This window comes from Nyctibius grandis, chromosome 2 (assembly GCF_013368605.1).
Source record: "Nyctibius grandis isolate bNycGra1 chromosome 2, bNycGra1.pri, whole genome shotgun sequence".
NCBI lineage: Eukaryota > Metazoa > Chordata > Aves > Nyctibiiformes > Nyctibiidae > Nyctibius > Nyctibius grandis.
The window spans coordinates 59,496,968-60,073,683 of record NC_090659.1 but is presented as its reverse complement, the minus strand read 5'-3'; the positions used below and the strand labels follow the sequence as shown (position 1 = coordinate 60,073,683).

General features: G+C 39.7%; 1 protein-coding gene and 1 pseudogene across 1 annotated transcript; both read left to right on the top strand.

The window, feature by feature from the left end:
- Positions 1 to 109,759: 109,759 nt before the first annotated feature.
- Positions 109,760 to 110,103, top strand: LOC137660438 (histone H4-like; annotated as a pseudogene).
- A 48,666-nt stretch (positions 110,104 to 158,769) lies between these two features.
- Positions 158,770 to 482,966, top strand: MYO16 (myosin XVI). Its single transcript, XM_068425451.1, has 34 exons — positions 158,770 to 159,025; positions 197,987 to 198,057; positions 206,532 to 206,675; positions 243,243 to 243,351; positions 261,106 to 261,230; positions 264,496 to 264,621; positions 279,631 to 279,706; positions 281,077 to 281,230; positions 287,113 to 287,263; positions 300,403 to 300,513; positions 302,698 to 302,763; positions 305,951 to 306,078; positions 317,524 to 317,629; positions 321,130 to 321,247; positions 328,609 to 328,756; positions 356,308 to 356,419; positions 359,769 to 359,886; positions 360,628 to 360,699; positions 361,299 to 361,440; positions 369,892 to 369,964; positions 381,465 to 381,617; positions 382,231 to 382,431; positions 392,174 to 392,249; positions 394,994 to 395,169; positions 399,621 to 399,701; positions 399,939 to 400,144; positions 424,301 to 424,403; positions 435,587 to 435,683; positions 440,708 to 440,954; positions 442,808 to 443,115; positions 444,939 to 446,141; positions 463,798 to 463,956; positions 471,129 to 471,220; positions 482,733 to 482,966. The coding sequence occupies exons 1-34, from the start codon at positions 158,800 to 158,802 to the stop codon at positions 482,964 to 482,966; spliced, it is 5,712 nt and encodes a 1,903-aa protein (XP_068281552.1). The 5' UTR covers positions 158,770 to 158,799.
- Positions 482,967 to 576,716: the final 93,750 nt, after the last annotated feature.

The following is a 576,716-nucleotide window of genomic DNA, read 5'->3' as shown; positions in this document are numbered from 1 at the left end:
TTAGGTTTTGAATCTAACACTGAATTCCACAAAAAATGTCATCCCAAAATTCAAACACTGGCATTTTTTGTCTCCTTGAAATGCAGATGCACTTTATGATTACAGTTCACCCAACTCATGTTGCTAAACAATGAATACAACGATAGATTTTGTAATAGTACATAAAAATGTCCCAAATGCTATTGTACATAAACTAAGTCTGCATCTATTGTTTGTTTTCTTTTTGAAGATGAACAGAAAAAACAACATTGAGATAAAGACTTTGGTCTCAGTCTCATAGATGTCCATGTGAACTTAAAGATGAGCCTTCCCTGAATTCATGTTAGGACCAGTTTCCAGAGCCTCATCATCTTCTACACAGCCTGTGTAAGACTTGCACATTGAGATGCACCTACAATGGACAGCGGCGGCAGCAGTGACAGCGGCAACAGCGACTTCAGGTTAGTGTGGGGGCGAGGGCGACATCGGGCTTAACCGTGCAGTTTTCGTACTCTAGGCCCCCCCCGGGCCCCCCCCGAGCATCAGCCCCAAGCTGCTTCCCCTGCTTCCCCCCCCACCCCGAACCCGGAGGTTCCCAGCAACGAATCAGGAGAGGAGGGGGCGTAGCCGGAGGCACCGCGGGCAATTTAAACGCATCACCCCCTGTTGATTGGGTGATAAAGAGCCTCCTGGAGGGCAGGGACTAGTCCCTGGCCAGAGGGTACAGGGAGACTCAGCAGTGACTGGGTGTGTCCCAGGGCAAGGGAGGCCACAGCTGTTTGCAGCTCGTTGGGGGAGGGCGCTGACTCCCTCCCAGTGCACAAGGCAAGGAAGGTGCCAAGGAGCTGTGAACCAGGGGTGTCACCAACAGGTATTTCCCAGCTCAGTGAAAGAACAATGGTATCTACCCGGTGGAAGAAGACCAAAATGGATGTGGGAACCCAGACAGAGCTCCCACGGAAGGAGGCGATGGTGCAGGTCGCAGGCTGCAGGGAATGCTACAGCGTCTCTGTGGTTTCAGGGGGCTGTGTGCGCTGTGAGCAGGTAGATGATCTGCTCGGCCGAGCGGCACAGCTGCAAAGCCAGGTTGAAAGGCTTCAAGCCAAAGTAGAAAGGCTTAGGAGCATTCGGGAGGCTGAAATGGAGATAGACTGGTGGAGCTAGGCTTTGCCCTCCCTGCAACAAAAATGGGAGCACCTGCCAGAGAGCTCCCAGGATCGAGGGACCCCTGTACTCTGCCCCTCTCAGGTGGAAAACAATAACCTAGAGGAGAGGAGTGAGTGGAGGCAAGTCTATGGCCGTGGCAAAAGGCGAGTGTCCTCCTTGCCTACCTTGCCTCCACAGGTGCCTCTGAGCAATAGATATGAAGCCCTAATGGAATACAGCCGGTCCAATGGGGATGTGGTGGAGAGGCAACCTATATCAGAGGTCCCACCACAGTCAGAAAAACCTGACAGGCGTATAGCTACCTCCTCCACAAGGAAGAAGAGAAGAGTTTTAGTGGTTGGAGACTCCTTCCTAAAGGGATCTGAGGGCCCAATATGCAGAGCTGACCCCCATCACAGGGAGGTCTGCAGCCTGCCTGGAGCCCGAATCAGGGATATCACCAGGAAACTCCCCAGCCTGGTGAAGGCCACAGACTACTACCCCCTGCTGATCTTCCAGACAGGTGGGGAAGAAGCTGCATCCCGTAGTCTGAGGGGGATGAAGAAAAACTACAAGGCCCTAGGACGGCTGGTGAAAGAGTCTGGGGCACAAGTTGTTTTCTCCTCCCTCCTTCCATTTTCAGGTGATGACGTGGGATGGAATAGTAGGATTCTCTCTATTAACGCCTGGCTACGAGACTGGTGCTACAGGCAGGGCTTTGGGTTCTTTGATAATGGCTGGTTTTATAAGACACCAGGCGTGACCGTAATACATGGGAAAGGTTTATGTCTTAGGGGCAAAAGGGTTCTGGGACAGGAATTAGCAGGGCTCATTCGGAGAGCTTTAAACTAGATTCGAAGGGGGATGGGGTAGTAGCTGGGCTTGCACACTGGGGCAACGCTCTAGTGTTGAGGTAGACCAGGAGGCCCCCCATCCTCCTGGGGTGAAATCGGTGTGCTCAGCTCTCTCCCTGAAATGCCTGTACACCAATGCACGCAGCATGGGGAATAAACAGGAGGAGTTAGAAATCCGTGTTCGGTCGGGGGGCTATGATTTAGTGGCAATCACAGAGACTTGGTGGGACGCCTCGCATGACTGGAATGTGGTCATGGATGGCTATGTCCTGTTCAGGAAAGACAGGCCACTAAGGAGAGGTGGTGGAGTTGCTCTTTATGTGAGTGAGCAACTAGAATGTATTGAGTTCTGTCCAGGGGCGGATCAGGAGCGAGTTGAGAGTTTGTGGGTGCGAATTAAGGGGCAGGCTGGCAGGGGTGATACAGTTGTGGGTGTCTATTACAGGCCACCGGATCAGGATGAGGAGGGTGATGAGGCCTTCTACAGGCAGCTGAGAGCAGTCTCGCAATTACAGGGCCTGGTTGTTGTGGGGGATTTCAACTACCCTGATATTTGCTGGGAGGCCTACTCAGACAGCCATCCTCAGTCCAGGAGGTTCCTCCAGTGCGTTGATGATAACTTTCTGATGCAAATGGTGGATGAGCCAACTAGGAGAGGAGCGTTGCTGGATCTTATCCTCACTAACAAGGAGGGTCTGGTTGAAGAGGTGAAGGTTGAGGGCAGCCTTGGTTGTAGTGACCATGAGATGGTAGAGTTCAGGATCTCATGTGGCAGGAACAGAATAGCTAGCAGAATCACAACCCTGAACTTCAGGAGGGCCAACTTTGGCCTTTTCAAGCAATTGCTAGGGGAAATCCATGGGACAGGAAGGTAAGGGGGCCCAAGATAGTTGGTTAGCATTCAAGGACTGCTTCTTCCGAGCTCAAGATCAGAGCATCCCAGCAGGTAGGAAGTCAAGGAAGGGTACCAGGAGACCTGCATGGTTAAACAGGGAACTGCTGGGCAAACTCAAGTGGAAGAAGAGGGTGTACAGATCATGGAAGGTGGGGCTGGCCTCTTGGGAGGAATATAAGTCTGTTGTCAGAGGATGTAGGGAGGCAACTAGGAAAGCTAAGACCTCCTTGGAATTAAACCTTGCAAGAGAGGTCAAGGACAACAGAAAGGGCTTCTTCAAATACATTGCAGGTAAAGCCAACACTAGAGGCAATGTAGGCCCACTGATGAATGAGGTGGGGGTCCTGGAGACAGAGGATAAAAAGAAGGCGGAGTTACTGAATGCCTTCTTTGCCTCTGTCTATACTGTTGGAGGCTGTCCTGAGGAGCCCTGGACCCCTGAGGCCCCAGAAGAAGTCAGGATAGAGGAGGAAACTGTCTTGGTTGATGAGGGCTGGGTTAGGGACCAATTAAGCAATCTGGACATCCATAAATCCATGGGCCCTGATGGGATGCACCCGCGGGTGCTGAGGGAGCTGGCGGAAGTCATTGCTAGGCCACTCTCCATCATCTTTGCTAAGTCGTGGGCAACGGGAGAGGTGCCTGAGGACTGGAGGAAAGCGAATGTCACTCCAGTCTTCAAAAAGGGCAAGAAGGAGGACCCGGGTAACTATAGACTGGTCAGCCTCACTTCCATCCCCGGAAAGGTGATGGAACAACTTGTTCTTGGTGCTGTCTCTAGGCACATCAAGGATAGGGGGATCATTAGGGGCACTCAGCATGGCTTCACCAAGAGAAAGTCATGCTTAATCAACTTGATAGCCTTTTATGAGGATGTAACCCGGTGGATAGATGATGGTAAAGCTGTGGATGTGGTCTATCTTGATTTCAGTAAAGCGTTTGACACGGTCTCCCACAGCATCCTCGCAGCTAAACTGGGGAAGTGTGGTCTGGATGATCGGGTAGTGAGGTGGATTGTGAAGTGGCTGAAGGAAAGAAGCCAGAGAGTGGTGGTCAATGGGACAGAGTCCAGTTGGAGGCCTGTGTCTAGCGGAGTCCCTCAAGGGTCGGTACTGGGACCAGTTCTATTCAATATATTCATTAATGACTTGGATGAGGGATTAGAGTGCACTGTCAGCAAGTTCGCTGATGACACAAAACTGGGAGGAGTGGCTGATGTGCCGGAAGGCTGTGCAGCCATTCAGAGAGACCTGGACAGGCTGGAGAGTTGGGTGGGGAGAAACTTAATGAAATATAACAAGGGCAAGTGTAGAGTCCTGCATCTGGGCAAGAACAACCCCATGTACCAGTACAAGTTGGGGGCAGAGCTGTTGGAGAGCAGCGTAGGGGAAAGGGACCTGGGGGTCCTAGTGGACAACAGGATGACCATGAGCCAGCAATGTGCCCTTGTGGCCAAGAAGGCCAATGGCATCCTGGGGTGTATTAGAAGGGGTGTGGTCAGCAGGTCGAGAGAGGTTCTCCTCCCCCTCTACTCTGCCCTGGTGAGGCCGCATCTGGAATATTGTGTCCAGTTCTGGGCCCCTCAGTTCAAGAAGGACAGGGAACTGCTAGAGAGAGTCCAGCGCAGAGCCACGAAGATGATTAAGGGGGTGGAACATCTCCCTTATGAGGAGAGGCTGAGGGAGCTGGGTCTCTTTAGCTTGGAGAAGAGGAGACTGAGGGGTGACCTCATTAATGTTTATAAATATGTAAAGGGCAAGTGTCATGAGGATGGAGCCAGGCTCTTCTCAGTGACATCCCTTGACAGGACAAGGGGCAATGGGTGCAAGCTGGAACACAGGAGGTTCCGCATAAATATGAGGAAAAACTTCTTGACGGTGAGGGTGACCGAACACTGGAAGAGGCTGCCCAGAGAGGTTGTGGAGTCTCCTTCTCTGGAGACATTCAAAACCCGCCTGGACGCGTTCCTGTGTGATATGGTCTAGGCAATCCTGCTCCGGCAGGGGGATTGGACTAGATGATCTTTCGAGGTCCCTTCCAATCCCTAACATTCTGTGATTCTGTGATTCTGTGATACAATACATAAAGCATCTAGTTCACACTGGCATAAACTTTGCAGAAATATTGAGGATAATATAGCCTGAGACTAAATTGGCAGAGAACTTCACTATTACAACACTCAGTGTTCCTGAGGCCTGATTTTCAATATCACCTGAGATGCCAAATTATACAGGAAGGCTTTCTGTATGAGATCTAGGAAAAAAGTCCCAAAATGAGCCCTTACAGCAATGTGCCGTGAAAGAAGCTATGTAGCAATTAATTATGTATCTTTAAAACTTTCATTCAAGTAAGGCTACATACAGCACCTGTCTTGGCTTGCCATCTAACACTGACTTGCATTTCCATCACGTACATGTCTCTCCAAGTACATGGTGTCATCAAGTAGAAAGTGTAGATGGAAAGAGTATACGATGACAAATGTCTCCTTTTCCTCTGCGATGTCCTTCCCCAGTCTCATTTTGGGAGCTTGTCATGTACTCCTTCTGTACCACATAGTACAAGATTGCGGCGGGCGGCAAGGAAGGCACAGACTCTGAGATCGAGGATGCAAGGGCCTGAAGCCGAAAGGCCTAAGGCTTTTTATTGTTATGCTACTACCCTATTTAACTGCTACAATGCAGGAGCCAGACTAGGCAGTTCAAGATAACATCAACATTCACACAACATTCCCTCATCAGAGTAATGTGCGTTTCCTTATGAAAGGGTAGGTAAATAATGTCAGGGTCTCGACCTGTCAGCTGCTGTATCCTGAACCGTCCTTTCTGAATCACCATAATGACCATCTCCAAAGGAGTCGTAATTGTTTTTGTAAAGGTGTGTGATAAGAAAATCCATTCCAGGGTAACTAATTGCTGTGATTCTGTCAGTTGAGCAAATAGCCCATAAGGCTGGAATTTCGTGTGAATCACAAAAAATAGAAGAGGCAAGTGTAAGATTATACGTCCTGCTTGGGAAGTTATAAGTTTTTGAATTACCAATGCCAATTCCTGTTTTGCTTTGTCAGAAAGGATTCGAGGCGAAGTTAAATCTGAATCCCCCTTCAAGGTGTTAAACAGGGTACTTAACTGTTCAGTAGAAATACCCAGCACAGGACGAATCCAATTAATTGTCCCTAGTAGTTGCTGCAAATCATTTAATGTAGAGATATTATTTACCAAACGAAGTTGTTGTGGCCGTAAGGTTCTGGTAAACAGTACCCATCCCAAATACTTCCAGGGCGGTTCTGTTTGTATTTTTTCTGGGGAAATATGAAGCCCAAATTGTTGTAAAGAGTCTTTTAGATGATTTACAGTTTTCATCAGTTCTGTCTGTGTCAAAGCTGCAATGAGAATGTCATCCATATAATGGTAAATAAGAGACTGTTTAAAAATACTTCGAGTCGGCTCTATTGTAGCAGAGACCACTAACTGACAAATTGTGGGACTGTTCATCATGCCCTGTGGGAGAACCTTCCTTTCTGCTCATCTTTTTTCTTTACTGTCGGCTTTGGGCAGTTCTTTTTAATATGCCCCATTTGATTACACTCAATACATTTCATTTCTGCTCGTCCCACAACGAGTTGCTGAGCCAAGGCACTTGCAAGTAAAGTAGCTTTATGCTCTTCAGAACCCACATTCTGACAAGCTTTAATAAATTCTGCTATACTTTTGTAAGAGTTTTTTAGAGGGCCCAAAATTCTTTGACAATCTGCATTTGCATTTTCATAAGCCAATTGTAATAACAGCGTTTCTACTGTATTTTCATCATCAATCTGCCTGCTCAGTGCTGTTTGTAAACGATCAATAAATGTAACATAGGGTTCTTGAGCTCCTTGCCTGACTGCCGCAAAAGAGGGCTGGCGTTTCCCTGCCTCCGGAACGCGTTTCAGGCACTTTAAAGCCAATGCAGAGATCTGTTGTAAACGCTGCCGAGGTAACCGTGCCTGTACCTCTGGTACTGCATACTGATTAATTCCCAAATATTCTTGCCTATTTTCCAAAGTGTCTGCAGAAACAGCCTCCTGGTACTCTGCCAGCCACACTGAATACTGTGCAGGTGTTAAAATCATCCGTAAAAGTGACTTCCAATCATGTGGTGTCATAGTATAGGATTCCCCAATGACTGTTACTAAATTTGAAGTATAGTTACTGTGCAAACCATAGTCTCTCACCGCGGCCCGTACTTCCTTAATCATTTCATAACTAAGGTAGCGATACTCAGGAGAATGATTTGGACGATAGATTACCGGCATCGCCGTCAGCATGGCAAAATCTCCTTTACGAGCAGCTTCCTCTCTACAATTTTCTGCCAGCGTTTTGTATTTCGTTACATGAGACTCTGATGCCTTTTCAGCAAAGCCAATAGGTGGCTCGGCAGACGCAGGATACGGAGGAGCTGTTGGTGTTAACTGTGCTCCGTCCGTAGCCGCTGCCGCTGCTGCTGCCGGCTGCGAGACCCCCCGTGCCGAAGGGACGGCCGCAGCCGTTTCTTTTACCGATGTTAATGGTGGGTATAAATTGGACTGTATGTCTGGATCTGTGAAATCAAGATCGTAAGGATCGTCTGATTCTCCAGAGACTGTTTCATATACAGGCTCCTGTTGCTCCTTCACATCCACTAAGGTGTTAATAGGAGTGGATGCCAGAGATTGCAAATACTCCTCTGCAGGCTGGAGTGCAGAGAGTGCTGTAAAAACAACCCTCCACGTTGCTTCTAAATCCTTTAGAATATCAGACTGCAACGTGTTCCGTTTTTGTATTTCTACTCCCACTTTCGCCCAAATCTTTGCATCGTAAGTCCCTGATACAGGGAACCAGGTGCAGTTGTCTTTGATCCATACTAATAACTGCACCAATTTCGCTAATTGGACCTTATAGCCCTGTTCGCGTAATATACGCTGTAATACCTCAGTGTAGAGCTTATGCTCTTGGGAACTAGCCTGTCCCATGTTTATTGCGATCGCGGAACTCACTGATTCTGGGGACTCTCCGGTCCTGGGGACTCTCCGGTCCTGGGGATTCTCTGATCCTGGGGATTCTCCGATCCTGGGGATTCTCCGATCCTGGGGACTCTCAGGTCCTGGGGACTCTCCGGTCCTGGCGCGCGCTAGCCCCTGACAATCCTTCGATCAGAGTCGCCGCCGCCGCTTCTTCGTTAATCTTCAACCTTGTTCGGGCGCCATTTGCGGCGGGCGGCAAGGAAGGCACAGACTCTGAGATCGAGGATGCAAGGGCCTGAAGCCGAAAGGCCTAAGGCTTTTTATTGTTATGCTACTACCCTATTTAACTGCTACAATGCAGGAGCCAGACTAGGCAGTTCAAGATAACATCAACATTCACACACTAAGCACTCATCACCCATTCTGGGAAGAGCCAGTGTTCTGGACTCAAAACATCAACAACCATTCCTTGTTTTCAGCTCTGTGTTCAGAACTGACCTTCCACACATGTTTACTTCTTTCATGCCTCAAAAAGCCCTGTGAACTGGTCTCGGCTCCTTTATCTTAGAAGCAAGCAAAAACTATTCTCAGTGCAGTGTTCCCAAGCAAATCTTATGCTCCCCAAGTAAAGCACAGCTGTTTGCAGACTGAGGGTCTTCCACACAAGATGACCATATGTGTCACGGTTTAAAGCTGGGCCGGCTATTAAACCTGCGGCAGATGCTCTCTGTTATCACCCCCGCCCCTCCCCCCAAAGGGAAAGGGAAAGGGAAAAGGGAGAGAGACTTCCGTGTTGGAAAGTTAAAACAGTTTTAATAAACTATAATAATGGAAAAGAGTATAATAATAATAATAGAAATAATCAAATATATACAAATATATATACAAAACTAAGGTTGAGCTCCCCTGAAGTCAGCCACGTCACCACCGGCACTGCAGGGCAGGCTCCGGGAAGGCCCAGGCTGGGCCTAGCGACGGTCAAGAGCTGGATTCAGAGATGCACGGATCGGGATCGGGGGCAGCAGGAAAACAGACGGAGTCCTCCTTGGACACCGGCCATAGCAGAAAGAGAGCGAGACCCTCGTGATCCCCCCGCTTTATACTGAGAATGACGTGTATGGGATGGAATACCCTCGTTGGTCAATTTTGGGTCACCTGCCCTGTCTCCTCCCCCCTGCAGCTGCGACCCCCCTTCGGCTCTTCACTCGTAAGCAGTGAGGAATTCAGCAGTGACCTTGATTTCTCTAAGACTAAGTACAGCAAGAGCCTTTCTGCACAACATCCCTACCGGTGCCTCAGCGATAACTACAAACTTCGAGCATTATCAGTCCTGGAAGCAGACACTGTCTGCACAACATGCAGTTAGTTTCAGAAAGTGCAGTTACTTAGAGGAGACTTAGCTGAAAGTAAAAATCACTGAAAGGAAAATTGGCCTGGTTTAGGCCAAACCAGGACAATACGGCACTTGATCAACATGGATAAAATCCAGCACAATGACGGATTTTGACCAGCAAAGTCATCAGTCACTCTTTTTCTGAGGTATGGTAATAAAATGCATGCAGGGCTGTGTTTTTGGGTACAGAGGAAGCATTAAGGTTATAAGTTAAGCTCCCAACCATTTTCTCCTTGACGCTTTCCAAGAGCATCAAACTAGGATCTAGCGCTAATATGACAAGAACAAGCAAGCTTAGCAGATTAGCTTATTGGCCGCCCACAAAGAAGACTTTTTTTACGTTGTAAGAATTATAGTTTATTTATGGTAAATCCTTGCCTAGATAATTCCTCCACATTTTTAAATATGTGTGTGAAGAGAAATTGATACAAATGCTGCTGTATGATTGCATGGGATATGATTTGTGTTGATACAGATGAAGTGAACTCCACATAAGAAACAAAAGCAACATTTAGATTTTAAATTAGAACAGATCATCATGTTAACTTTTGCCCTTGTGTTTCTCTGCATGAAGTTGGTAAGAACTTAGTAAGTCTGCCCAGATATTTTCTATTCAATGCACATTCTCTCAGAAGTACTGTATCACATGCAATATTGGATTTGCAATGCTGAACATAATTTGCTAGAAATTGCATAGTTCCTATACTAGTTTGTAATAGTGCCATTTTATCCACAACAATCCACTTTCCTGGATTGATTTGATATGTGCATTTATGGAAGACTGAAACTTCAGGTATTTGTTTTGCCTGAAGGGGGAATTGTCTGTTTGGTTTTATTGAGGTACTGTGTCAGTCCGCATTTATATGAATCTTTGTTTTTTCAAAATCACAGTGTATGTAGTGTGAAAATCTCATGTAAGTCTAAGAGAGAAGCTAAGAACTGATCTCTCTGCATCTAAGATTGAATCATAATTGGAAATCATGAACAAATGCAAAACCTCATCCCGCTAAAGGAACATTTTAAGTGTACTCTTTAAAGGAAGTGAGGTTTATACAACTGTGCTCTTTGACCTTGTGTATTTTGAACCTGCTGGCCAACTTAAAACAGACTTGACAAAAAGTACAGAGATGTCAAGCACATTCAGTGCTTTAAAGTTTGTTGGAAATTGGCAGTAGGCTGCTGGATTGTTACTAGCCACACAGAGTGAAAGGCTCATAATCTTATCCTTTGTTAGATACTAAAGAATCTGTGTGCAGGACACATGTGGGAAATCAAATCTGATTAGTTCAGCTGCTGACAGAACTGTCTTGAAGTAAACTTTCCAGTCACAAATTTTTATTATTATTGGTATTAAAGACTTATAGTTGAGGATCCTAAAGAGAAAGTGATTTTTTCAGGAGGAATTATGAAAGGAGGAAACAAAAGGGAGTGTCTCAGGCACTAAAATTCAGAAACTAATGAAAATGAAAAAGAAAATGGTGGGAATATGAGTCAGAGAAGGAAAAAATATATTATATAGTCAGCTAGTCAAAGACTGAAGTTTAAGTAGTTTGAGACCACTGGCAGGTAAAACTGTGGCAATGTAAGTTCTAATTTTTCTGTCATTCTTACCAGTATTTAAAGGCACACTTTTTTTTTGTAAGTCAACTCTTGCAATGGGTTTCATTCAGATAGACAACAGTGCCCATGAAGACTCCCACTGAGGTGCTGACCTGCCTTTCATCTGATTCTTCAAAGGTGTCTCTACTCAAAGTTACTGCATCTAATTACAATGTTTCCATTTATTTGTGTGCAGGTACTCTGTAAACCTGCACATGACCAGCCTCAGTGTGTATTCAATGTGCAGGTTCACACTTGTGGGATTAAAAGAGTTTCATAAGACTCTGCAAATTCACACCCTCACTTACCAAATGGGAGTGTTCCAAAATAGACAAGCCCTCACAGGCTCTGTAACAACCAACAGAGGTGGAGAAACGTTTTTTTTCTATGCAATTGATTTTTTTTTTTTTTGTGGAGTCATTTTTTACTCCCTTAGACTGTTACTAGAACTTACTATCTGACTTTACACTTACCCAGGCAAATGTACTCAGGATTTTATTGAACTTAGGTATGTCATTCTGCCCAGTTTTTGTATGTTTTGCTGATGCACTGAGCTAGTTACACAATCTACATGAGTATTCTGTCCAGTAATGGATTGCTGTGATGATTTGACCTAACAGTCCTGTGTATATTTCCATAGCTCATTTCTATGAACTTCTGATCATGTCAGAAGTACTTACCCTATTCATGCTACTCACATAATTAGATGATGGGACAGTAACCCTTGGGGACTAGGTTAAATACTTAAAATATTAAAAGTTGTTTCCACTTATGGGGGTTCTTTTCTGTTGATTTAAATTTTATCCAAGACCAAACACAGTTATTGCTATGTTTATCAAGATTATAATTATTTATTTACTAAGTATTAGTAAAAAATGCTTTTTCATCCATCAGATTTAAATTGTTTTGATGAAAAATAAACATTACATAATTTCAGAATTTTTCATAGATAAATTCAGCCATATTTACTTTGCTAATGAAATATAAGCCAGCCTTTGTTTTCTGTTAAGTTTAAACTTTAGCAAAAATCTTAGGAGCAGAAGTGTATTGTATTGAAACAAATATATATTACCTTTGTCTACTACCTGTGGTCATTAATATGTTGTGTGTGAACTGTGTGAATACTTCGTGTGGAAAAATTTCTATGATGTGTCAAAACACATATGAAGTTAATTTAAATATACTTGTAAATTAATTATAGCAAATGCTTTAACTGTATTCTGTAATATGACTTTCATGCATTTGTACTCAAATGATATTTGTTTCTAAAATATTTAACTTTCATTGAGCTTTTCATATTAAACCTTTCATTTACAGATCTGAAATCGCATTACAAAGGCAGGCAAGTTCATTATTTCTGTTTCACTGAAAATTAATAAAACTCAGCAGGAAGGACTCACTTCATATAGTATGGCTAGATAAGACATCTTTAGAGATTTAGGTAGCTAGATAATGACTGAAGGTTGGGAAACAAGAAATGCTCTTTCACTAAAATACTTATTGTCAGACTATTTCCAACAAGTAAAGAAATGGGCACAGAGTAAAAATAATTTAATCACAGTCTCATGGGAGGATAATGGTAGAGCTGTGGAGGAAGAGACCAGATCAACATTTTGGCCGCATTGTAGTTAAAAGGAATGTTGTCATTTTCTTCTCTGGGTAGAGCATTGTGCTCTCCTGACACCTGCTTCCTAGGACTTCTCACACTGCCTCTCAGAGTTAAGTATTTTTGTAGCTGTGTGGGTCATTATCAAAAGACAATCTCACTGCACTTTGTGGACTGTGAATCCCCTTTCAGGGATTTTTCTTTTTCTTTTCCTTTTCCTTTTTTTTTTTTATTTTTCTTCTTTTCTCTTGTCAGATGCCTATATTTGCGCTGGGTCAGGAGGTGCAAAAGGACCTCCACATGAAATGAATCAATACTGCCTCAGAGCTCACGTTGTCATTTGTTTGTTTGAAATCTACAGAAAAAATAATAGCTTTCACTAAATAGAGAAAAATAACTTGCTGGTTGATACACTTCTAAACGGATTGTGGTCCCAAGCAACACAGGCATCCTCCACATTTTGCTATTTATACGTAAGTAAGTATCTGTCTGTCTGCTGAAGGGATGTGGGAGGATGACAAATCTACAGAAAAGCTTTTCATTTACGATTGCCTTATTTAGACTGGGTGGATTAATTTTCTGTACTGCTGAGAAGCAGGTTAATAGGTCCTCCTACTTAAATCCAAGAACAAAGTGAGTATTGCAGGCAAATACATTGAAAAGATTAGCTCATTTACTTCATGAGGAACATTTATCTATTTTTTTTTTTACTTTTCACTGATTGCCAGCTATGTTCAGCTACATATTTTCAGTAGAAAACACACAGCTGAGCTATACTAGCAATGTGAATGTTTTATCTAGAATGTTACATTACCGTGTAAACACTCTTTCTTCCAGATTGAGCACTACTGGCTGACTTTTTTTTCTATTTGAAAATATCAGCCATAGAAGAAATACTTTAGTATTACTTTTATATATTTATTTTTTTATGTAGTTTGAATGAATGGCTGTTGTATGAAAAACAATCGGTTATAACAAAAGTACAATAACCCTATGGCTACAGCTCAGGAAGAATTTCTTCCCTGCAAGAAACTAAGGCATAATCAGTGAAGAAATCCCAGTGAGACTGTTTAGATGACATGTAGGGCTAAGTATTATGATGAATTAGTTGGCAACTTTACCAAAGGAAGTCCCTAAATCTTTTTTAAAATGACAGACACTCTGAAGAAAATGCTGGTATTTGACCAAGTAAGAAACTAATATATTTTGTTAAGTGCTTTCAGTTGAAAGAAAGTCCTAGATCTGTAGCTGTCTATCACCCCTCCTCTCACGCTTAGTAACAAAGAAAAAAGATTTCACTGAATTCCAGCTCCAACCACTCTGTCAGACTGAATCCTAACAAACAGAAGTGAAACAATATTTACAGTAGCTGTTTCTCCCTAGTTTTGTTACAGGCATTTAATGAAATATACCATTAATATAGATCATTTGTGTACTGTTTTCCTAAATGAACAGGTGACTTTCCTAATGGAGAATTTAGACACTCCACAGGAGATAAAAACCTAAAGGTTGAGAGAGGATGAAATGCCGAAATTTCTGCACTGAATGAGATTTGATTCTCATTGTGTTTGTGACATTCTTCCATTGCAGAACCCAGAGGCAAGTTTACATCGTCTTAAATTGGCTCTCCTCCATGAGATCGGCTAACTCCCCCAGACCAGAACTTGGTGGCTGCAGTTTACTCTTTCCTGCTGGTGATTACGGAACATTACACAATTTGAATTATTTCAGGGAAATTTAGTTATTTCATGGAAAAAATACCTGCTTTGTTGAATATAGAACTGATTTTTATATGATACTGCAACTACATGTATGTAAAAAATGTTTTAATGATAGCTTTTTTACTGCTGAACTTGCTTCCTTTTTGAAATGTAAAGTTCAGTGCATGTAACTGACAGATCAGTTTTTAATTAAATCAAGTGGTTCACAATATTTTTGGTTTTACACCAGCCCTGCTTTAGTGATTTTAATGGCTTCTACTCAGTGTGAGATACTGGCCAAGGGTAACGGTGAACCAGGCCCAAAATTGTCACTTGCTTGGTGGCAGCCACCTGGACTATTCCTGAGCACTAGCGATGCCACATCTCTGCAAAAAGCAGGGTCTTACAACACAAGGAGAATCAGCGTGAGGATGACGGTCTCCTTAACTGACCCATTAAGTGTCTCCTATTACAACAATAGACTTCCCAGCTTGATCTCAGACCTGTCTCATCCCTATGAACTCACACAAATGCCTGGGGCTGGGGCTGCCCCTGGCTGCTCCCTGTCTTGCCCTGCTCCCCAGCTGAGGCAGTAGGACAGGGCTCTGGCTGCCCAACCCTGCCTGGATGGACCCCATGGTGACCCCCTGCTGCTCCAGGCCCCTAGGGAGCCCCCAGCCCTGATGGCACCCTGACACTGTCCTTCCTAAAAAAGCCTGTCGTGTGAGCTGTCCCACCACAATGACACCACCCCATGAGATCATGGCCCTGGCGTGTTTTACAAGGAGGCAAAGACAGGCCAGAAGCAGGGACACCCTGTGGGACATGAGTCAAGACACTAAGCAATCTTGTTTTCTATGCAGTTCACCAATATTTTTACTCTGCTCATGAGTGTTTGAGCAAATGTACCCAAGCTCTCAGTTTTCCTTGTCAGAAAACCTGAGTGTGATCCTTTCCTGTAATGGTTCTAGGGAGGGATGGTGGGATGGAAGTGATAGCATGTTAAGGGACAGCAACACGGAAGTGAAAGGAAAGCAGGATGGACGCTGAAGGCCCACGAACACCTCTTCAACCCGTCTCCCTTCAGAAAAGGAATCACAAGTCTCCACCATCAGCAAAGAAGGATTAATAAGAGATTTTAGTTAAATAAAAGGAAAAAAAAAAAGAGAGAAGAAAAAAGCAGAAACCAAAGGAAAGTAATTTAGGGGTATTGCAGAAGTGTTTAGAGCATGCTATCACAAGTTTGATGTGACAAAAACTTCTCAGCATGACCTGCAAGTCACTTCAGTTGTTCTGACTTCTCCTGTGAATAATAAAATAAGTATTTACTTCTATGAATTTCCTATATATATATTAACTGTCAACAATCAAAGTTAAAGAGAGTCGAAAAGATTCAAAAAGCCTCTTAATCTCCTTGCTCCCCATACACAGTCAGACAGGAAGAATTTTGGGAACCAGGAAACTCATTCATTGAAGTGAACTGAAATATCTTTCCTTTAAGAAATACATATTAATGAGTTCAATATGTTGGAAATGTGACTTCTTCTTGCAAAGAAGACACAGAACAGCTTTTGAAATGGATTTCCAAATTAGATGTGGTAGCTGCTATGACTTTCACCAGCTACAAAACAACAGCAAGATGAGAAGTGTTTACGGGCACAAAGCTGACACATTTATTTTGTGCTGCACAGATTGATTCAAAGGTTAAGGAGGAAGAAAAGACATTTGTCATCCTGATGGCAGAACATAACCTTTCATATTCCTGTGGTGATGTTTTAATTAAATTTATCAAAGGGACTTTTCATAGACATAAAAGTTGCCAAGAACACAAACAGATGAGTAACAAAATCCAGTGGCCCAAACAGAGAAATGCATGCTTTAATGTGCTAGTGTGTTACTGATTTGTCTTTGTTATGCCAATTACCTTCTTCCACTCCTTCCATGCCATTGCTGAATGCCCCCTTCCTCCTCCTTGCCCTGAGCTTTTCCTGCTGAGCACAATATCACATGGTACGGAATATCCCTTTGGTCAATTTGGGTCTGCCATCCAGGCAGTGTCCCCTGCCAGCCTCTTGCCACCCCCAGCCTACTCACTTTTGGGGCAGAGGGAAGAGACAAAACTTTGACCCCAAGAGTGGGGAGTAAAACCTACTGGAACATTCCTGAACATGCACATAATCTCGTTGAATTGGTGTGTGACTTAACAGAAGGGTGTCTTGCATATCCCAGTGAGACCCAGCAGCTCCTAGCACTGTTTTGGGGCTTGGCCTCTGTCTATTGAGCCTCTGTTCAGCACCGTCATGGGAGCAGGGGAAGGAGGGCCTCTACATCTGAGGACACCATGGCTGAGGCAGGGACCCAGTCCAAGCTGATCTTGGTGTCCAACAATCCAACACTCTGTTTCTTCTCTCCTGAGTGACCTTCTTGACAGATGGGTCCCAAGTCATTGACTTTTGTTATGGACATTGTGGGGGGGCATGGAATGAGGGAGTAACACCATGGTATGGGATGAGGAAGTGTGTATGTCAAGGAACAGGAGACAGTGGTTAATGATGATGTGTAAACCTGACTGTTGGATGTAAAGACGGTTTAAGTATGTAGTACAAGTTGTAAGTGTTGGTAAGAGGCGGTTTCAAGAATGAGAAATAAAATGGAAAGGAAAAAGAAAGGTATGGTTTAGAAGGATCCAATATTGCAATGCAGTCTGGTTTAGTTAAGTGAGTGGAAAAGTTTGAGTAGGGTACAGAAATTAAACAATATAGGAATTGGATGGTCAGAGGATACTTAGATGTATCAGATAACATGGGACTTGAGCATGACATAAATGATACGGAATAAGGAATGGAGATTGCACCGGATCTGGCTGGGATGGAGTTAACTTTCTTCCTAGCAGGCCCTATGCTGCTGGGCTTTGCATGTGAGGCTAAAACAGCCTTGGCTATTGCCGAGCAGGGTTTTGGCTATGGCTGAATAGTGCTTGCACAGCATCAAGGCTTCTTCTCCACCCCCCTGCCCAAAGGCCCACAGGTTGCAAGTGGCAAGAGGCTGGCAGAGGACACCGCCTGGACAGCAGACCCAAGCTGACCGAAGCGTTACTCCATACCCACGTGATGTCATGCCCCAGCAGGAGTGGCTCAGGCCAAGGAGGAGGAAGGGGAGATGTTCGTGGTGATGGTGTTTGTCTTCGCAAGCGTTACGCATGCTGAAGCCCTGCTTGCCAGGAAGTGACTGAACATCTGCCTGCTAGCGGAAAGAGAGAATGAATTCCTTATTTTGCTTGGCTTAAGTGTGCAGCTGTTGCTTTGCCTATTAAACTGTCACTAGCATGATCCACGAGTTTTCTTTCCTTTCTTCTATCTTCTCCCCATCCTGTGGGAGAGGAGAGGAGTGGGAGACTGGGTGGGTGTTGGCTAGGGTGAACCCAGCACAGATATAGATGACAATTCTTCCCTGGTACACAATATCTATATGCTTTACTGTACTTTGAAGACATATGAAACCATGCTAAAAACAATACTTACATTTATTTAGTCATTTATCCATTTTGAACCAGAGCTTAAAATTATATTGACAAATTTTGTCATTAGATCATGTAATTAGTGGTTCTTCACTGGTCCTGTGAAAACACAAACACTTTTCACAGCTTTCAAGATGACGTACTGCACTGTTGGAGAAAGAAAAATGTGCCTAGAGAGGTAGCACAGGCAGTGCTTGAGAGCGCGAGAGCAGAATGCCTCATGTTGACGCCTGCTGAGGGCAGTTTGCAAAGGCTTAGTGTGAAAATATGGTCACACACCCAAGATGTGAAATTTGTTGTCACACTTGAAAGAAAAAAGTCACTGAAAATTAGATTCCTTCAGCAAATGAATTTACAGGAATGGAATTTGTACTCCTTTTCTGATTAAGGAGAGAAGCTGAAGTATAGGGGAAGTGGTATTACCAGTTATCTCACCAGCCAGTGGTAGAACTATCAATAGTAAAGTTATAGTGCGAATCTTTCCTCCTGAAGTTATTGGTAACTCTATCACTCTTTTTATTAATGGTAGGTCTTAATCTAGAGCTCCAGTGTCCTGATCATTAGTACATACCACTTCCTAACAGACATACTTTTAAAGAGAAAAATACATGAATTCGTGTTACCAAAATATGTTGCTTCTCTGACTTACAGAACATGCCTGGCCGTTAGTCCTCCTTTCCAGTACCTCATCCTTTTTTACAGGGCAAAAGTGTTGAACAATTTTTTTAAAAATTTATTTCTACTTCTATTCTGTATTTTTTGAGTTTGGCAAAAAAATGTGAATGGCAAGAATGAGTTTCTCCAGTATCCCAGTGGACAAAGTTCAGATTTATTTAATTTCTTTAATTAAAAGGGGGGAGAGCAATTTTACCTGATTAATAATGTATAGTCTAAAATGCAAGATAGAAGCGGGCAGGGGAGGGAGAAAGGAAGCTGCAGCGCTGAGCAATAATTTGGCTTTATAAGTTGTAAAACAGTAAATGTGTCATGTGACGTGCAGGATTTGAATAGCATCTTATCTTTATCCATTTTTAATACTTGAAAGATCTGTTGTAGATTGGGAGACACGTGTTCTGCTTGCAAGCTGACAAAGTCTGTTCTACAGTCTGCTCCCAACTACGTGATCAGGTAACTTAAGAGTATTCTGAGGCACTTGACAGCTGTACTGTGTTTACAAATAAGGGCCTTGGTGGAGATTATCTGCCTTACGCAGGATCTTTTTCGTTGACAGCCAAAGGCTTGATGCTAGTGAGATTGTGTAAATGGTATAAACACTCTTAATGTAGAATCTAATATGTCAAAATGCTTATTAATACAGCTTCTGGCGAGTTTTTTTATAAAGACAGTTTCTGCCTTGTGTTTGAACTCTTGTAGGAAATTCAAATTAAGATTAAAGAGATATAAATAGTGCACTTTTACTCACCGGAAAGACATGAATTTGCATTTTCTTCCTGCTGTGCAAAAAATAAATAAATTCAGATGATCTTAGCTGTTGTGGTAGCTGTGGATGAGCTCACTGTCAGGCTGAATAGGTTAGCATGTAGAATGTAGGAAGCAAGGATAGACTTTCCAGCAAAATAAATTAATGTTCAGTACATGAGCTGGCCTTAATCCTTTGATAGGGAACTGATGACTCTAAACTTTATTTTTATGTACTTTATTTTTCTCTAGGCTTTATTAACTTCATAAAAAGAAAACATACAGGGGATTTTATGTTGGATCTGTGTCATTTTGGCTCTCTAGATTGAGACTTAATTTACCCTTTCTGTCGCCTCATTGTTTTTACTGTCAGGACTTCATGTATAGTCTGCTTCTTTTTCTAATAATTAGATCTCACTAAGAATTGTGCTGTATTTATGGTTTAAGAATGCCCAGACTCCCTATCACTTCCTCTGTATACAAAATAACTCCCTGTTTTCATCTTCACAATCCATAAACTATCTGTGTATTCGGAAAAGAAAGCCATGAAAATCTTCTTCAGCAGCAGTGTAGGCTCTGTGCTTGTGGAGTTCATATAAAATTTTGGACCTTAATCTTGCACCTTCTCTATCACAACAGTTTCATGATAATAATCTTTCAAAGTGTTTCTAGGACTCTTTTTTAAAAGATAGGAGGCTGAAATGCAGATTATAGCATAACAGTACTGTAACTATTCTTAAAAAATCATCATTTAGAAAAGCCCTGAGAGATCTCCTGGAGCTATTTTGTGCTGCTCCCTAATATAAAATAAAACACACATGCCATTTTGTTTAGATAGACATTATTTTGTCCTCTGTTGGAGCTCCTTTTCAGATGACAGTCTATATGCTAATTGAAACAAAATGCTGAGATCAGACTTGGTCCACATATCTAGAAATAGAACAATAGCTTTAAAAAAAAATAGAAATGCTTGCAATTTTTTTTTTTTTTTCCCAGTGCTTAATCAGCTTATTATTCACAAAATAAACATTATGTTAACAACTAGTAGATGATTTCTGGTTTTCTGAAACTGATCTTCAAGAACATGGGAATTGTGGGTCTGTACTTGGGTTTGGTTTAGTTTTTTTAAAAAATGTAATCTTATCCTTTGCCTTAGATAGCATGTTGCTCACACATTCAGAGATAATTCAATTCCATTGTAAATAAAGTTCCTCACCCCAGGGGGTCCGAGTTTGTTAGTAGGTGTCGATGTGGTCTGAACGTCTGCTCTACTAAAACAATATTTTACAATATTTATCCAGCTCCTTAGTGAGACATGACAACGTGTGCTCTGCCTCCATAGATACACAGGGGATGTATTTGTTCCCATAGACAGGGCTCGGCTTAGCAAACTGTTTGTGCTTGTGTTTGTGCTTGGAGAATGATAGGATCCCTTAATGAATGTTAGTTGTTCTAGGAAACTACAGTTATTCTTCTATAATAGCAGGACAAGAAGAAAGTCATCTTATTAGCATGAAGGGGAGCTCTTTTATGATAGTACTCAGGCCAAATGGATCTTTCCTGGGCTTACCAAAGGCTGTACTGAGAAACAGGAGTGACCAAAGACTGAATCCAAACATAAATTTCAAGGAAAAAGAAATTGTTGAATATCTTCTGAACAAAATTCCACTGCTAACAACTATTCACTGCCTTAAACCTTGCCTTGAAGGAACTGATTCATTGTGTAATACAGCCTGCCTAAAGTAACAAGCAAAGTTAGTAATTGCATAAAATGTTACAGTAGCATCAGCAAACTGAAAATGACTATGTCGGTGCAATGTCAAGGGAGTGCTACTGTTCACCATGTGCAGCATTTAATTATAACATCATCAATCATTATAATATCTTCAAAAAATATTAACTATATACCAAATGTCCTCCTCCTTTTAAAGGATCACAGTGCCTTTCTCCTAGATATAGTCCTCTGGGTTTTACTTCCCTTCTCATTTGGCTGCTCAGACGTACATTGCCTTGCAGTACTTCTGTGCCAAAAGTGACCATCACCCATTCTAGTAAGCCCTATTTGGTCAGTGCTGCCCAATGACAGGACTCTGCTGTTGCCCCCCTTCACTGTTGATCGGGAAATCATAAACAGCAACAGAATGAAATGACCTGTCTTCTGTTCCACTACTGTCCATCTACACTGTTTTCTTTTGGACACAGTTTCTTTGTCAGCCCAGTCAGGACAAGGGCAGGTTGATTTTCTGTAGAGGGGTTTTTGGAGCAGAATGGTCATGTAATGAGCCAGAAGTATGAGAGTATGGAGTGAGGGCCTAGCTGCGTGACAAGATTCATGTAGCTAGTGTCAACAAGCCGACCTTGGAGAGAAGAGATGAGGAAAAACAGCAGCTGAACAAACAAGAATTGAGGGAGTAGCCGGTGGGAGCCGAACACGGAGGAGAAGAAACAAGAACTGATGGAGCCAATTAAGAAAGGACCAGTGGCAGAGCAGTGACCAATCAACACATCAAAGAAGAGTATGTTTCGTAATATTAACCAATAGCAATGCACATGCTTACAGCCAGGGAAAGTACAAAATGTATAAAAGGGACAGCTTATGCTTAATAAAGCATCTTCACTTTGATTCACATTGAATTGTGTGGAGGCGTGTTCCTTCTCCTCAGTTTTCCAAGTATAAGCAGGGCTAGAAAGATTCCTCAGAGCCTCATGGTATTTTCCTCAGAAACTTTTCTGCCTGCTATCAGAGAGTGGGTGGCTTCATATCTTCAAGGTCATTACTGTCCTAAGTAGTTAAGGTTTTCAAAGTGATTACAAAGTATAGTTTTCTTTATGGGAATAAAGTGGTGAAAATAGGTTGATTTAAATAGAGGTGATAATGAAGTCATCTTTTCCACATAACTTTCTTCATCTGGAACTCATAAGTCACCAGAGCATTGCTATTATTAATAAATCTTTTCAATTCTAAACTGTACGAAATCCTTAATTTGCGAACATAGCATTTTACACCATTTTAAAGCGCAAAATACTTTCTTCCTTGGTTAATTAACACTAGCTAGATACCCACAAGAGCATAACCCTGTAATGCATCCAAATAACAAGATTTAGTTGATTCTTCTATGGCCTATTAAAAATGCATTGAGTGCCTAAAAGATTTAAATGGGAAAAATAGAAAACCTCCCAGACTGGCCTCCATCTGACACTGAGACTGCATCTGAAAATTCTAATAAATGGAAAACTCCTCTGTATGCAATTTTCCAACCAGTTTCTAACTGCACAGAAGTAATGATATGGAAGTTAAAACAAGAAATTGTTACTTAATGCAAAATACAGCCCTTTATTTTGTGGGGTTTTAGACTGAATGCAAGATGAGGTGAAAAAGTTGAATTCAGCCTCATACATTATTCACAGGGACTGAGCTAACATGATCATTCTTTTTCGTTAAAGCCACTGCAAATAGCACAGCTATTCATTTTAGCACTGTTAATACAATGAAGGCATGTTAATATGGAACATCTGTGTCTTAAATCTGTTACTATTCTATCAAACCTATGTGTTTAAATGATTTTTTCTATATACCCTTATCTTTTCCAACTCTGATACTTTCCACTTAATTTTTTAATGATTCAAAGTACATGCAAATACAGCACAAACTGAAATAGTTTATCTACATCTATGCAATAAACTCATTAAACCCTGTTAGCTGTTCTTTATTTCTTGCATCAGTCTTGTATTGAGAAGAAATAATTAATGGTGAAGTCCTTGTTAATGGGTGGCCTGCTGACAGGTCTCCTGAGTTCATGTTGACCTCTTCTTGCTTGCAGGCCAAAAACCTCCTGTTTTTAATGTCTGTAGCCTTCCTGACCAATTTGGATACTATGGATCTGATTAATTGTTTGGAATGCAGTAGCCCTGGAGGGTCTAATCAGACACTAATGTTCTGGTAGGACAAGCATATTCCTTTTTACATGCACATAATAGTGGCTATACACATAGTAGCAGAGCTCAGCAGTGTTACAAAAACTGAACTCAGTAATGAATTTTCTAACTTTTACACATCTCGTGAAGATGTGAGGCAGAGCGGTGAAATGGCTTGATCTCACAAAACCTGTGGCAGAGCTTGAAATGCAAACCAAACTTTGAGATGTAGTCTACCACCCTGCTTGCAAAGTCAGCCTGTACAACCCAAGCACGCAATGTTGTTTTCTAGCTTTGTTGGGTTTTTCAACTACTTTGTACAACTACGAAGCAGTAATGAACACAGTGTTTTATAACATCCTTAACAACACAGCCAAGTTGCTAGTTCTTCACATGCAGACCTTCATGAAGTGATTGTAATCCTTGATACCTTCCCATGCGAATGCATATGTCTCAGGAAGCGTGTGAAACCTATGCAGAGTATACAGCAATGTTGGATTTTTATAGCTAGACACGGATGCCTGTCTATATAGGTTTGTATAGGTCTAGAGCTTAGAATGACCCTGTGACAAATCTAAGAATTATCAGGTATTATCAGAATAAAAATGTTCCACTGTCATTTTAAGGTTCTTGCAAGCTGTACCCTGGGCTATTCTGAAAGTAGAACCAGCTGCTAAAAATAACCCTCAACAAATGTTTTGTCCTGGTCACTTTTGCCCCCTCTTTGGGAAATGTTCAGTTTGGCTTCCTCCTTTCCTTTCCTTCGACTGTGGTGTGTGGCAGACTCCCCCTACAACACGTAAGAAATGCTTAATACTGTTGTTTTCAATTCACCCTTGATTTTTGCCCAGTGTTATTGCTGAGGTTCATCTGAATCAGGTGTAAATGTGTAAGAAACTGTTCCAGATGGGAACACACAGATACCCTCTTGACATGAATGTTTGCAATCCTAACTGGCATGGACTTGGCAGCCGTTAGTTACGTGGTTGATTAACTTCTGTGGTTAGATCATGTTATCTTGTGAGCCATGCTGTCAAGCTCAATCACCTTATGAAAGGGAAGGCCACATTAACCCTTCCGTTTCTAACAAGAACTTCCATTTCTGAGGCAATATTCTGTAGCTGGAGAAGGTCAGCAGAACAAGGGGATTTAGTGAGTCTGAAGCACCAAATGCTCTGTGAAAAAAAGAAAGAAGAGAAGCTTCAATCTAGAAAGAATGCAAATGAGTCTAATGGCTTGGATCCTCAATTGTAAATACAAATTTAAATTCCCTCAGCCAAAGGAGGTATTGACGCTGGGTCTCCCAGAACCTGGACAAGGCCTCAAACCACAGAATTCTTGCTTTCGTTTGAATGGGAGAATTCACAGAAAATAAAATTTAAAAATCTCTTTATGAGTAGAAAAACAAAGGGGAAAAAAAGGTTATGTCAGATTTTAAATTTTCTCCCATATTTTGCTTTATATACTAAACTTAAACATCAGTTTTTCAAAAAGTTCCAATCCACAAGGTCAGACAAGCTAACTGGAGGGATTTATCTGGAGATATAAGCTAGCAGGAACACACCCAGAATTATGTCCCTTCTGGACATTTTTGTCAGTTTTGTCAGTTCTCCTCTTTCTCTCTCTCTCTCTCATACCTGCAGGGAAAGAACCATACACTAGGCTTTTCTGTTATTGTTTGAACTGCAAACCAAATACTTATACCAAATACAAATATCCCAAATACTAAAGCGTGAGAATGCTTTCTTACTTGTTTCATTATAACCTGGAAGCTGGAAGATAATTCCTATTTAAAACTCAAACTAGGGCAAAGATGCCCTACAGTGTGGTAGCGAGCTCTTTGCCAGAGTTTTGAAGTCTGGCACTCAGTCAGCCATGTGAAATGTGGCTTGCAAGTCCTCTGTTATTTGCTTACTAAACCTGCTTTTTATTCCTGACTGAACAATCTGCCACTTTGCTACAGCCCTAGTAAAAGGCATATCCATCTAGCCTGCTGTGCATTACTTATAAGATAAGCACCAGTCTCAGGACACATTCAGAAACAGATTCCCACATCCATCTTTGCTTTCCTCTCTGATGATCTAATACACAATGATTTGTCTTCTGCTGGAGGCACAAACTCTGCATGAAATACTGTGAGATTTCACAGCCAGTGTCTGTTGTCTCTCCTTCTCCCCAGCTATTCACTTACCTGACATCTTGTTCATCTAATGTCAGTTCATCTAATGTCAAGTCATCTCATTTGTGAAGTGCTTCAAGTATAAAAGTGGATTCAGAAGCGAGACAACGGTATCTGAGGTCTGTATGCGTTTGTGTGTATGGCTCAAATGTGCAGTTGCATTTCTTGGGTTAGGGTGGAAAGAAGGGACTGTGAGCAGAAGGAGTGAGATACAGAGATAATACAACAGGCATGAGTGAAATAGTACGTGAATGTGTTGTGATTGGGAGGTCTTTAATGCAATGGTAGAGTCATAAGCATCCAAACAGCAGATGTAAATCAGATGCTTGCAGGTGAAGGATAATGGCTAGAGCAGGGTAAGGATAATCACTTCCCTAGTTAGCTTAGAGCAGCGTCCAGGCTACATAACATCAAATTCTGTAGTCATCAAAGGACTGGTTTGGTAGGTGTGAGGAAGAGTTGAGGGATGAGAAAATTGTGGTGGCCTCAACTGGCTGAATTGAAAACTGCCCCAGGATTCTCAGCACCCAAAAAATCTATTAAGCCACCTTTCCAGATGTCTTACGCTATGGAAATGAAGCAAGAGCAGACTCAAAAATGTGGGTTCGTAACTGCAAGTAGCAGAAACATAACTGAGGGCAATAGGAGATTATTGTCATTATCACTGTCACATTTTGTCACCAGTGCGTAGTTGTGAATGAGATTGATTCTACTTGCTCAGCCAACATAAATAATTCATGTTGGCAATGCTGATGAGAGAAAAAGAAAAAATGATGTAGTATTTGATACTATTACTTCCTCTGCTCATTCATTTGAATTCTGTTAGAGTAGAGGTAGAGTCATGCTGTTTTGAACTTGTCCTGTTAAATGCTATAAATTGTTATGGTAGCTCTTGGTAGTATGATTACAACTGTCTATATATCAGACAGTATTTCAAAACTTTTTTAAAAATTACAGCTATCTGTATAATACATATTTTTTTTAACTGCAACAATCCTAAGCAATGGGATGTAGAAAATCTGAAACACCTTCATTTTTTCAGTAGCCCCAACTCAGATAAGTCTGAAAAAAAAATGAAGTCTACTTTTGATTTTAAACAAGTAGGAAAAACTGCATTTTAGTCTTTAAGCCAGAAAACCAGCTATTGCAAATAGTGCCAATGATAAATAACAGCATGTCGGGGAAGAATGATGGAGTGTGAGGCATTCTTCTTTGTATTCTTCATTGGAACGCTCCTTAAGCTTGAGTTATTATTTTGGTCAGTTTTATATCTTTCTGTATATATACAACAAAAAAATCAAATTGCTGCCAAGTGAAACTGAAATTATTTTCAGCATTCTTTGAAGAATAGGAAAATGATAAAATAACCTATCTTTCATAATACTGTGTGACAACTGTTGGTTAATAACTATTTTCAGTGCCAGGTACTCTATTCACCATTATCCAAATCTTTGTACTTAACATACTGAAACTTGTGAAGCATAGCATAAAATTTCATGTCTTGATTCTGTCTTGTATATAAAATGCAGCTTGCAGCTCAACAGAGATCCCACTGAAACTGAAATCTCTGTGAAGAATTTATAGATCCAAGGTTGTGGTCAGTTCATCTCCTCTAGCTTCCTAACACCACAACCAAGATAGCATGTACGATGCAGAAGGAGCGTTCGATGCCTACTCCCCAGGGCTGTCAGGTGCTGCTTCCCCATACATCCGAGGGAAGGAAATACCCTCAGTGATTAATGTAGGTGACAAGTAGTTTGAAAGGGGTCTAAGTCTTCCTAGTTAGTTAGGTGCCTGCAGGGCAGCAGCTGAATATCAGTACTAAGGCCAGTGTACACTTAAAGGAAGATGGATATCTAAATACCTTTAAGACTCCAGACCTAACAAGCTTCATTTCGTAAAAGGGCAGATCAGGTCCTCTCAGATATATTACGTGGTGGCAGTACTTTAAAGAGCACTGTTTTTTTTTTTTCTTCAATGAAAGCTACTGCCGCTTTTGAGATGGTGTTAGCACAGGGGCATTAAACAACTTTCTACAAGGTAGAAACCTGGTTTTGTTCCTGCCTGAGACACAAAAGGTCTGACAAAAAAAGATTTGTCAAATACAAGTTGCATGAGCTGTATGGAAAAGTACTTCCAAACGATCATCTGTGATTTCTGTTGCGTGTCTAAAAATACTTAGCCCTAGCCCCACAAGCATGCTACCAACACAATGGAGACCGCTCCTGCTCTGCAAAATAGGCTGTGTTCTGCCCCCAGCATCATGCTGGCCCATTGAGACCAGCCAGGCTGCAGGTCTCAGGCCAACATGCATAATCTGTGCTGCTGTCTCCTCCATTTCCAGAGACTGGGTACCTGTTCCTGGAACTGCCACAGCTTTGCAGTTACAGGGTGGCAATTAAGTGTGAAATGTCTTAGAAAGGATAAAGCAAAGCTGTAAACAAAAAATAATAGAAACAGGATTTCAAACAAAAAGGAAAAGTTTTTCTCGATTTTTCCACTTCTTGTTTACCCTTTTGACAATATTGGAAACAAAAAAAAAAATCACGATCAACATGTCAACTAACATTGTAACAGATGAGACAACAGAGAAGAAACTAAATTGTGAAAACACTACCAAAAAAATTGTCTCTAAATATGTAGTTCAGATATCCAGTATAGAATGTGCCTTAGAAATTCTGTAGCAGAAAATACAGAGATGACAGGATTCAAATTTTAGAATAGGAAATATTCTTCTCGTTCTGACATTAGGAAGACATTAATTTATACAAAAAATCATCGGATGAAGGGTGTTTTATATTTAAAAAAACATTTTAAATCTCACTTGAAAGGTTGATGAGAAATGCAGATGTGGAACTGGAACAACTTTTCATGCCTGTGAAAACAATGGCAGGCTGAATGATGGGATGATCATACACAGAAAGACTTGGGAAGTGAATTTTAATTTTGGCAGCATTTTAAAGGTATATATTTGGCAGCATCTACAGCCTAAGTGCACTACATAGCTGGCAGAAGACAGAATCCAAGATCAGTTACTCCTTTTTTCTGGAATGCAGGAATGATTTATTGCATGAAAGTTCGTTCCCTCTAAAGATATTCCTTTGCTTTTTATTCACTCCTTCATCCTTGGCAAGTGAAATGCAATGAAGAAGTATAGAAGTGCTGTGAAGAAGGTCTCTTCAGTCGTTACCCGAGTCCTTTGGCACAAGGTTTACAATAATCTACATCAGTATCAATGGTCTGTAGCTGCTCCCACATTTCCTCTTTCCCCTATCTCTCAGCATCCCCTGCAACAAAGAAAGGAGAGCTGATAAGACCAGATCCAAAATAAGAAGCCACTGCTTTTCTTTTGAGAAGTGGAAGGAGCAAGGAAATAATATCTTGCCTCTGTTTTGAATTATTTATTTTTTATTTTTTTTTTGTCACAAGAGGACATTGATGTGCTTTGGTTTGGTGCTGGCTTTGATCCCGTAAAGAAATAACTATATATATATGTGCACTGATATGATTTGAAGGTTTCAAGATTTTCTGGCTTTTGCATTGTAGTAAATATGCTGCATCGTTTTGTGGATTAAACTCTTATGGAAAAGATGGTGAGCAAATAAAAAAGAAAGCACCACCTAACAAAGAAGCTGTCTGTTCCTCTGCCACAAATAAAAAAAAAAATAAAGTCACCTATTTTGAGTTACTTGCATGGCTTGGACATCCTGCCTTCTCAGTGTGCATATACAGTACATTTAAGCTCACATCAGAGACCTTCCTGGTTGGCACTGGCTAAAGACTCTGTGAATATGCTGAAGATATGGGCTCCAAGAGAAAAAGAAAACCAAGCTGCTGAAAACAAAATGTTAACACTTTTGTAAATCTGCCAAGTTTTTCAATATAACTGCCAACAGTTTGATGTTCGGAGGAACTCAGCAGAATCGCTAACATGCATGCTGCATAAATGGCTATTCATTAGAAAGATGCTGTAGTTTATATGTGACTGCTTTCTTTGGCTGGCTAATGTATCAAGTATGGTGCTTGTTTTGTACTGTGAAAAACTTTCTCCATTACCATAGTAACCTCTTGCATGTTGGCGGAAGCTGATGTCATTCATGGTATTATTCATCCTTAGTGAATTGGTCCTCAAAGTGCTAACAAGTTCCAAGGAGATAAAGAACACTAAGTATACATTCTGGTTAAACATGATTTAACCCTTTCACCTCACCAGGTCCTTGGAGATATATAGGTACATATATTTGATATATACACATACACATATTTGGTTTCTTTAGTATTGGTAAGGTAAAGGTTAGAATGTCGCATGTGTCTAGCATAATTCTGGAGTGAAGAGTAATGGCATGAATCCTCTGCCACTCCCTTTTTACTCTGCTATCTCAACATTACAGGTAAACTTATTTAAGGAAAAATAATTTAGTCATTTTTTCTATGTATCTATTTACCTGAAGTTACTTCATTCTTCATCATTACCAACAGTGAGTATTGTAAACTATAAACTGTTTGTTCTCTAAGTATTTTTACAGCTGTTATTACAGAAATGTAAAGTTTGACTAGGATTTTCATTGTACATGTTCTACAGATACTGTTATCAAAGCAGCAGCACAAAATTGGGCATTTGTTTTTGATTGGGGTGGAAGAATGATTGAATTGTAGAAGTCAGCAATTCTTACCTGGAGTTACATATAACCTAGAAACCTTGATACCTTCTCTAATTCCTTTGTCTATGAACTTCATGTCTCATGTACAGTAGTGGGAGGCGTGTGTGTGGTGGCAAAGGACTCTCAATCAGTTCCAGGTCAAGGACAAGGAGGCAACAGACTTCATCCTGGAACTTTTTCCTTTCCCTTTCTGTACCTGTGTGCACACAAACATAGGAAGAGGGAGAATATCTGTGTCAAAGCCTGAAGGGGCAGAGATCAAAAAGTGAGCTTCCCTTGCCACTCTGAGTGCAGCTGTACAAGTACAAGAAGGGCCAACAAGGGTGGCATGGAAATTAACCTGCTGGAGGTGATTGGTTCCACGGGATTTGTTGAAATCCACTCCAGCATAGCCTTGCTGGAAGATGTATAAATTTTGCTGTACTTTTCTCTTTAGGTCTGTATAACATTTGCTCGTTCTTCACCTTTAAGACTAAATTTGCTGGTATTAACCCTTAGCCAGACTTAAAGGAAGAAGATATTTTAGTCCATACTCTAACCTATCCAGACAGCATATTATGGTGTCACTAACGGACATAGCCTACAAACCAGGGTGTCCTAATTAGGCTTTTGTGTAAACTTAGAGCTAAGACAGCTTATTCCTCTTGAAAGCTGAGAGTCTTGTTTTCTCTTTGCGCTTGAGGTTACATCTAAACTGGCAGATTGTGATACTCCACAATTTGTTCCAACAGATTCCAATGATAAAGGGAATAAGGTTGTGGACCTTATTCCAAGACATACTTCTCCCATACTTCTGATGAGGCTTTTAAAATTCCTACCTAAACACACAGAGTTATTTTCTAGTTTATTTACTGATAGAGGTGTCTCAATGTAGACACCTGAAATTGTCATTTTCCACGCATTGTTTTACTCAGCTAATGTCTCTATCATGACTAATTTCAATCCTATTGCTATTTGTGCAAGCTGGCATTAAAAAGAGTAGTAATATACTGGAGTGCAAGGAGTAACACAGACTGCTTCTGACTCTGTTTTTCCAAGGTAGCTAAGTAACTTCTATATTCTATGATGTCCCCTGTTTCACAGTCTGATCTTTTTTTAAGAAACCAGTCCTGGAACACCAGCCACCAGGTCTAACAAATTTCCTGTGGTCAAAGAAATTCTTCCTGAAATAGGTATGGGATTTCTGGAAGGCATAGGTTGCCATTTAAAATATTCATTTCTCACCTGTTAGCATATTACTGTTTCACCTGTTCTGTTCTCTGATTTTATTCCATATACTTCTGCTCTGAGGCTCTATCCTACATCTGAAGCAGAGAACTTTACCAGCTCAGGTTCTTCAGCTAGCGTCAAGGATGCCAAGAATCTTTTACTGTAGAATTTAAAACGCTATACTGAAGCTATTTCAAAAGAAAATCCTCAAACGCATGAAGTTTGCTTCAGGAGCTAACTTGGAAGGAGGTAGCATTCTCCGGCTACACACGCAATTATATTCTGTATACAATAAGTCCTCTTTTTAGGGCACAGTGAAGACATTCAATATGTCTCCATACTGTTCGGGCTAACTTCTGCCTCACAGAGTTTGAACTTAACTTCTGAGCTCCCTACAGTTATTTTCATCTCCAATGAGACTCACGTTCTTCATTGGTTTCTTAAAGCCCAGCTCTTCTTAGGCAGAGGAAAGACCTATCTTGTCTTCCTTAGGCAAAGCTCATCAACAACCAGAGCAAGGCACCAGAACAAGTTGCATAACTGCCTATAACCAACATAAGGTCTCAGCACTTTTTCATTGAAATAATAATGATGGCATCATGTACTTGAAATAACATCTCACTGAAATGAATGGAAGGTTCAATTAGTAGTAATGTGTATGTGCTGTGTAATCTCAGATGGACATCCTTTACTCTGCTGGTGCAAGGGGAAGTGCAATAGGTCTCTGCTCCTGGGTGATTTGTCAAGGCTATCATAATAAGCAGAGGATTGGAAACACAGTGACAAAAGCTTCTACCCTTTATTTAAAGGAAATTGAGATAATGGTGCACTAGACAAGCTGGCTCAGTCTAAACACTGTATTTGTTGCCTGCTAGTAAAGAGGTCTTTAATTGAAGGGATCATGAATACCTGAGCTATGGTGCTGGAATCTGCAGTGAATATTACTGGTAAAATCAATCTTTGCTTGGTCCCTATATATAGCGAAGGTAGTCATTAGTCTGTTGAGCTAAAATGACAACAAGTCTTCATACTTTTTCATTAATGTTTTCTTTGCTGATTCCAATAACTCCTTCTAAATTTGTAAATTAAGGTAATTTAATTTGAATCATACAATTCAAGTGAATATTGATTTGCTGATTTAAACTTCAACACTGCCACACTGAAGTATAGTATCCATCTTTATCTATCTGTATTGCTTTAAAAACAAGTGCTCAATTTTGCACAGGTATAAGAGTATAACTAAATCAATGTCTGAACTTCCCAGCCTAGCCGCTGTTTTAATTCAATTCCTCTATGAAGACATTTGAACAGGGATTATTTTGCTGCCTGCAAAGTCAGAGGTCTAGTAAAACTGATGGAAAGGTCATGTTTTATTATGCCTAACTGCTTGGTTAAATCATCTGGGGAATTTGTTAGTTCCCTGTGTTTAAACTTTTCTGTACTGTAATGTTAATTCAAACAAGAATATGTTCTATTTGTATTTTTAATGTAAAAATTGAAGTTAAAAACCATTCCCTTGTCCAAGATGACAGGTAAAATACCAGTTTTGCTAGTGATAGCCAGAGAATTTCAGGAAACAAAACCTGCCAGAAAAATGTGCAATTCACCCTGTTTCATTCTTTTCCTAATGAATATAAAAGGGGTTAACAAACCATTTATTTTTGAAATAGGTTTTCAATTAATGTTAAAAAAAATATTTATCAGAAATTAAGACAAATTTATCTTCATATTTGGAAAAAAATTGGAAAAAGTTTTCCTAAACAAAATGGACACTTCAGGTGAGATTCATTTGACTAAATGATTACTGGCACTGCTGAGAATAACTCACTCTATTCAGACTAGATGTACCTAAATACTTTCCTAAGGCTATGGCATGGGTAGATCAGTCTAAGAAGTTTCTACAAGAAACACCTCCATTCCCAGTCCTTTAGCCCAATCGAGAGGACACTGGATCCAGAAGATCAATTTTCTTTTTCTGGATATAGTAATTCCATCCATTCCATTCCAGTAGCTCCATGAAACTCTTGTAAAGCTGGTTTCAGCCTACTACCAAACCATGAATACGCAGCAGATATTGAGCTATTGCTTAAACTATGGGCAAAGTTTAGGCAGTCTCATTAATGGATATTGATTAACAACCAGTGGAGAGAGCCAGGCTGATTCTCCTGTGGAGTGGAGGAATACCACTGACAACCGAAGGCACTGTGCTCAGGTGTGACTCTGTAGGACATGTGTTGTTTGTGGAAGAAGGAGTATTTGGCAGGGTTGATGCTGTGGCCCTGAATAATGAGGTCTTCATCTACTAATCCAAGATGATGAGGGCAGGCCTAAGGTTACAGAGAGATATTGGACAGTTAATTGTCATCACCTTCTCTGGAGATATCTTCAGGTATAAAACTTTTTGTTCTCCACCCCCTCCCTTCTTCCTCCTGCTCCCCTCTGTTCTCCTCCACCTTCACTTGTGATCATGCACAAGGTGTCAAGTTGCTCTGAAATACCTCACAGCTACACCTCTTACGTCTCTTGCCAAGACTACCACAATCTTTTTCCCCATTTTAGTTTTGTTTCATGTACCCTGTTTCAGTTTTCTCCAGCTGGTCCACTCAGCTATCTCTACTTCAAAACAGTAATTGAAAAGGGCTTTGGGGAGTCTGTGTTAGAGTACTTGGGGCACAGTACTGGTGTGGTTTGCCTGGACTATGTAAGAGAATTGTAAGGGTCATATATTTTTGGCATTTGCCCCATGTTTTTCCAAGAACATAGTCCAGAAAAAGCCTCAAACTAAGCAATGTAAACATTTCAGGAATGTGACCTGCAGAGAGCTGCCACATGTCATGTAGCAGGAGAGCATAGATACAGCCAATGATTTCAGATAGATTCCTTTTGCTGAGTCAGCTGCTTGATTAGGGCTCATGTTTGTAACACGGTATGATATTTTCCTTACAAAATAATATACTTATTAGTAACGAAATGGAAACTTCTGTGGCAAGTGAGATTAGAGTAAAATTTCTGTAAATTAGGATCATGACATTTTTTGTCTGAAAGCATTTATAACCTGTATTAAACTGATGAAAGGATATAAGAAAAAGAATATCATGAACCCTTTTTTAAAGATTCAACATTTCAGAGGCCCAGGAAATAAAAATTCCGTCCTACAGATATCTTGAGACACTGGAAACACTCCTTTTTCTCATCAGGATGTAAATAAAACCTTTGAAAAGAGTGGGAGCAGTGAAGTAAAAGATTATCTGGCTGACCCTTGGAGAACAAGAAGTATATAGGACATTTGCTCGGTGTGTTAGAAACACATGTTCAGTTTGTGAGTCTGCCTTATTCAGGCTAGGGATTAATCCTCATTGGAGTAGTGAGGAATAGATCCTCTCATTTTAACCAGCTACACTGTCCATTTCACAACTCTGATAGGATAAGAACATTCACATTATTATTTACTATAGTTCACTGATTGCATTGTTGCATACCCTTCTTCTCAGAAAGCCTTTCCTGAAAATACGTGGTTTTGAACTGGCAGTATTAAGGAACTGGTTTGGATTCCAATGCATAAAAAGATCCTCTCAAGATACCAGTTTCTAAAACTGATTCACTAAGAATTTAATATAAATGGAGCCACACTGTAACTGAACTAAAGCTAAATGCAGATATCCTCTGCCTTACATTGCTACAACATTCATGAAGTTAGTGTTTTTCAACCTTAAAACCAAATAATTTTGTGCACCTCACCCCAGTACGTAAATCACTCACATAGTGATGAAAATGGTAAGTATCTATGGAACAGTTTTATGAAATTTTGGGCACAAGTCTATAGAATGCCTAAATGTAAGTTTTCTGAATGATTGCTCCTGCCAATGTAATATTTCCCTCTGTAGAAGCCAACGACATCTAACTCAATATTTAAAATGAAGCTATAACTAAGCAGCTGAAGCTCTTGGTAACCCAATCCTTGATTAACACATCAACAATTAATAGTTTTATTGTTGTCGTAGGCCCTTATGGAGTCATAAATTCAGACCAGGAGTGGTGCTATTCAGAGGTTAGTAGCTGCTCCAGTATTTCCAATCTTGTACTTCCCCAAACTAATTGTCAAGAAGATATGTGGCATATTAAAATACTATGGACCTTGATTAATGCAAACCCATGAATAGAAATCAATGGCTTTGTCAATTTGCCCAAGCTTAGCATCTGATCCACTCTGCAGAGTGGATCTAGATACACAGAAAATCTGTAGTACAAAAGTAGTATGTGTTTTTGCGCTGTGCTTTGCCCTATGGATTCAAAGTAAACCTTTGAATATGGCACATAAGATAAATTTTGACACTTTCTTTTTAATTTGCCTTGCTTATGCCAGTATTAAAATTACATACCTCATACTGCAATTGGTTCACTGCCAGAATAGAAAATGATATATGAGTCTCCAGGTTAGGATACAGAAATTTTAACAGCAAAACAAGTCCTTATTGATGAATTTAGCTGATGGAGCTGGAGAAAGCAAACAATTTGATCAGGCCATCGTCTTATCTGAAAAACAAATAAACATCGATGAGTATAATTTGAAGTGACAGACACACAAATACTGTGAAATTCATACACACTTGAATGGATACAAAATTTTTCTCCATGACTAACTTTCATAATGTTTCATTAACCTTGGTGGAAAACTTCAGCGAAGACATTTATTCATTAGAAGCAAGTCAGGTTACTGTGTGTTGGTTATGTATAAAAAAAGATGGTTTCCATTCTGAAAAGACAACTCCTTATCCTTTCCCTGTTACTTTTCTCTGTTCCCTTTTCTCTTTTCCTGATGTTTCTGTGATACTGCCTGACCTCTCCTTTAAAAATAATAGTCTTTAATGTGGGTATTCTACAGCAAGCAATAGAGAGTAATCCTTCCATGGGTATGTTCTAGGTCACTTTTTTCTCTTCACTTACTTCATATTTTTGCATCACCTACCATGTCCATAGCCATAGCAGATTATTTACTTATCTGTCATTTTATTTTCTTTGACATAACCTGTCCATTTGTGTCTACGCAGCGAAACTGGAATGCCTTCAAAGTTAGAAAACTAGGTACTTTTGGCATGATTAAAAATATGCCTTCTCCCTTTCCTTGACTCCAATCTTCTCTTACCCAGCTTCTCCACTTTTCCGTTCTGAAATCACTACAGTTCTGGCTGTCTAGAAAGCTTTTACTGTCCTCACTTCACCCCATGCATTTCACATGAACAAAGTGTCTCCCAGCTTTCAGGCAATGATTCACACCTCCTACCTAAGCTTTTAGCTGTCAAACTACAGAAGTTTTTCTTCCACAAATGACAATTCTGTTAAAAAGCAGCCAACACATCTATGTAGCGTGTGTCATAGCCGCATGGGACAAGCAGAGACAATGTCATGCCCCTACCTCTACCAATTTCATAGCTGAAATTATATTTCTGAAGGAAAAGAGTGAGTCTAAAAGAAATACACAAGTTGAATATATCCTGAGGAAAGTGTAGGGTTAGCATGATCTTTAGTTTAAATTGATCTGGAGAAAATATTACTCATTTAAAAAAAGGTGAAAAAGTGAAAGTCAATCTACTAGAAGGGCAGCCTCAAAACCACTACAGACGTTCAGTTCCTATTCCTATCAAAGAGAAACTTCTGAGCTGCAAGGAGGAATGCTGTTCATATTCATGCTATTCCAAAGGCATGCTTGGCATTTTGGTAAAGCTCAGCAATGGGAATTTCCATGTCTTCTTATGGCTGCTCTCTACCATTTTACTTGTAAAAATACTTGGTGGACCAGCACTAGAATTCCCCACCAAAAGTAGGTTACAGAAAGGAGATGATTGACAATAACTCGAAATTATTTCAAATTCCTTCTGATTCAGAATTTCATCCGTTGAACTCATATATAATAACATGATCTGGAGGAGAGGCAAGGAGCAATCATTTGTTTGCAGGTTAGCGTCAAACATGATAGCAATGTAGATTCATAACTATCAACAAAAGAAAGAATGAATGAATTGCAATAGCATTCTTTGTAGACTGCACACAGATTGGAAATGATACTTAAGGCACATCCTGTTCATATTGGAGTTTGAATAAATGCAGTTAACATCAGTGGGTGATCTTAGCTCACCATTACAAAGGTTTTACCCAGAATTCATATTTTTTGTTCCAAAGTCATACCAAATTATTTCTACAGTGAACATTACTAACTTCACATATCTATGGTTGAGAATTTTTTGTTGCCTTCTAATTTGTGGCTTTGCAAAAGTTGAGTTGTACTTGTTTCTACGTCAGCAAACTAATGAAAACTAAAAAATTGGATAGCTTTATGTATATTGGATATAATAGTAAAGTGATCTTTTAGGTCTTCTAACAGAGGAAGAATCAGCTTTAGAACCAGAAACAATATTGCTATTTTGATGAAATATTGCCAGTTTAGTGGAATAATTGAATAATTTATTAACTGTTAAAATGATATTTTAATATGGACTGCCTGCTGGAAGATGGTATGCCTACACAGCACAGGGCTGTGTCCTTGTGGACAGGAACCACCACGGGCCCAGCACTCCTACTGAGCCTACACTGTAATGCAGGTACACACTGCACGTGCTATCAGTGCTAACGTGTTGAGACCTAGATACATATTGCTCCCCAGCACTGGAGTCTGGTGCTAGAGAATTGGGTGCAGGAGGAATGATTGGAAACACTGCAGGTATAGGGAGACCTTGGTTTAATGCCTTGCTCCAGTGGCTGTTACCAATTCTTCAAGCAAGCACTAAAAGTGAGGTCTTCCCTCTGCCTGATGGTGTGTCCTAGCCACGAAGTAACAGAATCTTTCTTTCTTTAACAGTTCATTTATGCCATGCAAAGTAGGCATGAAGTATACCCAGGAAGAGCAGATTTAAGGTACACTCTCTTCTGAGCTCTTCCTATGTAGGAATTTCACAAGACAATTAAGCCAAATTGGTGGCTGCCTGCTGCAGTCCCAGGGCAGTCCCCATCGTCTCTTGCTGGCACTACAGCTGCTCTCTGCTTCTTTCTCATCTACCCAGCACTGACATTCAGAAAACCTGTTCAAGCAACTAAACTAGCTATGAAAAAAATGTTTAGTTTTCTTTAAATTTCGCTCGAACAGAGGAAGCATTAGGAGGAGGACTGCCGTCTTTAGGACAGCAGATAGCGCCAAAACCAGCTTAGCTGCATTGTAAAAGTACACCCTTAGGGAAAGCAGCAACTCAATTTACTGCTGGAGTCTCCTTCTGTGGCCTCTAACCCCTTCTGTGCTTTAAGTGACCTAGACACCAGCAAGCGTGAAGACACAGGGTTTTTTTTCATACCAGTGCTCCTATTTCTCTTCTTCCAAGAACAAAAATTAATTTATTGTTCATTTCACGATACGTAGCTCTGGTTCCTTTGTAACTTTTTCAGCTTTCTCACTTTTGAGAAAGTGTTTCAGCTTGCAGAGATTTTCCTCTATGCTTTGTCTCACATGAGTCACCTCAATGACTTGCAACACAATTAGCCTTGTAAATAAACTTTTAGATGTCAACATTAGCAAGAATGGGGCTTACCTCAGTAACACTGGCAACAATTTCTGTTTGACTTGAAATGGTTGCTTTTAAGTAATAGTCCAATGTGTCAGATAGGATACCATTAATACACTTCATGGTTTTGAAAAAAAAATCAACTGTAAAGAGATATGGATCTGGTGTGCCTTAACTGAGGTACTTTACACAGCTATTGCTTCATTTCTATTTTAGATTCCTAGTCCCTAGTCCCTTAAGCAGGGAAAGTGACTTTAGAGTAAAAGTCTACACTACATGTGCAGTCAAAGTAAAGAAACAGGCACCACAAAAGGCTTCTAGGAGATCGTTTCCACCTGAGACGTCAGTCTTTCTGAACTGAGTGGAAAGCAATAGGAAATGACAGACCTTACACATGAAAGTTGCTTACAGAGCACAAGGAGGAAGTTACCTGTCTTTGCATAAATCCACTGATTTATTTAGAGTGCTTGGCCAACAAGTAAAGAGCCGTTATAGCCCTTCCTCAGCCCCAGAGAGTTTCAATCCGCTTTCTAAGAAAGTGCTTCAGAAAGGCACTAAGGCTTGCTGAGGCTTGGGGCAAAAGGAAATAGGGTACTCCATCGCTGTTAGGCTAGAGGGCAGCCAGAATTCAAAGTCAAAGTCAAGGAGACAGAAGACATCATCCAAGCATTTAACCTGCAGGAAAGTGAATGAGGGTCTAAATTCTGCTCTTTATAGTGTCTGTTGCCAGGATAAAAGCTATCCTGGGAGCACGTTTCCTAACTGAGCATCCCAACCATAAACTAGCGACCAGGTTCTCCTTTCCTTCAGTCCTCATGGCTGCTTCACTCCTGCTGTGTACTGGTTCAGCTTCTAAGCACAAGGAAGAGCATGCCATGCCATGCCATGCCATGCCATGCCATGCCATGCCATGCCATGCCATGCCATGCCATGCTCTTCCCCCCCCTCCGCCTGTATTTAACCTGGCTACAGGGACAGTAAATGTGCAGGCATTAGATACTGGGCCCCTAAAAATTCATGTGAAGCTAATTGTGGTCACATACATGACTGGCAGCTTGGATTTCTCTGGAAAGCTTGAGTGAATTTCAAAAGTGAGACACTTACATGTGGATCACAGTTGAGCTTTAAATGAGGGACAGCTGCTTATATCCCTTACAACCAACCCTGAGTCAGTGCAGGTGCCATCATCAGGTAAGCAGGGACCATTCAAGACCAGGTGAGGTGTAATCTAATATGTAGGTGTTTATATTCTTTAGTTAATCCCAGAAAATAGATGTGCTGATGTGCATCAATGGATATGTACTTCAGCTAAATGTTAAGCAGGGTTCTCACCTGTGAGCAAAATATCTTAACAGCCAGTCTCACCACTCAATAAGGCGAAAAAAGGCTTCTCTCTCACCGGGACTTGTGGCTTTGCTGCCTTTATGTTTTTTGCAAAATTTCTGCCTACAGTGCCAGCAAACACAGCACTAAAGCAGCACGGCGTGAGCAAGCTGCTTATAGTACTGGGACAGAAATAGATGCATCCAAGCTGCCGTTTATTTCGTAACTACGAACCTCGTAAGAAGTGCTGGTTTTGCCTCCATCTCACAGGGCGATAATTATGACATTCCCAGCGTTTCCCTTTTGTTGGGCATTATGTGCCAGCAGGGAATCAAGTGGGTCTTTGTTGTGCGATGAACAACATCTAGACTACTCCAACCTACGCAGCCTCCCCGACCCCTTCCTTCGGGCAGTTTACCGAAGGAGAGGGGTGGGCAATGAAGTTGGAAAAAACAAAAAAGCAGCAACCCTCTGCGGCGTGCCCCGCGGGGTCGGGTGAACCCCGAGCACGGAGAGTGCGTGCTGGGAGAGGGAGGCAGAGCGATACGAGAGGGGGCTCGGCGGTGTGCCCGGGCGGGTGCCAGGCGATGCGGGGGGAGGCTGGGGGCACGGAGCCGAGGTGCCTCCCCTGGACTCCCCCCTCCGCCGCCCTCGGGGTGCCCCAGCAGGTACCGGGGCGGGGCGGGGCGGGGGGGGAGCCGCCCCTGGCCGGCAGCTGGGCATCGCATCGCGGGGAGGCGCCTGCGAGAGGCAGGCGGGGAGGAGTGCCGGGGGAGGCAGGCAGGGGCGTCGCGGCTTGCTCGGCGCGGCTTGGCACGGCACGGCCGGGTTGGGCTCGGCTCGGCTCGGCTCTGCTCACCGTGCCGCAAAGAAAGACCCCTGAGAGAAACTGGAAGTGTGCCGGGGCGCCGGGCCACGCTGCCGCCTCGCCCCGCCGTTCAGCCCCCTGCCCGGCACCGGCGGAGAGGCGGCTCCCGCCCCACGGGCGCAGGCTGCTGCTGAGGCCCCGTCCCCAGGAGGTGAGTCTCAGCCGCCCCCGGGGAGGGGTACGGCGGGGTGCCCGGCAGGCACGCACCGCGGAGGGGCTGCCCCGCCGCTCTCCCGGCATGGGAAGCGGGCTGATGAGGAGGCACGTCTTGCGGAGGGGTTTGGTGGTCTCTGTGTGTGTGGGGTGCTTGTTGGTTTGTTTTATTTTTTGTTTTCCTATGCCTGTCTTTTTGTCTGTGTGTCCGTGTCCTGCCCTGGGCCAGCGGCCCCGTAGCCTGGTGCCGGCCCTGGGGAGGGCTGCCCGGGGGGAGGGAGGAGCTGCCCGTGCTGCGGGGCGAGAGCGAGGGAGGGAGGGAGATCCAGCGGGTTACCGAGGTGCTCGGTTCAGTCCGCTCTTATTGTGTGCGGAGGTGGGAAAACTAACCTAGGCTCTGTGAGATTTGTGCTTTTCCTTCAGTTATCCCCGTTCTGGGCTTGCTATCGCGCTTCCCGAGCCCCCCGTCTGGGCGGAGGGGCTGATGCGAGCCGGCCACCCCGCTGGTGTAAATCAGTGCTGACAGGCACCTGGATGGGAATTTTCTGATAAACATTTTCTTTTATTGGTAGTGTCAGTCGGTTCAATCCCAATGTTTTGTGGAAGCGTACCTACCAAATGGGTGACAGAAGGGTTTCAGAGCAGTGCTATGTGCCGGGCTCGTTACCACCAGCCCACCTCAGGTGGCTCCTGGGCCCCTGTCCCCCGAGCCGGCTGTGCCGGGCTAGAGGGCTCCCGGGTTTCGCAATAGGCAATTGGGAGCTTGGGGGTACGTGTGAGGCTGGATACCGAAAGCCCTGGCTGGAAAGAGCAGGGGTTGGTGGCCCTGGGAGCCTGCTGGCCTCAGAGGCTCGCTCTGGAGAAAGAGGACTTTTTCCTTCCCTCTGGGAAGATACCAAGTAAGGTGCCAGAGTCATCCCGTTTGTTTCAGGAGGAGGGGGGTCGTGTAATTTAGGTGTTTGCACAGTGAGTTTATGAACTTTCTGTGGGAAACTTTTAAACTTGAAATTGTTGTTCCAACTGGAAAAGTGAGAATGTCAGCCCTGCAGAACAGAAGTGTCAGCCCTGGAGCAGAGCAGGGGTCTGAGTGTGATCGCAGACCTGGGTCTCCTGCCATGGGTTGTTTCTGGACAGAATCTCAGGCAAATCGTGGTTTCTTGTCTCCTGTTCCCACATCCTCATATGAGAGTATTCTCCTGTTGAGCCCTGTATTCTCCATGTATTCTGCTATAGAGCCCTGGCTAGACTCGCTATTATTGGTAGTTTATATCAAAAAAGAGCGGCAGTGCTGAAGTAGTAGCTTTTTAGGTGGTGGTGTACTTACGGGTGTAAAACCATTCCCCTCTGCTGAGAATAGAACGAGTTTAGACTTTGTTGCCAGTGTCTGAGATGTGACCTGAGGGTTAAAAATAAGCAAGTTATGTATGTACATATGTGTGTGTAGAGTAGGTTCAATGATGGGATAAGTTCTCTTGACTGAGCTGTCATGGAACAGCAGGAATGCTGTTAAAAGTACCAGTAAAAACTGGTATTAGGGTGGTTGGTACAGCAGAGCTCTGAACCACTGCAGTGATTTTGTGTTGTAGCAGCATTCAGAAGTCCCAGCTGTAAATCACATTATACAAAAGGAAAGCCAGTCCTTGGCCTCAAGGGATGACACAGGTACAGCAAGCAATTTGTAAGAGGACGGAGCAGAGGGGAAGATATTTGTCTAATATTACATAGGTTAGGCCAGAACTGAAACTTTCCAGACTGAAACTGGGTTTCTACATTCTGTCTCTGTTATAATACTTTTTTCATTGTGAACTGAATTTCCTGATAATGGAAAAATTTTGCAAGTGCTAGCGGTAATGTTTGGTGTACAGTATGCAGAACATATTTAATGTGGAAAATGGATAAATGTTGAAAGTCTTCAAACCAGAAGATCAAAATTCTTCCAACTAGAAGTGTACAAAATTACTTGAATAAATCTGCCTAGACTATAGTATATTCTATAACTGTACAGTAGGAATTACATGGAGCTTGAGTTGCTTGGAATTTGTACTGCTGGTTGAGGCAACTGACCATCATGAAACAGTGGTTTGTGGCGCTGCTTTGAAATAGCTCTTGCATTTTATGCTAGCATGATGTTACGTTAAGTAGTACCATTATTTCAAACCAGCGTAATGAGATGAAAAGCATTTGGCATGCGCTCCCGTAAACATTTTAGTACTAAAATCAGATCCTTGCTTGAAGGTATCTATAAAATACCATGCTTATGTAGGGTATCATACCAAGAAAAATAAACATCTAGGTTAAAGCTGTCTTAAAGTATTTTTGTCAAAAAATGACAGTCAGAACGGCAGTTTCAACCACATTTTTCCTCTTTTGGAGGGGAATGGTTTCTTAGCTTAGACATGGAAACTCTGACAAAGTCATCATGAGGTAAGTGGCCATAATAAATGGGACAATTTAATGAGATGAATTACAGATTTGAACATGAACTGCTTCTGTCTCACCTGATTGTCCTAACCACAAAGTTATTTCAGAGTGATTTCTGTGTGTTTGTTTCACAAAAAGAGGTGCTTAAATATGCAGTTTGAATATACATGTACACACGTAGTGGGTTTTTTGTTCAATTGTGAGTTACAACAGAAAATATTCTTCCAATCTGAATAATGTTTTTATCCAGATTTTCATGAACATGTCTTTTTTGTCCAGTTCTACAAAAAGTGGCAAACTAGCCAATTTCTCATCTGCCTTAAAAAAAACACCACAAGATCAAAAAAAAACCCAAACAGGCAGTATGGTCCAAAGCCACATTGTGCAGTCAGTCAGTACTATCTCAAGTTAATCTTGCATGTTGGCTTGTTACTGTGTCTCTGATCGTAGCCTAGCAAACCTCACTTGCATGTTCTCTGTGATTTTTCTACTTAATCTTCTTTCTGTTACTACTGACTGCTACTAACTGTTATTAAGATAATGGTAGCTAATGAACATAGGAAAATGTCATAATCCTGCACAAAATTAGCAATAATTTGGAATGCAGTTGATGATGTCTGGGAATATCATGTTGTCACATGTTGTCAAGAACAACAGCTGCTGGAGATACTTGCCATTTTGTGGGCCAGACCTGCTGGTTTAAGACTCTGCCAAGTTCATGTGAGATACAGTTTGTTGCATCTTTTTGAAAAAGATGACAAATACTTTTTTGGCTCAATAATATGAAAGAAGTTTCCTGGCAAGCAGCTAACTCTAACCTTTGCACTTAGATTTGTTAATTTTCCTGAAGGTGTGTGTTTCATGTAGTGCCAAGCCTAGCTGTTAATTCATTTAGCTTCTTAGAGATGTGTCACAGCAGTCAAATAAACATCAATATGCGTGTATATATATTTATATGGCTATTCACACAGCGTTTTTGTGGAGTAATTGTTCATATATCATGTTCTGATTCATGCCTGTAAGTGTGTATATTCCTGACCTGTCTTATTACACATGCAGAAGAGGAGGGTTGGATTGTGGATTTTGGTTTTTGTTCCTTCTTTCTAAATGTTTCACTTTAAAATATGACTCTGCCTAATTCCTGGAACCATTAATGCAAACATTACGTCTGTTTGGTCAGGAAAGATTTTTCTCTTCCCTAAAATATTTGGGATCATGAAAGTAAGCTGTGTAACCTGAAGAGTAGGACCAGGCTTCAAATCTTGATTGTGACGATCCTAGGTCTTGGCTACTGGGTAATGTAGCTGAGAACTGTGGTCATCATGTTTTTCCCCAAAATTACATCCTGGATTTGCAATACCGTTCAGAGAAAGGCTTTTGTTTCAGCCAAACTTGCTCTTTCTGACACCCAACCTGTTTTGAATCAGAACATCTCTGGCTGTCTCCAGTATGAATGAATATTTGAATACAGAGGGTTGGGTGTATCCACTGGAAAAGAACTGAGGTTATTGTAAGTTGCAGTAGGAGAAAAATAATTTAAAAAAAATCATGCGATATGTTGTGCTGTAGGAAGAGTATGACTGAGGTTTTTTTCTAATGGATGTAGCAAATATGTATGTTTTTGCTTGGCTAGTTGCTGTGGTATTAAACAAAAAGGGACGTTAAAAGGTAGACTAAAAGTAAATTAAACAATCCCAACAATGAGGCCTCACAGGTAAATCGCTTCAGGGTGGTTGAAATAACTGTGATTTTTGGATCATACATAAAGATGTAGCTGGTTATTTCCAGATGTGCTAAAAATGGCTTGTTCCTCTCTGGAATGAAAATGTGTCTAGTGTAAGGTATCAAATCTTAACTTCAGTGGCCTCAAAAAGATGGAAGAGCACATGCATCCCCAGCAGTGCAAAGCTGACACCTGTGTTGACTCAGAGATACAGGCACTACAGTAACCAAGCTAATTTTTCTGGTGCTTTTAGGTATAAGCTGCTCTTATCTGAGCTGATGGGAGAAAGAGTAAGTTCTGGAGAGAAAATACAAATTCTTCCAAAATACAACATTTCTTTTAACAGCTGAAAGGTATTTGAAGTTACTCTGCAAATCATTTAAAGCTTTTTTTTTTTTTCCTCTCTCAGTGAAAATGGCTAAGATGGCACAGCTGGGTTTGTCACGTGAATATGTCTGGCAATGAGGGGCTGCTGTTCAAAGATTTGTCTAAAGGTAACTGGGCAATGTGATTTCAGTCCATAGTGGGATACTGGGAGCTAGCTCTGCCCCAGAGGCATGCATACATGCAAGGATTCCTTGTAGGCATCTCAGGTATGTTGCAGCCCTGGCACAGGCATATAACAGAACCTCATCACACAGTAAAATCCAGGTGACTGAGACATTCTGCTTGTGGTTCAGAAGACATAATTAGTTTTTATGATGGTCGATGTCAAAGAGGGAGAGAAGTGTTCCATACAAGTAGAAATTCTTTTGCACATGAAGCAATATTTGGTGGACTTGAAATAAACTGATGAAAAGCCTTTGTTTTTAATTGTTTTTCCTTTTGGTACCTAAAGATCTGTGCATCTGCTTTTCTGAGATCACGGATAATTTTGGTTTGAGATTAGAATAAGATGCAAGATGTTTGGAAAGACTGCCTGCAGGATGCATGGAATGTCAATATAGTTGTGGGGTGTTTTTTTTTGAAGCAGTTAAGTATGTCTCAGATAAGTGGGCTATAAAGGAACTGTAACTGTTGGTGATTGTATTGCAGTAGTTTACTGTGGATCAATTCTCAATTGAGATGCCATTGTGTCAGGTGCTGTTTTATTAGGTGTAATAAAACTAAAGCATCTATCCAACTGCATTTATCTGAGAGTCTCGGAAATACCATGTAGGAGGAAGGAAGACCAGGATAGTGTTGATAGTTTTATATTTTTATGGTATCAGTAGCTAAATCCCATCACAGAAGCTTAATCTGAGTGAGTGCCCAGGCTCCCTATGTAATCAAAAGAGAGGGATGAATGACCTTCTGGGGGTAGGTATCTGAATGTATCACCATGACTCTTTTTACTATGCCTGTCTGCTTTGGGGTCGAAGAGGATGGGTGTAGGAGACCTTGCCTGTATCTGCACAAGTCAAATGAGGGCTCGTTCCCGAAGAGAGTACTGTGGGTATTTGACATTTCCCTGACAGTATCCTGGATGTCAGCTAGAAAGGGGAAGTTCGGGCAGTTTGTCAGACCTATCTTGTAGATAGATGTGCAGTGTGTCCTAATTAGGAGTTTTATTTAAGCAACATTAGTGATTTAACACCTTGATCTAATTACTTGTAAGCTTGTTGCTAATTTTGTAATTAGCCCTGGAGCAAGAATTTTTATGGAAAATATGCCCATAAGGAAATCAGAACCACTAACTTCCAGTGCTTATAGAGAGCTTTATTTCTGTGACAATGTTCTGTAGAAAATGTCTATAAGGAAATATTATTATTTGTTCTATTTTTACATGATGGCAAAGATAGTTATGTGCCAAGTGTTTACAAAAACCTATTATAGTCCATTATCACAACCCAAATGACTCTGGCTTTAGAACATGCATCTGTAGGATCAGATTCTGCTCAGATGTTAGCTAGTGGAGAAGGCGTGCTTGAATTGCTCTATACCACAGTTATCTTTGGCCTTCAGAGGGTGAGGAGGAGAACTCGGGGTGTAGCCAGGGTGTACTGGCTCTGTGCTCTTGCAGTTTATAGCAGCCAAGGCAGCTTTGTATAAGCATAGATGGTAAGGTGCAACTTGAAGCAGGCATAAGCCCGCTCTAAAATGTAGTGTGGCCTTACAAGGATAAAGCTGTTCCTGTAGCTTGCTTCCAGGTAATCTATGTAGTATGTTTCAGTTGGACAGAGAACTGGTAGAGAATATCCTGGCCCGTCAAGCAGGTGGTCATAGAAGTCTTTCTTCTTGAAGAACACTTTTTCTTCAAGTGTTCTCTTAATTCGATAAGTAGGCTTGCTCTTTCCAGAGCCTGATAAATTTGACTAATCCTTAGTTCTGGAAGGCAGTTCATGCTTTGCAGAATTAGAACCTAATAATTTGCTCTCTTTAAACGCTAGGTTTTTAATGTTTTTGAAGGTAGGGAGCTTTGTAACCAGTCTGGAGTAATATAATATAAATAAGGTCTGTAGAGAGTGAGCCGTTTATTAGTTTAATAGATGTAGCTGGAAAAGAAACAAACAAGCTCTCAGGCTCAGAATACCTTATTACCTTATTGGACTGATGAAGCAATTAAGCCTAAAAGCTTGTCACTTGTTTTTATTGCACAACAGTTGTAGTAGGCTTTTAAACTAATCTTTTGCTTGTTTGTCTTTGTAAAAGAAAACAGTTCACTTTTAGGCAGAGCTGCTGTGTGCTTGGGGGGCTCTGAGCACGGATGGGTGTGTTTAATGCAAAACCAGTTGGAGTCGCTTCAGTGTGCGAGAGCGTGTCCTGGGCTCACGATTCCTCAGTCCTGTCACATCTCTTCCTTTCCCAGCAGGACATGCTCGTCTACACCCCAGCGTGCCAACACAGCCGTATAAAGGAAAGGGTACAAAAACACTGCAAGCTACTCTGCTCTGCTTCCACTTCCTACCAGAGATGCTGTTTGTGGTGTCAAGTGGCCCCGTACTTCCTTGACCCCTTTCACTGTTTTTCACTGAATGTGTTTTAGCATCGAATAATTTTGCTCTCGCTTTAGTCCCGGGTTCAAGTCTCCTGATTGTTCACACTGCATATATTCTAATTAATTCAGTATCCCTACCAGAGATAGAGAAGTAGTTCCTTCTGAAGAGGGGCAGGGGGAAAAAACAGGCATTGTTGGCCGACTAATTTGCTTCAAGGTCTGCTCTGGACGAACAGTATGGGCACAGACCCTGCCAAGTTTGGCTTCCTCTGCCTGGGACATTTCTCTAGCACTCTCCCAGGAGGTCTTCTGCCCTTAACTGCCCCGTCATGCCTGTGGTAGAAAAAGCTTGGAAGCACTCCTGAGTGTTAGATCTAGCTGAGTTTTAATACAAGTGCTGCCAGTGAAGAAAGCCTAGGCTAGCTTACTACACAGGGGTAAGTGGATGGTGACAGCACCAGTAGTTTAACTCCAGTTCTGTATCAAGTGAGATTCTGGTATTTAATCATCTTTTCTATGCTTACAGACATATTTTTTTCTCCTCCTGTGAAAGGAAATGTGGGCACAGACAGCACACAGGAGCTGCAGGGTGCTCTAATAGACACCCAGTGTCTTGAGATCAAAACTGGTCATCAGGGTGGGAAATCCTATCCCAGTGAGTACAGACTGAGAAAGCCAAGCTGGTTCATGGTAACCTTCACCCACAGAGATTTTATAGCTTCACAGTCAGCAGCAATTTTTATTGGTGTGTTTGTCTATTGGTGTAACTACTATTTAGGCTTTCTGAATTTATGCTTGTGTTAATACTTCTTTGTTGAATCTGTTTCCTTCCAGAATGCTGAGGGTTTTTATTGTTTCCTCCGAAAAAGTGAAATTTTATTCCTTGGTATGGGACTGGTAGCATTTGCATGGGTGGTTGTTTTCTCCCTCCCTCCACTCCCTGTCATATTCCCTCAACTTTTAGTTAAACAGAGGATGTTCAAGGATGATGTTTCATTTCCCTTACAAAGCTTTAGTAAAAGGCGCTGGATTGGGGTAACTGTGCAGTTGTTGCAGAAGGAGGAATCCTGGGCATGCAAAGGGAGAGCCCACAGCACCTGCACAGAATTGCGCTGGCTGCGGCGGCTGCTGAAGCAGTCCATGGGCTGTGGTCATTCCTGCGTCCCTTTGCCCAATCGAAGTCGTCGTGCTCCAGTAGACCTGAATACCCGATCAGTAATCAATCTAGTTACCAACAGTGCAAAAAGGCAGAGTGAGGTGGTTTTACTATGTTCCTTACGTGGTTTTCCAAGTACGAGGAATATCACTTTCAAACTTTCTCCTCATTATTAGTTTTATATATAGCTACTGCAAGTCGTGTCTGCTAGAAAGAGCAGTCAAGTGTCCTCATTATTTGATGAGGACGTTGAAATGCAGTAGCATTTCAAAGCCTTCAGGCTTTGGTGGCCTAGGTCCTGTACAGACAGAGAATAAATGACAGACCCTGCTCCCAAAAAACTTTCTGTCTATCAGATGAGAGAAGAGCAGGGGGAAATTAGGTAGTGTCCTCAGGGACAAATGAGATAGATAGCAAATATAATTTAAGTCAGAGGAGTTTCATTAGTGTCCTGGTTTGGCCTAAACCAGGCCGATTTTCCTTTCAGTGATTTTTACTTTCAGCTAAGTCTCCTCTAAGTAACTGCATTTTCTGAAACTAACTGCATGTTTTTGCAGACAGTGTCTGCTTCCAGGACTGATAACGCTCGAAGTTTGTAGTTATCACTGAGGCACCGGTAGGGATGTTGTGCAGAAAGGCTCTTGCTGTACTTATTCTTGAGAGAAACCAAGGTCACTGCTGAATTCCTCATTGCTTACGAGTGAAGAGCCGAAGGGGGGTCGCAGCTGCAGAGGGGAGCGGACAGGGCAGGTGACCCAAAATTGACCAACGAGGGTATTCCATCCCATACACGTCATTCTCGGTATAAAGTGGGGGGATCACGAGGGTCTCGCTCTCTTTCTGCTATGGCCGGTGTCCAGGGAGGACTCCGTCTGTTTTCCTGCTGCCCCCGATCCCGATCCGTGCATCCCTGAATCCAGCTCTCGACCATCGCTAGGCCCAGCCTGGGCCTTCCCGGAGCCTGCCCTGCAGTGCCGGTGGTGACGTGGCTGACTTCAGGGGAGCTCAATCTTGGTTTTGTATATATATTTGTATATATTTGATTATTTCTATTATTATTATTATACTTTTTTTTTCATTATTATAGTTTATTAAAACTGTTTTAATTTTCCAACCCAGAAGTCTCTCTCCCTTTTCCCTTTCCCTTTCCCTCTGGGGGGAGGGGGGGGGATAACAGAGGGCATCTGCCGCAGGTTTAATCGCCAGCCCAGCTTTAAACCGTGACAGATTTATTGCGTGGGGCACGAACCCAATTAGCCAAGAAGACATTCCATTTCTGCTTTTCTACTGTATATAGTAAGCCATCATTAGACTAGTTAGATCTTAATATTTTAAAGACCATAATTTAAATAAAATACATAGGATTTTTAAAAAGTCAGTTCAGCGCCAGGAAGTAGGATGGGATTTCTTAGCCATCCATGAGCAAGGGCCACAGAACATACTGCACCCTGGAAGCAGAGGAGAGAAGGGTAATGTTGGTCTACTTTTAAGGAACAAAGCCAATTATTCTGTTCAGGTTGCCTTCAGATCTGTCAAGTCATGCAACTGAGCATGGGCGTGGCCATACCCTTTCATGAAATATAGTGAGCCACATGACAGGTAAATTTAGGCTCCTTGGTTTGTAATGCATGATGAGGGTGATGGGCCACAGCAGCATGCTGTAGCTGTTTGCACTGGTTTGTCCAGTCAACAAATCAAAGAAACATGCATGCAGCCAAAAACAAGCGCCGTGGGCCCTTATGTCACCTACCCTTGGCTCTTGATTCAAAGCAGCGTCCTCTTCTGTGCTGGGGATGAGGATATTTGAGAGGCCAGTGTGAGGTGGTGGGACGCTGCGGCGTTGGTAGGCTGGCTGTGTACATTCCCAAAGGGTTATTTGTGCTGATAAACAGGCTGGCATTTTGGAATGGCTAAGGGTGGGCCCGGATGTCTTTCTATATCCATGCTTAAACGTTAGCTGATCTTCTCACAAAGGAAGGACAGCAATGCTGTGGCTGCTGTTGCAGCATATTTGCTGAACTCGCTGTTACAGAGGAAGCCGTTTCCTTTTTTTTTTGGTCCTGCTTGTGGGCTGGCTGCACAAATGTGAATTTCTTCCCAATTCAAACACACGCGCTGCTTGGGAGATGCAAGTCGAGTTCACAAAAGATATGGTTTTGGATATAAAACGTGAGGTTAGACCCAAAGCCGCGTGTTGATGGGGCTAGAAAATAGTTGTATAGTTGTGTAGTTGTGTACATCTTCCTTGTATTGTTTCGGCATTTTCAGCTTTATTCATTGTTGGTAAGACATTGGCAATTAATGGATGCCACTCATAAGAGTAAATAAGTGATGGCTATTATTTTATCTATGATGTCTACATTCACTAAAACTTAACAATCAGAGAGAAAAGAGATCAGGGAATTTAAACAGGGAGTGGATCAAGTGTACTACAGAATGCCCTTTTGCTTGGGTGTTTAAGAGCAGGACGTGGGTGGGAGTTCTGCTAACCTGGGAACCAGTGAGACTGAACAGCTTGCAATAATTTATGTGTAGGTATAATAACATAATAGACTTTAAATTTTTCTCAAAACCCTTCATTTGTTGTTGCTAGTTTAAAAAAAGCTACGGATTTGCAGATCATTTCATGTTGGCACTTGTTAAATTTCAGCCAACATCTGACAGCTGGAAACTACGTGTGCCACTTCAAACTCCCAGCTGGTGCTGCCACTGGCTACTGATGACCTTTCCTCTTCTCTTCCACAGACATAATGGTTCAAGAGTGAAATAATATAAGATATATTAAAGGAAACCAGAAAGAAAGCCAATCCCAGCCTACACCACCCATCCTTTGTTTTGCGACTCCACTGGCTGTTTTTGCGAAAACGCAGTGACTGATTGTGATTCTTCTCTTTCAAACCACGTTTTAATTTCTTTTCAAAACGGTTCTTTTAAAGTACTATCATGACTACTGAAAACAAAGGCATGAATGAAGGTTAAAGTACCTATCAATCCCTCAAAACTATGTAATTGTAACTGAGAGAAATGGTTAAACTTATTCCACATTAAATGTTCTTTCTAGTATCATTGTTACTGTTATCACAGTAATTAGCCTGTGATCAAAGATTTCCTTAGATGAGCATGTTGTGGCTTGTCTTTTTCCTCTCCCCCACCCCCTTAAATGGTGTGGCTTCTTCCTGCAGGGACTTGGTGACAAATCAGCTAAAGTCAATTTGTTGCAGTGTCCTAAACAGTGCTGAGCAGAGTATAGCTGTTCTCATTGGCTGTCTTATTGCGTAAGTGTTAGCACAAAACTCTTGAGGACCTGTTTGTAACATGAGTATGTCTTGATTTGTTTAATATACATTTTTATCCCATCATGGAGATGGCATTTAACTGAGCTCTGGCTTTTGAATCCTTTGTGAATTAGTCGTAAGTGACAAAAATCAGTTGAAAATGTCTAAAGACAGTGTGATTGATGGACACGGTTCTGTTTACAGAATGACTAGGTTTTAAAAGAGTTCAAGGTTTGCTTAAACAGCAGGCTACAGGGTTATTTACTTTTAACGAAAGAATTTCTGGTAGCTGTTCTGTATCAGCCCATGCCTTCTTGTGAAGTGTACCTTTTTTTTTTTCAATGATGGAGTTAATGCTACTGTCATAGCAGTGCAGAGGAGCTTATGTGGTGCAAGATTAATACTGTAGCATTCTTTGATGCCACTTTGATAGCTGATTTCTTCTGGATTTTGTTTCAAAAGGGTTCTTGTGCTGACAACTGATACTGAGATCTTACCTGTTCGGACTAGTCATGCTGGAGGATGCTGGAAACTGCTTTGATTTCGGGTTTGGTTGGGTTTGTTTGGTTTTTTGTTGTTTTTTTTTTTTTTTTGATGTAAACATAGGCATCAAAATTTGCCAGATATTTCTCATGATTCTTAAAGAATCTGGAATTAAGCACACTAATTTCCTTGGACTAGGTATTCTTGGGGTAAAAGAATCCCTTAAAACGACCGACAGTCTTTGTTCAAAATACTACTTTCTTCATCTGTTTATTGTTCCTACAAAGGGGAATTAGATTCTGTTTCTGTAAGTTAGTTTTAAGGCATTAACAGAATTAATTTAAGGGGTGAAAAATCAGATTAATATCCCAAGGTTATCTAAGGAATTATTTGAGCATGTAGTAGTCAAATATTACTTTAAATATTTAATCAAGGTAGCACTGGTGGTTTCACTGTGAATTGTGTATGTCATGGGAGGGTCAGGGGACTGTGTATTGATACATTCACTGAACCGTGCTTCATTAATGCACCAATGCTTCATCAAAGATGTGTTCAGGCTATATTTTACTTTAAAATAAAGGTATTTATAATATCATATAACTAATGTACCCTGGGATGCAGTTTGCCATCTTCTCTCAATTATACATTATGGCATGGGAAGAGGCCAAGTGAAAAATGTGTGTACGTGGCTTTATTTTGTTTAAATCACAACATAGACAAACAGCACTTTGAGCCTTTGTGCTCCAGAAAATGAGAGCATAAGCAGTCTATACCTGTGACATGACAAATGGGGCCACCATTTCAATCTTCTATAGCATGCTAATAACAGCTCAGTCAATGCTGGAGCTCTTGTACACCATCACCATTGTTAAAGCATTTAATGGTGCTGGATACGACTTCCCCCAGTGCTGCCCAGCCTCTTCCCAATTTGTAACTGTGATAGCGTGGTTATGTGTTTATCATCCTCAAATACAGAGGCCATAAAAGCCTGAGTATAATTCTCAATTAAAGCAATATATTTTTTATGTGTGTCTGTGTGTATGAATATGTGTATATACATATATACGTGTGTATGTATGTTTCTGTTTAATATTTCCCAAGAAGCTGAAAGTCATCCTGTAATACAAATAAGGCCAAATAGTCTTAGAGAAACCAAGGTCACTGCTAAATTCCTCACTGCTTATGAGTGAAGAGCTGAAAGGGGGTCACACCTGCAGGGAGGAGCAGACGGGGCAGGTGGCCCAGAATTGACCAATGAGGTATTCCATCCCACACACCTCATTCTCACTTTCCTATTTATGACTAACCCACTGCCTCCTGGAGGTGGGGCCCAGGAGGGAGGGGCCCTCCTGTCTCCCACTGATTGGTACCAGCTTTGCCAGTTTCCAGTTAAAAGCCTGCAGGTGTGATGGCAGGGAGCTACTGCATTTTCCTCTCTGCCCGTGCTGGGGAGAGCTACTGCATTTTCCCCTCTGCCCATGCTGGGGGAGCAACTTTGTCTGAGGAGGATTTCCAAGCTCTCAATCTTGGCTTTGTATATATTTGTATATATTTGTATATATTTGATTATTTCTATTATTATTGTTATTATACTCTTTTTCATTATCATAGTTTATTAAAACTGTTTTAACTTTCCAACCCATAAGTCTCTCTCCCTTTTCCCTTTCCCTTTCCCTTGGGGGGGGGAGAGGGTTAACAGAGAGCATCTGCCACCTGGTTAATAGCCAGCCCAGCTTTAAACCGTGACAGTTAGACATGCTGTTTTTTTTAAAAAAAAGGAAAAAAAAAAAAAAGAAAAATCCTGTACATGCACTTTAGCAATTTGTCATTGCTTTTCAAGCTTATTAACTCATTAAGTAGCACTTAATGAGGATAACCACAAAGTAATTAATTTATACAGTATGTTTATTGCTTCCCTAATGAATTTATGTATTAAATTTAGAGTTCCTCAATGAATATGTTAATCTATTTTTATACTTTATATACATTTTGTTCTCTAAATAAATAAAAATGTTTCTTCAAGGTCTTTATTCCAGCCTACCGATTGTCTGTAAGAATACCACCTATTTAAGCATGGTGTAGAGTTAAGTTTTCTTAGAATGGACCCTGCCAAGATCAAAGCTTGTGAAGATCTTTGTCCTTTTTGAAGTGTTTGGGAGTGTGTTGCACCAGGGAAAAGCTGTCCTCAGTTACGTTGGGAACTTCGTTGATTGTATCTCTTTGTAAATGGTAGCTGGTTGGCATTAAGTTCTTGTTTTGGGAGACTGAGCAACTGAGTACGCCGGTATGGTATATGGAAACAATCTGTTGGACAGTAAATAATTGTATTGGGTGTAGATATCTAGGTGTTGGTCATGGTGGGCCTTGCAGCGGACCCACTGCACATACAGCTGAGCCCCTCAACCAAGCTGATGCTCCTCTATGAAAACGTATTTAAGAAAGGCCAATACACCACATAGCAGAGCGAGGAAAAAAGTGTGAGCAGCAACCCTTGCAAACACCCAGGTCAGAGAAGAAGGGAGGAGGTGAGCAGCACCAGAGCAGAGATTTCCCTTCAGCCTGTGGGAGAGATGATGGTGGAGCAGATATTTCCCTGCAGCCCATGGAGAACCATGCTAGAGCACATACCCACGCTGCAGCTGTGGAGGACCTCACGTTGGAAAAGGGGGTTACAGCCTGAAGGAACTGCAGCCAGTGGAGGGCCCATGTAGGAGCAGCTTTGTCCTGAAGGACTTCAGCCTGTGAGAAGGACCCATGTGGAGCAGGGGAAAAGCATGAGGAGGAAGGAGTGACACAGAGGAACTGCTATAGACTGACCACAAGCCCCCAGTCCCCATCTCCCCACAGGTGGGTGAAGGAGGCAGAAGAGTCCTAACAAAGGAGTGAAATTGAGCGTGGGAAGAAGGGGGAGAGTAAAGGTGTTTTAGTTTTGTCTTTATTTCTCACCATTCTACTCTAATTGACAAAGAATTAATTTAGTTTCTCCCGAAGTCAAGTCTGTTTTGCCCATGTCAGTATTTGGTAAGTGACCTCCCTGTGTTTATTAGGATCCATGATCTTTTCCATCTTATTTTCTGCACCTGCCCTGCTGGGGAGGGAGGTTGAGAGAACGGCTGGGTGGGTGCCTGGAAGCTGGTCGTCATCAACCTTCAACAATAATCTGTACAATAATTTGCATATGGACTACCAAATCGTAAATATAAAAACCCGTAATCTACAGCTGAACTGTCAGATTAGGAATCTCTGTTAAATTTTATGGTTCGCGATCCACAGTATTTACGAAAATACTAAAGTGAATACAGGTTTTTCCTTTTTCTCATTTTCACAGACTTAATATTAAAAGCACTGAACCCATGCTGGTATGCAATCATTCAACTCTTGGATTTACCTTTTAAAGAATTTATTGTGCTAATTTGTGATTATAAGTGACGTGCTTAATTCAAAAAGGAATAAAATTATTTTAAGAATGTAGGGTACAGTAAAATGAAATGCATTGGGTATATGATCATGTGAAAAAAATAACTATTTTAGTGCTCGAGCAGAAAAATGTATCAATTGGCAACATAAACTGATTAATGTCTGGTTTTGCAATTGAGATAATCCTGAACCTTCCCTCCAAATTGCAACCTCTGTAGTCAAAGTAGTAGCTGTAGTCCCTGTCACTGAAGGTAGTAGGACTGAAATACTCTTGCATCTCGATGGACATTTGTGTTTAATGCATCTTTTTTTCCCATGAAGGAATGTGTTATTACATATACAAATTGTGTGGGAAATTGATGCGCAGCATTAAAACATTGTTTTGGAGAAAGTATACATTTTGCTTCATGTAGACTGAGCTTTGAGGCATTATCTGTAATAGTTTCAGAATAAATGGGAACCTCAGCTATGCGGTCAGAGAGGAATTTTCTGTGACCGTGTGTTTTTGTACATATTGCATCTAAGACTTCATTATTCATCGTCTGAGGGACATCATACTGATCTTGATTTACTCTATTATGTTGTCTGTGAATATCTGATATTAACTGAGTCCATCTAAAAAGCACATTAACTAGTATAATTTATTCAGTATCTCCTTAACAAAGAAAATTGTACTTATTTAAAGTAATTCAAAAAAAGCCAATACTTCCCCCTCATTAAATGAGTTATCTGTAATATCTTGGTTCTTTAAGCACACAGAAGACTGTATAGTTTATCATTTAATACCTTATTTTGTACCAGTGTGGAAATACTGCCTTTTTAATTGCAACCACTGTAACACAATGAATGCTGTTAATTTTTGCAAAAGGACTCTATGAACTGTTTCATAACCTACTATACGATAGAAAGGGGCAAGGAAAATCCATTAAAAATAGGATGAACTGCCCAATTAAATTCTGTGGCAAAACCTCTTCATATGAGGTTCTCTTCAATTAAACCTCTTCAGTTGAGGTCTATTCCTTTTCATGTAGGTATTAATATTGTAAAATACAGATATTAACATTTTAATCACCAAATCGCCCACTCTTCCTCTTTCCTCCATGCAAAGCATTCACCTGTACTGCATCATGTATACTAAAACTAGCAGAGTTGATGAAAATTGATGTGAACAACTGCAAACACCACAGACACAACCGGCTTTCACAACCTTATGGCTTTGGCTCCTAGTGACAGCTCTCTCCATTTTAGCCAGATTTTGTGGCCAATACAGTAAGCTGTACAGGTTTACTTTCATGATTTTCTTTTCATGCCTGTGATGGAATTAAGCCATTCATTCTGAGTTTGGATGCAAAGTAAATACTATTTGTATCAGCTCAATGAATCTTGAATGAATTACACTGTTCCTGGTGTAATTCGGTTTAGCTTCAGTGTAAATCAGTGCTGTTGTACCAATTTATAGAAGCAAAGGCATGATCTCAAAAGTGCATTTACTGTAATACAATTTATGTAATAAATAGTAATTTATTGTAATAAATATAGTATAAATATAGTAATACTCTATAATCAAAAATCTTGTGGGAATGCACTGAATTTGAGTAAATATTTTCTTGCTATAGACTTTCAAAGCTTGTGTTTGGTTTGAAAGTATAAAATTCCATTAAAAGTATAAAGATCAATTTATAAGCAAAACCAGCTGTATCTTATGCATACAGAGTTAAGATGAGTTCCTTCCTTCTGCCTCCCAAGTAGCTCACCATACTTTTACATAATTAACATTTAGAGTGTTAAATGGGGAAATTATTGATTAATGCTTAGACACCTGTCTCTTTTTTTTTTGTGCTGTGTTTTGGGGTTAAAAGAGGATAGACACCCTAATTCACTAAGATGGGTTTGGGGGAGTGGTGGCAAAAAATACTCTTAGGACTGGAGCAGCAGGAGTTGGATTCATAGATAAGATATCTAATCACCACCAAAGCTGTCATACCAGAAGACCTCAAGGAATTTTGGTCATACTCTTTTTGTGGGTGAGAAATTTGTTCTTGGAAATGGAGGCAAAGTAAATATCTTAAAATACCAAGGGTTTGCCATAAAATAACTGTCTTGTTTATGTGTTTGTTTCAGATGAAAGAAAAACCATGTCTATTCTTCATTTGGCCTCTGCTTTGTTTCATAAGTGACTATTTCCTAAAATTTCCTTTTGTTTATACTTCGAAAATAGTGACATTCTCATTAAGGATTTGTGAGAATGAATAAATACACTTCATAAAAGTGTGCAAGAGATTTCCTGTCTCTGGAAGACACTTCTTAACAACCATCCATCAGTCTTCTATATGCATGCATGCTGCAGTCTTTGAATTAATTTATTATTCACAGTTAGCAATACATACTTGAAGCCTGATTAAGTACTAGCCAAAAAGACAATCTTACACTTCCACAGTGATGACTTTATCTGCCTAATGAAAGTAGGGTTGAATCTCAGCATGTATTTTAACAGTATTGCTACCTCAGCATTTCAAAGTGCTAGTCATTTAATCATCATATGTTCAGTCTTGCAGTCCCTAGAATAATATTTTTAAATTTTGAAGGATGCTTCTTTGTGTGTGTATATATATATTAAAAAAAAAAAGTACATGTATATATAACATGTAAGTGTTAGTCAATTTGATTGCATGAGGTGTTTCACAGAAACTTTCAAAAAAGGGTCCCTTTTCCGATACCAATTTTCTGAGGGCTTCTCGAGTATTTTTCCCAGGGGCATTTGCTGTCTGTCTTTTGAAAGAACAAATGTTGACCTTGGATACCATACTTGAGGGAAGATAGGGCTAGATTGAATCAGTGCTACTGATGCATCACATGGTAAATCAAAAATAAGACACCCACAGCTGTTGCACTATGTTACACATGCTCATGTTCATATTGTAATATGCAATATAAAAGGATTAAGGACAGAGCTGTACTGAACTTGTTTGGGTTCCGTGTCGAACATTTGTAGAAAAGTATTTTTTCTGTCTTGCATGCACTGCAAGAGACTGAAAAAAAAATGGAAAATGGGAAGAAGAGAATTCTTCAGCTAAACAGTCATTTTGTGTAATGCCAAAAAATAAATTAGAAAACCTACTATAATTCTGTTCTTTGTGGGTTTGTTTTTTGTGCCCACTGGTTTATGAAAATGTTGATGTAAGATTTAAAGGAGACATGCATGTGGGGCTTCTACGTGGAAACAGAGATAGCATTTGCAAGCTGATGAAATATATTCCTGTGGATGGCCTTAAGTGATGCGACCTGTCAAGGTAATGAATGAAGTATTGTATTTAGGCAGGAATATTACAGTGGCTACTCTATGCAGAGATGATGTTTCCTAAATTGAAAAACAGGTTTATTAATGGTGTTCTTATAAAGACAGGACTAATCTAGGATTCTGGTACCGTATTTAATTAACAAGTAAACCATTAACGATCCATGTAGTTCAGCTTGCAAAGTGAGCGATGATCAATTTTTTTTGCCGCACTATGTTCACAGCTATGAAAAGGTGGTTGCAAACCTCAGAAAGCTAATTCAGAAACATAGATCAATATTTCATTCTGTCTTTTGCCGGTGTTAATTTACTAGAAAGAAGTGTTCACGTATTCCTAACCTTGTTTATGATTTAAGCTTCCTGCTTATTTATTTCTTCGAAAATATTATTCTTTGCCAAAAAGACAGTTCAATCTGATAATCTTGTATCAGGGGGAATTTCTTGGGAGTAAACAGGCCATTCAAAATATGATATGTTGCCTCTCAACTCTTGAAATCTGCGCTTCATAAATTACACAGTATGAACCGGGGGCTGGGTTGCCAGTTTTCCTGAGGCCTGAGGAGAAGGGCATCTGCAGTGCTGGGACCTCAGCTGTGTGCCTCCAGTTTAGGCGACTGGAAGCTGTCCCCGCAGACGTACGCGGGAAGGCAGACAGAAGAAGTACCGGACTGTGACAATCACCACCGCAGACGCAAGTGGCTGGAGCCTGGTGCGTGACCCGTGCGGTATTGTCTTGAAACTTACGCAATAGCACGGCAGCCAGCACAGATGGCCGGAGCGCGGAAGGGAAACCCGGTGGGAAGTTGGACTGATTTATCCGCAATTGCCTCCTCTCCCTTTGTTGTGTCATTAGTGGTACGCTGAGGAAATGGAATAATAAAGACACACTTTGGGAGGTTATAATGGTTCAGCAGTGAAAAATGTTAATGAAGTGTTGAAAAAAAAGCTTTTGGGAGTGGAGTGTTTGCATATCAATATATTGCCTTTTTAATGGGGAAGGTTCCCTAATGTTAATGGGCCTGGTCCTGATTTAACGCAAAAGGTGCTGTCTTTCAGCTCTAAACAGGCAGAAAGCAGGAAGGGAAATGAGAAGAAAAACATGCTGTTCTTCTGTATTTAAAGTAAACATTAGTAGACCTTATGAGCTGTGAGTGTAGTGAACAAAAGGATGTATGAAGTGATATAAAATAGATCCCAAGAGATAAATTTAATGTTTAAATCCTAGGCAAAAGAACCCTTTAAACTTGCATAGACTGCAAAATTTCCAGTCAAGTGACACAAAGAAAAAATACAGAGAAATGTTTGCAGGACTGCGTGAAGCCCTGTTTGTGCTGGAGCTGTTGTACAAGGCTGATGCCTGGCCAGCTTTAGTCAAAGCTCTGACATTTGGCCAGAGTTTGTTGTTGGATGAACTGAGATTATCTGAACTACTTTGTCACTAGGTAGCTGATCCAATGAGCTGCTTTAGGATCCTAAATATTGTAGTAGCCTATATAAGTTCTTCCTTTCCACTAGATTGGTTACCCATAGTAGTAGCTTAATATGGTGGATACAGTTTCTTCTGCAAGGAAGATGAAAGAGACTTTAAACCCATTCAGTTAGCTGGCACTTTCTTATTCTGTTCTGTGTGTCAGTCTGCACTGTCTGTCTTTCCCTGCAAAGCTAACCTTATGTACAGCATTGCTATCCCGCTTTCCTGGATCATATGTGCAAGAACAAATGTATGATGGTGCAGGAGAGATGAGTTACTGCATGTCCTGAAGTTACATATCTTACTTCAGTCTTCTTGTTAATTTGTGACTACATATGAATACAAATTATTTAAAGGAATTTTCCATAATAGTGGCTGTTTCCGTTCGGTGTGCACTAAATTATTCTAGAGATCAGATACTGTTCTTATTTCGTTCCCTCATATATTAGTAGGAATTTTCTTTTTTGTTTTAAGTGCCACATCATCATATGGTTATGCCTATAGCTAAGAGCAAAACCATACAGTTTGCTTGGGGAAAGGATCTGTAGCTGCCTTGCTTCTTTCCGTTTCCCATTATACACCATGTTAAAGAACTCACACCCTTCAGGCTCTATTCTCTTGGTGCACAGGGAAAAGTATGTGCAAATATCTGTGAATGGAGATGAGAATGTACCCTGGAGTAGATGTTTGAGCCACGTACATCCTTATGCTTCACAGAGGTGTCTAATACTGCGGAACTGAGCTGATGGAGCAAGCAGGTTGTGCGTTGTTTATTTTAGGAGATAATGGGCTATTGCAGCTAAAGGGGAAAATACTTGCTACATGGTGCATTCAAATGTAATCTTGTCTTTATTGTCATTCTGAGCATTGAATAGTTCAGCTGAGCATATGGAATTTGCAATGAAATGCCACCCAAAATAGTCCATAAATATTTTATGGTGCCTAGGCTGGTAAGGGGTAAGGAATCTTTAAAGCACAACATGCTGCCTTGTCTTGTGCCTCCTGGCCAACTGTCAGACACAAAGAAATGGGTGCAGCTGCAGCAGCATGTATTCCTATGGCGGTGAAATGCTTAGATAAAGAGTTAATCCAAAATAAAGCTGTCCCAGAGCAAGGTGCCACATACAGTAACACAAAGTATGTGTATTAGGCTTCAGTCAAAGCACAGCAGCTCTTCGTACTGGAAAATTATTTCACTAATAGTTTTAAAAGTGATTTTGTATGAGTTAAATATATACTAACTGGTCATCACTGACCCCAGCTCTAAAAACCAATCTATTTCTTAGGTTAGACCAGCCTTGTGAAAGGCAATGTTTTGTTGGCTGGCTGGTTGCTTCCTTCCAGGATTGATTACCAGTGACTGGGGAGAAGTGTAAGGCAGCTGAGTCCTAACTTCCCTTTTCAAGTTTCTCAAATACGGAATAATAGAGATAGGGCTGGAAACCTGGAGAACTTCTGTAGTTTATCTCCTCACTCCAAGGAAAAAGTTATCTCTTCGTATTTTTTCTCAACCAATATTTGCCTAATTGTGTGGGGGCTGTGAACCTCAAAAGCAGGACTTCTAGGAGAAGCAGCTCACTGAACCAAACTGCAAATGTGGATAGATGTGACTGCATGTGGTGCTTTGGAAAAATAGGCCAAGGGAAACCAATGAGGCCACTAAGAGACCCCCAAAAGGAGCTCAGGGACTGAACTTTGGTCCTTCTCTTGAGCCCTGACAGCGTGGTTAGGGGCTACCTGAGATGTAGATCCAGCTGAAAGGATTTGTGCTGGGTGAAGCTTTAACCAGACTGTGATGTGTTTTTTAAAGTCTTCCTATGATGAAAGCTTCACCTACTTATGCTAGTGATCTTCCAAGAGCTAACCTGAGCATTTTTGCTTGTAGTTTAAGAAAAAAAAATACAGTAAACTTAGCTGTCTTGTTGGATAATACATATGCCAGCAAGCCAGCGTGAAAAGACTACAAAGGATGTAGATCTGAAGCTGTTAAATTCTTGTTAACACTTGTTAAGGTAGCAGCAAGAAGGATGTAAGGTTAGCAGCAGGGCTAGTGCAGAAATGTGATAGATAATGCTGTAGATTAGTTTTCGAACTGATGCTCTGACTCAGTGTTAGCATTTGTTGTGTAGGAGGTTCCTGTGTCAAGTTATTCAGGTGTCACCAGCAATGGACTTAGAGTTAGCATCAACAGCAGTTGCCATCAGCTCGGTGTCGGACTCTGTGTGCATCTGTGACTGTCTCCATCCCAAGGTAAAACTCTCCCATGGGATAAGCAGTCCTATCCCTCTCTTGCCTCTTACTCTCACCCCCAACCTCCCTCACGCAGGGAAACCGAGCCCATACAGCTGCCTTGCCTTGTCTTGCCTTGCCTGTGACCCCATGCCAGAAGTGTGAGTTCTGCCTGGGTTGGGTTCATGCACCAGGTTCTGCGTGTGGGATAAACTTGGAGAGTCTGAACCTACAAGTTTTGGGAATACACTGCAAAATCAGCACATCGGCTCATCAGCAGCAGTTCTGGAGGATTCTCTTCTGCTTAGTTACGCATCTCCACATATTCAGAGTGAAGAGTTACTGCAGGTGCGTGCTGGTTTTTTGAGTAAATTAATTTCCTGCCAGTTCTATGAATACTATGTTTTAGAATATGAAGAATTATATTAATTTGGGAATTTCTTTTGCTTTTCCAATCTCTTATGATAAACATTATTTGACTATGGAATCCTGTACCATTTGCATTTTTTAATTTGTCTCTCTTAGATTACCAAGAATTTTCTTAGTTATTGTTTGAATATCTAATCCTTTTTGTTGTTTCCAGAATATGTTCACATAACTGAACTTGCACATATTAGTACTAAAGCAGATGCCACTAATAATGCGACTGCAAAATGATGCAATTTATGTGGACTTACCATAGACCATTCTGTGATTCTATGAAATAGGTCTACAAGCATCACTGTTATTCCTTTCTTGAGAGCACTGTTCCCTTTGGTGGTCTGGATTTCTTCTGCATACTTTCTTTACTCTTCAAAGGAAGCAAAGAGTCCTTGCTGTTGAGGTGTGCGTGTGCAGCTCTTCCACCCCTTGTACCTTGAAGTCAAGCACCTAGCAGAGTACTTTGCTTATCCTGCTTCCAGTAAGCAGGTCCCTCATATTCTTCTTTCTCTTTTCAGCCTTTTATTAATCTTGAACAGCTGCTTCAAGTTGCTTAGTGTGAAGCATATGGCTGTAGCACACTACAGCATTATATTGCTAACAGGAGTCTGCTGTGCAGTGCCTGCCTGCAGGGTCTCTGCCTGAGGTATTGTGGCTATACTATGTAGGGCCAGACTGAGCAAACTTAAGAGGTTTTTGTGTGGCCTGAAGATTTCCAGGCTCTTGCCTGGCCCAGCTGTCTTTCCAGGTACTGGATGCTTTTGCAAGAGAAAGGTTCAGCTGCCTAATGCTTAAAGAAAAGGTTCAAACACTGGGATCAAAGCCTCTGCTTCAGGTAAGTTAATGAAAACCAGGGAGCATGACCAGAGGAGGTAAGGAGTGCTAGCAGTGTATGAAGGGACTGGAAGAAAAGCTTAGGAACCAGCAGTAGAAGTTTCAATAAGAGTCTAATGAGGACAAGTCTCTCTTGAGTTAGCATGAACTTATACACTGCATAACTAAACCAAGTTTAATCTGTCAGGATAAGGTTATGGCAGCCTAGTGATTTGTGTTACGTAGTCATTATACTGTTGACCCAGTGTTTGGACTGTAAAACCAGGAGTTGCTTTGCTGTTGTCTTCAGAGATCTGAGTTCAACTTTGGCTGTATCCCAGGGGATCTGTTGACACTGTCTGTAAGCTTTAATTTTTCCCTTTCTCTTTTAAATCAGTGAAATTACTGTCTTGAGGAAGGTAGGGCCTGGATAACAGAAACCCATGTATAGGTAGAATGGGGGCAAGGGAAACCTGGAAGACATTTATGGAGCTGTTTCTTCAATTCATTCCGCCCACAATAGAATCATATGCTTGGTTACACTGACCTTTAACAGCTTAAAAGAAGGTCATTCTTCAGCACACCCTGTTACAAGATTCCTTGAAAGAACAGAGTAGTTTATTAATCCAAAATCAAATTTTTAACAATGAGATCTAGATAATGATGAGGTACATGAGTTGCCTTGGTAATCTACTGCCTCAAAAGTCTTATACATAGCTATAAGACTTGGGGGGGGGGAAGGCGGGGGGAGAGAAATGGAAAAATAATCAATATGCAGAGAAATGTCCATGTTTGTCTATGCAGAGAACTTTTTCTCTCATCAAATTCCAGGAGAAATTTTTTTTCACTAAAGTGGACAATAAAAACTATGGTGATGCTGGATCCAGCTCATGTGAAATGAGGTGTGTTTTTTTTTTTCTTTCAGACAAAACCAAAATCTGTCCATAATTAGAACAAAAAGTACAGCAAAAATGTGATCTCTTTTGGTTACTGCATAAAGGCCAGATCAAGAATCAAGACCTAGTATTTCTTTTCTGTAGATGAGGTACAGAGGAGAGTATCACTAGCTCTACTGTATTTCCTTTCTCTTATAAGGAGCCCTGTGTGTTTAAAGCACAAGAACCAGTGGTTTACCAATGGCAAAAAAATGCTGGGTTTTGTAGAACATTAAATCACTTAGTTTGTGATGACCAGCTGTGTACTCTGATTTAGCAGCATTTTGGGGGCACTTTCCCTGGGAGAGCTTGTGTGCATGGTTTCCCAAAAAATTTTTCTTTTCATTGGTGATGAGTTGTTAGGAAGACAGATAGAAACACAAGGCTTTTGTGGAGCTTTCTCTGTCTTCTAGAGAAGCCTAGCAATTCAAAAAGTTAGGAGGCTGACTTCGAAATGGGTATTTCTCCACTCCCTTTCCTGTAAACAATTATGTGTTGAAGATCTGCTTTTGTGTTAGGTTGTAGAGTGTAGCCTTAAAAACTTTTTAAAAAGGTTTATTCCTGTCATAATGTTGGAATATGAAGAGTTTGCTGGAGCTAACAGCAGGCTAGGGTTTCTGCATAAGTGAAACTATACACAAGAATGAAAGAATCTAATTAAATCCAAGTTCGTACTTTAAATTAGAGTTGTGAAATTTTTGTTTCTTTTCTAAGCATTCCCTTCTGAGTGTTAGAAGATAAGGAAACCGTGGAAAAATTGAAACTCCCCACTTGAATGGAAAATAGAGATAAGACAATAGAGCAAAATGTCTTCCTTACTTAATACCATGGAAATAAGATACCTCAGTTGACCACAACATCTCAGTGACTGCACAAGTCACAACCAAATCACTGTGTTGTGAATTTGATATACTGTTTGATGTTTCTGTGCAGTGCCTGACATTTCAGTAAAAATAGTCTGATTCTTTTGCTGCTCTTCAGGAAGGAGTTGAATCAATCTACCTAATCAATTTTAGGTATTTATAGGTATCAGTTAAGGAAGGCTGATATCAGTGAGATGCTAAAAGCTGTATGAGTGCAAGGAATCAGGGCTGGTAAGTCTTCCTGATTGTAGTGTTTGGGGCTTTCTGCTGTGTAGAGAACAAAAAAACCTGCATATGTCAAATAAAGAACTACATAGGATTTAAATTGCTCGTGTGTGTTGCAATGCAGTCACAAAGTTACTGCTGGACCCTAGTGTCAAAAAAACTCCGCTCAAAATCAAACTGTGATGAAAGCAGCACATGCACAGAAGTGTCCTATTGCTTTTGCTCTTTTTTTCTCTATTAGAAAAGAATTCATACTGTACAATAGTAGAAGCCAATTATAATGATCCGTTATTTATTGACGTCTTGCTCAAACAGCTAGGAGAATAGGGAACTGGTATAACTGCTCATATTTTACAATGTCTCTCTTTTTGTTAATGGATCTCTAGCTTCACTTCTGCAGAGAAGATAATAACTTTTGAGTCAGGAATTAATCTGATATAATTTGATTGCTTGAGACTCTTATCGGTCCCTCCAATTGCTCAGCTGCTACTGTGTGTTTAACAATTGCTTCCTGGCCCTTGTCAGTTATTCACCTCGTGGTTTTTCTGCCTGGCTTTGGTTGTCCTGTCTTTCAGCTGTTTGCCACTACAAGGACTAAATAGGTCTATTATGAAATATGAATAACAATTTACTCATCTCCCCAGAGCAACTGCAAAGAATATCTGTTTTCAGTGCTGGTATAGCTATTTCCAAACAATGAGTACGTATTAGTAGAATCTTCCTTATGGGCTAAATTTGTTTGTGGGGTATAGTTGAATCCTACTCTTGCCCGTATTGTGTAGGTACTCCAGAATTAAACTCCTCATTTTTTATAGTAGTGCTCAGAGCAGATTTGTTACTTGAAATTAGAGGGAGTGTGAGATGTGATGATTTTTGCAAATTGATTTGAGTAATACTTTTAGCAGATTTCATCTGTAGATATTGATTAAGTCCTGGGTGGATTAAAGAGATGCTGGGCATACTCAGCATGTTACAAGAGGCAATCAAAATCCTGCAGATTTAGCATCATGAATCAAATCATATTAACTTTGCAATACCAAAGCTGGATGAGTTCATATCAATGTATTGGAATCAAAGTAACAACTTTGCTATATGAAGGTAATGACTTTGCTACATCAAAACACAAATAAAAATATATATTTGATAAACAACACTACTAAATAGAGCCATTGACAGAAACACAAGGAATAGAGCTGTAGAGATAACCTGTAACAATACAAACCAGAGATCCTCTTGCATTATCCGTTTCATTATCTTGTTGAATGCCATATATTAAGACTCCTGAAGAAAGTTAGACTTGGTTATGACGGCTCTTGGTTTTCATACACGTTTTCATAATTGTCACAGCAACTGATAAGTCTTCTGTGTTTAGTCAGCACTAGATGCCAAATATACTCATCTAATGATTCCTGTCAAGTTCAAATATATGAGGAGGTATATTTTCTCAGACTCATTTTACATTAATTTGGCATATATACAAATATTACTGTGTTAATTTGTTTTAGGAAAAAGTACTCTTTCATTTTAAAGGCCTATTTAACATTGTGAATTGCTAGACATAAATGTGAAACAGTACTCCCTTTTCTTCAGGTGTTTTGTTAATAGCACTATTCTACTGTCACCATGCACGGTTAAGGAAATAAAGACATGAAAGGAAACTTTTGAAGGACCTGATCTGGCAAGGAAGGATGACCGTGACTTTACATAGTAATTTCTAAAACTAATATGATTGTAATTTGAAATATTAAAGTAAGCACTCTGCACTCAAATTCAAATTTGTTAACCTGCTCATACGAACGAAGTTATACAGATACATGACTATATTGAGTGTGTCTCACACAAGCTGTTTTTTAATATGATTATTATTATTATTATGTAACTGGCTAAGTGTGTGTAATGTAGTCATTAAAACTAGCAATCTGATGCGCAGACCTTCCTTATCTGAAGAATCTGAAGGTGCTAAAACCCTTGTAAGAGTGGTTAGCATTTTGCTGAATTGAGCCTCTGTAAAAGTTCTCATTAGAAGCCAGTGTAAGGCTTTACCTAGTCCTTGTGATGCAACAGAAATCATAATGCATCTTCTGTAATGAAGTCTGTCTTGCCTCTGATTTAAGTTTGCCCTAACAGACTGTATTAAATAAAAAAAAAAAGTTATTGGATATTAAAAAAGATGACATTGTGCAGTGATGGTAATCTTCTATGATATCATAAATACCTGTTTGCCATTAAAGACAGTCCGTTGTATATCTGTGTTGGTTCATCTTGATGAAGAGAGAAGGGTACAATCAATCAAACATAATACCATGTCATAGCAATACATGTCAAGCCTAAAACAGTGTCTCTAATAAAGATCTCTAAATACAAATAACGATATCAGCAATTGTTTTACTGGGTAGGGACTGACTTGCAGTCCCTTCATTTTCTGCTTGCACAGCTTGCCTGATGTGACCTGATGATTATATTGGCATCAATTTATTTGCTGACAACCCATTTTGTCTGTTTGAATCACCCATTTTATCAAGCTAATTTTCTGATTTTCTGTTGTGGCAATACTGTCTGCTGATTTTTTTTTTTTTTTTTTTAAAAAAAGGCTACTCAAAATAGGAATGCTTTTCATCCAGGATATTGTGAAAGCCTCAAGGTATATTTGCTGGTTTTTACAGACTTAAACTCCTGAGAGTCTCAGCAAGTCAAAATTCCATTTATACAGAGCTGTACCTCTGCTGGGAAAATATACAAGTACTCATGGGTGCATTTTAAAGGAGATATATATAAGGATTGGAATCTTTATGTAAAATCAGAGCTGTCATTCCTCTCATTTGGTCTAAATTAGTGAATAACTGAAATTGAAGCCAAAGTCATGTTGTATGACCTTTTGTTTTAATTCAGGACAGTCTGATTGGTAGCCCATGTGGCAGATATGACCGTATATAAAACGCTTTTTGAGATGTGGCCTTGCTCAGAGGACGGAGATAAAGAAAAATTATTCCTGGCACTGCTTGAAGCCCAGAGCTGTCAAACCATCCTAGTGTGACTGTGTAGGCCTTGGCACTAAGGTCTGTGAAGTACCCACTGTATCTCTGGGTTTCTGTCCATGGGAAATGTCAAGTCTGGAGAGAAGCCCATGATAGTTCCCCAAAGGTGACATCTGACCCTTTAGCAAAAGCAAGGCTCTGCTGTTGCAATTTAGTGGCTCTGTGTTTTGGCTTTGTGACTTGAAATAAGTTTTACAGTCTGATAAGTAACTAAAATGTGGCTTTTGTTCTGTCAGTCTTAGTTTCTTTAAGACCTTTGTAAGAAATCAGTGTGGTAGCAGAGAAGGAATGAGAAGTAAGTGTTCACAAAAGATAATATGAAGGCTGCAAATCTAAGTCAAAGCTAGTAGGACTCTATGCAAACTGAAGTTGGACCTTAGTTTATGTGACTGCAACTTTAATGTTTACCAAGAACTTTTTGCCCTGATTTCCATACTGCTGAATGGAGGACTTATTCGGACCTGTGAGGAAATTACCATATCATGTTCAGTTGCATTTTCCATGTTTAACTTCCATAATAATACTTAGGAGTGAAGTAATTCTTCTTTTTGATTTTCTCAGGAATTCAGTTTGTGCAGTTGCTGAGACCAGGGGAGCAAAAGGGAAGCGAGGGTGGTATTTCAGTGTCCTTCCTGAACCTTCACGTAGATTTAGGTTAGGCTGCTAGTGATGTTTATATTTAGTTATTGTTGAGTTGGATTTTGTTTTGTTTGCAGATTCGTAGTTTTGGGATTATTTAAAGGTGAAGTATCATGTAGAAACTATACTACTACTGTACTATTCCTTGTTTTCCAAAATGTGTCCATGGGACATGTGCCTATGGGAATGATGCTGAGTATCTTCAAATATTCATGCCCCAGTTTTGGCCATGAGTATGCAGTCTGTATATGCACAGATAGCTCCCATCTGGTCGCTACTTGAAGTCCTTTAGGTGAAAGCAGATAACTCTGTTGGGGTCTGAAGATTCAAATTCTTTATGGAGAGGATGAAGGGGACGGCACACACAAGACTGACTGCTAATATTTAATTTTGCTTAGATGCCTTTGCAGTGTACTAACTGTAAGAATTACTGAAGAGGTCACTATAATTTGAGTGTGTACTCAGATGAAATAAGCTCTCACATTAGGCAGAATGTAATTTTTCTGTTAACTCCTTTTTAGAGCTCCTTATTTGTCAAAGAGAAAACTAAATATATTAAGAGAATTAGTATTGCAAATTGCCTAGAAGCATAGAACCATCACAAATTCTGCTAGAAGAAAAATGCAATCACCTAGCAAGAACACTACTGTAAGAGTTGTCCATAAGAAAAAAAAGGCATGATTTCCTAGTAGCATGTGAATATGATGTGAATTCGTTGTTTACTTCTTTAGTACCCCTTTATCCCTATATCTCCCCTATCCCCCCACCTTCAAAAGCTGGCCTCTCAGTGGAAACAACTATTGTAGGATCATTGCTGAGTGTGGAGTGCTTATAGCTCCTGAGATTTGGGATAACTTTTTTTTTTTTTTTGGTTGAGAACAAATCAAAGCCAAGTTATAGGAAATGGTAATAGAAACCCCTTTGCCTGTTTTGCACAATTAGTGCTGTTGTTGCTGCACTGGAGCGCAAAGGAATTCACCTTATAGCACTTTCATAACTCTTGTGTTCTCTTGTTGGAGAGCGTAGTCAGAAACTGAAACAAGTTTTACTCAAAAATACTTTTCTCCATCTCCCCTCTGCTCCTGATCTTTTCCTTGATGTAATCTAAAGAAATCCCAGACCAAAATGCTGGTTTCAGCTCTGCTGGCGAAAGAAATTAAAGCCCTTGGTTCCCAGTCCATGCAGAGACGTTTTTGTGGTACGTTTCAGATCACAAACCTTAGTGTGTTATAGCAACGTGGCAGTAACTTGAATTTCGACTGTGAAGCTCACACTGTCTCACAGATGTGTTTTACACTTAGCCTAAGGCAAACAACAGCAATTAACCTTTGAGCTTAAGCACAGTGTGGTCTGAAACAGTGGTGATGTTATTAGGCAGGTAGAAGGAGATGTCCTGCTATGTTACCACATTCAGAGGTGCGTTCCATCCTAAGGTATCGCTGGTCTCCATTCTGCTTTTATGTGTTATGTGTGGTCAGATCCTCTGTGTTTTATGGGACTTGTCAAAGAGTGTCTGAAAGCGAATAACTGCTTTTCTTAAACCCGTTTAGGTCAAGCCGTGGTGCAACCTAGTTCAAACATAAGGATGTTTCTGCTGTGAGTAAGCACAGTTGTGGAACAGTTGCCAACTTGTGAAGATAAAGACTCAGTCAACGAGACAGTTTCCACTCCCACTCATACTATTGCCCTGGATGATTGCCTAGTCTCCTTGCTATGATGCAAATATGTGTTTGGGGATGCCCTGATTTGCATAGTATTGATGTGACAGACTTTGTAGCTTTAAAGCCTCTATTGCTTGCTGCAGCAGAGATCCTGCTTTTGTTTTGACATGCTGTTTTGGTTTGGGTTTTGTCTTATACAAATGCAGGAGACATACTGCTTCCCGTTAGTAATTCAGAGCGCGGCAGCGAGCCCCCACTGTTTGTGGGGAGGCTGTGGAAGCAGAAGCTGCCGGTAGCATCCCTCCCTTGCCATCCGACGGGCTCAGCCATCGCTGCATCCCTTCTGGGGACAAAGCACCATCCCTGTCCCTTACCAGCCACCAGCCAGTTTGCTGGTGGGTTCCTGGGGAGGCGTGGTGGGGGGGAGAGGGTCTCCACTCTCTCCAGTGCACGTGCTCTGATGGGAAAGCCTCTTAAATTGAGCATGTATGCGCTCCCATGCTAATCACAGTCTGATCTTTGATTTGCATATGTTTGTTTGCATGGGGCAAAAATGCAAGAATTCAGCCCTGAATTTTTGGGGTGGAAGTAGTGCTGTTTGTTTTTCTGGTGCATGCATTAGTTGGAATTTATAGTCAAAATATATCCTGGTTTTAAATCTGAGGTAGTAGTTAATTTGTATAATTAAGCTAAGACCACTATAAATTAAACACTGTGAAGGTCATGATGAGAGATTGTTAAATATAGAGGTAAAAATGGTGATGTTAAACCAGTAGCTTAATAGTAGGAAGCAGAAATCAATATACATTAAAATACCATGCTATATGTACCAGACAGCTATTCACCAGATACCGGGAGGTGAGCAGCACTGCTTGGCTAACATGTTACCATGTTGCGGAGTTGCTATGGCAATATCAAACCAATGAATAAACCACATCACAGAGACAGGGAGGTGAGTAAGTGTGAAATTGATTCAGTGGAACACAGGAATATGTGGGAGCCAAATTGGTCAAGATAAAATTTCTGGTAGGAAAATCTATTTCTTTTCACACTTCCAATATTTTATTATAATGACTTTTTTTTAAAAAAAAATTGAAATCTTATAGGTGTTTTTTTCCACCATAAACTCTAATGTATTTTTCATCTGATGCTATGTGTGTGTTTCAACATACATAAGGCATTTAAGAAATGTATTCATGCTTAATGACTATAGCTAAATATAAAAAAAGTACAAATGGTTTTTAAAGAAATAAAAAAAATTGGTAGTCATATAAAATCTCGATAAGATAAATTAAATTAACTTGAGTGTGAGTTCTGTTATCAGCTGGAAACTAATATTGTAAAAGTTGTATTTGAAAGCATATTTTCAAATGCATCAGGCTTAAACTTGTTCTTTATTTCTAAATGTGCACTATAGTGATATAATTCACAGAAATGTCCTAGAAACAATATGCGTTTTGGATAGCACATTGATATAACAAAAGACAGATATCTGTGCTTATAAATGGATTGTACAAATATCGATCATGCTTCATTGCCCTATTTTGTGATTTATGTGACCAGCAGTATTTGGAATGTCTTAGGGAGAAAATCTTTCTTTTTTTCCAATTATTTTAAAACATTCTGTGAAAAGAACAATTATACTAAAATGTGCTGTCAGCAGTACATTTCTGTTACCTAGGGAAAATAAAATACGTATCAGGCATGTTTTTAATTAGGATTTCTGTTTTACTAATTCATCTCAGTTCAGCTGGATGATCAAATAATGATAAAGGTTTTAGTCCTGGGAAAGGTCCTGTTGCAGAGGACGAGAAGGTTAGTTTGTTGTATGTGAGTTATAAATGTTACAAATTGATATTCGTTTGTGTAAGACATAAAGAAATCTATTTTTAGAACATTTTTTAGGCTGTCTGCTAGTTTTGGGCAGGAAGCGTGCTTCTGTTTGCAAGCTATTAATTTGATCTAAACTTGCTGTTTATTTATAGCTTTAAAAAAAATCTGATGTCTTACATGTGCTTTTCTGTTTCATCTCCATCTCCCCCTGTGAGTGTATTTTTATGTCCAAGCCCTTTTTATTTTATTTGCTCGTGAAGAAAAATATGTATGATAACAATGCTAAATTAAACAACATTAAGTTAAATTTTATTTTATTTTTTAAGATGCCAGAATGGTCTTATTAAGTACAGTCAATAAAATGAAGAATGTAGTTTGTCTGAAGTACTACTGTGTCACATAATAGGCACTGTGCTACTGCTTTGGTTTCTTTAGTTCAAAGCAGACCTGAATAGCTCAATTTATAGAACAGAAACCAATATTTATTTACATTTACCCTTTTGACTTAGATTTTAGAGAACATTTGCGGAATTATTGGCAAAGAAGTTGCTGATCGATGCTTTTTACATTGGGACGGAACGATAATGCGAAGACGAACACAGGGCTAGTGTTGGCTGAACACTGAAGCTTTTGTGATTTGGAGTTTTAAGGACAGGAATAAAGCTCTTCTGTCATACAATAACATCTTGAAGTCCTTCAGTTACACATTTTTCCTGGATTTCCCTGCAAGCATTAAGCTCTGACTAAATAATGTTCCTAAACTCGGTTCATGTGATGGCGAGCAGCTGCAACTCAAGAGATTGTTCATTTGTGTTGTTTTCAGATGTGAATAGAATCCCCAAATTAATTGAGCAAACCTAGATAGCTCAAGGTTAAACAGATGCAAAAAGAAGTAATAAAGGCCAAGAGCTAGTTTGTGTTGTACACCCTACACGCATGAAGTGTCTTTCTTCATTTGTCACTGACCATTTTAGCTGTGGTGGAGTCACCATCCCTGGAGGTATTTAAAAACTGAGTAGATGTGGTGCTTAGGGACATGGTTTATTGGTGGACTCAGCAGTGCTAGGCCAATGGTTGGGCTTGAAGATCTTAAAGGTCCCTTCCAACCAAAACAATTCTATGATTCTATGAGGCAAAGTTGTCACTGTTGAAACTTTTGCCCCCAGTGTGGCCCAGCCCACGGGTACGCTCCCCTAGAGCTGCGCCGATGGCAAGGCTGGCCTGGGTAAGATCAGGTGTGCAACTGAAATAGTGGACAAGTTATGTTTGAGGGAAGGCTCTTCAGAAGAGGCTTAGTTTTTCCACCTACTGCTTTGAATTTCTTACTTTTGGTGCACATGGTGCCAAATGTGCAGATTTGTTGCTGGTTGGAAAGCAAAGGAACTGCTATTCCAAGGGGTGTCTGTTTGGCAGCCTGTTTCCCAGGGGCTATTAGCAGAGCTTGGTAAGTGTCCCACTGTGTCAAAACTGCACAACCTCTGTGCCACTGCAGTTGTTTGACTTCCAAAATCCTCAGAAGCAGTTTTTGAAGCCCAAGTTCTTAGCAAGACAGACATGGCTAGGAAACAAGCTTTTGGGGCAGGGAAGGAAGAAGTATCTCTTCAGGAGGCCAGAAGCACACTCCAGATCAAGTGGTTTTCTTTTCTCAGCAATGCTTATTTCTCCACCTTCAGCTTTTTTATTTCAGCTTTTATCTCTTGTGAAATGAAATTACTTAGGTTAGCTGCCCTGAGTGGGCAACCCAAGATGGCTTTCTATCCCCATCCTTGTGTGGAAAACACTATATTAAACTAGTGGTACTGCCTCTTTCTGCCCTCTGAAGCAGTTGATGATGTGGGTCCCATTTTGGCTGAAGTGTGTATCCAGTCTTGTATTATGGTAAGTGCTGTCTTAAGTGACGAGTGCTGTGTGCTTCGTCAGCAGCATTAGTGTCCCCCCTGCTGGCAGCTCTCACCATTGCAGCACGGTGCTCACAGTTATACCTGTAACAGCACATGCAGAAACAAAAGGATGCAGGTTAGGAGAAATGCCTGCAGGCGTCCACTCTAGGTAAGCAGTGGGGCTAGATGCCAAATGGCACTGGAAATTTTCTTCTCTCTGGAGTGTTTTTGGGTGTGTGGTGCCCTGCACTGTGTAACTTATCTTCATGCCAGTCCTTCAGATAAAACTCTCGGGGATGGGAGTAATGACCTGAAGGAAACAAGTGCTATCATTACCCCAGTAGCTAACTACATGTACAGTCCAGAAAATCCTGATCTGGACACTTTGCAAGGTTCAGCAGGATGAAAGTGGCATTTTGAGTAAATGTCTATTTGCTTTCTTTTATACAGAACTCAGCACTGATGTTGTCTTGTCTCCATCTCCTTTCTTATCCACGCTCTGCATTTAAGGTTGGTCTGAGCTTACTCCACACAATCTGTGTGCCAGCAAGGGCACACTGGGAGCAGCAGAGAGAGCCCAGCTCCCTCTGCAGCACCCATGGCTTACTGCAGCCCAGGGATGATAAAGGGTGGGAGCGTGTTCAGTGCAAGCAGAGCACTAATTCCTCTGATTAATATAGCTGTATAAGCCAAAGTATTTTCAAAGGTTTGTAACCTCACTGGATATGTAGCCTTGTGTAATAAGAAAAACACTTTGTTCTGTGTCATGAGGCAACATCACATTCGCTAAAAGTCCTTACTTATGTACAAGTCATTGTTTCTTTTACATTCAGTCTGTGTATTTTCAGTGGGTTTTATTTTTTGGTGTACAGAGAAGGGAGGCAAAAATAGAGTCTGACCAGGAGAACTTTTTTTTCACAGAAAGAGTACCATCTCTGCCTTTGATTTCAGCCCATTGACTTCTAGAATTATAACAGCATCCTGTCACTTTGTATTTGCCCTTAGTTACCATCTTCTATCTTCGTGTGGCTTTTTCTCTCATATTCTTCTTCAGTTTTGGGTCAAGGGCCTCTTACTAAATTCTCAGTCTGTTGTTTCTCTGCCTTTTTTGTCTTTTCGGTTGGCTTTTTTCACAATCTGGTAGACTGCTTCTGTGTGTTTGATATGTAGTCTCCTACAATAACTGCCAGTGCTCACATGTGCCAATATCCTTTGGATTAGTTTCCACTGAGACTCTGACTTGCTGCTTCTTAAGTTTCTGAGGTAAATTATCCTTGTTCTTTGGTTTCACTTCTTCCTTTCTTAGAAATATGAATTCATCTCTTTAGGAATATTTTAATACAAATTATCTTATTTGAGCATCTCAGCTAACTTTTGGTGTTAGAAAGTTTTGAGACCAGCTTTTTGGGATTAAAGAAGATACTCAGGTGAAAGCAATTTTCAATTTACTCTTAAGTGCGGGATGGGACACCCAGCTGAGACCATGGATGAGAACTGTACCTGCACCCCAGTCTCTATCATTCTTTTTCTTGAAGCCATCTAGTCACTTGTGATCTGGTCAGAGCTCTCTGGTGTGGGCAAAGGGCACAGGGTGGAAGTTAGTGTGAGTTTGGAGAAGGCTGAGAGGCTTTTTTGGCTTTACATGGGGAATGTGTTTTCTACTATCCACTGAGCAATTCTCAGAGAGTCTTTAGTCACTAATGGCCTTCGTATCTTCTTTGGGGTTGGTGACAGTCTCTTCCCAGACCTTTTGGGACATCTGGCTCGTTCTGGAGCATAAAAGTTGCCTTGGCAGCTTCCCTGTAAGTTTCAGGAACATGTAGCCATTCATTTGGTAAATCACTTATTGCAGCCCTGGGTGCCAGCCACCACTCTTTTCTATGGTCTAGCTTCAGTCCTCTTTGAGACAGCTGGTTTCCTCCATCATTCTTCTGTGCATTTCTTTGGGTAAGGCTGTATTTTCATAAGCTTTTCAGACAAGCTGCGTCGCCTGAAGTTAATATCTGTTGCCTGAAGGATTACATTAGCAGTTGATTTAATTACAGAATCACAGAATCAATCAGGTTGGAAGAGACCTCAGGGATCATCGAGTCCAACCGTTGCCCTGACACCACCCTGTCGACTAGACCATGTCACTAAGTGCCATGTCCAGTCTTTTCTTAAACACATCCAGAGATGGTGACTCCACCACCTCCCTGGGCAGCCCATTCCAATGTCTAATAACCCTTTCTGAAAAGAAATTCTTCCTAATGTCCAACCTGAACCTCCCCTGGTGAAGCTTGAGGCTGTGTCCTCTTGTCCTATCGCTAGCTGCCTGGGAGAAGAGGCCAACTCCCACTTCACTACAACCTCCCTTCAGGTAGTTGTAGACTGCAATAAGGTCACCAAATTAATTGATATAATTGATATAATTGTTATAATTGATATAACTATTCCAAAATCTTTTGTGCCAATATCTGCCATTTAAATCTATTAGTTGGATGTTCCTACTAAATTGTTATACTTTTGTACTGCACTGCTATAAAATGAATAAAGCAGAAGAGCAGCTCATATGATAGGCTAGGTGATGGAAATGAGAGCACAGTTATCACAATGACTTTGCCTCCTCCCTGTCAGTTTAAAGAGAATGAAAGCACAGGATCACTGATCTTGTGACTGAATCACAGTTGTGACACTACTTGGTGGTTCTTCCTGCAGTCCATGATACTCTGTGATGCATCCTGCAGTCCTGGTTCCCTGCCTGTTGAGACCAGAGGACCCACAGGAGTTTTTTGCTCCTACTTTCTAACCTTCCCTTTTAAGCACCAGGTGACCTGAAGACTGTCAGCTCATCTGCTAATAGTTTATGCATTGAGCTGCATTAGTAATGGCTTGAGGGCACTGATTTTTCTGACCTTTCAGTACCTGTATTTGTGGTATGTACTGATTAACTTTAATAGCATCAGATTTTTTCTTTTTTTTTCTGTGATAGGGAACTTCGTGTATTGGAAACATGAAGCAGGATGGACTCCAATGGATCAAAAAGCAGAAGATAAATAAATTGGTCCCCATGTTCAGTGTTACAATAACCTTGCTTGTTTCATTTAAAACCCCCAAAACACTAAAACAAATTTTGTGTCCTTTAGGGGTGTCTTCTTATGCGTTTGCAATGCCTATAGTTAGCAGTGAAGCTGAGGTTTTAACTGTCTTCCAATTTTACATAAACATTTAGCACCTGGTTATCTGTGGGGAAGTCACAGTTTCCTTTCAAGGCTGGTAAGAACAGGTGCTACAATACTTTTTCCAAGAGTGCACTAAGATCTGGGTGGAAAGGTCCCAGAGAGTGCTTCAGAAGGGCAGAAGTTAGTGTTTGAGCTGCTTTTCCAGCCTTCCTGACTCTTCACTGAATTGAGGATTAGGAGATTCTGTGTTCCCAGTGAATGGTGCAGGGGGTGTGACCTGGATTACTTGGCACTGGAAAAATTGCAGGACATGCTTTTGCCAAATCAGGACTCTTGACTTTAATCCTATGGGAACTTCAACTGCTTTAATTACATGCTGATTTACATCTTCCCTTTATCGTTTCTATTAACTATAGCAGACTTCACTTCTCATTTTTAAAGTGCTATGAGGTATTGCCCTTGCTCTTAAAACCTTGCCATGTTCCACATAATTGCTTGGCTGAATCTCTCCCTCCCTCTAGTAAAAATCATACAGGACTTTAAGACTTCTGTGCAAATTAGGTGTTTGTATGTGAACAAAGTTTTTCCTAGGAGATTCAGAATGTCATATATAGGCCTTAATATTTACAAATATTAAACACTACAGTCTGTGAACATAGCTGTGTTAGCTGAAATGTATTATATTCAACAGAACAGGTCATTGCTTGTAGTGTAGGTCATTGGTGAGAAGTTTGTCACCACAGAGTATGTATATACTTCAGGCATGTACTGATGAGTAAATCAGTAGTTCTTTTTAATTAGAATAGGTAGTTTTCTTTGTGGTATTGAGCAGAATTGCTAGGGTTATTTCCCTCTAACAGAGGAACTTCTGGCTGCTTTCTGTCTATATAATAATAAGTTATAATAATAATAATAACCTTAGGTTAACTGAAATGTCTGTAGATGTTTGTTGACATATGCACCTGACTGCTGGGACAGAAAGTTATGGTTACTTTGGGCATTTAAATTCATTCTGAGTGTGTTGTAATTCTTTCAGATGCAGCTGGGCAATATAGTCCATTCCTTGTGTACCTAAATAGGATTTGGAAACCCACAATCGTTTCATAGAAAAGTATTTATGGAAAGCCAACCATATCCTGGGCTGTGTCAAAAGAAGCATGACCAGCAGGTTGAGGGAGGTGATTCTGCCCCTCTACTCTGCTCTCGTGAGACCCCACCTGGAGTACTGCATCCAGGTCTGGAGTCCCCAGTACCAGAAAGACATGGACCAGTTAGAGCGGGTCTCGAGGAGGGCCATGAATATGTTCAGAGGGCTGGAACACCTCTCTTATGAAGAAAGGTTGAGGGAGTTGGGGTTGTTCAGCCTGGAGAAGAGAAGGCTCTGGGGAGACCTTGTTGTTATTGTTATTGCTTATAAGCAAGATGGAGAGAATCTTTTTACCACGCCCTGCAGTGACAGGACAAGGGACAGCAGTTTTAAACTGAAAGAAGGTAGATTCAGATTGGAGAGAAGGAAGACATTTGTTACGGGGAGGGTGGTGAGACACTGGAACAGGTTGTCCAGAGAAGTTGTGGATGCCCCATACCTGGCAGTGTTCAAGGTCAGGTTGGATGGGGCTTTGAGCAACCTGGTCTAGTGAAAAATGTCCCTTCCTATGGCAGGGGAGTTGCTCTAGGTGATCTCTAAAGGTCCTTTCCAACCCAAACCATTGCACAGTTCTGTGATTCTGTGAGCCCTGGCCCTGATTGTTTTAGCTATGGATAAAGCAAAAAAGTTACTTCTAACTGTCATTAAAGATATTCAGAATGTAGTTAAGAAATTGGAGCATCTGAATCAGCTACTATGTAAGTTGATCAGTGCATCTTGGGGAAAAATGTCTCTCTGAGGAAGTGGCAATACCACAGCAGGGCAGCTGCAGAGATCAGGTACCCACTGAGGTTATTCATCAGTGCTTTATGTTGATCTGGAGGTATAAGAGAGATAAAGTTCCTTTGTAAGATATTTTGTTGTTGTTGTTGATGGTGAAGAATAATATTGGTTTATTCTGTAAAGCATTCTTTATATATGTGCATTTTTTTAATTCTCACTTGTCCTTCTTTTGTTTTCTTAGGTCATTGAGTTTATTTTCTTCTGCACAAACTGTCTGTAGATATTGTGAAAAATTGAAGGATAGGTATTTATAGATAAAGAAGGTGGGCAATCTAGTGCTGAAGCTGAAATAATGTAGTAGAACACAATAATTTTTTTTTTCCCAAATAGACAAATCAAAAGCAATGTCAATTTTTCTTTCTGAAGATTGAATGGAAAAACACTCAGGAGATTTCTTCTTCCATCTTCCCTCTCCATACCCTAAAAAAGCTTCCTGTGAACCCCCCCAGATCTTACACCCTGGGAGACCTAGTTTAAATAGGAAACTTTAATCAGAACTGGATAAAATATAAGGTCCTAATCGTATTTCCCTATAGCCTTTATTCTAACCCTGAGGACAGTAAGATTGTGCCTTCTTAAAACAAGAGAATTAATACTGCTCTTTCACAGGGATGCTGTCAGGAGAAATCTGTTGCAACTTAGAAGTGTAAGCTGGCAGCCTGCCCTCAGCTCAAGAAGGCATGGCACCACTCCCAGACTCTTTTTTTCAGGGCTTCAACATTCTTTCACATGGCTGTGCAAAACCAGTCAATACTTTCTCCTAACCTTGGTTCTCCTGCCGAAGATCCATCTGTACTACCTAGAGTTTTCTATTCTGTTTTTTTCAACTTGGAATTCACTCCTGCTCCTCGTTCTCAGCTTTCTTCCTGTAGCCAATGCACCTTAGCATCTTAACCTTCTTACACAAACCAACTTTCTTAATTCAGCTCAGCTGTTGGATGGCTTTTCCAATGTTGTAGTACTTTTTGATGAGCATCAGGTAAGGGATAGCTAATCCTCTGGTAATTGCTGGAACAATGGTCTGGCTTGCCTTATTATAATTTCAGCCATTCTGGAAAAAGTTAAATGGTTGGATGCTTTGGTAATGCATGCTATGTAGATAGATACCTTGAACTGGATTTTTTAGATGGGTTCAGTTTGCTATTAAGTGATTGGATTGTCAAAAGTTTTCATCATGCTAAAATCAGTGACCTTTCAAAAACATGATTTTTTTTTTTTTACTCTAGTAAAAGGAATTAAGCTTTCTTGGGATTCTGTTCCTAATGAAGAAAAAGGATTAACAACAAGCAAGGAGGGGACACTAAATAGTATGGGAGGAAGGGAGAATACCATGCTGTGGGCATTTTAAAATGATTCAAAGTGAATACTCAGACTGACAATCAGAAGACAGAACTTTTAAATGTAACTGCCTTAGTTGTATTCATTTCATTTTCAAAATAAAACACTGAAAATATTTTACAATATTGAAATTTGAAATAGTATTATATCCTCAGTCTCTACAGATGGTAACTTTAAAACTGGTAAAATATATACTATGTGATATATTAATATATGAGCTGTGCTCAATAATTCAAAGAGGAAAATGTGCAGAAAGCTGATGCCAGTTAATGAAAGGCCTATCATAGACTCTTAAGCCTGCATCATCAAGACCTGCCTAACTGATGCTGCAAGTCCTGAAGTACTTTGTTTTATCTTTTTGCAATACTTGTGAGGTGTATCTTGCTAGTTCTAGGCAGGAAACAAAGGCAGATGGCACTGCAGCTACCTTCCTTGACGACATTAATGCGTCAGGTATCACATTTTTGTTTGAATTTGTCCATCTGACAAGGGAAACCGAAGCCAAAGAGAACACAGACTGCAGTTCCACTTACAGACTACTAGATAAAAGAACTATTTCATGCATGTTACTCTGGGAGAGTTCAGCATGAATTTTGACAGGGCTGCACTAATAAAGGTCTTGGAGTCATCATCAACAATTCCCTGATATCATCAACTTAGCAGCACCAGTCAAAAAAGCTGTAAAATGTTGGACATCATCAGGAAGGGTACTGAGAACAAGACAGAATATCTGCTCTGTATTTTGCTGTGATGTACAACTGTGGTGTGCCCAAATCTTGACAGTGTGTGCAGGTCCAGTTTCCACACCCCAGGAAGGGTAGTAGAGGAACAGAGAGAGGCCACTAAACTGATGAAGGGGAAGCAGCTTTCTTGAGGACTAGCGTGGCAGGGATTACTCATTTTGAGCAGAAGACTAGTGGAAAATAGGAGTGAAGTTTTAAAATCATAGAGGCAGAGCTGTCATTCACCGAATCCTGTAGTACTAGAACTGTGTGACATTTGAAATAGGGAGGAGATAGGCTTTAAACAGATGAAAGTACTTTCTAACAGAATTACAAATTTGGAATTTTTTTGCCGTAAGAGCTTGTGAATGCAAATACTATCAAATTGAAAAAAAAATTTTAAAAGACAAATTCATGGGCAGTAGGCCCATAGACAGATACTAAAGGGAATAAACAAAAGTACATTCTAGCATCCCTAGTTCTATGATGGTCAATGCGGGGGATTATTTAGGGAATAAACTGAAGTGGGTGGGAGAAGGCAAGGCGGGAAGCCTGGGCTCATGATCTCTCCCTAAGTAGCTCCTCCAGTTGTCAGCAGCAGAGACAAAATGTTGTGCTAGGTGTTTTAGTGGTATGAACCATTTTGATTCTTTTTTTTTTTTCGTATTTGCTCACAGTGATCACAAGGGTTATCCGATAAACTTGTTTGGATGAAAAGAAAAGGCTTGAAACTTAAATGCTGCTGAGAGAATATGATAAGACAAAGTGATCTTCCTTTTGGCTGCCTGGGAAGATGCCAAGCCCAATTCTAGATGCTTCCTATGGTGCTAACCTGCTTCAATAGTTGATGAGAGAGGCTTTCTAAATTCAGAACTTTCCAGTTGCCACAGAGGGCTAACATTAGTTACAGGTATTTGGGAAGCTTTCACAGGCATCATGAGTGTTTGATGTTCTGGACATCCTAAGGGAATCTCAACCTAAAATCTTTCTAGTTTGATTCACAGTCTTTACTGATTCACAAAACCAAATCATGAGCAACTGATATAATTTGACCAAAATAGCCATTGCCTTTTGTAGTGACACGTCCTTTCACTTAGAAACATACTGTATTCTAGACACTGAAGAAACTCACCTTAGATTCACAGGTTGTAGTCTATATAACTACCTCAAAATATCAAACCTTCCATTCCTGAGCAAGTTCACAGGGAGCAAGATAGACAAAGAAAATTGTATTTATTTCCTAGAAGCTAAGTGGGCATGTAGTCTGAAGTGATTGAATTGCTGTGATGTAAAAAGACACAAAATAACTGTATGTGTTTGTAGGCTCTCAAAATGCAAAGTAAAATGCAATGGAAGTCAGCATGAAAGGCTAAAACCTTGCACATACAGTTGACTAGGTGACAGGCATCAGGTTATGGTACTTTATTTAATGATTTTGTTCACATTGGTGGTGAGACACTGGAACAGGTTGCCCAGAGAAGCTGTGGATGCCCCCTCCCTGGCAGTGTTTAAGGCCAGGTTGGATGAGGCTTTGAGCAACCTGGTCTAGAGGAAAGGTGTTTGTGCCTATGGCAGGGGGGTTGAAACTAGATGATCTTTAAGGTCCATTCCAACCCAAACCATTCTATGATTCTATGACATGTTCATGCCAGAATATGCTAGACTTTTCACCACTCTATAACTGCTTATAAGATATAAATTTATTGGTTTTGGTTTTGTTTTTTTTTCTTGTTTGTTAGAGGTGTGGGGTTTTGTTTTGTTTTCTTTCTGCTAAGTACTAGAGGCAGCTACCTCTTTCTTATGGTGAATTGTGGTATAGCAATTCACACTATTGACCATGAGATGTCTATTTTTCAGATGTGTCTATGAGAGTATCAGGATCTAAACAAATTCCTAGTTAATGGTGAACATCCTTGACTGGAAGGGAACATAGAAAGAGCAGCTGCAAAGTCCTTCAGCTGTGGAGCTACTTAAGAATTGGTTGCCCCATAGATGCTTTTTAGTGGTCAGCTGACAGCACGGACTTCAGCATCAGCAACATGAAAACTAAACAAGGGTTCTTTGCCCTGTGTGATATGACACTCATTTGCTTGGTTGAGTCAGCATTATTGGCATCTTATTATTGATAAAAATAATTTCATAAATGGAGGACAATTGTTTGAAACCAAATATAGAGGTGTTATGGGTAGGAGGAAAAAAAGGGGTTCTGCAGCATTTGCACTCATGGTGTATTCCTTCTTGTGGAAGACATATCTCCAGAAATCTGACTGAGTATGGATGGCTGAAGTATATGCCTTCATTAAAATAAGCTGTTACAAATGTCTCAGACCAGCACCTACACTCTTGCGTTCGCAGACACTTCTGTAACCATCTTAGGTTATTCATACTAAGGTTGCTTCTTGGTATGGACTCAGGTCGTCCAAGAGACTATTTGAGCCTTTAGGATGAAGATGATAGCTGTGTGTTTCCACTGTATAACACAACTTTGTTCAACACATTTGAAATCTGGTGTCAGCAAAGCTTGTCTTTATGGGAGACAGAACTCGTGGGGTAATGTGAAATGCCCAGGGATCTGAGTGCCATCACAAACTAGGGATCATCTTTCTCAATCCATATCCTGTACAGCATAAAATGTGGAGTACAGTCAAGAACCAACCTTACCTCCTCTTCACTCACTTAAAAAGCAGCAGACTGTTGACACTGCTGTTGATTTCTTTGTATTACTGAGTCAATTTCCTTATTGCTGCCTCCTTTCTACATTCTTCTTGCACAGACAGCATAAGTTCTGTTATGACATTATAGTTGTATGCAATATCTACATATTTTCCCAACGTGATAATTTTGAGTCCATTGAGATCTGTTTTTTACTTCAGAGTTTTTATGAAAGACAATGAATATATTTTTTAGAACCTAAATAAATACCAGTTTTACTTGTGGGACATAGAACTGTAATTCTATCCCTCACAATTTCATTTTGCTTGCTCTTTTGGGACCTGTTTCATGATATTAACCATCCACCTGGGTTGCATACATGCTAAAAGAATAAAATCTCTAGTATCCACTGAACAGTGAGGTTATAACTTTATCTATCTATGTGCTTTAATCCATGTGCAAACAGAGCTAATTTTGATGCTGACATTATTCACTTACTGCATTGCTATCTCATTACAGAAAGACTAATGGCATGTAAAGTTGTCTTTCCTTGTTTTGATGGAGATTTGTATAATATGATTTTTTTCTAACTTTCCTGTGTCTTTTATTCACCAATAAACTATTACTTGGTTGCTCTAGACAAAATCCTCATTCCTGATTTGAAAAGGACGTTTTTAAAATCATGCTTCTTTCTGTATCTGTGTTGGTTTTTGTTTAACTTGTTTAAAAGAAAGCACAAGAGGACAGGCATGAATTACATAAGAACAAAACTGAAAGAATGCAATGCTCATGTGAAGAAAGAGCTGAGAACTGAACCAAATTGTCACTTAAGAAAAGGCTACTTTTGAACATTGAAGTTGCCACACCAAACAACAGGGTGTAGGTAGTACATTGCAGTGGTCTATGACTGCAGTTCTTATAGGAAACCGGGAAAAGGAGAGACGTGTAAAACTAGTAAGCTGCTGTTTTCAGTAAGGACTAAATAAGTGTAACTGAGGGGAAGAAAAAGGCTCATTTCAGTATTAGCATGAGTAGTTTTCACCAAAGTCTGCTTCCAGCTATATTCAGATATCATCACTATGCATGTGTATCAGCTGGGAGAAGGAGGAGTTCCTACAGTGTCCTGTGTGGAAGCTTGAAAGGGGAAGATCAATGTTTACAAGGTTGTGGGGAAAAGGAGTTCACTGAGACTGGCTTACGGCTGCATTTTTCTCCTGACTTTACCCCTTCATGCTTAGTGAACTTTACCACACAACAAGTTTTCCAAGGTCTAGGTCAAGCTGGTGGCCAAAGGAAGTGCTGGAAGCTTGGCAGCCCCTGTCTCTAGGTCTTGATCTCCCCTGCCCCGGTGTGCACAGGTGGTGCACAGCCGGTGGCATCCCCTGCGATGTGCTCCCACCAGTGAAAGCAGATGGCAACGGGCAACTATTCCTGCTCCCAGCTTTGATGTACCTGCTGTCCATGCACTTCACTGAAGCTCTGTGCCATCATTCCTCTTTTTGCCTTTCACCTACATAAAATCTGTTTGCTTGTGTGTCCTGGAGGTGGGTTTTATCCTGCAGAACAGGAAAACAACTACATGTGCTCCTGCAGTTCATATAATTTGGGACACTGCTTTCCCAGCTACACCAACCAGTGGTCAATGCCAAAATGCCAGCCAAATGGCACAGAGCCAGTTGTTAGCTGAGGTCTGTCAAGATGATCTAGACCAGTTTTGTGACTTTTTTGAAAAATCTTCATAGCACAGCCTCACTTTGACAGCCTTGGATGAGGGGCAGCAACCTCTGCAGTTAGGTTGGCAGAGGGTAAAACAATGAAGATCCGGGAAAGCAGCAGCCCCTTAAATCGGGGAATGCAGTAGTAGAAGCTGGGGGAAGATGCCCACACGGTCCAGTAAAGTTTCCAGAAGAACAAATCCCAGCTTTTCCATGTGCAGGTTGTCGTAGCACAGATAGTATCCATGCTGTTTTCCAATAATCTATTAATTTGTTATCTTTATTTTGTGCTGACACTTTAAGGGTAATAAAGAACGGCTAAATCCTTTTAGACAGCTGTGTACATATCTGGTGCTAGACAAGTAATAGAAGTCATAAATACCTTGCCCTAGAGACATTAGCTGAGCTGTGCGATTGCATATAAACTTTGGGAGAATACTTGGTGTACGTTAGAAATCTTTATAATCTGTTTTCTGCAAAACATAAAATCTTAAAAGGAGCCAATACTATTTTGTAAATATTTATTACAGTTATCCTTCCTTTATCTATCCTCTATCTTTCTGAAGGAGAAGCTGTAAACATTTAGTGTAAAAATCTGTGTGTTTATCAGTTTAGTGACTTTAAATTAGCAACATTGTGCAACTGCAACACTGGTGTTGAGGGAGGGACAGTGAAGGATTGGTGAATTTTTGTTTTGTTTTAGGCCTCTTCCTGCACTTCCAGAAATTGATACGAAATTTACTAATCATAGGTTTCGATGCTTACAAGGTAGCCAGATTCTTGCACTGTAATTTAGCATAGCATAATCCTGGTCTTAAGCAGGTGAATCTAATTTTTTCATCAAGCAGGAGCCTTAAATTTGTAGAATTACAGTATAAAATTCAGTGTAGGTCAAGTGCTCTGACTTGCCTGTTTTTCTTTCTGTTTTAGACCTCTGAACTTCTTGCCTCAGTTACATCAACATGGAAATTTTTTAATCATATTTGTCTCATTATTTTTTCTATGTTGTTCATCTGAATTTCTAATTCCTGTCTTGTAGAAATAACTGATATTTGGAGAAAAACATGGTTAAATGGGACATACATTTACTTCAGAAAATTATCACCTTGACTCAAAGGATCCAGAGTACCTCACCCTGGAAAAATCTTTCCATTCTGAAAAATGCAACATACATATGTTTTTAAAGTAGGTGCTTGGCATGGCACTTAAATTGCAAATAATATATTCCTTGAGCTTGTCATCTTTATTTAGAGGAAAATTTCGCTTAGTTACAGTTCCAAAAAATCATCAAATCTTTTTGATACAAATATTATTGGATCAAGTTATTTTGGAATTTAAAAGGTTATTAGATTAGATTGAATAGCTGGATAGTTTCCTATTGTTCGATTTTTCCGGTGCATTGTACATTTCCTAGCTTTCTGTTGGCCTGTGCTTACTCATCGATTTTACACTTTCATGTAAGTTTTGTGAGAAGAAAACATAAATTTTGAAGATACTTGAGTTTTTATCAGGACATTTAAATGTATGTATCCAACAGAGTTTGTGTGTGTGTCCACATGTATGGAAGAACTGCCATGTGGAATACAGCCTAAGACCTGCTAGGTGCTGCTCCTACCTCCAGCAATGATCTGAACCTGATGCTTAAGAAGGGAATATAAAAACAGGGCATGTGTACAGTGACTATTTTTCTTTGCTAAGGCTCCATCCAGGTCATAGTACTTGGATACCTAAAAGCTATTTATAGACATATTTCTTTAATCCCATTTACTTCTAGCATGCACAAAATCCTATGTCAAATAGTTCCGAAATTTAATGATGTGCCATGAAAAAAAACTTTACAGTTTTACTGTAAAGTTCCTGCCTGATACTTAGGAGCACTGCTTGTTTTTTGTGTTATGATAAACAATAAAAAATATTGTCCTGTTTACTGGTCTTTCCATATTCACAGTGTCTTTCTCAAAATAAGCATCTTACCCTATTTTATTCTGTCTCGGTACTGAAGTTGCATTGTGCTTGGACTATATGTACCTTTTCTTTGCTTTCTGTAGTTATGCTGTGTTTGTGTGGTTGGAATGATCAGAACTGCTTAGAGTGTACAAGATCTGAACATATTCTGGATTTATGGAGTGTGTACTAAGAAAAAACATGACATTAACAGAGTGACTTAAATCTAAGTACAGAATATTAAGTTGAAATATTAGCATAAAATAATGACTTGGGTGCAAGAGCGTAAACCGGTATGAGTAAAACTCCAATCCTGTGATTATGCCCACATAGTCTTCCCAAGAAGGCCTTTAAGGTTCTCAGTCAGTGGATAGCAGAAGCTGGAGCCAATTGCTCTAGAGACCAAAGTGAGTTGTGGCTTTTGAATCTGTTTGAATGCCCAAGTCTGGCCAGATCTAAGACTGGACTTATGAAAACATTTAGTAGTCTTGGATTTAATATTGTAGTGTGGGTCTATTTCAAAATGAATGAGAGTATTGCATTAGGTGTATAATTCGTGTTAGGTTCCTCATGCATTTGATTTTTTAAAATGTGTGTGTTAGAAACTGGGTTTCCCAAGCAACTGTGGCCACCTTGTGGATTCTGCAGAAAAAAATTATATTTTGTATTGTAAGAGAGTAGCTAGGACAGTTTTGATAGTTAAAAACTGTTTTCATTGTTTTATTGGTCCTGATTAATAACTTTCAGTCAACACTTCTTTTTTGTTAGAAATGTATTATTGTTAGTAGACGTAGTAGTATTACTACTGCTACTACTTCTACTACTAAAACTGTGAAATATCGGCTTTCCATGGTAAAGTTACCGTTTTTTTTGTCAAAAGATTCTTGAAATTGGTAAAGTTTTGCTGGGAAGGGAGAGGAAAGAATCATTCAGTGATGCTGTAGGTCGTTCTTGGAATTGCGGTTCTTTAATATCTCCTTCACCTCTTAAAAATATATTTCTGTGAAAGAACTCAATGAAGACGTGGTGAGTTGACCTTGTCTGGCTGCCAGATGCCCACCCAGCTGCTCTCTTACTTCCCTTCTTCAACAGAACAGGGAGAAGATGAGAAAATAAGACAAAAAAATCTGTCCAGATGAGGACGGTAGGTCACTTACCAATTACCATCATGGGCAAAACAGACCACCCCGCTGCCAACACCTTGCCACATAAATCCAATACAGAAGACAGAAGAGGCCTTTAAAATAAAGCATAGAGCTGACATGAAAACAAATAGATATGAATTAGCCATTAACATGCAAAGGCTTGAAATTAAAGATTTCCAAATTGCATTGTTTGAAAGCTGGTATTGTCAGTCGGTGAAAAAACTCTGATTTTGCAAAACACTGATTGTATTCTAGGCAGGCCATGTAAAATAAATATACATTTTTGTCACTCCAGATCCAATTTGGAAATGCTGATGTGCAAAGGTTTGGTTTATTTTGAAAGCACATATCCTACTGCAATTCCATGTGGTTGCAATCCTTTCCCTAGAGCCACTGCTCAGAGGAGCATCCCTGGAGATGCTCTGCTCTGTGCCCTGCTTCTGAGCCAAGGAGCCTGGGGAGGCCCTGAGCAGAGACTCTCCACTCAGAAATCAGAACATATATCAGAAAGTGTGTAGGTCCTTTAGGAGAATGATTCTGTGGGAAAATGAAACACAAATGGTAGCTTTTAACAACTAATTTAAAAAAGCCTGAATGAAGTTGCGCCCTAGAAGTAGGGAGAAGAAGGTCCATCATAAGACAAGCAGAGGGCAGGTCCTGTAGCGGAGAAGGCTGCTCCTCTGAACAGGTGGAAGAGGGATGCTGGCTGTGAAGGAGGGTAGAGGTCTTCTGGTATTGCTGACCAGATAGTTTCCCTGTTTGGTCTTGACTTGACATCTGCTTGACTAGGCGTAGGAGGTTGCTTACTGAGTCAGTTCAACTCACCAAACTGATGGTTAGCTAACTGGTCCTAGCCCTCCACCCTCAAGATAAAACACACAACAGTTTTCTGTGGTATGGTGTTAATGTGTTGAATCACTTCAGTGAGAGATCAGCAAGCACCCAAGCTGGTCCAAGAGAGGAGGCGATGTTATGTTACTGAGATGGGGAATAGGGAGTGTAAAAAGCAGCAGCAAATGAGGCAAAGCAGGATATTCCCTTTTCAGTATTAGCCTCCTTGGCAGGCCTGCTCTGTTGCAGCATTTAACTTTATTCTGAGAATGGCACCAGCACGCATGAAACTTTTTGGGCTGGTTAAAGGAGCTGCAAGTGGCTCAGGCTGTGCAGCCAGAACAGGTTCCTCGTTGTGTGCAGGACTCCCAGAGCTGTCAGACCTTGACCCGCAGTCAAGATAATTAAAAGCTTCAGGATCTCTGGCACTGGTGCATGTTACATAGCGGGGATGTCCAAAGTCCCTGCTCGTGGCTAGCTACCCGAACTTCAGGGATGTTGGTACTTCTGGCTTCCAGCCACCTACTGGGAAGCCAGGCAAGATTTCACTTCAGTTCTTTGAAAGCTAAATCCACTGTGGTTTATTAAATCAGACTGGATTCAGCTGATGGCTGTTTTCAGTGTGACTCGTTTTGCCAGAGAATTTCTGAGTGGCTCCGTTTCTAACCATAAAAGTAAATATTCATAAGGTCATTCTGAAGTGGCTGCCAAACTGGAATAGTGGGGGCAAAAAATAGTTTGAAGATGTTATTTGAAATTATTATAAAGTCTGTTATCTAAAAGAAATTGGACAAGGTGATAATATCACATATCTTATTTCCCTGTGTGATGTACTTCTCTCAAGGTTGCACCACAGCGATGGGCTGTTATCATATGCCACTGTAGTGATTGAGAGCTGTGTCTTGGTAAGGCCAGAGAGATATAAAGCAACTCATCAGCAACTCAAACAGGATGCTACATTAGGGATATACAAGGAAAAGACATTCAAGGTTTTTGTTTTGTTTTGTTTTGTTTGGTTTTTTTAAACTTGTGGTGTACTGGAAATTGAAAATAAAATCCAACTCCAGCCATTTTTTGTTCATTTCTTCCTTTTATCATTATCTGCAATCTTGTGTTATAAATCCTGTGTATTTTTGCCGTTTCTTAATTTCATCTCTGTATGTCCTGCTTTTATTAATTTAGATGATTACTAATTTCAAATTCATTTGTGGTCTAGAGGCTTTTCTATAACTGCAAAGCTACATTTTTTTTTTAATCAGAAGAACTTTTTTTTACTACATTTCACTCATGAGCTCATCAGCTGTAACTGCTTCACTTTGTATTACAACTCTCCTAGAAGATGGTTTTACTGATATTCAGATCTCTGAGATTCTTCACTCTAACTGTCAGGTTAAAAAGTTCTTAATTGGGCAGCTTTAATAGGTTATTTTATAATGCATTATTATACTTGATAGGACCTTTTTTTTCGCTTCCTAAGTTTTGCTTCTGAATTCTGTTTGACTGAATAAAGTGGCTTATTTTTCCTTATATTTCCATTAAACCACTTCATTCATGACATGTAGATCAGGCTTACATATTTTTCTTGAATCTCAGTTCCAAGGAAAAACTTAAGATGCAATATGATGGCTAAGAGAGCATATTTGTAAGTTGTTCTCACACTAGAAAGAGAGCCCATGTGTCAAACTTGACAATATATAAACAACAATATTCCATGGAAATGCCTTTTTTAAGACTTCTTGAATTTCAATAAGAAGTTTAATAAAAAAAACAAAGCTTAATGATTTTTAATAAACGTGCGCTATCCTACCCAAAGATTTTTAAAAAAGGTTGAGAAGTTAGCCATACAAACATGCCTAGATCCAGATCCTGCCAGATCCAGCAGACATCATTTGCCTTAGGTTAATTGAATTTAAGTATATATCGTAAAAGCAGCATTATCAGTAGAAATTCATGTAGTGGATTCCTCTTAATCAGTACCTTCCTTCTGGTAGATCAGAGGCTTATGTGAAGCATTTAACACATACACAAGCTTCCATTAATACTGAGAGAGTTTTCTGGTACAATTTGACCTTTAAGAAAGTTTGTTATAAATGCAGTGGCAAGCAGCAAGCACTGTTAGGAAGAACATTAAAAGAATGGTGTGAGATAGTAATCATAAATAACATTGCAATCTGCTTCACGGACAATCTATCATTGCTGCTACTGCATTCACCTCTGGGGCTCCCAACATAAGAAGGACATGGACCTGTTGGAACGAATCCAGAGGAGGGCCATGAAGATGATCAGAGGGCTGGAGCACCTCTGCTATGAAGACAGGCTGAGAGAGTTGGGGCTGTTCAGCCTGGAGAAGAGAAGGCTTTGGGGAGACCTTCTAGCAGCCTTCCAGTACCTGAAGGGGGCCTACAGGAAAACGGGAGAGGGACTTTTTACAAGGGCATGTAGTGATAGGACAAGGGGTAATGGTTTGAAACTGAAAGAGGGTAGATTTAGATTAGATATTAGGAAGAAATTCTTTACTGTGAGGGTGGTGAGAGACTGGAACAGGTTGTCCAGAGAAGCCGTGGATGCCCCTTACCTGGAAGTGTCAAGGCCAGGTTGCTTTGAGCAACCTGTTCTAGTGGAAAGGTGTCCCTGCCAACGGCACAGAGTCTGGAACTAGGTGATCTTTAAGTCCCTTCCAACTCAAACTATTCTATGATTCTATGATCCTATGAAATAGAAAGGGCTACAAGAAGCACTGTTATTCCTTTCTTGAGGGCACTGTTCCCTTTGGTAGTCCTTTGGTGGTCTGGATTTCTTCTGCACACTTTCTTCTTCAAAGGAAGTAAACAGTCCTTGCTATTGAGGTGTGCATGTGCAGCTCTTCCTCTGCTTGTGCTTTGAAGTCAAGCACCTAGCAGAGCACTTCGCTTATCCTGATTCCAATAAACAGGTCTCTCAAGAAGCAAGGACAATTATGAGAGGGTAGGGGATAATGATTCTTCTCATTCCTTAAGGCACACTTTGTCTTGTGTGGGTTGTTCGAAATGCAAATTTTTGATGAAAATTATCCACTGAAGTTGTTCTTCAACAGAACTTTCTCAGAAACTTTATTAAAATAATCTCTGCAGTCCTGGCTACCTCTGAGCACTTCACTGTGAGCTTCCCCTGCATGTATAACTCGTACATAAAAGGCTTGTGTAATTATTTCAATTTTGTGGAAGACGACTGAGGTATAGTGAAATGACTTGTCTGAAGTTATGCAGGAAGTTTGTAGCAAAGTGAAGGAATTTAGGAAATTTAAGGAGTATATAAACTAGCTGGAACTGACTCTATGTTATGCATATGCTTATGCTTCACATTGCTGGTAGTCTGTAACTCAGATGCTGGCTAAAGCAGGCTTCTGGAAACGAATCCTGATGAATAAAGCAAAGATGCCCAAACTAGTCTCAGGCAAAACAGGAATTGCAATTAATAGTTAGACCTTTAGATGACGTTTCCTGAAAAAGCAAGCAGTATGGAAAACACACTCCCAATCCTGAATTTAGTTTAAAAGGGGGCTTTCAAACAAATAGGAGTTCATTTAAAAGCATCAAGATGATAATTCCTAAGATACTGTCCAGCACAATTGATCTTAAAGGATGCATTTAAATGTATAGGAGTGCAAAAATGTCCATTTTTTTTCTTTTTATGCTAGCCTTGAGAGAACTCTTTTACTGAAAGATTTAAGTGTGTGGTCCTTCCTCCAGAAATACATGCTTGTTGGGTGTAAGACAGATATCAGCCTGGAAGCAAAGTAGTTTTCTATAAAATTGTCAGTGGAGAGGAAAAAGCATGTAATATTTTATACTTAAACTGCTTAAATTCCTGCCCACTGAAATGTAGCTCAACATGAGACATGAAGCAGTTTGGAAGCTTGGGTGTACTCATGTCACTTTGGATTCCTATTCTTGCAGTAGAATTGGTTCAGTGCAAACAGCATGACAATAACAAGGGTCTCACTCAGACTGTGGAGTCAAATGTTGATCCTTATTTATCACTGTTAAATTACAGAATGGAAGCAGCGAAGCACAAATTCTCAGCTGATTACATCTTTTTTGACAGCTGAGAGAAAGATGCCTGTGCCATTAGGAATCGATGCTGCAGTCCCTAGAACTGGATTTTTTTTTTTTTGTGAAAAGCAGAGGAAGGGAAAAATAAAAGTTGACTGTGGCTTGAAATCCCAGAGTTGGCAGATTAATCAAAATGATACTGTGCAGTGACGCCACACCTGGAGTACTGTGTTCAGTTCTGGGCTCCCCAGTTCAGGAAAGACAATATCTACTGGAAAGAGTCCAGCGGAGGGCTACAGAGATGATCAGAGGACTGGAGCATCCCTCTTTATGAGAAATGCTGAGAGAGCTGTGTCTGTTTAACCTGGAGAAGAGAAGACTGGCGGGGGTCCTATAAGTACTTACAAATACCTTAAGGGTGGGTGTCAAGAGGATGGGGCCAGACTTTTCTCAGTGGTGCCCAGAGACAGGACATGGGGTAACGGGCACAAACTGAAATGGGAAGTTCCATCTGAATATGAGGAAAAACTTATTTACTTTGAGGGTGACGGAGCACTGGAACAGGCTGCCCTGGAACAGGCTGCCCAGGGAGGTTGTGGAGTCTCCTTCTCTGGAGACATTCAAAACCCACCTGGATGCGACCCTGTGCAATGTGCTTTAGGGGAACCTGCTTTGGTAGGGGGTTGGATTAGATCACAGAATCACAGAATCAATCAGGTTGGAAGAGACCTCTGGGATCATCGAGTCCAACCATTGCCCTGACACTACCATGTCTACTAGACCATGGCACTAAGTGCCATGTCCAGTCTTTTCTTAAACACATCCAGAGATGGTGACTCCACCACCTCCCTGGGCAGCCCATTCCAATGTCTAATGACCCTTTCTGAGAAGAAATTCTTCCTAATGTCCAACCTGAACCTCCCCTGGTGAAGCTTGAGACTGTGTCCTCTTGTCCTATCGCTAGTTGCCTGGGAGAAGAGGCCGACTCCCACTCCACTACAACCTCGCTTCAGGTAGTTGTAGACTGCAATAAGGTCACCTCGGAGCCTCCTCTTCTGCAGGCTAAACAACCCCAGCTCCCTCAGCCCTTCCTCGTAGGTCAGACCCTCCAGACCCTTCACCAGCTTGGTCGCCCTCCTCTGGACTCGCTCCAACACCTCAACAGACGATCTTCAGAGGTCCTTTCCAAACCTAACCATTCTGTGCTTGTGTGATAATTACAAAACTGAGACTGAAACAACAGTGAGATGCCCTTAAGTCATCTTGGTGTCTCAGTATCCTCTACCACTGTCTCACCTGGGTGCTCCTACATACCTTTGGAAGTAGCTATCTGCACAAACACTTTGGCAGTGAAGAAAGCTTGGGAGGAAGGGAACGGAGGTTGAATGAGGCATAGCTTGTCAAACTGTTGATATTATGCTTGACTGAATAATCTTATGTTGTAGCATTCCCACAGTCCTGCTCTCTTAAGTGTTTAGGTTAGCAACCTGGCCAGAATATGCTGTTTTTCCATTGTAGGCAATGTACTTGAGTTTATTCTTCAGGGGAAGGGTTATTGTACACTCAGGTTTTATCCCATTGCATAGTAAGGATGTAGCAGAGGTATTTACCCAGACCCAAGAGCCATGACATGCTCCTATATTCTGCAATTCTTACATAGTGTCTCTATTTTCCTTGATAAGTTAATCATTCCTTAATATATGAATCTTGTCTGTTGCCTATGATTGAGAAAGGAACGGGCAATGGTAACTGTGGAAGAGAGGCACAGACACTTGTTCCTTCATTGGGTTCTGTCTCCGGAGCAGTTGTGAGAAAGTTTTTCTTGGGAGTTTTGGATGATTGCACAATAGAAACTAACGGTGGGGGAGTGCCAGGGAGCGGGGGGGAACGGGAGGTGAGGGGCAAGTTACACTGTGTACTGTTAAATTGAAGTGGAAACTCTCAGGAAGGAGGATTTTTAAGTTGCTCCCTCCAACTTACTTTTGAGCAACCCTGTCGAAGTGCTAGGCTGTTTCCTCGCAAATCTGGCTAGGTTATATCCCAGGTCATCAACTTTACATAAGCTTTTCTTTGTCACCAACATTCACATGCCCCACATTCTTATGGCTAGCTAAGCATTCAATCAACTGTGCTTGATAGTTTAATGATACCTTGGTTTCACTATTACTGTTCTGCAATTGTTTTATCAAAATGTCTGGAATTAAGAATACTTGAGACCCAGGCCATGAGTCACCATCTAAAAAACAGTCAATCTTTATACCTCATTTTCCAGTTATGCAAGGTCAATCTCTATTTTGCCAATTAAGACAAAGCTGTTTTATACTATTTGGATAGAATATAAACAATTTGCCCTTTAATTAATTTGTATCAAATGTTCATATTCTCTTCTGTTCGCCCAGAGGTCAAAAGAGGGCTATGAAGAGCTGTGCCTTTACAAGACTTTTATCAGAGCCAATTAGGATGTGGTGTTGTATTGTACAGAGGCTTTTGAGTGCAGGTCAGCTGTAATCCAGGCACTGCGTGAAGTTAGGCTCTGTCAGGCTTGTTGTCTTGGAGTTACTATTGGCACATAAAAAAATGATAGTAAATACTGTTTCCTGTTGTGTGTAGTTTTCTTTTAAGCACCTATGGTAGATATTATAAAATACAGGTTGAAGCTGCCATGTGTATTTTCCTGACATTTAATTTTTTTTTCTCAGCTGAACAGTAGCTTACTTTTTCCTTTCATTTTCTCTTTATATATGATGAATGAATATCACTTTCATGAATTTTTCTCAAAGATCCGCTAGGATTCTTTCGGTCTTTCTTTGGAGCCAACAGGGAGTGTTTCACTCCTAAGTGTAGTGCTTGGGCTCATACTTTAGAAAGAGGAAAAACATGTTTAAAGCTGCTTCCCATAAGCTTACCTGCTGCCGTTTTCCATGGCAATTCATTAGCTGCTAGGAAAATGTAAATGGGCCCTTTGGAGGTATTATTTTGACGGCCTTATGCTGGAATTTTGTCTGAAAATTGCTACACAATGCAAAGTTATCTTACATGAACGCAGTTTGGCATATTTTAAGGTTTTGTGTTTGCTTTCTGTGTCAATAATACTTCTAGAAAAAATAGCAGAGAAAACAGGCATTAGTCACCTCTTTGTCAAACGCTTCCCTCCCTTTGTTTTATATAGCAAGCTAAAAATCTTGCTTTGTTACTTTGACTTATGATGTTCACTCAGTCATTGTTATTTAACAAAGTTGCATCTAGATTGTTATTTTTGTATGTAACCAGGTTTTTAAGCTCATAAAAGAATATTGTTGGTATTTGTAAAACTGTGAACCAGTGATATAGTGTATGTGATTTTTATGGCTATATAATCAGAAGAGCTTTGGGGTAAGATTGTTTCTGCAAAAGTATTTTGAATGAGGGAAAGGATTTGTTTTTTTTTTCCCTAAATCAAAACTCTCTTACCTCCTCTATTGTTTTATCTTTCTGTGATGGTACTTCTCAAGGAAAATGTGTTTGTATGTATTTCAGTTACCTTAAAGACCAGTTCATCTCCTGGTTCAATGTGATTTTTTTTTCTTTGGACTTCTGATGCAGGTATAATTGTGTTAGCAGTGTTCTTTGTGCTACAGCTCAGTTTAGAACTCACAGCAGTGTTTTCAAAGCCAAAACTGCTTTCTCTTCTTCTTTTGGCACAATTGTACAGAAAATAGTATCTTCTTGTTAATGAAAAGTGTTAGAAATGTGTTAGAAATGTGCCACAGTGGGACTGCAGAATGCTGTGAAACTGTCTCTAGGGCAGTCTGTGGGTCATGCTGGGTTTCTTTATTTTGTTTTGTTTTTAATTCTCTTTTCTTTTGAGTGCTCTCTGACTTTGGCCCATCATATTTTTTTTAAACAAGATCCAGGCACTAGACTCTTTCAAGCCAAGCCAACGGGAATATTTGTGTTCTGTTTAAACCTACTCACCCAGAATACAGTAAGTGAGTCACTTCTAGTACAGTATTTCTTTCAGAGTGCTGAGAAGTTCATAGTAGGCTCAGACCAGTCTTCAACATTGTCTTAAAAAAAAAAAAAACAAAATAAGAAAGCCCCACAAACCCATACAAACCCATAATGTATTTTAAATGCATGAGCATTTTTTGGAGAAGGGGGAACTATTGAAGCTTGCCATTCTCAAACAGCTCCATTCTGATTAGAGTCATACCTTGCTGCTGAAATTGTATTTAAGAAGAAATCTCTCACCTTGGTTACTTAGCTGATGTGTTTTCTTCCTGCCAAGTACTTCTGCAACACTTGAGTTATAAGCTGTTAATGCAGTATGACCTTCCCTTTCATATATGATCTTGTCAAGAGACAATTTTGCTAATTTGGGGAGTATTGCAAAGTGAGAAAAAAAGCAAAGCACTGATTTTTTTTCCTCACCTTTTCCATTCATTGCCCTTTCACTGTTACTATTTGCTGTGCATGATGTAGCAAACTTAGTAGGGTTAAAAGGTATTCCTGGACTTTGAAGCACTGTGGGTTTTTTTTCTACTTCATTTCCAGAATAATCTTTCAGACCCTTAGGAGTGGCAGTCTGTTCCTAGGGTCTGCTTTCCCCGTGTGGGTGACAGTGCAGCACTGGGCGAAGGAAGGGAGCCAGGTCAGGGGTGCCAGGCAGCCCAGGGGAGGCAGGGTGTGCCGGGGGTGCTGGGCACCGTCTTTCAGAGCGGGGGCTGGAGGACCATGAGTTGTACGAGGTTAGCTTCTGGGGAGGGGTGGGCAGCGTTGATGCCAGTGCAAGTGCCAAGGCAGCTGATGAAGTTGCGGGGAGCTAAAGCCCCCTCAGCAATCTTCTTGCATCCATACGTAGTCAGGCAGAAAACATTTGGATGAGTCTCAGGAAAAATATGAGCCCTGAGAGGCCTGAAGTTACCTTTACATGCATCTGGGTATTTCTGCCATTGAATTCAGAATCGGTTAGGTATAGGTGTGAACCCAATTCTTCCCTCCATTGACCTGTGCCACTATCATTTTTTCTGCTTGGTCCACCTGAACAGGAAGCCAAGTCTTGGCATTTACACTGTTAAGGAATAAAAGCAGTGAAGCAAATTCACCCTACCTTTTTATTTGTACAAATCTAGAGTAAGTGAAGTTAGAAGTATATAGTGAAGTGAATTGCAGCTTACAGTTACATTAAACCATGATCCCCTGATGACTGAGATAATTGGAAGACTTTTCCCCAAGAACAGAGGATTTTAGTGTTTATTTCTGTGCTGCTATAAAGAGTGTTCCCCGGGTGCCCTTGAGGGTAGTCACCTGTAGTAACCTGCCTCCTAGGAATTGGGCTGAATGAGATTATTTATTATGTGTCAGGGAAAATTGTCAGTGCACCTCTAGTTTACAGCACCTTGCAGAGGACACTTGGCAGAAGAATGAACACACTTGGTGTTTCCTGCAGCATCTAGTTATCCGGTGTGTCAGGAACGAAGCTTCCCACCCTGGTAAGGCCCTCGGATTATTATCCATTATCGATATTTCAGGTTGGCAGCGAGGAAGTAGCTACGAGAAGTCAGAGGGCAGTTAAGGGAGACTTCAGGGCCTTGGGTCAAGTGGTTAAGGGGTCAGGGACAAAAGTCACAGAATCACAGAATCACAGAATCACAGAATCAACCAGGTTGGAAGAGACCTCAGGGATCATCAAGTCCAACAGTTGCCCTGACACCACCCTGTCAACTAGACCATGGCACTAAGTGCCATGTCCAGTCTTTTCTTAAACACATCCAGAGATGGTGACTCCACCACCTCCCTGGGCAGCCCATTCCAATGTCTAATAACCCTTTCTGAAAAGAAATTCTTCCTAATGTCCAACCTGAACCTTCCCTGGCGAAGCTTGAGGCTGTGTCCTCTTGTCCTATCGCTAGTTGCCCAGGAGAAGAGGCCGACTCCCACTTCACTACAACCTCCCTTCAGGTAGTTGTAGACTGCAATAAGGTCACCTCGGAGCCTCCTCTTTTGCAGGCTAAACAACCCCAGCTCCCTCAGCCCTTCCTCGTAGGTCAGACCCTCCAGACCCTTCACCAGCTTGGTCGCCCTCCTCTGGACTCGCTCCAACACCTCAACATCTTTCTTGAAGTGCGGGGCCCAGAACTGGACACAGTACTCAAGACGCGGCCTCACCAGTGCTGAGTAGAGAGGGACGATCACTTCCCTAGACCGGCTGGCTACACTATTCCTGATGGAGGCCAGGATGCCATTGGCCTTCTTGGCCACCTGGGCACACTGCTGGCTCATGTTTAGCCGGCTGTCGATCAGCAGCCCCAGGTCTCTTTCCACCGGGCCGCTTTCTAACCACTCTTCCCCCAGCCTGTAGAGCTGCATGGGGTTGTTGTGGCCAAAGTGTAAGACCCGGCACTTGTTCTTGTTGAACCTCATGCCGTTGGTCTCAGTCCATCTATCTAACCTGTCCAAATCCCTCTGTAGAGCCTTCCTACCCTCCAGCAGATCGACACTGCCACCCAGCTTGGTGTCATCTGCAAATTTGCTGAGGGTGCACTCAATCCCTACGTCTAGATCATCTATAAAGATATTGAACAGCACCGGCCCCAGAACTGAGCCCTGGGGAACACCGCTAGTGACCGGCCACCAGTTGGACTTTGCCCCATTCACCACCACTCTCTGGGCTTGGCCATCCAGCCAGTTTTTAACCCATTTAAGAGTCCACCCATCCAAGCCCCGGGCAGCCAGTTTGTCTAGGAGGATGCTGTGGGAGACAGTGTCGAATGCCTTACTGAAGTCTAGATAGACTACATCCACAGCCCTGCCCTCATCTACTAAGCGGGTCACTTGGTCATAGAAGGAGACCAGGTTGGTCGAGCAGGACCTGCCTTTCATGAATCCATGTTGGCTGGCCCCGATGCCCCGATTGTCCTGCATGTGCTGTGTAATGGCACTCAGGATGATCTGTTCCATCACCTTGCCTGGCACCGAGGTCAGGCTGACAGGCCTATAGTTCCCTGGATCATCCTTCCGACCCTTCTTGTAGATGGGCGTTACATTTGCTAATTTCCGGTCAGCTGGATCTTCTCCAGTTAACCAGGACTGCCGGTAGATAATCGAGAGTGGTTTGGCAAGTTCGTTTGCCAGTTCCTTCATTACTCTGGGGTGAATCCCATCCGGGCCCATAGCCTTGTGGGTGTCCAACTGGCACAGCAGGTTACTAACCGTCTCCTCCTGGATTACGGGAGGTTCACACAGCCCCCCGTCCCTAATTCAGGCTCTGGGGGCCGAATCTCCTGAGGACAACTGGTCTTGACATTAAAGACCGAGGAAGTAGTGTTCTCTATCTCTCCAGTTGCAGGGTGTGATGAAGGAAGAAACAGGAAGAGCCAAGAGATCAATTCCTGGCTCCGAGACTGGTGTTTCCGGCATGATTTTGGGTTCTTCGATCATGGGTCCATCTACACGACACCAGGCCTGCTGGCTGCAGATGGGGTACACCTGACTGAAAGGGGGAAAAGGATCTATGCAGAGGAGTTAACAGGGCTCACTGAAAGAGCTTTAAACTGGTATGGAAGGGGGAAGGGGATAAAACCAGGCTTGCTAGAGACAAGCCTGGGGGCGGCACACCAGTGTTAGGGGGACGGTGTGCTAGCGAGGTCCTTCGGTCTGCCAGCTCAGTGGTGGCGGGGAATGGAGAGCCATGCGGCAACGGGGACACAAGGGTTAGTGTTGGTTTAGAAACCACGGAAGTGCCCCAGAATGGTCATACAGAAATTAGGGCTTCTCCCCCCACAAAGGTGGCGGGATCAATAGCCCGTCTGAAGTTCATCTACACCAAGCAGATGAACTTGGTTCATCATGCAGCATGGGCAACAAACAGGAAGAGCTGGAGGCCGTTTTGCAGCTGGAAAACTATGACATAGTTGCTGTCACAGAAACATGGTGGGAAGACTCACACAACTGGAGTGCTGCAATGGGTGGTTATAAACTCTTCAGAAGGGATACGCAAGGTAGGAGAGGTTGTGGGGTGACCCTGTATGTTAGGGAGTGTTTTGACTGTCTAGAGCTTGAGGATGTTGACAATAGGGTTGAGTGTTTATGGGTAAGGATCAGGGGGAAGGCCAACAAGGCAGATATCATGGTGGGAGTCTGCTATAGTCTTCCCACGCTACAGGCTTTGGGAAGAGTGGCTGGAAAGCTGCCTGGCAGAAAAGGACCTGGAGTTGTTGGTCGGTGGCCGGCTGAACATGAGCCAGCAGTGTGCTCAGGTAGCCAAGAAGGCCAACAGCATCCTGGCTTATATCACAAATAGTGTGGCCAGCAGGACCAGGGAAGTGATTGTCCCCCTGTACTTGGCACTGGTGAGGCCACACCTCGAATACTGTGTTCAGTTTTGGGCCCCTCACTACAAGAAAGACATCAAGGTGCTGGAGAGAGTCCAAAGAAGGGCAACGAAGCTGGTGAAGGGTCTGGAGAACAAGTCTTATGAGGAGAGGCTGAGGGAACTGAGGTGGTTTAGTCTGGAGAAAAGGAGGCTGAGGGGAGACCTTATCGCTCTCTACGACTACCTTGTAGAGGAGGGTGTCAGTCTCTTCTCCCAGGTAACAAGCGATAGGACGAGAGAAAATGGCCTCAAGTTGCACCAGGGGAGGTTTAGAATGGATATTAAGAAAAATTTCTTCACCAAAAGGGTGATGAAGCATTGGAGCAGGCTGCCCAGGGAGTCACTTCCCTGGAGGTATTGAAAAGACATGTGGATTTGGTGCTTAGGGACATGGTTTAGTGGTGGACTTGGCAGTGTTAGGTTAATGGTTGAACTTGATGATCTTAAAGGTCTTTTCCAACCAAAATGATTCTGTGATTCTGTGATAGGGATGGTGGTGATGACAGTGAAAAGAAACAACTTGCAGTCTTTTCTTTTGGGGTTGTAACTGTACAGGCTATAATGTCTTTTGCACCAGGGAATTAGAGATTTGTAAGAGTGGCACGGTAAGTGCGATGTGATCACTGGATACTAAGTGATCATATTATTAGTAGGCACTGCTGTAAAATATGGAGCAGTCTCAAAAGCACTCTAGAAGTAAATAAGAAGCAAGTCAAACTAGGAATATTTTCATAAGGAAATCCCACTGGGTTTTCTCCTGCTGGTGATATTTTGGAGAGGAGGACCAAAGGAGACTCTTTCTCAGCATCCTAGATGTGTTGCACAGAACTTACCTGCTGTGAAGCCAAATATTCAATATATGCCTTAATGATCCTTTAATTTGAACGTAATGACTCTGTAATACTGACAGCAGCTTAAGTAGGTAACCCAAAGGAACCTCTGTAAAGATTTCATCATTATTAACTCATTTGTCATTAACTGTGGTATAGAATTAATGTGGATTGAGAATTTCATTGCAATTCACCAAAATACAAGACAGAAAATAGCTAGCGAGCCATCTGACAAGGAAGACCTATCACTACATAAGAATTAAAATCAGCAAACCAAATGACATGACTTGATATAGCTGCTGACCTAACATTCCTTCGATCATCGAGAAGCATGATAATTCCAGTGCAAAAGCAAGTGTGTGTGTGTGTCTACATTATGCATAGTTTTAAATCACCCCTCCCACATTTTGAAAATACTTGAATAGTTAACTCGCTGGCAGCAGAGTTTCGAACACTGTTTGCCATGACAGCTGGCTCTGTGGCAGGGATGAAACAGCCGGCTTCTGGCAGGTTGGCAGCAGGTCCTGGCAACGAAAATGAACTAACGAAGGGGAATGACCATGTCAGCTCAGAGGATCCCACGTGCTAAACCCTCATGGCTGTGCGGTGGTTAACACTTGGTGCTGTATTGTCTGCTAGCTGAAGAATGTGGAAAATGCAGGTTAAATTTTAGAAACAGGCAGAGGCCCAAAACTGGTTGTATTTGGACATGTAGCAGTTGTAAGCAGCTGGTCTGCTGTGGTTTAAGCTTATTATGTTCAGTTTAGTTTCACTGATGTTTTGGCCTTTTTCTTTTGACTTCATTATGATCTCTAGCCCACTGTCTGTCTTTGGACACTTAGACTCATAGCATCTCGGGGCAAAGACTGCTCTCTCCTCCATGCTTACAGTCCGTGATAGACTGAGGCTTCGATCACCTCTTGAGGCCGCGTTTAAAACTGATATAATTAATAATGTTTAATAATAACCAGCTTCTCTAGTGCTGAAGTATATTTTTCTCATTCTTGTGCCACTTTGTGTATGTCCTTTATGAATATACTTTCACTGAAAACAACAGGATCTTTTTAAAACCTGGAACATACTTTTAGAGGCTCAAGGGTGTGGGGAAATCATTACTGAGCTGTCACGGTTTAAAGCTGGGCCGGCTATTAAACCTGAGGCAGATGCTCTCTGTTAACCCTCCCCCCGCACCCGAAGGGAAAGAGAAAGGGAAAAGGGAGAGAGACTTATGGGTTGGAAAGTTAAACAGTTTTAATAAACTATAATAATGAAAAAGAGAATAATAATAATATTGGAATAATCAGATATATACAAATATATACAAAACCAAGATCGAGCTCCCCCGATGTCGGCCACGTCACCACTGGCACTGCAGAGCAGGCTCCGGGAAAGCCCAGGCTGGGCCCAGCAACGGTCAAGAGCTGGATTCAGGGATGCACGGATCAGGATTGGGGGCAGCAGGAAAACGGAGAGAGTCCTCCTTGGACACTGGCCAAAGGCTCAAGCCACAGAAGCAGCCCGAAGCAGCAGAAAACACCCAAACACTGCAGAAGAAGCAAGGGAAGGGGCAGAAGAAGGGAAGGAGGAAGGCAAGGCAGGAAGAAGGGCAAGAGACCCTTGTGATCCCCCCGCTTTATACTGAGCATGACGTGTATGGGATGGAATACCTTCGTTGGTCAATTTTGGGTCACCTGCCCTGTCTGCTCCTCCCTGCAGGTGCGACCCCCCCCCCTTCGGCTCTTCACTCGTAAGCAATGAGGAATTTAGCAGTGACCTTGGTTTCTCTAAGAATAAGTACAGCAAGAGCCTTTCTGCATAACATCCCTACTGGTGCCTCAGCGATAACTACAAACTTCGAGCGTTATCAGTCCTAGAAGCAGACACTGTCTGCAAAACATGCAGTTAGTTTCAGAAAGTGCAGTTACTTAGAAGAGACTTAGCTGAAAGTAAAAATCACTGAAAGGAAAATTGGCCTGGTTTGGGCCAAACCAGGACATAGGCAAAAATAAAACTTTAATGAATGTGCAAACAGACTGTAAGTTTAAGCACCTGATGGGATACAGTGGGAAGAAAAGGCTTCCGGCAGCTTGCAAAACGGACGTGCACACTCCCATTTCAATTAAACCCTGTCTCCAATTTTGCAGGGATTTTCATTTGAATGTGTGATTTCACTTGAGTCTGAAAGTGATATAAATCAGAAAATAAGCATGTCATCTTCCAGTTTGAACAGAATTTTATATTCTGCGAGAGAATGCTGTAGGCTTTCACGCCTCGATAATCTTGTTCAGGAAGTGAGGAAGAGTAGGAAAAATCAGGCTGCAGAGAATTTGTAAGAGCACAAAGTGATTACTGCAGCTTTTAATTTCCTTAGTAAACATGAAAGCTAAAAAGCTGGGCTTGGGATGTTTAGGAAAACCAATGACTAGTTTTTAAAAAGAAGAGAAACCCAAGTCATGCTGCTGCAGAAACCTGTCCATTCTGCATCCATTCTGCAGATACTACTCCCAGGAAAAGAGCCTTTGACTGTAATGCTTGTACCCTAAATGGGAAGAATGGTGGTAACGGCAGACTGTAGTGAACTGTAGTGAAAAATAAGCACTTGATTGGGAAACAGTTTTCTGAATTGTATTTGTATGTTGATCTTGGCATAATTTCCTATTGTTGCATTGCACGAGGAGCAGAAGTATTATTTATGCAAATGAAATTTCCTTATCTGTCTGTCCTGTTCCCCCATCTTTTTTACAATGATACTAGAAGGAATACAATACGGGTGCCTAGTATAATATTTAGCCTGTGTTAGATTTAATTAGAAGAATCTGTTGGAATTTCTATTTTGCAGGAAATTCTGCTAAAAAACCCCAGACTTTTCAGAAAAAAAGCACTCCACAGGAGGGGTAACATTATTTAGGAATAAGATTGTTTGTTCCATTTCTGTAGGAAGCTGCAAACCCAAGACTAAGATTCTTGACTCAGCCTTTGTCTCCTGATTCTCCCAGACCACTTGCTCACTGTCATCTCTAGCAGGAGTCAAACAGTCTTGAGAGCTGGGACCTTCAGCACAGGGAACTTCTTGAGACAGTGACCTGCAAGACGCCTCTGTGGCAGGGCTTTCCTGGAACTGCAGTCCCTACAGACCTCAGGATTCATGATGTGGAGGCAGTCCAGATGGCAGGACTGCCTGGAGACACTGCAAGCTTTGTTCCCTTTCAGGTCACCAGCCAAGCTGGCAGGAAACCCGGCAGGCTTTTGGTAGGACATGCTCCTCTTGCAGCCAAGTCATATATTGATCATCACGCTGTTGTCTGTTCTGGAGTTTTGCTGTATTTTGACCAGAAATTCTATTTTGGGACCTGAAAACCTTTCCAAAAAGAGGTTCACTTAAATATGGAAGTTTCCACAAAATTTTCTGCTTTCAATGAATTGGCATAGTGCCCAAATCCCTACCTGACTCCTTTTTATCCTATTCCTAGCATGGGCTGCTGCATGACCATCAGCTACAGTTCTCCATTGGGAAATGCCAGTTCCAAAAAAATCCCTTTTGATCTGTTTGGAAATTAAGCAGAAGATAAAAGCTGGGTCTTATGCTCTCTGTACAGACTTATGCCTGTCTGACATCAAAATGCTGGCCCTGCATAGTAAGTCTGAAGGCTGAGGTATGGCTTCTTTCTTACTCTACCTTGTTTTCATACAAAAACTAACCCTCAATTTTCCTCATTTAACTTTCATATCTACTTTTTTCCCTCCTCTTTGTATTTATGGTGTAACCCTCCCTTTTTTTTTTCTTTTTAAGACATGAAAATACTTCATTTGAAGTTAGAGATCAGACCTCTACTTGTGTAAACAGGCTTCAAGACATGGATTTCAGGAAACTCATATATTTGTTTTTTATTTGTTCATTTTTACAAATGCTAATGAAATTTTAAAAGTGGTATAGTAGTCTAGCAACTTTGTTTTTTGCCCAAAGAAATATGAGAGTGCCAGAGACTGGTAGTTTCCTGTTGTCAAGTTGTCTTTATAGAGGTGGCTTCTAGCCTGAAAGCAAACCATTTATGATGCTTAGTGGTGCTGGGATCGTTTGCCAGAATAGATGTTGGAAATGGATTTTGTTGATTGACGGGGGCGGGCGGGGGGAATGCCTGACATTTAACTAAAACTTGTGCTGCAAAAAAAAGGTGATTGGCAACGTGCTTTAAAAAAACTTCAGAAAGATTACATTAGTGATGAATATTTGACAAAGAAAATTATTGTTTCAGTGAGCAAGTATGTAATTCTTTAGTCTTTGCTATGCCAGAGAGATTAACGTTGAGACATTATAATTATAATTTGTTGTGGCAGCTATATTTAAAATTCATTCTTACTTGCCTCTTAATCTTTACCTTATGTATACTTTGTAATGAGGCATCAGGATTCTGGGTACTTTTTTGTTACTGTATTTAGAGAATATGTGATGATATATCAAGGGTGTTAACATAGGTCTTGTTTCTGTCTTGACTTTTATATTCCCTTGAAATCGTTGCTTGCTGTCCTTTAAACCACGCACAAATCTTACCAGGATCAAGAATCACTTTCTTGCCAACATGGCCAGCAATTTCAATGTGCAGTTTCATAAACTAGTTTATAAACTTTTTGAAATTAGGAAGATGAACCTTATTGTCCTACCCTAATCTATTTTTTTTTAATCTTTTTTCAGTGGTTTGTTTGGGTGTGTTCTGAAATCTCTGCAGTGCTTCTTTAACTCTAACTGAACATGTTCCTCTTGGATATTTTTTTTTAAGTGTACATTTTCTGAGCAGCACAGTAGGATAAAAATGCTTCTGCTGCAGCGTCTCCTGTCAGATTTCAGGAAACACACCTGACACGCTCCTTGGAAAAATGACCAAATGCTGTAAGTTCCCTGACACAGTTTTTTTATTCATATCCGTAGTGCCCCTGGCCTCAGGAGAACATCCCTGTGTGAACCCACCTGCCAGCAGCTTCAGTCTGCTAAGACAGTTATGGGCTGCCTCAGGAATGCTGAAGTAACCTTCAGAGTAACCTTCTGCAATGTCTTCAGAAATACTTAAGCCTGGCGCAGCAGCTTTTTACTGATTTGGCAAGTCTCCTGCTTTGAAGAGAAGACTCACACTTCTAGTCCCTGCCCCACCTTCCTTCCTCTGGTGCCTATGTTTCAGATTTTAGCAGCATCATAGTCTCCCTCCTGTCCTAGGAATGTATTTCCCCTACCAGGCTTTGATGGTGCTATTCAATTTAACAGATTTGCCTGGTGCACAGGATCACAGAGTTGAGGAGAGGCTATGATTTAGGGCAGGTGCCACAAGGTAAAACACATTAAGTGTGTCACTGCTACCTTAGCCCTTCCATCGCTGATCTCCGTGGGGTGCCAGGGTGCACATCTTCGTTTACCTGGAAAGATGAGGGTTTGGTGTTCCCTCACAGTTCACACCAGCTTTAACAACACATTTTCTGTCATTTAGCATGACCATTTCTATCTCCCTCACTGAGCCAGTGTTACTGGTCAAGATAGGTGATGCTAAAGGACTTGGGGAAAAAAGTACTAAATGACACCAAAAGGCTCTGCAAGATAACATCAAGAACATGACCAAGCCAGCTCCTTGTCATCTGTCTTGCATGCTGGATGTGAAACACATTTCAGGTGTCATTTGCAGAAACTCATGGTCTGGAAAGGTAATTTCAGAATGTGCTCCAGGCGGCTGTCACCTGTACAAAGCATACCAAATGGAAGATTGTGACTCCTATGGATACGCATAGTCTATGCCATCAAGTGTCAAGGTTGTGCCCTGTACAGATATGAAGGCTAAGCTGGTCCTCTAACCCCAAAGGTTTCTGTATTATCAGACCAAGGTTAGTAGGTTCTCCATCTCAGAAACCTTTTATCTGCCTACTTGGATCTTGGTTTCCCAATTCAAGGGATGTCTTTCCCTATAACCACTAGTCCTCCTATTCTATTAGTTCTCAGCACCTTAATCTTAACATAACTTCTATTTTTACTTATTCCTAATGGCATTGTCTGCACTTGCTAGGTTTGAATAACACATTATGAATGGAAGTATCTTCAATAAGCCATTTGGGAAACCTTGCACCAGATGTAAAACCTGCTGCAGTCAGTGGAAACATTTTCATGGCACTTCAGTTGACACTGGATCAGGCTTTGTGGAATTATATTTTAAAATTAAATGTCTATTTGAAAATTCAAGAAGCCACAAGGTTATATTGTAGGAGTTGCTGTTTATTTTACTAAAAAGTTAAATAACTTTTTCACTTTAAGACCAAGTATCTAATATAATTTGTACAGAGCACAACTGGTGTCCTGGTGATATCTCTGCCCCTTTGATTACACAGCCTGACCTTGCTGTCCTCATGCACCCAGATCTCCCATTATATCAGTGAGAATTTCACATAAGAGACCTCATAAAATAAAAACATTCTTGAATACATATGCCAATGTAATACTTTCGTTATAAAAATACTTTGATTTAAAAATCAGCCAAATAAATAAAAGTCTGGTTTTATAAGAGCAAACACTGAGGATTAATTTTATCTGTAAAGAAACTGAACAAGATCTTATATGGAATACAAGCTCTAGCTAATCCTCTCTGCAGTACACGTTAGCATTCTTGCCTTGTGTTTGCTTCTATGACTTATTGGATTTAGTATTATCCTAACTCCAGCCTACTGTACATAATACTTCCAGGCATGCTTTCCAAGATAACATACTCTAATGAAATAATTGCCGATGTATTTTCAGTATATGATATTTTCCTTTCTTTAAAATGATTGTAGTTGTTATTACATGATCTAATAACAAGATTGTCTTACACGGAATAACCTAAAAATAACTTCTTTGATTTTACAAAAATGGCATCCTAAAAAGTCTGAGTTTAATGATCTGAAGGTACAAAATCTTTTCCCAGCACTCATTCCCACTGTAGACAGGATTACTCAAAAGCCTTTTCTTTTCTGAAGGTCTCTTTCTTTGCAGCCACATCTCTTTAATGGTCTGATCCTGCAGTCCTGATGCAGTGTGTTGAAGGCTAGTTTGTGCTTTTTTGTCCTTTACTCTCAGATTTTTCCATGTCTTTCTTCCCTTCTTACATCTCTGCTAATGTTACCTGGGCATCATTCATGATTCTTATCAAAGACCGTTAATGATTTTCTAGTCAGGTAGAAAATTCTTTCTTTCTCTGACATCTTTGCCTTGTGTTTTAGGTTATGAAACTTTCCTTTGTTCATGTAGTAGTGAGTTCTATCCCATCAGATAAACCATTCTTCCTTACCACTGTAAACAACAATAATTCATGAAACCCAATTAAATTATGCAGGTTTAAAGGTATCAGCAGTGTCAGCCACGAGATGAAAAGAAATTAAATGCAAATGTATTTTTTTATATAGTGTTTTGTATTTTTCTCCCAGTCTTTGGGAATTTAAGGGAGCTAAGCATGTCAGAAAGTAGCAGAGAGTGGGAAAGTAGGGAGCGGTGTTTCTTGAAATAGGTGGCTTCAGCTTTTAGGGTTAAGAGCATATGAAGCAGGCTGAGGACACTTGGAGGGCAGAGCTGAAAGCATCAGATAAACTGAAAGCAAAATTGCTTCTGTTATCAACAGGAGTCACACCTGGTGCTTCCTCTATAAAACAGAACATGCCAAATAATCTGTTTTCTGTGTTTAAAAATGGTTTAATTTTTTCAGTAACAGAGAAAACAGCTAGTATTTTATATGGGTAGCAAATAAGTGACTGCAGTAGTAATCCGCTCTCAGAGCTGTTCATATATTTTGTAGGAACAGAACATATGTTGGACTCATAACATGACTTTGGAAACAGGTAATGATTTTTTCTTCGTTTGAAAAAAGAAGAAAAAATAAAACCAGAAGCTCAAGTTGACGTTTTACAGGTGTTTTCTTTCATTTTACACATAAGGGTTTTTGCTTGAGAACACTTGGATGTTTAAACAGTCTGTATGTTTTCTGGAAATTGAAGTATTTCCAAATCAAGTTGTTCAGAGATTCAAAGATACTATTGAAGCTGATTGGCGCCCCATTTTCTGCAAATGTAGGGGTAATGCCCTTGTGCTTATGATTTTCATGATTTGTGCTAAAGTTACTGTGGCATGGGAAAGGTATATTCCCACTGATGACACTTCTCATTTTACAGTAGGTGTTCATGGCTGCAACAGGAGAAGCTATACCCAGTTCACAGGAGTTTTCTCTATGCAAAAATTGTAGTAAATTACTTTTTTTAGGTCTGTACCCTTCCTTCATGGTCAAAGACATGAAAGGACTGGAGCATGCATACATCTTGTTCCTCATACTCATGCATAGCTGTATGTATGTCTCAGGTAACTTTACATATGGCCTTTTCCAGCCTGAAACACGAGGGGCAAGATGGGCTGGTCAGTGGGGCGGCTGCTCTGTTAACCAATTGCAGCCATAGCACCTACGTGCAGATTCAGAGGGGAGGTTGTGGTGCTGTATTTTAGGGCAGAGTTGTAGTATCTGATGGGGCTCTGAATTCAGCCGGCTCTTGGGGCACCAGGATGGGACAGGTGGCAGCACTATGTCATGCTTTAAAATCCAGCAGCTTGAGAGCTCTGCTAAAGCTCTGGCAGCATGACAGCATAACTCATTCTTCCTCGCTCTTTGAAGGCTGCAGGTACTTGACAGCACACGTACAACAGCACTGGCGACAGGACAAGGCAGAAGGGCTGTAGAGGGACAGCACCCACTACAATCCCCACAGGTGCTCAGTAAAATTCCTCTAGCCATTTGCATTGTGTTCCTTAAGGGAAGAAAGGATAGAAAAACACAAATGTCATCATAAATTTCATGTAAGATGTGCACCCACGTAGAGAGGTGTATGCTTCAGAGCAGGGGCTAGAAAGATGATACTATCAAGTGTTTCAAGCCCAGTAATCTTTCCCTGTGGATCACGTTGTATCCATGAAATGGAAAATGCCCATCATGGTAAAGGAGGCAAATAATAATTTACAATTCCATTGCAATTCTGAATGAATTTATAATTACTTTTTTTTTTCCAGTCATGTGGCTGGTTCAGGAGGGAAGTTTTCTGTAGATTAGCAGCATCACAATTTTGTACACCTTTCCATAGATAATCATTTATATATTAATTTCTCTGATTATGTATACTTTGTCTGCTAGAAGTAGCTCCCTATTCATTTTTTGCTTTCAGCTTCCTGAAAATAATGTCCTGTTGATAATATATGATGTCTATATAATCTGATGTTAGTTCATCAGTAGTCTTCTTGACATCTCCAGGTGAACATATACCTTCAGACTATTTTCACGTGAAACTTTGGTGTCAGTTATTTGTCTAGTTTACTGCCAACCCTTGATATGTAAATCTTATTTGTGAAACATCTGTCCTTCATCTCTCAGCTGCAGTCAAATAACATGGATCATCTGAAATAACTAAGCTTTCCTTACCTAGTTTATCAACAAAGAGCTGCAATGCTGTAGAGAGTTAGACAGTCTTTGTGCTGCCTTTCAAAACTTCAGTATTAACATAGCTAAATTGTCTTCCTTGATGGGTTATTATTCCTTTCAGATGCAGATCTGAACAGAAACTGGAAGGAATATAGTCTAGCTCTCACACTGATTTTCTTCTTGAATACTTCATACTCTATAAAAACGAACACTGATGTTCTTTGTGGTGTTCCTACAAGGGGATAAGTACAATTGGGTCATCCAAGAGCAGTAGATGGACCATGACATTACCTATTCAAACAGTAGCCTCTGTGTGTTTGCCAGCAAATCCTTTCTGTGCACAAGAAACCTACTGTTTTAGCAAGTTACACAAGAGATTTTGTCCTCAGATTTTGTTTAACAGTTTCTCTGAGAAGATTAATTTATTTGTGTGAATATTTGTAAAAAGGCCCAAAGAGATACAGGAAATCGTCTGTAGAGATGCTCATTGTTAGAAGAAGAGCGTGTTATTAACTTAATGTACTAATCAGCAGGAATATTCCACAAGTGCCCTTCTTGGTACACAACCACACAGTGAGCAACCAAAACAGCTAAATGGAAGGGCTATGTTCCTTACTAGGGAGGAGCTGCCTCCTTCTTTTGGCTAAGAGGTATAGTAGGATGCGAATAAAAGTACAACTCAAAGGCACCAAACCAGTAAAAGATCAGAGTGGGGTCCTCACGGTCAGGGATTCTGGAAGATTTTTAAGAGACCTTTTAGAAAGTGAAGCTTGGGCAAGAAAAAGTCCGTTACTATGTGTAAGGGAATATCATGCAAATAGTCAAAGTGGAGACCTAGTCTCAGGCTAATGAATGTCAAAGCAGCGTTATCTTCACCTCAATGCTATTGAACCTCTGGTCTCCTCCCCCGTAGATTTTTAATGGAGAAAAAAAAAGTTTTTCAACCAGGATAGACACTGCTGCTGCAGCTCCCCAGCTGTAGCACTCCTGTCCTGTCCAGCTCTGATCTGATTCAGTCAGGCACAGCTCTGCCCCTTATTACCCACCAAGGCTTTTCATGGTTGCTTAGTCTTGCCTTCTGCTATGTTCCAGCCCACCATTGCCCTCTGAGGTGTCTGATAACGAGGAGGAGGATTGCTCCTACGTCTCACAGCAAGATTCCCGTCAAACATGATCAAACACCATCGTTAGGGACTGATAAGCTATCACTTGCCTGCCATACACAGAGCAGGGCTCTGAGCCAAGAGCCTGCAGATCTCTGCTTTACCTCCCTGCCTGCCCTCGCTACGCTGCTGCCGTGTTGGGAGATGCGGTGGGTGGGCTGAGCCAACACCTGAGGGCTGTTGTCCCCAGCTCTGCTAGCCCTGGGGCAGCTGCCCTAGACTGAGTTTGCAGGGAGGTAGCCAACTGGAACTGGACTGATGGATGTGCTCGTGAAAACCCTACAGCTGTCAGCCAGCCATTCACCCTTCTCTCTGGTTTCTCTACCCTTGATATGTTTGGAGCAGCTGGTGGGGGCACAGAGCAAACAGCTGCAGATTTGCCTTTCTTTTCCATGGTGACCAGCTCGGGGAATATTCATCAGAGCAGGACTGGAAGGAGTACACCTCGAGAGCCCTCTTTCTCTTGCCTTCAATTCTCTGATACTGTCATCCTCACAGCTGACAATGTTCTTCTCCAGCAGCATTTCTTGGCATCCTGCTGATAAAATAGGAAAAAAAAGTACTGTCACATCTCTAGGATGTGATCTTATGAAGAAGAGGCAGAAGAGTACAATACCAACTACCTGGCATCAGAGAGTAATTAAAAACCACGACATTTGTTGTTTAAACCCTTGACTTTAAAAAGCTCCTTTTGGGGCAGAAAGCATTTATTTGTCCACTGTGTACCTGTGTGAGTGTGGGGAAGAATCAAGGGAAAGAAAAAATTCTGTAAAGAGGGGGGCAGCTTCCAACCCTGTATCTCTGCAGTGGGCTATGGATTATTTGTTGCAGAAGAGTAGCTGCTAACTCTGCTTTTAATACCTGAGATAATCGGAGTGCACCCTCCTGCCTTCATGCATCTGTTTCAAGGAGAGCATTTTTGAACTATTCAGTCTCTTTTTTAGTCATTGTCATTGTGACATCCCAGAGAGCATCTTGGTGAGCTGCAGGACTCTCAGTTTACAGGTGGAGGATCGCCGGGAAGCCAGGGGCTGCCAGCTCATCTGAGAAATAAACGCAAGGTAGCTATCAGACAGCTATGACTTGTAGCGGTATGTTCTTTTACACTGGTAACCTAGATGCTCATTATAGGGTCCTTTTACCTCCTATATTAAGATCATCATCCTTTTTACAAATGTAAAGTACTTTGATGTTCACTACCTACCTGGAAATCACTTGTAGTTTAAGATAATTGTAAATAAAAATATTTATTTACAACATAAAAATATAGTTTCAAATATTCATACAAAAGAAGGAAACAACAAGAAAGAACAACAGCAAAAGCAAAAATAGCTATTAATCTGTTGATGAAAAGTTGAAATCTGAAAAACCTCCTTCCTTTTATCCAGTGGACTTGCTGCAGAAGATTTCCCGAGCTGCATGGTCAAGGGCACTGCTTTTTTCTGCCTTATGTCTCAGACTGCGTTCAGCAGATTGCACCCTTTATGGTGAGGAATGCCACCATTTGGTGCCTATCTCTTTTTTTTTTTTTTTTTTTTTTGAGTTATGCAGGGCTCCCAGTCACATTTATACCTCTTTAGTGTATATTAATATGTACTTATCCAGGATGTAGGTCTTGAACCCTCCTGAGATACAGCGTCCCTTTGGCACATCAGGAGGTGTCCACTCTACTCCATAGGTCTATTAGCTGCAGCTTAACTCAGTGAGGAAAATCTTCTTGGCAGCCTTGTCACCCCCGGTCTCACTGTGAAATGTCTGGATCTACTGTGTCACATTTTTTGTATCACTTTTTAAACTGATGAACATATTTCATACCAACATTTAAGTGGGATTTTTTGCACACAGCTCATTACCAGGTGTTGACTGAGACCAGTTTAACCACTCTGAGATGAGAATACCTATAGGTTAACTCATCTCCTAAGTTAGGCTTTGAAGGACCCTGTTAACTCACTCTTTGGCCTGTGCCAACTTTGAAGTATTCTAGCTGCGGTTATGCATTTTAGACTGAACCACAGAAAACCAGCTATAACTTGTCTTCTGTATTATGTATGGTATCCTAATCAAAAGGAGAAAATAGTGAGAGGGACACAAAAAAATATTCTTAATATCACAAAGCTTTGAACCTTTCCAAATTATCATTGGTATATCTGTGTGCTAAGCCTTTATAGTTTTTTCATGTTTAAAGTCCATTTTTGAAATTATCTTCTGATGATTAAATGCATCCTAATATGAAACGGTCTTTAAAAAACACTCTAAATGTGTGTTAGTTTCAGACACTATAATTAGGTTCAGCAAATGCCAACATTTTTCAGCAGACATGATTATTTTTCTCCTTAAAACATAAGGAACTGAATTCAGTAAAGCTATGTAAATGCAACGTTTGATTTACATAGATGGAACATGCAGAAAGACTGATAGTACAAGGTGCTGAACCCTATCCATTCTTGACTTCAGCCAAGGCCACAAGATTAGACCTAGGGTTGGTGAAAAAAATCCCACTAATTTCTCTAGTCAAATTAGCATTATCAACTGCTATGTTGTCCTTGAATTTGACAGAAATATGTTGTTAATGGTAAGGAAAAGTGTTTTTGAAATGACAAAGATGTTGAGAAATGGACAAATGCATAGTCTCCAGTTAACACCAAGTTCAATGGGAGCATTTGAAAAATGTTATGCAGATTAGTCTTGGTGTACTATGCATAATTGCTAATTCTTTTTTCCAAGATAGCTCATTTATGTCATTTTCCAATAATCTTAGGTCATTCACTTTAAAGGGTTTAGCTTTGCTCGCTTTGAAGGCAATGACAGAACCCCTACTGATTTTGAGGTTAAAATCTAAGAATCCTGAAAGAGTGGTTTATAGTTAGCACCAACTTGTGTGGCTTTCTCTTCTTCTTAGAATTTACAGCATTGCGTGGCAATCCTTAGGGATTTCAACAATGTATTTTGACTAAAGGGTGAAGGAAATAACTTACTACTCATGCAGTTTGCCCTCTGCCAGGATGGCAAGGTGATGAATAATACTTCTTTCTCAAGGAAAACTCTGCTATAAATGAAAGCAAAAAAAGCCTTATAAATTGGTTGGAATGATGTAATTTACTCTGCTGGATAATTCTTCTTTATAGACATGTTTTACCCCATTATGTTTGTGCATTTCTTTTTTGTTACCTTCTCAAGTGTCCCTTGCTATTTGAAATAAAAGATAATTACTATTGTATTTCCATGAAAAGAATATTAGAATAGTAACTACTTTTCTAATACAGTATTTGATTGAAAGAAGGAAGTGTTAATTTGAGAGCAAAGAAATTAATCTTCTGTTTGTTATGAACAGCCAGCCATTCCAGTAAGAAAAGAAATGCATTGTTCTGTAAGAATAGGTGCCACAGGTTTTCAAACCATTGGGGAATGAAATATAACATGAAGTACGTTATTACAACATAGAAAAACTGGGTTCCAGCTATCCGAATTTTCGCTAAATTTAGGTAGTGTGCTGACATTTATTGCTGCTCTAGTAGTATGTGCAGTAACTGTACAAATCTGCCTTACTCTTTGCTTGTTCATGTGTAAATCAGCTGCTCGCTGAGTTGAGGAATTTTGTCTTTATTTTTCATGTTTATACAAAACACAGAAATCTGACCTGAATATTTAATTTATTTCTGATTGGAACAACTGATTACCAAGGCATCTTGTATTTATTCATTAATCCTCAGCACTCTCTATACTGTTCTCAGTCTGTGTTTGGGGAACCCTCTCTTTTTCTGTTCTTACTTACTGGCATCTCAGCTGGGACGTGTCCACTGTCCACATGAGCGAAGTTCTTTTCCACCATCTTTCTGACTGCCTTTGTTTATAACCTTGCTGACTGCCCTTAATTTGACCTCAGATAATTTTATTAAGATTATATTGTTTTACTGCTTTCTCGGTGTTGCTTGGACATCCCTATAAATTGGTGCCTTTAATAATCATCTTACCATGCCTCTTATTTCCTAGCTTCTTATATACCTCTCTCATTCCCTATCTTCTTCCCCTAAAGCTGCCTAATTCTTGTCAGCTCCTTATTTATTCTCTGCTAATTTGAGAATGAGATGTAACTCTATTATGTTCATGCTGAGTGCAGTAAATTTTACATCTCTCTCTTTTTCACTGAGTTTATCTGTAGTAAGGGGAAAACCGGGGGAGGCGCGCTCGCAGGTGCTGGGGAACGGTCCGGAGTAAACTTTGCGATCTCAATGTGAGTATGGAAGCTTCTCGTTTATTAACAAAGAAAGCAGTGGTTATATAGACTATGCATATGTTAATCACGCGCCCCGATCGCACTTGTGATTGGTCCATAGGTTTACATATTCAGAGCCGTGACCGCCCCCTCCCCTCCCGGACGTAGTTTTGCTTCCCGCGAAGCAGGCACCACGAGGTTCTTTGTTCTGCTCCGTGCAAGGGGAGTGCAAGGTCGCTAGCTCTGGGCTTAACCCTTGCTCAAAGCCTGGGTTGCTCAGACTGCTCAGTGACTGACACAGGATCGTGCCCCTTCTCACTCAACCAAACCTCTACAATTCCCCCTTCTTGTTTGTGAGCAAGCCAGGCCTGATTCACAAGTTTCATTAACGCTTTCTGCAAACAAGAAAATAAACATGGTAACATTAACAATATAACTGCAATCACAAGAACTCCTGTAAGAACCATTTTTACCAGTTCCATCACCCATCCGATTTCTCGGGGAGGTGTGGTTTTACTGATCGGCTCGGCACCCAAAGTGGTCCCTGGTCAGTGGCCACGCACATATATCCCCGGCCACTAAGGATCACTGGCACCGGTCCTTTCCACTCCCCTGTAGCAGGTTCCCGATAAATCACCTGTTTGTTATTAAATTTCAACTGCTGGTGATGTACAACAACCGGTGGTTCTTCTCGGTCCCCTGTTAAACACAGAAAATTCAAAGTAAACAACACTTTATGCAACCGCGATGTTGGATCAGTATCTACCTCCTTCTGTCTCCTTAAATATTCCTTTATGGTTCTATGGGTGCGTTCGATGATCCCTTAACCTGTCGGGGAGTGTGGTATACCAGTAACATGTTTCACTCCCCAGCGTGTTAAAAATACACGAAACTTTTGGCTGGTGTATGCTGGCCCATTATCTGTTTTGATCTGTTCTGGCACCCCCATAATGGCAAAACACGCCAACAAATGTTTACAAACCTGTTGCGCCTTTTCTCCGGACATTGCAGATGCCCAGATTAACCTCGAGAAGGTATCTACTGTGACATGTACATATTTTTGTCTCCCAAACTCTGGAATATGTGTTACATCCATCTGCCATAGCTCAAGTGCTGCCAAGCCCTTCGGGTTTACACTAATACCAATGCCTGGTCCCTGAGCCCCACACCTCGGACATGCCTGAACAATAGATTTTACCTCATTTTCTGTTATTCCAACACCCAAAAAGATTCATCTTTATTGTGGCATTTGTAGTGGCATTGGTTGTAGCCCTGGGGGAGTTCCCCCTTTTTGTTTTGCCACTGACAAATGACACCACAAACCATATTTTCACTGTTAATTACAAGCAGAGACACAGGTAGTTCACGAATGCGTCGCGACGACCATGCAGTTTGTAATTTGGCGATGACTGACCGCAACGCGCTTTGTTGAGTCTCAGACAGCTGTATGGTGTCAGCAGGGTGTGATCGTCGCAGCAGTTCGGTGAGGGGGGCAATCTCGGTGTTCGAGATACCAACACAGTTACATAGCTCCACCTTTTGAGGTCGGATTTGAGCATCCGAAATTGTCCATCCTAAGTATTTCCAGGGATCAGTTCATTGAATCTTTTCTGGTGCAATCATGAGACCTTTCTCCGCCAATGTTGTTGTTAGTTTGTGGAGACTTTCTTCTGAAAAAGGATCGGTCTGACATAACAAAATATCATCCATATAATGATAGATGATAGTCTGTGGCCATAGCTGGCGCAATGGTTTCAGTGCCCATGCCACATAAAGCTGACATAACGTAGGTGAATTTTTCATGCCCTGCGGTAGAACTACCCATTCATACCTTTGAGCTGGTTCCGCTTTGTTGATAACAGGAACAGAAAAGGCAAACTTCATGGTGTCCTGAGGATGTAAAGATATGGTGAAAAAACAGTCCTTCAAGTCTACAATCAATATATGCCATCCTGCTGGTAACATGTTAGGTGACGGAATACCTGGTTGCAATGCTCCCATTGCTTGCATTTGCTCATTAATTTTTCGTAAATCATGTAATAATCTCCACTTTCCACTTTTCTTAGGGATGACAAAAATGGGTGTATTCCAAGGACTAACTGAGGGTTTGATATGTCCTGCTTTTAACTGTTCCTCCACCAGTCCCTTAGTAATCTGCAGTCGCTCTTCAGTCATAGGCCACCTCAAAGCAGTTGTAACATTAGGTTGGTAAATTTAAATACTGTGTCTCCCTGTTGGATATACACACAATCTTTACACCCAAACATTAATGCATACAAAGCAACAAGGCATTGTTGAATAAATCAGCAACAAGTTAATTACTGCAACTTAGGCCCTATAACCAATTACACATGACTAAAATTACTTCCCACATTCACATCCACAGTACTCCTCCGCCATTTAACATCTCAACCAAAACCTTACACATGTAAAACATTCACTAACAGGCAAAAAAGGTACTAAACCTGTATATTTGGTATAGCTACAGCGTCTGATTTTACTCCATACTGGGTAACTGCAGCTTTTGTTTGTTAAAGAATTTTCCAATCACGTGATTCCCATGCTGGGAATCGAACCCGGGCCGCCGGGGTGAAAACCGAGAAAGCTAGCAGATAGACCACTTTCGCAACGGCGCTCGGCGATCTTGATTGACAGGGCCAAGGCGGGAGGGACGGGTACTCCGGCGGCGCGGAGGGGAGGGACCGGCCCCCCCTCTCCGGAGGCAGCTGAGCAGGGTGAGGGGCTGACCACCCCTCCCCCTCCTGTTTCCGCTCCCTTTGCCATGCGGTCTTAGGAGCGCCACGTGGTTCTTTGTTCGCAGCCTCCTCCTGTAAATTCTTACTGCGCCATTTCTCCCGGGAGTTCGCCGCTTCTACCGCCGTACGGATCTCAGTGATAGGTAGTTTTTTCGTCGCTGACATGCCCTTAACTGCCGGTAACCCGAAGAAACGAGCCAGAACCCCAGGTTTTTCTGTTTTAGCGGGGGGGTTGGGCTCCGGCGGTGCCGGCCGCATCTCAGCAGCCGCGCGGGCGACCTCTCTTTCTGCCCTCATAGTTTTTAAAGTCTCTATCACTTCTTGCCAGAGTCCACACACCTCCTTAATCTCTTTTTCCTCGGGGTCCCTCTCAACAGTCTTTTCCCACATAATGTCTCCCACTTCTCTCCATTCCTCCACAGAAAATACAAGCACTGTGTCTTTAAAATGTCCCCAGCGCTGGCCCAACTTTATCAGCTTAATTAGCTGTTTCTCCGCTGTCTTGCTCCCTCTCTTAGAGAAGATATATGCAATCAGCACGACTGCAGCTTCTATCTCCATGGCTGCCCTTTTTCCAGTGTCTTCTCTGCCCTTTTGACCTGAACAGCACCTGAACCCTGAGAGCTGGGTGGCCAACCCTTCCAGTGTCTGTTCTGCCCTTTTGACCCGAACATCACCGCTCCCAGCCGTCTTTTTCCCAACACTTCCTTTTCGCTGCTTACTGCAGTCTCGGAGAGAGCACGCCGAAGGGAACCATCCTCTGCTACCAGTTGTAGTACGGGGAAAACCGGGGGAGGCGCGCTCGCAGGTGCTGGGGAACGGTCCGGAGTAAACTTTGCGATCTCAATGTGAGTATGGAAGCTTCTCGTTTATTAACAAAGAAAGCAGTGGTTATATAGACTATGCATATGTTAATCACGCGCCCCGATCGCACTTGTGATTGGTCCATAGGTTTACATATTCAGAGCCGTGACCGCCCCCTCCCCTCCCGGACGTAGTTTTGCTTCCCGCGAAGCAGGCACCACGAGGTTCTTTGTTCTGCTCCGTGCAAGGGGAGTGCAAGGTCGCTAGCTCTGGGCTTAACCCTTGCTCAAAGCCTGGGTTGCTCAGACTGCTCAGTGACTGACACAGGATCGTGCCCCTTCTCACTCAACCAAACCTCTACATTTATCTACTTGTCTATGTCATCTTCAAGCTACATCATGGTATCTTATATCATGTCAAAAGTTCTTATCATCATACATACCCTTTGATTTGATTATCATTCTCATCAGTTCAGACTCTCACCTGGTCTCTGTGGGCAGAATGATGAATTCCTTAAGCGCTGATGCAGAGAAAGGAAAAAGAGAAAATAAATAAATAAATAAATATTTCCATCAGAGACTGGAGAAGGTGCAGAATCAGAGTGACTGTCCCAGCTGTGTGTAGCTATGCTGTGCACATCTGGCAGCATTGTCAATTTATTAAATGTGACATTCATTTTTCCACATCTTGCACCCCTTCTGTCCCTAAGTCCCATTTCTGCTCTGGTGCTTCATTCATAATAAAAAACTGGGAGCCAAGTATGCATTAACAAGTTGTGCCAAGTTACATGAAGAATGAGTGCAGAAAAGCTCTGAAAAAGAAGTAATATTGTATTTAGAATGAGATAAAAAGGACCGTAGAAAGATCAGAAGATAAAATAGGTCTTGGGTAGCCTTTTTTGCCTAATTTTAATCTTTGCTTTTCAAATTATTGTTTACATAATTTAATAATATCCTATTTTGATTATTGTGTTTATATTAAACTATTATTTACAACATAATTGTCAGTACAATAAAAGCGGTCCAATGTTCATCTTATATCTACGGAACTCAGCATCTTGTAATTTCTGTTAAAACTTAGATCTAAGATTTATTCTATTCTTGGTCTATAGCACTTGCATATGGTGCAAGTATTTTGGTTTTGGTTGGTTTTTTGGATGTCATCATTGGCTAATTTAAAATACTGTCCCTTCACCACCCCTTTCAAATCTTCAACATCAATTCTTTCTTTTTTTTTTTTCGTTGGAACACCTGCTATTAGAGTTGTCTCTGAGATTACCAACTGCCACACCATCCTCTGTGCTGTCCTGCAGTCCCAGAAGAGTCTGATTCTATCACTTCCTTCTTCAGCTTTCTCAGCTGTCCAAGTTATTTTTTTCTAAATTAGGAACACTTTCTATCTGAACTTCTTCTGTAGTCCTTCCAAGTTTTCTCTACTTATACTTCAAGATTTACATTGTTGTAGTAACATTTGCCCCAATAAAGGATACACAAGTTGTTCTATTCTTGGCTTTTTATCCATCCTCTAGTGCGGTCATTATTTGTCTCCTGGTTTTAAAACTATCAAACCAATCAGAAAAGAAAAAAAGTTAGGGATACAATGCAGTGAGTCATGGCATTTGCTAATTATCGGGAGGATAACAATACACTTTTCATGTTGAACTGAATTCCTGTCTTTGTCTACTTCTTTCCTGATTATTATAAACTTTAAAAAAATCTATCTGATCATATGATCACTCTTTACATGGAAATTCATGGTTGTTTTTTCATTTTTTTTCTTCTGTCTGATAGTTGTAATGGCTGTCATGTTTTTCTGCTTATCATTTTAGCATGTGTCTTGATAGTTTCTTTTCAGTCTTATAAGGGACTTTTCATACAAAAAGTCTGCAGCTCCTCTCTGTGACATCCTTACATCAAGTCTAGTAAGAAATCTAGTTTAAAAAAACATATAGAGAGATTGTAATGAAGAAATTCATTAACGAGTCACTACCAGTGCCAAAGATAGGACTAACCATATATGAGACTATTGGGATTTCTTTCTTGTATGTGGCTTGTTGTTACTCTGTTCTGGGCTCTTCCAGCACAAGTGATAGCTTCTTCATCTTGTCCAGTTAAGGAACTGCTAAAGAGGTCTATATACAGCCTAAAAATGGTCATTTTGGGTGTGTGTGAGAAAGCAAGTAGTACTCTGAAATGGCACGTAACTTCTACTGGTAATTTTGCAAACTTCATCAGTACTGGGTAATAATGTCCTGTGATTTTAATCCACTGTTTCCAGTCCATTAAAAAATAATTACAGATTAGTCCACCCATATACATTCAGTTATAACAGTAAGTGGAGAAGAACAAAATGGATTTTTTCACTTTTCTTGTTCTGTAGGATTTTGATCCAGTGGTAGAAGAATGGGAGGAAGATCACCTACTTCCTGAGAAATCAAGGCATTTCTAGTGAAATGGGAAAGGAGGAAAGTGTGCAAAGGTTGGAGGAAAAGGAAAAGTCATCTGGTTCTTTAGGGGTCAACCACACTCTGAGTGAGTGATTGATTAGATTTGGTTTGTTGCTACTATCTATGCAGCAAACCTTGCATCCATCTTACAGGTCAGTTCATCTGAAAATTTACTCAGAAAAACTGCTGTGTTTTGTTCTGCTGTGATACACGTAGAGAAAATTAGTATAGAGTCCTTCTTGCTAAGTATCTACATCTGCTATGCCTCATCCCTAGCTTCCTGACGAGCATACAACTACCAGATGTTATCTGGAAAGTGACTTGTTGGCAGCTGGATAGCATGGCCAAGAATTGATTGCTAAGCAGCATCACTTGTCAAAATAGATGAGCAATGTTAATGTTACTCTGCATTCCATTTTTTTGTCTGCAGTCTTAAACCCATAAGTAATGCAATGAAATTGTAACATCTGAAGGAATATAGCAAGCTTTGTTGCACTGAATGAAAATGGCATAAACAGGGAGCATCTGTTATGTTTTTAAAACTGGTAGTTACAGTGTTTTTCTCATTGTTCAAATTGCTTTCAGGTAGTTCTGCATTTCTCTATCAAATCTTACATTTATAGGTGAATTATAAAATACTAAGATGATAAAAATACTAGATGCTCAGTTGTTTGCGACATCAGAAGACATGGGAAGAGTGATAAAATATTTACATGACATGAATACAATACAGCATGTCAGTTCTTGGCAGCAAGACCTTATTTTAAGCAGTGTTTTTGTTTACTAGGTTATTGTAGGAAATATTTCATAGGTGCTTTTTCTAAGACAAGCTTTGAGCCTTGGAAATTGAGATGTGGAAGCAGTGTCTGCTCTGAGATGATGATCTGTAAATGTGTGTTTATCTTAAGACAAATAGCTATCCTAGTGTTGGCTGACCAGTTCCAAGATTATATTTAAAAAATCTGTAATTTCGCTGAATGCTGGATTTGTACATAACATGAAAGCAGCTGTTTTCTTTCTACAGGGAGAGGTGGCAAGGAATTTTTCCAGAAAAGCAAAATGTATCTTGTTTTCTGTCCTTGACTCTGTTTTTGGTAAGCTGGACAAAATCAAATTCATTAATATTAAGTGTTTTATCACCAGGTTTAATACCAGCTCAGTCTTTGTCCCCCAGTCCAAGTACACATGTGCCTCTTTTTAAACTTAAACACTGGAGTAGTCGTCTTGAAACCAGTGGGGCTGTGAGTGAAAGTGTGCCTATATGTTCCCTGATGTTCAGGGAAAGCAGTTTTACAATGCACTTAGAGCTTGTCCATAGTTTACATAGTTGGATTCTAAGTGTCATTCATATCTCTTTTTTTTTTCCTCAGAATTCCTTTTTCATTGCTGGAGTTCAGTCAGGAGAAAATATCTAACATGATTAATAACACTTTTCTTGTAAATAAGCAAATTGTACAATTTGCTTTGTAAAATCACTGACAACAAAATATTCCCTCCTTTGGACTCATCTCAGAATCCTAAATCTTTCTTTTTGTTCTCACACCTGGAACCTTTGCTTATGACATGGTCATCAGCTGCCATGAGTACTGCAATTTCTTCTCTGTCTCTTCTTTCTTTGCTTTCCAGCCTAGCAAAAGGTTGCAGTGGAAATCATGTGTCTTTCTAATAGGTGGACCAGATTTGTTCCTCTTCAGTGTTCCTATTCTGGCTTTCTTTTCCCTTAAGTTTAGCTGCAATTTCTCTTCAAGGTCCATCCTGTCTCTGTAGTAGCATTTATCCCTTGTTCTCACTTCTCTTCATTCTCCATTTCATTCCCTTTACTCTGCCTGCTGTTTTCATTTTAACTTTTCTCTGGGACCTTTCCTCCCTCCTCATTTTTGTGCTTCTGTAATGCTGCCCTTCAACATGCGTCAAAACTTCCTGCTGACAGCAATATACAGTGCTGTTTTCTCTCCATTTAAACTTTCACTTCTTTTGCAAAGCCCACTAATGATAATTACCCATGCAATAAAACTAAATATTTTATATAATAAAAATTTTTAAAAAGCAAATGTGATATTCTAAAATGAAAGGCCTTTTGAGGTAGCCATCTGACAGGTGTCACCACTTGAAAAGTTGGTGCCTGCCTTTCTTTCACCTGCAGGCTGTCATTCATCCTTGAGCAGATAACCACATATTTTTGGCACACGGGCTCCCAGAGAAGGGGAGAGGCCACAGTGCCCTGCTGCAGGTGGGTACATGCCGCCCCAAGGACTTGCACAGTCCAAAGAGCCAGCTAGAAGGTGCAATCCCCAGCGACGGCATAGCGTTCCAGACCCTCCCTTATCAAACAGCCCCACATGCTTCTCTGCTTACACAGACTAGTGCATGTTAGGAGAGACGAAATTGGAGACATGTTAGCCATATAGACAGCAGGACTCTGTTCCCAGTTAGTCTGATGTAAATATGTGTTCAAGAGTTTATCCTGTACCTTGATACTCTCTGTACGGGACTATGCTTCTCTCCCATTCCTTGCAGGATGGAGTATGCAGTCTAACCTGTCACATAAATGCTACTATATTCAACCATCCTAAATTTTCACTATGGAAATTCAATAGATGAACGCATATTTTACAATCTGAAATGAGACAGAACCAAATACTTTTTCTGCCATATTTTTTTTCAAGCCAAAATCAGAAATGTTTCCTCTTCCTTTTATCTCTGTCTTCAGAAAAGCGTCTTTTGTCCGTTGCTTCCATTCACCAGTGTTTACCAAGCGTCCTCCTGGTTTTAGCCAGAGTGTGTTGCTGGAAGAGTGATGTTATTAGACATGACAGTCTGTTGGCCTGACAGTACCACCAGAGATGGAGTTGTCAGGAATGTCTCCACCAAAAAGTATTGCTCAAAGGGCTTTTTGTCAGATTGCTTGACACTTGCTCATGAACTATGACTGACATTGCCTCTTAAAACACTCTGTATGTTTATTTTATAAGCCATATGGCCCAAACTGGCCTATTCTTATATACATGTGAAAGAAAGTCTGGATAAATTTAATTACTTTGGACTTCTGAGTTTTACAGTAAAAAGTTTCCATGGTAATGTAATTACTGTATGGTGTTTTATATAATTTATCCTTATTTCTCCTGGTTATTTCTAGATTTTTTTTTTCTCTTTCTTTTGAAAAAATGATGTTTTCAGGAAAAAAAACCCACCTAAATAATTAGTGCTGCAAAACTATTGTTGTACATATTATGCCTAAAACCAGATTTGAAATATGTGGCTGTTAGGAGCTGAGAGATTTCACCTAAGGGTTTTGCTAATAGATCACTGGAAGCCTGTGGATATATATGTTTCTGCTCTTCTGGGAACTTTGCAGAATAGTTAATAGAATCTGAATTAGTAATCCTCACTAATGAGTTAGACCCTTTTCCCTTTGTAGTGCCTTTAACACTTCGTACCTGTTAAAAATGGTATGTATACAAAACAGTAGGTAAGAACCTTTCAGATGAATAAAAGATTTAAATATGGCTGGGCTATCAGTTTCCCTTTACAAGAGTTCTCACTCAGTGAAGTGATGACTGTGGTAAGCATGACACATGGTAAGCAAACGTAAATCTTCTCTGAGCATAGTTCTCTTAAATTATTCTTTGATTTTATAAAAATATTTTACTGTAGTTCTGCTGTAGGTTTCCTGAAGAAATAGTAGCCAAATTCCCAGGTGACTGTTCTTGGAAAAGTAATGCAGGAATTGTGCTCAGAGGATGATGCAGGCTGGGTGTTTAAAATACAATGCAGGTCTGCCTTTTGTGTGCCCTTAATCCGAAACCGGGTAATGCGTCAGTGTACATTGACTTGTTATTCCGCAGTTTGATAAATAATTGTATGGACTTGTTCTTAGTGATGCATTTTCTTAGGCATTTTTTCTTACAATCAGTGGTTAAAATATCATTAGATAACATGCACATAACCATCATAGAAACTATGCAGAGTTTGCAGTTTCTTTCTTCTGACATAAATATTTCACCTGTGAAAAAGGTGCAATGTAATACAAAGAAATGACAAAACAGGAACATATCAAGGAATGTACAGCACGTTTCTTAGCTCAATTTAAATGAATCCATGCATAAACCAGGAGAGTCTGAAGATGGCTGTGAGCTCTATCCTGATTTTTACCTTACAACATAATGAAAAATGATCTGTGATGCTAAAAGGTGGTTATTTTTGGCAACCTATATCAATTTCCTATTCACACAGCAACTGGTGGCAACTAAAAATAATCCTCTTTTAGTACAGGCTAAGAATATGGTCACATTTGGCACAGGAACAACATGCACAAATAAAATTTAAGGTCCCTTGTTCTGCTATTTCATTCGAGCCCACACATCAAGCTTAGTTTGCTGCCATTTGAAAGCTATTGAAAAGCCATTAACTGGCAGGACTGCGAGAGCCGCAGTGCAGCAGCACACCTCAGTGCTGGAAGAATGTGGCTGCAAGTGCACACCAATTAAATCTTTCTGTTCCTGGGGATGTGGGATTAGGAGCGGTGTCAATCAATTGTGCTACAATAGCACGTGCAGTAGTCATGGTTCAAGATGCGCAGAGGTTTATCGTAACTCCAGCAGTCGGATGAGGATGACTTGGAAGCCTCTGCAAGATCCTGGAACAGAAACTACGTTAAATAATGTATTCTGAGGTATACTGGATACCTGAGGAAGGGCTTTAAATAATGCATTTTCTGGGCATGACAGTCGTAGCAGAAGAGAATGCTGAAACCTGTAGCAAGACTACAGCCTGAGATGAAAGAATGTCTCATTACCATTTTATCAAATGCTGTAAGTAACAAAATGGTTGTTTTGATTTTAAAGCTGTCTTTTTATTTTCTGAGGTGTGTCTTTTCAATGCATATGCAAGAAGTCAAAGGCAGATGCTGCATGATGTCAACGTGGTAGTCGGGAAGGGGAGTTGTTACTTTGCATGTGAATATGCAGGCAGAGCACAGTGTTTCTTTTTCTCCTCTGTTCAGGGACAACTTCATTGTGTGTGCGATAAAGCTCTCATTCTGAAGTTCATACTCATCAGCTTTTAAAACTTGTGTTTAAATTAATCACCGAAGAAAATAATATCCAAAAAGAAGAAACATGTCATTCATAGCATTATGTTAAAGATGCCTGTAAGGACAACCTTGGACATGGCTCTTACACTTTACAAGGGTAATACAAATGAGAATAGCTTCATAATTATTAGCACATCTCATCATCTATTGTAGATAAAACGCTTGTATCCCCTCCTTATCAGAATAATTAGCTATTTTGTGTGACAGACTTAAAAAAAAAATGAACATTTAACCTTGAACCATGCAAGCTGCCTCCTTAAAGACCGAAATGAGGATCTATGCTAAATATATTGACTCAATGCAGAGCAAATTCCTAGCAGCATTTTTTTTTTTTTTTTGGTCTGCCTATCAAGGCTGGTTGTCATCCTAGCTGCACATTTTTTTGGTTTTGCCTTTTAAAGCATCCAGGGTTGGAGTGGAAATTGCTGGTTTTACATCAGATAAATGAATTATTGTTTAGATACTTGCTTTGGACAGCCAGAAGTAGTTTGTTAGCTGTGGGTATTTTTTACTGAAGGACTTAGAAAACTTCAGACTTCTGGTGATTATGTCACTGTTTTTACATGACAAATAGCAGATTGCTGTAAAAGGTTTTCTCCCCAGATTGTGGTCTTTGATGACTTAAGTGTACCAAGGACCTTTCTGAAACTATTTTTAAAATACTGTGTTACAGTTAAGAAATGGGTAATGTGTTTCTTTTGATGTTTTAATACAAAATCAAGGTATTTTAGTAATTCAAGGAAAAATGATTTACGAGGGTTTCCTCTTGTCTGGATTCAGTGGAACTTGTGTATGGAACTGCTTTTAAAACTGGTGGGAGTTACAAACATAAATGCCCTGTTCAGGCAGAGAAGCACAGATTAGTTTTACTGCGGAGTTTTAAAGGTGCATTCTAAGAATAAGTCTTTGAGCTTGTCAAGAGACTTGATAAATGCAAATGAGGAATTTGTGGCATAATAACTATCTTGAATATGTCAGAAAACTACTGTTTGGTCTTTATTCACTTTGGAATTACTTTATTAAAGTGAAACTGTAGCAAATGTATAGGGCTGTGTGTGTTCAATAGCATATTAAATATGTAACTCTACAATGAAACTATAGGTTCCTTAATTATAAAGAGATCAGGATGACCATGAAGTTCTCTCATTAAAAGGAAGCAAATGACAACTACTTGTGATGTTCATTGCATTGGTTAGAGGGCAGGGATGAAGGACTACAACACAGCGGATGGAAAGGTGAATGTACAGCATTAGTTTTGGCAATATTATTTATCATAGAATCATAGAATCGTCTTGGTTGGAAAGGACCTTTAAGATCATCAAGTCCAACCATTAACCTAGTACTGCTAAGTCCAGCACTAAACCATTCATAGAATCATAGAATGGTTTGGGTTGGAAGGGACCTTAAAGATCATCTAGTTCCAACCCCCCTGCCATAGGTAGGGACACCTTTCCACTAGAACAGGTTGCCCAGAGCTTCATCCAACCTGCGCTTTTCCTTCCAAATAATGTGCTTTAGGAGAGAATGGGTGCTGGCTGGTGCCTGCCAGAAGGGCTTTTTACTGCCTGTGCTTCTCCATACAGAACTGGCAAATGTGCTTCCATCTCTACCTGTAATTGGAGAAGGAGAAACACTTCCTCTGTGATCCTCCCCTGAGCATTACCATTTGACTTAACATGCCAGTAGTGTTGCTGATGTTTGTGTTTGGCAGGCAGCTGGGATCAAATACGGGCCAGGGTTGCGTGCAGGGTGGCAGCACCAGTGATGTTCTGAGATCTGCTAAGAGCAGCTGAACCTCACAGGGGCTGGGATGTGACTCTTCACACCCTGCTTTGTTTTTAATCCATTTCACTGATGATTTCTGTATCAGAAGGAAAAGACATTGAACCAGAGGAAGTGTGTTTGCAGAGCACTGTCACTTGGTCTACTTTGGGGAGAGGGAAAGTTCTAAAAGATATAAATTAATGGCACTTTAAAGCTGGTATTTTATGAACTGTAGCGCTATGTGCCTGGCTTTTGCATGTGTTTGCACTTTTTAAGTGTGGAGATCTGAGCTGAGAAGGGCTATAGCTATTCTCCTACTGCATTAGTACAATTTTACTAATAGTCTTGCTTTTTTTCAGTGCACTGCTCCCATTAGGAGGCTGTGAAAATGAGACCTACTGTCACCATCTTGTCATAGGATCTTTCAAGATCCAGCCTGGGGAGGTCTCTGGTCCACCCTCCTGCTGTAAGCACAGGCAGCTGTGTGGTCAGACCAGATTGTATGGGGCCATGCCCAGTGAGGTCTTTCATCCCAGTAATACTCTGGAATAAAGCCTACTGCAGCCGTCATATTGTCTTCAGCTTGCATCTGCAGCATTTAAAACACAGGCTGTACATGTGTGTGCCTGTTTGAGCAGCTCATGTTGTCACTACTAGTGCCCATCTCCTTTTTGCAGCCAAGTATCGTTGCTGCTGAGAGCTGGCCCTGTCTGTGCTTGTCCTTGGCAATCAGCTAGCGTAAGCTATTTAGAAGAGAGAACAGTGGTACGTAGGAGAGTACCACATGTTATCTGCCAGCTGCTGGGTACCATTTTATCTCGATGATTTGTGTGACAGACTGTACAAATGAACGTAATTTTGGAAATTAGGCAGCACCTTGCTGCTACCTTCTCTCTCTTGCATATACAGTTACAATATAAATGTCATCATTTACATATTGTGGCTGTGGTTTTCCACCTGTGCTCTGGACTTCCTCTGAGGGATCTGAAAAAGTAACTAAGAAAAACAGTACTTTAGTCAGGAGGCTTAAATTCATTACTCAAGAGTCTGTTTTCCACTGGAAATGCTGTGGAGGTGCATAAATGCAAACCAAATTAAAACCTTGCTAAGGAGTTATAGTCATGCCAGCTGAAAATCTGAGCCAAGTGAATTTATGCAAATATTAGGATCATCAAATCTGAACATCAGAGTCTACTTCCATTCTTTCTGGATTATCTCTGTTTCTGATTCCTTTATCTCCTTTGTATGAATTATGAAACACTGAATTGTGCTTTGTTACAGACCAATACTTACAGAGATGTGGGATGGAAATACTAATTAGATGTTTATTGGTGAATTAATTCAGGATTTGAAACAAGGTACAAAAGAAATATAATAACTCTCTCCAACATCTAGCCTTTATTACCTTCAGCATCTGAATCCGTAACAATGATTGTCCATGAAGAAAGTTAATTAGAGTAGAAGATGCACTGAAAGATTTGGTCTTTGAATTTTGTTATATCCTCTTCAGATATCTTGTAGCCTGTCTGTATCTTTTCGCTGCCTCCTAATCATAGTATTTTAAAAATCCATATATTACAGGGGTTTTTCCTTACATTAAAAAAAATGCGGTCTTGACTGTAGTCTGCAGTACCGGAGACCTTATTCATATACTTGTCTTGAAAGGACAAAGCCAGCAGTACTATACTTACAGATGTCATCTTGAGTATTTTTCAAACTAATTCACAGAGTATTTTCTAACAAAATTATCGTCGTATTTATGAGCGTTTCACCCATGGGTGAATGGGTGGGGACAGGGCTATGGAACAGACTGCACTAGCAAGTTCCAGGATACTTCAGGGGAAAGAGGCATATCATCTCAAACTCTCGTTTAGCACTTTAAATTCAGTCTGTGCGCTTTTGCCAAGGGATCCAGCCGTTCTCACATCACACAGTCTTCTGAGGCTCCAGACACATGCCACAGCGATACCTCTACCTGAACCTTATGCAGCTTGGAAAGGGTTGGAGGAAGATGTGATGTGATACATTAGTTTTAGTTTACAGAGCATAGGGACTTGAACTTGATTCTCTAGTGGATGAAGAGGCAATACTGTGGGTGAAACACGTGATACCTTTGTGTCAGCTTTCCTACTGTGAGACAGCCTGTGAAAATTTCATCTGTGTTTCAATAGAGTGAGTTGTGGTAGCTTAGACTGAATAAGAAGAGCAGAGGAGCCCGAAAAGAAAAATTGGAGACCTCTAGTTGGTCTGGGATGCAGGAACCCTTTGCCTTTATGGTGGTATGTGTGCAGGATGTGTGATGACCCAAGTAAAGGTGACACATAGGTATTCTGTCACACTGGATGGTTAGTGAGGTGAGGGAGCTAGCAAGGTCTTCAAAGTGTTTTCTCCTTCCCGTGAGCAGGTTTTCTTCTATTCCAGGTTGGGCAGGGGGTGGTATTAATTTACTTAGTCCATTTTATGCTGTCCCAGAGGATTCTCATGTCCTCTTGGACGTCCTCTGCCACTGATGAGGAACTCAAGTAAAAATTACACAGGTGGTAGGAAGGAGAACTGTAAATATAAGCAAGATGTCTGTACCAGTCCCCATTTAACAGCCATCCCTTTAGTTTAGGCTGACATTTCATGATGGTGTCAGCTAACTCTTATGTCATGGTTTATTTCTGCAGTAAGAGAGCTAAGTACAACATGGCTGGAGGGAAAACTTCCTTTTCCTTGTACATGTTTATGACACTGTGACCTATGGCATAAAGTTAAGATTATTACTGAAATGATATGCCTAGCCTGACCGAAAGGGACTGCCTGCTGAAAATGAGACTGGGAGGAAGAGGCAGGGGTCATCTTCCCCAGGAGTCCAGAGAGAGCGAGAGGAGCAGCTGTGTGTGACAAGACACTGCTTGGGAGTTTTTAGATCACGTGAAGATGCACAAAGCAATTCTGGGGGAATAAAGAGATTTTGATGAAAATGTTTGTTTGAGAAGCTTAGACTGTAAAACACAGAAAAGGAATGCTAATACAATACATTGTATTTCTTGCATTTTGACAGACTGAATCTGAGTCTGATGTATCAATGATACACAAAGCAGATTTTTTAAAGAAAAAATTCAGTCAGTATGATAATTCAGATGTCATGAAGGATGTCTGAAAAATTAGGTAAAACTGCTTTTTAATTCTGCAGTCACTAACAAATGGTATTGACCTTACAAGCCTCAATATAAGTAGAGCTACAGCTAGAACATTTTTACTTCTGTTGAAATCTTTGTGTCTCTGACTCTCTCACTGTAATCACAGGATAGGTGCAAGCCAACAGGAAAAAAAGGAAATTGTTTACAACCTATGAACCCTAGTACTTCTGTACCATAAGTACCAGCTTATTATACTAGATTTATTTATTTATTTTTATTCTCCAGTTCCCTGATTCATGTGACAATGACAGAAACTCAAAGTTATTTTTTTAATTTCAGCTAATTTTCTACCTTGCCTAAATATCAAAAAGTTAGAAGTCATGACACTGGATGCCAGGAAAGAGATAAAAAGAACCTTTAATTTAATATCTGTATTTAGACATAGGAAGTGATATTTAGAAAAATATATTTTGGGCTGGCAGTAGCCCAGTTATCTTTGCACTTTTGTAATACTGGTCATCTAATATTTGTGTTTAATAATTTGTAACTCAAGTGTGCCTCCAAGTAAACAAAACTTTCCTAACAGTGACAATGGGCAACAACTTTCCTAACAATAACAACTGCTTAGAATAGCATTTGGAAATTATATTAAGGTGAAGATTTATATTAAATTGATATTTGGAAAAATACATTTTGAAATAAGGGCCCGAGGAGGAATGTTAACTTGGACAATTGAAAGCTACAGGATTTCCAGCTTTGTATTCAACTAAAACCAGGTTCTATTTACAATATTTTTCATGGAAATTACAGTCATCCCAAAAAATAATTTCTATGTCATCATTTTGTTTCCCACTGTAAAAAAATCTGTCATGAGAGAGAAACATCAGCATTTTCTGAGGAAAACATTACTGTGAACTTGTAAGGAAAAAGAAATCGCTTATATTTTTGGTACTCGGACTACTTTTTTCTTCCGATATAGTGATTCTGCAGACAGCAAAGAGATCTAGCCATCCTGAAACTAAGATGAAAGAAGATTGTAAAGGTCAAAGTACCATATTTTCTCACCATATTGGCACAGCATGCATGAAGCTTCAGAATTGTGATATTACGTTTTTGAAAAGATTGCTGCAAGAACAGAGAACAGCAAAAAAACGCCAAACCTCTCTGTTTCCACATGTGACAGTGTAGGGATATAGACACTTTTCCTCCCAAAGTTTGTGAAAATTTTGAGGCTAAGAAATATATTTTCATTCCTGAAGTAACTTCTTGCCCCAAATAATCACAATTCCTTTTCTTTCTCATTTTAGACAAATTAGTATACTGCATCATGATAAAGTTTGCACAACTGGTAAGTTGTAAAAGCAAACATGGTTATTTTAAAGCAAGTAAAATTTTAAGTTGAAGTAATTCTAATTTATTCTTAAACAGATGGAAATCAATTAAGTCAATGGAAGTTTAGTTTGTTTGGGAACAAATAAAGAGTTTTCTTAATGGAATTTTTTTTATGTATCATAAAGGAGCACCACCAGTTTTAAAAAAATAATATTTCATTGTTTCTTAAAAAGTATATTTTCTATTTGTTTGCTTTCAAGCAACTACCTTTAGTGTAAACAACAGCAAAATAAGACCTGCTAAAAGAAATATTCAAGTTCTAGTATTTTGACTGCTGGATATATCCTCAGGTAACAGATGACATGGGTCAGTCTGTTGTAAGCTGCAGAAACACAAATGCAAGTAGTATTACCAAATCTGCTTTGCTTGCCAGTGCCATTCTTGTACATTGAAAGACAACTGTCCATGACAAGTTCCCCCCATCTGTAAGGTGATTCAGAGAGCTGGGATGTAGTCCCATTTTAATCCCTTTTTGGCCTGTAAGAAGAAAACTGGAAAGGAGTGTGGACAGGAGGGCACAGTGCAGAAGTAGAAGAGCATTTGGTCATTTATTACTAGGTTTTTACCCAGCTGGGATACAGACGTTCCTGCAGGGTTTCCACTTGGAAGTGTGCTTTACTCTCTTTTACTTCATAGTTGATTTTAAAGCAGCAAATGTTATTCTTGAGAAGAAGGAAAATGTGGGGTCTGATATCTTTGGCCGTAAATCCTATTATGAATATCTCTCTATGCAGTATGACTTTTCAGAAGAGATCGAAGTGATATTCAGAGCATGTAGACAGGCAATAGATCTGGGCCATACCATCTCAGGCTGATGGAGTCCTGCTGTGGTACCATTTGACACAAATCCTGTTATGAAGTATGACATATAAAATATATATGAGACCTTGTAAAGACATCTACAGAAAATGGAGCGATTTATTAAGGTCATATTTTGAAAACCAATCGATGGCTTTCAAATGTGATCCTTTTACTATATAAGGTATCAAAGCTTTCTCCTGTAAAAGTTTTGTAAATGTTGGTATCTAAGCTGAGGAGAAGGAAGGAGGGAGGTGAGCATGTAGAAATTTCCCCTTTTTTCTGTCTTTGTGGGGAGGGTAGCATTGTCTTTAGGTAGCTTATTGCAGGAGGTTCCAAGGAACTCAATGTATCCATTACTCAGCACTCAGTTTATGTGAAACAGGATAAATTTTATGTTCAGATTGCAGATTAAATTAATACCCTGCTCTTCAGATGTTTTGCTTCATACACAATTATTTGATTTTGTTAGCTGCAGTACTAATGTTAGTTACAGAAGTGGTATATGTAAATCATGCAGAAAATTGTAGAAAGTAAAGCTCTTAAGGCAATCTAAATGGCATACTTAATTCCTACTGATCACCGATAATATATAGATTTATTGTGTCTTTGAGCAGTAATGTTGGACCTGCAATAATAATTTCTGTTTGATTTCTACTTCAGTTTCTTCAGTAGCTTTGAAGCATTTTTACATGTTTGTCTAGTTATTTCCTCAGTGAAGGAAGCTGAAGTTTCATGTAGACTAGGAGTCCATTCATTGACACTATGCCTTTTATCAGTTTTTCAGATCAGATGAATCTGTTCAGTTTCTTCTTCTTCTTCTTCTTCTTCTTCTTCTTCTTCTTCTTCTTCTTCTTCTTCTTCTTCTTCTTCCTTCATCTTCTTTCTTCTTCATCTTCTTCCTCTTATTCAGATAAAGGGTCAAAAGGATTTCCCCATTTTAACTCAGAAGTGATATTGCTATATTCTCTGCACTTCTTTTTCTTGTGTTATATGTGCCCATACAACTGTGCTGTAGTATTATCTGACCACGAGTAGAATGCTAGATGGTAGATGTGGAAGGTGACCTTAACAGGCTGCTGTAAACTCTGATGTCAAGACAGCTGCTCAGCCTGCTTTCACTTTTGCTTATCTTGAAGACCCAGCTGAGACTAGTGAGCATACTTGCTATTCTATTCAGGCTTACCTAGGGCATACCCAGTAACTATTGCCCCAGCACGAGGGAGAGAGAAGTCTTTCAGATCCCAAAGATGTACCTCTACATACCGGAATTCTCCTGAGTTGCTCCTCCACTTTACAGAGGGTTGTCTGACTGAGGTTAGTGCGAGGAGAGATCGGGCCGTAGCGGGCGAGCGGTTTCCGTGTGGTTTCCGTGCTCAGGGCCCCCCTGAGCAGCAGCCCGAGACCCGCCTGGACCCGGAAGTTCCCGGCAACGAATCAGGAGAGGAGGGGGCGTAGCACCACCCCCTGTGATTGGGTGATAAAGAGCCTCTGGGTGGGCAGGGACGCATCCCTGCCCAGAGGGGAGAGGGGGAGTCAGCAGTGACTGTGTGTGTCCCAGGGTGGGGGAGGGCACAGCCCCAGGGGCGTGGCAGATTGCGCAGCAGTTCTCGCAGGTAGGGCGGCGAGCAGGGTAGGCGGGCAGGCAGGTATGGTTTCCACTCGGAGGGGCCCTAAGTCCTTTGCGGGTGCCAGAAAAGACATGGCAACCCAAACAGACCTGCCGCGGAAGCATGCGGAGGTGCAGGTGGCAGGCTGCAGGGAGTGCCAGAGCCTGGCCCTGGCACTCAAGGGTAACGGAGACCTCACCTGTGTGAGGTGCGAACAGGTCGACGACCTGATCTCCTTGGTGGCCCAGCTCAAGGAGGAGGTGGAAAGGTTAAGGAGTACAAGAGCATCCCAGGAAGAGGATGGCGGGCAGTGCTGTTCCCTGCCTGTCCTGGGGAAAACGGACGGGCCTAATGCTCCCCGGGTAGTGGAGGATCCTCTTCCTCCTCCACAAGGAGCAGGAGGAGACCTAGGGGATGGGGGGGGAATGGAGGCAGGTCCCTGCTCGGGGTGGCAGGCGAATCCCATCCCGACCTTCCTCCCCTCCCCACGTCCCCCTGCAGAATAGGTATGAGGCGCTGGAGCCTGAGCGTCTTCCTGAGTGTCAGGAAGATACAAATCTAGGTGAAAGATCCTCTACGGGGCTACGTAAACAGAAGCAACCGAGTAAGAGGGTTGCAACCAGCTCCAAAAAGGAGAAAAGAAAAGTAATTGTTATAGGCGACTCCCTGCTAAGGGGAACGAAGGGCCCCATATGCAGGCCAGACCCGACTCACAGGGAAGTCTGCTGCCTCCCTGGGGCAAGGGTAAGGGATGTTGCCAGGAGGATTCCTCAACTGATGAGGCCCTCTGACTACTACCCACTATTAGTATTCCAGGTGGGTAGGGATGAGATTGAAGAGAGAAGTCCCAGGGCAATCAAAAGGGACTTCAGGGCCCTGGGGTGTTTGGTAAAGGGGATAGGTGCGCAGGTGATATACTCTTCAATTCCTTCGGTGTTTGGTGAAAATAAGGAAAAGACTATGAAAGTACAACAGATTAATATTGTGGCTAAGAGACTGGTGCCGTAGGTGGGATTTTGGGTTTGTTGACCATGGGGAGGCTTTCATGACACCGGGCCTGCTTATGCCGGATGGGGAACAGCTGAATCAGAAGGGGAAAAAGGTTATGGCCCAGAAGTTGGCAGGGCTGATCAAGAGGTCTTTAAACTAGGTTCGATGGGGGAGGGGGATAAGACCAGGGTAGCCACAAATGAACCTAGGGGCGACAGGCCTGCGTCGGGGGCAAGGCCGCTAGCCCAGCTGAAGTGCGTTTACACCAATGCACACAGTATGGGCAACAAACAGGAAGAGCTAGAAGCCACTGTACAGCAGGAAGGTTATGATGTGGTTGCCATCACAGAAACGTGGTGGGATGACTCTCATGACTGGAGTGCAACTATGGATGGCTATAAGCTCTTTAAGAGGGACAGGCGAAGCAGGAGAGGCGGTGGGGTAGCGCTGTATGTTAGGGAGTGCTTGGACTGTGTTGAAATTGAGGAAGATGGTGAGGATGACAAGGTTGAATGTTTATGGGTGAAGATCAGGGGGAAGGTCGGCAGGGCAGACATTATGGTGGGAGTCTGTTATAGACCACCCAACCAGGATGAGCAGGCGGACGAGGCGTTTTACAAGCGGCTGTCAGAAGCCGCCCGGTCACCGGCCCTTGTACTCGTGGGCGACTTCAACTTGCCGGATGTCTGCTGGAAATACAACATGGCAGAGAGGAAGCAATCTAGGAGGTTCCTCGAATGTGTGGAAGACAACTTCCTCATGCAAGTGCTAAATGAGCCCACTAGAGGAGGGGCCCTGCTTGACCTGTTGTTTGTGAACAGAGAAGGACTAGTGGGAGATGTGAGGGTCGGTGGCCGTCTTGGGAGTAGCGACCACGAAATGTTAGAGTTTTCGATAGTGGGGGAAGTAAGGAGGGGCAAGAGTAGAACTTCTGCCTTAGATTTCCGGGGGGCTGACTTTAGCCTGTTTAAGAGGCTGGTGGACCGAGTCCCTTGGGAATTGGTCCTGAAGGGCAAAGGAGTCCAGGAAGGCTGGACATGCTTCAAAAGGGAATTGTTAAATATTCAGGAGCAGGCTGTCCCAGTCTGTAGGAAGGCAAGCCGTCGGGGAAAAAGACCGGCCTGGTTAAACAGGGAACTTAGACTAGAACTTAAGGAAAAAAAGAGAGCCTACTTGCTCTGGAAGAAGGGTCGGGTAACTTGGGAGGTCTATAGGGACATGGCCAGGTCGTGTAGGGAGAAGATCAGAAGGGCCAAAGCTCAATTAGAGCTCGATTTGGCTGCTACAGTCAAAGACAACAAAAAAAGCTTTTACAAATACATCAACAGCAAAAGGAGGGTCAAGGAGAGCCTCCACCACTTGCTGAATGAGGAGGGTAGTGTAGTGTCAGGGGATGAGGAAAAGGCAGAGGTGCTCAATGCCTTCTTTGCCTCGGTCTTTAATGTCAAGATCGGTTGTCCTCAGGAGACTCGGCCCCCAGAGGCTGAAGTTAGGGACGGGGGGCTGTGTGAACCTCCCATGATCCAGGAGGAGACGGTTAGTGACCTGCTGTGCCAGTTGGACACCCACAAGGCTATGGGCCCGGATGGGATTCACCCCAGAGTAATGAAGGAACTGGCAAATGAACTTGCCAAACCACTCTCGATTATCTACCGGCAGTCCTGGTTAACTGGAGAAATTCCAGCTGACTGGAAATTAGCAAACGTAACGCCCATCTACAAGAAGGGTCAGAAGGACGATCCAGGGAACTATAGGCCTGTCAGCCTGACCTGGGTGCCAGGCAAGGTGATGGAACAGATCATCCTGAGTGCCATTACAGGGCACATGCAGGACAATTGGGGCATCGGGGCCAGCCAACATGGATTCATGAAAGGTAGGTCCTGCTCGACCAACCTGGTCTCCTTCTATGACCAAGTGACCCGCTTAGTAGATGAGGGCAGGGCTGTGGATGTAGTCTCTCTAGACTTCAGTAAGACGTTCGACACTGTCTCCCACAGCATCCTCCTGGACAAACTGGCTGCCCGGGGCTTGGATGGGTGGACTCTTAAATGGGTTAAAAACTGGCTGTATGGCCGAGCCCAGAGAGTGGTGGTGAATGGGGCAAAGTCCAACTGGTGGCCGGTCACTAGCGGTGTTCCCCAGGGCTCAGTTCTGGGGCCGGTGCTGTTCAATATCTTTATAGATGATCTAGACGTAGGGATTGAGTGCACCCTCAGTAAATTTGCAGATGACACCAAGCTGGGTGGCAGTGTCGATCTGCTGGAGGGTAGGAAGGCCCTACAGAGGGATTTGGACAGGTTAGGTAGATGGGCCGAGACCAACGGCATGAGGTTCAACAAGAACAAGTGCCGGGTCTTACACTTTGGCCACAACAACCCCATGCAGCTCTACAGGCTGGGGGAAGAGTGGTTAGAAAGCGGCCCGGTGGAAAGAGCAGTGTGCCCAGGTGGCCAAGAAGGCCAATGGCATCCTGGCCTCCATTAGGAATAGTGTAGCCAGCCAGACTAGGGAAGTGATCGTCCTTCTGTACTCAGCACTGGTGAGGTCGCACCTTGAGTACTGTGTCCAGTTCTGGGCCCCGCACTTCAAGAAAGATGTTGAGGTGTTGGAGCGAGTCCAGAGGAGGGCGACCAAGCTGGTGAAGGGTCTGGAGGGTCTGTCCTACGAGGAACGGCTGAGGGAGCTGGGGTTGTTTAGCCTGCAAAAGAGGAGGCTCCGAGGTGACCTTATTGCAGTCTACAGCTACCTGAAGGGAGGTTGTAGTGGAGTGGGATTCGGCCTCTTCTCCCAGGCAACTAGCGTTAGGACAAGAGGACACAGCCTCAGGCTTCGCCAGGGGAGGTTCAGGTTGGACATTAGGAAGAATTTCTTTACAGAAAGGGTTATTAGACATTGGAATGGGCTGCCCAGGGAGGTGGTGGAGTCACCATCTCTGGATGTGTTTAAGAAAAGACTGGACACGGCACTTAGTGCCATGGTCTAGTTGACAGGGTGGTGCAAGGGCAGCGGTTGGACTTGATGATCCCTGAGGTCTCTTCCAACCTGGTTGATTCTGTGATTCTGTGATTCTGTGATTCTGTGTCTTGACACAACTATGCAGGGCCATCCTCTGGAGGTGCCAGAGCTGAGTGAGTGAGCTGCCCTGAGTGCCAGAAACATCGTGGTGCTTTTGTGTGGCTATCCACCCAGTATACCAAACAAGGAATCTTGCAGTCTTACCTGTTAATCTTATCCATGTGTGTTATTTTTATCTTGGTACTCTGCCTAAATTTACACTATATTAAGTTCATTTTATTGTTCCAAGTTCCCTTCCTTTTTATGCTATATAACCTTTCTTTTTCCCTTTCACCCTTCAAATTTCTGTTAACTTGTCTCTCATTAGTCACTGCTTAGCTAAGCTATGCCTATTTAATTCTTTTCATCTTTCCTCATAAATCAGTCCCTCAGGCCTCTGAACCATTTGTGGTAGTTTCTTTTGAACTGCTCCAATTTGTCTGTCCGGAATTGAATGCAATATTCCAGAGAAGTTGCCTTTCTGCAGAAAGGAGGAGGGCCTGTTTCCAATCCTTTTGCTGTTTGAAAACTGAGATGGCAGTCCCTTGATATACACTGAACAGTGACCAAAGGCCTACGTATTAGCTCTGCTGCAGAATTTTTGCTAGCTCCACTGTACCGTAAACTAGTTTTCCATCTGCTTTTACTTTACAGTAATCTCTGTAAATTATTACATTGCATGTAGAACCACAGTCCACTTGGCACAGGATTTCCTTTCCTGTGTGCTTGCCAGTCGTTATTGTTAGGTCTATGAACCACTATTTCCTTTTTGGCTTTTGACTATCTGTGATGTATGATACTGAATATCCTCTTTGTCTTGATCCATATGTACCTTTTTTTTTTTTACTAAACTTGCTGCGTGCAAGCTTTTGCAAATTTTGATTTATGTGTTTTTCTCCTGTGTTTTCTGCAATTCTCATATGCTGTATGCCTCTTGATCCCTGGCATATTTGCAGCCTAAATAGTGATATCTGAGAATGTCTGTGATGAAAGAACTGCCCCAGGTTTTGAAACAATCTGATTTTTGCTTTCTTTGTTCAGACATTAATTTACAGTAAACCAGTTGGTATTTCTGCTGCTGTTCAACTTTCTCAGCACCTTTGAGGCATAGCAACTGTAATTTTTGGCTTCCTTTCACGGTGCACCTATGTCTTAATTCACCCTTCAAAGCTGCACATTTACAAGTAGCTGTAACAGCCTTAGTGTTTTTCATTGCTTATTGTGATCTGAGTGTCCTTGGTCTGCGTAACAAGCCCTTTATATTATACTGTGATGGTAGGAAGAATTTTCCAGTACATCTGTTCCCAGATGCACGTCCTTCCCTCCTCTCTGTCCTACCTGAAAGTGTGAATTATGAGAAATGTATTATTACATCTCCATTTACTGCACTGTAAGGAAATAACTCTTATCTTCACAGCTTATTAGGAACTTCATAAGTTTTGCATTGCAGCCAAATCACAGAATCACAGAATGGTTAGGGTTGGAAGGGACCCCTGGAGATCATCCAGTCCAACCCCCTGCCAAAGCAGGTTCACCTAGAACATGTTGCACAGGGTCATGTGCAGGCGAGTTTGAATATCTCCAGAGAAAGAGACTCTACAGCCTCCCTGGGGAGCCTGTTCCAGTGCTCTGTCACCCTCAAAGTAAAGAATTTTTTCCTCATATTCACATGGAACTTCCCATGTTTCAGTTTGTGCCCTTTGCCCCTTGTCCTGTCGCTAGGCACCACTGAGAAGAGTCGCCCCTAAGGTATTTGTAAGCATTGATAAGATCCCCCTCAGTCTTCCCTTCTCCAGGCTAAACAGACCCAGCTCTCTCAGCCTCTCTTAGTAAGACAGATGCTCCAATCCTCTGATCATCTTTGTAGCCCTCCGCTGGACTCTCTCGAGTAGTTCCTTATCTTTCTTGAACTGGGAGGCCCAGAACTCCACACAGTACTCCAGGCATGGCCTCACTAGGGCAGTGTAGAGGGGGAAGATAACTTCCCTCGACCTGCTGGCCACGTTCTTCTTAATGCACCCCAGGATACCATTGGCCTTCTTGGCCACAAGGGCACATTGTTGATTCACGGTGAACTTGCTGCCCACAAGAACTCCCAGGTCCTTCTCTGCAGAGCTGCTTTCCAGCAGGTCAACCCCCAGCCTGTACTGGTGCATGGGGTTATTCCTCCCTAGGTGCAGGACCCTACACTTGCCTTTGTTGAACTTCATGAGGTTCCTCTCTGCCCAGCTCTCCAGCATGTCCAGGTCTCGGGGAATAGCAGCACAGCCTTCTGGTGTATCGGCCACTCTTCCCAGTTTTGTGTCATCAGCAAACTTGCTGAGGGTACACTCAGTCCCTTTGTCCAGGTCATTGATGAATAAGTTAAACAGGACTGGACCCAGTACTGACCCCTGGGTCACCGCTAGCTACAGGCCTCCAACTAGACTCAGCGCCACTGACCACAACCCTCTGAGCTCTGCCATTCAGCCAGTTCTCAATCCACCTCACTGTCCACTCATCTAACCCACACTTCCTGAGCTTTCCTATGAGGGTGTTGTGGGAGACAGTGTCAAAAGCCTTTCTGAAGTCAAGGTAGATAACATCCACTGCTCTCCCCTCATCTACCCAGCTGGTCATGCCACCATAGAAGGCCATCAGACTGGTCAAGCATGATTTCCCCTTGGTGAATCCAAGTTGACTGCTCCTGATAACCTTCTTTTCCTCCACATGCTTAGAGATGGCATCCAGGATGAGCTGTTCCATCACCTTTCCAGGGATGGAGGTGAGGCTGACCAGCCTGTAGTTTCCTGGGTCTTCCTTCTTGCCCTTCTTGAGGACTGGAGTGACACTGGACTTCCTCCAGTCCTCAGGCACCTCTTGTGTTCTCCATGACCTTTCAAAGATGATGGAGAATGGCTTGGCAATAGCATCTGTCAGCTCCCTCAGCACTCATGGGTGCATCCCATCGGGGTCTATAGATTTGTGGGTGTTCAGTTTGCCTAAATGATCTCTAACTTGATCCTCCTCAACCAGGGGAAAGTCTTCCTTTCTCTAGACTTTCTCTCTTACCTCCAGGGCCCAGGCTTCCTGAGGGTTGGGCTTAGCAGTAAAGACTGAGGCAAAGAAGTCATTCAGTAACTCCTCGTTCTCTGTATCGTCCATCACCAGGGCAGCCATCTCATTCAGCAGCAGGCTCACATTTTCCCTAGTCTTCCTTTTGCTGAAGACAAAACAAAGACAAAAATAAAGACTGAAATAAAGACAGCCATGTCTGTGCAAGGACTAAAAGGAGATATTTTTTCTAGAGGACTTCTTGACTCTTCCTTCTTATCTTTTTTATTGCCATTTGGCATGTCCAGATCTTTGCTGTCATTGTGCCTTCTGATTTGAAGTTTCTTGAGTTTTACTTGCTGTTGGTGTGTTTTATAGCAATTTAGATTACTAAAATATGACCAAATATGCTGATGTTATTTTCTCAAAGGCTTTGTGACTGACAAGCCATATTAAGTGCTTTATATTAATCTAATAAATATACATTGCTTGCTTCTGGAAATCCCAAATAATGAGTGACATAAATTCATAGATCCAAAAGTAAACAAAAGATTATCAGGGTTAGCTCAAACAGCCAGTTTAATTTTCTTTCTAACTTGTTTCTATATGTATCTCTCTTAAAAAATGTGTTAGTGCAGTCAGTTTGAATCAAATGACTGTTACTTTCAGATTACTTTAAGCTCTCTCTTCAGAACCTGATGTGGAGTCTTACAATATTTCTTTAAAAATATTTAAAATCAGCAGCTTCAGGTATAATATTGTTAAACTTTGGGAATCATATAAGCATATTTTTCTTTAATTTTCCTAAGGAAACAAAGTCTGTATGATTATGTTACCTGTGTGTGTGCATCTTTTAGTTTTTCTTCCCATCATAATCTCCAAACCTGTTACCCAGTTTCAAGAAAATGTTTCAAAACCAGGTTAATTGTGACCCAATTTATTCAAACAAGTGAGCAGTGTTTGGTACTACATTGCCTAGGAATGTTGTAAAACTATTTCATTATGGTTAGAAATTATATATGTTGCTTTTCTGCCAAATGGATATCAGAATTAGCTTAATAACCATTAAATGTCTTGTCATGGAAGATACTAAGTAGTCTCAAGTATGTCACAAGGAAATTTAAGCCTACTGCAAGTATGTTCCTTCTTCCTAAATTATGTTCCTAAAGGGCAGAATTGCCCTTTACACCACTTATCTTGCTGCAAGGTGTGCAGAAAGAAAGATAAGGTGGCTAGAGAGCATTCATAGGAAAAGCTTCAACAGGTCTGTCTACACTTTGCAAAAAGAGGGAAAGGCATTGGACCTCTGATGGTCTACAGGATTGTTGTTTAGCTTACCGGCTCAGTTTTGAACAGTTCCAACTAGCCCTCTCTATGGCAAAGGGTACGGACAATACTAGAGACCTCTCCCAATAGACAGGGCAGGTGAAAGTCCCCCAGATTATGCGCTCTATGCCCTGTCCAAGCTTTCATCTATTTCAAAAGGCTGTATAGCCTCAAACACTGTTCTGTGCCTACGCATACTCTCCTACTACTTACAAGAACACGTACAAACACACACCTTTATTCTTTATGTTGTAAAATTCCTTTCTGCTATGTTGCAGTGCAGTCTCCACTTCAGACACTGTGAAATTTAGAAGCCACAAAAAAAGATAGTTGTGTCTTACAGCACAGCAGCGCAGCATGATATTCACAGGAGAATCAGACCATGTGCTATGCAGTCTAGATATTTTTCATTTGTTCTGCAGGAACCTTCACCATGTGAACATGAGCTGGTATACAACACTTAGCTGGGGAGCCAGAGATTGCTTCCTGCCCTTCTGTTATGTACTAGAGTAGACCTATCAAAAGTAAACTTTTTTTTCTTTTTCGTAAGGGGATACTGGATCCCAAAGTTATACAAAAGCCTTCCTTAAACTCCAGAAGAGTGGTAGGTAGTGTTTCAGCCTATTGTATGGACAGTCATTATTTGGAGATGCTACAATACAGCACCAAATCCAGCTTGAGGACAGACTTTCGTCTCCTAAAATCTCAATTATGTGGAATACTATATGAGAAGAGATGAATGGGTTAATGTGTTTTGCTCATCTCTGTGAGTACGCAGTCTTTTCAGTGGGAAACTCCAGTGCTCCAGAGCAGGCAATGGTGTGTTAGGTTTTTTTACAAAAAGTTCTGATGTTTGTGGGAGAACGTACTTGAGGTATGCTGTAGTTTGTAGGAATCCAGACTGCACCGTTGTCTCATCCTCTAATGGAGTATAGAAGTATGACAGCAGTAGAGAGGATATGGAGACAGCAGCTTTACCAAAAGGAGCAGTATGAGCTCGAGCGGATCATGTTTATTCATTTTGCTTGCATTCATGTAGCTTCTGGATGTGATCCACAGATGAGAACTGCTGCTCTGGGATATACACAGTTCCTCTCAGATCATTCGGACATGTGAGTTCTTTGTGCTGCAAGACAGGCAAAAGAAAATAATAATTATCTTTTTTTCTAAAAAATGGGAAGAACCCCTTGCATATGTACTTGAAACCTGTGTTTTATTATACTGAAGGCCAATGCATGGGCAGGCAGTTTGGCTGTGTTTATTGAATAGGCTGGCACACAGTTAATGACTTTTACCTAGAACATAAAACATCCATATGTTACAGACTGCTATATGACATAAATCACAAATGACAATGCAGACCCCTCTATTATGTTTGATTCGTTATTATTCAGGCTCTCTTCTGTCACCACGAAGGCAAGATCCTAAACTGGTTGATTCTTTGATTTAAATACAATATTTTTTTAGAGAATGCTGCTGTAAGTTCACTGAATTGCTGATAGATAGATAATATAGTCTGTTAGAAAGCCTGTAGAGTTGATTAATAGTGTCTGATAAGTAACTTTTCCTTGGTATCAAGCTTGAAATTGATTGCAATTCCTGCTTACCAGTCTAGTCACATCAAAAAGCTCTTGAAGAGCAGCATACAGGAGTAGGGTTTTACAAGAGGGTGGTTGCTTGAATGTGCTCAGGATTGCTCTTCAGCAAAGACAGAGTTGGGTGTTAAGTAGAAAATGAGGAAGCTTTGTATATCGTGTCATTTGAGAGCCCTAACTTTGTAATTACACCCAAAAGAAGCTCTGTGGAGCCAAGAACCGCAGAAGCACGTCAGCTCCTTTACTGCAATGTAATTTATTCTCAGAAGACTCGGCATTAATTGAGTTCTTTACATTCTTTACAAGTTTACATTTATACAGCTCCCTCATGATTATCTGTTTGGGGGGTGGGGAGGGCAACCAAGAAAAAAGAAAAAGAATAAGCCCATCACTACCGTGAGCAGAGCACTGCTGACCTGATGAAAATGCTTCAGCTGTTAAAATCAGGCTGAGCGGTTACGAGCATCGCGCTACAGGTACAGCTTAATAAATGTAATGGAGAGGCTGTTCAAATGGTAAGTAATTTTCCGTGCGCTGAATCAAGGCTTTTCAAATCCAAGTATTTTGATACTGACCTTAACATTGCAATTTGAGATGGATTTAAACTAATCTAGCCCCTTCTATGGGTAAGAAGTATTTCTTTTTGAAACTGGAAGATCAGTAGATGACACATAATATCTTACGATTTCTGAAGAGGATACCTCTAAGAAATGGATTGATCTGTGGTCCAGACACCATAACTTCAGTTAGGCTATTGTATTTGCACCACTGGTTTCATATGGAATTCAGTTCAGCTGCATAAATACTAATAAGTTATTATTTCTAATTTATTATAATAAATTTAAATAATATGCATTGTTGGTAGCAGAAAATCATCGCGTATAATAAAGTCATTATGCATAACAGCAAAGTGTGTTACTGAAAGGGTCAGCGCTCTAGTTTCTGGTCAGATTTCTGTTATCAAACATGGGTTGTAAATTCGTGCAGCTTTTTGAGCTGGATGAAGCTGCACTGATTTACACCACCCATGTATCTGGGTCTTTAAGTGCCAAAGCACTTGCTCCTCACTGCATGCTTTTCCCACATATCTTTGTTAGTACTGTGAATATGTTTAGCTAGCCAGCTTTAAAAGTGTCATGTAATAGTACACCATTTATAAAACATTGGATATTTTTTTGCTATTTAATGAACGCTAATCTGTTTAACAGTTCACTGAAGTTGTTGAAATTTTCAAATATTTTATCTTTCCGAAATTCATGACAATTTCAGGTATTTAAATTAGAATGTAAGTGTTTAATTGTAGTTATGAAGAGGGGCTAATACCATATCTTTAGCAAGAACAGACCAAGACTGGAGCTGAAGTGTCAGAGGACCCAAGCTAAACACAGTGTATGTTTCAGGGTTTTTTTTACCCTTTTTACTTTAATAAGATCAAGATGCTTAAAGAATATTGTTTGGGTAGCAGTCTCAAGTAGAGACATTCTCAGAATCTCAGATTGCCATTTTTGCAGGTAATTTAAGCCTTCTACATTTTGATTCTATGCTATAAAGACCATAGTCCTTCCAACCCCAGAAGCTTAATTATTCATTGCTTAAAATATCATCAAGATCAACATGAATGTTTGTATAAATAAAGATACGCATATCTCTTAGTATTTGCAAATTTGTAGTTTTAAGCATTACGCACCAGAATTCTATGTCACCTTATTTGAGAGGCTTGCTGCATTAAGCAATGTCAGTGGTTTCATTGTGTGTGTGTGCCTTTAATGAAGAGACAATTTTTTTAACTTGCCATACTTTGCAAAACGCATTATTCTTAGGGTCTAGGAGTACTTAGGTCTCTGAATCACAACACCAAATATTTATGTCATGTGAAAAGTCAAAATACAATATGTATGAGCACAGTGGCAAACTTCTTTGTTGTGCCTGTGTGAACTTGTATATAGGCATTCAGCTTCACATTCTGGAAATGCCTCCTGACATGCGATCCAGATTGGATAGGAACATAATCACCTCCAGGCAATGTGAATTACCATCTGAGGTGCATTTTCTTAGGATGGCTAGACTCCCAATTTAAATTCCAGAGCAAGTGACTAAAGTTAAGTGACATAAAGCCATAAGAAATGGAAATATAGAGGAAAGCTGTATCAATATGGTTTCTGAAAAGAGGTATGGCAAAAATGTTCCTACATACCGTAAAGTTACTTGGGCTCAAATCACTGGCAGGAGATGGAAGAAAACGCCTGTAGCAATCACATTCTTCCTTTCTGTTTATATCCAATCACCCTTCCCAAGTTCTTCCTGTTGTTCAAGAGCTGGTGCTTGTAGTGCTACAAAATATTCCTTCTCTCACCTTCACAGTGAGAACTGGTGACAATTCAAAGGAAGCAGTTCCTCTTTACTCGGGAATCTATTGTTCGCAGAGGCAGGATCAAGCTTGTAATTTGTGGTGCAGTGCAATTGGCACTCTGTCCAATTGTGAGTAAATTGCTACAATTGTATGAACAGGTTGTTTTGTAGCAATGATTCTTTTCTTTCCAGTGGTTCAGGGTGGACCCAGTCGGTGAAGCAGCTCTACACTAGCAAGCATCCTTGAAACATTTTTTTTTCCTGTTAGTTACAGCAGTAGAGACTTCCTTTGTCCTGTGCTAGTTAAAAACCAATGTGATACAATAAAAGGATCTCTGGTTTTGATATTTCAGTGTTTCATAAAGGTTTTTATATTGTGTGCTTATACAGAAATACAGACATTAAAACCAGATACATACCAACAATCATGTTTATTCTAGTCGTTTTGGTCCAGGGCATCTCATTGAATAGAAATGTCCTTGTTTGGACTAGAACAGAACCAATTTTCCTTTCAGTGATTTTTCCTTTCAGTAGTTTTTTTCTCAGTAAACCTTGACAACATAATACCCTGGTAAGATTTTTCAGTGTTTTGATGGAGACACTGCTAATGAGTTATCCAGTGCAATATACCATGTCAGTCACAGTGACCTTATCAAATTACTGTACATAACTGTAATTTGTCATACACTGAGGCAAGAACCACATAAAATAATCTTCAAATATGGTATCTTACGTAATGAGATATAAACTCTTATGCAAATTGATTCAGAAGGCAACCTTTCTCCCTACCCACAAACCTTTCCTCATGTTACCACACTGCCTCCTGACTAGCATACTCAAAACCAGCTCTGGTCGAGATCATGTTTTCCATGTATCTTCTGCTATTTGAATGGGTCTTGTACAGTGTGATGGTTTGTGCCTTTTTTCTCATATACGGAAGAGAAAAGGATGGACAGACCTGCTCCACATGTTACCCTTCAGGAAACTCTGATAGCTTCTCTTTCGAGCCTGACTATAGCTGAGTTGTCAGTCTCTAAACAGTAACAGTTTACATCCGCCTAATAAAGTTGTGGATTTTAGCAGCTATTTGTTTCTGGAGGTATTTTTACAGCTGAAGCTGTTGCTGCTGTTGGCAATGCTAAATTAGGACAGAGTGATTGGCATACTTTAAATGGTGGAGCTTAATCCTGAGGTTTGGGCCAACAGAAACTTTGGGCAGTTCAACAAGGGAAGTGCATATTTTCATGCCTGAGACAGACTAACCCTGGGTACAGGCTGGGAACCAACTGACTTGAGCTGCAGCCCTGCTGAAGAGGATGCCAGGGTTACAGCAGACACAAAGTTGAATGGGAGACAGCTCTGCATGCTGGCTGTAAATAAGGCAAACCATATAGTGGGCTATATTAGGAGGAGTATGGCCAGCGGACTGAGGGAAGTCATTGTCCGCTTCTGCTTGGGGCTAGTGAAGCTACACCTGCAAGTATGTGTATAGACTTGGTCCCCCCAGTGTAAGATGGACATTGTGGAAGTGGAGAATTGCTAGGGGAAATCCCATGGGACAGGGTACTAGAAGGTAAGGGGGCCCAAGATAGTTGGTTAGCATTCAAGGACTGCTTCTTCCGAGCTCAAGACCAGAGCATCCCAACAAGTAGGAAGTCAAGGAAGGGTACCAGGAGACCTGCATGGTTAAACAGGGAACTGCTGGGCAAACTCAAGTGGAAGAAGAGGGTGTACAGATCATGGAAGGAGGGGCTGGCCACTTGGGAGGAATATAAGTCTGTTGTCAGAGGATGTAGGGAGGCAACTAGGAAAGCTAAGGCCTCCTTGGAATTAAACCTTGCAAGAGAGGTCAAGGACAACAGGAAGAGCTTCTTCAAATACATTGCAGGTAAAGCCAACACTAGAGGCAATGTAGGCCCACTGATGAATGAGGTGGGGGCCCTGGAGACAGAGGATAAAAAGAAGGCGGAGTTACTGAATGCCTTCTTTGCCTCTGTCTATACTGTTGGAGGCTGTCCTGAGGAGCCCTGGACCCCTGAGGCCTCAGAAGAAGTCAGGATAGAGGAGGAATCTGTCTTGGTTGATGAGGGCTGGGTCAGGGACCAATTAAGCAATCTGGACATCCATAAATCCATGGGCCCTGATGGGATGCACCCGCGGGTGCTGAGGGAGCTGGCGGAAGTCATTGCTAGGCCACTCTCCATCATCTTTGCTAAGTCGTGGGCAACGGGAGAGGTGCCTGAGGACTGGAGGAAAGTGAATGTCACTCCAGTCTTCAAAAAGGGCAAGAAGGAGGACCCGGGTAACTATAGACCGGTCAGCCTCACCTCCATCCCCGGAAAGGTGATGGAGCAACTTGTTCTTGGTGCTGTCTCTAGGCACATCAAGGATAGGGGGATCATTAGGGGCACTCAGCATGGCTTCACCAAGGGGAAGTCATGCTCAACCAACTTGATAGCCTTTTATGAGGATGTTACCCGGTGGATAGATGATGGTAAAGTTGTGGATGTGGTCTATCTCGATTTCAGTAAAGCGTTTGACACGGTCTCCCACAGCATCCTCGCAGCTAAACTGGGGAAGTGTGGTCTGTCTGGATGATCGGGTAGTGAGATGGATTGTGAACTGGCTGAAGGAAAGAAGCCAGAGAGTGGTGATCAATGGGTCAGAGTCCAGTTGGAGGTCTGTGTCTAGCAGAGTCCCGCAAGGGTCGGTACTGGGACCAGTTCTATTCAATATATTCATTAATGACTTGGATGAGGGATTAGAGTGCACTGTCAGCAAGTTCGCTGATGACACAAAACTGGGAGGAGTGGCTGATGTGCCGGAAGGCTGCGCAGCCATTCAGAGAGACCTGGACAGGCTGGAGAGTTGGGCGGGGAGAAATTTAATGAAATATAACAAGGGCAAGTGTAGAGTCCTGCATCTGGGCAAGAACAACCCCATGTACCAGTACAAGTTGGGGGCAGAGCTGTTGGAGAGCAGCGTAGGGGAAAGGGACCTGGGGGTCCTAGTGGACAACAGGATGACCATGAGCCAGCAGTGTGCCCTTGTGGCCAAGAAGGCCAATGGCATCCTCGGGTTTATTAGAAGGGGTGTGGTCAGCAGGTCGAGAGAGGTTCTCCTCCCCCTCTACTCTGCCCTGGTGAGGCCGCATCTGGAGTATTGTGTCCAGTTCTGGGCCCCGCAGTTCAAGAAGGACAGGGAACTGCTAGAGACAGTCCAGCGCAGAGCCACGAAGATGATTAAGGGAGTGGAACATCTCCCTTATGAGGAGAGGCTGAGGGAGCTGGGTCTCTTTAGCTTGGAGAAGAGGAGACTGAGGGGTGACCTCATTAATGTTTATAAATATGTAAAGGGCAAGTGTCATGAGGATGGAGCCAGGCTCTTCTCAGTGACATCCCTTGACAGGACAAGGGGCAATGGGTGCAAGCTGGAACACAGGAGGTTCCACATAAATATGAGGAAAAACTTCTTTATGGTGAGGGTGACCGAACACTGGAACAGGCTGCCCAGAGAGGTTGTGGAGTCTCCTTCTCTGGAGACATTCAAAACCCGCCTGGACGCGTTCCTGTGTGATATGGTCTAGGCAATCCTGCCCCGGCAGGGGGATTGGACTAGATGATCTTTCGAGGTCCCTTCCAATCCCTAACATTCTGTGATTCTGTGATTCTGTGGAGTGAAGGCAGCAGAAGGCTACCAGGATAATTACAGAAATCACAAAGCTGAACTCTTCTCAGTAGTGATACTTGTAACAAGGGGTCATGATCACCAAAAAAAAAAACCCAAGGCTTTTTTGATAGAAGGCAGTGCAGCACTGGAACAGGTTACCCAGAGAACTTGGAGGTTCTCCATGGATGGAGGTTTTCAAGACTCTGCTATACAAGACATGATTACCTGATCCAATGTTGGTGATTGAGCCCCTGCTCAAAGTGGCACTAAGTGATCCCCAGAATTTCCTCCAGAAGCATGTCTATAATCTTCTTGTGTTTGAGTCCAGCTCTCTTGAGGTGATAGCCAGGAAGCTCTGCCTCTTGTGCCGTTGGTGGTTCTCCATGCTCACTATGCCACCCTGGTCAGAGCAGAGATCTGCCTGGTTCTAAAACTGGGACTGAATATTGCATACCTTAAAGATGAGCATCTGAAATATTAATTCAGAGAGTTTGCCTTGTCTGCATCTCTACTATGTTGTTTAATCCAGGCTTGACCTAATGAGGCTGCTGACCTGCAGCTATTATATCCACAGTCAGATACTGATCTCATGTATCAGATTCCAGATGCGCTGAGGGAAAAAAATCCCATCTGCAACTCATTACTTCTCAGCTGAGACCAGTGGCCAACTGGAGTAAGAGTCCTTTTCTCAATCTGCCTGAATTTTTGACTCTGGCCACACACTGGAAACCACTATGTGAGGCCAGTTCTGGCAATCAAGCACTGTTCTTCGTGGAATAAATAGATGGGCACTCAAGCAAGCTGAAAGTCATCCCAGTGGATAGGCAGAGGACACTAAGACAGCCACATCCTTCCTGAAACTGGAATCTGGGTGTATGAGCTCATCTTTGCTGTGTCCTATTTGATCAAGACATTAAGCTAATTTGTTTGGTTTCTCACCCTGGAGGAGCAGAGCACTGTGACAACACAGGTGTCCTACAGCTTGCACCAGCCTCAGTTGTGATGTGGCAGCAAACGCTGCCAGCTCCTCCTAAGAGCAGAGGCTGCACATGAGCTAAGCTGAAGAAAAGCAAAGATACAGTTAAAGTCTGTTGTCAGCAAACAACACTGATTTACAGCTAAGAATAGAACAACAGCAACAATTCTCACCTTCAGGTGAGTTTTCCAGATATAGACAGCAACTTCATCTGTAGCCTGTCAGAGCCCAACTGCATGGCTGCTCCTTCCTTTCGTAAAAGAGAAGGAAGGAACAGAGCAGAGGTAAAACTCTTGTACAGCCAGACTCTTAGCTGCATTGTCAAACGTGATTTAACACAGCAAGCGGGATTTCCCTCTGAGGCTGTGAGCCTGGCTGGCAGGCACTGTACTCAGATTTAGAAGTGTTAGGGTATAAGCTTAGCGTCTCACAAGCCAAAAATACTCTGTAAGCTTAAGGCATGGGTACTGAGGTATTTTATACAAATCAGAACGATTTTAAAGGGAAGATTTAAAGTTTGCTCATTCCCCAGTCCTGTCGTGACAGAAAGGAGATGCCGTTGTAAACTGCCTCAGGCTGAGGGTGATCTGAGTGCAGATATATTTGATTGAACATTGGGACTGAAGTGGGGAATAAAGTTACATCTTCTGCAGCTTTACAGAGCTACCTTTTAATTTCCTTGTCTTTTCTGACATGTACTCAGAAATGAAACATATCATTTAATGTCAAATGGAAAATTTAGTTTTATACAGGAATTGTTGGCTTTTGACATGCAAAAAGAAAGGGTTTATGTTTTGGCTTAATGCAAGCCAATACTTGTTTCCAGTTTTTTAGTTTGACAACTCATTTTCTTCTAACTAGAAGGGCATGCTAAGAAAGGAACAGAAATTATAGGGAGGGAAAGGGTAGCCTGTGTTAAAATAAGTTGACTGAACTTGACCTCTAGAATTGTATTCTGTGTCTGCTTCTGTCATGGAGTTTTTCAACAAGACACTCTGGACACTTTTTGCATAAATGTATGATCCTCAATTTTGGGAAGTCTGGTTTGGACTTTGGGTTCTAATTCATAGTGAGTACATATATAATGGAATATGTAATAGAATACAATATATAATCTATATTATAAAGTAATATAACAAATATATAATGTAATAGATATAATTTATAAAGTGATTGACATGCAGACCTAGGACTATCACTTTGATTGTGTTTTATTATGGTATGATGATACATAATAGTTTATAGAATACTATGCCTTTAAAGCAAAACAAAAAACTTCAAGAAAAGAATATAGAATTCTTGAATTGAACACCAAAATTAGTGATTTAAAAAGAAAATAATTGTCTTTCAGTTCTTCAGTAGAGAACGTAGATAAGAATGCCCCTTTATCCCTCTTTTTCTTTAATGAAAATAGATAAATATTTGTGAAGCATTGCTGTGCTATGATGATGTGAGCTTTACAAACGCCTGTCAGGAAATTATTAATTATGCCTTCAGAGCAGGGTTTGAATGCTGTTCAGTAGATTAGACATATGCCAAGCAACAAGGAGAAAACAAAGTGTTCATTTAGTCAGCACCTACTCAGCTAGTGCCCTGAATGAGGTAGGGGTCCTTTGATGATGTAATTACAGATTTAGGAAAACGGGTAGACAAAAGCAGGCCTAATTAAAGTTGCACAGCAATACTTAATTTTAGTATTTCTTAACTGCTCAAGGTCACTTGAGTCCACGTCCCCTTCAAGAGCTTTTCCATCAAACCAAGGAGAGAAAACTTCTCTCATCTGGGCTGCTGACAGTCCTTAGAAATTACAAATTTGGGCACCTAGCTCCCATATGAAGAAAATGTAAGTATGTATATAAAGTAGAACATGAGAATCAGAAGTGATTAGGTGGTCTCCAGCCACCACACCAAAGGGTCTTAGGGTAGGTTAGTGGGTACATCATTTATGTGGATTCATATCCAAGGACTCAGGCAATAAAATTATCTGACAATCCACTAGTCTCCTTTTGTAATAGAACTGTCCCTGTAAGAGCAAATAGCAGCAAGTAGTCTCTTGTGATCTTCACTCAGTGGAAAAGAGAACATACTGGAAAAGAGCATCACTGTTACTGCAATCTCAGTAAAAATACCAGATTTAACAGTAACAACAAAAGAGGAATCTGACTTAAAGTTAATGCTATGAATGTTAGGATTAACTGAATCAAAGACACATTTGTAATTGGTTTCCATATGAAGATTTCAGTATCTGGCAGTGTCATTAGAAGATTCCATTTGGATGGCTCTATACAATGCAAAAAAAAAAAAAGTCATACACATAGTTAGGAATCTGAAATTACTTTGATGTTTTTAATAGATAGTTGCCTGAGTACACACTGCATACTAATGAACTCATTATAATTACAATATGATGATTTTTTTCTTCTCACTGAATAACAGGAATTTGCTAACCTAAAGCAAGATGAAAATTAATAAAAAAGAAGCATGGGCATCAAACTGGCATTTCTCTTCAGAATAGTCTCTTGTTTGTAAGCAAATGCAAGCCACTTGAGTTATATTGATTTATTTAGATATTTTGCCCATCTCACGTTTGAACTTTTAGACGTCTTTCTATTCACATTTTTTTACATGAACTAAGTTAGCTTTTAAAATGTGTCTGTGATTTAATGGAATTATGTTTTGTTTCCAAAAAGTAAATGATAATGACATATACTCTCTATAGTCAGCATTGGTCGAGTAGGAGGAGCTCACATGATAGATTTACACATGATTAGAAAGGACAAGAAGAAAATTGGTGGAGGTTTCATGGCACATTTGAAAACACACTGTTGCATGATCTAAATGTGTTTGTCTTTAATGTCTTACAGGCTGTTTCCAGCTATGTAATGTTTTTCGGTCCCATGAGATGGAAATTGAGCAGTGCTTGCTGGAGTCCCTCCCTCTCGGCCAGCGGCAGCGGCTGGTGAAGCGGATGCGCTGTGACCAAATAAAGGCATATTACGAACGAGAAAAAGCTTTCCAGAAACGGGAGGGCTACGTCAAAAAACTGAAACATGGAAAGAGTCATCGAGTTTGCTTTAATCTTGCTGATATAATACAGGATGCAATCATACGTCATGATGATAAAGAAGGTACTTAGTAGTGTTGAACTACTTTTTTCTTTTTGTATAGCTAAAAGTTTCAGTGGAAAAGCTTCCCTCTTCTGCTTACCTATCTTTAGGAAAAATATAATTTTACATGACAGGAATCATAAAGTGACTGTCATAATAGAATATACAGGCATGCATTGCATACAACATATTATAGCTTGTTACAGAAATGCATAAGGTGTAGAGAATAAACCTTCAGAAATCTATTTAATTTAGTCTGAGGTTAATATATGTATAAATGAATATATTTCAAAACCAGTAAGGACTATGATCATCATTAAGTGTGGCTTCGTATACCTACATGAGCCATAGAATTTAACACGTTACTTTGAAAAGTAGTTTCTCAATTTTAGCCAAAATCTGGAGTAATGAATGCTGCTATTAGTGACACTGGCCTGGCTAGAGCAACGAGATGGTGTTGAGCCATAGTCACACCAGATAGTGAGTCATCTTTCTGGTTGTGAAATGATGTTTATATCCTTTTGAAATACGTAACCACATTTTAGGGGTTCTAGTTTTAGTTTCCTGGCATTGTTTGAATCCCTGACACAGCTGATAGTAATCTGCAGAATTTTGTAATTTACTCCTCAAGAGGGAACCAAACCTTGCAGTAAGGATCTTTGAAATTTTAGAAGTCCCCAGGAATCCTCATACTGTTGTGTGGGAGGGATATAAGAAAAGAACTGATGAGGTGCTTTTAGCAGCCCTTTTGCAAACAGATTTAATGGCAGCTCTTTGTAATCACATTAGCACAAAACTGCCTGAATAAGGGAGGATCTGAAATAGAGTCACATCACACAAATGAATTGGCAAGTTTCTCCTAATTTTCATCAGTTTGGTTAGGTATGGGTTTTTTACTCACTCCTGAATCTTCGTTTTAATGGGTGTTTGCTCTATCATTGCTTATCCCTGAGGTATAGTCCTATATTTAGATCTATACAGGAAGTGAATAAAGAGCTCTTTTCTTTAAGTGAGTGCCCAGGGCACCATTTATAACTAAGTTACAAATAAAATTCACAACCTCTCATTCCACTCTCCTAGTATGTAAAAGTACAGGGATTATAAGTGAAGATCTTCCTCCATGTTCCCGTAGTTCCCAACTTTCTTTAAAAACTAAGCAGAATACCAGATACTTGAGGCTGTTTTTGACATTTATGCTGAAGAAATGTAGCTTGCTTGTTGGAGTGGTGATGGGGTATCAACAGTCTTTTGTGTTGCCCATACTTGGTCTTAAGCTTCACCCGAATCAGAACAGAAAGTTCAGCAACTGCTGAGACTGAATGCCATGAGCATAAAGGGAAGATACCTCAGGCAGAGAAAAGTAAGCTGGGGGAAAATCAGGGATGGTTCCTGCACTTGAAACAGATAAAATAGGTCCCCAGAAGCAAGGAGCTCAAATAGCCCACAGACAACCCCAGTAGGACTAACAACACTATCCAGAATTTGATGCCTGTGGTCCTTTCACAGGACTATGAAAAAGTCTGGTTGTTGTATTTAAGCAGCTTGGGGACCTGCCAGTGCCTGTCTGTTGTGATTTTAGCCAAAAGTTCCCAGTACCTGTTAGCTTTGAGCTGAATACTACTATACTAAGAAATGTTATCATGTGAGCCAATAAAAACAAAAATGAAAAAAAAAGAAATTGAAACTCATAGACATAAAAGCTGCTCTCCTACTATTGCTGCTGAGTGGAACATCCAACCAGGACTCCTTAGTGAATATATCTACATTAAGATTTCAGTTCAAATTAGACATATGCTTTTGTAGTAAATATCATATCCATTTACTTTGTTTGATCTTGCTTTATGGCGCATACAAACTACATTCCTTTCAGGCAAAACTGAACTGGGAGATGTGCTCTGGAAGCACACCTAGTGACTCCAAATAGTAATTGGTTTTCAATCGTAAGGCCAGGCTAGACATAGGTTGAAGTATTCCCACTGAAACAGGTATAGCTGGAGAAGTTGGGCTTTTGGCATCACCTGTTTCTCTTGTCTATTTATTCATATTTTCCTCATTCGTATTACACATCACTATTTACTGGGTATATATAACCAGTAAGCTAATTGTGATGGATCCTGATAATTGCATGGAGTATCCTCCACCTCACTGCAGTTTCACATCAACTTTATGTGGGCAGGGTGCTGGACAGGCTGGGCAGGGTGCTGGGCCATCTTGTCTAGACCGTGCTTTTGCCAAGAAAGGTTGGATCAGATGATCCTTGAGGTCCCTTCCAACCTGGTATTCTATGATTCTATGATTATCTGTACAGCTGGAGTAAATACAGCTCTAGTGTGAAAAAGAAGATCTGAACGCTCCCCTTCACCGGGTCCTAAGGCAGAAATGACTGCAATATAAGGCTCCAGGTGGGAAAGAGCCCACATTTCCTGGCTCCTCAAATGTCACACCATCTCATCAGCTCCCTGCTTTTGGTAAAAAACCCTGGGGGACTGAGAAAGGAATTGTAATACTGAGTTTAGCAAACAAAGGTGGGAGACAGTTTTTAACAGCCTGTCAGCCTTCCTTTCTTTCCATAAATCCGTGTCTGGTCTCCAGGATCTGGCTTTTACTGCACAGAATGCTCAGTAATCAACAGCATTCCCAAATATGCTCAGTTTGAATATACAGAACCAAATTCAGTAATAAGTATTTAAAAAATGCTTCTCTTTGGAAAAGCTGGGCATTGAACAAGCATGTTTTAAAAAAGTAGCTCAATGCAAGTAAGTAGCAGAGAAGTACCTTAACATGAATTAGTAATAATAACTTAATGACCTAGAATAAAACCCCTTCTGCTATATGAAGTTGTTATCCTGTGAAAACGGGATTCATACTGATCTGAATATGGTGTATTTTGGAATAAATGCTGAAAGTAATCAAGATGAGAACTCAGCGAATCTTCAAAAATCCAGTCTTGTTTACTAAACATTAATAATTGGCAGCAGGGTATTTTAATGCAGTTTGAATATCTTTACTTTTTCAGAGATAATTTATTTTTCAAACTAGATATTTTGTTTATAATGAGATATTTAATAACAAGTGTAAAGGTGTGTTGCAACATATTCAGTACTCAAATAGCTTTAGTAGACTAAAGAAAGGCAACACCTTTCCTTGTGGTAACTAATTTTGTGAGCTTGAAGCGCAAAGGCTTTGAAATTATGAATTCCACTTGAGGTATAATATTACTCAGATGGCTGTGAACGAGTCTGATCCTGCTGTTTAGGACGTATGGGCAGACTGTGGTGTCCAAGAAGAGGACTGCGCAACCTGGACTCTTTAAACAACTGGATACACGTAGATAGAGTCAATTTTGTGATGAGAATGTAAACGTTTTTGAACTGGTTTTCTGATCCTTGGGTTCAAAGTGCTTATAAGTCCTGAAGCTTCACAGCTTTCAGGGTGTGAGGTTTTTGTAAAATGAAACTGAAAATCTCAAGGCTAAAATTCTGGGATCAATACAGTTTTCTTCCAGTTTTACCCTTGAAAGAGGGCATGCATCAGAAGAATTATAGAAGAGTAGACTCATCCACAGAGAATTGCAGCTGGGCCTATTTTCTTCAATTTTTAGTTGTATTTAGGAATTGTTTGCAAATCTTGGGCTCTTAAAGGCTTTACCCACCACGACTGTGTGTTTCCCTCTTTCTTTAAATTGAAGCACTACCAAAGTCTGCTTGACTGTCTCATCCTCCTCTGAGACTGTTAAGCAAAATCCTGTTTGTTGGTGAATCCTCGGGTAGTTTTACTTGGTTTGGGATCGGGTTATAAACAAATTATGTCAGTTACATACTGATTAAGTAGAAAATGTGGATACATCATTGCATGGAGCTCATGGAAGAGCAACAAAACCAGGAGGAATTATAAAGAGTGATTAAAAAGGAGGAGATGAAGACCTTTGAGAGTGATAAAACAATGCTCACATCTGAACAAGTTTGAACACAGCTGACAATAATTCAGAAAGAGTTGTAAAAGACAGCTAGAGAGGGATATTTCACAGTTCTATGAAGGGAATACAAAAAAAGTAGTATAAAAAGTGGAAAGAGGACACAACAGTGGAATAGACTAGAAGCAGCTTCCCAAGTGAAGTCCAGAGTCTCATTTCTTATGGAATATCATAAACTATATAGAATGGGCAGCACATTTAGAAATGGTGAGAAGTAGTCTGGTTTGGTAGGTGAGATAAATTGGATAACATGAATATATATAAAGATGAATTTATAATGTGGCTAGTGCAGAGGCATTTCACACCTGAATCTGATTGGAATTTCACTCTTAAGAATTCATTGTCTTTGTAATTCATGAAGGGTGCAATATATCTTCTCCAACATTACTATAGCAGCTGCTACTAGGCACAAAACGCATCTCTGATACTGCATATTAATAGATGTGATCATTAGTTGGCATTAAAATTCATTTTAGAATGGGTTTCTAGAAATTTTTACCAGTGACCTGCTTTGTCTCAAGTTTAGAAATGAAATATATGCTTGTTATATTTCTCACGAAGTTAAAACCTAGCAAAATGCCAATTCTTAGTTCTGTTTGGAGGCATTTTAAATTTATTTTTTTTTTTTATTGTTCCTAACCGAAATTTGATCTTTTGTGTGACCCAGGGAGCTTGAAGGGAAATACTCCTTCTTTTTCTTCCTGTATCTTCTTGCAATTTCTCTTTTTAGTGCTGTTGATACCAGATGGTTTGGTAAAAGTAGGCCTTTTAAGGCCTGCTCTGTGTAACCTTTAGACAGAATCAACTTTCCTTTCAGTACTTTTCCTTTCAGCTAGAATAACTGCACTTTCTGAAGCTAACTGCATGTTTTGCAGACAGTGTCTGCTTCTGGGACTGATAACGCTTAAAGTTATATCTATCACTGACTCTTGCTTGAGCTTATTCTTAGAGAATCCAAGGTCTCTGTTAAGTTCCTCACTAATTACAAAGAGGGGCCAAAGATAAACAAGACTGTGAACAGCATCTTTGTAGTGTCTAAAATGACTTGATTCACAGCTCTGATGCCAGGAGTAGAGATAAATCCTGTAAGAACCAGAACAGTATCTTCTCCTCAGAGCCACCTTCATGTGTCAACAAAAAGGCCTCAACTGCGCTTGAGCAGAAGCAGGGTCATACAGCGGACAGCATAACTATGGGGGGATTACGACCACCAGAGACCACCCAAGACCCCTTCCCCCATTTAGTACGCATGCGCAAAGACATTACATAATGTATTAGCATACGCATAAGGTTTCTTGGAATAGGCAGGCTTTTCTCAGAAATTATATGAATATTCGTTTTTCTATAATGTTTATAATGAGTGTGCTTTTGGTTAGCTAGAGCGATCCCCCATGTCCCTCAGCCGAATAAAGTAACGCCTGCTCATTAGTGCTAAAACCCAGCATTAAGGAGTTTTATTCCCAATTTCAGTGACACTGTTGGTGGGCCTCATTCACCCATGCTACTAACAGTGAGCATTTAGAGAGATTTTGCAATTATCATTCTCACTGATGACATGTATAGAAGCAGAAGCTGGTGAATAAGTGAGCACACTGTGTTTTCTGACACTGGTTTTGTACATCTCTATGCTGGGAAGGGAATATCTGTAGTTCATTTGCCTTTAAAGCCTATATAGCTTTGTTCTGTGAGATGTTAAATCCCTGTTAATAATGGACAGCAGGACATTTGTCCTGCTGGCATCAGTCATATAATTTTACTGCAAACTGGGAGATGTAGCCAAGCAGGCTTCTGTACTCCATTCCTTCCCACTGTGAAGCAGGCGTTCTTGCACCTACACTTGGCATTAGCATGGACTTAGATTTTCTTCTCTGATATGCATACTCCAGTATTTCCTGAGCCTGCACATCAGCTTAGACTCATGTACAAGTAATTAGGAAATGAACTGAGCAATCAGGAAATAAACTGAGTCGATCTGAGCCTGAGTTTCTGCTGCAAATACGAGGTAGTCATGCCAAACTGATCTTGGTATTTTTGCCTTTTGATACAAAAATCGGAGATCTCCAAAACCCCTTGCTTTCTAACTTTCCTCACCGAAGTGGGAAGCTAGGTGCGGCTGGGTAAGGAGTCCGAAAGAAAACTCAATAACACCAGAGTGTGTTATTAAGCAGGCATTCTTTATTGCAGCGCTGGGCAGCACTGGGGATTATCCACCATGAGTGCTCCGCCGGTTTGGCAAATTTTCAGAGAATATATACCATAACGTTATACATAGTCATAGGATTTCCGAGAAGTCATTTACATAGCCATGAGATATGCAAATGTCCGTTCGCATGCGCAGTTGTTTTCCCTGGTGGTCGTCGGGGGTCTTCAGATGAAGGCCGGTAGTCTTCCTCACTGTGTTCGCTGATTGACCCCTGCTTCTGCGCAGACTCAGTCTGAGGATCACGTAGGCCACGTCCTTTGAGGTAGCTGTTGCAATTCCCTTATCTCATGCATCACCCATCCTATGGCCCAGCCATCTGAAGTGAGACCATCCTGGAGCCTCCTTATCTTACAGCCATTACTACTTTTCAAATTGTAAAAGCTTCCCTTTTGTTTTGTATATCTATGTTAATTGAGTGTCTAAGGTATTTTCAACATCCCTTGCTCTTGGGGCCCCCAACCATTTCATTCCCCCCTTTACTTGTCACTTGTAAATTCTTTTACAAAGGTTCCAAGTTTTCATATTTCATTATCTTAGGTAGGGTCCAAATTTTCACAGCTAATTTCTTCAACTTATACCATAAAAGGCAATTGAAAGCTGTTAGTACAATGACAAATACTAACAATATCAGGAGTGGGTGAATTAGGACATGTAAAGTTTTCTCTGCAGAGGGTGAGTATCCTGAGAAGATATCCCACCAATGGTGAGCTGTATCATCTTTAATTTGGCTTGCCAATCCTACTAATCTGTCTCGAGTTATTACTGTTTGAACTATGGACTCAGCAAGTGTCTTATTTCGTTTCTTTAAATGTTCTCTGAGTTCCTGAGATTGGTTCAGGATTTGGTTCAATTTTTCCAAAGATATACTTGCATGACTTACATTTAAACTCTCGTAATGCCAAAACATTGCTATTTGTTCTTCTGTATATGCGAAAAATGAGTATGTTTCTCCATGCCAAGTTAAATGGGTTACATTCTTAAGACATCCTATAAATGGGGTGGTTATATGGTATTCTTCAACTACCGATCGGTTGTTAGTCACTAAGCACACATGTCTAGCATTAATTTCTACAAACATTTCAAACACATCAGGAGACAGGATCGTCCATTTGCAGCTGTTAACAGAATGCTCTAATAAGCAAGGTTCATATGACTGAGATTGTTGTCCACATAATATTCCATCCGAAGTGGTTTCACAAAGATCTAAATCATAAGTTCTGTTATTGTTCCCAATATATTTTCCATGAAACTCCGGTAGCCAATATTCTGAGTTTCCCTCACTCGGAAAAAGTGTTGGGAGTACCAGAAACTTACACATTATTTCAAGGTTGGTTATATTGTAGTATATTAATTTTCCAGCACACCATTTATCGTGGCATTGTACGAATTGGGAATTAGGTCTTATCCAGTGTTCGGGGTGAATCCAATGTTCAAATAATCTCCTCCACATAAACTCATTATTACCCATCAGGTAGGATTGCACCTTATCCTTTTGTTCCAATTGCCACATAGTCTGCAGGGTGCAAACAGTCCAATTCATGAATCGTGTCAAATTTCGTAGTGATTGCACTTGGGTAATTATGCTTCTATTAAAGAAATGTAAAGATTCTATATCGTATATCTGAGGGTTAAAGGTGGTTGGTAGCCAATCAGCCTGAATCTTAATTGCCTGAGCTACATCAAATCCTGCTGTTCCGACTTTGCTTCTTAAAGTCTCTAAATCTACTGAATTTAGGAGTCCTATCCCAGTTCCTACACCTCCAAGCAAAGTGTCAAACCATGCTCGTTTTGCCCTACAAGGAGGGGAGGCTGGAAAGGAGAGGTTAAAGAATAGCACATGCTTCTGCCTAATTCTTGCCACATTTATGCAAGTGGAAGGTAACCTGATTAACTGATCCCGGTTTACGGTGGGTCGGGGATTTAGAAATGTTACAGTAGCCACCCACCGAGTAGACCTATTAATGATTGAGCTTCCATTTCCACAGATCAATGTCTCCCAGTCACCGGGTTCCCAAGTGTAAGTTCCATTTATGAGAGTATTGGTATTGTTATTCTGCTGGCATTCTGTTAACTGCTGTGGGGTTCCTACTCCCTTCACTGTACAACATTTTAAAGTAGCTTGTGGCTTTACAGTAATATTTGTCAAATTTGGACACAATGCGAAGGTCATTCCCTGCCATCCAGTTAATGTTACTCCATATGTGGATTGTTCCTTCTTATTGTAGGGTCTCCATAGAGTACAATTCACAGTAAACCAAATGTCGACGTAAAGGCACGTCTTACTGCTTTTACATGTAAAATTGTCTTGGTGCCTTGTCTGAGGGGCCTTTTTCCACCACCACGTGAAATTCGCGGTAGTTGGCCCTCTTTTCAAGGGCCAGCTGGGAGTGAAGGACATTATTATACTAAAGCAAAAACAAAACCACAATATAGTCATTAACAGTCTCGAGTTAACTTTACAGATGTGGGTCCTGTGAGTTGGGATTTCCATGGTCCTTCGGGTGCCTTCTTGATTCTCGAGTAGTGGATCCAGGCAGTGTGCTTCTCAAGCTTGACCGCTGTGTAGGTTGTGAGCAGAACTTGAAAAGGGCCTTTCCATTTTTCTTCGAGAGGGTTACCTGAAATATTTTTAACATAAACCCAATCCCCAGGTTTAAACAAATGCACTGGTGAGTCTAAATCACATGCTCTAGTAGAGATTACCAATTTGTTTACTTCCTGTAATTGTTTTCCCAATGCAATTAAATATTGTTGTAAAGTAATTTCTCCCACTTGGGTAAGATCCTGCCCTTGATATCTAGTTTGAAATGGCCTCCCATATAAGATTTCGAAAGGACTCAGTTTTTCCTTGGTTCTTGGTTTGGTTCGAAGTCTTAACAACGCAATAGGGAGGGCTTGATCCCATCTTAGATTGGTTTCCTGGCAAATCTTACCCAACTGCAATTTAATTAAATGATTCATTTTCTCTACTTGTCCACTCGCCTGTGGGCGATAAACCGTATGCAATTTCCAATTAATTTCCAAAAGTTTACTGACTTGTTGAACTACTTGTGACACAAAGTGCGAGCCCCTGTCAGAGGATATTTGTTTTGGTACCCCAAATCTGGGAATAATTTCCTTCAATAAGACTCTCGTTACCTCTCGGGCTTTGTTTGTTCTGCAAGGGAACGCTTCAGGCCATCCAGAAAAGGTATCAGTTAATACCAATAGATACCGATACCCCCCTTTTCTAGGGAGTTCTGAAAAATCTATTTGCCAAATTTGGCCTGGGACCTTTCCCTTACTAATATTTCCAAATTTCACACGATGTTCCACTTTTGGATTATTCTTTAGGCATGTCTCACATCTTTTAACTATGGCTTTTATAGTTTGATACAATCTTCTGGCTGCTATTTGCTTGATAAGGGATTCATATAAGGCTCCAGTTCCCCAATGTGTTTTGTCATGTTCTGCCTTTATCAATTTCCATAATATCCTAAAGGGAACTACCACTCTATTGTCTCCTAACACTGCCCACCCTGAGGGGTCGATTTTAGCCCCCAGACCAGCAATTAACTTCTGATCCCTTTCATCATATTCAACCTTTTCCGGTAGAGGCAAAGATTTTTCAGGAATTAAACTTAATACCTCACCTTGTTCCGCAGCTCGTCTTGCCTCATAATCAGCCAATTTATTTCCCACTTCCCTGTCAGTGTTACCTTTCTGATGTCCTTTGCAGTGCATGATTGCTACTGCTGACGGCAGTAGTACAGCATCTAGAAGTCGCAAAATCATATCAGCATGTTTTATACCTTTTCCTTGAGCAGTTAAAAGTCCCCGTTCTTTCCAAATTGCTCCATGGGCATGGACTACACCAAAGGCATATTTCGAATCTGTCCAGATGTTCACTCTCAATCCTTTAGCAAGCTCCAGCGCTCTCACAAGAGCAATTATTTCGGCTCGTTGTGCCGATGTGCCCTTAGGGAGTGACTTTGCTTCCACTAGGTGGTCTGTGGTGGTCACAGCATATCCAGCCATTCGAACCCCATTCTTTACAAAGCTGCTTCCATCAGTATACCACATATGGTCAGCTTCTTCCAGCGGCTCCTCCTTCAAGTCTGGTCTGCTTGCATACACAGTCTCAATTGTCTCTATACAATCATGCACGACAGTCTCCATCTCCTGTTTATCACTCAAAAAGGAAGCAGGGTTTATGAGGGTAGATGTAACAATTTCTATATCATCCTGTTCCATTAGCACTGCCTGATATTTTAAGAATCTCTGCGGTGAGAGCCAGTGTCCCCCTTTTTGTTCCAAAACCGAGGTTACAGCATGGGAAGTGTGCACAGTTATCTTTTGTCCCAAGGTGAATTTTCGAGCTTCTTCAATAATCAGAACAACGGCGGCCACTGCCCGAAGACACCCTGGCCATCCTTTGCTTACTTCATCCAATTGTTTGGAGAAGTACGCCACAGCCCGTCTATAAGGGCCTAGTTTTTGTGCCAAAATTCCCAAAGCTACTCCTTGTCTCTCATATGAGAACAACCAGAAAGGCTTTGTTACATCAGGCAGACCCAAAGCTGGGGCTCTCATTAGTTCCAATTTCAGTTCTTTGAATGCTCTTCTAGTTTCACTAGTCCATATTAATTGTGTATGGTTGTTTTTCAATAGTTCATATAGGGGTTTAACCAAAAGTCCGTAATTATAAATCCATAATCGGCACCAACCTGTCATCCCCAGAAAAGTTCGAAGTTCTTTTACCATGGTTGGTTCTGGGGTCCTGCAGATGGCTTCCTTTCGGTCACTCCCAAGCTGTCTCTGTCCCTTTGAAATCACGAATCCCAGGTATATTACTTCTTTCTTCAGGATCTGGGCTTTCTGTAATGAGACTCGATAACCACTTAGTCCAAGAAAATTCAACAAACTCACAGTCCATTCTTTGCATTCCTCCTCCTTTTCTGTAGCTATCAGAATGTCATCCACATACTGTAAAAGAGTCCCATTTCCCGTAGGCCTTACCCAGGCTTCTAATTCTTTTGCTAATTGATTCCCAAAAATGGTGGGACTGTTCTTAAATCCTTGAGGTAACACTGTCCAGGTTAGTTGGGTTTTTCGTCCTGTATCAGGGTTTTCCCACTCGAAGGCGAATAAATTGCGGCTTTCAGGAGCCAAGGTGAGGCAAAAGAATGCATCCTTTAGATCTAATACCGTAAACCATTCATAGGTTTCCTTTAAACTGGTCAGCAAAGTATATGGATTTGCCACTACCGGGTACAAATCTTCAACTATCTGATTTATTGCTCGCAAATCCTGCACCAGTCGGTAAGTTTTGCCATCAGGCTTTTTAACAGGCAAAATAGGTGTGTTATACTCTGAAGAGCATTCAGTCAATAATCCAAATCTCATGAAGTCCTCTATAATACCTTTCACTCCTCGCCTATCTTCCAATTTTAGGGGATATTGTTTTATCCTAACGGGCCGTGCTCCCTCTTTAAGTTTAACAACAACCCATTCTGCATTTTTAGCTTTTCCAGGCATTCCTGAGGCCCACACTCCTGGATATACCTGGTCCTTTATTTCATGTATAATTTCTTCTTCCCTGATTTGGGGTTCAGTGAGAGCCAAACTTAAAATTTCAGTATGATTCTTTTCTGGTATTTTAAACTCAATTTCTCCATTTTTAAATTTTATTTCAGCATTCAATTGTTCTAACAAGTCTCTTCCCAAAAGTGGTCTAGGAGCATCAGGCAGATAGAGAAATTTATGAATTCCTACACTTTTTCCCATTTTGAATTCTAATGGTTTCAAAAAGAAAGCTTTCTTAACCTGCCCAGTTGCTCCCACAATATTAACATTTTGTTTGCTTACTGGCAATAAAGTCTGATTCAGTACTGAAAATGTGGCCCCTGTATCTACTAGAAATTCTACAGTTTTTTCTTCTTTCCCTAGCTGCATTTTTACCAAGGGTTCTGCTAGGGAAGATTCCCCTGGTTCCAGTCAGTCAGCTCCTGTATCAGAAACCATTACCGATTTCAGTTTCGGACAATCCTTTTTCCAATGTCCCATCTGCTTACAATATGCACACTGATCCTTCAAGAGAGGTTCACTTCCCCTGGGTGGGGTACTTGCACTTCGTTTCACAGTGTTAGTGTTATTTCCCCGTGAGCTCCGAGAGGGTCTCTGGCCCCCTGTGGTGTACAGAGCAGCTACGGTAGCATTGGCAATTGTTCTGCCCATTACTTTCTCTTTCTGCATTTCCCTATTCCGATATGCTTGCCATGCAGTTTCCAGTAATTTCTCTAAATCTCTCGCATCCACTCCTTGCACTTTCTGTAACTTTCTCCTAATGTCATCTGTGAGGGGTCCATCGGCTCCTATTGACTTCGAGTTCTGGTGGTAATAGGAGAAAAACCACTATCAGTTTCTGCCCTTTTTTCTACCTCCAGCTCCCCCCCACCGACAGCACCAGCGTCTCCTTCTCTATCACCTCCTCTTTCTGGCGGAGGCAAACAATCCTCTAATCTCTCATCCTGTGCAGTAGCTTTTAAACACCTTTGTCCAATGCTACAAGCTGAACAACATCTTTTTAACTTCACATTTTTTTGTTTTCTTTCCTTTTCTATTGCCAGGACCATAGGGTCCTGGGGTGCTACATTAATTCCACATTCTTTTTGCCATTCTGGGTGATTCCGCAGAGTAAAGAACATATCTGCATAACCCACTTCATCCCATTTTCTTTCCCTTCTCAAAAATAACATAAGTTGTAACAAAGTATTGTAATCTAAAGTTCCATTAACAGGCCATTTTTCTCCCTCATCTAACTTGTATAAAGGCCACCACTGATTACAATACTTTATCAAAGTCTTACGACTTACACTTCCTCCAGGTGGTCCCCCAATATCTTTCCAATGAGCCAAAACACAGCCCAAAGGGCTCTTTTCCAAAACTCCACCCTGTTTATTTCCCATTTAAAATTTATAAAACACAAAGACAGGGACTGGGGCCTGAACACTCTCACACACACACACACACACAGAGACAACAATTAACAATTACTACAGCCACAGTATTTCAGGTTCCCACATTTATCAATCACTTCGTCCTTCTCCGGCTGTTTCCCTCGCGGGATAACAGAACCGCGGATCCGGACTCCGCACTCGCTTCGTACGTATTTGTACGTCTCACTCACACAATCATACAAATTCAGATACAAAGTCAAGTTACAATAAACAAATTTTCCTCTGAACATTCACTTGCCCCCCCCCACCAAAACCTCGGGAGACCAACAAAGGTACAGAGATCACAAAGTTAACAACAGCAGCTGCTACTCCTCAGATAACAAATGTCAACACAGGTTATTCAAAGATTTTCAAATACGCGTATACCAAACACATACGTATTACTACGCATATGTAACCAAATGCCACCCGGCGGGGTTCTCACGAACCGCGACTTATGAGCAGCCCCAAATACAAATGCACAAACAAACGATCGCACTAACCAGAAGCTTAATACGAATCGTACATGCAAATGTCAAAATCAAATACAAATGCACAAACAAACGATTGCACTAACCGGATGATTAATACAAATCGTACATGCAGATGTATGCCACCCGGCGGGGTTCTCACGAACCGCGACTTATGAGTAGCCCCAAATGACCGGTCCCAAAACCAGAAACAAAAACAAAACAAACACAGAAAGAATGCCTTTTCTTACCAGTGGTCCTTGTCTGTCCCCGCACGGATCCGCTGAATCGGGGAGTCCCTCCAGAGAAGTCTCCAGGGCCGGCCAAGGGAGTCTCCGACCCAGGGGTCCTGCAGCCGGACAGAGAGGCTCCTGGCTGGCTCGCCAAAACTGATACAAAAATCGGAGATCTCCAAACCCCCTTGCTTTCTAACTTTCCTCACCGAAGTGGGAAGCTAGGTGCGGCTGGGTAAGGAGTCCGAAAGAAAACTCAATAACACCAGAGTGTGTTATTAAGCAGGCATTCTTTATTGCAGCGCTGGGCAGCACTGGGGATTATCCACCATGAGTGCTCCGCCGGTTTGGCAAATTTTCAGAGAATATATACCATAACGTTATACATAGTCATAGGATTTCCGAGAAGTCATTTACATAGCCATGAGATATGCAAATGTCCGTTCGCATGCGCAGTTGTTTTCCCTGGTGGTCGTCGGGGGTCTTCAGATGAAGGCCGGTAGTCTTCCTCACTGTGTTCGCTGATTGACCCCTGCTTCTGCGCAGACTCAGTCTGAGGATCACGTAGGCCACGTCCTTTGAGGTAGCTGTTGCAATTCCCTTATCTCATGCATCACCCATCCTATGGCCCAGCCATCTGAAGTGAGACCATCCTGGAGCCTCCTTATCTTACAGCCATTACTACTTTTCAAATTGTAAAAGCTTCCCTTTTGTTTTGTATATCTATGTTAATTGAGTGTCTAAGGTATTTTCAACATCCCTTGCTCTTGGGACCCCCAACCATTTCACTTTTGAGAATAAGGAATATGCATCCCTCCTGAAGCAATGGTGGAGTTATTGCCACTGACAACAATGGGAAACAGTGGCTGCTTTGAAAGAGGTGATTTTTTGAGTGTGAACTGATAGATAAACTTGCCATAATGAAAACAGTAGCTAAAAGTGAATGTGACAGTCCCGTACCTGATATCTAACAGAGTGGGGGAAACTAAAGCACTGGGTTTAGTTTCAGTCATCTTTCGGTATATTCTGTAACCTATCTTTTCAGAAATTCTGCAACTTTACCCAAATCGTAGGACTGTCAGAAATTCTGTATATGTAGTATCTTTTCTTATGAAAGCTCTAAGTGTAGTCACAATGTATACCATAAAGTCTGCCATGCCAGCAGGGTGTGGAAGGTCAGGGTAGGAAGTCCAGAGAACCATCAACTCAGTCTTGAGACAGAAGAGGTACTCCTGTGAAAATCAGCATTTCAAAAGCGAAATGCAGATTCCCTAAACCTAATTAAAGCCCATTTCATCCTTTTAATGGGCAATATGCTGCTTCTGTGCCAGCATTGTGATTCTAAATAGCCGCAATATCAAAGTGAGTGAGTGTTAGCACTAATGCTGCATCTGTAATAATGATTCGTGGTCCTTTCCTCGGAGGTTGAGCCTGACTCTGTGTTTTACTCAGCCCTCCTCAACTCTGCCTGGGCTTCTTCCTAACCCTGAAGAGCTACCGGCATGGCCCTTTTCCTTTAGTAGTAGGATATGGTGGCTGGGGACAGCTTTACTTCCCCTTCTCTCACCAGCGAATGCCTGAAAAGGTGGTTTAAAAAGCAGAAGATACCAATATCCTACTTTTGCTGTAGTGTCTACTGCCAGGGGAGACCTCCCAAGATGGTGTCCTAGCGCCAGCAGTTTGGCTGCAGAGTAGCTGCTTAGTGCAGGGAAAAAAACAGGGATCCCATCTCACTTCCCCTCTGTGATGCCAGTATCTCTAGCTGTTTGAAAGATTTAATGGTATTATGAGATTTGGTAGTATCATTTGGTAGTATCACGATATTTGAGAGGATTAGAATACTCAATATAATGGGAGGTTTTAGTAGTATTAGTTATTTTTCATGAGCACTCTATAGCATACAATATTATGATAAATTTCAGTTACATTACTTAAAAGGATGTGCAAGGAAGCATAAAGGGGGTACAGGTGGGGCTGGTGCTGGAGTGTAATGAGTGTCCTAACAACTTTAGGTTATATAAAGGGCCCAAGGGAACGGAAAGCAAAATCTGTTCAAAAGAAGAATGTGTCTTTAATTTGAGGTGGCAGATGAGCTGACCATTAGCTTTCAATAGTTAGGAGAATGTGTCAAAGATGTTATAGTGACCATTCCTATTCACAGAAAAAATATAAGATAATTTGAAACAGAAAACTGAGGCCGAAACTGAGCTGAAGTAAACCACATTTTTTATTATTTCCTTGCATTGTTTCCAGATCTACTAGCTGACTTCTTATTTTTGCGTCTTATTACAATAGGTTTGCTTATGCTTTACTGTTGTATCTTTTTCCAGTACAAACAGCTTGGTTGGTTACAGACAAGTTGTTCTGGAAAACAGTGGGTTGCACTGCCTGTGTCTGGCAAACATATCAGGGCAAACTTGCTGATCCTTAGAGATCAGGTTTAAGAGTTGCCAGCAGTCTTTTTAAAAAGCTGTAAGAGCCAGGACGCAGGCAGTAGCGACAGATTTGTGAACGTAAGACTCCATTAGGTGAAGCCTATTGTCAGGTAGCAGGAAACTGGAGAAAGAGGCTGAGGAATGAAGACCACTGAGAGTGTTTAGCACAGACTATTCATTGCAAACCTTTTTATAATTAAGAAGAGTGGGAATATATTCAGTTAACCTGTCTGCCCTTGGGATTCTGACTTTCAACCTACCTTTTTTAGATGTTCAATGACACCACTTCTCAAACTGATTGCAGGCAGCTTTTCTGATTTTACGTGTTGCATGTACTGGGATGAGTGGTTAGAAAGCGATGCTCTGAGCATGGCAATGCCTTGTTTTTAAAATTCACCAAAGCCTTGGATGAGGATTGCTTTTTTGTGTATCAGTAGTTCAGAGACATCTTTGCTACTAGACAAGACTGAAAGACAAAAGAATATGTTCACTAAAGACAGAGAATTACAGTAATAGAACAGATTTACAGAAAGACAAAGCAATAAAACACGTTATTATGCTTAATAATTAGGAAAGAGGTGAAAAATAGGTGTAGCATTAAATCTGCCAAATTGGGTCTTTATCATTAAGCCAGAGTTTTCTTAAATTAGGCAAAGAAAACCCCATCTTGAGTTTAAAAAAAGGTGACTCTTGAAAAGAGGACCTCTGTGTGAAAGTTCAGATCAATCTTTTATGCCATTCCAAATTAAAATAACCCCCTCTTGTTTACTTCCACCTTTAAAAATCTTCCTGTCTTGTTTCTTATGATTAATATTTCATATCAGCTTCTTTCATTCCCTTCTCCTCCCAAAGGTACTTTAATTAGCATTTCCTTTTTATACTGTTTGTCTCAGCTACAGCCTTCTGAAGAGGCAGGGTAAAATTTTATAAGTGATACTATGAGTAATATTAAAGGCATGGGTTATTTTACTATATATATATAACCTTGTTATACATGTATGTAGAAGACCATAAAGGCCAGAAACATAAATGTGATTGGTGAGTCAGGATTAGGTTGTGTAATCTGAGTAGCATTTCCCAGTTTTCTGTGCGCTCTTCATTTTACACTAGCTTTTGGGAAACCTTCTCACTTTCACCAATCATTCCAACCCTGAGCAGGATAAAATGACAAACAGTTGTAGTGTGTTTAGTATGCACATGTAAACCTTCATGACAAAAGAAACCCCACAAAATAAAAAATTGAAATCTTGGGTCAAAACCTATATTTATAGGAAATTAAATGAATTACACCAATTAGTAATTTGCTGCATAATGATATCATGAAGAGGGACAAAAAAAAATCAATTTAATCTAATCTCAGTTTGAAGAATTTAAAAAACAGCATGGTCAAGAACATTTGAAACAGAACTACAGGGCAGCTAAAATGTATTTGAGGCATTACATACTCTGTATTTCCTTACCTTAGCATGCTCAGTCCTTTTTAAGATTTAAAACACAAATAGATTTCTCGAGTTTTATAATGCTTTGTTTCAGGATTGCGCTAGCATTATTTAATATATTTTAATTTTAGATTACTATTTACTCTCACTCTAAACGTCATCTAACCTTCTTTTTTTCCTGCTGGGAAAGCATATGAAATTCACTATATGTGTAATAACAGGGAGATTTGCCCATACAGAGCTATTTTGGAGTTTACCATTAGTTTCCTTTGAATCAGAGGTGAAATCTGTACATTAGATAATAATCTAAAAATTACTATTGGCAAATGTTTATTTACTAGGAACTATTGTAGAAGAAATCACAATACATATGTGTGATAATTTATACAATTTAATATTTATTGTCCAATCCTTAAGAGACATGAACACTAGACACTGAATAGTGAAGTTAAGAGGCTATTCAGAGCACATGAAATTAATGAAGTGCATAAAATTTTGCCCAATCTAGGCTCTTGGAAAGAAAGAAAAATGTATACTGTAAATGAGTACATCCACAAGACAGATACATGCATTCTGTACTGGGAACTCATATGTCTGTAACTTTGGAAGACACTAACACAGCTGACTGTCAAACATGCTGCTAGTGATTTAATCAGCTCTGTATATAGAAAAATGAAGCATCAATCAGCCATCTCAATCCACCCATTGATGAAGAAGCTGTTTCAAAGGCCCGGAAGGTAGAGGCATATTTCAAACCAGAGCAAGCCTTCAATCCTATAGGTTCAACATGGTTGTTAACCTTGTTTAGCTCCACGTGTGCTGAATTCAGCAACACAAGGCATCTATTTGTTATGACGCAGGGAAACATAATGCCTTTAGTTATTGGGTAACAGATGTTAAGTAATTAAAGCAGCCCATTTCAAAAGCAATCACAAAATCACAGGAAGATGAAATTTGAATACATTTGAATTCCTACAGGATTCCATATGTGCTTTTTGTTTTTTTGTCCATGTGTTTATGTTTTTAGTAATTTGTTAAAGCTGATATGAGAACTGAATGTTAAACTATTTTTTGTTGATAAAAATATGTATAATTCCTAACATACAACACTTATTTAAAACTCACAGAAAAAGGTATAGTGTATGAAAAAAGTGAAGGATAGGCTTGATGGTGTAGATTTCATCTAGCCCTTTTGTTCTCCCTGTGGACTGCCTAACCACAGTAGTGCCTCTGCTCCCTGGCTACTTTTCTCTTAGCCCTGAAATCTCCCCAGCTTGTTTCAGCTGCGGTTTCTGTTCCTGCACATGTCCAGAACTACCTTGATTTGAAAAGCTATCCTCTGCCAGTACCAAGTAGGGGACTAAAGACAAAGCATCCCTCCACTTGGGGTATTCACACCAAACGTAATTCATCTGTTTTACCAGCAGAGTTATAGCTTCCTCTTTTTCTCCACAAAATGAGGTTGGAGCTGTCACCCACCCATTTTTGCAAGCCTACAGGTTTGTGCCTGTGGGTTGCTTCGAGAGCTATTTCGTGTGTGTACATTTCTCTTTCCCACCGCCTCTTCTCTCCTCCACTCTCCCCAGCCCCACACCTGAAGTCTCTCGGCCAGTCTCCTGCCTGGCATGGCTTTGTCCTGGGGAAGGGACCTGAGAGGCAAATTGAATCTAGGTGGTCTTGCTTATAGTATAAGAAACTGTAGAAAGTTGACTGCATAGTAAGCTGTTGTACAAAAACCTTGATGTTGTCATCATCTCTGCTACTTTGTTTTGGAAACAGGACTATATACTAGTCTATTTTCAGCCTCATTTCACATGTTTAAGCCGTGAATAAATCAAGACTGAGATATGTGTTTGAACTTACCAATTCCCATTTCATGGTTTTGTGTGTCTCTAAGTTCACCCTGAAGGATTTGTTGATCGCCTCCCTGAAGAGTAAGCTTTTTTCTTACTAATATACAGAGTTTCTAGAAACTAGCTTTTGGATTTGTCTTTGAATGACAGATTTCTAAAATGTAGGCATTGAATTGCTTACTTTGTAGGTAGATAAGTCTGTTTTTGAACCTTAACCCTTAAATCCAAACAGGAATACATTTGATTAACTAGAAACCATAGTTTGAAATCTTGCCTCAATTACAAGTGTAAAACATAATATTTATGAGGAAACCTTTGTAAAAATACACAATTTTTCGGAAGAATTTTATTTATTTACTTTTGAACACATTTTCAAAATTCTCAACTGTTTATTTTGGTGGACTTATGATACAAAGCTTTTCTTCAGTGGGACAAGTCAGTATGTAAATTATTCATTTGCGTGATCGAAGTCTAATTCAAAAGGCTTTCACAAACTAAAATGTCAAGAAAAAATATGCAGAAGACCATTACCCCTGCACAAGAATCCAATCTTCTAAAAGTATAATCTGATCTGAACAGATAAACTTTATAGACATATATCTGTCCTTTTTTTTTCATTTTAAGCCTATCATCAAGCTCATTTATATTTCCATATTTGTGCATTTGTCCATAAGATCTTTCTTTCCATGTGATAATAAAAAGTTTTCCACTGTAGCATGCTCTAGCACCCAAAAGCGTCAAGAAACAGGAAGACTAATCACTTATAAATTCACTGTCATGCCAATAAAGAGTCATTAAGCCATTAACAACCAACATATTAGCACCTGGCATTCTTCCTATTCATTTCAAAGGGGATGCACAGTTGATTTTCCAGCATCATGCAGTGGGATGCAAGGCTATAAATTGGCAGCATTCAGAAGCCTATTCTCTCAAATAAAGATGGCATCCACCTGAGTGGCAGGTACTGCTGACATTCCCTGGATATTGTTTATAAGTCATACTGATTAAAAAGAAAGTTTGCTGTGATGGCAGAAGACCCTAGTCTAGACTTGTAAATAAAAAGATAGCAAGAATAGAATCTTTTCCATGCAATTTGCAGTTGATTTCTTCTTCAGTGTATTTATTGTGCTTCAGATTCATTTCCAATAATATATCTGTACAAAGGGGAAACTTTTCTGTTTTCATGTTTCAACATCACTTACCTTAAGTGTTTTCATTTCAATCGCAGTTGCTCTATCATAGCAATTAAGATGGAAAACTACAGAAATCAATAGAGAATAACCTTTTCTATTTCCTTTTTTTTTAAAGAACAAACCTTTTAAACAACAATACAGTTCTTTATGAAAAATCAACTGCACTTTTAATAATTCCTTAAAAATTATTTAATTTTTTCAGTTCAGTTTTAGAAGGCTTTTTCCAGCAGGGTATACACTTGCATTGTTACGCTGGAAGAATGTTGATAAAATGGATTACTTAAGCATAAGACTGGGAACTCTTTTGGACTCTTAAATGGGTTAAAAACTGGCTGTATGGCCGAGCCCAGAGAGTGGTGGTGAATGGGGCAAAGTCCAACTGGTGGCCGGTCACTAGCGGTGTTCCCCAGGGCTCAGTTCTGGGGCCGGTGCTGTTCAATATCTTTATAGATGATCTAGACGTAGGGATTGAGTGCACCCTCAGTAAATTTGCAGATGACACGAAGCTGGGTGGCAGTGTTGATCTGCTGGAGGGTAGGAAGGCCCTACAGAGGGATTTGGACAGGTTAGGTAGATGGGCCGAGACCAACGGCATGAGGTTCAACAAGAACAAGTGCCGGGTCTTACACTTTGGCCACAACAACCCCATGCAGCTCTACAGGCTGGGGGAAGAGTGGTTAGAAAGCGGCCCGGTGGAAAGAGACCTGGGGCTGCTGATCGACAGCCGGCTAAACATGAGCCAGCAGTGTGCCCAGGTGGCCAAGAAGGCCAATGGCATCCTGGCCTCCATCAGGAATAGTGTAGCCAGCCGGTCTAGGGAAGTGATCGTCCCTCTGTACTCGGCACTGGTGAGGTCGCACCTTGAGTACTGTGTCCAGTTCTGGGCCCCGCACTTCAAGAAAGATGTTGAGGTGTTGGAGCGAGTCCAGAGGAGGGCGACCAAGCTGGTGAAGGGTCTGGAGGGTCTGACCTACAAGGAACGGCTGAGGGAGCTGGGGTTGTTTAGCCTGCAAAAGAGGAGGCTCCGAGGTGACCTTGTTGCAGTCTACAACTACCTGAAGGGAGGTTGTAGTGGAGTGGGAGTTGGCCTCTTCTCCCGGGCAACTAGCGTTAGGACAAGAGGGAACAGCCTCAAGCTTCGCCAGGGGAGGTTCAGGTTGGACATTAGGAAGAATTTCTTTACAGAAAGGGTTATTAGACATTGGAATGGGCTGCCCAGGGAGGTGGTGGAGTCACCATCTCTGGATGTGTTTAAGAAAAGACTGGACACGGCACTTAGTGCCATGGTCTAGTTGACAGGGTGGTGTAAGGGCAACGGTTGGACTCGGTGATCCCTGAGGTCTCTTCCAACCTGGTTGATTCTGTGATTCTGTGAAAAAAACTTATTTTGGGATCCTGCAACATATGGACTTTAGTTTATCACTGTCATATTAATTGTCAGATTGAGAAGAACATTTATTCAGAGCTTTTGGAAAACGGACTTTGGAGGTTTTGGGAAGTTGAATAACTAAGTGGAGTAACTTCCTCTAGAAGCTCTGAAGGTAGTACTAAATGAATATAGTCAGAGCCACTAAATGCAACAAATTATTTTTTAAAATTGCTAAGTCCCGTCTCTTTAGGCTTTTTCTGTTACTCTGCTCTTTCCTTCTGCCTGAATTGCAGTACCTTTCCCAGTAAAAACACAACTATATCAGAGGCAGAGCCAGGTTTATTTGTACAGTGTCTAGTTTTTTTTCATCCTCAAAAAAAATTCTAAACACGAAGTATATATACTGCTTATTATTTCAGTCGTCTTTCTATTCTCTGACACATGAATTGGAGGATTCTTCTCAGTACACTAAGGTATCATCATCTTAACTTGGTCTGGAAGGCTTTTTAGCTGTTGAAACCTTTTGCACTTCAAGTTGACAGTGAACAAGCTCTGTAGCTATGAGAGACAAATGAGTAAAAAGGTTATATGGCATAATGAATAGACAACTGATTTTTTCTTGGTTGTTTTTATTTGCAACCATCACAGTAACAGGGTATGACAGTGGAGGAGCTGAAGCTTCTAAGAATACAATCAATGAATCTAAGGGAATGGATAATTTAGCTTGTGTTTCTGTGTGAATTGCATCCAAGAACGGAGGTGGGAAGGTGAGTAGTTAAGGTGAAATTGGCAATATTTCTAAATGTTCAGCATTAAACAAGGATTTTAAGTATTCATAAAACGTTCAAGATAGAATTCAGACAGCCAGCCTGGGACTGCATACTGCTTTCTTACCATGTTTCTTTCCGATGACTCTCTATTACAGTGTACTGTATATGTGACCTTGAAGCAGTACATGCTGTCATTTTACAGGGCAAACAATGAGATGGTTGCAGGAGGTAATTTCTCACACTGTGCACTGTTTAAGGTTTTTATTACATTCACACTCAAAAGGCAAACATGACAGCTGCAGCACTAAATCATTGAACTAAGGTATGTGCTGCAAATTATAGCAATCATAACTATTGTTGGCATATAGCGGCATATAATTGTATTGAATGATTCTATGATTCATATAGTGATAGTTTTTTCTAGACTTCCACATTTATCCATTGACAGTACAGAAAATATGACTTGAAGTCTTCTTAAAGCTGGAAGCATCTGTGTGAAATTAGAACTGCTGCTTTGTTTCTTATTCTACTAAGGGGACATCCTATAAGAGGGCACCAACTATCAAAACTTTTAATAATCTTCATCTGAACTTCACTGGCTTCACTTGGTTCCTATATGGGATGAACGTTGGACTTCTTTTGCTTTTAAACCTCTCCCTAAAAATCCTATGGTACAAATATTTAGAATGCTGCAAGTTGGACAGAAAAGGACAGATGTAAAGTATATATAGTTCTACTGATGCTTACATGGGCATTAGTTTATTATCCCACTCTTTCTCTGTATATGTGGTTTTGATTATGTATGTGCAGATTCTCCTGGATAAATCCTCATCTCTTTCTCTATTGGTAATTTAGGTAACTTTCTCTATTAGTAACTTAGCAGTTCTAGTGAAGGATTCCCCCTGGCTTCTCCCTGATTTATCAGCTTTATGCGCCAGATACATGTCAGGTGCACAGACCGAGCGAATGAGAAACTGGGGAAGCTTGAGCCTCTGTAGTTTTAGCTTGCCACTGCAGCCCAAACCTACCGTGTGGCTCCGCGTGGACATGGACACAGTGGTATGACTCAGAACTGAGATGCGCTCTTCTGTCAGGCAATGTGATGTTGGTTGCTCCTTCCTCTTGTTCACATCAAGATTGCTGAATTCATAGAGTTGTAAAATCAGTCAGGCTAGAAAGGACCTGAGGACGTCTGTAGTCCAACATCACGTTGAATTTTGGAGAGAACTGAGATAACTAGGGTATTGAACTAAGGCAGCTCTTATTGTAGTGCAAGACTAAGCAAAGCAGGGAGATTCCTGTGGGGAACAATTGATAATTATACTTAAAAGCCAAATTAAACCATCAACTTGCATGTCAGACTTTTGCTTTCCATAAGCTATGAAAAAGACGATTGCAAAATTTGCTTTGTAGTTTACTGGTTGCCCCAGCTTTGGCATGATAGTTTGGCCCTTCCAGAGGCTTACTGGTGTCAAAGAACAGGCATTAAGTATTAAATGAGGCGGAGGGTCTGTTTCTCATTCTAGATTCCCCAGATGCCCAAATGCTTCACTGGTAACCCAGTGTAGGTTCACCCTACATAAGACTGGTGTGTAGGTTTAGCCATCTGTGAGCTTGGCGATATCGAATGCAGAACCGTTTGTGCTTCATGTTTGTCTCTTTGATTGGAAACTGCATTTAGATGAATTGTTATAAATCTGTCATTTCAGTCCTCTGTGTCTTTGTATGATTTTTGTATTTCAAATGCTGAACGTTGAAATCAGATGAAGTCTACATTGCTGCAATCTTCAGCTGCCCAAGTGTGAGAGCCTTACCTCAAAGCAGATACATGATGTTTTCCTTCGTTTGTTCTGAGGTGGTTTAAGAAAGTAGTAGTCATAGGCTTCAAGTTTGTGATAGCTCTTTCCTTCTGTGCTGACTTCATACACGTGATCTGTGGTTCTTAGTGTGATTATGTGGTCATTGCTGATTTTTCAGGTTTTTTGTTGTTGATGGCATATTGCTAGTGGTGGTGGTTGCCGTCACTGATGTGGGGAAATGAAAGTGTTAGCTAGAAGGCACTGAACTTCAAGCACACAGAAAGAGCTGTAGGAGGAGAGTGAGTGGAAACAGGATCATTTCCAGAAGGCTGAGCTTGCGCAGTCAGAGCAGCTCTGACCAGAGGAGCTTACGCAGACCTGTCTGTGGGCAATTTGCTCTCCTTGCAGGACATCCAGGTCATCCACCAGCTGCCAGGGGAATTAACTCAGCTGGGACACTAATAAAGATTCCAGTATGTATTAAAACAAATTTAGTTGAGACAAGACCCTTATCAGTGTCATTAGGACACTTAACTGTTGCCTTACTGTTTGATAGAAGACACTTCTGTGTCTGTGCAAAGAATACACAACTGGCAAGTGTGAAAGGTAATATTTGGGCCACACCGTCAGAAGCGGACAAAGGTTACCAAAGTTGTTGTGTTATATTGTGAAATGTGACAAGCCTGCCCTTTGCCAAGTGTGAAAGAATTTTTTGAAGGCTGGGAGTTTGGGAGCCAAGATGTGAGAGTAGCTCTAGCTATAACTGTCAGATCCTTCATGTCCCTGTGCTTTGCATGGAAAGAGCTGACTCAAAATTAGAGACAAATAAAGAAGATTTGCAGACTAGTGGATATAAACTGCTTGAATTACCACTAGGAAAAGTATAATGTATTTCAAGAATGCAGCAATTCAGCCAAATCCGATTTTTGGAAAACAAGTAATGAGGAATGAAAACTTCTTTGAGCTAGATGCACAGGCAGGAAATACAACTATATAGAAAACAGACCTAGTTATTTTCTGTAAAGACGTGTGACATCTAGCCAAGTTGTGAAAGTGTTCATATTTGGTGTTTGTAGTACGCAGGCTAATAGAAGGACTTGGCAACCAGCATGTTGCAATCAATGTAGTAAGTGCTGAATAGGGGTATAAGGAGATACTTGGAAGATGTTATCCAAACTAAAGTATTCGTGCAGCATGCATGCTTTTCGTCTTCATGTTTATATGGGAGACTTAGGTAACAAGATCCCATATCCTGCTTTTCCACAGTGATCCTGGCTGTTTGCACAGCACAGGGTAGTCTCTCCAGGCCTCGCTGATCAGTCTCTCAGTCAGCTATGCTTAGCAGATAGATGAAGAGTAGGAGGAGTTCCACACTGTCTTTCCAGAAGGTCAGTTTTCTGGATGTATCTCTGTGTGGTGATCCCATCCTTGAGCTGACAAGAAAAGTAGACCCTGTTCCATCATCTCCAATAGGAAGATGTGTCTCATGCTGTCCATATCTGCAAGGAGTCATTAGGCTTTGCAAACCTCATGCATTATATTAAGAAAAAAATGAAATTGAGAGGTGTGGGTATGCATTGTGAAGTAGAAAAGAACCACTAAGAAGTTTAATATGTTATTCTCAGTTGGTTTAGGCAAATTTTAAAGGACTGTGACTGAATGCTGATATTGTTGAAAAATAAAAATTATGAGTGTAACATATATGCACCAAAATCCAACTTCTCTCCATTTTGAAACTCTGTAAATATGAAGAGGAGAATGAATACACGTGTGCACAGTGTTCTCCACAGCTCTTCATGTCTCTTGACCATCTCTGAGATATCTGAAAAAGGGTGGTGGTATCAGTAGACTGAAGTGTGTTGACAGATTGAAATTTCTGATACAGCAGGACGTACCTCAACTAGAAAATGTTTCACAGCACACAAATTTTAATGTGCTAAAAATAACGTATATAGATAAAAAGGATTTTAGTCAGAAAAACTTGATTAAGTGGATTTTCAAAGTGCCAGGGTGAAACAGCAGAGATGTGGTTCTGCTCCCATGAAATCTACAGAAGTGTGGGCGGGACTGGAAATACTTCTGGAGGTGATAGTTTGTTTGAATTTAATTAAATACACATAAATGGTGCAAGGGCACCTTGAGGGCCAGCTACTCCCTGCGGGTTGGGCCACTGGGAGTGTGGGGCCTCACCGGGGCAGCTGGGCCAGGGCCTGTCCCACCACCCCAGACAGGATCCAGGCAGCTGGGGAGCACCGGGGCAGCCCCAGCCCTGAGCATAAAGTCATCTCCCTGGGGATGGGCCAAGGTTGGAACAGGACAACAGCCTGTGGGTTGGGTCAGGATCAGGCCCGGCGAGGGGAAGGCACAGGCCAGGGATGGCCAGGCAGGCTGTGGGGACAGGGCTGGGCCGAGGCCAGGCCAGGACATGGGTCCGAGGGTGGGCCTGGTTCGGTGGGGCCTGGAGCCTCTGGCTGGGCAGGGCTGTGGGCAGCTGGGCTGTGGCATCACTAGGGCAGGACCTGATGTCCTTGGGGGGCTGACATCGGGTCCTGGGCTGTGGGCAGGGCGGGGGAACACCAGGGGTGGGCAGGGCAGGGAGATCCTTCGTGCTCTCAGGGCCCTGACAACGGCACGGCATCCAACATCCAATGTTGCTAACCAAACTGTATATGAGTTCTTTAAGTGAAAGGTAGCAGTAAAGAGCATGGTACTGGTTTTGGGGTGCAGGAATTGACTTCAGGTTTGCTCTCCTAGAACATCTTAATGAACTGTCATGCTATCACTGAATCATCTGAAAGAGAGTGTGAAGTCTAGAGAGGGGAAAAAACAGGGAAAACTAGAAGGCTGATTGATTTAACTTGTGAGTAGAAATTTCAGAGCTACCCCATATGATAAGGGCAAGTATTATTAATGAAGGATGGTATATTATGACCTGGTGTGTTTCTTTCAGCACCTACTTAATGATCAAATTAGAACACAGATTATTTTAAGGGGAATCAGATTGTAGCCGTATTAATCTACAGAGTATCTGCAACATATAAATACCAAATTTTGGAAGGAATTGGCTTGGATTTAGTAGATACAGCAAGGCAGGTGTAAATAAAATCAATAGTAGATACAGCAAGATAGGTGTAAATAAAATGAAATAAATATGTAGGTTGTATTTAGCTGATGAATAAAAAGTCTTTTGGATAGTGATATCTGCCAAATGAAGCATGCAATAATCTTTATTTGGAACACTTAAAATGATGCTTTTTAAAATTTATCAGTTCTGTATTTCTTGTTTCTGTAGTTATAGTTGTCTGTTTATTAAACAGTTGGGGATATTATATTGATTACACCCTGTAGTGGCCCTGTATGTGTCATGATTTGCCTAAAAAAGAATTGTATCACTCCAGTCACACTGTTTTAACTGAAATTGTACTGCTCCCTCTCACAAGGGTGTAGTCACACCAGTAGGGAGGTAATTCTGTGAGTTCAGTGCATTTCTCACTAGAGAATCAAGTTATATCAATAAAATTTTTCCTTACACTGGTATACCTCTGTGCTCATTGGATGTTATGCCAATGCTATATTTTCTAATTCAGAAATTTTCATTCATATTTTTATGATTCTGTTCCTACCACTGCTCTCGCTGCATGCTCTTTGTATCAGTTTTAACAATTGTGTGGCTGCAGAGGAAGTCAGTTCAGCAAACTGACCCAAGAGAGAATGAACCATCCCCCAAAATCAACAGTTAAATTCTGTGTCAGCTCTCTGAACCCATTCACCTACCTGTTGCACAGCTGTTAGGGCTGATGCAAAGAAAGGAAAGGGAATACATAGGCACCTTGGAGCCACTGACATAATTTTGACAGTAGCCTAAGGATACATAGAATATTAAATAACACTTGCAAAGTGTGTTTCTAACTCAGTTTAAAACTAAGCTAAAACTGAGGTTACCATTGACTGCTCTCGTTTCAGTCCTGCTGTGCTTCTGTCCTATCCTTTTGCCCTCCTATCTTTATGCTTATCTTGAAGTGAGCCGGGGAGCTAAACCACCTTCCATAAGGTTAGCCTTCAGCTGGTTTAGGTCCCCATACCAGCTCATGACAATGTAAACTGTCACAGACTACACCCTGTGAAAGGGGGTGCCTGAGCCACATATATCAAGTGGTGAGATATTCCTGGAACTAGATATTTCCTTCACAGCTCTGGTCACTCATATGCCACATGCACGACTACATACATTGCAATAGGGCGAGGGGTAATGGTTTTAAACTAAAAGAGGGTAGACTTAGACTAGATATAAGAAAGAACTGTTTTACAATGAGGGTGGTGAAACACTGGAACAGGTCCCAGAGAGGCTGTAAGTGTCCCATCCCTGGAAACATTCAAGGTCCGGTTGGACACGGATCTGAGCAGCCTGATCTAGTTGAAGATGTCCCTGCTCACTGCAGGGGAGTTGGACTAGGTGACCTTCAAAGATCCCTTCCAACCCAAACTATTCTTTGATTCTATGATTTTGGATTAATGCATGGATAGCTAATGTCCCTAGTTTGTTCTATATCGTCTGGTTTAAGTTTGCTTCCTTGTGCACACCCTGGGAATTCCACTATACACACAGAATCTAGCAGCCCGTGGTCTACAGCTGGTAATTAGTACCATTTAGCAGCTGCTAAGCAGGATAATAGCCTGTTATCCTTGAAGATCTCTAGTACAAATCGTAATGACTTGATTACACGGCTTCTAAACCAGCTGTCATAAACTTGCTCTGCATGGTGTGAGAGTTAAAAGAGGGACTGAGTCTTGCTTCATATGGAATATAAGTCAGCAGTAATTTGATTTATGCCAATTAAGTAATGTTGGCATAGGATCAACATAAATGATGGGTGAAACAGAGGGGGTGTATAGTCTATTCAGCAGAAAATTTGTGTTGTGTGCAAATTCTTTAACTTTTACTGTTACACTTGGGAAAAACATGGGATGGCAATAGTTTCCAAATTAAGCTACTGACCACAGAATGAGTTTTTTTGCTGAAGTGTGTTTTAGTATTTATCATTTAATGACTATAGGATTGGAAAGTTGCAAAGTCTGAAATAAATTTAACATATTTAGTAAAATATTGTAAAGATCTGAACCTTTTATTCAATTCTACAAACATTTGAATGTACAATCGTGTGTGCCTGTAGCAGAAAAGTTAGCCTAAAAATTACACCAGTAATTTTTAAGAGCTTTCAAATTGCCACGTATTTCTAAGGTGAACCCAGTAGGGTGTGAGCTTTTGTAATGACTGACAGTAGTCTACTGATGATGTTCTTGCTGGTTCTAGTCACCTTTGACAGGACCTCCAGGAGGACCCACACATGGGAGGTGGATAAAATATGTATACAGAATGCAATAGGTGACTTAAATGCTGAGATACTAGATTTCTTTTTTTTGGGTCTTTTTAACCTTGAAATAAATAACTCACATAAGCTAGTTGGAAGTGAAAACTTTAAGAAAAGCCATATTTAAGTTTACTGTATGATCAACTACTTTCCCCTAAGGTTAATTTTAGAGTGTTCATCTTATGGTAAATTTTTAAAATCTTTGTTTTTATTGTAATTTTATCTCACTAATAGAAATTCAGAATTCAGTCATGTCTGTGCTGCCAGTTTTTGATGACACAGCTATTTTGGCCTGGGAAGTAGCTATGCTGGCAAAACCCCTGCTGTGCTATCAGCTATGATGATAGAAGCAATATTTTTAGCTAAGCATGTGTTATTTTGTGAGGCGGTGTTTAATCATTTTAGCAACAGCTCTGTAATGTATACAGGTTTTAGTTACCATGAGGTAAAATCACACCTTTATAAATAAGTAAGCAGTTTTCTCCCTGTGACCTGGCCAAAGTTCTAGCTCTGGAAGAATTAATTTGAAATGGAGGCAAAACAAGGGATCTCCATTATTGCCTAGTGACCCTGGCTGTGCCCCTTGCAGCAATATCTTTGGGCCACGAAACTGAATGGCTACTTCCAATCTTCTCTAAATTACTATGATTTACACCACTGGTTTTCCGCATCGCTCTAGCATGTATTTGCAAGTAAATGATGTAAATTAGGGTCCTTCTATTTGAAAGAGTAACTATAAAGCAGGATGGAGTTGGATACTGTGAACGGAAAAAGAAAGAAAAGAAGACTTTAGGAACAAATATCCTACAAACAAAGAAAAAAAAAGAGAGACATCAGATGTAGCTATTAGGTAATGTGGTCCACTTATTTTTAGATCTTGTTCCTCTGAAGTGATTTCAGAGTCTACACTGCTTTCCCATGTGAATATCCGTCTTTTCAGAGTGTTAGAAACGTAGATGCTTTGCCTGCCATATCACAACTTATCTCAGGCATGTCACGTTTGACTGCTGCCCATTGTCACTTTTGTGGTAGGATATGATAAGTTAATTTGTATCATTGTGCTTGGGCACTAGCATTTTTTAGGCCATTAGGTTTGTGGCCTTAATATTTTCCAGTGGAGGCACAGACTGCATTAAATTTCATGTATATAGAAATGAAATGAAAGAGGGGGAATTTGCTTGAAGAAGAGGTTTTAAATTTAGCAGTTATTAAATAATAGTAGTCCCTAGACTCATAAAGTATTCTGGCTATGTCTACAGTGGTAGAAGTATCTGCCTTAGTGAGGGAACTGTGACCATCCTCACAGATCTCATTGGAGTTTAACTTAGGGTCTGTGTGGCCCAGAGACATACCCATTATTTTTTATGTGGTTTTCCAGTTCAAGGTGCCTCAGTCAACAGGAGGGCTGTGCCCTCGACCTCCAGAGCAACAGTGCGTTGGCAGGAAGCTGTCAGAGTTGCTGAATGCCTGGGCTAGGACGTATCACAGTAGAGGATGCAAAGCCTGGTGGGAAAGTGTCAGAGGACTAGGCAGAAAGGAAGGGACCTTGTGTTAGGTCAAAGGTTGGACTCGATGATCCCAGAGATCTCTTCCAACGTAGTTGATTCTGTGATTCTGTGACATATCTTGTCATGTGCCTACCTGTGCTGCTTCAAGTTCGCTCACACAATGGAGTGATTGTGCCCCTCAAGTGCTTCCAAGCCTGAGGTCTGACTGATTTCTCCACAAAGAGAGCATGGGATAGAATTAACGTGTGTTTTGATCTGAGCCTAACATTAAAGCTGGGAGAGGTGTCATCTGGGGCTGTAGGACTACCTCTGTCAGTCTGTTTCATTGGTGGCTTGTTTTTTTTTCTTTTAACGGTAATGCTGTGTTGAATGGAGCTCAGGAATCAGCCTGACAATTCACAATCACGCTTTTTAAATGCAGCAGAGAATCAATGGGCCAGTTGCTTTGGGGTCATAATAATCTGATTCCTGGCTGCCTGAAAAAATCATAAACTGTGGGAGCTCTGCCAGGGAGGATGGAAGCATCAGCCCTATCCTCATCAGTGCTCTGTTCAAACAGTGGACAGTATAGCTTTTATGTGCAAGGCTAACATTCTGAAATTCAGCCAGTATGGAAAAAGTCATTTTCCTCTCTTCATTTCTACATTCTGTGAATTGGCATTACACCTTAGCTGTCCAAATGTTGTGCATATTTCCTTATGGTTTGTTGTCTTTAATCTTTATGCAGCAAAGGTGGGAATTTATTCAGAGTTCTTCAGAAAATGAGATGAGATTTGAACAAGTATGACAGATGTTGCCAGTGATTGCTGGAAATATTTCAAGGATGGAAAAAGCAGTAGGATTACAAATCAGTTTGTTTGAAAAGTCCATTAAGGCATGACTGCTCTGAATAAGCACTCTCAACCGATGGGTAGAGCTTACTTCGAAAGAAAGCATCAGCTATTGCACTCGTAATGATATGGTAACAGTATTGCTACTGTAAATGTGTTTGTTAGGTAAACAAGACAACTTAAAAGAATTATTAAATTGCCAACAATGGTACTTGGATTTAAAATTTAATTTTAAACTAATCATAAAAAGTATGAGGTAAATATTTTTCTAAGACTGCATTAACTAAAAATTTATGGTATCTTGCTTGATTTCATTTGGTGTTCTGATTAAGAATAACTTACCAGAGACTGGCATTCATCTGTTCTCATACATAGCTGAGTTGTATAGCAGGTTCCTCAGAAGTACCTTTGGTACAAGCTGAAAGTACAGAGTGACTACTGAGGAATAAGAAAAAAGTACTAAAGAGGCATGAAAGTGGCAAGAATTCTAAGTGTGGCTCATCTATACAGAGTTTAAGATGTCAATGTTGGACCAAAGGTCTGACTGTGGAGGGAGTAAAGGGCAAAATATGACGCTTCCTTAACTGGTGGAAGTGGAAGGGGTGGAAGTATGCTATTTCTCTTCCTTCAGTATCACTTCTGTTGTCCAGTGGTTCAATTCTCAGCCTGGAGAAGAGAAGGCTCTGTGGAGACCTTCTAGCAGCCTTCCAGCACCTGAAGGGGGCCTACAGGAAAGCAGGAGAGGGACTTTATACAAGGGCATGTAGTGATAGGACGAGGGGGAATGGGTTTAAACTGAAAGAGGGTAGATTCAGATTAGATCTTAGGAAGAAATTCTTTACTGTGAGGGTGATGAGACACTGGAACAGGTTGCCCAGAGAAGTTGTGGATGCCCCTTCCCTGGCAGTGTTTAAGGCCAGGTTGGATGAGGCTTTGAGCAACCTAGTCTAGTGGAAAGGTGTCCCTGCCTGTGGCAGTGGGGTTGGAACTAGATGATCTTTGAGGTCCCTTCCAACCCAAACCATGCTATGATTCTATGATTCAATTTCATGGTCAGTTTATGCCCAAACTGCTTTCAGCTGTTGCTGAAAGTGGTGGCTACCCCATTCTCCCTATTCATACCCACTGCTCAGGGCCACATTCCCAGATTGTTGATCTAGCTGAAAACTATTCTTTGCCTTGTGCCAGTGAGGGGCAAGTGGCAGAAACATGCAACCTGAGTCAAGAGGAGAATGGGATAATCCATTCCAGCAACAGCGTGGTCTTAGCTAGGCTTCTGCAGCAAGTCATGTTTCTGCACATAATGAACAAGTAACGCCTTCCAGCTAGAGTTATTCCTGCTAAACTAAAGAAAACAAAAATAGATGTTAACAGGAACAAAGTTTACACTAGCTAGCAGCTACCCCCCAGAGGAATGATTAATAGAAATGTATACTGGTACTCTATATCCAGCATAGCAGATGGCCGACGGTTAAGTTTTACATATGTTAGGCACTTTTTTTTTGTCTTTTCTGCTACTACTAAAACTGGGTTTGCAGTGGATGCAACATTGCCCAGCTCCTAAGTTTGCAGCGCCATCAGTACCTATCACTGGGGAGTTATTGATAGCCCTGGGCCCTCTGAATTCATCTTCCAGGCTCTGCTGTCTCTTCAGGTCTGTACTCCTTTTGTCTGCAGCATATAAGGTCATAGTTCTACACGCCAGAGTAGCTAGATGCTATTCAACATAGCACAGCATAAGTACTAGTTATTGCCGTATATATCAAAATTCTTAACACATTATACAGCACAGCTATACAAAGCTAAATGAAATTAAAATGTGTTAGGTTATTGCCACCTTGTGATTAGCCAGTTGCTAAATGAGCCATAGTGTAGATTAGCCAGCCAGCTAAAATGTTTGAAACAATGCTCCAAGCAAGCTAAGACAAACCCAGACAGAGTAAGCCTTACAGCCTTAGTCCCATACGTGAAGTTAGTACAAGACCTGTGGCTGGTAACAGGCAGGGCAATAATGTCTTTATTGGATTATAAAGCTACATAATAAGCCGTAATCTAGTCAATACAGTCAATGGAGTGTGGAAAGCTGTTCAGCTCACCGGAATCATTTAGTTAAAATTGTAACATCAGGCCTATGTAAAAAGCTACCTTGATTATTATCTTTCTTTACTGCTGAGACTTTGTATCTTCAATGATTTCTAAAACACCTTTATTAGATATGAAATTAGGTGTGAAATTCTGCTCTAAGTAGTTGATAATTTTGTGTGTCAAATCTAAAAGACATCAGAGAACGGATGGACCTGTTCATACACACAAAGGAAGGGCTTGAGAGTTTACTGAAAAATTTACTCTCAGGTTTTTTTTCAAGTGAATGTGAGCTTCCTGCCTTAAAGCCTGTTTTCAGTCTCCTCATCTTTTCTGGAGACTTCGCTTCCATGAAAGATTACAAATAAAACAAGTTTTAAAAGAAAATCTTGTGAAAACATCCTTAAAAGTTGCATTAATTGAGAGATATATAGCATTTCTGGAATATAGTTATCTTTCACTTTCTGTCCTCATTAGGGCAATTCATCCCGACTTACTAGCAGTAACTACGGTAGTTCTATGAAAAGGAAAAAATGAACATAAGGTGAAGTTTTTCCTACTGACTAGTGAAATCTTAACTGAATGACCTAAGTGAATCGCATAGTAGAGGGAGGGGGATTTTCTTCTGTGATCTTCTTTATTTTCTTTTTTATTGTATTTGCAGGGGTGGTGAATTCAAGGAAAGAGGAATGTTTTCACCTTGCCTTTATGCAGAGGGATGTAGCACATAATCCTGATTCAGAACAAAGGCTCTTGCCCAGCTGAAAGGAGAGTTTGCATATCTTGCCCTGGTAGTCTTTGTGACATGAATTTCCTGAAGCGCTGTTTAAGTTACATGCAATAATGAGGAAAAATAAACCAGACAAAGAAAAGAAGTACTGAGCTTTTATCCACTTTTAACCTATTTTTTTGTATGTGACTTGATAATTTGTTAATGGTCATAATTATTTAATATTCTACTTTAAGATCACAGTTTGCGTATTAATTCTTTATGCTGTAATCTTGGTCTGCATTTCTGCTGGGGCGGGGGAAAGCAAGGTAAAAACATCCATTCTTATGAATTTCAATCTCAGATCTAGAAATGGTCTGTGGTTTTTGGTTTCAAGAGCAAGGTGTTGCTAAATAAATCTGGAAAGGTATTACTTCATTTTGCATAGCTTCTCTGTAAGACCCAAGTCTTCGTGAGTTTGATGGAAGGAAGAGGTTCAATAAATTGTCCATATTTTCTATATCTGAGTATCCACAGGCTCTTTCTGTCACTTGGTTACTATTTTAGGCTTGTGGAATATTTTTAGAAATGCAGTTTCCCAACCCTCTGACCTTCCTGTGTGTCCTGCTTCTGCCAAAAGAGAGGTCTTCATCCTCTGTCTTTGCTTAGAAGAACCTACTCAAATGCCAGTTTTGTTGATCCCAAGACCCTTAATGATTGAGTTCATCTCAATGACCCAACAAGAAACCCTGCATTTTATTTTTGCTGGGGTTATTTTGTGCCATTAGAGTCAGTTCCCGCATGCAGAAGTAGCTGGAGGCAAATGATGTGTAAGTCCTTTTATGAATGGGGGAAGGGAACAGATCCTTTTGGTTGACTCGTTAATTGGCTTATCCCATCTTGTAGAAACACAGACTGAGGATGTTATTTCGTTATCAGCCTTATCAATGTAAGACTTCTACCACCAAAACGCGGTGTGCTTGCTCTGCCTTCACATGATGTGTGCATTTGTATCCTCTGTGCTGGTGCTTATGGAACTATGCAGTCAGCCACATTGATGGGGCGGAAAACTAACCCCGACAGGAGAGAGAGAAAAGAAAAAAAAAAAAAGACTTACTAGTCCAGTTGAATGTGCAGCTGCATAAGTGGGGAGAGCTGGCACAAGGGAAGAGTGGGCCATGCAGTGGATGACATGCCTTCCCCCTTTTGACAGCAGTGCAGTCTGTGAGAATACACTATAAATACTATCACCGATGTCATCAGTTAAAGCCTCCTCCTTGAGAACAGAATTATGTCAGTTTAATAATTTCTGCAAATCACACTTTTAAGGACTATCTGCCTTAATTCCCGTATTTGCAAATGAAACTATCATTGAGGTGGAACCAAGCCATAGTTCACATTTTTAACTTACACACAGAATCCATAAGAACGAATGCTGCATCAAAACACTGTATTAAGTGGATGAGAGACTGAAATGGGTGAAATTTATTTTTTTTCCCTGAAAAGCAGGGGTGGAAGGAGAACAACCTGGAGTGATAATTTGTTCAGGTGGAATCCTGATGGTATTGGCAGAACTAAATTACTTTCAGAGCCTTAAGAAATCTCCTGTGATATGGAATTCGTATTTTCTGGCCTGCTAAAGAAATGACGTAACATAGGAACATTGAAAATGTTAACGCTTGAGGAGGATGTAGTTGCACACCTATTTAAGGAGGGAAGATTTACAATAAGGTCTTTACTCACTAAAACTTAAGGTAAAGGAAGCATCTCCGTATGTGTCAGCAATTTAGGTGTTAAAAGAAGGAAGGAACTTAGTTCTGAACCTTTATTTTTAATAGTCTCTGTTTGGATGAGGGCAATTGTGCACAGTTGTGTACTTTAGTATTGGATTTGTGGATCTGAGAGCAGAAAGAAATACTTTGCTTTTTGTCTTTCATCCATTTTTCCCAAGGTTATGAAAATTTGTAAATATTTCTCCACTCTTCCACTCTGCTTCAGTGCTTTTCATCTTGCTTGGCAGTTGTACAGTTCATTCATTCCACATTACTTAATGTTCCACTTCTACTTCTGGTGTACATGCTGGGGACACCAGTGACTTCTAACAGTAGGTTAACTCTCAAAGTGGCATTTGCCAGAACATAAAAGTCTTTTATAGTTATGTAAATAAAATGAACCAAAACCTTTGATGAGGAGAAATAGGTACCATGGAACTATTCATACAGTATGAATTTATGCAATGGTTTGGAATGATGTTTGATTTTCAAAGTTTAAAAAAGAGCAAAACAGTAAATGGATTTGTATAAGTATTATAAACATTTGTTCAATATACTAGTGTGTTTACTATGTGTGAAGTATTTAGTAATGAAGATGCCAAGTCTTTCACTTCAATTTTTCAGGCTTGCAACCATTTAGCCAAATTTTCTTTCTTAGGCTGTATTTTTATGGGGCACCTGGTCAAAAATCATTCAACACATTCAGAAAACGTTGCTTGTGTAAGTTGACAATATTTGAAAAGAAAACGGACTCCTTTTAAATAGGTTAACTGAATGTTGGAATGCTGTAATGAAGTTAAATGTAAAGTGAAAATGGAGTTGCAAGATATTCTAGAGACAAAGAAAACACATACAAAAAATGCATGGATAAGGAGGAGATGGTGTACATGAGTCTCTTGACAGATTCACAGAAGTTAGAAGAGCCTTGAGACAAATTTGTGGCCCTTGTGTAGGACAGACACTGAAGTGGAACAGATTTCTAGGGTACTCAGAACTTAAAATTTCTTTGCAGGTCTTTGCACAACTCCATCTAGGAATATTAACTAGGAATTAAAAATAGGATTTCCAGATGATGGAGGCAGAACCAGCTTTGTTCCTACACAGGAGACGTTATTGGCAGTTATTCTCCTGGAGGGAGGCCTTTTAAAAGGGTTCTTCATACAAGTTTAGTGAAGGCAGGGTTGCTATGCCAGTGTGGATTCCCCTGATAATGTCTGGCGTTGTTACTGTGCAATTCTGTTCCAGGACTGAACACTGGTAGCATGAGTTAGTCAATGCTTTGATTCTGAGTGAAAAGGTTATAAAGGCAATAAAGGCCATGCGGAAAAAGTGCTGAATTTTCACACCTGAGTGAGCACCAATATGAAGGATTGTGGTTCTGCTTGCGTTTATAAGCCTGTTTTCATTTCAGAGGGGTTTGATACATGTAACTGGCAGTGGAGTTTGACTCCAAATGTAATTTTAAGAATTATGCTGCGTCAGTGATCTGACGATGCACTGGAAAGGTTAAATTGAGTGCAGATTGTTTAGCTTTGGTATGATGATTAATTTCAAGTGATATAAGTTATGAACACTTGTTTCAATTATTTACTGAAAAAGCCAACATCTCATGGGAACTCTGCAAAGTGAAATAAAACCAGTTGACTGTGATTTTGCTCCCAAATGAACTAATCAGGTGATTGTGACCTTGAGACAGGGTCTCTCCTCCAGCTCTCCCCTCCCCTCTCCTATGTACAGAACTGACATGCTCATCTGTCCGCTTGAGAAGTCCTTGCTACTGGTCATGTTTAACATCATTATCAAAGGTCCTTTGCTTCCAGGCTTAGCCATTAAAATAGATGAGAAACGCTGACATGATAGTTTTGCAAATGTTATCTGAGAGGTTTGCATATATTATTAAATCTCTTAATGAAGATGATGAAGAATCAGCCTATTAACAGCTCAGAATTAGGTATATTGCTGCATTAATTTGTGTTCATCTTTTCTTTGATATTTCAGTGCTACGGCTATTGAAAGATGGTGCTGACCCTCATACGCTTGTTTCCTCAGGAGGTTCCTTGCTCCATCTGGTAAGAGTGATTGAAGATTAGTGTTAGTGACTGTGGATAAATATGGTGGGATACTGAGTAGCAGATTGCGCATATTAACAAAAAGAAAGGCTTAGCAATAATTTTTATCTACACTGCCCTCCATGGTGGTTATGATTGCATCCAGCTATGCATGTGAAATAAATGGTCGTTTTCAAATGGCTTATGAATCACACAGAATCACAGAATGTTAGGGATTAGAAGGGACCTCGAAAGATCATCTAGTCCAATCCCCCTGCCGGGGCAGGATTACCTAGACCATATCACACAGGAACGCATCCAGGCGGGTTTTGAATGTCTCCAGAGAAGGAGACTCCACAACCTCTCTGGGCAGCCTGTTCCAGTGTTCAGTCACCCTCACCGTAAAGAAGTTTTTCCTCAAATTTATGTGGAACCTCCTGTGTTCCAGCTTGCACCCATTGCCCCTTGTCCTGTCAAGGGATGTCACTGAGAAGAGCCTGGCTCCATCCTCTTGACACTTGCCCTTTACATATTTATAAACATTAGTGAGGTCACCCCTCAGTCTCCTCTTCTCCAAGCTAAAGAGACCCAGCTCCCTCAGCCTCTCCTCATAAGGGAGATGTTCCACTCCCTTAATCATCTTCGTGGCTCTGCGCTGGACTGTCTCTAGCAGTTCCCTGTCCTTCTTGAACTGCGGGGCCAGAACTGGACACAATACTCCAGATGCGGCCTCACCAGGGCAGAGTAGAGGGGGAGGAGAACCCTCTCTCGACCTGCTGACCACCACCCCTTCTAATACACCCCAGGATGCCATTGGCCTTCTTGGCCACAAGGGCACACTGCTGGCTCATGGTCATCCTGTTGTCCACTAGGACCCCCAGGTCCCTTTCCCCTACGCTGCTCTCCAACAGCTCTGCCCCCAACTTGTACTGGTACATGGGGTTTGTTCTTGCCCAGATGCAGGACTCTACACTTGCCCTTGTTATATTCATTAAATTTCTCCCCGCCCAACTCTCCAGCCTGTCCAGGTCTCTCTGAATGGCTGCGCAGCCTTCCGGCACATCAGCCACTCCTCCCAGTTTTGTGTCATCAGCGAACTTGCTGACAGCGCACTCTAATCCCTCATCCAAGTCATTAATGAATATATTGAATAGAACTGGTCCCAGAACCGACCCAGAACCCTAGTTGGCTCATCCACCATTTGCATCAGAAAGTTATCATCAACGCACTGGAGGAACCTCCTGGACTGAGGATGGCTGGCTGAGTAGGCCTCCCAGCAAATATCAGGGTAGTTCAAAATCCCCCACAACAACCAGGCCCTCGTAATTGCGAGACTGCTCTCAGCTGCCTGTAGAAGGCCTCATCACCGTCCTCATCCTGATCCGGTGGCCTGTAATAGACACCCCACAACAGTATCACCCCCTGCCAGCCTGCCCCTTAATTCGCACCCACAAACTCTCAACTCGCTCCTGATCCGCCCCTGGACAGAACTCAATACATTCTAGCTGCTCACCTCACATAAAGAGCAACTCCACCACCTCTCCTTAGTGGCCTGTCTTTCCTGAACGGACATAGCCATCCCATGACCACATTCCAGTCATGCGAGGCGTCCCACCAAGTCTCTGTAATTGCCACTAGATCATAGCCCCCCGACCGAACACGGATTTCTAACTCCTCCTGCTTATTCCCCATGCTGCGTGCATTGGTGTACAGGCATTTCAGGGAGCGAGCTGAGCACACCGATTTCACCCCAGGGGGATGGGAGGCCTCCTGGTCTACCTCAACACTAGAGCGTTGCCCCAGTGGTGCAAGCCCAGCTACTACCCCATCCCCCTTCGAATCTAGTTTAAAGCTCTCCGAATGAGCCCTGCTAATTCCTGTCCCAGAACCCTTTTGCCCCTAAGACATAAACCTTTCCCATGTATCACTGTCACGCCTGGTGTCTTATAAAACCAGCCATTATCAAAGAACCCAAAGCCCTGCCTGTAGCACCAGTCTCGTAGCCAGGCGTTAATAGAGAGAATCCTACTGTTCCATCCCACGTCATCACCTGAAAATGGAAGGAGGGAGGAGAAAACAACTTGTGCTCCAGACTCTTTCACCAACCGTCCTAGGGCCTTGTAGTCTTTCTTCATCCCCCTCAGACTACGGGATGCAGCTTCTTCCCCACCTGTCTGGAAGATCAGCAGGGGGTAGTAGTCTGTGGCCTTCACCAGGTTGGGGAGTTTCCTGGTGATATCCCTGATTCGGGCTCCAGGCAGGCTGCAGACCTCCCTGTGATGGGGGTCAGCTCTGCATATTGGGCCCTCAGATCCCTTTAGGAAGGAGTCTCCAACCACTAAAACTCTTCTCTTCTTCCTTGTGGAGGAGGTAGCTATACGCCCGTCAGGTTTTTCTGACTGTGGTGGGACCTCTGATATAGGTTGCCTCTCCACCACATCCCCGTTGGACCGGCTGTATTCCACTAGGGCTTCATATCTATTGCTCAGAGGCACCCTGTGGAGGCAAGGTAGGCAAGGAGGGGCACTCGCCTTTTGCCACGGCCATAGACTTGCCTCCACTCACTCCTCTCCTCTAGGTTATCGTTTTCCACCTGAGAGGGGCAGAGTACAGGGGTCCCTCGATCCTGGGAGCTCTCCGGCAGGTGCTCCCATTTTTGTTGCAGGGAGGGCAGAGCCTGGCTCCACCAGTCTATCTGCATTTCAGCCTCCCGAATGCTCCTAAGCCTTTCTACTTCGGCTTGAAGCCTTTCAACCTGGCTTTGCAGCTGTGCCGCTCGGCCGAGCAGATCATCTACTTGCTCACAGCGCACACAGGCCCCCCTGACACCACAGCAGACGCGAAGCATTCCCTGCAGCCTGTGACCTGCACCATCGCCTCCTTCCGTGGGAGCTCTGTCTGGGTTCCCACATCCATTTGGTCTTCTTCCAACCGGGTAGATACCATTGTTCTTCCACTGAACTGGGAAATACCTGTTGGTGCCACCCCTGGTTCACAGCTCCTTGGGCACCCTTCATCGCCTTGTGCACTGGGAGGGAGTCAGCACCCTCCCAACCGAGCTGCAAACAACTGCAGCCTCTCCTGTCCTGGGACACACCCAGTCACTGCGATTCACACAGGCACTGCTGAGTCCTCCCCTCTCCCTTCTGGGCAGGGACTAGTCTCTGTCCTCCAGGAGGATTTTTTATCACCCGATAACAGGGGGTGGAGCGTTTTTAAATCGCCCGCGGTGCCTCCGCGGTGCCTCCGGCTACGCCCCCTCCTCTCCTGATTCGTTGCCGGGAAACCTCCGGGTCGGGTCTGGGTCCGGGGTCAGGATGGAAGCAGCTCGGGGCTGATGCTCGCGGGGGGCTCAGGGGGGGCCCAGAGTACGAAAAACCCGCTTCCCGTTTAAGCCTGATGTTGCCCTCGCCCCCGCACTAACCCTCAAGTAGCTGCCGTCCCGCTTTCCCCGCTGCTGCCGCCGCTGTCAGCTGAAAGGATGGATCATGTCATAGGAGTGGTAGCTAACAAAGTAGAATGAAATGTTTTATTTATAAATTATCTGTGCAGTAAGGAAGAACAAAGAAAATATTGCTTGATTCTGAAGATAGAATTACATGGTTCAGAGATTCACAGGTCCTATATGAAAAACACCATGATATAACATTTTTCCTTTTGTTTTGTGCATATTTTCTTGCACCAATTTCCTGCATGTGTATATTTAACACATTATCCGTTCAGTTTATCATTATTTGCATAGCAATTTAGATTAAGTAACTGGAAGATAAAAGGCAAACAGTTTGTATACAATGACCAAAAGAGAAGCAAGATGTAAGGGCATGTGGAGGAAAGAATCAGGGGCAGACAAAAAGAAAATACTGCAGACGTAAAATTTTGGCTTTGCTGAAGCCAGTGGCAAAACTCATCATGAATTCCTAAGTCTTATGATCCTTTACTTGGTCTGCGATGCTACAATTGCAGACATGCTTTCTATTTGATGTGAAACTTTTAAGATATTTGGATCCAACTTTGTTCCATACTACTGCTAAAATAAATTCACCAAGGGGAAATCATGCTTGACCAATTCGATGGCCTTCTATGAGGACATGACCAGCTGGGTAAATGAGGAGAGAGCAGTGGATGTTGTCTACCTTGACTTCAGAAAGGCTTTTGACACTGTCTCCCATAACATCCTCACAGGAAGGCTCAGGAAGTGTGGGTTAGATGAGTGGACAGTGAGGTGGACTGAGAACTGGCTGAATGGCAGAGCTCAGAGGGTTGTGATCAGCGGTGCTGAGTCTAGTTGGAGGCCTGTAGCTAGTGGTGTTCCCCAGGGGTCAGTACTGGGTCCAGTCCTGTTTAACTTATTCTTCAATGACCTGGACGAAGGGACTGAGTGTACCCTCAGCAAGTTTACTGATGACACAAAACTGGGAAGAGTGGCCGATACACCAGAAGGCTGTGCTGCCATTCAGCGACACCTGGACAGTCTAGAGAGCTGGGTGGAGAGGAACCTCATGAAGTTCAACAAAGGCAAGTGTAGAGTCCTGCACCTAGGGAGGAATAACCGCATGCACCAGTACAGGCTGGGGGTTGACCTGCTGGAAAGCAGCTCTGCAGAGAAGGACCTGGGAGTTCTGGTGGACAAGTTCACCATGAGCCAACAGTGTGTCCTTGTGGCCAAGAAGGCAAATGATGTCCTGGGGTGCATTAGGAAGAGTGTGGCCAGCAGATCAAGGGAAGTTATCCTCCCCCTCTACAGTGCCCTAGTGCGCCACACCTGGAGTGTCCAGTTTTGGGCCTCCCAGTTCAAGAAAGATAAGGAACTACTGGAGAGAGTCCAGCGGAGGGCTACAAAGATGATCAGAGGACTGGAGCATCTGTCTTACTAGGAGAGGCTGAGGGAGCTGGGTCTGTTTAGCCTGGAGAAGGGAAGACTGAGGGGGTTCTTATCAATACTTCCAAATCCTTTAGGGGCAGGTGTCAAGAGGATGGGGCCAGACTCTTCTCAGTGGTACTCAGTGACAGGACAAGGGTCAATGGGCACAAATTGAAACATGGGAAGTTCCATCTGAATATGAGGAAAACCTTCTTTACTTTGAGGGTGACAGAGCACTGGCACAGGCTGCCCAGGGAGGTTGTGGAGTCTCCTTCTCTGGAGATATTCCAGATCCTCCTGGACACGACCCTGTGCAACATGCTTTAGGTGAACCTGCTTTGGCAGGGGGTTGGACTAGATGATCTCCAGAGGTCCATTTCAACTCTAACCATTCTGTGATTCTATGATTCTGTGATTCTGTGATTCTGTAAATGTGACTTCACAAAAACAAGGGCATAACAGATCTAGTGAAAAGTCGGCTGGCTGAGTGTTTCATTTTAGAACAGTTGGATTAAGTATCTCATAGTTTGTACAGAAAATAGAGTGATTTCTTGATGAAAAAAAAGGATCCCACAATGTTACTGAACTCCAGCACACCTGCCACCAGGCCCTTACAAGATGTAGTGTTTTCCTTGTGTAATTAATCTGTGTTTTCCATCTTCCATGGCCAGGCTACTTACCAAGGACTTTGGGAAATAGAGGCCTATGTAAGGGGAGGGTGCAGTAATGAGTTGGACAGAGAAAACTTAAGTTCTCTTTTGTCTCCTCCAAGTATTTGCCTGCTGCAAATGTGCTCAATCACTCTTTAAAAATGCAGCCCATACGAGATGTTATCTTTGGGATTCCCAAAATTGAGGCATCGCAGATCTTATCCTGTGCTGAAAGCCCTAGGAGACAATACGTATCTTCAGTGTGGCTGATGTGATATCTGTCTCACTGGCATTTTAAAAATAGACAAAAGAAAGATCCATCTTTAGGGATTTTGGGTTGCATTACCTAGTTCAGCTGACGCACACTTTTTAACTGCAAATAAAATCTGCAGTTGAACTGTGTCTTTTTACATTTCTTATCTTCTGCATTACGCCCCAGTTCACTGTCACATTCAGTATCTCTCCACTGGTGCCTCCTGCTTCACAGACACACATATGCTTCAAAAGAAGGGAAAGCTTCCTGCAGTGAGAAATTTGCAATAGAGAACTGTGTGTAACCTACTGCCTCAGTTTAGTCAGAGTTACTTGTAAGTACTCATAATTCATTTACAGGAAAATGCCAGTCCTGTTGGAGATAGGGGAAAACCTGATTTCAATGAAACTTGGATTTGACCCTGATTTGGGAGCAGTACAGATAGGAGGGGAGAGCCATGATACAGGGAAATAGAGAAGCCAAGTTTATTTCCCTGCAAGAACTCAAAATAGTAACATGGCATGCATCTTTATTCTATTTTTAAACCCCACTCAGATCCATTCTAAGTACTAGTTTTACCACTATAATTCTGTGTGAGCTGCTTTCTCCAAAGGGAAGCCTGATCAGTGTTTGTTCTTTCCAGTTGTAGGGTAAATGTTTTTATTACAGAATGAATGGAAAATATATTTATCTTCACATTTTACTTAAAATCTGATTCATGATATAATTCCTTTTTCCATTTCTGTTAACTTCCAAAATGTGATATATTTCTAAAAAAAATCAAATGTGACACTTTAGGTTCTCTTGCTATCTCTGTAGACAGTATCCCAATACAGCTGAATCTCAGGGAACCCCTGGGAGCTTCAGAGGTATTCACTGAACTCTCGTTAGACTCCGTGAGAGAAGAAGTACCAAAAAGGAGAGTACTTGCCTGAGCTGCCCATTCAGTAGGAAGCACATACTGTCATGTCAATTCACACAGGCAATCACTCAACCCGCCCTAGTAACAAAGTATATGAGTGCCAATTTTCTCCTGGAACTTTGATGGAGATTGCCCAATTGCTTCACAAAAATCCATTAAACAAGAATCAAGGAGCAGTGGCAATTAAATTGCTGCTACAAATCTAGGCTGTTTTCAGACTGGTAACTAATCACAAAAGGCTCTGTATCTATTATTAATACACAAAATGGCTCAGTGACGTCTGTCATTTGTTTTGTATGGAAGCTCTCTATAAAATGTTTTGCTTAACCATGCCTTGAAAATGTGATTGGTATGAGGTTACGTTGATCTGTATTATAAAATGTCTTATCTGATTTGTTAAAATTTGAACATTGAACAGCTCAATGTAAGTTATACTGGCGATACAATGAATGATACTGATGCACAGAACAAAACTTCTGTTTCTAGAGCTGTCAGATAAGTTACAAGCTAAAGGAAATACATCAGAACTTAATTTCTGTCCTATAATTTAATGGTCAGTATGTCTGGAAATCATTTAAAGCAGAGATGCTTTTTAGCCTCATAGAGTTTAATTTTCATCTACCGAGTTATCTATATTTATGATCGCAGTAGTACATGCAGCTCCTACATTCCATTGAATATCTCAGCTATGTCTTGACTTCCCAGTGGAATCCAGTTAAGCACTTTTCCTTCTTCCCCTTTTCCTCCAGTGTCCTGTCTTCCATGCCAAATTAATACAGATTAGCAAACTGGATACTGTGATGTGGTTCCACATGAAATACAGACATAATGTAATTGTTTAACCCTCACTTGCAAATTAGCTGCAGATTTCACTATATTTGTACTCTCAGTGTATATGTGTGCTTTTTGGGGCAGGGAAATATCACATGGTTTTAAATATTGGAAGAGGCATAGATATTAAGGTTTGTATTCAAAGCATCTAAGTATCTAATACAGAAAATTAGTCTTCCTGTAGCCTCTCTCCAGTGGGAAAAGAGAGAGGATCCTTCTCTAAAAAGTCACTGAGATTGTATCTTAGGCCAGAGTTAGAATCATAGCTTAGATGCCCTGATTGTCTTTTAAAGTATTATCCATAAGTACATCCATGAAAAGTCACAGATATGGTAGAAGAGTAAGCTCAAAACAATGGATAAGCCAGTTTCTTCTTCTCTGCCAAAATTAGTGATGTCCATCATCAAAACAAAATAAAGTATACAAACACACACACACACCTGCAGCCCCCACCCCCCACACCACCCTCAACACACCCTTAGTGTGCAGAGTATTTATCTGTCAGAGACACTTGAATAGGAATCAGTATAGTTAGTGGAGTGAAAGTAGGAGCAGGTACGGAGAGGCGTGTATTATTGCTATGAACTGCATAAAAGCCAGAAGTTCATGTACGTGCAGACATATGTATGTGTGGGTGTACATACACTTAGATGCCACTACTCTGATGCCTGTGCACCGATTTGGAATGACAATATTGAGCAGAAAGAAAGCCTCATCTTTACTGTAGATTTCAGCAGATTTCATACAGTACTTTTTCACAGGGAATAAGGGTTTTTGTGAATCATGCGCATGCAACTTGTAGTATCCATAAAACTAATTCTATAGATTCATCAGCTGTTGTCCCCTACAAACACAGCAGTTTAACTACAGTGTGTCATCTGCTTAATTTAAATGTTAAATGGAGCAAAAATTGTATGTAATAAATTCAGTTGTACGCTGAGTAAAATACTGTCCCTAATCTGCTCTTCTTTCTTCTAGTGTGCCCGCTACGATAATGCATTTGCTGCAGAAATTCTAATTGACAGAGGAGTAAATGTAAATCATCAAGATGAGGATTTTTGGACATCAATGCATGTAGCCTGTGCATGTGATAATCCTGATATTGTCCTGCTACTGCTACTAGTAAGTAAAGCAATCCAATGCATTGTGCGCTTGAAAAGGAAGCAGAATGTAACACCATAAGGTCTGAAACTGTTGTATGAATGCAATATATTACGATTAATCATATCAGTGAAAGCATATATTGTGTTTGTTTGTTTCTTGTCATTGTTTTGGTGCTCAGGATTTTTAGAAGGCATATAGTGAAGCATTTTTAGGCCTTCAACAAGAATATAGCATAAACATCAATGTCAAGTCTCTCCTAGCTCTTCCCTGTGGTCAGGAGTTTATATCTCTGATTGATAAGTACTCAATCCCAAATGGGATATTTGGATAACTTCTTTTCTCCTTGTCTCTTTACTGGTTTGGACTAGGACAGACTTTTCAGTTAAGTTTCTTTTAAGTGACTGTACTTTCTGAAGTTGACTACACGGACTTGTTGCCATGGAAAGTACGGTCCCTGTTGGGTCTCTTTGTTCCACAAAGGAAAGGACCATAAAAGTGTTTCGCCTGTGGGGAGGAGCTTCATTTTATAAAAAACAGGGTAAATAATATCCTATACTAAATTAGAAAATAAGTGAAAAATAAATTTTTTTATTCAGTTCAGAATTAGTGATACCTTCCTTCCTTCATCTCAGTTCTGAATTCCAAAGTTTCAACCTTCATTTGAAATCAGAACAGGTAACTCCTGAAGGTGTTCCTGTATAGACTCTACTTGCATCACACCAAATTGGAAAGAACTTCTGGAGAGATTCTTCCCCAAAATCATTGTGTCCCTCATAAACATGTGTTGTTCTTTTGAATTGCTATGAAAACTTTAATGAAACAAAGTTTTTTTCTGGTTATTGTTTTGCAGCTTTTTAATAACCTAAGACTCATTGCATTTAGAATCTCATAATTCAAAGCCATCACATTGAGTTGTACTTCATGGAATATATGAGTGTGCTGTATTCAATTAGAGTGGCACTGCAAGCAAGTAGTCTTCAGTGGTCTTCAGTAGTACAGGGGTTAATCTGATTTTCTTCGGCATAGTGAGTTATAGCAGTAAGATTTTGAGTAAGTGACTATGCTAGCTATAATGCAATGCCATGTATCTGAAAGAAGTACTGTGGCTACTATCTGTAAATGGCATGGGCTTCACCAAAACCTTTGCTTGGAACCTGGAATTACTTTTACTTTGTCCTATGGTTACTTCTTTCAGTCTGTAACTTTAGTTTTAACATTGATCTGTACCAGATCTTCTCTGGTAATCTCTCATAATAATAATTCTGATGGTGTCTGAGGCTACACCTGCTCTAGAAAACCAGAAAGAGGTGTCCAGGAGGCTTCCTGGGAGCTGGACCGCAATCATCTGCACTAGCAAACTGTTAGAATGTCCTTGGAATGACTTTGGCATGTGCCATCTAGATTCATTCCAGACAATTCCCTGGCATGGTTTTGAAGCTGGAAAATCTCAGGGACCAGTTTGTATCCAGCTGTCACATTGTAGAGGCTAAGTCCTTACTGGACTAAACAAGGTCTCTTCCATGCCAGCTGGCTTCAATGCCTAGAGTTTTTCCAGGTCGTCTTGATTTAATAGTAAAGATACAGCCTTTGTCATGCTTGGAATGTCTGTTTTCTCACTTTTTCTATTACAAGTGTAATTAGGTCCAGTAAATCATAGAATCATAGAATGTTTTCAGTTGGAAGGGACCTTAAAGATCATTTGGTTCCAACCCCCCTGCCACAGGCAGGGACACCTTTCCACTAGACCAGGTCGCTCAAAGCCTCATACAATCTCTCCTTAAACACTGCCAGGGAGGGGGCATCCACAACTTCTCTGGGCAACCTGTTCCAGTGTCTCACCACCCTCACAGTAAAGAATTTCTTCCTAATATCTAATCTAAATCTACACTCTTTCAGTTCAAAACCATTCCCCCTCATCCTGTCACTACATGCCCTTGTATAAAGTCCCTCTCCAGATTTCCTGTAGGCCCCCTTCAGGTACTGGAAGGCTGCTAGAAGGTCCCCCGGAGCCTTCTCTTCTTCAGGCTGAACAGCCCCAACTGTCTCAGCCTGTCTTCCTAGGAGAGGTGCTCCAGCCCTCTGGTCATCTTCATGGCCTTCCTCTGGACTTGTTCCAAAGGCTCCATGTCCTTCTTATGTTGGGGCCCCCAGAGCTGGACACAGTACTCCAGGTGGGGTCTCACGAGGGCAGAGTAGAGGGGCAGAATCACCTCCCTCGACCTGCTGGCCACGCTGCTTTTGATGCAGCCCAGGATATGGTTGGCCTTCTGGGCTGCAAGCGCACATGGCCGGCTCATGTTTAGCTTCTCATCAACCATCACCCCCAAGTCCTTCTCCTCAGGGCTGCTCTCAATCCATTCTCCACCCAGCCTGTATTTGTGCTTGGGATTGCCCTGACCCACGTGCAGGACCTTGCACTTGGCCTTGTTGAACTTCATGTGGTTTGCACAGGTCCAGCTCTCAAGCCTGTCAAGGTCCCTCTGGATGGCATCCCTTCCCTCCAGCGTGTCGACTGCACCGCACAGCTTGGTGTCATCAGCAAACTTGCTGAGGGCGCACTCTATCCCACTGCCCATGTCGCTGACCGACCAATACCGACCCCTGAGGAATGCCACTTGTCAGTGGTGTCCACTTGGACATCGAGCCATTTAATGCAACTCTTTGAGTGCGACCACCCAGCCAATTCTTTATCCACAGAGTGGTCCATCCGTCAAGTCCATGTATATCTAATTTAGAGACAAGTACGTCATGCGGGACAGTGTCAAATGCTTTGCACACATCCAGGTAGATGACATCAGTTGCTCTTCCCCTATCCATCAGCGCTGTAGCCCCATAGTAGAAGGCCACCAAATTTGTCAGGCATGATTTGCCTTTAGTGACGCCATGTTGGCTGTCACCAATCACCTTGATTTCCGTGTGCCTCAGTATAGTTTGCAGGAGGATCTGCTCCATGATCTTGCCAGGCACAGAGGTGAGACTGACTGGCCTGTAGTTCCCCTGGTCTTCCTTTTTTCACTTCTTGAAGATGGGAGTTATGTTTCCCCTTTTCCAGTCAGTGGGAACTTCACCAGACTGCCTCGACTATGTATAGCGCAACATATATAAATCTGATTTTCTGTTCTTAGTGCTTAAAATAGTATTGCTTACCTAACCACAGTCATCAGACATGTTTGGTAGGAGTATCCCATTCTAAACATTGTCACTACTCTTGGCAAATAAAGGATAATATTTCCATAAGGTGATATTTTATCTCTTGTGTTATCTTGATCTGTTCAGTGTATATACATTTGAAGCCTGTGCATCCTTTGGATTCAGTGTGTACTCCTAAACTGATAAACAAATTAGAACAGATAAGCTTATCTATAAAAACTCTTGCATTGTGGGAAACTCCCATAACATGGGGAATTTTCAGAAATACTGAATGCTGTCCTGTTGTTGACATTGATAGGAACAGCTGGGGTTATACAGGACAATTCTAAAATTTCCCCTGCCTGTTTTTCCAAGCAGCCCAATCTAATAACAACTCAAGTATTTCTACCCAAGGTTATATCCAAAATTATTTTTCAGCCCCTATCATTTGAATGTTGTTTGATTTAGTCTTTGTTTATTACAAGCTGTCTTCTTCTGAAGGTTCTAAGTATGTTCTGAGAACTTGGGATAAATAAGTCATCTGATACATTAAAATTTCAGTAAGCAGGGGTACATCCATACGGATTTTTGCAGGAAGTGTTCGAATTGTCTGTTTTATTTGCAATTATTTCTGATATATTTGACCACATTTTAGGTGGTCATCACTTTTAAAGGCAGAATTTCCTTGACTATATAAATAATAACTTTATGCTCTTCCTTCTGGGGTGGGAATAATAAACAGAGCGTTGTGGCAGAGAAAGGGAATTATTCTCAGGCAAGCAATAGTTTCTGAACCATACATTAATGCTATCTTTAATAACATTTGACAAAGTGAAGATGGAAATTGAGGTTGGAGGGAAGTATTGTTCACAACTCTGAACTATCTTTGTGTGAGCATTTGATATTAGGAATTATTTTGCCTTGAGGTTAGAGTGTTTCATGGGCCGTGTCTAATGTGTAGCATGAGCCTGGATAATGCTAATTTGAGCTACAGTCAGCTTCTACTATGCCACAGTTTTTAGTTGGAAGAGAAAATAACACTTTATGTACCATCATGAATTACTTTTAGATAAATATTTCTTCTGGATTGACTTTACAACATAGACAGTGCCATATTATCTGTTTTAAAAATAAGAGCTAAAAGGTAACAGCATGGTCCTTTAATTGAGACCTGTGCAAATTCTGATTCCTGGAAAACTGTCAGAGAGGCCAGTGGAGGTTTCCTCAGTGAGGACTTCAAAATATTTCCTGAAGGGAAAATAGAAAAAAGAAATATAGGGTACATGTAGATCCCAGAAGGCTATTAAAGCATTCCCACTTTCTGATTTTATCCCAGTCTTGGTGGTCTTCCTGTTTCTCCTGCTCAGACAAGATAGTGACTTGTCATAGATCAGCTTAGCTGTGGTGATTCTGGTAGATAGCAAAGACAAAATGAAAGCTTGTTAGCTGATATGTCTTTCACTGAGAGCTAGGAGGGGCTGTAGCTGTTTGTAATGTGATAATCTGGTATCTTGTCCTGTTGGAAGACCATTGGAGATGTAGGCACTGTTTTTTGGAAAAAATGCAGAATGAAATGCTTGAAGCTATTTCTTTCCATCCCATCATTTTACCTAGGGTGATATAGCTTTCCAGGGACATATTATTGTCTTCTCCACTTTGTAGCTGTCAGCCAGGCAAGGGGCATTGGGCAGTACATCCAGGAAATATATCTCATGTCTGCTAAATAATCAGCCTATGAAGAACTTGCCCCTGAGGCAGCTGCTAGCACATGAGTAAATGTAGAGATCAAAAGTAATCTGTAGAGGTCTGGTTGCCATATGTGCAAGTCAGGTGGTAAAGGTCAGGTTCATCAATCGTTACCTGACCGTATCAGTGTTGGGGCTTTTCCCCTTGAGACAGGGGACTGTTTCTGTGCATGTTGTATGAAGGGGGCTCCTGTAGCACGTTGAGGAAAGTGCTGAAGTGGCCCTCATTTAAGAACAAAGATGCATAGGCTTGTATACATTTGTGCGCATATGAAATCTCCAAGAGAGTATGAAAAGCAAGCAGATTTATTAGAAGTATCTGCTCTGTCTTGTCTCACTGCCTTTTGAAGGCTCAGGACTCAACAGACCAACAGCAATTCTGTCAGGTTAGTGTGTGTTCCTGTTCCATCATCTCTGGACACATTGCAACCTTGTATTTTTCATTAATTTATTGTACTAGTTTTTATATTGAATTGAAACACTGGATAAGATTTGTAACTTAATATCCGAAGCGCTTTGTCCTGTTGAAAATGCTACCTGAGTTACAGACTGTCCAAGCACCAGTACTTGGATACTGCTCATGCTTTGTTAGCTGGAGGGAAGTATTTAGTCCACTCTGTATCATTTTAAATGGCTGTAACTTCAAACTGGTACCCCTTGCTTGCAGTCTAATTGTTCCTCCACAATATACACTTTTCTAGCTTCAAATACTTTTAATTGATACGTATGAGTGGTTAACCTTCACTTTACTTGTGTCCTATTCAAATTACCATCTGATATAGTAACATTAATACTGTTGCATTAGTAAATTAACCTTAGCTACTCAAGCAGTAGCGTATATAGGTAAAAATACCACTTTGTAGAACCTTGCTTTTTCTTTTTCTCTTAATTTTTCTTCAGTCTGACAGTATTATATATATCATATTCTCTGCTCTAAGAATCAGCACCAGATCACTGAAAAAGCAAAGGAGGTCAAGCTGTTCAGCTGCTCCACCTCCTCTCTTCTGTTCCTCCACCCCAAAGCATTTGAAAATTAAATGGAAAAAGTATAACTGGTCAAATCCTGATTCATGTGTCTGCAATTCCATGATATATTTAGTTAGATCCTGACTCACTATTTTCTCTCCAGTTTTGAAACATGGTGTTCAGGTATTATTAAAAGGTTCACTGTCATATTGAGTTGTTACGTTTAGTTCCTTTTCTCAAGATAACTATGATTGTGTTATGAACTACAGGTTTCTTTATTACTTGCTGTTACACTTTAGTTTCAGAGCATTTCACAGATAATTCATCACTGAGCTGTACTGTTGGAGTCAAACGTAACAGGTTGATAGTTACAAGTTTTCTTTTTTAACGTATCTTTGGTTTTGGGGTTGTTTCTTTTCCCTCCTCCCCACTCCCAAATAGCCATGGAAGCTTTTGATGTTGACTGACCTAAGTTTGAGAGCAACAGAGAAAGAGAAAGCAGGTGAGACTGCATTTTTATAGTGTAATTCACTTTATTTTACCATCATCAGGAGGCACCTTTTAGTGAGCAACATGAATGTAGTGCTTTTACCATCTGTAATGCAGATCTTGTCAAATGAAACTAGGAAAGCAGAGGTGGTATTCTAGTGTTTCTACAGCACTTTGCCCAGCAGAGATTTATTCTTTCATTGACCTGAAGGTGTTACTGTAATAAACATGGCAGTTAATTAACAATAATGGCAGAGAGCAGTACTACATCCTCAGGAATTTTTACATGTAGATAAAGGAAAATTGGGGAGTAGAAATACACTCAACATATGCTTTTTACTAACCTTACTAGGAAAAGCAAATGTAACTACTGTCTGCCAGCCACTTAAATATGTTTCTTCATGTGCTTTTTAGAACTTAGAACTGAGGCACAAAATGCAATTCTGGCATAGAAGGCTAAAAGTACAACTCTTTCAAAAAACTGAGCTTGAATATTTTCTCTCTCTCTCTTCTTTTTAAGACCTTAGGGAAATCTGTGCTCAGCTGTCTGCAAAAGGGAGTTATACTCGAATCATACATTAGATTTACAGTCACCATCAGTAGATGAGCAGTGTTAGGGTATTTGAACAGTATAACACTATCCAGTGTATGTCAGCATTTAAAAATGTTACTCAAAGGTTGTGAAGTCATCCAAAATTCCTGGTCCTCTGCAAGTTTCTTTATGATATCTCTGTAAAATTCTTAATGCCATGAGAATAAACCATATGACATAACACTAATGGAATGTTAAAAATCAAACCAGAAGAATATAGAGAACCACATAGAATGTGACAGATCTCTAGGTAGTGAATTGGAGTTTCAGTTGAAAGACTCTATCTTCACTCTTTGTAAACAAGAAGGGGATCGGACAGTCAAAAAGTATCAGTAAATACTACATAAACATTTTAGCCAAAATGTTCATGCTGGTAAAATGTGAAAAGAGTAATCAAGCCCTGTCCTGGGGTTCCAGCTTGGGACTTGACTTCTATTTTTTTTTAATAAGCCAGATAGCTTTCACTTATCTTATCAACTGTGTCTGTTCCTGTTCTTTTTGTAGCCTGGCCTGTTGCTCAAAGTGTAGGTCTATGACATACTTCTTCAAGTCTTTGTGTTCTTTAGGATGTCTGTGTTATCTAGAAACTTCTGTCTTACTTTGTCCTCATTTTCTTGGGCTCCTAAATTGTTGCCAGAGATATTGAGAAGGATTTTGATGCAAAGATGGTGTTCCCAGGAGGTGCTGGGTCTTCTAGGCCACCACAACATAAATAAACAACAGAGTATGTGGAGTATGGAGCTTACTAGGGTCTTCCCTAGGTGGATTTCACAGTCTCTGACTCATTATGAGGATCCGATATGCTAGAAAAAGTAGTACTTAAGGCCCTGTAAGGGTAGATAGTGATTTCGGCTTCCTCTGCCTGTGCTTGAGGTAACCCATGCCTTATAGGCCATGTGCTGGAGAATATGGTGAAGTTGTATATTAGACATGTGGATGGAGGCAGTTTTTATCACACGACAAACTGGGTTCTAAGCAAAAATCTCATTTATGTGGGAGCAGTACTGCTGTGCCTGTATTCTTGTGACCTCCAAAGGAATATGAGGTTGTCTTGGAAGGACAGAGATTCTCTATACTTGCCTGTGTTTGTCCTCATTTTAGTGTGATAAGAAATAATTTCAATTTGTAGGTTGTAAATTGTTGATTTTGTTTCTAAACCTTCTCACTCATCATGGTACTGTAGCGCTATTTGGATTTTCAGTGCAAATCAACCAATCAGTAGAATTAAGCTATTACAGAAATTTAGCTTTCTCTATATTGAAACTTAATGATTCTACAAAAAGGTCATTACATGCTGCATAAGGAAAGAATACAGAAGAAACTGCAGAGGATATGCCATTAAACAGAATATGATTACTCAAGTCCAAACTCAGCCATCTGAACAATTCCACTCTCTTACAAAACACAGAGTAAAGTAAGTGCTATGTAACATTTCATAGCTCTCATCCAAAAGCCCAGTGCCTTAAGTGTAGTGCTGGGCTATTGGTGATGGCAGGACAGCATCCTCTGATTTTTTTTCTGAGTATACTTGAATGTCATCAATCCAAGTGCCATGAACTGCCCTGATGCTGTTCAGCCTGATAGAATTCTATTTTTTGTTTGGGGCTTTTGGAAACACTTATTTAAAACCCTTCCATCAGCACTGCTGCATTTTGGCTGACAGGATAAAACTGGAGTGTGTTCAATTACTCAGATTTGACTCCAGCACTAGTATTAGTTGAATGTTTTAAATTTGACTGCTTCTTCACTTATGATATTTATTAGTTGTTTCAGTCTTTCCTGGTTTAGTCCCAACTGCTTTGATAGACTGTTGTCTATTTTCTATAAGATGCCTATTTTTTATTTTAAAGTAAAATCCTGTTTCCAAAATCAGATATAGTTTTACTGGAAAAAATTACAGGAACAGATTTACTGGTGGGAGTAGAAAGGAAGTCTTATGGGGCTGTAACTCTCCTTTCCCTTTCCCCTTACAATCGGTATGGCATGTGTCTGAAGTCATGTAATCAGAGAGCAGTTGCATAGTTATTTTGCCCTTGTTCTTTGCAGCTGCATCTGACTGTTTCAGCAAGCAGAGATGAATGATCAAAATGTCATTAGCTTTAGAATTTAATGAAAGATGTTTATCTTTCATAGTTTCAGAAACAATTAAAGCAAAATAAACAATTGCTTCTTCAAAGTAATTCTGCTGTCCCACTCGGTCTTGCTCAATATGACTTCCTCCTTTGAGTCAATATAAGAGGAAGCAGTAAAGGGGAGATAATGAAGAGCAGTTACAGGTTGGGAGGGGACAGTGAATAACAGTTTAAAGTATAAAGGAACGTCTGGCCTAAAAGAAAAATTATTCTTCTCTCTTTCTAGAGGCAGTTATTAATATCTGGTGGTTGTAAGAAACTTTAAATAGAAGGGGGTTTTTTTATATGAAAGCTGTGGGCATCTTTTTGAACATTTTCCTCACTTGTTTGCAGAGGATGGTGGATGTGCAGTAAGTGTAGGAGGGACCTTCTAGAGCATGTGTACTACTGGCTTACAGCCTTTCTTCATCGCTGACTGAGCTAAGATAGAACTAATCTAGGTGAAGGCTCTTAATGAACTAATCTAGGTGAAAGCTATTAATGAGTTGCTGAACACCAGTTGGCAACACTTGGGGGAAACTAGAAATATTAGTCTTTGTCCTTTAAGACTGGGAAAAAGGAATGAAGCTAGCTAGTGATGCAGCACTAAAGGTGGTCCAAGTAGAGATGAGAACAGGAGCCTAACTGGATACAGCAGCTTTGGAAAACATTTTGTCTTTGAGTCCTATCATGAGAGTAATGATATAGCCTAGTAAAGAAATGAGGATAATATGAAGAGAAAAGAAAAAGCATCGGAAACTTCCATTGACAAAAGAAATAACCAGTGAAATAGAATCTGCAGTTCACAGTACAAAGAATGCTAAATTATGGGATGAATCAAAGTCTTTTTACCCAGGAGGCAGTCACAGAAAATAAAACCTATCTTCAGACATAAGACACACCCACACACACCCACACACACCCACCCACCCACACACACCCCCACACACACCCCCCTCCCCCCCTCCAGGTGCTGACGGAAGGTTTTGGAAAACATTTGGGGTTGAGGGGGAGACTTATAACATATACCAGTGTTAGTAACCATCAGATCTGTGTAATTTGAAGTTGTTAGCATCAGAGCACTTCCAGAAAATAAAAATTCCTGGAGGTAAAAAAGAGTTAGACCTGTTCCAAAAAATAACACCCCCAGTTTTGGCTGGAGCAGGTCAGGACAAGTATGCCAAGAGGTGGACTACATACACAAAGATGGGGGATTTTGGATCAGCTTCACTGTAATTCTCTTGATTCCTAGAGAAAGAGGATGAAGGAATGAAAAGATATGAAAATCAACATCTGGCTTTTGGTCTTCAGTAAACATAGTTTTATGCTATGAAGAAGATGGTCTGGGAATGTTCCACCACTGTGAGGTATTTGTAGAATGTGAGATTTATTCTTTACACCAGGTGGCCTCTGCTTCAATCAGTTACACAATTACCCTGTGAGTTGCTCTTATGCAGTAGTGAGGGAATACGAGGAAAAACATTAGCTAAATTAGAGAAGTGAAAAGCTACCTGGCAGTCAAGAACATGGCAACAAGAAGACAACAGCCTACCTATTAAGAGAGAAACTATGGGCCTGGGAGTTTGTTTAGGATTGGTCCTACAGTGCTATTTTATTTAGAGTTTTCAGTGATAACCCTGGGAGGAAAAATAGGTGTATGATAATGAAATATGCTGATGACAAAGCTGCGATGCCTTCTTAATTGGGGTGAGGATTAGAATGTTATGCAGGAAGAACAGGGTATCTTGAAGATTCAGTAATAAAAATGGGTTGAAATTTAAGTGTACAAAGTACAAGGTCATGTTCCGAGTTATGAGTAACAGTCATTTCTGTGATACACTCGGGAATAATCGGTTGGAAATAAGGAAAAAGACTTCGGAGCTTTAGTCGTAAGACGATTATATGCCACAAATATGTAGCTGCCAATAGTCAAAAAAGATTCTTGGATTTGTCAGAATGAAGATGTTTCCAGTAGAAAGGAAAAAGTGTTGTGGCCACTGTGCAAAGAATGACAGCCTGCAGTTAACTATCTATATACAGCCATGTTCGAGAATGGTAAATTGTACCAATGAAAACTGCGAAGATGACAAACAGGGGAGAGGGGGCTAAAAATAATATGTTTAACGTTCAAAAAAAAAATCAAAACAAAGAGTTTGTAAAAATTTCTGTAAATATATCAGGATAGAGGAGGAGGTAAAAAGAGCTATTGAAGCCTGAAGTTGCTACTGGCATGAAAACAAATGATTATAAAATGCCCAGGAATAAACTTAAGACAGAAATTAAACTAACTTTTCTGAATGTTAGGAGGCATAGGTTGGAAAACAGCATTCCATGCAGGAGTAATAGAGAGCAAAAAAGAACCCCTAATTGGCTTTAAATTTGATGTTAAAGTTGAGAAAGAGATTATGTTATGTGTTTACCTACATTATCAAAGTAATGCCTCAGGAGATCCGTTCTAGTATTACATTCTCACACAACATCTCTTCAGAGGGCTGTGTAGATATAATTTTCCTGGTCGTGTGCTTAAAATAATAAAGTAATATATGGAGGATAAGAAAAACTATACTTTTGCGAACAACAGCAAATAAAGTTATGCGGTGAATATTCGATGCCCATAAGATTGTGGCTAAATTTCTGTGCCCTGAAAACAAGCAGGAGAAAAGTTCATGGATGAAGATAATGCAGAAAGAGAAGTCACATTTTCAGCTACGAGGAAAACATTAGTGTTTTTCAAGTCTTTGAAATAATTTTATATTTTTAGTAACACTGTTTTCAGATATTTGAAAAGAAAATGCATAACGGGCAAGTAGTATGAAATCAAGGTAAAAAAATAATAACCAGCTTTTTTTTTCCTCAAGAAAAGAAACCGAAAGGCCACAAAAGATCAGATTTATAGTTACTGTTAGTAAGCTGAAAATGGTATTTAAATCTGTTATTAATTGTGTGCCTCAGCAGTATTTGTAAGAGAAACTGCAGACTGGTTCATAACACAGAATCACAGAATCACAGAATGTTAGGGATTGGAAGGGACCTCGAAAGATCATCTAGTCCAATCCCCCTGCCGGGGCAGGATTGCCTAGACCATATCACACAGGAACGCTTCCAGGCGGGTTTTGAATGTCTCCAGAGAAGGAGACTCCACAACCTCTCTGGGCAGCCTGTTCCAGTGTTCAGTCACCCTCACCGTAAAGAAGTTTTTCCTCATATTTATGTGGAACCTCCTGTGTTCCAGCTTGCACCTATTGCCCCTTGTCCTGTCAAGGGATGTCACTGAGAAGAGCCTGGCTCCATCCTCTTGACACTTGCCCTTTACATATTTATAAACATTAATGAGGTCACCCCTCAGTCTCCTCTTCTCCAAGCTAAAGAGACCCAGCTCCCTCAGCCTCTCCTCAGAAGGGAGATGTTCCACTCCCTTAATCATCTTCGTGGCTCTGCGCTGGACTCTCTCTAGCAGTTCCCTGTCCTTCTTGAACTGAGGGGCCCAGAACTGGACACAATACTCCAGATGCGGCCTCACCAGGGCAGAGTAGAGGGGGAGGAGAACCTCTCTCGACCTGCTAACCACACCCCTTCTAATACACCCCAGGATGCCATTGGCCTTCTTGGCCACAAGGGCACAGTGCTGGCTCATGGTCATCCTGCTGTCCACTAGGACCCCCAGGTCCCTTTCCCCTACGCTGCTCTCCAACAGCTCTGTCCCCAACTTGTACTGGTACATGGGGTTGTTCTTGCCCAGATGCAGGACTCTACACTTGCCCTTGTTATATTTCATTAAATTTCTCCCCGCCCAACTCTCCAGCCTGTCCAGGTCTCTCTGAATGGCTGCGCAGCCTTCCGGCGCGTCAGCCACTCCTCCCAGTGTTGTGTCATCAGCGAACTTGCTGACAGTGCACTCTAATCCCTCATCCAAGTCATTAATGAATATATTGAATAGTACTGGTCCCAGTACCGACCCTTGCGGGACTCTGCTAGACACAGACCTCCAACTGGACTCTGTCCCATTGACCACTACTCTCTGGCTTCTTTCCTTCAGCCAGTTCACAATCCACCTCACTACCCGATCATCCAGACCACACTTCCTCAGTTTAGCTGCGAGGATGCTGTGGGAGACCATGTCAAACGCTTTACTGAAATCGAGATAGACCACATCCACAACTTTACCATCATCTATCCACCGGGTTATGTCCTCATAAAAGGCTATCAAGTTGGTTAAGCATGACTTCCCGTTGGTGAAGCCATGCTGAGTGCCCCTAATGATCCCCCTATCCTTGACGTGCCTAGAGACAGCACCAAGGACAAGTTGTTCCATTACCTTTCCGGGGATGGAGGTGAGGCTGACCGGTCTATAGTTACCCGGGTCCTCCTTCTTGCCCTTTTTGAAGACTGGAGTGACATTCGCTTTCCTCCAGTCCTCAGGCACCTCTCCCGTTGCCCACGACTTAGCAAAGATGATGGAGAGTGGCCTAGCAATGACTTCCGCCAGCTCCCTCAGCACCCGCAGGTGCATCCCATCAGGGCCCATGGATTTATGGACGTCCAGGTTGCTTAATTGGTCCCTGACCCAGCCCTCATCTACCAAGACAGATTCCTCCTCTATCCTGACTTCTTCTGAGGCCTCAGGGGTCCAGGGCTCCTCAGGACAGCCTCCAACAGTATAGACAGAGGCAAAGAAGGCATTCAGTAACTCCTCCTTCTTTTTATCCTCTGTCTCCAGGGCCCCCACCTCATTCCTCAGTGGGCCTACATTGCCTCTAGTGTTGGCTTTACCTGCAATGTATTTGAAGAAGCCCTTCCTGTTGTCCTTGACCTCTCTTGCAAGGTTTAATTCCAAGGAGGCCTTAGCTTTCCTAGTTGCCTCCCTACATCCTCTGACAACAGACTTATATTCCTCCCAAGTGGCCAGCCCCACCTTCCATGATCTGTACACCCTCTTCTTCCACTTGAGTTTGCCCAGCAGTTCCCTGTTTAACCATGCAGGTCTCCTGGTACCCTTCCTTGACTTCCTACCTGCTGGGATGCTCTGATCTTGAGCTCGGAAGAAGCAGTCCTTGAAAGCTAACCAACTATCTTGGGCCCCCTTACCTTCTAGTACCCTGTCCCATGGGATTTCCCCTAGCAATTGCTTGAAAAGGCCAAAGTTGGCCCTCCTGAAGTCCAGGGTTGTGATTCTGCTAGCTATTCTGTTCCTGCCACATGAGATCCTGAACTCTACCATCTCATGGTCACTACAACCAAGGCTGCCCTCAACCTTCACCTCTTCAACCAGACCCTCCTTGTTAGTGAGGATCAGATCCAGCAGCGCTCCTCTCCTAGTTGGCTCATCCACCATTTGCATCAGAAAGTTATCATCAATGCACTGGAGGAACCTCCTGGACTGAGGATGGCTGGCTGAGTAGGCCTCCCAGCAAATATCAGGGTAGTTCAAATCCCCCCACAACAACCAGGCCCTGTAATTGCGAGACTGCTCTCAGCTGCCTGTAGAAGGCCTCATCACCGTCCTCATCCTGATACGGTGGCCTGTAATAGACACCCACAACAGTATCACCCCTGCCAGCCTGCCCCTTAATTCGCACCCACAAACTCTCAACTCGCTCCTGATCCGCCCCTGGACAGAACTCAATACATTCTAGCTGCTCACTCACATAAAGAGCAACTCCACCACCTCTCCTTAGTGACCTGTCTTTCCTGAACAAGACATAGCCATCCATGACCACATTCCAGTCATGCGAGGCATCCCACCAAGTCTCTGTAATTGCCACTAGATCATAGCCCCCCGACCGAACACGGATTTCTAACTCCTCCTGCTTATTCCCCATGCTGCGTGCATTGGTGTACAGGCATTTCAGGGAGCGAGCTGGGCACACCGATTTCACCCCAGGGGGATGGGAGGCCTCCTGGTCTACCTCAACACTAGAGCGTTGCCCCAGTGGTGCAAGCCCAGCTACTACCCCATCCCCCTTCGAATCCAGTTTAAAGCTCTCCGAATGAGCCCTGCTAATTCCTGTCCCAGAACCCTTTTGCCCCTAAGACATAAACCTTTCCCATGTATTACGGTCACGCCTGGTGTCTTATAAAACCAGCCATTATCAAAGAACCCAAAGCCCTGCCTGTAGCACCAGTCTCGTAGCCAGGCATTAATAGAGAGAATCCTACTGTTCCATCCCACGTCATCACCTGAAAATGGAAGGAGGGAGGAGAAAACAACTTGTGCTCCAGACTCTTTCACCAACCGTCCTAGGGCCTTGTAGTCTTTCTTCATCCCCCTCAGACTACGGGATGCAGCTTCTTCCCCACCTGTCTGGAAGATCAGCAGGGGGTAGTAGTCTGTGGCCTTCACCAGGTTGGGGAGTTTCCTGGTGATATCCCTGATTCGGGCTCCAGGCAGGCTGCAGACCTCCCTGTGATGGGGGTCAGCTCTGCATATTGGGCCCTCAGATCCCTTTAGGAAGGAGTCTCCAACCACTAAAACTCTTCTCTTCTTCCTTGTGGAGGAGGTAGCTATACGCCTGTCAGGTTTTTCTGACTGTGATGGGACCTCTGATATAGGTTGCCTCTCCACCACATCCCCATTGGACCGGCTGTATTCCACTAGGGCTTCATATCTATTGCTCAGAGGCACCTGTGGAGGCAAGGTAGGCAAGGAGGGCACTTGCCTTTTGCCATGGCCATAGACTTGCCTCCACTCACTCCTTTCCTCTAGGTTATTGTTTTCCACCTGAGAGGGGCAGAGTACAGGGGTCCCTCGATCCTGGGAGCTCTCTGGCAGGTGCTCCCATTTTTGTTGCAGGGAGGGCAGAGCCTGGCTCCACCAGTCTATCTCCATTTCAGCCTCCCGAATGCTCCTAAGCCTTTCTACTTTGGCTTGAAGCCTTTCAACCTGGCTTTGCAGCTGTGCCGCTCGGCCGAGCAGATCATCTACCTGCTCACAGCGCACACAGCCCCCTGACACCAGAGACGCTGTAGCATTCCCTGCAGCCTGCGACCTGCACCATCGCCTCCTTCCGTGGGAGCTCTGTCTGGGTTCCCACATCCATTTTGGTCTTCTTCCACCGGGTAGATACCATTGTTCTTTCACTGAGCTGGGAAATACCTGCTGGTGCCACCCCTGGTTCACAGCTCCTTGGCACCTTCCTCGCCTTGTGCACTGGGAGGGAGTCAGCACCCTCCCCAACGAGCTGCAAACAACTGCGGCCTCTCCTGCCCTGGGACACACCCAGTCACTGCTGACCCACCCAGTCACTGTTGACTCCCCCTCTCCCTTCTGGGCAGGGACTAGTCCCTGTCCTCCAGGAGACTTTTTATCACCCAGTCAACAGGGGTTGGTGCTACGCTCCCTCCTCTCCTGATTCGTTGCCGGGAACCTGCGGGTCCGGGGTGGGGGGGGGAAGCAGCTCGGGGCTGCTGCTCGGGGGGGCCCAGAGTATGAAAACCACCCGGTTACAGCCCGATGTCGCCCCCGCACTCACCTCAAGTCGCTGCCGCCGCTGTCCCTGCTGCTGCCGCTGTCCATACCTGAATATTATCTCAATAAGGAGTATGAAAAGGCCAACATATGAAAAATATGCCAGTGAAGGAGCTTGGTGAATAAGGGAAATAATTAAAAGAATTACAGAGAAAGCAAAAGTGTAAGACAATCTTGTGGTGACATTTGCTTGAAATTATTTAACAGTTCCTCATTCTTACTGGTTTCCAGGTTTTGCCAGGAGCTGTACAAATAGAAGAAATATTTGGAAATGAGAAAATTTGAATCTGTGAGGTCTAGTGCAGTGGTTTTCAAAGTGGGTGCACACCCCAGGAGGTGCACACGATGATTCTTTGGGAGTATTAGAACTTCTATTTATATTTATTTTTTAACTAAAAAAGAAAGAAAGAAATTAAGCTTTCCTAATACTTAATATATTGACTCTGGCACCCTCACTTCATCCATAGGTCAGAGAACCCTGTGTCACAAACAGTGGGCGAGGTATCCTGGGGGATGAGTGGGTGCTCCACAATGCACAGGTGTTGGCAGTGGTGCTCTCACTCATTAATCTGCTTGCAGCGTATTGTGATGTATTGCAGTTTGTGTATACCTGGTTCAGGGATTTACAGATTATATTATCTAGTTCTAACTAAACTAACCCTCATAAAATGGACAAGTGGCTTAAAAAGACTTCTACAAAGAAACCACAGATTGAAGATGAGAAGGCAAATAATGACAGCACAAATTAACAGGAAAATGGCAGAGCAAACACTTCTCCTTGTCCTGGTATGAGCTCTTCATCATTACGAGGTAAAAACACTGTTGATCTAATCAGATCTAATCAGCAATGTTTAAAGTCATGTGATACTCAATACAGTATTTTACAAAATGTCACTAAACTTAATGATAAATCTTCAGAAGCTTCTTTTGAGACTTCTTAATAGAGAAAGACAAAAAGCCACATACTACTGGGGACACAGCAATAAAAATGGCTGAAATAGTACATGGAAAACAATATGGCAACAAACTCTAAAATGCACTCCTTTATCAGCAAATATAGTTGGAAGATGTGTAGAAAACATCACTGAAGATCTGAAGAAACAAGTATTAGAACAAATTGCACAGTGTGGGAGTTTTGCTATGCAGTTGGCTGAAAGTACAGGTGTTTCTATCATGTCCGTATTTCAGCTTATGGTATTTGCTCAATTCTGTTTCAGTAGTGAAATACACAAAGAACTACTTACTTGTGAGCCACTAATAGAAAGATGTGCCAAAGGACAAATAATCTCAACAGTAAATGACTTTAATAAAAACAATGTTTTATGGAAAAACTGTGCAAGTGTAACCACTGATGGAGCAGCTGCTCTGACTTCCGTAAGAAAGGATTCTGGGGAAGGTCACGGAGCTGGCACCACACCTGAAATTTACTCACTGCATCGTTCATAGGCACGCTATTGCAGTCAGGATGTTGGACCTAGAAGTGCACAAAGTGCTACTGGATATCATCAATTTGGTTAATTTTATAAAAACAAGACCTTTAAATAGTAGAATCTTTACAATACTTTGTAACAAGTGAATGTAAAATTCTTTTGTACTGCACAAAGGTTCACTGGTTATCTCATGGCAAAGCTCTTAAAAGAGTTGTTGAACTTGGAGATGAGTTCCGCATTTTTCTTTTACAAAAAGACAAACATTCCAAATTTGCTTACCTTTTCTGGGGTGAAAAGTCACCATCAGTAGTATGCCGCCTAGCAGATACTTTGAAAAAAATAGGCACACTTAATCTGTCCTTTCAAAGTAAAGGTGATGGTTTAACAATGAGTAGGAAAATGTGCTTTTCAAAAGAAACTCACGCTATGGAGAGGGCATTTTGAAAAGAAATGTTTGGAAACGTTCCATTGTTATATCATTTTGTTGCTGAAAATGATGCATGTCACCTATAAACACTCTTAACTTCCTAGCCTGTTTAAAAATGTTCCAAACAAAGAGTTCCAGTGGGTTTTGAACCAATTTGTTAAAAATAAAAATGCAGCAACTTCTCATTAGTTTGCAAGAGCAAGTGATTGACATCACTTGTAAATTTCCTAGCCAAATTTCAATAAAAACCTTAGTTTAATTGGTAGATGGGGTTGAAAAATTATTATTGTGGTTTAGTAAGCGCCACCAACAACGCAGGTCTTCCCTTTGGATCTATATATTATAGAATCATAGAATAGTTTGGGTTGGAAGGGACCTTAAAGATCATCTAGTTCCAACTCCCCTGCCATGGGCAGGGACCCCTTTCCACTAGAACAGGTTGCTCAAAGCCCCATCCAGTCTGGCCTTTAACACTGCCAGGGAGGGGGCAACCACAGCTTCTCTGGGCAACCTGTTCCAGTGTCTCACTACCCTCACAGGAAAGAATTTCTTCCTAATATCTAATCTAAATCTATCCTCTTCCAGTTTAAAACTGTTACCCCTCATCTTGTCACTCCATGCCCTTGTAAAAAGCCCCTCTCCCGCTTTCCTGTAGGTCCCCTTCAGGTACTGGAAGGCTGCTAGAAGGTCTCCTGTTCTAGGAGAAGTCCTTCTCAGGGCTGCTCTCAATCCATTCTCTGCCCAGCCTGTATTTGTGCTTGGGATTGCCCCGACCCACGTGCAGGACCTTGCACTTGGCCTTGTTGAACTTCATGAGGTTCTCATGGGCCCACCTCTCAAGCCTGTCAAGACCCCTCTGGATGGCATCCCTTCCCTCCAGCGTGTCGACCACACCGCACAGCTTGGTGTCGTTGGCAAACTTGCTGAGGGCGCACTCAATCCCACTGCCCATGTCGCTGACAAAGATGTTAAACAGGACCAGTCCCAATAGCAATCCCTGAGGAACACTATTTGTCACTGGTCTTCACTTGGACATGTCTTTGTGAGCTCTCTTTTCCAGATATGACAGACATTAAAACCAAGTATTGAAGTAAACTGAACTTAGAACCAGACCTTTGAATCACTGTATCATAAACTGTTATACCAAAAAATTTAAAAAATAATGTAGCATAGTCACATTGTTCTCATTAAAAATATTGGTGTTAATAATAATAGAGCAAAAAGGGTTTTTTTACTATTAGTAATAAAATTTAAAAGATTTAAAAATAGTCTTCATTTCCTCTTTCTCTCATCGTTTTTTAATTTCTATATATATATCCGGGGTGCATGCTTAAAAGTTTTTTACTCATGGGATGCACAATAAGAAGTTTGGAGGTCACTGGTCTAGTGATTAGAACGGTAGCCTGGGATGTGAAAGACCTAGATTAGTATTGTGTAATGTGTGTCTGTACTAACTAGGGCACTACTATCAACCTAGCATGAAGGTCAGCCAGCTGTAAATCTACTTGCAAATGTATATTGCTGTCTCTCTTGAAGTGTAGGAAAGGGAAGTGTACAAGGAAAGATGGTTTTGGCAGCTTAGTGGGTTGAACAGCTTGTTTGCAATGATTTTCAGTATGCCATTGGTGTTACATCTAATGAAGCAGGACATACGTGTATGCTGTATTTCCTCTTATGGGGACATTTACCTACTCAGATCTATGTCACTCCACCTCCCCCAGTAGTAAGGAAAGGTTGCAGTTGCCTTTTTATTTAGGCACTCCTGAAAACTAGGAAATGCTCGACACAGGTAAGACTCCTTCAGTTCCTTCTTTCTCCTACCTTCTTTCCATATTTAATCATGTTATTCACAACAACCCTAATAAGCCAGAAACATACATCTTGTCTTTTGACATTTCTCACCATCACCCTTTTCCTGAGGCTGAGAAAAATTAGTATCTCATAGAAAATGACTTGCAGCATCTCCAAATTTCTACTAAAACAGAACTGTGACAAGGATGGTAGATATGATTCCCAGACTTTAAAGGAATCTTGTCAGCTACTGTCTTCTAGGGAAAAAAAGAAAAAAAAAGAAAAAAAAAGAAAAAAAAAGAAAAAAAAAAAAAAAGGGATATTCTTTCAGGTAAGTTGATACCATGTTATTTATTTGGATAGAGCTGTCCTGCAACGCTCAAAAGAAAAACCTTAAAACCAACACCCTCCCCCCTCAATCTTACACGGCTTTTGTGTGTTTTCATTTGGGAAACATTGGAGTGAAATATCACCATGGCATAGTTTGTAATGCATAATTTAGAAGGGCTTGGGAGCATGAACCTATGACAAAAGAGCAATCAAATGAATCTTTATGAATTCTTGAACTTCTGAGTGGGGGGAAATGCAGCACTGATGATACAATTTTTCAAAAATTCAAGGGCAACTTGTCTTGATATGCCACTGTAAAGACTGATGTGTAAAGTCATTGAAAAGAAAACTGCTGCAGGAAAAACTGGCTTACGTATTGAAAGCAGATGGTTTAGGCAAATTATAACAGCGCAGGGTTAGTGGAGATAATAAATGAGGTGACATGAGGGTCAGTAAAAGGCTCATGTTTGCAGATATTTTTGAAGACTTTTCAATTAGAATAGGAAAGGTGGAGAAAAACATTGACTTCCCAAATCTGGAATAATTGGTGTAGACTATGTGCAAAAAAGTAGGTAATTCAGTTCAGTGCAGAACAATGTAAGATAATGAGACTGGGATGCATAATAAAGTGTAGGAGTTAAAGACATGAACTGAAAACTAGAGGAAAGTTAGATGTAGTTGATTTTTTTTGTTTTTGATAATGAGCTTGAGCAAGACTTGGTTGCTGTCTGCTAGGACAAAAGGCTAAAGGGATGTTGAAAAATGTGTATAAAAGCTGGAATATGAAAGCACAGGAAAAAAAAGTGTCTTTTTACATGATTTCTGAATAACAGATGCATCTTCAGCTATGTACAAATCAAAGTTTATCAAACCAGACTTGCCTTCATTTCAAATGAGTCTCATTAGAAACTATGATATGTATGAAACTTTTAAAACACAGTAAATAATATTTTTCCAAAATGTTAAAACATGGGAAGTATTTGTTGAATTAAAATAAATACTGCATGATTATGAATATTGCGTTTCTTGGGAAGAAGGATGTTCATTAAAATTATGACAGTATTGGAAGTTGGGAAAGTGTATATTTTGGAATGAAGACCAGAGAATGATAAGGGAATGATTATGGACATATGTTACTGGGCAAGGTGGTTGGAAGATGATAGGTACCTATCACCTCATCATTTACTGCTAAGATTACACTGTATGAACACCAGTAAAAAAATCTGTCTGATAAAACACATAGATAAATCCTTGATTTGTTTCAATTTTGTGTAAAATTGTGACGCTTTTCCAATATATGCATTAATTGAGAGCATTTTATGCAAATAAATCTGGAATCTTATGTTTGATTAATATATAAATGTTAGCTGTGGTTATGCTCATATTGGTAGGAGTTCTAAGTGTATGTTTTCCTTTTCATATAATTGATGAGAAAATTTGGCCTGGGGTGTGTATTTCCCTCACAGTTGTTTTAGGATACTGCAGTTGCACACAGCAAGTTACTACTTTTTATGGCTGGAAGTTTTTTATATCTGCCACACTTCATCCATTACCCAAGCACAGGAAAATAACAGGATAATCTGCTTGTCTGGCACGTTCTCTGATTACACGCTGGTGTTCTGAGAAGCCAGTTCTTCTGTGTTAAGATGACTGGACTAGTAAACTTCCTAAATACATTTGGTATTTCACACGATGACTTGTTTGTAGAGTGTATAGATTTAATTACTAACCAGCAGGACAGTGTCACCCTGAGTGCAGATTAAGCTGCTACACAGTCCCTCCCCTGTACACTGGGAATATGTCGATGTTATCAATCAAAACAATGAATCTGTCTCATAACAAAAATGCAAATTAACAGAGTTAAATTAGCGGTTTTGTACTCTCAGTTCCTTGCGTGAAATGAATGCATTTATCTTTGCAGAAACTAGACACTGTACACAGCTATCATTTCTTATGTACTGTTTAATCTCCTGCTTTTTATACCAGACACATGTGGTACAGTTTATTTTTACTGTACATGTATATACATTAATGTAGACTGACTTTTTCTCTGCATTAGTAAAATGGTGATATCTAATGTCATGCCTGAAGTAGTAATATTTATTTCCATGTGCTATTTGAAGCATATTTAATTTACATATATATATATTTGTGATTGTGTATGTAATCTCACGATGCAGTGGAGAATGAAAATCAGAACATTCAGCACCTGTGTTTTCCAGGTTGTATAGATACAGTCATGGATGTGACAGTGTACATAGACAGGAAGAAAAGACTAGCTTCCCACACAGAGGAAGTAAGGAGAAGACAATCATGTTAAACAAGGTCTTCAGTTTTGCCCCTAGTTAGATTTTCCACTATTTATGTTATTTAAATTGAGCCTGGGAGCTACCAGCTCCTCAAAATCAGCTTCCAGTCTTTGCTGAGCCATCAAAATCATCTTCCTTTCTTTACTGCTCCATGTGGTTGTTTTGTTTATTCTGCCTTCGGCAGTGGTGGGTCAGGGTCGGAAGCACTTTGAGTGAAGCTTAGTAGCACAACTTTCCCCAGCTGTTTTGTTTGGAGTGTGTGTGTATATATGTATATGTATGTACAAATACTTCCCCATATACATGCATATATATGCAGGTATACATATATACACACACATGGAACTTAGTAGGAAAGGTAATAAAAAATGTTTTTATAAATACATAAACAACAAAAGAAGATCGAGGGAATATCTCTATTCTTTATTGGATGTGGGGGGGAACATTGTGACCAGGGATGAGGAAAATGCTGAGATGCTTAATACCCTTTTTGCCTCAGTCTTTCACAGTAACCGGTTATGCTCAGGGCAACTGCTCCCCTGAGCCAGTAGACAGGGACGGGGAGCAGAATAGACCTCCTGTAATTCAGGAGGAAGTAGTTAGCGACTTGCTGTGCCACTTGGATGCTCACAGGTCTATGGGACTGGACGGTATCCACCTAAGGGTACTGAGGGAGCTGGCAGAAGAGCTTGCTAAGCTGCTCTCCATTATTTATTATCAGTCCTGGCTAACCCGGGAGGTCCCAGATGACTGGAGGCTGGCCAATGTGATGCCCATCCACAAGAAGTGCCAGAAGAAGGATCCTGGGAACTACAGGCCTGTCAGCCTGACCTCGGTGCCTGGCAGGGTCATGGAACAGATCATCTTGAGTGTGATTGCACAGCACCTAGAGGACAACCAGGGGATCAGGCCCAGTCAGCATGGGTTTAGGAAAGGCAAGTCCTGCCTGACCAACCTGATCTCTTTTTATGACCAGGTGACCCACTTAGTGGATGAGGTAAAGGCTGTGGATGTAGCATACTTGGACTTGAGCAGAGCCTTTGATACTGTCTCCCCTGGCATTCTCCTGGATAAGCTGGCAGCCCACGGCTTGGACAGGTGCACTCTTCGCTGGGTTAAGAACTGGCTGGATGGCTGGCCCAGAGAGTGGTGCTGAACGGTACAGCATCCAGTTGGCATCTTGTCACTAGTGGTGTCCCCCATGGCTCAGTACTGGTCCCAGTCTTTAATTTCTTTATTGATGATCTGGCTGAGGGTATTGAGTGCACCCTCAGTAAATTTGCGGACGACACTAAGTTGGGTGGGAGTGTTGATCTGCGTGAGGGTAGAATGGCTCTGCAGAGGGATCTGTACAGGTTAGATGATAGATGGGCTGAAACCAATGGCATGAAGTTCAACATGGCCAAGTGCCGGGTCCTGCACTTTGGCCATAACAACCCCATACAGTGCCACAGGCTGGGGGAAGAGTGACTGGAAAGTGGCCCAGTGGAAAAGGACCTGGGGGTATTGGTGGACAGCCAACTGAACATGAGCCAGTAGTGTGCTCAGGTGGCCAAGAAGGGCAACAGCATCCTGGTGTGTATCAGGAATAGTGTGGCCAGCAGGACTAGGGAAGTAATTGTCCCCCTGTACTCGGCACTGGTGAGGCCACACCTCGAGTACTGTGTCCAGTTCTGGGCCCCTCACTTCAAGAAAGACATTGAGGTGCTGGAGCGAGTCCAGAGGAGGGCAACAAAGCTGGTGAAGGGTCTGGAGGGCATGTCCTATGAGAAGCCGCTGAGGGAACTGGGATTGTTTAGCCTGGAGAAAATGAGGCTGAGAGAAGACCTTATTGCTCTCCACAACTACCTGAAAGGAGGTTGTAGTGGGGTGGGGGCCGTCCTCTTCTCCCAGGCAACTAGCCACAGGACTAGAGGACATAGCCTCAAGCTGTGCCAGGGGAGGTTCAGATTAGACATTAGGAAAAATTTCTTCACAGAAAGGGTTATCAGGCATTGGAAGGGGCTGCCCAGGGAGCTGGTGGAGTCACCATATCTGGAGGTGTTTAAGAAAAGACTAGATGTGGCACTTAGTGCCATGGTCTAGTTGACAGGGTGGTGTTAGGTCAAAGGTTGGACTCGATTATCCCAGAGGTCTCTTTCAACTTAGTTGACTCTGTGGTTCTGTGATTCTGTGAAACATTAGTAAAAGGTAATACTTGCTGTCCTATTTTCCTATTTGTGCCCTATAATTAGCAGTACTATAGTTGATAGTCAGAAGATGCTTCCTATCCCCCTTTTGCCTACAATAAAATTGTGCCTTACTAACTCTCCAATGTTGTACACAAATGACCATTCTTACTAACCTCAGGGAATGATTTTTTATTTCCTAAAATATGAGATTTGGTTGACCTTATGTAATTACAAGCTTTATTAATAGTTACAAAGTAACTTGTAACTCTAACTGTAGTTTCAGATTTAAGACGTTTTGACAGGGAATTCCAAAGGCTCACTCCTTCCTATGTGAAGGACAATTTCCTTCTATTTGTTCTAAAAATAAAAGGCAATAATTTCATAAAGTGACCTTTTGTTGTGGTATTATGAGACAGGGACTGATCATTTTTCTCTGTGCCTGTCATAATTTTTAATGATTACAATTCAAATAAAAATGAAAGGAAGTGTGCTCCTATGCTCTTATCAGAGGCATTCAGTGCTTGAACAACTTCATTTTTTTCATAAGCTCTGCTGCTGATGAGGAGTGTTCAATTCCCATGTGCACAAGCAGATGGGGAAATTTTAGTCTTTAGTCATCAATGCTCTTTGAAGGTTCCCTTCTAATTCCCTTTTCTTGCCAAATAATTTGAGAGCTGGCAATATCAAGTCTCAAATACCCATCCTTCTGTACTTCAACCACCCTTTTTGTTGACCTCGTTCTGATCTTTTGCATTTTTGCTGCAGTGTCTTAAAAATAGAACTGAATGCTGTTCTCAACAAAGAGAAACTTTGTGATATAATATCACGCAAACAGATTCTGCTGTAATTTTTTATTGTTACTTCTTTAGTCTACTTCATCTTCCACTATAAATACTAAATTACAGTGAGAGAATATATTCTGAGATTTATTCTCAATTTTTTCTTACATTCAAAGAAAATGATTTCATTAAAAGGGTTAAAGTATGTCTTTTTTTTTTTTTAGCTTATTTTTGTGACATTCAAACTGGTCCATCCAATTCATATAATTACCCCAATTAAACTGGACTTTTTGCATACTAAGCAAAAAGAAGGAGCATTTTCTTGCTTTTTGCACCCTCCTGATACCCTAGTGCCTCATCTTTTTGCATCTTTTCTGAGAAGCCCTAGCTAAAACTGCACAACAGGTATTTTGACCTAAGAGTTTTTTTGTTTACCTCCATAAACAAACAAACATACACAGATATTAGGGGGTTTTGTCATGCTTAGCTTTGGAGATGAGAATCATGGCTCTATAATTTTTCACTAGATGCTCTTTAATATACTTTTTTTTTTAAATGCAAGGCAATTTTTTGGCATGTTAAATATTGAAATACTGATTTACATTAAGACAAATGTGTATCTTGAGAGCAAGACTGGTTCCTGTAATTTCTGTTTGAATAAAGCTTATGTGCAGAGACTGGAGAATTGGATGTTTAAACTCATGGCTATGTGGGAGCCCTAGTACTGGACTTGAACATGGTCTGCACATGGTCCAATCTTGTTGATGGAAATCAGTGTCCCACCAAAAGCCCTATAGCTTCATTTGCCCTATGCTGTGTCTAAGCTGAAGTGTCCCATCCCTGACCTCACATCTAGCCAACAAGAGCAAGAAAAAAGATATTCTTATGGCTTCTTTCCTCATAGATTTAAAAACAGCAGTAATTACATGTGAAGAAGACATACCAAGGCTGATACAATTGGTGTTCAAATTGTGTGCCAAAATATGGTCATGCATTCCAGCTACAGATTTTAATTATGTCAAGAATGATTAGCTGAAGATGTCAGAAAAATACAGAATGGAGTATGGAAGTAAAGAAACAGAAATTAATATAACAAAAATAATTCTGTCTTTCCAATTTCTAACCAAACTAACTTGATGATTCTGCATGTTTTCAGAGATTTAGATGAGAGAAGAGAGGAAATAAAAATAATCCCTTGAGGTAAAGCTAAGTCAAGGAAACCAGACTTTATTTAGTTTAGAAATTAAGAACATAAATTCCAAGAAATATTGGCAATATTTGCTACGAGTGAGAATATGAAGAACAGCCATGAAAGCTGACTTGCCAACTAATTACAATCCAAGTAAATATCTGTATGCATTTAGAATTAATACAATTTTCCCAAATCCTCATGAATGTTGTAGTGCTAGGGCATGGAAATCGTGGTAACTTGAGAAATGTACATTATTTTTTGTTTGATAGCTTCTGGGTTAGTAGATTTTAACTTTTCATCTCCTAACTGTATGCTTAGTTGTATTTTACTTTGAAAGATGTTATTGAAAACATACTACACTTCTGCAGTGTTATCAGAAGTGTTCAGCACTGGAACCGAATGGGATTTTATTTGCCTTTTACATGCCTTCCAGCTGATGGGTGGAATTTAAGTCCCCATGGTGCACAAACAGATGGGAAAATGTTGGTCTTTAGTTTTCAGTCATCAGTGCTAATTCTTTTATCTTCTGAATGCATTAGTCAAACAGACTATGCCTGTCAAGCAATGTGTAATATGTGCCATGACAGTCTTTTTTTTTTCCTAACTCCACTGAAGATCTTTTCTGTGAAATGACATTGCCTACGTTCTATTAGTTCAAGGAAAAAATGCCTTATTCATGAATTAAATGATTATCAAAATGGTTGTGGAACTTTGATGATTTTAAAGTACTATTTTTATTATTTGTGTGAAGTAATTCAACAACTAAGAAGTGCGTTTTCAAATACAATTGGGTATTTCTATAGGCATTGGTGATCTTATATCTGTACATCTATATGATGCTTTTTATAAACAGCCACTGTATTGGCACATTTTTTTATCCTTTCTTAACCAATGTGTCACAGTGGTTAAGATGTCTGGCATTTTTGGAACACTGTAATGTTCTTTATGGACACTGGCATGCATCCATAAATCCTAATTTCTAGATTATAATAAAAAAGTCTGTTTTGACCAGGAGTTAAGTTGCATATTCAGATTTTGGTGCCCATTTCTGCAACGTGGAGCCCAGAAGTGCCGTGAATTAAAGAATTTGTATCCACACGGCAGCTGAAATACTTTACTTACACAAGGATGAGTGAATTTCCAACTTCTCTGACTGGTCTACTATGTAGCTATGAAGGAAAAAAGTAAGTAGTAATGGCACAGCATAAATTTATATTAATACAAATACATATGTATTAACAATTATGTAAGTGTATTGGCATAAAATTTTTGGAAATCTCCTGATTTCCTTTAAAGTGTGGTTTTGGAGCTATGCGATCTCTCCTCTTCGGTTTAGTTTATGTGCCCAAAGGGCACTTACAAGGCTTTGTATTCAGCTTTGGTTCTGTAGGCTGTGTTGTCACAGACATAAGGGATTGAGCTTTATGTTTGTGCTTTTATGATGTGGGATCAGGCACATTAAAAATTAATTCAAACCTTTACTTATATCACAACTTAAGCTCATCCAGATGGCAGACAGTTCCTGCTTCTTGTGAAAGAATAATTTTGGTAATGTGACAGGCATGGATTTATAGACACTAGCAACTCTTACAGAGTTTAAAGCCCTGAAACAGAACAAAGCTTCAGACAGCTGATCAACAGTACCTTTCCTCTATGAGAGGTGGGAACTCCTGCTTCAACTGAGCTGCAGGTAACCATTGACTCAAGGTCATGGAAGAAGTCCTGTAGCTGGTGCACTGGGTCAGCCCAGTTTACAGAGCTGTGCTCTCTGCAAGTCCATTTAAAAGGAAGTGAGAGGTTTTTTCCTTTTGTATTAAGGGAGAATTTGTTTTCATCCATATGCCTTAACATGATGCCCTACTATGAAAGAAATCAGCTGAGCAGGAGGATTTGTTCCCTTCATTTTCTCTGTAGCTACACAAGCCCATGTAAGGCATGCACAGAACATTTGTTAGCTTATCAAATTGCAAGCATGATAGATGCAGTTAGATCTTTTCAGTTGTTATTTTGATTCATGATCCACAGATTTTACTTCTGAATTGCTGTATGGAGTTTGGCTTCTTGTTCAGATTATTTTGCTAAGAGACACTCTGGAAAGAAGAAAGAAAATACTTTTAATTTGGAAATTCCTACATGTTGAGACTGCTGTTTGCATTTATTCAATAGTTTTAAAAGTTCAGGTTTCAATAAATAAGAATTTACTGAGGAAAACCTACTGTTTTGGAAAAGTTATGGTTAGGTCTGGTATCCATTACGGTTGGGGGGATGGTGGTGTTTGGATGTGGAACTTAACTACCTGCAAGTAACTTAACTGCCTGAGAGAAGTTATAGTTTATTATTTGTAAAACACAGTACTTTGAAGCTCAAGTCATCAGTCTTGACTTACTGAAATTCCCATTTAATCAAAGATGAGGTGTGTCTACTCAGGCTGCAGTGATGGAAACTGCCCTAAAAAGGATGAAGAACAGACTTGTGAAATGTTGCTTTTGTACAGCTGACATTTTAGTTTATTTGTTTTCTTTCCAGATATATAAAAGAGGCTGCTGGGATTAGCTGTATAGCAGATATCCCTATTTGGGGAATGTTTTTCTATCAGTCCCCCTCCTGTCTTCCATAAAGGGAGTATGTTGTCTTTTTTTTCTTTTCCTTTGACAGGCTACATTAAGGGACATTAAAGACAAAACAGAAGCTAGAGAAGCTTTGAGGTGATTGTACTGTGTGCCATGGGCTATAATGCAACTTGCATATCTTTATAGATGGCTTATAAACATTTGTGATGCCTCTTCCTTTCTTCATCAAGCCTAGAGGGAGGAGGAATAAAAGTAAAAATTTAGAAATAGGTAAGTTGCATGGTAGACTCCTAGTCCTGAATCTGCTCAGGGGAAGAGAGCTGGCTTTTTCATGGGCTGCTTTTGACCTTTTCTTCTGGAACAGGAATCATTGCTTTACTCTGGAGTTGATAGAAATCACATAACTATATCCCAAATGTCTTAAGAATCTCCAGTGTCATGGGGAAGGGACTTCCTTACAGATTTATATGGAAAAAGTTAAAATGACAGTATTAAGACTGCAATCAGCATTCTGAGAGACAATATCTGGATTTAGTAAAATAGTTTCTAGATTGTTCTATCTCCAGAAAGAGAAAACCAAAGTAGTAACTCAGCTTGTGCGCGTCAGTTTGCTTCTTAGTAAGCAGGTTGTCACGGTTTAAAGCTGGGCTGGCTATTAAACCTGCGGCAGACGCTCTCTGTTAACCCTCCCCCTCCACCCGAAGGGAAAGGGAAAGGGAAAAGGGAGAGAGACTTACGGGTTGGAAAGTTAAAACAGTTTTAATAAACCTATAATAATGAAAAAGAGTATAATAATAATATTGGAATAATCAAATATATACAAATATATATACAAAACCAAGATCGAGCTCCCCCGATGTCGACAACGTCACCACCGGCACTGCAGGGCAGGCTCCGGGAAGGCCCAGGCTGGGCCTAGCGACAGTCGAGAGCTGGATTCAGGGATGCACGGATCGGAATCGGGGGCAGCAGGAAAACAGTCGGAGTCCTCCTTGGACACCGGCCATAGCAGAAAAAGCCCGAGACCCTCGTGATCCCCCCGCTTTATACCGAGAATGACGTGTATGGGATGGAATACCCTCGTTGGTCAATTTTGGGTCACCTGCCCTGTCTGCTCCCCCCTGCAGCTGCGACCCCCCTTTGGCTCTTCACTCAGAAGCAGTGAGGAATTCAGCAGTGACCTTGGTTTCTTTAAGACTGTACCGGTGCCTCAGTGATAACTACAAACTTCGAGCGTTATCAGTCCTGGAAGCGGACACTGTCTGCAAAACATGTAGTTAGTTTCAGAAAGTGCAGTTACTTAGAGGAGACTTAGCTGAAAGTAAAAATCACTGAAAGGAAAATCGGCCTGGTTTAGGCCAAACCAGGACACAGGTAAACCTGGATTATGTTAGGAACAGATAGGGGAACTGTCAACGGAGGATCTATAATAGTAATCACTAAAAAACTCATTTGTTTTTTCCCAGTTCTTCTAGTGACTGAATTGTTATTTCTGTGAAATCATTTCCTGCCTACAGAAAATCTGTTGTTGAAATGAGTTGGAAAGAAAACATGCTTTTGAACTGAGAGCAGCTGCTCAATCTCATTTAATCTTTTATTTTGTTGTCTGTGGTTTGATAATGTGGAGAAGTCCTTGTCTTTTTTTGATACTTGCCTTGAGAACGATTCCTATTCTGCTTAGAATTGTGAATTTGTGAAAAGTGAGATCCACCTAAAATACAGTACTGTGTAGAGCAACTTTATCCCTTTTGCTTTGTTAATGAATGAGAGTCAACCAAGTCCAAAAGAGCCACCAAAAGAGAAGCCAGCTAGATTTCTGGGATTATGTATCTAGAATGAAAATTTACGTGAGCCTTTGAGGTCGGAGAGCAAGATCGCATTGCATCATGGAGCCCATGAGCATGTGTGATTTCCTGTGTGTTTCCTTGTTCACAAGCAAATAGAGCATTATATCCTGATTACTGTTGCTTTCTTTTTAATTGGTAGTATAATAAGGGCTTTTGGAAGGATGTAGCATTTGCACAGTAACTGTAGGATACATGAGAGCATGCATATGTACACATGTAAACCTTGGACATCCTTCAATGAGCAAAGCCTTATACAACCTTATAGTGCGAATGTACATTGTAGCATGTACTCTACAGTGAATCTGAAGTTGTTCATCTCTCTTCCACTGCATGGGAGGTCATCTCAAACTACTTCATGTTGGCATGCACATAGATTGGTACTGTGAAACTGTTCACATCCAACCTACCTCATGCTATATTGCTCTTGAGCTCAGTATCTAATCTTTAGGGTCACCAGTTTTGCATATATGTGGAATTAAGCTATTCTACTCAGTTTAGCTGAAATAAAAATGTATCAGAGATTCTACATATAAGTAAATAGGTAGAAATTAAAAAGGATTAAAAAATGCACAGTAAAATGATCCTAAGATAAATTGAAGTCTTTTGAATCATCATTTATGGAACCAGAAAGGAAATCTTATCTCCTTTCACTAGCCAAGTTTTTCTCTTTGGCAGCAGGCTCTGATTTCTGGTCATATGGGGATGGTGTGCAAATCTGACACTATCTACTTTGTTATTATTGATCACCAGAGTTCACTCTCGTATGCTCTCTCTACATATGGATGTTGTTCTGCGTAGCAAAGCATGCAATTCAGTTGCATTTTGCATTCTGTGTATTGAAATAGGTGTCTTTGGGAACATTTTTAATAATATATTTAAAGATGTTCCTTCTGCTGTCTTTCTAAAATAGAAGCAATTTATCATTGAAAACAAATATTTTTCTCAAAAATATTTTTTATATTTGTGGAATACATTGGATAAAGTTTTGCAATACATTTATCTTTTTATTGATAAATAACTTGAAAATGAGGATGTGTTGAGAATGGGTAAGCCAGTAACTTTTCATGTACGCTGAGCACTGCATGCAGAATTCAAGCAGGTGGATAAAACATTCAAACTGAAATGGAATAAATATGGAACTTCATTTTGAATATAAACAAGGTATGCATATAAATTTGGAAACTCTAATATCAGCAGCCTGGGAACAGTATTCCTCACATTTTCTTCAAGAGCTATGAACAGAAACCTAAGAACAAAGTACGACTATATTCAGATAATCTGAATTCCATCTGCATCTCTAATCATACCTGGGTTTCTTATTTTCTGACCTACAAGGCCATATATGTAATAATAGCACTCAAGTTCTTTAGCCCTATTTTGGCCATCTGAATTTGAGATAAAGGTACAGTATTTTTAACATTTGCTGCCTGAAACATTCCACATCTTTGTCATGTTCTGTCTGTACTTTTGCTTGAGCCTGCTGCTTTTCTGCTGCTTAGTTTGCCTCTCTCTTTCATTTATTCTACTCTGACCCCTACCAGTTACCTGTGAGAGCTTCTGCCATGTCTTCTGCCACCTGTAGGATTGCCATCTTATCTTTACTTATACAAGTAGCTAAGGGGAAAGTTTGCATTATAATTAGAAAATAAGATTTCAAATCAGCTTTCAGGACTGGCCATAACTAGCTGAGAAGTGCCTGGGAATAAAAGAAATGAGCAAATGAAAAGTCTGTGTCACTTTTAACAGCGAGTAATTTCCAATGTATTGCAGGCAAACGTGTAACCAGAATGAACAAGAAGAAATGTCCATACTACAAGCACTTCAAAATATAGGTGTATACAGTTTGGATTATACTGACAACCTGTCAGACATCTTTTTGGCAGGATATCGTGCAATACACTAAGAAAGGGAAATATAGTAGAATTTCCCACCTTTCTGCACCTAGAATGGCTCTCTTCCGAAAGCACATCAGAATTTGGTACTGGGCGTAATCCACGTTATGCTGGCAGCGGGGAGCTGCAAGCAGGGCTGGAGCGAAAGAACTTCCCAAACAGAGACCCAGCAGAGGAGTCAGGGGGAGTTATGTATCTGGCAGGACTGTGGCCAGTGAAGGAGCCCATGCCAGAGCAGTGGAGGGAGAAACAAGGAGCCACCGAAGAAGGGGAAGCACAATATGCTGACCCCAATCTCTTGCACAGCCCACTGCAGGCGTAGTGTGCAGGTGGCAAATGGATTGGAGATGGGAAGCGGGAGGAGCAGTGTCTGGGGAGGAGTCCAAGTGTAGTTCTCCAAGTGTTTGTTTGTTTGCCTGTTTCTATTTTTCAGTAACAGAATCAGTAATTAAAAAATTGTTATTTAGCAAATAAACTAAGTAAAATTCCCTGACACAGAACTTCGTTTATAGCCAGTGACAGACTTTACAAATCACAGTGTTTGTGGCTATTCTTAAAACATTTTGTACAGTTCTTAAAATTATATTTGCTGAAGTCAGATGAGTCAAATAGCCTTCTCCAAGGAGGGGGCTAGCTTGGTGGCTGAGGGGTGAGCCGTGGATGTCATTTACCTCTATTTCAGTAAGGCTTTTGACACTGTCTCCTATGGCATCCTCGTAGACAAATTATGGGTTAGGTAAGTAGGCAGTGAGGTGTATTGAAAACTGGCTGAGTGGCCGGGTTCAGAGGGTTGTGATCAACAGCACAAAGTTTAGCTGGAGGCAATTCACTAGTGGTGTACCCCACAGGTTAATAGCGGGTCCAGTCCTGTTCAAGGTCTTCAGTAATGACCTGGACAGTGAGACAGAGCACACTCTCAGTAAGTTTACAGATGATACAAAATGGTGAGGCAGGGATGATACACCATATTAAAAATGCTTATTATTAAAACCCACAAAATATCTTTTTGAAGCAAGATACTACTTTAAAATGTGCACCATCGTCCAGAATTGCTTCTTTACTTGAATTCTGAGAGCTTCTCCTACCTCTTCAGCCACAGCTTTCACCAAACTTGACCTTCTGATTGAGAGCAGCTCATTGCGAACATTTCTTAAGAAATGAATTAATACAGAACTACTCAATAAAAATTACTTGGAGCTGAGTAATACCATATTTTATCCTTCTTTCGGTGACATTACATCTTAGAGAAAGAATGAAAAGTGTGCTGCTGGCCAGGTTAATAGTCTTCACTTTTCCTGAATTTAATATGTCAAAAGTCTTTTGGATTCTTAGCGAGGAAGAAAATATATGTAGGTTTGTTTTGTTATTATTCTCCTGACCTTCTTCTGACATTACCTGGAGATTATTTACATGCAGGGAAGGATAGTTACCCTTAAGACTTTGTGTTTTTTTTATTGTATGCATGTCGGCTAGATACGAAAATGTGTTACTCCCTTGATTCTACCATCACCAGCAAACTCTCATGGGCCAGTGAGCAGAAAGCAAAGCAAACAAAAATCATGCTTCCTGGTAGTGGAACAAGTGCAATAAATAGTTGTTAAACCATCCTGCAAAGATATTGTGATCTTCAAATTATCTTCAAATCAACAATCTTTATTTGATTTTTGATCATCTTTTTAATTTTGTCTGGCATGACAGGCAAACAGAAATATATTTTCATAGCACTATAATGAATATAACATTTTATACCTTGTAAGTCTCTTTCCTTATGTCTCCTTCCATTCCGTTTCATGTCAACTCTCATCTAATCTTGTTTAGCAATTTAAAAGATATGCATCTAATCTAAATTTGCTGTCTAGGTTCCCCTTACAGTCAGTGCAGCAAGACAGGCACTAAAAGAAAGTAGTCTACTTTGTAGCAGGATAGGTTATTTTGCTGTATAGGATATGGTCTAGTAGGATATCTGAGGTGTTTGAGATAGCTGAGGTGAGTCATTCTTTGATGTCTGCCTGTCCCCTTGTCACTGTGATGGGGACCCAGAGGATCACCTGAGACTAGCAGTCCAGCTTCAACACCTTAAGTTTTATGACGTGAAGCAAGCCCATATGAATTTCCTAGTTTTTCGTGTCATATTTCACTCTGAGCCAGGAGATGAGCCCATTATGAGTTTTTATTTGATACAGTACTCACACAGTAGGCTCCTGAAAGAAGCAGTCATACCTTCTATTAATAATTCCTTATTACAGTTGACCTCTGCTGCTGTGGTTTTAAGAAAGGCTGTCCTTGGTACCCCTCATTTTTATTAGCTAAACTTTTTATCACACAAGCTGGTAAGAAAAGTAATTAAATCTACCAGAGGTCACTCTTATTTCATAATACCTTGCAGTTAAAAGCCATAGAGAGAACACTTGAAATGAATTAAAGTTATGGCCTCTTAAAGAAGATACATGACATTTCACTGTAATATAAACTTTTATGTCCATCAGACATTTATAATATTTTCAAGGGTAAGATGAGAGCTTTCTTATTTAAAAAAAAAAATAAATTGAAGTTGCCCTTCATAGTGCAAATTCTTACACTAATAATATTTAATTTAGAAAATACAAGTTTTCTTATTGTGCTGGTGGTTTCTTTTCAGGCTTCTCATTAATCTATTCCCATTCCCCCTCCCCCCTGCCACCCCCCTCCAACGGCTCCTTTTAGTTGTCTGTCCTTTATATTGAATTTTGAATGAAACTTACAGAAATGTCCGGTTGGGTCCTTTAGGGACTACAGTTGAAATCATCAAGCTCACTTTCATTGTCTCCAGTTGGTGACAAATGGCGATTTTATTTAGCAAGGGATGGGTCTCTTTGAGGTTGGATTGATGGATGAGGCCATAAGAGGTTGGGCCGGCTCACAAGGTTACCCTTACCAGCTGTCTACCCATCCCTACCACATGAGTGTCTGTGCTGCTTGTCAGTCAGCTTGTGAACCACTGCTGTTTACTGTGTAGTGTTTTAAGGCAGACTAATCGGTGACAGCTTACTTTAAAATGCTGTGCTGGAAATGGTGGTGGTTCCAAAACTCACTGATGAGCAGCTCGGACATCTGTGCAGTAAAGGCAGGCTGGACAGCTAGAGTGGCAACAAAGTCAGCTGCCCCAAGCAAAGCCAGCCCTTTTTGACATTCAAGAGTCCTTTATTTTGTCTTTACTTTTTTGTGGGGTTGGGTTTGGTTTGGTTCACATTATAATCAGCCTGCTAAGAACCCCAGCTTTGAAATGTTTTTGAATGGGAATGTATAAGAACCCCAGTACTGTTTCAAGATTTTACTAAAAATCCTAAAATGTTTTTAATTCATGTCTGTAGGCTGGAGCAAATGTGCTGCTGCAAGATGTTAATGGAAACATTGCACTTGATTATGCCATAGAAGGAACCGAATCTAGCAGCATCCTTCTGATGCACTTGGAAGAAAACGGTAAGTCAGCTCTTCAGCTTCTGGAATGCTTTTGTTGAACGTGACATAAAAACAAAAAGGATGGATATTGATTTGACTAACTCAGCACTGAAGCCAGTGGACCTATATTAGTTTGGAGATGAAAGGAAGGAAGATGATTTGGAGTCACAAAAGTTTTCAGTGCACTTAGGCTGGAACAACTAACAAATGATAGTGGCAGTGGTCATTGTCTGATCTGCTTTTGCTCCTTGATATGGAGATGCTAGAATGTAAATTCAAAGCAGAAAAACTGCAGTAATTCAGAAGCTTTTAAAGCAATTAATTTAACAATGTGAGGACCAGGTTTCACATTTTGTTTCATTTAACATGAGAGTTATGTATAGCCTCCAAGTATATTTTTTCCAGTGGCAGACTGTTAAATAAATAAATTTCTGCAAATGATCTGAATGGAAATGCATACAAAAATTATCACTTATTCAAAAATATTAGTATTGGTTTGGTTTTGTATTGAGAGAATATTATAGCTAGATTTATATTATGAAGTATGCTTAATATGTTATAGAGACAGGACCTGTATTGAAAAAAAGGGTTTGTTATTTGCTAGTTCCAAACTTAGATAAGGGTTCTGAAGTGAGATTTCTAGCATTGCTTTTGACTAAAATAGGTTGCCTTAACATTGTATGTGGCTCATCATAACACTGAGGAATCACAGAATCATAGAATCATAGAATGGTTTGGGCTTAGTTCCAACCCCCCTGACATGGGCAGGGACACCTTTCCACTAGACCAGGTCGCTCAAAGCCCCATCCAACCTGGCCTTAAGCACTGCCAGGAAGGGAGCATCCACAACTTCTCTGGGCAACCTGTTCCAGTGTCTCACCACCCTCACAGAAAAGGATTTCTTCCTAATATCTTATCTAAATCTACCCTCTTTCAGTTTAAGACTGTTCTCCCTTGTCCTATCACTACATGCCCTTGCATAAAGTCCCTCTCCTGCTTTCCTGTAGACCCCCTTCAGGCACTGGAAGGCTGCTATAAGGTCTCCCCAGAGCTTTCTGTTCTCCAGGCTGCACAACCCCAACTGTCTCAGCCTGTCTTCAGCAACTCTCAGCAACTCCTAAGAGCTGCTCCAGCCCTCTGATCATCTTCGTGGACCTCCTCTGGACTCGCTGCAACAGCTCCATGTCCTTCTTATGTTGGGGCCCCCAGAGCTGGACACAGTACTCCAGGTGGGGTCTCACGAGGGCAGAGTAGAGGGGCAGAATCACCTCCCTCGACCTGTTGGCCACGCTGCTTTTGATGCAGCCCAGGATATGGTTGGCCTTCTGGGCTGCAAGCGCACATTGCCAGCTCATGTTGAGCACCTCAGCCGTCACCCCCAAGTCCTTCTCCTCAGGGCTGCTCTCCATCCATTCCCCACCCAGCCTGTATTTGTGCTTGGGATTGCCCCAACCCACGTGCAGGACCTTGCACTTGGCCTTGTTGAACTTCATAAGGTTCACAGGAGCCCAGCTCTCAAGCCTGTCAAGGTCCCTCTGGATGGCATCCCTTCCCTCCAGCGTGTCGACCGTACCTCACAGCTTGGTGTCATCAGCAAACTTGCTGAGGATACACTCAATCCCACTGTCCATGTCACAGAATCACATAATCACAGAATCACAGAATGTTAGGGATTGGAAGGGACCTCGAAAGATCATCTAGTCCAATCCCCCTGCCGGGGCAGGATTACCTAGACCATATCACACAGGAACGCGTCCAGGCGGGTTTTGAATGTCTCCAGAGAAGGAGACTCCACAACCTCTCTGGGCAGCCTGTTCCAGTGTTCAGTCACCCTCACCGTAAAGAAGTTTTTCCTCAAATTTAAGTGGAACCTCCTGTGCTCCAGCTTGCACCCATTGCCCCTTGTCCTGTCAAGGGATGTCACTGAGAAGAGCCTGGCTCCATCCTCTTGACACTTGCCCTTTACATATTTATAAACATTAATGAGGTCACCCCTCAGTCTCCTCTTCTCTAAGCTAAAGAGACCCAGCTCCCTCAGCCTCTCCTCATAAGGGAGATGTTCCACTCCCTTAATCATCTTCGTGGCTCTGCGCTGGACTGTCTCTAGCAGTTCCCTGTCCTTCTTGAACTGAGGGGCCCAGAACTGGACACAATACTCCAGATGCGGCCTCACCAGGGCAGAGTAGAGGGGGAGGAGAACCTCTCTCGACCTGCTGACCACACCCCTTCTAATACACCCCAGGATGCCATTGGCCTTCTTGGCCACAAGGGCACAATGCTGGCTCATGGTCATCCTGTTGTCCACTAGGACCCCCAGGTCCCTTTCCCCTATGCTGCTCTCCAACAGCTCTGTCCCCAACTTGTACTGGTACATGGGGTTGTTCTTGCCCAGATGCAGGACTCTACACTTGCCCTTGTTATATTTCATTAAATTTCTCCCCGCCCAACTCTCCAGCCTGTCCAGGTCTCTCTGAATGGCTGCGCAGCCTTCCGGCACATCAGCCACTCCTCCCAGTTTTGTGTCATCAGCGAACTTGCTGACAGCGCACTCTAATCCCTCATCCAAGTCATTAATGAATATATTGAATAGAACTGGTCCCAGAACCGACCCTTGCGGAACTCCGCTAGACACAGACCTCCAACTGGACTCTGTCCCATTGACCACTACTCTCTGGCTTCTTTCCTTCAGCCAGTTCACAATCCACCTCACTACCCGATCATCCAGACCACACTTCCCCAGTTTAGCTGCGAGGATGCTGTGGGAGACCGTGTCAAACGCTTTACTGAAATCGAGATAGACCACATCCACAGCTTTACCATCATCTATCCACCGGGTAACATCCTCATAAAAGGCTATCAAGTTGGTTGAGCATGACTTCCCGTTGGTGAAGCCATGCTGAGTGCCCCTAATGATCCCCCTATCCTTGATGTGCCTAGAGACAGCACCAAGAACAAGTTGCTCCATCACCTTTCCGGGGATGGAGGTGAGGCTGACCGGTCTATAGTTACCCGGGTCCTCCTTCCTGCCCTTTTTGAAGACTGGAGTGACATTCGCTTTCCTCCAGTCCTCAGGCACCTCTCCCGTTGCCCACGACTTAGCAAAGATGATGGAGAGTGGCCTAGCAATGACTTCCGCCAGCTCCCTCAGCACCCGCGGGTGCATCCCATCAGGGCCCATGGATTTATGGACATCCAGGTTGCTTAATTGGTCCATGACCCAGCCCTCATCAACCAAGACAGATTCCTCCTCTATCCTGACTTCTTCTGAGGCCTCAGGGGTCCGGGGCTCCTCAGGATAGCCTCCAACAGTATAGACAGAGGCAAAGAAGGCATTCAGTAACTCCTCCTTCTTTTTATCCTCTGTCTCCAGGGCCCCCACCTCATTCATCAGTGGGCCTACATTGCCTCTAGTGTTGGCTTTACCTGCAATGTATTTGAAGAAGCCCTTTCTGTTGTCCTTGACCTCTCTTGCAAGGTTTAATTCCAAGGAGGCCTTAGCTTTCCTAGTTGCCTCCCTACATCCTCTGACAACAGACTTATATTCCTCCCAAGTGGCCAGCCCCTCCTTCCACGATCTGTACACCCTCTTCTTCCACTTGAGTATGCCCAGCAGTTCCCTGTTCAACCATGCAGGTCTCCTGGTACCCTTCCTTGACTTCCTACCTGCTGGGATGCTCTGATCTTGAGCTCGGAAGAAGCAGTCCTTGAATGCTAACCAACTATCTTGGGCCCCCTTACCTTCTAGTACCCTGTCCCATGGGATTTCCCCTAGCAATTGCTTGAAAAGGCCAAAGTTGGCCCTCCTGAAGTTCAGGGTTGCGATTCTGCTAGCTATTCTGTTCCTGCCACATGAGATCCTGAACTCTACCATCTCATGGTCACTACAACCAAGGCTGCCCTCAACCTTCACCTCTTCAACCAGACCCTCCTTGTTAGTGAGGATCAGATCCAGCAGCGCTCCTCTCCTAGTTGGCTCATCCACCATTTGCATCAGAAAGTTATCATCAATGCACTGGAGGAACCTCCTGGACTGGGGATGGCTGGCTGAGTAGGCCTCCCAGCAAATATCAGGGTAGTTGAAATCCCCCACAACAACCAGGCCCTGTAATTGCGAGACTGCTCTCAGCTGCCTGTAGAAGGCCTCATCACCCTCCTCATCCTGATCCAGTGGCCTGTAATAGACACCCACAACAGTATCACCCCTGCCAGCCTGCCCCTTAATTCGCACCCACAAACTCTCAACTCGCTCCTGATCCGCCCCTGGACAGAACTCAATACATTCTAGCTGCTCACTCACATAAAGAGCAACTCCACCACCTCTCCTTAGCGACCTGTCTTTCCTGAACAGGACATAGCCATCCATGACCACATTCCAGTCATGCGAGGCGTCCCACCAAGTCTCTGTAATTGCCACTAGATCATAGCCCCCCGACCGAACACGGATTTCTAACTCCTCCTGCTTATTCCCCATGCTGCGTGCATTGGTGTACAGGCATTTCAGGGAGCGAGCTGGGCACACCGATTTCATCCCAGATTCACCCCCTGATTTCACCCCAGGGGGATGGGGGGCCTCCTGGTCTACCTCAACACTAGAGCGTTGCCCCAGTGGTGCAAGCCCAGCTACCACCCCATCCCCCTTCGAATCTAGTTTTGTCACCGACAAAAATGTTAAACAGGAAAATGTATTAAGTAGAAATAATGAGCAGTAATGTAAAAATGTGTCATTTCAACATTGCCTCCATACAAGAAATCTGTTTTAACATAAACTAAGTTAAGTTATATCCTGTTAATTAACACTTAAAAAGAGAAGTTAACTTAGACTGTCAAGGAAATCACACTCAGTGTCAGGTCCTGTACTGTTAGTCCATAGCACATACAGTGTGCTATATACACAGGTATATTTCATAATTTTGCTTCCTTGGTGCCTGGCAATGTCTTCACAGCTCATGAACTCTGGTTTTGGATTTTTCTAATGAGAAGACAGGTATTAACTTCTAAAAATTTAATTGCCTTGCAAAATGCAGAGATTTGGTGTCTAAATGCTCCAAATATTTTGGTTGATGTGGTATTTAATATGTAGCATACAACAAGCATGTAGCATACAACAAAATGTAGTCTGCTTACTTGGAATTATTAATGCAGATCTATCAGAAAATGCTTCCTCTTTCATTGGTTTGTCTCTCTTTTTGTTTGATTGCAAAATGAAATAGATTTGGGAAAAAAAAAGAAAAAAAAAGAAAAATATTTGCTAGTTTCTTGGCAAAGTGTCTACATTGAAGGAATTTATATGGAACAGTGGATTTTTATGACTCTAATGTTATCAGTGTTACCTATTTTCTGGTAGATAGGAGAGGCATTGTTCCTCATTAAACAGTGATTCTGTGAATGTGGGAAGTTTCCAAAGAAAAAAACCTAAACGTTATGAAGGTGAGATCTACCTCAACTAACTCTAGATAGCTAAGCCTGAGCTAATCATCCAGACCTTTTCTTTTGGTCAATGGAGAGAAATAGGAAATGCATGTATCATTTCAGCTTTTCCTAACCTGGCTAGGTGAGGAGAACTGACTTCCAGCACTGTTTCTTTCTGCTGACTGATAAGAATGTAAGTTGACAAGTAGTAGTTTATCAGGCTTAGTTTTAAACTGTTAGGGTAGATCAGTCCTACCCCTTAATTGTAGTACTATATGAAATCCTGGCCTTTGAGTGTTCAATGACAAAATGCCCATCAACTTTGCTTGGTCTGTTACTATTCTTCTTGTAACAACAGGCATATCAAAGTATCCTTATTTTGCACTTAGTTTTAAAAATATAATTAGTATCTTCTGAAATATTTGTATAGCCTACCATGGTTAATAGTAATTGAGGAAGGAACCCTGGAAGGAAATAAAGCTGTGTGAATACATATGAATTTCTTTGAATTGCCCAGACTAAAGGTTTCTCTGTGCACTGTTTTTGTGAAGCCCTTGTAATGGCAGTAATCCTCATGTACACCTGCAAATGCATACCCCAACACAGAGCAATGTCATGGCCAAAAATCTTGTACAAGAGCATTAGCTGATCCTATAGTAAATACCATCTTCAGTCTGTAGTGCTGCGAAACTCCCACCTATAGTCTCATCCTTTAAATACAATGTATAAGGCACATTTCTGCATTCTCTGTACTTCATTCCTAAAAAGTTTCCTTAATATTCTCCATTCAGTTGTGCAGCCTGGTTTACAACGTTAAGAAGAGATTGCTGTGTAAAATAGACTGTATTCTAATCATTGCCTCGAAGTGCAGAGTTCACAGAAAAAAAATAAAATCAAGTGCCTTATGGCTCAGCTAGCAGGAAAACAAGAAGCTATCAATTTACTTTGATGAAACAAACTAAGATTGGAACAAGTAGATTTGATGCTACAGAAAACTTTGTTAATGGGGATGTTAAAGTTCTTAGAAGTTTTCTGTGCTTATAATTTCTTACAGATTTCGTCACTGTGGTAGTTCACTGTATCTGTTTAACTACACTACAGATCTTAGAGGAGTTCTCCTCTTCATTGTTGAAGATAACCTAATTTACTCTGTGGAAGGCCTGGAGCTGTAGGTGATAACAATAGCCTTAGATACATTTAATGATTTATATATTTTTAAATATTTTTACTTATTTACTGAAGTTAGTTCTTTGAATTCTGTTTGTAAATTATCTGTTAGGGCACACGAGTATCACAAGGGCAAAGTAAAGGTAATCCTCTAGCAACTGCCTGAAGGCTTTCATATATACTTTATAGTTGTTATGGAATATTGCTCATCAGATGTTATATGGAGATTATACTACTGAAGTCTACATGAAATTCAGTGTATTTAATTAAAATATTCTCTTTTCATGTACAGAAATGAGCTTTCTCTCATGTTACATTATGTTATGTAACTGATGTTATATTGTCTACTGAAACTAATTATTGACTGAAGAAAGCAATAAGCAGACTTTACTTACCTAAAGAGAAAACAAGTTGAGGTACATATCCTCTGTATATTAAGAGCATCCTTTGTGTTGGGTAATAATACTAGTATATTATAAGTTTCATTTAAGATATCCCTAATCAAGGATGGAAGGGAAAATACAGCATCCAATTTAATATTTAAGGAAGTGGTGGAAATAGCTTAACTGTATGATATTTGATCATGTCCTAGGAGCACTCAGAAGCCTAATATGCTCCCGAACTCCAGGACTTTATAGGCATTGATTTATCTAAATCAGGTTGGTTGGTAGTCACTCTATAGCAAACCCTCCTTAGAGCAAAAGAGATGCTTCAAACGTAATTATCTGTAAAAGGTCATCTGAATTATGATCTGAACTTCATGCTTCTTTCCAAGTGCTATGAAGGGAATCCAGAATGGCTAGCTGAGATGTAGAGGTCTGCTACACAGGATGAGATTCAGTTAAGGTTACGATATCTACATTTACAGGTCTATGTGTAGGTGCCTATACACTAGCTTTGTTGTCTAAATTCCTATTACCATTAGAGGAGTTCTAGGAAATACTGTCACTAGAGAGCAGAAGGGTTATTCATTTGACCAGCCACTAGGGAAACACTGGTAAACACTGTTAAATTTGTTCTGCGTCAAGATACCATTGCCTTTGCATGTTACTGGTCTTCTTGTTTTGCTATGAAAAGAAAGTTATGACGTTTAAGGACTTAGAAAAAATAAGATGGGGAGACCATCTGCTGCAATGTCCTGCCAAGGCAAGGCCAACTGAGAGTAGCCCAGGTAACCCAGGGCCATGTGGGATTGAAGATTCTACAATCTCTCTGGGCTCCCATTCCAGTGCTGAGCTATCTTTATGTCATTTTTTTTCTTATTACTTTCAGTTGAAATTTTCTTTGTTGCAACTTACACCTGTAGTCTCTTGACCTTTCATTGTTTACCTCCGGGAAGTGTCTCCCTCCAGAGGTAAAATGAAAATATTAGGAAGTGTAAAAATTTTTATTTTCACTATTTGTCCTGTTTTATTCTGAACCTGGTTGGTTATTAGAATCATCGAGAAAGTCCACCTGGCACATTCCATAAGCTTTATTTAGATTAATATGAGTTTTATGTTTTAAGACAAAGCTTTTGTTGTATTAATGCCATGTCAAAAATATCAAACTTTAAATGACTGCTAGTGTGTTCTCTTTGTTTTTAGAGGCAGAATGTTCTACTGTAGCAGTATGTCAGTGAAACTCTGATTATGGCGTATGATCCTTATGTTTCCTCCTTTTCCTTTAGGCTGTTTTAAATATTTAATGCTTTGAAGAATGTAACATTTTTGTTTACTTCCTTTCTTGGCATTTAATTGCATAGTGGATTAGATTACTCAGATATAAACTACAAATGAGTGACAGATATTTCTTGGTTACGTCTTTGACAAGTGACAGGAGGTGACACATTCACTGTGTAATTTGTTTCCAAAAAAGAAGTGTTCCCTTTTGTTCTCCAAGATCTCAGGCTTCATCTTTTAGTAGGATAACTATGCATTTCAAGAACATCAGCCTTGATATTCAATCTGAGAAAACAATATCTGGATATTTACTTCTTTATTTTTTTAAGAGCTGCCTAAGTATCCTACACATCTGAAAGCAAAGTAATATCTTTCTTGTCTATTGTATAGTGAGAGTTTATGTACTAGCAGATTATTATAAAAGCAAAAGAAAACCATATGTTATGATTTTTTTTAAGAATTACTATATTTAAATAACATATCTACCTGAAGGCTTTTCTTTTTCTACTAAGACACAGATACAGCAAAAAAATGGCTATTGCTTTTCTACAAAGTGTTCTTTTTGTTTTTAACAATTCACTTTCTGTGGAGTAAATGAATTTAAAATAGCTTGTTAGAGGTTATTGACGTATTGATGGTAATACTGATTTCATGTACTTAATCAAAATCTTTTATAGTATTCCAAGCTGTGTGAATAATGGATCTGTTTTGTTCTCTGAATATTAAAGGAATCATATTCAGGTGTCTCACAAAACTGTATATAGAGTTAAAATCATGTGCCAGTCCTATCCATTTAGGTAGGTTTTTATGGTTTAAATTAGTTAAAATATTGTGCAGATTTCACAAAAATAGACCATGGTTTATTAAATTCTTACTAGCAAATGGATTAAGCCTTACTTTTCAGCTGCAAAGTAGAAGGAATAATACTTTTTTTCTGCCTTCCAGCAGTAGGTAGAATCAAAAAAATAGAAGCTAAGGGTTAGTACAGAATCCTACACTGAAGACAGTGTTTAACATTAGCCAGAAACAGTCAAATCATAAATACTACAATAAGGAGAATTTCCCTGAAGCCAACAGTTAACAACATAAGGGAAATAACACGTGCAGGAAAAGCTGATTCAGAAAATTAGTGGGCAAAGGATTAAGGAAAACTTTACTCTAAGACTGACAGAATCACAGAATCACAGAATCACAGAATGGTTAGGGTTAGAAGGGACCTCTGGAGATCATCTAGTCCAACCCCCTGCCAAAGCAGGTTCCCCTATAGCACGTTGCACAGGGTCGCATCCAGGCGGGTTTTGTATATCTTCAGAGAAGGAGAATCCACAACCTCCTTGGGCAGCCTGTTCCAGTGCTCTATCACCCTCAAAGTAAAGAAGTCTTTCTTCATATTGAGATGGAATTTCCTATGTTTCAGTTTGTGCCTGTTGCCCCTTGTCCTGTTGATGGGCACCACTGAGAAGAGTCTGGCCCCATCCCCTTGACACCCACCTCTAAGGTATTTGTAAGTGTTGATAAGATCCCCCCTCAGTCTTCTCTTCCTCAGGCTAAACAGACCCAGCTCCCTCAGCCTCTCCTAGTAAGGGAGATGCTCCAGTCCTCTGATCATCTTTGTAGCCCTCTGCTGGACTCTCTCCAGTATTTGCTCGTCTTTCTTAAGCTATATTACACTATACAGTAATCTAGGATGTGATAGGAAGATACAACAAAAAAATATTTTGGTTTAAAATTTAAAGTAATTTGAAATTATTTATAAAATCTGTTGTGGTGGGTTAGCCTTGGCTAAAAGCCAAACTCCCACCCAGCTGCTCATTCAGTCCCCCTCCTGAGCAGGCCAGAGGGAAAAAATAGGCTGAGAAAGCTCATGGGTCGAGATAAAGACAGGGACATTGCTTACCAGTTACTGTCACAGGCAAAACAGGCTCGACTTGGGGAAAATTGCCAATTGAAATAGATTCAGGTAGTGAGAAACAGAAAGACAACCATTAAAACAACATCTTTCCCCCCACTTTCCCAGGCTTGACTTCACTCCTTCACTCCAGACTCCTCTACCCCTACAAGTCGTGCAAGGGGGTGGGGGAGCTACAGTCAGTACATAGCAGTTTCTCTCTGCCACTTCTTCCTCTTCACACTTTTCCTCTGCTCCAGCATGGGTTTTTCACAGGTACACAGTTCCTTCAGGAATGTCCATCTGCTTTGCCATGGGTCATCCATGGGCTGCAAGGAATCTCTGCTCTGACACCTGGAGCACCTCCTCCCCCTCCTTTTTCTCTGACCTTGGTATTCACTCAGCTGTTTCTCCCTCTTTTTGTTCCCTCTTTGTCTCTCTGTCCACTGTTTTCTGCCCTTCCTTAAATACTTTTTCACAGAGGTGCCACACTTGGCTGACAGGCTCAGCTGTGTTCTGCAGTGGGTCTGCTGGAGCTGACTAGAACTGTCTGTGGTCCACACAGGACAGCCCCTGGCCTCTTCCCACAGAAGCCACCCCAGCAACCCCACAGCTACCGACACCTGGACAACACATCTGGTCATGTGTTTCTCAACACTCTGGCACTTTTTATGAGAATATGATCAAAATTAAAATCCCAGCTACATGTATTTTTCATCAGTTTTGATTGTTATTAATTAAAAAAAGTGTTCAGAATATGTACACCAAAATGTTCTAACATTGAGGTTGTGCTACAGAAACCCTTAAAAAGATCTAGTAATCCAACAAGGGGAAAAAAAAAATATACTGTTTCTTCAGTACATTAAAGAAAAGCAATTGATATAGATCAGTATAATTTCAGAAAAGTACTGCTCTAGACTTTCTTATTTAAAACTATGAAAGGCTTTTCATAGACATCAAGGAATTATTGCTAACATACTACAATAAGAACTGACTAAAATATCAACACATATAGATTATTAGCACTAAAGATCAATGAACTTAAGCTAAAAGTAAATTCCCGATATATTTTCTATTTTAGGACCATATGTGACGTGATCTTGATTTCTGCTTACAAATTTTCCGTTAATAATATTGATACAGTAGGCTGACAGAAAAACAGGCAAGCAAAACCAAACAGCCTCAGGGTAGCTCAAAGATTTTTCACTCTGATTCTTGCTGATTGGGAACCACCTACCCATAAGATTGCCACACACAAAAAATCTATTTTATGCAGGCAGCTTGATTAATTATTGATACGGGTTAGGTGATGGTGTTGCCAGTGAGAACAGGGGACCAAATGACATGTTTCAGTAGGTCCCTTCAAGTTCTAAAAATGAAGCACACAGAAAACGACACATTGAAAACGTCATAGTTGAGAATGCTCATCTGTCTTCCTTTGGCCTTTGTGATTTCTAATATAAGCTTGAATAAGCTACCTTAATTTTTATGTTTTCTAACTCTTGGACAACTGACTGTGAAGTCTTAGACTTCTCTTCATATTTGTGTGTTTCCAGCATGCAAATGTGTGGGAGTTTAAAAGTGAATTAAAGAAAAAAGTCATTCATATGGAAACATTTTGTTTCCCATGTGTTTCTATCAAAAGGAAAACCTTTAAACTCAGTGTGCAGACTTTTGGCACTTGAATTAACGTTTTAAGTTGTAGCCAGTAGTTTATGATCTACTTTGTAATTGCCTCTAGAAGGAAAACAGGCATCTCCTTGACTAACAGGCCATGCAAAGATTTAAAAAACAGATTATGAAGAACATCAGAAACTGGGGATGCCCTTTTAGTATCCTTTCAAACAACTTATCGATGAATAATCTAATTCTGTTACCATCAGAAATGAATTATCATTTTTTATAGAATTCCTAAAACTATAACCTTTAGAAAATGAGAAAAAAACCTGTCAGTGCCCGGAGTGCACCCACAGGCCCTGCGACCTGTCCCCCCACTCCCAGAGGCTTGGCTGCCGGTGCTCAAAGCCAGCTCTGATACAGTACAGCTGTGTAACCTGGGAGCAGCTGGCTGAGAAATGAGCTGAGTTGTGAGACAGAGCTGGGAGAAGCCTTGTCATGATCTTTCCCCCATCCGTTGGCTCCGGAGACATGTTCAGGCTCAGGTTCTTGCCCTTGGTCCTTGCTTGAGGTACGCCTATGCCCAGCCACGAGCCTTGCTGATCCCAACCCTGAACCGCTAACTTGACTTACTGGCTTCACCTGATTTGTCTGGAATTGCTACAGGATTTTCTGGCAATCACAGGACTGTCAGTGGGCCCTGATTCTTGTCACCAGACCTGCTTGATTTTCTTGTTTGGGTACTGTGGGGCTGTGCCCTGTTCAGCAAGGACACTGCCCTGCCTGCCCTATGTTCACCCTCAGCTCCTGGCTCCCTAGCACGTGTTGAGTAGCCTGCTTTTACTGCTCTCTCACAAAAACATCCAACCACAACGTGTTAAGAACTTGCAGAGAAATCCTGAGTATGGAAATACCGTATGTGATGAGGTCATTTCAGACATGATACTTATCGCAAGTAACCAGAGACAATGATACACTTGTTTTGCTTCTGTGTTCTAGCGTTAATATTGCAAACAAAATAATAAACATGCAAGACATATCCACAGATGAATGCTTTAGTATTAAGCCTTGAGATTGTGCCAGTCTGTTAAAATAAACTACAAAAATTATTTTTGTTTTCATAGAAGTTAAGAAGAGACAGAATTTGTTTAACTTATTTTAGCTGGAAGGGTCATTAACATCCTTATTATAGAAGAGAGACGGAAAAAAAAAGCGTGTTTCACTAGAATGGGAGAATTATCACTCTGATGTCTACATGTGGAGAACATGGGATTTTCATTTCTGATAGCATTTTCAGACTAGAAGGAAATAAAAGAAACATCCTTCACGAAGCATATGTAATGATATCTTTAAAGGCAAAGAGGTAAAACCCACCAACAACAATCAGTCGGTACTTCTGCAGTGTATACATTCTTTTGCAGATACTGAAAATATTGGCTTACCTTCTCATGTAATAAATGTTGCTAAAATGTATCTGTTCACATGCTGACCCTTGAAAATCAGATGCACATAATGCCAAGTGATATGCACAAGAGTTACTGAACAATATAATTTAACAAAAATAATGCTCTTTACAAAGCTATTTAGTAAGCAGCCAGAAAAAAAGCCCTTCTAAAACTTTAAGCAAATAAATCTGGATAAAGTAACAGCTACACCGGAATATTTTCATGAATGAAAATGAATATTTCAAGAGTGGTACCATGACTTTTTTTTTCCTCATTGATTGTTTGTGAACATGTCTATCCTATACTATGCTGCAGAGGAGAAAAATAGAAATTCTAAACCGTGGTGTCCTCAGAATTACAGAAGAGTACAGACAGGCTCATCATACTTGGGGTGAAAAGAGCCTTGATGTGTTTACAGCTCTGTGCAGGAAGGGCAGATAGAGACAGGGTGAGAGAAGACTTAAGTAAGAGGAGAGGAGAGACTGGCTTCTCAAAGCTGTTGCAAGTTTTTAATGCACATTTGTGTTTGCAAGACAATATTGACTCTTAAGCCCGCTGGAGAATGAGAGGTGCAAGTTACAGAAAGAGTGGCTGCTGGGGGTGTGTAATGGGTGTTTCCCAAAGAGTGCTTGAGTGTTTTGCTTTGTACAGGTCACAGGAATGGGTGTTCCCCTCGCAGAGGGAGAGAATTCTCGGTACTGGACATTTCTGAGGAAAATATTTTTGTACCAATTCTTAGTTCTGTTTGCCATGTATTTCTTTACCACTGCAACTTTTTGAAAGTTACTTTTCCCCTTTTTATCGCAGATTTTGCGTTCCTTTGGGTTGTCAGTTCTACAACCGTATGCCAGAGAGTGCGAGACAGCCAAAGTACATGAAATGGCCTTGTCAGGTGTTTTTCTTAAACAGTGAGAAGTAATACATTTTGTTGCTTTTAGGTTATGCTCCTGCCTGTCATCAGCACTGAGACTCATCACCAAATGCTTTGCCCTGCAGGGTCACTACTGTTTTAACCATTCCTTCTTCATCTCGTCTCCCAAAGTATTTGTGAGCATGTAGCTCTTGTTCTGATTTCGCAGGGTATTCGGAGTATATTTGCCATCCTATGCCTTTCTTTTTGACTTTCCATTTTTTTAAATGTGAATCTGTTCCCATAGTACATGCCAATTTGATTTTATTCCTCTATTTATTCATTCTGGCTGTTGTCCCATTTCAGCTGAATATCTAAATCACATTTCCCCTTTGAAAAGCAACGTGCAGGTCATTCTTTGATTCAGGCAGCAAGAGTTACTTACTGTATGAGTAACCTTTTGTTGTTCCATCTAAACTCACGACAAGTGTCACTCCCTGGGGAGGGAGAGTGGACTCTCCAGAATTACAAACTCGGTTAAGAGAAGGCAGTTACTGACCAGGTCTCCTTGTTTGAGCCTCAGAGCATGTGCATGCTTGGTAAACCTGCTTCTCAGCTCCCCGCCGGAGAAGCCTTCACTCTGAAGCCTAACAGTTCCCGAGTTCTTGGAATTCAAAACTCTGCAATTCTAAGATTACAATTTAGATCTTTTTTCATGTTTTCAGTCTATTTTCTGTGCATGCAGAGGGAGGGAATCTCTGTTGTTTCTGTAGCATTTTCAAAACTCTTTTGGACATTTAAAAAATGAAGCCTGTGGAACATGTCACTGCAGTAGCTCACTTGCCAGGCTGTTTACTGCTATTTGTTTAATGAAATGTGTATCATTCCTTTATGCAACTATTAGTTTGAAACCAGTAATGCCATCTTGAGAGTCACATAGATTGTGCCTTTTGTTACTATGTAGCATTGTTTATGCATTTTCTCTGAGCTGACGGGTATAATGATATTTGTGGTAGAACATACAGAGCGATTGATGCAGCTGAACACTATTCTTGATTCCTCCTTCAGCGTGAGCAAAGTTAATCTTTCAATGGCCAGGTTTTTTTGGGGCCCCATACAGGATGCACCAAGGTTCTATAAAATGGAGTTTACAAGGGGTAAAGATCAATATTTCACTATTAGTATAAGAATATATTGATAAGTTAATTCTCTGACCATGCTGAGCATAAGTTAGTAGTAAATTGCTAAAAAAGGCTGAGTGGACTCAGCTGGCCTCTGTCCTCAACCTGTGGCCATTACTCTAACTTACATGAAACGTGATGAACCAAACAACCTAATAATAACTGTGTTTCACTCTCAGTCTTTTTTTTTTTTAATTCCTGGGGAAAGTCAGAAACTGGTATTTCTAATTTGTGGATTGTGAACTTAGTTTCTATTTTCAAGTGTTTGGAGTATTATTCACACAGAAAAGAGGTAGTACATTAATTTCCACCCGTTGCCTCCCTCCTTGAGAAACAAAACATATTCTAATTGTTTACTGGAGACATCAAGAGGAAGGAAAAAATTGACATAAATTCTGTCAGTAGTACTTAGAAATGGCCTTCTTCATCAGATATAAAATGATAAATATATTTTTCACATTTAATCTTTCTTACCGGACAACATTAGAAAGAACTTTATCATGACCAGTCAAGTTTCGTTTCAGCTGCTCAGTCTGTCTGTGTAGTGTATTTAAAAAGTGAAGTCAATGCTGCAAACGATAACTAATTTTGGGTGTATATAGCCCTTCATGTCACATAGTGTTTTGGAAATTTAAACTTACGTATTTGAGAGAGTTCTGTCGCTGACACAAGAATGTTAAAATACCAATTTACTGTTGCAAAAAGCAGGAAATAGGCAGAAACAGAAAGAAAAAAGAAGAGGTTTAACTGACGCCATGTGGCATCAGTAATCTGTAAATGTCATCAGGTAGTTTTAAGTCATTACTGTGAAATGTGATGCAGGAATAAAAACTTCAATTTTGACAAAATGAATACATTGATTGTTAGGAAATAGTCAGAACATCATATGAAATCCACATTGTGTTCCAATCTAGCAACTGTCAGGCAATAGGATGTCAGCACATTCTGCTTTTGGGTGGTTATCAAATTTAAGCTATCAATGTCATATATATATATATATATATATATGTGTGTGTTTGTCTGAATTGCATTTATGTGAAAGAGCACAGGTTTTAGTCCAGAAACAAAAAACATCTAATTTTCTCCAACTTAAGTTTATATTTCTGTTTTACATATGGTGTCATTTAGTATCATTTAGGTGACAGGTGTGAAAATGTAAGAATAAGTAAATGTGGCCGGCAAGACAGTGTTGACACTCTGAAGCTCAGGGCTGAAGCTCACCTCAGAGCTGAAACTCTTAGAAGTGCTGCAGGCAAATAAAATTCAGAACATAAAGCAGTGTTTAGAGTAGCATGTTAGAGAAAGAAAATGAATGGGACTCTTTGCTGAACTACATATTGTACACCCATTTATACAAGTTCCAGGGTAGAATAAAACTAAGAGACTTAAAATATGCCTTCACTTTGAAACATGCTTCAATTTTTTTAATAATGTAAAAAACTGCAAGAATTGTTGAAGATAAAACATAAAATGAGTTGTTCAAGCAAAAATATTTAATTTAAATACATATTAATTAAATTCATTTATTATTTGTCACTTTTCAGCTCACTGACAAATGTGGGAGAGAAACAAGAAATTATTTATACATATTTTTTTGTTATGTCATGGCCAGGGCAGAGAGGAAGGATTTTTATGCTCAGACTACATTTTCTATATATGGATGTAAGTGACTCTATGAAGCTAGGAGCAGAACAATCAAGCCCTGAATTTTGGTTAGATATTCCAATGAAGCCACAGCCAGTTGTTAATTTAACCACTTAGCAATTTTGTTTTACCCTCTGTTTCTAATTTTAAATCTCTTCAGACTGGAGGCCATGCTTTCATTTGGTTATAGACTGCTTTGCTTATCTTCTTTTTAAAGCTGTGCTTTGACAACTGTTTCTTTCAGTAGCAATGCTGACACAAGCAATCCTGTGCCCTTCATTCCTTTCATCCTCTCCCATTTGTTCCGGCCTCCATACCACATTTTGTCTTGGTTTATGGGGCCTGCAATGATCTAGGCTCAGCTGGAGAACTAATCCTCGTTAAAAATAACCCAGACAAGTAAAAAAAAGTGTTGAGTTGTAATGTCATTTGCTTAACTTCACAATCTCTCAAGCAGTTGAGCCAACAGATTTGAGGGACTAGTCTGGACACGGTGATGTATACACAGGCTTGAAAGAATGCAGCCAAAAATAATTTTCATTAAATAAGACCTAAAGACTTGAGTGGCTTCCTTAGAGTGTTTAACTCTTTTCCCATTCACGGCTATTTTCACAGTCCCAGTGGATCTAATGATATTGCAACTGCTTTAACTACAACTGCTCCTGCCAATCAGTAGGGCATCAGGCCCATTTATTTGATAATGCTGACTGATGTTAAATCATCCATGTAGCGACTGATAAAGATATGAGTAAACTTGTTGATAAATATAAGGAAGTAAACATGTTCTATAAATATACACTGAAGTCTCATTAAATGTTGGTTAAGCTTTTACAAACCCAGAACACAAAATCATGTATCTGTTCTTTATTGATGAATGAAACAGCAGAAGGTTTTAGCCTTTTCTTTTTTCCAGGTGTACAGCTGAATTCATTGCGCCAAATGAAGATACAGAGACCTATGACAATGCTTACAGATGTCCAACAGCTCATATCAAGTGGAGGAAGCGTGAATCAAAAGAATGATGAAGGAGTTACCCTGGTGAGTGGGAATATGTAATCATCACCCTGTGAATACGCATGTACTGCAGCTGTGTACTGGTGAGCATGTTTGCAAGGCAATTCTCTAAAAGCTAAATGAGGTAATGCAAGATTTTGGTTCTCATCTGGCCTTTTGAAAATAAATATATGTCAATACCATGCATAGTGCAGATTTTAAAACAGGCTAGTGCAACATCTGTGCCTTAATGACAACTTTCTTACTCTTAGCCACTGAACAGGCAACACACAAATTTACAGAAAAAAAAAAATATTGGCACTGTAGTTTAGAACTGTAGCAGATACTTGTGGTCTCTGACATTCTGTGTAAGGGAAGGCCTGAAACTTCACTCAGTGATTCCTGTTTTAGGCTTACATCTTCTGGCTGAACCAGGCTAAAACACTGTTTTATGAAGCTATCCTATCTTGATTCACTGTAATGAAGCATCCACCGTATCAGTGGATAAGTATTCCTTCTTCTAAATTTGCAAGTTATTTGTAGTCACTGGGCCTCATTATACTTTTTTCTGCTAATAGATCTTCTATCCCTTTGCTTTTTCAGGATTGCTACTTCTTCAGCTGTCAAAGCATTTTAAAATTAATGTATTTTTCCCTAGATAGCACTTCTGTGGAATGTTCTCTTTGCATATAAAATCTTCAATATCATTATCAATCAGTAAATGTTCATCAGCAGCATTAAGATATTGAATAACTTTTTAAAATTCTTCTGTGTTTTTCTGAAAATACTGTACTAAAATAATTAGAATGGGATGTATTACTGAACATTATATTATTATTATTATTATTATTATTATTATTTCAGCATTTATACTGAATTACATTGCATGGTTCTGAATTAATACACTGAATCATTAGTATTTAATTCCATATTTTAAAACGCATGGAGTGTTTAAATTGTAACTGAAAAAGTGAGCAGTCTCATATCTCAGGTTGTTGAATCCAGCCACTGAATCTATCGATACAGAAAGCTATGACTTTTGGGGTGGCCACCCCAAGGCAGTTAACTGTGGTAAAAAACAGGAGGGAAGCAGGGGAGGGGTGGGAAGAAACAACACAACTTCTAGTTTATTTCAGAAAAGCATTAATTTAACTTCCAGTTTTCTGATACATTTAAACTAAACTGCTAAATCACAGTAAAATGCAAAGTTGTTTCTATTGTACTTTACTCTTATTGCTACTTTAGCCTGAATTGGCTTAGTTAAATTGAGTTATGAACTTACCTAGCTATCATTGTGTAAAACCTTTTCTGTAGTCAGCTGAAGCAGTTGAAATGCATGTCTGAAATGTGTGTAACAGTACTGCATGTACTAGGAGAAAAGCATTGTGGATAGTTTGCTTTTTGTTATTTGCTTGGTGGGATGTGAACAAAGGAGACATTTTTTTGCATGAAGAGTTTTTATGTGGAACTTTGATTTTTTGAATTTCTTTCATAGTCTTGCAACAAGTAGCTACAGAGTGGATCATTTTGCTTTTGTTTGATATTTCTGTTATGTGAAGCTTTTGGCTGACAAACTGGTGGGAAGTCCAGAATTTGTTAAACTGCTCTGTGTCTATTCATGGGTGTGGAGTCAGCCAGTCTGTGATAGCTGTATGTGTATCAAAGGGTTCTGGGAATAGTTTTTTGTTGTTCTACATCTATCTGTACAGAGAAAACAACAAATATCTCAGTTGTAAGTAGCAAATGAGGTTTGTTTTCTCTTGATAGAATATATCTAAGTCCATGTTTAAGTTAAGATGAATCAGGCAAAAAATCAATGCTATAAATATATGAGTGCACACATTCTCATAGATTCATAGCACATACATATGTGTACATGCAATATAGACACAGAATTATATATGGCAAAATTCTTTTTTCTACTAAATTCTCCTGTAATAATATTTTCTTTGAAATATTTCAGTCATAAAATATTTCCTTGTCCTGTGAGCTTTTAATCTACTTTAAAATACCACTTGTCAAAATGATATCTGAATAGAAAATGTAATTTCTTCTGTTAAAACAGAAGAAAAGCTGAAACTTTGTCAAATTGTGGGAAAATTTTGAGGTTTTTTTACATTTGAGATTAGAACATTCATAGCATACAGAATTGCTGTTCTGCCCCCAGGGCAAGGGTATTCTGCTCCCTTTCCAGGGGAAGATTTTTGATGAGGTGTAATGTGTTTCATCGCTCTGCATCAAAGATATTCATAGAGAAAACTTTACGCATAGTCTGCAGGTGCAGCTGAACCAAAAGTAGCAAGTAAGGCAAATAACATAGTGGACTCTGTTTTTGGTGTCTCCTATGCTTATAGTGACTTTGGAACTACACAGTTCTAGTAAAAGGTTTATTGCAAGACCTTGTTCTTGCAATTAGCCATTCATTTCAATCCTCAGAAAAACAGTCTCTTTGGCTAACATTGCTTCAAGGGAAAAAAATCCTGTAGTTGGGCTAGATGATTTGGGGATACAGGTTACCACCTATAGTCTCAGTTCTCCATTTCTGCAGTCTTCTTATGCTCTGTTCTTACTGACCATCATGAGAACTGACTCCTTCTAACTGGGGATGAGCAATTATATTGTGCCAGTTTCCACATGCAAATTTTGTCCCCTTTGCTCCTGAGAGTGGAGGGAGTGTTTGAAATCATAGCAGAGAACCATGAGAAAATAAACACCACTGAACTAATCTGGATCAATCTGGTCATGTGAAGTATGTACGTCAACATGCAATTAAGTGTCTAGGGAAGCAATGCAAGTAAAAGAAATAAAATCCCTGTGGTTCAGAATTGAGAAAGCATTATTTGTGACTGATTTTGTGCTGCAAACTCAATGTGCCTGGTTTGATTATGTGTTAATGAATTCATCTTGGAGTAAAGTAGTGTCAGCTTACATCTGGGATATTTGAACTGCCACAAAAGAAAATTAGGTCTAGGTCACCCTCTGCTGAAATGTATGAATCTACCTGGGCTCATGAAGTTTGTGAATGTGTTTGAAAGGAAGTTTGCTTGAAATTGTATGAAAAGTATCTAGTGAAACTAGATTGTTTAAATAGTTTGCAATAATATAAAGTTCTTATTGTTCATTAGTTTTTTTTATAAATGTTAAAAAAGATTCCACAGTTGTTTTCCAGTCTGTTTTTATCGCATGTATGTTTTGTATTTGTCATTATTGTGATTTAGCCAGTTAGGTCTGTGGGGCAGCCAAGATACGCAATAGCTCATCACGGGCTTTTCTGATTTCTTCGAACTATTATGATACTTTTATATTTCAGCTGCACGTGGCCTGCGCTAATGGATACAAGAATGTTGCATCTCTGATACTGGATCATGGGGCTGATCTCAATGTACTAGATAATCAGTACTGGACACCCCTACATTTAGCTGCTAAGTATGGACAGGTAAGACATGATTTTTTTCACCTGCTTCTCTTTTCTTTGTGGTAGTCTTTAGCAATAGCAAATACTTTAAAATCAGGGGGACTATTCTGGTTTTAATGTGAAAAGCTTACATATTTCTGTACTATAGGTGGCATCTCAAATGACAGGTCATTTGAGAAAAGACATTGTAAAGCTATCAGCCCAATACAGCTCATTAAAATCAATCTACCATCAACAGCAGTTTGTCTCCATAAAAAATTAAATTTGCACTGAAATTTGAAAGGGAGCAAAAATAAGCACTTTTGTCTGTTATTTTCTTATATTCTGAAGTCAAACTCTTATTTTTAGCTACCTTTATTGCTGTGTATATCTCTGTGAATGAATGTCCAGGATCCACTTAATACAGTAGTCGTATTCAAAGTTTTCCAGTCACTGAGTTGTGGAAGGGTGCCCTGGGTTTGGGATTTGGAGGCCACGCCTAAACATGACTTGTGCCTCTTAACATCCCACCTTTTTGCATTTCCTTCATTCTCACTCTTCCAGGACATGCTCAGTGTGCCTTTGTTATAGTCTGACCACTTCAGGGGAGCTCCTCACAGCTACCACTGACCCACCTCATGGCTCACAAATCACCACTTACCACAGCTACCTTCCAAAAACCTCTCTGATACATCCTTGCTTAGCCTTCCATGTTCCTGCCCTGTCTCCTGTCAGGTCTCTGCTGCAGCTCCTGGAAAACTCGTCGCTTCCTGTCTTTGTCTTTCACCAGGAGGGGCTGGACCTCCTTTGCCATGGACACAAGAGTGAGCTTACTGGTGTTGTTTTGAATACAAATTGCTTTCTTCTGTCCAGATTCCTGCTGATGGCAGGGATATCCTTCCTGGGACTGTGGCTGTAGGTATACCGAGTTAGTCAGAAAATGCTATGAATTGTAGCTGTCAAGTCATTCCCCTGTTTCTATCACCATCAACCATGCTTTTAAACATAACTCAGAATGGGAAAAAGTTGTTGATCCTAAACAGGACTCTGTTTGGTTTTCTTTTTTTTTTTTTTTTAATTTTCTAATAAAAATCCTCATGGACTTCTGCTGGAGTGTGAACTCGATAGTTAGATAATCTTAATTCTGTTTCTGATCTCAGTGGAGACAATCCCATTCATTTAGCTGAATCTCTAGCTAATGATGGGGCTTTGGGCAACCTGGTCTAGTGGAAAGGTGTCCCTTCCCATGGCAGGGGGGTTGGAACGAGATGATCTTTAAGGTCCCTTCCAACCCAAACCATTCTATGATTCTATGATTGAGGAGAACTAGGATTTTTGTTCATGTTTGTTTCTGGTATCTCAGTTGCCTTTTGGTACTCATGTGCGTAAACTTGTGAATTACAAGATAAAGGTGCTGAGATACAAACGGTGGGATGCAGATGTTTTTACTACACCCTTAGTGATCTGAATATGAAGCCAAGACTGCTTTTATTTTTTCTTTTTTTTCTTTTTTTTTTTTTTGAGTCTTTCACTGCAGGTGATCCGCATGTTAAAATTTAAGGAGTAGATTATAAACATGCCAAAATACCTAAAGAGAAGCAAAAAATGACATGTATATAGGTAGACAGATGTAATTCAAGTACTTATGCATATATATTATAATTCACCTTCTTTAGAAGACTGCTACATATACAATATAGTTTTAAAGTTTGCAAAACCATTTAAGGATACAATTCAGTACTTATATATTGATTCATGTCTTGTTGCTTATTGAAATGACATATGTGTATTTCCTTATTCCATGTGTTCTCACTTTCATTGAATAAATGGCTTCCAACCTCTTTTCAGACTTCAGAAAATAAATAATACACTTCATAGGAAGAAGATAGTAAAAATATAATAAAAATAAATGTGTTTGAGACTAGTTAGTTCTGTTGGGATATAGATTTCTCCTGTTGAGATACCCTATATGTGCTCTTTTACAGAGTATGAAAGCTCAGCCTATTTTCGTGATAGACTAAGTTATTGTTTTATGTATGTATGGCCTGAAGTGTACTCTCAACAGTTTCTGGAAGGTGAAATTTACAGAGAAAATTTTTCTGCAAAAATATACTGAACCAAAGTTTTGTTAGCAAGCAAGACATCAGTGACATTTTACATGTACTGTAGGTTTATTTTTCTCATCCCATCTCATCCTGTGCTGTTCTGTAGTTCTGCTGACCTCAATGATTCCACTGGATCCTCATCTGATACTGCAGGCAGGCACACACTCACTTTACCTGTGTTCAGACTTCAGTAGGGCAAGAAAACTCTTATTCGGCAGTAAGGTGGCTGCAGTGATGTAATCTCGAGCTGGCACTACTGTTTCTTACGTTTCAGGGTGGCTTGCAAGTTCAGGCTTTGTACTGCATTAATGTAGTTATACAATGGCTGTAATCTCTTCTAGCGTGAAGCCTAAACGACTTTTCTTTGGTTATATGTGTGTAACATGTATATGTCTGCAACACTAACCCTGGATAACTTGAAATACCCTTTTTGTCATTAACTTAGGTATCTTTCTTTTGGAGATAGATCCGTACATGTAAAGTTTGTAATTGAAAATTGATGACAGAAAAAATGTCTTTCCTTTTGAACTGTTCTGAGCTCAGATTGCTGTTTTGTGAGAAGATCTTTTTTGCTGGCTCTTTTGTTGAACTGTGTCCCCCTTTATGTACCAGATGATGAGGGTGATGATTCTTACTATTCCAGGAGTATTCAGTGAGAAGCCAGGGACCAGTTGTGCTAGTCACTGTACAAGTAGACATGGAGGAAGACAAATGAAGTAACATTGCACTCTTCCTCACTAAAATGTACAAAATACAGGACAAATATCTTCCCTTTGTAGTGTTAATGAATAATTCAATTTAGAGATACCTTATTATCGTTATAGATAGTTTGCCATACTTACTTAGGAGATAAATATGGCTTTCATATGGATTCTGTTTGTAAGAAACAAGTAAATAATTTAAATTCCTTTATAAGAGGGATTTATTAGATATCAGGGAAAATATTTCATCCAGTAGCTAAGCCATCAGGGTGTTTTTAATATTTCCTTTTCTATGATGATAATTTTGAAACGTCTTTTAGCCTTAGTATGAATTCATGTGCATGTCATATTTATAATTCCATTTTGAGTAATTAATTATAGACAAATACGAGCATTGTTACTATTAAGGGAAAAAGTAGTATGGCAGAATGGGAATAACCTTAGTCAAGACATGATTTGGATAGTCTGTTTTAAATTAAAATATATTTATGAGGAAATAGTTATTTTTTAGCCCAAAATATTAACGTTCCCTGGGAAAATCATTAATATAAGTTCTGGACTCCATCCTTTACGGTTTCACCCTCTTGTAACACATATTTCTGGCAGTTTTTTTTAAAAAAGTCTCACTTGAAAAACTCGCTACAGTGATAAATTTGTATGTTCTACTAGAAGATTGTAAAAAAAAAATCTATTTGGTTTTAGTTTGATGTTCTTTGCAATTCTTGAGAGGATTTCTTTCCTTCCAGGAATGTATCTGAACAGAAAAATAGCCTTTTCTTGTCTTGTAGCTTGTCTAACAAGCAATGATCCTTTAATGACTGGTCACAGAAGTTTCAAAAAACCCGTTCTAAACCATTGTTGTTTAGTAGTTTACTAGTGCTGCTGCTGCAATACCTGCAACCAAACCCCATCCAATATATAATTAATATTATATTCTGTGAATCATAAGGACTCATAGTTTTTCCTTCTTATAAAATACCTACAAAATTGTTAGTAATTCAGGTATATTTTTCATTTGGAGAAGCTGCTTACCTTAATAAAATGCCATTGGGTTAGTTATACAAATGACACATTTAGTTTTTTAACTATTTTATATTGTAGACCTTACATACATACATTTTGCATATTACCTTATGAAAAAATTTGAGTAGTGATATTCTTGTGAAGAAATTGTTGCATTGTTTTAGAGTGACATCCAGACTCAAATGAAGGACCTGAGCTGTGTACATATACAGTTTTATGTTTGCAAATACACAAAATACAAAAAGTGAAAATGAATACAAAATATACAAAATGAAAAAAAATGTATTTGGCTATTTGTAAGACCATAACAATAATAGAGATGGTACTAATTTACTTTACCTGGAAAAAAAAAAAAAGAAGAATCTACTGAAGTTTAAAATTTATAGTGCGAAAATTTAATTTGCATCTGTACAGGGGGAAACTTGTAAAGAATAAAGGTGCTGCAAGCTTGTTGTTACAAATCTGAAGTTGTAAATTAATATGCAATGTAAGTGGATTACAAAAAGCTTATTGCTCCAACTTCCACAGTAAATTATATGAGAAATTATTGGAGCAAAGACACATTATCCTGAGTGAGCTAAGCATGTGAAAGACATCACACCCACACCTTATAATCAAAACCTCGCTTGTAGAGACACCTCGATAATGGCAAAACCAGCTTTATTTAGGATGGGATTCTTCTCAACTAAATTTAGCCAACTACAACTTAAGCACAAAGTCAAAGCTTTGTCTTGTCTAATATGAAGAATCACCTCTAGAGTGCAATTCAGACAAATCTAGGAGGTGCATTTAAAATACGTGGGATGAATCATTACTTAGAGGTCTGACCCTCCCTGATTATAGAGGTCATGGGCAACTAGCACATGTTAGAGGTCTAACTTGAACATTTACATTTCTACAGGAGGAATCCAGACCAAAGTGCAGGGCAAAGGGACCAAAGGATGGGTCAACTACCCACTGGATGTGCTGGGTCTCCCCAGTCATCATAAAGGGGGCGTAGAGTTGATGCCTTACTCTTAGTGCAAAGCTGCACAGAGTGAATCCTACAGAGGGGGTAGAGTTAAATACTTACAACAGTACCTATCTTATCAAAAGCAAAACATAGCAGTAGGTTGTTGCATTGTTTCCAAACAGGGAATAACCAAGAGTTTTAAGTACCAGTATGTATTATCTGATGTTAAAAAAAAAAAAAAAATCTGTACCTGTCATTAAATATATTTGTAAAGAAAAGCAGTCTCATGGATAAATTTACCATCTAAATTTCTAGAACAGTATTAGTCCAAATATTGAAAAAGGGCATGGGCGAATGATAAATTAATTGTCCTATTAGTGCCAGAGTGTGTAGATCCAGAGTAGAACATCTTTCTTGCATAGGAGTACAGGATACTACTAGTGAGTTTGAGGGTTATGTAGAGGATATAGCTACTAAATACAGAATAAGGCAACTGAGGCTGCTGCCTGAAGGTCAGTCTCTCTGTTTGTAAGATGAGGCTCTGCTTTCCAGGAACAGATTAGGTTACCAATGAGTGCAACTGACTATTAACTGAAATACTACCAGGGAAAACATTAAAAAATAATGGTAATAGCATTAAAAAATAGGCATATTTTTAAGCAAGGTTATTCTGAGTTTCTAGGACTGTTGTCGTTTCCTCCCCTGTAACTATTAGGGCTAAAAGCAAGTTTTTATTTTTAATGCATATTGGGATTCTAACATTGTACCAAAAATGGATATTATCGAGATATTAAGGTCAGAGTTGCTTACCTTAATAATTTTACCTTAACAAAATGATGGAATATAATATCCTCTTCGACACACATTCAAGTCTGCATGAGTGACACACAAAAACCCCCTTCAAAATCATATTATGAGGGCAGCGAAACAACCCTCAAGAAATTAGAATATGGCAGGGTTGCCCATGTAAAATTAACAGGAACTTTTGAACATAAACATTTTTAATACTGCTGTTAATGGCAGTTTGAACTCACTTGTCTCATTCATGTGCTGCATAGGGAGTGCTGGTATATATATGTGGCTGCTGCATGTGCACACCAGAGTGGGGCACACATCATCACTTGGGTACCACACGGCCCATGCTGGCAGTGATACCAACTGCGGAAGGGAGACTTGTATTTCCGAGGCTGGCCCCTTAATTTGAATTTAGCACAGCAATCACTTTGTGAACAGCTAGTAATCTGGCATTGGTAGTGTTGTCCCTGCTGGACATCTTCCAGGCTGCTGAGATCAGGAGAGCACACACCCTCCCTGTGGTGGGAATAGGCTGCAGCTCTGACGTTTGCCTTGGGTACTTTGGCACAATTCCCAGGCACAAGCTGTTTCTTTGTTGTTTATCACAGAAATGTCACCTTTCAAACCAGCTATCAGAGGCACGCAGGTCAGAGCTGACTCCCCAGCAGCTTAAACACTACCTCTCCCAAAATTTCATCCTTGGGGGATGCTGCCTATGTCTAAACTGTTGAATTGCTGAATAAAAGAAGGCTAGGGATTAAGTGAGGCAACAGTCTGGCTCACATTCATATTGTTTAGAGCTAGTTTCCTCTATAGGAGATTAGTATTGTTTGTAGAGAGCTGGTTGGAGTGGTCCAAAGCAGAGCCAGGGACAGAGCTAACAGTTAAGCAGTGTGGATTATAAGGGATACTTAAGCTTGCTCCATTGCACTCTCTTAATAGCGAGACAGATTTAGCCTCTGGCTTTGAGCTTTAACGGTTTCATGATGTCAAAAAAAAGGATGAGAGAATCATTGAATTGCTGACTGTACCTCACCAAGAGTAACTCCTGCACTAGCAAGGATTTCTTCCCATCAATGAATTGGAAATATCCCAAATAAATAAAAATCCGTTAGAGAGCTCAGATGCCTACCTCATGTTTCTTAGCATGTTATACACATCCTGTGTAATTTTCAAAATTTATGTGTGAAACTGCCATTCTGTAAGTATATTCTCCCTTAACACACATTTGGTTGGCTTCTTTGCTTGGACTGAATCATACCCTTCTGTCTAGTTAGTTCATCCAAACACAGCATTTCTTTCAGATCGTAGAAGGGACTCTGTGCTTCTTGCTGAAGTCTTAAGAGAACACACCTTCTTACTATGTGACCTAATTTGCTCATAGTTACCAAAACACATTAGTCATTTGACTCAACTATAAACTCTAGTTTCATTTTCTTTTCTTTAAGTGCATGTTGACCTCAAAATAGAAAAAAATCCACATCCATCATTAGAATATGCTTCAATGTAGATGGGATATCTGAACTCATCATAGAAAACTACATTTAATCTCATTCAAGTTTGGCCATTGCTGTAGCAGTTCCTTTGAATGCAGTTTCTGGACTTCTGCAAACACATTCCACGAATGTTTTCAATGAGAAGAACGTAAAGAAGGAGGTGCTTGTTCAGTATTTCAAAAAGAATAGAGTATAGTCACCCAGGGAATACATAGTTTCTCTGTCAAGCAGTTGGAATCTTCCATTTATGGTCAGAAAATCCTCTAGAGAATATTTTATCCAGACATATATCACCCTCTTTTCTTTAGTCTTTTTGTTCGTCTTTAGCATGTGTGATTGTACACAGGTAGAAGAGCAGCATTTCCGCTCAGATCGAATTACACTCATTTTCTCAAGCAGAGAGACCACTTTGGGATTTCTGCCTGTCATATTTTTCTTTCACTCTCAATATATTCAGAAGGTTTCTATAAATTATTCAAATGCTAATTGTGGGTACAGAACACTAAGGCAAGAAAAGCTAGATTCACACAATACCAAAGGATAAGAAAAATACATTTACAAGTTTGAGCTTCATATACAGACTAGGGACAACCTCAATTTACAAAATTACTATAAAATTCTCCATATTTACCTGTATGTTTTAAAAGCTGAGGTGTGCACAGACTACACTATTTACTTATTTGGTTATTACAGGATCTCAGTGATCAATATAAATGCCATTTTCCTTGAAATACCACTTATAGTAACTGTCTCTCATATACGAGGGGCTTATATGAAAAAGAAGTCTAATAAGACTGTTCAGGCACAAACTTTGAGAAAGTGCCAGATTTATGATCCTCTCTGTAGTATTAATATATAACTTGTAGGAACACAATGTATAGGCACCTTTAATCACAAAATCACACAATATTTTTCCCCAATTTGTTTTATTTTTTTCTCTGTCTAATTTCCTGGTGGATTGAAAAATAGAAATGTAGGTTATCAGTCTTGAAGTAAAGACTGCTGAAGTCCTTATTTCAGTTGTAGGCAAACTTTTAAGTAACCTTTGTCACTTGCTTAGATAGCTGAAAAGAGTATTAGGTTGTCCTTTACTTGAACTGTTCCAGAGGTTTAAAAGGCATACTCTCAGGCCACAGAGGTTAAACGTGCTGACTGCAGAAAGGTGGCAGTGACACTTGGGGAACGTGTGTTCTTTTCCAAGCTCTGTGTATGAACAGACACAGTCTTTATAGTTCATTCCTCCCGCATGTAAACTTACTTGTCCCATGCCCTCCAGTCTGTTCCATTCTTGTCTTTATTCTGTTGCTTTATTGTCCCATTCATTTGCCTGGCTTCATGTCCTTTCCATACACGTTTTATCGCAATACTAATTTCCTTGCACAACTTGCTTCTGCCCGTCCTCCTCTCCCTGGGTCTCATCCAAGCTTTCTCTTTTCTCTACTTTGGCTTCATGCCAACCTTCCTGCTCTTCTGTTATACTTATCCCTTTTTCTCTACTTGCTCACAGTCCCCATCTCCCTTGTTCAGTCTCAGTGTTTTTTCCTCACCATTTCACTTTCTTCTTTCCTTTTGTTTTTCTGCTTAGTCTGTCTCTACCTACATCCTAGCTCCTTGCCACATCTCTCTTCTTCCCTTTCACTTCATTTATTTCATGCTGTTAGTTCCAAAGTCCAGCATTTTATCTGTGCTCTGTTCTATTTTTTCCCCTCCGCTCTTTCTACCCTGCTGCTAGTCTCATTCCCGCAACCTACTTTTTTTAATCTGTTCCAGTTTGCTGACCACAGGTAGTTATGGTCCTCTTTTTTCTGCACTCAAATAGAAAAAAATGTCTTCCTCATCTATTTCCTATTAAGAAGGGAGATCTGTAATGAGTTTCAGACATCATTTCCTGTGTCTAGAGCAGTACTACGGATCAAATAGCAATCGCAGAAAAAAAATGTTATTTAGCTTCTGAATGATATTGCTCTTATTTATCGGTTTACATAAGAGACTTCGGCTTTAAGGGAGACTCAGTCTTCTAAGGCGTACTATTATGTAACGGGGAACAAATATATGATCTTCAAAACTCAATTCACAGTAACTCTAATAGTTTAATAAATACCTCAGTCCCAAATGTTGGGAGTCTCTGTCTTGGGATTTGCTTTTGTTTGCTTCGCTCCCCAGTAGCTTAAGTGAATACAGGTCCCTAACCTGCACTTTGCTTCTTAATGTCCTTGATGCTTAGTGAAGAGCTGATTATCACCCCGTTCCATTATTTAAATACATGTCTCCAGTGTTATTCTAAGCAGTTTTTTACTCCATGACTTATCTGATCTTACTTATTCCATCTGCTGAATGAAGTTACAGCAATTCTATCACAGAAGCTTAGTAATGATAATAATAATAGTAACAGCCTACAGTGGACCATACTAGGAGAGGTGGGCTCTTTGATTTATCCATTATAATCTAAAAACTGTCTTGTAAGCATCTGGTGGCTATGATTTTTTCAAAAGGTTGAAACTTGGCTAAGTTTTGACAATTTTCCAAACAGACAACAATAGGAATATTCTCAGTCCACAGAATTCATCTTATGCCTAATACAAAGTCTTCAAATCATGCTAACATTGGAGCTCACAAGGGTCGAGCAATATATTTTCCCACACCCTGTTCCCAGAAGTGCTTCATTTTTGGTCAATTTATTTTTCTGACTAATTTTAAAAAAAAACCCAAAACATAAGCACTCACAGGCAGCAGTCCGAGCAAACTGCCTAACAAAAATCACACAGTGAGGTAAGCATGCACTGTTCCAACCCAGTGAAGTAAAATTTAGCCTTATGAGCAATTGAAAACTGGTTCTCAGTGGTGAAGACTGCCAATAATAATGGTATAACCAGCGGCATTTCATGTGTTCTGCCTGGGGTTTTGTTGTGTTTAGTGAATAAATACCTTAGATATTAAAATAATACTTGGGGATTTCACTGTTTCACACAATATTGTGAGACTGATGGTCCAAAATAATACTGATTTTGATCTAAGGTTGCTGATCCACTAGTTTCCTATTATACGGCTTTGTCTCACTGTGGATGAGAGCGTGCTGGAGACCATATACAGTGAAAATGGAGTGGGAACCTGAGAAGTGACAGCAGGTGGAAGGAAATTGCAGGAAGAGAGTGGGGAGGCCTTAGTCAAAGAGAACTGAGGAATGGATGTCAAGAAGGTAAAGAAAAATAGCATTGTCCCAAAAAAGGGATAAGAGCACCAGTAGAAGGGTAGAAGAAAACAAGTTGGGGAGATACATGTAAGGAGCTGGAAGTCTCAGATACAGAGAACGGAGAAAAAAGGGCCTGAGGAATAAGAAATTATGGGGGTGTGTGAACAAAAGATGGATGGTGAACCAGGTCACTAAGGATGGTAGGAAATGTGCGACTTTGAAACAGAAAGAGAGTGGAGAGAAGTGTTGGTTTTGACAAGGAAGAAAAGTGACAGACTAAAGGAATTTACTGTTGGGGATGTATGCAAATTGGATGATGCATATTCATTGCTGTGCAAAGTAGCACATCAGGACATTTGCATAAAACCTCCAGCTTTCTGAATTTACAACTTAAGCAGGTATCTCTCCAATGGTAAAGAAAAGGGAATAAATGACCTGAGGTAGTGGCATTGGGACTTGGATAATAACTCAAGAGTCCAATGCTCAGCCAAAGCCAGCAGCTTGTCCTTTGCAGCTGCTGGCACAGATCCAGCGTCCTGTGCATTGCTTCAGAGGAAAATATCTGACCGTACACGAGAGGAAGACACTTCTCAGGACCACTGCTTCTGCTCCCCAGCTAATTCACTAGCAGTAGGACTAACATGGCTTAAGAGCGGTTTGGAGCTGCCTTTGCAGCCTCAAGTGCATAGGGAGATTCTTGGGGAATCTCTGTCACTCCTTCATGCCCCATATTTCCTACCCTGTCACTGCAGTCACTTACCTGGGGCAACAAGCCTCACAGTCTGTCAGCTGGCCAACACTGGTGTTCTTAAGCCTGTGATTTATGAAACTGAGCATTGGGCTTCCTTAGCTAACATTTAATGTGTGGTAAAACCTGGTGCCTTTTTTGGCAGGGGGAAATTGTATTTGAAGGCTTTATAATGTGCCTATGCAGTACATTTATTTATGCTGCCTTTTTTTTCCCTTTAGCCTGTTATTTTCAGTGTTGCACTCCATGTTTTGTTAGGTTTAAAGAACTCTTTAACTCCAATGCTCCATGTCCAGTGAGTGTTTTCTAACTCCTTAGATTATAAGTGTTGCTCCCATTAATGTGAATTGCGCTTCATTTCTTTGTAATATTTCCTGTGAGGACTAATGCTCAGGTTCACTGTAGCCAGGCTGCTTTTTTTTTGCCCACTTGATATTTGTGAAAAAAACCCATAGCTCTTTTGGTGTAACTGTGGTGGTCTGCCGGCACATCTAATTGTGCATTGTGTTGCTTATCAAGCTCAGAGTTTTTACATACACAAAAAATCTTTTTATTTAATCTTGCCTATGTAAGGCTGTAATTAATATAGTCTTCATTTATATATTTTCATTCAGAATTTCCCCTGTCCATAAGGATTCAAACTGTTAAAATTTTGCTAACAAATTGATTATGATGGAGAAAAAAATGGTCTTTTTTGGAAAAGCCATAGGCGACCTTTTCCATATTACACAGAATCACAGAATGTTTGAAGTGGGAAAGGACCTCTGGAGGTCATCTAATCCAGCTCCCCTGGTCAAGCAGGGCCACCTAGAGCAGGATGCCCAAGACCATGTCCAGATGGCTTTTGAATGTCTCCAAGGATGGAGACTCCCAAACCTCACTGGGCAACCTGTGCCAGTGCTAGGTCACCCTCACAGTATGGAAGAGTTTCCTGATGTTCAGATAGAGCACTCTGTGTTTCAGTCTGTCCCCATTGCCTCTGGTCCTGTCACTGGGCACTACTGAAAAGAGCCTGGCTTTGTCCTCTTTGCACTCTCCCTTCAGGTATTTACACACGTGGATGAGATTCTCCTGATCCTTCTCTTCTCCAGGTTGAAGAGTCCCAGCTCTCTCAGCCTTTCCTCACATACAAGGTGCTCCAGTCTCTTAATCATCTTTGTGGCCTTCTGATGGACTCTCTCCAGTATATCCATGTCTCTTTTGTACTGAGGAGCCCAGAACTGGGCACCGTACACCAGGTGTGACCTCACCAGCACTTAGAAGGGAAGGATATACTCTCTTGACCTGCTGGCAACGCTCCTCCTAATGCATCTCAGGATACTATTAACCTTCTCTGTGGCCAAAGCACATTGCTGGCTCATGTTCAACTTGGGGTCTACCAGAACCCCCAGGTCTTTTTCTGCAAAGCTCCTTTCCAGCCAGGCAGCCCCCAGCATCTACTGGTGCCTGGAATTGTTCCTCCACAGGTGCAGGACTTTGTACTTCTCCTTGTTGAACTTCATAAGGCTGCTGTCAGCCCATTTCTCCAGCCTGTCAAGGTTCCCCTGGATAGCAGCACAGTCCTCTGGTGTATCAGCCACTCCTCCCAGTTTGGTGTCACCTGCAAACTTGCTGGGGGCACACTCTGCCCCATCATTCAGATCATTGATGAAGATGTTGAACAGAATTGGACCCAATACTGGTCTCTGGGGTACACCACTAGTTACTGGCCTCCACCTAAACTTCTTGCCACTGATCACCATCCTCTAGGCTCAGACATTAAGTCGTTTTTCAATCCACCTGAATGGTGGAATGGCAGCGCCTTACCTGTTTTTCTGCTTTGGCAAGCATCACATCAGAAAAGGCTGTGAATGGAGGTTTACAATGTAGTATGGCAGATATTTTGAAGACTTCCTTGCTAGTATAAGGTGCAGCCTAGGAAAAGCACAGAAACAGGTATTTGAAAATGTATCACAGACTGATGTGAGGTGGGAACTCAAATCTGAATGCTGAATGACTGGGAATATGTAAAGCATGAAGGGTCTATGAAGGCCTTTGAAAATGAAGGCAAGCAGCTTCTGGCTTGGTGAAAAAGCTTCTGGCTTTTTCGTTTGTATTAATTGGCAGAGACAACACTGGACAATAAGAATCAAAATATGTATTGTCATTTTATTCTTAGGGTCTACCGTATTTCATTAGATTTTGCAATTTCTCCTAACAAAATCATATCTGCTTTATTTGTAACTCCGTAATTGAAATATCTTTGGATAGTCGTAACTTGCTGTAATTATTCTACAAATATTTCTACTGTTAGGCACAGTTCTGAATATCTCGCAATTAGATTTTAAAATACTCCTTCTAAAACATAAGTGAATGAGGTTAAAACTAACACAGACAGTTTTACGTGCCCAAAAGCAGGTAATGAAAATTAGCAGTGACCTGAATACCTTCATCTTGGTGATGTGCATCAAGGATTTCCAGCAGGAGTTATTTCTTTGGCAGCAGGAAGCATTGACTTTGCAGCATAGAAGTGACTTCTTGTGGCATAAACCCAAAACTCTGGTAACCCAAAAAGCTGTGTTTTGTTGCTAACCTAAAAGTGCATTTAAACCCCCCCTCCTTTGATAAAACAACTACCACTTTTCAGAATGACTGTTAACAAGATTATGCAACTGCTGCTGATTTAGTCAGCTCAATGACTAAGCATGCTTCATTTTTTCATAATGAAAAAACACAGAGATATATGTGTTGAGGGTTCTTCATTGAAAGCAGAGCTGATTGGATTTGGAAATAAAACTGTTATGGCTTCCTCCCTGCTTCCACAGTTTGCTGAATTTTTTACTGTTACTGTCAGAATGGAAAGCCAGCATTAGAAAGCTGAAGAGAGCATGATCTTTTTATTTTTATAGAAATTTGCAACAATATTTCCCTGTTTTCCTCTGATTAGAAGTTTCAGGTTTTTTTGCATTAACTGATTCCCTTTTATCATGGTATGTTGTAGTAAGTTGCCTCCTGTGTACTGAATCCGTATGGAATTTTATTATTTTTATTGCAATGATTTCCTTCCTTTTTAGCCTTTATTTACTTATTTATTTATTGCTTGGTTTTATGCCAAATTACTACTGTTTCCCTTAGCTACCTTCCAATTCAGGTCTCATTTATCTGTAGCTCTCTTCTGCTCTGAAGAATCCTTTCTTTTCTGCACAGCCATTTTTCCCATGTGCTCATCCTGGACTCCCCTGTTGGTTAAATTTACATTATAAATTCTATTTGGTTTAGCATGTATCCAAAAGTGCAAAGAGTTCTCTCATTTAGTTGAGCTCTATATTCACATTCTAAATCTATTTTTTTTCTCCTTGTGCAGTTTCTTACTGCTTTCTGACCAACCAATTTATCAGGGTAGGCATTAGTACAGCCTTTGATGGAGAACTATCTCTAGAGACTTCGGTGCAGCAATAGAAGAGCTCGCTAAAAACAGTTGCTTGCAGCATTCTTGCAGGAATTGAAAAATACGTTTTAGACTTTTTCATTATATGATACTCTACCCTACTCTACTGTACTATAATTGCTACCATTACTAATACATTAAATGGATTTGGTAAACACAACATAAATGTGCCAATTTCTACTACTGACAGAGAACAGGTTTATTTCTTTGATGGCTGCGAGTCAGATCCCTTTGGCAGTGATGGTACACAGTTGTTGAATTAGTTACACATAAAGAAATGTTCGTGATCTATGTCATGACAGGTGGTGATGGAGGGTTAGGTTTTTTCCCTGCCGATGCAGATTTATTTACACGTATAAGGATGGAGGGAGACTTTGAGGGTGGAGTTATGCTGAAGGTACACAGAAGTCATACAAAAACTGTATTTTTTTCTGCCTTTTGTGATTTATACCGATGTGTGTAGTAGCTGCAGAAGGTGGTATTTTGGAGGTGTTGCCTGTGGTTTATCATATGATTTCAGCTAGTGCAAGAAGGAACGAATAAACTGATTGACAGGTATACTGCTCCTGTCCTGCTTCCACCATTTCAAACACCTCTGGTTTTGCCCATTTTAGACCAACCTTGTGAAGCTGCTTTTGATGCACTGGGCAAATCCCAATCTTCTTAACTGCAATAATGAAAAGCCTTCAGGTAAGTGAAAATCCATGTATATTATGTATATACTAGTTACTGTGACACTGTTTTCTTTCCTTCTTGCTTTATTAGTTACACACAAACAGGCACACATATATATATGTTTATACATATAGTTTATATAGTGTGTAGTTATATACACATATGCATGTGTGTATATATGTTTTTTCATACATTGCTGAGAACTGCTAGTCATGATCATGCAGGATGTCATACCAAATGATAGCACATTTTTCCACTTGTTGCATTCCCTATTTATTTTTAGTTATGTTTCTTCCTTGTAAGTTCTTCAGTGCCTTGGTCGTAGCTGCATTTACACTTCCTTGGTGATTTATTACTGAGTTCCTTTCTCTGTCTCAACTAGTGATTGGACATAGCCTCATGAACTGGAATCTCTATAGGTGTTGACTGAAAACAAATTCACCATCCAGTTTTCAAGTGTGATACCTGTTGTTTCCCACAGAAGAAGGCACCTTCTTAGACCAAATAGCAACAGGGAGCTGAAGCACTGGCTCTAAAGATAACAGAATTATAGAATATGTTAGGTTGGAAGGGACTTCAGATCAACTGGTCTAACCCAGTGATCAAGAGAGAGCTAATGCAGTAATGCTAGATAGCAGTGTTGGAAAGAAGAAACATATGGTTGTTTGACCTTCTATGCCTAGAAGAAAATGAAGAAGAAACCCAGTAATGTAGTAAACAGAATTTTCTGACAGATTATGAGGAGAAACTTCCTTTGCGTAATAAACTAAGCTATGTTATGCTTCAAATAATCTGTCACCTACAAGTACACTCAAAGGGAACTTCATGACACAATCTCAGGAAAGTTTTTTGTGGTTAGATACATGCCAGTTTGTATTTGTATAAAAGGTTATGAACCAAACTGAAATCATTTAACAATACAGCTAGCTAACCATATTTAGTATGTATTTCACACAGTTGAGTTAACTATATTTCTGGTCTGCAAGAACAACTGATTTCAGCACTTCTGTATGTGCAAGACATAAATCTCATATGTCAAAATGTAAAAGGTTTGAGAAGGATTTTTCATTGAAATACAGAGTTGAAAACAATTGTGTTGCTTGTCCTGAAGTCCTATGAATTATTGAATAATACTTCAGTTCACTACACAGTGAGAATGGTTTTGAGGTTTTGCAAATGACAACTTAATTCCATACTGAATTTAATTTGCCTTTGTTTTCTCAGTCATTTCAAGTATTATTTTATGATCAATATCTGAGCAATTCTTTTCGTTTTATCTAGCTGGATGCTTAATCTTGATCTTAATCTGATCTAGAGATTTGAACTGAAAGGAGCATTTCTGCACTGTTTTCTTTGTCTGATATCTTGGTGTTCCAATGTCTTAGATGTTGCAGCTTCTGAGTTTATTGAGGAAATGCTTCTGAAGGCTGAAATTGTTTGGGAGGAAAAAATGAAAGACCCTTCAGCTGTTTCTACTTTATCTCAAGAAGAGCCATATGAAGAGATCATCCATGATCTGCCCACAATTTCCAATAAACTGTGAGTGTTTCTGTTGTTAACAGTGATACACTGAGGCCAGATTATTGAATTGTGTCAAATTGTGAATCCTGTCTGTATGTCCTTGGGGATATTCAAAATCCAACTGGACATTGTCCTGAGCAACCAGCTCTATATGTCGCTGCTTGAACAGGAGGGTTGGACAAGATGCCCTCTAGAGGTCCCTTCCAACCTTAACCATTCTGTGATCCTGTGGTCCTATGTTTCTGTGATTCTGTGTGATTTGATGGGTCAAGTAACTCTTTCATTCTGGAAATCTACTGAATCATCTTTTGTATTTGTATCTCTCATCTCTGTTTGTCAACCTTAATTCTATAAATATAGACTATGGGTAATAAAATTACCCCCCAATATAAAAAGGACGTGGAGCTGTTGGAACAAGTCCAGAGGAGGGCCACAAAGATGATCAGAGGGCTGGAGCACCTCTCCTATGAAGACAGGCTGAGAGAGTTGGGGCTGTTCAGCCCAGAGAAGAGAAGGCTGCGGGGAGACTTCTAGCAGCCTTCCAGTACCTGAAGGGGGCCTACAGGAAAGCGGGAGAGGGACTTTTTACAAGGGCATGTAGTGATAGGACAAGGGGGAATGGTTTTAAACTGAAAGAGGGTAGATTTAGATTAGATATTAGGAAGAAATTCTTTACTGTGAGCGTGGTGAGACACTGGAACAGGTTTCCCAGAGAAGTTGTGGATGCCCCCTCCCTGGCAGAGTTTAAGGCCAGATTGGACGAGGCTTTGAGCAACCTGGTCTAGTGGAAAGGTGTCCCTGCCTGTGGCAGGGGGGTTGGAACTGGATGATCTTTAATGTCCCTTCCAACCGAAACCATTCTATGATTCTATGAAAATACATCATAATCGCCAGTAAAATTACCTGGGATTGCCTTAACAGAATTATTAGAGGTTCATACTGTAGACCCAAACATCCTTTTATTAAGGCAGGTGGGAATAGTGTAATAAAACTACCATTGCTTATGAGAGAAGCAGGAAGTCCTGAAAGTAAAAATAATATGTGCAATCACAGATAAAATGACACAGCAGCTACAAATTTGTAGTTAGTTTTATATTGCTTAAAAAGGAAAGCAAAAAAGGAAACAAACGTTTATGTACTTAGGGAAAACACCTTTCCTTCCCCTTTCTGAAGCTCAACTTCACTCCAAGCACCTCTTCTCTTCCCCCTTGTTATTGCTGCAAGTTACACTTAACTCCTTCAATGAGGGATTCGGGATTCAACAGGGCAGGGCTGCAGTTACTTCACTCTGCTGCTCCTTCCTTCTTGTTCTTTTCCTGTGCTTCAGCATGGGTCCTCCACAAGCTGCAGTACCTTTGGGTGCATACCTGCTCCAATGTAGCTCCTCCAAGGGCCACAGTGCCTTCAGGGAAATATCTGCGCTGGAGTGGACCTATCCACGGGCTGCAGTCCTTCCAGGAGTGTATCTGCTCCCTTCAGGATGTGGCGATGCCTGCTCTGCTATGGAGGACCTCCTACTCCTCTGACCTTGGTGGTCCCTCTTTTGTTTCTTAGCCTTTTTGTTCCCTCTTCCTCTCTCCCTGTGGCATTTTCTGCCCTTTCTTAAATACGTTTTCACAGAGGCGCCACCAGCTTGGCCAATGGGCTCAGCTGTGTTCTATGGTCAGTCCATCGTGGAGCTGGCTGAAATGGGCTGTGTCCAGCATGAGGCAGCATGTGGCCTCTTCCCACAGAGACCCCTCTGCTACCAAAACCTTGCAGCTTATGCTCAGTACAGTAATTTGCCAGAAATGCACTTTGCTCATTGCATTATATAAATTTTAACATCTCATTATAAGGATTTACAAATGTGTTTGTGATGTACCATTAATTAATGCATTGCCACCTTAAGTGTTTCTTACTGTTTTGATAAAGTATTATCTTTTGTGAATGAAATGTTGGAACCTGGCCCATGAAAATGGGTGGCAGTAGAAGCCAATGAGTAGGGAGCTGGTTTTGTACTGGAGACCACATTTTTATATAATCAAAATTTATCTTTCCTTTCTATTACCAGTATGAATTTCTTTGAAGATTAATCAAGTAAATTAACTAAAGGACAGTTTTTTACTAATGTCATGAGTTTTTATGAAGGTTGATCAATGCAGCAAACCTAAGGTCTATGTTGGAAAGTTTTGCCAGTTTTAATTCTAATGATACAATCAGAAGAAATTCTGTTACTCCACTGGCAAAAATACCTGCACCAGAATACATTAATTGACATAGCTTATGGTTCAGGGAATTAAATTGGCTGTGTCTGTTTAAAGGTGACTTTAGGCTCGTGATATGGCACCGCACTTCTAGTTTAGTATATGTACTTAGGAACTTATTCTCAAAGTAATGCTAACTTAATCACATTCTGCATTTTCTGATACATATTTAAGTAAGTAAATATTAATTATAGTCATGAATGTGTTTCAAAATCAGCAGAAGTATCCGAAATAAAATATACATAGATATGTTTGAGACAACAAAGCAGAAAAGAGATTACATTTTTCTTCTTACAGAGCATTTCTGTTTAATCATTTATGTAGCACCTTGCATTTCAATTATTCTAGTGGTTTCCAACACTCTTCTAGTGTTTAGTCCATTCTGAAGTTTCTGTTATGTAACTTTAAAAAGTTTTTTAGACTGAAATTTCAGAGATTGTGCAGTTTGCAGATGTTAACTGGCTTACAATTGTTTGGAGGTTCTCAGAATTGCCTGTGGAAGGATTACAGTAACAGAAGTTCTCTCCAACAAAAGCTATAAGAGCCCATGAAAATGTCATTGCAGAATCTACCTTGATATAATGCCTTTAATAACATCTTTCTACCAAGTTATAAGCTGACATAGTGATTTAAATATTGGTGATAAAACTGCCAGCTATTTGATTGTCAGCTCCCAGTTTTTGTATGATTTCTTTTTTCTTAAAACACAAGGACATGCTAGAGGATGGCAACTTACAGAAAACCATCTGTTTATCTAAAAAAAAAGCTACACAAAATTTAAAATGAATTCCATATAAGATGGCTTATACACCTAAAAACTAAAATGACTATTCCTCCATATAACATGCAAGATTTTTCCCAGTTAGGTCTGCCAGTAGCAACAGTTCTACCTTGTTCAAATAAGATTACCCTAGATAACTCTCGTTCCTGTTTATTATGCAACATTATTTTGGCTTAAGTCTCCCTTTGTGGTTAATTATCTATTAATTATCCATTAATTTTCATAAAAGAAGACAGTTCATGCTAATCCACTTGCCTACATTAAAATAAAATCTTCTTTTGAGCTGTCCTATAGTTCAATTTTCAATGGCATTTCTTGCCTTCTTCTTGTGACTATAAGAAATACATATGAATGTTAATAGAAGTATTTTTCTAAAAAGCCACTGTTTTCTGGAAACCTTTTATTTCAGTTTGTTTCATTTTTCACAGTGTCTTCTTGAACCTGAGTCATAATGATTTGTTGGAGTAATTTTAATATGTTTTTTCTTTCTTGTAATCATTCACATTTTTGTTGTAATATGAATTGTATGTCAGCATTTCCACCACATAAAGTCCTATTAATAACTCACAAATGCACATAATTTATAGGCTATTCTCCTGTACATCAATACATGGAACATGCATGTTAAGTCATGTTCTTATTGTCCTCTTAAGTTCAAAATGCATCTGTGGAAACAGTAGGCACCTTTTTTCCTCACACTTTGCGGTGATTTGCAACCTGTGTCTCTTTTGTGACATCTGAGAAGTTTATTGTGAGGAGTTTAGAGCTGAATTTTAAGAAGTGTTTCTAATGTGTGTTGTATAGTTAACACAAAAGTGGTAAGATTAAAGGGGTGAAGTTGAACTTCACAGCAAAAAAATCCTGTATCGTCACAATCTAAAAGAAACATCACATGAATAATAAAAAGTTATAAGTGGCGGTGCTTCGTTTTTAATATTTGAATTCATTTGGCTTATGCTTTTCTTTAAATCTTTCTTCTCTTTGTCTGTGATTAAATCTTAAGAATAATTCAAACCAAAGGAATTTGAGCAGTTTTGGACAATAGCAAAAGTTTACTCAAAAAGAAAACTTCAGTTATGGTTTTTTTTTCAATTCTGAGTCTGGGTAAAATGTGCATTAGTATTAGTCATTTCTGCTTGTGGGTGTCACAGCTATTTCATTTCTTCTACCATCTAATCACTTCCCCAACATTGGACAATTTTAAGATTCAGCTGGGCAGGGTGCTGGGTCATCTTATCTAGACTGTGCTTTTGCCAAGAAAAGCTGGACCAGATGATCCTTGAGGTCCCTTCCAACCTGGTGTTCTATGATTCACTGATATCTCTTATTCTATGACATCTAATTGCCAAGTTCATGCAAATAAGTGGCTAATGGCTTTTCTGTTCTGCAGTCCAAATCAAGAAAAAAGGCAAAATAATTTGTCTCTTGGATCTTTTGTCCATGTGATATTTGGTAAATGAATTTATGACAAATTTATCTCAGATAAATCAAAGTGGTAGATAGAAAATTTTATTTTCATAGTGTTCCTCTAGACATCTTACGTTAAAATGTCTGAAACAAAACATCATTAGAAAGGAAATTGTGTATATTTCATTACAAAATGTTGAAACTAATTATTTTAATGTTTGCGGACTGAGGGTTTCATCAAAAGAAAGGCTTTGTACATGTATCATTTTTTCAGTGGTAAACTACTTTGACTTGTTTTCCAGTGAATTCTGCTTAGAAGGTGCTTTGCCTCTGCTTAGGACTGTGCCTTTCTATACCTGTCTGTGTTTCAGTTCTGTTTCCAGCAGCAGTTCTTATCCTGAATTGAAATTAATGCTAGCTATGGGTCTTCCTTCATTGCATTTGAGTAAACTGTGTATATAATCCTGACTTTATTATAAACAGTGATCAAACTCAAGTAACTTAGAGCAAAAATGAGGGGGTTTTTTTTTAAACCGTGTTTGACATCTGGACTTTATCCCATAGTGGAATGCACTATTCCCACATTCCCACATTGAGTCCACATTTCCTTTCAAAGAAATTATGCACACATTTTGGCAAGGAGCTGCTGTACACTACATGAGATTGTCTCATTTGCACTGTCAGAGCCCAGACAATTTTTTTTGAAGATGTTTGTGTTCTCAACTCCTGGGGCTGATTCCTCACTAATTCCTCTGGATGTACAACACTGCCAAAATCATCCAAGATTTTGTCATTGTTGTTTTTCAGAAGTGTGATATGGTCTGCAGCATCAGTAGGGAAAACATCTCCATGCATGTCAGAATAGGTTTAACTTATATGTGAATGAAGAGTATTGTGTATCATTGCAGTAATTTCAGAGTCTGCTGTTTGCTTGTTTGGGTTTTTTTTTTAGCATATCACAAATTCAAAGCAGTTTTTGGTCATAAAATATATCTTGGATATTGTCTGATTAAAAGTAAGGTAAAAAGTAGTGGAATTTAATTTTAACTGGAATGGTAATGTCTGTATTGTATTATTTTAAAACATATTATTTTTCAAAACAGTATTGTGTAGCTTAATTGTGTATTTTAAATTCAGTTTCCAAATTGGCTATTGATTTGCTGGCCTAGTGCTGTCAAAAGCATATTCATGCGTATTCTCTTTGGCTTGCGCAGTTCTGCTTCAGAAAAGATATGCATAAAGGTGAATTTTAAATCTAAGCCTTTTGCTCTGTGTCTTTGGGAACAGACTAGCCTATGTGAACAGTGTATTTCTCGCCAATTTCTTTTTTATACTTGGACCAGGAACTCGTGTCTCAGCCCTGAATTGTATCTTAGTTCTGCATTTGTGCCACCCACATTTGGCAATCTTTTGTTTGTCTGACATCTTCAGGAGGAGTCTGATTGCTTTATTGATTCTCTTTGTAGCAATCCCCTGGCTTTACCAATTGCCAAACAAGACAGTTTGCTGGAGAAAGACACCATGTTTAAAGATGCAGCTAAAGGTTTGTGCAAGCAGCAATCTCAAGACAGTACATCTGAAAATGTCACTGTGAACACTACAACCAAACTTGAACAGGTAACGGCATGCAGTTTCTTGAAATGTTTGTTAGTGCTTAGGTCTGGAAATTGTAAACTTAATGAAGCTGAAGACCATAGTAATTTTTTTCCCCTCACCACACAGCAATATCATTTGCACTGCCGACCCTTGTCTCCTTGATCACTCCCTGCAATCAGTCTGGCCCTGCAGAGTTCCCTATCTGCAAATTGAACAGCTGCTTCCTACCAGCTACTGGTGGCAGGTCGGGGGCTGTGGCAGTCAGAGGGCTCAGAGCTCCTGAAACTCTATTCATGATACACAACAGGGGAGGGACAACTGTTAGCACTGCCCAAAGCGTGCTCTTCTCTCTAACTTCAGTTTACAAAGGAAAGAAACACAACCTGCAAAACTACAAAAACAAAAAGAATGTCTAAGGAATATTAAGTTGCAAAAGAAGTGACTGTAATTTAAAGATAGGAATTGCCAGATTTACAGCTGCAGTGGTAACTCCCTTTCTTGTGCTAATGCATTAAGATACAGGCACTGATTATTTGGATACCCTTTACAGTTTTCTCCACAGGATCACAATCTCATTCAGTGTACAGGGGGAATGCAAAAGGAGGAAATTATCTGTTGCTTGTAAATCTGTCACGTCCTAACTTTAGGACTTAAATGTTGTTTGGGTTGGGTGGTTTTTTTGGTACAAAGAGTTTTATTTTCTGCTACATGTATTTGGGAAACACATATTCCAGAAGTATTTAGCTGTTTAAGAAAAATAATACTTTATAATCGGGGGGGTGGAGGGGAGAATTTCCATTTAAAATAAGTTACTGTGAGTTTGAAGCATAACAAAAGAACAAGATACTGATTCCATTTAAACCATATTCAGTTCAAAAAGTCTTCATAACTGCCTTGGCAGAATAATGCCCACTCCACTGCTTTTTTTTTTGAACATGTTTCAGAGGAATCATATGACATCAATCATGAGTTCATGTGTCAGTCATACAAGTCCATCTCTGAAAGTCCTCAGCTTTGGAATCCCAAAGAGCACTCATTTCCCTATTCAGTCAGAAGATACCACAAAATATTTTGCACTTGGCTTACATCTTGTTTTCATGTCATACAATTTCTGGCCTTGATGACTGTGCAGTGATGTGATGAAAACACAGTCAATCCAAAAGAAGCACTGCTGTTCAGAAAAGTAAATGCTTGCAACCCTGTTAGGAGGAACCCTCCTACAATTGCAGGAAAAGAGAGGGAGGTGTTCAGCTTAGGGTCACTTGCTTCTAGATGTTCAACAGCAGTGTGGGCAAGAACATATATACTTCCCTCTGCTTGATTCTGTTTTGGTGCAGACATAGCTAAAATTATTCAAGTTTTCATTATCTGTAGGTTAGACTTTTGCTTTATAATTTGCGTAGTAAAACATATGCAGAAACTGATTGGAAGAAGAGCAGCCAGTCTCCTAGGCGAGAAAGAGCAACCAGAGGTTTTTGTGCTGGTAGTTTTCTCCTCCACCATGGTCTAGAGTCGATTCAGGGTCCCAGGGCAGATTTTCAAAACTTTACTCCTTCTACTGTTTCACCATACTTCAGTGCAACTTCTCAGACCTATTACAATACAAAGACAAGGCAGCATAATTAAAAGTGAATCTCTTTTAGCTCCATTACCTGAGAAATTTCTGCATAAAACTCTCTGTGAAATTCTGCTTTGCATGAGCTAGAAGGAATGTGTATCTTGTGGCCTTTTAGAAGCAGTAGAAACTACAAACCTTGCCCAATATCTGCAGTTGCCAAATAAGGAGTGATGCTCCCTTGGAAATGAATAAGCAGGAACAGTTCTATCTGGGAAATCAGCCCTAGCATGGGATAAGTTAGAAACCGTGCTACTTCAGCTGTTGTGTTTTTAAATGACTGGTTGCATTAAAAAAAAAAAATCATAGATTAACAGAACTTTTCAGTTGGCAAGGGCTTAATAAGTTTTGGCTCTTATGGACAAAGAATGTAAAACAGTTTAATCACTTCAGGAAATAATTTAATTCTAGTAAACTAAAGAATTCCCATGTTTTGTCAAATGAAACTATGAGTTTTTTTCTTTTTTGAAGTGACATAATTGTGAACCTGGAAACTGTCTTTTCTGACGTAGATATTTCTTGTTTCAGCATGTTCTTGCTAATGTTTTTGGTTGTATTTATTGACAGTCTCAGTTTTTTACAGAACAATAAGCTTCAGTAACTTAAACATATTGCTTACTATGAGCAGTGCTTTGTTTCTTCCATTCTCTTCTCTTGTGGAAAAAGGAGATACCTATCACAAGCTGGCCTCTGGCCTCAAGAATCAGGAGGCAGCAAAAACTGCCGTAGTTGAAGAAAAGCAATCAAGACCAAAATTTCTCTGTACTTTGAATATTCTTGTTAATTTAGTTTTTGTTACCCTGTGAGCACAGGGATTGTGTTCTATACTACTTGCCATGCATTATGAACTGTAGATATATGTATATCATATCCATATTTGTGTATAGAATATGTAGATCATAGTTTTCAGAGATGATATTTCCAAGTAACAGATTTTTTTTTTATTTCACAATTTGAGAAGTAAAATTTTAGTTAGTGCTGGTACCAAAGGAAAGCTTTGAGCAACCCCTTCCCCCTGTCTAATTCTAATGAGTTTCACTATCTTTTATTCTTACTAGTTGCATTCCAAACTACATTCAAAGTAATCATGTACTGTTTAATTTTTCAGTAGGGTATGTGGAGTCATTACTTGGATTTTATGTTCATGTATTATTGAAATAGATCAGCATGCTATTTCCTATGGTTTGTGTTATTATGGAAATTTCATACATTCTTAGACAATATGGCATGCAGATTAGGCCTTTATTGGGGGATCAGAGAGAAAAATTTCATCTTCTTACATCTGAAACATGCATTTTTAATAGAGAAAGCTTGTAACTTTCTTGGTTTCGAGAAAACTAACAGCTCAAATTGATATGTAGCCTCAGGTTTTTTTAATTGCAAAAATAATGAAAAAGAGCCTTAACAAAATATTGTTTCTCATGAAGTAAGGTTTTTATTACATGAAGCATTGGAGTTGGGGATCAAACGACTACATTTATAGAGCATTTTGGGTCTCTCTTGGCTTGTATTAACTTTTGCTTTTTCCTAGGTAAAAGGTGTTCTTTGATCATCTGTAATGTCAAGGTCTGTGCTGCCAAGCAAAGCAAGCAGTATGAATAATTTCCAGAATTTTATCATAGCTGGCAATTTCTCTTCCTCTCAGCTGGGAACGATATTTTTCTGATAGGAGATTGAAATTACTGGCCTGGAATTATGTGCTTCATGCTACAAACAAATATAGATTAAATCTTTTCCTTTCCTTAGTTGGGTATTTTTTTAAAAAATATTTTGTCTTTGGCTTATAATTCTTGTTTATGTATTGTTTGCCATATGAACTATGTGATAGAGTATTCCCTGATGCCCTTTTGATTGTTCTAGTATCACTTACCATGTACACAAGGGACAACTGTGTATATCGTAGTATTACACATAAGAGTTATAATGCATACTTATATAATGCATACGACAGCGGCGGCAGTGGCGACAGCGGCGGCAGCGACTTGAGGTTAGTGCGGGGGTGAGGGCGACATCGGGCTTAACCGGGTGGTTTTCGTACTCTGGGCCCCCCCGAGCATCAGCCCCGAGCTGCTTCCCCCCCCCACCCCGGACCCGCAGGTTCCCGGCAACGAATCAGGAGAGGAGGGAGCGTAGCCGGAGGCACCGCGGGCGATTTAAGCGATTTAAACGTACCACCCCCTCTTGATTGGGTGATAAAAAGCCTCCTGGAGGGCAGGGACTAGTCCCTGGCCAGAGGGTACAGGGAGACTCATCAGTGACTGTGTGAGTCAGCAGTGACTGGGTGTCTCCCAGGGCAGGAGAGGCCGCAGCAGTTTGCAGCTCGTTGCGGAGGGCGCTGACTCCCTCCCAGTGCACAAGGCGAGGAAGGTGCCAAGGAGCTGTGAACCAGGGGTGTCACCAACAGGTATTTCCCAGCTCAGTGAAAGAACAATGGTATCTACCCGGTGGAAGAAGACCAAAATGGATGTGGGAACCCAGACAGAGCTCCCACGGAAGGAGGCGATGGTGCAGGTCACAGGCTGCAGGGAATGCTACAGCGTCTCTGTGGTTTCAGGGGGCTGTGTGCGCTGTGAGCAGGTAGATGATCTGCTCGGCCGAGCGGCACAGCTGCAAAGCCAGGTTGAAAGGCTTCAAGCCAAAGTAGAAAGGCTTAGGAGCATTCGGGAGGCTGAAATGGAGATAGACTGGTGGAGCCAGGCTCTGCCCTCCCTGCAACAAAAATGGGAGCACCTGCCAGAGAGCTCCCAGGATCGAGGGACCCCTGTACTCTGCCCCTCTCAGGTGGAAAACGATAACCTAGAGGAGAGGAGTGAGTGGAGGCAAGTCTATGGCCGTGGCAAAAGGCGAGTGCCCTCCTTGCCTACCTTGCCTCCACAGGTGCCTCTGAGCAATAGATATGAAGCCCTAGTGGAATACAGCCGGTCCAATGGGGATGTGGTGGAGAGGCAACCTATATCAGAGGTCCCACCACAGTCAGAAAAACCTGACAGGCGTATAGCTACCTCCTCCACAAGGAGGAAGAGAAGAGTTTTAGTGGTTGGAGACTCCTTCCTAAAGGGATCTGAGGGCCCAATATGCAGAGCTGACCCCCATCACAGGGAGGTCTGCAGCCTGCCTGGAGCCCAAATCAGGGATATCACCAGGCAACTCCCCAACCTGGTGAAGGCCACAGACTACTACCCCCTGCTGATCTTCCAGACAGGTGGGGAAGAAGCTGCATCCCGTAGTCTGAGGGGGATGAAGAAAGACTACAAGGCCCTAGGACGGTTGGTGAAAGAGTCTGGGGCACAAGTTGTTTTCTCCTCCCTCCTTCCATTTTCAGGTGATGACGTGGGACAGAATAGTAGGATTCTCTCTATTAATGCCTGGCTACGAGACTGGTGCTACAGGCAGGGCTTTGGGTTCTTTGATAATGGCTGGTTTTATAAGACAACAGGTGTGACCGTAATACATGGGAAAGGTTTATGTCGTAGGGGCAAAAGGGTTCTGGGACAGGAATTAGCAGGGCTCATTCGGAGAGCTTTAAACTAGATTCGAAGGGGGATGGGGTAGTAGCTGGGCTTGCACCACTGGGGCAACGCTCTAGTGTTGAGGTAGACCATCCCCCTGGGGTGAAATCGGTGTGCTTAGCTCGCTCCCTGAAATGCCTGTACACCAATGCACACAGCATGGGGAATAAACAGGAGGAGTTAGAAATCCGTGTTCGGTCGGGGGGCTATGATTTAGTGGCAATTACAGAGACTTGGTGGGACGCCTCGCATGACTGGAATGTGGTCATGGATGGCTATGTCTTGTTCAGGAAAGACAGGCCACTAAGGAGAGGTGGTGGAGTTGCTCTTTATGTGAGTGAGCAACTAGAATGTATTGAGTTCTGTCCAGGGGCGGATCAGGAGCGAGTTGAGAGTTTGTGGGTGCGAATTAAGGGGCAGGCTGGCAGGGGTGATACTGTTGTGGGTGTCTATTACAGGCCACCTGATCAGGATGAGGAGGGTGATGAGGCCTTCTACAGGCAGCTGAGAGCAGTCTCGCAATTACAGGGCCTGGTTGTTGTGGGGGATTTGAACTACCCTGATATTTGCTGGGAGGCCTACTCAGCCAGCCATCCTCAGTCCAGGAGGTTCCTCCAGTGCATTGATGATAACTTTCTGATGCAAATGGTGGATGAGCCAACTAGGAGAGGAGCGCTGCTGGATCTGATCCTCACTAACAAGGAGGGTCTGGTTGAAGAGGTGAAGGTTGAGGGCAGCCTTGGTTGTAGCGACCATGAGATGGTAGAGTTCAGGATCTCATGTGGCAGGAACAGAATAGCTAGCAGAATCACAACCCTGGACTTCAGGAGGGCCAACTTTGGCCTTTTCAAGCAATTGCTAGGGGAAATCCCATGGGACAGGGTACTAGAAGGTAAGGGGGCCCAAGATAGTTGGTTAGCATTCAAGGACTGCTTCTTCCGAGCTCAAGATCAGAGCATCCCAGCAGGTAGGAAGTCAAGGAAGGGTACCAGGAGACCTGCATGGTTGAACAGGGAACTGCTGGGCAAACTCAAGTGGAAGAAGAGGGTGTACAGATCATGGAAGGAGGGGCTGGCCGCTTGGGAGGAATATAAGTCTGTTGTCAGAGGATGTAGGGAGGCAACTAGGAAAGCTAAGGCCTCCTGTGAATTAAACCTCGCAAGAGAGGTCAAGGACAACAGAAAGGGCTTCTTCAAATACATTGCAGGTAAAGCCAACACTAGAGGCAATGTAGGCCCACTGATGAATGAGGTGGGGGCCCTGGAGACAGAGGATAAAAAGAAGGCGGAGTTACTGAATGCCTTCTTTGCCTCTGTCTATACTGTTGGAGGCTGTCCTGAGGAGCCCCGGACCCTTGAGGCCCCAGAAGAAGTCAGGATAGAGGAGGAAACTGTCTTGGTAGATGAGGGCTGGGTCAGGGACCAATTAAGCAATCTGGACGTCCATAAATCCATGGGTCCTGATGGGATGCACCCGCGGGTGCTGAGGGAGCTGGCGGAAGTCATTGCTAGGCCACTCTCCATCATCTTTACTAAGTCGTGGGCAACGGGAGAGGTGCCTGAGGACTGGAGGAAAGCGAATGTCACTCCAGTCTTCAAAAAGGGCAAGAAGGAAGACCCGGGTAACTATAGACCGGTCAGCATCACCTCCATCCCTGGAAAGGAGAACAGGATGACCATGAGCCAGCATTGTGCCCTTGTGGCCAAGAAGGCCAATGGCATCCTGGGGTGTATTAGAAGGGGTGTGGTTAGCAGGTCGAGAGAGGTTCTCCTCCCCCTCTACTCTGCCCTGGTAAGGCCGCATCTGGAATATTGTGTCCAGTTCTGGGCCTCTCAGTTCAAGAAGGACAGGGAACTGCTAGAGGGAGTCCAGCGAAGATGATTAAGGGAGTGGAACATCTCCCTTATGAGGAGAGGCTGAGGGAGCTGGGTCTCTTTAGCTTAGAGAAGAGGAGACTGAGGGGTGACCTCATTAATGTTTATAAATATGTAAAGGGCAAGTGTCATGAAGATGGAGCCAGGCTCTTCTCAGTGACATCCCTTGACAGGACAAGGGGCAATGGGTGCAAGCTGGAACACAGGAGGTTCCACATAAATATGAGGAAAAACCTCTTTACGGTGAGGGTGACCGAACACTGGAACAGGCTGCCCAGAGAGGTTGTGGAGTCTCCTTCTCTGGAGACATTCAAAACCCGCCTGGACGCGTTCCTGTGTGATATGATCTAGGCAATCCTGCTCCGGCAGGGGGATTGGACTAGATGATCTTTCGAGGTCCCTTCCAATCCCTAACATTCTGTGATTCTTTGATTCTGTGAAAGGTAATGGAACAACTTGTCCTTGGTGCTGTCTCTAGGCACATCAAGGATAGGGGGATCATTAGGGGCACTCAGCATGGCTTCACCAAGGGGAAGTCATGCTTAACCAACTTGATAGCCTTTTATGAGGACATAACTGGATGGATAGATGATGGTAAAGCTGTGGATGTGGTCTATCTCGATTTCAGTAAAGCGTTTGACACGGTCTCCCACAGCATCCTCGCAGCTAAACTGAGGAAGTGTGGTCTGGATGATCAGGTAGTGAGGTGGACTGTGAACTGGCTGAAGGAAAGAAGCCAGAAAGTGGTGGTCAATGGGACAGAGTCCAGTTGGAGGCCTGTGTCTAGCGGAGTCCCTCAAGGGTCGGTATTGGGACCAGTACTATTCAATATATTCATTAATGACTTGGATGAGGGATTAGAGTGCACTGTCAGCAAGTTCGCTGATGACACAAAACTGGGAGGAGTGGCTGATGTGCCGGAAGGCTGCGCAGCCATTCAGAGAGACCTGGACAGGCTGGAGAGTTGGGCGGGGAGAAATTTAATGAAATATAACAAGGGCAAGTGTAGAGTCCTGCATCTGGGCAAGAACAACCCCATGTACCAGTACAAGTTGGGGGCAGAGCTGTTGGAGAGCAGCGTAGGGGAAAGGGACCTGGGGGTCCTAGTGGACAACAGGATGACCATGAGCCAGCAGTGTGCCCTTGTGGCCAAGGCGGCCAATGGCATCCTGGGGTGTATTAGAAGGGGTGTGGTTAGCAGGCCGAGAGAGGTTCTCCTCCCCCTCTACTCTGCCCTGGTGAGGCCGCATCTGGAGTATTGTGTCCAGTTCTGGGCCCCTCAGATCAAGAAGGACAGGGAACTGCTAGAGGGAGTCCAGCGAAGATGATTAAGGGAGTGGAACATCTCCCTTATGAGGAGAGGCTGAGGGAGCTGGGTCTCTTTAGCTTAGAGAAGAGGAGAATGAGGGGTGACCTCATTAGTGTTTATAAATATGTAAAGGGCAACGGTCATGAAGATGGAGCCAGGCTCTTCTCAGTGACATCCCTTGACAGGACAAGGGGCAATGGTTGCAAGCTGGAACACAGGAGGTTCCACATAAATATGAGGAAAAACCTCTTTACGGTGAGGGTGACCGAACACTGGAACAGGCTGCCCAGAGAGGTTGTGGAGTCTCCTTCTCTGGAGACATTCAAAACCCGCCTGGACGTGTTCCTGTGTGATATGATCTAGGCAATCCTACTCCGGCAGGGGGATTGGACTAGATGATCTTTCGAGGTCCCTTCTAATCCCTAACATTCTGTGATTCTGTGATTCTGTGATGCTTATTTCAGTGACACGAGTATTTAAAAAAATAAAAATCATTCGATATTATTATCTGAGCAGATTGTGAATGCTATTAAGTATATATAATTTAAATGAGTAAATAAGAATCTTCATTGTTAGCATTATAAAAGTCTGAAAAACTAATAACTTGCAGAGGCATAGTTATATTGGAACTTATGCTGTATTTATGGCTATTTTTCTTCTATGTCTCATAAAATATGCATCGTGCAATCAGTATGATAGCCAGATACATGCGTCGAGGTGCAAAAATAGAGAAAACTTGTCTGTATTCTCAGAGAACTAAATAGGAAGAATAGAATTTGAAGGAGCTAACAAATAAGTTATTAATAATGTAAATATTTTTTACTACCAGGTCAAATCAGTTGTGACTTTAATGCATTTAGAGTTTCCAATTTCTGTGTAATTTATTTTCTTATTGAGCTGTGAATTTTGATGCAGAGAGTGTTAGAAAATGCTGAATCACCAAATCCTAAACTTCGCAGGAAAAAAAAAAAAGTTGATGGGAAAAGATTTCAATTCCCTTACGTGGAGTTCAACTGAGCACTTCACATTGCTAACCATCTATCTATAGTCAGCATCTTTGACTATACCTAGATTATGGAATAAAAACAAGCCAGGGCCTGTTCTCTGGCCTAGGGCTATGTGGGATGGGTCAGTGCACATCCATAAGACAAAACTCTTTCCTCCCTCAGAAGATGGGGCTGTGCCCACAAACATTTTTAAAAGCAAGTATTTTAATTAGACAGGAAAAAGGAGAATAGTCACAGTAACATTTTGATAGATGCCACCATTTTCGAGTACATCTCTTCTGAAAAAAATTAATCAGCAAGATGAGGCCTGTAGGAAGGTACATCATGAAATTTTCAGATGGACTGTTTGCACCGGTTAGATGTTGAAGTAAGTACATTTTACATGTAAAAAACAATAATTACATTAGCTGAGTCTAGTAAATGATCTTCTTAAGACACTTGCTCTTTTGAATTTGTACATTTCTTGCTTTTTGGACTTAATGGAATGAGAGGTGTTTTTTCACAATTTTTATGGGGAAAGAAGGAAATAGAAAGCATCATTAAAGTATATCACAGAATCACAGAATCACAGAATCACAGAATCACAGAATCAACCAGGTTGGAAGAGACCTCTGGGATCATCGAGTCCAACCGTTGCCCTGACACCACCCTGTCAACTAGACCATGGCACTAAGTGCCATGTCCAGTCTTTTCTTAAACACATCCAGAGTTGGTGACCACCACCTCCCTGGGCAGCCCGTTCCAATGTCTAATGACCCTTTCTGTGAAGAAATTCTTCCTAATGTCCAACCTGAACCTCCCCTGGTGAAGCTTGAGGCTGTGTCGTCTTGTCCTATCGCTAGTTGCCTGGGAGAAGAGGCCAACTCCCAGTCTGCTACAACCTCCCTTCAGGTAGTTGTAGACTGCAATAAGGTCACCTCTGAGCCTCCTCTTCTCCAGGCTAAACAACCCCAGCTCCCTCAGCCGTTCCTCGTAGGACAGACCCTCCAGACCCTTCACCAGCTTGGTCGCCCTCCTCTGGACTCACTCCAACACCTCAACATCTTTCTTGAAGTGCGGGGCCCAGAACTGAACACAGTACTCAAGGTGCGACCTCACCAGTGCTGAGTACAGAAGGACGATCACTTCCCTAGTCTGGCTGGCTACACTATTCCTAATGGAGGCCAGGATGCCATTGGCCTTCTTGGCCACCTGGGCACACTGCTGGCTCATGTTTAGCCGGCTGTCGATCAGCAGCCCCAGGTCTCTTTCCGCCGGGCCGCTTTCTAACCACTCTTCCCCCAGCCTGTAGCGCTGCATGGGGTTGTTGTGGCCAAAGTGTAAGACCCGGCACTTGTTCTTGTTGAACCCCATGCCGTTGGTCTCGGCCCATCTATCTAACCTGTCCAGATCCCTCTGTAGGGCCTTCCTACCCTCCAGCAGATCAACACTCCCACCCAGCTTGGTGTCATCTGCAAATTTGCTGAGGGTGCACTCAATCCCTACGTCTAGATCATCTATAAAGATATTGAACAGCACCGGCCCCAGAACTGAGCCCTGGGGGACACCTCTAGTGACCGGCCGCCAGTTGGACTTTGCCCCATTCACCACCACTCTCTGGGCTCGGCCATCCAGCCAGTTTTTAACCCATTTAAGAGTCCACCCATCCAAGCCCCGGGCAGCTAGTTTGTCTAGGAGGGTGCTGTGAGAGACAGTGTCGAATGCCTTACTGAAGTCTAGAGAGACTACATCCACAGCCCTGCCCTCATCTACTAAGCGGGTCACTTTGTCATAGAAGGAGACCAGGTTGGTCAAGCAGGACCTGCCTTTCATGAATCCATGTTGGCTGACCCCGATACACCGATTGTCCTGCATGTGCCATGTAATGGCACTCAGGATAACTAAGACGATAAAAAAGCTTGAAAGCTAGGAAAAAATGTTCATAGTGCATGGAGTGAGTCAAACATGCAATAAGTACAGGTAAAAAGAGGTGTCTTGGGGTTTTTTTTTTTGTGCTCATGTGAGAGCAGTCATTTTTTGACAAACACCTTGAATCACAAGAATACTTAGTGCAAAATGAAGAGTGAGGTTGATGTTCTATACTTTGCATTTGTATTTCTCTCTTTGTAGAGTAGAGAAGTTTTCAAGGCTTTGTAACTTCATTTGTACCATACCAGCATATGAATATGAGTAAAGCTGGTGAGATATTTAAACAGAAAATACAACAAGATTTTGTTTTATATTGTAAGTGCTAGTGGTTCTTGTGGTTGTGATGTCTGGTGTGGATTGTTTATTTCTTCTTGGTAAAATAGAAGAGTAACCAATGCCATCTGTTTTGTGACTATTAGTTGAATATTTTGATACTGGTATTCAATACTCCTATCTGTAGAAGAAAAAAATGGATAGAGCCAAAGCTCTATGATTTAAAGAAGACACAAAATCACATCTAATTCATCCTGCTTGTTTATAACTACAAACTTCCTGGTATTTGCTTATGGTCGCCTAAAAAATTGAATGTGAATGAGTGTTTGTATGTATGTTTCAAGAATCTGGAAACGTTGAGACGAAGAGAGATTAGTCTCATTTCATTAAGATTAAATTCTTCAGCAATATCACACTGTGCAGCTCTAATAAGTGTAGGAAGAGAACCTAGAGCGTTGTGATTTCTGAACAAGATCTTGAACCTATGGAAACAATGGAAGTTCAGTAGTTTGGGACCAGATCCCCAGTACTAAACACCAGTATCTGTAGTCTTTGGGGTCTTCTCCTTGCCAGAAGCACACTCCGTGTTCCCTCCAAAATCTCCCAGTCTGCTTGCTGCTTCTGTCACTGACTTCCTGCTACATGCCACTGCTGAGGATGCTGAGTTGTTCACCAAGAAAGGGCAGTGTCTGCTTTTCTCCTGAGCCCTTCATCTTAAGCAGAACAATAGAACAAAGAAGTTTCATCTTCATTGTCCATCCTCAAAACAGACACCAAGAAAGTATTTTAGTAACAAACAATTCAGATAATTCTACCATTGTTCTCAAGAGAATTTTCTGGTTTTAGGTATTCTGATGAGATGCAAAAATGTTTTTATTTGGGCTGACATAAATAAGAATCAACCTATATTTTAAGTGTAGATCATAATCGATAAGCACACTGTTTAATGTATCAATGTTTATTTTGTCTTTAATCAAATTCCCCTTATCACAGACTCTTTTTTATTCTGTCTCCTATTCTGTCTTTTGGATTTTGTTTTGATTTCCTTCACATTTGCTTTACCTTGCAGAGCTTATATTATTCTTCCTAAATTTCAAAAATGTTAAGCTCATTTCATTCACCACTTTTGGCTAAAGTAGCTGCTTCTGAATCTCTTCTGGTCTCCTTGACAACGTGGTTCCCACTTCTTATTAACTTACTTCTGTTCTGCAGGAAAAAATTCTAATAGAATTTTAAATCCTCTGTGATGAAGAGTAGTATGAGAGCTTTGTTAAATACTGTGCAGTAAATAGTTTACAAGTGCACTAACTTTTATAGTCTTGATTTCTTCTGCAATAAACATTTAATGAAGAGAGTAGGAGAATTGTATTTGAACTGGGAATCTTCATGGGTCCAGGAACAGCAAATGGCACTCTATTAAGGGTCTATGTTCTTAAGAGCCCATCAGACTCATGCAGTTATACACCTTAACATTGACCATAATATTCTTTTCTTGCTTAAGATTAATGATGTGTAATTGTTTGGGAGGAGTGTCAACTTTCCAGTTTCCTAATGCACTTTTTTCCATAAATTCTAGTGATCTAGGTTTATACTTTAGGCTAGAACATTATGGTACAGAATGATTGGTTGTGAAGTTACTTTATTTCTCTAATTTGTGTTTTCTAGATCAAGCTAATGCCTCCAGCTCCAAATGACGACCTGGCTTCCCTGAGTGAGCTAACAGACAGCAGCCTGCTTTACGAGATTCAGAAGCGTTTTAATAACAATCAGATATATGTGAGTTGTTACTAAACTATCAACAGTAAGCTTTCAAAAAATAGCAAATGAGAGAACAGGAAAAATAGGATTACTATCCTAAGTACAGGACAGTAACCTGCCCCAGACTCATGAGTAATATTTAAAAAAATCAGGACATATGTGTGCAATTTCTCAAGTTTATATAGGAAAATCAGAAATAAAAAGTGGAATAACACTTCAGATAGGTTTGGATAAAAGTTATGTGTGTTTATTTCACAGAGCAAGTGTATTGGTAAAAACTGATGGGCACGTGTAATCTTCCATCTGAAACTGCCAAAAGTTCCTTCCATCTTTAACATTATGCCAACTATATTTTAATAGAGCACATGATTACCGGAAATTTAAAAGAAATGTAGATTTAAAAAGCCTAGAATTCATCATGGGAGATTTATTACTCATTTTTTCTTCCTATATTACAGAAATCATTCTCTATATTGTGATGTTAATCATCTAGATACCTAATGAAATAATTAAAGCAAAGTTTTTGTAAAGCAGGTTTTCCTGTTTTTGCCATATTAAACTCAGAAGGCATCTGGTTAGGTGTAGATTACTTCTGGAGAAAAATCTGGTCTTGAAAATTTTGGTATACCTGTTCATAACTTATTCATAACTTATTTCTAACTTACTGAACAACTGAGTGGCATGTTAATGTGAAACATGCAAATTGTTTTTAAATTTGTAAGTTGATTGCACTGTTTAGACTAAAGGAATATGGAGAATTGGCATGTTGCTGTGAATGCCTTTGAAATTTTGGGAACTTCAATTCTAACTGCTACAGCATTCAGTGATAATAAAAATTCTGGGTTTTAGAATCATGGATCAAATCCTATTTTATTATGAGTATTTGTTTTGCTTTATCTCGCTTTCAAAGGTGCCAAACACAGATGACTAACTGAATTCAGGAGGATCCACAGATATTCAGTATTTATAAAAAGGAAGTCGTCTTTTATTTTAAAATACTGAAGATTTTACCTAAGAGGATCTCATACCCTGTTCTGGCATTCTCCGTAGCTTAATGGAAATTTATAGGCAGTCATCATTAATATTCTGGTCAACACCAGCCATTGTGCTTTGGTAGAGTGTCAGCATCAATGCTGAAAACCCTTGCATCTTTGGGTGATTTGGTTCTCAGACTTAGAAGGAAAAGTCCTTGGACTCCAATTCCAAACTAAAATCCTCCTTGGCACTGAACACATCCTGTTTCATTTTTCGGCAAGGTTAATAAAGTTCCATTCTGCAGGAAAACCCAACGGTGAAGTCAGGGTGGGGGAGAGAGAGGAAATAAATTACTGCATTTCAGAAGAAAAATTTATTTTCATTCACTACAAAAGGCAATATTTTCCACCTCCCCAAATCAAAATACTTCATTTTGAAGAAGGCAGCATGACTGGGACTGTTTACATGATGGTTTGCTGTCTGACCTCTTCAGACAGAGGTCTGGCATTTTTACGTTCTAAGAGCATGATAGGGCAGCAGCTACTTATGTGGAGTGAGAAGTATAGCAGCAAGGGGGACCTACAGTCTTATACTTAAGTACATCTTTCACATATAAATGCTTTATTATGAAATAATAAAATATTGGCACCTTTGCAATCAGTGTATGGTTTGCTATTTTTAATATAGACAGGATTTTTTTTCTATATGCATGTACATATGTTCGTATACACATACATATGTATAAATACTTATATAGATATCAATTGTTCTCTCTTATCCCACAAGCAACATATTTTAATGTATCAATTCTGCATAATCAATATAGCATTTCTAAATTCTGTCATCTATCCCATAAAAAATTGCTTGAGGAGCTTGTTTATGTGATAGGCATGTCACGTATTTGTAGTTTAACAAATAGTAAATTACAAATTAACTTTCAAATAATCTGTCAATAATAAATGCAGTGCAATTTTTCTATGCATAATTTTACATTATGAAGAACTCATTTTTTTACAAAAAAAATAATTAATGCTATCTGAATTGTAAATTTAGATCTCAATTTAAAGGTATGAAGTTAAAAGCTCTGAATTCACAGATTGTGTTTAATATGTTGATAGCTAGATCTAAGAGGCTTTGCCAAAAGCCCTGTCTGGGAGAAAACCATTAGCCTCCCTAAAGATTTAATATATTACTTAATAAAGCAATTATACCTTCTTCTTTTTTCAGACCTACATTGGTGATATACTGTTGCTTGTTAACCCATTTAAAGAACTTCCTATTTATTCTACCATGGTAAGCATTCTCTCTTTAAAATGTTACTGTGTGAATCTTTTTCAGTGGATTCATATAGGTCATTTGGCAGGCCAAACCACTAAAATTAATTAACATATATGCCCTTTTTTATGTTGGGAGCATCTTAGTTTTAATATTTTAACAATTTTTTTTTTTATTTTTTCCAAGATACCACTATTTTTGCTGTGTCTTATTTGTAAAACAGCCATCTTCCTAATGTTGTGTATGAGCAGCACTTTCGATTTTTGGTAGTTTCTGCCACTGCCAAACCTGCAAAAATAAATGCATACTTCATGCAGTGGTTGTTTGAGTTCACACCCCCCTTGCCCAAAACACGATTATGGAAATAACAACCTTGAATGGTGCAGGAAGGCTCAGAATGGCTGTCTGTGCTCCATACCAGGCCACTCAGTTCAGACACCATGTAGGCAATGAGTGTGAAGTGCTCGGCATGAGCTTAGCCCTATGCTGAGGCAGTCGTACGGAGGTGGCTTGTGTTGGGCACAGGCAGTATATGAGCAAAGGCAACTTGGGTCCATGTGTGCACTGTCATATGCACAAGGCCACTTAGGAGTGCTTCAGATGTTTCTCTCTTGAATAGTAGCACCGTTATCTTTCTAATCGTTCACTTATGACAGGCTAGTTATTTACAAGGGGTTTATCATTTCAGTATCTAGACATTGATGCTAATTTAAGAGGACTTTGTAGATCAGTGGGAGTAACATAAATTCAAATTATTTGATCTCTGCTTCATCCACACTCAGCCATTTTAGAGACAGAGTATTAGCATAACTGTTGATTTCTCCGCCCCCCCGTTACTATTGAGATCACATTACTCCACAGAGTTCAGGCTTGCTGAACTGTGTAAGAAGTGTTCAAATGTGTTTATTTAGCTTAGAATAATTATAAAAGGTTCAAAATTTGGTAAGCAAACTAGTCTGTGGTTGTTTGCTATATCATGTCTGTGGTTATGTGCTATATCATGTGGCTTTGTGTGTATCAATAGTAAATTTGAGAGAAAGAAAAATAGTAAATTTGAGAGAAAATAGTAAATTTGAGAGAAAGAAATGCTGTGACATTCAATGGCAGTAGCACCAGATTCCAAGTTTGGAGTCTAGATTTATTTTCTTGAAATGCAAATCGTCCATCATCCCCAAGGTTTTACATTATGATATTTTTTCCTGTCACTGTGTATTTTACATTAGATACATGATTTTGTGCACCAAGAGAGAACTGTAAAGAAAAACAATTTAGATGGTAGGCTTACGCATTAAAATGTTTCCTGAACATTTGCTGCATCTTCTCTTGACCTCTCTGTGATCTGTTTTAGCAAGTTTAACATGAGACACTTTTTGTCCTGTAATTGCTTGGGTCACCTTGTATGATCATTACTTTTACTCCATTGTTATTTTCTGCATGGTATTGTGCATTAGGCAGGTATTTCCCAGATGATCAAAAAACCATGGTTGTAAATTAGCTTTGTTTTCTCTGTTTTTGAAATGCTCAAATATACTACAGCATCTTAGCTGGTATTATATTGAAGTCTGTAAGTGTTCGATGGTCTGTATATTAAAGTAATAAAAATTTATGATGTCAGTTTCTCAGTAGACACTGACATGCTATATGCTGTGGCTCATTAGGTAGCATTTTTGTTTCAGGTATGTGGTTTGTTGACTGTCAAAAAAAAAGGATGCAAAGATATATTGGGCATGATACTATTTTTAAAACCAGGATGACACAATGAAAAGGTTATCATGTACATTTTTCAATAACAGCAACACTTTAGGTTTTCTGTTTTTTAAAACCACTTTTCGCAACTTCTCAGCAATCTTTATTTTATTATCATACACTGACCTCCCACACTTAGTTCCAATAGAATACTACTAAAATAAATCTTTTTATAAGCAATTATTCACTCTGAGATAACATAAAGAATCATACGTTAATGGACACTGATATACATTGCTTCATATGCAATTCAATGCAATTGCTCGATGATAATACGAAAGCATTTTTACATGGAAATACACTGTACTACTACACTATACATTATAGTAGCACTATACTACTAGGAACATGCAGATGCCACTTCAAAGGTATGATAGTAACTGTTTCTAGAAGCAGCTTGTGCTACAGTCATCCTGCTTTGTTACATTTGTGCAGTAGTTTCATATCTAAATAAATAAGACCAGCATGGGACAGGAGGGGGTGATAAGCACCTGATTAGTTTGGAGAAAGGAGCAAATACAAAATGGCACTGTGGTGGAAAGGCTGTTAGAATAGTTGCAGAAAACAGGACATGATGGAAAGGAAGGGATTTGGTTGTTTAAGTGATAGCATCCAGCATCATTCTAGATGCTTCATAGTATTCCAATTGTCCCGCAGCTGCCATAGGTTTCTGTAGAGCCTGTGTTAATTTTCTAAACCCATGAGAAGGTCTGATGAAAGCTATATAAAAAGGTAGGTTAAATTATTTATTTTAAGGATATTTGTGAAATGGTATGGTGCTTCTGCTCACAGTCTTATCTAAATCACATTCTGTATTTTCTTTATTTATTTTTTCTGAAAGAACAGAATTGTAAATATTAGCAGACTATCTAATTTTTCTAAAATTTGCTTGATATTAGCTGAAAGAACATCAGGATATCCTCAGAAAAAAATCAGATTTCATTAGCAGGTAGTTGATTTTCCTCATACTTGAGCTTTAAGGATAGTACATGTTGCCAGCTATGTGTGTCACAGAAGTTATTCTGTATTGCAGAGAGAGCATTTGCGGGAGACTGCTCTGTCATGTAATAAATGAGTTCGTTTATAACTTAAGCCTTTGATTTCAATTTTAACTTTTCATGGGATTATCATATTTTATTTTGTAAGATTTTTACATCAAGACATTGAAGAACTATAAACGTGAGGTATAAAAAAGTAACTTACTATGTTTTCTTATAATCAGTACACAAACCAGTATTGCTGAGTCCTCTAGTTATGTTTGGTTTTGTATCTTAATTAGATCTTCTATGCTTACAGCTCTGTTTTCTTTAATTAAAATCTTCATAGATACTGTAATGGTACCATATATATACATACAGAGATTCTGTTCATAATGCTTTGAGAAGACCCAGGATTAGGGGGGGTGAAACATAATTAGTTTGAAATGTATTGATCATGTGAATTTTCTACAATTTTTCAGGTCACCCAGCTTTATTTAAGTAACTCTGGAAAACTGTGTTCCTCTCTTCCCCCACATATATTTTCCTGTGCTGAAAGAGCTTACCACATGCTATTTCAGGAGCAGCATCCCCAGTGCTTTATCCTCAGGTGAAAATTTATCTTTCTATTAATTAATTTGTAACTCCTGCCTTTCAGCTGTTTCCCCCAGGACTCAACAGTTGAGATTTCCATTTTATTTTTTCCTTCAACTGATTTCTTTCTGTGTACTGATGTCTGTATCATATGTTAGAACAAAATAGAACTGAAAAAGGTTTAATTACATCTCAAGTTTATAAATTCTCTTGGGGAACTGCCGCTCCATCTAGCTTCATCTAATTAGGAAGAGTTAATGGTAAAGAATTCAAAACTGCTGTGTGTGTTTGTTAATATTACATGGATCAGGATTAGAAATAGAATCTAATGACAATAAAAATGGGAAGTCCTTGACTAAATTATAATCCTCTGAGTTCGAGGACCTGTATTGGAGCTTCCACTAGGCCTCACATGTTTGTGTGGCCATGAGCTTGTTATTTAGCGCTCCAACTTCAAAATGGACTTTGACCAGTTCATTTATTCAGTGTTGTTGCAGTGATAAATAACATCATGATTTTGAATAAATGTCTTAGAAATCTCCAGTGAAACAGAGTTTCGTCCAAATATGCTGGTTTTATAATAGTGAAACTTTGAATTCACTTGGAACTTTTAATCCCCAAGACTGTTAATCCCTTTTCTTCCTTCATCCTAGCTGAAAGCAATGAGTTTGGTGAGTTTAATGTAGTTGCTCAAGAAATTTATTGCTCAGTCTTGTCACTTTGACAATTGCTGTTGATTGAAATATTGGCAAGGGTTTGCAGAACTTCATGGGAGACGGGGTTAAAAAAAAAGGTTGGTTTTGATTTGACCAGGAATAAAGGCTGATCCATTTGATAAATCTTGTAATTGCTCTTGAACTACCTCAAATTATAAGGAAATTTAATACTATGAAATGGAGAGGATATGATACTCAAAAGCAGCTAATAATGCTGGTTTAGAGATACAAGAGTTGAAATGAACACATAAATACAATCATATGTATCCATTTTTATTGCATTTTGTTTATGTGGATACAGACTCCTGTGAGTATTTGAAGTTCTGTATATTAAGTCTTCAAATACGTCTGAATATTGTAATTAAATGTTTATTTTAAAAGCATAGTTTATGAAAAAACATAATAACTTTCTAAATTATAAATATATAAATTAGTTATGTGTGGAAATGATTGTTGATTGGTTGAAGCAAATGGTAACCTTTTTATAACCTAATCAGAATGGAATAGTTACTTGTTTTTCCAGTGAGCAGTGACATTTAAGCAGAGGTACAAGCAATATTTGAAATCATTACTGCATGTTCATATCATCTTCTCATAAATATTAACTCCTGTTTAGGTATAATAATTTTGATTAAAAAAAAGAAATATCCTAAGGCACTGTTTTCAGCATTTTCTTCAAAGTAGGAACTTGGGACACCGCTAATTGATTAATATCTTTGTGAAGTTGCCTATAAGTGTAGACAGAGAAGAAGCAGAAATTAATATTTATTCACACTTCAAGAAAAAGACTAACTGCCAAGTTAAGTATTGTGTAGTAGTACACAAAGAATATTGTACTTAATAATAAATGGCTTTGATATCAGGGAATAGTTGCTACTGATGATTTTATATCAGAATGTCAAGGCATGTGTTAAGCTCCACTGTCTTGATCCCTGCTCAGCCCACCATAGCTTATCAGTGACCTGATGGAGAATGTGACAAGAGGGTGCTCTGTTGATGGCATCAGCACTTGGCAAGACATTTGCATATCACATCAAGGCAACCCATAGATATCCCATCCTAAAGTATCCTTTATGTGGATAATTAATTAGATCTAAAGGTCACTTGTGAAAATGGAAGCTGAAAGGAAAGCGTCTGGTAGTTTGGAATAGGAGATAAGTATAGCTGCAACTTAACAGAAAAGGCTAGAAACAGTTGTTTGTAAATACCTTCATTTTACTAGCTCTAAATGAGAAAACAGAAGGGAATTGAGATCTTTTAGAAATTCATACAGAGGTATTAAAAACAGGATGTTCTCATTATGTTAGTCCATTGGTAGAATCTAAATAATGAATGTCTGGAAAGTAAAGGTGATATAGGAAATTTGCATTGATTTTCTGACAAAAATCTGAAAAAATATCCTTGACGTAACACAAATTATTAGTCTACCCCGTTGCTGTCACCTGATCATCTGTGTGTGCATGAACTCGTGTGTGTGGTCAAAATGGATTTCTGCTTTCTCGCTATTTCAGCTGTAAAATAACATTAGCTATCAGCAAGAGAAGGTTCATCCACCCCTGTGAGGGATGATTCATTGGTTACATCTATGCCAATAAACGGCATGGAGCAGGGCTTACTTTCTGGCCCTGAGGGCATGTGGTATAGCATCCAGTCAGTTTTTCTTTGATTTTTCATTTGAAAAGGGATTTGTGGAGAAGTTTTCAAGATCTGTTTCATTTTCTATCAGAAACAAATAACTACAGTTCTGCAGTTCTGAAATACTCCAAGCTTTTGTGTTTTACTTTTGATTTCTCCAGCCTCTCTTATCAAGCATACTTTTCGTTCCTGAGCAGGAAATTCTGTACACATTTGGCCTATGGTCTGCAATTTTAAAATATCTCCAGTTATAAAGCTGAGTTGTGGGTACAATTCTGTGCATGCATGTATAGTGCAATGAGTGCGCCTAATAAATTTTAAAAGTAAAAAAATATACTTCCCTCTAATGTGGAATCACAGGTTGAAAGAAGATGAGGGAGCTCAGAGAAGCTTTCTGTAGATAGAAAGGCCATTTCATATAAGCACTCAGAAGGAAGGAGATAGTGGATGAACAAGTGAAAAGAACTCATAGATCCATGAGAATGTTACACTGGAATAAGCTGGCTAGGAGTGCTTCTGCCCTTCTACCTTTGGGTGTTCATTTCCTCATTTCTACACCATCCTTTGTGTCAACACAAACATTCAGGTGGTGGCATGGTGAGCTGAGCTGGAGAAATATTCTCAGGTCAAAATTACAGCTGGAAGGGTGGTGGTGATGTTGAGGAACTATTTTAACCTGAATCTGTTCCAAAGCTGAATTCTCTAGAAGTGAAACAAGTTGCCAGAGCAGGACTGGCAGGCCACTGGTTTTGGTAGTGGTTTTGGCTTAGACTAAATAGCTCCTAGAATCCTCGTACCATGTTTCCTGCTGCAGTAATATTGGAACGGTTGGCCTGAACCACTGTCCAAGTCAGAGCTCTTACAATGAGGAGTATTGGTGTGACAAATAGCCACATCAAATCAGAAGAGTGCTAGTTTTGTTTGTTTTTATCAGTAGTAAATCCAGTGAAAGCAGATTATCTGTGTGGGTATGAACTAATCTCAAAATGAAATTCCCTTGACATCTGCAATTATGCCATTTTGGCATATGAGCACTCTTGGAATTGCACACCAAGAGTACAGTTTTGCCTTCTGTTGTCATCATTAGCAAGTGAAACATGATTCAATTATAGAATAAAACTCTTAAGTTTGTATTTATTTTTAGGTCTACTTTTACTTATAATAATACTTTATAGTATAAGTAACTTGTTAGTATAAATTATAAACATAATTATGCTTTAGTTTTATTGTAAAGATTTTACTGTGAGAAGAGGCTACTCTTTTGATGTGCACATTGTGATATGATATGGAACAGTGAGAATTAGTACCACACCAGTATTTTAGTTTATATGTGCAATACTCAAAATAAATCTAGCTTAACTATTAACTGCCAGAGAAGAACCAAGTGATGGCAGTATGTTTAAATCCCATATGAATTTTTCCTGAAAAGTTTGAGTTTGTTATTTTAAAAACCAGTAATTTCTTTACAGAAGTTTTTTTTTTTTATTTTCAGTACATCAAGCTACCCACAATCTTCAAAAGGACTGGGAAAAATATCAGAAAGTGTACTGTTATTCATGTTAATGCTATCATCTTCATCAAGCTTTGTAGCTTGTTTATTTTGTGAAGATAAAGAATATTTTCTGTTAGCAATGTTTTTCAGTTCATTTTTTTTCTGCCAAAGAGTAATTACAAAAAGATACTTCCCATGAGTGGCCATTACTAATGATTCATGAATTACTCTCTTATTGGACACATACTGTTGGTAATGAATTCTGCATGCAGCGTAACCCTTAATGATACTGTTTTACTGATTAGTCTAATCATTTTTACCTCCCACATTTTCCCAAGAGATGATAATAAAAAGAGATGAAGGCATCTGAAATGTCTTGAGTTGGAACTTAGTTGCCTAAATCTAAAGCCATGGACTTGAAACTTGCTAAACTACCAGACTCTACTTTCTGACCTTAAAGTGCTACTTCAAATTTCAGCCCATTTGTGTGTTCAGGAGAGGTTCATAGTTTCTGGCAGGGCAGAGTCTTACAGCACTATTTATTTCATGCTTAAGCCTGACTGGAATCCAGGAATCTTACATTTCTGTACCAAAGTCCCTCACAACAAGCTTTCTCAAAGCACTGCTAATTCACATCACTGAGATCAGAATCTTTATAAATCGTTCATCCATGAGCAGTTGTGCTTATTGTATATGATGCTGCTCATAGCTTTTATCCTGTTCTCTCTCATATAACTTCCATCTGTTTCTTGTTTATTTGTTTTTACTGGTTTTCTTTCGTTAGCTGCTTGTCTCTAGTGATATATTTAGAGTAGAAGCCCTTCAGGGCCAGACCATTTCTATGTTGTATCCTTAGCCAGATATGGTTGGAGTCTCCTGACTCCACACAAATGATTGTGATAATGTTAGCAATTAAATATATGGAAGCAGAGACTCCACCCTTTTCTCTGGGAATTGGCAGAGATTTGGCAGTGAGTGCTCCTGTGATCACAGGGAAAGGGTTTGTAGCTGCAGATCTATAGTGGCTTCCCCCTGAGCACAAAAAATTAAGCTAATAAAAAGTCAGCACTTCTGTCATGAGTATGACTGTTCTCAGAGTGCTAAGCTACCTACTATTTGCAGAAACAGCATGGGCTTGTGCTGGTTGAAGAAAAATTCTCCCTTCTGTAGTGTCATTATCTAATATTTACCTTTTCTGTTTTCTGTACCTAAAGACACTGTAGGTATGGAAGTGTTCCCATCTCTTTGTAGCATACAGAACTTGGTGTGTATCAGATCACCTTAACACTGCTTAGTAGAAGGCAAGCTCTAAGAGCAAGAGCAAGTCAAAGAAAAGTTTCCAACAAGTCATTAAAATATAAGAAAAAAAATCAAAATGGAAATCAATAAAATGATCTGTTAAATGTGAAATGTTCTTCCCTAGAAGCAGGATTCTGTTGTAAGGTGTTGTTCACGTGGGAAACAGATTTAGCAAAACTTGAATTTTCCTGTTGAGTCTGCTTGATAGAGTTCCCAACAAAATGAAGACATCAATTCACAGACAGCAAATATCCATCTCCAAGGTATTTCCTTACAGATCTGGAAGAATACTTCTGTCCCAGTATGTATCCTGGAGTTAACTTAGGACCAGACCAGTTCTTTGCAGGGAAAATGAAGTGTTAAAAGTTATCTTTTTCAAGTTCGTTCTTTAATCTAAGGAAATCCATTGTTTTGCAACTTAAATTAGAATGTATAGAGTTTAGTGGTAGAATTCCTCTGTCTCCTGTTATGTGATTCAGTGAAAAAGGGAATCATTGCCAAACTTGCTTCACAGCACATGAGTCTGATTTTTGTCTCTTATTGGTTGGACCTCTCTGACACATCAACTCTCTGCTTTCTCTGCTCCCTTTGGCCAAATTATTTAAGAGTTTACTACCAGTTATTCACAATTACTTTTAGTTTATGGCAAGCCACCATCACTCATGTATGCTTAACACCAAGAACTGACTTTGTATAAAATTTGTGTGAAAGTTACAGAATAAAATAGCATTATGTTATACTCTTAAATAGACGACAGGTGGACTTTTTTGTAATTAACTTCCTTCTGACTGTGTTTTGCTCCTGCTGTTCAGGATATGAAAATGTATTATGCGCTGACAAGATAAGTGAGAAGCTGTCTAGAAAGCCTAAGTATAGTTTATAGGCTTGTTAAAAGCTAAGGATCCTTAGTCAATCAACCCAATGATTTATGGGATGCTGATGGCTAATTTGGTGAATCAAAAAAACCATAATGAATATATCAAATTAAATGTTATAATTTAGTATATGTTAGCAGCCAGGAATGTCAATATCCAAGGGTTTTGTTGTGACATAAATCACATTTTTAAGACAAATAATCTGGAAGGAAGAGAAATCCTTGTCTTTTAAAGTGGAATGCCTTGAAAGCTTTTGATTTCCTTAATTTAACATCACCACAGGCATTCTGTTCAAGTTAATCTTTAATTTTTACATTGTAATTCAATGTCTTATAAGTGCAATGGGCTACTACAGTACAGTTATACATTTGAACATCCTATTTATAATAAAAAATTGTTTAGAAATATACTTTCCAGTTTAATTTACTTTAGAAATATAATTTCCAACTAACATGCAGCGTTGTTCAGTTACAGATATCATTACTGATGATACAAAACACTATTCTATATTTAGCAGTCTTACACATGTTTATTTCAAATCTAGAAACCTCGGTCATGGAGCAACACCCAGTGTCTTGCTTACGTACTCTGCAAGCTGAGAAGAAAGATATTTTTCTGGTCCCCCAAAAGTTTGCAAGCTTACTCTCTCTTCCCTGACTATATCTTACTACCAGAGTGGGAATTTTGAGGAGTAATGCTCACAGTTTAGGGTGGTACAATAAGAGATTGATTTCATACAAAACAGCATGCATATCTATGCTGATCTAAATCTTCCCTTAAAACTGTTGGAAATCTTATATGAACAAATTCTGTCAAAAGTTTTCCAGCATTTCTGATTATAATTCAGGTACTGCAGGAGTAGGTTTTTTGTTTGTTTTATTAGGTGTTCCTGCACTTTTGAATGTGGTACCCTTGGTCAGAATTGAAAATGCAAAGCAGACATCAAAACCCTGCCACTTATATGACCTGAAATGGCAGGTACATTCCTCCTTACATTTTTATATTTTGTCATCATATTTTTCCCCAAACATACGATTTATAGGATTTATTTACGCTGGAATTGACACTTGCCAAACAATAATGATCCAGTTATCTGAATTCATAAAGATATAGAGAAACCTGGCTAATACGCAGAAATTGAGGCTAAGCAAGATGTACTTCTCAGTACTTGCAGGAATTAGTTCTTAAAATTTTGCCTAGGGTTTGCTGTTTTCTGACTATTGTAGCTGGACTTCTTTGGTCAACTACTTCTATGTGATGGTTCTGTCTGTCCACCTCTAAGTTCCCCTTGACCCAATTAGTTTTGAACCTGTTGGCCGCTAACAGCCATGGAGGTCTCGGAGCCAGGGTGTCCACACAGGCTTTGTGGTTTTTGGGAGCCATCACGAAGGCGGTTGTAGCTCTAACCACAGCTATTCTGAAAGGGAACAGCCAGGCAGTTCATGTGGACTGTCTGGCAAGCACATGCTTAGCACTGAGCTCACCAGCATGAGTGGTGCCAGAGGCCCAGCCAGACTGGCACAAGGTAGCAGAAGAGCTGTATCATAATCCAAGTGTAGTGGATTTGCAGGGTGTAGCTTCTTTAGTTCCCCTGGTTGTAGAACATCTTGTGTTCTTTGCTTCACATGCCTTTGTATTTTCACACTTCAAATTGGACTTTTTCTTAACAATTTTAATTTTAAATGTTTTATTTCAAAACAGAGTTTATTTCTTCTTATTATACATTTTATTTTAAGATACAGAGACTAGAGTTGTATTTGAGGTTGTATTAACAAAATATTAATAAAGAAATAGTAGGAACCAGGCCCTTGATCAGGTAGTTATGTAGGAAAGTTAGAAAGCCAAAGGAGGAATAAAATGAGAAAGCTTAGTGGAACTTACCTAAAACCCATGGTGAGCATAGGCTTTCAAATTCTCTGTCCATTTTCCTTTCCCTTGGAGTACACTGTCTCCACTGATTTCCTAATTTAACCTTCTTTATCTGTGAAATAAGCCATCTTTGCTTTGCCTGTTCCATAATGCCTTCTAAAGAAGTTTTACTGTGGAAGAATGCTTTTCTGCTGCAATGCTAATTGATCCTCCACCTTGATAAGGCAGTCCAACCACAAGTTATAAGAAACCAATGTTCATATCATAAATTACATTTTGAAAAATATAGTTGTGAAACAATTATTTAAAACAGAGAAGAGGAATTGTTCTCTAAGCAGAATTAAACTGTTAAAGCAAAGATATTGTGGACAATGGGGATGTTACAAAAAATTTTACTCCACCTCAAAGGAAATGGAATAAACAAGGTCTGGTTCAAGGTGCCAAATTACTTTTTCATTGTTAAATAATTTATTGCCCCAAATGTTCCAAACAATTATATCAACAATTAAAACTTTACCTAACATGGCATTCCTTTCTCAGTGCTTCAATCTATATTTCACTAGGAGTACACACATAACCCTTTGAAATGCACAAAAGAACTAAATGACATTGTGTCTCTCTTTCAGCAACCAAGTTCTAGTGAATTCTGACCTCTGAACTGTACTCTAGCAACCACTTTAGCCAACAAGCTCCTGTGACACTGCTGGACAAAACGTCAGTCACTGTAAAATTAACAGTTGAACTGAGAGTGTCAAATCTTTGTAGCTGTATCACTGCAATGTTTAGGAAGCAGTAATCTTGGGAAGAAATATTCAAGAAGGGACAGCAAATGTCCACTTCTTTGCCTCCTTGCATTTTCCTGTGTTATCTTGGCCACAGTTCGCTTGCAGTGAAATATAGCTTTATTTAAAAAGTGAAACAAATTAATTGTTAATTGGGGAAACTCATGATGAACATTCTAGTTCCTTTGTTTAAGAAGGCATTTTTCTGTTTTTAATTATAATTTGCATGCCTGCTTTGTAATACTTGAAAACCGTCAAAGGCGCTTCAAATGTTATTTTAGCATCCCTTCTGCCCACACCCCCCTCCAACTTCTCCAGTTGTGAGAAAGATTTTTTGAAAAATACCCCCACCCTGCTAATCCTGGAAAAGTCTTCTGTTAAAGAAGCTGTTTTTGGCAGATGAAGTTGGGCCTAAGCAAGCAAAATAACAAAATACTACAAGAATGTGTTAAATACCAAGTCTTGTTCAGCCCTCAGAATGACACAAATATTTATCTGCTGGATGTAAAGGGCAGTACACATTGGACAAGTTGTGAGTTGTTATAAACTATGTATTACTTCAGAGCTGATTTTCAAACATATATGAACACTTTTGCTCAGTGACATCATCTGTAACTGTGACTGTACTAAACTTCAGAGATGTATTAACTTCAGAGAAGCTCCTTAACAGCTGAAATAACTGAAGAGCCACTGTTGCTAATCTGTTGGTAACCTGCAGTATAGTGATAGCAGGCTGCAGCTGTGATTTTGGATTAAGTATGTTGTGGAGGGACAAAATTATTTCATCATCATGACACACAGGTGCCAGTGGAGTGGCCAGTGTGAGTGGGCAGTAGGAGGTAGGGTGGTGGAGGGGCAAGATAAATGGCAACATAGATTTATATCTGTCTGTGGGCTCACTGACTTTCTGAATAATACAGGCATAAGATCAGTAATTTTTAATAGTACGAAATGTCTCTAGGGGAGGAGTATCACAGGACTAATACCCTGTTTCACTTTTTTCTGTTCCTGTTAGTGATAACGGGCAAAGGAACATGGAATTTGGACACTACCATTATACAGACAGAAAGCTAATGCTACTTCTTAAGAACAGAGGCAGCACGGTACACTTAGCATTTGGATAGTGAAGTCATCATTAAGAGAGCAGAGATGCATGCAGATTTTAGAGGGTGACATCAAGTATCATCTGACTTTTGAAACTCTTTCAGAAAGTCAGAAGCTGAAGATCTGAGCAGGGGATAGTGCTCTTACAGAGCATCTTGTCAATCCTGTTTCATATTAGCTGTGACAATGACCTTGACTTCACATAATTTCTTTCGTTGTAAGACCTGGTTTAAATATGCCTTTGTGACCTGTTTTTTGAGGTCTTTACATAACATATATCCAGGTTGCAAACCTTTGCAGTCTTGAACCACAAACCTCCTACTGATGCCAGTTTTTGAAGTCCTGGGTCAGACTCCAGCTTGTTATAGAACACGGAGGACATAGATAAAAGGAGGAGGACAAAAACATGGAAGACGTAGTTTGACACATCACATAAAGTAATGAGACATCTGTCTTGTCACCTAAGACTACAGTTTACCAAGTAAACAAATAAGATATGCACCAGAGCTGCGTGTATGTTCCATATGAGTTGAATGAAAATGAATGGTGCAGAGATCCCATCCCTGCCTGAGTATGAAGACCTTTTTGTCCTTCCCTCTTTTGTTTCTTCCTTTATTTAATTGTTTTCTCTTTTGAAGTGAGATTTGACTAGATAAAGCAATGGCCAGACAGATACTATATTTTGCTGCTGTCTCATTTTCAGAAACTAAATGATACAGATAACAGACTGGCCAACAAGCATGGCCGTTGTACTTGTGAAAAATCTGACTGGCTGTTGTAGAAACAGCCTTTTAAATTTTATCAGGCAGATAAATGAAGGAGGAGAATCAAATTACGTTTTGTTTGGTTCAGTCAATAAAGAAAACAACTTGTTATAATTCAAGTAAGAAATTCTTACATGAATTTCTTAATCAGGCTCCACTAACTTTATGCTTTCCATCTCTTTTGTTTCTTTATTTACTTCTCCATGCTTTGAAGTGCACCATTGAGTTTGCTTCCCTCCTCCATCCCTCCACTTTTCTGTTGTTTCTTCCTACCTTCGTTGTTCATATTACCTTTTACCTTGTTTTCTTTGCTCATTTTCCCCCTCAAAGATTCTCATTCTTTGGAATATTTTTTCCATATCATGAACAAGAAATTAAGTGAAACAGGATCACTGAAGTCAGAGTGTATTGCACTGCAGAAACTGGGCAGGTTGTAAAGTTAATAATCTTTTTCTTTTCTTTCCTGTTCCTTTCCTATTTCCTTTACCTTCTTCCTATTGTGTTGTACACTTTCCTTTCCTTCTGACTCTCATCACTACCACAGTAGTATTTTCTCCATCTGCAAAGAGAACCAGGCAGCATAGGCAGGCTCCTTTGCTGGGACAGAAGATAAAGGAGGAGATAAAATCTTCGCTATAAATACTTCAAATCGCATGAAACCTTTAGATTTGATTGGCTTGGCTTGTGGTACAAGTCAAGATAGCTGACAGCTCTGACAGCCCTCATGGACATAGACATTCAGCCAGTCTGTCTCCTAAGTTATGTTCTTTATTATTTGCCATCCATAAACCTTCTGTTATTTAAAATGAAAGTTTGACTGAGATGTCTTAAATCCACTCAAACAGAGTTAGCAGAGAATATAAATAACATACCAAATGTGAAAATAACAATGATTCCCCCCTCTCTTTTTCCGGTCATCTTGCAGTGGAGAAAGTGGTTCTGGGAAGACTGAAGCCTGCAAACAGATAGTGAAGCACCTCACTTGCAGAGCCAGCTCCAGCAGAAATGCCTTTGATACAAAGATAAAACATGTAAGTAGCATTCTCATCACTGAGTAGAACAAAACAAAAATCTGGCCTATTGGATAGGCAAAGACATTTGAACTGTAAGCAAAAAGGCATCTGCTATGCAGAAGTTCGTAAAGGGTTTGTTTTCACCATTGAAGTCAAAGGAGGTTTCTTTCCCTGAATTGACCTGAATGGGAACAGGATTAAGCTCACATTGATGTGATGAGAGGAAACCAAAAAGTGGAGGCCAGTTTTGTTTCTATATGTTTTGGTGACTCTGGAAAGCAGTGTTTCAGTGAATAAGAAACATTTGTGTGATAAGGTACCGTCTCCTAAATGCGTACTAATTGCCTTCAGTAAGTAAATAAATTTATCTGTATGATTGTGGTGGTGCTTCTCTGGACAGTGTAAGAAGTGCTGAGGCATCTGAAGTAATAGTATGTAAGACAAAAACTGGAAAGTTTCAGGAAAACTGCAAGGACTGAACAAAGTTATATGGCCCAGTATTTGCATATTAAATATATTTATGAAATATTTGCTCAGTCATATTTAATTCCCACAGCAGAATAAAATTCTGCCCAAAGTGTAACATGAAATCATGAGAACTTGCTTCAAATATCAGATGAATTTGTCTTCTTTCTAGTACGTTGTAAATGTAAATTTTTTGTTTGACTGAACATTGCAACTCGTGTTTCATTGTTACAGCTGTAACAGTACTATAAAGGTTCATACTGACATTTTACATTACACTGAACCCTACTGCCAATTCAAATTCTTTCAAAAAATTGCCTTTCCTGAAGAAACTTCTCATCTGAGATCCCAGGTCAGAGACAGATTTACAAGGAATGTTTTAGCACAGTCTACATTGTCGTAACTCAGTTCTGAGTTTCTTAAAAAAAACCCCATATGTTTAGACTCTTTCACCCACTCTGGTGACCTTCCTGTACAGCATTTACAGTCAACCCAAGATACCTTTTTTTTTAGCTTTCACTTACCACATGCATGGTATCCAACAGAACTCTAGAATTGTCCGTTGTGGGTTGTTTTAATATCATCACACGCATCATTCAAACCACACTGCTTTCTTCCTGAATTATGCATGATTCAGTCCAAAGAGATGATAAAAATAGTGTCAGAAGTACAGCTGACACTAACAGACAACCTGCAAATCAGGATTATTGGGATATGGGAAAGGCTATAGATACACTGGTTCGTGTTTTGTACATTCCAGCTGATAAGGTAATAAAAGTCCTCTGGATTTTGGGTGGATTTTAGAAAATGGTGTTGCATTTGTACTTTTTGAAGACATTGAAAAAGCCTGATGACACTGAAAACACAACTGAATAAGCTGTAGCTTTACTTCATCTAGTCATACAATTGCCATGTTAAAGTGTTTTTCACAGTGTTAGCTTATTCATTGGTGATGTTCCTAAACTGACATTTAATCTAGGTTTCACGTGACAGCGTTAGGAATACCCTTGTTATTTTTTCACTTTTTTGATTTAAATTTTGAAGTCAAGTGTTGCAATAAAACCATTATATAGGGACATAACACTTTTACTTTATTTTAAACCCAGGAGCCCTACAAGTGATATCTGTTTCTACTGAAAAGTAGTACTTTTTATTTACTGCCTACACTGGTTTACTTACAGTTTTGAACTGATCAGGCCATAGATGTAATTCAAGTAGAACTGCAAAATTCAGCTCAAATCCTCCAAGGCCTTTTCTTTCCTAAAGGTCAGGTTAAGTAATGAGTAGAAGAACTAAGTAAATAAGTAACTCTGTGAATAAGCAACTGAAAACTGTGTATTTTGGATACAAATATGGCAACAGTGGGAATCAGGAGGTGTGGGAAGTAGTCTTGTCTCTCCTGCAACTTGTCTCCTGACCACAGGAAAATTCCCAGGGGCAGCCATCACGATCCAGTGCAAGGGAAATAAGGTGTCCTGAGTTAAAAGGAGAAATCAGTGTGGGAGGGGGCTGACCAGGCCTAATTTTTCTATCTAAAAATTAGTTAACTTTGTAGACTACTTTAACCTACTCTACATCTATGTAGTAAACTGAACAACAATCCCTAACATGCAGTTGTTACCATGCTCCCTGACACAGTTTAAATCCCCAACAGGTCCTCTGGCCACAGTTCAGAGGGCAACGTGTGTCAGGGACCATTCACAACAGTATGTCCACCCTATTCTGCAAAAAAAAAGAAGTAGATGTCTAAATGTGAACCTTACCATGTCACTTACTGTAGCAGATAGAGAGTTCTGCTCCTGGTCCTGTTTAGTTTAATAGCAGAGCAATGCGGGAAGAGGAGAATCATCACATATTGAGAAAAACGAGTTGCTCTTTGGTTATAGAAAGAGCCTTTGTAACTAACTTAGTTGAGACACCTGACTTCAGACAGTGAAGGCAGATGTAGCAGATCCCACCCATGGGGAATCATGTAGAGATTCTGGTTTAGTTGCCTTTTAAGGCGCTTTAAGGAACACAATAGCCTGAATTCATTCCTGCTGCAGTTATACGTAGAACCATTAAAGTTAATAAAGCTGCACAGGTTAAACGAAGTGCTGAATTAGCCTAATGAGCAAATACATCCTAAACAAGCTACTGGAGTGGAACCAAAACTAGGCTGACTAGTTTTCTGCTGCCACCTACTGCACAAATAGCTGGTTTAATTAATAGCTCTGAAGGGTCTGATTTTTAGAGCTTATGTCTTTGTGATTGGAGCCACATGTTATCAGGCCACTCCACAGCCCTCTTCCCTCCTGCCTCTCCCTATCTAGGTCATCCAGCTTCAGCAAACTGTGGTTATAGCAGAACAATAGTATATTTCTTAGGATGCAAAAGAGGAAAGTGCTGAAGGGAATCCGTTTAGTGTAAGAAACTAATTATACACAAAAAAGGTAAATACCTAAAGAGAAAACATGGAATAAAGATGGCATATTTAATACTTTTTATTATTTTTTAAAATTTTTAATCTTTTGAAAATAATTGCTGTGACCATGAAGATGTAATATGGAAATGTATTAGTGAGAGAAACCATAAAAAAGTCAGAATCTATTTTTTCCTCACTTTTTCACTAGTATAATGCTGAAGTAATTCTATGTGAAATCAACAATTTTTGCCATTTCTGGCATCATATAAAGCTTGTAAATTCCTTTGGCTGGTTATTAGTATCGACTGACTGTAACTTTACAAGCATAGCTGCCTTCAAAGATTTTGATCTTTTTGCTCTGGACATATGACTCCAATCACTTGTATCCAAACTACCTGTAAGGACACAGCTCTAGTGTGAGCCATTGTCTTCCCCTTCCATTTACAGCTTCCACTTTTCTGACAGCACTTTTTTTTTCTTTTGAGCTATCTTACTTTAATTTCTATTTATAAAAAAAAAATTTCGAGGAATTTCTTAAATTCCAAGCTGAAAGTCTTTTTTTTCCCCTGTTATTGATCACAAACCAACCTCACTGATGTTTGTTGAAATATCTTCCTGTTTATTTCTTCTCTTTACCATTGTCTTGAAGGTAAACTGTATCTTGGAAGCCTTTGGACATGCTAAGACACCCTTGAATGATTTTTCTAGCCGCTTTATAAAATATTTTGAGCTACAGTTTTGTGAAAAGAAAAAAACATTAATTGCAGGTAAGTATCATTTAATCTGTTTATTTTGTAATCATCCACAGAGTAGTATATCAGGGATTCCGGTGTGCCGTAAACATAGTCATCAATGGCCTTAAAGTATATGAAAGAGGGAAGGGGGGTTTATGGAGTGTCGGAGGAACATGTTTAAGAGCATGTGAGTTCATAGCTTGGCAAGAGCAGTGGGCAGTATGAGAAGTGAGAGCCCCGTTCTGCGCAACCACCAGGTGGCAGAGACAGACAAGGAAAAAGTGAACACCACTGATTCCTCTTCCATTTCCCAGGAAATCACTTTTCCCCTAATGCCCGAGATTAACAAACTGTGACAGCTGTGTATTGCTTTATCGTGAAATGACAGTAACAAAGAGATTAATTTTTGCATTTGTATCTAATATTGTATTGAGTGTTTTAGTATCCCTTAAACAAGTTATAAACTCATCTGTTTAGGGCAAACAAAATACAAGTATACTCTGTCATACTGAAATTAAGAGCGATTCTTACAACTTTGAGCTTCTTCTAAAGGAACTAGGAATCATACTGATGTTTGTTCTCGTTAGAGGTAAGATCGTGGGGAATTTGTGCCTGCTTTCAGAGTAAGTGAGTGTCTGCTAATCCCCAGTAAGCGTTCATTAGTGAAAACAAAATGAATATTGGACAAAACTTCAGTTTGATTCTGATAACTCTGATCTTTGGAGGCAGTAAGGGAGAGGTTTCATTTCTGGTCTGCGTAGGTCATCATAAAGTTACTCTGTGCTAAAGCGAGAGATGTGTGCAGAAATAACTGTACGCAGACAGTTTCTTACTTGCACTGATCTTCCTGGATGGAAAAGCTGTGTGGTGAGACAAACTTTTGATCCAAGTAATTTAGATTCCATTGGATAAAAATTTCCAAAACTACTAATGTTTTATCATTTTAAATGTGTCTATGCTTTCGGAAGAGTTTCCTAAAAATATTCTTTGGAAATATTTCATAGTGGGAATTACAATTAATTTTCTTGAGAGAGTTCACTGTACCCTAGCAAATACAATCATTTCTTCAGTGAAAATGTCAGTGCATGGAAAATTACTATCACTTTTTTTCTGGTTTGTTTTACAATTAATATAGGATATTTGTAAAGAAAATGTAAAACTGAAAAGCGTGATTTTTTTTTCCATTTATGAGCTGTTGTGGGAGGAACATAAAGAAAGTGATGTAAACGTTAGAATGGACTAAATAGCATCTGAATTGGGCTTGTAAAAATAAAGTTCAATCCCTAAACCCAACATTTTAGAAATAATTTGTATTGTATATATTTAATTTGAGTATATTTAGTTATCACAATTACATTGCGTGAATGCTTTTTCTCTTTTTGTTACATACACAGAGCACAAATGCAAACAGATGAAAATTATACTAATTTTGAAAAGTCTAGCATATGAAATGCCAGAATTGAAGTTGTCTGAGATACTCTTGGGTTGCCTTGTGCATACAAATTTAATGCTGTTGGTTTTCCACCCCTCCCCAGCTTCATTCAGTGCAGAGAGCGGACTATATTTCTTCAGTGATCTGCTACTAAATAGTTTGTTTTCTCTTCATTGATTCATGTGTGGCTTGTGCCAATTTATTCTGCTCTAAAACCAGAATGCTAGTTTTTCTGTGGATTCTCTGTGTTGTTCATCAACATTTTTCACTGTACGAGCATTTCAGAAACAAAAATGGCTTCATTTTCACAGTACTTCTGACCTAAGGTTGTGTCATTCTGTTCCTCAGATGAGGAACAGAAGCCTCAAGGCCTCAAGACCATGCGTTCTCACAACTTTTGGGTGCTTTGCTTGAGACTGCAGGGACTTGAGTTATCAAGAAGCTTTACCCAGACTTGCCAGTTTAATTCACAGCCCTTGTCTATGAACGATATAAATGTGGAATCAGTTAACCAGGGTCTTGTGTCAGTTTTCTGGTACACTAGCCATTCATAGAATCATTTTGCTTGGAAAGGACCTTTAAGATCATCAAGTCCAACTGTTAAATGTTGGACCATTAATGCTATGTTTTTATCACTTTGAAACCATAGGCATTAAATGAGAAAATCTAGGAGTAGTCGAGTCCATTAGAAAGATAAACAAATTACTTATCTGCCTTATTATTCCCCAAATATTTAGGAATTGAATCAATTACTCTTACCAAATCTAAGGTAGCCAAAAGTCCCATAATTTACAGTCAAGAGTGAGAAGCCCCAGTACAGCAGTGAAAGTGGTTTTTTACATTTTTGTAAATTGCAGTTGTTCAAGTTGTTTGTTTTGCCTTGTAGAACTTGCCTTTTCTAAGCCACTGCTAAGCATCACTTCTGAGTGAAATTGTCCCAGATTTACACCACCATAAATGAGAAGAGAATCAGGCATGTTGTTTGGCTGGTTTAAATCCCACCCAGTGATTCTGTGTATCTGTTTGCAAGATCATTTGCAGCAATATTTACTGTCTTGCACTGTTTAAACATGAATGAAAAATGTAAATATGCAGAGCACCTGATTCTGCTGAGACATGACTTTGTAACTCATTGAGGTGAAGTGGCCTGAATATGTCTGGTTTGTCAACAAAAATCCCAGTGACACTAGACTGCCTCCATCAAAGGGTTTAGGTTGTTTAAACTCCGTAACAGACAGATCTTAAGGGTGGAGATCCAGAACAATTTAGTAAGGAAGGAGCATGCAAAGTACATGTGTACCTTTTTATTATAGAGGGCAAGCTCAAGGTAGCATTCCTTGCATTTTGAGTAGACATGGGTGAAGTTTGTGACAGCTTTTTGTTCATGCTGAAGTTCTTTTATGCCTAGACTCTGGAAATGCTCTGACTTTTGTCACATAAGGTTTATTCTTATAGCAGAAAATTCAATATACCTACATAACAGAAACGTGGGCCATTATTTACATACATAAACTACAGGCTTGATTTAGTCTTTCTCATAAACTGGATCTTTGCCAAGAAGTTTTGAAAACAATGATGGAGCTCTTGAGTGTAGTTCTACTCAAAGCCAGCACAGATATCTGTAGAGGTTTTATGTGTCTTCTCTGACTCTTGTTTCTGATGAGGCATGCTGTGATGCTGGGTTCAAATGGGAGTTTTTCTGTGACACGTGGCTTTGTGGTCAGGTTTCTTTCATTGCTTTAGTCCAGTCAAGTGGAGAAGGTATAACCCAGATTAACTCATTGTTCTTTGTGACTGCATAAGATAAAGCAGTGGGGACTAGTAAGAAGTCTTACATAAGAACAAATATAGAATAAACTACAGCCCAGTGATTTCATTAAGTTTCTAAAAGCAATTCATACCTAACAGAACTCAAAGACTGATCTTCTGCCAAAGAATTATAATCATTCATAGATGATAATTCACACCCACTGCATAGTAGTAAAAGACTGATTATTTATTTATTTCCAGAAGTAAAATTACTGCTTTTTATTTTTATTTGGAAAAGGAGAGAGTCAATGGTCTTTCAGGTAAGCTGACATAATTCCTAAGATGAAAGGTAAGGCTTCTGTCAGTCTCCTCAAATTACTAAAAAAGAAGGTTAGGAAGAGAAAATCAAGCCTGACAAACTTTTTCTCCAGATTTTGCTGCCTTGCTTTTCAGGTCTTGCTTTTTTCAGTCTTCACTTTTTGAAAGAAAGGCCTGATTATTTTTTTTTTTTAAGTTGCACTGAAATGGAAGGATCTCATTTGATTTTGTAAAAAGAAGCAGAATGCATATTCGCCTGTGTGTTTTACAAACATTTTTTATCAATTAAAAAGTTGCAGACATGGATTTTCCTTTTTTGGTATAAGAAAGATTGCAGCCAGCTAAGCTCTCTGATGTGTTTTTGTACTGTGTTCCAGCTCTGAACTTTCAAATGTTATTTTGTTTTAGCAATAGCTGTGTTTAGGACAGCGTGGTTTTTGAGAAAGAGCAAGGTAGTTCAAAGAATGCATAGCTGGAAGAAAGATTTCACTGGCCACACTTTCAATACAGAGGCCACTTGCTGACTTTGTAGCTGCTCAGTAGATCAAGTGATCTGTTCAAGGAAGTACAATTTCCTTGTGCCTGAAGCATGGTTAACACTGTACAAAAAATGGCAGACTTTGCTCTGGAACTCTATTATTTTTCCCTGTTATTTCACACATAGATTAATGAACATATCATTTCACTTTGGAGAAATTAATATTATTGTGATAATTTTCTTTATGAGTTACTTTAGCTCATTAAGATGGTGTTGTGTTTGATTCTTGCTGGTCAGAAGCTCGACTTTTCTTAACAGCTCTTCCCATTGCTGGAGATGCTAACTGAGATGAACTGTATTTAGCCTTATTAAAGTGAATTACTTGAAGTACCTGAAAAGGGCTGAATTAATTTATGTCATCTAAATAAGTGGTGTTGCCGATCATTAAAGTTAAATGTATTAATTAATCAGATAGATGACCTCCAGTAACATTTTTCTTGCTTTTACTAATCAATAAATGTTAAAAACATCTGAATAATAGTTATGAAAGCCTTAGTGAAGATCATTGCACACACAAAAAAAAGTGATTTTAGATTAGTAATGACTTCTTTTCAAATTAATTGATGGTAGGATTAGTTTTACTGAGAAATAAGTTACAAGCACAATAAAAGATGGAAATCATTCTTCAGGTTCATCTATGCTGTTTTACCCTGTAGGAATGGCAGCCAGGTAATGATTGATTCCGATGAAAGTGTGTGTCCAGGCCAGCCCTGCCGTGACAGGTTGAGATTGCATTGCTTCAATTTGTAGCATGCTGCAAAGTTACTGGAGCCAGAAACATATCCTGCTACCAGCTTAATGATTTCCCAAGCGTGCCCTTTTACTTCAAGCACAGTTCTTTTTTTCTGTACTGTAGCAACAGAGGGCTAGATGGCTGATATACAATTTCTCATAATACAGGTTCCATAATAGCAGGACTTCACTTCTGCTTTTTGTAGGATGATTAGATGGGCCAGATCATGTCTCCTTGGTTCAGCAAATCAGCCGTACAACTCTTTTCTGTCAGTCCTGCTGTCTCTTCTGCAGCTAGAATCCCAGGCATGATTTGCATTGCCAGCACATATGTCAGGCCATGCCTATGCTGTTAAATAAAAGAAAGGGTAGAAGATGCCCCTGGGTAGAATACCACTGATCTTCTGTACTGCTTAACTGGGATGTGTCCGGGATGATTTAGCCTTTGCAGAGTAGTACTTTGTGAGACTGTGCATAGTCACACTTAGTTCAGGACAGCACTTAACTGCTGAGACCTTTCTCAAAACAGTATGTTCAAGATTCACCAATTTTCTTTCCCTCCACTCTACACTGTCTTTCAACAATATTCTCACAGGCTGCATTTCCTCATACACACAGCTTCAAGTAACTTCAAGTTTGCTGTGTCAGTATAGACAGAAACTTAGAGCTCTCCAAAAGGTAGGAAAATACTTAGGTGAAATTTAAAATATAATTACCGGACAAATACAGATGGTATAGCAATAACCAAGCTAGCTCTGAATGAGCTACTGTGGATATTAGCAGCTGTATGGTAGCAGGAGCATGACATTCTGGCTTCTAGCCTAGCCATTAGGCTAATGCAACTACCGTGCTTCTGATACACACTCTCACACAGCAAGATCTAACCGGCATAACTTTGCCCAGCATTGCATTGGGCAATACCTTTGAGTCCAAAACTGATTCTGAAAATACTGTTTTGACTATTCCCATCTTTAGGAGTCTTTAAAGTTCCACTCTGTCTTCAAACTTAAGATCTATCAGGCCTCTGAAGTTGTGCTTCTGCATATGCCTAGAAATGCAATAGTTATGACAGCACCAAATAACTCAGTGCTATTTTATGCTTAATCCCTGCTTGCTTCAAAAAAGTAAAAAAAAAAAAATAAATTAAAAAAACATGAGCAGCTCAAAAATAGTATGTGTTTAGAGAACATACTTACTGTGCTACAAGATGCCTGTACCAGTATTTTCTGTCACTGAATGTTCAAGAACTACTTCTAGTTCATAAAGCAAGGAGTCTTACATGAGTTGGTTGTCATCCAGACTAAGAGAAGCTATGGTTTAATATCCTCCTCTGCTTACAGGGCTTCAAAAATATAGCTCCTCCATTGCTGAGAAGTGCACCTTATCCTCTAAACTCAGCAGTCTTTTCCAGGGTAAGGATGCTCGCTAAGACCCTGTGAAAGCTCTGCCATATTGCAGAGATTGAAAAGCAAAAAGCTGCAATAGAATGTAGTGCATCCTAGTGGTGGGGGTGCTCAGTTGTGTGTGAAGGAACATGCTTCTGATCTTTGCACCACCGCTCATATTTAAGCAATGATGAGATAAAGTGTACAAACAGTGGGGTAAGTGGCAACTGGAATCAAGTCCTCACTCACAGGGTGGGCCCTGACCTCTAGCTGCAGTTAGGCATTCCCTTGTTCTCTTTAGCCTGCTGCATCTGGAACTGCATGGTGGTGTACACTCAGTGAAGGGATGAAGAGTAGTCTGCCCAAAACAGTGAATCTCCCTCTGTCTCTTTACAAATACCTCTAAAATGCCTGTAATCTGAATGGATCTGAGGGTCCAATATTTTCTCTGCTTCTGTGCTTTGCTTCTTTCAGAACCTTAGTGAGCCTCAGGTTATGTGTGTTCCTGTAATCAGCATTTCTATAGGCAAATAGCGGTCAGGTTCATCCTCCTCCACCTTCTTTCCAAGGTGCTGATTCACATGGCTTCTCATTTGGCTAGCTCATCATAACCCTTCTGAGATGCCCATGTTTCCCCAGGCATGGGTTAGTGAACTTGTTGATGACCAGTTCTGCTGAGGATTTGCCTCTTTGTAGCCATCTTGAAGTTAGGTGGTTAATCTAAACTATTAATCTGAGTGTTCTTCATTACCAATAGAGAAAGAGGAAATGGTTCCAACAGCAGTTTTTTCCAAGATGTCTTGAATCTCTCTTGCATCTTTCTCTCTCCATTAAGAAGGAGCTTAGAATACTTGCCAATGCTCAGATGGCTACACTTTGGTGAGATGACTAACATCTTGTCTCTTTGAAAGTCTTCCCAAATATGACAACTGGTTCCTCAAATCAGTAAAATAGAGTACAAATCAACATCATTATCTTTACAATTAAGTAAGTAATTTTAAAGATAATGTAAGACAGTAAGTTAAGACATTTTTTCCACTAATTTTAGTGTGGTTTTATATGTGATTTACATAGAAAACCATGGTAGAAAGAATGGTAATATTTTTTTATATCATGCTCACCTCAGATTGTTTTATAAGAAACATTGTTTATTCTTCAGTGTTACAATGGTGAATGGTTTAAAATACATGTTTAGAGCAATCAGTATAATGATGAATTTATTTGTTTGTTTCTCAATCAGCTAGGGTTTATACATACATGTTGGAGAAGTCTCGTGTCATTATGCAACCTCTCAACCAGAGTAATTTTCATGTTTTTTACTTGATGATGGATGGGCTGCCTGCTGAAGAAAAATACGCCCTGTACCTCAGCAATTTGTCTGCACACAGGTAGGAAAACAACTTTATATTTTACTTTTCTTGTTTTAGTGCCTCTTTGCTGTTGAGGTCCTTCCTTCAATAGTTAACATTTGTGTCATAACTTTTCAATGAACTCTGAAATTTTTTATTATTGAGTACCTGTTCATGAGGATTTAATTCTGGAGTACATGTACACCCTCTTAACAAGATCAGAGTCTTATATCCATTAGGATTATTGCCTAAAGGAGGAAAGGAAAAGGAAGGAAACTTGGTTATTTTTCCATCTTCTGTGAACTAGAAAAACAAAGTTTTGACTACTTTGAAACCAAGGATAGGATTCAACACCCAACACCTGAAATTAGGTCTTTGTGGGCGTCTCCACATGAGCTGGTTGTCTTGGCTCCCATATGCAGTCAAAGGAGATGATTGAGTCTCTACTCAGCTCTATGTAGAGTTACATGTAGATGTTTGCTTTGGGGTGAACTGAACCACATTTGTGGCTTCATAAACTGTGATGCCTACATCCCCTTTAATAGTAAGAGCTTAAATATAAAGAGCTGTACATAGGCACCTAAATGTAGTGTGTCTGAGGCTGAATACACTCCAAATGTTTAATATAAGTGGAAATTTTTGATTTTTCAGGAAATTTTGGGGGTATCTCAAGATCTATTAATTCAAATTCTTTTGGAATGCAACATATTCCCCATTTAGGTCATTTGCCTTTCTTTCTTCAGTCTTTCCTAGGTTATTCCTAAGAAATATCACTGAAATGAGAGAAGCCTATTTGACATTAATGATTTTCTCTTAAATTGGCTAAGTTTATAATGAGTATTATGAGTAACTGTAAAAAGACCAATAGTTAATAAAATTATGTAAAATGAGTGTTTTTAGTTTTTCAGATCTAAGCCTTTTTCCCATGGATTTTTCTTTCAATTTTTCTATCTTCCACTCTGGCTAGTACTTGAATAAAATAGTATTCCTAGATTTGGGGCCTGTAAATAGACATATACCACATTAATTTTTGCAGAAAAAACTTACTTGATTCCCATTTTTTCTTAAACACAAGTCTTCAGACTACCATTGTTTGGTAATGTTTTAAGCTGTTAGCACTTCGCGTATTATACAGAAAAGTGTAATGCAGTAGCTCTGAAGAAACCTGAAGCTACGTTGCTTTACTAAAAATGACCCACTTCAAAGTGGGGGAGATGAAGAGTTAAATTCTATGTTTTAAATCCGTCGAAAGCTTTGAAGACCAAAAGGATTCTGAGCTCCCAATCATTAATTTATTCATCTTCTAGCAGGAGCTGTTTGAAATCACTCAGTTTATTCAGAAAATGAAACAGTTTGAAGTCACTTTGCAAGAAGTTCCAACAGGAAAGAACTTAGCAAAAACCTGAATAATTAGATTCACATGAACAAAGCTTTGTCTGATAAGATATCTGATAAGCATCCAAAAAGAACAAAATAATATTTTTAAATAGATGTCTGAACATTGCAGTGCCAACTCTTTATAAGTAATTTATAGCTGAACATTTGCATAAAGCTGCTTTTATCAATAAAGCTTTGCTTTGGCTACATAGAGTAGATTGTATCTTGCATTACTGAGAGAGAGTTTGGGCCAAATATTTCCTACCTTAAACTCCTGAGTGTAGTAGTTCAGTGGGCCAGATCTTTCTTGGTTGGTAGAGTTTAACTAGGGGTGAATTTCTACAGTATCACACTCACACATGAATCAGAAAGCAGAATTTGGAGTCTTACATATTCATGATTTCTGGCTTAGTCAAATTTTGATGAGATCATATCATTCTGGTAACATCAATAAGTGAATTTGTCATGTTTGCTTTAAGCAAGTGTAATCTTGACTCTAATAGCAAATTTAATTAGATAACAGCCCTTTTGAAACTATAGGTGGTTCATGCCCAACAGTTTTTTGATAACTTTTCTGTTCCTCTTTGCATTGTTTAATATTGCACCTTTATGTAGAAGACTGAACAATCTTAGTAAATAATGGCTGTTAAGATCACAAGATACCCCTATTTTTCCGTTGTTTGCTTAAGCCATTGCAATATGATAAATGAGACATAGCATTGGTTTTTTATTCTCATTTTAAATAAAAGTACCTTAAACAGTCAAAGTAGTATTGTCAATAGTGGCTATTGTTAGACTTGATGCTGTGAAAGGTAGTTCACGTATTAAGTAGTATATAATCCTGGATTAAGAGTTAATGTAAATAACTAAAAGAGGAAATCCCTCCCCTTGGGAGTCACTGAGAGTTTCAGTAAGGCTGGGGTTTTACCCCAATGTGTAGGGGGAGTTGTTAGGTTGTAATTCTGTGGTGTTTGATGCTGTCCTGAGAGGGAGTTTGAGCTCAGAAACTTGAGTGTATGTTCTTGCAAGCATTATGACTGCTAGGGCAGCATATGAAGACAAGTAGCTGGCCACTTGCTATTGAACCTATATACAACTAGGATCTTAAAAGTAGCAAGCAATCTAAATTTAAGTAGGGAGGGATCTGAATGAATACATCTCCCACCATATCTGCACATAGATTATGATGGATGAAGACAGAAGCAATTCCTGAAAGGTAAGATCATTTTTCAAGATTTAGCAGGGGGAGCATATCAGAAATGGAGGGAGTCTTGAAAGGGCAAGTCAAGGCTTTTTGCTTGACAACAACTACCCCCATATGTTCATTACATTCAGAAGCTGATTTTTATCAGCAGATCCTTGACTGAAATTTCCAAAATTTCTATTCGGTGTGTTTCAAAAGAACTGCAGAAATTTGTTTATCTTGATAATGATGTGTAATACAGAGAGATTAGAGACTTGAAGTTATAGTTTCAGTTTGCTCTTGATTTACTCTTGATTTTTTTTGCTAGGTGCAGATACAGTCCATTACTCTAAGCACTGCTTTTCTGGCATGTGAAGTTTAGCCTCATAATAAGAGTATGTACTAGCTTTTCTAGCACATTAAGTTTAGCTTCATAGTTCCAGTAGGTACTACCTTAGTGATGAATCTTGCAACCAAAGTGAAAGAGAAAGCAAAAAAAAGTGATGCCAATAGTGACAGATCAGCTTGTAAATGATCTTCAACTCTGGTGAAGAAAGGGTACTAAAAGGAGAGATCAGAAAGAAAGGAAAGAAAAAATGTAGGAAAAATCTTACAGAAAAAAGTGGAGAAACTTGCTTTTATTATTATGGACCAATTGCTTCATATTAACACTGATATTCCAAAGCTGTGGTATATAGAACAGTATAAGAATGTCTTTGTGTAATAGGTATATGTAAGATACTCAAACATACTATCATCAAAAATCATGTCATTACATTTGTATATGTATATTAGAAACATAGCTTAAGGCTACTTAACTATAGAAAGTGGTTTCAGAAATGATAGTGGGTTTGGCAGCTGTTCAACTTGATGGCACCATTTTCAGTTTAAACAGGCTGCTAGTTATTCTAATTGATTGTACTGTTACGGCTTTTGATAGCATAGGCAAACTGATACAGTGCTCTCAGTATTGCAAGGTGATTCTCACAGACTTTTTTTAGTCCTCCCTTGTCACGTCAGATCTTTGTCACCCAACATTTAAAGGTTGAAATATACCGCTTGTAAATAAGCTGCATGTGTAAAACTAAACAACTTCAAGTTGGGGAAAATGTCAATATACACATTCATGCAGAAGCTGGACTATGGTCAGAGAGTGCATTTTGTGTTTGTATTTTCAGACTGCTGTTCCCAGATCTGCAAAACATTCCTTCCTCCCATAGAACAATGATGTGCACTGCAGTGTGTGCTCTCTCTGCCTGTGCTATTTCTCCGACCCCTTAAAAAGCACTGAAACTCTTCTGCAGCAATAGCAGCTGTAGATCAGTTCACAGAACTGGTGTATCTTCTTTTACAGTTTGTCAGTGCAGGTGCCCTCTTCACTGTCAATCAGAAAACTTTCCATTAAATTTCATGTATAAAGTAGTAATTTTAGTGAAATTATTGAATTTCTCATTAAAATCTGAACTGATCAGAACCTCTTTGCTTGATCATTGAGGAATCATTCCCAACTCTGAAGAATAAGGTTAATCTTCAAAAGGGGCTTAGAGATTACAGTGACGGAGTGAATCGTATAGAAAAGTTCCCAGTAGACATTTTTTAGAGCCATTAAGTGCAAAGTCTTATGTCTGATTTTTTGTGTGTTTCCAGTCATCATCTGTTCTAATAAGAACTAATACAATGTGTCCAAAATGTAATTATTATGGCATCGTCCATATTGATCCCCACTCTTCCTTTCTGTCAGACACAAGAGCTCAAGATGAGAATTTTCAAGAACGTGAGTAGCCACTTACTCCAACTTTCCCCAATTCAACATACTTAGGAGGCAGCCTCTTTGTTTTCTAACTGCTATAGATACAAAGCCAGGAAGATGTTGCATGTTTCTGTGCCTTCTCTCTTTCTTTTCTTTCCTTTTATCTTTGGATGCCATTTTTCTTTCCAATCATTTGATTATTTTCTCATTTAAAATGCAACAGAAAGAAATACCAATCTTGAAAATACCAGTTTTCCATATCTGTGCCATTTGTCTACAAATGTAGCTGTGACAGTCTAATAATACAAGGTAAATTCATAGAGAAAACTTATTTTTTTAATTAGTCCCACATAATTGGAAAAGTAGACATTTTAGGGATGTTCCAGTCCTCTGATGTTCCATGCTCTTTCCTTGTATTCAAGCCTGACAGATCACTTTTTTCCTCATAGTTATTCATTTTGATTTAAACTTTCAGTACCCCCAGAAAGCCCAGCTATGTCCATAAAAATTCATAGAGGTGATTACACAACACCATTTTGATCCCTTTGCTTCACAAATTACCTGTTGCTGATATCTGTGTCTGATGACTAGAGGGAAATCCAAACAAGTGTTACACTGGTCTTACAAAATTTGTTGGATTCAAATACTGTGAATGAAATAACTAGATCTGAAAGAGTTACATCAGATGCTGGAATAATAATTTCTATATGAAGTGCCAAGTTACATCACTTCACCAAACTGCCATTAGACTTTGTGTGCTGAAATTCAGCATAAGTTAGTTAAACCAAAATTCTCAGTTGCACCCCAATAAAGTCTAGTGTTGAGATTCCATGAACTTCACTGTTGAGGATCAACTTTGTTTTAAAATCCTGCTGACAGAATAAAGCTCCAGGCAGTCAGGAAAGTGGCATTCATTGTATTTAAATTTAGGAGGAAGGTAAAGATCAGACTCAGAGGTTCCTCAGCTTTTCCATTGTGCGAGGTATGGGCACAGGAGGGGAGAAAAGCTGTGATAGGACATGTTAAGCTTACCATCCCTGCAGTTGAATGGCCATGAGGGTCAAGTCCTTCTAGTTCTACTTGGCCAAAACCCCTTCATAATTCTTCTGTGCAAATAGTACCAGCCTATCATTTCTACTTTTCTTTAAATAGTATCTCTTCTCAGACACGTCCAGGGAAATCACACTGGATGAGACTTTTGAACCTTGAAATAATTTTCGAATGCTAGCACCAGTTTTGCTAGGCCTCCTTTGAGTTGTGAGTTTTCAGCAGCTTTTCCAGGATGCAGGCAATTCTGTGTAATGGCCAGAGAGGAGCCGGGGCTGGTGCTGCCCTGTGTGGGCAGAGGAGCAGGGAGCAAAGGGTGGCGGACAGGGCCCTCACGCTCCTGGCACATTCCTATGGCACCCAGCAGGTCCAGAAGTGATCAGTGGGGTCAGACACTACCCAGAGAGCTGGGCAGGGTCATGGGGATGGAGACAGGATGAGACCAGGCCAGGAGATGATCCCACAGGTGGGGCTCAGGGAGGTCTGTGGCTAGGCACAGTCATAGCTGACCCCAGATCAGGCCAGTACCAAAGCCCAACACCTGAGCTCAAAAGCCACTTCTGAGCCAAGGGGGGTCCCAAAAAGGCTTCTTCCACAGCCCAGGCAGGTAAACCCTTGGGAGGAGGCAGAGGGCATTCAAGACCTCTGCAAAATCATAAAAGATCTTTCATCAATTTTTAATGAGATTTAATGAATAACTAATTTTTTCCCACATTATCAAAAAACAGGTAAATCTTCAGAGTTCTCTATTAATCGATCTCCTTTGCATGTGTATATTTTCTTCAATATGTGTATTTTCCTTAGCATATTGCCTGTAAACTTGTACTTAATTAACACCTTCAATACATGGCAGTTCTTGTGGCAACTATTAAGCTAATAACTCGTAGCTTGTCTGTCACCCCTAAGATTTTTTTGCAACAGATCTTTTGGCATTTAAGTTCTTAGTAAAGATGTGAGTGAAGAAGAGGAAAAACCTGAATCAGTCTCCTACTTCCTTTTCCTTTCCCAATCTGTTTTTTATCTTGCATTAAATCATACAGATAACTTATCACTCATTTCTACTTTCTTTATGTTCATTTTCCTGTAGTTAGCACTGACCACGCTACTAACACATGAACCAAGACCTTCAAAAATTAGAAGTGTACTTGATATTTTACAGAGGATAAGGAATTTGAAAAGCTGGATTACTATGTATAGGTGATTCTCAAAGGCAGTGTCTGAAAATTATCATCTTGCTAATATCCTACTCCAACATACTTCTTTTGTAATGAATGCTGAGTAGAAAGTTTATTTTCAAATTATTATACTGGAATTATTCTAGAAAGAGTTTTACCTTGCCAAAAGTAACTCTGGAGCACTCTGAGAAAAAGTTATCTGTCTTTGGGTATCCCAGCTAAATTCAATTTCGTATCTAATACAATTTAATTCTTTATATTTTTTTTTCTGCTTGTAAACATTTTGCATAACAGCTGAAGGGTTTAGAGATGAAGCTTAGATTATTGTGAAATAAGATTTTATGAGACATTTTCTGGAGTCATTAGAATTTTTAAAAATTTTTCTTAGAAGTTCAAAGGCAGCATGTGTTTTCTTTACTGTCTTATATCTCAGGTGTCTCAAAGTAATATACCTTGAATTTATGTGTGCGTGCATGTATATAGACATACCAAACATTACTTATACTCAACTTTTTTTCCATTTCTCTGCTTCTTCCATTTTCTCTCTTCTCTCCAAAGGTCTCTTAAATGGGAAACAAACATTCAAATTCTGGTTGAACAAGAAAATCTGTATTTTTTTGGTACTGTGCAAGTTTTCTTGTCCTAACTTGATTACATGCAGCACATTCCTTTTCTCAAAATGCTTGCATTTTAAATACACTAAGACTTACAAGACAATGCAGGGATACACGTCGCACAAGCTACATAGAGTAGCATGCCGAGACAGCAAAGGAGCATTGGGGTATAAAGACTTTTCAAGTACGCTTGACAAACTTTCTAAATAATGGGGTAATGTGAAGATGCAGTTTCAAATACAGATTTCAAAAACTGGGGGAGTTAACTCTCAGTTAATTTTGCTGGAATGCATTTTAGTACGGTAAGTGAATATGGATAGGTGAAGCTCTAAGTAAAAGTGAAAATATTTTTTTTTTAAACTACGTGGTAGCAGATAATATAAAAATTATACACCTCAATCAGTTTACATCTTCCTGAGGATGTACTTATATTTCAGCTGTCTAGTGAAAATCTTTAATGTAAATGTTTGTTTCTTAGCTGTTCTCATACAATACTACTGTGAAAATCTGATTCACAACCAGTAGTACTATTTTAAGGACAAGATCTGTAGATGCTAAATGAAATGAGGCAATTACATTTACTTAGATTCCAGTGAGGTCTGACAGCTAAAGGACACCAGCTAGTTATTAGAAAAGTAATGGACAGGGGAGAAGAAGATAATATTTGTCTGAGATTCTGGAGCAGGTTTAAACTTGCTTCAATGAGTTTTATATCTATGTAACCTGGAATAATTTCAACATCAAAAGAATTGTCTACATTTTCTCTGTTGTCTTTTGCTGGTTTTTTGGTTTGTTTACTTTTACTGCATACCATTTGCTCATTTCCTGTTTGCCCTGTATTTACTGATGTCTGAATTTTTTCACTGATTTTTTTTTGAGGTTGAACCTTCTTTACTACGTGTATGACATATGCATATTCCAGCAAAATGTGCTTTCATATTGTCTCTTTAATATGTTTTTCCCTGCCCTCTTATAAGTTCAGCTTCCACATCCCTTTTATTTCAACTGGTAACAGTCTTTACCCCAGTACTCTTACTTTCTTCAATTTTCCTTTATCTTCCTCATTCATGAGTAAGCAGGGTTCATGAGATTATTCAACTTGTTTTATTCTTTTTCCTTCCCAGAAATGAACAGAAATTGAACCAAAAGAAACATTTTTTTTTCCTTAGCTCTCTTTTTCTTGTCCTATCTTTCTTTGAAATTCAGGCTCCATTAATCTCTTGGAGCATGCTCTTCAAGCATCAGTGTTGTTCTTTACACTTCAAAGAAGGAAGAATTGAGAGGCAACACCAGTAAATGGCTGATGTGTGTGATTCGTTATGCTGGATAGTAATAATCATGACTAATTCACCCAGTTTTGTTGAGGATGGACACCAGAAAATATATTATATGTTGTATTAAGATACATCTTTATGTTAGAAAGTTATATTCATTAACTAGAACTGATTTTATCCAATTCTAATGTAACATTTTACAATGCATGTTTTCAGATATATCTGAGATCGAAAAATACAACAAAGCGTAACTAAGTTTGTGGGTTTTTTTGCATCCAGTATTGATTTTTTAAAATGTTACTCTGTGGTCTAATTTGTCTAATTTTTCTTGTTCTTGTACTTCACTTCTGTTCAGCTAAGATTTTAGACTTAGTCTCTCATATTTTAGGCTTAGTCTTTTGTATTTTAGGCTTAGACTCTCATATTTTAATGAAAATTAGATGGAACCCTAAGCAGCCTGTTAGTGAACAGAAGCTAAGAAATTTTTCAGTGTTTTTTAACAGGGCAGGTATGATGACTGGACCATGTAGACTAAAACTTCCTCCCTAAAATCATCACTGTGCGCCTTAACATTCAAGAAATAGCTAACAATAGTGTCAGCGTTAAAGTTAATATTGTACGGTTTCTTTCTGAAAATTGACTACATTTTCTCTATCTTAAACCCCCTCTTTCTGTGAGATATTTCTGGACAGTTGTGTCCTACGAGATACATTACTAGGAGGGTAGCATTGCAATTACAGAAGATATAATCAGGATCACAGCTTAGGTTTTCAAAACAAAACTGAAATATTCATTTCTGTCATCTGCTTTATTTTGCAAACGTAGTGGTTATTTTTCTATTTGCAGATACCTACACCTCATGCATAAAGTATGCCTCTATGTTATTAAGTTTATTTCACAATATTTGTTTTTAGTATCTGACTGTGTAGTTGTTCTGAGTAGTTCATCCTGAATTCAGGGTTAGTTATATACACACCTGCGCACTTGCATCCTAATTACATGTCAAGATATCCAAACCAGTATTTTTCTACTTGAAAGCAGAGGTACCTTAGCTTTGGATTTTGATGTTTAATTTATTTACTCCAGTTTCGACATTAGCTGCTTTTGACATTACTGCTTTAGTCCCAAAGGATCGTTTAAGAAAAATGTAGCTCCAATGATATTTAATAATCATTAATTTACATGAAATCCAGGAATAATTTTTATTTAACAAAGTAAAGGTTATAAAATAAGTCTGAGACATCTCCGTGTCTTTGTCTTAGGTCCCAAGTGGACTTGTTATTTGTCTGACTTTCAGAATAAATGCTATAGAAATTCTGCTTTGTTCGAGAGTGTAAATCTGAAAATTGTATTCCTCTGGGCATTTTCTTTTATTTGATGTTAACAATCCCCTCATCATTGTGTTATTCTTCATACATATTGATTGAATAGTGGCAGAGGATGTACAGCACTCTATTGGCAGACTCTCAGAGGTAGAGGAATAATTCATTACGATTACCTCTCTTTTCAACAACTGTTTTTCTCTCCATCATAATTGTAACAAGCTGAAGGTGTAGAACTAACTCTGTGTAATTGAACAAATGAGATGCTTATTCAGGAATAAATTGTATGTTTAGAGTGGTGTGGTACAGCCACAGAACTCCTCCTTGTATTTCTCTACTGTACTAAAGGAACTCAGATATCTGGTAATCTTTGGTATTTTACATACTCTCCATGCCACTGAGCAGTTCGGAACAGAAAAAATAACATCAGACCATAAAAAAAACCACTTTGACTTTTGCCTTTTTATAGCTTTAGTTAGTTTACTTCTGCATGATTATTTTTAATGCACAAACTTGCATTTACTTCATTTGACTTAGCATGATACCATTTGCTATTTCTTTGATTGAGAGAGGCTTTGCCTTTCTTGTCTCCTTTGGGGCAAGCATGATATGGAAACACATGCAGAAAGTAAGAAGAGAATAATCTGTCTGTGGCATGAAAGATAAAGAGTAGGAGGCAGGAAAAAATGAAATCTGTTGTAATCTAAGAGAAAGAAACAAACCTGGTAATTAAGAGCACCGGGATCTATAGAGTCTACTGAAGCCAGAACATATATCTGTCTTAGTTTTAATAGAAAATTAAACATACAATAAAACATTGTTTGGAATAAATTACTTGAAACGGAGAAAGAAAATGCAAAAATAAATATGAACCATATAATTTTCTAATTTGTTGTGAATTCTGTTGATGATTATCTTACACCTTAAAGTTTCTGGGTCAAGTTGAACCTTTTGTTAGAAAAAAAGAAACCTCCAGAGAGCTGTGGAAGTTATATATATATTGAGGTTAAATTTGGTCCTCTGTTGAAGAAATTAAATGCTGACTGTTTAAGCAGCCCACCAGTACTTCACGTCAGACTGAAAATGGATGTAGCTCCAAGGGATGAAATTGCCGTAGAAACCTTAGCTTAAAAGTAGATGTGATTACTCACTTATAAAAATGGTAGAGGAGCTCATTTGGCTTTTAGTTTAAGTACAAAATATGTCTCTGCACTTTACTAGGTTGCTAATCGTCTCATATGTGGGGGGAGATTCAGTGGATTCAGCTCCCGAAACCACTTAGCTATTACATTGCATAAATCTAGAGTGATAATATAGTTCTACAATTTATATTTCAAAAGTCACTCTTAGACTCATCCTGATACAATTACTGCAGATGAATTTCCAGTCAGGAATGGGTCATTTAAGAAATTGTTATTGGCATAAGGAAGCCCCAGTCATTGAACTCAGCTCATCTCAACTTAATGTTAGATCTAAGAGAGATGATACCTCTCACTGTTGTTTGAACTTACTGTCTTCACTGAGCTCCCTGAGCTAGCTTGAATTTATCACTGCGCTGGAGTAACTTTACAGTTACTCTAGCCAGCTCTCTCTGGGAAAGTCAGGCAAGGTCAACCCAAAGTGTAGCGTAGTTTTCTTCCTGCAGTTCTTTCATGAATCATAACTCAAAATGACCTCTACACTGAGGTTAAACCTGATTGTGTCAGGTTAGTGCTATTCACAGTTTCCTTTGATTCCTGCCGGATTTGCACATGGATTTTTTGTAGTTAAAATATAACTACTCAAGCTGAGTTTTGTCTAAAGCCTACAAGTAACCAGTCAAAGTCTTCTGAATATGTTAATTGAGTGCTAATGACCAGAAGACATTAGGATCTCAATTTCATACAGCTCCTAAAAATGTCAGCTCCATCAGTCTTGGCTTCTAAAATTATTTTATGCAATGTAATGCTGGACAGAAAGGTGCAGGAATATCTTGTACTGAATCACCCATTACCTAGATGATCTTTGGAACTTCTTTGTTCTACATACAGGTCTTGTTTATCTCCAGCTAGTTTATGACACATCTCTTGGAATCACAGCACAAAGTGTTATGGCTGCAGCTTAGTACAGTACAACATAAATCATATAAAACTTGAGGTAATCAGTGGTTGATATCAAAAATAAACAAAAATAGTTTCAAGTATAATTTCAATAGTTTCAAGTCACCTTTGATTGGCAGCCAACAGATGTAAAATAGTACAGGGGGTTTTGGGATGCTTAATGATTTTCACGCATATATTAGCCTATCTAACCAGGGAAAGCTGTATTTTTATCAGATCTGTGCAAACAGCACTCTGGATCATACAAGGAGTCACACTGCGGGTATTTTTGAGTGTTTCAAGGAAGAAACATATATGAGGTTCTGTGCTTCCTAACACACCATTTTGGTCTGTGACCTGTCTCTGCTAATAAGGCCTCTGCTTATTTGATTTGAAGTTTCAACATTTCTGGAATAGTAGTAATACAGGTGAGAAAAAATGTTAGAACAAATCCAGTTTGCACACAGAACTATGTAAATCAAGAAAGTCCTCTGAAATAAATTCAGTAGAAATTTTCTGCTGACTAAAATGATGGAAAAGGGCACTAAAACAATGTAGAAATACCATTTGCCAAACAAACTGCATTTGTAACCATAATTACAGAGAAGTGTAATTTATGGCTGGCACCTTCTAATTTCTGCTTTAACTTTTATGAAATTTTAACATAAATGAATCATTGAATGGGTAGAAATCAGTTTACTAAGGTGGTGTTGCAGCTTAGTATTAAACTTATACAGTAATTGCAGTGTGTATTTTGACAGTGGTATGCTGATGCCATCTTTGTTCACCCAAGATGAGGATTACAAAGACTAAGAGCAATGCTAATCATTTGTAAAAAAAAATCTGTGGCCTTTCACAGTACAGATGAATAATGAAAATGATACTATTAAATAGGAAAATAATTTATTTAGTGGAATAAGTTGTTGGAAAACAGTTGGAGACTGTCATGTGTAATTCTTTGGTTTCAGGTGCAGCTAGAGAAATCAGATTCACTATTAGAGATGCATCTGTACTTTCTTGTACCTGCAGTCCTTTCCCCATTTCCATCATGCTCTCAGAGATTGCTTTCCCACTGTATTTTCATCTCCACTATGTATATTTGCCATATTTCCAGACCTATTTCCTTATTTAAACAGGACTCCTTTATCAGGTAGCAATTAAGAGGAATGGAGCAGCATCTAATAAAATATGTACTATGATGAACTTAACTTCAGTGAGTATGATATGGAGTTAGGTTGGTCCTTAAGTCAAAAGTGGAACAAATGGGAACATCTTAAAAAATTCTATGGTTCTGTAGTTTGTTCTGGAGCCTGTTTTTTAAACATGCAATTATAATCCTCTCCAATCTCTTCCCATTCCAGCTTCCCATGTGTTTTAGGGGGAAAAAAAGGGCTACTCTGAGGCATAATTTGTTCTGCTATGATCTTTCTTCTGTGTTTATTTTATTTTATTATTTTATTTTATTTATTTTATTTTATTTTATTTTATTTTATTTTTTTTATTATTTTATTTTATTTAGAAAACAATGTATTTGGATACAAACCTAGCTTGCCTACAGAATTATATTGCACAAACTGCAAATCCTTATGTGCAAACACAGTGTGGATTCTAGCAATAAGACCCAACAGGGTCTCTGTCCTATTTGGCTGCACAAACCATGAAAGTACTGAACTAAATCTGCAAATTCTCTTCATTTAGGAAGGTCAGTTCCTTTTACACAGAGTAAAGTCATTGTTACTAACTTCAGCACATAAGTAACCTCCTTAGATGCAGCCCTTCAATCGAGTTCTCAATGTGCAACCTGTAAAGTTTACTTAAGGTTTGCTGAGCATCCAGCTTATGGGTCTTTAGTACTTTCTGCCTGATGAGAGGCAATGGAAGACACCATGGGAAATTTAATGTCAGAAGCAGATCATTTGTGAGCTTTCATGCGGCATGGTTTTACTGGGTGGGATGAGAAGGTGTGAGAAACACACACACGCATCCATCCTATTCCGCTTTTTGGCAGTCCTGAAACAGACTTGGGACAGAAATGGGTCCCGAGGTAGGGGGAGGCAAGACAGGTCTTGCTGAGCATGGGAGAGCATCTGTGAATTCTCTGTAACTGAAACCCGTGTTCAGCGTCATGTAACTTGCTGGCCATGCGAAAAGCAGGACCCTCTGCTTACGTTAAGGGATGGCCACTAATGATTGTGGCTGGTTAATTGCTAAATAGGTAACATATATAAATACATACTTATTTACTCCATTTAAAGTAGAAAGAAGAATATTCTTGCCTTTTAGAACAAATGAGTAAAGTTAGGTACTGCACTAACTCATATTCTTGTTGTGTGAGACTTTCTTAGCCCATGACAGGTAAATAATTATTAGTGATTAATTAATTATATTAATTCTTCTTAAAAATGTCTCATTCTTGTGTAAATAATAAATATTTCCCAGTATTTCAAAAGTCACTAGAATGACTAGTGTCTTGGGGGGCCTTAACTTTTTTTGGTCAAGTTAAAGGGCTTTAAAGGGATCTTACTGTGCAGAATTACTTTTTTGGTATACATACCTGAATACACATGGCCATGCCTGCATATATGGGAAGAGGACTTCTTGTAAATCAACTGATCTGAAACTGATCCATGAACTACGATCAGTGTTTATATTAAATCATTTTGAAGTATATTACCAATGTTTTAACTGGATACTGGTGAAAGTTATAAGCAGGTACCCAGAGAACTTTTTAAATTTTAGATCTGATACTGTGGCTCTTAACCCAGAAAGTTTTATTTAATGAATCAGCATTTTAAAAGTAGCAAATGCTGGTGCGGAAATGCCTGAGGCTCATAAACTTAATGACATCTGCCTGGCAACTAGTGCTAAAGTAAGTCTGAACACAGGAATACAAAATTACTCTTGGTTGTAGGAGCAAAGTTCAAACACAATTGTTGAAGCATTTCAGGACATGGATTGGACCAGTTTCCACTTGTATGCAGACTGACTTATTTTCTTTACATGTTCAGCAGTGCTCAATATTTGCTACTTTTTTATCATCATCGTCATTTTGCTCCTTATTTAATGTATATTCAACGTCAACATTATGCTTGTAAAGTGATAGTTCACAGAATTATGATCCCCTGAGTGATTCTGTCCTGTAAAATACTGAATGAGTCAGAGAAACAGCACTACAAGGTATACTGCCTTTATTATTTCTTTTAATGTCACCAGAGATGTGAAAATTTCTCTTTTGAGTCACTCCTGTTGTTCATTCAATTTTTTCTTTAATTGAATTATCCTTGATTCACATTTTTATGTAATTTTAGGAACAGAAGGCTTGAATCTCTGATTTAAACCTATTCCACAGGAATATCAATATAATTAAAAATAAAAGTACCTGAGTTTAGCCTAAAGACGTTTCGAATTGTGAGAATGAAGACCAAGCTGTATTTCTTTGCTTTACATTTGAGTGTATCCACTGTCTGTAAAAACTTATGTACTTCATAGTACAGATACACTTACAGAATTATTTGAAATTTTGTCTTATGAAAATATCAAGGTAAAACTACTGAGCAACACACAGGCTAATATAAGATTTCTGTGCTGAAACCAGGTTGCAATAGACGTATCTTAACGTGTGGTTTTGTTAGTTTAGAAAAATAAAAATAAGAGCTGCATTCTGGCTGTCACCAAATCTGTCTGCAGTGTTTAATTTATAAATATTGTGCCGATACTTTACCTCGTAGCATTAACAAAGTTATTGCTATTTTTCAAATGCTAGTTTTGGTGTTTTATTGCACTAGTCATGAGCAGAAATCTGTACACTTAAATGGTTAGCAGTAATTCCAGCTCAGTACTACTGCATTACATGGTTCAAAGGATGTAAAATTTGCTCAGATTGGAATAGGTTTAAAAGCTGGAGAGAAAGGGAAAAAAAGGCAGTAAAATATGCCCCTTTTCCCTTAGAGAAAAAAGCCAGAAGCCATTCATTATCATGTTCTGTAAATGTCGTTTACTTCATTGATGTCAACTGTTTTGCTTTATCTTTATCTCATTCCTGTTTACATATCAAACAGTGCTAAGTGCAAGGCAGCTTTTCCTCACTAAACAGAATACATTGTCCTCTCATATTCACATGAGAGATCTAAAGAAACAAAAATGTTTGTTGTAATTTCTTAGTCTGTGACTTTGTAAATATAGTAGAGATTAGTGGAATTTATTTTTGAAAGTTCATGTCTTGATTTTATACACTCAATACCCTTCATCCCAGCGGTTTTTGAAACATTTTTAAAAACATATGTAAAGCTATGAAGTCATTCATTCTCAGTCTGGCAAAACAGTCCTTAAGTTCGATGTTTAGTTATAACTAAATTAGGTCTTGGGATTTAGCAAGTTGTCACAGGAATAGCTAACCTTTTAGAAAAATTTGATGTGTTTCGGAGAAAGACTTCACAAATATTTAATGTGAGGACAGTAAACTGACATAGTTGTAAGAAAACTGGTTTATAAATGGTTATATTTTGTCTGGAACTAACACATATCTGATATGCTATAATTTCCACCTTAGCTTAAAGTAAAAATTAACTGATCTGATAATGTTGAATTTTCAGTGACGACCATTGTGCTTAATCAGAGTTACTACCCTGAGCTGGATGGGAAGGAGGGATGGGGACTGCAAAGGCAAAAGCCACACGCTTTTCACATGATTGTGCAGGTACATGGTTCATTGGGCAGCACTAACAAGGGGAAGGAAGGGATTTAGCTTGTTAATCCATGCTTGTTAATACAATGTCACATTAAATGACACCTACAACATGCATATTGATTCTCGTAGAGCTACAACATGTTTATCAAATACTGCTTCATCTTTCTGTGATGTTGGCTCTCTTGAGAATTTTCTAGCAGCAAAGTATCAATTAATGAAGAACTTTTGTAACAAGAAAAGTCCAATTAAAACTGGCTTTGTTTTAGACTTTATATAAAGACAAGTAGTGTCAAAAGATAAGTCTGTGTGGCTCATTGTGGAGTGTAATGGAGACACCTCAGATGGTGCTGTACAAAAAGTACCATAGCTGTGTTGGGGCAGTGGTCCATTTGAGGTAATTAGCCTCACTTACTGTGCTTTCTGTACTACATGTAGGTCATATAGTTATAGTTTAGGAATCTTTGTGTAATACTGCATTGCATTGTGTAGAAGCAAATGTATGATAAGGTGATATGCCTAGAAATTATGTAGGCAATGCTCAGGGCAGCTTGAAGTCTAAGTCTCCAGTACTATTTATCTCCTGCTGTCTCACTTAAGCATCTCATCTGCCTTTCTTTCTTTCATAGTTAATCAAAGCTCAACATAGTGTGTCAACCTATACCTTCCAGTTGTGCTTCTTATTAACATTTATTATGATACTAAGATTCAACTGAAATCAGTGGGATGAAGCACGAGTTTGAAGTTAGTTACACATAAATGTTTTGCTGAATTGGGACAATATACAGTGGTGGAATAAATCATTATTCTACTTCACAGTACATGTAAACCTGGCAAGAAAAAAAAATCTTTACTTCTTTCTTGTTGTTCCAGTGGCCTGAAAGCACTAAATATGATGTCATGACGTGCACAGTCTGAGTTTGTTTTCAGAACAATTGATGCAACATTTTATAGAAGCTAGCACTGAGAGTATACTTGTGTGCATTTTTTTATGACACATTTTATTTAAGGTCAAGCTGTAATAAAATCCTTTACAACACCAGAAGTGTATGAATGCTTCCAGTACGCATATCTGAATCCATTCAGTCTAAACAACATGCTCTCCTCTAGCATATAAACACAGTATTTCCTACCAGTTGCCTACAAATCTGCCTCATCAACCAGCTCATGCAAAGCAAGTGACAAGTCAGTTCTATTTCCTGCCTGTCACCACAATTACAAAGAATTTGGGTACCTCTGTGTGAGGGGAGAGGTATGCAGAAAATCATATCTAGGATGAAGATGATGTTTTGAAACAGCCTGATTTAATTTCTCTGTTCCACATTTCTTTAACTGCACAGCACACAATGGTTTTGGAGAATTACTGCATGACAGGTTTCCACATGATTATAGCATGATATTAAAAGAAAATGTGGATTTTTTGTTCATTAAGTGAGAATAGAAAAGTTCTGGCTTGTATAAATAAATATGAAGTATCAGGATCTCAGTTGTAATAGCTATTTTGAATTAGTGAACAAAATAATATTAAGCGTTTTATTTGTATGTGATTTTTGTAAAAGAAATAAGGGATTTATAGACAAAATCCAGAATTTCTGATTCATAAAGTGATGTGCAGTGGCTTGTATTGCATAATTAAGTATTGATACAGAGTCCTGTATTTAGTTATTTGTTTATGTTAAATATTTATTCTTCGCTGCTTCCACGTGGATTCTTCATCCACTAATCTTGAATTCCTTTTAGCAAAATAAATCTACTAGGTAGTGTGGTCAATTGTGCTAGAATAGGAGTTGATGCTATTCTGTTTCTCTAGAGGTTAGCTAAGAGAAATCCTATTAGTAGCAGAGAAATGACACGTGAGCAAGTGGATCAGAAGAAGAAAGCACACCATAAAAGTTGTAATTCCTCACAGGAACCAGTTACCCTGGTATCTCAGAAAAGAACAGATTATGACATTCAGCTCTTCTCATGCGGGTTTTTTCTTTTTTTTTTTTTTGTTCCACCAACTAAAGGAATATAAACAGAGAAAAATAATATTTTCCTTTGCCCTTGGTTTGAAAGGGGCCTCCAGAGATCTGGCCCAACTCTATATCAAGACAGGATCTACTGTGCAAACAGACAGGTTCTTTGAAAATCTATTGCAACAGCTGCACAAAAGAAAGAGAAAACTTAACTGATTCGTAAGCTAATGCCAGGACTGTTTTAGCTGCGTTCGCATTCATGTTCCTAGTTCTTACCAGGAAGATGATTCTATCTTTTCTGAATCTTTAAACTTGTGATTTTCTGCCTCAGGATGATATTTGGAATAAGCAAAGTTCCTGTAGTAACTTTCAGCGCTATCTTTTTTCCCACTTTGTACAACATAAGAACTAAGATCTAAATAAAGTAAGATTGAACTCATTTACTGTATGCCTTTACCTGGAAGCCCAGTAGAATAAAAATCTTATCCTCCATGAGCGTTTTTGTGCAAGAAACGATTTTTTTTCAGTCATCCTACTAGACTTACAAATGAATAATTTCATGCAGGAGTTACAACCCATTTATTGTCTAGACACAAAATCAAGCTAAGCTGAATTAGCTTGGAGATGTTGGTGATGGTCACAGCATATATCCTGACAATTATTTTGATACAGCTCGCATGGGATATCTTCCTAAATTTCAAGAGTTTGGCCCTGTGCCCCAGCTCTTTCTAGAACAACTGATGGAAATCTGATTTACCAATAATACTATTTCTCCAGATATTTTGAAGATATAAAAAAAATCCTAAAAGAGGTTTTCTTTGGTTTCTAGTTCATAGAAGGTGATCAGAGTGTCCAGAAATTTCCTGATGGTAAATTGTTCATATAAGTTTTTCTCAAAATTTAAAGTTAATTTCTTTAAAATTTACACTTTCTAAAATTTTAAAAAAGAAAACTATTTAGAAGTTGGTGTCCAAATATTTATTTCCACGGTGAGAAGACATTTTCCTCCTCATAAAATAATAATGCTGTGCTATTTTAACTGCTAGATAAACCAGTGAAAAGGGTTGCTGACCTAAGCAGAGGAGTTACAGTGCACAAATATTCTCTTCCTATTTTGACTTATCCTTAGGTAGGGCTCTGATGTTTAAGATTGTTCTGATTTTAGAACACTGTCATCCCTTCATATTCTAAAAAAAACATAAATGTCTAAATAAAACTTATTTGTCCTCAGATATCTTATGGCTCTGAGAGCTGTGTTAACTTTTTGTTTTAGGGACTGTTCAAAGGTCAAGGTAATGTCCCCAACAATTTCAGACCTGCCTTTTCTTGGTCTCCCACTCTTCTGGGGCCAAAATTACTGATTTTGTAAGAGGTTCAAAAATCCCCCAACACATCTGAGAAATAAGGTTAACATGTTTCATAAGACCATAGGATAATTCACTTTGGCATGGACTGCAGGACTTCCCTAGTGCACAGCCTGCTCCAAGCAGGGCCAGCTGTGAGATCAGATCGGGTTGTTCAGAGCTGTGTCCAGTCAAGTCTTGAAAAACTCCAAAGATGTTAGTGTCTCTGGATCCTTCCCTTCCCTGGGCTGAACAAGTCTTGCACACTCAAGAAGCATCCCACATCATGTCTCCAGCCCCAACCACTGAGGTGGCCCTACACTGATCTCACCGCACTTCAGCAATGTCTTCTGCGTATTGTATGTGTGTGCATGTGCACACACAAAGCTGGCTGCAATATGTAGATGTCATCTAACAGCGAGTGCTGGGAAGGGGGAAACAACCCCCAGCCTCCTGGCAATGCTTCTGGTGATGCAGCCCTGGATGCTGCTGGCCATTTCTGCTGCCCAGGCTCATTGCTGGCTCCTGCCCAGTTCACTGCCCTCGAGGCTCCCAGGGCCTTTTCCCCAGAGCTGCTACCCAACTCGTCAGCCTGTATCATTGCAAGAGTTTATTCCTTCCTAACTGCAGGACTTTTCACTTGTAGTTGCTGAATTTCATGTTCCTGTTGGCCCATTTCTTCAGCCTGTAAAGGGCAGCCCTACCCTCCAGCATATTGTCTGTTCCCCCCAATTCGATGTCCTCTGCAAACTTGATAGGAATGCATTATGAAAATCCAGAAGAAGTGAGTGTTGCAAATTATCTTCATATCTTAGTTCTAGTACGGTACCTTCACATTTTTCATCTCCTTGAAACCGGCTCATTTCTCTAAGATCTGTTTCATGCTCTACCATGCTAGTCTTTTGTGTCCCTTGGGTCAACTGTGTAAAGTAGTGGTATTTCCATGTCCATAGTTTTGGACCCAAAGGACTGTAGGACTGTAGGACTTTTCCTCTTTGCAATATCTTTCTCAGTCTTCTGTAGGCTACATTTAATGAACTCTTTTGCTCTGAGTCATTTTTCTGATACATTTTTCTATTGCTTTCTTCTGGATTTTCTCTAACCAATCCTGATTTCCCTGAAATAGGATGCCCAAAATCATGCAGAATACTCCAGTTGAAGCTTTACCATAAGTATTTCATGCCTCTTAAATCAGCATATGTAAATAAGGGTGTTACATACTATTATTAATCTTTTGCATTATCAAGGCATACTTGACTCTCATTTAGTTTATGATAAATGCTTTTCAGATGATCCACTACCTAATCAGCTTTGCTTCTCCTGAATCTGTACATTCAGTTATCCTTTGTCTTATTTTATGTTTGTTCTTAGTTTAATTGTATCTTTATAGTACCCATTCATGTTTGGGTTAATTCCTTGACAAAATGTGCTTTGGCACAGTTTATCTCTGACCGATAAACTAGCATAAATAAATTTATTCAGCCCCTTGCTTCTGTGTTTTTCTTTTTGTATTAAAGATGTCTTGTGTTTCTAGTCTGAGCACAGCCCAGAAGCTTTAGAATACTTTGAGACCTCAAATGAGTAAATTGTTCTGAGTATAAGCAATTAGAAAATGAAGCTTTCTGCCTATAACTAGAGCCTTTTTACTTAAGAGGTTAACTGTGATAGTGAAATCCTTATTACCACGGGCAATGTTTATTGCACTGAGTTATCAGAAACAATAAATTTCAAGACTAACAGCTAATTTTGCATTATGTTTCCCTTATATCAAGCTTGCTATAGCCCAGAAAGTTTTACAACAAAATGCAGATGTGTCAGCACTCATCCTCTATCAGGAGTCAAGTAGCAAGCAGCTAGATGCTAGCTATAAAAAAAAAATTCATTTTTCTTTCATCACAGGGCTTTATCCTAAATTTTTATAGTGACTTAGAAACACTTAATGATATGATCCCACCAAGAATTCCCTTAATTATTCATGACAGAATGTATTTACTTCAGGAAAGCCCTCTGAAAAGAAGTGTCCATCTGGCAAAACCACACTTCCTCTTCTTCCCTAATTGGAACCCAACTTTACCTGTCCTGAAGAAAGGGAATTTCTGATGAAGTGGATGCAACCTACTAATCTCTTTTAGACAGCTTCACTGTCAGATATGAGTTGAACCACTGTAATGAACCAGATGTTTCTGTATGCTAAACAGCAATAATGTATACAGGTATGTGGTGTAAAGTGGCTGTTCTTACAGAATACTTGAACATTTTAAGTGTCAGATTTTACAAATGCGAAGTAGGTAGGTGTTGGGATAGTATTTTGGTAATGCCTTATTTACTCTGTTACTGAAATATCAAAGTTTATAACAATCCTTAGGAAGTCTTGCTACTAAGCGTCCCTGTGACAAGCCTTGGGATCTCTGTGGTCAGCGTTGTGTACCAAGGTCTTCTTTTTTCTTGGGGAGTAAGTCCAGGGCCAAAAGGTGGTTATTTTCTGGCTTTGTTTTGACTATGCTTAAAAATATCAAGAAAAACTTAGTTTTGAAAGCCTGTGGTGTTCTTGAGCTTCCCACCGAAAGAAGGTGAAACTTCCTGAGTGGACTGTGCTAAGCTTTTCTGCCTCAGCATAAGTTAACTGAAAAGTTGCAGCATTTACCTTGGATGTGAAACATCTCATGCTCTAGATGCTTTGAACTCACTTTGAAATAGAGTGCCTGTCACACCAAGTGGGGAAGATCCAGATCTTTTTTGTGGGTCATGCTGACTATGAGACAGTAATCAGAAAAGGGGTACCCTCTTCCCAAATAAATCCCCTAATTATCAAATTTGGAATTTTTTAATTTTTATTTTTATCTCTTCACAGATTTTATAAAAATGTAACAGTTCTAATAGGAAAGAGAATAAAAAGCCACTTTCACCTTATGTAATAATTTTGTGAGTCCTACTTTTTATTCTCTTGCTTTTCTTGTAATGAAATGAAATTACATGTTTTGTTTATGTTGAATAAGGCAGATTACTTCATTTGATACTAAATGTTATTGGGTTGCAGTTCAAAAGAAAATAAATGAACTTAAATTCAATCCAAATCAAACGTTACTTTGCTGAGTTTTTGGCAGAGCAGCAAAGTGATAGTCAAAACTTTTCTTTTTAGTCAGCTCCTTGTTATTTGTTCAATCATCTAAGCAGACAATATTACTTTAAAGAAAGTTTTTAACCAATAGCGTTATGTAAGAAATTTTGAAATATGCATATGACAGAAAAAGTCAGTATTGGTAAGCTGACATTCGTTCCTGTGTGTTTCTTCTTCATATTTGTACGAAATTCTGAACTTTACTGCAGTTATAAGTTAAATAATACAAATTATGATTACATGTAACAATTAGAATGATAAGGTAAACAGGTAAGGTAATTGCTGACTTACATGGGCAATTAATACATAAAGAATTTAATGTCATAATAAGTATTTTTTTATATTCTTGGGCACACTGGTCACACCCCTACCTGAAAATTTGATCTATGATGTCATTCGAATGATGTTTGAAAAATTGTATACTATGATATGCAATATACTGAAAATTTACTACCATTGATTTTTTCTTCTAAATAGCCTTTTTTTTCCTTTGATAGACTAGACTAGATGAGAATACAATGGTGCAAATTAAAATCACTAGAAGAAAAATCAGAAAGAAAAAACTATATAGTCTCTTTTACATTTCTCAAGAAATTGTCTGTCTAATGCAGCATTGTGCTTTACTCAAAGTGACTACGCTCTGCTACAATTATTGATTAGTTTGTTGTCTTAAAAGAACCCCATTTTGTGGATCAGTAAGTATCTTCTTTTTTGAAATAAACAGTCACTGATCACGTCCTTAAAACTTTTTTGTATGCTAATAAGCTGTTTGTCGAGAGTACTAGCCTGATGCAAATGTTGACATAGTAGCATTTAAAAAAATGGTTAGACAATCAGTAGAAAGGAGTTAATTAGTAGAACTGCATACACTGTTTGGTTCATCACTTTTACTAGAGATATAAATATCATTTGTCTGAGCAGCTACCTTCAACTAAAAGGCTCAACTTCAGCCAAAATCTGAGAATCTTTTTCCAAAGCTGCAGTAAGCTAACGTGAATGTGCATTTGCAGAATGCATTAGCACGCAGAGCTATGCAAGCAAGGCTAATAAAGCTATAAGTAAGTCCACAACCGGTGCGCAGCCTGCATGCATCAGATACTATTGAACGTCACCTCTGGCTTGTATAGCAGTAGTACCTCTTTTACTAAAATTTTCAGCAACAAAGAATTCAGGAGTCACCAGATCTGTTTTTCATTTCAACACAGACTTCTTGTTGAAAACTTATAGGAAAATTACACACACTCTAGTAACAGCATAGGTTTTCATAAATATGATGGCTATAACACTACAGTTTGCAATAACAAAAATCTAAGTAAAAATAATAACTAAAAGCTCCATGGTTGGTTAACAATGGAAATTTTAAGCAGCTTAATCCCTCTTCATCTCTAGCAATGCAATTCTATTCAGACCACTTGAATGTCAAAAGACAAAATTGTACTATAAATATGAGGAAAGCTATACATATTGAAAAAGTGTTTACGTTTTATGGAATAATGATGTATCTGCAATGAAAGAATGTTTCATTATTGTTAGGACTTCTGCGCTGTGATACATCTCTTTCCCCTTTCCTTATTTTTGTAGGAGAGGCTACAATTTAAAATTGGTTCTGGACTCTGGTTCTTAAGCATAAATAGGTGATAGTAGTAATATTAATACAAAAGGTGTCTCAAGGCCTTTTAATCCTCAGGGCCTTTAAAGTAGAAAGAATGAGATGCTAGGGAACTGTTTTACAAGTAAAAATAATGTTTATATTTCTATCTAAATGTCACTATGTTTCTGAGGTAGAATGAACTTAACAATAATTAGAAAAATATGATTTCTTGTACAGCTAGTATATGTTATACCCCCCCACCTCTGCTGCACTGTATATTTTCTGCATTTTGGGCGAGTTGTATGATATCCATTCAACAGTTCCAAGTAGTCTGTACAATTAATACATCCTTAATATGCATATACTTTATATTATAAACATATGACAGTTGAATGTGCATATCTTCAAAGCAATTTTCATATTTCATTAGTCCTTAAATAGTTTGGAAAATGAGTGGGCCTCATGACATGTTATAAAAGAATTTAATTGCTCGTAAACTGGGGAAACATTCTAAGTTCAAGTGCACCTTGAAAATGTCCAACTGCAGCCCTTTCCAGGGGCACCAGCACATCTGTTGATTAAATCTTCAGGAGATTTATACTGGGAAAGTCAGATTCTCTTCCAACAGGCATGTCCTGGCAGATGCTGCGATTTATGTATGGGTTGTTGGAGCCACAGGCATCTGGTTTGGCGGGTACCCAGTTTGCCCCCTGCTGTATCAGCAAGAAGTGCTTGTGCTGAAGGCAAGAACTGCTGCGTGTTGGTTCATATCACAGCTCAGCTCTTTCCTCCAAGGGATTGAGCATTCTGGGTCACTTTGCTGGGCCACTACCTGTGTCAATAGTGTTCGCACACCATTTTGCTATGACGACATCCACCAGAACTTTAACTATGCTAGAAAGAGCTAATCGGATGGTGTTTCTTATAAGAGAAGTATACAATATTCTCTTCACAGGACAGGAAAGAGTATTCCCTGCTCAGTACAAAGAGAGAAAGAGTTATTCAGGGAGAACATTAGTGAGGAGGCTTTTTTGCAGAAATGGCCATGAGCTTCCAACTCCTCCAGACACTCAACAATAGGATATTTTGACAGCAGAGTAGATGCTGCTGTAAATCTCCTAATTATGGATCAAAAATGACTCTGACACATGATGCACAACACTGAACTGATATAAGCTCACGCAGCAGTTCGGAACAGTGGAAAATTTTCTGCTGGATTAACCTTTATACTAGTAGGTTCTATGCCAGATTCAGTATCAGATGTATGCAAGCCTTCTTTTGAAACATACAGGCAATGTAAAAAAAAAACAGAAAAAACCCCCATAAATCTGGCATATACTCTGTATCATCTACTCTAGCTAATTTGACGGCTGTGCTATCGTTTGTATCTACCTGATTTGGACAAAATTCATGTTTCTAGTAACCTGAAGGAAACAGTGCAGAGCTCTGGCAGTGATGCTCACAGATCCATGTTCTCAAAGGTTGTGTTAACTCACCGGCTTTAGCCACTGATGTGAGGCTTGTTTGTACTTGAGATATCTGCTGACTGCGTTCTCCTGTGGGTGCAAAAAGTGCTTATGCACCCAGGCACATGTTTTTTCCCCATCGTTCTTCCTCTGCTCACCTGCTGGGATAACTTACACCATTATCACTCCAAGTGAAATCCACACTGGTACATCTGGTATCAGTCCACTAAAAATACGCTCTGCATTTCATCATGCATACCTCATAAACCTCATTGTCAGTTAGAAAAGTGCAAATACTAAATCATTCTTCCATGTGTTTCTAAAAACTACACACTTTCACATAAAAGACCACATTTACAAGAGCTACCACCCTTATTAGAGTGTTACCAGACTTTCTGTGGTAATAGGAGTTTTATTTTGAAACCGCGTGTCCTCTACAGTGCAATTAGAATAGGATTGTGAACAAGAATTGTCAGAAATTAAACTAGTTTTGTTTCCCATCTTTATGTGACAGATCATGGACTGAACATTATTAGAGGGTAGAATAATTGTGGGGAATTTTTGTTGTAATTGTGGTGAAGGGATGAAGGGTGGAGTGTGTATAAATTGTCCACCTTTGTTGGTGTTGTAATGATGTTATTTTGATTTAGGTGTGGGGAATTCTTTTGTTGATGTAAGTGATGTTAGTGAAGATTGTAGATTGTGTGATGAATATGTATTTTAATGATAATGACAATTTAATGATAATGATAAAATAAAACATGTTTTTACATTCTCAGTATGAGGTAATTAAAAATCAGATACCATAAGATATTCAGACACCTCATTCTTAGTGATTTCGACTGTATGAAGATACCTGAATACTTTTAAAGATCTGGCCCATAGACATATTTCAAGAGAGTCAGAGTACATTGTTGTAAAGGGTAGATTGCTGTTCTTTTCAATAATCTGTTTTCCTATAGTTTTTGATTATTCTGTTTCGTGTTACTGGTCTTTATGTTGGTTCTGTTTTTTTTTCCTGGGTTAGCTGCTGCATTAGGTGTCTCTCTCTTCTAATCATTATTTTTGGGAAGGTTTGTAAAATTTCCTTTTGCTTCACAGCGTGCAAAGCAGTACAGCTTAAGGGCTGTACACTTACTACTCTATGTTCTTAGTTACTACTTTGTTCTAAGAGATGCTGAGTGTACCTGTCACCCATTCAGCTGCTAAGGGAGCAAATGATCAGCATGGGATCAGGCAGATAAGAGCTGATCTATTCCCTAGCCAGCAGGAGGGGAATTTAAAGCAGTCAGAGTTATCAGAGGATCTCCTCAAATCTTCCTTCTGAAGGGGAGTCTCTGGTAGTGCAAGAAGGCCAAAACTGTCAGTGGTTTAAATTAAATCTGAAGTTTTAGCTTACATGCAGGGCTAAAGTTGGTGGGGGGGAGCCTTAAGCAAAAGCTTAAGGGAAGAAATATGGAGCATTCTGTCACTGGTACTAGTCCCTCCAAAGGCTGAGAAAAATCTGTAATAAACCTCTAGTTAGAAGGGCAAAGCTGGCATTTAGCCTCAAAAGTTTGATTGTGCACCAGCTTCTTAAATACTGTATATGCTGTTTTTCCTCTGTGCAGGTATCTAAGCCAGATCATACTGGAAGAGACAATGTTAACAGCCAACCCTCAAAACAGGGAGAAATTAGCCATACTAAAACAAGCTCTGGGTGCTATGGGATTCAATAGCCTGGTAAGTTACACAAGCTTATGTTATTTGTGGCTAAAATCACCTATTACTTAGTTAGAAGCAGGCCATAAGGAACTCTCAGTTTTGTGGGGAAAAGAAGTGCCTTTCTTTTTTTCTGTTGGTTAAGACCTTGAAACAATATACAGTACTAGTTCACTCCAGGGAAATTGCTGTAATCACTTTTAATTAGACACAGCACCAACAGTGTAAATCTCTTTCATTCTTAAAGATTCACAAAACAGCTTCAAGGTATAATACTCTGAACCATTAAATTACATAGATAAAAAGAAACAATCAAATCCCATAAGACAGAAACCTCATAAAACCCACAGGAATTTTTTCCTCTTCCTGATTGTCTCCCTGTCCCTTTTAATTTTGTGAAACACACATTCCAAATGCCTTTGTTAGCAGCACCTGAAAAGAAGTAAATACATATTTAGTCAAATAAAATCAGAGCTGGGTGACTTGAAAGAGCTGACTTAACCCCAAAAAAAGCAACAAGAAGATAGGTCTGATGTTTATCTTTAATCCTATAAAATTAATGAAGAAGATGATAATTTGGAAAATTAATCAAGAAGAGGTTCTGGAAGACAGAGGTGTGAGGGGAATCAGAAGAAACAGAGGGCTGAGCATAAGAACTCATGTAAACTGTGTAATTCCCTTCAGGATACTAGAATGTTTAACAAACTCCCCATATTTCTTACATATGTATGTGCTACCTAGCACACTGTAGCTGGGACACTTCTGCAAAACAAATAGATAAGCAACAGTACTTCTAAAAGGAGGTAAAAACTTATTTACCCCATATGATATTTTGCATCATAAGAAAAAAGCAGAGGAAAAGTTAATGTGACAGTATGCTAGATTATCATAAGCGATGACAGTTGGGCAACAGCTGTAATAAAAAGGGATCAAGGGTTATCAGCAAAAAAAAATGTGAGTCTGCTGAAGCTGTTACTTAGGTGTGAGGTAGGCTTCTGTGACAATGGTACATCATGTAATAGTTTGGCATTCCCTAGCTGAGGTAGTAACATGTTCTTTAGTAACCTGTGCCACCTTTTAATATGAAGAAGAGTGGGGTTTTTTTCATAAATATTCATGTGACCATGTACAAAATTGAACACATATGGCTATATTTGACAGGATTATTCCCTACTCTTAGTAGCTCAAGCTCTGCACCTGTAGAGTTCAGTAGCAAAATTTGCAGGCAGTTCTGCTTTTAGCCCAGTGTTCATGGATGGGTGGATCTCTCCAGCTCTGTCATTAACCTTTCTGTTCTGTTGAGGAAGGGGTTCAGCCTATAAATAAATAATTGAATGCATAATGAATCACATTTTAAAAGTCTGCAGAAACTGTCTGAGAACACTTTACATACAGTATTCTTTTGGATCCAGCACTTCAACTTCACTTTGCTCAGAGTTCTTGAAAGGAGGTTAGTTGCCTCTCAGAAAAGCGTAAACCATCTTCAAGGCTCCTCTATATCCAGGCAGCATTAGAGTAATCATTTAGGAGGCTAGAAATCTGTGGAGCTCCAGAGTACTGCAGGCTGATCTCCTGTGCTGGAGGTTAGAGTGGAATATGTAGATAAAACACACCTCCTAAAATTTCTACCCATTAATTCTGAGGTGCATGGAAAGGTCTGTATGTATTATTCCTTGACCATCTAGCCACATTTAATGATGGAGTAGTTTATCTTTTTGAAGAACTACATAGACATTACTTAGCAGTCTTTAATGGTATCTTGCGAAATATGTTAATGTTTATTTAAAAATTGTTTTAAAGATGAAGGAACATGCATCTTAGAGCACAATGAGAAAGTGTTTGAGAATCTGGAATGTGAACTAAACCCATGGCCCTACCAAAACCACCAGAATAAAGAGCTATACCAGCCTGCTGCAATTCAGTGCCATACAGTCATCCCCAAACCAGTTCTGAATAAGCTAACAAACAAGCAAGAAGTATTCTGTACTAGAGTGACATTCCATCTTGCCTAAGAGGCCTTCCCAAGAAGCAGGGTATAGCACCCTAGCTTGAATGCCATATTAGCATGACAGTTCTTCTATTGTAAGAGCTATCTTATTCTGACTTCGCCTATATGTATTGCTTTTTTTAATCTTCACCCTTTGGTACTGTGTAAAAGAAAAATATACTGTTGCCCTATTTACATCTATCTAATACAGCAAGAGATCAAAGTTCTTGTCTGAAAATGTAGTTTAGAGAATCAAACTTGCTTAAACAGCACCAGGGGTGCTGTAGTCTGTATCCCAGACTATAAGCTCTTTTTTTTTTTTTTGATCTGCTGCTTTTGAAAACTGTTGAAAAGTCATCCAGGTTTGGTTTCAGTCTGTTCTAAATTCATTGCAGTCACCTGAGAATACAGGGGATGTATTAGCTAAATATTTCATTTGTAGTGTATTTTTTAATCTTATTCTGCTAATTCCAGTAAGACAGACTTCTCACTGTCACTTCTAGTGTTTCAGTAGAATAAGATTCCAAATATTATTTTTCAAAAATATTTCAAGAATTATCAATTAACTTTGTTGTGCATAATGCCATGTAAAGCTATAGTGGATATCAGGTTTCCTGTTTTATAATTTTAAAGGAGCACCATTGTTATATAACTGACCTCAAAAAACCATCCAAAATACACAGTGTTTAGCATTTATGGTTCATATTTCATGGATCATTTTTTTGCTTGAATTTAAAAACATTAAAAAAAAAAAAAAAAAAAGAGAATTAGTTCTCTCGGTGGTAAAAATGAGTCCAGGAAAATCTAGCTTTGAAGATAACTACTTTACAGCCTTAGAGGCATGAGAACATAGCATGCAATCATGGGGGGGAAGTGTGTGGGTAAGGGAGGTTGCTTTTGTTTCTTTTAGACCTTAACTATGCTTTTGCTACCAGGAACCTGTTATAATTTAGATCTAGACACTTTGTTTGTAAATGCAATTGGCTGAGGAAAAAAACAACCTTACTATTCCCAGATACAGAAATTGTCTTGATGGAAATTCTCTGTGGAGAAGATATGTTTATTTCTTGCAGAAACAATGCATCCATTAAAGTTATTTCAGTATTTTTTATCACATTCTGAAAAACTGTCTTAAATCAGTAATGTGATTTACATTAAGACAAAAGAAAAAAAAAAGGTAATCTTGTTTTATGTCCTCGATAGGTTCCAGTTTGATTCCTAAATCCAAATTTCCTGTTAATAGTTCACATATGAATACTTTTTAACTTAGCAAATGCCAACAATATAAACTAATAGAATTTGTATGTTTATAAAGCATTGCCTTTCACTGGTGTGCCCAACAGATCTCTTCTTTATCTTTAATTCCGCATGAAATATGTGCAGGAGGTGGAGAACCTGTTTGTAATTCTCTCAGCAATTCTGCATCTTGGAGACATTCGCTTTACGGCTCTGACAGACGCTGAGACAGCATTCGTATCAGACCTTCAGCTACTGGAACGAGGTCAGTAAGACGTGACCTTGGAGCATCACGATCAGGGCACTTGCAGTGGTCCACCAACAGATGGAAACACAGTTCCAGGGAGACAAAAAAAATTACTTCTGCAAATTCATAAGTTACTGTGGGAAGACAGTATCCAACTGACTTGGATATTTTATAAACTACAGATTTTTATGGGATGAAACAAAATAGTTGTATTGCAAATTATCTAATTCAATGTCATGTTTAATGCTACTGTTTGCCAAAAGAAATTGTACAGTGCACTTTGGACAGTCTTCTTTTAAAATGCTCTCGTGCTGCTTGTCAACAGCTAAACAATTTGCGTTGAATTGAATTCCTTACGTTCAAAATCTATGTCTTAAAAGGGTCTCTTGTTTTCATGCTTTGAAGTTTGCCCTGTTGGTCACTAACAAATCTCCTCGAAGTGGCTAATGGATACAGAATGTCAATCAGTAGCATACCTTAACTCTAACACAAGAGAAAGTCTGCCAAGCCCTGAGGAAAGTCCTGAGTAATCTTTAAAGAGGAAAGAAAGCTGTAATGTAACATACAGATATGTTCAAACTTCACAAAGTGCTGATTATAGTAATCCGATTTTGTATGTTCATTAATTTTGGTTATTCTTTTACGTGTGGGTTCTTTCACTATTAAAAAATATCATCTACATAAGAAAATCTGTTATAAAAAATAAAATATGCAGTAGAGCACAACTCAGGTTTTCTTTAAATTCTCTTTTCATTTCAGTGGCAGGGATGCTGCAGGTTTCACCAGATGAGCTTGCTTCAGCCTTAACAACTGATGTTCAGTATTTTAAAGGTAATGTTTTCCAAGCTCACATTCTCATCGATCAGACCTAGTGATATTTTGATCCTTCTGATTTGAGAATTTGAAAAGCAGATAATTTTTGTTTCTTATTTCTTGTATGGTCTTGTAAATTTTCTCTCTGAGGAATATGTAGGATAGTCTGCCATGTAATAAGGCAGACTGGGACACTGATTTAGAAATATCTTTGTAATATGGAGCAAAGCAGTTTCGCAGTCTGATGCTGATGGACTCCTAACTTGATTAATCTTATAAAAGTGTGTCAAGATAACAGATTAGATATTAATGCTGAGAACTAAAGTCAACAGGGGTGTCCTGGGGAAAAAAAAAGTTTTGAAAAAGTTCTTTTCTGTGTGGTACACATACCCTTTTCTATTGAAAGAAGTACAAAGGTACATGTTTCCAAATTGAGGATCTTGTGCGTGTTGACAGTCTTCTCATCTTTCACTGAAGGCTTCAGAAAAAAAAACTAACACCATGCATATGTTTGGCAAAGGAGAAGTAAAAAGGGTGGAAGGACTCACTGTAACTAAAATTACTTAAGGCGAGCTTAACAGCATGCTTTCATCTCCATTTTCTGCTTTCTCTCTTAGGAGACATGATTGTACGGAGGCACACTATAGAGATTGCAGAATTTTACCGGGATCTCTTGGCAAAATCTCTATATGGTCGTTTATTTAGCTTTTTAGTCAACACAATCAACTGCTACCTTCAAAATCAAGATGAGACTGGCAGGTAGGAGTGCCATTGCAAACTATTAGGTGTGCCATTATCTATTCAAATCCAGATCCATAAAAGAAACATAATTCCATCATTTAAAGCATTTTATGATAGCATGACAGTGATTCTTGGATCTTTAAGTGACTGGCCATTCCTTCAAATTGTTTCCATGGTAACATATTTGTTTATTTATTTGCTTGTGTAGGGTGACATGGTACTTTATGCAGTAATCTAGTTTGGTGGTTAGAATTAGTAGCCTTTTCAGAGTTGACAGTACAGAATGAGCTAAATCTTTCAACAAGCAAAAAGCTGCTTGCTGGTTTTTTAGTGCAGAATATTCTTGTTCTTTCTCCCCAAAATGATGACCTTAGCACAGAGTATTAAAAAAAGAGTTATGTTCAGAGGCTTTCGAAAGAATGTTTAAACTTCACTGAATTAAACGTTCTAAGAATCTACTGGATGCCTCTAGGTTATAATCTGCTAAATTCAATGCTGTTGCTATCCGGTGTGGCTTCTTAGAAAAAATGAATGCTAATTAATGTGTGTCAGTAGAGCAGTCAAGAAACAAACAAACAAACAAAAACCTCACAAAAACAAAAAAAAAAGTCTCAGTAGAATCAGAGAAGCAAACTAAGACAGTAGTCCAAATTAGATATCATATGCAAGTGACTTAACCAAGGTTCAACATCTCACATGCTCAGATGAGCTTTCTTACGAGCAGTAAGTACAAGATGTCTTGGCATTACTGGTAAATGGAAATCCACAAAAGACAGATGAGAAACTTCCAAAAAAGAATAAATATTTTTTCCTTATATCCTATCTAAGTTGGCTTCATAGGACAAGTATTTATCAAGTGCCCTCTTTTAGAGTTGTTAAGAGTTTGAAGACTTCATAGTCTTTTTTTTTATTCCTACCCTATTTGAAAACCAATTAGTAATAAAACACATTTCTCTTCTGTAGGCTTAGCTAACAAAAAAAACTGCTATGCCTGAGTAACTCAGAGCTTTCTGCACATAAAAGCTTTGCATCGTTATATATACCACCAGAGTGTCTACCTTCCTGTTGGAGGCAAAAGGAGGGTTTGCCAGTAACACAGAATGGTTTTACTTGTCTGTTTCTGATTGTACAGCCTCTTACAATTGCAGGCACTTGGACAACCAAGCTAGACCAACTTTCCAATCCATGTCATAATTTGAAATGCTGTGTTTATAACAAGGAAAAGCAGCAGCATGTGGTCATATTCAGTTCTCCTCCATTCATTCCTGAGACTTATGGATCATGGGCTTAGCTCAGTGCATGTCTGTGACAGACAGCAATCCAGCTCAGGTATTCCTAATTACAGTGAGCTCATTTGTTGTGTATCTCTGTTCTTCAGTAATGTAAACCTATAATTTCTAGGTATCATGGGATCTTCAAATAATGAAAGTCAAAGGTGTTTGTATATTGTTTACCTTGTAGTCTCCTTTTGGTGCAATCATATGTGCCTGAGGTGACTTCTACCTTGTGGAAATACTTCTCAGTGAAACTATTTCTACCTGTGTGGTAACTTCAGGACTATGTGATGTTGTAAGTCCTAGCTAAAACAGGACAGCTGCTTAATGTTGACAGGAATGAGGAATTTGCAATAGTTTTATATTATACCTATGCTTGAAAAAGACGAGTTCTTCATTTAGGCTGGCTAAAGGAAGCTAACCAGCTCAGGATATATTGGCAGTGCTGACAAGACATATTAAATCTTCGCAGGCCAAATTCAGCCTCAGGTCCCTTTCCAAACTTGAAGCTAAATAGCTTATTCTAAGTGAAAATGAAGTTGACAGCCCTTCATTGATATTTCAACATCACTTGAGTTAGCCAGCTTAAGATCATAAAATATCTCCCTGACCCCCAGCTTTTTTTTGAACCAGCCTAATCATATTGTATAACCTGTAGCAGTAAATCAAGGCATAGCACAGTTTAAGATGCAAGTTGGATTAATGCAAGTCGTTGCATGAATCTGTGATTTATGGTTCAGATTCACTTCATATACATCTGAGCAATTCTATCAATGAGCAGCATTATACCTCCAGTTTGGTGTAGTTTTAATAAACCTCTGCTTAAAGATCCACCAAAGACATTAACTAATGTGGCTAAATAAGACTGATACATTTCAGGTGACACTTCATTCCCTGGTTGGAAACTTACACAGTTACTATTTATCAGATAGGATGAAGCCTTCATCAGTAACCTGGAATAAGGTTTCTAACTCAGTTCTCTTGTTTTGTTGTGAAGTAGCTTAACTGTACTTCCATCCCACTTCAGTGAGAATTTATGAAGCAATAAAAGTAGATTTATTGGGTTAGTAACTCTAAGAGAAACATTTGATCTTGGCATTTTTGAGGAAACTAGTTACCTGGGTTTAACTTTTATGGTGAAGCTACTTGAGTTTGGTCATTAATATTGATTTATATATACCATGAAATAGCTTGTGTCTGGTTTCAGGCAAAGGTAAAAGTGATGATTGCCACTAGATCTAAGGCAACAGGAGACGATTATGAAAAAGCTGCAAAGACCAGGCTCTAGAGGTACTAAGTACAGAGGGTAAAAGTGTTGCCAGAATCCAACAAATCCATTACTTTATAATACTATCTAATAAATATAAAGCAAGAGTTTTAATGACAGTGGTAAGTGAGATAATACACCTTCAGAAATGTTTTTCTCCTTCATAAAATGTTACTTATGATTTTGTCTAGTTAGAACTAAATTATAACCATGAATGCTAGTTTGGACTGGTTGCAAGGTACCTTTGAGGTTTATTACTTTGTTCATCTTGATACTGTTTCAAAGAAATTCACAGAGGAGAATCTGTTTTTTCTTTAATTGGGCTCTAGAATGGGATTAGGGGAAAGCTATTAAAATTTCTCACAGGTGCTTATAATTATTTTTTAAATTGATTAATATTTATATTCACTCTTTTATATAATTATTTCCTATTCTTCTGATTTTATTATTGTAAAAATTGTCTAGGTGAACTTCTTCCCAAGACTCAACTCTTCAAAGTTTACTACTGTATTGCTTCCATTCAAATAAGTATGCTGATTTTCAGTTTTGTAGATAAAAGAGACTAGAGCATTCACGGTTGCCTAAATGTGGCATTTCAAAGTACTTGATTGCATGTTGGCAAAGTTGGATCTAATGATCCAAATATTAGTAATAAAATGTCTTAAGATGATGTTTTAAGAACTCCTGACTCATTCTGCAAGAGGACTTTACATTTATAGGGATTTAAGTGTGTCTGTGAACTTCTGTGAAACATTGTTTTTCTTTTCTGATGAAAAACAAGATAATTAGATATATATGCTTGAGAAAATCTTGATATTGTCTTCCCTGCTTGTTAGTAAGTAGAAGGCATGGTGTTTTATTAGCTAGTTAGCCAAGAGTTCCTCTCTTATGTGGCCTGAAGATGGGCTAATGCCAATACGCCTGCTGTATTACAGACAAGCAGAGACAGCTAGCATTTGGTTATACCCTCTGTCTGTATCACCAGATCAGCCATAGATTTCTGTTTCAAATAGAGCATATAGATTATTTCTAAATAGGTATTTTCTGAAAGCTTGTGTATTTTGTCTGTGTAATCTTATTCCCAGCGAAATTCAAATACTGCCAGAGAGCAGCAGTGGCAATACTTATTTGGGCAAAGGAAAGATCTCAGGAATCTCATTTACAAACTTCTTAATATACATTATCTGATTTATAGAATGGGATATTCTGAAATAGAAATCTTCCCAGCTTAAGAAAAAAATCTGAAAACTGAAGTGTTTGTTTATTGAACCCCGTAGAAGGGTGCTGGGAATGCAGGAAGGCCAGAAGGAGAGTTCCTGTTCAGAACATGAACCTAACATCATAATGAGAATTGTCTCTGTATGTGGAGGTAGGGAAATCTTTAAAACAGACAAACAATACAAAGCATCTAATACAATATGGTGCATAACATCATATTTTGAGATCTTCTTCAGTCTGGATGATTTCCAGTGTTTCGTTAAACAAGACAACATCATTTTTTAAAGCATAGAACAAATTTTGCTTTAAAGAGCTGGGGAAGAGTATGCACTACTGATGGGAGGACTATAGATCTTGACTCTATTAGCAAAAATATTTCTCCCTTCCTGCCACACTTGTCAAGTCAAAGAAATGTTTGTCAGATACGGAGACAGTGTTTCTTTCTGCTGTGTCCAACCACTGTCTATCTGTACCACTCACACCTGGGTAGGGTAATATTAAAAGAAAAATGACAGTTGTTGAGCAAGATGACTGAGAGATGTGGCAATGACACCAAGTCTCAGCAAAAATCTCAGAATCTTAAAAAAAAAAAATCAGAAAAATCTCTCTTCAAAGTCTCAAAAACTAGTTTGTTTTAGTAATCATTTGAGATGAAGAACATATCCAACTGGGAGTATTCAGCCTGTTCCCTTCAAGAACCGTATTTATGACAATGGGTGTAATCTGTCCCTGTGGGAGAACTGAGGGAGTCTTAAATAGGATTCTGAGGGTCCCAATTTGAAGGCTATATTATATACTTCATCTAATCCTAGAAATATTTCCTCATTAATCAATATCACTTCTAGTTTATCCAGATCAGACATAAGCCAACTGGCTTCCTTCCTGGTTACTGGCAGAAGTTGGAGGAAGAGCAAGAAACGTTATACCTGGGGCAGATGAAAGGCACATTAGATCATCCTACCTCAACAGATTCACTTCACTTCTTTATGTAGGCAGATTATAAAAAATGACAATGGGAATGAACCCTATGGATTTCAGAGCTGAAAACCATCTGGGATGAAAAAAGTGATCAAATAACATCTTGTAGGTTTGTCTGAAGCATTGGGTCAGAAGTATTGTAAAGGCAATTCTGTTCACCTTGCAGGAATGGCAAACAGTTCAAGAGCATCTCTTGATGAATGGCAAGATGTCTGCCAAGACAGTAGATCATCAGGCAGGAAGTCTGGTGTATGTGTATTGTTTTTAGGAGTTGGCAAGAATTTTTATGTAGTTTCTTTATAATGCAGTTGTGAAATGTACAAGATTGAAAGGTATTTCTAGTCTATAAGGACATCTTTACAGATATATTCTGAGGAAAAAGGTAAAACTGGAGACATTGTAAAATATGATCAGTCAAAATGCTGTTTTGTAAATCACAGAAATCAAATGAGTTATGGTTAACATAACATCCATGCCTGTTTTTAATTATTCACAGCTATGTACTGGTCTAAGATATAAAAACATTCTTCAAATATTGGCAAACTGATGTTTTTCTAAATTCTATGCTAGGAAATATTGTCGAACTTGAAATCAAAGTCTCAGTCCCCACTAAAACTATAGCTCTTTTATTTATACATAGTAAATATTGAATATCTGAAACATAATGAGGAAAAGTGTCAAAAAGATGTTTAGTAACCATAAAAGAATAAAGTAAAATAAGGGGATTTTTCAGAACAAAAAGTGCTCTTTTCTAATATTTGTTCTTTTAGACACTGGTGACATGCTCTTTCATTTGTAAACATGGGTTTATTCATGCTTTATTTTGCCTTGGGAATCTCTGCTATGATTAATTTAAGGAAAGTAATTTTGCTGGAATTAGTATGATTGACAGCTAGCAAGAAAAACATATATGGATCCTTCCTCTGAGAAGAAAAGTGGTATTAAACAGAGGAAGAAGAAGGAAAAAAACAAAGCAAACTAATTTGTAGCCACATATAAAACAATGCTTTTAATTTTGATGTTGTGCTGTCTGTTGCTATTTAATTTTCAAAATTTGGGCAATAATTTATTACAGAAAATTACTATCACAGTTGGTGAGATTTTGCAAATAAATGCCACAACGTAGTAAAAATGTCACTGTTGTAGAGGATACAGAGCCTTGTTCTGTTATACTTGCCCTGTAGGCAAGATATTAATTATGTAAAACCTCCAGCTCTTTTCATGTAGTATCTGCATCTTTTAGTAATACAAAGCCAAGATTATCAGGTGGAGTTCATCAAAAAAATTGGGTTGACATGTTTTCCTGTCAACAAATGCATTTCCAGCAAATCAAGATATTTCTTGGAAATATCAACAGTTTTAATAAGAAATGTTATTTGAGGTAGGCAATAGGCTGGCTGCTAAGGCTTTTACCTGGAGTTCTAGAAACTAGGGCCAGGTTCCTGTTTTGCCTGATTTGTAATAATTCATTAAGTCAGTTTGTTTAGGTCTTTTCCTTATGCAAATATTTATATATTCCTTGAGAAAAAGTAAGAGAGACTAATTTGACTACATAAATAACAGTCATGGCACTCAACTGGCATGTAAGCAATCCAGCCTCAGATCTATTAATTTAATCAGACAGAGAAGGGATAAGCTGTTCCATCCATGTTAAGTATCTCTTAATAATTGTGAAATATAATGCAATATTTCAGCTGTTGTGCAATATTACATAGCAGTTCCTGTTTTGCCTTCCTATAAAGAAGGCTACAGATAAATGATAAAATAATAAAATAAGAATGAAAACTTATTAAGTATTCTGAAATTTCAAACTACTTTTTTTCCCAAACTTTTAAAATAACATAATAATTCTGGCTTTTCAGTATTAGTCTGAGGCAGTTTGTTTTCAAAATGTCTAATTCTTCTTTATAGAAGTGGACTGGTTTTGTTGAAAATATATAGTGACAAGGAATGTACACCTGTCTCTGATCGGGAACACTTGAGAATGAGACATTTTGAAACCCATTTTAATTGCCCTCATTGCTAGAAATGAAGGTGGTGATATATCTTTATGCCTCTTGTTGTAGAAATTCCCTTGGAGGCCAACTGACCTCACAATAACCTCTCCTGCCCAACAAAGTCATTCTGGACTAGATTTATTATGCAACTGTCTATGTCTGACATTTACGCACATAGCCAGTCTTGTGACGATCGCATTGAAGTAGTATGCCTTAGAAACGAAGAACAAACTTCTTGGGTATGATTTCTGAAGAACACTCTGCTCAGCCCCAGGCTTGTCCCTGAGGATTGTTTTTCCTAGCTTGTTTTGTAGTACACATTTTTTTTATGATTTTACTTTTTTTGTTTGTTATATGGGAATTTATTTTCAGGGCTGGATGATCCTCTCCTAATTAAACAGTAGTGTTTACAATTACGGTAATAGAACTATATTAAAGTACTTCAGTAGTGGATCACCTATTTCTCCTTTATGTCTATAGCCTGATATACACATAGAGGAAACACGTAACATGGAGGAAAAAATGTGGAAGGAAAAGTAGATTTCAGAAACAGCAGGCTGCAATATTATTTGTATGCATATAACCCCATACATTTACAAATTATGCTGGCAAAGAGAAAGGAAAATTCATATGTTTTAGAAAGTGCCCATCTCCTTTCTCTGGAAGGTGAATGATTTTTCTTTCGCTGATTTTTCCTGATATAGTGTTAAGTCTTTCATCCTGCTGGCAGATCATTTCACTCTGGAGAAAGTCCCACTCCATTCACATAGGCAAACTGCAACAAATTTTTTACTGTAACCCTCTTCTTATGTTCTCTGTCTAATGATACAGTGAAGAAAATAAAGAAAAAGCCCAGCCTCAGTGAACCCAGCCCTTTCATATGGAGTTCTCATATCCTTCCAAAGCAGGCAACAGGATATCCCAAAACATGAATTTTGCTCCCCATAGTGAACTTAGTTTCTTCTCCAGATCAGTTTACAATGACTTAGTCCCAAGTAAATACAGAATAACAACACCTCTGTCCCTTTCCCTTTTCTCCTGTCCAAATCCTAGGTGACTGCCCTGCCCTAATCCTTCCACTGGGCCAAAATAAAAGCCCTTCCCTGAATGCAAGAAGTGGCACATGAAAAGTAGATGCACTGCCAACAAGTATTCTTTTATATATACAGAGAAGAAACATCTGTCTTCTTCATGCCCAAATCCTGACTGTTCTTTCCCCTGAGAGATGTAACCTCTTGTGCAGCTCTGAGCTCGCAGCCTCTACTTGATGCTGGCACAAAGAGGATTTTGGCTTAAAAGGTTTCCCTTGAAGTACATTTAGTAGGAGCAGTTCTGGCTGTCAAAGAAATATAAACTGGAAGGGGTAACTGAGTGCAACCAAACAATTTTTAAACTTTCCCTAAATGGCTATCACTCATCTGAGCAAATAGATACCTATACCATTAGAAACTGGACTTCAAAGAAGCTAAGATTTTTTTCCTTCTCTTACAAATTTAGTTTTTAAAGTGGCTGCTAAAACAATCTTGAGCTCTGCTTTTTTTATTTATGTTCGATATAATAGGTTGGTGGGTAAAATTTTGCTTCTGTTGTATACAAGGTCTGCTTATGTATTTCATACCATGTTTTTGAAATAGTGCCTGCTTTCATCCTAGGACAGAAATACTTTTGTCAGAAAGAAGAGATATATTCTTCACTTGCTTGAATTCTTATTATCTGTAATATCTTTTTTTCCTAGTGACCAGGTATTTGAAATTGGAGTACTGGATATTTTTGGATTTGAAGAATTTCAAAAGAATACTTTTGAACAGGTAAGTGGCTATGTTTTGTTGGATTCACTGTGACTGTTAATTCTTCTATTAAGGTTTTGGGTTTTAACCAAAACAAGTGTTTTGATCAGAATATAAATATACATGGAGGTGAAAATTTGCTCTTAAAATATTTTTTTTCTACTCTGCGTATATGGTGTGAATTAAAACCTGAGCTTTCTACAGTTATTCATCAGCATGGCTTCACCAACGGGAAGTCTTGCTCAACCAACTTGATAGCCTTTTATGAGGATGTTACCCGGTGGATTGATGATGGTAAAGCTGTGGATGTGGTCTATCTCGATTTCAGTAAAGCGTTTGACATGGTCTCCCACAGCATCCTCGCAGCTAAACTGGGGAAGTGTGATCTGGATGATCGGGTAGTGAGGTGGATTGTGAAGTGGCTGAAGGAAAGAAGCCAGAGAGTAGTGGTCAGCGGGACAGAGTCCAGTTGGAGGTCTGTGTCTAGCGGAGTTCCGCAAGGGTCGGTTCTGGGACCAGTTCTATTCAATATATTCATTAATGACTTGGATGAGGGATTAGAGTGCTCTGTCAGCAAGTTCGCTGATGACACAAAACTGGGAGGAGTGGCTGACACACCGCAAGGCTGCGCAGCCATTCAGAGAGACCTGGACAGGCTGGAGAGTTGGGCGGGGAGAAATTTAATGAAATATAACAAGGGCAAGTGTAGAGTCCTGCATCTGGGCAAGAACAACCCCATGTACCAGTACAAGTTGGGGGCAGAGCTGTTGGAGAGCAGCGTAGGGGAAAGGGACCTGGGGGTCCTAGTGGACAACAGGATGACCATGAGCCAGGCAGTGTGCCCTTGTGGCCAAGAAGGCCAATGGCATCCTGGGGTGTATTAGAAGGGGTGTGGTCAGCAGGTCGAGAGAGGTTCTCCTCCCCCTCTACTCTGCCCTGGTGAGGCCGCATCTGGAATATTGTGTCCAGTTCTGGGCCCCTCAGTTCAAGAAGGACAGGGAACTGCTAGAGACAGTCCAGCGCAGAGCCACGAAGATGATTAAGGGAGTGGAACATCTCCCTTATGAGGAGAGGCTGAGGGAGCTGGGTCTCTTTAGCTTAGAGAAGAGGAGACTGAGGGGTGACCTCATTAATGTTTATAAATATGTAAAGGGCAAGTGTCAAGAGGATGGAGCCAGGCTCTTCTCAGTGACATCCCTTGACAGGACAAGGGGCAATGGGTGCAAGCTGGAACACAGGAGGTTCCACTTAAATTTGAGGAAAAACTTCTTGACGGTGAGGGTGACTGAACACTGGAACAGGCTGCCCAGAGAGGTTGGTGGAGTCCTCCTTCTCTTGGAGACATTCAAAACCCGCTGGACGCGTTCCTGTGTGATATGGTCTAGGCAATTCCTGCCCCAGCAGGGGGATTGGACTAGATGATCTTTCGAGGTCCCTTCCAATCCCTAACCATTCTGTGATTCTGTGATTTCAAAAGAATCTAGTAAACATCTGCCGTAATGATTTGGAAGTAGGGGTAGTGTCAGCACTGAAAGACAATCTGAGGAAAATACTTAGTATTGTCTGTTTTCATGCTTGTGGAAGTGATACTTCAACTAGGTCAGTGAGTAGGAGGACAATACACTGGACTGGAAGAAAGACCAAAAGGTCTTCAGATGCCTTGGAGAAAAAATAGAATGAAAATGCTGCATTATATTAAGTGCCATTGCTGGCAGATTCACATCTGTGTCACTTTACAACATGTGACTTTTAAAAAAATTGAATTACATCCATGGAAAATAAATTAAACTTTAGCTCACTGAATGCTTAAAAATCCATTTAAATATCAAACATTTTTTGAAAATTATGGAACTGTTTGCCCACCTTCAACGTTAGTCGCTGAACACCAATGCTCTTGTGAACTATGTATTTCAGAAAGCATTAGCAACTCTACACAACACGCTGAAAGAGATGTCTAAGCTATTGTTCAGTTGCTCATTCATTCTGTAATGCAGCAGAAGAAAATCAAAGCATAGAAAAGAATAGAGATGGCATCAGCAACCACAAAAGACCTGTTATTGTTTGAAATCAGAATTTGCCCCTTCATACCAGTCAACCCATTGTTTTATGGCTCAACTTTCTCTTTCTAGTGAAATAGAAGTCAGAGAGCCACATTAGTTCAGTTTGTGTAGCATGTTTACATCGCTACCCAATTTCCAAATGTTTGAAAGCATGAACAGGGTGAGCTTACCTCTACCTTCAAAAGAGCATGTCAGAATGCAATAAAACATATTCCAGTTCCCCTCTCACAAAACCATCTTTGCTGTTATTGTTCTACCTTGCTTGAACATTTGCTGGATTAAGGACTATTGATGTGTGCCAGTCATTTGCTCGGTGTGAATGTCTACTTTGAGGGAAAATATCAAATGAAAAATAAAAAACAGACTGAATATATGCAAAACAAAAAATCCATAAAACCTACTGACTAATAAGGATAACGTATTCTATGCATTTTAAATGCATCTCGAAAGAGAGGGGTGTGTCTTGGGACTTACTGGTTATTTTCCTTTGACTCTGTTCTGCATTGTTTTTTGTCATGAAACTCATATAAGTTCTGCAACTGACATCATGAAATACCATGAATTCCAGTTTCTGGGGTAAGTAATTTTCTGCTTAGTGACTGCAGAGGATGCTTGAAGGGAAAATATGAGACTTAAAGAAAAAAGAGTAAAAAGTAATTTATTTTGTGATTTCTGCATAGCAAACGTGATAATTTCAAAGTCAACTTTGCATTTATATTTTATTTTTTTTAAATAAATATATTTCAAGAGACACTTAGTGTCCCTCCACCTGGACTGAATGCATTTTATTGAATAATATTGAGTAATACTCTGAGTCATTACCTCAGAAACTACTGAACTGCATTCCTGAAAAGATAGAATAGAGGTGGGGGAATTACAGAGTTCATTTTTATATGAACTCTATAATGGGATTAACACATCTGATTCCTGAAGTGATAGGTCGCAGTATCAATGAAAATACATCTCCAAATGGCACAATGTAATCATGCAGACGTACCCAAAACAGCCTGCACTCAAAAGCTCGAGCTGTCTAGCAGTCTAGCCTAGTTCAGTATTCTGCCTGGGCTCGTTAACCCTGATGATAAACAGGCTTGTTAGCCCAGATAGGGTCCTCATGCAAAACATTGCATCATGTCTGTAAACATGCCCAGCGTCAGGGCCTGTGATTGCAGAACGTTAACATTAAATGCTACAGCCAAACAGTGGAGGAGTCATAAAAATTCCTTTTTCATCACATTTAGATTAATATATTTTAAAATGGCATTACAAAAGTAATTGGGGAAAAATAAACCTTTTGTTTCAAATTAATGTAAGACAAGGCATTCTTTGTGATATCTGTTTGCCTGCTTTCTTGAATAAAAAAATTGCAAATGTTTTCAAGAAAGATTAAAACCTCCACATTGCCCAAATCTGGGGACATTCCAAGCAGCTGTCTGAATATTTCTGGTGCTTCAAATCAGGTCGGTTGATAGATAGTTTAATATCATAATTAAGAGAGCAATATGATACTAAATCACATGTCAATTTAAGCAATTCATTTTAAACAGTCTAGACGGTTCAGGAGGAAAGAGATGGATAAACCAGGTAAAATAAGTTATTCACTCCAGTGAGAGTGTTGGAATGATAAGGCATTACAGTATTGAAATGTCAGAGGCAAACGAAGAATTGGTCTAGGAACGGTTCATGAACAATACATAGGACAATAGATGTCAAAGAACTAGAAAAGAAAGGTTCATTATGTCTACATCAAGAATCTGGTAACTTCTGCAGGCAAAATGATGTGACTGACAGCTTGCAAGGAGAAAAGTTTTATAGACAATTACAAAGAATCACAGAATCACAGAATGTTAGGGATTGGAAGGGACCTCGAAAGATCATCTAGTCCAATCCCCCTGCCGGAGCAGGATTACCTAGACCATATCACACAGGAACGCGTCCAGGCGGGTTTTGAATGCCTCCAGAGAAGGAGACTCCACAACCTCTCTGGGCAGCCTGTTCCAGTGTTCAGTTGCCCTCACTGTAAAGTTTTTCCTCATATTTATGTGGAACCTCCTGTGTTCCAGCTTGCACCCATTGCCCCTTGTCCTGTCAAGGGATGTCACTGAGAAGAGCCTGGCTCCATCCTCATGACACTTGCCCTTTATATATTTATAAACATTAATGAGGTCACCCTTCAGTCTCCTCTTCTCCAAGCTAAAGAGACGCAGCTCCCTCAGCCTCTCCTCATAAGGGAGATGTTCCACTCCCTTAATCATCTTCGTGGCTCTGCGCTGGACTCTCTCTAGCAGTTCCCTGTCCGTCTTGAACTGAGGGGCCCAGAACTGGACACAATATTCCAGATGCGGCCTCACCAGGGCAGAGTAGAAGGGGAGGAGAACCTCTCTTGACCTGCTAACCACACCCCTTCTAATACATCCCAGGATGTCATTGGCCTTCTTGGTCACAAGGGCACACTGCTGGCTCATGGTCATCCTGCTGTCCACTAGGACCCCCAGGTCCCTTTCCCCTACGCTGCTGTCCAAAAGGTCTGTCCCCAACTTAGAAGAAGGCATTAGAAGTTAAAAACAGCATTACGTGTTCAGTTTTCCTTGTATTTGGTGACCAATGGTAAGCCTTCATTTTATAGAATGTGTGATACATTATATTTATAATAGCAAAAATAGGACATGTAATTCTAAAATAACAGTAAATAAGTGTATGGAATAAGCAATAGTGAGTGGAGTTGTGATTTTTGGTATGAAATTTAAAAGCTGAAAGACAGGGGACAGTGTTTTTAGAAGCCACAATCTGAGGGAGTCATTGCTCAATAAAGACTGAAAGCTTCTGAATCACCCGGACTCAGTGAGTTACTGCTCATCAGCTGAGCTTTGGTGAATGACTACAGTACACTTTTAGCTCACCCTGGTTACAATTTACAATCACTTCCTTAAAATGATCATTAGCTTGGGAACAGCGTTTTCCTAGAGCAGCTGCATACCTGCTGTGCCAGAACAGCTTTGTATACAGCCACACTGGAACATGGTCAGAAGTGAGCACAGATTTGTCTGTTCTGTTCTATACAGAAATGGCCTTCATTTTGTGATCATTTCAGGAAATATGAGTGCTCTACCAAAAATACAATGGCAGTTTTCAATGTTAGTTTTCAGTGTTTTCTTAGGTTTCCTTGTTTGAGAGGGACTATATTTGTTTACAGTTTAATCTACACTCCTTTAAAAGTAGAAAATGCCTGCTTCTCTTCTGGTAGAGTTTAAAACTAAGTTAGATCTTATTCATGGTTCCTTCATACCACAACTCCAAATAGTGCAGTCAAGGAATGCCACTATCATCTTTATACTTTTATGCTAGTATGTTCTTTGACTACAAAAGCATGCAACACAAATGGAAAGAACTCATGGCCAGTGAACATAACAAGCAATAAGCAGGAGGGAAGATTGATAAAGTTGCCTAATTGTTTATAAGAAAACTGTATGACAGCAGAAGAACCAGACCTTAGAGTAGCAAGAGTAGCTTTTCTTCCCCTTGCAGAAAGTCAGGTCTTTCGACAGATATGGAGGTCTGTAGTTGTGGAAGCATCATAAAGAGCAGTAATGCAGTTAAATAAAATGGACTCTAGTAGTCTTTTCTCTCTGTTGTCTAATTCAAGTGGTAAGCTGAAAAAGTATTTAGCTATTGCTAAATAACATGTTTAGCTCTTGCATGGTACTTTGCCTCCGTAGACCTCTTAAGTTTTGCAGAAGACAGTACATATATCTCCTCCTTTTTATAGGAGATATAAGTGATTTATCTGAATTAGGACTGCAGGTCACTGGAACAGTCAAGTGTCTCCTCACTCCCATTCAACTCTATACCCATTAAAGTATGCGCGCATTATTTGAGTGATGCAGTAGAGTGCTGGGAGAGGCACGACTCCCCTGGCAGCTCCGTGCAGCACATCTCTTGTGCTCTGAGAGCACAGAACATTGCCTGCCCCACTCAGGACTTCACTTCAGAGTCACTACGGTAAAGCAGAAGAGCTCATACAACCCAGCTGTGTTCAAGGGAATTTTCACCTACTTTTATGATTGGGTGTGGTAGGTTTTAACTTCTCAGAGTGTTATTTTTTTAGTTAACCCTGCTGAGACTTCATTTGATTTTGTCATGTGAGCTTTCCTAGCCAAAACAGCCATAACAGAACATTTTTTATTAAATTGCATTGCCTCAACCTTGAGACCACTTCTAGCTATCCAAATGTAAGCTCATGTTGCCCATTTTGTAGATGGATGGATATGAATAAATAAAATTACATGACAACTATTCTACAGTTGTTGCAGTCTCAGTGATAGCAGATGGGAGGTCACTCACACCAGTGTCTGCATTCAGACAGCCTGAAGGAGCATTCCAATATTTTATTTTATGCAGAAGAAATCAGCCTACTTCGGTTTTGCCTGTCCAGAGCATAGACAGATGGTCCTGTTTGCCTCAGTACTAGTGGAATAGGGGGCTGCTTGTGCACACTGAGCTTTGATACTACACAGGGACTTGAATGCAGAACCTTTAACAAGGAAAAGTAATGTGATATTTTTAAGTCAGTGTTTTGCTAGCTTCTGTGCACAGGAAGGTTTTAATATCTTTGTTGTGGAGCAGTGAGAGCCAGCTGATCCTTGGCATCAGGGAGCCAGGCACCAGAAGGACCCCAGGGCCGGTCATGCCCTCCCTGATGGGCACCATCCCACAGGGCCTGAGCACAACCGGCAGAGCCAGGGCCGGTAACAACACCCATCAGTAGCCCTGACATGGCAAGCAGCGAGCCGGGGTTGGGGTCCTGTCAGGAGCAGCTGGAGACAGGGCTGGAAACTGACACTGCCACAGTGTCGCTTGGGACTGGGTGCATGGGCGGGGTATGGATGGGGTCCCAGGGAAAGCTGAGAGGGGCTGTAGAAGCCTATTCCTGCCCTCAGGGGCCTGGCGATTCTGTGTTTCGATTTGTTCCTTGATCCAGTTCCTGTGGATCTTACACTCTGTGTGGCTTTTGTCACGGTGTACCCCTGTTCCCTCTCAGTCTCTTTGGTCTTCTTCCAGTCTACACACAATTTTTTCCATATTGTCTGTTCAGTGTTCCAGTCAGGCACTGGAAAACCAGTGTCACTCTGTTTTAAAGTTGGCTTATCATGTACCTGACATTAAAATGTTTTTCTTTATTCTTTTACAGTAGACACTTGGTGGCCAAAAATAAAATCATTTCTCTAAAATTGAGATTCCCAGCTAGATTCAGTTTGTGATTGATTGATGAAAGGCTGCACAAGGACATTTATTAACTGATATCTTACTTTTCCACAGCAGCACCCTTTTTTATCCCACAGTACTTAGTTCCTGGCCAGCAGTATGAGAAAAAAAAAAATGGAACTATTTCAGTATCTTTAATTCCAAATTCTTTCAAGGAAAAACTGTTGTTACCATGTTTGCTTGTTTGTTTCACACTTTTATATGTACAAAATCAGGTGGGGGACTATTCCACTTTGTATTGAAATTGTGTCCCTTTTGAAGGGGCTTTTCAGGTGACAGATGCCCATAATAAAATTTTAATATAGCACTGGGTTCTATTTTACTTTTTTTGAGGAACACAGGTCAGCTAATGGCAACTGACCCCAGAGATGACATGAATTCCCAGTGAAATAAAGTTCTTCTGACAGAGAGGCAGAAGGACTATGTTTGAATTTGTGTTGGAGCTGCATGGAAAACAAGAAACCTGTATTAGATCCTGTTGCCCCTAAAAGGCAAAGGAAGAAATATAATGGGTTCTGGTTTTGTTATATGTTCACTAAAAATATTCTGATTGGTACTCTAAGTAAAAAAAAAAAAAAAAAAAAAAAAGAAAAGAAGGAGGTGGAAATGTTTGGGTAGCAGTTACAAGGGGGAGCAGTGATCAAGATACTTCTGAGAAATAAGTGATTATCAACTTTAGGTTTAAAAATATTTTCTGAGTCCGACTTCAGTAAATGGAAGATGATTCTGCCTTCCACTATCTTAGAATTACATTTTTGAGAAATGCTAGAGTACATCCTTACAAATTAGACTTGGCAAGGTAGCTTCATCATTTTGGCCCATAGCATACGGCTTGATAGATGTGTTGATATGACAGCTGTAGGCTTTACTCTGTGCTCTGAATACGCATCCCTTGAGAGAGCTAATTCTTCGGCATGACCAAAGGATGTAAATGAGCTTTCCAAAGGGTGTTTACATCCATCGTTCCCTCACTGATTGACAGTCACCAAATTTTCTCTTCAAAAATTCCCTTTTTTTTGGCTATGCCTTTTCAAATAGTTATTTATATAAAGTGATGAACAGGAAAATTTCATTAGTCATAGGTGCTTTTCTGTCTTCAGAGTACAGTACGATTTTGGTCTTCTACCTAAATTTGAATTTGGAGTACACTGTAATAGTACTAACTGGTCAAATGTAGTAAAAGAAGAGAGATCAAGCTAACACTGTCTAATGTGATGAATTCTTATTGCTTTTGCCAAATACCACTATATTATTTTCCAAATTCCACAATTTGGATGATACTGCAACTTGTTTGTTTAAATACTTGAACAATTTTTTTTTTCTTCTTCTTATAATATTCTAGAAGTACTTTTTAATGAAGACTTGGACAAATAGATGGTGTATTTGTTTTCACTGAGACGTGATAGTGAGTTAGGATTAGAAAGGAAGACAGATAGAAGGAGGATTTCTCATGGAAGAGACATGCGATGGAGCCAATAAGAGGCATGTAAAGAACAGTTTAACAATGTTTAATGACAAAAAGTACCATAGGTAATATTCAGTAGTGGTGCAAGGTAAAGCAAATACACAATGCTTAAAGGTATTCCCACAACATTTGTTTTAGGTAAAAATTTCATTGTGTTTTCTTTTATTATTACTGTATTCCCATCTAATTTTCACAGGTGCAATTAAATATGTTTATAAAATGTAGTTTTCTGAACTTTTCATATCTTTGGGCAGGAAATATGTCATTGTTTTACATAGTACTTCATATGACATGGAGCAAAAGAAGCTGAGTGAGCAAAGCTAGTTGAGTTCATTTTAATCTGATTTCTACATTTCAGCTGTTTTAATTATTATGCTAACTTGTGTCAAGCTTTGAAGTTGAAACATTCTTTTTATTACCTTTTCCCAGCAGGTTGTATAAAACATTGAAATGGAGAAAGATATGATCAGAATGCCTTGCTTTTCAGCAGTCCCTGGCTGGTCTCCTGGTTCTCATTCTGCAGAGCTGTTACTCACAGCCACTGCTAGAGAGAGCAGCTTTGGAGCAGCTTGCAGTTTGTATAAGCACTTGAGCTTGCTTTCTTGTCTGGTTTGCAGAACTTTATGGCAAGTCTGCCAATCTGAATGATGGTATTGCTTATATTACTAAAAAGCACACCAGTGTATGCCATAATACACTGATCAGTAGAATTTATAAACTTTTTTTTTTCTTTACCAGCCCAGTGTGTTATGTATGAATATTTTAACAAAATACTATGCCTTTTACTTTTGGCAGTTAAAACTAATGCTATTTATTAGATCTTTTTAAGATATGACTAAGTCTTTCCCTTCAGCTTGAATTGTGTAGTTTAATAATTTTGCTGCACAGTCAGGTCCTCAAGTACATTTATTGTTTTTACGTATTTTAGGAGATAGGCACATGATAAAAATTAAGCTTGAGTTTATAGTGATTTTGTTGACTTTGCTTACAGTAAAATATACCTGTGTAAAGTTAAATGACATAGTTCTCTAAATAACTCATTTGCAAATAAATATATACACAGCATGCATCATTTTAAGGCTTTACATATCTTGTGAAGTATAAGCTTGTAATGTTATGGCTGCCTTCTAAAATAATGTTAAGAAGCTTCTGAAAAGATTTTGAAATTAGAATTAGAATTCAAAAAGTGATCAGTAAAGCATGTTTTGCCTGCCACAAAGTTAAAAAAGAGGTCTTTTCCATAAAATTAGTAGCTAGTGTAAGTCAATTGTATACTTTCATTATTAATAAAATGAGATAACAATCTGAATCTTCAAAAATCCCCCTTTTAAAAAATAGTAGTTTTATTTGAGGCTGTCTTTTGTCTGCAGTATCATGCTTTGGTAAAGACAGTTAATAACAGACATTTGGTTATAAAATGGGAGTTTGCTGTATTTCTTCTTACTATTATTCACGCTGGTCTATTTCATTGTATAGCAAGACCAAGTTGACTATACTAGCATGAGGTGTTAATGGAAAATTCAGGCAACTATTACACATTACTTGGGTTCTTTTCCCTCATCTAGATGTTAAGCCATGTAGTTTTAGGACTGATCTAAATATTTCATATTTTTTAATATGACTTGCTAGTGGAATTGCTTTTACACACTTTATTCATGGAAGATATAGTTTATGGCCAAAACAAATATGTGACTAGTGTAGTCTGAAAAGAGACTGTGGGCAAGTATTCCTTGCATCATTCCTCATGTAAAGGGTCCTTCCACCCTTTTAGGAGTTTCTGTTTTCTTAATTTCTTAGTGATAGTTAGTATTGCATTGGAGGAGATTTTAGAATTTTCCACTAAAATTTCCACTTTAATATAAATAAAGCAGTTAAAACATTTGTTCCACAAAGTTATTAACTATTTACTTTTTTTGCAGATTGTGAGCTTTGAATAAAATACAAAAGGTCCCAAAATCAGCTGATTCAACTCCCACCTGTTTTTAATTGGAAATCTGATTCCTATTGAACTATTTATTTTGCGAAAGTGGCACTATACCTCTTATAAGGCAATCAAAGAAAATATTTGAGAGGTTTTTTTACATTATTTATCTCTCTAAACTTTGAACTTTTCTATTGAAGACCATTTTCTTGACAACCTTCCCTTAGAATATCAATAAAATGGAAAGAAGCATCTAATAAAATGTCCCTAGGTGTTTTATAACGTATATTTTGGCAAAACACAATGAGTTCTTCAGAGACTGCTTTAGACTGCAGTGACATTATATGTGGAAGCAGAGTTTGAATGTCTTTGTTAATGTTGAACCAACTACAGAGTCAAGATCTTAACCAAACATGTAGTTATTTTTTCTAAAAGCACATTGCATCTGTGTAGTCTTCCTGAATATAAACTGCAGAAGAGTACTAAGTGTACCGATTTATACGTAGAGTTACCCCACTTCAATCAATTGAATTAGTGTAAATTTGCATTATATTTGACAATGCTGGTATTTGATAATTCTTATGTGGAATTCACAATGAACTGTGCAGGCAGGAAACTGTTTATTCCCCATTTAATACTAATAGCTGTTAAAATGTAAATTTCCCGAGGGTCTTGCTAATATATGGTCTACCGAGAGATAACATGTTGTGGATTGACATTTCATCAAATTCAATATCAGATGTGCAGTAAAACCTACCCCGATGAATTATGCAGTAAACTTCTAATACTCATTTTTTCTTGGTTTTACAATAGCTGTGTGTCAACATGACCAATGAGAAGATACACCAGTACATCAATGAAATGCTCTTCCTACAAGAGCAAGCAGAATGTGTACAGGAGGGAGTTACCATGGAAACAGCGTATTCTCCTGGTAACCATGAAGCAGCCTTGGATTTTTTCTTTCAGGTAGTTTTCAGATCCATTTTACACCATGTATATTTATATGCAGCCTCTGTGTGTTAGACTAATACAAACTTTTGCCTGCATTTTCTGATTTATGAATCTGTAGAGAAGGTTATGGGTCCAAAGAGATCATAGAGAGAGCTGTCATAACTGCCCTCATAACTTGAGAGCTGAGATCTCTAACAGTTCAGGGTTGAAGAAGATATTACAGAAACTCATTGCCCATACTGATTCACACGTAGCATCTGTGTATCATGCCATGTCCTTAGTTCAGCTGTAGGACTGACAAGTCTCTGTTGTAAGCCTGACATTTGTTTTCTGCCTGGAGCTAGTTTCTGGTGTATAACTTTTAAGAAGGAAGGAGCCCAATCAGTTTCCTAAAAGATCATCAATAGTTACCATTTTTGGCAACTGAAATATTATTCCCTATGTTTCTTGCAGAATTATCTCATGTGCATAGCCTTGGAGACTTACCAGAATATTTTAACCATTTTTTCCTTTTCTTTGAGGTGATATATGTTTCTGTTTACTAAATTACAAGCTGTGTTACTCTACAAGGAAAACTGAAATTCTGTTTCTCCTGAATAAAATGAGAAAAATCTATTTTTCATTTCAGAAACCATCAGGCTTTTTGTCAATGCTGGATGAAGAAAGCCAATCTGTTTGGTCAGTGGAACAGAGTCTGTCTAAACGCATTCAGTCTTACCTGGATACATCAGACACAAATACAGTATATTCCTCCACAAAAGATGGAAATGGTAACCTTGCCCCAAAGGATCAGGGCTCCACCTTCACTGTTATGCATTATGCTGGGAGGGTAAGTTGTTTGAATGATTGGTTACACACTGTTAATGAAAAAGAGTAAACAAAACAAAATTCTGCATGGCTTCTCCAACTCCTGGCTATAAATAACAATTCACTTTTTAGTGACAAATTTTCAGAGGACAGCTTAGAATCCCAATGCAGTATCTAAAACTAAAATCTGTAGTTTTATTGTATTGTGCAGGGTTCAGGCTACCTAATTCTGGGCCCTAAATTGTATTTTCATTGTAAGCACTTCATGAAGAAGTGGGTGATTCAGATACCTCAGCATAAATGTTTAATGCCATTTTAGTTAGTTAGGTGTCACTTTGCTTTCAGATGTTGTTCCAGAACAGTACAAGTTCCCTGTAGATCCTCTGCCATATATGTAGATAACTTGGATACCAGCATGCATCTGGTAAAAAAAAGCACACCACTTTTTTTTTGTTAGTAATCATAATCAAAATATGTATTTTTTTCCCTTTTTTTCTTCAAAATCCCAGAACATGCTAAGTGTCTCTAAATATGGCTGTGAAACAGGATGAATGTTTTGCATTTCTCCTCCTGCAATGTCCACGGGAAAAGCATAATCAATTCTGTTAAATAGGCTTCTTACCCTTTTCTTTCCAATACTCCCTCATTTTCACATTGTCTCCACAACCACCTGCAGACCAAAGCAAGCCAAATAGGTATGTGCTTAAAGGGATAATAATTTTTTTTAGATAATTTGACAGATTGGCCCCTCTGTGATAAATCTGACATGCTGCCACTTCTCTCTGTTCAAAGTATGGTATTGGAAATGAGCTAATGAATGTAGGTTGTATGGACACAATACAATGGGGGCTCTTAGTTATCACTTTTCCAAAATTTCCACTGAAATTGGGTGAGAGCATAGACTGAAGGCTCCAGGAATTGGTCTTTACATCTGAACAACATGTTCTGTGTTCTTTCACACTTTGTAAGTCTTATGCAGATGATCCCATGAGCTATCCATCCACTGATGGAGTCCCATAAAAGCATTATGCATAGCACATTTAGAAGCTGTTTAGCTACTGTGCCTCGGAACCACTGCATCGTGATCAGATGCACTGCGTTGTTTATAAATATAACTGTAAGTGTTATTAGTTGATGACTTTATGTAGTAGGCCACTTTAAACCTGAGATCTCAGTAAAGCCTGCTGTCAGGCAGAACCTGGCTTTTTCAGGATTTAGTGGCAGCACGTGATATGTACCTAATCACTTCAGAATCTTTTGTGGAAGACATGTGGAAACTGCTGGTGCTTCAGTATAGCCAGACAACTGACAACTGACACCTGGACGCTCGTCTCTTTACCTAAGCAACAGACAGAAGAGATTAGTTCGATGAGCAAGAAATTGGGCATCTATGATAAAGTCTTTTGATTAGAATGTGTATTACAATTCTGAAACAAATGTAATAGCTTTGCTGCTGCTTATTGTGAGAGGTAATTAGAGCAACCTTCCCTCACGTGATTTTCTGAGTAGCAAATGCAGGGAGTTTATCTGATATGCTGCTAGAAAAATCAATTTAGATTCAGAAGGGAGTTCTGTGTGCTTGCTAGGGTAAAAACACCAGAAAAATAACTCTTATCCTTGCTGCTAAAGGTACCGGATGACACACTTTCTGCTATGATGAATATTTTAGGTGAAACAGATTTATGCTGTTGAACACCCAGTGAGTTGACTTATTGGTAATGGGTACTTTTATGAGGCGTGTTCAAGACTTGTCTCCAAGTCACCAAAAAAAGACTTGCTTGCTCTGTCATATCTCAAGGTAACATTATATGCCTTGAGCTCTCCAGAACAGATGAGAAGGTTGGAATGTGCAAGCTCAGGCTTCTTTAACCAGATTAGGGTCCTTTACAGCAATATAAATGGGGAAAGGGCTGTTTTGTGGCTCCTCATTTGGAAATGAAGTCGATGGAAGTGTTGAGTAGTGTTCTGACGCAGGCAATTTTGTTCCTGCCCAATGATAGAAATGTGGTCATTATGGAAAGGATTAAGACTATTTGGGCAGTGCTTGAATTCCTAACCTAAATACTCTGAATAGCTCCCTTGGAGGCTCTTCTTTCATCATAAGGCCTTCTACTTAGACTCAAATTATTTGCCAAAGTTAAGTGGTTTGAATACCTTCACTACTGGGGCTTTTCAGTAGGAATGCGGGTGTGCAGTGGTTAGCTAACAGCACAACGAAGATTTTGTGAAACTTATTAGCACTTAAAGTGATAAAGAACTGACTGTGGACTCCAGATGTCTAAATTAGTTTATAAATCTGTTCTATACTTGTTAGGTAAATATTTTTTTCATGGAGTTCTGCTGTGATTATACAAATTTATCACCATAGCTTGAAAAGGTCCCACACACCAAAACCCTGACATGAAGCAGCTGCATTAAAATCACAACCAGAACAATAAGAAAATTTCTTCAAAAAGAAAAAAAAAATGTTTGTCTTATTCTCTGAAGAAGCACTCAGCGGTAACATTTGTTAAGGACAAAGTTTCAGATGCCCAGTTCTGAAAGTAAAACTGTGAGTGGTAAGGAATACGCTTTTCATTAACGTGTGTTATATCCTTGCATGGTTGTTTAGAATTTTTTTTTGTAACATAGATACTTGATTTGACCTTTTCCTAATAATAGTAATGACATTTAATCTAAAAGTATGAACAAATAGACAGATCTCCAAGTAATGTACATTCACACATTCTTTTGAAGTCAATGGAGATCCTTTTATTTACATTGGGCAAGGAAATATTCCAGACAGTCAGGTTGTTCTTTGCATCCTTGTGGCAGTAAAATGGTTGTCCCTGCCAAAACAGAGAAGTTCCCGTGCAAGTGCTTGACTCTCCTTATTTTAATACTGATTGAGCAAAATCCTTAAAGACACTTACATTTTTGGTGCCTCATGGAATTGTTATCTAGCTATCTAGATTCACATTTCCAGTGATTTATGATATGTGTTTACAGAAAATCTGATGATAGGATTACTGTACTAAATAATCACACAAATTGAGTTTATTCTCAGACTAGTATGTCTCATAAGTTGCTAAGCTGAATAATAAAAACTGGGATTTTAAAACTGCTGATGCTGTTCTTTAGATTGTGCTATTACTAAATTCAGTAGCTTTTTATAGAAGTCATTTGTGATTTATGCGTTATGAAAATTGTTAAAGGATCAGGCTTTTAAATATATCAGGGTTTATTGGCACTCAAAAGTAAGAGTTTCATATATAAAGTAATAGTATAGTTTGGCAGGTTTTGAGAGCCATTTTTATAGTCCGATATCAATTAAATGAGTCTAAAGTAAGTGAAGTATTAAGCAATCTTTCTCTGCCTCTTTGCCTTCAGAGATCCCTAAATTTGAAACAAAGAGGCTTGATTTTATTCTCACCACATTTTTTTCACTGATTGTAACTCCTTTAACTGGATAAAGCTCCTCATTATTTACGTGAGTAAAACTAAGAGATGAATCAGACCCAGTGGGTAGAAAAAGAATTACCACTAAAATGTGACAGGTAATTGAACATGAAATTTTTCACTTCTAGGCTTAATCATTTGTATTCCAGTGATGTGTCTAAGCTGGTGTTTGTGGAGGAAGTCACACTGAATGCAGGCTCTGTGTTAAACAGAAGGTGTAGGCAGACAGCCTGATTTCTGTAGGTAACAAAAGTTGTAACTGCAGTGTAGTTCACAGCCAATGTGAAACAGCTGCTATTCCAAGTCATCTAGAGCATAAAAAAAAAGCTAATATTCTGTGTTGGCCCTGGTATGAATCTTATGTGGACCCTTGTAATTTGGACTCCTTTTCTTCAGTACTTTATGTGTGTAGCTCAAAGTCCAGAAATAATTGGGCTCATATGTTTACTCAGACACTTACAGTAGCTATTTTAGAAACTCATAAGTGCAGTTATACTGGAAAATGCATCTATTAAAAATACTGCCTCACTGAAGAGACCTTTTTTGTATATTTAATTGAGATTAACAGACAGCCTTTTGTGAACAAAACTGATATCTCTAGCTTTATATTATGACAGAATTACAGCTGATACAGATGTGTCCATGCAGTTTTAAAGACTTCTTATCTTAATGTTTTGTGTCATGATAATCATAGAAAAAATATCTTTTCTTCCAATATCAAGTCTTTTTGATTAATTGTAGTCACGCATTGTGAGGTATTGCCCATTCCCTTATGTTTTATGCTCAGTAGCTTTTCCTAGGACGATACATACCATGTTGTTGTTCCAATCCTAATGAGCTTTAGACCATTCCAGAAAAGGCAGTACTGAGAGAAAAGAGAAGAGATAGTGGGTCGGAAGGGAAAAAAAGAAAACGTGATGTCAAAGTGAGCCTAAGAAGGCATATGGAAGGAAGAGGCTCAAAATAATTTGTTAGGGAAAAAATCCTAAAGAATTTGGAATCCATACTTGAATTTCTGGTGAAAACAATGCTTTAAGAAAATCTATATGTATGATATCATTCTAAGAGACCTTTGATTATTTCTTATTTTCTTTACTGTTTTGGAATGAACAAAGTGGAATAAAAGAGGGAAACAATATGCACAAGTAAGCTTCTGCATATAGAAGAAATCAGCACAGGGGAAGATTTTTCAGTGGAAGCTGAGAATACTGTATTACACAAATGTGACAGAATGATCCTGTGGAGGAAAGAAAACAACTTTTTATTCATTTCTGTTGGATTTTACTGTTATGCCTGCACAACACTGAATCTGTCTTTTTCTGTATGAGCAATATGATAGTTAACTAGATGAACACATGCTCAGCAAAGGCCACTGTGAACATTAGTACTTGATCATATCAAGTATTTTACTTTATCTCCCAGTTTCAATTTTGCAGCTGAACAGAATCCTACAATGCCTTGACACGTTATGAGTCTCTTCTAAGAGCTATTTAGTGTCTTGGTATCTGAGTGCTGTAAGACAAAAAGCTTATCTGTTCTGTTCAGGCAGAAGGTAGAAAAGAATGATTTAGGTTTTGTATGACTAAAAAAAAATCCTAGTGGAAGGCTTTATCTGAAGGTTGTTTAACACATTTCCCTGAACACTCATAGTCTCATCTCTTCTGGAAAAATTCTGCGTGTCTGGGGCATTGCTTTGCTTCTGATGCCTAACATGAATGTGGGTACTCTCAGCTGCTTCTCACAGAGACTGTCTGCCTGGCAGCACCATGAGAGGAGAGGCACACTGATTCCATGCTGCACGCTGCAAGCTTGCCGTGAGGAAGTGAAGTGTTTTATGGGTGCAGCTGATCAATGCATCTGACCGTCAGTTGAAACTATACTAAGAATGTGTAATACTGAATTTCTAGGTACTTTTATTGATAACATTAATATCTACATTGTGGGCTCTCACGTAACGAAGGTCTTCACATGAATTATACCTCTGAACTCTCAGCCTTACTGATAGTCATGATTTTTGAAGAATAACACTCCATCACTGAATTTTCTCAAGGACTCTCAGTTCTTTTTTTTTTAATTTTATGGAAGAATTAGCATATCAGTAAATAAATCTGAAATATATTGTCTTAGCACAATGCCAAGAGGCACAGCTTTACCTAATAGTGGTATTTAACATACCGGTGTTCAGATAATGAGCTATTTGCCCATTGTTCATGTAATCTGAATCATATGTCATCATAATTTAAGCTTTCTGCAGTTTACATTTGTACTTGAATTTACAAATCAGATAAGCCCCTTTCCCTTGTCACTGTTTTGACTTATAGTACTGTAATAAACTGATCAGACATAAAGACCAACTTCTTTGCTCTATAAACCAGTGCACATAATGTCCTTTAAGTGCAGATCAATGTCTGTTCCATTTCTCGGCTATGTACATTTCAAAAATACCTCTCAACTGTCAGCTCACCTTCACCAAGGTAGTCTTCTCTGAAATGCCTTCTGTATCCCAGGCAGACTCTGAAACTGAACCTCTAAATCAAAAGACAAAAGGAGATGGATTAATCAATGAGGATGCTTTCATTTTCTCTATTTTTTCCCCAGGCTGAACCCCCAGACATAACAATCAAATCAGTCTGGTCTAAGCTATACCAAAGCCTATAAAGGTTACTTGACAAAGATTCCTTTTTTTTTCACGCAGACAAGATAGTCATGTTTTTCTCCCTTTCTCTCTCTCTTTATTTCTTTAAGTAGACTTGATTTTGGACTTCCACTTACAGGAGAAAATAATAGAACACTTCCCCCCACCCTCCTATTTTGTTTCTAAATATCTGCTGGTTTCAATATACGACTATTTCTATCACAGTTTTAGAATAAGACTTTACAGACTATATAAAATTATTTACTTCATGCATTGCTTAACAAGACTTGTTTTGGGAGGGTGAGAAGCTCAGTGATCCTAAAAAAAATTGGCACATTCAAGCTTTTAAATGATATCGCTCACATCTAAGTACTGCAGAAATTAACAACTACAAATGACCCTCTATGCATTGAAATTGAAATTGTCCTTGGACATGCTCTCAAAAATTTCTCTTTTAACTATATGAACTGATTATTTTCTTATTAACCAAATTTAACAATACATGCAAAACTGTGAGTTTCTGAGTTACATTTTATTATTAAAATTTTCCCCTTTAACTGTGAATGCAGCCAAATCAACCTTAACAATCCAGCTGGCATTTTTCTAGCTTGTTTTAGGGTTCCTGCTGGATCCGCCAATAACCATGAGTGCTTTTGGCCTATCACAAGATGTGAAAACTATTTACAAAATAGCATATTTAAAGGAATTGATTAAAATTATGTGTAAAGATGGCCCTGTCGATAAAGTATATTGGGAAATCCAACAAACTTAGATAAAGTCCCTTACCAAGTCAGACATTATGAGAGGGGATACTTCAATTCAGAATAGAAATTTCTGAGAGAAGATATACAGTGGAGTGGCAGGATGTTGATTAATGAATAAAAGAGGCAAGAATATGTAAGAAGATATGAGGAATGTGCAGTTCCCAAAGTTAGCTCTGTGCAGATTTGATGTGTGAGTCTCCTGTTTTCTGGGTGTTGTTCTTTTATCTCATCTCTTATTTGTATCTCCGAGTTCTCATGATATTAAAACCAGCTATGCCAATTTGAATGACCAGAAAACAGGTTCAAAACAAATAAAATTAAGGATTTTTTTGCATAGTTAGTAACTAGTAAAACTCCTTCCCACAGAGTGTTATAGATGCCGAAAACGTTGATGAGTTCTGGAAACAGAGACTTGAGGAGCAAACGTCAATCAAGAGATACTAAACACAAAGATGCGATACACCCTGCAGGTCAGGAGCTCTCTAATAGCCAGAGCCCTGGAAACTGAGAGGGAACTGATGGGAGGCAGAGTGGAAGTATTGCTCAATATTTTTCCCTAAAATCCAGGCCTGCCCCACTACCACTTTACTTAGGTTAAGCTCTCTTCCTTTCTGAACTTAAATCAAGAAGGAACGAATCCAGTCCCTTTCTTGTTTTAATCTGTTTTAATGAGATAAAATGCAGTCTGGAACTGTACACTATTTTCTTTTTTAATAAAAATAGTTCAACTAGTTCAGGTAGTATCTAAAGATCTTGTTTCCTTTGGTTATCATAGAGGTTTACATGCTGTCTATCCCAAAGAGTTCATCATGTAAAGCAAGGTAGAGCAAACACCTGCAATAAATAGAAGTGAGAATAAGGAGTATGTTTTATAATACTGGAACCATGATCTAAGCAAGCGCATATTTCCTGTCTGAATCATGTAATTGTTTGGTTTTTATCTCCTCGGAATAACTCTCCACTGTGCTTGAGTGCCAATCAGTGCAGAGTTTTGGCCAGGTTTACTTTAGAAACGCAATGGAAGAAAACTAAAGGAAATATGTGTACTTTAGGCAAAGTGCTATGTAGGTTGGCATCTCTGATGAGGGCATGATTAAATTAACAAAATTGGCAGCTAGAAGAGGACTTCTTTCTTTTTCTCTTTTGTGGGAATGGCAATGTATATGGAACCCTAGAGTGCCATTTCATTGAGTCAGTTTTCATGTCTTTAGGCAGTGAATTAATTTACAAAGTCTATGGGAAAATTGTTGGAGAAATAGCAATTTCTTTACAGAAGGCAAGCCTGATGACTTTTATGTGTTTTATGTGGTATGAGAGATGTCTTATGAATATAGTTCTAGAAGTTGGTAATGTATTATACCATCACCAGTACTGAAACTTCTCCCTGTTTCAATATAGGCACTTAATAATAATATAGTATCTCTCACTGCTATACTTACCTACTCTTCCCACCAATACTAACTCTCTTCTTCTAATTTAGACAAAGCCTAAGACACTCAATTAGGAACTGGCATTATGGATTTGTCAAATAAGTTCTGTTAATTATCTTTTATGGACCAGTAAGGTAGAACATTTACTTTAAGTACAGTAAAAGCATTAATAGTATACTTAAATTATTCTAATAGTTTGCTAACTATGTTGTATGTTCTTAGGAGATGCAATTAGAAAATTATACAACATTGCATCTGTCATGGAAAAGAACATAATTCTATTGTTATACCTTTTCTATGTCAGATGCCGTACTAATTACATCATTTGACAATTACTAATGGTAACAGATTATACATATCGAAGTCATATAATCTCTTTCATGAGTAAAATAGCGTTACATAATTGTCAGATGACCCAATGGAAAACAAAATTAATGCACTGATTAGTAATACTAATCTTATTATATATTTACAGCTTTATTAAACATACAAGGATAAAATTTCCCCGAATATCTAAGGGACTTAGGATATAGATCCAATAAAAGCTTTAAAAAGCTTTAGATAGAAACATGGTCCCAAGGTAAATAAAACCGAACTGTATCTTAAGAAGTTGCTGTTCAGTGTCTGCCTAATCCTAGAGGTACTACAATCTATAATATTCTTCCTTTTTAACTTAAAAATTCCCTTTGGGTTCTACTACCATGCAAGCCAGAGCTGTTTATATCTAAAGCCTGTAAATTAACTTCTTGTTTTTCTTAGTGCTGCTTTTCTATACAGTGTCTCCTGGGATGGGCTCAATGTTAAAACAGCCACTTGGTCATATTTCTTTTGGATATTCATTTTGGATGTACCCTCAGGAACTCTGGCTAGAGCCTTGCATTTTGCTTACTTCTCAGAACACCCATCACATGTGTTAGAGTTTATCTGCAATCAGATGACAGATGGTGTGACAGTCCAACTGTCTGTTCTTGAAATTATTACATCAAGCAACTAAGGTAATCCAAAATCCTTGTGTGCATAGTTGTTAGAAAGGTAAATGGGATTTGTACATAAACTATAGACTGAACTTGCCTCCAAAGGACATATAAATGGCTGGAACTTGTCTAGAGTGTGAGCTGGGACTCAGATTGCTTCATGAGTGTTTTGTCATGGTCAGGGTGGACAGTTTCACGTTGACAAGGAGATCTGTGATCTGGGAGCAACTCACTCATCCCACAGGGAAAGTGATGTTTAGATCACTTTTGATTCAAAGTTTTGCATTGTGGAAATATTTTAGAATCAATTTTATGAAATGTCTGTATACTTGCAGGGACGTGCAATGTTCAACAATCAGTTCTTCTGGTTAGTATTTTTGGGGCTATGAAAGGAACAAAAGACACTACCTACTGCCAGCCTTTAACTGCTGAGTGGAAAAAAACATAGCTTCATTTCTACTGCTGTAAGACTTTTAGAAGATGCATTGGTCATTACTAATGATGTCACAATGTTTTGTTATAGGTTACTTACGAAATTGCTGGTGCAATAGAAAAAAATAAAGATTCCCTTTCACAAAATCTCGTATTTGTAATGAAAAGTAAGTAAATGGTTTTGTGGTTGCTGTTGTTGTTAGAAATCAAGATATTATGACTTGACTTTAATTTTCTTTTTAGTTTTAAGAGAAATTTATTTATATTTTATTTCCAGTAACAAAAAGTCACCCTTATCCTTTTGAAGTATGTACACATTGTTTGAAATTTGCTCTCATTTAGAAAGCTTTAGAATCCTGTGAACATAAAGCAACTTCATCATGTGATATGATGTAAAGAACAAGAAGGTATAGTGTGATAGATGAGTATGACTTAAAAGAAATCATTGAGTACGAATTAACACAGAAATAAACCCCAGAAAACAGAGAAAGGAAATAAGGCTCCCAAAACTCATAGAGGCTGCAGTGAAATGTGCTTCACTGCTTTCGTACCTTTCTAAAAGCAGGAAATTGTGGGCGTTCTTATGTTTTTCAGTGAATAGATACAAATGTCCATTGAAATACAAAATTAAATACCTTTCCATGTGCATATTGTATAATTATGCCTAATAATAATGCATCCCAGTTTATTAATTAGTGATTCATAATTCAATAGTTAAAAACCTCTATAATTTACCCTTTCTGTGAAGAAAAACCAAACATTTTCTTCTGGGAGATGTCAGTGTTTCCTGAGATGTTATTTGTCTTTTCTCCAACCACTACAGAATCTTACACTTAATATATTATATACCTATATTTTTTCCATAGAAATAGAGGCCTTTTGGAAATCATATTTGTCTTCACAATCAGCCCTGCTGCTACAATGTATTGTTTTTTAGCAATTTTACCCTGAAATTAGCTAAACTCCCTAGTAACATAATTGATGCATTTTAAAGGCAAACAGGGTGCATTAAGGATGAAGAAAGAAATGGAAGAATTGATCTTGAATATAATCCTATTGATAATTGTTTTAGAGACATTCCAGTTCTCACTACTTGGAATTGACATGATAACCTGCCAAAGAGTGTAAGAATGTATGGCAACTTCCAGTATGTTCTGCAAGGCAGAGCATTCTTCTGTTCTCTCACATAGTCTCCTTTTGCACTTTGATTGCTATTTTGTGTAATCAGCGTTGCACCTGTTAAAAAGAAAGAACAGAGGATTGGATATAAAATGTTTGATATGCTGAGAGTGAGTGTATATATAATCAAGAAGTCATAATAATAATAATTATAACTAATGGAAAAATTCTGAAGGCAGAATATTTACAAGCATGTAAGTCATTTAAGGGCTGTGTTCCTTCTTTTTTAGGTGACTGAGTCTTAAAACCTGTTGATTGTCAGTAACATATTTCCTTTAGGGTCAGATTCATAAGTTATGTAGACATATAGCTTAAGTGCATGCTTCCTTTGATTTTCGTTGAATTTAGTTTCCTTAATCAAAACTTTAAAATATGCTAACAACATTAAAGTAATTTGCATGTATGTGTAAGAATGTGGAACATACCTGTCTGACAAATAAATCAGGAGAGACTGTTGACAGAGGTTTTATCTGTTTTAATTTAAAGGATCTAATTTTAGCACCTTTCCTAATGCTGCTTATTACATTTATCCATATTTTTGAAATATAGAGGTTTACTGTGTCCACTGATTGTGCTGAATTTGTTTCAAGCGTCTGCTTTACTATCTTCCCCATAATTTTGTTATTCCTGTTAAGTAAGGAATCGTAATCTCCACAGAAAAAGGGAAACAAATCTATTGCATTTAAGCATCTAGTAATATACCTTTAGACAGCTAATAAAGAGCAAACTGAGGATCTCTACCTGCTATGCTAAACTTAATTACATTATTTATGATGCTTATCCCATTCATCTTACTGGTTTTTTGTTTGTTTTGTTCACATGATGGGTGTGATCATAATGCCAATTTGTTAGTTCTTAAAAAAAAAAAGTTATAAAAATAAAGGATCGTTAAGGATGTATCACACAACAGGTTTTTAATGCTTATTGGTGCTGCGGCAGTACAAGCAGCATGTAATGACCATGTTCATCTTAAAAAAGCCCATGACCATAATCTCGTAAAGGGTAACGTGACTGAAATTAGTATAAAGTATCCTATCTGTCTTAAAACTCAGATTTTTATTTTTAAAAACGCCTTTTGGAAGTGTATTTGTTTTGTACTAATTATCACCACTGCATCAAGCATATGTATGGCATTGTCTTTTTTCTGTAAATGTTTGTAAATGCAGTCTTGATGCAGAGAAATGTGAAGGTAGCTCTCTATAGTTCTGTCCTTCACCTTGCCTTTTTTTTTTTTCCCATTCGTTCCCATATTGTGTTTTATATAATTCTTTTCCTTTGGTGCAGTGACTGTCTATAATTTATTTCTGTGGAGTGTCCTGATCATTTCTAAATACTAAATGTTAGGTAAATGTTGTGCAGAATACATCTCATATTGCTTTAGTAGATGGATTAAATTGGGAGTCTGTAATGGAAGAAAATTCAGAGGTGATTATCAAGTAAGTAATTAAGTTTAGACAGATCACATTCTGAAAGGTTCTGTTTTCTACCCTGTTTTGTTCAGGACAGGACCTGAATATGTTTAAAAATAGTGTTACTGATGGCTGACTCCTTAGATATTGAATGCTCTTTCATAACTAACAGAGTATAATAGTTTATTGGTTTGTCCACTTGTTTTAAATTTACTTATTTAATTCTATCTCCTACTGTACGTCTTTTTACTTCCAAATACAATATATATATTTTTCTAACCTGTATTTTATGTTCATGCATTAATTTCTTCTTTTTTTCCCAGCCAGCGAAAATGTAGTCATCAATCAATTGTTCCAGTCCAAGCTGACACAAACTGGATCACTTGTTCCTCCATATCATTCCCTTAAAATCAAAGGATGTAAAGCAGCTTTGCTTTGTAAAAAACCAACAGTAGCCTGTGCAAATGGAGAAGCAAAGAAATATATTGAGCTCAGCAAGGTAAGAATTTAGGACTCTTTCTGGTTTTTGCGCCTTGAAGATTTTTCTCAGTTACTTTATCATTTCTGAAAGCTCCTTATTCTCTACTTCATTCTCTGTTGTCGTTAACTATGAAAACTATCTAGTACTTAATATCAACACTAAAGAAATAGTGAGAACTATCAGGTTATAATCTACTAACGCTAGTAATGCTGGTTCAGGAACCTCTTTCTTGGATTCTGAGCAGAGATTGGGCAACATGATGAGGTCCCTTCAAGCCTGAATCATTCCATGATTTTGTGGTTCCAGGGCTTAGCAGTGGATGCAATATTGCTGATTTTTGGCTGTATAGGAACACTGTTTTGTCTCCTTGGCTGATATTATGATGAATAGTTAAGTAAATTAAGACATAGGAAGCACAAAAATAAAACCTCAAGGTCTTTATTGTGTTAATCTGAGAAGTTTTCTGGTTTGCAAAAGATAGTTCATGTGGTTTTATATGAAGATCAACCCTGTACATTTTGGCAAACGTTGTTATCTTAAATGGTCACTTGCATATAAATTTTAGCAGTCAATTTGAAATCAAATCAAACTCTCCCCATTTCTGAACTTGTCTCTTTTTCTGCTAGCTAAGTCAGCCAAAAAAAGTTGAAAGGGGCAAGGGAGAACTTGGGAAGCTATCAGAAAATTAATTGTTCATGTCACATGGAACATCTCTCTTTTGAGGAGGAATAACATGATTTGCTGAGTCCATTCTTGACAGAGCTTTGGAATTCCTCCTTCTTCTAGAAAAGAAACAAGCAGTTCTCACAACACATCAGCTGCCTCGCTAGGCTGCTTGAATCTTATGACTCTATTTTTGGCTTACAGCTGCATAAAATTGGTTCTGTCATGGGATTAAGGAGCCTGCTCTCATGTGTCATTGTGGAAGGCTTTATGCAAGTACATCCATAGAATAGCAATGGGACTTTTCTTATAACCCCCCTACTGATAGTAGCATAATTCCTGTCTACTGTTCTTGTCAGTAATCTCAGTGGAAAAACTTAAGTTGAAGTGAATGGTGTTGGTTTAAGGCTATATTCAGCAAACAGCTGAGGCATCACAAGGTGCCTTTAGGTGCCTTTCCACTATAGTAACAGCTTCCTAGAGGAAGCTTCCTAAGGCTGTGAAAAAGATCCTAGTCCCATACATGGAAGGAAGTATGAAAAGCACGTCTAAGTTAGAAGCCTAGGCAAGCCAGGGGAAAACACCACACAGCTGGGATCTCTGAAACTATGAGGTTTTTGACCAGTCCAGAATAGCTTTTAACCTGGAGTAACTCTCTTGAGAGACAGAAGACATAGTCAAATTCCTTTGGGAAGCGTGTCAGAAATTCCAGATTCAGTGAGAATGCTCTAAACTTTTCGGTATTAGGTGGAAGGTGGGAAGAACTTCATCCTTCCTCTGCCCACAGAGACAAGGATGTCTTGGCTTCTCAAAGACAGGCTTTGAGAAGAGCTACGCAGGTGAGAGAACACCACTTAGTTTATTGATACCAAGTTGCCCTAATTTGAGCAAGATACTGTGCTGTCCTGCAGGACGGAAGCAGAACTTTAGGTATCTAAGCTGTTCCAGTGGCAAGAAAGAGACACTTGTTATTTTGGAATAGGCACCTGATGCAGCAGCTGGAAGTAGGTAAGTGCTTAAATTCTTTTGTGGAACAAGCCCACATCTGTAACTCTGCTGTCCCAAATAATTTCTTCCCTTTTCCGGTATAGCCTTGAACATCCACTGTGATGAGCTGGAATAATGTGTTTTGCTGTTATGTTGTTTTTATTGTAATTGGAAATGCAATGTAAGGGGCATTTTCTTATCAGCTGAGAATTAAAATTACTATATGTTGGAAAATCATAACCGTTGCATTTTTGTTGAAGTTTATCCTGAGGGTAAAGGCAATAAAGAAAAAATATAAAAGAAAGGGGCGGTGGGGAGAAAGAGGCACATTAAAGCAAGAATTATCAACCAGAGACTGGCATTCCTTTTGTATCTCAAATTTGAGCTGTAACATACATCATATTGTAGGCTGTGAGAAATACAAAACGGAAGGAATTCGTGTTGCCGTGTATGGGTAGTCATCTAGACTCCACCATATCCAGGGAAGAGAAGTAGACACTTTCAGAGGTCAGGTAGGAGTTTGGTGTGATTCCCCATCCCTTTCAGCTTGTCATCTGCAGTCCTAGCTACTTGCTAGGTTATATAATTATAGATTTCTCGGGGTATGGCCATGTATCTACCTGTTTACCTTTCCATAAATGACTCTTTTCTTGATTTTGAGCATGCTGTCACAGGTAAGGATGGTCTACCTCTTTGAACTCACCACTCTACTTGTAGTAGGGTCCAAGAGAACAGACATGAAAGACAGACATGAAAATATCTAATAGCTGGCCAGAATTTTGGAGCACATAAGGAGTCATAGGAATTTGGGAATGCCAGCTCAAGTCTCTGTGACTTATGAAGACTGTGTTTCCTTTTCAAATAAAATAGAATGTATCTTCATTGATACTCTCACAACTCTCTTTTGCTCACATCAGCTCTTGCTCCCTTGTTTTTCTGTAATCTTTTCCCAGCGCATACTTTGGCCCTGGTGCCTTCCCCTCACTTCTTTGGAAGAATCAGTGGTTTCAGAGTTCATACAGCAGAAGTGTAGTCACATGAATGCCCATCAGAAGGCCTTGCTTTCCATTGACTTTACTTGTTTCTCTTTATGAACGCTTTGCTACATTATCTGTTAGTTGAAGAACTCATCTATTGCAAAGCTTTTGGTATGTCTTCTGGTTAAAGCTTTAAAATATTCTGCTGGTAAAGAGAGATTTTTTAGGAGGAGGTTTTAGCTTCTTAACAGAGATTACAAAGTTACTTTTTTTTCCTATTGATTAGAAGTACAAGATTTTCCAGCGTAAAGCTGTATATTAGAGGGTAATAGAGAAGTACAGCTCTGGTGATGTAGTCTTGTTCCTTAGCCCATAGCTGAAGATGCTCAAGTTTGGAGAGTTTGAATTAAATTAATTTTTTGTCTTTGCCTTGTTTCCTTTCTTTTCTCTCCCTCATTCTGAACCAAACACTTCTTTCCCATGGGAAGAAGTATGCAGCAAAGTACAGCAGGCAGGAACTTTAGCATACAAAGCGTTGTTCCTGGCTTCTCCACTAACTCAGGAAATGGTATTGAATTAGTGACTTAATCTGTTGGGAGGAAGGGGTGAGTGCATTATCTGTCAAGTGGAGAAAACTCTATTTTAGTTATATTCATCAATCATTTCGTAAACTTTAACTGAGAAGTGTCATTGTCATGCTAGTGGTTCTTTTTATGAGAAGACCTGGAGCAAGCAGATCTCTTTTACTTTTCTGTTTTGAAGTTGGAGATGAATTTGCCTTTAAAATCTTATTGCATCCTAGTAAGTGAGATTTGAAATAAAAAAGAGTTCCAGAGTTTAGTATAGTGAGTAGAGAATTGCTTGCACTGCAATACTGTTAATGGAGTTTGGCTTGAGTGGGCCAAGCTTAGAAAATGTACACTTCTTTGATGCAACTGGAAAAAGACAGGAGTAGGCCAGAACATGCTGACTTGGTAGAAAGAGAGTTTTATGGGATAAGTGGACTGGAGAAAGGCAATGAAAAAAAGTCAGAGGTGAAAAGGCTGTCATTGATACAGAGGTTTGAATCTAAGAGCTTGGCCAAATCCTGGAATGCAATAATTTTGCCAGCCTTCCTGTAGAAAGCTTAACAAAAACATCTAATTTGTGGGACTACTTTTAGGATGATTATTGTCATTTTAGTCTCAAAGATAGGAAGTAGAACAGTAAAAAATGAATTTGTTCCCCACTCCCAACTCTGATGTATAGGATAACATGGGTTCTAATGAGTTATGAAGTTATTGATAATTTATGTCTATAATGGGTGAAAATAGGTTAAAAAAGAAAAGGAAAAAAGGTTAACTGCATTTACTTGTGCAGGAAGAAAAGAAAAGGGTTTTTTTAATATTAATATTATTGTTTTGCCTTCAAGAGATTTTTTTAACGATCTGTGTTTACCTTTACTCACTTAAGCATCTGTCAAAGACGTAAGGAACCTTTTCAGAGAGTTACAGAATTATGCTGCTTATAGGCAGACTGTATGGAATACTAACTGCACAAGTCCTGCTTCTGCAACAGAGTTACAGATTATATTGTTTTGTCCAGTTATTTGGAAAAGGTATTTTGTCTTTCCAATGATGTACAGCTGCTTTTGAAATCAAAGCTTTCTTGCCAGTCACGGCTCTGCAGATACTTGAGGATATTTATCCACTTTCCCAATTCTTTCTGAAACTCAAATCATTGTCTATGATATACAATTTGTATAAATGTTTGCCTTTGTTAGTAAATTCTGTAGCAATGAAAATTAACATTTACAGCCCATCTTGAGATAAAGGTATTGTGTGTGTGCTTTTCTCCCCACAGCTGTTGAAAAAGAAAGGAACATCCTCATTTCTTCAGAGACTGGAACGAGGGGGCCCAACCACCGTGGCAATACAGCTCAGGGTTAGTGAACATCTTCTGAACAGAAATTTACAAAAAAAACCCCAAAACATTTTAAAGGCAGGATTAGTACCTACAGATTGCAATGAAAGAAAGACAATCATATGCTTGAGAAAGCCACTTGCATGGCCAGGTCAAGCCTTTTGAGAAAGTGATGTTAAAAAGTTAGGAAGAGCATACATGTTGAGCAGGTGCCTTTGCTGCACAATAATGATTGATAACTGATATTTTTTCCCACAGAAATCACTCACAGAGATTATTGGGAAGCTGCAGAACTGCACACCACATTCTGTTCATTGTATAAAGCCTAATAACTCCAAGCTGCCAGATACTTTTGACAATTTTTATGTGTCTGCTCAACTGCAGTATATTGATGTCCTAGATATGGTCAAAATCATACGACATGGATATCCAATACGTCTCTCTTTCACAGACTTCTTGTCGAGGTAAATTCTTTTAAGTTTCATAAAAACTTTTTCTTACATACAGTACAAAGCCTTCTGTCATATTCTCGTAGTGCTTGCAGTGTTGTTTTGCTGATGAGCCTTTCAGACTTTCTTCAGAGAAAAATCATGTCTGCCAGCAAGGGGTGTAGGCTTGTTATCTTTTAATTGAAGGAATCATGAACTTTGTGGAAATATATTTATAAAGATCATCAGCAAAATTTATTCCATTTTAAAAATATAACTTCAAAAATAATTATACTTTTATAATTTATGCTATTTATATGCTTTATAAAATACAAAATACTGCATGTTGTCCCCAGGTAATTAAAAAGCGGAAGGAGAAATAGTTTAGTTTTTCAAGTTTATCGGTGTAGGTGTCATGGGTTCAGTATTTGTATTTTGTGGGTGCGAATTAAGGGGCAGGCTGGCAGGGGTGATACTGTTGTGGGTGTCTATTACAGGCCACTGGATCAGGATGAGGAGGGTGATGAGGCCTTCTACAGGCAGCTGAGAGCAGTCTCACAATTACAGGGCTTGGTTGTTGTGGGGGATTTCAACTACCCTGATATTTGCTGGGAGGCCTACTCAGCCAGCCATCCTCAGTCCAGGAGGTTCCTCCAGTGCATTGATGATAACTTTCTGATGCAAATAGTGGATGAGCCAACTAGGAGAGGAGCGCTGCTGGATCTTATCCTCACTAACAAGGAGGGTCTGGTTGAAGAGGTGAAGGTTGAGGGCAGCCTTGGTTGTAGTGACCATGAGATGGTAGAGTTCAGGATCTCATGTGGCAGGAACAGAATAGCTAGCAGAATCACAACCCTGGACTTCAGGAGGGCCAACTTTGGCCTTTTCAAGCAATTGCTAGGGGAAATCCCATGGGACAGGGTACTAGAAGGTAAGGGGGCCCAAGATAGTTGGTTAGCTTTCAAGGACTGCTTCTTCCGAGCTCAAGATCAGAGCATCCCAGCAGGTAGGAAGTCAAGGAAGGGTACCAGGAGACCTGCATGGTTAAACAGGGAACTGCTGGGCAAACTCAAGTGGAAGAAGAGGGTGTACGGATCATGGAAGGAGGGGCTGACCACTTGGGAGGAATATAAGTCTGTTGTCAGAGGATGTAGGGAGGCAACTAGGAAAGCTAAGGCCTCCTGTGAATTAAACCTTGCAAGAGAGGTCAAGGACAACAGAAAGGGCTTCTTCAAATACATTGCAGGTAAAACCAACACTAGAGGCAATGTAGGCCCACTGATGAATGAGGTGGGGGTCCTGGAGACAGAGGATAAAAAGAAGGCGGAGTTACTGAATGCCTTCTTTGCCTCTGTCTATACTGTTGGAGGCTGTCCTGAGGAGCCCCGGACCCCTGAGGCCCCAGAAGAAGTCAGGATAGAGGAGGAATCTGTCTTGGTTGATGAGGGCTGGGTCAGGGACCAATTAAGCAATCTGGACATCCATAAATCCATGGGCCCTGATGGGATGCACCCGCAGGTGCTGAGGGAGCTGGCGGAAGTCATTGCTAGGCCACTCTCCATCATCTTTGCTAAGTCGTGGGCAACGGGAGAGGTACCTGAGGACTGGAGGAAAGCGAATGTCACTCCAGTCTTCAAAAAGGGCAAGAAGGAGGACCTGGGTAACTATAGACCGGTCAGCCTCACCCCCATCCCCGGAAAGGTGATGGAACAACTTGTTCTTGGTGCTGTCTCTAGGCACATCAAGGATAGGGGGATCATTAGGGGCACTCAGCATGGCTTCACCAAGGGGAAGTCATGCTTAACCAACTTGATAGCCTTTTATGAGGACATAACCCGGTGGATAGATGATGGTAAAGCTGTGGATGTGGTCTATCTCGATTTCAGTAAAGCGTTTGACACGGTCTCCCACAGCATCCTCGCAGCTAAACTGAGGAAGTGTGGTCTGGATGATCGGGTAGTGAGGTGGATTGTGAACTGGCTGAAGGAAAGAAGCCAGAGAGTGGTGGTCAATGGGACAGAGTCCAGTTGGAGGTCTGTGTCTAGCGGAGTCCCGCAAGGGTCGGTACTGGGACCAGTACTATTCAATATATTCATTAATGACTTGGATGAGGGATTAGAGTGCGCTGTCAGCAAGTTCGCTGATGACACAAAACTGGGAGGAGTGGCTGATGTGCCGGAAGGCTGCGCAGCCATTCAGAGAGACCTGGACAGGCTGGAGAGTTGGGCGGGGAGAAATTTAATGAAATATAACAAGGGCAAGTGTAGAGTCCTGCATCTGGGCAAGAACAACCCCATGTATGAGTACAAGTTGGGGGCAGAGCTGTTGGAGACCAGTGTAGGGGAAAAGGACCTGGGGGTCCTAGTGGACAGCAGGATGACCATGAGCCAGCACTGTGCCTTTGTGGCCAAGAAGGCCAATGGCATCCTGGGGTGTATTAGAAGGGGTGTGGTTAGCAGGTCAAGAGAGGTTCTCCTCCCCCTCTACTCTGCCCTGGTGAGGCCGCATCTGGAGTATTGTGTCCAGTTCTGGGCCCCTCAGTTCAAGAAGGACAGGGAACTGCTAGAGACAGTCCAGCGCAGAGCCACGAAGATGATGAAGGGGGTGGAACATCTCCCTTATGAGGAGAGGCTGAGGGAGCTGGGTCTCTTTAGCTTGGAGAAGAGGAGACTGAGGGGTGACCTCATTAATGTTTATAAATATGTAAAGGGCAAGTGTCATGAGGATGGAGCCAGGCTCTTCTCAGTGACATCCCTTGACAGGACAAGGGGCAATGGGTGCAAGCTGGAACACAGGAGGTTCCACATAAATATGAGGAAAAACTTCTTTATGGTGAGGGTGACCGAACACTGGAACAGGCTGCCCAGAGAGGTTGTGGAGTCTCCTTCTCTGGAGACATTCAAAACCCGCCTGGACGCGTTCCTGTGTGATATGGTCTAGGTAATCCTGCTCCGGCAGGGGGATTGGACTAGATGATCTTTCGAGGTCCCTTCCAATCCCTAACATTCTGTGATTCTGTGATTCTGTGATCTAAATTTTCAGTTGCCTTTTTGAAAAAAGTTGTGGATGTTAAATTACTGCTTGGACAGGATCATATTCTCTCTGGCAATTCTGTAAATTTTCAAAAAGTGCAGGAGTATAGGAGTTTATAATCCCACGTGTTTCAAAAGTAAACCACCTCTGCGCTGCCACAGTATTTATCCTGCAGCGCAAATTCAGAAGGCTGGTTGAGGAGAAGATATACATTAATGGGAGATTTGGAAAATCAGGATGCTTTCATATTCAGAAGTGGTAGGAGCAATCTCCACATAGTCATTTCTATACTACTGAATTGAACACTTCAAGGGACTGTTATATGATCACAAAACCACAATATTTTCTACTGTTAAATCCTTACAATAGTTCCTGGCAGGGATTTGGTCCTTGCCACCTAGGTTTTCTCACTGCAAATCCCAGATACAGGTTGGGGGTTAGCACAGGCCTGGGATCATTCCTGGTGGGCAGCGTGGAGGTAGCTGCTCTCTTTTGGAGGATAAAAGAGAGTAACCATATGTACAAAGGTCATTTTATTCAATTGGCTTCAGTGACAGAGAATGGTACCATGCGTGTTCACTCTAACAGTACAGGCATGAGTTTAGCATGTTGTCTTTTTTGGAGAAACTTTATTTTAAAATGTCACTAAAAGAATGTTTGAAGGTTCAAATATAATTTCAATCTTTTTCCTCCACTCCTTCAGGTACATCCCAAAGACAAATTTTTACCTAAAAGTCTAGAGGACATCTGGTGTCTCACAATAAATATTTATTTGCAGTAATGGTAGTAAAACAAGAATAGCAACAAAACCCAACAATATGATGCCAGCAACATTATGCTATTATTTTAAAGTGTTCTAGTTTTGTTACTGTCCATCTTTATCCCTTTTCCTCCACAATAAATTATCTGCATAGGTTCTTTGCAGCTGAGCTCCTGTCTTTTTACCTATTTGCACCAGGTCCTAATAATTGTATTAGTATACGTAAAATGAATTAAACAGTGGTGGGGATAGCATGATGTCACTGAAAATTAAGTCTATTTTATAATATTGCCTGTGAATATATGTTGAACCTTCTTAGAAGTTAGCAATAATCACTGTACATGCATCTCTTGACACTACTGATTTTTAGATTTGTGTACAAATAGGAACACAGACCTCTTGTTCCAGCAGTACTGCAAGAAACTATCAGCATTGTAAGGCTTTTTACAGTAGCCATTCCTGTCACACAGGCCAAAGCTTATCTTACTTTGAACAGCAGAACATGCAAATTTTTCACTTCACTCACCATGACCAGTTAACCTTCATATTCACCTTTAGTGTATTTGGATAATTCTTTTCATTTCAAATAGTGCAAGCGTGTGGCTATTTGTTCTGTTATTGGCTGAGAAGTATGAAATTTTTAAACAGAAATATAGTATTAGATTGGAGCTCAAAAGTGCCATCAGTTCTTAATGCTTTATATTTTAGCTGATAGACTACAGGTAAGAGAGAGTGAAGAATTACTGAATTCAGAGATTATGAGCTACCTTTTCAAAAGGTCGTCTAAAAAACTGTCACTTGTACTACATCTCTCTATTACCTCAGTGACTGGACAGGATGGTTTTGGAAACTGGATAATTTGTTTTGGCAATGTTCTTGTAAACCGTATTTGCTTTGTTGGCTGTTCAGCCTAACTCTGGTCTTGTTCTGCTATTCATTAATTGGAATGACAAATGATTTTGTTGGATTTCCATATATATTTATAGACCTGAAGTTGATAAACTTTCCACCTTTCAAATTTTTCTTTCTTTCTTTTGGTGTCAAACTGGTATTTCTAGTGTTCTAATACTTGGGAAAATAGTATCTTCTCTATTTCTGCAATTATTTTTCCTCCATCATGGCTCTTGTACTTCTTTTGCATGGTTCATAATGCTCTGTGATTTCCAGTCCCTAACTGGAAAGCAATAGTTGCACTGAATGCATTTGGGCAGACTTTGAGCACAGGCACTGAACTACTGAGTGCGGTGGCTTTCCAAGAGCTGCTTCTTGTAGAACAGTCAGGATGCTGCGCAAGAGTCCAAACCTCTCTCTTTGAGGTGCTGGTTATTATTCTTCAAATTGCAAGAGAGAGAAAAAATGATATCAACTTACTTTTTACTTACGGTCCCTCAATCCCAAACCAATACAAATACCATACAAACAGGTAAAATATAAAATGTCAATTATAACAAGTAGTGGTCACAACAGGCCACAATGATACTGGTGTGTATGTGAACAGACTCTGCTCTGAGCTATCCTGGAACCAAGAAGAAAAAACAAACAAACAGAAAAACTGTTGCTCTAGATAAAGAGATGGATAGTTAGAGGCTTAGCTAAAACCTCATAATTAAGGAAGTATAATCAGCAGGAGCAGGATCTGAAAGACAATGAAGGCTTGCTGGTTGCCTTCAAGTACAGAAAGATAGGCCAACTGATAGGGCCTCAACTTTCTGTGGTACTTTCACATCCAGAAGGAGCCATCATACTCAGAAACCCAGGGACAAAGTACAGTTTCTGTTGCAGTGATGAGAGTTATGTTATTTTATTTTAATTTGGGGGTTGTTTTTTTTTTAAGTAGGGAATACGTGCATTTGTTTAATATTATACTGATTATACTGAGCTGGGAGGAGCAGACAGATCAGGGAAGAAAACACAGGGAAAGATGAAGGAATTGTTCTTTGTTCACCATAGGAAGATGTAAATAAGTGAATGCTCTTACCAAGTACTCTTACAGTGCTGAAAAAGCTTAGCCCCGCCATGGCTTGCCCCAAGGGGCAAAGGAATTACTCCCCATTACTCTGGGGAAAAAGACCTTGACAGCTGACAATAGAAAAATACAGAGGGAGAAAGAAAAAATAGACAGTTGGCATCTCTTAACTCAATGATGGATGCACCTGAGAATAATGAAATTTGCCTACACCTTAATTTTTTTCTGGCATGTTTTGTAAGAAATGGAAATATAAGTTATTTTTGCTTTATTCTGTCATGCTCTGCTGTGTCTTTGTTCATAACTACTAAATACTAGTAAGGACTCTTGATTTTGTTGCAGGTTTTCTGTTTTGAAGAGGAGGGTTTCCTCCCCATTTGAGTCATCCCGACTAGCAATTTGACCATGTGGCCCCAAAGCGGGGAAAATAGGCCTACAGATGCAAAACACAAGATATCCTGTTATCCTGATATAGTTAAGTGTGACTCTATGAACTATCAATCCAAGAACGACAAGACTTAGAGGTAGCAAAATGTATCCCCAGACGGGTGCCTGTGAGAGGTTTACCCGTAACTGTAAGATTTTCACCTTCAGTTTGTGTCTTGGAGTCCTTCTGATGGGCTGAGTTTCAGTGAATGCAGCTGTGTGGTTCACAGCCTGGCTTAACTCAGCTGCAAAGTGTTTTATAGTAGTCATGCAAGGAAGTCTTATTTTTCTAGAGCTGAATGTAGTATGCTGTTCTCCCAGGCTTACCTGGCTTGAGAAGTAAAGGATATTAATGGTAGGTCTGAAAGCACTGTGCAAAATCAAAGGGAATTTGTGGCCTGGATCCCAACTTGAATTCCCAAAAGATAGTGAATTGCTACCCTCCTCCACCCTCTTTTCAGTTTTCATGCATTTCCTTTTAGGGTTTTCCTAATCATATAGGTAGTGTAGTCAGAGTTTAAAAAATTAATTAATGAAAAAATTAAACCCCTTTTTTTTGCTGGCTAATAAAAAAGACAGAATGTTTGAATTAGGGGCCTTTGTGGTGGAGGGACAGAATATTGGAAAACCTGGATATTCTATCAGTAATACAGACAGTACCATTGCTTTCTTAATTGGATGAATTTGAATAAATTTCTATTAATATCTAACTAGGGATTAATATGACTAGTCTCTAGCATATATTTATGAGTCACATTTGAACTCTTACGATGGCTAAAGAAAGGCAGTAGCTAAGGAAAGGTCATATTTTGCAAAAGCACTTCTTCCTGGGCTACAAAACTTAATCATTATTTCTGTCACTGTCGTTTTTGGATTTACTGGTTCTGCTTCTGTATAACCAAAGTAAAAGTTGACAGCTGCCAGGTGAACCCCTCAATCACCAAAGTTCATTTATCAGAAGAGAAATCTTGTGGAAATTCTGATTCTTAAATGGAAGCTGTGACAGTTACTGTCAATGAATATATAATAAAAATGGGAATTAATAAGGTCAGATGCTATTAAATGCTGTAAAATCAGGCAGCACCAATATAATTATGAAAAGATATATGTGATTTCAGCAGATTTGCCAACTCCAGCTGCAGTGTTTCTGCTGAATTTGCCTGCAGTGTTGGCTCAATTCCTAAAGCTCTGAGCAGGGAGACAGTTTTTACCTTATCTTTAAAATAGAAAGCCTTGTGTAACGTGCATTTTAGACTCCTGGAAAAGTTTACCCATATATTTTGCATTAATATCTTCAGAATCGTTCTCAGTGGGGTAGATTTTGCAATTCTAGCTTTACTTTTAAGTCAAGGTGGTGGCACAAACAACGCTGTGGAAGAGTTCAAAGTTTCCAATTTGCAGCCCAAATCGTAGGCATAGATAAAGTATCCTCAAATATCCTTTTCCTAGAAGAAAGAAAACAGTAAAATAACCACGGAAATAGGAACAGTCTGCAGATGGTTGTTTCTTTCCAGCATTTAGCATTTTGATATCTTATTTTAAATGAGGATAATTCCATCCAAGGTATACAAAAAGCATTTTAGTAGGAACGTAGTAGTTTGTTATGTTTTTGGTATTCAGTGCAATGGCAAAAAAGTAGGTATCAGTGTGTGCTCTATTATCGATGTAGAACAATAGGGCTCAGAAACTCTCTGGGGCATAGAGAGAGCCTGGTTGTACAAGCTTAATATCTAGAACCTAGTCTCTGCATCAATTAATAAAATGGATCCTGGCTGACTTTCATGTCATTCACCTCACTTGGTGCTCAAGGAATACATGTAAAAACCATTTGGAAAATAAATTTTTAAAAATAATGATAGTGATCAAGGATCCAGCTAGAGTAATGAGGTGAGCTTTTATTTCTTGCTCAGTGAAGTACAAGTATACAGCTGTTCAGGCACGCTCAGGTAAAAATGAGGCAGTAAGATGCCCTGTTTTACTCATTCTGAACAATTTTTTTTGGTACTATCCTCCTTTACGAACACTCCTCTACTGTTAGTGTTTCATAAATTGAATTAGAAATGAAAATTAAATTTTCATCTTTCTTTCTTCTTTAATGTGGTTCACCAAGTTGCTGAACTGTACCCAGTACTTTGCTCTGCCTGAATTTTAGTTTCCTTGGTCAAGGAAGAATTTATGAACTACTGCCTTAGAGACTGGGGTTCATATGTCACACATTTTTTGTCTGGGACACTACTTAGCAATGGAGACTGCACGGTCCAGTTGCACAGGTCCTGAAATAAGACATCTGTGTTAGCCTTCCCTGCCAGTTTGCGACAAATCTTCAGGGCTGTTGGACCTCAGGATAACCTGTGTGGATTATGTGAACTGATAATCAAATCAAGCTTTTCACTTAGCTGATGAGAATTGCAGGATTTCTATGAAAAAAACCCATGTTGTTCAGAAAGCCCAAATAATTGTCTACTAGTGTGCTATTTCTTGTCTTTATTTCTGCACTTTTTGAGTATTTCTTGGAATTTCATTACTGTCTCTCAGGTCCCTAGGCTGTCTTTTCTGGGTTTAACTCTTTCAACTCAATCTTGTGTTTTCCATCGTGGAGCTCCTTCTGTTACTGCTCAAGGAACAGCAGAGAAAATTTCATACTGTGAAGGAGAACATGAAGGCTGTATGCAGAGACACCTCTTACAGTGTTGTTGCAAGAAGAGATAAGTCACTAGAATGTTATGATTTACTATTTCAAATTCTCTTTGAAAATGGCTTAAATTGCATCAATCTAATCTTTAGTTTTACCTATGCATATGCAGACATACAGCGTAGATTATAAGTAGTTGTTTGTGCTAACTGGGGAGACAGTGGCAAGTGAAGGTTTGGAGGTACAGTATCAGACCACCTTCTTCTTCATGTTCTTCGTCCTCTTCCTCTTCCCCTTCTTTCCTTCTTCTTCTCCTTCTTCTCCCTCCTTTTCATTGGCTAACCTGTATGAACAGAATATGTTAAAATATCTAAATTACATCACGTAAGCTGTATGGAGTCAATTAAAAATAAAAATTCTCTAAGATTTTAATGTTTTGAAAATAGAATGTTAAAAAGAGTTAACATTCTGATGAATTTTTGTTTTAAAGTATCTTAAAAAGATGGCAAAACATCCATTTTAATAGGAAATATTAGGAAGGAAGATATGGAACACAATGATAATGGATTCTTATGGTTATCATAGCAGTGAGGATGAAACAAGTATGTTCAAAGCCTATTCTAATTACAGGTTTTCCTCTGATTTCAGTATGAAGTTCTTCTTAGATGAAATTCTTCTTAGACATTACACTTAAATGCAGATCCTGAAATCTGCAGTTCTACTCAGGGCAGCGTTCACTGATACTGAAATGCTCTAATAGTGGACTTTAGTTCAAAAATGGCTTCAAAGCGCTTCATTGTTACTAACTCATCCAGACAATTGACTTTGCTTGGAGCAACCTGGTCTAGCAGAAGGTGTCCCTGCCCATGACAGGGGGTTGGAACTAGATGATCTTTAAGGTCCCTTCCAACTCAAACCATTCTATGATTCTATGATTCTATGATTCTATGATCATTCTGAAGTGATACCTTTTCTCTCATGAAAGTTTATGTTTGTGCTAATATCATTGCTTTGTCAAATAATGTCTGTCCTTCTGAACCTGGCATAAAGCCATTATTAATTACTATTGTAATCTTTTGGCCAAATTTGTACTATTAGCTGATGCTGTATTGCACAGATGTGTTTTTTATATTTGTGAATCTTGTGTGGGACTCATCATTGAATATCTGAACTCCCTTTGTCCAGAAGCTTTTTGGTGTTCATTTTTTTTTCTCTCTGTCTTCCCTCTCTCCTTTTTTTCCTCTTGAAAGCAGAGAAGTTATAATATTTTATAATATATCATTTCTGAATTAAAAAGAAGTACAGCAAAACATTTCAGAGTCTCATGAGCAACTTAGGCAGGGCATTAGTGAGAATGATGTACTGAGTAGATTACAAAGTGATAGGTCATCACACTGCCCCTTTTAGCTTTATTGTCTGCTATACAATATCATCAGTCTTCTCATAGAGCAGTGCATTGATATGTGCCATGATACCTTAAATACTTGCAAGGAGAGCAAGATGTAATCTGACTGGTGTTAAAAAGCAATATTCCATTAAAGCAGACGTAATGATATCAATTTATACCAAATGGCAATCTCACCATTGTGTAGTTTGTTGCCTCAGACCAAGAGCTGGAAGTGATATTTCTGAGTGACGGTAATCATTAGTGTTTGTCTTTCTTTTGGAATGCAAGAAAAGGAGAGTAAATGAAGTATTTTGAAATAATCAATTTGGAGGGCACCTTAAACCCAAATTCATAAACATGGTAATGACTAATTTTCTGTGAAGAAAGAAGGTCATCCACAAAGTTTAAAACCATTTTTAAAATGACTGTGTCTTTGGCAGTGTTGGTATTCATCACATTCTATAAAGACCCGCTTGCTCACTCCTCCCCAGTGGCGTGTGGAAGAGAATCGGATAAGCAAAAAACTCATAGGTTGAGGTAAAACAACAGTTTAGTAGGGGAACTATTAAAAACTAAAAAATAAAAACAGTCTAATAGGGGAACTATTAAAAACTATTAAAACAGTTTAATAGGGGAAACAAAAGCTGCATGCACAAGCAAAGGAAAAATAAGGGATTGACTCTACTTCCCATCATCAGACAGGTGTTTAGCCGTCTCGAGGAAAGCAGGGCTCCATCACGTGTAATGGTTACTTGGGAAGACAAACACCGTCACTCCAAACATCCCTTCTTCCTTCTTCCCCCAGCTTTTTTTTTTTTTTTCCCAAGCTTTCCTTTCTGCACCCCTTTCTGGGGCCCAGTTTGGAATAATTTACAGCAGTCCCAGAATTATTCTAAATTATAATCCTTTGTGAGATTTTGCTGATGTAGCGGATTATTATGCTTTAAGAGATGACCAGAACCCAGAGTGCACTGGCATTCTCCCTGGCAAGCCACATATATTAGAACTGGTGTACATCACCTGGGGGGTTGCCTAGATGTAAGAAGGTATTTGGGACTGTCTTAGAGGCTATAGGCCATTTGACGTGTATTTGTACAATGTGATAGTATAATGATAGTATCTGGCCTATTCATATTGTGAACAAACTAAATAGCTCTATATGTTACAAACAGACTAAATGTAGATAGAATATTCTGCTTTACCCCCATTAGGTGTTTCTTTGCAGCTGTTTGGCTTATTTTCTCCATTTTTCCCCTTAGGTCCTCTTTAATACTCAAAAGACAAGAAATATAGTAGATAACTTTAGATGCCTATGGTGACTCAACTAATTAGCCTGGACTTAATTTACAGTGTGTAGAAAAAAGAGGTAATTTTTAAGATATGATACAACTGACTTATTTTACAATATTTTACAATAAGTCAGTTATATATCTTAAAAATGACCCATTTATCCATTTTTGCAGGTATTTCACAGTCTCAGTCTAGCTCCCATTTATGGCAAGGAATAGAATTAATGGTTTGTAACAGGCTCCAACAAAAAACAGAGAAAAACATTTTAGAGTTGAAACAGAAGCAGCTTTTGAAGTTATACCATGGTATCATCAGTTCTCTAGCCCACAGAATAAGTAGTATTGTACATGCAAAATACAAGTCCTTATGTTACATGTCACAGGGTTGGACTGTGAGAATGATAAAGCTGCTGGTGTTTCTGGGGCTTACTGACAGTGCACAAATGAGTATAAGAGAAAATAAAGTTTCTTTTTTAACTGGAGTTTTCAGTGGTAGGTCAGACATCTGGCTTTATCCTATATTTAGAAGGCAAAACGAAATGTCAGCATTGTTTGCTGGGCATCTTCCGAGTTTTATAATGCAACCCTAATTTGCCAAAGTTACTATAAATGATGTAAACTCTTGTGTCATTCCACTGAAGACAGTTGAATTATTCATGTCTGTCATGTACTTAGAGTTCTGCAGGATCGACATGAAAAGGGATCCCTTGAGCAGGGGGATATAATTAGGTAATAAAATAGACAGATACAGGGTAAAAAAGGTGGCATGGTCAGTTTTTAAGTCTGGCAGTTCCTAACTTCTGAGTGCTTGGTGTGCAATCTGAATAATCTTCTAGCATTTTTTATATTACATTTAGTATGGAACATATAAAACTTAGTTAGTGGAGCTTCTTGCAGGGAGTTTATTGTTTTATGCAATAGAGAATGTCCTGGCTTTTAGGCTGTTTCAAAGAGATTATTCAAGGTATTATTCTCCCTCCACTACTATTGAGTATGAAAGGTATTTTTCTGCCCTCTTTTCTTCTGCCTTCTTTTTTCCTAGCTAGGTTCATTTTCTTAGGTAATGATAAGTCTATTTGACACACACAAATGTAATTCTGGCTGAACTGTTTCAGCATTTCCAGCGGTTTTCCTCCTTTTAACTTAAGGAAGGATCTGTGAAATTTTAAAATGTTTATTTCATTTCCAGCATTAAGAGCCACCCTTGGTACCTCTGGACTGACATTTAGTTTCCACTAGCATTTGACATTTCTCATCCCTTAAGGTTAACTGAACGTTTATTAAACCACTAAATAAACAAATTACTCCATGATATCCTTATAATATCTATGCATATTTTACATCTGTGAATTTATAAGCTCATGATGTTTCTAAACATGGAGAAATGTTCCCACAGAGTACTAAAATACCTACCACAGTACTGAATTCCATCTAAAAGTCTGGTTTATAAAAATAGATAAAATTATATTTGTGTACAAATGTGAATAGTGAAACTTCTTCACCCATATCTCACAAGCTGACTGAGTTCTATGTGCCCGTAACAAACAGCTAAGAACATTAAATGATTTCAGAACCTTGATGTTTCAATGAAAATAATTATTGAGTACTTTATAATTTGCTGACATCACATTGATAAAGATAATAGACATCGATTTATATATGGTAATAAGTTCAGTTAAATGCCTGCCATAGAAATAAACCTGTCAAAAGAAAATATTATCAACCACTAATATCTTCACTAATCCTTACACATTGAAATCCTTTTAAGGAAATCGTATTAAAATAATAGACCTCTTAAATTAATACAAACAGCCTATATTTAAAATAAACATTTTAAAGTAAGTATGCAACACATTAGTTTATGCTAATAGCACTATGCAGGGACTTTGAATTATCTAATTAAGGTGCAAATTGTCACATGGACAAATTAATTTTACTGTACCATTTTAAAATAATTCCTTTGTATTCATTGATTAATTAAATATAACTCTGAGCTTTCAGTGCCTAGAAAAATATAATTAGTTGCTCTTGCCTGCTTTTTTTCTCTGCTCATAGGACTTGTATAAATGCAGTCCAGCTGCCCCACATTCAAAAGTGCCTGTGACCCTCCTGCTGTTTTTTCTTTCTGTGGTTCTGCAGCTGTTAAATTCTTTCCACTCAGCTCATACATTCATGGCACCCTTTTTCTCCTTATCCACATCTTGATATTCTTTACAACCATTTAATCTTCAGCAGAAGAACCTGAAATGAGACTTCCTAAAGCTAGATTTCCTAGTTAGACTGAATAATAGTAGGCAGTTAATACCAGTGACATCTGAGAGCAAATACAAAATCCTATGCAAGCATGCATGTAAAATCCTTTTATGTATCTTAGTCACTGGATCTTACTTTGCTTTTTTTCTTAGACCAAGGTGGCATTAATTTAATGTCATCAGTTTTAGCAGAATTACTCCTGCTGTACTCCACAGTAAATGAGAGCAGAGTCTGGTCAAGTATTGATACAGTATGCCAAGGGGACAGCCTTAGCCTATCTTGAAAAATGTTGCTTGTGTACAGTTTGTCTAACCATTATACAATTCAGAGCCAGGAGAACCCCTGTTACCTAGACTGATACTACTCACAGGGTTCAGTGGGCACAAGGGAAGCTCCCATAAAAGAGAGCAGAGAAAGAAATGATCTTTCAGAAAAGCTATTTTACCTGTATGGTTCAAGAAGGTCCTCAAAACCTTCCCAATAATCAACTTGTCTGAGTTACTAGTGAGAATTGTGAGAAGGATTATATGTATTTCCATTCCTCTTTGGCTGAGTCAAGGTTGCACAGAAGAGAAAAAACAAAAGCAAGGAAGAAATAAAGCATCATCTAGGTGGAACATAAAATTCAGTCCTATTTCCCCAATTTTCCATTTTACTCTGGTTTTGCTTTCTGCTTCTGCAATATACATCTATCTCAGTATATTTCCAAATGAGCTGGGAAGTGCTTTCTTGGCAAACAACGAGCCAATGAAGTAGCAACCCCTCCAGGAAACCAGGCGGGAAAGTGTATAAGCCCACTTTGGTGTTTCAGCTCAGTATCACATCACGTTTCTGAAAAGGCCTTGTATATTTTTCAGACAAAGTCATAAGTCACTTTGCTTTATACAACCTGTTTGCAATTATTTCAGGCACCCGATTCCAGGCTTCCAAACACTGGGGCAGGAGCTGGGCCTAAGCATGTCCTTCTCTGAATACCACTTCAAAGTCTTCTCATAATTTCACCCCCTTCTAATATTATGCCCGCCACTGTGCCTGCAGATCTGTAGACCGGCAGTCATGACCTTGTGCTGTGCCCTTTGAAGGATGACTTTCTATCTTGACCTACTCAAAGCGGGCCTGCTGGTGAGGCAGTTTCCTGGAGGCTAAGTGCACAATACTATGATAATCACTGAAACTCTTGCCTTGTAGTGTGATATTAAAGAAAGGGATGCATAAGACATTTTCTAATTCTTTATAGCCTGAGTAGTGAGACGTGGCTTAGACTCAGTGGGCACATTTTTTCTCTGTGTTAGGAAAGGGCAAAAATTTACCCATCTGTTCAGTTACCTTTTGCCTCCTACTCCCAGGCATTCCTTTATTCTGGTCTCTGTTAAAAAAAAAAAAAAAAAACAAAAAAAAACAGGTACCTCTTGATTCTCTGTGATTTCAGGCCTTTTACATTTGCAGCAGGACTTTTAATTTTGCTGCCCTATTTTCACATGGCTATGTCTGTGGAGAAGGGAAATTAGCTTCAGTACTATATCACTTCTGTGTTACACAGAATCAAATTAGCAGGCTGATAAAGAAAGTTAAATTTGTTCTGCAGTCAATATATTCTGCGTACAGTGAAGCATTTTACTGCTCTGTGTGCCTGTTTGTGGAGTGCCCAAGCATGAAGAGGAAGTTAGCTATGGAGAAAGCCTATCCATCTAGAGGTAAATGTAAACATTTGCAGAGTTAGAGGCAAGTGTTCATGTAATAGGGCTGCTTGTCTATTTAATGCTAGCGTATTTCTGAGTTAATGTGTCATTTTTGCCAATTTCTTAAATAAATATATTTTTATGTTGCTTTATCAAGATGGAATGGGAATGTCAGCTTTGAGTAAGATGATGCAAAATTATTGTAATGCAAATCTTTAGCAGATGTTGTGAATTCATTTTTTATTTGCATAGCTGAATCTACTAATCCCAAGAGCTGAACTATAATTTATATTCTATTTATTATTCTGTTGCCATATTGTCTGACATGAGGAAGCCCCTGCTTAATTACATGAAGTATATGAATAAATATTCTAGGATTAAGACACACATATATTCATTATTTCTTCTCTCCAGAAACTGAAATTCAGAAGTCTAGAAAGGCTGAAGAGTGGCAAAAGCTAATGCATAAACATAAAATTTAGGAAAGAAAAAAAATACATCCTTCCAAGTTATTTGTCTGCCACCCATCACAAAGTAGTATCTTTATCTGAGAAATTTATTTTACTTTTTATTCAGTCTAAATGAAAATATCTCAAATGGCCACTTCTTATGCAAGGGTATTCTGAAGCAGTGGATTTCATAGCCCTGATCCTCCCTCAGAAGTCCGTACTGAGCTCCACATGGGGCCAGCCATTGACTCACATGCAAGTCACTGTAAAATTTTGTTCTGGGGATTTTCTGAGTCTTTTCCACTTTTATTTCTTAGTGTTTAATTTTTCTCTTTTATCTCAGTTACATATGATTTATGTCACTCTAAGCATACTTCCCTTTTTCTGTATGTTAAAGCATATTGTGTATGCCCTTGTACCTCCTTATACAGGAAGTGAATTTTTAATTGTTGAAGTAAAAAATCAGAATGTTTCATCAGTTGAAAAGTTTTGGCTTCCAGTGGCGTATATAAAAACATTGTGGTAAAACTATGATACCTGGTCAGTTTGCTGTAAGGTCACTTTTAGCATTACTGCTTTCCAGGTTTCTTTCTGTCAGCGAATGTCTGTGTGCCAGATGATTAACCCAGAGAAAATAAAACTGCTTGCATTTTTTCCAAAATTACTCTAATTTTCTTTTCTCCCTTAATGCTTATTGGTCTGAAGATCTAGCCATTCAATCCTGTGTTGCTTGATATCAATTAGGATATTTAAAAAACTAACACTAGTACCGTAGGTGGGTACTCTAAAGTTTTGGTTCATTGCCACATATACTTATTCATTGTTCCAAATCTATCAGGCAAATTGCACTTCATGCTCACCTGTACACCAATCTGAATTATTTCTGTAAGTCTGTACGAAGCAGCCTCAGTGAAAAACGTACTTCATATAAAGGTGAACCTTATAGTGCTTCTATACTATATTTTTCTACTCCTATAAAAGAAGCCCAAAATGCAGTCTCTTTGTCTGCTGTAATCTGTTATTTATAAAGGCATCTTTTTCTTCTCCACATACAAAGATTTATTCTCTCCAAAATTTTGAATACCTGCTTTGGTTGTTAATATTTATGCTGTATAATGAGATACTTATGTCATATATATTGTATAGAGATTGGCAGAATCACTTTTCTTTTCTTCTCTTGGAAACTATAATAATCTATTTCCCCTTTTCTAATTATCTGGAATTTCCCATGTTCCTCATATTTCAAAAATAATTAGGTTAGAAAAAAAGAATATAACATAGGGAAGTGGAATGGCTATGTGTCCTTTGTATACACATAACATTAATCAAAATTCCATCCTATTCTTTGTTGCTGACTGCTTTTATAAGATTTCTATTACTTGCAAAATTTCCAGACATCCTTTTCTTTTTCCTTAAAAAAAAATAGATTTCTCTCTTCAGTAGATAGGTCCTTTAGATATTTCAGCTCTCACTCAACAGATTTTTCAAATACAAACCATGCCTAACCCACTCTCCCCATCCTCCCCAAATCCAAACAAAACTAAAAATCCTGAGTTACAAGCACATAGTGACAAGTTTTGCAAACAAAGTCCATCTCTTTCACATACTTCAGAGACATAATAATACATCAATCTGTTACTGATTGTCAAAAGAAGAAAAGAGGAAGTTTAGAAAGGAAAAAAAGAGAATTTAGCAAGACAGCATAACCTGGTTTTACTCCTTTGTGATGACAATTTTTACAATTTTTCTAGCAGAAATACAGGATACAAGCTAATTTTGATTGCCTTCTTTTATTCACTACCTTTTGAATAGATTTTACTACATCGTGCCATTTTACCTTGGCAAACAGAATACATTGTAGTAAACAAAAGAAAGAGAACATGAAAATGCAACATAATAGATTACACTGGCAGGACTGACTATTTTTCCTTGCATAAACTGTGTTTGGATATTTAAAACTTAAAACTACATTACTTAGCACTCCTATGAAGCAGTTACATGCCAGACATACATGATTTTTATTTTGTAAATAACAAGACAAAGACATGAAGAAAAGGAGTTGCTTTCAGGAAAGTTGTTGTGTTAGAAGCTGTCCTCTTACCGACATGGTTGTATTGCAGTCAGTAGCTACTTCTGACTTTGTCATTTTTGCTCTTTCTTTCTTAGCTAGGCAAGAGAGTGACCTAAGAAAAAGAATAGCAAAAAACAAACAGACAAGAAAACAAAGTTGTTCCGAAGTTTCAGTTCAAGGACATCTATGTGGTTTGTTTAAGCTGTTGCTTTGGAGCTGCTTGTTTTTGTGCCCTTTGTACTTGCCATGTTCTTTCCATTAGCATCTTCTATCATGTTGATGTGCTATTGAAATTGAGTGCATGGCGTTTATTCCAATGCTTAAAGATTTGCTGTGCATACAGAACTGTGAGTACAGCCCTGCAGCCTATTTGTGCACACTCCGTGTAAATCAAATAACGTGCTGAGCCTGAGAATATTACTGTGGGTTACTGTGCCATAACCTGAACTCAGGAATATTCTGTCTCAGGGAAAAATAGCTTGCTGGATCTTGTCAGCTGTGCACTTAGGGAAGTGAGGGAGAAAATGATCAGATAACATCCTTATCTGTGAAGACCCGAGAGAACTGAGTTTTCCGTATTCACAAGCTACCTGAAGGTACTGGCAATAGTATCTAGTCCAAATAAACAGAAAAATCATTCAGAAGTAAAGGAAGAGAGGTCCGAGAACAGCTTCTGCAACACCAGAGGATCCTGGCCAGTCTGTACATGCTCACAGTGCTAGCCTGTCTAGCCAGAATCTCTTCTTCTGTTTAGGTGTGTAAAAATGACAAGTTAGGACAAGGAGGGTGCTAAGGAAAAAGCTGGGGAAAATGGAGCTTCTCTCACACTGATTTGCTGTGGAGGGGCGTTGGGGAGAGCCCCCTCAATGGTAGCGTTCCCTGTCTCAACTTGTAACTGGAAGGGGGGATGCATGCGAAGAGGTCTTGCATTTATTTCCTATTCAACACTACATTAGTCTTGACATGGCGGTGGAGGGATGTTGATTCAATTTAATCCTTTAAATCTCCCTGTTGTCTTTTGGTTTGGATCTATTAGTGAATGAGTTGCTCTGGCTGGGCCATAAAATACTGCTTTTTATCAGCTTTTTGACTTGGCTGGGAGAGAGATTCACTTTGTCTAATAGTAGATGTCTATGCTGGAGTCAAGAGCATAGACTATCTTTATACTCAATGGAAAGAAATGGGGGTCTTAAAGTGCACAATTCATTTGACCTATTTTAAACATCAATATTAGAGTAGGGTATATGACACCTGAATATTGTCTTCTACTGACTCTTAAGAAAGTCTAGGTAACTGACTCATCCAAGTTTAGCTGAAGCGTATTTCACCTGATTAAAGAATTTTTTTAACAAGGGAGCACTGAGTATGCTACTGGATTCCTCAGGATCCTCTCTAAAGCCTTGCAAATACACTCTGCATTTCTTACTTGGGGCAAAATGTATAACCTGTCAGTGAGAAAAAGCCTGGTATTTAATTGGGTTTGTTCATTCACTTCAGAGTGAACTAAGGCTGCAGTGGTGGGGGTAGAATTCTCTGGTAAGAGAAAATTTCAAAGACTCTCCAGATTACATTTCCCCAGAAGCAAGCCCTGTTGTTTGCAGGTAACTCAATTTTATCTATATAAGCCTGCACCATAAATTAAGTATTTTTATTACTATTTTCTGTGATATAGTAAATTTGAAAAATAATAAGGTCTGTTGCTATTCTTGAGATCATGAAAGGGTTAAATTTAAGAGGACATTAAATTATTGTGCCTACATGGTAACACAAATTCAGTTCAGAATAGAAAGTTTCTGATACACTAAAAATATGTCATTTTGTGTTCTGGTAATAATGCATCACTTCTAAGTTATTATTCCTTTTTTATATCTTAGTTTATTACCAATTTTGGTTTGATTTCTTTTTAACACAATTTTTTATTGAGGGTAAAGTTCAAAATAGGATGTAGGGAGGCAACTAGGAAAGCTAAGGCCTCCTTGGAATTAAACCTTGCAAGAGAGGTCAAGGACAACAGAAAGGGCTTCTTCAAATACATTGCAGGTAAAGCCAACACTAGAGGCAATGTAGGCCCACTGATGAATGAGGTGGGGGCCCTGGAGACAGAGGATAAAAAGAAGGCGGAGTTACTGAATGCCTTCTTTGCCTCTGTCTATACTGTTGGAGGCTGTCCTGAGGAGCCCCGGACCCCTGAGGCCCCAGAAGAAGTCAGGATAGAGGAGGAATCTGTCTTGGTTGATGAGGGCTGGGTCAGGGACCAATTAAGCAATCTGGACGTCCATAAATCCATGGGCCCTGATGGGATGCACCCGCGGGTGCTGAGGGAGCTGGCGGAAGTCATTGCTAGGCCACTCTCCATCATCTTTGCTAAGTTGTGGGCAACGGGAGAGGTGCCTGAGGACTGGAGGAAAGCGAATGTCACTCCAGTCTTCAAAAAGGGCAAGAAGGAGGACCCGGGTAACTATAGACCGGTCAGCCTCACCTCCATCCCCAGAAAGGTGATGGAGCAACTTGTTCTTGGTGCTGTCTCTAGGCACATCAAGGATAGGGGGATCATTAGGGGCACTCAGCATGGCTTCACCAAGGGGAAGTCATGCTCAACCAACTTGATAGCCTTTTATGAGGATGTTACCCGGTGGATAGATGATGGTAAAGCTGTGGATGTGGTCTATCTCGATTTCAGTAAAGCGAGTCTCCCACAGCATCCTCGCAGCTAAACTGGGGAGGTGTGGTCTGGATGATCGGGTAGTGAGGTGGATTGTGAACTGGCTGAAGGAAAGAAGCCAGAGAGTGGTGATCAATGGGACAGAGTCCAGTTGGAGGTCTGTGTCTAGCGGAGTCCCGCAAGGGTCGGTACTGGGACCAGTTCTATTCAATATATTCATTAATGACTTGGATGAGGGATTAGAGTGCACTGTCAGCAAGTTCGCTGATGACACAAAACTGGGAGGAGTGGCTGATGTGCCGGAAGGCTGCGCAGCCATTCAGAGAGACCTGGACAGGCTGGAGAGTTGGGCGGGGAGAAATTTAATGAAATATAACAAGGGCAAGTGTAGAGTCCTGCATCTGGGCAAGAACAACCCCATGTACCAGTACAAGTTGGGGGCAGACCTGTTGGAGAGCAGCGTAGGGGAAAGGGACCTGGGGGTCCTAGTGGACAGCAGGATGACCATGAGCCAGCAGTGTGCCCTTGTGGCCAAGAAGGCCAATGGCATCCTGGGGTGTATTAGAAGGGGTGTGGTTAGCAGGTCAAGAGAGGTTCTCCTCCCCCTCTACTCTGCCCTGGTGAGGCTGCATCTGGAATATTGTGTCCAGTTCTGGGCCCCTCAGTTCAAGAAGGACAGGGAACTGCTAGAGAGAGTCCAGCGCAGAGCCACGAAGATGATTAAGGGAGTGGAACATCTCCCTTATGAGGAGAGGCTGAGGGAGCTGGGTCTCTTTAGCTTGGAGAAGAGGAGACTGAGGGGTGACCTCATTAATGTTTATAAATATGTAAAGGGCAAGTGTCATGAGGATGGAGCCAGGCTCTTCTCAGTGACATCCCTTGACAGGACAAGGGGCAATGGGTGCAAGCTGGAACACAGGAGGTTCCACTGAAAATATGAGGAAAAACTTCTTTACGGTGAGGGTGACCGAACACTGGAACAGGCTGCCCAGAGAGGTTGTGGAGTCTCCTTCTCTGGAGACATTCAAAACCCGCCTGGACGCGTTCCTGTGTGATATGGTCTAGGCAATCCTGCTCCGGCAGGGGGATTGGACTAGATGATCTTTCGAGGTCCCTTCCAATCCCTAACATTCTGTGATTCTGTGATTCTGTGACAAGTAGACCTAAGGGTGAGATTTCTCTCAACCATCCAGAATGCAAGCATCCAGCCTGGACTTTTGAGTCCATCTATGGTCAGTAGAGAAAGGCACCTCCAGAGGGCAATCTCTTCTCATTTTAACAAAAATATCTAGGATGCATAGAACAAGTCACCCTATGGAAATACCTTTCTTCACAGACTGTCTTGAGAACAAGATGTCTAACTCAGGCTAGGAGTGTAGCTTTTCAGCATCTAACATAGAGAAAGGTAGATCATGTTCCAAATGACTTGCTATATTCACAGAGGAAGTTTGTGGCAGAATTATATTTCCATAGTTAGCTCTTCTTCTGCTACCACAACCATTAGCCTGTCCTCTTTTTCTAAGACACAGGTTGTTTTAATGGATGGAAGAGAATTGTGAACTCTGATTAGGCTTCCAGGATAATGTGATGGAATTTCAGAGACTTTTAAAGCTGAGGAACAACAGTGGACCACTTTTGTCTGGCCTCCTGTATAACACAGAATGTAAAGAATGTTTGGTTATCCTTGTTTTGAGTCCTGTGATTTGCATGGACCTAAAGTAAATCTGACCCAAACTTAGAATTTCAACCTTTTAAATTTTAATTTGGCTCTGTTTCAGGAATGAAATACATTTCTTTGGGTTTCTGCTGTGAGTGAGTTTCAGGCTGACCACTTTCACAGTTGCTTCATGCATTGTGAGTCAATGCTGAATCATCTTTGTTTCAGTCAGCAGTTGCTCATCTTCACAGCAGTTATCTCTCTAACACTTCTGATTCTCCATGATTTCTAAGAAAATCCAGTTGATATGAGTACGGAAACAAGGTGGCTCCAGCCTTAATACCAGTCCATAAAACCAAAAATATGGTCTTCGTGACCATACAGCTAGTTCAGCTATTAGGAAAGTAGGATACACAGTTTTCTACTGCTAATCTAAAGTGTTAGACTAACTAAAAGGATCTCTGGTGAAGTTTTGACCCCTTCCAACCAGCATTCCTCCGAACAGTTCCTGGGCACAATTTATGAATTAAGACAGGCTATTGACCAGTCCCAGAAGGTGGCTTAGATGCGTCTACACTCTGTTGGAAGGTGACAGAGTTTAATAGAACATAGCAGAATACTTAATAAATGGGCTGGGTTTTGCCAGATGGTTTCTATGCCAGAGAAATAATCTTTCACATTTCATTTACTATTATAGACTTAGCCATGGAGTCCTCAGCAGAATTGCTACCAGACCAGAGTACATTTCCAGACTGCAGGAGCTGAGATACCCAGGGGTCTGTGCAGCTCCAGGGAACTAGAAGTCTAGCTGAAATTCGGCCTTAGAGCAGTTTGCCTGCACATGTTGCTCAAGAGTTGCTGTAGCTCCTGGGACACCTGATGTCCCTGGAGTCATTCCAGCCCTGAAGCTTTCCCTGCGGTGGTCTGTGTGAGTGGTCCCAGGACAGCACAGTTTTGGGTAGCACCAGAGCTATAGGTGAATTCAACTGTTAAGGAACTAAAAAATAAAATGTCAGGAAATGTAGTTAGCACACAAACTTCAAAACTTACCCCTGTTTCATTGGGAGTTTAATAAAAACGACACATTTGCAAAATCTTTCCTTTTCAAAAACTGGCTTTTTATAATGAAAAGGCATTCCAGCTCATTACATGCAGTCAGATCTAGACTGAGAAATACCTTCGAGAAAGTATAGTAATAACATGAAGCATCAAGATATATAAAATTCATCAGTTTCTTTAGTAATATGTTGTAAAAAGTCCACAGTTAAAATTTAAACTTTAGACTGCATTTGACTTTGTATGACTTAAGTTTCCTTCATTACTTCTTTTATCTGGTACATCAAAGAGCCCTTTAATATCTAGCACCTTCTGTCTTTGAAGGTACTCGATGCTGTAATTAAGTCTCCTCTTGATCTTCTTTCCAATAGTGTAAGCTGATCAAGTTTCTTAAAGTCTCTTTGCTATAAGACTTGTTGTTCACAATGAAGAAAAAATTATTTCAGACTGATGGAAAACATTTTTATCAATGTCACTTTCTTATGAATTACTCCTTAATAGGCATATGTCATATGACACATACTGAAAAAATATTTTCCTCCTTTCAGTGACCCAATTCAGTACCAATGAAATCAGTTGGTGAGGCTTTGCATTATTTCTGCATTGATTTTCAGTGAGGCATCCAAAGAACTGACAGGAAGCAAATCTGTGTTTTAGGCATCTCTTATCCCACACTGTTATTAACCAAGGTCATGTCTAATAATATAAAAGGTTTAAAGTGATTGACCTTCTTGTTTTCTTCACCCTTAGCAGAATCCTAAGCTTCCAGTTCAGATACCAAAGATTTGAGAGTCAAAGGAAAACTGTCAATGTCTGCAAAGATGTCAGTCAGGTCAACATTAGAGTAACTCTACTTCTGCTGATTTTTCTAGGTATAAAGATTTGGCTGATACAGCAGCAGGAGAGAAGAAGAAGTTGTCTGCCAAGGAGAGATGTCGTCTTGTTCTTCAGCAATGTAAATTACAAGGCTGGCAGGTTTGTGATCTACAAAGCAATTAAAATATCATTCTTCAAACAAGCTAGCTGAGTCATTTCCATTGTGGCAAGCCACCAGATCCTTTGCAGCAATATATTCTTGTGACATTTAATATATGCTTTGAGATAGAATCGAACTGATTTTCTGAGTTTTCTAGCATATGAGTAGCTGTGATCATTGTGTCAAAAAATCAGTGTATTCTTGTGGGAAGGAAAAGATTTCCATTAAGCATGTATACTATGTAAATTTGCATCCAGGTTTTTAAAGGTATCTGGTGTACACATTTTAGTGGTTGTATGATTTCTGAATTACAAAAAAACCCTGCACATTTTCTTTATGTAAAATCCTATACTAAGTGCTATACCGTCATAATAGGGCAGACACAAAACAACTACTTAGGACTTCCCATCTAGTCAATGCCTTAGTAGGTGCCAGCATGCTGATTCAGAGATAGACCAAAGTACCTAGTGTTGCTGTACATCAAGTACAGTAAAAAAAATAAGCCAAACACTGAACAGGAAGCTCTCAACTTCCTATGCCATCTCCTTACCCTATTTATATCCTAGTTAATCCTCACCAGTGTAAGGATTGCAAGGTGGATGTCTCCATTTGTCCAGAGTACTCAGTCATCTCCTTTAGGTAGCTTTGTAATTGAGCAAGACTGATTTCTTTAACATATGTGATTTCTAATGAAAATGGTGTTTCCCTGCACACGATATAAGCTATTGTACAGAAAGGAAGCTTTCTGTGATTAATGTGTAGAACATTCTCCCAGGCAGTGTGAGCTTCAGATTCAGGTCTTTTCCTAGCCTAGGAGGATTGAAATCTATTCCACAAGAGAGCATCCAGACCAGTTTCAGGGACAGTTATGAAGTTTAGGGACTGGCCAGTGGCCATGGCACACCTATAGGCTTCTTTGGGAATATTAGTTTAAAGGAAGGGGTTAACATAGGTCTTCTAGTTCATGTATGACCTCTAAGCATTAAGATGCCCAGAAAAAGTTTCTTCAACTGTTTAAGAAGGACAAGGACTATGTTGGACTTTGTGCTATGGGTGTTTCTCAGTGTCCCAGATTCCTTAGTTACAACAGGAAAAAAGGTAGGCTCATCACTATGTTGGGAGCACACATGCATGATCACCTGCACTTGGACACATAAGAAGATTTTTCTTTGGTCAAAATGCTGTTTAGGTCTCTTTTTAGTCACTAAAGTAAGTAGTGGACACGTATAGCCCCACTCCCTCAATAGCGAAGAGCAAAAGGATAGACCCTGAAAAAAATAACAATATTAAAGTAGACTTGCTTTCCCTACTCAGGTTTCTTAAGTCAGCTCTGAGGTATATTCTGAATCCTTGCCACAAAGTTCCCTATAAAACACAGTCATTAATATATAGAAGCTCTACTTTCGCTTACAAGTACCTGGAGCTGGGAGTACCACTAACCTTCAGAACTTGTGTGGGGCTATAAGCTTGACATTGGGCAAAAGCTGTGTAACAGTAATTGCATATTGTGCTCCAGTCACAAAACGCAGAGCAGGGTGACTATGGAGTTTATTTCCCCAGGAGCCAGTAACAGTGTTACAGCATGGAAAAAAGCAATTGTCCGTCAGTGAAAGCCTACAGCTCAAGACCAGTGATTCTGTAGTGACTGGCATTTGAAAACAAGCCTGAAACCTTGAAAGACAAAGATGTTAAAAGGAAATTGCAAAACAGAATTCCTCCATCATGCATCGTGATCTCCAACAGATTTTAGAGATTCTGACTCCAGAATCTCATTAACGCCAGGAGCAGTCAGGTGTGCACAGCTACAGCAGTGCATAACACATTGTCCTTCAAACCAGAAAGGAAAAAAACTCTGAAGACATTAAATGGAATAGGAGGGTTTGGGGGTGAGGGTTACACCATTGTCACTCAGTGACGAAGATGTGCATGGCAACAGACTAAGCTGAAAGGAACAAGGTCTGAAAAAATGAGTGACCTTTTCCTTACACTTTCTTCAAGCCACAGAGAGCTATGGCAAACAGATGGAAAGATGATAATCATGGAGGAAAAAAACTAGGAGAAAATTCATCCTAGGTCCAGACAATTTCTTATAGATAAATGCCCAGTGAATACAAGTTTTACAGCAACATGTTTTGTATAGGTGATACAAAACTATATACACAACTATCAGCAGTAGTGACTAATGCATGTGTCACATAATCTCTCTATTATCTTTTTGATTCATTTGACTAATCATGAAAGTTGAATTTTAACATTCTAAATGAGGAAGCTTATACAATCTGCAGTTGTCATGGGTGCGCTCCTCTATGCTTTTACAGCAGAGGACTTTGAAAAAAGAAGAAAAAAAATTTAAAAGGGAGAAGGAGCGGGAAGAAAGGGAAGGAAAAGAGGAATCAGGAGCACAGGATGATGTCAGCTAGCAAAGCCAGAGGAAAGGAGTCATCTGTAGGACATCACTAAAAATCATCCAAGAAGCAGGGGGTTACACATATAAGCAGTTTATTCAACCACTGTTGCTAGCAATAACTACTTCAAATGAGTCACTGCTGGAACTGAAAATCTATTTGATGCAAGGGTTCATGAATAAGTAAAAAAGTCTTCCCCAACACTGTTACCTGCAATTCCCTGGAGAGCTGTTGCAGATTTGGGTAGATATATTGACCAAAAAACCAGCTAAAATATCCACATCAAAGATGATGAAGTTTAGGAGAAAGCAACACACAACTGAAATCATCCTCCTGCTTCTATGTCATCATCAGAGGACGAGGTTGGCAATAAACTCAGCAGCAGAGGGGAATAAGAAAGATCTGGACTTTATAGCTGAGTGAATCTGGATGATACTTTATTTAACCTCCTTCTGATAATGTGCCTTCACTATCCCATTTTGTGAAAGGTGATATTAACTTGGGGAAGGGGAAAGTCAATCTGTATTCTGAAGTGAAACCCCAAAAATTAGTAAAGAAAATGGTTTCTTTGTATTTATTTCCTGCTTGACAATTTGTCTTTTCTTTCCTACGTAAGTTGTGTTTGGAGAGTGTTTTATTAAGCAACAAAGCAAAAAAACCCAGAGCCTACTCACAGAACAAGTTCTTTCTCCTCTTGTAAGTAATGCAGTCTGTTTAAAAATGGAGGACAGGTGCAGAAGATCCAACACCAGAATCCAATTTTGTTTTATTTTCTACTCTTTAATAGAACATAAGAGCAAACACCATCAGCTAGTCAATGTCTGGTGCTTGATTCAGCATCTTCTGTATTAGAACAAAGTATTTATTAGGGAAGTGTTGATAGGTTTATGAAATGTTGCTGTTACTTGGGTAAGCTGAGCTGAAGATAACTGAACTAGGACAATAAAATAGCTGTTTCATTGAAGCTGGCATACCATGCAGTTTCAGTCATGCACTTAGCTTAACTACTGACATTATGAAAGTGCAGAGCTATTAATGAAAGTTTTTGCATCCTGACTCTGTGCACAGCCTAGATAAGGTGTTCTTTCAGCTTAAATATATACTTGTTCATAACAAGCTTAGGTACTTGCTGTGACTTTTAAGCACACCCAATGTAAGAGAAAATCAGATTTCTAAATCAAACCAAAGCATTCCTGCTCCAGGCAGGGTGAAAGTAATAGACTTGTTTAACCCCTGGAGAAATCAGTGAGAGTTTTGCTATTAACGTTAGAAGGAGCCAGATGATACGTAGTAACTTTAGAGTCAAATTGAGTGGAAGTACTGGCTGCTCCATCTAAAGCAGAAGAATCTCCTGCCCTCCAGAACATCTGAAGGCCTTTACAGTAGGAAACCCACATTTTCAGTGCTGTGTTCATTTATTGTCATGCAGTGATGTATTAGCTAAACAAAGCCTATGATCCCAATAGCATGACTAGCTTGCAAACTTTATCATGCTTTGGGAGAAGTGTGAGGCAAAAACAGTCCTTGGCTTTTTTAATGACACAAGGAAACTTTCATTTGTTTGGATTATCATTCCTCACACTGTTAAGCTTGCAAATATAATTTCAATAAAGGAGAGTGAGCTCAAAGCTTGCTGAGCTTTCTCATCAAAACTTGGAGCTTTACATTTTGTTTAGCTAAGGTCAGCAGTCTGCAATTAACCCTTCTCTTTTACTTCAGATGGAGCTTGCTGAAATGCAAACAACTTGTATTATACAAGAAGTAAAACAAAAAAATTTAATTTGCTCTTGCTATACAATGCAGCTGTTGAATACAAGCAAAGGCCAGACTTCACTAAAAGTGAATCTTTCAGCCTTTGACTGTTATAAATGCTTGTCTGGTTAAAAGATAGGAAGCCTTAAAAATGTCTAATAAAAGCTTTGTCTTAGTTTATCTTACCAATTTTTAGCCTGCTTCTTCTAATCCACAATGATTCCTTCTTATCAGTAGCCTTGAATTCCGAACACAAGAGATCACTCATTTTGGAAAGAGTAAGACAAGTCTTAAGTTTGAATGGGATGATCCAAGGCCTCATCAGGTATGAAATAAGCAGTACAGAAAAGTCAGTCAGAATGTTTTTATGAAGCTCCAAATTAGCATCAGGTAGTTGCATGAGATTATAGACTTTGTGCTAGTGCCAGTTCACATTTTACATCTACGGACACTGCTAGAGATGTTTCAGGAGCCTGCAGTGTTTATGGAGAAATCATCCTTGCCAGTGTGGAGCTCTATTAAACTTCTTCCACTGAAAAAGAATGTTAAAGCAGAGAATAAGTCCTCAATAAAGAAAAGGAAATCCCAGAAGTCCATATAGAGATTTAAAGTTCTTCTAGCACTTCTAGAACTTCAGAAAGAAAATGAAGAGTCTGATCCACAGTTCTTACCAATCACAAAAAGAAATGTATTTCATTACTGACCTACAGGTGTTTCATTTATTGGATTTGATATAGCTGTCTTTAAGTATTTTTTATGTCAATATATTAATATACAATATTAGCATACCAGAGTCCTTTTTGGGAAAAGTATATTTATGATTAAATAGAAGAGTATAGAACGTAAGTGACATATGATTAAATCGGAGAAATGAGCAGAAGTATATGAAATCATACATATGTAAAGTGTATGCTTAGTTCAGAAAGACTTTTAAGTTGTTTTTTAAACAGAACTGTTTATTTTAGTTTAAAATGAAAGTGGTTATGCTGTATTGAAATACAAATTGCTTTGTACATGCTATGATAAAGTACTAGAGTGCTTTGCAAGCAACGCAATATATAAGGGACTCTTAACTCTTTTTTTTCCCTGAAGCAGGAAAACTTCGAGTACTCATAAATTGTATGCCAGTTTATTCATTTGTCATTTAGTAACTTTAACTGTGCTGGAAGACAATGTTCCTTTTTTTTTTTGAATCTCTTATTTTAAGAGTCAATTTTCTTTTAGGTAATTTTAAAATTAAGTAAATTATGAACATCATATTAAAAAAAAAAATCCCAGAAGGAGTTTCCAGACTAATGGATTAAAACACCAGTGTCTATATTTCCCTCATAGTTTGAATTATGTCAGCAAAATTTCTTTGTCCCATTATATCATCCCATTATATTCTTAGAAATAATTTGTTAGTAGCAGAAATCACCACAGAGTGGGTTTGGACCTCATCAGTACTACCAAAAGGCTGACCTGGACCAACCACGACCTGGAAGCTTTCTCAGCAGCTATTTTGTGCCACACGCTACAAGTCTATCCTATCCCCTTAGCCAGAGAATAGGATGGATGGTTCACTTTGACCTCAGAATGCTCACAAGCTCTCAGTCTTTCAACACAGAGCTCTATTTTTGGATCCTATTTCTATCTTTTTTCCCTCTGGAATATATTCCTCCCTCTCTCCGTCTACCTTTCAGGGTTTGCTTATGATTACTAGTCTTGCAAACCCTTCATTTTCTTTCTGATATCTTTTTCATCCAGATCTCTGTCTCAAATCTGGATTCCGTCTCCCCTCCCCCCCATATCTTTTTTGACACTTTTCTCTTGTTTTCTTCTCTTTTTTTTTTCTTTTCTAGATACTTCACTTCATATTTGGTCCTGGTGTTCGTCTATTATTTGTCTGGGTTTAGTTTTCCAGTCTCCTACCTCAGGTTTTACTTTTTCTGCCATTGCTGTCGCTGTTGCCTGTTGCCTGTATTTCTCAGTTCACAGAGAGAGACGCTTTCATATTGTTTCTTTTGGTGCTATGTCTATTTCCAGAATTTTGAAACACTGGAATGATGATGGGTCCAGTAAGTACAGAGATCTCATGAGATAAAACTGGAGTAGGGTTTCCTCCACTGAGTATTTCTTACATGCATCTTTTATTTCCTGATCACTTCCTTTCGTGTAGGGAAGTCCTTTTCGACACTTCACAAATACAAAGAGCTGTGAGGTTTATACAGTTTTTGGAAAAGGAACGGCCACTTTTCTGCCCTTTCCCAAAGAGCTGAATAACTGTTTTTCTCCCTAAAGTCCAACTCCTGACAAGTGCTTACATAAATGCTTAATGTCACTCATGTGAATACTGGACTAGTCACATACTTCATATTAAGACCATATATAAGCTATGCTAAACCATGGGTTTATTCAGTCTGTACCATGGTGCAAGGTCAATAGTTTGCCAGAGACAAAGGAGAAGTCTTAAAATGTGTTATGAAAAGCTAACAAATAAAGCAGAGAGAGCAAGGCTTTAAAAATAACATTTCAGTCCCTGTAAAAGATCAGTACCCTGTAAATGTGTTTGTCGTTATAATATTTTTGCAGACATATACTGCAAAAAGACACATTTTACAGTAGTTTTAAGGCTTTTTTCTACATTTCATTAATGCACTGTGAAAATGTGTGTCATTGTGTAAAATATCATTAGATTATAGTTCTTTGTCTTTTGTAGGTAGCTATTTTGAAAGTACTGGCCTGAACACACGCACTCCCACAAATTGCCTTTTTTAAACTAAAGAACAGCTTTACAGATTCCCTTGACACCTATTAAGTATGAGCTAATACTGCCTCCATGCCACCTACACACCATCTCAGCATCCATTCCGTAGTTTTGAATGTCTATACTTCTACATCCTACACCATTTCTGTAAAAAAAAAAAAAAAAAAAAAAGAAGAAAAAGAAAAAAAAAAGAAAGAAGAAAGAGACAAAGAACAGCTCCTCCCATCCTTTCTCCTTCCTCCCAGGAAAAAAAAAAGAAAAAAAAAGAAAGCCTGTAGCTGTAATTGAAGCTTTGGTAGTCATCAGTGACAATTTTACTTAATCTTTAAAAAATGTGTCATTTTGAAAAATAACATTTAAAACTCTAATGCTTCTCTAATTAAAATAACTATGACTGTAATTCACAGATGGTTTACTTTTACAGGAGTCTGAATGACATTAAAATTTCAGACTCAGATGAGAGCACTTTGTAGTCCAGAAAGTATTGAAAAGTGAGTGCTTTAGTGGAAGAACATTTTAACCTTTTTTTCCCCTAGGCAAACAGGAAACGTTTTGTGATTAGAGAAAAGATCAGAATGAAGATAAGTGGCAGCCTCAAAAACAGTTTTGATATCTGGCATATGAAATTCCAACATTTTTCGACATTATTGCTTTCACTGAACACCAGAAATGTATAAGGGGCAGTGAGACTAGTTTGTTCTCAGCCAGCTTTAGAGGGTATCAAATTTAGTTCAAAGACTGAACACAGATCTCCAGCCATCCTAATATAATCAAATGTGTTATAGCAGTTTCTTCTATACATGCTTCTGTCTAGAGCTCTGCTCTCAATTAGACCTAGCATATGATGCCAAAATCTATAAATAGCTTTATCCGAATGTAAAAATGAATCTATATTGACATTTTGTATTTCTTCATTCACTTAAAAATTGAAGCAGGCTTCTACTAATGAAGTTCTTAGCATAATGATGCCACAATAACTCCCATTATATTGTTTCTTAGGGTGTAGGATGGGAGAAAAGAGCGCTAATGCTTTGCATGTCCTCTGGCTTCGTGACTCTACAATGCCAGACACTTGTAGCTAAACTGACCATAAGCTTGAGCAGTTGTCTGGACTGTGATTTTGTGACTGCGAGCACTGATAAATAAATTGCAACTCAATGTTTAGTTAAGTTACCCATCTGAAATACAGCCTAGATGTTAATTATGAGACTGCTTGAAATAGAGTTGTTAATTTTGCCATGGGTGTTTGCTGGCAATCAGGGCTTTTTTAAGGTTTCAGAATGTAACTTTTCATCCTCTTTTCTGTGGTCAAAATACCATAATATTGCCCTAGTAGAAAGTAATGTTTTGGATATTTCCAGTGAGGAAGTAAGGGGAGAAACAAGCATTTTGAGGAATGGAGAAAAAGAGGCAGAAATTAGGAAAAAGTGGATAATTTGGCATAGGCCTGAGACAGAGGGGAGGAAAATGGCTCCAATGTGATGTACAAGGTTTGTGGAAAGAAGAAGTGGAGTATAAAGAGAAAATGTAATCAGAGTAGAACAATATGATTTTGTTAAGTGTTGGTATCCAGGTTTTTGTTGTCTGAGATCTAGTCAGATACAAATGGTAATTATAAATACTACATGATAATTTAATTACAGTTAACCATATGAATAATAATTCAGTTATTCTCATAGAAGAATCCTGGATTTAAGGTGATGTGAGCAAGAAGATGAAGGGTTTAGTAGCCAAAGCTAGTAATAAGGAAAGTTCAATATGTGTTTTGACAAGACGGATGGAAAAAGTAATTGTTTAATGAGCAATTATTACAGAATTCGCAGGGTGGATGTGGTGGGAGGAGGCAAGGTGGAGTTCTGGTATCCTGGAAGAAAGCTGAAGGCACAAAAATAGAATACTTGATGGGAATAGAGGAGAAAATTGACATGGTTTTCTGGGAAAACATGAAAAGTTTGCTTGTTCACGATACAGGATTAGATGTCTAAAAGAGAAGCAAATTTAAACTGAAGAAGGAAGTCATTCACCTCTTTTTTTAGAACTTTTTAATGAAATAAGGAGGAAAAGAAGTTGGGACAAAAGGAGAGATTCCTAAGGAAATTTAGCAAGCCCCAGGAAAGAAACAGATTCCAGAACAGATGATGGATGAAGAAGGAAGTCACAGTGCTAAGACAGCCCAGTCGAAGACAGAATTTTTGAAGCACATGGAAGAAAAGTGAAAACTTTTATTGGAAGTCACAGGTCAAGAACAATGAGGATGAGAGTAAGGTCCTTAAGACAGATTATGAGAGCACAATGAGATCTCAGTGAGACTGCCTCAGATGAATATGAAGTTAAAAATTCAAAGGCATCACTCAAGATAATCTGTTAAGTAAATATAAAGACATCATTTTACCAGGGTAGCTACCATTGTAGAAACAGGATCTAGGAAAAGGCAATATTGTTCTGGAATAAGAACTCAAATTTGTAAGCAGAAGGATTATTCCAGAATAGATGGTCTGAACAGAGGAGCTACTCTAGAATAGCTAAGTTATACTAGTATTTCTGTAGCTGTGCTGTTTTCTAAAATAGCTGTTCCAGACATTTTCCACCATGCAAAGAAAGCCTGTTCCCTATTTATGAGTTTCTACAATGGCAAGACAAGTAAAATGTGTTTTTTATCACCTTGCCTTCACACACTTGCAGTAACGCAAAAAGGCCTATTTTATTGGGAAAAGAGATACTAACGGAAAAAAAAATTAGAAAGCATTCTAATTTTGTCATTTGAACGGATCTGATTTTAACTAAAAGACTAACAGTTGCACCATCATTGTCTGACAACTCAAACTTCAGAATTAGAGACTTTTTAGAACATTTGATTCAAAATAGCTTCTCTCTAGAGAGAAGGGAAGCCAAGGGACAAAAAATGTGCCCCAGTCATTTCTGAATTTTGTTAATGGAGTTTAGACATGTTATATATGTCCTGGCTTTCTGTAGTTCCTCAATACCAGTGATGTACATCTGACAATAGTGTTTGGATTAAAAACAAATAGTTGGAAAGGTGTGACAACCTCCCTGCTGATACCTGTCTCCCACATCTATACTGAAAAACACAACAGTGGAGCAGGATGGTGCAATGAGAAGAGAATGAGCTTGTGAGCTGCAGACAAATAAGAGTTGGAATGAATTTCTGCAATTTCAGCCAGACTTGTATTCAGTATGCCTATTAGCCATACAAAATGAATAGCTAGACAGAAGCTGTAGTCTTCACTGGATAGCACCGTTCTCTGATACTGGTCCTTTTATTTCTAAGAAGTGAAGGAAAGTTTCTTCTACAGAATTCCTGAGAAGAAAATGGTATAAGAAAAGCCTTTTTTATCCATTTTTTTAGTTATTTACTGTTTTTAGAGTAGCTAGGTTGTGTGTGGTTTGGGGTTTTTTTAAGGCTATTAGAAAGGAATACTTTTGAAGGTTATACAGAAAAGAATTTTTAAGGATTGTTTCAGCATGTTCAGAAGGTATCAAAACAAAGGTGTTTTTGTTTGGCGTAGCTAGCTAATTTTTTCTATAAAGGGGAAGAGCATCTAATGATTGTTATTATGACCCTCGAGAACTAGATGTGTTAAACCAAGCAACTAGTTAGCACCAGAATAAGCTCATACACTCAATACTGAGATTATTTTTCCCAAATGAGTCCCTCTGTCTCTGACTTCTTAGGCTTGATTCTAAAAGGAGATGTGCAGCACTGCTTCAGCAGGCAAGCCTGCGAACTAGGATTCGTAATTTTACTGGACATTAGGAATCATTCTCACTAATGGCAGTGAGTTTTTCGCACCCTCCAACTTGGGCTAAATTCTTCCTGTTCCACAGATGGCAGCTGTCTGTTACTATTTTCAGCTCCACATGGGTTTATGGCTTGTCACCTTTCTCCTTGCCCACATCACCCTGTTTTATAAAAGCTAAACCTTATTTTCTATTATGTTGTCTAACAAATTAGCATAATTACATTCAGAATGTAATTTTTTTTCCAACCTGTATTTAACTTGAAGATTGTAGTATCTTTTCTGGATGTTTTCGGAACTGAAGGGATAGTGTGTGTCTGACAGCTTGCTCATCCTCTCCAAATAGGTCTTTCATTCAGCCAAGTGTCCAACCTCTTTGGACAAGTATTGACATTGTACTCTTCTTAGATTGCAGATCTCATCTCAACCCTTAGCTGGATTGTATACATATTATCATTATTTACCTGACATTGTTTTGGCCTTTTTTGTTGGTGAAGGTTTTCCTGCTGTTTGTATTCTAGATAGGAGTCCGAAAAGTGTTTCTTAAATACTGGCAAGCTGACCATCTCAATGATTTGTGCCTTCAGCTTCAGAAGAAAATTATAACCTGCCAAAAAGGTAATAATTACAGAAAAGTATTCCTAAGCTGTCACTTTGTATACTGAGAAGGATATTGCATAACAAAAAAAATTTCTCCTTCTGGAATAGTTGCTGTATTTTGTACATTTCCCTACAGGCATATTTCTAGCTAACTACTTATACAGATTTTTTGAGATGATACTAAGGTTGGTGATGCTTGCACTTTCTGTCTGTCAAACATAAATTTGTGGCAAACTGTTGACTGTAATTAAAACTTAGGGCAACTTGAATATTTCCTTTTTAAAGTATGTTCAGTGATTTTTCAAGGCACTAATATCACCTTAAACTTCTTGTTACAAATCAAATACAGTAACAATACATACAAAATTGCTATGTATTCAAATATATTGACAGTGAATACAAAGATAATAATGTAATATGTTCAGTTGTCTTTATTTTTACCCTTTTCTTACAGCTTTTGTATTTGACAGTGCTCTTTTTTTATGTTTAGGCATTTTTTTCCCCCCTTTATGCCTGCATTTTTACTAAGGTCCCACTGACATTTTTTGACACATTTTTAAAAGGAGGTGTTATCCACTGCCTCCTGATTTCCTGTTACTTCTGTTCCATTTCCTATGAAAATCTCAAATAACTGCTGAAAATGAGACTATTGCTTAGTTTGAATAAGCTTCCTTCACACAATACATTATTTATCTAATTGGCTGATGTCTGCAACAATTCCCATTATCACCTCTTTAAAGGAAATTAAAAAGACAAAGATTTTTCTTTGTGTTTTTTAGTCAGATGCATAATATTGCAGATTTAAGAATATATAAACCCCTTTCATTTTAACTATCTGTTCTTCACTGTGAGAGTATGGTGAAAAAGAGGAAACCAAGACAAAACTTGAAGCAAGTGGAGTCGAAATGATGGCAGTTCAGGAATGAATGTGGAGAGTGACAGTTAATATAGGCCACTGTTCAGCTAAGTGACAGTTAATATAGGCCACAGTTCAGCTAAGTGTATAACTTGTGCCTGATTTTTTGTGTGAATCACCCTGTTGTATTCACACATTTAGAAAAGCAATAGTGATTTATCCTCTTTCTCTTCTCATGCTGACTTATCAAAGAAAGCAAATATTTACCTTCCAAAGTCCAATTTGCAATCAGAGTGCTTTAATATAACCCTACACCAAAATGTAAAACATTCTCAGATATGTCCATGTTTTGCAGAAGAGAACAGACATCTGCCAAACCCTGCCTGAAGAATGAAGATAATATGTCTTTTTGGCTCCTTACAAAAAATATTTATTTTGGTTTTGCTTCTAACCCTCCTTAATTAGGCTAACTTGAAAAGTCATTTTCACCAAAACTATGTGTTCAAAGCTTTTATCAAAGCTATCACTCATCTGCATGTTTTTTATGGTCTGGGAAACCTGAGAAAATCAAGAACTTGCATGAGTAAGGAGTGGCTAGACATCTATTTGACTACATTAGCTCATGAAATAAGCTGCCCTTTGCAAACAGGTACAATTGTAAACTTGCAGAATTAGCACATCAAATTGCTCTGACAGGTTGGGAACAGGATAGGGTGCCTGTGTGCTGTTCTTATGTAATCCTAAAATTGGTATCTATAGACTTTTAGACTGGGACAATGATGCTTAATGAGCAATGGTATCAGTCCTACTGCATATCCATATTTTTCTCCCCTCATCCTTGGCATCCAGAGAACCTTGGAAGAAAAATCTCTCTTGATAGCGTATTGACTAATAGCAAAACTAGTTAATAATGTCTGTAACAGGCTTAAAATGTAGTATCATATACCCATATAAGGACTTAAAGGGAAAACAAGTCTTGTGCAAAATTCTTATCATCGACTGTTTTTACCTCATTCTTACTAGCAATCCCTTCAGCATTCCCATAAATTTGGGCAAAACCAAAACAAAGCAAAGCAGATAAGTCATCTTCTAGTATCCTGAAAATTAACTTACACAGGCAAAGAAAGTGGTCAAACTAAAGTCAAAGCATGTGTAGAAACACTTTTTATTTAAAAACAGATCTGTGAGTTTAGGGACTTTGACATATTTTTTTCACAGGTATGAGAACTACATGTGGGAAGTTTTGACCTTATTGAATCACTAAGAAAATTGTTTGTACCAGTAGGAAAGCCCATCATGCTGAAGTTCTTCCATTAGAGTTCATGTAGATTAGGAATTGACTTTAATACGTTGTATACAGAATAGTTAATACAATTGCCACATAACCCAGATCTGTGGTCTACTTGAATTTTGATTATTCTGATCTTTATCCTTAGATGAACTGTAAAACAGTAGATATTCTTCTGCCCTGTGGGTGCTAACCTCAATTATTTTCATTTGCATGAGAATTATTTTAGATCTACATAAATGAGGAGCAAGTTCAGAAGACAATCTTAGTACCCGTACAGTTGTAGATGAAAGTGAGCAATAAAGGTCTAGGAGATGACAATTTCATTTCACAGCAATTTTTGAGGTTATGAAATTGGTTTTTTGTTCTGTGTTCAACTGAAGACAAAATCTTTCAGATGTTCTCATAGAGAAGGAAATGTGGTGAAATGTCCATCTTCTAATGACAACCTGAGCTACTCAGTTCGTGAAAATGTGTGCAAAAGAAAAGAGAGGTGTCTGCATGCCAACACTTACTGACAAAACTTTGTTCATTATTTCTTCGAAACATCTAAATTTTGATGAAAGTGCATAGTTCAGAGTAGCTGTACTCTCTGTAAATGCTACAGCTAGCTATACTGGATATCATTTTACTGGACCGTCGTAGCAGTCTACTCTGCATCATTCATGCCTGCTAACAATCCTACCAGAGAACTGACCTCTGTATTTCCTTTTCCTAACCAACCTTAGTGGTGTTACTGACCATTTTTTTTTTTCAAAGTAAAAGTACACACACACACACACACTCTTGTAAAAATGTTACTTTAAAATACAGGCTTCTTTTCAAAGTCATCCAGGATTTGATGCTTAACCATTTGTCAAATACCCTACCTGCTCTGCAGCAGATAAGTTTAAAGAAAATACTGGAAGTGAGGGAACCATTTTTGATTATTAAGCTCTTTTGAATTTTTCATACTTGTGAGCAGTGAACGCTGGTAATGTTCTATGCATGTATTCATTACCTTTGCAACAGCAACATTATGAATTCAGACTCAGTAATGTGTATATCCCATGTGAATATTCTCATAAAATTATCAACAAATAACTGTACTATTAATTTCCTTTTCAACTAAATTGGGTAAGTGCATTAATGTTTCAGGGTTTAAAGAAGCCAGATTTTATAGTATGTAACTAAAGGAACTGAAAATGGCATGGCTGGCTGTGATTATAAAAATGTAAACCTTCAAAGTTGTCCATTACAAGTAATCTCTAAGTACCTGAACTTGAATGTTTCCAAACCCAGTGAATTTTGGATAGGAGCATTATTAATATATTAATGTTAACCTTTCTTATATTTCATCAGCTGGACACTAAGCATCTCTAAAAAAAAATCTTCTTTTAAATATCTAAAGAAGGACATAGAAGGTGGTAGAAAATATTTTACATTGCCTTCTGGTTTAGCTGTTGATTTTATTTAATAATATTTTACATTCACAGAAGACATTGTATCTTCCTCTGTTTGCATTTTTCCTTTAGATTAACTCATCTTGACTCTTTGTCATTTGCTGTTGTTCTGCAGTGTTCCTAAGACTGAAACTTAATTACACTGTTAAAAAGGCCTAATGCCCTTCAGCATTTTTTTACCTTCCAGTCTTAATATTAACATTTTCAGTATTTTCCCCCAAACTCAAACCAACATCATATACGGGCTGCTGACTTCACTTATGAAAAACTGTCAGTGACCAGAATGAGAGTAACCATAATAAGCAGTGATGAAATTCCACCTATTTTTGATACATGTAAGTTGGTGTACTGAAAATCAACAATATTTCAGGCAACAGGTGAATAATTCTAAAACAGGTTCTTCCCTGTGAGGTACAGAGCAGTTATTCCAGAGCTGGAAAGAATCAGGGTCTTGTGGAATTTAAAAAAAAAAAAAAAATCAAACCACAAATAAAGCACCTTTAGTTAGCGTACCTCTTCCTTCTAATCCAAAACGTATGCTCAGAGATACTAATACCACGCTGTTGCAAGTGGAGTGATTAATTTGGTGCCGAATTCATCACGGCCACAGAGGTCCCTGTGCCTTGTGTTTCTGATCATCTGGGTACTTCTGAACATTCAGGGGACTAGGTGGCATTTAGGTTGAGTAGAATTTGTTGTAATGAATGTACATACTTAGGAAAATAGTACAGAAAGCTGTTATAGGAAATACACCAAAATATTCTCCCAACATAAGACTGACAAAGAGTGTGAAAAATAGGCCTAATAGATACATAAGCCTGATGCAATGCACATGAAAATTTTAAACTGAAAAATGCAGATATGATGTGACAGATACGTTTGAGAAATTTGCATTAAATTAATCTATTTTTGCTGAAAGGAAACGAGCAACAAAAGGTCTTTAAGTCTCGTTAGAAAATCTTGTGTCATTTTTGATTTTTTTTACGTATACCAAAATGTTTAAAGCATTTTTTTAAGTTGACCAAAAGCAATCAATCCTTTAATTCCTACTGTATTCAATACAACAGTCATTTATTCAGGGTTTTATTTTGAAACAAAAGATCTTTTGACCTTTGCAGTGTAAGTGTATGCTTTCACAATCTGTAGCATACATCCAAGTTTCCATTTGTAATGTAATAAAAAATAACATTCAGTGAAAGTAAACATTTTGAGTTGTGATAGCTCAAATTTATGAATGAATTTACTATCACTACTTTGTTTTAAGCACTGATGGTAGAAAACAGAAAGAGTTCCATTTTAGTATGTTATTTATATGCTGTCACATTTCCTTCATTCTTTGTGTAAGACATTGACTGATTTGCTCATGTTTACAGCAGAACACACAGTAATATTAAGTTATTCACTAATTAATTAGTTGTCTTTCTTTGGTCCATAATTTTTCCTTCTGTTATGGTAGTTGTAAGAGGATTTCTAGCTCGCCAGCACTTGCTACAGAAGATGAGCATCAAACAGCAAGAGGTCACCTCAATTAAAAGCTTCTTGCAGAACACTGAGGATATGGGATTGAAAACATATGATGCTTTGGTCATTCAAAATGCTTCTGACATTGCTCGGGAAAATGACCGGCTCCGCAATGAGATGAACACTGCTTACCACAGGGAAAAGTTAGAGGCTCGAAACAGACCAGAAGAAGGCCACAAAAGGTAAGATGAGAAAACATCCACTGTGAAGAAATAAAGCATTTCTTCAGTTTTAGTGATTTTCTTCCCTGCTTAGAAAGTCATAGAAATGACTGAGGAATTGCAAGAGGATTCTCAAGTATATACTCAGCTTGAATCTATGTTAGGCCCTATTTTTTTCTGTATATCAGATAATTAAGTCTAGAAACTTAAGGACATCCCTAATATCCTATTCAGGAAACACTGAGCGTGGCAGAAACTTATTCAAGTCTTTGAGGCATTTATTTTTTACAGAAATATTTTTTAATTCTACGATAAATGGATTATATTTAAACTTTCATCGAAGCAAACAAACAAAAGAAAAATTCCTCTAACTTAAAATTCCAACACTCGGAAGTTGCCAAGATAATGAAAAACAGCTAGGAAGGTGTTAAAATACTATGAAGTCCAGACTAAGAAATCCTGATTACACATTGAACTAGGTAGACTGGTTATGTGGAGGATTCTTTCCTCTTATTTAAATATAGGCAAATGTTTTTTGTATAACTCAACTCCCATCAGAGTTTTCAGGAGTAGCTATTTTACAAAACCAGCAAATGCTGGAGGGCCTTTCTCTCGGAACTGAGTACCTGGTCTCTTTTCTCTCAGACTGCTGAGTGGGCAGAGGTATCATTTGCAGTTAATAGGTGTGGTCTAAAACACGAATGTGTCTATAACTTGCTGGATATATAAATGTTTATTCTTCCATAGGAACTTAATTTTCATCCAGAACAACTCCCTTTGCTTTCATTGCTTTTGTCAGTGACTTTTATTAAAGTGAAAATGGCAGTGCATCTGCTTAATTAGCTTCAAATATCCCAGTGATTACATATTGGAGGAAATGCCTTTGTAGGAAAGACTGTAATTAAACATTACAGTGAAAACAAATTATCCACTGAGCACCATGCTTTCATCTTTAGCTATTTCATTTACTACATGGGCAGCTGTCTATATCCTGTGCATGAATTCCAGCTCTGCTGGTGATTTGCCATGCAGAAATACAATTTAAAAAACAATGCTCAGGGATTTGTTTGTAAAATGATGATATAGACATCTTCTATCTAATACATTACCACTGTAAGTTAAAAGGTTTTCAACGTTTTGATTTTTGGAGGAATAAAATGTTAGAAGAATTTGTGTTAAAAATCAATCTGTTGGAAGCAGCCGATAAGCATTTCTCAATACGTATTGAAATAGTAAAAAAAAAGAAGAAAAAAATTGGAGTAAGTAAAACTCCAAAAATTTGATTGAAATAACTAAGCATAATGTCATAATTAATATTATTAAAATGATAACTAATAATTAAGCTTAAACAAGAACATATATAGATATCTGGGTGGAATTGCTGAAGAAGCCAATGTAGCTGTTTAAAAAGCTCATCTAATATTTTAAAGATTTGCATTATCTAAATAGAATTTATAGTTGTCTTTTTAGAAACTAATGATAAAGGCTCAGCATTTGCTGCCTCAGTAACTTTCTATTAAAATGGATTTCCCAGAAATTATCATTCAGATTGAAAACCCAGCTTTTGATTGTGTGTAACAATCAAAGTGTGAACAATTCATTCAGTGAATGTCTGATCAACAGTATGAAACTGCTTAAGGAAGGCTGCATTTGTGTGAAAAAGGGCCAGTGTCCTGATTTGTCATGAAACAGGAAATGGAAGAAAGCTAGCAGCTTGATCTGGATGTGTTTGTCAGAAGATTACTACACACATCCCCTCGACACAGCGGGGGACTTGTGAGATTGTTTACCAAAAAGCTGTTGTTATGTTTGCATGAACAGCTTCATTGTTATCACTTGAATAATGCATCTGGGCCTCTTTTCTGTGTTTTCAGAGCTGAAGACAAGGGTGGGAAGGTCTCTGAGGACAGCTTTGCCGGCTGTCGAACGCCTAAGCACTTCCATTCCAGCTCTGTCCCTGTCCCCATAGCAGTGGATGGCTTGGTACATTCTGCGGCTGGGTCATCCATCAGATCCCCCTCCTTGCACTCTGTGTTCAGCATGGACGATAGCAATAGCCTGCCATCACCAAGGAAACAGCCTCCCCCCAAACCAAAGAGGGACCCTAATACACGACTGAGCGCTTCGTACGAGGCTGTTAGTGCTTGCTTGTCGGCAGCTTCTAAGGAAACCGCTAATGAAGGTTAGGCATAAAGGGAGAAACAATTGCAAATGTTACTCTAGGTTATTGATTTATTCTTTTCACTTTGATCTTTTAAACACAGTCAAGCACCTTTGAAAAGTCCTGCTTCCCTGAAATATTTCAGTGGCAGTAAATAAAATTAGTCAATTTGTCATTTGTTTCCAAATCAGCAAATAATACTCATGCGTTCTAATTACCTAGTTTGTCAACAACCAAAACTTGTTTGCCAAACTCCCTCTAGAGACAAACGATCTCTGTCAACTTGAGCTATTCTACCCCACTGACCATTTTATTTCACCTTTAAAACTGTATGCTAGAATACCTTACATTACTAAAACAGAATGCTCAAATCTTGAATTTCACCAAGTTAAACATTAAACTTTCTCCTACTTTTTCTCTGTGTTCACATGAATAACGTATGCATTCAGTGGTTTATGTTTGTGCTATAACTTGCTTACAGTGAATTTGTTGTTTAGAAGGAAAGTGCTATGGAAGTCCCAAAGTGTCTCAATGCATTATACTGCATATAGAACAGTTTTGAGTTCAGTTGTTCTGTTTGCCTTCACCCTTGAAATGAATGAGTAGAAGATGAAGGGGAGGAATGCATTCTGCTTTTCCTTGATAAGCTTGACTTGTCATGCTTTGTGTAAAGGATCCTATAGGCTTATCAGGGAAGATCCTTTAGGTTGAGTTTAAAGCTATGTATAACCATTCTCTAATCCTGCATACAATGGATGGAAACCTTTGCAGGTCCCTCTTGCAAAATAATTACTGTTCTCAAGTCCAGTTCCTTAGATGCAAGTCCATTTTTCTTAACCTCTTCCTTGCTCATTCAAGCTCTGTGTAAGGAGAGATGAACTGTATCCAATATACTTTTAAACTAGTATGGCTTAAGGAGCTCTGTAATGGTGTCGGCTTTCTGTGCCCCGCTCTGCAAGAGATGGTTGACTTAATCAAAAAAGCTCTAGCAGAGGTTTTTGAAAGAATAACAATTTATATATGTATGTGTGGTCTTAACACTAATGCTTGTATACACTCACAAAATAACTTTCGAATTCTTCTCATATGTATGAAACAATAGGGCCAGTTTCCCTGCTGTATACTCATTTTCCAAGAATTATGTCAGTTTCTTGCAAAACCAGCTCTGATTTACACCATCTAATTTTGATCTTAAAAGACCAATCACCTAGGTATCTAGTCTCTCCTCTCTATACATGCCTGGAAGCTGTGAAAAGACATCTAGTTTAGTTAACTGTGTACCCAGTTGGGGAATTGCCCTTAGGCTATGGGATTCCCTAACTTTATAAATTATTTCCACATTCGCAGTACAAAAGAAGAAGAGATAGGCATAATATCTGCCTATAATTAGAGTGTTATAGATATTACATAAAAGGGGGATACTTCAGTTACTGGCAATAAAGTGTGTCAAAGTAGCACCATGCTGAAACTCTAGTTAAAAGCATGCTCCTCTCCCTTGGGGCAAAAAAGGAATAGCAAGCACATATTTCCATGTGTTATAAACCTTTCAGTGAACATTTGGATTCAAAAGATATCTCCTCAGGCTGTAGTTCTTATCTTATAGTGGCAGTAGAGATTACCAAAGCAGATTATATGCCTAGGTAGCAAAGGCTTGTGGTTTGGAAGCTGAAGGTTCTGCATTTTGTTCCTTGAAGTATTTATACTTTTGACTGAATCCCTGTGTTTGTGACTGCTACTCATTGTAGAACTATATGGGCAACATTTGAAGGCTTAAAGTACTAGACCTGTGTAAGAAAAAACTGACCTTGCTCTGTTAATAACACAGACCTTTTTTACTTTCCTAGTACTGACCCGTCCAAGGCCACACAGTGATGACTATAGTACCATGAAAAAAATACCTCCCAGAAAACCAAAACGAAGTCCCAATACAAAACTTAGTGGCTCTTACGAAGAAATACCTGGCCAAAAGCCTGGGGATATAAAACAGGCAAGCACAGTAGCTAAACCAGGTGGCTATGACACTGTGACTGTACAGAGAACAGCTTCTGCTGATGGGCCACAACATGGTGTGTTGAGTGTCTATACGTCACAAGAAGAGGAGGAAAATGAGCCTGTCTATATTGAAATGGTAGGGAATGCAATGAAAAGCAGTTCTGCTGAAGCAGAAAGCCCAGAACAAGGAGAGTCTGTATATGAAGAAATGAAGTATTTTCTACCAGAAGAAGTAAGCAATGGTAATGGAATAATTCCAGTAGTGACTGGATCTCCTCCTCTGTTATTTGAAAGCAAAAAAAATGTTAACGTTGAAGATGGAACATTAGATGGAAATGGTCAAGCAGCTTTGATCTATAAAGACTCGTGTGACATTCCAGCCCCTTTCCCTAACTTGCTCCCCCACAGGCCACCACTTCTTGTATTTCCTCCAACCCCTGTCACATGTTCACCTGCTTCTGATGAATCACCTCTAACACCACTAGAAGTCAAAAAGCTTCCTGTCTTGGAAACCAACCTAAAATACCCTGTGCAGTCAGAAGGCTCAAGTCCTATGTCACCACAGTACTCCAAAAGCCAGAAAGGGGAGAATGAAAGACCAGCATCTCCAGGCTTGGTTGTGTTCAACGTTTCCAGCAAAGTGACTCCTCCTTCCACACCACCCCCTCCTCTCCCACCACCCCCTCCTCCTGTACCACCTCCTATTTCCTACCGGGCTTCCACACATTTTGCATTTCCTCCAGAGACTTGTACTAGTTTCCTGATTAATACAGGGAAAACAGGTACAAACTCAGATCTGTCAAAAGTACCTCAGAGACCAAATCCTGCTCAGCTTGGATGCTCATCTTCTCCATTCTCCAAACTGCCTTACTCCCCAAAGGTGGCAAGAGCAGATCACAGGAAATTGAACTCAAATTCATCATCTTCGTTTCCGTACAGCCCTACAAACTCAAGGTCATTGACCAGTCCCCTTGATGAGTTAACTAGCCTGTTCAACTCAGGACGGAGTGTGCTACGAAAATCTGCAGCAGGACGTAAGATCAGGGAGCCAGAAGGTAAGACAGATCTCTGTGCTTCTGCATGGTGTATTTCTTCTGCACTAAAACTTTCTTACATTGGAAGATGATAGAGTAGGTAAAAATGCAAAACAAAACCATCATTTGGGGGTTTTAAAGAAAAATATGTTGTAGTCATAAGAAACACATACAGAAAATACGTTGCATATAAAAATTATAGGTCTTCAGGTTTTGTCTGAGATGTCAGCTTTTCTTTTACCAAAATGTTTGTATGACACAAATTTAAATGGATCATTTTTAACATTCCAGCAGTCTCAGTAAAAAAACCCGCAGATGTTATATCATGTGAAAATGAGTTTATGGTATCAATCTATATAAACACTTTGAATGAAATATACATCTAGGTGTCTGGTAGATAGCATGTACTTTAACTTGAAGACTTTCTTTTAAGGTTTCATTATTTCATTTCCATGAAATTCTGAATGTGGTGATACAGCCATTATTATTCTCGTAAATAAAGCTGAAACAGAGAGTTGTGCAGCAAACTGTATTTATTTACCTTTTCTATCCTTTTGTTCTTACCTTTCCTGTCATTTACATACACTTATGTACATACCCATAGATTACTCGGTATCCTGGCTTTCTGGCATCTGGAGAACATCTTTTGTATCTAGTGCAAAAGCTAGCTGTAAAAAGAGGCAAAACTTGCCATTTTGCTAAAGGTTTTTGAGACCACATTTGTCAGACATTATCACTTAATTATTTGCCTTGTCCAGGTAATAAAGGATTTAATGTTGTTACTGGAATAAATCTATGGATCTTATGAATGCTGAAAATTCATCGTGGTGTTAACAGATTCAATTAGCTGCTCTTTAAAGGTGAGATGCTTCTGACCTAACTGTCCATCTAAAAGTTCAATATGTAGGCATCAAATCCTTAGGCTATGAAGAGACAGTCATTTTGAGAGTTTAATTCCTCCCATATATCTTTCTCCATTGGGTATGAGGAAAGCCTAGATGATTAAACTAGTAGAGTTCTGACTTCTAAGTGATTAAAGTTGAAGTAAATCCCAGTTCTGCATATCAGTTACAACACTGACTCCCATCTTCACATTACTTTTCTGATTTAAAAAAAAAAAGTCTCCTATTGAAAACAATCAGTGCACTGTATACAGAAACTTCTCTCCCTAGTAACATCTCCCAAACACAAAATTTTGTGGATGTAAAATTCAGAGTGATAAAACCTCTAGGCTGTTTTCTCTGCTTCTTCACTTCTGTCTGTCCAAACAGCTTGTCTTAATCAAGAGCTGTGTGCAGCATATTCAAAATGGGCAATATGAAGTCCTGTTTTTGAAATATAAAACAAAACAGTAAATAATGGGATATATTATCTCCTTATTCATTGTCCGTAAACACAAAGCAGGTATTTGTGCTTACTCTGGATATGTGTATGTCTGTCTGTGTGCCACCCTATCTCTCTGTCATTAAGAACCTCGGCAGCCTTCACCCAAAACTCCTTTCAACCAAATACAACAAGGAGGTAAAGGTCGGAAAACTATTTGAGTTCCTACAGGTTTCATGAAAGTTAGCAGCTAGGTGGAGACAAGAGACTTGTACTGGGAGAAAGGCTTCTACCAGCTATCAGAGAAACCGTGGTGGACAGAACCCCTGTGAGTCCTCCAGACCTTGAAAAAGCTTTAGCTGGACCTTGCATGTTCCTAGATGCCGAGTTCAATCATCCGTGAACTAATTCTCATCCATTCTCAACCTCAAGAGAAAGCCTTGTTTGTTATTCTGAGTATACAGATTGATGAAATTTGTAAAGGAGATGTTGCAGTAGTTTTTCTTGCTTTGACAAAATTACTTGATAACGTTCATTGCCTGTAAATATATGTAGAATGTTGTTTTGTTTTGTTTTTCAGTTGAGGGTCTTGTTTTCTTATATAGATAATACATTTTTATCTGATGGGAGGTAACTATTAAAGTCAACTCTCTGGATGTATCTTCTCAAGGCTCTCTCAATGTACCTGCTGAGTAAGTGTGGTAAGCCTACTCCAGCCAAGTCACAAAACTGACTGACAAAAACTGACAAAAAAAAAAAGTTGCTTTGGGATGGAGGATTTTTTGAAAACTCATTTTTCAACTACATGTGACCAAGATAGAGTTCAGCTTGGGTCTCCTGTGGGCTGAAGCTAGTGCATTAACAGAGGCTACCATATAAAAACTCTAAATTTACCTTTCTCGTGGAAAATGTTGTACTTCTAAATATTTCATCAAGGCAGCACTAAGTATGAAAGATCAAAGTTCAAGAAAGATATATGATAAAAAACCTAAATCAATATTTTATGAGCTAGGTAGCTACTGTATAATACTAAGTACAGTTACATATGAATAGTTCAATGATGAGCAGATGATTGAAAGTAACAAACAAATACAGATGAATGTATTTGCATATTTTTACAATTTGGCTTATTTCATATACTTCATGTGTTCAGTTCATTTCTAGGGTAACAGCTGGGAAAAGAATCTTTTATTTAACCTCTGATGCAAAGTAATAAGATGACAATCAGCAGAGTGGACGCTTTTTATGTAAAACTAGAAGTTGTCCATGTCTTGCCTTCTGATTTTTTTATCAACTATTGCCTAATACATATTAAGTTCCTGGAAGACTCCTCTATTTCTTCTTTTTGTCTTTTGCAGCATTTTAGTTATAGGACATGATATGGTAAAAAAAAAATTAAATTAGTTTTAATAGAGATTGATTAAAATTGAAGACATGGCCTAGAGCAGCATTCTGTAATGTGCAATTTCCTTTATTTCCATAAGTTGTAACCTACAAACAACCTTAACTAAAAACAGAAAGTAAAATTGTGGGCCATTTTGAAGTCAAGGAGAGAGAGCTATGGGAATCAATAAGTTTCTGTATGGGATCATCAGCCTTTGAGATAAAAGCCTTCTTGCCAATAAAAGTGCAATACAGACAGATCCCCCAACATGCCTTCCTCTGGCCTGGAGGAATAAATTCAAGGCCTAAGACAGATGTCCTTTTGTCTCCTAACCTCTCAGTGGGAAATGATCATCCAGAATTACAATAGAATGGATTTGTGGTTTTCTGATGGACTGCAGACTTCTTGTGAACTGAACTAAAAGCACTCTTCTTTCACATAGGCAACAAAAAAGAAAATCAACTGGCAACAATTTTCATTACCTGGTGGCCTAGCCTGGCCATTTTTTTAATATGACAGTAGCATCTACTGGTCCAAGCAATGATCAGAATCATATTGTATGCAATTTCTTGCAAAATATTTTACATGTAGTAAGAGAAGTTTTATGCTCTGCAGAGCTTATAGTTTAAATAAGCAAGACTGTAACAGGTGAGAACAGAGATAAGTGATTTCTCCAAGGTTGAAAAGAGTTGTCATTGAAGCTACAGCTGTATTGTTAGACAGGGATTTCCTTTTCCTCCACATAAAACGAGACTTGAGTGCAGATAAGAGATAATACACACACACACTCTTTTCTTCTATTCTTCCTGATTTCTAGAAGTACAAACTTTGTTTTGCAAGACAAGTAGAAAAGGAATGGTCATGTTCAGAGACCCTACTCAGATATTTCTAGACAGGACCTTCGATTTGAAACTAGACTTCATGAAACCCAATTCAATGCCTTAATCACAAAACCACACTCTCTAGCAGAATGTACAAATGTTTTTAACTCTTCAACATATAAAATATTCCTTATGTAAGGAAGAGACAATTACATGTTTAAGCATTTCATATTAAATATTTGTGGAGCAAGGACAGAATTTTCTTTTCCTCAGCATGGATGAATGATACTCAGATCGCTAGGTCGTAGTGTTATTTCTCTTGATTGGTACAGTTGATATTAAATTATTCCATACAAAGGGGAATCATTTCAAATGATTTTGAACAAAAGATGGAATAATTCCCAGCCCATCATCCATGCTCAGATTGGCAGAGTGAGTATTCATGTGGATTCTAAAGGGAAAGGAGCAAAGGAAATATGATTTTCCCTTAACCTGAATGAATTTCCTTACCATGAGGCTATTGAGATAAAGACTTAATGCCTTCTCTCCTTTCTGCTTGTTGAGAAAAGACTGGTGTGGATGCTTGACTTCAGTGTCTGAGCAAAAGAAAATGTCCAAGCTTGCAACCCCTGATTTAGGTGCCTAAGAAATAAAATTAGGAAGACCTTTCCTTTATGTAGGTCATCAATGTACAGGCTTCCAAGTTTTGTGAATTATTGTTACTGTTTCAATACAAGTAGATCTGTATGTGCAAGTCTATACATGCTTCAGTGATCTATTCTTTTCCAAAACAGTTTAGTAACTTATATAGCAACAACAGAAAAGACAGGTGAATGTTAGATTGTTAACAAAATATCAATACTGTTCAAATGTTTGCCCAATATCTTTGGCATCCATTAACTATATGAATCCCTTCTTTACCTACTTCCTACATGACGTATTTCCAAGGCAGGTAGCTTCACATATCAGTGAATTACTCCACATTCTCCAGTTTAAGCACTGCAAGTCACAGGAAGATAGTTACTACTGACAAATAATACAGATATTTAGATGTACCTAGTTGGGACTAAAGGTTGCCAAATACTCTTTATTGAAATTGGCTCAAACTTGGAAAATAACAGGATTTAATGTGTGTTTATGGGGACTACTGTTCTGTCAAAAGCAGGTATCCCTTTGATATAGCTTATAAATAATTTCCTTCTATCAGCAGACTAGAATAAGCTATTGTGCAACTAACATCTCAGTGGATTGCAAATTAAATCCCCACTGGGGTTTCTGAGATGAAATCCTAGTCCCTTATCCTCTAAGCCACTCAGCTTTTCCTCTTAAGCAATTTAATAAAGGTAATAGTCATATCTGCATTTCATTATTCCTACATTATATTGATACAATGTAATAGTTTTACTTTCTTTGTGGCAAAGGCTAACAACTTACAAAATGTGAATAATACAAAAAGCTATGTTGTCACCTTTTATATTCTTTTACCTGTGAATGCTGGAGGAATGATTAGATGAGGCATTGGACTTCTATAACGTCTTTCAAGTAAAATTCTCAAAGCATTAAAACTTTAATGAATTAAGCTTCACAACACTTCTCAGAAAGAGATTAATATCTGTTTGTATAATTGCCTTAATTACCAGGGAGTGAGGATGACTTTCTTTGACTAGTTTTCAGATTAGATATCTAAGCATAGGAGAGTCATCACTCTCTGATTCACTATGGACTACTTGCAACTCTCAGTCTGAATCTCTTTCAGTAGGTACAGAAAAGTGAGAGAAAGCCAAAGCACTGCTAGTAATGCAAGTCAAAGAAAAAGGCCCATACTTGGCCAGCCATAGATGCCCTATGCAGAAAATTACAAAGGAGGAAAAAACTACTTGCAGGTGCCATCCAGCCCATGCTGAGTGATTTTTCTGAGGAAATAATTGTGGTTTGCATTACTGCAGCAGAAAAATGGTTAGAAGAGTCTAAAGAAAGTACCCTCCATTCCTGTTTGTAGAATGCCTATGAACTTTTTTGCAGCCTGAAACATACCACCTTAACCTGCAGTCTTCTCCTCATTTATAAGTCTGCCATTATCTGGATAATCTCTCACAAAAGAAACCTGTTGGTTTAGGATAAACACAAAATATCAAGAATAATTTTCCATTTCAGAATCTGTGAAAACTAGTATATTTTACTGCTGAAGAGTTTTTGGGGTTTCTATTATGATGATTTTTCTTCACTGCAGCATTTCTCTTTCTGGTTGATTTCACTGTTTGCTCTTACAGCCTAAAATCATGTAATGTGTAATTTGCTTTGGTTTTCTCCCCAGGATCACACAGGAAATATCACTGCATTTTTTACATGATCTTACATTGTATCTACAGCTCTCAGAAGAGGATCCTGGAGTAGACACTTGGGCTGACCCAGTACAGGCTCTCTCATGTTTATACCTAGTCACTGCTTAACAGGAAGGAAGCTGAGGAGAAGTAACTGCACAAACTTTTCTGTTCCCTTACATGGTCCACTTCAGAGAACTGCAGGCATTCCTTTTAAATTAGTGATTCTTTTTTTGCTTTCTTTCTGTTGGGTTGGATTTACTTCATGTCTCTTTCATCCTGTACTGGAGCACAATAACCACACCATACTGGTTCAGCTTAATGCATTTCAAGCCCATAGATTTTAATAATATTCCACCTTTAATAGTGACTCTGATCATTCAGATAGACATTTACAGGATATTTTCATAACAATGTCTTTTCTTCACCATCTGATGCAACACCATTGTTCCAAATTCAGCAATGATTCAGGAAGTTATCTCATTACTAACAGTGTTGTGGCCTTCTTTAAATAGTAAACAGTCTTCAGTATTTTTTATTTGTGATCCAAGATGCAGAACCATGGAAGACTTTGTTTGGGAACCACTACATCACTAATTGTAAACCAAAGTTACATTAATGTGAGAAATTAGCCATATCTGAGAGAACAAAGAAATTGAATTGTAGCACACTTCTGTTCCTGATGCCAACCAAGAATATGGCTATTTGGCAGTAAATGTCATATCACTTACTTTTACAGTTCTACAGGTGTTTGGGACATAGTGGAGAATGAAATTTGAACACACAGTTTAGTGAAAGTCTCTAATTAAATTCTCAAGTTGGAGTGAGAAATCTGTTCAGATGCTTTCAACTTATTTACATCCATCTCAGCATTAAATCATCTTTTGCATAGAGCTTCAGTAGGGAACAATAATTCAATTTCACAGAAAATGTCAAGATTGTGACATTTATTTTTGTTTTGCCCCAGAATGAAAATCAAACATTCTGAAATTCCATGCAGAAACAAATATTCTTTCATGTCCAGTCTTTCAAAAATGTTTGGAAAGTATTGAAATGGTTTACCTCAGACATACTAAAATTTTCTTACTGGAAGTGTTAACAATTAAATGTGTTGAATTTTTCTTTTTGGACCTAGATAAGTTCAAGAGTGACCATTTCAACACCAATCAGGTTGTCATTTAGCAGTATGTCTACACAGCAACCAAAGATGTGTTGTAAACAAACTAAGCTACTTCTAAACTCACTGTCTCAGGTATCCAAGAGCAATGCAGTTGTGACTGCATAAACTCCAGCCCCTCGGTGATGATCCAAAGCTCTTGACAGAACTTGTGCAGCTCACCATGAAGCTCTATAGACTATAGACTCACATTTGTGGATTATGTTCCAGTGTCAGCATTTTGTGGGGCTGAATGAAGAAGCAAGAGAAGACAGTTGGAAAGAGATTGGGAAAAAGACTTGCTCATAAACATGAGGGTGCCGTGACTCTCATGCTCTCTCCACACCGCTGCACTCTGCTGTTGAGAGCGTAGGAGAGTGTTTGGAAGTGGAGCACTGAAAGTAGGAGGAGCAGTTTGGAGCTCTTTGGAGCTCTTTGGAGCTGTCTTCTTTGGAGCTCTTTGGAGCTCTTTGGAGCTGTCTTCTTTGGAGCTCTTTAGAGCTCTTTGGAGCTGTCTTCTCCCTGGGCCCACTAGTGGATGGGAAAATAAAGCCTTCAAGTTCAGCTCTCTTTTGGCTTGAGATTTCACTCTATTTTAAAATGAAGACCATGAAAATTAATTTTATTATTTCTGTGGTGCAATTTTAAAAGAAAAACATATGAAAAAATTAGACCTGAAGCGCCACATTTCATTATTTCTTTTAGCTCTTTCCTTAAGGACTGGTTGCAGTATGATGCTGACATACTAATAGTATGTAGTGACAGTTTTTAGCCACAGGTTGGCTATATTTGTGCACAGTATGGATGCTTATCACACTGCATCTGTGATAGCCATAAGTTCTTGCTTTGAGGTTCACAAATGTGTCATTGACCATCACTGTATCCCTTCCAAGTTAACTTAAAACAAGCTAGAATAAAATTCAACTTTTATTTTAGAAGCTCACTTCAAAAGCAAATTGGGAATGTTGTCCAAGAGGTTTTTCCAGAATAGCTGTCCCTGTTTGGTGGGCAGCATTACAGTACAGGTGATCCAAAAATATTCCTTGGATTGTCCCTCAGGACCTGCTCAAACAATTTATCTGCCCAATGCAGTCACTTACGCTAAGACTTCTGTGTTGCAGTTGATGCCAGAGCTGGTATGAGAGAGAGCCTGAAAAATCTCTGTAGAAGTGTTCTGTGGGAAAAGTAAATAGAACTGATGTGATGCTGTTGGCAGTAGCAAATCCCTGTCTGTTTGTTTGTTTGAGGGTTTTTGTTTGTTTATTTTTACAATATTTGCAACTGTGTTTGAGGGGCAGGAAGGCTGAAACAGTGTCTCATCACATAATTCCTTCCAACAGCAGTGAAAGCCCAGCAGTAATGGCTGTTCTGTTACTGAGATACCACACACAAACGTAAACAAACTTAAATGTCTGCTTTCAAAAAGAACTGCTGCATCCACATTAGTTAGAAGAAAACAGTTTTAAAAAGGGAAGCTGTGTTTCTTACCAGATTGCATCCTCCTTTGCCAGCACACCAGCAGTTTATTAACTACACAAACACAAGAAATAGACTCTTTGGTAAGCCAATTGACACACCTAACAGTAAACAAAACTATTACAGACTAAAATCAGCTACTTTTCTTCCATATTAGACTTGAAAAGGTGGGGAACATGGAGGGAAGAAATGCTTCTCCTAAGGCAGGAAGTTGTTCCAAGCAGTGCTGCCCTCGTTCTTGCCCTCTGTCGTTAGTAATGGACCTCAGAAAGGCCTGCAGAGATCAGTTCCTAGAGAAGATGGGGTGAATCAAATCCCCAGTCTCTGAAACACATGCACTGGCTGGACTCTAGCACACTTGCATTAAAAAGATGTTCCAAGTTCTTGCTCAGATACTATGAAGCAGGAGAGGTGGCAGCCTGTCCAAGTATTCTTCATCCATTACCAGTATTTAAGAAGGCTGTTTTCTCCACTTCAGCAGCAGTATTTTTTGACTCATGTTGGGAACAAGCCTAATTCAAACAATCCGGAGTCCTCCAAACAGGGAAAGAATGCACTTGCATTGTCTATCTATGGCTGGTCAGTGTCACACTAACACAATATTCTTCAGAGGAGCTCTTTACTTCCAGCAGAGTGAGTTTTGTCGCTTGATGTTCTTCATGGCCTGCATCTCCTCTCTTTGCTTTCCAGTGTTCATACAGAGCTTCCACGAATGCAGCTTCCCAGAGCAAAGAAGTGGTCTGTTTCTGTATTCACCTGCTCCGCTGAAGAATGCGTCTTCTGAAGTGGCTTGTAACACCATCTGATAGCTCCACTTACACAACTCAGAGAGAAAGGGTGCTGGAAGTGACAGTACAAATTCACTGCTGCCTATCCTAGGAGCATCATTGCGGGGGGAAATCCTGGACAATTGCTGCTGCAAGGGCAGGCTTTGTGAGGTGAAATAAATCAATGAATAATTATTACCTCTGATGGCAGCAGCAGCCACCAGCACAGCTCTGAGAGTGAGACAGGCAGTACATGCTAATAGGCTGGGGGAATCCTGCCTTGACAGTTTTTGTCCTACTCCATTTCTTTCAGCACATAGGATGCTTTTCTTTGCCTCCAGCTCTCAGCAGACAAAGTAAACAGTCATGCTACAGCAGGTCACCGTGTGACTTCATGTGGGCAAACTGAACTCCTCTGCAACAATATGCATTCAGCCAGCGAAAGGACACCCAAGACAACGTGTGCTGAGGGTAGCTAGCAAACACCACAGACAAGGGATGTCTCAACAGTAAGTCAGAGCAAAACAGGAAACACCAAGTGCAATTGTCAAGGTGCAACAAAATACAGTGGTAAACACTCGAGCCAAAATAAAAAGGCCTGTTCTTATTTAAACTTCCTCTCCGTTTCCTTCATCAAAAAAAAATCTGCATAATTTCTGCAGTCACCATCTTTTTTTTTTTTTCTCCTCACTTCACAATCTCCACTTACCACAGTAAATGCAACAAATATTCAGGGTTGGCCATTAGAATTCAGTGTATCCCCAGCTCTCCCAAGAAAGAGTGAAAGCATAGATCAGGAATCCCTTCTGTCTGCAATGTCTTGTCTTTCATATGCTGGTTAATAGGATCCATCAGTTCTCTCTTATTCACATGTATAATGACAAGCTGCTTGATTTGAAATTTCCATTTTGCTGGATGCCAGCCACAGGTTTCAAGGAAATCAAGCTATTTAGCTTTTAGATTCCATGGTAGCCCAGGCACAAAAAGCTTCTCCTCCTGTAGTACATTAATTTATCTGCCAGAATGTATGTGTTTTCCAGATTTCATAGTTGCTAATAAAGTGTGAAAAGCTGTGGATCTTGATAACTAAAACCACATATTGATTATTGGTTTCACAAAGTAATGTTTTCCGTGAATGAAGAAATCATGTTTGACATTATCCTAGGATTTATTAAAGACATTAAATGATAAGAAAGGGAATTCTTTCCACCTTTTTTCATATATTTCTTTCCATAATTCTATGGGTTATATATTTTTGTAGGTTTCGTTCCTTTGTGGAAAAGCTTTTTCTATAATATTTGTGGTTTCCGTTTTATGGGGATGATGTTTTTGTTGACCAGGACAGAGTTTGTTTCTACTTTAGGACCTAGATGCATCCTGCCTAGCTAGTGGCACTGAAATTCCTCAGCTGGGAACTCAGCCTTAGCTCTCTGTTTAATTAATGAAAAGGAAGGTGTGCCTTGAAAGAACGGTCCAGGTACAAGTCAAATCAGATCAAGGAGGGTGTGTGACTTCCATTTACACTAGAGCAATATGAGGGAGAACCTGCTCTCCCCATACAGTCAGGATGAAACTTTTAAATGTGGCTTCAGCAGAAACTGTACAACAGTCCAGTGCTCCATTAGCCCCATCTGGTTTGAGGTGGCTTTTCTTCCATATTTTTCCTTTTTTTTCCTGAGATGGCCTTAATGTTGACCACTTATTTTGTATGAGAAATAGTGTGGCCAGCAGGACTAGGGAAGTGATCGTCCCCCTGTACTCAGCACTGGTGAGGCTGCACCTTGAATACTGTGTTCAGTTTTGGGCCCCTCACTACAAGAAAGACATTGAGGTGCTGGAGCGAGTCCAGAGAAGGGCAACGAAGCTGGTGAAGGGTCTAGAGCACAAGTCTTATGAGGACCAGCTGAGGGAACTGGGGTTGTTTAGTCTGGAGAAAAGGAGGCTCAGGGGAGACCTTATCGCTGTATACAACTACCTGAAAGGAGGTTGTAGCGAGGCGGGTGTCCTTCTCTTCTCCCAGGTAACAAGCGATAGGATGAGAGGAAAAGGCCTCACGTTGCGCTAGGGGAGGTTTAGATTGGATATCAGGAAAAATTTCTTCACGGAAAGGGTTATCAAGCAGTGGAACAGGCTACCCAGGGAAGTGAGGCACCATCCCTGGAGGTATTTAAAAGACAAGTAGATGTGGTGCTTAGGGACATGGTTTGGTGGTGGACTTGGTAGTGTTAGGTTAACTGTTGAACTCTTAAAGGTGCTTTACAACCAAATTGATTCTATGATTCTGTGATTCTATTTCTGATTGTGGTAACTAGTGCTGTCAAGGTGAAGGGCTATGTATGTTTTAGTAAATGAGCCAGTGCCAGGGAATGCCGTGGGTATGGTAGCTCAATTCTCTGCGCAGTCAAAGTGCTAGAGCAGTCCCTGGCATGGTGTTGGACCTGGCAGGCTGGCTCCCTCCAGGCAGATGTGGGCATGGTTCAGGAAATGGCACAGGCCAGGGACTGTTCCCAGTAGACAACTTGATGCAGCCTCTCTTCGGTGGAGGGCAAGAAAGTGTGACAGCATAGACATGGGTGTCTTACCATTTGCCTTAGGGCCAGAGAATAGTTATGATCACATTTGAATTACCAGGATAGACAAAGCAAGAGACCCTCTGTATTTACCCTGTATGATGAATCCCTTGGCGCTTTGGCAGCGCTGCACAAAACATCCAAGTTAAGCATGAATCTGATCCAAAACCCACTGACAGCAGTGGAGGCTTTCCGTTGTTATTAACGAGCTTTCAGTCAGACTGTAAATGAGCACTAAACGTTAAAAGGAGTAGTATTTGAAAAAAGAACATATGGGGACAGATATACATTAAGGATATACCTACTTTTAAAGAAAGGAGAGTAAAAAAGGGGTTTTGACAGAAAAGAAAAATACAACCCAACCAGGTGAGTTACCGCTGGTCTTTTAATAACATAGTATTTTTTCATGTCTTGCTGCCCAAAGAGTCTATGGTGATTCCACCTAAATGCTGATATCAGTCATTGATCTATACTTTGCTTTAGATGTTATTAAATAAGCTAAATATGTAATTTCCTTACAAAATTAATAGGTTTTCAAAATGTTTCAGTACTGCACTTTAATCTGTCATCGGAATAGAGCCTATACTAGCCCATTTTCTAATTTGGTGATAACAGCATTAATTCAGCCTAAATACTCCTTATGAAATAACTAGGATGTTTGGGATCCTACATTTTATTTTTGAGGAAAAAAAAGAGCTATTTAATAGGATGTTTGGAAGTCATAGCTCAATTAAAAGAGTTTAGGTTATTCTTTTGTCAAAAAAGTTATATCATGTAGACTTTCAGTGCACTGAGTTTCTTTTAAGAGTGAGATAATGACTCCAAAAAGAAAAGAAAAAGCAAATATATTAAGTCATTTCCATGGTTACCATACTCTGACTTTTCTTTCCAAAATAAGTGAAATTTCAGTCTGTCCTGTGCCTTATGACTTTGTCATGAGTTTTAAACTCAGTCTCTTCCAGGAACACTGAGAATAACAAGCAAATGTGGATTTCGTGAGCTGCCTTTTTTTCATTCCTTTCTTCTTAAACCTTTAAAGTAATGTTGATGTAATTAATTATGGGTTTATTGGAACACAGAGCTTGCTTGTAAGAAAATAATTCTTAAACTTTGATTTGTCATACTCTGACTAAAAGCACTGTACATGTGATTGCTTCTAGCTATTAACTATGCTGCAGTTGAGGGGCAAATTATGCCCCAGTCCAAACATTCATACATCCTTGTAGTCCATACATCCTCATTAATGGCAAGATTAGTCAGAGCAGAATTTGACTGAGTCAGAGATATCTTTTTGGCAAAGTCAGTTTACCGAAATAATACCCCAAATGCTGTTCACTATTGCAATGAGCCTGTAGGTTTTCACTTAAAGCTTGTATTCCTTTTATAATCATGAACTCCTACCATGCTCTTACAGCTGATACCTCTCTGTAGCTAGTCTCTCACAAATAGGCATGGATGACTCTTCAAATAACATTTATTACTAGCTGGAAATTGTTAAGATGCTGTTACTTGGAAAAAAAAAAGGTTGAAAACTGGTAAATCATCCATCCATCTGGTGAGAACAGCAGAGTGCAAGTCTGAACAAAAAGCTAACATTCAAAATGTTGGTGAAGATGTTCAACAGTAGGAACCCATATTTTTTTCTTTTCCTCTCTCCTAAAGTATTCCTGATCGTTTCAGAAAGTTGATAAGGGATGAGAGAGCAGTGCATGCTTGTAACTGCAGGGATTCACGGCAGCAGGGGGAAGTTGACATTAATATGAAGAAAAGTCCAAACTTCTGTATCAGGTGACTGAGAAAACATGAGGGTGATGTGAATTTCAGACCAATGTTTGATGGATAAAATTGGAATCAGTAGGAATTTTCTAAGTTTTTAGTGTTAACAGAGAGCTTCCCTGTATCTTTTATAATTGTCCACAGTATTCCTGTCTCAGATATCACTGTGCAATGATACACTGTGTGGAATAGAAATATTGTGATAAAAAGTCAGGAGACACCTTTGTTATGCTCAGGGATATTTTGGGTAGTGGGGAGGCAGAACAGAGAGGGATACCCCAACACAGAAGATAAAGTCAGGGCCTTTTGGCATGTTAAAGCGTATTGAAAGAACAAATGCAAAGTCCTGCACTTGGGAAGGAATTACCTCGTACAATGACATAGGCTGGGGACAGACTGGCTGGGGAGCAGCTCTGGGGAAAGAGCACTGGGGGCCCTGGGAGCTGGTCAGGAGCTGGCAGTGAGCCCGGGCAGCAGAGATGGCCAGCAGCATCCAGGGCTGCTTCAGCAGGAGCACTGCCAGGAGGTCAGGGCAAGGGTTGTCCCTTCTGCACAGCACTTGTTGTTAGACCACATCTGGATATCATGGCCAGTTGGTGCCCCTCAATGCAAGAAAAACACTGATAACCTGGAGTGATTTCAGCCCTGTGATGCTCAGGGCTGGAGCATGTCCCTGTGAGCAGAGGATGGGGCAGCAGGGTTTGTCCAGCCTGGGGCACAGGCGGCTTCGGGGGCACCTCACAGCCACTCTGGTGCCTACAGGGAGGGGATGGAGAGGGGGCAGCTGGGCCTGTCACAGCTGTGTGTGGCAGGGCAACAAGGTACAGCAACCACGAACTGAAATGAGAGCGGTTCAGGCTGGGCTCTGAAACCTCTCCCCCATGAGGACGGGCAGGCCACGGGCAGGCAGAGAGTCAGGCTGCCCAGGGAGGTCAGGCAGGCTCCTGAGTTTCAGGAACCATCTGGGCAAAGCCCTGAGCAACCTGGTCCGATCTCACAGCTGGCGCTGCTTGGAGCAGGGATGCACAAGGGACCTCCTGAGGTCCTAAGTAAGTTTTGCAGTGCTGGGACAGTACACTGGTTACACCTGACTAAAGCATCCTCTTGTTAGCCTGTTTATAGAAAAGATTTTCTTCAGAAACTCACCCATTTTACACAAAGTCCAAAATAAGTAAGCAGTACTTGTTTGCTATGGATACACTCTGGCTTCTTCAGGAGTCTTTTAGAAGTTAGCCAACATATGCGGTTACACTTTTTCTGCAGACTCACATGACTCTGCTCCAATGAGGAGCTGAAGATGCCTATATATAGAAAATTAGTACAAGAACCTTTATATAAGCTATATTATTGTGAAACAAACTATAGGCTTCTTTCCCACCCCCAAAATTAGTTAAATAAGTCACTATTAAGTATATTTTCTCTATAAAGTCTTCTATTTAGAAACTAAAGGTGTGCATTTCTTACAATGACTGAATAGAGCAAATGGGATAACAGATCTCTGTCTAGATAGCTGTCCCAAAAGATATGCTGCATATCTGTCCACTACTTGTTTCTGCCAATTGAGGATGATATTTTAGCTCAATAGTAGCTATCCACCATTCTTGGTAGTATTTCCTTTTACAGATATAAAGGAGAAAAGATAACCTGTTTTTCCCAATAGCCCTTCATGAATGTCATGAAAAGATATCAGTGTACCTATGAAACAAAAGGCTTCTGCAAATAGGAATGCGAGAAAAAGTCTTTCTACTTGCACATTCTCAAATGAATTGCAGATGTCAGGCAAATCAACAAATCTTTCGGATATCAAGAAAAATAAGGATCCCAGCCATTTCCCCCAAGACTCTTTATGTAAAAGGTGGCACAATAGTTATGTAGGTGGATTATGATCTATAGGCAAGTGCACTGACTATTAACATCTAAAAGGGACATTTCCTTTTTGGACAAATTTAATATGAGCTGCAAAGATGCATTTTGCAGTCAAGTTGCTTGTACAAAAGCCAAATCAGGCATGCTCTTACAATTGTACTCTATGCATTTTCCAGCTCAGACTCTGGTTCTACCGCCTCTCCCAAGTCAGTTACTGTGGGTAGAGCTGGCCTGATTTTTTCAATGAATAGCACATTTGCCTAAATACGCAGTTTATGAAACAGTGCCACTGAAACACTCCAATCAGATGTGGCAAAAAATAATGATCAGGGAATGAGGGCAAGGGGAGCAGCAAAAAAAAAAAACATTGAAATGTTTTATTCTGACAGCTTAGAAATGAACTTTTGACCTTTTCAAGACAGCTTTTTTGTTAGAAAAGGAAATGTTAAGAAAGATTCAGGGTTAGATAACTGAAAACTAAACTAAACTAAGAAAACCCTTTTCAACAAAATGAGACATTTTAAGTTAACCAGAATGTATATATAGTTTTTGGTTCATTAATTCATTTTTAAAATATTGGTACTTTGTAAACCAGATGCGCTTTTTTTTCAGTTCAGGCATAAAAATGAAAAATCGACCATGCAGTCAACATTAAGTTTGAAAATCTGCAGGCAAAGTATCTGTTACCTGGTGAAAAAATGTTTTTCCTGTCCCCTTGAGAAATGCTCATGTGCTCAAGACTTATAAGGATATATTATATCTTTGGGAGAGCTGAGGATGTCATTGGAAGTATGGATAAATGCTGTAATGTTGGTTTTAATAGCTAGTCTTTTGACCTCTGTTGGTTGTTGCTATTATGACAAAGCTTAAATAGACACAACCAAAATCAAGGAATAGCTCTTTGAGAGCTGTCATAGAAGAAAAATTTCCATTTTAGAGTGCTAAATGAGGGCTTCTGCACCCAGGTCAGCCATAACACATCAGCCCCGCAGCTAAGGCCAACTCTCAGAGGGGGTGGAAAGAGTTAGGAAAAGTGAAATGGAGCTAAACAGAGAGAGAACTGAATTCAGCTTTGCCTTCCGTGAAACAAACCTCATTATGGCAAGGAAAGAGTATGTATATATGTTTACCACAAAATGAAGAGAAACCTGGAAAAGAGAGAGAAATGTACCAAAAACTGCATAGCCTTGTCAGTGCAGTATTTCATGCAGTCTTATCAGCCCTGCCACAACGGGGTGGAGTGGGGGTAGCCGGGGATGCCAGAATTGCAGTGGGGGTCCCTCCTACCATCCTCATCCATTCATGGTCTTGTCTCCCAGCCCCTAGCCTGCCTCCGGCCCCTGAACTCCAGTGGGGAGCACTACTTGGGTACAGCTGATGGCTGAGCCCTATTCCTTGTGTCGCGCTTGGCTGACAAAGCCAGGCAAGCTCAGAGCCAGCTCCGGGCACGTTTCTGTGAGCCGTTCTGCTTTGTGTGGATGTGCCATCAGTCAGAGGGGGAAGAAGAGAAGGGTTTTGCCCTTCTCTTTGGAGAAATGCCTGTGCATTGTACGTAGCTTGGGAACTCCTACAGGATCAGACCTCCTCTTGATATCTTGAAGACATTTAGCTAAAAGGCTATGACATGAAAACCTGGACCTTTATAGAAAATGACAATTGATGGCTGGAGAGCCCTGAGGCAGGGTAAATAATGCCCATGGGGAGGCTCTGCTGGGAGGAATCTTGCTATGTATGGTTTCATATCAAAAGCCATTTCATTTCTTGTGGAAGGAGATAAGAGAAAAAAATAAACCCATGTTATAGCTGTTGCTAGTATCACCTAATGCAATGGTGAAAGGCATTGCAGTGGTGACAGCAGTATATGAACGCATGTGAAATAGAATAGAATCTAAAATAGAGGCAATGAAAACATTTGTTGAGTTTTATCAGCTGATATTTGTGTGAAAAGAAACAGCACAAATGAAGTTTTGTTAATGCCTTTCACTTCCATAAACTCTGAATGGCTACAGGTGGAACACTAGCAAAAAAAAAAAAAGGAAAACCCTGCAAAAATCACTGACTTAATCCTTCCACATTTATCACCGGACTCGTGAATTTAGTGATGAATTAAATTAATTTGATGACGTAATTTGGTTTCTGTGTGTTAGTTTTTTCTACTTATATGTGAAAGCCACTAGCTGATAGGAAGCTGACAAGCTTTTTCTCTGTTTGTGTCAGGTGCTGAAACTAATCTGAATTTGAGGAGCAGGGAAGACCCAAATACATCAGATATTGGATCAGAAACCCAGGATAAAAATGCAAATAACCATGGAACTCAGTCAACTAATCCACTGTCCAGTTCTGTGACTGCTGAAAATGGAAATTCAGTATCAAATGGTAAGCAGTTTTTAATCCCAAAGCTCTTCTAACATAAAATTGCTGAAGTGTTTCTTTGAATGAGTTTTTTAAGATATAGTCAAGCTGGAATCTTCTGAGTTGTGAAATATCTGTTTTTCTGGAACTGCTTAACTTTGTATGTGTGAACTGATAAACCCCTCTCCAATAAAAGATTGAAAATAAGAAAATAAATGAAAGAAAATAAAATGAAGAAAATAAAGCAGCTTCTGTTGAGGAATTTGTAATTAACTCAGCTCAGAGACTATAAGAAGCCCGAGGCACAGAGGACTGAGATTTGGGATTTCTGAACCTATAATCCATACAAACGGGACACAAAATGGAAAATCAGGATCTCCCTTTGCTACAGGTGCCTTACTAGTGAATGACAAATTGTTTATCGTTGCAACAAGATGATCAAAATGGTGCAAGAGCAATGACAGAATTAAATCTTTCAAGGTCCTAAAAGCATAAATCCCTGGGATATAACACCTGTATTTTACATAAAATCACACAATACAAATACACGAGTATGAATAGACACAAGACAGATAGGAAGTATTTATTTCGATGGAATGTGGAGACACAGATGTCTAAATACTTGCATGGCACTGGGTACAATTATCTTCATGCTGAAAACTTAAGTCTAAATATGGTTTGTGTAAGCAGAACAGTTGTATAGCCTGTACTGTTAAGGGCAGAACTACACATAATCCAGTTGATAGTTTGAGAGCTATACTGGAAAAATCAAAGGGAAAAAAATATTAGGTCAAGTGAAATACTGCATTTTGTTTTCCAAATATGCTATCCTTTTTTTTTTTTTTTAAAAAAAAAGGCTAGAGATGCTTTATATGCAATGTTTTGAAATGAAATATGAAGCTTTATCAAAATGAAACATTTCAAAAGCAACTAATTCCTTTATTTTCAAGAAAACCTGTTCTCAAAATTCTGCAGAGCTTGGCTAAAATAATTCTTTCTGCTCTCTCTGACAACCAAAGCAGAAAACTCATCCAGTCTGAGAAGTTATACAAGTGTAAAGGTACATTCATTCCTGTGTGGAACCAGGAACACACTGTGACAGCAGAAAAAGGCATCTTTGTCCATTACAACTGTGTCCCCATTTGTATCGATATAATAATTTGGGGAGGAGGGGAGCATATTTTCAGTATGTATAACAGTCAGATTGTTAAATTAACACAGAAACTGTGGGTAGACCAAGTCTTTGATTTTTTTCTATGTAGGATTTTAACCATATATTCTGGTGTCCTGATGGGACCTGTGGGAGATCAGCTTTTTGTAAGAGCAACCATTTTATCCCCAGACCCCTTAACTGGGAGTTTAATCACAAAAGCTGTGTTTCTTTCAGCTTAGAAATGAAATGATGCTTTAAGTTTACAATTTGTGATGATTATAGTTAGCAAACAATCTCAGTTATTGAAATAAATAGTCATTGCTTGAATAAAAGGCCAACTAATAGGTGAGATGGGTGCTTGTAATTGTTCATGTGAAGTTTTTATCAGTGTATTTGCAACCACTAGTAGCCAGGGCTGTTCATATTGATAATATACAGTGTCTACTATGCATAAACTAATTCTTTTCAAACTATTTGTAAATGGAAAGTTTAATCATAAAGGTGTAATGTTGTGCAGTGGAATTTTCCAGTAAGATTTTTTTTTTTTCCCATTAAAAAACTGATTCATCAAACCCAAACTTTTCATAGAAGGTTCTCAATTTTGATGCAACTTTGATAAGGAATGATTTTGATATTCTCTGTATAGTATGAGTAGAAAAAACCTCCCTTTCATTATGGCAGTATCCCCCTGGGTGAGGAATTAACATTATTTGTGATATTTCAAGCTTGAAGTCTACGTTTTGCCTATCAGATTGCTGTAGAAATAATGGAAGCTTTGATTTTACCCTGCTGCAGAGCAAAATCAGATAATAAATTTTGTGATACAGATGCTAGTTTTCCAGCCACCCTTAATAATAATTGAAAAAGTTGACAATATGGAAAAATTTAGTGTACTTCAACTGCATGAATTCAAAACCAGTTTGCAAGTTTGCTTAGGAAAACAATCCTTCCAAGATTCAGCCTTAACATCTTCATGATTTTGAAATCTGTGTCTTGTTGGATATATCTGGGCAATACTGATATTTAAGATAGTGCCATGAGATGTTTCCATGTAAAATACTTTTTAATTTCTTTGCCACTGTATACCAAACTCCTCTAGCTTTCAGGAAAATAAAACTTGAAATGCATTATTAAATAGTTGGTACTGAGATTACAAAACTCTTAAATATAGTGTAATCTACTCCCTATTGTTACACAGTGCAACTATATAATCTACTTTCCACTGATGGAACCAGAATCTAGATTCATAAATTACTCATATGAGTTAATACAGAAGCAATTTCTTAAATAAAACTAGTCTTTTGCTGTCATGAATGAAGTGTCAGCACCACTTCTCTGAAGCATCATGAAATTTAAAGTCACTATGGTCAAAAGAATAATCATTTTGACCAAGATGTTAATCTTTCTTATAACCTGATGAATTCTTTAGAAAACCATTACTAAGCAGCTAAAAAGCTGGCTGGCTCAGCTTCCAAACAGATTAATGCTGTGTTGCTTTCAGAAGCTGAGTTTAATTTCTGGCACTGCTTTAGTTCAGAACTTTAATAGAAGTTACTTTTTCATTTTATATAATGTAATCCTCTTCTTTAGTTTATCTTTAATATTAGGAGTAGCAGCTTTCTACAGCTCTGTTCTATCAAACTGTGACTTTTCTGCCACAAACCTTCCATGCCTACCAGAGTTTTTAGTCTGAAAGAAAGAGCTTTTTTGCTATTTCTTCTCCAAACACAAAGAGTAATCAGAAAACCTATAATAACCTTTTATGTTAGAATGCTGAAAGCTGTGATCCTAAATCACCCAAACCAGCAGATCCTCTGGTGGGAGACACTCAAACACTGCAGGTAACAGTTTACAGAAATTTGTTGTTATTTCCAGCTAGTACCTAATAGCATATAGAGGAATGTTTATTCTTTAAATGAAACGTTGAAATATGACAACTATAAGAAGTGATTGAGGTGATGTAACGTTTGGTTAGTGAAAGGGAGAAATTCCCCAGATATCTGACAGTTCTTTACCCCCAGTGGAATGTCTTGTAGAGGTACTTACGCAGTGTAACCCAAGTGAAAATTAGAGTAGATGTTGTGTAAGTGAGACAGCTCGGTTGGACCGAAGGACCATTGCGCTTCATTGTGCCCAATGGTCACACAGACACGCACTTTGCACTGTGCTGTTCATCCAGCACCGTTGGCAGGGTGCTGTCCCTCAAAGGAAGCCTCTCTGTTTATTCCTCTTCTCTTCAGTTATAACTGGGGTCCACTGCTTGTGTGTGGATATCCGTGTGAAAGGACCCACAGTGTAGTTTATGCTGATGGGCATAAGAGTAACTGTCAAGAACCTGTCTGTTTAACCAAGAGCCCTATGCATTATTCAGGTAAGGGGAATAGTCTTGTCTAACTTTAGCTGTTGAGAAGGTAGCTGTTCTGTCTAAGCAGGTCACCTGTGGGCTACAGGCTGCTATATAGTCTCTTGGAACTTACTGCTAGATCTGAGCACATTAGGCAACAAGTTGCAGAATGGAAGAAATATCACAGCAGATAACCTGACATAAAAAGGGCATGCCACCATAACACGGGCTAGATGCTGTTGAGCACCGAGCCTTACATCTGGCCTTTCCTGATGATGCTTCTTTCACACTGTAGCAACCAATGTATCAAGTGGAGCTGATCAGTAGATCCAGCCTCTGTTTGAATGCAGAATCATGGAGGAAGGTAGAAGGTTTGGGGAATGATGTGTGTCCACAGTTGCAAAGACCCAGAGACTCTGTGGTGTTGCTGCTGTTTTGCAAATATAGGTATTGGAAGCCAGGAGGTGCAAAGTCTCCAGTTCAGGGGTAGCAGAGCCTATGAAACTGGAGGTTCTCTGGAACCACAGAACCACCTCTAGATGTCCAGTGATCTAGATCTCAATATTTGAGATGCAAGCTATTTAGCTGAATGTTCCTAGGAGGAGTATCTGATAAAAGGGCAGAAATGGGAAACAGGAAGTATAGGAAGAAGAGCAGGGACTGAGTGTGGGATTTTCATTTGAGGTGATATAGAAAATGTGTTACAGGGAGTAAGTGTGTAAAGGATTGGGTTTCTAGTCTGAATGCACATATTGCTTGGGACAAGGCCATATTCTTGATTATATGAAAAAAATGGAATGCATTTCATTCATTTAACTTCTCCAGTTAGAGATTATTGATTGAATCATATTCCCTGCTATCATTTTCACTACCACATATAATTGCAGTAATAATTTTAGCAAGCATAATTTTGCCAAAAAAAAATGCCAAATTTGACTTTGCAAAACTTCAGAATAGTTGCAAGAAAACACAATCCAGGTAGTATAGTTTGTGCTCCAGCCTGAACCTCTAATTAACTTTTGTTCTTGCAGTTCTGCCCCTGCCCCTGCTAGACTGATGCTTCCAACCCTATGCTGAATTAAGCAAGGTCTTATTCAATGCACAGCTGTGGTATCCTAATATTTACTTAGGTGTACGTAAAGGAAAACTCTCAGAATGTAATCAACTACTCCATTTATCTTTCCAAACTCCACCAAGCCTCTGCTTGCCATGTCTGTGACAACGTGCTGTTGCTGTACATGGAAACTTTACTTATTTGATAAGACCTCTTATCAAAGTGGTTTTCATAGAAATAAACAGAAAATAATTGATAACCTTGTTCTTAGCTCAAGGCTGTCATGGACAGTAGATACTAAAGTGTATGAATACAGTGGAAGAGCACTATCTTTTTCAAAAGCATGCTGCTGGCCTAGGAAAGTATTTTCACTCATTTATGGTGGTCTAGAATCATGCAAATATTTTACATTTTAATTTTATTTGAATTAAATTAATAACACGTACTTAAAAAAGGCATTTTGCCTTAAAATATGGATAATGTTTTATTATTTTGAGATGTATCCAAAATGAATCCATGTGAATAAATTATTAATTCAGGAAATTATTTGAAAGAAAAGAATTTGTTTTGTGTTGAGAAAACCTGGATTTTTGGAGGGAAATTTTGAATTAATAAAAACATTTATTTCAAGCATTTCATTTGACAAAAAATATGTGAATTTGCTGAGGGAGAATTTAATACACGCAAGAAAGAAATAGTGGTAACTTACATATGTTTTACAAGCCTAGCTTACCGGAGACCTTGAATATCAGACCTTGCTCCAGTACATACCTAATACATCATGGACTTAAAAAGAGACAGCTCCACCTTGAAACAACATGTAGTTCGAAACACTGAGAGAACAGGGTCAGACTCCCTCTCTACACCAGACAGAAAAGGACTGAAATGCTGGATACTCACAAGATTTGACCTGTCTCCTGAGCTGCAAGCAGGGTTTCCACCTTCTTCACTGCCTGTGTGTGTCCAGAGGAAGTCCAGATGATTTGAAGTTGTAGAAAAAGATCCATATTTATGAATACTTTACACAAGTTTCATTCAGAAGAAGAAATAAAAAAAAAAAAAAATCTGTCCCTAGTTACAAAGCTGTGGAGATGTGCCATTATAAGGCAGAAACTAAAAGCAGGGTAGAGAGGCCAAAAAGGAGTAAAGATCATTCCTTCTTTTTAAAATTCTTGCTCTGTTTCTCTCACAAATTCGTTATTTCATGCGATTATTCATGTAATTTATATTTGCATGAGTTATATATGAGTAACCACGTAGGAGTTAATGCTCATTTATCAAAATAAAAAAATTTTAAAAAACCATAACACATTTTTAATGCTGAAAATAGAAGGTTGGAAGACAAGTATGTTTCACAGTATGTTTCTATGCCATTTTTGTGATTGAACAAGAAACTGAACATGAACATGAAATAGATCTATGTCTAGTGCAGCACATAATCCCATAAGTAATTTATGATTCATTGCATTTGAACTTTGATTTATTTCCATTATGATTCTGTGTATGTTGTGTATAATGTGCAAAGAGTGGGCTTACCTCATTTTTTGTTATTTAAGAGTTACATATCTGGGCCCAGAATCACCTTACCTAGTTCTAGCCACACAAAAGGTAAATGCCTAGTCTAATGAAGTACTTCAGATTAGATGTTATCCATTTCTAGTTAGTAAATCTCCAGTGATCTACTGACAACAATTCAACTTGCATATCTCTTACCAGGATGAATCTTCTTCTCGTGGTGGCTAGCTCTGTTCAGTTGACTAAAGAAGGAGTAGTGATATGCTGTTTATGGATGCCATAGTAGCATGAAAATTTGGAATATATACTGTACAAAGCAATACCAAAGTTGCTGGATACCAGACCTACCATGGTGTCTGTGATTCTAGTTTGTGAGGGCCTTAATAACGCCTATCATGGACTCACTGTGTTTCTGCTTCTGCCTTTGCTTCCCCTCATCTCGCCTTTCAGATCCTCTGTAGTGCTGTGTGAATGGTCTTCCCACTCCACAGAAGTGATGGGGAAGCGCCGGCAGTGAGCCTTGCTCTAGGGTCGCTGTGCAGAGGTGTTTTTTAATCTTGACTACAGAGGGAGACTACCTGGTTCTTTTACACTGGGTGACTGGTTTTTACACAGCTGAATTTTGAGCAGCTAATTCCCACATGGAGAGTGCACAATAAGTACAAGAGCTACCAAAAAGCTCTGTACTGAGGAGATGAAGTTGTAAGTCTTGGACCTACTATCAACTTCCCATGTGACCTAGAGACATTAATTTGAGTGCAGACCACAGGCCTGTTTTCCATTCCCTTTGCATTGCTTTTGCAATGAAAAGGAGCCAGGGGAAGAGGAGCCAGGGATTTCCGCATTGCGAAGGGGAGTCCCTGGCCAGTGTATAGGTAATGTGTTACTTGTAGGCTCTTTCAGGACAATTGCTCCTTCTGTAAACCAGCATGCATACCTATGATGCTATTCATACTTGGTAAACAATAATTGTTCCAGATTCGGTAAGCATGGGAATAGTAAATATCCAGGCAAATGTGTGATTTTTTTTTGTTCTTTTTTAGTAAAACATGTCAAGGTCTTTTGAATCTCATTCTGAAATCAGCCAATGCATAAATGTCAGGTTATAAATTAGTATTGTTCTGCTTTAGGTTTACCAGCGGAAAATGAATATTCAAGACTGTCAGCCAGCACTACGGCAGGCTCATCGATTCAAAGACATAGGGAGAGCCACACTACTCAGGTAAATGTTTCATTGATGGTCTACTAGAACCAGTAAGAGAGAAAAAGCTCATAGTAGCTGCATGTTGAGAGCTGTCTTGATTCAAATTTGTGTGTTGGCATTAAAAGATGCAGACTTCTTTTACAGGTTTGTATTGAGCTAAGGGCAATAATGAATTTACTCTTAATTTTATTTGCTGGGAGAATAATCATTCTGAACGGTTTTCATAGTAGAGTTCAAAGTTTATGAAACTTACTGTTGCTGGTTATGAGGATGCTATTTTCACGCAGGAAATATGTCTCTTCATCCCAAGAGGACCAAGATGTTATTTCTCTCAAGTTATTCATTCATACCAGAAAGAGTTGCATGATAATGAACCTCATAGGAATAAATGCATAATTATGTCATCCTTTTGTATGTAAAAGCAGTGAAAACTTTAAAAAGTGGTCTTCATTCTTTTTATACAAATATCAACAAGTAAAAATTAAAATCAAATTATCTATCATCAATTAAAACAGCAGTAGGTACTGAGGTAGTGTGAAGCTTGCACTTTGGTTCTTTCAAAATTTCTGTTTAGTTGATGTCACTTTAAAATAAAAACACAGAATTAAGTTTGATGTGCATTAAGTGAACAAAAAGGGATAAAATTTGTCATAATATATTTTCTTCATTCTTTTCTTCATCATTTTGTATATAATGTGAAATACTACTTTCTAAGTAGGCAATTCAGTCATGAAGGCATTCATGCATTCTTTTTTATTTCACTTAAATGGCATGAGTGTATTCTTCTGTTGTCTTTATATCTTCAGTCCACTTTTCTAAAAGGTTAGTCTTGAGTAATTTTTTTTATTTAAAATGGCTGTAAGAATTTTACAGTAAAGTCAAATATTGTGCAAAGAGAAAATATGTTGGAGCTGGGAGGAATTTCTGCAAGAGGAACCTCTCATTATCCAATAGTACAGTTTCCAAACTATTTTACCAGAAGATAAGGGAAGTGCTTCATCACATCTAAAAGCTACTTGTCTGCAGGGGACAGCCGACATTTTGTTACAGCAAAATACTGGCCCTGACCGAGTGAATGAATGTTTGGCCATTGACTCTATCAGGAATGGGATTCAACGTTTAACATCATATTCAGTCTTAATGTAACTTTGAAAAACAATAGGTTTTAACTGAGTAAATATGTGAGCAAACTAGTACAAAAGTCTTCACTTTTTGTTTTTCTGCCCCACTGTCCAAAGCACAAGCATAACTACAGTGCCTATTTTGAGTTGAAAAATTGTGCCAAGACAGCACTCATCACTATGCTAATCTCTTCAAATACATGAATGAGGCTGGCAAGAACTGCCCTGGCACACACAGGCACACACCCGCCTTGCACACAATAACAAATCTTTGCCATCACCATACCTCTCAGACTCTCAAAAAGTACTTTGACCATATTGTGAAAAAATACTTACAGGTCTACTATCTCTGGATCAGCAAACTGCATGAGGATATGGGATTATAAAGACAACTGGAGGCAATGTTTTCAGTTGTCTCTGTTATATTTTTTAATGATCAGCCAAATACTTATTAGGCGTGAGAGTGGCCAAAGAGCCCTCTCTAGTGAATGAAAAATCCACGCCCCAAACACTGCTCCCGTTATAAACCTCACACAGTGAGACACACTTGTCCTGGCGCACCTTACACCTCTGTTGCTAAAATGCTTCACTGGGATCAAGGAGGATCATGTTTAAACTGCTACATAAGTGCGGTACATGGAGAGTTAAATGAACTGGGTGTAGGGGAGCCATTATCATCTTCTTATCTTTGCAAATGGAAACTTTATCCTTATATGAAATCAGCCTGCAACATTTAAATGCTTTATTTTAGAAGCAAGTCTTTAACCATTTACAAATTTCTATTTTTGTTTTTTCCAAAACTGCTTGCCAAAAGCTGAACACAATTTCAATTCAGTACTTTGAAATGTCACTTTTCAGTAAATAGATGTTTTGCCGAAGTGTTTCACAAATCTTTAAAAAAGATTCCATGCCATGTACTCAGAATTACATGCAGGGACAATCCTGAAATGCAAGCTCAATAAGAGCTGTGACTAGTTTAGAGAAGGAACCTGCAATTCTGTGATTTTTGATACAATTGCCTTAATGAATAAACATCTTCCAAAATGGTGTTGTCAAAAGAGAAACAAAAAAATCTTCCTCCCACAAAAAAAAAGAAAAAAAAATCTTAAAAAATAAAGGCTGTGCTCACAGGGCTGAGAATTCTTACTGTAAAAAGCATTCCTAACCATTTCCAAAGCATGGCATATATTTGAAAATTATTAGTTTTAACTAAAGTTGACATTTCATAGCATGCTGCTGGTGACTCTAACAGCATACAACCCTATTGTAAAAGTCTTTGCCAGGTTTCACTGCAGTAACCTTATCACTTTAAAGTAATTCTTGCACAGACGTATGAAATAGGACAGATTGTTTCACAGATCTGTGAAGGTACTGATTGACTAATTGCTTTAGAGAGAAACACATAGACTGGGTCCTTGGATTTCTTGGCAGACACTCTGTCATTTCAGCTAAAGGAAACTGGTTCATTAGCTTTCAGGGACTTCTAATATTCATGGGTTTTTTTAATATCTTCCTGCTAGTTCCAATATCCAACTCTGCCCTGACATGAAAACCTACTTTCCACTTAGCAACTAAGCCCAAATACATCAGCTGCAAGCACTGCATCTAACTGAGCTTCTGCAGAAAGCCATTTGGTAGCTGTGCTGCACCTCTTGCTCCTTGAACAGCTGAAAACTAGGAAACTTCCTTCTCCAAACTTGATTTAAAAATACTGATTTAAAAATACTGACATGCTTGTTGTTGCAAATTGCTTCAGTGATTTGTTTAGACAGTTTGGGACTTTCAAATGTGCCTGGATCTGTAGTCTTGAATTCTTATACCATAATTTCCTTCCAGAGGCAAAGAAGCCACCAAAATGGAAGACGTGCTTCCTCTGGTCATTTGTGCCATAATCTTCCTTAGACAGAAAATTTGGTTGTGACTAAGAGTCATTTGTATTCAAGCATATTCCAGGAAGTGATCCCAAAGTATACTGGAGACTCCACAAATGTTGAAATTGCTTAGCAGGGTCTAAAAGCCACAACCTCCTCTAAAGTAAAGCAGCTTTATAAAATATTACCTCTGTGCTCCTTTTCTTTTACATGAAGTATTTTTCAGTTCCTCAGCCAGCCCAATGGGCTCTCTTCTCCAGACTGTATTTATTGCTTCCTCTGTTCTCAATAGCTCCTATGTGTGAGTGTATGTTTAAAAGATAGAGTATAAAGACTGTTGAAATATATAAGTTCTTTGGAATGTCAGCAACAGCAGCAAGATGAAATAGTCAACAAAAGCAAGACTGTATCTTTGGCACCTCACACAAAAGCTAAGCAGCTCTGTTGTCTTCTTTTCAGAGATACAGGACTGTATTTTTTTTATTTTTGGTAAAAATATTTTAAAGTTTTTATTAACATTCACTACGAAGTGGGATGTGGTGTGAAAAAGATACAGTGGAATGAAGAAAAGCAGGCCAGCTAAAAGACTCCTTGTTTCTTATGTGGGTAGCAGGAAGCAACATGGTCTGTCTGCAAAGGGATGAGATGGACAACCTGGAGATAATGAACAGATGGGAACTGAGGGGCAGATTAATGACTAGAGTGATAATAAGCTTGTGTGGGGCAGGAGTGGGGAGTAAAACAGGCACCAGATAAAGGATGATTCAGAGAAGTAAGGTTGGAGGAAGAACAAAATCACAGAGAGAGAAAGTAAATAATAAAATTGAATAGGGGATTTAGAAAGACGAAAGAAGGAAGTGCCAGAGAGAAGGGAAAAACAAAAAACAGAGAAGTGAGAAAAACAACTAAAAGGAAGATGAGAAAAACAAGAGGGAAAGAACCAAGGACAGAGCACAGGGTGGTGCAGTAAAAAGGGAGAGGAACTGAGGAGTAAAATATAGAAAGTCTGTTCCAGATATGATATTCATCTTCATACACATATCAATGTGATCTTTTATGTTGCATAAAATAAAAATAATTGTAATCATCCACCTACATTTATAGGGCTACTTTCTATGCAAGTTAGTTTGCAACCATAGTGTCCTGAAGATTCAGCCATCCAAGATGTCTTTTAACTTCCCGTTAAAAGGTGCAAAGCCTTTTTGTGTAGTTTAGTTTATTCTAATGGCTGAATGTTGGCTTATTTGAAATCAGATGTTTTCACATGCATTCAGCATCCTATGGAAATACTCCCAGAACAAGACACAAATAAGCAAGCAGCTTGCCATCCTAGTAGATTAAGTAATATCAGATATACAATACGCCCTGGCGGTTACCCACTGGTTACCCTGGTGGTTACCCACTTCTGAAACATGTTTTATCTGTCACGTGCTCAAAGAGGTAAGATAAAAAAATATGGTTATTTTTTCACATATTGTTATATTAAAAAATCTGCAGTCTTATGTCTTCTATTTTGTTTAAACCCCATAGTGGAGGTTGGCAGATTGCAGTAATATAGGAGCCAACATCTGACAATGAATAATTGGAAATGTCTTTTCATATTCATGAAGAATGTATTTATTGTTTCATTATAGCTTAAGCCATAGCTCTTATTTCATGAAATCTCATTGCTTTCAGCAGTCTTCCCTCAGAAAGAGCTGCATATTCATTATAGTTCCAAGGGCTGCCTTTGTTCCTACTTGATTTAATATTTGTTGCCAATCACTTCTTTTGTTGACTGTTTGAAAGTTAAAAAAAATGAATAGTCAAGAATGCAACGTGTTGCTACCCCCCGCCCATTGTCACAATTCTAAACACTGGGCTCTAACATTTGTTATTAATGTCTTTCGGGTTTGCCTATTAGCTGGAAGTAATCTTTGATCACCTTTGAAGCAAAACGTGGCAATCAAACGAGTCTGGTGTAATAAAAAAATCACTAACGCCTTTGTAAACACACAACATCCAAGAGAGAACATAGAAAGTTATATATTTATCATTGATCTGAATCTGTATGCCCCCCTGAATTGTGTTTTGTTTATTGTTTTGACAGTAATGTCAAATAATTTTCTTTGTAATGTCACATAGAGACAAAAGTCAGGTCTTATAACACAGTGCGGCTTTATTTTCGGAAGACTTACAGTCAAAAACATGTACCTTATAGATTAAATGGTATGAGGTAACGCATAATATAAATTCATCAGTAGGTACAATATCTTGTGTTTCTGTATCAAGGGCCTTTGGAGGGCTGATGCCCCTCTCCTCAGCAAGTATGTCCTAGATCTGACTGCTGTGACCTCCAAAAGGGAAAGCGCAGATTCTCCTCTTTGAACTAGTAGATGCCACAGTCAGCTCCCTACACATCTGAGGCCCCTTTTCTGTCTCCACTGCTTCATCCTCATTTCATTTTCCCCTGGTAGAAGGCTATGATTGTTGAGGAGAAGGGAACAAAACCTCCTGAGCATCCCTATGCCCTCCCTAAGCTCAGGTGTTTTGCTGAAGTACGTGGTTATTCCTCTTGGGCTGCCACAATGGCCAATGGGTCACCTTAAAAGGTTGCTTCGAATTTGAATTCAATGGGAGTGTGGTCCCCTACCCCACTGACAGCACCTGTGGAGAATGACTTCACTTCTGACTCAGTCATCAGTGCCTGGTGTGAGTGAGAATAAATTGGTCCCTCCGCCCTTCATTCTTTTGCTGTCACACACTGCCGCATACATGTAGATCAGCAGAGATTTAGACTGCTAACAGACCATAAGTTAAGTGATGTTTTCCTCTAACATTTTTTGACCATAAGTGTAGTGTTTTTATACAAGAAAGGGTGATATACAACATTAGCAAATATGAGTTGATGATTGTTTTTGTAATTGCTTCAAAAGCTTTGTGGCAAACCTAGTCTCTAACTGATCAAGTAAAATATCTCCATTAATACCAGAAAGCAGCAGTGATCAATTAAGTAGCAACATGATTCAGTTTTTCAGATATTTTTTGTTAGATTATGCACAAAGTGATATCAGCATTGTTAGGTCAGCTATTCTGAAGACCTCTACAATAAATGATTTGTTTTCAGAACTCATCTTGAGAAAGGCACAGTTGCTGCCCTGAACATAATCTTTTTCTCAAGCATCAGAGGCAAATTAGGAGGATGCTCTGAAAGTTTTAAAAAGCATTGTGTACTTAGTTTGCCTGGAAAGATAAATATTACCTTAGAGAAAAAAACAGTATATTTCAATATTCATTGAATGTTTTAGTCACTCTGAGAAGGTGTCATTTTGTAGTTGATATCAGAAACCTGGAGTTGAAAGAAATTCAGCCAAAACAAATAATAATAAATAAATAACTGAAGCCCACAAGATCCATATAAGTAAATAAAATACACCCCTGTTTGGAATGTATAGGCTTGTCCAACTGCATTCCCAGCTCAGGTAATCAGAATGCCTGACATGTGCTGTCATATATTATTGAACATTGCCTACCTTGTTCTAATACTCTCTGCCAGATTACACGTTACAGCTATACTCAGGATTTGTGTACTGATTTTATTTTGCAAAGATATACTGTCTTTGTTTGATTGCTGAAATACTTCCAAGCCATGTGGAAGATGATTAACATAATTAATTGAGAATATTGTAGTCCCAGGCATGTTCCTACTTCACTGAGGGAAAGGTACAAAAGTATGGAAGACAAAGCCCTGTTTTTGCAACTAAAATGTATTCCTGCAAAAAATTTTAAAAATCACCCAAAACCAAACACCCCTTCCCCCCAGGAAAAAAAACAGACCAGAAGAACTCCAAGGGTATGAGAGAAAATCAGACAATTTAAGGCAGAAATAGAATTGCGGTCAGATTAAGAATATAAAGTCTTCTGTCTGAGGCACACCAAAGGTGCGTGTAGACCAGGAGTCTCTTTCTGACAAAAACGAGAAGCCGCTGCTGCCTTGGGAAAACAGAGAGGTGCAGGGTGCCCCTTTTGCTGGTGTGATCTCTCAGTTTCCAGCGATCTGTGAGGAAGGGCCTTCTGAAGGCAGAGTTCATTTTGTGGCTAGTAATCCTTAGTGGACTTTTCTTCCATGAATTTTTCTGGAAAATCCTTTCAGAAAGCCAAACCAAGGCAAACAATGGAATTAATTAATTTTTTTAGGATGCAGCTTGAGAGTTTTCCAAATTCCGTGTGATAGCAGAGGGCTGGACTGGGCAGTCAAAGGCACCCGTGCCTGCGTGGGCTCTGACACCAGAATATCCTGCTTCCAGCATTGCCCCACAACCGATGTTTGGAAGAAAATGAAATGTGTCCCTCAAAAAATTCAGATAGCTGAAAAATTCCTGTCAGAAGGGAAAGCATTTCTTCCTGACTCCTGTGGTGATCCAGTTTTGTTCAGAAATGTAGTTCCTTTTTACCTTTATTTTAATACAAAGTGTGTTACTTTTAAGATTATCCCCAATTTTTAAATATCAGCAAAGTTATAACTTCCCTTGGTATGTCATCTATAAAACATCTGTTCTAAAGCTAGTTTATTCTTTTGGTGTAATAAGAAATTTTAACTGAGAGAGGAAAAAAGTTTTCTTGTTCAGAACTAAGCAAATACAATACATATATATGTCAGTTATGGATCTAATGTTTAACTCTGTTTAAGCTGGCATACCTTCTCCAGAGCAATTCCAGATTTGCACCAGACAGGGCACCTGCCTTCTTTGCCATTTTCTCCTTTCCAGTAAACCCATTTGCCATCCATTAGGAGTGTTTTGTTTTTGGAGATTGTGAGGTTGCTCCAGCACAAAGAAAAATCAACAGCAGTTTAAGAGAACGATTAACTAAAAATCACTTTATTGTTGCATATCACATATCAAGTTATTATGTCCAGTGGGTCTGCATTTGCAAAATAATGTGTGTCCCAGCATTCACAAGACAATCACATGAATCAGCTTAGATCCCAGTGGCACATTTGTATTTGAAGATTTTTAATTGGAATTTAGAAGCATGTAAACTCATTTATCATAGCTGCTGTCTACTCCCTGCTGGGGTCTTACATGGCCAATGCAGGTTTCCCAATCAAACACAGATTTACATATTGATTTGATTTATGTTGAATGCTTGCGTAGGCTTCTCAACACACCCTTGGTTTACTGTGTGCTTTCCACTTGTATCTTTAAATGAGTATTGTATTGGTAAATAACATGTAGGCTGACAGGTTTTTTTTCTTGATTCAAGAATTGGTGGAAAAGCAATCATTTCCTGATTTATGTTTTTTCATCATATAGAAAATCTAAACATATCTGTTTGAACCTGAAGGGTCAGGGTTTTATGAGAGGTTGCAGTGTGCCTGTCGTATAGTTTGGAAAAAAGATGACATGCGTGTTTGGAATTAGTCAGTGTAAGGGCATATCAGATGCAAAAAGAAAACAGAGAAAGCTGAAGCCATTAAAACGAGTTAGAAAAGTTTTTGTGAGAGATCTGCATGCCTGTGACAGATTGAATCATAATGTGTTGGTCTTGTTAATAATCTCATACAGTAAGAATTATTTCCAGAATTACTGAATGAAACTGTGTCTCTAATTGTGAAACGAGAAGTGAGAACACCCTGATCACTTCTGTCTTTAAAACTGATGATCTGCAGGAGACCCGCTGGGTTTTGTGAACTGCTTTTGAGGGCTCTAATAAAGATAACTGTGAGTTATCTATCAGCTGCAGGCTGAAATTTGTGCTGCTTACATTTTTAGGCAGCCTGCAAACTGGAAAAGATTAAAAACACGAGGTTTGTCAAGGCAGCTCCATTTCTAAGATAATTATGATAATTTATCATCATCAACATTTTACATTTACTGCATAATCCACTTTAGATCCTGATCAAATTTTAGAAAGGTAAAATCATTGCTGTTCTAGACTCAGTCTCCCCATGGATTCCATGATGGTTTCTCAACTTTACTAACAGTTTAAAATACTAACGGAAGAGAAACATAATAATGCTGTAATTAATTAATCATGAGCATCTATTGACAGATACTTTAAAGCACCAACATTGACAAATCTACTAAAGAACATAATGGCAATATTCCTCTGAAGGGAAAACATGGACTAGCTACCTCACGCAAACATCTCAGGAGTACAGGTTTATATGCTATACAGTCCTTAAACAGTATTTTGATTTAAAATTCTGTTTTCTGTTGTGCTTGTATGTCTATATTCAGGAATTTTACTAAAACTTACAGAAGCAACTGAAAATGGAACTGTAATAAAACATGCAGAGCTGCAATTTATGCAAAGAAAAATATTTATATGTTTTAACATCCAAGAATGTAATTAAATATTTCTTTTCATTCTCTGGTGAATAGTAGTAGAAAAATCAATGCAATCACAAATGACCAAAAAAATGACTAGAGTACAATACACACATTTTTTAAAAAGTAAACCCTACATTTGGGAGAGAGGGAGAGAGCAAAATGAGGTGAAATACTCAAAAGAACTTACTAATGCGAATTAATAAATGTCTGTTTGACAGACACAGTTTAATGAGTCCTTTAGCCATAGCTTGATGATTAAAACTGTGTTGCATTTGACACACGAATAGAGAATATAAGCTCTTTGTTACTTCTTAATGTTACAAAATATCTTCTGTAAAGTTACAGGATTTGATCTTTTAATGCATAATGAATTCCCTGAGATTCTAGAGCCAAATCTGTAAATAACTCAAATTAAAGTTAATTTTTAGTGGGTCTGTTAATCTTTTTATCTGGCATACCTTTTGTCATAAATGATTTAAAAATATGAAGCCTTCAACTTTGCATAATTAAAAACTCACTGAATTTTCTAACTAGCCTAAGAAATAAGACTATAATTAAAATAATTTATTGACTCATAGCAACTCATCTTGATTCTAAGAGAAAGTTGAAATCCAGTATGTCTGCTTCAGGCTGTACAGTGAAATTTAGGCAGAATTTAGAGCCTTAATTCCGGAAGGCAATTCAGGGACTTTCTCCAAAGACTATGCAATACTTAAACGTGTATAACTCAGTAGGCAAAATCGTGCTCTAAGATTTTGATAGCTGCCAACACACAACCAAAGTGTTCTGTCTCCAAGTCACTCTCTCTTGTGTGCTCAAACCACAAGGGACTCGCTCTGAAGGATTTACTTTAGCATACTTATCACACATGGACGGCAAAACTTAGCACAAAGCATAGGAGCCAAAGTCATTCCTTCTTGCACTCAGGTGCTAAGTAGGTCTTAAAGGATGGTGAGATGGACTTCATAGCTTCATGGACTTGGGCTGTCATGAGGGCTTCAAACTGACTTGAACAAAATAAATAATCATTGGAACAGAAAAGTTAAATGTAAGGGAACAGTTTCTTCCAGGTGGACTATGAATGTAGCGCAGAACTGTTTGGCTACTTCAAGATGAATTTGTAAACTACATTTTAAGTTGTTAATATATTCTCTGGAGACAGAGAAGGGCCACCCCCTGGTTCTGATGATAACACCTATCTGTGACAAGTAGCATTACTAATTCTAAGCAGAGTTTCTTGGTTACAGTTATTTGGGTATTTACATTTAGGAGCAAAACTTTGCTACCCCTGCAGCTACTATTTGGTCTGTGTAAAAGAGTATTTTGTGAGTATAACAGAACTATATAACAACAGTTTTAAAACCAAGCTGTTAGAAATATGGACTACTCATCACTGTAGGCAATCTGTTTTGTGTGTTTCAGAGTACTCTTTGCTGACATACGGGAGTTTTTTCCATTTGTTTAATTTTTGGCACCTGCTTCATACAACTTCAGTTCCATGACTTTCAGATGTGAGATTGAAATAAGGCAATTCTAAATCATTCATTTTCTTTATTTTCAGTGTAAACAATGATAAATAGGGAGTGGGGGCAGTGAGTTAAGCACAAAGTTTAAAACCTTTTGGAGGACAAGGTTGCTTCAAATTATTAACAGGGTTGTTTGATCTGTTTTCTTCCAACTGTAGTACAAATGACAGCAGCTTTCCCTCAGCAGAAGTGTAGAACTTGAGTGTTTAGCCACATGCATCTATTTATTTCTTTAATTGTAAATATTAAAATGGGAGCATTCACAACCACTCACCATCTAACACGTCTAAGCCAGGGCACACTGTAGCAGTCTCATGATTTCTGTTCATCATCCTACTAGAACATGTGAATAAGCTTATAATGCTCCATGGTGCCCTTTGCAATTGATGGGTGGAGATCAGAAGGTGGTTCCCTCCTCGCATGGGGCTTGGCAGTATAAAACACCTCTCATGAGTTCAAGGGAAGGTTATTTTGCTGAAGTCATTATTGTTTATACATCATTATACATGTCACTGAGCTCTTTACAGAGGAAATAAGAAAACAGGACCTGAATCTGCCCTGCCCACAGGTTTGCATCCATGACAAAAGAGGCAGAGGATCCTGTGTGAAGTGTCGTTCAACATGGATGCTGCCATTTTACACTGCCAAGAGTATTAACTTTATCCACCTTTTTGTTATTATTTCCTTCTCACTAACAGGTTATTCATCAGCTTAGACTTTCAGAGAATGAGAGTGTGGCTCTGCAAGAGCTGCTAGATTGGAGGAGAAAGCTGTGTGAAGAGAGAGAAGACTGGCAGCAAATCTTGCACAACACTGAGCAAAGAATCACAGCCCCACCTCCACCCCCTTGTAAAAAGCCAACGCTGCTGAAGAAGGTAGAAGATACCTCCTGCAACAGAATCTCTTCAGGCATATGGGATACCACCATGTGATTCAGATGTGTGTATTTGCAGACTTAGGAATGAAACCATCTAATGACTTCAATCTGCACAATCATCAAGTTTTCTCCCCTTCACAAAGCGTGCAGGGATTTTTTATAAGAACTCATTCAAGAGCACAGGATGGAGGAGCTATTTAAATCTGTCGTGTGTGCGTGTACATGTGTGTGTTTGTTCTTTTCATATATATATATACACACACATATACGTACATGTTTGCATCTGTGAGTCTATATATGTATGCGTGTGTATATATATATATATGGAGACAAACTGCACTGTAAGTACTTGGTTTAAAAGTACAAGACGGTCACTTAGAGCTCTCTCATGGACAAAGAAGAAACTATGTTAAGCAGATGATGATGGGGAGAAGTGACTGACAGGCATTTTAGAGAGATCAGGAAAGTCTGTGTGCACACTGTACAGCTGTTTTATATAGTGCAAAAATATGATGTTTCTCGTTCCCTAATGAATGGTTTTATTATATTACGTGTATACATATATATATTTCTTTGTAGATGTCTGTGTTTTATTGGCGTTGCAAACCTGAAGATTATTTACATGGTTATTACTGGTGTTTTATAACTTTATGCAATTGGTGCTGTCGTTCTTTCTTCAAAATACAGGTAATAAATTCAGTACTCGCATTTTTCTTTCATAGTTTATCTTTAACAACATACCAAACAGTTTTAACACTGTGTTGTTTTTTTCAGAACTGGCAATATCCTTTCTAAAATCCAATCCTGAAATTCTTGCAAAGCTCCTATATGCAGGTGTGATTTGATGCTGTTCACAGTCATGAATTAGAGAGCACGACTTCTTTTCGGTAGACCTACAGTTCTGAATATGTGAACTGTGAATTCTGTAGTTACATCTCAAATCTTGTTCCATTCTGGGTTTTGTAAAATAATGAGGCACTCATTTAGGTTATAAGTATGGTTTGAAATTCATACCTGATTATGCTTAAGGTCAGGGGTCAGTGGAAAGATACATAATGGTAATGAGGTATGAGAAGAGGGTTGTGATTTACTGTTACAAGCCAGGAGGCTGTATGGAGATGGGTATATCAAAGGATTATGTCCTTATGGTGGTACAGTGATGCATTTATACCTCAAATTTCATGTAATGAAATGGTTTCAGAAATTGGAGCATTCTAGTTGGCGAACATGAGTTCTGAGCAGTAATCTTAATTTGTGAAAAACATGCTGGTGGAAACTTGTTAGCTACTGCTCAGCAGTCTTTGAAATACTGCTTTGCCACTAAAAGGTGTAATTTATATATATACACAGATATTTTGTCAGGGGCCACTTATTTTAAGTTCTTGGAGTATATAGAACCAATGTGAAACACTCTTCTTGGCTGTTTGCCCCATTCCTATTGGGATCCAGGAAAAAGTGCTTGTAATTTTGCAAGTGGATGTAAAACTAATATTTTCAAATGTAAGTTAAGTTTAAAAAAGTGAGCTCACCCCTGCTTGGAAGTTGTTGGGAAAGGAAAACAACCTACTTAGAGATGTAGGTTTTTTCCATCATGTTTGACAGAAGCTTCAAGTAGACTGAATGGCAAAAAGCAATCACATGCATGTTTGTTTGTTTTTACAGGGAAGCAGCAAAACTCAAATTGTTCTCATGAATGTCATCAAGCTATAGGCTTAAGCACCTTCTGTTGCTGGAGATTAAAATAGACATTTTGAGTGGACAAGGAAAGGGAGACAGGTTAGCTCAGAATTTTACCTTGTTACCACTGTTAGCTTCACATAAGTCCTCTCTATAAATTACTCATTTCTATTTCATGGAGAAGCAGGGACTCTACACTCTGAACCTTACCTTCAGCTGATGTAAATGGCCCTAGACCATGACTTTACCCAGGAGGGGCAGATGCCCACTGTGAGGTTATGCAGAAAACAACTCTCACCCACTAAAAAATTATGTCAGAATGAGGCTTTGCCTGGAAGAATTGAGGTTTCTGCCTTTTCACTTGGATAACCAGGGACACACAGAGATCCCTGTGTGACAGCGGAGTGAAATGGCTCCAGAACTGGATGCAAGAGAGCTAATTAACATGACCTTGCAATTACATTGCTTCCAGGATGCAAGTTGTTATCCCTACATGTCACAGCATCGCTATACATAGCCATAACAACATCCACACAGCTAGCTTAGCCATCCTGAACACCTCACTGCACTGAGACGCGCAGACATGCCCCTAGGCTTATCGCTCCTCAAACAGGCCTGGCAAATAGCCCTCTCATAAGCTCTATCATATTGCTAACTCTAATGCCCACTAGCTGGCTTGGCGACTGGTAGCAATCAATCCACAGCAGCCTGGAGGTTTAGAGCAAGCTGTAAAAACTGACTGAGAAGCCAGTTTAGATCATGCCAAGATCCCTGCTGCAGCAGTGAGCTTGCTACCAGTCACCGAGCTAGCTATTTGTAAGGTGAGCTTGTATATCTCCCGACAACACTGTTGTCATTGCTGCACTTGTAATGCAGGAGTACCCAGAGGGTAGAGAATGCATTTGTCGAGTGGGGGTTAAAATAGAGTTTAAAATGGGAAATAGTATAAACGCACATTATACTATTTGCAGTCCTTATTAAAAATTGTCTTGGGGCCGTGATCAGCATCAGCTGCAGGAGCTCAGATAGGTTCTAAGGAACCTTTTTGCTACTCTTTCAAAGTCTGTATTGTGCCCTATTACGGCGGTATGAACCAAGTGTGGAAAAAAGGTGTGTAGATTTTCTAGCAGTTTCATCAATACACTTACACGGGAGAAGCCAGTACAAACCTGATTCAGGCAATCTGATTCTCCAGGCAAAGGGCAAAGGAGATTATTCCCCTCTGTGCAGACGGTCTTTGTCCTATTTTTTGCAAACTTGGGTAAGTCATCATATGTTGTCTGGGGCTCTTCCTTAAAGCATGTAACCACAGCGCAATATGACAAACTAAATAACAGAAGATACGAGACCTTTCTTTTTCAATTTTGTTATTAATTCCAGGTTGTGTAATGGCTGACTTTTTACATGAGAAGATTTTTTAGGATATTCCATTAAAACATAGTACTATAGGAATAAAGTATTTGTGTTAAAACATGTTTTAAATATTTCTCTAATGGCAGTCAGACACTCCAGAGTGTGACTTATGATGTCATCATTCACACCTAGTGTATTCATTGGTCCCTTGGCCTTTGGCCTCATGCCTAACAATGCAGTTGGTAGGGAATTATTATACCATAATTCACACCCCACTGTGTCTTATTGCTTAAATAACCATACCCCCAGAGCTGTCTTAAAACTACCATTAAAGTTTGTATTCTGTATCAAAATGTGTTTACAGGGCTGGGAAAATATACTATTGACATTTTGAAATGTTGAGAAGTAGTTTTAGCAGAACTGTACAGTGCTCGTAAATTAATCTCCCTAGTGGAGTATGCACCAGCCAATTACAGTATTTCTTGAGGATATGAAGTCTTCTCTTGCACATTAAAAAATAGCCTAGACAAAAAAAAAGCCTTATGAATTTAATATTCTAAAGGGAATGATTAAACTCTATGAGCATGCTAATGCCCTTAATATCCAATGAACAATCTAAAATATGTTTATATTTGCAATAAAGCAATTTTAGGAAGCTGGGGTTATCATCAGATAATCTCTCCTCTACATTGTGCCTTATTGCTTAATTTTAAATATGTGAAACAAACAAAACTTATAATAAATCAGCCTGTCCTTCAGTATAAGGTAAGAAGAATCAGAAATGTTTTACACCTGGTGTTAAAGCCAAGGGAATTCTAAAACCATATTAAACCACAATAAGAGAAAAACAACAGCTGTTGGCATGAGAAATTTTTAAAGCTTGTAAACCTTACTTATTACTCCTGAAATAGCACTTGGTGTTTTGTAGTTGCTGTAGTTGCATTCCTATTGCAGATAATAAGTAAAACTTTGCTTTAAAAAGATGATTTAGATGTTCAGAGAAGTACATGCACCAATATTTTACAAAAGACCTGTGTACAGCATGAAGTGATAAGCTTTTTAAACATTTGTATTGTTTACAAAACAAGAGTATGATTGTTGAATAAGTGAATTACATTTCCCTTTTTGCCAGTGATCTTTTTTATTGCTTCTAAAAGGTGGACTTGTTTTCATTAATAACTTTATTATATTGCAGATCCTTTGTGTGTGGGACAAAGAATTTCATTAACTTGCTAAGAAAGCGTAATAGATTGTAGCATAGTTCTAAAGTGATAATAATAGCCATATTCATTGTAGTTTTTAATTCTGCCTTATAGTATTGAGATCCCTAGTAATCCCGTTATTCTTATCTCTATAAATCCTGCTAATATCTTAAATGCTCGGAGGAACCGAAAATAAGTTTTGCCATTCGCTTGTTAAATAATAAATGTAATTAAACTCTGTATAAGTCAGTTTTCCAGAATGGTATTAAACATTTCATGGCTTCGTGTTCTAAATATATATTTTTTAAAAAGAAAACACCACCTGAGCATAACTATTTGACAGTATCTGAACAAAACAGAAGACCGTATAAGGAAATGCTTTTCTTCCAGTTTTGCTGTTCTCTGTATACTCAGGATCTTCATTTTGAGAGGAAAGAAATAAATCCCAGTGCTGGTTTGTACCATGGCTGTGAGAATTAGATCATTAGCAAAGACTGTCTGTCCCTTCCACCTGTGGTTTGGCCATATCCTCGACCCATCAATGTATGCTGGATCTGGCTGAATCATGGATTTTGCTCTGAAGTGTCTTAGGCAAAAATTTTGTCAAATCGTGACTTGACTTTTCTAGGATTTTTTTATTTATTACAGTAAACAAAAAAAAAATCTTGAATTAGCTAGAAGAATTTAATTCAACCTTAAGTAGCTTATTTTAGTTCTTATATATGTAAATAAAATCCCCTCTTAGCCCTTTCTTATCTCCTTTCCCGTCAACTTAGGTTACTTTTCAAACAGACTTTTATGACAAAAAAAAAAAAAAAGTGGTTAAATGAAATTACAGCAAAACTTTTAGGTTTAATTCTTTAAATGAAATATTTTCCTTTAAAAATACTGAAATAGAATATTTCAATATTTTCAACATGTTTTTCACCTTTTCTTTTTCAGCTGAAATTGTTGGATGAAGTCTGAATTTACACATAATTTCAACTCTTTACAGACATACTTTTTCATAAATCCACTCTTCTCTGAAAAGACCACACTAATGAATACTTGTTTTGAGATTCAGGAGAACTGCTGATGTCCTTAGAAGTATCAACAGGGAAAATTTGACAAGCACAGGTATATTGCCACCATAGCAATTTTCACATGACAGCTATTAGTTAATGCTTGTGCCCTCACTGTTTATATCTGGGCTTCTCAGTCTACATGGGTATGTACTCACCTGTCTCCTGATATTTGTTAGACTACAGAAAGTGCTGAATCTGTCATACACTCCCAAAGAAAGAGGAGAAATGTGCTTCAGGGTCTTTCTAATTACTGCTTAATATAAATTACTTAAATATTTCTGAAAATGGGAATTGGAATGCAACTTTCTCACTGTCCAGATGTGAACAAACCACTAGGCTAGAAAGCTGTGGCAATGAAATACCCATAGCTATTAAATGAACAGTTATGGAGGTATAGCTCCTCTGTCTCTCAGCATAGTATAACTTGGCAGTCAGAAAAGTATTCCAAAAACTTGGCAGGCTGATTTTGCATCCTTTCAGGAAGACAACTCCATGTGGATCATTTGAATTAAAACCATCTCTAGCTGGTTGTAGTGCAGACCCTCCCTGATAGAGTGGTCTCAGCCTCACAAATCAGATAGACAAGGGGATGTCTAGTGTTTAAGTCAAGTCTGACAGGACTAGGACAGGAGATCAGTCATCTGTGGATGGGTAGGTGTAAGTGCTTTGGAAATCTCCAGACATTATGACCTTCCTCATGGTTCTGAACAGCAGCCTGAAGCCATAAAGTGCAGTGTTGGATTTCAAAAGGACCTGATGTCTAAATTTTGTCTAAATCCTTCTTTCATGAACATAGTCCCAATAAGTTTGTGCAGTTAAGAATACATTGAATAAAAAATATTCCTCTAATAATCTTCTTTTTTTATATTTTAATAACCAGATTACTAAAACTATGTATTCAAATCTAATATTTGCTGATATAACTCCCATGTCTGTAATATGAGCTTAGAGTTTTAAAAAAAAACTTAAAAGGACAATATGAAAATAAGTGCATTTGAAATATGTCTTCTGGGTCCATGCTGAGATCTGGGCTCCCTGAGCCTTAGTTACCGTAAGTAACCTCCTAGATGCCACATCATCAAAGATGAGGACAGCAACCCAAAAGTAGCTCTCAAAGTTTAAAGACTTTCTTCTGGCTTGATTTTCTGTCCTATATAATCCCCGAGTCCCCATCAGGCATGAGCAGTTACCAAGGTCAGACAGGATGCAGCTTGAAAAACATGCAGCTTTTGTCTCCTGGGGGTGCAACATCTAGCTCTCAGCATCTCTGAGGTGGGAAAGGCATTCTGTTTAGTTGATCAAAGGCACAACAATGGATGCCTTATATCAGATATCTCACGTAGATGTGCTTACTTTTCTATACCAGATATCATTCCCTAAAACATTCTGCAGGAGACTTATTTGTTCAACAGAGACATTGACTTATAGTTGGGGAACGTGTGTCTAGTTTAGGTCCATATTTTCATAAAGATCTTCAGTTAAATTCCGGATTTGACCCTGACAGATTTTTAAGACCTACAGATAATTTACTGATTTCTATATATGTACAGAAGTCTTGCTTGATCATCCAAATAAACTCTGCCAATACAAAAAAAAAAAGCAATGACTCATGGCAAATCTATAGATATAGTCTTTTATTTAATCCCTGTATAAGAATGAAAGGCCAGATCCTGATATGGATTTGGATCCCATAGGAAAGTTAACGTAAGACCTGCCTTTTAGGTGCCTTGTCCCTGGAAAGGCGTATAGGACTGCGCTGGATTTCCATACTGCCTCTTCTGGGCTTCCATTTCTGACTCCATCTGGCTTATTTCTCACGGAGGAAGAAGCACTGTAGTTCAGGGAGAAAAGGAGAGGACGCCGGCAGCCTGGAACCCCTGTGCATTATGATGAGCATATCTCTGCACAGAGGAGGAGATGGAAAGAACGGAGACTCCACCTTCCCAGGAAGTTTGAGAATTTCTGAGCCAGTACAGCAGATTTTCCAAAAGCTCCCAAACCTCCATGCTCCTTATCTGCTAAAGCACTGGGACACTGTGTTTAAGAGAAGTGATGCCCAACCTTTAAGAATGAGAGTACAAGCAAGTATCAAAGTCAATGTTCTTGGAAATACTCCCAGGTAAAAGTAAAGGCCTAGGCAAGGACAAAAAAAAATCCTTGAGGTGAACAAACAGCTGCCCAGGATTACGCTGACAGTTAGCAATTGTTATCGAGAACTTGAGGAGGATGTGGAAGATTAAAAAGGATAAAGATGAAAAACATTAGGGGGGGAGAAAGAAACCAGACTTCTAGTAAGCTAGTCAGCTTTATTTGTTTTGTTTTGTTTCATTTTGTTTTGTTTTGTTTTGTTTTACCCCATTCTAGTACTAGGAGAAAATATGTAACGAGTACCTGGAAGATGAGAAGATTAACAAACAGTTCATATGGCGTTCACAGAAACAATATGTATCATTCCACCACATTTTCTTCTTTAATAAGGTAACTGAACTTGGCACAGAGCATCAAAAGTCTTATTAAAGGAGAGCTCCTTTACTACTGGGTTGTGTTTTTTTCTGTGTCCTGTCACATCCTTTAAATAAGATGAGGAAGTAAGGGATGCCATAGAGAAAGTTAGGTTGGAAAGGACATCTGGAGGATCAGTTCTCTAAGTTTCTCTGTGGCTGCACTTCTGTTAGCAGAAGCCAGTATGGGGCTGGCTTTCTTTGCCACAAAGGCATGCTGTTGATATATGCTCAATTTCTTATCCCCATGGACCCTCACGTCCTTTCGGCAAAGCTGCTTCATATCCAGCCAGCCCCCAGCCTGTACTGTTGCATGGGGGTTTTCCACTAAGGATGTAAAATTTAAATTTGCTTTTGAACTATGTTAAGTTTCTGCCAGCCCATTCCTTCAGGCTGGCAGCATCCATTCAACATCAGCCCTGTCCTCCAGAGCTTCGCTGAAGTATTGACTCCTCTTCATCCCAGCACATATGCATAATTTGCTGCCTATTATACACAAATTTAATGATTTTTCAGCTCATTAATAAAGACAGTATTTGCCCTAGTATTAACCCTGGAGGAATGCTACTATTTAGCTGACAATTGTATTCTGTGCTGTTGTCACACGCTTTGAGCCCAATGGTCCAGACAATTTTTTACTCACCTTGAAGTCCACCTACCCAAATCATATCTCATCAGTTTGGCTACAGGGTGCTGTGGTAGACAGCAACCTTGATTCACAATGTAGATAAATAGATGGTTCAAAATAAGCTCTCAAAAAGTAATCACTGGCAAACTGTCAGGAAAATGAGATTCCACATAGTATCTCTTCTTAGGAGGCATCTGAGACCCATTTCTTTTCCAAATACTTGTTATCTGAGTGGATGGCTGAGCAGGAAGGACATATGTAAAACTAAGGATGGCACCAAACTCAAATGAGTTTGTAAGAATGCTGGGGCAGAATTCAAAGTGTTGACACAAAAACTGCAAAAGGTTCTCCCACAGTGCAGAAAAATAAGAGATGCTCATTTCTCCCTCAGTGGAGAAAAGCACACCCAGAGTTCCAGAGGCAGTAGGGCTTCAAGACTCATAGCTCTCCAGAGAGGCAGGGAAAAGATCAGTTTTGGAAGACTATGTTTAGGAGCTGAGTAGACTGGTGGAGTCTGTTTTTAATATGCTGAGTTGGTGAGCTGTGGCACACAGCACTCAACATGAAAGCTATTGTATTGTTACAATTGTGGTATCACACGGATATATACTTTGTGAATGTGTGTGTGTCTCTTTCTCTCATTGTCTGTGTTTGTAAATTTAACTTGTGCTCCTTAGTAGGTATGCCTACAAATAAATCCCTTACAGGAACACTGGGATTCTCAATTCAATCTTGACAAAGAGTCTGCAGATGCTATTTCATTATGTGCCTCCATGGCATTAGAAATGTCTTCCCTTCCCTGTACAACCCATAGATGATAGCTTTGAAACCTGTTATTTGGAGAAATAGAACTTCCCATGTCCCCATCTGCTTTTCATACAAGGAAATAAAAAGTGGGTGGAAGTTCTGTGAGGTGATAAAGCAAGATTTAGCTCCATTTGAGTACAATCAGAGAACAGAGTTAAGGTACCACTGGATAGGAGGTAGGTTCAGAAGACCATGACAGCTGAAAATGAGGAAATGAGTGATTTTGTCTCTCCCTTTCAGTGTTGCTTTGCTTAGAGGTACAAGACTTCATTTTAATGTATTTAAGTTACAAATAATGACATACTTATGTTATATGGCAATGACATGCCTTGAAATCACCAAGAGCCAGGAGTCATCTTTTTACTCCAGAGATTTGTTTTGTTTTGTTTCAACCTTGACATAAAGTTACTACATTTAAAATATGATAAGGTAAACCTCTGTAATCATTCAGCTTTCAAGGTCTGCGAGATTCCTAGCTAAGGGCGAGCTGCAATAGCTCTCTAGCAGGTGATGAAGCCATGCACTCCTTTCCCCACAGGATTTCAAACTGCCAAGAAGTTGTAGCAAAAGTGCTCACTTAGTTTAAGCGTTGAATGTTGTCCCATATATAGAAGACAAAAGACATGCTGCTGCTTTCATAAATGTTCTTCTGAATTATAAATGGTTCCTTAATAGATATGAGAATGTCTCTCACCTTTACTGAGATTAGTTGGTCTTGAAGAGGCTACTTCACTATCAGAAACAAGTGGGAACCACCATAGCAAATCTTTCCCACAGCTTGTCGGGGTCAAGTGACTAGCTCTGAGAACTCATTATGGCCTCTAATAAAAGCACAGCTCTTGCTTCTAATCGCAGAACCTAGTTCAGCACAATTCCTAATTTAAACACATGTAAACATAGTGGGATATAAAACCCACAATTTATGACCCAAGAGCACTTGCGACTGGAAGGGCTCACTCAGACACATGGAAGTTTCTGATTGCAATCTGATCATTGACCTCCATACTAGTGACCTTTATGCAGTGTGCCCTGAAAACTACTGTACACAAGATGCTTGTGGGTTTAGAAGTTTTACTTTTTTCCCTGATTACAAAGTAAGAGTCAGTGAAATAATACAGTTTAAGATATCAAACATTAAAATGTAGTGAAGTGCAAATGTGAAGCGGTGAGCAATCAGGTTCAGCACAGATAAAGATTCAGTGGAAGCCATGAGTGGTTTTGCTGTAGATTGTGCAAGATGGGGCTGAAAATCACTGCTGAAGGATAGTTTGGTTCTGAGAGCTGACAGGCAAGTTCTTATTTGATAGATCTGTCCATTCCATGTATTTAGGTTTACCTACTCTTTTTAATGACAAAAAAGAACAGTTTTGCTACTTTCTGTACTCCTGAACAGTCAACACCTAAACAAATAGCTACATATTCATTTTTTGAGTTGTTCTTCATCATTTCACTTCAGCTTAGTTGGATCATTGAGACTTTTTGCAGTGGGAATGAAGACAGTTATTGACGAAAAATTTATTCCTCAAAAATTTAGGTCTCCGTGTGTTCAGTAAGGTAGGCTTAGTTGTCTCTGTGCATGTGAAAAACACTCCTTTTATTTAGCAATAATCTGATGCAAGACAACTTGTTTCCCTCATTTGACTTCAACCTCCTAGCCAGGTAGAAGTACCACTTCTACTGTGCTGTTCCTAGTGTAACAATAACGCTTCTACTAACAACATTTTTGAGGCATCTATTGAACATGCTTGGTGCTTCAGATTCTTTTTCAATATAACAGACAGAATTTCTGTAGCAACATTAGTAAATTCACAGCTCTGTGAATGTTAATGTAATAAACTGTTAGTACACATTATGGTCCTAAGCGTTGTGGTTAGAATGAAATCTCTTTCCCAGCCACGCAGACCACCATGCACTCACATTCATCATGTTAAGAGGAAGCTGAGTTTTAGCCCTATCGTCTTATAACTATTAAACCACATCTTTACCTTTAATTTACTTGTGATCTTTAAAAAGAAGCTCCATTAGCACCCTAAGGGAACTGTATACTATGAAATAAGGATAGAACAACATTAACCACAAAGTCCTGATGGTTTATTAGATGCAAACAAATAGGCAAGAAAACAAATATAAGCAACTTGGAAATTTTCTGCTTTCATATTCTTATCACTTCTCATTCAAATGGAGGTTTTGGCCTTTCAGTATCAGTATAAAATGGAGTCAAAGACACATTTCTACTCCATTATGTGCAGCAAAAAAGGATCGTACAATAGAGAACTATTTTCCATCTCTCATGTGGATATGGTCATTATTTACTGGAGGCTGTTTCATAACACAATGACCATCTGTCAGTAAGCACTGAAAACACTCAATCATGTTGGCTGTTATTGTTAAAATGCCACGATCAGTGACTGCTGTGAGGGATTAATAGATTTTTTTTCACTAAGAACAATTACATATTTAGAAGGCCAAATTAGCTTTCGTTGGAGTTGGTATAAATCCAGAGCTACTCCACTGGAATCCAGGTATCATCTCCAGATTTATAGTAGGGTAGCAGATGTCAGACTTTGACCCAGACCTTTAACAGGAGGATATCAGGGAAGAAGCTCCTTTTGAATTCGTTATTTTTTTAAATATCTGTGACTGAAAAAAATATAATTACATTAAATTGCATAATGAAAAGAACTAACTGAGGCCATGTTTTCTCCCCACATTGAAGGAATAGCTCAGAATTATGTTCAGCTATTCTGCAGGAAGGTCCATATCATTAAAGAGGTTCAGTTTGCAGTTATGTTCATTAAGCTTTTCTTTTGAATGTTGTGTCACATTTCTTTGTGCATACCAGGGCAGGAGTGTAGGTGCTCAAATGAACCACCAGCTACACTAGCAGACCCTAGGATTACAACTGGGTGTAATTCTACACAAACCTGTATAATTAAACCCTTCAGGGAAAGTCTGGAATGAGATTTGTTCAAATGCAGCCATGTGATTACAAGTGCATCATTAACATTTTTTTTACATATATAAAGGAAAGTGGTGCCCTCAGGGTGGCAGATCGAGTGAGAAATATGGCCTATACATTGAAGGTCATGTGCTATACAGGGGTGGGAAAACATTTCTTAATCAAAAAATCCCCTCTCCATATCATTTATTATGACCATGGGCTGTAATTACTTAGCCAATTAAAATGCTTAACTCAGTTAATGATTTAGTTAGTAAGTATTAGACATTTCAACAGAAGGAGGAAGAAGGCAAAAGGAGGGAGTGATGGGGACAAATCTAGTCTTGAAAGAAGATGAGTATTTCCAAGAAGTCTTTGAAAACCCTCAAATCCTTTTGGTTTCGTGGACCACAGGGGAGCTTATGGATGCTCAGCATTTCACACAGAAGGCTCTGACATACAGTGGAGCTGGTCCTTATGGTTGCTACCTCAGAAGCCTCATTCCCTTGTTAAAACCCATCTCCCTGATTTCCTACTTCTCTCTGGCACCTTGCTGTCAAACGACACGTGGCACCCAGCCTTTCAAAACAGGTGAGCTGCTTGCAAGAAGTCTAATACTCCCCACTGTTTCACGAGCCCCTATCACTACATCACATGCATGAGGCAGTAGGCAAGGCATGCGTGTAGCAGGGGCAAGGAAAGGGAATATCCCAGCATGCAGCCTGGCAGGAAGGGTACAGATCTGCATGTTCCTTCCCTTCCTCCTGTTCTGGTTTGGCCTAAACAAGGCCGGTTTTCCTTTCAGTGATTTTTACTTTCAGCTAAGTCTCTTCTAAGTAACTGCACTTTCTGAAACTAACTGCATGTTTTGCAGACAGTGTCTGCTTCTAGGGCTGATAACATTCGAAGTTTGTAGTTATCACTGAGGCACCGGTAGGGATGTTATTCAGAAAGGGTCTTGCTGTACTTAGTCTTAGAGAAACCAAGGTCATTGCTAAATTCCTCACTGCTTACGAGTGAAGAGCCGAAGGGGGGGGTCGCACCTGCAGGGAGGAGCGGACAGGGCAGGTGACCCAAAATTGACCAACGAAGGTATTCCATCCCATACATGTCATTCTCAGTATAAAATGGGGGGATCACGAGGGTCTCTGCCCTTCTTCTTCTGTTTTTGGGGGCCTCTGCCTGCTTGGGCTGCTGCTGCTTCTTCGGGCTGCTTCTGTGACTTGAGCCTTTGGCCAGTGTCCAAGAAGGACTCTGTCCGTTTTCCTGCTGCCCCGATCCCAATCCGTGCATCCCTGAATCCAGCTTGACCAACGCTGGGCCCAGCGTGGGCCTTCCCGGAGCCTGTCCTGCAGTGTTGGTGGTGACGTGGCCGACATCGGAGCAGTTCGATCTTGGTTTTGTATATATTTGATTATTTCTATTATTACTATTATACTCTTTTTCATTATTATAGTTTATTAAAACTGTTTTAACTTTCCAACCCATAAGTCTCTCTCCCTTTTCCCTTTCCCTTTCCTTTCGGGCGGGGGGGTGGTTAACAGAGAGCATCTGCCACAGGTTTAGTAGCCAGCCCAGCTTTAAACCATGACACCTCCCTACATGCCCAGCATGGAGTAGGAGGAGGAGAAGGGAAGTAAGGTAGGTTGCTTCTGTCGTGTGGCCTGACAAAACCATGCTCACTGAAATGGCACCTGACTGTACTCACAAGACAGAAAAAAAAAATGTAGCTAGATGAACAATCAGAAGTATTTGCTTTGAAACCTCTTACTTCCAGGTCTACAGAACTTCTACATGCTCAGAAGCAAACATCTGAAAGCAACTCCACCTGCTCACCCCTCCGCCCTCAGCTGGAGAAAGCTTGATAGCCACTCTCCCAAAGGGCCACCAGGTGGCATTTTGCAGCTGCATGCAACTTACCTGTCCTTAGAATATTAAACCTTTACTCCTTTGATTGCATGCGAGTCTTATTGAAAGCTAGCATTGTGTAGGCTGAGTAGGCCTGGAGACATCACTTAACCAGTTTGCAGGATGAGTGTATCCTTTGCCTGTTGTCTTTTCCAGTCTGTGAGCTTTCTGTGGACTGATGATAATTTATCCAAACCTGTGTATCACTCACAGTTGTTTGCTAGCCATTTGTCTAAACGTATTACATCCTGTGGCAGTCAAGCTCCACGGTCAGTCATTTTTGGCTACATGTAACTGGTCCCCTAAGTCACAATAGTTTGCTTCAGTTTCCCGCTCAGATGACATAAGCTTTATAAACAGACACAAGCTTGATTAAATTGCTAGGCTTTGACTCACAGGCTGATAGAAAGCTAGGAGCATATCAAGCAGGGCAATCCCACAACCACGCAGAAGGCAAGGACAATTTTGTTGGCCAGTTGCCCTCAGGTGCCATGCTCTTTCACCTCAAACATGGTAATAATTCAGGGAGTCTTAAGGAGCAGATTTCCAAGGGGTTGTGGTCCTCAGTATTGAAAAGAATTGTTCAAAAGATTTGTTTACACACAGAAAAATGATTTATGGAAAATATGGAAAGTAAATAAGCCCCATAGAGGTTCCAAATAAATTGTATTATATCTGTTCATTTGCATGCATATTGCCTTCAACTTCTTATGTGACAGCTAACTGCTAAAAGAACCTGTAAGATGATGTATTTACTGTGCTCTTGTTACATGATACCTAATCTGAAACCAGTGGGGCTGATGAGCCGTCTTAGGTTAAATGTGACATGATATGACATTTAGCTTTTGTGATATGATGAGGTAATGTGACATGACATGACTGTATGCCATGAACTAAAGGTCAGAATAGATTCAAACAGATACACCTGCTTTCAGCCTGGCCAGTCACTGTCAGTTTGTAAAAAAGGCTTCCACACCAGCACATGGTTCTGACAACAACTGATGGTCACGAAGTAGGTGTATTAATTCATTGGCAGCAAAGCTTACCACCTACTTATCCATAACACCTTTCTATCCAATGGAAATTGATTAGAAAACATTTCTTCTCCTCAGAAGCTTTACTTATTTGCATGTTTAATTTTCGGCAGCTGCCTGGGCCAGATTTAGAGAGACCATGTCTATACCGAAGGGCAGAATACCCCTCCCTCAACATCCGCTACTGGCTTGTGCAGGAAAAATTAATATATTGCCCCTACTCATATGGCCCAAGGGATCACTTATGCTATGCTGCATGTCCTCAATGGTACCCTACTTCACCCAGTCCTGACTCCCCCACTCATTTAGGGGCTTGTTGAAACTTGCTGTCACTGTCTTCTTGCTTGTATGCCTGAATATTCTTTGGTTGAACACCATAGCCTGGGGAGGAAAGGCAGATGGTATGTGCCTAGATTCAGTTTCAGGGATGCAGAAGCTGGCAGCACTTTCACATCCCACAATATCGGCAGAGCCAAAGGGACTTACCAAAATTGGGACTTGCACAGAACACATAGACACCCAAGTCCAAAGCTGTGATCCTGCTCAGCTGCTCAAATTTTGCTAAATTCCAGTTCAATATTTCAGTTTAAAGATTTCCAAATACATTGAGTAACACCTCCGTTCATGCACAGCCCTGCTCAAGTCTTGGCAGATGGGAACGAGACAGTCTCTATTCTCCTGCAGCACTGATGGGAAATTGTAAAACATGGCTGGACCTTTGCATATGTGTCCTGTGTGATCTCGGACACACTTCAAATGCAAAGGTTAAGATGTTGTAGTGTATGAGGCTGGAGGTCAGCAAGCCAAATCATCCTTTCATGTATTGAATCAGGACCAGTAGGTTCTACTATCTGCAGATCATCACTGACAGGTGGAGTGACCTACTGTTACACACTGACAGAATGTTACACACTGCTACAACTCCAGTTTCCTTTTCCATTGTTCCACCCTTCTAACAAGTTAGGCCGTTTTCCTGGTGCCAAAAATAATTATTTTGTGTTGAAAATGAAGATGATTTCCTCCTCCCTTCCCCTGTGACTACACAGGTTGGCTGCTTATTTTCCCCTTTATAACGAATTATATATAGAATATTATGAACCCTCACTTGAGTGAGAGGATGGAAAAAAAAAAGAAAGAAACCAGAAAGAAAGGATGTTTCAGTAGTGTGTCTTGCAAGAAACGCTCATGGATTTGCGTGTTTCATCATAGTGTCCATAACTACCGAGTGTATGAACTGTAGCATTTTGAAGCCAGATTTTTCACTATCTTACCACTGAAGTCAACAGATGCCTTTGTGGATCTGGGTGTCAAGCTGTGATTCCTCTCACTTAACTAACTGTCTAACAGTGAGATGAGCACTTCAAGCTTTTTACATTGGCTGAGAGGCAAGCACATTTAAAAAGCAATCCATTTCACCTCCTTAGATACGCCTTAGACATCCAGTGTTTTCTATTCACAACAGAATCAGACTGGACAACAAGCTTAGACCATACAGTGAACTTTTAGATGTTAGATGTGAGGAGAGATTAACCCCAGCCCTTATAAGTTAATAAAAATATTTTGTGAATAGATACTTCAGAGTAATTAGGAAACAAAAGAGCGCATTCTCAGAGCGCTCTCTTCCAAAAGAGATTGCAGAGTTTTGTACCACCACGCATTCTAAATTTACCCATTTTTTTCTGAATTTTCACTTCTACTACTGAAATCATCCTGACTTTGACTAGAAAGTCAATGAAACTTCAAAACTAGTAACATAACAAGTCAAAGGTAGAACAGATGTTTTCATTATGCCAGTGGATTGTTTTTATCTCATTAGTTGTTTTTAATTATCTTGCTTAAGAAATTTAGAGCCACAAATCCTAAAAGTTCTAAATACTACCTCATTCTCTACTTTTTACCCATTTTTCTGATCCAGGTTTGCATATGGACCTTGTTCTTGATGTAAAATGCATTACAGCAGTCAGAACAATTTGATCGCCTGGAAGTGTTAGGTAGCAAGGTAGGAGTTAGGTGAACAAATAAAAATGCCTTTGCATGCCTGGTAGTTTCTAGCCTAAAGAATTTTAACTGAAGTATTGGATAGACTTTTAGGTGTGGTCTGAATTTATGCTCCCCTCTGTTGAGAAGAAACATATTTCCCATTTTCTCTGCTTCCTTAGGCGTGCTCTAGTATACCACCAAATCTGAAACAGGCTTGAAACTGATATTTTTGTATTCACTGTTACTAATTATTCTTTCAGTTCTTTGATTGTGCTTTTGATACTTTTAGTTCTCAAAACCAAAACTGGTTTTAGTGGCTTCTCTGCTTATTTTTATTTTATTCTGACATAAATTACAAATGTGGTGTATGGCACATTCTCAGAGGAGAAAGTTGAATATCATGGAAACTGATTCTGAGAATGTTTTAAATAAGGACACCATTCTCAGGATCAAATATTAGAGAGAGGAGTAACAATTGGTTTTGTTTTCCTCTTTATAATCAATGCAAACTTAATTGGATTCAGTATATGCCTTTTTCCCTATTGATTTTTGTGTTATTGTTCCTGTTTGACTGCTGGTTTTCTAGCATGTCCCAGGCTTTTTGGATATTATTTTCACCGTATGTTTTTTTGGCTTCTGCCCATTTAGCTGCCTCTGAATTCTTTTTAATAAAAAAGTAATCACGACAACACGTTTTATCTAATTCTATAAACACATTTAATTCTGCAGAGCACCAGAATGGTCACTGGATTTGCGTTATTCCCTTTCCCTTAAGAGGACCCTCTAAGGTCAAACAGGGCCACGTGATGAATTCGTATGCACGAATTGTACAGATGAAGGTCACTTCAGCCATCAACACCGTCACAGAAGAGCCTTTAATGAACACTCATTTATATGAAAAAAAAACTCCTTAACATGAGGTGTCTCTTGACTAAACAGTATCTTTAAGTACCCAGGACCAGAGTCTCCAGGAAATCTGAGTGAGTGATGCATGGGTACGAGATTACATGTTCGCTCTTCATGTGGCCAAGCATCTGAGCCATGGCCTTCCGTACAGATTGTGCATGCTCTGAAATCTCCTAAGAGCTATATTAAGACATATAGTTTACTGGTGCTCTCCTGCTGTCCTGACCACTTGCTGCCCACCTGCTGCCTGCCTTGTATGGGTTTGCTTGCTGCCTTGTCTGGTGGTTTAGAATTTACATTCCAGGCACAGGGAGGGCTGGGAACAAGAGAAGAGGAGGAAACATAGCAAGGATACCCTCTCCTGTTTTTATGCAAACCCTGGTTCCTCTGATACTCCAGTGACAGCTTCTGGCTGCTGGGGTCTGCACATTATTAGAATATTTTACATAAGCCTAAATGACAGATAAGTGCTCCAGGAAAGTGAGTTAGTCCATCCTATTTCCTTGTCAATTCTCTAGATTAACACTCGTTGCAGCTGCTATTCCACAAGTAACTTCCTGATGAGCTCACTGTGCAAGGCTGAGACATTGTGTCTTTCTTTATTTGCTGGAAGGTACCATGTCAAAATCTTCATCGCAGAGCAATTGGATATTGAATAAAAACATATTTAGAGTTCCTCACTTCATTTAAAACAAAATCAAAAAGCCTCCAAAACAAACAAACTGAAAATACATACATGTCATTCAGTGTTGCGTTCAGGCAATGTGTAAACTGGAAGAAAACAAAAAAAGGCAATGAGCCTTATTCCACAATGCTATGCAGAAAATTAAATCTTGTAGCAGCATTTCACAGATCTTCCTGATGCCTGGATACTTGGTTTATGAGGAAATGAAGTTCCTTTCATATCTACCAAGAAAGTATGGCCTTTTGAGGTTAATCTTCTCAAAGGGCACCTTTGTCAGCCTGTTTTGGAAAGCTTCAGAACCAGGGAGGTCCCTCCTGCCCTTCTCAGTGCTACACTGGTGAGGACCTGTTTGTCAGCTCTGTAGCCCCTGACACTTTGAGACAGACCTAATATGGTGTTAAACCTGCGTATCAGTTGCTATTTTCACAACTGCCCTGTGGTACCAGGCATCTGAGTCACTTCAGCAGCAATGCGAAATTCAACTTTTAGTCTCTGACCTGCCTCTGCAAAGAAATCTGAAGCAGGATCCCAAAAAGGAACTTTATCAGAGAATTCAGAGCCAATTGCATAGCTGGGTCCAACTTTCATTCAAGCAGAAAAGTAATGTATTTGTAGTGGAACAATCTTAGAGGGAACACAGAAGCACTGTTTTATCAAATAAATCATAAGTAGGACTCTCAGGGTGATTTCACACTGGGAGAAAATGATATAATAATAAAAAAACCTCAATTGCTTTTAGAAAGCAGAAGTTTAGCATTTGTAGTACTTCTGCTATACACAAAAAAAATAGTATCTTCTCTTTCTAATTCAAAATATGAAAGTATTTTAGACCCAGACTAACTTATGCAATTGGTACTAGGCTCTTAAATCTAGAATGATGAGGTAAGGTCAAAAGGAAAAAAAGGACAGGAGGTGAGCCACTATGCACGAATAAGCACCTGCACTCCCTACACAGCCGCTGCAGACAGGTAAGAGCCTCTGAAGATCTGTAAAGGAAATCTTCTCACATGACTACCCATATTATATGCTTACCTCTTTACATTGACTAAGCCAGCAAGAAAGGCTGGGAACTTTTATGTACATTTAGAGATCACTTTCAAAAAATTAGGAAATAACCAATTTTCAAATACTTAAACTCACCCTTTATCTGAAAAAGCCCCCAAAACACTGAAGTACCTGTACTATCTGTACTATCATGTAACTCAAATTTCCTGGTTCATGAAACCTTATTACCCACACTGAATAAACACTGTTCCCTCCTCTGGAGCAAAACATGTCATTCTCTCTGAAACAAATCCCAGCTGCTGCTCAGGGGTTAGGTTATGCAAAGCATCACCTCCATCCAATAAGTGATGTAAACACAACTGCATCAGGTTTGGTGCCTTAGACTTTCTGCTAGATAGGCTATTTGAATTTGAATCTATAGCAAAATCCCTTCATGGGAAACAGCTTCTGTCAAATGGTGTGGGAAGCCTTATCTTTTGCCATCTGTCCCGTGGGGAACAGTCCACAGAGTCTTGGGAGAACAGGAGCTGCTGGCTGTTCCCTTTCCACGTCACAGAGAAATGAAACACTACAAAACTTTGCATACTCCCTCTCCCCTGCCACCCCATCGCTAATTTATGGTGAGACAACATTTGCCCTTCAAAGAGTTACTGTATTGTAACTAATAGATAACATTGCATGGAAAACTGAAAGGTACTATGTAGATTATTGAATCTATGTCCCCTGAAATGCAACATTATTTCAACCTTTAACAAGCATCATTGTCTTAATCGGCAGATTCTCCTTTTCATCTGGAGAACAAGAGAAGCAATCCTCAAGTTTGGGGTAGAAATACAGATTTATCAGCTATTACCATACATCCACAATTTGTCAATGTCCTTTAATCCTTCCTCGTTGCCCCCAGTTTGAAGTAGTTTTACTTTAGCTTTACCACGTCCTCTAAGCTTACGCGGGCTGCTGTCCACAGAGAGCATACCTATGCCAAGCTTCACTGTCTTCAGAAACAGGGATTTTTTTCCAAACCTGCAGAGTCTAGAGGCATTAACTGGTAAAATCTTACTTCTCTAGAAAAAAAGTTCTGCTAAGAAATGCAGACTTGACAGTGTCTTAGCCCATAATTATGAAATACTTTAAACAGCATAAAGCAGCAGTGCCGCAGGTGGAGCCAGTCCTGCCCGTCTTCCTCCCCTCCCTTGCCCTCCTACCCACTACCCTGTGTCTGCTCCAGTGTCAGCTGATGTGGCTGAATGGTGAACAGCAGTGGGAAACAGGCTTGAGCTCTTAAAACAGCTAGTTTCGAACTGGATTGATTCCCTGAACTGCTTTTCCATGCCACCACATGGACAGCTGTTTTGGCACAAGAGCCAGTGCAGCACAAAGGGCAGGAACACGTGGGAGAGGGAAGGAGGTGTAGAAAAGGGGACGCTGCCGCTTTCAACAGTGCTGCTAGCTTCCTCCTCATTAGGGTGCTTGGGAAACTGCTGATTTAAAAGCACAGTCTTGGAACACGTCACTAGACTCAGTCCAGACTAAGGCAGTTTTAAGAGACACTTGGGTTCCCATTTAGCAATTAAACACCAGCTTCTCAGACAGCGACCATCCCTTCCTCTAAGGGGAATAAAAAACTGAATCACTGCTTTCTGCCCAGCTTCTTAGGCCTGTCTCTTTGCAGTGTTTGGCCTGCTCTTAGCTGAGTCCTAGATCAAACTCGTGGAAGACAGTGTCATTGACTAGTTTGGTGAGACAGGCAATGAAATGAAAGGACATTTATCTGAATGCATAATGTGTATTTGTGTACAAATAAGATGAAAAATAATGCAGCTTATCCATGTTCATACCTATTGACGTGTATTGATCACCATCATAACTCAAGAGGAAAGTAAATTTAAGATTTCACATTTATCTAAGATGTTATTGACTACTCAGGTCCGTTCTGTTTCTGACAGATAGAGACAGAAGCCTGGATTAATGTCCATAATCTGATCCAGAGTGGAAATTCCAGTGTTCCTCTTCCTGGGCAAAAAGTGAATCCCTTTTAAAGTGATTGCAAAAGCCCCAAAGTCAGAAAGATCTAAGAAGGAGTAAATAAAGTAGAAGGCGGCAGCCAGCTCACATAGTTTCCATGTCATATTCTCACAGTCTAACATTCTGTTCTCTCCAAGGAGGAAACAACAATATAATGTACAGCCCTGGCACTACTGCTATTAATATCTTGGAATGCATCCAGAAGCACATGTGTACAGGAGAATATGCTGTTCCTAGTAATCACATAGATATTTAGATATTTTTCTTTACGAGGCTGAGCCTGAATCTTTCTTGTATCGTGCACTGCATAGGTCCTTATTTTCCAGCTCCTTAAAAGCTAGGCCAATCAAGCTTCTCTTTTTAAAAAGCCAAGCTGCAGTGTAACAGAAGTACTACAAGTTCCAAAACAATGTATGAACTATTTTAGCTATTTTAGCGCACTAAAAAAAAAAAGCGGGGGGGAGGATGGAAAGTAAAAGAAAAACAGAAAAGCAAACTAAGACATAGTGAAAACAATCCTTCCTAATGTTTAGCAGAATATGCACGTGCAGTTACCCTAGGAAAAGTCTTAATGATTTAAGATTACCTTAACAAGGTAAAGCTTCTTCTCTATACACAACTACATATCCTTTTGATGTCTCCGAAATTCTCTCCTCAGAGGTTTTGTGTGGTGAACTTCCTCAGTGCAGCCTGTGGAGTGAAGGCCTTAATGGCCAGCCAGGGATCTTCACTCCAGGCTGCACTTGTCCATTGTTAGGTACACCTGAATCCTAGAAGGACAAGGAGAAAAGCTGACTTCTTCACGGTAGAGGTGAAAAGTGACTTCCACGCACAGGCTATAGTTAGGAGGAACCGCTTTACCCATACTGTTTGAAGTTCTCCTCTTCCGCTAGTTTAAAACTGAAACCTGATGGAAAAAGAGGAAGCCAGGGGGACAAAATGCTACATCAAGTCCCCAAGTGGCACCCAGGCCACTAGCCAGGGGAATTGGGCGTTTTGTACAGTGCCTGAAATGGCATGTGCCTTTCACAACGATGATCCAAAATTGCCAGCTTTCTCTGTGTGCAGCTGCCAAGGGAGAGACAAAGAATTGCTGAGGGTAGGAGGAAGTCTTAAAATCCTTGCTCAGCGAGCATCAGTGATGCATTGCTGTTCGTGTAGAGATGTATGAGTCAGTCCACTTTTCTTTTAAAGCTGTAAGAAGTGGTTGTGCACTTTCTATCCTACACAACTGTTTATAGGGCTGAGTGATCCAGAACATGGCAGAGACTTTCTCTGTCCTCTCCTCTACTTGAAGCGATTCAGACCCACACTCACTCTTACTTTCCTGCACAACACCCTGGGTCCGAGGATGACCAACTGTCGGTGTATAATCAAATAGAGCTTGTGAGGCTTGCCTGGCCCCCTAGAGCACCTACACAAGTGATCTACCTGCTCAGCCTGGCCATGTGTCAGCTGTGTCGCAGATGGGGCCAGTTCTGCTCCAGCAGGACTGATTGTCTCAGATACAGCTTCACACAAATATTGCTTTGGGTCCCAAAGCAGCATAGCTGTATATGAGTGTAGTATCTGAGGTCTTTAGCCCTGCCAAAGCTGTGCTGGGAGGAGGCAGTGCAGTGCCTCCTGCACTTGCATCCACAGCCATACGACACTGGTATGGGGCCATAGTGTCATGCCATGTGGCACCCCTCCCTGGGAAGGTCTCTGGTGACCTAGAGCACTGAGTGACCTAGAGAACTGCAGTGCAGGGCGACCGGTGCCAAACCATTTCCCAGTGAATCTGAACTCATCCCGGGAGACAAGGTGACTGTAAGCCCGTAGTAGATCCATTCCACTCCCTGAGCAAACTGTTTTGAAGCTTCCTTAGGCATTTCTACAGTAAAGCAGACATGCCATTCAAAATAGCCTCCACTTATTCAACTGGATAACTCCAAGGGTACAGTGTCTTCTTTCAAAAATTGTAGAAATGTATGGAAAGGATACAGCGAAAGCTTTTTTCCCCCTGATATTATTGTTATATCAAAATACCTGAAAACACAAGGAAGACTTTTATGTTCAGATATGAGTTTTCTCTGAGATCTCTAGTTACAAAGATATAAACCACTTTGACACTTTGGGCTAAAATTTTCATAAAATAATTTCCAGACGGTTTTCAGAAACCTCATATTATAGTCCCATGCAGACTGCCTTAAGCATTAATGGACTGACAAGATGTTCAAAACGTTTTTTTCTGAAGCAGAGAAGCATATTTGGTGCTGGAGGGGAGTCCATAAAGGAGACTGTACTGTGTTCCTGGTGCCTACCACAGGCAGGTGGCAGGAGGCTGAATTAAACCTTTGAATTCTGCCAGTTGTCAAGGATACTGTTTGGGATGTTCATTTGGACCTGTGGTTTTGTTTTCTAGATCAGTGTGTTAGTTCATTTGTTTCTGGTCTACTTTAATACACAGTGATTGGACCACTCAGTAAATGCAAGTCAAGCATTCAACATATTCAAACGAGATGCGATTTCTGAGGCAGGGAAATGCCGGGGCAGCGGAGAGACCTGTCAGGAGCTGCCAGCTCTCATGGGAGATGCTGACGAGACCTGGGTATTGCTGGAGCAAGCGTGGCCACCCCCATGCCTACAAAAAGCAGCAAGGAATCACAAGCGAGCGGAGCGCGCAAACCGGGAGAGGCATGGCAGCCAGGGCATGGCACAGTACTTTGCACGGCAGTTGGTGTGGAAGGTGCGCAGGAAGGTTGTAGTCACCCTACCAGCTCAAGGGGTGACTTCAATTGGTGGTCATCACCCTCTCAGAAGAAGCTTAGCTATGGTATCCACCCAGCAGAAAGCTATGTCCTCTGCACTCACCAGAACGGATGTGGCAGCCCAGGCAGAGCTCCCACGAAAACACGCAGCCATCCAGGTCCCAGGCTGCAGGGCATGCCAGGGCCTTTCACTAGTAACTGACAGCAGTAGTGAGAACAGCTGTGTGAGGTGTGACCAGGTGGCCAATCTGCTCAGCCTGGTGGCAGAGCTATGGGAGGAAGTAAAAAGGTTAAGGAGCATCAGGGAGTCTAAGAAAGAGATAGACTAGTGGAACCATGCTCTGCCCTCCCTGAGACAGGAACAGGAACAGGAACAGCCACCAGAAAAAAAAAACAGGATCAAGGGGATTTTGTATCCTCCCCCCGCCAGGCTGAAGGCAGTAGCTTAAAGGAAAGGAGTGAATGGAGGCAAGTCCACGCTTGCAGTGGCTGGCGAACCCCCTTCCTTGCCCACCTCGCCTTCCCAGATGCCTCTGTACAACAGGTATGAGGCTCTAGATGTGGAAGGACAGTCATGTGTGATGTGGATGATGGTCCACCTACACCGGTGGTGCTACTAGGGTCAGAAAGGCCTACTCCCTATATCACAATCACCTCCACAAGGAAGAAAAGACAGATTATAGTTGTAGGTGACTGCCTTCTGAGGGGAACAGAAGTTCCAATATGCTGGACAGACCCTCCCCTTAGGGAAGTCTGCTGTCTCCCTGGGGTCCAGGTTAAGGACATCACTTGGAAACTTCCTAGCCTGGTACGGCCCTCAAAGTATTACCCATTACTGCTCTTCCATGTGGGTGGCAATGAAGCCACAACGCATAGTCCAAGAGAGATCAAAAGAGACTTCAGGACCTTGAGACAGTTGATAAGGGAATGTGGGGCACAGGTAACTTTTTCCTCTCCTTCCAGTTACGGGCAGCGACATTGGAAGGAACAGATGCACCCAGTCTATTAATACATGGCTCCATGACTGGTGTCACCACCACAATTTTGGCTTTTTTCATAATGAGATGACCTACACGACACCAGGCTTGCTGGTGTCAGATGGGATTCACCTTTCTCAAAGCAGGAAGAGGGTCTTTGCTCATGAGCTAGCAGGGCTCATCAACAGAGCTTTAAACTAGACTTGAAGGGGGAGGGGGATAATATCAGACTTGCCTGTGACAAGCTGTGGGATGACACCCCAAGGTTAGAGGGATGGGGTGCTAGCAAGGGCCCTCAGCCTGTTGCTCTGAGACATGCTGGGTACACCGCAGCACAGCTGAAATCTTACAGAAATAAGCCAGGGGCTCCTGAGGCAATAGGAGCCAACAGGAAAACACCAGTAAAATACCTCAAAGGAATTAAGGGGTGTTCCTCTAAGAAGGTGACACAGCCGACAGCCTGGCTGAAGTGCCTCTACACCAATGCAGGCAGCATGGGCAAAAAACAGGAGGAGCTGGAAGCCACCGTGCTGCTAGAAAGCTACGACCTAGTTGCCATTACTGAAACTTGGTGGGACAACTCCCATGACTAGAGTGTGGCTATCAGTGGCTACAAGCTGTTCAGAAGGGACAGGCAAGGAAGGAGGGACAGAGGTGTCGCCATCTACATCAAGAAGTGGATAGAGTCTGAAGAGCTGTCTCTGACGAATAGCCATGAGCAGGTTGAAAGCTTATGGGTAAGAAGCAACAAAGGGAACCTTGTGGTTGGTGTCTACTATGGGCTGCCTGACGAAGGGGAGCCTATTGAGAAGCCTTCTTACTCTAGCTACAGGGGGCATCGCACTCAGAGGCTCTTGTCCTGCTGGGGGACTTCAACCACCCCGACACCTGCTGGAAAAGTAGCACGGCAAGCTGAAGGCAATCCAGGAGACTCCTGGAGTGCATTGAGGATAACTTCTTAAGCAAGGTAACAGACAGAGGGGACGCGATAGTGGACCTGATGGTCACCAATGCAAATGAGCTAATTGGTGATATCAAGATTGGAGGCAGCCTGGGCTGCAGTGATCATGCACAGGTGGAGTTCACAGTCTTGAGGGATACGGGTCAGGAGAAGAGTAAAGTCAGGACTCTGAACTGTAGAAAAGCAAACTTCCAGCTGTTCAAGGAATTAGTCAATAGGACCCCCTGGGAAACTGCCCTCAGGGACAAGGGAGCAGAACAGAACTGGTAGATGTTTAAAGACATTTTCCATAGAGCACAAGAGCTGTCAATCCCCAGGTGTAAGAAATCAGGAAAGGAAGGCAAGAGACCGGCATGGCTGAGTCGAGACCTGCTAGTCAAACTAAAGAAGGAAATGCACAGGCAGTGGAAACAGGGACAGGTATTCTGGGAAGAGTATAGGAGTATAGCTGCCCAATTGTGTAGGGATGGGCTCAGGAAGGCTAAGGTGTGAATGGAGCTGAACTTGACAAAGGATGCAAAGAATAAGAAGAGCTTCTACAGGTAAGTCAGCCAGAAGAGGAAGGTCAAAGAAAGTGTAGCCCCTGGTGAGCAAGACTGGCAAACTGGTAACAATGGACAAGGAGAAGGCTGAGGTACTCAACAACTTCTTTGCCTCAGTCTTCACTGGCAGTCTCTCTTCCCACACCTCTTGAGTGGATGGACCTCAAGGCAGGGACTGGGGAAGCAAAGTCCCTCCCAGTATAAGAGAAGATCAGGTTCACAACCATCTGTGGAACCTGAATATACATAAGTCTATGAGACCTGACGAGATGCATCCCAGTGTCCTGAGGGAACTGGCAGATGTAGTTGCCAAGCCACTCTCCCTAATATTTGAAAAGTCGTGGCAGTCAGGTGAAGTCCCTGGTGACTGGAAAAAGGGAAACATTGCCCCCATTTTTAAAAAGGATAGAAAGGAGGGCCCTGGGAACTACTGACCTGTCAGCTTCACCTCTATGCCTGGGAAGATCATTGAATCTTCATTCCTAGAAGTTGTGCTAAGGCACATGGAGGACAGGAATGAGATTTGAGACAGCCAGCACAACTTCACCAAGGATAAGTCCTGCCTGACCAATCTAGTGGCCTTCTCTGATGGAGTGACTACATCAGTGGACAAAGGAAGAGCTACAGATGTCATCTATCTCAAATTCTGTAAGGTCTTTGATACAGTCCCCCACAACATCCTTCTCTCAAAATTGGAGAGATATGGATTTGATGGGTGGACTGTTTGGTGGATGAGGAATTGGTTGGATGGTCGCATCTAGAGGGTAGTGGTCAATAGCTCAATGTCCTAGATGGAAATTGGTGACAAGTGGTGCCTTTCAGGGGTCCCTATTGAGACCAGTGCTGCTTAATATCTTCATCAATGACATAGGCAGTGGGATCGAGTGTAGCCTCAGCAAGTTTGCAGATGACACCAGGCTGAGTGGTGAGATTGACATGACTGAGGGACCTGGACAGGCTAGAGAAGTGGGCCTGCGTGAACCTCATGAGGTTCAACAAGGCCAAGTACAAGGTCCTGCACCTGCATTGGGACAATCAGTAGAGTATCAATACAGGCTGGGGGATGAAGGGATTGAGAGCAGCCCTGAGGAGAAGAACTTGAGGGTATTGATGGATGAAAAGCCAGACATGAGCCGGCAATGTGCACTCACAGCCCTGAAAGCCAACCATTCCCTGGGCTGCATCAAAAGAAGCATGACCAGCAGGTCAAGGGAGGTGATTCTGCCCTTCTACTTCACTCTTGTGAGACCCCACCTGGAGTATTGTGTCCAGCTCTGGGGCCTCCAACATAAGAAGGACATGGACCTGTTGCAGCAAGCCCAGAGGAGGGCCACAAAAGTGGTCAGTGGGATGGAGCACCTCTCCTGTGAGGACAGGCTGAGAGAGTTGCAGTTGTTGAGCCTGGAGAGGAGAAGGCTCCAGGGAGACCTTATTGCAGCTTTTCAGTACTTAAAGGGGTCTTATAAGAAAGAAGGGGACAAACTTTTTAGCAGGGCCTGTTGCAATAGGACAAGGGGTAATGGTTTTAAACTAAAAGAAGGTAGATTTAGACTAGATAAAAGGAAGAAATTCTTTCCATTGAGGGTGGCTAGAAACTGGAACAGGGTTGCTCAGAGAGGTGGTAGATGCCTCATCCCTGGAAACATTCAAGGCCAGGTTCGACGGGGCTCTGAGCAACCTGATCTAGTTGAAGATGTTCCTGCTCATTGCAGGGGGGTTGGACTAGATGACCTTTAAAGGTCCCTTCCAACCCAAACAATTATATGATTCTATGATTCTATGATTCTGTGATTCTGTGATTTATGATTCTATGAAATGGTGCCTCTGTCAATCAGTGGTATGGTGGTAAATAAAAACTATATAAATATATAAACTATAAATAAAAAATAAACTATTCTGTGATTCTATGATTCTATATGAATAGATCCATGATCAGTTCATTGTAATTTCTCAGGGAAAGAAAGACAGGAAGAAAACATCGCTTCCAGGACTGTATAAAGTGACCTTTTGGATTTGTCATTCCTGACATCACAATAATTAAGAAGGAATTCAAAAGCAATGCTGCTCAAAGAATTTGGCCATGAAACTCTCTGTGCAGTTTCCTGGACTCAGTGTGAAAAAATGTCTTGCTTCACCTTAGGAAAAAAGTTCTCCTACTTAAATAAATTCATCTTCTTATTTGTGGCCATTTGTAAGCAGGACAAAAATGTCACAGATTGTGTTATCACTCTATTTCTCTTGTGAAAGTAAAGGGTCACCATGGACCTGGCCAGACACCATGACCATGTGCATGAGGGCAGCACAAGGTCAGCATTCCCGACAGGACTTAAGCAGATCACACAGAGGTGACAGTTTGTGAAAGAATTATGTAGACTCCTAGTGTCAACAGTTACAGACTTGTCAAATAAATACGTGTAATTAATCCTGAAAAACACAGTTTGAAATATCAAAAATTTTACTGTCATTTAATAAGCATATTTCAGATTCACAGGAAACATGCTTAAATCTGCTAGGTCATAGGCACGAACATAAATGGAGGGAGAAAAATATAGTCATGTTCATAAATACTGCCCCACTTCAACAGTCTCCCCTCTACCAAGAGCAAAAGAGAGCTCAGAATACTCCCAAAGGCAGAACAGAAGAGACTGACAGCTCTCCCAAGCTGGCCTGATGAAGAAAAAAGAAAGACAAAAAAAATCAAAACAAAAGAAACATTTAAGCAGCAAAGCACTCTTCACACAAAAATCTAAGAACTTGTGCCTGTTTTGACACACTGCCGTGCTTTGGAGTTGGATAAAGAAGAGACACGAGCAACTAAATGAAAGCAGCAAATACTTGTGCCTTGTTCAATGTACGATTATCTGTTGCAAACACCCTCAAGTGGCTAGTGCCCTTAGGACCATCTGTTGTTGCTGTTGAAAGCCTGCGGGCAATATTTTTGCCCATAAAGTAACAATGCACACTCAGAGCAAGTCAACAGTCGTTAGTAAAGAGCATAGGTCGATCATCCTGCTCACCCAGTTTTGAATCTGTCTGGGCAGAAGATAAGAAGCTTTTATATTGGTCGCTGTTGCTAGGGCTTCATACACAGTTAGCTCAGCAAGCTGGACCAAAAAATATGGAAACGCAGTAAGCCAGAACTCCAGCCAGTGTGAATGTAGCTGGATGTGGGCAAGGAAAGTGCTCTGTATCAAGTGCAGTTGCTGCATTAGCCACACAGTCAAGCAGATTATACTTGGACCTAAAATGAGCTCCTTTCAGTTCTGTGACTCCAAATGGCTGAAATTATCACTGGAAAGAGAAAGCAATATGAGCAGTACTTGTTACAGTGTTGTCCTGGTTTTGGCTGGGATAGAGTTAATATTCTTTGTGGTGGCTGGTATGGGGCTGTGTTTTGGAATTGTGCTGAAAGCAGTGTTGATAACACAGAGATGTTTTAGTTATTGCTGAGCAGTGCTTGCACAGCGTCAAGGCCTTTTCTGCTTTTCACATCACCCCACCAGCGAGTAGTCTGGGGGTGCACAAGAAGTTGTGAGGGGACACAGCCAGGACAGCTGACTCCAACTGAACAGAGGGATATCCCATATCATATGATGTCATGCTCAGCATATAAAGCTGGGGGAAGAAGAAGGAAGGGGAGATGTTTGGAGCTATGGCATTTGTCTTCCCAAGTAATGGTTATGCATGATGGAGCCCTGCTTTCCTGGAGATGGCTGAACACCTGCCTGGTGATGGGAAGGAGTGAATGAATTCCTTGTTTTGCTTTGCTTGCATGAACAGCTTTTGCTTTACCTATTAAACTGCCTTTATCTCAACCCACAAGTTTTCTCACTTTTACTCTTCCGATTCTCTCCCCCTCCCATCTGGGAGTAGTGAGCGAGCAGCTGTGTGGGGCTTAGTTGCTGACTGGGTTTAAACCACGACAAGTGTCCTATAGGACTCCTTAAGAAGACCAAACCTCTAATACAAAGCAGCTAGGATCACTGTGGATAGGAGCTGGAATGAAGATGATCTGGAACGAAGATATCTATTTCTATTACGTATTTTCACTTTGCTAGAAGTGACCTTCTGTCACAGAAGAATCCCCTTCAGAAGAGGAGATATATTTGTGATGAGCTGCTCATTTGTCTCCTCAGTGTTATGAATGCATCAATGCGGACCTATTGAATAAAGTTTAATGCACATCTGTGGTACAGCCACTGCTGTCAATGAAACACGGCGTCAAGAAGTTGGAATTACATTTAAAATAGCTCCTATTGTAGAAATGTTCCAGTCAGAGCAATGCAACATTCATCTGAAGCTACAAAGAAGGGTACGTATTCAGGCCCAATATGCTCTGAGTGTTGCAGCTATAACATCCATAATAACTACTCACAACTACAAGTATCTCTGATTTTTTTTTCCAGTTCAGACACATCTCTATATAGACATCACTGCCAACTTTTGAAGATCCTGACACTATCACTACAGTGTGCATGCGAGTTGTGCAAATAAGGTGTGAATATGAACCTTACCTTATGTCATTTAAAGGAAAGATGGACCATTTGGATATGAAGCCCTTGTTTCTAGTTGCAAACACTGAACTATAATAAAAATCTGTTTATCTATTAGGTTTTGCTTGGAATACTCTGAAAAATTTGGAGGAAGCAAAACCTTATTAACTGAAAATGAATTGTAATGAAAGTGTTTATGGCTGGTTTACCCAATTTGGAAGCAGCTGGGAGAAGGGGTGTCTTTGAGGGGTCTTTGTTCTTCCTCAGGCATGGACTGAGAGAATTTGCAGGACAAATTTGTGTTCTGCTTATGCCCATGACACTGTGTGCACATATCTGTTCATGTGCCAGAAGGGCTCAAAGCTAGACATGGGTATCCCTATTAGTTAATGCTGATCTAAATTAAACCACTCTCTGTGGAAAAAAAATGTATATACTTTGCCTCAAAGTAGCTAACAGAAACTGACCACAAGCTTCTCTTTACCCACAAAAATGGACCCGTTTTGCCCTGACTCCAGCTCTACTTCCAGAAGCTTGTAGGCAAGTTAACTGCAACTCCTAGTTACATGTATCAAAGTTAATAGGCTTTCCTAAACTATTCCTCATTGATAACTGACCATTCATACAGCAGAGACTATCAGCCAAAAATCTCCGTGCCATGCTGATATCTAGACACCAATAACTGAAGACTCCATGCCATGGTGAAACTTTCATGGTTGATTGCTTCAGAGTGGATTGTGGTTAGTTATATGTCTTCTATGGGACAGCAGCAGGAAAAATGCTATTTTATGTATATATTAACATTGCAGGCAACAAGTTTAAGATTGGAACTTTGACAGAAGTAATCGAGCAGCTCAGTAGAGTTAGGGTGATTTAAGTCAGTTGTGTATCTGATCTTATCTTTGATACTAGTACTAAATGTCCATTTGGTTCACAAAAGATGAAAAGAACCTCCAGATGAATAGTGGTTACTGTGCCAGATGAAATACAATTCAAATAAACATACACATGAAAACCAGTTCAGATACCTGCATTGAAAGGTAAAGAACAATCTGTGCTTTCTAAGTGATCTCAGTGTTCTGGATCTGCATAATAACCTATAAAAACAGACTTATGGCTCCCTTTGTGCCTATAGAAGGCAAAATTAACTTTATTTTTCAGAGCCCCATGGATCCCATTACTTAACAAATAGCAAATGAAGAGTCAATTCTCTCAGGTTCAGAGGAGGAACAAGATGATGCATCTCAGAGCCCCTCACCACTCAATGTTTTTCAACATTTTTTTGGCAGCCTGAGGAATCCCAGGCAAACTGTCAGGTTAGTTAAGTATGGATTTGATTATCAGAGCCAAAGACCCTTATGAAAAGGTTATGAAGAGGGAATTACATCTGTTCTTTTCTCAAGAAACAAAATTTTCCTGAGTTTTGGAATCTGAGAAAAGGAATTCCCACATCTACATCTGAAAAAGTAAATTTACACATCTCTAATTCCCCCCTCCTGACAGTATAATTCACTCACACAAATAAAACAGGTACAGCATGCACAGACAGTAGGTAATAACATTCCTTGGCAAGACTGAAACAACCAGTGGTTGACGACGAAAGGACTCAAGGGTGCTGAGCTCCGATTGAGCTCAAGTTCAGGGCTTCTCCAAACCTTTTTTACCTTCTATAAGGAAAGGGCCTTCTGACTGTGCATCATTATACGGCAGAAGTCACTCTTTTATGTGATGGCTTCCACTTTGTTGCATCTCTGTAGTCAATGATTAACTAAGAGTATACCTATTGTTAACATTAAGTCAGTCAATAAGACATTAGTGTGTAGAACAAAGGGAAAATTCCATTATCTCTTCTGGAATCTAAATACACCATTTTGTTCTGATGAGAAGCACTTTGAGCATATCTACTTTGAGTCAATATTGTTATTATTTTTTAATTCTTATTTTATCACTGGTATACTTGGTGCTCAATAAGGAATGCTTATGTATAGGCATTCCAAAACCAGTTTTAAACCAAGTAGCTGAGGTACAGCAACAGCCAAACTATGCTGACGAGAACTTCAGGGAAGGATGCCAACTCTGCCCATGAACCCAGGGGTGTCAGTGAACCAGATGGGAGGTTAGCCTGCCCTCACCTGCTCCTGATTCGGACTGCAACTGTGTATGCACACTGCCAACTTTAAAGCCAGCTTTGATAAGCCACATTCACAGTCGTCACAAACCCTGGCCCAGTTTTGAATCAGCTGTGAAAAATAATTTTCATAAGACCAATATAAGCAAACATATTTTTAATGAAAGGAGTCTCAGAAAAGAGATGTTAAAGTAAGCCTCTTGTCTTTCAATATCATAAAATGCCATAGAAATGTGACTTGAGAAAATACATAAGTTTTATTTTTCTCAGATCAAAATATGTCTTAAAGGATACCCATGTTTTGCAGCTAAAGCAGAGGGTGATTCAAGTGTTTGTTCTATACTTCTACTCCTTCAGACTCAGGGTTGGAAATAAGTGTTGCAGTGGGTTGACTCTGGCCAACAGCCAAACACCCACCCAGCCACTTGTTCACTCCCCCCTCCCACAGGACAGGGAGAAAAAAAGGAGGAAGGCAAGAAGACTCGTGGATTGAGATAATAACAGTTTAATAGAGAAAGCAAAATCTGTACATATAAGCCAAGAAAAATAAGGAATTCATTCACTACATCCCATCAGCAGGCAGATATCCGGACACTTCCTGGCAAGCAAGGCCTCAGCACATGTAACGCTTGCTTGGGAAGACAAACAGCATCACCACGAATGTCTCCCCACCTTCCTCCTCCTTGCCCTGAGCTTTTCTTCCTGAGTATGATATCACATGGTATGGAATACCCTTTGGTCAGTTTGGGTCCACTGCCTAGGCAGTGTCCACTCTCAGCATTTGGGGATGTGGGGGAAGAGAGGAATCACTGATGCTGGGCAAGCACTGTTCAGCAATAGCCAAAACCTTGGAGTATTACTAACACTGGTTTAGGTCCAAATGCAAAACACAGCAGCATACGGGCTGCTATGAAGAAAGTTAACTCCATCCCACCCAGACCCAGTACACTTGTTAAAGGTGGTAGCACTTTATTCAGAGACAAAATGAATGTAGATGACAGAAACAAGTGTCCTAGAGTATTTCCAGCATGTGTGTACTCTTGATAGTACAGATCATTCTGAATTCATCCATGTGATGAATTTCACACCAGTTTTGAATATTTTCATTAGTTGGTTTTTTATTATTATTATCTTGCCCTTAATGTTACTGATATTTCCAGAAATCTGCTATTCTGTTTTATCCTGATTGCTAATCTGGACTTCGCAAGCAACTGCTTGAATCGCATAAAGCAAAGGGGTTGTTTTGGGAAAACAGGTCCAGTAGACTCTGTACTTTGCAAATATAATAGGTATTTTATCCGTTTTTTTCTCAGTTCTTTTGACTGCTAACAAAAAAGGTCATTCTGACAGATGATAAAGCAGTTTTTATTTTCACAAGAATGACTTTGGTTTTGTTTATTTGCTATTTTAACCATGTCAGCAGAAGTTACCATGTCAGCAGAAGCTGCAGACAGGCTTGTATGTGGCAAACTACTCTGACTTTCCACTGTCAGGTACTTTGTAAGCTTGTTTGCGTAAAGGCAGGAACATATGACATTTCTGTGTATATTCCTCAGGTTTCCTCTTCACCAGTTCTCCTCAAGTGTTTCTTCCTTTCTTGAAAAACAACACCAAAGAAAAAGGACTGAAATAGAAGACATGGGGAGAGACTGTTGTTCAGTGTCTGCAATTAATACAAATGCAAATATATTGTGTGACAAGTGAGACGTACAACAGGACACAGTACTCATCTGCTTCACTGCCACTGAGTGGCAATTGGAGAATACAAGATTGCCACAGGTGACGTCTTTTGCCGGTATCTGTAATTTATTTCCCTTTGCATGCAGGTATTTGGCTAGAAGCACTAATAAATAGAAAAATTCCCAAACTCAACAATTTCCTTCCAGGCATGTCAATATGGTCTCCTTGAGATGCTTGTCTAAATCATGTTCTTGCAATTCATTAAGATTCTATCAAAAGAAATTTCAAATATAGGTGAGTGTGGAAAAATAAGCGTACATAAATGAGAGATCTTCCAGTCTACCGTGCAATTAATTTGAACATAATATAAAGATATATTAAAACACCAGAAAATAAATTTTAAAAACCCAAACAAAAAAATAACCTTGCTAAACCAAACTGACAAGTGAACAAAACTATGAAGACTTACGAATAAGGAAAAAAGTTATCCAGAATTCAGCTTGTAAGAACGTGAAACATTTGTAGAAACCCTGCCATTGTAATAAATGTTTTCTGTCAGTTGAATGGATTGGACTAAGTCAGCTCACTAATGTACCAGGTTTGTGGGACATTTTGCTTATCAGTTTTATAGGAATCATCACACTATTTGGCGAAGACGTAGCTTATAGCTAATACTGCCCTCCTTGTAATCTACATTACCACTGAAGATAAGGTAGCTGTAGTGTTGTCCAACATAACACATACATACTCTCAATCACGTGACATCTTCCATCCAGCAAACAGCTGGGTTTTGGCCCACCACAGATGTTAACTGTAACCTGGAAAGCAGTCAGCAAAATGTCAATTCTATTTTATAGTAAAAAAAAAGAAAAGCTGAAAGTTTGCATGAAGTCACTGCAAACGAACACCTAGCTCACAAAAAACTTCTGTGCTGCAGTATTATGCTATCCTAAATGAGTGTCCCAGAGAACTTTCAGACATCCAACAAATGGAAAATAGTGTTTTTGAAGGATTTTAAGAATTCAAATGAGCCCAAAGTTACTTATACATGTGGGAAGAAATAGGAACTCAAACCATTTTAAAGCAGCAGTTCAAAATGAAGTTTCCTTATTGACTTGACCTCTCATTATTATCAACTTATATCCAAAGGTGGAAATGGTTTTGTACTATGAAAACAAGACCTTTTTCCCTTCCCTTCCCTTCCTTTCTCTTCCCTTCCTTTTTTTTTTCTGAAAGCAAAGGCTGCGGCCATTTCATTACCCTGAAACCTGATGTTATGAGATATTGCTGTAATATTAGCAGTTTGTTCATACTGAAAAATCCCTTGGGAGAGAGTTGTTTGTTTAATTGTGGGACTCAAGCCAGCTTGATTAAAATATTAAATAAAAGCAAGACAATAATCTATAACTCTTTTCTCCTTATGGCCTGTTTTGGTGGGTGAATACTTCGAGGTATAATTTTCTCATTTCAGTTTATGGAAGATTTATTTGCCTAACTACTGTTCCATTAATAGATGTCATGCTGAATTTTTAAACACATTGCAGAGCTATGTTTGGACATTTTCTTTAGTAAAACTCTATCCTTAGACATCACAGAATATTCAAATATTATAAATATTATATTAATAAACAGAAAAGCAGGGTGGAGGGAAAGCAATGGGTTTTCACAGGAGGAAAAAAATCAGGTCTAGGTAAAGTGGTGGAAAGAGGTATTGCACCAAGTTGAGAATTCAGTCTTTTCTTCTCTGTTTATTCATATTTAAATCACAAACTGAAATGCCTCACTAACATTTTACCTTTACCAGTTCTGAGTCTAAAAGACTTGGAAGGCTGTTTCAGCATCCAGCATTACACCCACGGATTTCCCAAGGATTCCCTGGAGTACTGAATCAGACTGTGCATTTGGTAACCAACATCCTTCTTTGTCTCCTAAGTGGCTGCATATTGCATGCACACCTGCAGTGTTAACTCTCGTTTTAGTGTTGTAAAACAGTCGGAAAGAAACAGATACTACAGTGAAATAGGTCTCACATGTCTTTTCCTCATTGTCATAAATCCCAAATGGATTTGCATGGGATGAGAGTAACTGAGGCTTATTTCTGTTTTTGTTTAAAGTGCTTGCATTAAGATTGGAATAAAGATTTTGGAAAACAGTAACTGCACAGTAGTTCAGATGCACAACATGAGTACAGTGACCTAACGTAATCTCTTTCAGAATTGTACATAATTGAATAGATTTATTCTCTTAGAGATGAATCCACTTTCCAGTAGGGAACTGACATTCCTCATCATTACCCTTTAGAAATAATTTCTTCTTTTGGCTTATTGAATCTAAATGTTTATACACAAGAGCCTAGCTAGAAAACTTTCAGGATGACTGTGTAAGAAAGATGAATGCAACAAAAAAAAAAACAACAATATTGCTGCAAAAACAATGTCATCTACAACAGTCACTGGCAAAAACATCCCAAAGCAAACGTTGCCTCATGCAGCGTAGTAAAAGAACAGATCACAAGGCCTAGAGAAATATTTTTCAAGTTTGTCTTTACATCTGGTCAAAATTTAGATACCTGTATATGTGTTTACATGTATACAAACATTTTAATGAGAAAGTCCAAACTAGGGGTGTCAGTGGAAAGGAAGGAGCATGTCTTTCTGCCTTCCCATACAAGAATATTGCACAGCCTGATGCCTAGAGCAATTTTATGGGTCTTTAAGTTGAAAGCTGATAAGTCAGCCTAAATAAGGGAAGTGATTTGTGCCTTCATCTCAGTGTGAGTACTCTCTAAGGTGGTATGTTGTTTCCCAAATAAGAATCGTTGAAAGGTCATAGCTTTTATTCTGATGTGGAATAGAAAATATTTTGAAATATCAAAGATTTCATGGAAGAGACAATTTGCTTTGCTGCTCTGTGCAGTTTTCCTATCTAATTAAACTATGAATCACATAGCTTAGGTAATAACACATAGAGAAAGCTTTAATATTAATAACAAGTACTATAAAGTTATTAGTGTTTGTCAAGTTTAGCTTCCTGGGGATTTTGTTTGTTTATCCTACTATGGAACTTGAATTCATGTCCATGTTATTACTTCAGCTATTTTCAGTGAATGATTCTATAACAATTTCCATTTTCTTTATTCCACTGTAGAATGGAAAAAGAAAAAAGGCATTCAAAACTATTCAAAGTAAAAAGTTTTTCTTTTTCATGGAGTGGTGGTATCCCAGCTAAGGCTAAACTAACTAAAGAATTATTTTTTTCCACAGAGTCATGTTCTATGTGTTAAAACATGCAGCATATTAATACTGCCCTAGGCTTGCTACAGTTCAAACCAACAAATTAAGTTAAATACATATTGGACTCTTGGCACTAATAAGTAGTTAGAATATACTCAGTGAGAATTTCAAGATAAAGGCATATAATTATCCTAAAGAGGAAAAAAAAAGATCAAGATATAACAGTACAGCAACTTGTATACATATAGTAAGCCAGTTTTACCATATTTAGACAGTTACAGGACAAATTCTTTGTTCAGGAGCAGAAAAAAATGTGTAGGCAGCTTTCTCACCCTATGAACTATCCATAGACAAGAGCTCCTTTCTGGCTGACAGAGGAGGTAGTATCCTGCTCACTTCCAGGACTTGAAGAGACATTATGATGGTTGAAAGAGGAAGAGGGCTCAGACCAGGACCCACAAAGGAAGCAGTATACCTAGCTCTTAGGTATACTAGACATTTCTGGCTATAGGAGAACACAGAGCTGTTAACCTGTAGGGAGGTGTAAGGCCCACAGCTGGTTGCCTACCAAATTAGACACATAGAATCATAGAATTGTTTTGGTTGGAAAGGACCTTTAAGATCATTGAGTTCAACTGTTAACTTAGCACTGCCAAGTCCACCACTGAACCATGTCCCTAAGCACCACATGTACTCCTCTTTTAAATACCTCCAGGGATGGTGACTCAACCACTTTCCTGGGCAGCCTGTTCCAATGCTTGATAACCTTTTCGGTGAAGAAATTTTTCCTAATATCCAATCTAAACCTCTCCTAGTGTAACTTGAGGCCGTTTCCTCTCATCCTATCACTTGTTACCTGGGAGAAGAGACTGACACCCGCCTCGCCACAACCTCCTTCCAGGTAGCTGTAGACAGGGATGTTAGTTATCTATAGTTATCTAGACATCTATCTATAGTTATCTAGACATCTATAGTTATAATGACAGTTAAGCAGGTGTTTCCAAAATCTTCAGTTTGGACTTAATTAGATTGCAACATCAGAGGGCTGCTATAAGCTTTCTGGGCATTGTCTTGCAGGCAATGGTGATTAGGCCCACATAAATGTCAGCACTATCTAGATGGTTAGGAATGTGGATGACTGAACAAGAAAGGTATGGAGGGAATGACAAGACCTGAACACACCAATCATGCAGAAAGGCAGAAAGAAGCAATGGCAATGAGAGAGGAAGAAGAGACTGAGAAAAAGGGAATTGTGTTTCTTCCTTGCTTTCTTGCCAATGCCCTACTTTATCAAATGCCTATTTGACCAAGATATGAGTAACTTCTCTTGCTCTTACCCAAAATGGGCTTCAAAGTCTTTTCTCGGTTCTGAAGCCTAAATACACAGAATCACAGAATCACAGAATCACCTAGGTTGGAAGAGACCTCTGGGATCATCGAGTCCAACCTTTGACCTAACACCACTGTGTCAACTAGACCAAGTCACTAAGTGCCACATCTATTCTTTTCTTAAGCACCTCCAGGGATGGTGATTCCACCACCTCCTGGATAGCCCATTCCAATGCCTAATAACCATTTCTATGAAGAAATTTGTCCTAATGTCTAATCTGAACCTCCCCTGGCGCAGCTTGAGGTACACACTCCCCAGTGTTGGCAGGGAAATTGGTCCTGGGCAGTCCTGTGAGGATTCACATGCTTTCACTGATCTCTGGCTATTAGAGATCCCAGTCTTTGACTTAGGGTACTGTCTGCATTGTAATGCAGGGAAGAGGCTTACTAATGTTAAAAGCTATACCTTGTGGTTTTGTAGGTTTAGGCGTGGTTTAGAAATGCATGTTGGCTTTCAGTGATGATAATGCCAACTTTCATCATGAAGTGCAAAACTGCCTGGTGCATGAAGGAAAACCAATTACCACTGCATAAATGTGTATTAGTGATGAAGAAGTTGGTAGGCATTGGAGACCTCTCTTTCTTGGTGCTTTTTGTAACACTTGCTCTTTTTTATCCAAGATGCTTTTGTGTGCACAATTAAGTTCTCTGAAAGAAGGGACTAAATTCATTGCAGGAACAGTCAGAAAATATTTTTTACATTTGAATTTAAATGGATAAATGATAGTTCTATTTGTTTTTTTCCTTGTTTCCCAAAGATGATATGTGAACATAGTTGCAATCAACAACTTTCTATACATGACACGCTTAGTGACAGTAATAGCCCATTTCAAAATGTATTCAGTAAACTGATTTTTTTGTAAAGAGGCACTTAGCAATTATCCCTAGAACTTGTTGCTACTTATTACAAATAAATGTATTATGGTGCCACTTATTTGCTCATATTTTTCAAAAATAGAATGCACACTCATTGTTCTTTAGATGGATGTCTTTCAATGAACAGTATGTTCTGTGATTCCAGGTTGTATTTCAAAGATGTTGTGAATGCTTTCTTTAAAGCTGCTCAAGTGTGGTTCTGCTCTGAAGAGTGAGTATGCAAAAACAGCACCTCCTTGTACGTCTGATCTTCTCACTATGTTTACCCAGGTCATTGGGAGTACAGTATTAATATTGACCATGCTTTTTCTGCTTTCTACTGTTTAATGATTGTAGAGCCAGGTCAGTCAAGGACAATAAGGTTATTTCAAGTCACTCTTTGGTATCTTCACCAAACATATGACCAACAAAATGGTTTGTCAAATTGAAAACAATTCTTTGCTTGTGCAAAACCATTCAAATCAAGGGAGTGAGTGAAAGTATCAGTGGGAATATATTTTACAGTCAGTGTGATCATAAGCTTAATATTTTTCTACTTGAATTGTTAAAAAATCCACCTAATACCAGAGACAAGTGAAACTGCAAATATCTTGAACCAGCTCTGACAAGGGAAATGTATATTAATATACAAAACTCAGAAAAAGATGGATTATTGCTTGTTTACTGATTCACACTAGAAACAAATCTCTTTTTTTAAGTTTAAGAAAGCTTAAATAGTTATCTCAAAATGCTTTACTTGCTTACTTTTAAATGGGGTTTTGATACCTTTTTTTTTAGAATATAATGCTTCAATAGCAGATGTGTGAGTAAAAAAATATTTTGTTTTACAGAACTCATTTAAGCTAAACCCAATATATCTTGTACTGACTTAATTAAAATTGTCAGAGTTTAAACATTTTAGGCAAGTCACAAGAAGATATTTTAAAAAGAAAGCAGATAGCATAGCAATTTTCAGGATAAATTTGTCTACATTTATGATTTTTTTTTTTAATTTACATGAATCCATAGGTCCAGATATGTGAGTGTGAATAGCAGGCCTTTAGCTTCATGCCTAACTGAAGGTTACAAAAGCTTCCTGGTTTCCACCAGATCACCTCATGACCTTTATGGTTTTGGCTGCATGTGGTCAATGCTCTGTAGCTTGGTGATTATTGTAAACAGGAAACACAGGTATTAGTTTTCTCTGTTCAAAGTTTTCTATTGATGAGTGCTCTAATTAGCATTTCATTAAAAATGTGGACAGTGAACACTCTTGCTTTCAGATCAAAGCTCTTGTTTTTTATTAGTTGTGTTAGAGTTTTTAGGCACAATCTAAGCTTGTCTATTGAACTAGGCACATGAGTAAACCCAAATACAGGGATATCTAGATTTTGAATCCAAAGTGACCACACAGGGAAAGTTAGTCAAGATGGTGACATTTGTAGCAGCCTTGTAAGTGCCAAACACTTAGGTGAGTTCCATGTTGAAAACTTAGGTGTCTAGCTTTACATCCTCACAGATGTGAGGTGATGGACAGAAGTGCTGGCAGGCAAGCTCTTTCATACGGGTTCCTGTCTACTGACTTTTTGGTCCTCATGAGTAGTTGTCAGCTTCCTTCATCTGTTGGAGACACTCAGAAGCCTGAGTTACTTGCTTCTGAAAAGGTGAAATAGTCTGCTCCTGAAAAATAGGAAATTGTAACTTGTCCAACTGGATTTGAGAGTATAAAGAAGTAGAATCTGAGAGATGTTCTGCTGAAGGGGAAATTCAGCATCCTGCTACTGACAAGTCACATTAAATGTGTTTAATGATAATGGGCTACTGACAGCTCCCTGGACTGCAAACAGCTCTGAATCAGCAATTTTGCCTCTCTTGTATGTGAAAAAAGAAGCAGCCACTTGATTTCTTGTCTTGGTATTTTCTCCCTGTCTTGGAAGATAGTCAGGAACACTATAAAAATACTTCACACAGACCTTGAGGAAAGGTGGTAATAAGAAGGGCCTCCCTTTGCTGAACAGTGTAAAGCCCTCGGAGGGAGATTGTCCCCAGACCTTCCAAGTATCTGCCCCTGTTCCTTTCAAATATGTAAGTCTGCTGAGAACAGTAAATTATTCTTCAGCTTCTAGGTTAACACAGATGACTAATCTACCTCATTTCATGTGTGGTCCTCAGTTTCCAAGCTACAGGAGATACATCTGGTTCAAACGGGAGGAGATCTCATGAAAAGGACAGTTTTATTCTGAACTGAATACCCGGTTCATAAGATTTAGGTTTAGACTTCCTTTAGTAGAAAAATAGGTATCTGAATATCATTTTCTAATAGATTTCCCCAACGGAGCAAATGATGTCAAGCATGAGGTAAATATTCAACAAGTGAGACCATTTTAGGAACAACCAGCACAGCACTGTAATCTCCATACAGAAAATCAAAGCAAATCAAAGGCAAGAAAAGAGAAGAAAATCTGCAATCCATTAAAAAACTTGTGTTTCCCTACGTTGTTGTTCTTTTTCAGATGTTCTCATCTTTGGTTTTATATCCCCACCTTTCACTGTCTCCAGGAGGAAGACTGGAGGAAGCACATGGATTTTAGAGTACTGAGGATAATCCGATTTTTCCAAAAGGGAACTCCTTGTGTTGACTGTAGCAAAGCTGTGGCTCTACTATATTTTTTGTCATCACACCAAGACTGGTATACTGACTCACACGTACTGTGTATACACAGTTATAGGGATAAAAACAGATCTTGAGGAAAGTAAGGACTAGAGTTAGGGTGAGGTCATCTTCAGTGCAGGGAACATTGGCTTTAAGCAAAGTGGAATGGAAAGGTTAGTATGAAGCTTATTTTAGAATTGTTATTTTGCTAATGGAGAAGACTTCAAGAAGGAGGAAGTTTTCCTTTAAGTGTACATGCTCAAAATCAAAGAAAACAGGAAGAAAGTAATACTGTTTCTCATCAGTCTAAGCCTCCTTCTTTGTAAAGCTTATGATCAATCTATGAGCAGATCATAAGTGTCTGTTATGCAACAGTAATGCTGAGACTGTTTGTGAACAGTTTTCTGTATTTATGCAATGTCTGATATTTGTTTTTCTAGTTGTGTTGATTAGTTGTGACTGGTCAGACAAGTCATATGGTGTTGTTTCTGTTCTCAGATTAGAAGAGAGCACAAATACTCTCTCATGTGTCAAGTAGTTTTGCTAATACTTACTCTGGCAGCTTCAAGCCCAAGATGTACGGTGACAACCCATACTTTTTTGAAAATGAGTACAAAAGGAGAAGAAGCACAGCTGAAAAGAAAACAAACCCTGAGCAAACAGCCACATAAAACTGCTTGCCGTGCTTGCCTGTGGAGCTATACACATGTAAGCTCTTTTGTTTCTTCTTAAACATGTGCATGTGCTAGGAATCCAGGTCATTACTTTTGTTCTCGAAAAAAGTATTTCAAAGGGATCTTTTGTGTTTGCTTTACTTTACATGGTTTGTTGTGTTTTTTTTTTTTATTTTAGTGATTATAAATCTATACCAGGTTTTGAGACCCAAAACCTTACAGTGGGATTCTGTCTGCTTCTCTCTGAAGTGCTGAAATCTTCTGTTGCACAGGGAGAGAGCATTCACTCCAGAAATACTTGAACCATAGAAAAAGATGGGCTTACTTTCTAATCACATCTGAATATTGAAACCTTTGCATCTTAGCTCTGATAAGGAGTGCTGGCTTTTCAATAAACACCGGTTTGTCTCAAACCCTTCACAATTTCAAACACTTTTTTTGAAAAGCCGGCGTCTTCTTTATTACTTTTACAAAGGTTAGTTTTGACTCTGAGCCACAACATCTGTTACAATAAAACGACATTTTGCAGGATCTCATCAAAGATGAAAATACTTTCCTCAGAAGGACCAATGAAGTATTCACTGCCAGACCAAGGCATCCAAGTTTTGGCTCTAATTTTAACTCGACAGTTACTCTCTATGACATATGTTTTGATTAAGGGCAGCACTATCTGAACTTTTATAGAAACTTATTGGTTGCATTCTATTGTCCAGATGGCATGTGGCTTCAGGAAAACACTGTACCATACATTAGTAGGCAGGCTTCAAATAGCCTGTGTGGAAGGACATCATAGAAAGGTTAGGGGATGTATGACTGTAGCTGACATTCAACTGGTTAGCAAAAAAAAAGAGACAGGAAAGTGATCCATGCCACACAGATCCATGGCAATTGTTCAATAAATCCTCTTCACATCAGCAGTGGAGAATAACGTAACATACACACCAACGAGAGCATGTTGAAGGAAAGCATGAGGATCCACTTTCTCCCTTCTCCATCAGTGCTTCCCACAGGCTGGTACAATAACAGTGATCATTCTCAGTGATTATATCCAGGTTTTGGTGCTTCCACGAGTGCAACACTTGTCTGAGCTAGGTGCAGATAAAAGCAGGCAGAGCAATCTCCAAGTGGGGAAGTGATTAAATGGCAAAGACCAGAAAAAAATAAAAATAAAGTGCTTCACAAAACATATTAAAAGAGACATGAGAGTTAGATTAGATAATCTGGGTTGAACAAATTGATCTTTAAAGGTCCCTTCCAACCCATACCATTCTATGATTCTATGATACAAACTCATAAATGTTTTCTCTACACCACACAACTAATTTAAATCTAAAAAAAAAAGGAACTAGGGAGGAAAAGCAAATTATACTGAGGCAATTACAGCCCAGAAACAAGAAGGCATTTAAACATCCTTCTATAGTCACATCCTATTTGAAAGCAATAGAGATTTTAAAGTATTATTTTGTGTACAATTACATCAACTTTTTCTTGGAAATTCCAGGAATTAGCTTTTCCCATCCTAATAAATCCATACTGAAAAGAGAAGAAAATGAATACCTTTAGAACACAGAAAATCTAATGAAGAGTTTGCTGTCCTGTTTTTGTCATCACAGAAAGATCATTGCTGGGAAGAATTTAAAAAAAAAAAAAAAAAGATATAAACTTCAGAAGTCTTTGGGGATTTTTCTTTTATTTTTTTCCATTTTGAAAACTTTGATACTTGATGCTTAAAAGGCTACTTTGTGGGGGGGTATTCTTATATTTGAACCATGACCATGAAGTATATGATCCATCCCAATCCCTTCTGGTTGTGCTTCCAGCAGTTGGTGGTCGAAATTAGGCTGCCGTGAGTTTTGTGCATTGAAAATGGTTTTGTTACTGTTACTGATACTGATCTCCAAAATATTTACCTGAATTGTACACAGTTCCTATGCTGGACACATCATAAAGCCATAGCGTTCTAGCACCACAGGAATGCTGAGTGGAAGGGACTTAAGGAGACTCTACTCCAAAGTCACAGTCAAAGTAGATTGCCACTGGGTCAGGTCAGCCATGGCTTTGTTCAGCCTAGTTATGAAACTTTCCAATAATGGGCATTGCACAAACTGTTTGGGTAACCTGCTTCAGTACTGTAATACCCTCTTGGTGAAAAAGCCTTTCCTAACGTCCAGTCTGAACCTCTCACATCACTCCTTGTGGCTGTTGCCCCTTGTCGTATCATCTGATACTACAGAGTAGCTCATCTCTTATCTTTGTAGTTATCCTTCAGTTATTTACAATCAGTTCCTTTAGATCACCTTTAGTTCATTTTAACCAGGTTAAAGAAGCCAAGCTCCCTCATCCTCTCCTATGTCTTGTCCTACTTACTAGCCTTCAGTTAGACCCTCTTCAGTTTCACCTCACCTCAACAGAGAGGCCCAAAACTAGACAAAATAGTCTAGATGCAATCTCACCAGCAGAGTACAAGATCTACACAGTAGGTCACTGTTCCTTGACCATGCACCAGCTCAGCACACAATCTGCCTTACTCATGATGAGCGTGAACTGTTGGTTCACACTCAGTTCAGGTTGCCTTTCAGCATGACTGTTGCTCAGTCACCTGGCTGCGAGACTGACACTGCACAGAGCTGTTGCACCTGCCACGCAAAACTTGAAGCTTCTCCTTTGTCGAATTTCATAAAGTTTTTGCTGGTCCAGTCCTCCAGTTTATCAGGGCCTGCTCTTTGTTATGGTAATCATACCCTCTAATTTAAATTTCCTGAGGGTTCACTCCAAAATCATCCGGGTCTTTGATGGATAAGCTAAACAATAACGGCCTCAGTATCAACATCTGGGGTACTCTGCTAGTCGCTGATCACCAACCAAACATCAAACCATTGATTATTACCCTCTGAACCTGACATATTTGCCATTTTCAAGTCACCTAACAGTTTGAATTATTTCCTGTATTCTTCAGAGCCTTAAAGGCAAGATTATTTACTCTCAATTAAAGTAAGCTGATGGTGAAAGAAATTACATGTGGGTGCTTTTCTGCCATGCCTACTCTGAATAGTTCCCTTTTGATATAAGACACGTAGAACCAGGCCCTTCTTTGTTGAAGTTAATGGAAAATGTGTAAGGAAATGGCCGTAAAATGGAAGCAATCATGTTATTGTGGCTAAACAAGCGACTGCTGCTCTGCCAAGCTGTGATAAGTGAAACACATTAAATCAAACCACCAGTTAAACCACAACTCCTTGATGGTGATTTTCTTATGCACAGTTTCATAGTGGTTTAAGCTAATGGATTTTACTTACCAAATGGATTCTACTAGGGTGTGCACTTTGCCAGTTACCACAGCTCTGCTGTTGAGTAGTAATTCAATCAGACAAGGCAATTAAATCATTTTTGACCTTGTAAGTATACCATGTATAAGAATAGATGTTGACCTCATTATTAAAAACTTTATTCAGAAGACGAGAGAGAATTGTTTTTGTTGATGCCATGGCATGATGAATCAGGCTTATATGGGCCTGAAAGTAGAGTGTTATCTTTGGAGGGTTTCAATAACAAACTTAAATGTTAGAGGTGCCATTCTACAGATTTAAATTAGAGATATAATCAGTGCATGGCAGAATTAGTGTAATGGCAGAACTGGCATGCAAGTATTTTAAAAATAAATAGTGTTACTTTCACTCCTTTTATTTGCTACATACTTAGGTATATAGCTATTGTGATATGTCTTCTGCAAAAAAAGAAGTTGTCTTTTCCATGTTTGATGTACTTATCAATTGATTTTTTTAATTTAGTATATGCTCTTCATTTCTTTTCTATTTTTGTATTATCTATACTTAACATGATGTAATGTTTGCTCTCCTTTTCGTGAGATGTATTTTTCATTCTGTTTTAAAACTGAAGTATTCCAATAACATTTCTCTAATAATAACACTTGTTTGCCTTTTCTGAGATACGATTAGGATATTTTTAAGGAAAGCAAACAATACATTTTTAATATGACCTAAGATGAATAGTGAAAACATGTTCCAGCTTTGTGCAACTGCTGACTATAAAAGCTCTCATGCCAGAGTACTATAATTATGTTTTAGGAGTGTAACACTTTTTAGATACTTTGATAATTCCATTCAACTGTGAATGACATGATTGGCTTGCTTACTAGAGATGGAGACTTAGAGAGAGAATGTAACTCCAAGACATAATTGCTGGATAGACTTGGCTAAAAGAATTAAGCTGTAGTTATCACAGCACACTTGTCTTGCTTTTAGGGATCCCTTTAATCTAACTCAACAGTCACTAAAATCACACACTTACCCTCCTACCCACTCACTCAGGACCCAAAGCTGGTAAGGAAGGTAGGAAAGCATCGCATGCATGCTGTGTTTTTGTTCCTGAAAAAACTTTTGATCTTTTGCTAAAATAATTCTTTCTTCCTAGTTTAAAAGGATTTTTTTTGGCTCTTACATAAGTATCTTTTTTATTTCTTCAATTTTTTTAAGAGCTACCACTCTATTTTTAAATAAATAGCCTTAAAATGTTCTTGAGCTATCTTCTTTCTTTCTTTGTATGACTGTTATTGATATTTTGATGCCTTAGAAGTTTTGCCAGTAGAGTTCACAGAGTTCAAGTTAAACTGATTCTTATTCAAAGGGTAGTTTCAGGCAAGTTGGAATGAGCATCATAACGCAAATATTTTGAGTCTGTAACATTAATTTGGGAATTTCTCGAATAAGCTTCTACATGCAATCTGCAGGAATTGCTATTGAGACAAAATGATCTGGAGAGTTGAGTCCATTAGCTATTTTGCAGCACTTTAGCAAAACTAAAAAAAAACACTAGGCACATTAATTTTTTATTATATTAGGAAAAAGATCACTGTCTGCTAGTCTTGCTGGTTGTACTGTGCCATCTGTGCTTGTAAAAGTAATAATAAGCAATGAATTGCATATGCCATCTGTAGTCAGATCTTTAATAACAATTAGGTAATAATAATGCCCAAGAAATCACTTGTTAATCGTGATAATTGATTAAATGTAATTATTTTGTATAATAAACTCTAAAAAAATGCTTTACAATGCTGATAATGTTTTTCCCCCTTTTTTTTTCCATAGTAAATGCCTCAGTATGTTTGAGCAGCTGTGCAGGAAAATTACTGATTTTCCTGGGTTAATGACTGATTTTTCTACCCAATCAAAGTCCAAGACATGGTCTGCTAGGTTTATAATCAGTTTTTACACTTTTTTTCTGAACAAAGTACAATGTAAATATAAAGGAACACTTGGCAAAATTAATTACTTCAGAGTAACTCCTTATAAGTTTAAGGATGAAAAAAGATTAATTGAGTAAAAAGTACATTGCAGCATACTGTAGTGTCAGTGGATTGTTCTGTAGCAAAGGTGCTTTCCCGCAGAACTGGTGACAAGAAATAACCCCAAGACATAGAAGGCGGTCTGTTGATTTGTTTCCAACTCCAATCCTAAGGCCTCCATTCTGCAAAGACTTAGGCTCCAAATCAGGTGAAGCAGTCCATCATTTGATTAATGCCAGTATGTGCCTGAATTCCAGAGCAAATGTTTCAGTGCTCTAGTGACCTGAATCTTTACACTCATACTTAACTCTGCACATATGAATAGGGTCTTGTGCTCCTACGGCATATTCATTTGCTTAAAGCTAAGCTTAAACAACAGCACTTGTGAGATTAGGAACTACATCTGAACAGCAAACTGTAGAATGTATGTCTCAACGAAAAAAAATCCTGAGAAGTGTTCAGACATGCCTCTCCAAGAACAAGATGAAGTATTATATTTATACAATATACTATGGCAGTATAAGAGGGAAAAAAGAATCTTGGTTTGGTTACTATGACAGTATGAATCTCTTCTGTATGACCAGTGTAATCAAATCACATCCACGGCTGTAAAATATCTCTTGGAATTTTTTTCATTTTAATTATTAGAGATGCATTACAGAACAAAATGTGAGACTCAAAATCCATCTTACAGTAGTCACCAAACATTCATTAGATAGAAGCAAACTTGATTCCCTACAATGAGTTCAAACCGGTAGTCCAAAATAAACTAATAATCCAGAGCATGCAATGCTATGAAATTGGAGCATAAATTAGAGATCTGCATGCAATTGCAGAGCTACAATCTCATTGGGCTCACAGAGACATGACGGGATAGCTCCCATGGCTGGAGTGTTGCAATCACAGAAATGTTTAGGATGCAAGGGACATCTCCAGATCATCTTGTCCAGACCCACTGCTCAAGCAGTGTCAGAAAGAGCCAGTTGCCAGGACTGTCTCCCATCAGGTTTGAAATATCTGCACAGATGGAGACTCCAGAGCTTCTCTGGGCAACCTGTTCCTGTGTTTGATCACCCTCACACTAAAAAGTTATTTTCTTGCATTCAGGCTGAGTTTCATGTTTTTTTGATTCATGCCCATTGCCTCTTGTCCTGTCACTGGGCACCACTAAAATCAGCCTGGCTTGCCCATCTTCACTCACTCTGTTAGATATTTATATACTTTGATAAGGTCCCCCTGAGCCCTCTGTTCTCCAGGCTGAACAGTCCCTGCCTCTCCTTGCAAATCCAGAGAGAGACAGAGAGAAGAAATTGTAGAGGAACAGTGATCACAACTGAACTATTTTTTTTTTTAATTATGTTTCTCTAAAATAAATACATTGAGGAAAAGTTTTTGATTTTTTTTTTAGCTTTGAAATTAAAATACCTTTATATCAGTCCAACTGAAATATCTCAAAATCAAAACTTTGAATTTCTTTTGCAGACATCTGTTTTCAGTTTTTATTTGCTCTGTAAGGTGAGTTTACAGTCTTGCAACTGGCCACCCTTTTTTGCACCAATTGGTCTTGCACATAGACCAAGAACTAGGTGGAGCAGGAAGAAGATATTACTCTTAATACACTTAGTATAAGAGCATTTGTTCAGAAATAGATCTACACAGAAATGCTTATTCTAGCTTACTACCTTGTACAGTCCCAAAAGAATTTGTTGACCAGGATATTTAATGTTTTTACAATATAAAATTCATGTGTCTTAAACAGTAAATATTGATTCTGTAATTCAGGGCAAATTATTGCTAAATGTGTAAATGAACTGTATATATTACTTGCCTGAAATTCTAATGCAATAAAAATCACATTTACTTTTTCTTTTCAGTAAGTAACCGCTTGATCCTAAAGTGATCCTAAAATTTCATTATGTTTGTATTTACATTTTGAGTCCATTTCAGGTTGACTTTCAAATTCAGAAATTAAAAGCAGTTTTGCTGGAAAAGCTTGTTTCCATGTACATTTAAAAATGAGGAGACCTGACATTCTTTAGGACTCACAGCCCATCTGTTTTGCATTTTCCTGGTATGTCCCACGAGTTTTTCTAAACTCATAGAGCTTCCAGTATTACTCTGCATATGCTAACTATTTTCAAGCAAATACTTTGGGTATACAGATGTCATATAAATGCTAATATAACAATATCATTCCCAGTGCTTTTCAATTCAATTCAAATATTTCCTACACTATGCTTAATATTGTTTATACTCAGTATTGTTTATTTCTCATATTTTCATGGATGTGCAAAATAAAGGAGGGAGAGGGAAAATGCATATCAAATATTACAAGTTTCCATTTTTCTCAAAATGGTTATTTTTATTTTAAAACATACATAAAGATTATTGCTTGTGGCTTAAATTCAATCTCAGAAATTAACTACATAATAGGTTTGTTATTGGAGCTTACACTAAAGTCTGTCCCAACATCATTATCCTAAGATAAATATACCATTCAAAAAAGAAAACACTCAGAAATAATTGTAACCCAAAATAAAGAAAAGATTGCAGTCCCTTGATCTGTGTTCTGTGCAATTTTGTTCTTCTCTAGGTAATACACATTGTATTGCAAAAAGATGGAGGTAGGCACAGAAATACTTGAAGAAGCATGAAGAGTTTTTTGAGAAAGTTTTCCCAACTCAGCTGCAAGCAAGATACCAGACCACAGCATAGATTTTATACAAACACATTTAAAACAGCTTGTTGTAGCTACAGTGAAATGCCTTATATACACTTTTATAGAGGAAAGGAAACTGCTGGGCAAACTCAAGTGGAAGAGGAGGGTGTACAGATCGTGGAAGGAGGGGCTGGCCACTTGCGAGGAATATAAGTCTGTTGTCAGAGGATGTAGGGAGGCAACTAGGAAAGCTAAGGCCTCCTTGGAATTAAACCTCGCAAGAGAGGTCAAGGACAACAGAAAGGGCTTCTTCAAATACATTGCAGGTAAAGCCAACACTAGAGGCAATGTAGGCCCACTGATGAATGAGGTGGGGGTCCTGGAGACAGAGGATAAAAAGAAGGCAGAGTTACTGAATGCCTTCTTTGCCTCTGTCTATACTGTTGGAGGCTGTCCTGAGGAGCCCCGGACCCCTGAGGCCTCAGAAGAAGTCAGGATAGAGGAGGAATCTGTCTTGGTTGATGAGGGCTGGGTCAGGGACCAATTAAGCAACCTGGACGTCCATAAATCCATGGGCCCTGATGGGATGCACCCGCGGGTGCTGAGGGAGCTGGCGGAAGTCATTGCTAGGCCACTCTCCATCATCTTTGCTAAGTCGTGGGCAACAGGAGAGGTACCTGAGGACTGGAGGAAAGCGAATGTCACTCCAGTCTTCAAAAAGGGCAAGAAGGAGGACCCGGGTAACTATAGACCGGTCAGCCTCACCTCCATCCCCGGAAAGGTGATGGAACAACTTGTTCTTGGTGCTGTCTCTAGGCACATCAAGGATAGGGGGATCATTAGGGGCACTCAGCATGGCTTCACCAAGGGGAAGTCATGCTTAACCAACTTGATAGCCTTTTATGAGGACGTAACCTGGTGGATAGATGATGGTAAAGCTGTGGATGTGGTCTATCTCGATTTCAGTAAAGCGTTTGACACGGTCTCCCACAGCATCCTCGCAGCTAAACTGAGGAAGTGTGGTCTGGATGATCGGGTAGTGAAGTGGATTGTGAACTGGCTGAAGGAAAGAAGCCAGAGAGTGGTGGTCAATGGGACAGAGTCCAGTTGGAGGTCTGTGTCTAGCGGAGTTCCGCAAGGGTCGGTTCTGGGACCAGTTCTATTCAATATATTCATTAATGACTTGGATGAGGGATTAGAGTGCGCTGTCAGCAAGTTCGCTGATGACACAAAACTGGGAGGAGTGGCTGATGCGCCGGAAGGCTGCGCAGCCATTCAGAGGGACCTGGACAGGCTGGAGAGTTGGGCGGGGAGAAATTTAATGAAATATAACAAGGGCAAGTGTAGAGTCCTGCATCTGGGCAAGAACAACCCCATGTACCAGTACAAGTTGGGGGCAGAGCTGCTGGAGAGCAGCGTAGGGGAAAGGGACCTGGGGGTCCTAGTGGACAGCAGGATGACCATGAGCCAGCAGTGTGCCCTTGTGGCCAAGAAGGCCAATGGCATCCTGGGGTGTATTAGAAGGGGTGTGGTCAGCAGGTCAAGAGAGGTTCTCCTCCCCCTCTACTCTGCCCTGGTGAGGCCGCATCTGGAGTATTGTGTCCAGTTCTGGGCCCCTCAGTTCAAGAAGGACAGGGAACTGCTAGAGAGAGTCCAGCGCAGAGCCACGAAGATGATTAAGGGAGTGGAACATCTCCCTTATGAGGAGAGGCTGAGGGAGCTGCGTCTCTTTAGCTTGGAGAAGAGGAGACTGAGGGGTGACCTCATTAATGTTTATAAATATGTAAAGGGCAAGTGTCATGAGGATGGAGCCAGGCTCTTCTCAGTGACATCCCTTGACAGGACAAGGGGCAATGGGTGCAAGCTGGAACACAGGAGGTTCCGCTTAAATTTGAGGAAAAACTTCTTGACGGTGAGGGTGACTGAACACTGGAACAGGCTGCCCAGAGAGGTTGTGGAGTCTCCTTCTCTGGAGACATTCAAAACCCGCCTGGACGCATTCCTGTGTGATATGGTCTAGCCAATCCTGCCCCGGCAGGGGGATTGGACTAGATGATCTTTCGAGGTCCCTTCCAATCCCTAACATTCTGTGATTCTGTGATTCTGTGATTCTGTGAAACAATGGAAGATTTCCTGTATTGTAAAACTCGCTGTTTCAGCAATCTGACATGACAATATATGAGCCCTTTTTCCAACAGCATAAGCCAGGATCATTAGTAGCAAACCTGACAGGACTAGGGGAGGATTAAAACAATATACTTACATTTTTGTAGAGCATCGCCAGTATTATATATGATAATATAGACAGCTTGTTACCTTGGTGTAGTCTTACAGTCCCATCAGCAACTGTACAGTGCTTAAGGTTTAATAGATAGAAAGGAGACAATTTACATCATTTTCAGAATAGCCCTTTACCAAACACAGTGACAGCCGATCACTTTACGCAGAGACTCAGCTACTTGATTCCCTTGGCCTATAATTGCCATGTGAAGTATGTGTTTTCCCAGGTAGATCCACAGTCTAGAACAGGATATGCTGCAAATTATTGCTTTACTTTGCAAGATGGGTAATTTCAGAAGGACCGAACCAGTTTCCAGCTATTTTCTTATGGTATGATTTATATAATCCAGAGCATAGACTAGCCATTATGGAAGTTTTCAAGAGGTGGCTCTTTGTTTTGATAGCTTTATTGTTGTTTTATATTAAGTTAGATAACATAAATATTGAAACACTGATGACATTTTTAGACTATAAGAGAAGTGTTACAAAGCAGTGGTTAATAGTACTGTGGCTACCTATCTGTTTTTAATTTCAGAGACCTAAATCTTCATTCCATTGATATGGTGGATTGGAAGACATTATAGCTTGCATTTGCTCATTCTTTTCCCTTTAAGTCATTACAAATGTGCTGGAATGACTCTTAAACATCTCTCTTTGGGTGCACGAGCAAGGAGGTTTTGAGCTGAGAGACGTCAAGAGGTCAATTGTTCTTCAGCACAGAGGGAAGGAGCCGTGAGTAGGCTGACCCAGACTGGGGCTTAGCAGAATAAATTGGAATAAATCAGGCAGCAGATACCACTGGATAATGCCCAGTCCAGCAATAAACCTCTGGCCAGCAACTGGTGGCTACAGTGGAGGTTTTCCACCTTACCCCTGCTTTCCACCATGGAAAAGAAAACAGTGGGAAGAGTTTTCTGTGGTAGCACTGAGAGCTCATTAGACATTGTCAAGCAGGTCAGCGCATGCATAAAATCTCTGACCCACTTTTTTTGGGTGCCAGGACACCTGCCTAGGCTCTTGGGAAGGGACAGTGCCCTGTACTGTTAGAGTGCACAGATGATAATATGGGTCTGTGTCAGCTGGAAAACCTTTTCTACAACCTTTCCAAAAAAGTGAAGAGAGATGGTAGGGGAGACAGGCTGCTGAGAGGAAGTAAAAGGGACTTCAGACAGAAGAATGTCTAAAAGGTTCAAAAGGAGGATGCCTTCCTTAAAATAAGCATAAGATGAGTGATGACATGATTCCTCAGAACTGGAAGAAGGGAGAAACAAAAAGTTAATTTTGAGCTTAATTTTTCTGGGCTATTTTCCTTTTTCTATTCAGTTTTCAAACCTAGTTTTGAAAATCAAGCAGTGATCCTGAAAAACTTCCAGAAAACTATGGAGCTAAAATTAGAGTATTGATCTGCCTCAGGGGACAAACTCACAGCACCTTGTAGAGAATTACCACCAAAGTTAAAGTGGTAACCACAGTTACAGCAGTCAGGGATTGGTCCCAGATTTCCCCACTGATGTTTACAACAGAGGTACTGGGTCACTCAGATGTGGTCACTGGCCCACAGAGCAGCTTGATAGAGTAGAAGAGAAAACCCTTGTCTTATCCTTGAATGCTCAGCTGCAATTTGCATGAAATGCAGTTCTTGGTCGATGACTCGGGTCAACAGGGTCACAGGGATGAATCAAAAAACTGACACACTTGGCAGAAAATTTGTGCAAGAGGTGACTATGCAGGGAAGGCAAAAACAACCAGAGAACCAGAAAGTCTCCAGGCTAAATCACACACTAAATTAACAATCAGTGGAAGATCAGCTGAAAGCAACTTTTTATGAAATAATCATTAGTCAAAGCACTTTTTTTTCATATATTATTTTATAATATGCCATGTATCGCCTGCCTGAGGATTCTCCAAAGAATGAAGTGATCTTTAGGATAGAACCATGCTACACATCTGCCATGAATTGTCTGCTAAAGCTTTAAAAGAGAAACACTTCTCCAAAAATCTACAGATACCGAAGACTCATTTCCTTTACTCCTTCCCTTTTCACAAAATCAGCCCTGGATTTCCACTCCTTCTTGTTCCTCCACCCTTCTTCCCCACAAAACTAACATATAATTCATTTTCTTCTTACACTTCTATCGGAAATGTAAAATTTGAGAATTATTTGTAGGAGTTGTGCATGATAACTTATACATCCGTTCTGGGAGTATAAGTGTGCTGCAAAAAATACAGATGTTCTGATTCAAAACCTTGAGGAAGCTGAAAATCCCAAAGGCATTTATGAAATTAAGAGCTAAGGCTTCAGTTGAAGTTATGCTTTGAAATGCCTTATGAATCTGGATGATGCCGGATCTGAGCCACCCCCTTGCAGGATAGAGTGGCCCAAGAGCTGAACCTGTGCATATGGTGGTGACTCACAGGGCAATCTGAGAACAGTGGCATACAGAAACGTCTGTTCGCAGCAGTTAGCCAGTGTTTCAGGGCTCTCTGTGTTAGGAGAAACTGATGGTGGAGTCAGATACTTGTTTTATACAAATCTTTGTATAGGCAGAAAAACTTCATATGGCCCAGTCCCCCTAAACTCTGTAGCAAAGTCAGTAGGATGCAGTTGATTTGACATCTGTTGCAAGTCTTTCTCCACTTCTACCATGAGACTTATTTTTTTCAGGAATGCGTTGAATTGCTTTTGCAATTGTTTTTGCACTGTTTGTGCTGACTGTCTTACCAGCAGCCAGTCCTCCTTCTTGCTTTCCTCTTAGCATACTGTTATTTCTATGTCTGCACTCAACATATTTCTGCTGTTTATCTTTCATATTCACATCCAGCCGATCCCTCTGACTTCACAGCATCAAAGGGTATTTGTTGAATTGTATTAGCTAGTCCCTGCTGACTGTTATGTAGTAGCTTCTTTTGTTTCAGCTATTCTGAACCTAAGGGGAATGTAATTGCCCTCTCATTTAGCCTGTAAGTATGACATGGAAGTATAACCATACAAAATGACTGCAGTGGCAGATTTGGCTTAAATTCTAGGTAAAAGCTGATTATCACAGAAACAAATTATCTAGCTGCAGAGACAGAGTGGAAGGGTTGAATTTCAAATTGAATAGACTCAAAATGTATTAAAATCTGCTGGATTTACAAACACCAGTGGAAATGTAGGGCTGTACATACATAGCAAGAAAGGCTTGGGTTTCTCTCACATACAGACTTTATGTGTTTTATGACAAAATGTTCAACATGATTCAACACTTTGGGGAGAAAAAAAGTTGTGGCAAAAGGTGTGTCAAATGCTCCTGTTCTATGAAAAGAGCATATATTAATTTCCTGTTAATTTAGACTACTAGCCAACTTCATGAAACACAGCGCTTTCTTCCACCATACTCAGTGTTTGTGTGGCAGAAAATCAGAGCTGGTATGCAGTCTGCAATCTAGACTTTCCCCATGCCCTCCAAAAAAGTCACACTTGCAGATAAATACTTCTCTGTCTCTACATGAGTTGTAGAGAACTTTCACAGTGGTATTATAGCAAGGAAAAACAGCTCTTACAGTATGATGATTTCCAGAAAGACCTCATAGATCACAATCAGGGTGATAATTTCACTGAATTGGCAATTTAGGCCAAATTCCCTCTTCCACTTTAGTGTTTTGATTTGAAGCAACAGTGCTGTTTTGATGGTCTATATCCTTGCTTGTCCCTTTGTATCGGTTTGATTTGCAAAGCCGTTTTATTGCATGAGTGAAATTCTTTTTGGAAGAATTAAAGCTTGAATCTCTGTCAGGATGCACATCTTCATATTAAAACCATGACAGAAGAACACAGTCCTCGCTGGGAATGGTCCAAAGTGATAGGGGAGAAAAACTAACCTGCAGATGAGAAGCCTGGAGACTGTCTAGCAACATACCTACAGAATCTGTCTTCTCTCTGGAGAGCCCGTGCTTCCAGGTGGGAACTGTCAGAGTTATCTCCTGCACAGCCGTTTCACAGATTCATCCTTTGAACCCTGTCAGGTACCTTTGAGGTCCAGGAAAGAGGATTTCACTATAGGGTTTTACCCTGTGTTTTTCTTCCCTCTCGTCATTTGTGTTTTAATGTTCTCATTTTTTAAATTGCACGTTTCCTTATCCTCTGGATGAGATAAAATCTGTGAAATTCAAACAAGATTGATTACAACACTCATCAAGTTCAGGACATTCGGGCCAAGCTGCAAAATAAAATCAATGCCAGTTGCTGCCTTTCATAATCTGTTTACTTCCTGGCTGTGTGATGCTATTAAAATGCTTCATCTCCAAGTAATCTTATTGGCCTTCACATTTATGTTATGGCTGACAGGATTAGCTCTGAAAAGCGCTTACATATTACCTGTGATATAAACAAGTAGATTAGTGGATGATGCTTTGGGCTGAAGTTATTATTTTCTTTGTAATTTATGTACTGGATTCCAGGAGCAGAACGTATCCTCTTGTACAGGTAAAATGCTTGTCACACAGGCAGACGTTCTGGAAAGAACCTACTCTTCTTTTCTGAACCCCTTCTGTGACAAAAATCTCTTCCCCCCTGAACTTTCAGCAACAGACTATTTGAACACCTGGTGCCAGCATATCTTGCCCAGCAGCATGCTCCAGACAGTGCAAGGAAGCAGGTAGGTAACAAGCTGACAGGGTTGTCACCCACTCTGTCTATTTGCCTAGCTGGAATGTGGGGCCATTTCCACAGTCTGAATTTTATCCATCTGATAAGTAAATTTTGCTGGAGACCCTAACTTTCCATAAAGAATACAATCCAAGAATTCAGGAAGCTATTGTTTTACTAAAGGTCACAATGAATACTTGCTAAACTTGGGAGATATTACACATTATATATGTGATATATCATACATGATATTGTAAATATATACACACAGTGAGCCATGCCTCCCAAGTATACATTTATGTAGCTAGATAGATTGATTTTCTACATATACAAATACATATGTGTGTGTGTATATGTGCGTGTGTGTATGTGTGTATATATATATATATATATACATGTAAGCTAGAGAGGGGACCCTGCTAAGGGCCTCGTTTCTATTAGTCTAGTACTCCTTTTCAGCCAGTCTTTCTCTGTAACATAATATGCAAGTTGATATCCTTGACATTGTCATAATCAGTATTCATCAATCTAACAACGAAAGGGATATGCCTCTCACTCCAGTAGTTTTAGTCATACTGTTATAGCAAAGGTTCAATAAAAGTTTTCTCTTATGGTTTTCCTTATGTTTACCAGCGCAGACATATTCTTCAGCTTAAGATATAAGGTGATATATGAGCATTCAGTTCTTGTGACAAGGTCTGTTTTCTAAACAGGATATTTATTTTTCTGCAGTGCTAAGCATTCACCCTTTTATCGCTTCCTTGGCTTAGATTGCTGGGGTTATTTTGAGATCAATATTCATCTCCTATTTAAATCATATGGCTCAAATCCAGCTTGGGTCAGTAATGCTGCCTTATACGTGAAATAAGCTCTCGGCCTGACACGATTATTCCTGTTGAAGAGATTGTCATGCTACAGGGAAACAACAGCAGTTCTTTTGGCATCCTTCCTACCAGCCTCACTGAAGACAGTACTGAAGAGGTGTACAGGATGGTCCCTCCAAGTCAGGGCTGAGAACTGCGATGCCTTTATAAAAGCACTGTGGAAAAAAATAAGTATGACTTTCACTGTAAAAGTGAAAGAGTTAATTACATACCAATAATGAGTCAAAATTGTTATTTGCTTACAGAGGCAATCTATTTTAAAATTAAATTTTATAAGTAAAATGATGACTTGTCTGCCATGAGAAATCATTAAAGAAAATAAGAATTACTGGAAATTAAAAAGAAGTACTTAAAAACCTCTAACATTAGCAATGACCCTCTCAATGTTTTCTTCCTTGCTTTAAAAAAAATCGTTGTTCTACACTGATATTTTAGTTCCAACCAGCTACAGCGGCAAGCAAGATCTGACTGATTTCTGTCACACAGGTGATTAGGTTAGTAAATGCTGACAAGCTTTATTGTGTGACTGTTTTTAACCTGGAGGGGTCTTTACTGTCAGAGGAAATTGTAATCTTGATAGCACCTGCCTAGGCAGCAGGAAGCCCTTTTTGTCAGATTCATGCCTCAAATTAAACCTGGAGACTTTTTTTCTTTTTTTTCATGTGTGTATTTCCAGTGCATATTTTAACTTCCCACTCGCGTGTGTAGTTTTGCCATCGTGACACCTGGCAGTGGGAACAGAAAGATGCTACCCTCTTCCTAAAGGTGAGGCCAATGTCAGGCCATGATTGCGGCAGTGCAGGGCAAGGGGACAGCTGGCACTTGCCGCCCACCCCGCACCCCCTTGGGAGCCTGGATATCCTTTCAGCAATATTCTAAGCCTCTGCTGAGCCGCGGCCAGTCCTGCACCTGGTTCCCACAGCTGCCAGTGCGACGTGCTGAGGCTGCCACACCAGTTTGGATCGCCCCCCGCCTAAGAGCCATCTGGGGGGGCTAACGGCAAGCAGCCTGGATGCGAACACGGCAACTCGGTCATGAGGAAGGGTTTCCTTCCCAGAAAACACACTGCCGGGTTGTCATGCTCTGCGGTGCAGCAAGGTGCAGTCTGTTTGAGACCCAGGAGCCGTGATTGTGCTGGGGATGAGGAAGGACAGAGGTTTCCCTGCAGCCACTCTCCCCCATGGCTCTCTCATCTGCACAGGCTGAAGCATCCCAGGGCCACCCAAAGATGGGCTGGATCTGCTGTACCGTCCAGAAGGCGTATTCCTCCTCCCCTCCCCAACGCAGCCAACTGGGGAGGTGTTCAACACAGAGAGGCAGAAGCAAGTTTTACAGCGTCAAGGTGTCCTGGTTTAGCCCAAACCAGGCCAATTAGTCTTAGAGAAACCAAGGTCACTGCTAAATTCCTCACTGCTTATGAGTGAAGAGCCGAAGGGGGCTCGCACCTACAGGGAGGAGCAGACAGGGCAGGTGACCCAAGATTGACAAACAAGGTATTCCATCCCATACATGTCATTCTCACTTTCCTATTTATCACTAACCCACTGCCTCCTGGAGGTGGGGTCCAGGAGGGAGGGGCCCTCCTGTCTCCCACTGATTGATACCAGCTTTGCCAATTTTCCAGTTAAAAGCCTACAGGTGTGATGGCAGGGAGCTACTGCATTTTCCCCTCTGCCTGTGCTGGGGGGAGCTACGGCATTTTTCCCCTCTGCCCGTGCTGGGGGGAGCAACTCTGCCTGAGGAGGTTTTCCAAGCTCTCTATCTTGGTTTTGTATATATTTGTATATATTTGATTATTTCTATTCTTCTTATTATACTCTTTTTCATTACTATAGTTTATTAAAACTGTTTTAACTTTCCAGCCCATAAGTCTCTCTCCCTTTTCCCTTTCCCTTTCCCTTCAGGTGGGGGGGGGAGGGCTAACAGAGAGCGTCTGCCACAGGTTTAGTAGCCGGCCCAGCTTTAAACTGTGACAGATTTATTGGTGCCCAACGTGGGGCTCGAGAGAAGCTCCAACAGGGTTGCTCTGATAAGTTGAATCCTGGCTCTGGTGGGAGGAGACCCGGAGAGCTCAGCTGAGAGAATATCAGATTTCTTCCTTTGAGATTTATGAGGGGTTGGAAAGTTAAAACAGATAGTGAAGATGGTGATGTCATTTTTGAATGCTGTGTTATCTCATCTTTTTATGGAGTTTCTTTCACAGTTGAGTATTGCAATGATGCCTTACCTGCTGTGGGCACTGTGTTATTGCTTGCTTCTTATGAATGTTTACATGCACTTTAGCAGTGGGCGCTGGTCGAAATGTATTGTTTTGGTATGGGGTTTGATACTGATTTATGCTGTGATAAACTGGGCAGTTAATATTCCGATCTCTTATCTCTATGACACAATGATGGGCAGCTTTAATCGCGAATCAGTAGCAGCAACTTCATCTGCACGCTCCAGGCGTCCTTTAGCTGATTCTGTTAATGATTACACTTCCAGTTTTACTTTGGGAAATAGTACCTTCTCCTTTTCTGCCAAGCTGATTCCACTAGATTTTGCGAAATTAGGATGGTGCTGTCTAGGTGGCATGTTTTTATTTTTGGTTGTCCTGAATGTGTTTCTGATGTGGGATAAGATTAAATATCGGTGCAGGGACAGTTGTAGGTGTTATGCAGCCACCTCAGATCCTACAGTGTGTACTGCCGCTACAGCCACTAAACCCACTGAAGCCTTGGCAGCCTGTACCACAGCTGCTACACCCCCCAAGATGGCCACTGCAGCTACTCAGACTCTCAGCACTCCCACGACAGCCACTGCATCTACTCAGACTCCAGCATCTATCGAATCTGTACCAATTGCTCCTGTAACCAGGAAGAAATACCAAAAGAAATCAGCTCGTGAAATGAAGGATGATGACTCAGAGCCTTCTAAGGCAGAGACATCATATGACCCAGGTGAGGGCCCTTCTCAGGCAGAGTTAGGGCCTGACACTGATGGGGGTTTCCTCGATCGTCCTTTTAAAGCAAACCCATCACAGAAGAAAGGTCCTTCTAAAGCAGAACTATCACAAGAGGAGGACTCGGACGTAGAGATAACCTACCACTCTTTATCCCTGAAGGACCTGAGAAATATAAGGAAAAACTTCAGCCATTATGACGGTGAGCCTATTATTACCTGATTGCTCCGATGCTGGGATAATGGGGCAGACAGCATGCAATTGGATGGCAGAGAAGCCAGACAGTTGGGATCCCTATCCAGAGATGGTGGTATTGATAAGACGCTCACAAGAAAGTCAAACACTATCGGTCTCTGGAGGCGACTCTTGTCAGCTGTAAAGAGCAGGTATCCCTATAAAGATGATGTTATGAGTCACCTAAGCAAATGGACCACTATAGAAAAAGGTATTAACTACCTTAGAGAACTAGCTGTGCAAGAGATTATTTATAGACACCCACGGGACATTGTAGATCCTGTAAATCCTGATGAAGTGGAATGCAACCTATCCATGTTCCGGAAGGTTGTGAAGAATGCTCCACCGACATATACCCATACATTGTCAATATTAGTATGGGGAGAAGATGATATGGCACATTCTACTGTGGGCGAAATGGCTAACTGTATGCGACAATATGAAGATAATATTTCTTCCCCACTACAGACACGCATCTCAGCTGTGGAAAAACTGACTAAGGAGAACAAGGACTCATTTAAACAACTGTCAGACAAACTGTCCAGGATCGAGAATAAACTTGACTCTCTACCTACGCAGGCGCGCGTTGCAGCTATTAAGAGAAAACGTTCTCCTACAGGACCAGCTCAAAGGAAACGGAACACATCACGAGGTATCCTGTGGTTTGCCCTGCGTGGTTATGGGGAGGACATGAGCAGATGGCATGGACAACCTACCAGTACCCTACAGGCACGAGTACGTGAGTTACAAGCTAAAAGAGATACCAGAGAGAATTTTTCTAGAAGGATGGCTGCTCCAGTTACCAGTGAGCAGGACCCCAGTCAGGGTAGATGGGCCTCAAATCACTTTTTCCCAAGTGTGAATAGGAGAAATGAAAGTCCAGTCCCTGTGAGCAGCACGAATCCATTTCTTAATTAGGCGGGCCCTGCCTCCAGCCAGGTGGAGGAGAGGGACAACCGAGTTTATTGGACTGTGTGGATTCGATGGCCTGGCACATCAAAACCACAAAGGTATCGAGCCTTGGTAGACACTGGTGCACAGTGCACCCTAATGCCATCGGATCATAAAGGGGCAGAACCTATGAGTATTTCAGGAGTAACAGGAGGATCTCAAGTGTTATCTGTATTGGAGGCTGAAGTGAGCCTAACTAAAAATGAATGGAAAAAGCACCCCATTGTGACTGGCCCAGATGCTCCGTGCATCCTTGGCATAGACTACCTCAAGAGAGGGTATTTTAAGGACCCAAAAGGGTATAGATGGGCCTTTGGTATAGCAGCTGTAGAGACTGAGGACATTAAACAGCTGTTTACCTTACCTGGCCTCTCAGAAGATCCTTCTGTTGTGGGGTTGCTGAAGGTTGAAGAACAACAGGTGCCAATTGCTACTACCATGGTACACCGACGACAATATCGCACCAATCGAGACTCCCTGATCCCCATTCATAAACTGATTAGACAATTAGAAAATCAAGGAGTGATTGGCAAGACTCGCTCACCCTTTAATAGTCCTATATGGCCAGTGCAAAAGTCTGATGGAGAATGGAGATTAACTGTGGACTATCGTGGCCTAAATGAAGTTACGCCACCTCTGAGTGCTGCTGTGCCAGACATGCTAGAACTTCAATACGAACTGGAGTCAAAGGCAGCCAAGTGGTACGCCACCATAGACATAGCTAATGCATTTTTCTCTATTCCTTTGGCACCAAAGTGCAGGCCACAGTTTGCTTTTACCTGGAGAGGTATCCAGTATACCTGGAATCGACTGCCCCAGGGGTGGAAACACAGTCCTACTATTTATCATGGACTGATCCAGACTGCACTAGAAAAGGGTGGAGCTCCAGAACATTTACAATACATTGATGACATCATTGTATGGGGTGATACAGCAGCAGAAGTTTTTGACAAAGGGGAGAAAATAATCCAAATTCTTCTGAAAGCTGGTTTTACCATAAAAAGAGGCAAGGTCAAGGGACCTGCCCGGGAGATCCAGTTTTTAGGGATTAAATGGCAAGATGGGCGTCGCCAGATCCCGATAGAGGTGATCAACAAAATAACAGCTATGTCCGCACCAACTAACAAAAAGAAAACACAAGCCTTCTTAGGCGTTGTGGGTTTCTGGAGAATGCATATTCCAGATTACAGCCAGATTGTACGCCCTCTTTATCAAGTGACCAGAAAGAAGAATGATTTTCAGTGGGGCCCTGAACAACGACAGGCTTTTGAACAGATTAAACAAGAGATTGTGCATGCAGTAGCCCTTGGACCAGTCCGTACGGGACAAGATGTTAAAAATGTGCTCTACACCTCAGCTGGGGACAATGGTCCTACCTGGAGCCTCTGGCAGAAAGTACCAGGGGAGACCCGAGGTCGACCCCTAGGATTTTGGAGTCGAGGATACAAGGGCTCCGAGGCCAATTACACCCCAACTGAAAAAGAGATACTGGCAGCATATGAAGGAGTTAGAGCTGCTTCAGAGGTAATTGGTACTGAAGCACAACTTCTCCTGACACCTCGATTACCAGTACTAGGCTGGATGTTCAAGGGTAAGGTTCCCACTACCCATCATGCAACTGATGCTACATGGAGTAAATGGATTGCATTAATTACACAGAGGGCTCGAATAGGAAACCCTAATCACCCAGGAATCTTAGAAGTGATCATGGACTGGCCAGAAGGCAAAGACTTCAGAATGCCACCAGAAAAGGAGGTGACACGTGCTGAAGAAGCCCCACCATATAATGAACTACCAGAGGATGAGAAGCAGTATGCCCTGTTCACCGATGGATCCTGCCGTCTTGTAGGAAAGCATCGAAAGTGGAAAGCTGCTGTATGGAGTCCCATACGACGAGTCACAAAAGCCACAGAAGGACAAGGTGAATCAAGTCAATTTGCAGAGGTAAAAGCCATCCAGCTGGCTTTAGACATTGCTGAACGAGAAAAGTGGCCAAGGCTGTATCTTTATACTGACTCATGGATGGTGGCAAATACCTTGTGGGGGTGGTTAAAACAATGGAAGCGAAACAGCTGGTAGCGCAAAGGTAAACCTATTTGGGCTGCTGAACTGTGGCAAGATATTGCTGCTCGGCTAGAGAAACTAGTCGTGAAGGTACGTCATGTAGATACTCACGTACCTAAAAGTCGGGCAACTGAGGAACATCGGAACAACCAACAAGCGGATCAAGCTGCTAAAGTGTTCCAAATAGATTTGGACTGGGAACATAAAGGTGAACTATTTTTAACTCGGTGGGCTCATGACACTTCAGGTCATCAAGGGAGAGATGCAACATACAGATGGGCTCGTGACCGAGGGGGGGACTTAACCATGGACTCTATTGCACAGGTTATCCATGATTGTGAAACGTACACCGCAATTAAACAAGCCAAACGGTTAAAACCTTTGTGGTATGGGGGGCAGTGGTTGAAATATAAATATGGGGAGACCTAACAAATTGACTACATCACACTCCCTCAAACCCGCCAGGGTAAACGCTATGTGCTTACCAGGGTAGAGGTGACCACTGGATGGTTGGAAACATACTCTGTGTTCCATACCACTGCCCGGAACACTATTCTGGGCCTCAAAAAGCAAATCTTGTGGCAACACGGCACACCAGAGAGAATTGAGTCGGACAATGGCACTCATTTCAAAAACAGTCTCATAGACAACTGGGCCAAAGAGCATGGCATCGAATGGGTATATCACATCCCCTATCATGCACCAGCCTCTGGGAAAATTGAACGATATAATGGGCTGTTAAAAACTACCCTGAAAGCAATGGGGGGTGGAACCTTTAAAAACTGGAATAAACATCTGACACAAACTACCTGGTTAGTTAACACCAGAGGATCTATCAATCGAGCTGGCCCTGCTCAATCAGACCTTCTACATGCAGTAGAAGGAGATAAAGTCCCTGTGGTGCATGAAAGGAATCTATTGGGAAAAACTGTCTGGATTCTTCCTGTAACGGGCAAAGGTAAACCCATTTGTGGGATTGCTTTTGCTCAGGGACCTGGATGTACGTGGTGGGTGATGTTGCAAGATGGTGAAGTCCGATGTGTCCCTGAAGGTGATCTGGTTCTGGGTGAGACTACTTAAGTCTGAACTGTATGTTGTTGCTGCATAAGTGTCTTTCAGGTTAAGACAGTGATGATGAGACCGGAACTAACTTCATCAAGTGGCATCCAGTAACCTCCTCGAATCTGACATCTTTAACCTACAACCCGTGGGCACGAACCATGACGAAAGAGAGACTGCTAACCAGAGAGACTGCTGAGAGACTGCGACTGCTAACCAGATGGAAACCCACAATCCTGAACCAAATGAACTTAATGAACTTTTTGTATAGAGATGAATCATAAACTAGTGATATGTGTATATATATTTGAAAATGAAAAGGTAGTGGTGATCTGAGTATGACGTGAATGGTATGGAATAAGGGGTGGAATGTCCTGGTTTGGCCCAAACCAGGCCAATTAGTCTTAGAGAAACCAAGGTCACTGCTAAATTCCTCACTGCTTATGAGTGAAGAGCCGAAGGGGACTCACACCTACAGGGAGGAGCAGACAGGGCAGGTGACCCAAGATTGACCAACGAGGTATTCCATCCCATACATGTCATTCTCACTTTCCTATTTATCACTAACCCACTGCCTCCTGGAGGCGGGGTCCAGGAGGGAGGGGCCCTCCTGTCTCCCACTGATTGATACCAGCTTTGCCAATTTTCCAGTTAAAAGCCTACAGGTGTGAGGGCAGGGAGCTACTGCATTTTCCCCTCTGCCTGTGCTGGGGGGAGCTACTGCATTTTTCCCTCTGCCCGTGCTGGGGGGAGCAACTCTGCCTGAGGAGGTTTTCCAAGCTCTCTATCTTAGTTTTGTATATATTTGTATATATTTGATTATTTCTATTCTTCTTATTATACTCCTTTTCATTACTATAGTTTATTAAAACTGTTTTAACTTTCCAGCCCATAAGTCTCTCTCCCTTTTCCCTTTCCCTTCAGGTGGGGGGGAAGGGTTAACAGAGAGCGTCTGCCACAGGTTTAGTAGCCAGCCCAGCTTTAAACCGTAACACAAGGGTTTCCTGCCGGCAGCCAGCCAGCAACCATATACCCAAGAGGGGCTTTGATGCATTTCAGCAAAAACATGGGAGCTAAGTGGAGCTGATAATCTGCCCTTCTGCATGACTCTCTAGAAGTTACCTGGATACTCACTAACTCAAAAAACAACATGGGATCTTAATAAATAAACAATGAAATAAGCCTTGTACCATTTATAAGTAATGAAAATGGAATGTGCCTGATAATGTGAACCCATCAGTAAACTATAATGCTTTAAAAGGTCACTGACAGAGTCAAGAGGCCACAAATTTGAACTTTTATTCTTGTCTGTTTGTAAGAGAATGTAGGTCTCGTAATATCAGCTTGCATGTTTGGAGCAACCTTGTCTTTCTGTAGCGAATAAAGCAACATTGGCTTTCCAAGGAAAAAAGAAGAGACAAGTCAATATTAGCATTTCTGCAATCATCATGAGCTCTCCTGTGGAATAATGAATAAAGCATAAATCAGCAAATGATATTAAAAAAAAGATATCCAGATTTTTACTCGATTTTTTAAAAATGTGCAAATAAAATATCTTCTCATGTTTTGCAAAGGGACTTCAGGTCACTCACTAAAACGCTAATTTCATACTTCAAGACACGTACATATGCTCATTCTGAATCTGATACATGGAAGAAGCAGTGGGTTTTCATGTCTTCGTGAAAGAAAGACACTTCATTAACTGTCTTCTTCTGAATCTGATTGGTCTGTGTGCAATGGAGCTTATATTCTGGCATTTGCTAAGGGCAGCAGAAATCTGCAGATGAAATATAAAGACCAAAAATATAAATAAGGAACATTGTGGGAGCATGCGATTATATAATCATTTAGCAGCAGAAATAAATAACATAAATGTATAAGACATTCATCTTTCTGTTACCTAGTAGCCTGAATTTTGTTGTAAAATTGAAATCTGAGACAGAAAATTGGATAAATTTGTATGTGAACCTTTGTTTAAAAGGCATGACTAGGTTTGTGGAGGGGAGTGCCATTTTGGAAGAAATAGGAAGCATTTTACAACATTTTATCTGATTTCTAGAGGTCTGTTTGAAAATAGTTTCTTTTCATATGTTAAATATTTTAATAGAAGGCCTCAGGAGAAAATAGAATATGTTTATTTACTTCTCACTTTTAAAAATAACTTTAAAGTAGCAATTGAAAGAACTATTCAAATTCAACTATTGTAGAGGGGTAAGTAGAGATATAGCCAGATATGGGTTTCAGGATGCATTTTCCCTATTTTTATACCTAGGAAGTAAAAGACCAATTCTCCCCTCACACAACTTCTTTGTTGAAAATAAATATGAATATTCTGTATGCAAGTAGTCATTCTTTCAGTCATTCTGCTGAGAAAAAAAGGTTTTCAATAGGCTTTGCTGGCTGTAGCAATAGCAGAGCTATTGTTGTGTTAAAACGGGAAACAAAAATCACTATTCAATAATTTTTAAACAGGATCACTAGCGACAAAGAATGTCGAATAGCCATTAAATTTCTGAAAATAAAAACCATCTGTCCATTACGCTTTCACTGAATCTAGCTCAACGTGTCATTTTAAAGTGTTCTGTCAAGCTACATCAGTCACTGCTCATTACCCTACACTCCCACAACATCCAGAGACATGGTGGGCACTGCCAGGAATTGTGCCTGCCCTGGCCCAACCTTTCTACACCTTTTTGAATGACCAACTTCCCATCAACATTTTTAGTTCATGCTAAATTAGAGGCCTGATTCTGTAAATCTTACAAATACATTTCAATTTTAAGGGCTTTAATAAACTCCTACTCTCTCATTTTCCAGGCAAACTCCCATCGACTTCCCAGGAGTCTTTCCTGACTGACAACTGACTAAGCACAGAGTAAAAGCTTCGGGGTTTAGTCCACCATTTTCAGTGTGACTAATAAGAACTATTTACCTGAATAAGGGAAGGAAATACACAACATCAGGTCATGATTCTGTAGCCATTTGTCACCAGACCTACAGTTTACAGCTTTGGGTAACTCCAGTGACAACAGTAATACACTTCTTTAAGAGAGTCTCTCATCATTCTAATTTCAAATGCTGTTGTTTTCATCTTAAAATCCGTCCTATTTTTAAAAAATGTTAAGGAAGAGACACACTTTTCTGTCTTCTTTTCAGAGAAAAAAAAGTGGCTATTGTGTCAAAAGGCCTGAAATGTCTTGCAAGGTGAAAGGGAAACAAGTTCCAATGAAAAATGTTTTGTTAGAAAGGTCTAATTGCTACAAGCAAGAAGTATTCTTGTTGCAACATTTTGGTATTTCTGCAACATTTCTCTGCTTTAAGCAGAGATAGAGGTATTCTCCCTGCTTGTGTACAGCAAGGAAGTTTCCTTGCTTCTGATGGAATTTGAATGGACGAATGAATTAAGGAAAACAAATGTACATGTGAATACATTGAAATGAAGATTGATTTGATTATATAAGTCATATACACCTCTCAGCTTTCCCTTTTTTTTAAAAAAAAAGCTGTTTTGGCAAAGTTGTTTCAGGTTTTTGGCTCATAAAGTCATACATTTCTGCTATACTTTTCCTGGGAAGAGAAATGCCGCAATGAATGTAAAAGATAGATAGATATTCCAAATGTTATCTATTTGTCCAGAGCTTGTAATTTTAAGTTAGATAATAGTGAGAACAGAGTTATTTTAACAGAATGTAGGAGTAACTACTTTTAAATTGGATGCCAGGTTGTTCTGTCAACTTCAACTGTCTCTAATGATATTAGTTAAAACTCAGGTTGCTGCATTTTTCACTGCCAATTTGAGCACCATTGACTAGCCTTGATTAGCCCAGAACACATTAGGTCTTTTTTTATTGGTATTATTTAGAAACCAGCAAGATTTAGAAAGTCTAAATTTTTTCAGTGTGAATTATTTTAGACTAGGAAGTACTTGAAAGGTCTAATACCAACTCCAGATAAGAAGTCAGTGTGGTCTTTTCAGTAAAGAAGAAAAAATTGTAAGCTTGAATAACGTATCTGACAATCTGTGTATACAGGAAAGTGTCTTCCACATATTATGTTTACAGAAGCAACTGTAGGAATTTAAGGATGATTAAAATGTGTTAGAAACTGTGGTTGGTACATATTATAATGTCAGCTATCTGAAAAAAAAAATGCTGACAATTTGCAGGAAAAACCTTCCTGTTCTAAGGTTGGAGGCACTGAAATGTCTCTCTCTTTTGTTGTCGTTTTTCTCTTTTCATTGTTTTGTTGATATATTTCAAATCCTTGAATAAAATTTAGTTACTTCTGTTATTTCTTTTTGCCAAGTGTAAGGATCTGCAAGTTCAAACACTACGAATTCAATAAAAATAATGTTAGACAATGGAACCTAATGATGGCTGTATTAGCCACAGGTTTTTTCATTCTTTTCCCTGTCCTTTTTATATGCAGTACTATTAATCTCTATTTTCAATATAAATAAAAGCACTATCGCCTTATGACTTCAAATATAGTTAACCAGGATAAAGACTAGGAAAGGAGTACTGTGTGTTTAGAAGACTCAATCAGCACAGTGCAATAAAGTAATGAGAATTACTTTTAGTCATAGATCAGCAGCCAGTAATATTTGAGAAGCCACCAAAAAAATGCTTGGAAACTCTTTATTTAGTGTCTTTTAAATATTTGACCATTCCAACCATTTGTTGAAAATATCTCTTTATGAAGTATGCAAAGGATATCTCTTTATAAAGGAGCATAGCTCAGTAGTGAGAATGCGAGATTCTTTTAGTCTGCCCTTCATATCTTCTAATTTCTGGCAAACTCACCTATTCAACAAGAAACAACTGTCTTTTACACAAAATGATAAAAAAAAGGTCAAAAATGGGCTTTCAGACTGCAAAAACCCATTATGGTAATTTAGTCTGACCATCCACATAAAACAAATTGGATGATCCATAATTATCTTAATCATAACTTCTGTTTGAACTATAAGATATATTGCTCAAATGAGAGGTCTGTGACCAATTTGAGAACAAGCGGTGATGCAGAAGCAACTGTATCCACACGCAAGTTCTGCTCATGATTGATTGTCCACACTGTTACAACCTGCATATTAACTCTCATTTGAATTTGCATAATTTCAGCTTCTAAATACAAATCTCAAGACACGGTTGCAACACTACCTTTGATTTCCCATCTTGACACTTCAGAATACAGCTGGCCAGACTATTCATTCTGAACAGTCATTAGGTATGCCTCTTTTCACTGTTTATAGGTGAGCATTGATCATGATTTTTATGGATTTGTAGTAATTGCTCAACATATAAGAACCCTGGACTTATCTGAGCTGGATGTTATTGTGCAAATGCAGGTCTCAGAGTGTTTTTCCTCACTTCACCATTCAATTGCAGCATCTCCATGTCTCACTGTGTGATTGGTGACATCATTAGCTATTTTACCAAAGATGTGACATGCATAAATGCTGTAACTCCTGCCTCAATGAGCTTATGAATGAGTCTCTGATGGGAATGTAACTGTGGGGCTCAAAAAAAAATAGACCAGAGGAAACACCAGTAAGATACAGGACATAATCGGATGGGTTATCTCTATAGGTAAATTAAAATGAATATGCAGAACACAACGCTGTTTCAGAATTTTACATATTGATAGGTAGGTTTTGCAAGAATAAAAACTAGGTGTTTTGGTTAGCATAGAGAAAACACTATGATTTGGGAAGTGTGGAAGAAAGCATAGAAATCATTTTCAAACCAGCCAAAAAGAGACAGGATGAAAGCTGACATCTTCAGTGTGGACTGTGCAAGGGTGAGATGAAAAGAGACTGTCCATAAAAAACACCACACAATATACAGCAAAGATAGACACGTATACAGATTTCCTACTGACAGTGCCTGTATCTCATAGTTAGGGAGGCCCATAGAGGGAGTGTGAAGTGGCTACATTCCTAATTTAGGCATCTCGATAATCCCGTAACTACACAAGATGTATTCAGAACATTGTGCCTTTTAATAATGCAGGGCTAGCCTCAATTTCACCCTGCAGGCAGGCAGACACAGACATATAAAGATCAGTTAAGACATCAGCACACGATGTGCCCTTTGGCTGTGCTCAGAGGCTGATCCCTGTCCCCAGGTTTTGTCCCACACTATGGGCAGATTGTGCTGCCTTTTGAGGCTGAAACACACTAAATGTGTCACTGGGACAGGGAGCTTGCTATTATGTCAGCATCATCCTTAAGTTACACCACCTCTCTTTGCCGCTGCTGCCTGTGCTGGGTGATGTATCTGAGGTTCTTTGAAAGCCACTGGCATTCACACTTGCTCTTTTTCTCGTCTCAGAATATCCACATCCTTAATTCACACAACCAAGTGGTACACATTGTCCGGGTGAGAACAGCCTGAGTGTGGCTTTCCATTGTTTGCTCAGAAATACTGCCTTCACGCATGAATTTCCACCTCTGTTCCAATAAAGGCACTTCTCCAGGTGAATTAAAATTGATTGCATGAATATTCATAGGCAAAGGAAAAACATTTGTCTACACATAACAGGATTGCACATACTTGTTTGCAAATAGATTTTCCTAAATGTTAACCCAGTTCCTCTTGAGAAGACAAAATCATCACTCTCTTTTTTTCTCTCTTCTTTCTCTCTTCTATAATATAAATCTGCTTATCTTACATTCTTTCTATGTGTTTCCACTGACGTGTCCCCCTTCACTCTAGTCATCACTGCGTTATGCCATGCCATACTGACAGTATGGGAGGCATAAAATTGTTCTTATGCTCCTCTTTCATACAGGAAACTGATGTTAAATGACTTGTCCAAGGATGTTCTGAATGTCTGGAGCAAAACAGGGAATTAAACTCAAATCTCCCACTTCCCCTGTCAGTGACATCTCCACCAATTTATTATTGCATCTGCTATCTTTGACAGGAACTCTGCTTTCTCCCTGACACTTTATTCTGCCAAGGGAAAATAAATTAAGTGGATTTTCAGCCTCCTATCCTACCAAAGCCAAAGTTATCAAACTCTACTCTTTTCTGCTGAGCAGTCTTTTTCCAGAGCCAGCAAGCCAGAGTTATTGTACTGGGCAGTAAGAACAGTGTGCAGGCATAGTGGTGTGCATAGGAAATATCAGATGATGTATGTATTGCAAGGGAGGCAAGAGGTCCTGAGATTTAAGTTTAGGGGGTGTGGCTACAGAAATGGCCAGAGGTAATTAAACCAAGAGAAAAGGGGATGTGGCACTCGGCTGACAGGGCAGCCTCTATATAGGAAACTAAAACATCAATTGACTATGAGCAGGAGTCACTGGAAATCAGGTTTCGTCCCTTGTGGTGTACATAGAACTGTTTGTTAAAAAGTGAGGTGCTTGCATGCTCTTCTGAGACACTGATTAACTGGGGGTGCTGATCTAGCGCTGATGCATTATTTCTATGAAGAGGAAAGAGAGCTAATAATACGTATTCTAAATGCAAATAAATGCGTTAGCTTTTTTTTTTTACTTTCTTTCCCCAAAGTCAGTGCTGGTCAAGTAAGGAACAGTTTACCCTTAACCTGTAATTCACTGCATTTTCCTTTTTTTTTTCCAGACCATTGGCTTATAGCAAGGTCTGATAGCTATCACAAACTTGTTTCTGACATCTTACTAGTCTTCCCTGTGACTGCAAAAAGGAAGTTTCTTTTAAAGGAAGGAGAGGGTGTTCTCCAATACCCACAGCTTGTTCACACTATAGAAGTAGGTTAGGGCAAAAAATAAGAAATATGTTTCTCGGTTATTTTAAGAGCAGGTTTGAAGCTGCATGTATGCAAGGAAATAGTGGTAACCTGTATTGTCAATAATGACACACTCAGAACCATATAAAAGAACTGTTTTAAAGTCACAACATAACTATGTGTGTAAAAAGTTACAATATCTTATTACACTATTTTTGAATATATTTTTTTATAAAATTGCAGAAACAGAATTCACCATTATAAATAAATTAGTCACTGAATCCCTGGTTCTTTTATAATAAACCCATTAAACATCCCAAGAAGATTTCTTGCCCCAAATGGAGTGCTCCTTAGGATCTCTGACAAGTGACAGGAATTTACAGATTGATACCTGATAGCTTTTATTCACAGCAGAATCCATTTTTCCCATGAGCAGTTCCAGATAGTAGTTCCAGGAATAGTTTGCAGGACAGACAGAAACATCTTACACAAATGGCAGTGCTTAATCCAAAAGAGTAAAATAGCAGGATTGTGTTTCATTTTTCCTCACCTATAAATTCTTCAAATTATAAAAAGTCATTTAAATTGAGCCCAAAAAAATTAAGTGATCAATATTATTTAAGGTTTCAGGAAAATATTTTTGAATTTCATAAACACAAAATCTAAACCATATACAAAACTTGCCTCTCTTAGCTCTTATCTTCTTTGATCACTGACTGATTTATTTTTAACATGATGGGCTTAATAGTACATAAATTGTTTATACAAGCTAATATGAATTCAGCTACATGGGCTCCAATGAACAGATGTTTTTTACTCTGCAATGTTGATGAGAATGCTCATCAATAAATGGATAGATTTATTCCTGAAAGTACATTTTGGCATTTGTTTTATTAAAAATATTTAAAGCAAGAATTTATTTTAATTTGGGGGATTTTTTGTTTGTTAATTTGTGTGGTTTAGATTCCACACAAAAGTCTGGTTCCCTTTTTCTTGTACTAAATGAAATTGTTTCAAATGTGTCTGCCATGCAATGACAAGACTATTGCAATATGCTTCTAATGAAGGATCTTAAATCCTTTCAATAACTTTCTGACAGGTATTTTTTTTTGGTTGGTTGGACAGGGTTTTTGTTATTGTTTCTCATTTTTTTACCTGTTCAGTATAAATTGTCAGGCAAACCAGAAACAAACAAACAAACCAACCTGAACCTATGAAATAATAATCCCATATGAAAAAAACTACAATAATATAGGGGAGGAAAAAAAAGACAAACAGTGCTTTTTTAAAGATAATTTTACAAGAGGTCACCTCGACATTCTTCTTTACTTGACTGAAATAGGTCTGTTTAGAATGTACTATGGAAAACGCCTGACCTGTAACTAAACCAAACATGCTGTAAATATAGAGGGATCTTTATTAATGTAAATCGCAAGCCGAATATTTTGTTGCACAGGGGTCAGTTGGAAACACTGTAATCTAATTACTCTTCAGTTTCATTTATGTGCACAGACATTTGCTCCTGTAACAGGGAAGACTTTCTTTTGGCAGCAGCCACGATGTGGAAGCCTCCAGTATTTGCAGGCTGATAATAGGACTAATGTGCTGGCGCCCTGACAGAGGGCACAGGAGGGCATGCTATTAGATAAGTGTTTCTGCTACATTACCCAGACAGCATTGCCCTTCACAGAATGTTCCAGCCATTGTGCAGTTTGATATCACATAGCTATAGAATGCTAATGCCAACATAATTATGTATTTTGGCTTCCTTTTTTGGCAATAGTCTGTACTTAAGCAAAATTTAGTACCATCTTATATGCTCCTACAGCTGGATAATTAAAGGGCATTTGAGTTTTCAGAACAGGAACTAATGATATGAAGATCAGTGGCTATTTAAAGAGCTATTCGCTGTGCTTAGGGAGTCCTGGCAATTAGGTCTGTTTTCAGGCACAAAATATGTTTGGTAACAAAAGGATGACAGTTAGGTGCAATTTAGACAAATTCGTTTCTCCCAGGTTAATGTGTGTGTCACAGAGGCTTCCTTGCATTTTCCCTCGGCAAAGAAAACTCTTGCTTTTAAGTAGAAATTGCAGGTGCATAGCTTTAGTTTGAATGTGTGACAACCATTATGTGGTAGAGCTCCAGGAATCTCAGAATTAAGACTGCATTTTCACAAAATGACACAGACGGGTAGCAAAGGAACGATGAGACACTTGCTCCTGTCCCAAAGGAATATGATGTTCTCACTGATCAATCTAAGGAAGTCTCTGTGCAGTACAGGATAGCTTAAAAAGAGATAAATGTGCAAAGAAGGTGAAAGTATTAACTTGATTTATGGACCAGCTCTCTGACTTGTCCTCATGGGCACCCAGATAGAAAGTTATTTTCAATTCTTATCTGTTGCTGAGTATCAGCATAGAGATGTCCGTAGAGCACAGCCGGGAACTGCAGGTATGTTAACGTGCTCTGAGCAAAACATGGTCACTGGAAGCTAACTCAACCCTGGTAGCTGTCTTGGCCATGAGCGTGTAAATGAAAGCCTAGGTCAGATTCTTGTGTCGAACTAAGTGGTAACTCAAGGACCAGGACTTCACCCACCATGCACTTACAATGGTTTTAAGATTAATTTAAAAACATTAAATTACCATTAATTTAGCAGCACATGGTGCTTCTGCATGAGGATTGCTGTGTTCTAAAAGAGGAACAGAGGCCATTTGTGTTTTGAGTCTGCTTCTCCCCACACGACGGCAAGGGCGAGATGTGTCGGCATCATATTGCTTGCGAGCATGTGGCATCCACGGCTGCTCTCAGTGATGAGGAGGAGGTGCCTGGCAGTTCCCCTCAAGCCTCACTCCTGAGCCTTGTGAGCTTCCCGGGGAGCCTCTCCGTAGCCTTAGAAGGTTCCTGGCTTCAAATGAGCTAAGTAAGCTCTGGATGACAGCCCATCACACAAAGCAGCTGCTCCTTCCCGCTCCCCTCGGAGGCTGGCTCCTGACCCCAAATTCCTGCGGCATTCTGACCCCGTGGTGTTTACACGGAGGGAGGGCCGGGAGCGCAGGCGCCGGGGCACAGCCATGACCCACTCTGCCTCCTTGCCACCCTCATCAGCCAGAAGGGTGGCTCAGAGCAGGCTGCGATCAGGACAGGTTTTGCCACAAAATTGTTTGCCTGATTACAAAAGAAGTCATTATGCTCAGCTTCTCAAGGGCTCGGCATCTATTTCGAATATAAATAGATAACATACTCCCCCCCTGCCCCCAGCCTCCATCCTACAGCACACGGAGGTTCAAGTGGCAAAGCATTTCCAGGCAGAAGGGTTTGTATATCCTGGGTTGGGATCCACGTACCCATGGCTGCACTCCACACAGAGGCCTGGTTGCAGCAGATCTTAAAGTAGCTCTTTCTCAGCCAGAGCTATTACAATTAGCATGTTATAGCTGGGTCCTCAGCTGTTCTGTCCTGCAGAGAAGCATCTACAATGATTGCACTTCTGCCTTCTTCTTCATTCTTATGCTACACGACTTTTGATACACAGCTTATCAGAAACAGTAAGGTGAAACTCATCATGATAATAGGTACCTAACCAAAAATTCTTTAATTCTCATACCTAAAGGCTATTAGTGCTATGCCCAGCTTGTTTGGCACTGATAGATGGAGGAAAAATTATGTGGTCAGCTCTAAGAATCAACAATAAAGCATTTTATAATTATATATTTATAACAGGAAGCCACGCTCACAAATTCCCCTTGAAAGGGGAAAATCAGTGAGCGATTTACCCATTCTATGATGGGTAAGAATTCCCAGGAAAGCAAAGCAGAAATGGAAACAAAGTCACCAGCAGGTAAACTCTAAAGAAATACTGTTTCTGAATATTGTTATATTAATGATCATTTGCATCATGCTTAATAGCAGTCATCATTAAAAATGGAAATGCGTCAATTATTGTATACATCCATTTACTCACCTATGCTTCTGAGAACATTAAAAAATGAAGGATAATTAATTGGGGACCAAACAGTAACTAATTTTTAAAGTTTCACCTTGTGATTTTCAAAAGAAGACACACTCCCATGTATCTGTGGGCTGAAGGGTGAAAGGAGCTCCGCACCGTGACAAGTTGCTTCTATCCCAGCAGCCACAGGAGGGTCTCCTGTTTCCTTCCAACACCTCTCCCACTCCTGTTCTTCCCTGCTCCTCTCTCCCAGTAAACTGGTAGCACGTACAACACTTTGAGCAGATGGGTAGTAAATACAGAGCTCGAGATTATGTCTGACAATTAAAATAAAAGTGCCTGACTCGACATTACGAGTTATATTATCTAAAGACCTCAGCTCGGGCTTCTATTTTAAATGCCTACATTTTCTAAGTGTGAACATTTTTTTCCCAACTAACCTTTTAAGAAAGTGCAGTGTTTAGAGATACCTACGTTTCGGAGTGCCAAACTTGATACCATATAAGGGTCTGTTTTACGGAGGGAGCCAAGAGCTCTCCCTCTCAAGGCAGGCCCCTCGCAGCAGCCCCAGGGTGGGCACCAGCTCCCCGGTCCCTGACCAGCATTCCAGCCCCCGGCTCACACTTTACGTGCTCCAGCAGCTGGGTGCACACAAGTGTTAGGCAGTACACCTGCAAAACCAGCTCGGTCCCTATAAATGTTACAAGTGCAAATTCTAACACTTGTGTGTCCCACTCCTGCTGCTGCTGCACTTCCAGCGGGGAGGTTTGAGCGTAAAAAATTGCTGTAGCAGGTTTATGAGTGAATGCTCAACCCAGTGCCAAAAATCCTGCCATAATGCCATTTATTAGAGCTCCACGCCTTGATCCATTCTACACCAATGCTAATAGTGCTCACGCTGAATATGCCTTAAGCAAGGGAGGCTTGTAAGCTTTTTTCCAGATCTCATGAGGTAGAAGGTATCACCGCCGACAGAGATTTTGCATTTGCTTTGTGTTTACTGAAACAAGAACTCTGTTAACCCTTGGCAGAAATCAATAAGATTCTCCCCAAAACCAATGAAATGTGACACACGTAACTCCAAAAACTCTTAGTGGTATTTCTAATGAGGTTATGCCACCACATTTTAGGTTTCTGAGCTGCTTTGTCTTGTTTTCTTTACTGACTTCATGTTGTTCTAATGCTATTTGCAGAAGACAACGTTAGAAAAATTTAAAGGCTATATGACTTAAAAGTTACATGATATAGTTTTCCTGGCCTGGTAGCCATAAACAGAACTGAGAACAGGAATAAGCCTTTTATGAAAGTCGAATTCATACCTGCCAGCCAGCTGAGACGGGAGCAGTTTGTTCCCAGATTTATTTTTTTAATTGGATACAGTTTGAGCAGATGCCTGTAAAGAGCCATTACGTACATAGTAGCTACTTAGAAGGACCCCGTGAAGTATTGGAGTGCTGCTACAAACAGAAATTTAAAGGGCTAAAGTCACACTTTTAACAGAAACAATGGCTGCAAAAGGCAAATATGTTTCTCCATACCATTCTTTCCTTTTTTTAAGTGAAAGTGAAATCTCGAACACAGACTATAATCAATATCAGCAATATTCAATTTCCTCCTCTGCCAAATGCTGAGCCACTGAACGCATCTGGGAAGAATTCAGCACCAGATAGCCTCTTCCACTAGAAACGTCTTTTCACTTCCTTTTCTGCTGTATCAATACTATTTCATCATTCCATCTACAATAGTAGTAGCTAACCCCCATTGCCTTGGTCCAGCCTATGTAAGTTTCTTTGCCCTCTTCAGCCTTCTTATTCTTAGCTCTCTTTCTCTCTGGTTGGACCTTGGTAACTTCTCAATGAGAAGTTCAGCATAGACCTGCTGCCACGGCTTTCCTCCTCTTCAAACTCTTTTTTCTAGCTCTCTTGTTGCTCTGCATGCTCTCATGTCCTGACTTCTCCTTGCTGTTCACAGTTCTTACCTCAGTTTTCTGTTCTTCACCTCCTAACAGGGTTCAGATCACCCTGGCTCCTGTCTTCTACCTGCATTCCAGTTGTTCTTACCAGTGCCCTCAATGATATCTCTGTGTCTCAAGAAGTCTCCAGCTGAAGGAATCACCTGCATATTCTAACACCTTACTGCTTTCAGTAGTTGTTTCATCATAACCTTCTCCTTGACTTTTGGACCCCTGTGCTATTTTCTCCTGATTCTCTTCTTTACTCAAATGTTATTGCTTCCCTCCCACCTTCTCTAGGTACTCCATAGAGCTTTACTATGAACTATCATTTAAATTTAGTCTGTTGGCTATTGTTCCTCACCTAATTGTAAAGATGTTAATTCATATTCCACCTCCATAGTAAAATGCCCCCAACACAGTTATCTCATTTGAAACCTGATTATATTTTTAAAAATGTACGAAAAAAGGTTTGCAGACTTTTCGCTTGATGGTTTTTGCATGTTTTGATTGCATGTTTGGCCCAATCTTATCACATCAAAATTAGGACACAGTCAGGGACTGTCTCAGCTGGGAGGCAGAAACCAATACGTGAGAGCTAATAAGAAGCAGCTTCTTAAAACTGCCTCCTACCTGCTGCTGAGTCTGTAAGCACTATTACTCTGTTTCATTTTGAAGTCTAACAGCTCTAAAGAGCCAATTATTTAAGCTAATCCGTTTGCCTTTCCTCTGGATCAGAAGGGACAGAAGGAAAGGCTCACATCCAAACTTAGCACTCCCAGGCTCCGTGGGGGTAGATAAGTGCCATCGGGAATGTGCCACCATTCCCAGCCAGCCCTCACCCACAAGGTTTCATTTCCATGGGCACACAGGAGCAGGCTGGAAAAGGCTGGTATGGAGATCTGGCTTTGGTGCAGAGTTAGGAGTTAGGATATGGCCAGAGCACACACCCTGGCTCAGAAACATGGAAATGCTCTCAGATCTGGTAATGCAGGTGTAACTGCATCCATGAAATAGTCTCAGCTGAGGTGCAGGGACTCTTGGCAACCCCAGGATTTCAGCTGTTATTTTCCACCTCTCCCTCCATTTTTCTTTCGCCATTTGAGGGGCTTCCAGCTATGCTGCACCACGAAGAGGGTTCCCCCTTGGTCAGGTTAGCCAGCTCCCTTCTGATCACCAACTTCCCATACGAAGAATTAAGAGAATAAATGGTCAGAAGGGAAGGATACACACTGAAGGTCATCCTGGATATACCTAACTATTTAAGCACCCAGGGAACGACAGGGTCACTTGATGATCATCAGTTATTACAATATTTAAAGAAGGTCAGAGAAGCCCTGGAATATCTGCTTCACTGACTGAAACATGTTAACAGTCTGAAACCCAATATTATGAGAGGGCAGTCAGGACTTGCGTGACTTTCACAGTTGAATCCTGCCAAAGTGAACCAGACAGCAGTTTAAATAAAAAGAGGAGAGAAGAGAAATTCAAACATAGTCTTCTTCTGGGAAACAATAAGCTTACTTTACTACAGTTTGTGCAAGTGACCTAGTAGAACATTTCTATATTGCAGAGTAAGATGTTATGTCATAAAAACAGTCAGAAAAAGAAAAAAAGGAAAAGGGACTAAGTTTTGCCTGGGGTAAACAGTTACTACTGAAGCTGTGACATTTTATACTATGACTTTGGTCAAGGTTTCTCGTGATCAAAAAAAACCCAGCACCAAAAACTTGGGCTGAAAAAGAACCATGCACAACTGGGAGTCTAATACATCAATATAAAGACGATCTACAGAGCACTCAGATTTATTCTGTAGGGAGCAACCTTTGCTGGCCGGGGCACGGGCTGCATGACCTAAAATGCCTTTTCCATCTATTTCGGCGACGGGCAGTTATTTTAGCAGCTTCGTTTCTTTTCTCCTCTGCCGGGTTAATACTGTTAGCGGTGGATGTGCCAGAGGAAACCGGGGCTCCCAGACGAGTTGTAAAAATAGCCTGGTGCATTCAGAGTACGTGAGCGAGCACCTCGGAGCGGGATGGCAGGAGGGGTTTGGGGCAGGCTGGCAGGAGGGGTTTGGGGCTGGCTGCCGGCTCCCCCGGCGGCAGCAGCGCTGGGGGCTGCCGTTCCCCGTCCGCCGGGCGAGGGGCGGCCCCGGAGGCGCCCGGACGGGTGTTCGCTCCCAGTCACAGGCTGCCGCCCTGCTCGGTTTGCCTTGCTTGCCTTGCTCCCGTTCATTATTTCCCGTTTGTTTGTTCTGCGGCATTGCTGGATGTCCCTCTGGGGAATCTGAGGAATCGCATTAAGAGCTCCCTGTCTTATACCGGGAGACAAGCTCTGTACTCCCAGAGGCCGGTCGCCGTCGCGCCCCCGGGGCCGGCCGGGGCTCGGGGACTGGCACGGACACCACTGCCCAGCCGGCGCTGGAAACAGTTCGCTTTAACTCTTTCCTTGCGGAAGGCTTCTCGGCCACAGAGGAAGTGGCCAGCCCTCTCCTCCGGTCCGATTACTGGCTGAGGCAGTACTGGCAAAACTAGGCAGGACTGCTTTCAAGGCAGTTGAATCGGAGTGATTGCCCAAAGGCACAATCTTAAAAAAGAGGGGTTCAGCTGTAAGCCAGTGCTCAGACCCTGCCACCACCCCAAGTCTCCTTCCAGCTTTGAAAAGACGACAGTTTTTTTCATGCACTGATTGTGGTACAAAGCCGAAGGGAATAAAACCTGCAAACCTCTCTCCGTCCAATGCCACTCAACAGCCAGAATAAATCAAGGCTGGACTTTTTCCTGTTGTAAATCTGCTTATCTCCCTTCAAGCACCCGAACTTATACTTAAGAGAAGTGTATATATGAGCTAGTATGCCAGACTATACCGTCTCATCCTTTATACATTGCTTTTATCAGGATATACAAGGTTATGTGAGCAGTTTACACACACACACGTAAACATTCAGCAATGCAACTACAAGCTGGAGTGTGTAATGCAAACAGATGAGCCACCAGCAGAACTGGCAGAATGCAAATATCTGTTTTAGCTGTTGGCTCTTTTCTGAAGTACCAGTAGCACATCAGTCACCCAGCTGAAGCAATGCGAAAGAAGTGCATGATTCACCTCAGCTGCATTTCTCATGTGTCACAGATTCTTCCCTATCTGAAATCAGAGGGCCAAAGTATTCCAGGAATCCTTCTGCAGGGGCTGTCCTTGCAGAAGCACACAAGTATCTCTGTCTGGGCTGTGAAATAAGCTCCCTGCTTTACCTGTGGATTTCCTTTGAACATCCCGCACCTGAAAACTACTGAATTCTCTGCGACAGCTTGCAATGCTTTTAAAGGCACAAGAGAAAAGATCCTTCAAAATATCCTAACCCTACCAGCTGTTTTTTTTTTTAAAAAAAAAGGGGGCTGAAGTATCAGGAGATGTTTCCACATAAAACAGAGTTCATCTTAGTGTATAATTTGCACAAAGCTAAAATGGCTTGCTTGTTTACAAACTTATTTTATTTGACAACACAAATGACACAAAACAGAAAGCCCATTGCAAAAACCAGCAATGTTGTGTAATGACAGTGTGATCAAGACCCCCGCCAGCTCAAAACGCTGTGCAGGGAGGACACTGTCTACATGCAGAGCCTCTCCACTCCTCAAGCCCTCCTTGGAACAAGAGCCCTGAAGATGTTTTGCCTTGTTCCTAAATTGTATATTTAGACAGCATAAAGCATGGCATAATAAGGGAAGCTTACTCCAGTTTCAGCTGTGCTGAAGGACATGCCAATTCCCAAGCTGAGTGAACAGATACTCTTTACTATTACAGGAGATCAGGAAGACTGCTGATTTGCAGCCCTTTCCCACTGCAACCTTAAGCAAACACAGTGTAATTAGATCAATAATGATCAAAGTTACTTTGGGCAGAGAGGACTTTCAGTTCCTTTAATGGTGACGAATCCACTGCCTCAGAAGGAAAAACAACAACAAAACAGCAAAGAGAAAGTCAGGGGATTTTTGCCAGCCCTAATCATTTAAAATAGTTTTGTTGTTCTCTTTACTTCAAAACGCTGGGTACCGTCACAATAGCTCTTTGATATCGGACACTGATATTGATCTGGGTGCATCTGTCTCGCTCAGCAGCTGATAATGACAGCACACGTGATTTCCTGTTATTGAAGCCCCACAGACATTTCTGGAGCCAGAGTTTGGCAGATCCAGGGATCCTTTCCCATCAGCAGCCCAGCGTCCAGTGCTCTCATTGCCTTTCAGCCGATGTAAGGAGGATACGCTGCAGCCCTGCTGAGTTGTAAACAACTTGTTTACCTCCTTCTCGGTGTAATCTGTCCCTGCTTCTGTCGGCTCCTGTGGCATCAACAGAGCATTAAAACACCCCAAGCTCATAGGCTGATGTGCAGAAAACAACCCAAGGAGCCTTTCCAGGCTCTTGCTTTCTAGGGCACAGGAGGTTATTTATACCTGTGGTTTCCAGTCGGCTGAAGCAGCCTGGCTTTTGCATGTGGTTAGCTTTGAAGAAAACTAGTTTTTGACGTTCATTCTACTGGTGTGAAAATGTAAGCAGTGTGAGCCTGATGCTGCTCTTCCTGCAAAGCTCCATTGGGGTCAGGCACAAAGAGACACTGTCTTTTTCATACGCTGTTTACATTTGAATAGAAAAGGGGAAAGGTGTGAGTGATTTACAGATCCCGAAATGCCAGGGGAGCGCCCTTCAATTCTGCAGCAGAAGGCTGGGTCCAGGGGTAAAACCCCTACACATTTTAACCAGCATGCAAAAGGAGGAGAATCTGAAAACATTTGGCAAGTCTTGAGTCTGTCCCCTCCGTGCTCCTAACCGGGATTTCGGTACAACTGCACAAGACACTGACCCAGAAACAACTTCCCTGGGGTTCAGTGCAGCAGGCAGTGAATAGGAGCGACAGGCTCCCTGTAGGAATGCGCCCACTTTGTATGCGAGGTGCAGAGCAGCTCACGAGCACCCTCAGAGAGCGTGATCCTGCTCCTGTTGAAATCGAGGGCAAACTTCTGAGCAGTTTTGGGGATTTTAAGAAATGGTGGATGGATACTCATGCAGCACAGATTCGAGGCTGGCCGTAGTTCACAACGTGCCTCTGAGGCACCACAGTACCCGTGCAGGGGGGCACTTTCCCTGTCAGCCTCCCATCTGCAGAGTACGGAGGATCAATAACAGACATCTGCTTTTGGAGATGGTCTTTACTAGTGGTTTTGAATTACTTTTGCAAACTTGTTCTGGAAAGTGATTACTCTTAATATAAGAATACCTTTCCTTCTGTTTTACACTACCTGGCTGTTCAGTTTGGTGAAAAACTTGAAATGCTATAGAAAAAAAAAAGCAAGCAGTTACTTTTAGTGCTCATGCTTGAAAACAGAAACTTGGTTTTGATAAATACCAGCTTCTGTCACCCTCAGGCACAACAGTGTCAAGAGTTTTTGATATTTAAATTGAATTGGAGCTGTTGTAAGATCATGACAGTGTATTTAGCAGAATAACCTGAACAGGGTAACAATCCAGGCAACCTCATATAGGCATTGCCTCATCTCAGGCAGGTGCCCCTGGGAGAGGGTGGGTGTTGGGCAGGAGGGTGAGGAAGCATCTAATCTGCCTGAACAGAGTTACCCAGATTCTCTGGTCTGTCAAAAAGGAGAGGTGGAAACCAGCAGAGAAAGTGCCAGTGTCCCTCGCCTCAGCACGTCCCTGGTACTACCTATGTAGGCAACTTGGGGTGCTCAAGAGGGTGGTCCAGACAGTTGTTAGGCATCTGCCTCTTCTGTTGATGAAGAGCTTGTACTGGATGAATATTATTTTTACCTCTTCTCTTGAAGTTCAGCCACTATTTTGGCAGGTATGCAACCAAAAAGGACAACCATTGAAGGCCTTTTCCCAGTGCTAGGGAGCTTGGCTGTGAATAAGAATAGATTTAAATCCTTGTCTCCACTTATTTTTTGTCCTGCGTTCAAGCAATATGTGCAAAAGGTGGTACCTCCTGATGATTTCAGTCATCTGGAGAGAGCTCTCGGGAAAAATGGGTACATAGCTGACTAAATCTGGCCCACAACAGGCATGTCACTGACAGGACAGGACTCACCTGCCCAAAACAGGCAAATTAAGGTAGACCCTAGTGAAATGAGGCCCTAGATCAGCCTTGGAAAGGAATGGACTGGACTGCTGCCTGGGCATTAGATGAGTTTTAGACAGCATAGAAAAGGTTTGACTAGAAGTGTGAGAAACATAAGTTCCCATGTTTTCTTTCATATACGTTCATTTAAAGCCTGCTCATAATAATTGGCATTGAAACAGTGATTGAGGTCTGCTTCAAACTCAACTAATTCCCCACTGTATGGCCTGAATTACACAGTCATCTTCTGTGTCTTACCTGGCCCATATAAGAGGAAGTTATTACCTTCCTCTGATTGCAGTTTATATAATAGACTGACCTACGACTGGCAATGTGATGTATGTAGTTCTTCAGAAGAACTAAACATGGCTGGCAAACTGTTTTCACATTTCCTTTTTCCTGTTTTCATTATGATCATATACTCATGAAAATATTACAGAAAACAGTGTGAGGCTAAAGGTAGAAAAGTACAGACAGTAATAACATTTTCAGAAAGTTCAGTCATATGATTCCTAAAGGTATTCTGCAGCTAGCTTCTAGATAGTAAATCGTTATTTAGTCAGACTAAGAATAGTGAAAAAAAGAATTACCCTCTTTGTTCTAAGTAATAACTTACATTCTTTTGCTCCATGCTAAGTCTGCTTCTTTAAAAGAAATGAAACACATCCAGCTCTTAAGTTTTGTTTTTCATTGTGGTTTGTAGTGATATGGTTAGGAGAAGTACATAATAAATTAATGATAGGAAATTGCAGAATAGGTCAAGGTCACTTGGTGCATAAATCGGAGGTCTAGGAGTAGTACAGCTCATGCTATCTGGTTTATACCACTTTATTGATTTTTTCACTTGGAGGAAAAAAAAGAGAGAAGGTCTTCAATAGATTTTTATATCCTCAGTCTATTCTAAATCCGCCTTTGTTCTTATCTTCCTGATGTTCCCACACTTTCAAGGCAATAGCGAAGTCCTGCTAAACTGCAGTGCTGTCATAACACAATGGCTCAAAAAACAATGGCCATTTTAATCTCATAAAAAACATTTGCCAGAAAAAATCAGAGAGACTTGTATCCCACAAAGCCAAGAGGGAATGGACAGGGAAATCTCCTTTAACCTTTCATCTGACTGAGAAGCAGAAGCCCAGTATCACCTGCTTTCTCTGCCTTTCATTATCCTTACAAAGAAAATTGCAGTGTGGTGTAGAAGTTTCATTACCACAACTGCAGGTAGAGCTTAGCAATAATGCTATATAGTGAACTGTTCTAGATACAACTGAAAAATAATTCACAATGAGGTCAAGGTAGAAACAGACCCCTGTGAGTTGGTTACAGTTTCTGAAGGGAACGAAAACAACCTTGTCACTGACCATTGCTGGATAGGAGTAAACCTTTATACCTCTGCAGCAGTCTGTGACTCTTGGAGGGGACAGCTAGCATCAGGGACCTGATGCCAAATGAGTGCCAGCGAGGATGCTTGGTTACAGGGGAAAGAGCAGAGACCATCTAAGGAAAATCACTAGGCAGTTTCCTCAAGGATTCAACCATTAAAGGATGAATTGATGTATATTTAAATAATAGATTTATTTGAAAAGGTTTTTGGTACTAAATGGTTAGCAGGGAGGGTGTTGGTGTGATCACTTGTCTGAAAGGATGGCATCAAACCCTAGTCTATCCACATGCTAATGTTAAATAACTTTTTTACTTAGCTCATATAAGCAAATAAAGGGCTTTATTGGTCTGCAGGAAACTAATGAAAACAGTTGAATGGCAAACTACTTTTTCATTAGATTGGATAACTTTTTTCTATTCTTTTTATCTCCTTTTTAGAGAAATGGAAGTAAAGTACATAGATAGCCTGTCCTGGAGTTTAGAAAGCTTTCAAGCATTAGCATTTTTATTTCTGCTTGTTTTCTATAATATAAGCTTAATTTCTCTGTCTGTTCTTAAATACTTTTGTTCAAGCTTGTTGAACAGTATAATTAAATGCTTCTTGAGCTGAAGGGAAGGGCAGCATGTGAGACTACTTTCTAACACTATTAGCAGCGCGCCAGAATCATCGTAGTGCTGAGAGCCAAAAAAACATGTGCTCCAGTACTGGAGTTTCTGGAAAATATTTGAGTGTAGGAGATAGCACCATCTCATCAGCCATGCCATTTTCACAACACAGGATGAAGGGGACTGGGGATGAACTGGGTGACACTGTAGTCCAGCAGCGTCTGTGCTAGCTGCCACTGCTGCCGGTGTTCCTTCTAGGAGTGGGGAATAGGAGTTACCTTGGCACAGCAGCCCCACTGTTACTTACAATAAATGGTATCAAGAAAGGAACAAGAACCTGTGCATAGCCTGGCAGGCAAAGTTTGTCTGTCCCTGACTCTCTGGGAAGGAATGGCTTTTTGTATCTGTCTAGTTGTCTGGTGACATCAGGGTGGCATTTCTGTGAGAAATAGCTGTCAGAGGTACTAAACATGGGAAGATGGTCCACAGTTGACCAGTGGTCAGAGGTGCCTAAGGCCCAGAAATCAGCCTTAATAAGCACTTGTAGAGTGGTGCTCCTTGGTAGTTGGGTCGCACCTCAAAAGGTACTGAAACTGGAGATGAAGAAAAGGAACCAAACCAGAAAATACAGCTGATAAGGTCTGGCAATGATAACAAAGCAGTATTTAAATAGTAGACTGTGATGATAATGAAACCATGCTCATTTGGGAAAGCATAATGCTTTATATAAAGCACCTAAGTAGCTACTACGAACATTTGAACAATACAGGTCACAATTCCTGAATGTTCAAGTGAAACAGTGAGTGTATTCAGTTTGTACAAAATAAGTTGTCAAATTCACAGACAATCATTTAGGTGACTCAGAATCATTAAAAATAGTATCAATACTTTTATAAAAGAATTTTGTATTAAAATAGGAGGGTTTTATATTTCTCATTCATTGGGTTTACAGCCTTCCCTGACAAGATCAGCAAATACTACAAGAAAAATCTTGTAAACCTGACTAAGAGAAAAAAATTATAAAGATTAGAGAAGAATTATTTTATTGTCATTTATTGCTTTATTCACATTAAGTAATCAATAAATGCAGGAACACATGGCATATGAAGTTAACAGAGTTCTTAGTACTTTGTTTAACTGGCTATTATTTGAAAAAAATAATTTGAAATGGCTTGGAAGTTCTGGCATATGGATTTTAGATATGCTGAAATGTTGTAAGTGCAGGTTAATCTAATAACAAATGACTAATATATCAAGAGAGAATGAAGTGTCCTTTGGGTAGTTTCTGGATTAGTAGGAGGTGAGACAGTCAACAGGTGGGTGGTGTGGGAACATTCATATATATTTAGTTGATACCACACGGGACAAAGCCTGACAGGAGCCTTGAAGTTTAGCCTGCAAAACTTGACAACGAAGGTGTGCCATTGTTCAGGTTTGTTGTTGATTTGACTTTGGTGAATTCAGACTTCAAGGAGAGAACACAAAAACTGTCATACCTGAGGACAGATTTACCTAGCACACCACCAGTCCACAGCAGGGACCAACAGCAGATGCTCAAGAGCATTCATAGCTGGTTTCACTTTATCTCACAACTTTCTCCTCCCATCCAGTAACTACAAAATACCACAAAGGACGCACAATGGAGAAACTGCCAGTGGAGGAGAGCCATATAGGACCATCCAGAGACATCTGCATGGTTTTTAAAGTTGTGCAGATGTATTGGCAGAGTACTATGTTTAAGCTAAGCGAAGAGTCCCTCAGTACCACTGATGATGGTTGAAGGAACTCCATACAGTACTAGATTGTGTGATCCAAACTGTGGATACAGTAGAGTAATACAGGATCATGCTGACTGGTTAATTGGGGTTTTATAGGCTAGGCTGACTTCCTCAGATAAAATAGAAACAAACTTTTCCAATCCCTGGAGCCTAATACAAACTTAGACTTAATAACTGAACATCTTTGGCTAATGGCTCACCATCCTGCACAATACTATTCTCTCAATGTCTTTACTAGTGAGGAAACAACTGTCTGTCCCCTTCTGCAGACAAGTTTTCTCCTACACAAAAATGTCTCCAAAACTCTTTATTCTTGCTCTAAAACCTTGTCCTCAAAAACTGCTTGTGCATTTTTGCATTATACAACCTGCTGCTAAAATATATGTATTATGTCAGGCTCTATCAAATGAATGGCTTGAGATCTAACTACGCTTCTTCAGCTTGCTCTGTCCCTTTCTCAGGGACATGAGGGGACACCCCCTCAGCAGCAGTGGTGGAGCATTTTGGTAGCTAAGCCTTGTTCACTGCTTCATGGTTAGGGCACCTCCATAAGAAACAGAAGGTATAAAATTCATTTCTTTCTGTCTAAATCCTCTGGCCACACAGCTATAAAAGACAGGCACAACCAGATAAACTCCCCAATGAGAGCATCTGCTCTTCTTTCTGACAAAGCCACTGCACATGGCATAGTTAGTGTGATTTGGGAATCTCTCGTGATAGAGGCAGGGGGTTGTGAATTTCAGCCGGGCTTGGGCAGGATCTGGGCAAAAGATAGTCCATTCAACTGAGCTAATACCTTGGGGTAATCACAACAGCCAAACTTCAGGCACAACTGCTGGCAAAAGGAGCAGATGCAGGTGCTAAGGTAGCAGTCTGCCTAAGTCTCTTAGCCCTGAAAGAGTAAATTCTGACTAATCAACAGCTTACCTCTATACTGTTAAATGCATCTGCTGCTGCAAATGATCATACCTCCAAAACAAGGGCTGCAAAGAGGCACACGTTCCTGCTAGTGAAAGCGTGTTCTTTTGTAGAGGAGATTGATGCATTCTCGCTGCTTAGTGTTTGCCCTGGGTTGTCTCCTATGCACTCTTGTTCCTAACGCCCAGCAGAAGCAGAGCCTGAGGAAAACATGAACCCAGCCTGCACTAAGATGGGTCTGTCCAAGACAGAGACCACAGTGGGACTGACATTTATGCAGTGTGACGGTCAAGCACCAGGGGATGAACTGAGCAGCTAAATTAGCTGATAACATAGACACAACCTCACTTTAGGTCTTTTTTTTCTTCGTCATGTCAGGGCCATAAGCTTTAGTCTATAAAAACCACATATCCTCAATGCTTATTTATGCAGGTGACATTTCAGTAGAAAATACCATAGCCTTTTCTGGATTAAATTTTATTGAGGTTATCAAAAAGTGAGATGTTAGCTTCATGACTTCTAGTTTCTCTCTTCATCTGGGAAGGGTCAAAGTACTCAAGATTACTTGGAGAACAACATTATTTCAACCACTTTTTCTTTGGCTGATAAACAGAATGACTGCAAAAACTTAACAGGGGAAAAATGCCTTTGATATCAAATCAGTTTTAAGACTGATGTAACTACATTGACTTCTCTGGAGTTAGTCCAGGGCCTCATCCTAGTCTGAATTAAGTGCAATAACTCTCACATCATGAGTGTTTTGTTTGGAAGAAGAATCTAATCCTAGTTTCATTTAACTGATGTCGACTGTGCAGATTCTACTCCAGAAACTGTGGAAGACGCTTAGTGCAATTATACAATCTTTTAGATAGGAATTATTATTTTTGGATTATTTTCTTTTTTAAAAATATTCTCTTTAGACAGGAGAGGTTTTTAAGGTTAGCAGGAGTTTGGCAAACCACTGCATCTATCTACACATTGCTCAGACATAACTACACTGTGCATTATAATTTTGGTGCAAAACTGCCACAAGAAAAAGCAGTTGGGTTGTGGTGTGGGTGCTGTCCTATACAGTTAAAGGCTTTCACCAAAGCTGATTTAGGATGGGGAGATCAAACAGATCCAGTATGTCTTCATGTGAAACACACCCAAGGTGTAGCTCTGGGCTGAAATATGGCAGTGTAAAATTGACATTGTGCTATTACCTCTTTTGCTCAGTTTATTAGTAAAAAATGGCATTTCCACCTTCTGATTTTCCAAATGAGATCTGGGACGACTAAGTCAAATCTTGACATTTTGATCTTCCCATGTAATCACTCATAAAATTCCTATTGTGAAAATTTTAGTTAAACCTTTATACTGGAGTCTTTATTTGAGTCATGGAAATTTGCTCCTGTAATACCAGATGTACAAGAAAATAGGTCCACTGAGAACAAAGGTACTGTTCTAAGTCTTTAATTCAAAACAGAGCCAGAAGTAAAGGGGTTTTTAACTACAATTTTTTTACTTTCTGTACAAGTTAAAAAATGCAAGCACTAGAAATATGAAAGCTTGTTTTTTCTGCATTCTTCATCTACTCTCTCATATTACCAGACTATTTTTGCAATAGGTATTGTAACTATAGCAACATTCTTTAATGGATAAATATCACATTAGCAACTGGGCTTAGACGGCTTTTGCAGAAATAAGCTCTAGTAGAATAATTTGTCAATTTACCTTCTCCTTATATATGCATGTGTTGTAGTAGAAGAATTCAGGACTCAAAGTCATTATGTGTCATTTTATCTCCATAATAAGTACATTTTATTTGTTTTCAGTGTTCACAGCTATATTTCTGTGACATTATTAAAAAGCATATGCTATACTATGGGGGAGGAAAAGAGGAAAAAATTTGCTTTATTTATTGAGTCTTCATTTACAAACTGTTTTTGTCCTATATTTTGTCCTATTTGAAAGTCACTTTTTTACCAGCTTAAATAAATATGAATCAGTTTTACCTGGAAATTTTTTAGCTACTTAAATATCACAGATAACAAGTGCTAAAATATTTACTTTCTGCAGATTATGCAAGCTAAGTGGCTGCTTTTGCTGCCATTGATGTTAATGGGAGTTTTGCCACAGACACGAGTGGGAACAGGATCTGGCCTTCAGGAGCTCGAAAATGTAATCAAAGTAAATATGTGTTCTTCTTTTTCAAATAAAGCTGTGATTAAGCTAAGATTGTTTCTGTGCTGATAGGAGTCTTCAAAGGAAGTCAGAGCAGCGATTTTTCAAGTGGCTGGTTTTACTTGATTCTAAAAGCATCTGGGGTGCAAATTCTGCAACAATTTT

Coding starts and splice junctions, on each gene's coding strand:
- MYO16 (XM_068425451.1), top strand. CDS start 158,800: ATGGAAATTGAGCAGTGCTTGCTGGAGTCCCTCCCTCTCGGCCAGCGG. Junction 243,352..261,105: donor GATGCACTTGGAAGAAAACG/GTAAGTCAGCTC, acceptor TCTTTTTTCCAG/GTGTACAGCTGAATTCATTG. Junction 279,707..281,076: donor CAATAATGAAAAGCCTTCAG/GTAAGTGAAAAT, acceptor CCAATGTCTTAG/ATGTTGCAGCTTCTGAGTTT.